Raw genomic sequence first — 479,301 nt, 5'->3', positions numbered from 1 at the left:
GAACTCGAGTAATACTTTAATGAGGTTTCCATATTTTTTTATCTTATTTTTTTAAGTTTATTTATTTTTTAAATGTTTACTTATATATTTTGAAGGAGAGAGCGTGCAAGCAGGGAAGGGGCACAGAGAGAGGGAGAGAGAGAGAATCCCAAGCAGGCTCTGTGCTGACAGCAAGGCTTGAACTCGGGAACCATGAGATCATGATCTGAGCAGAGATCAAGAGTCGGACGCTTAACTGACTGAGCCACCCAGGCGTCCCCTCCATATTCTTTTAACGTTGAGAGGTGGGTGCAGCTCCCCGTAGCAGATCAATAATGGTCAAGGTTGCTCCTGTGACCTGAGCTTTCTGCATGCTCGCTTGGCAAGTTCTGGGCAACCAGTCATTTTGGGCACCCAGCACAAGAAAGCAAGAAGACCAGGGAGTTCAAGGTTTCCCTACTTGAACAATTTCCATAGTTCTGGTTTCATTTTTGGAAGTAACTGTGGAGACACCAAACTCAGAACAACCAATGCAAATTAATAAATGAGAGTGAATCACTACATATATTCTTGAGGCTTTGTTTATAGAGCCCAGAAGTGCAGTCATTGGTGTAATCGTCACGTGAGCCTGATCTCCACCCCTACCTCATACCGCCCTCCCAGATTCTGCTCCAACCACACCGGCCTCCCTCTTCCTCCTGACTCATGAGCGTCACCCTCCCTTCCAGGGAAGGGACCAGGACCAGCCTCCTGGGCGAGCACGTGAGCTGTGCAGAAGGGCCCACTCAAGGACCCTGTCCTTGTTTTGATGCTCTTTCTCACCACCTTTAAATTCTTAATAGGTTTGAATAAGGGGTCTCACAATTTCACCTCGTGCTGGGACTCCTAATTATGTTGCTTATGTTGTTCCTTTGTCTGAAATACTCCCGCTTGCCCACCATCCACCTTCCCCCCAAAACCAACATACCAGCTACTCTCCTGCTCATCCTTCTGAGCTGCCATGAACTGTCAGAGCACTTCCAATTCTCAAGGAGAACTTCCCTGCCCCCCCTCTAAGTCAAATTCTGTCAATTTAAGCACTCACGGTGCTGGTTTCCTTGCCTTTGGAAACCTAGCTCCATTTGTAATTCATTAGAGTGACCACTGGCCTGCCTCCCCCATCAGACTGTAGGTAAGTTGAGGAAAGGAGGCTCCAGGCCTTGGTCTCACAACCACCCCTGTGCACCTAGCTCACGGGAAGCCCCCACCATCACTGCGTGAAATGAATAAAATGGGTGAATGAGAGGAGTTACAAATCCCACATGACGCAAGATAGCATTTGCCTGAGTCTACTTATGAGCAGCTTGTAGGATTCTGTGGGACACATCTGAAAACCACTGTCTCCGTCATTGACCATGCTAATGTGAACCATTGCACAATACCAGTTTCCACAACTTTTATTATTCAATAACATCCTGTTTTCTTAAAAAAAAACCCCAACTTTTCAAAAGTGCTATTCTTCTCTGAAGTTCTATGAATTCCTCTTGTGATATAACGTTGCTTTCGACTCGTGTGTGTGAAAATAAAGCCGCTAAACGGAGCAGGATTTACTGGAGACATTAAAGATGCCATAAATAAAGATTTTAATTATGTTCAAGACCTCTCTAGTGTGACTTATCATTGAAGTGCACATCTCTTATGCGCTTTCTAGCTATCGGTTGGCATTTGTTGGTCTTGGATGTAATTACCAAGTTCATGGGGTTATAAAATGCCAGTCCACTCATTCACAGGTGCAGAAACGAGACCAGGGTAGTTCAATGACTTACTCTCGGCCGTGAATTAAGCCAGAGGAGGGACAAGAGCCCGCTCCTCTTACTCCAGCTCTCCAAAACATGTCAGTTTCAAACTCCAAATATTTTAGGTGAGAGGTTTGTGAAGGTCAGGACAGTCACTGTTAAAAACAGGACAAGGACTCCCGTCCTAGAGGAGCCACCCACCCACGCTAGAGGAGCGGAAGAAGGAAGCATGACATCCTTTTCTCTCATCTCACAAAGTCCAGCTGCCCAGTGGAACAGCGGCTTCCCCCAAACTACGAAGTTGGCCTTCCGTTTGAAAAACCCACTGATGCCTCCTTCCTCCTTCCTCAGAGGCAGCACCCACACCGGGCTGCCCGCAGATCCCAGAGCCCAGCACTGAGCCCGGCTCCAGTCATTATTCCCTCCACAGCCTGAATTTCCAGAGCTCACGTGGGTGAGAACGCAACTGATCATCGAGGGAATTTGATCTGCATTTGCAGACCGATTTGGGTTCTAACAAGATTGCACTTTCAGAAGGAAAAAGGGCCCGGAGCCCGAGCAACTGAGCTGCTCTGTTTAGGTTTTGCACCCTTATCATGCCAGGGAGGTGGACGGCTGGTGGCAATGGAACGGCCGTTGAATCCTGCCTGGGTTTGTTTGGTGACATTTAGTTGTTATGATACGCTTGTAAAGCTAAAGCACTTTGGTTTTAACTAAAGAAATTAGTAACTTCATTGTTGTGACTCAGAAACTCTCTAGCCCCGAACTCATTTTTTCACATTGACGTGTTTTTGTTTTAATGTTTACTCTTGAGAAAGAGAGAGAGAGAGAGAGAGCATGAGCAGAGGAAGGGCAGAGAGAGAGAGGGAGACACAGAATCCAAAGCAGGCTCTAGGCTCTGAGAGGTCAGCACAGAGCCCGACACGGGGCTGGAACTCACGGACTGAGAACTCACGGACCACAAGATCAAGACCTGAGCTGAAGTCAGACACTTCACCGACTGAGCCACCCAGGCACCCCTCACATTGCCGTGTTTTAGAATTCATCTTTTAAAAACCGGAAGTTTCTTAGATACGACTCTGATGTTTCAGCAAAACACAAATGCAGTCCCCATGCCCTTTCCTTCCCTTTTCTCCTCCTTTCTTCCTTAGGAGCACAGACTTTGCTGTCCATGGATCTGGTACTTACAACCCGTGTAACCTCAGGTACGCTTCATAACGTTTTCAACCTCAGTTTCCTGAGCTGCAAATGAGGATATAATAGTAACTATGTCATGGGTTTGTTGTATGTGTTAAGTTCGATAAGGAGCTCAAAGGACTTTGCATGATGTTTTGTACATAATAAGCACTCAATAAATATCATTATAATTCTTCTTGCTTCTTTCTCAAGTCAAAATTAGATTGTCCTTATGTTCCAAAAGCTCAGAGCCCAACTAGGTGCTGGGTCAACCAATGTGAAACTACTGGAGGCACATGAAGGTATGAGAGCCGATGGGGAATGGGGTGAATATGGGTGACCGTCACAAGTGGAGGATGCAATGTGTGGGGACTAGTATGGACCCCAGAGTCGGCCTGGGTCTGGCACAAGACTACTTCTCTCATTTTCTGAGCTAGATGAAGTTAAAGGGTGAACCTCAAGGGTGGCCTCGAAATTAGCAAAAAGGCGGTGCCTTTCCAATCACAGCAAATGTACTAAGTCCTCACCTTGTACCAGGCATTGTTAGAGATAAGAGCCCCGCTCCCTCAGAACTGCCAGTAATGGGGGGCGGGGGGGGGGGGTGCGGGGAGGACAATACACCACGATACATATACAACATGTCAGGTGTGACAGTAAGCGCTCTGGTGGAAAATCAAGCAGGGGAAGGAGATACAGTGAAGGGAGAGAGGTTACCTCACATGAGACTTTCCATGGTGTGAAGCTAGCTGATGGTATGTGTGAAAGTGAATGTCTTTTTGTTTGGGTCACTTAGCTGATGTTTGCTTTAGTTTTTGTTCCATTTTGACTTAGTCACTTCTCTCTTCCACTGTCTGGGAGACGGTCCACGTATAATAATCGGAAATAGCGTGCGGACTGGAGATCTAGCAGGAATCCCACTGCTAAGATGTGAGCAGGCAGGGACAGCGGGTCACGGCAGGAAGAGGCTGGAGGTTAGTGAGACCGCACAGATGTTCGCTCTTGGTTCTGGGCTCGCCTGTTTGCAGGTGTGGCTGCTCCGGACTCCCAGAAGGAAGGCTGGGAAAGGAGACTGAGATGGGGCAGTAATGGTAACGTTGGCTAACCAGTTGGCTTCCCAAATGATCTCCCAGGCTCCAGCGTCCCTGTGTACTCTACTACTTTACCTTAGGACGTTGCTTTGACCCTCTGACCTGCTATGGACAGACTCGAGCGGGAATCGTCGGAAAATTTACAGACGGTGATTGGGCACAAAGAAGTGAGTGACAGAGGAGGAAGAGCTGGGGTGCAAAGGACTTTTTGCTAGCTCATGTGTCATCGTTCAAGTCCCAGGCTCTGAAGAGTTACTTTGAAAGCTAAAAGTCCCACCTAACACGTTAGTGCATGCACACGCACCTTGCATACCCCCCTGCACGCACACACTGTGCTCCGTGGGAGGCATTTCTAATGACAGCGCTCGCTAACACCAAGGCAGGATATTTGCTGCTAAATGCAAGCTGGTAAGTGCACATTGCAGGCCTTTGATCAGAAAGGCCACCTGCTGCTGAATGGAGAGCAGCGGGCCGGATGTAGACAGTCCTTGGCTTGAAATTCATTTCTGCCGCTTCCACCTGTGTGAATCAGAGCAGATGATCTAACCTCGACCCTCAGTTTTCTCATTTGTAGTGACACTGCCCTACGACTTGTCTAGGAGATTCGGCGAAACTGCCTTTAACCCTCTCTCCTAAAAGATTTTAATAGTTAATCAATAACCCTGCACTTAGGGGGGCTCCACTGTGGTGCTGATTTCTATTCGCAGTTCTCAGATCTAGAGCGGATTTCCTAACATGTCCCACAATGGTTACAGGGTTCTCATCATTCACATCGAGGGCCTGTATTTGCTCACGCGTATGGTGTCTCTGTCTTTCTTTTCTTCCGTCTTCCCTCTCTTGAGTCTCACTGCAGTTCCATTCAGCCACGGGATATACTCAGTCTCTTCCCTGAGGCATCCAGCATGGCTAGCTTCTCAGGATTTTTACACGCACCTCGGCCATTCTCCTGTTCCTTAAGATCATTAAACCTCTGGTTAAGTCCAGAAATGTCAAAATGCAAAATACTCTTTTAAGTAAAAAAAAAGGGTGTAGAAATTTACAATTTGTGTAAACCCAAGCTCTGCATTAGTTTCAAAATAGGTAACAAGTTTAATGTTATACTTACAGAAACAGAGAGATTCTAAGCTCAATTTTTAAAAGTATTAAATACACAGCTGTTCAGAAATATATGATTCACTTTTTTAATTTAAAAAACAATTTTTTTTAATGTTTATTTACTTTTGAGAGAGAGACAGAGACAGAGTAAGAGCCAGGGAGGGGTGGAGAGAGAGGGAGACACAGAATCTGAAGCAGGCTCCAAGCTCTGAGCTGTCAGAGCAGAGCCTGATGTGGGGCTTGAATCCATCATGACCTGAGCCCAAGTTGGACACTAACCGACTGAGGCACCCAGGCACCCCATTTTTAAAAAACTTTTTAAGTTTATTTATCTTTGGGAGAGAGACAGAGAAAGAGAGAGAGAGAGAGAGTGGGGAAGGGGCAGAAAGGGAGAGAGAGAATCCCAAGCAGACCCCTCACTGCTAGCATGGAGCCTGATGTAGGACTTGAACTCATGAACTGTGAGAGCATGACCTGAGCTGAAACTAAGAACCGGATGCTCAACAGACTGAGCCACCCAGGTGCCCCTGAGACACATATGATCCTTATACACGGTCACTATCTGGCTGGCACCTGTCCATGTCAATATTTGCAAAGTAAAAGTATGGTTTTCAGGTGGTGATTGTTTATTGACTGGAGTAATGCACACTGAAGCCTAGCCCCGGGCTTGGCATACACCTAGGGACCCAAGAAACAGTAGCTTATATGATGACTAGTTTGGTCTATCAGCTGCTTTTTTTTTTAATGTTTATTTATTAATTTATGAGACAGAGAGAGCACAAGCAGTGTAGAGGCAGAGAGGGAGGGAGACACAGAATCCAAGGCAGGTTCTAGGCTCTGAGCTGTCAGCACAGAGCCTGATGTGGGGCCCGAGCCCACAAACCATGAGATCATGACCTGAGCCATAGTCAGATGCTCAACCGACTGAGCCATCCAGGTACCCTATTAGCTTTTATTTCATCATAACATATTTATTGTGAGCCTACAGTGTACAAAGAGCTGTGGTAGATAAGATAAAAATCATGAACATGCATTTTGTGTTTCCCTAGAATTGAAAATATAAGGAAAATAAGGGGAAAACAGTCCATCCTGGTACCACCCAGAGGCCCCAAGGCAGTCCTGGCTGGCTATTCACTCTTACTAAACAAACATTGTGTATTTTTCCTGGAAACAAAACTCATGCTATTTCCATGAGAACCACGGCGAGAAATACCTGTGTTTTAGAGAACCTGTGGTTTCTGAAGAGAAGGGAAAAGCTGTGAAAAGCAGAACAATTCAGGGGAGTCTTTTAAACCACACTACGCCGACCTAAAACCCCAGCACGCTCACTTCCAAGGCTAGCCCACCTTACAATAATGCCCCGCCTGAAATGTCTCCTGCTGGAATGTAACTCTTAGAGGCTCACTTGGCATGTTCTTTAGAAAATATAATTGTTTTTTTGGGGGGAGGATTAAGGAACTATTGGCTCCTTGTTTAAAACCAGCCTAATAAATATTCAGTAGATTGAGTTGATTGAAATGAAAAGGAAGTGAATAATTTTGTAACACAGTTACTAACTCTGTTAGAAATTAGATACCTGTGTTCTGAGCAGGAGGGGGTCACTTAAAAAGGGGTTCCAAGTTTTCTCCTCAGTGGGCACAGTTATCAGGTCCAGCTACATAATTTGTGGGTCCCAGAACAAGATGACAATGGGCAAACCTTTGTTCAAAAATGATTAAGAATTTCAAAAGAATGAAATCAATATTACCTCACACCATACACAAACATTAACTTGAAATAGATTAAACACTTAAATGTAAGATCTGAAACTATAAAACTTTCAGAAAAAATGTGGGGGGAAATCTCCTTGACATTGGTCTTGGTAATGGTTTTTTTGGATCTGAAAGCAAAAGTACAGCAAAAAAGCAAAAATACTTCAGTGGGACTCTACCAAATTAAAAAAAAAAATCTGTACAACAAAAGAAATAATTAACAAAACAAAAAGGCATCCTATGGAATGGGAGAAAATATTTGCAAACTATGTATCTAAAGGGTTAATATCCAAACTATAAAAAGAACTCATATGCCTCAATAGCAAAAATCCAAATAATTGGATTCAAAGATGGGTAGAGGGTCGTGGGGTGCCTGGGTGGCTTAGTCGGTTGAGCATCCGACTTCGGCTCAGGTCATGATCTCACAGTTTGTGGGTTCGAGCCCCGCGTCAGGCTCTGTGCTGACAGCTCAGAGCCTGGAGCCTGCTTCAGATTCTGTGTCTCCCTCTCTCTCTGCCCTTCCCCCACTTGTGCTCTATCTCTCTCTGTCTCTCAAAAATAAATAAATGTAAAAAAAAAATTTTTTTTAAATGGGTAGAGGATCAAAACAGACATTTTCCCAAAGAAGACATACAAAGGGCCAACAGGCCCTTTTCATAAAAGGGATTCAACATTGCTAATCATCAGAGAAATTCAAATCAAAATCACAAGGAGATACCATTTCACACCCGTAAGAATGGCTATTATCAAAAAGACAAAACATAACAAGTGTTGGTGAGGGTTTAAAGAATAAGGAATCCTTGGGCACTATTCATAGAAATGTAAATGGTGCAACCAGTGTGGAAAACAGCTCCTCAAAAAATTAGAAATAGAACTGCCATATGATTCAGCAGTCCCAGTTTTGAGCATATATCCAAAGGAAATGAAATCACTACCTTGAAGAGATATCTGCACTCCCATGGTCATTGCAGATTTATTTGAAATAGCCAAGTCATAAAAACAACCTAAAATTCCTTTGGCAGATGAGTACATAAAGAAAATATGATATGATGGAATATTATTCAGCCATAAAAAAAGAAGGAAATCCTGATGTTTGTGGCATAGATGAATTGGAGGACATTATATTAAGTGAAACATGCCAGATGCAAAAAGACAAATATTACATGATCTCACTTACACAGGGAATCTTAAAAAAAAAAAAAAATCAAGTTTATTGTACCCGCAAATAAAATGATGGTTTCCAGGGGCTGGAGGGTAAGGGAAATGGGGAGATATTGGTCAAAAGGTAAAAGTTTTCAGTTACAAGATGAATAAATTCTGGGAATCTAATGTACAGCATGGTGACTGTAGTTAATAATACCATGTTATACACTTGAAATTTGCTAAGAGAGTAGATTTTAAGTGTTCTCACTACACACACAAAAATAACTATGTGAGGTGATAGATGTGTTAATGAACTTGATAGTGGTAATCATTTCACAATGTGTACATATATTAAATCATCACATTATACACCCTAAATACCAATAATGTCCCAATTATACCTCCAAAAAGCTGGAACAAATGAAGAAAATTTAAGGCTGGAAAAAAAAAAAAAAGCAAAGATCCCAATAAAACACAGGGTGAACAGTGTTGGAGAATTCAGGACAGAGTTAAAAGATAAATGGGATGTGACTAAAAGAGGAATAGAGAGAATGTAGAGAGGAACTAATATCAGAAGAGAAAACACACAAACCTGTTCCAAATTGTTGAAAGACATCAACCCACAGATTCAATTATCAGTTAACTCAACCTCCCCTAAGCAAAGTAAGTACAGAGGAAACAAACAAGCTACACTATGATCTAAAGACCAAGGATAATGAGAAAGATTTTAGAGAATACAGACACCGAACACACAGGAAAAAGGCTGATTGCTGAGGTCTTCATATAAGTAAGATGAGAGAGACATCCGTGGAACACCACTTTTAAAGTGGCGAAGAAGGGGTGCCTGGCTGGCTCAGTCGGTTGAGCATCCGACTTGGGCTCAGGTCATGATCTCACAGTCTGCGGGTTTGAGCCCCGCGGCAGGCTCTGTGCTGACAGCTCAGAGCCTGGAGCCTGCTTCAGATTCTGTGTCTCCCTCTCTCTCTGCCCCTCCCCCGCTCATGCTTGCTCGCTCTGTCAAAAATAAATAAACATTAAAAAAAATTTTTTTAAGTGGCAAATCTCTTGTTAAAACAGAATTCTATGCCCAGCAGCAATAGTACCCCCAAATAAAGATTTCTTAAGAAAAGCTTAAGCTGAAACATTTTGTTGTTAGCAGCATTGAATTAGAAAAAAACACTAGAGTGAATTCTTTTTTTTTTTAAATGTTTATTTTTGAGAGAGAGAGAGAGACAGAGTGTGAGTGGGGGAGGGACGGAGAGAGGGGGAGACACAGAATCCAAAGCAGGCTCCAGGCTCTGAGCTGTCAGCACAGAGCCCGATGCGGGGTTGGAACTCATGAACTGCGAATTCATGACCTGAGCCAAAGTCGGATGCTTAGCTGACTGAGCCACCCAGGCGCCCCAAAACACTAGAGTGAATTCTTAAGTCCAAAGGAAGATAATCTCAGATTGAACTGAAAATGCTGAAAGGAATGAAGAATAACAAAGAGGATAATATATAGATAAATATAAAGGAATATTGTTTTATGAAGCCATAGTAGTAATGTCTCATGGAAATTAAAATATATGCAGAATTAAAATGAATGACAAGGGCAATACAAAAGTTAGTAAGGGTAGCAATAGAATTAAGTGTTTGAAGGTGTTAGGATTTGAGGGTATAGTTTAGTAGACTCTATTAAGTATTCATGATTTAGTCATTAGTATAAACACAAGGATGTGTGTATATTTATAACTAAAAAGTTTATAGAGGGATCAGTGGCATAATAAAAGACTTAATTCAGAGCAAGAGTAAATACTTAATTCAAGTAAAGAGATTAAAGGAACACTAACCAGTTAGGTCAAAGCTTAGGGAAAGAATAAGGTGGTTGAAAATCATCTCAAATTTATCAGCAATTACATGAAATGTAATGTACAAAATATTAATTTCTTTTAAAAATTTTTTTAATGTTTATTTATTTTTGAGAGAGAGAGTATGAGTGGGGGAGGTGCAGACAGAGAGGGAGACACAGAATCCGAAGCAGGCTCCAGACTGTCAGCACAGAGCCTGACGCAGGGCTCGAACCCACAGACTCATGGACCATAAGATTGTGACCTGAGCCAAAGTCAGCCCCCCAACTGACAGAGCCACCCAGGAACCCCTTAATTTCTTTTTAAAGGCTGTGTGATTCATTCTTTAGCATTTTTGACAAATATTTTGGACATTCCTTTATTGAAAAAAATAATAATTTCGAGACAGTAATAGAGCATTAAACCAAGTGTAGGGCCCTTTTAAGCATGGGACTCCTGTGCAACTTTACAAGCTGTACCCAATGATGCCTCCCCTGATAATTATTACATTTTTCCACAAGAGATGGTTGTTACCTATGATTGGTATAATCAGAAAATTTCAAAAGAAGGCGGAATTTGAGGTATATCTTGAGAAACAGGTGACTATTCAGTTTTTTAATGTGGAAAGAATGGTGTAAGCAAGGATACAACAATGAAACAGTTCGGTCTGTATTCTCCTGATGTCAGCTAGACCAACTTTCCGGGGGCAGAAGTTGTCCAGTTGGAAATCGAGCTAGAAAGACAGGTAGAGGGTAGATTATGACTTTGGGAAACCATAGAAGGTATCTTAAGGCACCTGGGGAACTCAATCAGTTAAGCATCTGACTTTGGCTCAGGTCACGATCTCATGGTTCGTGAATTCAAGTCCCGCTTCAGGTGAGCACAAGCCCTGCTTTGGGTGAGCTTGAGCCCCTCTTTGGGTGGCCCTGCCTCTCTCTCTGTCCCCTCCATCTCTCTGCCCCTCATGGAATTCTCTCTCTCTCCTTCCTCTCTCTGCCCCTCGCTCACTTGTGCCCTCTCTCTCCAAAAAAAAGTATCTTAAAGTAATGTCTCTGGTGTGTAGGAAGCATTGGAACAACTGGACCCGAGAGGGAAGGAGACAGATGAGAAAACCCTTCGGTAGTTGAAGATATTCATTCATATAGTAGTTGCGGCCACGCTATTCTGAAATGTTCTACTGTCTTACCTAGGAACTTGGGACTGAAAGAAGTGATACACCCATTAGATTCTTAAAGGTCAAGACAATGCTGATATGAGCAAAAATATCCAAAGAAACCTTAAAGAGATAAAATGGTTCCTTGGCATGCAAAAATCAACAATAATTAGATTAAAGGTATTAACGTATTTGAAGAAAGGAAATGGCTGTCCGTAGAGGGTGTTTGGCTTGATTTGGTAACAAAGGAGAGGAGAGCCCAAGGCCAATATGGCAGGCCATGGGAGCACCTGTCCTGGACTCTGGTGCCTTCCCCGTCCTGGCCTTGTGGGGAAGGCTACCTTGGCCTGATGCCAGTAAACATAGGCAAAGCAAGTTTCCTGGCTCTGATTCCAAGCTCATAAAACACCTTGTATAGCTGCTTGCCTGGAGGGAGAGAAGCTGCTGGAAAAAGATTCAAGTGTCCCACACCCTTGTCAGTCAGACTCATTAATAAGAGAGTATATTGGCATTCCAAAGTAGCTGTCACCCTCCCGAGCCTCGTTTGTGCGAGTCTGCCCCTCTGCTGTAGAGTCACGACTAAGGTGGTGACAAATCACTTCCTGACACTAAGAGGTAGGTGGCCACAAAGCACCCAGGCAGCTGCACTGTGACAACGTGCCACTTGTGGCCTCTCGTGTGACAGGCCAACCTTTCCCCAGGGAATGTGCTCCTCGCATTGCTACTTATCAAGTATCTTCTTGTTTCTCTAAATGTCTAAACAATGGCATGGAAAGAAAAGAATCACCATGAGACATGAGTTTGTTGTTATTTTAATTTCTATTATTATGGGAAATTTCAAACACTCAAAAGCAGATAGGCCGGTAAAATGAACTTCCATGTACCCCTTACCCAGACCCAGATATCACCAACCCACGGCTAACCCATCCCTACACCACCCACTGTTTACCTCCCCTATTATATCTTCTAAATCTCTGGACATCATATCACTTTATTGGTAGATATTTCAGGATACAAATGTAAGAGGCATTGTGAATGAAGAGCATGCAGGCCAATCATATATATGTGGTGCTGGGGAGGAAAAATTTTATTCTACCTTCAAGGTTCTTGTGGTTGGTCTAAGAATTTAATCGACATGAGACAGATTGATGCGAGAAAAATCACATTTAATTGTGTATATATGAGGGTTCCGTATGGATACAAGGTCCCCATGCAGTCAGGCAGTTGAGGCTTAAATGCCATCCAGAGGTAAAAAGAAGGCGGGAGGGGTCTGGGACTTCAAAAAGAAGGAAGGCAATTAATTCATAGGAAAATGAAAAAGAGTGAGTGTCTTTTGGGCCATACAGAAACAGTGGGACCTACAGAGGAATTTGAACAGACTGCTGATTTCCTCCCTGACTGCCATACCTAGTTCATGTTACTGTAGTACCTATGGTGATAACTCCCTTCCTGGAGCAGGTGGTTTATCTAAATTCTATTAGGCAGTTAGGGGTAGGTCAAAGATTTCTTCCAGGGCCTTCTGTTTCTTTTCCTTTTTTTTTTTTTTTTTAATTTTTTTTTTAACGCTTATTTATTTATTTTTGAAACAGAGAGAGACAGAGCATGAACGGGGGAGGGTCACAGAGAGAGGGAGACACAGAATCCGAAACAGGCTCCAGGCTCTGAGCCATCAGCACAGAGCCCGACGCGGGGCTTGAACTCACGAACCGCGAGATCGTGACCTGAGCCGAAGTCGGATGCTTAACCGACTGAGCCACCCAGGCGCCCCAGGGCCTTCTGTTTCTTAAAAATAATAGGTCTAAAATAATCCACATGCCAAAGAGATACATTTTGGGGTGGCAAATTTTGCTCCCTGAAGGTAGAACGGGAAAGATTAAGGTAACTACGGTTCTACTGCTGATTAATAGTAATTGTTAACATTTTCTCAGCAGACACTGGGTGCCAGATACTGGTCTTGGCATGATACATACTGGCTTTGCTAGAGAAGGATGAAGCCGTTAATAAAAACGAGGTGCTAGGGAGGAGCCCAGCGTCTGACTCCTTTTCTCTGCAGCTCGGTTTCTGCGCATTTGGGACTAACGCGACCTTTGGAAAGAAAAATTTTACGGCCGTGGTTCAGCGAACCTTAGGGAGAATCTCAGAAGTGGGGGTGGCAAGGGGGTGAGCGGGAGTGGTGGCAAACGTGTGCGATTTTAATGATTATCAGAGAGTATATGGACTAGAGTCTCAACCCCTTCTTCCAGCCCCTCCTACCCCAATGCCAGATATTTGCTTGGGCTGCTGTGGTCGGCGGCTTAGGCTTTAGCCTCGGCTTCTCCCTAGTAGCCCTTTCTGTCCTGTCTCAGGTCTCCTCCACCGGGAGGGGTCAAATTCTCAGCTCCAGATCCCCCCCAGTTGGCTGAGTTCAGCCTGACAGAGAGCTGATATCTGGATGGAAACACTCAGGAAATAACGTGGAAAGGGGAATTGGAGTCTAGACAGAAATGAGACCTGAAAATGAAGATTTTAAGATAACAGAGAAGAGAAAAGATGTGAGAGGCTGGAGGGATGTGCCGTGGAAGCATTGTAGCACAATGGAAGATGAAGCTCCGTGTGGTATGGCCACTGACCCAGGAATTCCTAGTGGGTCAGGAACGAGGTGGAGAGAAAAACACAGCTTTTCCAGATGTCTTGTGTGTGGGAACAAGACGTTTAATTAAAGATGCAGAATTTTGAATATCTAATGCCAGTGAAAACCAATTTTTTTAATTATAAAATTTTAATTGAAATAAAAGAATTGTATATTTGCAAGGGTCTCTTACAGCTCTACAGTCACTTAGACGGCAACAGAATCAACTTTTAATTTGAACATAAAATGTATTTAAGAGGGGTGCCTGGGTGGCGCAGTCGGTTAAGCATCCGACTTCAGCCAGGTCACGATCTCGCGGTCCGTGAGTTCGAGCCCCGCGTCAGGCTCTGGGCTGATGGCTCAGAGCCTGGAGCCTGTTTCCGATTCTGTGTCTCCCTCTCTCTCTGCCCCTCCCCCGTTCATGCTCTGTCTCTCTCTGTCCCAAGAGTGAATAAACGTTGAAAAAAAAATTTTTTTTAATAAAATAAAATAAATAAAATAAAAATGTATTTAAGATGCTAAACCTAGAAGTATAATTTAATAACATGGTGATTTAAATATTCAGATCGGGGCGCCTGCCTGGAGCATGGGATTCTTGATCTCAAGAGCATGAGTTCTAGCTCCATGGTGGGTATAGAAATTACTTAAAAAAAAATTCAGATCACTCGAACGTTATTTTAGGTGTTTTTTTTTGTCATTACCACCAGCTCCTTAAAATAATCACATGAAACTTGAGAAAAGCATCAACAAAAAAAGAGCTTTAATTTTTTTAAAAAAATTTGGCTTTTATATTTAACAAAATATCAGGGGCACAGGGGAAAAAATATCAATTCAGCATCCGGGGTGAGTAAAAGAGAAACAAACCACACAATCCTTTCTAGCTGTCATCTGCCCGGTCAGGTATTTGGTGACCTGATGCCACCAGCATTGCCATGGCTCCTGGTACCTTTCTTGGTCAACTCTGAAGGATTCTGCTGACTTCTGAAAACGATTTTTTACATAGATGGATATAAGCCTCTCTACCCTTCACATGTTATTGTATTTCTTGATAGCATTCTGAGGATTTCCAAATAGAGACTCACTTTTGCACCTGCTACAGAAAATGGAGTATGAGGAATCACAAAGTAGATGCCACACAAAGACCTGGCTTCTGTTGTGGGACCGAGAAGCTCCCACTGCATTAGGAGGGTGTGTTGATGGGCTCAGACCGCCCTGACAACGTGCCACAGTCTGGGAGGCTTACACAGTAAATGTTTATTGTCCTACGGTGCTGGAGGCTTAAGTCTGATATATGGGTGGATTGGTTCTTTCTAAGGGCTGGGAGGGAGAATCTGTTCTAGGCCTCCTCTCCCCTGGTATATTCGTTAGGTTTCTCCAGAGAAACAGGACCAATAAGGTGTGTGTGTGGACGGAGAGAGAGAGAGAAGGAGAGAAGGGAGGAGAAAGAAAGACAGAGAGAGAAGGTGAGAAAGAGAGAGAGAGATTTATGTTAAGGAATTGACTCATGGCATGTGGAGGCTTGGTGAGTCCAAAATCTGACAGAGTAGGCCAGCAGGGTGGAGGCCCCGGGAAGAGTGACAGTTCAAGTCCAAAGGCAGTCTGCTCCTACCTGTTTCATTCACATTTTCACGGAGAGTCCACCAGACTTCTACAGTGGCCAGCCTCTCGATAGTCTCCAATGACCCCCTGCTCTAGTGTTTATTCTCTTATATAATCCCCACCCTTTGAGTGTGGGTTGAATTGCTTTTTAATGAGTAGAATAGTGCCAAGGAGGTAGATGGTTATAATAACCAAGGTTGTTATAAAAAGACTGTGGTTTCCATCTTAGATGCCCTGGTGGGCGCTCTCTCTCTTAGCTGCCGTGTCATGAGGGCATCCAGGCAGCCGGTGGAGAATTCCATATGGCAAGGAGCTGAGGTCTGCCTGCAAAAATGTGAGTACACTTGGATTTTACAGAGATCTGCTAGGGTCTGCCCACATTTACACGAGCGAGCTTTGAAATGTCTACTGCCTTGGCTGATGGCCTGACAGCATCTCATGAGACACCCTCAGCCAGAGACACCCAGCTAAGCTGTACCCTAAATGAATGTTTGCTGTTTTTAGTTATTAAATAGTGGGCGAATTTGTAATGTAGCAATAGGTAATGAACACAAATTTGTACTAATAACTGGGAACAAGGCACATCTTGGTTAATACATCACCATCCATACTCTCCTCCCAAGTATGAAATCTGATTCCTACCTTAAAAAAAAAAAAAAAAATGGATGCCCTGGGGAGTCCCAATGTCAGTCGTCCAGACTGACCCCATATCTTTAGCGTTCACTTTGGGAGGTAGCTCTCCATCCTTCCTTGTCTTCTCCTGCTGTGTTTTCTTTTACCTCCATCATAGTCTGACCCTGAATTAGTAGCAGTTAGTCTCTAATTACTCCAATTACGCTTTTTTAAATTAAAATTTTTAATGTTTATTTTTGAGAGAGAGAGACAGAGTGTGAGTGGGGGAGGGGCGGAGAGAGAGGGAGAGAGGGAGAGAGAGAACCCCAAGAAGACTCCGCACTGTCAGTGCAGAGCTCTACTCGGGGCTTGAACTCACGAAACCGAGAGGTCATGACCTGAGCCGAAACTAAGAGTGGGACACTTAGCCAGCTGAGTCACCCAGGTGCCCCTAAAGGCATCTTTAACACTTTCAGAGAGGTGATTCTTTTATTCCATAAATAAGGAGAAAGGAAAGGTAAGAAGCAGTAAAGGGCCATTCCTTAAAATGGTATCAAGCTATAGTTAAAATTTTTTTTAATGTTTATTTATTTTTGAGAGAGACAGAGTGCAAACCGGACAGGGGAACAGAGAGAGGGAGACACAGAACCTGAAGCAGGCTCCGGGCTCCCAGCTGTCAGCACAGAGCCCGACGTGGGGCTCGAACTCACAGACCGTGAGATCATGAACTGAGCTGAAGTTGGATGCGTAACCAACTGAGACACCCAGGGGCCCTTGACAAAGCTCATTTAAAACTATAGCCTGGGGGCCTCTGGGTGGTTCAGTCAGTTAAGCATTCGATTTGGGCTCAGTCATGATCTCACTGTGTATGAGTCTGAGCCCCATGTGGGGCTCTGTGCTGACAGCTGGAGCCTGGAGGCTTCTTTGGGTTCTGTGTCTCCCTCTCTCTCTGCCCTTGCCCTACTTGCACTCTGTCGCGCTCTCTCTCTCAAAAACAAATAAACATTAAAAAATATTTCAGTTGAGCTCTGCCAGATTCACATCAATCACTATTCAGGGAGCACTTACGGAGTTCCTTCTGGGTGAGAGGCTGGGGAAATAAAAGACGAACAAGGCCACCGGTGTCTTCCGTTGAAGAATTCATAAATCAGTGGGGAAGTACCCATAAGCAAATGATCACAACACAGTAAGTAAAGGGTGAAGGAGCAGTATCATTTAGATCCTGTATGGTGACATTTCCTCTGCCTTATCCTCTGCAGGTCCCAGGCAACCCGCGTTTTGTTACTATATTTTTGCCGTTCATAAAATGACATAAATGAAACCATACTATAGTTAGAGTCCTTTGTGTCTGGCTTCTTTAGCTCAGCGTGATGTTTCTGCAATTCACTCATGGTAGCTGTCATTCTTCTTTATTGCCAAGTAGTATTCCTGTACCCGGACGCAGCATGATTTATCTGTTCTCGAGCTGATAAACACTTGGGCTGTTTCCAGTTTGAGGCTCTGATGAACAGTGTTGTGATGGACATTACTCCCTACTCTGTTTTCGGACATACCTTTTTATTTCTTTTGGATATATACCTAGAAGTGGAATTGAGGGATCATATGATCAGCGCATGTTTAACTTTACAAGAAACTGACATACTGCTTTTCTATAATGGCTGTATCATTTTCCCTCCCCAACATAGATGTATGACAGTTTCAGTCTCTCCATACCCTCACCGACCCAGCATTGTCCATCCTTTTTGTTTTCATCATGCTAGTGGGTAGGTAGTTGTATCTCATTATTCTAATTTGCACATTCCTGATACCTAGTGATGTTGTGTATCATGTTACTCTTCCATATGAAGTGTCTGTTCAAATATTTTGCCCATTTGCAAAATCGCTTGTTTGTCTTATCATCGAGTGGCAAGATTCTTAATCTGTTAATCTATTTTGGATACAAGTTCTTTTTTTAAAAGTTTATTTATTTATTTTGAGAGAGAGAGAGAGAGAGAAAGAGAGCACAAGTGGGGGAGGGGCGGAGAGAGAGGGAGAGGGAGAGGGAGATAATCCCAAGCAGGCTCTGTGACATTATCGCAGAGCCCAGTGTGGGGCTTGAACCCACCAACTGTGAGATCATGAGCTACTGAGCCACCCAGGAGCTCAGGGACAAGTTCTTTATCAGATATAGTTTTCTAAATATCTCCTCCCAGTCTGCACCTTGCTTTTTCATACTTTTTTTTTTTGCCTTTTCATTTTTAATGTTATCTTTCAGAGAATAAAATGTTTTAATTTCAAAGTCCAACTCTTTTTTCTTTTCTTTTCCTTTTTATAGTTTAGTTCTAGAATATTTTAAAAGATTCCTCCACATTTTCTGTATTAGACGATGATGTCTGTCTTTTATAAAGTTTTGTGTCCCGTCTAAGGAATCTTTGCCTACCACAAGAGCACAAAGATTCTCTCATTTGCTCTAGGACTTTAACTTTTATATTTAGTTCCATGCTGCATTTTGAGCTAACTTTTATATATGGCGTGAGGTATAGGTTGAAGTTCAACTTTCTTGTGTCTGGACAACCAGTTATTCAGGCATCATTGGCAGAAGGGGCTCTCTTCTCCTTTGCTGACTTGCCTTGGCAACTTTGCTGCAAGCCAATTGAGCAAAGAATTATGGGGTCAATTCCTGGGCTGTCTATTCTATTCCGCTGGTCTATATCTGTCTCATCTGCCAATAGCACATTATCTTGAATATTGTCCATGAATGTAAAGTTTTGAAATCAAGTTATATAAGCCCTATAATAGTCTTCTTTTTAAAAACTGTATTGTCTATTGTAGGTTCTTCATATTTTCAGATAGATTTGAGAATTGTAGTTGATTTCTACAAGAAACAAATTCTGGGATCGTGATGGTGATTGTGACTGTTTAAGTCTACAGACCAATCTGTTAAGGGAGAATTGCCATCTCAATCCTACATCTTCCAATACAAGAATGATGAATCTCTCCGTTTATTTAGGTTCCTTTTAATTTTTTCCAGAAATGTTTTATAATGTTCCACGTTTAGATCTTACACGTGGTGTTTATTCATTCCTAGGGTTTTTTTTTTTTAAGTTTATTTATTTATTTTGAGGGAGGAGGATGAGTAGAGGAGGGGCAGAGAGAGGGAGGGAGACAGAGAACCCCAAGCAGGCTCCTTGCCGTTATCGCAGAGCCCAATACGGGGCTCGACCGCACCAACAGTGAGATCAGGACCTGAGCGGACACCAAGAGTCAGAGGCCTAACTGAGCTACCCAGGCACCCCATTCCTAGGTTGTTTGATGCTGTTGCAAATGAAAGTGATTCAAAATTTTATCCTTCAATTATTCATTTGTCTATAAATACAAATGATTTTTGTTGGCTGGCCTTATATCTTACAACCTTGTGAAATTCACTTATTAGTTCTAGAATATTTTAAAAGATTCCTCCACATTTTCTGTATTAAGCAATGCTGTCTGTGAAAAAAGGGGCAGTTTTATTTATCCTTTGCTGATCTGTGTGTCTTTTGTTTCTTTTTCCTACATTATCATGCTGTGTAGGCCCTCCGGAACAATGATGACTAGAAACAATGAGTGCAGACATACATGACTTGTTCACTCTCCTAGATAGAAAGCTTTCGTTCCTTCACCATGAAGTATGATGCCAGCCACAGGTTTTTCACAGATGCCCTTTATCAAAACGAGGAAGTCCCTTCTATTTCTCATTTGTTGAAAATGGATTTTTAAAATTATAAATAGGTACCGAATTATATAAAAAAATTTTTGCATCTATTGATAGAATCATATTTTCGGTTTTTCAGTCTGTCCATGTGGTGAATTGCATTGATTTTTCAAATGTGAAACCAGATGTGTATTCCTGGAATTCAAATGGGGATAAACCCCACTTCATTAAGAATATACTACTCTTTTTAGACATTGCTGGATTCGATGTGATCACATTTTGCGAAGATTTCTTTGCATCTTTAATCATGACCAGTTTAGATCTTCCCTTGTAATGTCATTGACTGGCTTGGAGGGCAGGGTGGTGCTAACTTTATAGGCTGAATTATGAAGTGTTCCCTCTACCCTTACTTTCTGGAAGAATTTATGTAGGCTTGGTACTGTGTTTTCGTTACGGTTTTGATAGAATTTGTTGTAAAGTCACAGACCTAAGCCTGGGATTTTTATTGTGGGAAAATTAAGAATTACAAATTCAATTTCATTAGTTGATATAGATTTATTTATATTTTCTTTTTTTCCTCAAGTCAGTTTTGGTAATATGTATCTCTAAAGCAATTTTCTGACTTCATCTAAATTGCCAAATTAACTAGCATAAATCGTTAGTAATATTCCCCTATTATCATCTGAATGTCTGTAAAATCTTTAGTGATGTTCGCTAGTTCATGCCTGTTGTTGTTAGCGTGTGCATTCTCCATTGTTTTCTAGGCACTGGGTGTTGCTGGTTGCCGTGCAGGGCAGAAGCTGGACGCTGGAGAGGCAGCAAGCCCGTCAGGACCCTGGTCCCGGTGCAGACTGCTGGGGAAGCCGTGCACCCTGCAAGCGTGCGGGAACCGGAAAGAATAACTCTTCCTCTCTGCAGTGTTTCCCAAGTGCTACAAAGCTTAACATCAAGCCATCTGGCAAAGGAAAAAATAATTTTTAAATATTACTTAAATATTTAAAGGGCCCAGGGGCACCTGGGTGTCTCAGGTGGTTAAGTGTCTGACTCTTGATTTCGGCTCAGGTCATGATCTCACGGTTCGTGAGTTCAAGCCCTGCGTCAGGCTCTGTGCTGACAGCGTGGAGCCTGCTTGGAATTCTCTCTCTCTCCCCTCCTCTCTGCCCCTCCCCTGCTGCACTCTCTCTCTCAAAATAAATGAATAAACTTAAAAATATATATATTTAAAGGGCCCAGATCCATTTTCATAGAACTGGCGAAAAGTATAAATTCGGCAGAGTGGTTTGTTAGGTAACAAAAGCTAACATATGTTAGACCTTTTTGGTTTATCTTCCAAGTGTCTTAACCCCCTTTACACTTTTCCAACCCTTTCTCTATGTCGTAGTTCTGGGAAATTTCTTGAGGATACAAGACTTTTTTTTTTTTTTTTTTTCCCAGCTCTGTCCAACATCTGCAGCTAATCTTCCCACCGGATTTTAAATTTCAAAAATGCAATATTTTTTTTAATTTCTGGAGGAGCTATTTGATCTTATTTTTTAATGATGATTTCTACACATTTGAAACACGCTTGTTTTATCATGTCTTTCCAATTCTACTGTTATCTCAGGTTCTTGCTAATCTTCCTGTTTGATGTGTCTGTGGTGAGTTGTTTTCTCTTGTGGTTTATAATTTTTGTTTGTGAGCTCATTTCTTTAGGATTTTTTTCTCTAAGGAAGTCACTTGTATTTTCAATTTAAAAAATATCCCTGCAGTGTAGTCTATATTTTCTTTTTCTAAGCAACTAGTAATTTTGCCAGCCTAGGACAAGTTTAGCTTGGAAATTTCCACGTAACGGAGGTGTTGTAAATTTCAACTCCTGCATGGTGCAGGTTAGGCGCCTCAGTAATTCATGGGAGATGTTTTTCCAGGACCCTGGGCAGAGCTCACTTTACTGCTGCTTTCTTGGAAAAGTAGGGAGAGTTTTTCACCCCTCCTTAATGAAAGGACAGATCATCCAGGCTCTCAGTTTAAGGGTCTCAGTTCTAGCTCCTTGCTTCCTGTGGGCCCAACACCACATGTCCTGCCCTCTCTTGGGTGTTAAAATCCCATTCATAGTCTTTGGGGCCCACATCCAGACATAAACCTGCCCTCACTCCACAGCTGAGACTCAAGTTATAAGTTTACTACTCACTCTGACGCCTGGAGCTTTTGAGCTCATCTATGCCTTTCAAATAAATTTTGCCATCTTTTATCTAATATTTCATATGGTTGTGAAAATTTTTACGGCTGGGAGTAAGGTTTGCATTAGTTCAGTATGCCATGTTTCTGGAATCTGAGTTGTAGATCTTTCATCACTCTAGAATTTATAGCTGAAGGTTTTAAGCAGGAGAGGCACATGATCAAATTTACTTTACAATGAGAACTCCGGTAGATCTAAGAGTGAGTTTCAAAAGAAAGTGATTCACGACTGGAGGGTCAGTTAGAATAGTGAAGGGTCTCCCTTCCCCCACCTCACTCGAGAGTCCTTGTCCTTTAAGAAGGGAAGACTGTGAACTCACATGGTCAAAGGAGGCTTCAAAAAGGAGGTGACACCTCTTTTCATCTTTGAAAAATGGAGAAAAAATTTTTGGATGGTGAGAAGAATGTAGAGCCTTCTTTTAGGGTGGACAGGCGCAGGACGAGGCCAAGGAAAGAAAGTAGAAGGAATGCACGTGGCTTATAGTCAAGTACTTGGGAGTAGTTCAGCATGACCAGAGTGGTGGGTCATGCAGCGGGGGCAGTAGAAGGTAGTTGGAATGACCAGTGAAACCTGATTGGGAAGGCTGTTTAATCCCCTATAGTTATTCTCATTGCTGATGATCATTAATAGCGTGTTTGGAAACACAGTCCTGGGTTTTGCCAGTGCAGACGCCAAAAGGGATAATTATTTAGATGGACATATGAAAGGAATTGGATCCAAAAATGTAGCTGTCCCAATTTGCAGATCATCCACACGTTCTATTGCCATGAGAATCTAGGTTTAAATTTGAGAAAGAAAATACATGTTCGGCAATTGATTTAAATCATCCACTTTCAACTATATCTAAACAAAGTGTTGGTTTGCCTGCTACCTACCGCCATTTTCCACTTGATTTTAAGATTATTTAGTAGAGAGAAGGATACAGATGGGTGTGTGATTTGCTTTATATTTTTAAAAAACGAGATCGGGGGTGCCAGCGTAGCTCAGTCAGTTAGGCATCTGACTCTTGATTTTGGCTCAGGTCACGGTCTCATGGTTCATGAGTTTGAGCCCCGCAACAGGTTCTGTGAGACAGCACGGAACCTGCTTGTGATTCTCTCTCTCCCCCTCTCTCTGTCCCTCCCTTGCTCTCTCTCAAAATAAATAAACTCAAAAAAAGATGAGATTGGTGGGTGTTTTGAGAGAAACTTCAGGATGTTTTATGCTTTTCACTAAAAGTCGCATAGCCAAAATTATATCCATGGAATAAAGCCTCACAAATGTGCTTCTTTGCACGATTATCAAATATTTTGGGGAGTTTGAGTAACTGTTACATCTGTTAAAGATAAATGACTCAGTAGCCTCTGGCATATGCAGAAATCGGAATGGAAATAAGGAGACGGGAAAAAGCTTAGATGATGGATTTACCAGACTGAGCAGGAAAAGAAGCCAAGAGAAAGACATGCTTTTTGTTTTTTTCTTTTTAAAAGGATGAATAGTTACGGAGTAGCTCAATTCTAGGCCAGCTTTGTTTTGGCCTTTTATCTCTCTTTACAGACTGGTGAAAGAGATAAACACACTTTTATTCATTTTGGGGGGTATGGAGTTCCAATAAAATGCTCAAATAACAATTTTCGACGCACAGCCTTCCAGGAGGGTCGGTGCCTATTAGCAGACACTTAATCTTACCCCGATGCCAGGCCTGTGGCCAGGAAGAACTGATACATGTGCTAAACCATAATTCTCTTCATAATAGAAGAGAATGTGTAATTCTCTTACACATCTGGGTGTATTTGGTGCCTGCCATGGTGCCAGAGACAGGCCAGACACTCTTTGCTGAGTGGATGAATATGTGTATAAATGAACATATAAAAGGTTCCATCAGTACATATTTAGATAATAGGTTATATACAATAGGGGGTACAAATTGAAAATTTTACTTTGAACAAAATGGGGTGAATCTAAGCTTCATTTTACCTCCTCAGGTGGGAAAAGTAGATTCATTTGAAATTCTGTGCTTTCCAACTTGTTATTGGCTTCATGTGTTTCGTTCTCATTTGTGTGAGAAGGTCCCCTCCATCTGGCAAATTGGAGCAGATGGTACCTGGCTCCATACTCTGGGGACGGGACCCGTACTCCGGGGATGGGACCCACCGGGGGATGGGCCAGGCTAAGAACAGCAGGATGTGCACTGTGTTTTAGAAGGTCAACTCTGAAGGCCTGTGAGGATGGTTAGAGGTGGCAGCGAAGGGAATACGGGAGATTCAGATTCTGGTCCACATGAGCCATGACGAAGACCTGGGCCAGGCTGGTGGCCGCAGGGACAGAGAGGAGGGATATTTGAAATGATAGGATCGGGGACCGATTGAATGTGGGCACTGAGGCAGAGGAAGGATCCAAGACGAAGCCCGGGTTTCTGGCATGGGTGACCACCGGCTTGCGATCAGTTGCCCAACACAGAAGAGTCAGGAAGAGGAAACCATTGCGGGTGCGGGAGCTGCTGGGTTACAGGGTGAGGTCACAAAGCCTGGTAATGTGACTCATGGTCTTCAAATCTCACTAAAAACTTGCTGCTGGACCTGAAAGCCCTTAGTGAGCAGAAATTTTTTTTTTTTTTTTTGCGTTTAACTGTGCCAAACGTTTGTCATTTTTTGAGGCCATGCAGCCCTTAGCTTCCCTTCCTATGTCTGGGCACCCCTCATTAGGTAGCACTGGTGAGGCACAGAGCCCTGCTTCTCACTGTAGGAGTGAAGGTGGCCTTCTCCCTCCCCCCACATTCTGGCTGCCAGGATTCTGGCACGCTCCCTGGGTTCACCAATTGGTGGCTGTGATAGTTAACACACTAGGCCACACTACCCAAACTTGGTTAGGCCACACTACCCAAATATTTGGTCAAACACTAGTCTAGACATTGCCGTAAGGGCATTTTTATTTATTTATTTTTTGCTATAAAGGTATTTCTAGATGAGATTAACATTTAAGTCAGTAGGCTTTGAGTAAAGCAGATTATGCTCCATAATGTGGGTGGGCCTCGTTCAATCAGTTGAAGGCCTTAAGAGAAAAAAGATCGATATTCCCCTGGAAGCAGAGGGAATTCTGCAAGCTGCAATATTAGTTCTTCTCTGAGTGCTCAGCCTGTCTTCCTGTCCTACAGACGGATAATAACCAGCATTAGTTTCTGCTGCTTGCAGTAATGAGTGTTGCCTGATACAATAATACATGTTCGTTGTTGACACATCACAAATACCAGAAAAGGTAAAAAACAAACAGAAAAATTCACATATATCCTGATACAACTAATTTAAACATTTTCCTACTCTCCTTCCAGATTCTTCCATACATGTTTTACACAATTTCATTCATATGTATATGGTATTTTATCCTGCTTGTTCATTGAACATTCTATTATTATCAAAGCATTTTGATGTGTCTTTACTGCTAATCTTTCTGATACCCTTGGTTCTACTTCAGTCTTCTTGATGTGTGCTTTCTGTTTGTGAGGCTGCCTTCTTAATTTCTTTGTCTGTTTCTGTTTTCTTGCCATATTTTATTTGATTGGAAATAGACACCCCATTTAAGCCTGCTTGAGGTTACCTTTAAGTTTAAGAGCCACGTGGTTAAAATCAATTTCTCTGGTTATTAAAGTTGAGAACAACATTTGCCCTTATGTACAGCCCTCCTTCCCTCGTACCCTCTCCATGGCTTTCATGTGATATTCTAACATATGTCAAGTGTTTGCTCATGTAAATATTTTCTTAACAATTATTTTTTGCTTACTCAATTTTGAAACCATATCCTAAAAATTACGTAAATGTTCAGTTGGTTTTAATACTTATTGCATGGCCTTTCTATTCATTGAAATGTCACTTTCAGGGAGATGTACGATGGTGGATTTTTTGGGGGCCCTTGCCTATTTGAGACCATCTTTGTTACTTTCACACATGAATGGCAAGTTGGCTTGCTCAGAGAAGTGTTCTCACGCTATTAATAGAAATTTTTTTTTCAACGTTTTTATTTATTTTGGGGACAGAGAGAGACAGAGCATGAACGGTGGAGGGGCAGAGAGAGAGGGAGACACAGAATCGGAAACAGGCTCCAGGCTCCGAGCCATCAGCCCAGAGCCTGACGCGGGGCTCGAACTCACGGACCGCGAGATCGTGACCTGGCTGAAGTCGGACGCTCAACCGACTGCGCCACCCAGGCGCCCCTAGTAATAGAAATTTTTAATGGAGGTGAGTCAGACCTCCCTACGGCTTTACCAGCCATCTATTACTGTGCTGGTTTAGACGACAAGGAGGGATGATTCAAAGGGGTAATTTTCAATCCAACCTCATCTACTCTGAAGTTAGTGGAAATCCCCCTGCATTCTGGCCCATGGCACTCTTCCTTCTCTAATGTCCAGTGGTGTTACGAGTCCCTATATTTTGTTACATTCACAGGTATCCTACTGGAAGATTCAGAGAGGGTCTACCAAGTAAGTGCCAGGATCTACCATCACATTGCCTCCAAATGCCAGTGCTGTGTTAGCTCTTCAAGTCCTGAGCCTCATCTGCAGTGGCTATTTTAGATTTAGCCTTCTTTCACCTGTACTAGTCAAGCTTCTGTGGTTGCAGGTAACTGGAACTAACTTGACTCACGTAAACAGAAAAGGAACTATCATAGAAGAATACGGGAAAGGTTCATGGAACCCAAAAGCAGACATGGAACGGGGAATATGAACTCCCGTTCATATTTCTCCTTCTCTTTGTGGTGACTCATAAAGACTAACAGAGATCGTTGACATGTACTGAGTACTTTGACTGCCACCGGGACCCTTGGAGACAGACATCCTTGAGCATCTCCGCTATACATAAGAGGAAGTGGAGACACAGGAATTAAGTTCCGAGCACAGAATTTGCACCCCTGGCATTGATACCCTTGACCTGTACCATACTCAGGGGTAACCCCCTATGCACATAACTTAAAAACAAATGTAACGATCCAATTATAAAATTAAGGAGGAATAAAGGAAAGTAATTTATGAAAAAAGAATATGTAAATGCTGAGGCCTAGCTACACTGGAAGACACAGGAAATGGTTATTTGCATTTGCTTATGAGAAATGTCTGTATGCACAAGAAGTGAGAAGATCAGAGAGCTCTGTATAGAAAATGTATAGAAAATAGAAAATGAAAGAGTAAAGTTACAAGTAAGCAGTAGGGTACATGACAGGCCAAAATTATTTATGTAGGATGACAGAAAGAGGGGAAAAAACCTTCTTTAAAGTCATAATATATGTCAGAAATAAATGATAGACTTTTGAAAATGAGGAAGTATGATTTCCTCCCAGGTGAACTACAAATTCACCTGTAAGTGTACTGCTAAAGAATTTCCTGCCTTTTGACATGGGACGGTAGATTGCCAAAAACATATCCCCCATATTGATTTCCTTAAATTCATTCTGTAGGAAATGAAGCTGGGAGCCCATGGGCTTCGATGGGCCCCAGGGCAGAGAGGATGGGAAGAGAAACTGTAGAACAGGGACGAGAGGTCCTGGGGTAGATCCCTGGCTCAGGGTGAGAAGGAGGCTAGAGAATAATAAGCATGAAAAAATAATTCCGATATGCAATTTCCCAATGCAGGTCTCACCCTTGAGTGACAAAATTGATACACATATGAAAACAATCATAGGAAATTTTTTTTGTTTGTTTGTTTTCAACGTTTATTTATTTTTGGGACAGAGAGAGACAGAGCATGAACGGGGGAGGGGCAGAGAGAGAGAGGGAGACACAGAATCAGAAACAGGCTCCAGGCTCTGAGCCATCAGCCCAGAGCCTGACGCGGGGCTCGAACTCACGGACCACGAGATCGTGACCTGGTTGAAGTCGGACGCTTAACCGACTGCGCCACCCAGGTGCCCCATAGGAAATATTTTAAAAGAATCCTTTTAGTGTGGCGCCTGGTGGCTCAGTCGGTTGAGGGTCTGACTCTTGATTTCGGTCCAGGTCATGATCTCACAGTTCCTGAAATCAAGCCCTGCATTCAGTATCTGCACTGACAGTGTGGAGTCTGCTTGGGATTCTCTCTCTCCCTCTCTCTCTCTGCTCCTCCCCAGCACCCTGTCTCTCTCTCAAAAATAAACATTTTTTATAAAGAAAGAAAGAAAGAAAGAAAGAAAGAAAGAAATCCTTTTAGTGCAATTAAACTCAAGCTTTGTATTCATGGTTTTGCCAATTTAATAAGGTTTTGGTTGGAAGGCAGTTAAAAGGAGACTCCAGAAAGTTCTGTTGCATAGCAGCGTGGGAAGACTGAAAAGGCAGAGGAAGGTGTGTGCACTGGTCACTCAAATACCACAGGCAGGCGGCCCTGCCAGAGGTGACCTCATTTTTCCCCATAGTGAGCAACTTCTTGGTAGAGTTTCAAACACAACAAAGTAGTCTTCTCTCAACTTACATGGTCGTGGTATTCCTGGAAAATTCGGTGAACCTGAGAAGTGTGACAAGAAATAGTTTGCAGTTGGAAAGAAAGAGGAGCTCCAGGCTGAGACACTTATAAAAAGCTCTTTTTTCAGCTCACGAACGGCTGGAGGGGGGGGTTCTTTATTTCTTGGTACCCTCCGCACACTGCAGGGGGCCTGCCTTCTTGGTCCTCACCTCCTGAGTTCCGGCAGGGCACCCCTCCCCAGTCACAGGGACAACAGAAAAATGTCCGTACAGTTCAAATTTTTAAGAAAACTGTGTTTAATGTTTATTTTTGAAAGAGAAAGAGAGATAGAGAGAGAGAGAGAGAGAGAGAGAGAGACGGAGACAGAGAATCTGAAGCAGGATCCGGGCTCTGAGCAGTCAGCACAGAGCCTGATGTGGGCTGCGATCTCACGACCTGAACTGAAGTCAGACCCTTAACTGACTGAGCCACCCACGTGCCCCTGTCTACACACTTCTAATAGCCCTCAGGGTGATGCTGCCCAGAAGACGTCTGTGTTAGAGAAGTCCATTTAACTCCCTTCTCCAGGACACTGGCAAACACTATACACACAAATCCTTCCACATACGCATGTGCAGTTTGGATTTGGAGGACACACTAGTTCCAAATGTGTTTTCCTGAGCAACCATTCATTCTCTAATTTGTATTTACCATTTTCCTAGCTTTTTAAAAAATTGTAATAAAAACACATAAATTTACCACGTTTGAGCATACAGTTCAGCGGTGTTCAGTACACTCCCATTGCTGTGCAGCCATCACCGCCATCATCCCGAGCTTGTGTATATTTGATGTTTATTTAAATTTAGAGAAAGGTTGTAAAGAGAGTACAAAGAACTTTTCCTCGTGAGCCATTGAAGAATAGGTTGTTGGGGCTCCTGGGTGGCTCAGTCGTTTGAGCCCTGGACTCTTGATTTTGGCTCGAGTCATGATTTCACCGTTCACGAGTTCAAACCCCGCATCAGACTCTGCACCGACAACGTGGAACCTGCTTGGGATTCTGTGTCTTCCTCTCTCTCTGTCCCTCCCCTGTTCATGCTCTGTCTCTCTTTCAAAGTAAATAAACTTAAAAAAAAAACAAAAAACAAAAAAACAAGAATAGGTTGCTGCTACAATATTGTATCAATCTTGAATGCCTTAGTATGAAATTCTAATAATGGCGTTCTCTTAAACAACCCCAACATAGCCATCAATATCAAGAAACCAAAATTGATAATGTACCATCATCTGGTCTTCAGGCCCCACTTAAAGCTGGGCAGTGGTCTTCATGATGTCTCTTACAGAAAAGATCCAGTCTAGGATGGGGGACCACATTTAGCTGGGGCCTGGGAAGGGCAAGGCGGGCCTAGAACGTCATGTGCCAGAAGGTCTGAAGGCTACTTTCTCATCTTTCGTCTTTGTCAATCAGTTCCTCAGTTTGTCCTTGACTTTCACAATCTCCACACTTTAAAAGACCACAAGCCGGTTATTTTCTAGAATGTCTCTTAGTTTGGATCTGCCCAGCGTTTCTTCCAATTATTTCAGGTTATGGTTCTTGGAATTCCTGGTGAATTTTTCTTGCTGTGCCTGTTCAAGTGGTAGAAGGTTTCAGTTTGACTCATTACAGGTGGTGTTAACTTTGATCATTTGATTAGTGTTGTCTTCTGAGTTTCTCCACTGTCAGGTTGTTCTTTTTCTTTTGTGATCCATAAAACTTTTGTGAGGAGAGACTCTGAGACCATACAAGTACTCCATTCCTTATCAAATTTCATTCACTAGATAGTTTTAATATCTATTGATGTTTTCTGGTAGCACTAATAATCAATATACTCAAATAGTGATTTTCTGATTCCAGCATTCCTTGTACATTTATTAGTTGGCATTTCACTGTAAGGAAAGCTTTCTTTTCTCCCGCTAGTTGTTATGTCGTTTCATTGTGTCAGTATAGACTCATAGATTCCTACTTTGTGCAGGGCGTTATCATCTCTTGCCATAACCATTTGTTTTGATGCCAAATTGCTTATTTCCCCCTGGATTTGTCCAATGTGGGGCCCACTGAACTGGTTTCAGTGTCCTTTTAATATGTCCTTATCATGCACCAAGATCTTCCCAACTTTCTGGCATGTTCTAAGCCCATCTTGTACTTTCCCTGCCCTGATCCTAGAATCACCCATTTCTCCAAGAATCTCTAATTATCTTTTTAATAGAGAAGAATATTTAGAAACCTAGATCAAGACTCTAGGAGTGCACATGGTTAACAGCATATCACTGTTTTCAGATAGTGCTAGGGCTCTATCGTCCTATCTATCTATTATCTATCATCTATCTATCTATCTATCTATCATCCATCCACCTGTCTACCCATCCACAACACACACATCATGTATGTATCACTCACATTTATTTCTTTATCTCTGTACACTACAAACCAGGAGTTCATACCAATACTTCCACTTCCAAATCTGATACCACAAAGTTCATTCTAGTTTCTTCGTTTTTCTGTATTTGTAACTTCCTTCTCTGACAGTGAGGAAACCGGTCCCCATTTTTCTCAGTCTGTTTGCTTACTGCATCAGTGTCCTCTATAAGTAACCGGCCTGCTGCCACCGCATCTCCACATCTTGCCTGGGTTCTGACACACTGTCTCAGGCTCCCAGACATGGATGGTGGCCTTGCCCTGCTCCCCACTTAGTGGCTTGTAAACCAAATCATTCAGGAAGGAAGAATGGCAGGGAGGCAGGCAGACAGAAACATCCCAACAAGTCGGATCCCATTTTTGTGTTATTTTAAATTATTTAACTTTTTAATTAGAAATTATGTGTTTCACACTACAGAGTGCCTGCTGTGCCTGTACACTGTGTACTTTACACACATCACTCCATTTAATCCTTCTCTGGGTGCAAAGTATTATTCTCTTATTCATCTTATAAAGGAGGCACCTAACACAAGTTTCGGGGGCACCTGGGTGGCTCAGTCAGTTGAGCGTCCGACTTTGGCTCAGGTCATGATCTCATGGGTGGTGAGTTCGAGCCCGGTGTTGGGCTCTGTGCTAACAGCTCAGAGCCTGGAGCCTGCTTCCGATTCTGTGTCTCCCTCTCTCTCTGCCCCTCCCCTGCTCATGCTCTGTCTCTCTCTCTCTCTCTCTCTGAAAAATAAACATTAAAAAAAAAAGACCTAAGTTTCATGGGAGGTGACACTAAGATTGGAATACAGTGTGTCACACTCCAAAGATCATCCTCGATACTAATTTTTGTAAGTTTAAGTATTTCTGATATATAACACCTTCTAGATAGAAGCCATCTGTATGTCAGCAAGCAAATTTTTATCTCTGTTCTTTCAGTTTATATTTTACATTCTCGTGAGCAATAAAAAGGCAGAGCACACTATCTTCTCAGGATGACAGACCTTCATGGAATATGCAGCCGTTGAATTAAGGCTCTGGCTGTTATCAATGCCCACAACAGTGCCTGCATATAGTGGGTCCTCAAGCAATAGTTTTACACTTGGTGAATGAACGATCTATACATCTACAAAGCAAGTGATGATAATGAAGTGGAAACGGTGCTCACCAAAACAGTTACTTTTCCTTCACTGACACATGGAAGGCCATACTTCTCTGCCCCCTTGCAGTTACGTTGGATCTCATGATCAGTTCTTGTCAAAGAAATGTAGAGCTGCAGTGACCGGTGAGAAGACCCTGTGGTATGCCCTAGTCACTCTTGTCCTGCAGAGGCGAGTCCCAGGTAGCAGAGCTATAAGACGGGGAAGGCTCTGGCAGCCTGGCGCCCTACCCAGTGTATCTCCCTCTTCCCACCCACTGCTTTGTTGACCCACAGATTTTTTTGTGAGACATGAACCTTTGAAGTCACTGAGATTTTGAGGTTATCTTGTTTCTGCAGCATAACCTTGCCTATCCTGACTCACGTCTCTCCTCTCTAGTTTCAGACAGATGATTGATTGATTGATTGATTGATTGATTTTTAGTTTTTTTTAATGTCTATTTTTGAGAGAGAGACAGAGTGTGAGCAGGGAAGGGGCAGAGAGAGGGAGACACAGAATCCGAAGCAGGCTCCAGGCTCTGAGCTGTCAGCACGGAGCCCGACATGGGGCTCGAACTCACCACCCATGAGATCATGACCTGAGCTGAAGTCGGACGCTTAACCGACTGAGCCACCCAGGTGCCCCAGAGAGAGATGATTTAAACAGAACAAAGGTTATATTCCCTACTGAAAGTCCAGACACAACTGATCCGTTAGTGTGAGCAAGGGCCAGTTGTGATATTTATAATAGAAACAGCATTGTGAGAATATTCAAGTAAAAAGGAAGCATTGCAACGTGCAGGAACATTAATTTAAGGGGGAAAAAAAGCGCCCAAACTCCTGGAATCGAAGGAGTACTGACAGAGCTCCCCGCCTTGTAACCTCACGTAAATCATTCCTGACAATGATTTCAGGTTCTAACTTCCTTGATTCCTACAATGCCGGTTCTTCATCATACTTTCTCTTTAAAGAAAAGACTGATTTTGTTCATAGAGGGTTTTTTTTTTTTTTTTTAAGTTCTGACATCTTTTCACTTAAAGGAAGATGAGAAGTACAATTTGTTCACCATCTGGCTAGTTTAGTACTTCCCCATCAAAGATCTTGTTCCTGTTACACTTATACCAAAAGTCATTTCAACAATGAAGTGGTATTTAAGATTAAATTCACCCAACATGCTTTTCAACATTATTCTCATGAGAACTCATTATAACAATTTTATATATAAAGAGAATAATATGACAAATTCTCATAAAAAGGTCATTTTGATTTTATAAATTAACATTTTGTCTTAGATGCTTTATTTCTTCCCTTTGCTGAAGTGTTTTAAAGCTAGTCTCAGACTGAAAAGCAATGAAACCTTTTGTCCCCCCAACATTTCATCCTTAAATGTTTCACTGCACATATTAAAAAAATAAGGATATGGGGCGCCTGGGTGGCGCAGTCGGTTAAGCGTCCGACTTCAGCCAGGTCACGATCTCACGGTCCGTGAGTTCGAGCCCCGCGTCGGGCTCTGGGCTGATGGCTCAGAGCCTGGAGCCTGTTTCCGATTCTGTGTCTCCCTCTCTCTCTGCCCCTCCCCCGTTCATGCTCTGTCTCTCTCTGTCCCAAAAATAAATAAACGTTGAAAAAAAAATTAAAAAAAAAAATAAAAAAAAATAAAAAAATAAGGATATTTTCTTATATAACCATAGTACCATCATCACACCTAATAAAATTAACAATATATCTCCTCATACCATCTGAAACCCAGTCCATATGTAAATGATCTCAAAGATGTATTTATTTTATTTTATTTTAATTTAATTTAATTTAGTTTATTTTTAAATGTTTATTCATTTTTGAGAGAGAGAGAGAGAGAGCAGGTGACCAGGGGAGAGGCAGAGGGAAGGGAACAGAGGCCCTTAAGCAGGCTCTGTGCTCACGGCAGAGAGCCCAATGTGGGGCTCAAACCCATGAACAACTATATCATGATGACCTGAGCCAGAGTTGAATGCTTAGCCAACTGAGCCACCCACAGGCACCCCTTTATTTTATTTTTATATTTAGTTTGATTTGGGATCTAAACTATGTCACATATTACATTTCATTGTTCAGTTTCAAGTCTCTGTTAACCAATTTATTTTAAAATTCATCTTGATAAAGTCTTTTACTTTTTTCCCCATTTTTAAAAATTTCTACCTTTCAAATATTTTTCTTTTTTTCTTTCTTTTTTTTTATTGGTAGGGTAAGTTGAGTAAGACTCTCACCTTGTATCTGGGGTATTTAGTTTTTTTTTTTTTTAATGTTTATTTTTGAGAGAGAGAGAGAGGGAAGGCAGAGGAGAGGCAGAGAGAGAGGGAGACACAGAATCTGAAGCAGGTTCCAGGCTCTGAGTTGTCAGCACAGAGCCCATCACAGAGGTCGAACTCACAGACCGTGAGATCATGACTTGAGCTGAAGTTGGACGCTTAACCGACTGAGATGCCCCTTAGTACTTCTTAAAAGCATTTCCTAAATATAAAATATGTATTAGTCAAGAGCTTTTATTAAAGTAAATCATTGAATATATCTAGCTGGTAGGGGCTCAAGAGTAAGAAAAAATTCTTTCGATGATATGACTTAAATTTTGTGTTTTTCATGTTTGCAAAGTTCATCTAGGTCAGAAAAAGAAGCTCTTTTTGTTATAAATCTTTAAGTGTGATGGCCTTCTCTCAGAATTAAGACTTTTCTTACTCATTCCTTAAATAAGTTTCCTAGTCAAAAAGGAAAAAGGATAAAAACCAATGTTTGTTTTCAGCAGTCTCTAGAGATAATGGGATACAATAGTAGAAAAAAATACTATCTAAAGATTTAGGGAGTTAAAGTTTAGTTCTGTCTTGACAATAAACTAATGATTTGAGTAAGTCCTGTAAATTGTCTGAGCCTTGGGTTTTCATGAGAAAGTTTGGCCTAACTGATGGACAAGATATACCTGGAACATTCTAAAATTTTGTAATGGCATGTGCCCCAAAACAATGAAATCCTTTTTGCCTCCACAACAGATACACCAAAGTCTTAGGCTTCTGCATGAGGGTTGTTCTTCAAAGCAGGCCCTTTGGCACCGGAAGCTAATCTCCCTGATGTTGCCACCCCTCAAAATAATATTATAAATACTTTCAGAGTCATTTTACAAGCCACCCAAGAAAATAAGTACCACTACTTGATGGCCACATCTCCTATTTAATAAGCATGTTTTGCAGGTTTGCTGCGTAGATGAAGAACCGTGCTGGGTGCTGAGGTGGCCAAGGCAGATGTGGGCACAGAGATGAATAAAACAGAGTTCCTGTTTGCTAAAGAATGGGTGATCTGGTTGGAGTGGGGAGACAGGTGCAGGCACAACACAGCTGAAGGGAATGAATAAAACCTTTGAGGGATGGGGAGTATCTTGGGCATAGTATTAATATCTCCAAGGCCAAGATCCTTATATAACTTTATATTTTGAGGCTGATAAAGTGACTCCCATCTGATATTTATTAAAAGTGATTCCCGTGTCATCACTAGAACGGGTGGAGATTTGAACAATCATATCAGTTAAAGGGTCAAAGAATTCAGAGCATCCTTTGGGCAAGGCTGAAGCCAAAACAAACACACTACACGCTCAATAATTTAGATAACTAATAAATGCTCTTTTAAGAAGTAGGGACATTAAAGGGTTTATAACATGATGAAGGAATTTTGCTGTTTTTGTGTTTCCAGACAACCCCAGTTAAATATTCTAGGGTGCAAGGGGCGCCTGGGTGGCTCAGTCGGTTAAATGTCGGCCTCTTGATTTCAGTTCAGGTCATGATCCCAGGGTTGTGGGATTGAAGCCTGCTTGGGAATGTCTCTCTCCCTCTGCCCCTCTTCCCTGCTCGTGCTCTCTCTAAAAATAAAAAAATAAATAAAAATAAAAAATTCTAGGGTGCAGGTGTTTTCAATGGGGTTTGATTTCTGCTGGATTATTTTACCCCAACCTCACATTGATTCCTCCACAATCATACTATGATAGGACAAGATAGGCTAAAATAGGCAGAGAAGGAAAGGATTAGGACCTGAGGTCCCTGGGTGGGGGAGAAACACATATTTTAGAACAATGCTGGGAGTGTCTGACCACAGGAAACCCCCTCAGGCTTAAGGTTCCTCTTAAGAATGTAACAGACCCCACCTACTCCCCCTCCGGTTTCCCTCAGGAATTTGATGAAAGACCAAAGTATGGCCGCAGGCCACCCCTCGTGCTATGGACGCGAGCCAATCTGGAATGGCACTCAGCACCTAGAGCTCTCAAGCCAGTTAAGAGTAGAACCTGAGAAGGACCAAGAGGGGAGGGGAGGGGAGGGTTGACCAGAAGCTTATAAAACAAAGACCCTTGCCCAGAGTTCTCAGGCATTCACTTTTGAACATCCCCTCTCTGTAAAGAGAGTTTCCCTACCATTCTAACTTTCTAATCTTATACTCTAATAAACTTGTGCCTGCGGCTCATTCTGTGTCCACCTCTTCATTCTTCCAAGCAGCGTGCCAACAAATTTCGGGTATTGTGGTAAAAAGTCCTGCAACACTGGGGCGCCTGGGTGGCTCAGTCGGTTAAGTGTCCGGCTTTGGCTCAGGTCATGATCTCACAGTTCATGGGTTCAAGCCCCGCGTCGGGCTCTGTGCTGACAGCTCGGAGCCTGGAGCCTGCTTCAGATTCTGTGTCTCGCTCTCTGCCCCTACCCTACTCACACTCTGTCTCTCTCTCTCTCTCTCTCTCAAAATAAGATTAAAAAAAATTTTTTTTAAAGTCCTGCAACATATCTCTTACAATGACCAGAATTTAGTAGTTCACGACTTGTTGGTGTTACTCGGTGCTTCCAGCTAAGAAACTGGGCAGAGAAAGGCCATCATTGCCCCACGCAGCACAGGAGCTTGTCCGTACTGGATGCACCAAATGTTTCCTGGGGTGGGCTGATCAGGGATTGCTGTGGACTGACTTGTCCTTGCCACATTGCTGGTGTAACATTCGCTGTTTGTGGCAAGAAGAAGGTGTCACCTTGCCAAGTGCTGAAGACGCATTTGCTGAGGAAGATGAGCAGGGCTTTTCAAATACATTAATTAGCCTAATCGTGATTCTCCCTTATTTATTCAAGAAATAGTTACTGAGAACCTCCTGGGGATGAGACCTGGGTGCTGCGGTGTCTGGTGACATCAGGTGTTCCCAGTCAATACACACAGGAGACTGACTGCATAGTCCCAGAGGAGACTGGTTGCCATTCAAAAACAGAAAAAATTCATTCTTTGCTTCGCTATTAGGAAAGGTAATTTCCATTGTATGTATTGAGGCTGCAAAAATTGCTTCTGAATGGAACAGACAATCGTAATAGAAGATTATCATCAGTAATTTAGACTCCTTGGATTAATTTGACCTGCATATGCACTTTCAGAAGGTGAAGAATTATCGATGATGTCAAAGCGATTCAGCAGCAGAAGCTAGAACTGCAGGAGTCTGATAGATGCTCATTTAAGAATCCTCTTAACTCAGTCTGTTTATAAGCAAAACAAAATGAAACAGTAAAAACCATCCTGCTAAAAAACCCACAACACAGACTGAAAATGCATCAAAGTGACTCAGATGAAATTTGTTCTCCTTCTTTGGTTTCCCAAAACAGTCCAGCAGTGATTATCCAAAGGGTTGGGAGCTAGAACCAACAGGATTTAAATGAATCCAGCTGTTCCGCACTTTGAAGCTCCTCCCTCTGCAAGCTGCTGCTGCTGCTCCGGGGAGAAAGGTCCAGAAAGGCAGCTTCCTTCCCCCTCCCCCCCTTGCTGAGAACAGGGAGGGGGAGGTTATCTGGGGTAGAGGGCACCCCTGGCTGAGGGCGGGGAATGGTTGCAGAAACAAACCCCAATTTCATAGTCTAAGCAGAGCTGAGAAGCAGTGCTAGGCTGGGTGTGGGGGGGGGGGGGCGGGGCAGCAACACCTACCCCTGCAACGTACTGAGCTTGAGAAGAGAGGTCTGGGAGGAGGAACACACCAATGTCTTGCAGTCCTTTGTAAATGGTGACAGAGGAGAAGGGCCATTGGGTATGATTCCTGTGCCCCAACTTCCCTGCCAACCTCACAAGCTGACCACAAACAAACAAATTCCATGAAACCTCCTGGGTGGTCTCCCTCTTTTTTCCCTTCTTTGTGCTCTTCCTGGTTCAAATTCTCCCTTTGCCATCAGCCACCTTTTTTTTTTTTTTTTTAAGTTTATTTATTCTGGGAGGGAAGGGGCAGGGAGGGAGGAGAGAGGGAGAGATAGAACCTCAAGCAGGCTCCTCACCACACTGTCAGCGGGGATCCCAGTGCGGGGCTGGACCTCATGAACCGTGAGGTCATGACCTGAGCCAAAATCAAGAGTCTGATGCTTAACCGCCTGAAACACCCAGGTGCTCCTCTGACATTCAATTTTAATCCTCTACTGACTCTTTAGCTACACCTCTTTGTATTTAGTAGTCGCTTTAGTGGTTATAATATAGGCCTTTATTTTATCGCAATCTTAGGGGTAATACTGTACTGCTTCATATACCTCACAGGAACCTTAGCAGTAGAGCCACAGGCTGCGTGCACAGGCACATGCACTTTGTGTTATGTTATATTACATCTACCTCAAGCCAGCAAGGCTGATGTTTTCTGCCAACGGGGAGTGTGGGGATTCAGGAAATTTCTTCAAGGGGGAAAAAAAAGCAGCAAACTTCCAAATATCACCAGGCACACTTCCCCTCTTTCAAGGGTAAACTCCACTCCAGTTTCTACCTCTTTTACTCACTCTCCACTGCTTTCAAATATGAAGGAAAAAAAATTCCATTATCTCTAGGGCTTATTTTCATCAAACTACTTTGTCATTCTCAGAACGTAATCTCCATGGTCAACCTTTTTCAGAGAGCTTTGTAGGAAACTAAAGCCTTCCACTGAAATCAATTAGCAAGCACTCATTACTGGGTGAAGACCTACAAGCTTAAGCTGAGACAGGGCCTTCAGGCAATAAGCAAATACCCTAACAGAGATGAGATCACGTATAAGGTCATGTAGACATGAATCTGAAGCGGGTTACTGAGGCGTCTCTGGTGCCTGACATCAGAGCCCACTCTAGAACCTTGACGGTTTCTTGAACGGTAGCCTAGATATTGAGCCATGCGAAATGGCCACTTCTGACTTGTTTGACTTTAAAAAACATAAATGTCATAAGTTCAACCAAATGGTCTCACATAGAACGTGGGTTTCAATCCTTCTTGAACATTTTTTCATCTTTTTTTCTTATGTTTATGAAAGGGCGGGCCTACACCTGCGGGACTCCATCTTGTTCTGTGTCCTTCACCTAGACCACGCCTCCTCCCCTTGAGTAACCTCCCGATCACCCCTTCAAACTTCCTGACCAAAACACGCCCAGCCCAGCGACTGCGTAACAGGACTCCGACCCTTCCCCAGCCAATCAGCTGAGGCCACAGCCACTACCTCACCAACTGCCCCTAGACCCCTATAAAACCTTTGTGCTTTTGAAACTCGCTCTCTCCCTGGTATCTCACTGCTGCGTCGGTGCAGGTAGGGGATTGAGCTCGAGCTAGCTCGAATAAAGGCTCTTTTGCTTTTGCATCGGACTCGGCTCCCTGGTGGTCTTTGGGGATCACGAATTCTGGGCATAACATTTACTTATTTTTGAGAGGGAGAGAGGGAGGGAGACAGAATCTCTCAGCACAGAGCCCCACGCAGGGCTCACACCCACAAACTGCGAGATCATGACCTAAGCCAAGCCGGACCCTCTACAAACTTGAGCCACCCAGGTGCCCCAATCATTTTCTCATCTTTACAAGGTCCTGGAGCTAAAGAGACACTCTCTCCATTGTTTTATAGATAGACAGGAGGAACACCACCTATGAGAGTCACAACTCTGAAGGCAAAGCTAGGCAAGCAGTCCCATTTAAAGCATCCTGCCTGAACGAGGACAGTCACCTGGTGTGGCTGCAGCCCCATGTGTCAGACGTTAACATTAACACTGATAACTGATTGCTGTGCTTTCTCAAAGGCAGGGGTTGATGATTGTGATGTCTGAATGTCACCATCCTGAGATGGTGTTAGTAAAACAATGTGGATTTAGTGTTGCCAGATTTAGCAGAAACAAAAAACCAAATGAATAAAAGCAGGATGCCCACTTACATTAGAATTTCAAGTAAACAAAAACTTTTTAGTATAAGTGTGTTTTGCCTCCTTTACAATTAATGCATGAAACATATTTATACTAAAAATCATTTGCCATTGGTCTGAAATTCCAACTGACCTACAAATTTACCTGGCAACTCCATGGTCTCCATTCGTTGCTGCCAAAGAGGACAGCGTTCTGGCTCTGGAAGGCCACACTATTGGGGAAATGGGCCTCCAGTTTGATGTTCACGACCCCATCCCTGAGGGAAAGCAGGCATACCCCAGTGGGAGGCCAAGTTCACAAGCCACCTGGAGAGTGGACGCTCATGAAGAAGGTTTTCCTTTTGAGAGCTCCTATAAAAATAATAATTAGCTTTATCAGGAGCTTTGTATGTGAGTCTGCTCTATAATTATTCATTTGTTAATTGCCTCAACATCCTGTTGAGGTTGGTAAATATTTATTTCTACAACTCTAATTTTGCAATGAGGTAAACAGAAACAGGAAGAGACTGACTCACCGGGCAGCCCAGCAGACTGGGAGAGGACAGGCAGGAGATCCAAGGAGGGGCCTCAGGTCCTGTGCTGCCAGTCTTCAGGAAGGCTTGCCCCAGGGCCAGGCCTGGCAACAGAAAAGCCCAAATACAAATCTGATAAGAGGAATAAGGAAGATGCTCTGAACTGCCTGAAAACACATTCTGAACGGCTCCATTGCCGGTAAATGAAATAGACCAGAACAAAACTATGTAGAAAGGAAACTACTGAAGACAGATTATTTTCCCCAAAGGAGGGAATGGCTTAGCCACCCTTTGTTTCTCCCCAGTCAAAGGTGAATTGTCTTGAAAAGGAAGATAGTGTGGCACCTGGGTGCCTCAGTCTGTTAAGCCTCAGACATCGGCTCAGGTCATGATCTCACGGCTTGTGAGTTCAAGCCTCATGCTGGGCTCTGCGCTGACAGCTCAGAGCCTGGAGCCTGCTTCCAGTTCTCTCTCTCTCTCTCTCTCTCTCTCTCTCTCTCTCTCCTCTCTCTCTGCCCCTTCCCTACTAATGAGCTTTCTCTCTCAAAAATAAATTAAAAAAAAAAGAAAAGAAGAAGGTGAGCTTCAAACCCAGGCCTTGCCTGACTCAAGTGCATGTACCATTTGCTGCATAAATTCTTCCACCCACACACAGAAAAAATCCAGCACACCGAAAGCCAAGTAAATGGTCTTAAATTAGCTTTTTTGTCTGTTGTGTCTCTTTCATGAATTCTAACACAATCTCAGGGCCAGGGCCATGCACACCCACAAAAGGGTCTTGCCAAGGCTCCTAGCTCTGTAATAATACTTCCATCCCAGCACATAACCCAGCAGATCTGCCAATAACACTGAGGATTGAGCAGGTATCATGATCTTTCTTTCAGTGATAGGAAACTGATTTGCAGGGGCATCTGGGGGGGCCCAGTCGGTTAAGCGTCTGACTCTTGATTTCAGCTCAGGTCATGATCTCACAGTTGGTTGTGAGATTGGGCCCCGAGTCAGACTCTACTCTGAGCGTGGAGTCTGCTTTAGATTTTTTTTTTCTTTCTTTCTCTCTCCCTCTGACCCTCTCCCCAAAAAAGAAATTAGGAAAAAAAGGAAACTGATTTGCAGAAAGCATAGGGATTTGTTTGGGGTCACACAGGGCTAGAGATGGGACCAGAGAGCATCTCTGGACTCCATCATCCTTGTTGAAGGTTGGAGGAACTTGTCCCCGTCGTCAAAAAATACCCTGCAATCTGCAACTTGAGTAATACAGGTTTCGTCTTCACAAATATTTTCCATCCGTGGTCCCATAACCACACTTGCAGGACTTCCTGCTAATCACCTTCAGGGGCTCCCTTGTTCTGGAAGCTCCTGGCATGAAGCCCTCAACCAGCTGGCTCTGCCCCACGTGTTCAGGCTCATCCCCTGCCCTCTGCGCAGGAAGCTCTCATTCAGGCCAGGCAGGTGACGTTGTTCATCCACTGTGCACGGCCCCAGGACCCACCTCCACACCTCCATCTCCCTGGTTTCCTTATAGGAACCCCACAGTGCAGCAGACTGGGTTTGAAGCCCGATTGCTTTTGCACCCATTGGGCGCCTGGGTTCCAGTTCTCTCTTTACTACTGCCCAGCTGTGTGACTTTGGGAAAAACACTGCCTCTGGAGAATCCATTTTCTAATCGATGATAGATAATGGGGGACTAGAGATCATGTACATATGTATATATGTACATATTTTTTGTATTTTAGAGAGACAGCATGCATGACTAGGGGAAGGACTGAGGGGGGGGGGGGAGAGAGAGAGAGAATGAGAGAGAGAGGGAGAGAGAGAGAACCCTAACCAGACTCCATGCTTAGTGTGGATCCCACACTTAGCTTGATCCCACGGCCGGAATCATGACCTGAGCTGAAATCAAGAGTCAGATGCTCAACCGACTGAGCCCCCAGGAGCCGGAGACCATGTATGTAATTCATCCAGGACAGTGCCCAGTGCAGAGCAGGTGACCTGTGGGTGGTTTTTGTTACTGTCACATATCCTTATCCTCCTCTGCATTTAATTCCTAGCCATTCTTCAAGATTCTCTATATCCTCCACCAGCTCAAGGCAATTTCTCCCTTCTCTGAATTTAGAACAAATTTCACTCCTATGGCACCCAGTTCTTATGCTCTCGTGTTCTTTTCTAAATACAAGAAATATTCACTCAGGAATGCTGTGAGTTGAACGGTGTTCCCCAAAAAGGTATGTTCAAGTTTAACTCATCATACCTGTAAATGTGAACTTATTTGGAGACAGGGTCTCTGTGCATATAATCAACTTAAGGTGAGGTCATACTGAGATGTTAGGATGGACCCTAATCCAATGACTGGTGTCCTTATAAGAAGAGAGAAGTTTGGGTGCAAACGCATTGATACACAGAGAAGGAGGTTGTTGGTGACACCAGTGTCCTGGAGCTGCCATAACAAAGTCGCACACACTGGGTGGCTTTCAAACAACAGAAATTTATTCTCACACACTTCCAGAGGTCAGAAGTCCAAAATCAAGGTGTCGTTAGGGCTGTGCTCTCTCAGAGGGCTCTAGGGAAGGATCCCTCTTCGCCTTATCCCAGCTTCTGGCTTCTGCTGGCAATCCTTGGTGTTCTTGGTCTGAAATTGCATCCCTCCCTTCTGCCTCTGCCTCCAGTGTCACATGACTTCTCCCTGTGTGTCTATATGTTTGTGTCTAAATTTCCCTCTTCATATAAGGACACCAGTCATTGGACCCACTTGGGACCTACTCAAGTAGGACCTCATCTTAACTTGATTATGTCTATAAGGACCCTATGTCCAAATAAGGTCATAGGCACTGGGGTTAACATTTAAGTGTATCTTTTGGGGGGGACACAATTCTGCCCATTTTAGTCCTGCTATCTTCTCTGCACCAGGAATCCTTGTCTCTTCCCTCTCCTTTCCTTCACTTTCCACATCCTAGGCTGTTTACTGTATTTTTGAAAAGATTTTTTTTTTAGTTTATGTATTTTTTGAGAGAGAGGCAGAGAGAGGGAGAGAGGGAGAGGGAGAATCGTAAGCAGTCTTTGCACCATCAGTGCAGAGCCTGACACGGGGCTCAAACCCATGAACTGTGAGATCATGACCTGAGCTGAAATCAAGAATTGGACGTGTAAACACGTAAATAGGTGCCCCTATTGTATTAAAAAAATTTTTTTTAAGTTTTATTTATTTATGTGTGTGTGTGTGTGTGTGTGTGAGAGAGAGAGAGAGAGAGAGAGAGAGAGGAGGGGGGAGAGAGAGAGAGAGAGATTGACAGCATGAGCATGGGAGAGGCAGAGAGCAGGAGAGAGCATTCCAAGCAGGTTCCACACTGTCAGTGCAGAGCCCAATGCGAGGCTTGAACTCACAAACCATGAGATCATGACCCGAGCAGAAATCAAGAGTCGAACACTTAACTGACTGAGCCACCCAGGTGCCCTCACTGCTGTATTTCTTGAACACCTCTCATTTTTTGCCTGTCCTCCATCCCGTCGTCTTGATTCTGGCCCTAACAGAGCTGGATGACCACAGTGGCCTCCTCTCTCTTCCTCTCTGTCCTGTTGGTTTCTCTTTCTTCCAGCCAGCTGCCTCGGTGAGCCTGGTGAAATGTGAATTTAGTCATGGCATCTCTGCCTAGAATCCCAAATGGCTCCCAGTAGTCTTTGGGACTGAGACCCAACTCCTTAGCAGAGCACCCAAGGAGCCCGATTTCTTACGTGGAGTAACCTCCAGGCCTGTCCTCATCTGCAGTAAACTGTGGCCTCGGAAGCACCAGAGGCCTCCCCTCCACGGCCCCCACATCCTCAGGTTACTATGACTTCACAGGCACGGTTCCCTCTGCAGACAATCCTCCCGCCCTGCTCTGCTTGCTCCTTCCCCTCCTCTTGGACTCTTCTCCTACCCTCCCACCCCTGGGCTGAGTCAGTTGTCTTTCATTTGTGCCTCTAGAGACCACGATTGTAGTAGAAGAATTTGCCAAAGGAAATGAGGCCCTAGCAATGAGGTCAGCAAGGTGGGCACTGGCCAGATATGGCTGGGGCTATCTCCCAAATGGCCTTGCGAGGCGGAGTTCACTCGGTGCAGAGAGAATGCACTCATCTTTCAGGGACGGACTTATTAACCAGGGTCATGCACTGACCATTTGCAGCCAGAAAGCTACTTTATTGATTTAAGTAGGAACTGTAGTGCTGGATAAAGCACTCCAGCCAACCCGCTCTCCCTGTCCTGCCACCCGAAAGGTAAGCTGTCAGAAGATCCCATGAGCCCAGAGTCAGACAAGAATTTGTTTCAAGAGTTCCACGTTGAATGGCACCAGGCTCAACAGCCCTGGATGTCCTGCATCATACAGATGCACCTGCTGCTTGGCCATGACAGGTGAGTTTCGGGCAGGATCGGTCCTTATGGAAGGTGCCTGATTGGGTACTGCACCTTTGATCAGATCACAGCCTGTGTGGATGTAGGAAGTGTGTGTTTAGTAGAAACTTTATCAGAGATGGGGGGAAGGCGGGAGTGGAATGGAGGAGGGTTTATACCAGAGCTTTCCAAAGTGGCAGACTGAGAATAGGTTACAGATGTGATGTCTCCTGGGGACAGAAGAGCCCCTGGCTGGTCACCTCTAGCTGCTCCTTGTCTATGCCAGAGGTGGGATGAACTGTATCCCCTAAAAAGACAAGTTCAAGTCCTAACCTCCATACCTGTGACTGTGACCTTATTGGGAAATAACGGCCTTTGTGGAATAGGATGGGCTGCTATCCTTATAAGAGGGAAATCTGGGCACAGAGAGAGGAGTACATTGTGTGAAGACACACAGAAAGACCCGCACATACAGGGAGAAGGCGAGAAGGCCGTGTTGAGAAGGAAAGCTGACAAAAGCAGATTAAAAACAAAAAAACAAAAAAACAAAAACAGGCAGATGTCCAAGGCCGGATAGGCCCCTTGCATGCTTTTGGCTTCTATAATCTTCCTTACTTGCTTCTTGATCAGCCAACTGCCCATGTAGCACAATCGGTAAGTGTCCCTCTCCCCATTTCTTCCCTTGAGCCCCTGCAATCCTGCCCACCCGTGCAGCCGATTGAAAGTTTCCAAGTACCCGGAAGCTGACCAGGCATAAAAGTAGGCCAGCGCCAGGGCTCGGGGCTCAGCTTTTGGAGATGACTCCGCTGGCCAGCGCTGGTGCAGAATAAAATCTTTTCTGATTCTCTGAGCGCCTGTCACTCGTCTCTTCCTGTGTGCCGGGTATTTGCTGTAATGGTGTATCAGGGGAGGCAGAGACGGGAACGATGCATCCACAAGCTGAGGGACGCTAAGGACCGCCGGCAACACCTGAGACTAGGGGACGGGCCTGGAACAGAATCCCTCTAGGAGCCTCCAGAAGAAACCAATCCTGGGGCATGTTGATGGCAGACTTGCGGCCCCAAGGACTGTGAGAGAATTACATTCCTGTTGTTTGTGGGGCTTGCTCGCTGCAGCTCTAGGACACTAGTACAGATGCCCTAGAGGTACTTTACCTGCGGAGACAGGGAAACTCCTTTCTTAACACCCCCCCACCCCCTACATTCTCCTTTGCTTATGTCCCTTGAACCCTTCCGGTGACATCAACACACCAGCTCATGCTCCTCTCCCTCATCCTCCCCACCTCCGTCGCTTTCCTTCCTTCTTTTCTGAGGGGAAGACCCCAATCCCCTCACCTCTCTGTCATCTGCAGGGTGCTTTGGTCCAGTAACACTGGCCCCAGCCCTTGGAGTCACTTGAGTAACTTATCAAGGAAACTGATGAAGATTCACACAGGTAACTGTGCATTTAACTGTTCTTTAGCAGTCATTTAAAAAAATACAGCTTAGGGGCGCCTGGGTGGCGCAGTCGGTTAAGCGTCCGACTTCAGCCAGGTCACGATCTCACGGTCCGTGAGTTTGAGCCCCGCATCGGGCTCTGGGCTGATGGCTCGGAGCCTGGAGCCCGTTTCCGATTCTGTGTCTCCCTCTCTCTCTGCCCCTCCCCCGTTCATGCTCTGTCTCTCTCTGTCCCAAAAATAAATAAACGTTGAAAAAAAAAATTAAAAAAAAATAAAAAATAAAAAAATACAGCTTTAAAAAATGCAAATTATCGACTAATTACAACATGCAAATTACAAACAGAAAGTAGGGATTACCTCCATTTGCATGTGGGGACAAAGAGGTAGTTTAAGTAACTTGTCCAAGCTGGATCCAGGCTTTGAACCTGAAACTTCCTGACTTCAAAACCCTTCCTTTAGACTACATTACTAACTCGACTTCGAAAGACGTAGCCTTGTAAATATTTGGAAGGGCTTGCCAAATTCTCCCTATTCTTCCTATAATTTTAGTATTTTGTAGAAATTTGCTGTTGTAAGTGGATATATGATACCTAAAGAAATTCAGGATGGTGATCTGTATCTTAATTATTCTTAATAGTTTATTTTCTCACTTAGTAGTAAAAGTAATAATTATTATTTGGTCTGGAGCCTCCAAGCCTACATAACGCTTATGGTAAATTTATAGAGTTCCTTAAATAATCAGTTTATTGTGTTATACCTTGAGCTTTGGTAAAGGACTATCTCTTTTTTCTTCCCTGAAGTTCAAGCATAGAAATATTCACATATTTTCTTTTAAACCCTTACGATAATAATTTTTTCAAATGCAAATTTCATGTTGCCTGAGAGTCAGGCATCTTATGACATTCTTAGCTTAAATAAAAGAATAAATCACTCATGTTTTCAAAGTCTTTTCTGCCAAACAGAATATCCATTTAGCTTCAGCTTGAACAAATGAAGTTTTTTAGCTTGAATTACTAAACTAAATGAACCTGGGGATGAGGAAAATCCCTCTTTTACTCAAGCAGCAAACTTGAGGCTGATGTTATTAAAATGCCCTCAGTTTCCTGTCTCCAAAGCCAGTAAAAACAGTCTTCTGTCTTCCTGCTCTCAGGCACTTTAATCACAGACCATCATTGATATGCTCACAGACACAAACTGCACTGAACTGGGTCCAGTGAGCCTTCTTTACACGCATGTCCCGCCTGACAGGATAAATCAACAATCTCAAGGCCTTGGATGGAGTCCAAGTGCCATTAGCCAAGCGAAACATGTAGAAGACAATTAGCCCTGGGCAAGACCAGCTATGTAATTTGCAGGCCTGGTGCAAAATGAAAATGCAGGGCTCCTTGTTGGAAAATGATCAGCGACAGCAAAGCAGTAAACCAAGTACTTGGCCCTTCTGAGGACGAGCTTGGGTGACTGTACCAGCCACACACCCAGGGAGCGGGCCCTGCCCCTGGGGGCTGTCCTTGAAGCTTTCACACCTCTCCCTTTGCAACCTGCCATCTGGGCCCTGTCTCTCTCACTGCAGTATTAAATCAGTCACCAAGGCTGATTCTGACCCCTGGAGCCCTCGCAAACACACCTATTTTTCCCTCTCCTTCTGCAGATGCCTCTGACCCAGTCACTCTCTGCCACGCCCACGCTGCTCTCTGCAGCCGAGCTTGCTCACTGTAGAGGTCCTGTCGTGCCCCTGTGGATGAGCCTTGGGAGGCTTCCCATTGCTCTTGGTGGAAAGCCAAAATCAAGAACACAGACCTGCAGACCTTACCCTTTCTGTCCTATTTCCTCTGGCATCTTTGGCTCATGCCTCACTCTCATTGGCCCTGGGTATTTCAGGCATCCTGGCCTTCACTATGACCTTGTCCCGTGTAGCCCCTCCGTCAGGATGCTCCAGCCCCCAGACCTTCTCACGGGCTGCCCCTCTGGCCTTTCTCTCTGTCTTCACCCAGCTCCTCCTAGTACGCTGGCTCGTCTTGGCTTGAGCATGATGCCCTCGGGAAGCTCCCTGCCTCCCAGTCCAGAACAGGTCCCCTGGCTACCCCTCCCAGGCATTCTCTTTGCTCACTGATACAACTCATTACACTTGCCCGGGACATTTCCTGTCGTGAAGTTGGGGTCCCAGGGTGCTGTTCCATCACAGAAACGGCAGGGATTTGTCGATGGATGGGTTGATTGGTTCAAGGCTCTGACACAAATTCAGCATCCTAGAGAAAAAGAACTATTGTCACTTAGTAACAAGGGAGCTGTTTTTGCTGCTGCTGCTGCTGTATAAAAGGCTGTAGAACACAGAATGTTCCGGGCAGCCAGCGGCTCTGGGGGATGATGGTGTAGCCCATCTGAACGGGTACTGCTCACTGAAGATGTCCACTGGGTGCGTTGCTATTCAGCTTGCTTTAAAAGACACCATTCTGGGATTACGTGTGATTTTTAAAATTCCTTCTCTATTTTCCTAGTTTGTGACAATATGCATATATTGCTTTGATAACCGTGATGAACCACCCTCTCCGCAGCAAATTTACTTTAAAAAAAAAAAAAGGACTAGGCAAGAGGAATTTCCTACAGGGGTTCATTTTCTTTGCAAATGTGTTTCCTCTGGCTGGAAAGAGGAAACATCTTCCCTCCTCTGCTCTCCACTGCAGAAGAAGGGGTATGAACAGGATGTTAAGCATAGTGTCAACGGTGACAATTAATAGTCTTATAAAAATGTATATAAAAGTAAGGGTACAAATGTAGCCTTAATGCCCAGCCATGAATGCTGCTGATCACCAGGGACAGTATTTGCCTGCTCCTGTGGTCCTGAACTTGGGGAAAGTGAGGGAAAGTGCCTTCTACTCCAAGAGCAGTGGTTTCTAGCCTCACCGGCTTATCTGTCCTAAAACGCTTTTCTCCTTCTGTTGTATTTGTCTTCTTTTTTTTAAAAATTTTTTTTTTTCAACGTTTTTTATTTTATTTTTGGGACAGAGACAGACAGAGCATGAACGGGGGAGGGGCAGAGAGAGAGGGAGACACAGAATCGGAAACAGGCTCCAGGCTCCGAGCCATCAGCCCAGAGCCTGATGCGGGGCTCGAACTCACGGACCGCGAGATCGTGACCTGGCTGAAGTCGGACGCTTAACCGACTGCGCCACCCAGGCGCCCCTGTTGTATTTGTCTTCTGCTATTTAGGCAAGAAAGCAAAAGAAATCAAATTGAAGAAAAGTCTACGGGATAGACTAGGCGGGGATCAGAATGTGTAATAAGGCTAAAAGGCTAGGTGAACATGAAGCAGTTCATACCAGTGTGGGATGGGGTGATCCACTGTCCCTGTTTGCCTGAGACTGAGGAGTCACCTGGGTCCCAGGCTTAACACCGAGATGGTTCTGGACAAACCAGGGCGAGCGGATGCCTTGGGAGACAGCAGACATGGCTCCAAGCAGGGCCTCTCCTGGGCCTGGCCCCTGTGGGCCCCTGTGTGACGCCACACCCTTCAGCCTCTCACCCCCACAACTCCCCCTGCGGAGTTCAGAGTATCACCATTTTCCAGGACGGTTTTGAGAATTGACTCTGGCCTGAAACTGGGAACCCAGACCATAATTTTATCTTTAGTTTGTCACTCAGCTTCTCATTTGCTAGAATGAAACCCCTTTGACTTTGGTTTTAAAATGAACTGTGATTAAAGCGAAAACAGGATCCTGGTATGAACTTTAGATTTTGATGCATTTGAGCTGTCAACATTGTTCCCTTTAAGTTGCGCCCAATGCAAATTTCAGTTCCTAAAAAACCCAAATAGGGTAATAAATGTTAAGGGAAGGAGGTCTGATTTGCGTCTTCCTAAACTGATGACCTGGTAGGAACATTGCTGATTGAGGAGAAACACGTCGGGGTTCCTGCTAACACGGAGACACGCTCATGGCTGTCGGAATGATTATTCTATTTCTGCCGCAGAGGGGGAAAGACAGGAGAGTTAGAAAGGCGGGTTCCAGGCGAGGGCTGTCATCAAGGCGTTTGGTGTGGAGTGCCTCTTCAGGCACGCTAGCCCCAGTGAGTCCAGTGTCCCTGGGAGTAGATGACATCAGCATCCCGGTTTACAGAGAGAATCTCAGAGCGGGTAAGTGGCCTGAGGACGGGCAGCCAGGTCTGGTGGTCTCCCTCTCCTACCTGGCTGCCTCTCCTTTTCTTCAAAGACGGGAGACGTCTATTTCCTACGTGTCTTACAGCCTTCATGCTGGATCAACAAGCAGACCTGAGATGTCATTGACAGAGAGATGTCCCCCTGCCTCCAGCTGAGCGACAGAGATGAAGCAGAAGCTGCTTTTGATTTTTAAAAATTTTTTTATTTTTGTAAATTTATATCCAAAGAGTTAGCATCTGGTGCAAGGATGATTTCAGGAGTAGATGCCTTAGTGCCCCTTACGCATTGAGCCCATCCCCCCTCCCACAACCCCTCTAGGAACCCTCTGTTTGTTCTCCATATTTATGAGTCTCTTCTGTTTTGTCCCCCTCCCTGGTTTTATATTATTTTTGCTTCGCTTCCCTCTTGTTCATCTGTTTTGTCTCTTAAAGTCCTCAAATGAGGGAAATCATCTGATTGTTGTCTTTCTCTGACTGATTTCACTTAGCATAATACCCTCCAGGTCCATCCACATAGTTGCAAATGGCAAGATTTCATTCTTTTTGATTGCTGAGTAATACTCCATTGTATATATATCCCACATCTTCTTTAACCATTCATCCTTCAATGGACATTTGGGCTCTTCCCATACTTTGGCTATTGTTGATAGTGCTGCTATAAACATGGGGATGCCTGTGTCCCTTCAAAACAGTGCACTTGTATCCCTTGGATAAATGCCTAGTAGTGTAATTGCTGGGTCGTAGGGTAGTTCTATTTTTAGTTTTTTGAGGAAACTCCATCCTGTTTTCCAGAGTGGTGGCACCAGCTTGCATTCCCATGCTTTTGATTTTTAAAGAAAGAGTCTTGATACCCTTTAATTGTTCTTAATAGATCACAAAGAATGTTCACATTCGCCGGGAAGAGAAGGAAGGGCAGTCGCCTTAACAGCAACAGTAATAATAAGCGTGGCCGTTATGGGGCGCCCGGGTGGCTCAGTCGGTTGAACGTCCGACTGTAGCTCAGGTCATGATCTGACAGTTCATGGGTTCGGCCCCGCATCAGGCTCTGTGCTGACAGCTTGGAACCTGGAGCCTGCTTTGGGCCCCCGCTCCCTGCCCCTCCCCTTCTCGCACTCTGTCTCTCAAAAATGAATAAATGTTAAAAAAATATTTTTAAAAAAGGCACGCCTATTATGCAGGATGTGTCACTCACAGTGAGGACCCTCAGGCTCTGGGAGGTGACAGAACTGGGATTTTGTCCCTGGACTAACCCCAAGGGTCAAGCTTTTTGTGCTTTCTCACGTGACCATTTTTTAGTTTGTCTCATTTTACAGCTGAGGAAGCTGAGGAGCTTGCAGGCTAAAAGGCTTGCTAAGTGTTCATGTTTCAAATGCACAGAGCCAGAACTCACACCCCGCTGCCTGTAGCCTCTGCCCAAAGAACATAGAGCCAGTACCTGTGAGACGCGGCAAGGCGTTTCCTGTTACATCAGCCTGCAGCCCAAAGCGCCATGGAATGATGTGACTCAGACACAAGAATGTGTGCCAGTTAGAGATCTCTTGGTTGCGTGGGGCAGAAATTGCCAGGCTGAAACAACCAAGGGAAATAAAAGTTCTCAAAAAATAGGAATTTGAATAGAAATCTAGACAAGAGCCAAGGTACAGTCAAACCATGCTTGAATCAGTGAATGTGTATCTAACCAGCTATCTATTTCATTAAAATCTTCCAGAAAACATGTATGCACTATAAGCCTTGTCTTTGTTTCTGTGATCGGCTGGAATGAGCTTGCAGCTGGGCCTCGGGGAGGGACCAGACTTAAACGTGAGAAGAAATCTGGGCTTTCTCTCCGGTTTCTGCAAACCAGCTTCCCTGCTCCTCAGTGCATGGGGTAGAACGTGATCACTGGCCATAGTCACGGGTGCACATTTTGAGTCCAGCTATTGGGAAAGCTTTCTTTGTTCCATTTCATTTTCCAGAAGAAGGGCCAGTGAGCGCCCAGATCAGGGGAGTGTGCACCTCTGGTCCCCACCGCTGTGGACAGGAGGCAGGTGACATAGCACCAACAAGGCCAGCCCGGCCCCTGGGAACAAGGGGACGAGGGTCCCCAGAGAACCAGGAATCACATAGTGAGTTGCACATATGACCCAGTGTATGTCCAGGTGTCAGAATTCTCCTGCAGGAGAATAACATCTAAACAAAAGCCCAGGTACAGTTAAACACTGTTTGGATTAGTGAATGTATATTTAATCAGCTATTGATTTCATTAAAATCTTCCTTGGGGCGCCTGGGTGGTTCAGTCGGTTAAGCGTCCGACTTCGGCTCGGGTCATGATCTTTCGGTCCGTGAGTTCGAGCCCTGCATCGGGCTCTGAGGTGTCAGGCTCTGAGCCTGTTTCCGATTCTGTGTCTCCCTCTTTCTCTGACCCACCCCATTCATGCTCTGTCTCTCTCTGTCTCAAAAATAAATAAACGTTAAAAAAAATTAAAATAAAATAAAATAAAATCTTCCAGAAAACATGTATGTACTATAAACATTGCCCCTGTTCTTGTGATCAACTATTTTTAAAGTTTAAAAAAAAGTTTTGTAATGATAAGTAGTGGGGGAAACGTGCTAATATAACTCTCAACCTACCATGCTGATGGGCCCAGGACTTTTTATAAGTTTTTTGGTACAAAGCAGTCTGCTGTGATAGGTTTTCCTGGCTGATATCCTACTTGTTCCTGAAGCTCCCTGGTGAATAAATATTAGTCTTTTTGCAAGAGAGTCAGGATGGAAAATTAGCAGGTGTGAAATTTTTGGCTCTTGGTGTTGGATGCTGCTCAATCTACCCCAGGTCCTTTCTTTCCAGAAAGTTACTGAACTGTATTCAAATGATAAAACAAAACAAAACAAAACAAAACCAACACCTCCAGGTCCCTGCTGTTGTACCTGTGTGGCTTATTTTATTTCTGAAATGTGGTGTGACCGGGAATATCAACGCATACACACTGGCCCTTAAGGATTTCAGATCTAATTCTTCAAAGAGAAGAGTCGGGTTGGAGTGGAGGGATAGCTGTCTCTGAACGTGACAGTCATCGTTGAACCAAACGATTCCCTCCTGCTCCTAAAAGGCTTATTAATGTTTGGCCTTCCTCCTGGTGCCTTTTCAGAGAATCCATGCCACACGTTTGCACTCAAACTTTGTTACTATTTTAAGTTGGTTTGGATCATTTCCATGCAAACTCTCAAAGCATTGGAGATCTGTAATTATATTTTGCAAGATGTATCAGGCGCTGCCTACACATTTTACAGTTTAGTGTTGCAAAGCCAGAGTCGTAGCTTTTTGCCACATGGTTATTTAATTCCATACAGTACAGACAGGCCTGGTCATATTTGGCCTCCACAAGGAAGTGCCAGGGCCTTTCCACCCCCGCCACATTCCTGCTCGCTGTGGCTTTGCGCCACGAGGTGTGTTTCACATCTGCCATGTGACTGCCCCGCTGCTGTCAACAAGTGATTCATTGTCATCGCCAAGGGAAAAACAGACTGTGTAGGAAGGTGCCATATGGTGATACATGTGGGGTTTTTTCTGCCTTCTACTGGGTAACCCTGACCTTATTGTCATGCATTCGAGGTGGAAGTGTGACGCAATGAAACTGATTTACAAAAGCCACATACAGAAACCAGCGTATTTTTTTTTAGCCTCCGTGTGGTTAAGGTTTACTTCCTCTACGTATTTATAGCGGAGGCTTTTGGACATGGCTGGGGGAGAGCCAGCTTCTGATACGACATCCATTTGCTGGTTACTGCATCTGCAATTTATACTTTGCCCTCCGTTTTGCCAAGGAAAGGGCCTTCGTGGCCTCAATTAAATGTGAAGGTTGGGTTTCTCTGCATCTGCTGGCCGTTCCAATGTGGAAGCCAATAAGCATGAGCAGGATAATGAGTTGGAAATAGATCCAGAGAGGGCCCAGCGATGAGAAACACGGTGGCAGATTATTTTAGATCCAGAATATCAGAGTTAAAAGCCTCTTGATTCAGTACAGCAACTGGCTCAAAAATAGACCTAAAAATGCATATACAAAGCAAGCGTAATGATATATCATATGCATGTGGAGCTTTAAAAAGCAGCCTGGACATCTCAGTGAGTCAATTTTTAGAAAGGGACCAAGGTGAGGTTAATGAACCTTGACACCTGCTTTGCTTTCTTCCTCTGCTGTAAAAATCCCACCTGGTGAGGTTCTGGTGTATTTCATAGATATTCTATTTAAAGAACAAAAGCGGCTGGGCAGTTTGTGAAATGTGCTGGAAACATATAATGCGGCCGATTCTAGATTTGCCAGTAATTAATTGGGAGCACTTGGTCATGTGTCTTAACCCGCAACGTTTTCCAGGACAGAACTGACGGTACTTCCCCTCCATGTTTTGAGGAGTTGCCAATGGGGCAGATTGTCAGGGCTGTGGGAAGTGTAAGCTGTTCATGGGCATAGAGGGTTGGGCTACTGGAATCGGACAGGTGCATAGGGTGTGGAAGTGACTCATGGAAAGGGCGGGGTTCCCCCTAGGAGGGAAGCTCACCTGCTGTGTCTCCAGGAAGGAAGAACACGACTCTAGATTCATGGCTCCCTGGCTGCCCTGCTCCTGGGTCAACCATCTGAACCTCAGGATCATCTATCTCAATGGCTTGTTTCTTCAAATCTGATGTGTCTTGTTCTTCTCAACCTTACACTGTATATTAAGCACTAGTTAGAAAAGGGAGCAGACACTTCTCTGCAGTGATCCGTCTCTGCCTTTAGTTACCTAAATTCCATGGAGAAGACCTGAAGATCTATATGGAAAGGCTCCATTCATTCCAGGAGGGTCTGGCTGGAAGCAGAGGGCACTTCCCCAGCTCCCTTCCCTACCCTGCTATGGCAGAGGAGCCCCAGCATCAAAGAAGGCAGGTGGACCACCTGCCTGGGAGGGCTGACAGCCTATCACCCACCCATCATCATGATGCCAACATCAGCAACCTCTGGAAAAGACTTTCCATCCATTTCCAGGTAGTAGAGAAAAAAAGCTCATGTTTTACATCACAATATGTGTTCTCTGTTGATTGGGTCAAAAAGAGGCCAGAGAGCATCTTCATTTGTTTTATTTTCCATTTGATTTGAGAGATTTGGAGGGATTCACAGGATTTCTACCACAGTCCTTTACAGAAGAAACACCCGCTCTTCAAAAATGCAGCAAAGCCAATGAAGAGAGAAGAGGCTTCTGGTTAAAAATCGAATCTGCCAGTTGGCAAGTGATGTTGGAGACGCTCCTCCGAAATCTTCTTCTAGACCTAACTTCCTTCCCAACCAGACACAGCAACTCTGAACTTGTGACACATGCAGGCTCAGCCATGTGACTGCTGCTCTCTGGAACCTTCTTTCTCACTTTGCTTCCTGGAGTGAGCCCCGCTCCAGAAGAGCCCTGGCCTGGCTCCTTTTCCCACGGAGCTGTTTACCCCGTATCCAAGTTTCAAATTTTCACTTTGATGCCCTCAAACTTTGCTAAGCACACTGTATCTACAGTGGAAATTAAAGCTCCAGACCTAAAGCTACACGGAATCTGCTCAGATACGCCTGCTCTGGGCTCCACTTTCCCCTTCTTGAATCCTGGAAAGCACCATGCTTTATAATAAGCATCACCCCTTCCTATACCTGGTTTCACTGGACCTTTAACAATAACCTGGGTAGTAGCTGATCCGGTGTTATTAGTCCCATTTTACTAAATGGAGAAACTGAGGCCCAGAGCAGTTCAGTAGAGTGCTTCCAAGGTGATACAGCTGATATGCGCCAGAACTTGCTTTGAGGTCAGCCCTTCCACGTCTGCACGCTTATGTCTTTTTAAAGAGCCCTTTTCGGGGCGCCTGGGTGGCGCAGTCGGTTGAGCGTCCGACTTCAGCCAGGTCACGATCTCGCGGTCCGTGAGTTCGAGACCCAGTTCAGGCTCTGGGCTGATGGCGCGGAGCCTGGAGCCTGTTTCCGATTCTGTGTCTCCCTCTCTCTGTGCCCCTACCCCGTTCATGCTCTGTCTCTCTCTGTCGCAAAAATAAATAAAAACGTTAAAAAAAAATTTTTTTTAAAGAGCCCTTTTCATGTTTCAAACCTCCCTCTGCTCCGCAGGTTCGATGCTAGAATAATAGGAGACTGACTCAGAGCGGACTTCTGACTTCTTGTATTGCACGCACAAAATGAGGCTCTCTACCGATTTCGTTTCCAAAGCACACATTTCTCACAGCGCTCTCAGCTACCCCAAGCACAACTGATAGGCAGCACATCGTGGCCCCTTGGTACACGTTGTCATCCGAATGGAAAAACAAGACGTGGCTCCAACGCTCTAAAAATAAGGGATTCTATGAAGCTAACCCGCAAAGAGGAACTAAAGAGGAACCCGTCAGCTTTTCTAACAATCAAACGATTACGTAGAACGCTGTCAAAAGTACACATCTGTGTGGAGGGTGGCGGTGGCAGTGGCAGTGGCCTGCCCCGAAGGAGTATCTTATCGCTACCACCGCTTAGAATTGCCACATGCGGAGATAATAAAAAGCAGGCCAATTAGTTGGTTTCCTTCTTATGTTTTAATTCTCTGCGGACAACGCGCCTCACTTCTTCCTCTCTCCTCAGTACACACCAGGTATAACCAGTGATGCACATTAGACATCAGGTCAGAGTTTTTCAAGATTATTTTAGTGGTTTAAAAAATTTTTTTTTAATGTTTGTTTGTTTATTTATTTAAAATATATATATTTTTAATGTTTATTTATTTTTGAGACAGAGAGAGACAGAGCATGAACGGGGGAGGGGCAGAGAGAGAGGGAGACACAGAATCTGAAACAGGCTCCAGGCTCTGAGCGGTCAGCACAGAGCCTGACGCGGGGCTCGAACTCACAGACCGTGAGATCGTGACCTGGCTGAAGTCAGACGCTTAACCGATTGAGCCGCCCAGGCGCCACTAATGTTTATTTATTTTTGAGAGACAGAGAGACAGAGACAGAGACAGAGACAGAGACAGAGTGTGAGAGAGAGGGAGACACAGAATAGGAAGCAGGCTCCAGGCTCTGAGCTGTCAGCACAGAGCCCGATGTAGGGCTTGAACCCACAAACTGTGAGAACATGACCTGAGCCAAAGTTGGACACTTTAACTGACTGAGTCACCCAGGCGCCTCTGTTTTGTTTTGTTTTGTTTTGTTTTTTTAATAAATAAATTCACTTCCCACTGCTTCGTTGCCAGATCCTGCCTTCCCAGCCTGGTTCCCCTCCACCACCTGCAGGCTCCTGTCAGCCAGGCTTGAGGCAATGAGAACGAAAACCCCCCTCCCTGTCCGCTGCTGCTCTGGCCCCACACAAGCACAGGACGGTTAACCAGTCTGTCAGGTTGGCCTCTGCCCCAATCCTGGTTTTTTCCTGGCCCTGAAATCTAGCACTGAGTGTCCGACCAGGTGACTGGCACCCCCCTCCCCAACCCAATCCCTGCCACCTGCTTTCTCCTTGTCCCCAATCCTCTGTATCCTTGCCAGCTGACCCCTGCCTCAACCTGGATAGAACTCTCTAGAACAGTGCAGTAGCCAGTAGGCATTCCCCGAAGGTAAGAGTGGTCCTAGTCTAAGCCCTCTGCTGCCCACCCCTCTTCCCACACCAGCATCACCAGACTGAGATCAATGCCGCCCCCTGACGGGGAGACATGGAGGGGGCGTCCTCTGGCAGAAGAGGACAGCTTTCAGTGGTGTGCTGGTAAATGCCAACACCCAGCTCTCTGGAGGAACCCTGAATTGCAGGGTCTGCTGCATGGTGTACACATCCCCACACTGGCCCATCTCCAGTGACCGCCCCCCCCCCCCCCCCCGGTGATATCACTGAGCACGGAGCTGGGAAGAGATGAGCAGGGACACACAGATATAAAGTATTTGTACCAAACAAACACAGTCGATGTAAGTAACCTGGACGGCACAGAGAATAATAAAATGTCAATAACTAGGAAGTGAAGAGTTTTAGGTGTTTATTACTTCTGTTTTTAGCAAAATTTATTCAGTTTGTAAGTTTATATAATTTAATTTTTAAAAAATTTTTAAAAAATGTTTATTTATTTTTGAGAGACAGAGACAGACAGAGCACAAGTGGCAAAGGAGCAGAGAGAGAGGGAGACACAGAATCCGAAGAGGGCTCCAGCCTCTGAGCTGTCAGCACAGAGCCCGACACGGGGCTGGAACTCACGAACCGCGAGATCATGACCTGAGCCGAAGTCGGCGTTTAACCAACTGAGCCACCCAGGCACCCCTATAATTTAATTTTTTTAAGTTTATTTATTTATTTTGAGAGAGAGAGAAAACACAAGTGGGGGAGGGGCAGAGAGAGGGGGAGAGAGAGAGAGTCCCAAGCAGGCTCTGCACGGTCAGTGCAGAGACCACTGTGGGGCCTGAACCCACAAACTGTGAGACCATGACCTGAGCTGAGGTTAGACGCTTCACGGACTGATCCTCCCAGGCGCCCCTATAATTTAATTTTTAACAGCAGCCGTGTTTAACACCAGCTTGCAAAATCCCTGAAAATGTAACACTTGGTTTCCGTGAGCTCGCCCAAGCCAGCTCCCACACACCCTGCCTGGGGTGACCCTCAGACGCAGTCCTGTGACTTCTGTTCTCCATACATTCCAGCTCTTGTTCTACTTGGCCTCCAGGGGCTGGGGACAGCCTCTCCTTCCTGGAACTCTACGCCATCACTCTTTCTTGTCTCCCTTCTACACCTCTTTCCCAGGGCCCTTGTTCTTCTGCTGGAACTGTCCATGTTTCCCAATGTCTGACCATGACTTCTTTTGTCTGCCATTCTCCTTACTCTGAATGTGGATATGGATGCTTCCCCAGTCTAGACTTTTGGCCCAGATCTCTTTCTTGAATTCCAGTCTTATGTATGACAGCCTGCAGCCCATCTTCCTCTGACGATCTCATGAGCATCTCATACTCAACGTGCACTGTCAACCCAACCCCACTCTCCCATCGTTCTTTGTTAATATTCCTCACTCAGGCATTCATACTCTCATTCATCCCATTAGTATTTACTGAGTACCGACTATGTACTTGTCACCGTGTCTTGTGCCAAGTAATGCAGCCCTGCATAAGCCACAGTCCCAGAGCTCACCCAAAGGAAATGGTGTCACCATCCACTTGGTGACCTAAGCCAGAGCCCTGGAGTCATCCTCCCACATTCCACATTTACAATTATTTTGTTGGTAAGTCTGATCTCTTCTTCTACTTCCTAAATAAGGCTGGAATCCTTCCTCTTCTTCCACTCCTGCCATGACCGTCTTTTCTCAGGTCCTTGTACTTCCTCCTCTGGATGATGCAGGAAGCTCCCCCCTGGTCTTTGCATCCAAGGACTGTTGCGTTCCAATCCATTCTTCGTAATGCTGGCATAATGATACTTCTGAAACCACATCTATGACATTGCCATTCCCTGTATAACATTCCCCCAAACACCCTCCTAACTTTTAGAACACAATCTGTGCTCCTTGGCATGATATAAAAGGCCTTCAATGTCACCTGGATCCTGTCTACCTCTTGGTCTTCTTGTCCCCATTCCTCTTGGAACCTATGCTCCAGTCACAGAGACTCTTCTCAGGCCATTCCCTCTGCCTAAAATCCCTCCCCCCTCCCACCCCATTCCCTATTTGACTGCCTGCTCCCCTATTTATCCTCCAAAACTTGTTCTGATGCAAGTTTGCCAGTATGGCTGTTCCGTGGGCATTGAGAAACAAGGGAGGGACACCATGCACATCTGTGGTGGTCACTGTAGATTAGCATGGCAATTTCCAGGCATATGGTAGTCAAGTGTGGAGTGCCATTAAGGCTATCAACAGGGCTGCTCTTGTGAAACAACAGGGCTTCCTCCTGGAAGTGTTTGCTGGCCCTCCCAGGCTGCCTTTGGAGACTCTTCTCTGTCATGCCCATACTGGACTCATCATACTGTAATCATCTCATTACTAGTCCGTGAGCTTCTTTGGACAATGAGCTCTTAAAGGAGGGGATTGTGTCTTTTATCTCTGTATCCCTGACAACATGGAGCATGCAGGGCCCCTACTGAATAGTCAATAAGGGTTTGGGGAGCGAATGAATAGAATATAGTGTTGGCAAGGGCGCGGACCCTGAGTGAATCCCGGTGCTGCCTGTCCCCCCAGTGCAGCTTGGGCACCTCACTCCACAGCAGATCCTTCATGTGATGAGTGTGAGGTTTAAGCGAGAAAGGTGGCTGAGCAGCTCCCAGCAGTCAGTAATAAATGGTAACTATTACAATCATGGAATATTTTCAGGTGCTTAAGTTCCTTCTGTGTTGTTCATTACTATTTTCACCTTCTTGTTTTTTACTAGAAAAGTGGCATAATCCTGATGTTATAGACATTGTTAACTCTCAGCTCTTGGGGTTGGAGTGGGGTGGGAGGTGGGGGTGGGGGTGGGGGTGGGCATAGGGGAGTGGGTATAAAAGATGGATCGCAGCTTCAAGGTTTGGTGTGGCGGTGCGAGAGGTAAGGTGGCACACGTCCACAACGGCTAAACCCGGAGAGAAGGTCTGTCAAAACCCTCTGGACTGTCTGGCTGTGCAGCACTCCGGCAGGGCTTGGAGCCTGGCCTCATTTGCATATTGACTCCACTTCCGCCCCGGTGGGAGGTGCCGCTTCCTGCCGCCCGCCCTCTGCTGGCTGGCGTCCGACCTCCCCGATGTGTTTGACTATGTTGCCCTCTAGGGATCAGGCCCAATTTTCAATGCATTATCTACTTGCTAGCTGGAGTGTCTCCTACACTCGAGCTGTGTTAGAAACTACAGGGGTACAGAAGTGACTCCTACCCTCAAGGTATGGTGTCCACATTTAAAAAACTAGAGACCTTGACAATCCTGGAAAAGCCTAAACCAGGACTGAAAATCTGAAGAGCTCTGTGTTCAATGGTAGAGGAGGGTTTTTTTGCCCTGACGTGGATTGCCACGATCGAGGGAGAATCGTATTTACAGAGAGGCTTGCAATATACAGGGAACTGCGACATGCATTCACCATTTTTTAAAAATTATTTTATTATTTTTGAGAGAGAGAGACAGAGAGAGAAAGAGAGAGAGAGCACAAGCAGGGGAGGGGCAGAGAGAGAGGGAGACACAGAATCTGAAGCAGGCTCCAGGCTCCGAGCTGTCAGCACAGAGCCAGACATGGGGCTTGAACTCAAGAGCCATGAGATCATGACCTGAACTGAAGTTGGCCGCCTAACCAACTGAGCCACCCAGGCGTTCCTAGTTTCACCCTTTCAACTACAGCAGTGATGGTATTAATGAAATAGAAATAAACATTTTGTTGGGAGACTGACAGTTAATATCATCACACTGGCCACTAATCTGACAACTGTCTTAACAGTCAGCTGATATTGTGTTTCCTCTCAAAGGTCACACTTGAAACGAAGTGTAGTTTCAGAGGGAAAAAACCCATGAATATGACTCAGCAGCATTACTTTTCTGTAGTGCCTGAGCTTTCTTCTTTTGCCTGGCCAGTAACATCTGGGAAGATCAAAGCATGAGTGGACAGTTGTGATTGCTGGGGACACCTTTCCTGGGTCATTTACAATTTCTGCCTTGCAACTGTGATCCTACGAATTATGAGAGGGCACTTTTAGGAATAAAAGCATTTAGCTTCATTTCTTCATAGGAATGGAAAATCAAAATCATTCTGAAGTTGTTTTTTTTTCCAGATGCAAAGCAACTTTCAAGCAACTGCTTTTAAACCTCTCACATGCAAGCTTAAATCACAGTGACATTGTCACATTAGAATCTATTTGAGTGAGTTAAACCAAATAATGGCAAAGGGTCCTTTTCTTCCTTTAATCTTTCAGGAAAAAAAAAAGGCAAACTCCAAAATTATGCCAAGCAGTCTATCAGTAGTCTCTATGGCTCCACACGTTCAGAGTAACGTCCGCACACTCTGAGCTGGTGTTTTTCTATCCCAGATGTATTCTTTTCCCCTCCAAGAAGTGAGGAGTGACTAACGCTCAGGAATATGGTGCCAAGAGCAGCTACTAGGAGAGAGAGACAACTGAGAGAGAGAATTTCTCCCTGGAGATTGTGGAAATACACTTTTTCAGGAGAGAAAGTATCTTTCCCAGCTTCCCTTCACGTCAGTGTGGCCAGGGCTGGGTCACATGCCTATTTCATGTCTGTTGCACACCACCCACTGGCCAGGGAAATGGCTTACCACGAGATGTTTGGACACTTCTTTTGAGGGTAGAATGGATATTGGGATGTTAACCACTGCTTTGGATACTGTTTCTGGAAACTCTGATAGCTAGATCAGCTGTGCTTTGCTTTAAGGCAGAGCTCAAACCTTGACGCTTCCTTTTGAGGGTCTTTAGTGATTAAATGAAAGCAAAAAAAACCCAAAACACCAGATGTAATTATATTTATACTCCAAATTTGATGAGCAGGGCATACCTGTTACGTACATGTAGACAATTTATGTTCTCATGGAAAAAATCTTCAATTCCAGGAGCTCTCCCATCAACAAGCAGGAGAGGAAATGCTTGTTGGGTCTCTCTCCATGATGTGAGTCTCTCCATGACTCTCCAGGATAGTGGAGAAATCTTCTCAGGGCATCTGGGCAGCCCCTGGAATAATAATGAAGTTGCCTGAATAACCTCAACCCCCTAGCAAAATACTTTTAGGCAAAATTAAAGTCTTCTGATTTGCAATCAGAAGAACATTATAAGTAAAATGAATCTTCTGACCTTGCTTTCAGAGGGCGGCTGCTGAATGCAGGACAATTAGTTTGTGTTCGCCAGGATCTGTCTGCCCTGTGAGACCAGCAGGGTCCCCAACGTTTAGAAACATCAGGTATAGGGCAGAGTTTCCTTTCCCTGAGATTGTTGCCCTTTCCAGAAATACCTCAGCCTCTTGAAATAGTTTCCTGGAAGTTGTAACTGGAAAACAGTCAGGCCAGGGAAGGTGCTTAATGTTGGGCAAAAGTGAGGCTTGTGGGGAGTCCAGCTGGGAGACAGGGGAGAAATCTCCTCAGCTATGTCTCTGGGTCTTTTCAGTTCTGGTGGTCTTGGGTTCCAAACTTTCAAGGGATGAGCCTTTGAAACATGTCCCTGGCAGTATGTCTACCTTCCTGGATGGCTGCATATCCCCTTTTCTCCCTGTGCTCTTATCTGACTATAGCATTTGATGCTTTGAGGTTCTGATAGCTGCATAGTTAGGAGAGAGAGCTCTTATTCAGAAAATTTGCTGCAGAAATCCAAAGCATAGGACAGAGTTATGACATGTTAAGGTCCACGTTTACAATTTACACGCATGCCCATTTCACACAATGTTACGTATGTGCAGACCTGCTTTCAAGAAAGCATGTTTATGTAGGCATCTGATAACTGCAAACACTGTTGGTAGTCTACCCAACAGCCACTCTGACATCTTCCTTGCTAACAGAACCCAGATTTTGTCCAGGTGTCCATCTTCTCTGTGTTTCTAATTTCCAACCCTAGAAGCCAAATCTTGATGACTCTGGGACAGGTAGTCCCAATGATTGGTTTAGAGTGAATATATGACCAGTTCTGGCCAATGAGACATGTCAGGAAATCTGGAGGCTTCTGGGAAAGGTTTGTTTCTTAAAAAATAGAGAAGAAAGAGACAGCTCCTCGTCCTCCTTGGGACTTTGTGGTAGCTGTTTGTAATCTTGGGATGTGGCGGCCATCTTGTGAAGATGAAGGGAACCAGCCCAAGGGCAAAACTGACCTACTGAGTATGGTAGACTGGAGAGATGTAAATTGCCTGGATTCTTGAGGATTTGGGAGTTGCTGAATTAGTCAGCCTTGAAGCAGCTCTACCCCTGCACTTATCATCAGATTGAATTCCTTTGTTTAGACCATGTTGAGCTTATTTAATATAAAAGCATCTTAAACAATAATCCATACTCAACTATGGTCTCTATTCACAGGGTGCTGTATCCCCTTCCTCCTAGAGCAGTTCTTGTAACCTCCATCTGAGCAGGAGTCCTTCTAAGATTTGGGGAGGGTCTCCATGCCTGGGGCTCACTTAGAAGAACAGAAATACTCGTCAGCACAATTGCCACAGCTGATGGTAACTGCCCGCAGCCCTTAGGTATGGGCTCTGTGTGAGATCAGTGCCAAACCCTTTGCCTATACTGTCTTATTTAATTATGGAAATGATTCCATGAGGTGGAGATGATATTATTCCCATTTGATAGCCGAGAAAGCCAAGGCCCACAAAAGTGAAGTAATTTTCTCAAAGTCTTAAAGCAGGTGATGAAACTAAGGGTCAAAACAGACTCTGGCCACACCCCTACCCATCACCCTGACCTCTCAACCAATCATGGGAACAGCAGCCAAGCATGGGCAGAGACCTTGTCACCTAATGGTTTCTCAGGATCAATATGTGAGTTCCCTGGGAGATGCGAAATCTAGATTCTAAAGGTAATTGAGTATATAAAATTCACTGCTTGACATGAATTCTCCCATGAGTTTTATTTAACACCTCTGTACTTCAGATTCTCTATTTGTGAGGCTGTGTGTGACAAAGAGACTTTCCACGACCTACTTCCTCAGGATATGAGAAGATACACACGATAATGTACCTAGAAGCATTTTGCAATATTGAGAGGAAAAATACTACAGAAAGCCAGGACATTGTTAATGTGATTTTAATAACTTCTCTCAACTCTTAGGATGTTGATAGTGCAATGGAACATGATAATTTATTGAAAAGTGGATGTGTTGTTTTGTTGAAATAAAGTTGGGCTTAACAATGTAAAGAGCAAAACTCTTGTTTCATCCTGTATTTATAGGTTCCAGTTCTAGATCTAGGCTGTGTGGATCAAAAGCCCAGCTCTGCCTCTTACCAGCTGTGTGACTGAGGGCAAGTTAGTTAACCTCTCTGAGATTCAGTTTCCTAATAGAAAACAGAGATAATAATAGCACTCATCTGGAGAGTTCTAGGAAGAGTTCTAGGAAGATGGTAACATCCGTCAGTCAGTTGGCACAGTGCCTAGGACATAATAGGGACTCAATAAATCTTAGCTGTTATAACTAATGTTACTTGTTTCATTTCATTAACACTAAGAAGATTCCTATTTTCCGTTAAGTGTGCTCTCTATGGGATTAATAATTTGCATGCTTTGTTTCCAAGTTCAAGGTTACTAAACTTTATATTTAAGCCAACTGTTAGCAAGCAATCATGGAGCGTAACAGTTGATGAGGTGTCACTACCTACAAGTCAGCCTTGTCATTTGAAGATAAGCTGAAATGTGCAGCAGTATTGAAATTTGCTGTAAAAGAGTAGTTAAAACAATTATTGCTGGAATTCATGAAAGAAAAGCTTTTCATGATAGGTTTCTTCTCGTACTTAACTGCAAGCTGACTTGAATGAACAAGGAGCAAACAATCCAGCTGGTCCCACAGCCTGGGGCAGTGACCACTACATTCTGCCCTAAACTGGTGAACCATATTTTAAAGGATGTGGACTGCTCTTATAGGGCTTTATTTGGCCAGTTTTGGTTGACAAATGGACTCTGGGTTTTTTGTTTTTTTGTTTTTTTTTTTTTGTGAAAATGACTTGTGTGTGTGTGTGTGTGTGTGTGCACGCATGCATGTGCACATGCGTGCATGCACACACATTTGTCCAATTCTCCCTCACACTCTGTTGTTCTGTGCTGGGACATTACTTTCTTGTAGGTTGGTCTTTAGTCTGTCTGAAAATTATATTGCAGATAATACCTGGAGGTTGATGCAACATAGTTAAGGGGCTATAAGAGCCTGTTAAATATATAGACCATTTGTGGTGAGGAGGGACAGGCAGGGTGGTACACCCATAAAGGCACTGGGCCGGAAGTCAGAAGACGGGCGTTCTAGTCTCTGCTCTGCCTGCCACTCAACTACTCAGTGCCAGCCGGGAGTAATCATGATGATATAAAAATAATAACATTTACCATACTGCAGGGGTTAGATTAGTTGCTTTATATACAATCCATCATTTAATTTTCATGACCCCCTCCTCCAATTCACTCTTAAAAGAAAAAGATTTACTTATGATTAAAATAGGTAACTTCAGGCAGGATAAGGACCTCTGAAAATCCCATCTCCATCAAAAGCAAGAGTGATCAAAATCAACATATTCAGAACTCTGAAAACTAACCAAAGGCTTACAACAATACCAGAAGCGTTCACTCAAGAAAAATGTTTGGATCCCAGTAAGAACAGTGATCTTTGTGGAGTTTCAACTGGCCCGATTCCGGCCCTCCTCTCTAGCTCCCAGTAGCTCTGAGAATCAATAGGCTTGCGCTACCCATAAGGCAGTGTGTTATTCCTCCATGACACAGAATGGGGCACTGACGTGTGCGACAATAGGGATGAACCTTAAAACATTATGTCAAGTGCAAGAAGCCAGACACAGAAGACCATCTATTGTGTGATTCCGTTTGTGTGAAATATTTGGAACAGGCAACTCTACAGAGACAAGAAGCAGATGGCTGGACGCAGGGGCTGAGGGTGAGGAATAATCGGAATGACTGTCGGGTGTGGGGTTACTTTTTTGGGATGATGAAAATGCTCTGAAATTGACAGTGGTGATGGCTGCAGACCCTGTGAATGTACTAAAGATACTGAATTATATACATTTTTAAAGGGTGCATTTTATGATATGTAAATTATATCTTAATAAAGTTGCTATAAAATAAAATGAATAAAATAAAATAAAATAAAATAAAATAAAATAAAATAAAATAAGATAAAATAGGTAATTCATGTCTGTGGTTGGAAAGGAATCAAACAATCCAAAAGCATTTAGAATAAAAAGTATACCTCCTTCCATTCCTGTCCCTTAGCCCGTAGGTACCTCTCTCCCATGTGTTATTGTGAGTCCTTTCTGAGATTTTTTAATGCATTCCCAAGCATGTAAATACATGTATACTCACATTTGTACATAAATGGTAGCATACTATACATTCTCCTCATGCCCTTGCTTTTTCTTTTCTTTTTCTTAAATGTTTATTGATCTATTTTTGAGAGAGAGAGAGAGGAGGAGGGGCAGACAGAGGGAGACAGAGAATCCCAAGCAGGCTCTGTGCTGTCAGCCCAGAGCCCAGTCTGGGGCTCCATCCCACAACTGTGAGATCATGACCTGAGCTGTAATCAAGTGTCAGATGCTTAACTGACTGAGCCACCCAGGTGTCCCAGGCCCTTGTTTTTGCATTTAAACATCAATATAGTACATATGAATATACTTCATTTAAAGTACATATTCATTTAGTACATATGAATATACTTCATTTAAAAAAATTGCTACAAAGCATGTTTTTGTATGGATGTGCTGTAATTTGTATATTCTGTTCCCTAATGATGCATACATTTAGGTTGTCCCCAGTCTTATATTGTTAAACATATACAGGATCAACGGATTTATGTATTTCCGATTTTGATAGATATTGCCAGTGGCTATGCCACCACAATTGCTTTTTTCTCATTGGCCAGAAGTCATAAAGCAATCGTAAATCACAAAGCAATATTTAGCTGCAGTAGAAGCCTGGAAATACATTCTTTATTCTTAGTGGCAGTATGCCTTGTTGAAAATTTAATTGCAGTGGAATAAAGAAGACCAGATATAGAGGGTAAGAAACAGATCTTCCTTGAAACTAACTTCTGTGACTTTATAAAACACTCTCTGGGGACGCCTGGGTTGGTTAAGTGCCCAGCTTCGGCTCAGGTCATGATCTCGCAGCTCATGGGTACGAGCCCTGCATCGGGCTCTGCTCTGACAGCTCAGAGCTTAGAGTCTGCTTTGGATTCTGTCTCCCGCTCTCTCTGCCCCTCCCCCGCTTGTGCTCTCTCTCTCTCTCTCTCTCTCTCTCTCTCTCTTTCTCTCTTTCAAAAATAAATAAACGTTAAAAAAATAAAATAAAATAAACACTCTCCGTGTCCTCTTCCTACTGTCTACGTGATGTCTTGAGTCTCCCTTGAGGAGGGACCCTCTGCTTCTACCCTTTCCTTGCTGCTGGTGTTCCCAGGGCTGGATCTTGGCTTCTCACTGTACATAATCTCGTTGGGCAACCCGTGCATCCCACTGACTCAGCTGCCATTCGCATGCTGACGACTCCCTAATCTATGCCTCTGCCCCGTGCCTGGGTGGCACTGCTATAGTTCTCTACCATCTGGCATCTCCCTAACCATGACCAGAACCAACCCAGACCTACTACTTTTCAGTCTGCTTTTGAAATCAAGGTTTTGCTCTCTCTAAGTCTGAGCTGGGATTCACTGGATTTAGGTGAAATTCTTGATCCCCAAATCTCAGGTGAACCTGGATCCCTCTCAAGACTTTTCAAAGGTTGGTGGGTTGGTGCTTATCAAGGTCCTTGATGGAAGTGACATTTCTAAGGCAAACGTCTTCAAACTGGTGATGAAATTCTCATATGCAGGTTTGCCTGAATGAGGTTCCTTTTACTTACTATGGAATGGGTTACTTGGGGGTGATGGTGGGGGGTTGCTGGATCTGGAGAGAGTCGTGAAGGTGTTTTCCAGAGAGGGATGCTTACCGTGTGTCACCCTCAGTCAGATTTCTCTGTGGACCTCAGCCTGGGACCTTACATCTCATACCCCCATGATGCAGACAGGTGCCATGTGTAAATAAATTCTGAGATGACAAGCTAGATTGCTCGGTTTCCTCTGTGACACCATCCAGGAGAGGGTGGAGTCTATGACCCTGGAGGGAAGCCCCCTCGCTAAGAGCCTACTATCTACTGGACAGCTCCGAGGGGCGGTCTCTTGGGATCTGGGTAGGACTCTTATCCGAACTCATGCTGCCCCTTGCCTGGCTGCCTGGGGAACCTCGCTCAGCCATGAAAGCTGAGCTCCAGTGCGGTCTGAGGCCTCTCCTGACCCCTCAAGGAGAATCTGGCCAGCTCTTCCTTTAAGCTCTCACACTGATGCCGGCCATTCTTCTACCACCTGCATCCCATCCCCGTCCAAAGAAGGCATAATATGACTCTTGCGTTTTCTTCTTCCTTGTCTTTTATGTTGCTTTATTTTATTTGGGTGTCTTGGTTAGATAGTAACTTCTCCATTTCGAACAGACTTTGTGCATACCTTTCGTTGTGGATCCTGGGAGATCAATTCCTATCGTGAACAGTGTATAATGTACTTTGGCTGAAACCACCTGATCAGTGAGCTGTGAGTTCCCCTGTTCTTGTTTTTGCTGAATCTTAGCCTTCTCTCCAGGTTGAAGCCTGCCTTTTGCCCAGGCCTTGAGCTTCTGACCCGAACTCCCATGAACCTGGTATGATGTCGGAAATAATAGCTGTCTGAGGAGGTGAGTGTGCTCAGAAGCCATCTAGTACATTCTCTGTTGCCAGTAGAATGAGTATGGAACTAGCAATTAGAAGACTTAACGTTTGGTCCTGACTGTGCCTCTTAGCTGTGCGTAGAGAAATCACTTTACATGGCTGGTGGTTTATTTCACCTCTAAAGAGATATTACTTCACAGAGCTTTTGTCGGCACAGTGTTTAGTCCATTAGACTCTACCAGCACAGTGCTTAGGGCCTCTATGACGCTTCAAAGTCAAAATTATTAAGAATTTAACTGGGGCACCTGGGTGGCTAATCAGTTGAGCATACCACTTCCGCTCAGGTCGTGATCTCACCGTTCGTGGGTTTGAGCCCCTTGTCAGGCTCACTGCTGTCAGTGCAGAGCCCACTTCGGATCCTCTGTCACCCTCTCTCCCTGCCCCTTCCCCATTTGCACTCTCTTTTTCAAAAATAAATAAACATTTAAAAAATTAATAAGAATTTAACTAAATGCCTGGAAAATGTAACATAAGACCCACTCCTTTTGTTATTAAACTGTGTTATTTATTTTTTATTTATAATTTTTAAAAATGTTTATTTATTTTTGAGCAAGAGAGACAGACAGACAGACGGTGAGCAGGGGAGGGTGCAGAGAGAGAGAGAGAGAGAGGGAGATACAGAATCTGAGGCAGGCTCCAGGCTCTGAGCTGTCAGCACAGAGCTACACACAGGGCTTGAACTCATGGACCGTGAGACCATGACCTGAGCCGAAGTTGGACACTTCACCGACCGTGCCACCCAGATGCCCCTAAACTTAGTATTTTTGAGACTTTCATTCTGTTAGAAAATGATTTGTGGATTACATTTCTTTTTTTCACTTTGCAAAAATTCCTGAGTATCTATATGATCTCCAGGAAATGACTGCTGGCCCTAAATTAAATAACTTACTTAAGCAAAACAAAACATTTCAAAGTAACATGCTAATATTCTGTTTCAGATGGGATGTGGGTGCCATTTCAGTATGTTTGCTGTGATGTGGGGGTCAAGGAAGTCAGAGTCCTAGAGCTTGGGGAGATCTTAAAATGGCCCTGGCTGTGAGGATCAAGGGCTTTACACATGTACCTGGTGAATTACAGAAAAATGCATTAACTATTCCGAAAACTCTATAGAACAAATGTCATTGTCCCAAGAGGCCACCAGCCAGGAATCTCTGGGAAAACAGTGGTTCTGAATTCCACTGGATCATTCAAATTGCTGGGGAAGAGTATCAGGTGGGTGCCTGAGAATGGCTCTTTTAACCAGCCCTCCAAGTGATGCTGGCAACTGGGTAGATTTGGGAACCACTGGACTATAATCAGAGCTCCTTCCATCTCATTTCATTTCATTTTGCCCTTGGTTTTCCCTTTTGGAAAAGAACGGCTGATCATCCTCCTCTCCACATTTCTTCATGAACGTGGCTGCTGCCAGTCTTTCTTAGCCAGGCAGGATGAGCCCAAGGCCATTCACAGCACAATCAAACCTGGCTTTGTCTTCAGCCCTTTCCTTCTCAAACCTCTCCCCCTCTGTAAGAGCTTACATCCCAACACCCCCTCTCCACCTCCTGCCGAATCTTATCCTTTGCACTGTCCTTGAACTTCCTTCTCAACTGTCAGATGCTGGCTGGGACATTTTTCTCTTCCCTGCTCTTTTGTTCCAAGTCAGCTTCTGCAAAATGTTTTCTGTTCCAGTTGTGCAATAACGGGGCCATAGCAGGGATGTCCGGGTGAGAGTGTTATAATTGCAAGAGGCCAGAAGACCGGATATAGGAAATAAACAGTGTTACATCCTCCTGAGACCAGCTGCAGGGCCAAAGTGGTTGGGGTGGGAGAGGGAGCAGGGGAAGAGAGACGTTCACCTTTGCTCTTCTGGGCATATTACCTTTCCTGGGGCAGGAAGTCAGTTGAACAGACAGAACTCTAGAGCCAGAATCTTTGCTCATCCAGGCTGGAGGCTGGAAGGATGTTGTCTGCTGGAAACGTGACACTTGGTCATTTTAGTAAGTGTCTTATTTTGGCTGCAAAGGTAGAGGTGGTGCCTTCCTTCCTGGGGAGGGGGTTTTCCGCCCTCCTTGAAGTTGGCATGCTTGGTTAATTTGTGCAAGGAGAACGCCACCAGGATTATTCAGCATTTGCCGACAGGCTCACGCCCGACCTCAAACCCTGCAGATTTCACTATTTTTAGTGGAATGCAGCTAATTATAGACAGATAATTATAATTAAGATGAATTTTCTTGTTGTGTGAGATACTTGTCGCGCTCCGATGTCACCTCTTAACGGCACAGTAACACATCGCCAGCAGCGAGCTGCCGTGTTTCTCCAGGTGCGTCAGCGATTCATTGGCAACAGAATTACGCTGGGGATGGCTGTTGAGAATGCAGATTACTGGGCTCAGATGCACGCAATCAGAATTTCTAGGGTGAGAGGCCTGGGAATCTGTATGCTTAGCATAGACTCTCTAGTGATTCTGAAGAATTCTAACGTTGAAGAGTCATTGATTAGTCGAAACCTATTATGTACTAGGGACTCTTCTGATTAGCCAAATCCTTGGGGCACCTGGGTGGCTCAGTCAGTTGGGCATCTGGACTCTTGATTTTGGCTCAGGTCATGATCTCACGGTTTATGGGACCGAGCCCTGTGTTGGGCTCTGAGCTGACAGCACAGAACCTGCTTGGGATTGCCTCTCTTCTGTCTCTCATTGGCCCTCGCTGGCTCACACTCCCTCTCTTTCTCAAAATAAATAAATAAGCATTAAAAAGAAAAAGAAAAAAATCCTCACAACAATCTTATGAAGTAGATACTCTTATCTCCACTTTTACACTGAAGCTTAGAGAAGCTGATGATATTTCTAACATCACACAGATAGGAAATAGCAAAGCCCTGATTCAAACTCAGGTCCATCTAGTACAAACGCCTGTACCCTTTCCCAACTGGCCCATGGAAGTGGCCTGTGACATTTGTGGTAGCTGAGGTAGCACCGAATGGGTGCGGGAGAGCCCCTGACAGAGGCCCTAACTTTGTGGGGAGCCCATGGTACTTGTGAATTTTCTTCTTCAACGATTGTTGGATTTATTCTCCTTTTGACTGTGGGGGGCTCACAGCTCCTAGGAGTCCATACTCCCTACTGGACTGGGTGTTTGGCTGACACTGGACACCCATCTTTTTGGAAACTGATGATTAGAAGCAGTGTGGCAGGTGCTATTGGGAACCTACCCGATATCCATTTGCTCCCCTCCCTGTATTGGGTGACTGTGCTTCAGGAGGGACAGAGCCTTGCTGTCACCCCTCGCATGTGATCCTCAGTTAGCCAGATTATATGGGGAGTTCTCGTCCGCTTGCTGGGGCCTCAGCTATGGGCAACTGACCCCATTCAATGAAGATGTGAGAGACAGTCTGTTGGGAGGTTTCTGAGAGCAACTCCTTATGGGAAGCCGTCCAAGCTGTTCCATAGGAAGAAGCCAGGCTAACAGTGCACAACTCCAGGCATCGCCAGTGTGTTGGAATCCACAGGGACTGAGCCCCCTTGGAATTGCAGAGGGATACTGGTCACACAGAAAGCAGGGCGAAGGACCCCCTGCCGTCTGTCACCACAGACGCACATGGAAAAGATTTCACCTTCACCCACTGACACTTGAGCCACCGGTATTTCCAATCCCACGTTTACCTGTTAAAATCAGCTGAATAAAGATTTTAAAACACAGAACTGTCCAGGCACAAGAGGCTTTCTGGTTAAAGCGTGTGGCTCCCTGTTGAACAAAAGCCCAACTCTAGTGTCTCCTGAAGTTAGTTTATGCTGAAGCTCTCACAAGAGGATAAACATCCTCGGTTTGGAATCTTGGGGAGGATCAGGCGGGATCTTGGCTGCCCAGGACTCACTTTATCTTTGGCAGCTTTGACAGAGCAGTTCCAGGCCACAGAGGCCCTGAGGGAGAGGCCAGGCCCTGGCTGAGCCAGCCTCTGCTGGCAAAGCACTGGCTTCCGCCTCCAGGTTTCGAAGCTTCAGCTATCAGCTTTCTTCGTCTCCTTTTGGCCTTTAATTGTTAACTTCCTCAGGATGTTCCTCTTGAAAGGCCAGCTTCCTCCTCGTCAGGCACCCTCCGCCAGTTTGTCAGGACAAGAGAATTCGGATTCTCTGCCCGTCCTGGCTCCAAAGCAAGAAGCTTTCCCAACGCCGTTTACCATCAGCTTCCTGTCAGGCCTCAGCCAAAGCTCTGTAGTTTTCTTAGCCTGAACCCAGGTTTCAACATAATACAATATAGCAGCAAACAATTTTAAATGGTTTCTAAAAATACAAATTTCCTCCTTAATTAGTGCAATTACACATGCTCAGTGAAGAAGTCATCAAAGAGCACCATGCAAAAAATAAATCCCAAACCAAAGTAATCCTGATGCCCGGAGAGGACTCCTGCTGAGTATTTATTTTCTACCTCCTTCGTTTAATGTTATTATCACTATGATGATTGTTATTCCTTATGTCACGACTATGATCGTCATGACCATCATTGTTGTTATTCATCATTATTTCTATGAGTATCACTCTTATCATGGATAGTCACTGAGATTGCTGTTGTGCAACATTGAATAGAGTGTCTCTATTCACAAATGGTGTCTGATTAAACAAAGATGATTCAGAGAGTTCCCCTAAAGACACAGATACATATCACCAATCCCTGGCTGTCACTCTGACCTTCTCTTTGAAGTTTGAGACTTCAAAATATTCCAGTCCCTCCAGAGGCAGGGACCACCACACACTTGCAGAAGATACTTGGGGAGGGTGCCTGTCCCTTCCGGAGCCTATGGAAACATTTAGAAGCTTCCCCTCCTGATCCTCCCAGCCATGTGTGTAGCCCTGCAAGCTGCAGCCAGGGTGTCCCAGGATAAACCCGTCCAACACCAAGTTTTCTGAGTCAATTTGGGGCCTGGAAACTGTTCCTGAGGGCCTGAAGAGGTTGTGAATGGCGTCCTTGACCCTCCTGAGGCTCTATATTTTTTCTACATAGCCTTGGAGGCAAGAGACCACTATTTGCTACCGAGAATGCCAGAGGATGGTTTTACCCTCTATCACAGCCTCCAAATTTTTTTTCTAAGTCGATTTAGAAACCTGGGAGCAGCACTGTCCATGGACATGTGCACAGAGGGTCTCCTAAGACTGTCTGAACCTTGTGAGATAGAATCTCCAAGTCCCCTCAGGTGGCCACAGAGGGCTGGAACTCTCTACAAGGCATAGAGAGGGCCTGTGCCCACTTGACCAACCTCAGAAGTTTCTTAGTTCTCTGAGGAAACCCTGGAATGTCTGATGGCTGGAAAACACCGAGGATAATGCCCTCTAACGGCTCTGGCTGTCCCATGGAGACATGGGAACGAAGACATCCCCACCACGACAGGCCCAGGAAGACCAGATGGCAACAAGCTTTTATTTTTAAAAAGGTTTGTTTTAGAACAGAATAGCAGTTTCGTATGCCCTCTACAATGAATACTTTTCTTTTTTTGGTTAGCCAGCATGAGTGCCCCCTTTTCGGAAAACGCACCGAGAGTTCCTTTGGGTAACAAGGTCTGACCCACTCTCAGAACTAAAAGTTACAAATAGGGGGCGCCTGTGTGGCTCAGTTGGTTAAGCATCCAACTCTTGATTTCAGCTCAGGTCATGATCTCACAGTTCATGGGTTCAAGCCCCACATGGGGCTCTATGTGGACACTGTGGAGCCTGCTTGGGATTCTCCCTCTGTCTTTCTCTGCCCCTCTCCTTCTCTCTCTCTCTCTCTCTCTCTCTCTCTCTCTCTCGAAAATAAATGAATAAACATTAAAAAAAATAAAAATGAAAGTCCCAGGGATCACATGTGACTAGATTGCCATCCATAGGACCTAGATATCCCTTATGAAACCCAGTTGGGATACCAGTTGAAAGTAAATACATTTACACACAAAACATGGCAAGAACATCTCTATAAGCAGGGAATGACATTCTCTCTGGATTCCAGCAAGAGATCTAACAGAAGCTTGCACTTAGAAGAGAGATTAAGTACAATCCAAGGGATTTGGATTGAACAGGGCATCATTCCAAAGTTTCATTACTTGATCTGAGCAGGTGCCCTCCAGGAGGTCACACTTACTCTTTTCACAAGTAGTAGCTCATTCTGACAAACATCTTCTTAAAACATATTATAAATTTAATATGGAAACCCATCTAGTATTAAGTAATAACCAAGCTCTTTACATGGTTGAAGAGACATGTTCTTCACTATAATAAGCAGGTAGCCATTGGAGCCAAGAGCAACTCAGATCATGGTTTCCACCCCTTGCTTCTTAGGAAAAGAAACTTCCTTCCTTTCTTTTCTTTTAATGTTCATTTATTTATTTATTGAGAGAGAGAGAGAGAGAGAGAGAGAGAGAGAGAGAGAGGGAGCACAAGGAGGGGATGGACAGAGAGAGAGGGGGGGGGGAGAGAGAGAGAATCACAAGCAGGTTCTGCACTGTTAGCACAGAGCCTGATGTGGGACATGATCTCATGAACCTTGACATGATGAGCTGAGCTGAAATCAAGGGTCAGCCACTTAACAGACTGAGCCACCCAGGTACCGCAAACCTTCTTTCCTTTCTACAGTAACACCTCATTATTGGAGAAAAATTTTGAAAATACTGATAAGTAAAAGGAAAATGAAAATCAGCCACTAGCCCTCTATCCAGTGGTAACCACTATTGATAATTTGCCTTATATCCCTCCATTAAAAAACAAGTTTTACTGAGATATAATTCACATGAAGTGGACTCATTTAAGATGTACAGTTCAAATGCTTTCAGTATTTTCTCAGAGTTGTGTAGCCATCAATCAATTTTAGAATATTTCTATTACTCCAAAAAGAAACCCTGTACCCCTTAGCTTTCACCTCTCAAATTTCCACCTCCACTCCAGTCCTAGGCAACCATGAAGCTACCTTGTGTCTCTGTAGATTTGCCTATTCTGGATGTTTCATATAAATGGAATCATACATGATGTGCTCCTTTGTAACTGTCTTCTTTCACTTAGCTTCATGTGCCTGGGGTTTATCCATATTGTAGCATGGGGCTGGGGTAGACTGGCTATGCTTAGAAAGACCTTCTCATTCTGTATTAAAAGAATTGATTACATTTTATTTTAATTCTTTTGTGGTATATATTTTTTAATGTTTAAAGCTTTGCTTTGGATTTTACTTTGACAGAAGTTAAGAAGTGACTTGGGAATGTGACTTTGAATTTCCTTACTCTCTTTAATTCTTCACTGATGGGAATTCTATCTTTATCATATTCTAAATCCCAGTATATATATCAACACTCCGTACCATCTCTTTAAGAGTCTCCAGTTCAAAATTAGAAAGGCAAAGCAGGGAAGGATTTTGCATAGTGTCTTGTAGGCTGGGATTTGAACTTACGTCCTTCTTCAGCAGGATGCCCTTGACTTTGAAGCTAGATTGCTCAAGACTCAGTGAACATGGGAGCAACTGAAAATTTTAACCTCCATCAGGTTTGTGATAGAGCATTTTAAAGAAATCACCTTTGGAGGAGGTGTGAAGAGATAGGCAAGAGGATATAGTATCAACACCTTCATCTCCTTCACCAGGAAAAATACCCAGGGGCACAGTTGAACATTTGTTTCTAGAATTCCTGGTGAACAAGCAGAAAGATCTTTAAAACCTGCTTGATGCCTAGTGTCATCTGTGACTTCCTTAGAACATTAAGTGGCTCTGGGGGAGACAACTGGGGTCCCTTTCAGAAGAGACTGTACTGCTTGCTGTAAATAGCAATACAACATTCTAAGCGAATCTTGGCAAATCCGTGCCTCTGGGACTGGAGCAAGGAATTATCAGTACAATCTAACCTTGAGGGAAAAAAGGCAATATTGCTTCTGAGCTATGCCATGATGTCATATTTGCTGTGGAGAACAGATACTATCATGAATGTACTATATCCTGCAAATGCTTAAAAAACAATTTTTGCAAAGGCAAAGGTGGAACTTTATTTCAGATACAGGTTAAAGCAGCTAAAACATGTCATATTGACAGACTCTTGTCTCTGAACTCTTACCACTCATTGTTCATGCCACCAATTTAAGAATCAATTATGTTTAACCTCATGTCAGCTGGAGGTGACCCTGTACTTTAAGTTTTGAGCAAAACTAACTTGTCTCCTCTCCCATGTATACTTGGAGACCTAGTAGTCCTTTCAGACCCTGGGGAATTCACAGAGAGAGGACCATATGTACTACATTTCCCCTGGTTACCTCCAGCTTTGAAATCCTGATTCTACAAAATAGTTCTGTTCATGAAACATCTCTTCATCCCAACTTGTGTCTCACTGCCCTAACTGGCCATGACTTTGATAGCTTCATTTTCTAAAATGCCATCATCCAAGGCTGTGTATGTTGCTGACTTTTACTGACAGTTTGAGGCCATGGAGAGGTTTATATCATAGCATCTGAATTTAAATCCAAAGTTAAACCTGAATTAAATCTAAAACTGAATTAGCAGATCCTTGATCCTTGCTTTGGCATTTTGTCCCATTTTGTCAAGAGTTTTTGTCTCATTGTCCATATTTCTGCCTGCTTCTGTGCTGTCTTGTCTTGTCTTGTCTCTCTCTCCCCTGACCCTCTCCCCTTTCTTACTTTATTTCCCTCCACCATAATCAAATTTCTCTTAACCTCTTTATGTGGAGCACTTTGGCTCCCTTGCATTCATTACTTTTCTTCCAGACAAACTATTGAAGACTCACCTCCCAACTAGACTGACCTATCAAGGTATTAAAACAATTTTTTAAGTTTATTTATTTTATTTTTGAGAGAGAGAAAGAGCAAGCAGAGGAGGGGCAGAGACAGAGGGAGAGAGAGAATCCCAAGCAGGATCCACACCGTCAGCATGGAGCCCGATGTGGGGCTCAAACTCACAAATTGTGAGATCATGACCTGAGCCGAAACAGAGAGTCGGATGTTTAATCAAGTGAGCTACCCAGGCACCCCAAGGGATTTTTGACAACAAAGGCAATTCTTTTCATAAGTGGAACTTCATTCCACTGTTAGCTGGTAAATAACATTTTATTGGATACACGTACAATTCCTGGAGAAAGCAAGGTTATGATAGTTCTGAATTTTATTTAACTCCTGTGTTTAAAAAAAATATATAGTTTAGTTAAATAGTGAGGTAGGGTGAGGAATAGCTCCTGTTCCTATAAGCCAGACTAGAAAAACTCATGATATCCTGGGCATTGGGTGGGGTACTCAGCAGGGTCTTGCCTCAATATTGGGAACAATGAGCCCTAGATTAAACATGGCCATACTTCACTTAACAGATCTTAAAAACAAGACAGAACGAATCAAACTGTTCCGAAGTAACTTACCTTGCCAAGAACAAATTCAAGAATATCTATAGGAATATAAAAATATCCAGTATTCAACAAGGTAAAATTCATAATTTCTCACTATATATACTGTTGGAAATCACATAATAATACTTCTGATATACCCTCCTGGTCGAAATAGTCAAAAGCCTACTCAGATTCAAGGTATATAGACTCCATTTCTTTTTTTTTTTTTTAATTTTTTTTTCAACTTTTTTTTTTATTTATTTTTGGGACAGAGAGAGACAGAGCATGAACGGGGGAGGGGCAGACAGAGAGGGAGACACAGAATCGGAAACAGGCTCCAGGCTCCGAGCCATCAGCCCAGAGCCCGACGCAGGGCTCGAACTCACGGACCGCGAGATCGTGACCTGGCTGAAGTTGGACGCTTAACCTACTGCGCCACCCAGGCGCCCCTAGACCCCATTTCTAATGGGAAGAGTGTCAAAGAATTTCGAGGCCATACTCCAACAGTACCACATAACCCAAAAACCTGTGTATTAAAACAACAACTATTTGTTTAACGCATGATTCTGCTGGTCAGTTTGTGTTGTCTGAGATAGGCTTAGCTGATCTTGGTGGGATTCACTGACACATTTGTGCTCAGGCAGCAGGTTGACTGGGGGTTGGCTGGTTTATGATGACCTTGGTAGAATGGCTAAGATGCCTGGGGCTTCTCTCCATGTGGTTTCTGATCCTCTAGTAGACTATCCTGGGCTTTCTATATGGTGGCCTCATTGTTCCAAGGCAGCAAAAAAGCAAGCCCCAGTGACAGAGTACTTTTCAAGTCTCTTGCTTGCTTCTTATTGCTATTACCCTATTGGTCAAAGTAAGGCGCATGACCAAGCCCAGAGTTGGTGGGGGTGGGTAGTGCCCAAGCACGTAGGTATGGGGAGAAGAGTTTGTGACCACGTTTGCAAACCACGACAAGTAAGTTATAAGATTATGTCCTCATTTTATAGATAAGAAGATAGTAACAGGTGGGTTAAATCACTTGCCCAACATCACACGCGAGTAAATGAAGGAGAATGGATTTAACCCCAGCAATCTGGTTCCAGAGTCTGTGTTTAAAACGACTGTGCTGAAGTTTGGGGAGTGTCACCTCAGGCCACTTAGAAGGGAAGATATGGGATGACATGGGATGCTGAATACTGGGGAAATGTGTCCAAGACGCTTATCTCTTACTGAGTCGGTGTGTGTATGTGCTTGGGTCAATGTCTGTGTAGAATGAGCCTGTATTCAGTGTTGGGAAACCTTATCAACGGTGGGACCATCTATAGAGATGAAAATAGGAAAAGAAAGATACAAACTGGAAGCTTGGCTTTAGTATGGAAAAGCAACACCAACGGCAGTAATGTATGAGAACTGATGATTATTTCTGCTCATTACCGTGACCGCTTTTCTGGCAAACACAGACTGAGAGTGCACTGTCTGCAGGTGCCCTGTCTGTTGCTGTGGATATGAAAAGATGAGTCCAGTCTTCTTGAGGATTACAGTTCAGTAGGACTAGATGCATAGTAATGATTACACATCACAGTCCTGTGTCATTAGTGTCACGTTTTGATTATAACAAGCTCTGATTGAATGTGCTCCATCTTCTTTTGTCCCCGTGGCATGATTATCGAATCACTACTTTACAAACTCGAGGCAATACTGCTGAGAATTGATAGAACATAATGAGTGTAGCATCTCCAACCCACTGGGATGATTCAGCATAGTGGAAGGCCTCACCCCGGGGGGCCCTGGTCAGGAGGTAGGAGGCCTTGACCCTGTCCCCGAGAGTGGATGTCAAACAGGCACTTGTCCCCGATGTGGCTTGAACCTCCCCAGGGCTACAGATACCCTTGTTATTGGGTTGTACTGGGAATGAAATCTCCTTTTTCCTCTGAGTCCTCGGCTCAGATTTTGGAGGATATTCAGAGGTTTTGTATAAAATATTCATTCAAACGTGCCAGGCTCTCAGCACCCTCTGGGAAGCTGGTTTTCTTGGTGCCTGGAAGAAACCTCCAAGGGCTGAGGCTGAATGATAGATTTTGGCACAGGAGGCACAAATCCAGAGTCTGAAGAAATTAAATGACAGGAAACGGAGTTTGCTGCATAACAGACCTGAAGTTATTAGTTCTCAGTGAGAGTTTAGTTTTCTCGGGGATTATTTTTTTATAAATTTTTAAAAATGTTTTATTTATTTTTGAGAAAGAGAGAGACAGAGCATGAGCAGGGGACATGCAGAGAGAGAGGGAGACACAGAATCCAAAGCAGACTCCGGTCTCTGAGCTGTCAGCACAGAGCCTGATGCGGGGCTTGAACTCATGGAGTATGAGATCACAACCTGAGCTGAAGTCAGATGCTTAACCGACTGAGCCACCCAGGCGCCCCATGGGGATTTTTTTTTTAATGTGATTCTGAACTACTCTTTTAAGAGAATGTGGTTTCATAAGATTAAAGAATCTTTTAATAAAAATAATTGTTATCATTTATGCCCTGTCTACCTTTAAAAGAGTTTTGAGGTAGCTTAAAATATGAAAGCATGTACTAAGTAGGGCAGTGGAAATAGAGATCAGAGGAGCTCTGAAGCCAGGGGCTAAGGGTGAGATGGATAAATTTAGTGCTCATTCTAGAAGTTACTAATTCAGGACATAAAGGTGGTGTGCCAGATTGTACAGTTCACGTTGCCTGATTAGAGGCGAATTCTAGAGAGATGGATATTTTCCAGGAACTGAATTTTATGAGAGATATTTGGTGACTCTTCATGAGGGGCATTAGCTAGTACCTTGAACACTGTCTTTGCAGCAATGTGGTAAATGATAGATAGACTTAAAAAACATAGAAAGTGTTCCCTTGCAGGATGACCCGTCTCGTACCTTCTCTGAGCTTCTGTTCATTCACTCCCTGCCTACCTCCCAAGACAACTAAAGGGACAAAGAAAATCTTTGCCTAAAATTGCTGTGTAGGAGAGCAGAAAAAGGCTGCAAGAGTGGCTGGCAGCACGGGTGGGAGTTGAGAACAAGGAAAGAAAAGTGAATTTTCAACACAGGTAACCACAGGGGGTGTGATTACTGTTGCTACCGGAATACAGATTTAAGGTGGTGCGTGAACACAGACCCAGGCAAGACTTAAAAGGATTTTCCTCTCCTCTTTTGTCCAGAGCACACACACATACATATATATACACTATCCCTAGAGGAATTGTGTTAGGGAGCTCATTTTCTGGCTGAAATAAGAAAAGAATGATTTTGTACCTTCACTTATGCCAGCCAGAAAAGGGAGGTAATTATTGGAGAAATAGATTTGACCTTTAGATAACTGAACGGTTAAGAAAAAAAATTACCTGTTTGCAGCTTAGGGTTTAGGAAGAAAACACCACAATGCTTTACCTCTTGAGCTTTGAGCAGCTGCATCGGATTCAATGGTTATAAAGGGCCTCTGCCAGCCCCCTACTCCCGTCATAGGAGAGGCTCGGAAACAGTGTGCTCGAAGGCACTGGCTTCACAGGAGAGGGTCACAAGCCTCAGTAGCCGCAGTCCAAGGCATCATTAGGGAGAACTGGTCTGTCCTTCTGGGCTCCACTGAACGGCGCAAGGACAACTTTGAACTCTGAAGATGGACCCTCCAGGATTTCTGCTGTACCTTAATCTTTGCATTCCTAGGACTTGTTCATTCTATCAACCCATGTGTTTTGAGGATCTCTGTGTGGCCAGGCATTTTGCATGGGGCTCACACCACAAACAGCAAGAGCAGATACATCCCTGTTCGCTTGTACCCACAATGAAGAGCCAAAGAGGTGCTAGGTAGGGCAGGAATGGGGTTGACAGGTTCTACAACAAAGGCTCCGGGTTAGGGTGGAGGTTGGAGGGGTGATGGGCAGACTGCCGTAGGGGTGAGGCTCTGGAGCAGGTGGGTAAGTGAGAGGGAAGGGCCTTCCTTGTCGAGTGCATGCAAAGCTCCACCAGGGGAGGCTGGAGAGGAGGGAGGCCCTACAGAGGCCCTTAGGCTGCATCCCAAGAGAAATGGGAAGCCGCTGTAGTGTTGTAGGCAGGGGAGGACATGACCAGATCTGGGTTTTGAAAAGATCGCTTTGGCTACAGTTTGGAGATGGAATTAGAGCTGGACCTGAGTCAGGTTGCTTTATTCCTTTAAATGACTCTGATTTTGCTTTTTCTTCAAGCTTGGTGATTCATTTAGATAACGCTATGGTTTCTATCAGTTATGATTAGAGTGACCCCACATTCTGATTTGCTGGAGCAGTCCCAGTTTATACGTGCAGTCCTGGTAGGATTATGAGGAGGACCCGTTTCACTCGCAAAAGTGTCTGGGTTTGGACAATGAATTATGTGACTGGTCTTGTTAGAATGTTTTAAAATGCTGTTACAGAACACCAAACAGATTGGCTTGCCAGTAAGGAGAGGCCAGAAGTAGGGCGGCTTCAGGGTGGCTGGTTACCTGGCTCCATGGTGTCTTCATAATCTTGGGTTCTCTGCCCCACAGAGTGTCAGCATCATCCTCAGCCTGGGGTCTGTCCTGGTGACAGCACTGTCTCAGTTGTCTCAGAGCTTGTAGCCACACAATACACCATCCAGAAGGAGAGACGGTCTCTTCCAGCAAATCTCTGCTTGGGTCTCATTAGCCCAAACTGGGTCATGGGTCAAATGCTGGGATTGTCTGAATGCCATTTCCTGTGTCTGACCCCACCACTGTGAGGTGTGAGATACAGTTATCCCCATTCTCTGTCTTAGACTAATCAGGGCCCTCCCAATTTGGGAGTCCGCCCCTCCCTAAGTCCATGGGCTACATGAGGTAGGGGAGGCTACTCAAATGAAAATTTGAATTCCCTTAAGAAAGCAAAAGGGAGGACAGATTCTAGATGTAATCAGCAAAGCCATACGACATAGGTGAGAAATTCTGAGGAGCTTATTTGGAGGTTCTAGCATATACCCTGGACAGAACAGTCCTTCTCTTTCAGGAAAGGTTGTCTTCTTCAACAGAGTGCTCAGCTTCAGAGGCACACACACAGAACAGCAGTAGAGGAAGAAACACCTGCCTAACCAGCCAGATCAGTAGAATCAGCCCTGTGATCAGCATGGTGACACGTGCCGCAGCCAGATCACCGTTACATGTGTTGTAGCAGTTTGGAAGGGGAGACCTCTATCTATCTTTAAAGGAGAGCAAAATCCCTTATGACTTATATTTCATCAGCTAATCTTTGTGACCAGGCTTATTCAAGAATATTCAAGAACATCCAAGAACCGGGAGACGGAAGTATTGACTCTTTCACATGCATTTTGGAAGCTAAATTCATGACTCTGCTTTCACATTATCTTTAATGAGTTATTTTCTAAGCTGAGTTACCTCCGTTCAGGCTCAGGAGACATGGAGGCTGAGTCAGGAAGAGATGAACCTGAGTTAAGTTTGTCTCAGCATCTAAGTGTGTTTGCCTTTGTCTTTGACTCCGTGTCTTCTTTCTAAAATAAAATGTGATGGACCACTATTTTGTATATCCTGACTTTTGGCTCTCCTCCATTAATGTAACAGCTAAGTGCATAATTGTTATGAAAGAAGTAGACAATTTCACCCTGAGTTTGGAAAAGACTGGAGGCAATGTTTTTCTCTTGATTCTGGAGCCACTCTGGAGAATCTTGTTATATTATCATTCCCGCTGTGGCTACTTGAAATGAATGGCCAGAGGAGAGGTCAATGGTAGAGTCACTGGTCTCTTGCCAAGAGGTGACTGTTTCTGGTGGGTCAAGGGACACCTGGGAGGTAGCCATACTTGAGCCCTTTACCATTGCCCCAGAAGCAGGAGGCTGTGGGTTGAACCCTGGGGGCAGGGCCTGGGGGCGGGTCTGAGTGGGCCAAGCCAGAGGAGCTGTAGGTGAGGAGGCTCATGCAGGACCTCACAGAGAAAGCACCTGCTAGTCAGCTGTACCAACAGCCAAGGGAGAAGCAGAATGGCACCACTGGGCAAAGACTTTGGACTTCCCTTCCTCCTCCTCCTCTGCACAGCACTGTGGAGGAAGGAGCAAGGTGGAGAGGGTGGAGGGAGCCAACATTGCCCCTCCTCATGTCAAATTTCTGAAGTGAGGACCTCATCACTGCTGGGAGGAGGTGGGGAATGAAACAGAAGTGGATTAACACAGATTGGACAAGACTTGTGTTTTTTTAATAATCTTGTGTCATCAAAGAAATAAGGGCTCAGAATAAGATCACTAAAGGACTGGAAATGAATGAGAAAATAAAGCTATTTCATATTTGTGTAGCATTTAATACTAAGTTAAGTTTGTTCAATAAAGCAGTGAGCCACACAAGCCTAGTATGAGTTATGCTAAACTGATCTAGCTTTTAGTTTTTAATCCAGGCCTTCTAAACTCATAGATGTAGAGTTTCTTTATTTGGGCAAAGTATTTTGTATATTTCCATGCCATGTATTTTAGAATACACAGAGAAACCTAGGATTGCAGTTCAAAGAGGCCCGTGACAAACTCAAGAGGCGTCTCATACATATGCTATGGCATATGGCTCCATCCTTCAACAGGCCCTCTCAGCCTCAGCCACTTGGGTGTGAACTGTTGTTTCAACTAAACATGTGTGGAGCACCTACTGTGTGCAAGGCCCTGTGTTAGGGGCTGGAGACACAAGGCTGTTCATTACAAACCTGTGGCCTTCTGGATACTCCCCATCTAGAGAGCACTGGGCAGTAAATAGGACAATGCAAGGATGGAGTGACCACGGAGGACCGGCAGGGGGGTGGGAGAGGTGTGGAAGAGGATCAAGAGTAACCCTAGCTAACTCCTCCTTAATCTCCACCGCTCTCCTCTCATTGACACCAGAAAGTGTGCATTGGTGGATGGACCCCTGCTACAGCTCTGTTTGACTGTGCACCAGAGGCCCAGCTATTTACTCTTCAGTCAGCAAAATGCAGAGATGGGCCATGGGAGTGTTGAGCAGGATTCACAAAGATACTGGACACCGAATTTTCTTTGTGTTGGTATTTTTTCCTCCTTCCAAAAAGAGGCAATAATGGGAACATGGCATAAATCACTTACTAGCAAAAGGAGACAAATTTCTAAAATGGGCTGCAGCATGCAATCAATTTCACATTGAAAGCTGCTCCTTCTAAATGCTGAAAAGCTATAAATCAACAAGCCTAATGGATTTTGTCCTGTCTATTCAATATCTTCTAGGGCATTGAATTTAGAATGTAATGCATCAGGGGGGAAAAAACCCTCCAGCAAACACATAAGCTTGAACATTTTTGAAGTAATATCCTCCAAGTTAAAAGCTTTCCTTCTTTCTTGTTATAAGGCCTTGACAATTTGTCCACTTGTAGGCCATCAGAGACTCAGAGCTTACTTCTGAATGTGGTGGAGAGCATGTGGCTGCCTTTCTGTGAACCCAGTTCTGCTGCTCCAGTTGTGGGACCTCAGACAAACAACAGGGGCCTCTGCAGGGTTCTCATTCATCCAATGAACCTTGTGATTATAATGGAATATGTTACAAAGGACTTAAGGGAGTTCTTGACTGATAGTGGTTACTTGAAACATGACAGGCATCATGTTGGCTTTTTCCCTTCCCTTCCTTCCTTTCTATCCAAAAGCAGGACAGAAACCACAAAAGAATGTCGCTGCTTCATTAAATAGCCAAACACAGAATTCTAGGAGATATTTCAGGTGGTTGGTAGGGTCCACCCAGCTCTGGTTTCAGTAAAGCTTTGGGCAGGGATGGGTTGCCAGCATCCCCGTCTCCTCCTTCAGGAATGCCTGACTCTCCCTGGGTGGGGTGGAGATGTTTTCCAGGCTGAAATAACAGAGGCCCACCCTTGCTGCTCAGAGCCCAGGATTCTCCTTGCAGGGCCTGGCCCAGGCCAGTCGGGATTCCAGGGCCTGCCAGTTTGGTCATGAGACTTGTCCTAACTCACTGTTGGGGGAACTCAGGCCTGGAAAACAAAACTTTGTTGCAAGATTTCTTCATTCCTTGGTCACACACCATCAAGTTACTCATAAATTTAATGTAGTTTGAGTTTTTCTCATGGATGAGTCACATGGCAAGAATACAAAAGAACTGACCAAACTAAGCCAGGACCCCTATTTCTTAGATTTTGTTCCCCTCCCCCACCACTTTTTATAGATCATTTAGTCTATAATCTTTACAAACAGAGAATAATAAAAACAGATACAGATCAGGTTTGCTTCTTTGTTCCAATAGTCCCCTAGGGCTTAGAAAAAGCTTAGTTAAAAAAAAAATTCTTGACTCACATTGGGCATGAGAATAGCATAAGGAGGAGAGAACATTTGTTTGTTGCCACGGTTTCTTCAACCTGGGCAAAGGTTTGTTTCTGTGGAAGTCTCTATCCAGCTGGCATATGAGCACCTTTTTCTTTATCTTGGAATATATAGTGGATGCCTCTTGAAGGGTGGAAGGTTAGACTAGGCATATCAAGTTCATGGTATCGCCATCATTCCTGTGCTTTGCTCATGGCAGACATTGTGAATGGCATACAGTACTCTTTCTAGTGCAGCCTGAGCTGTTCTCAACCCAATACTCTGGATAGTCACCAACAACCTATCAGTGTAGACATAAGGGATGAATTTTAGTTGCCATCCTAAAGGTCAGACTATCGTGTGAGCCTGGATGTATGAGACACTGTCGACTACCCTGGGGTAGAGAATAACCTATTATCTCTTAAAACATCAACCATCAGCTGCTTCTCACGTAGTGGTTGACCTAGAAAACTGTTTTAGAGAGATGAATTGACAAAATTGTTTTCTCAAGTTGTACATTCCCAATGAATTAGGCCACTGTAAGTCCAAGGATAATACACAGGTCAATGAGGTACTGCAATTCTGGACAAAACAAAGTGCATTCAGGCAGGAAGCAGACATCTGTTGTCATTTGGGAAGATGATTGTCTAGGGTGCCCTTGAGGGGACACCTCTGTCCTCTGGCACCTTTTCCAGATTGAGGATGATTTGGTGGAGCCTCTGGCAGGCAGAATTTCTCTTTCAGGGCTGAACTTTCGTAAGCAAGCGAGGTGAGGGGAAGGGTGAATGGAGGACAGGAAGAGGTGGACGGGTCCAGGGCATGACCCTTTCCCTGCCCCTCCCAGTAGAGCAGATATTTTGTGTGCCACAGCAGCTGTGGGTGATGGGACTGGGTTCAATCCCAACAGCCTGCCAGACCACTCCCTGACCCTGACATTGCATTCCTTTCCACAGGTGTAAATTACCTGGATTGTACTTCTTCCTGGTACAGACTACCCCTGCACAAAGGGTCTCTTCCAATTACGACAACCTCCTGCTCAGCACAAGGTGGCTCTCCAGTGTTAAGGCAGTTTCTGTGATTGGGTAGCAGACACTGGCAGTCGCCTGCTCAACAGCCACATATGCTCCCTTCCTGCTCCTAACACAATCCAGGTCTCAGAGAAGGATTCCAGTGAACCGAACCAATCATGGAAACCCATGCTGCTAGTTGGTGATCGGTTCATCAATCTAGGCCAAGCCAAGTAGGGTGCACTATCTAGTTAGAGGCTCCTCTGGTAGGGCAATGTTTTGGGGTGAACCATTTTTGAGTAGATTTCTCACTATGCCTCATACTTGCTTTGTTTTTCTTTCCCTCTCCATCCATGAGCAGGAAGTGGCCACCAGACAACTTATTTCTGGTCGTCATGGTATGGGCAGCCCCTGCAGTAGCTGATAACCTAGTCTCAGCATCTCAGAGGTTCTTTTGGAGTCTTTAAAATCTGTAGGAGCTCAGGAAATAGCATGGAATCCAGAAGAAGTGGAAGGAATGTCTAAGAGAAACACTCTTTTCTACACCTCCTTCTTCCCCTAGTTATTCATGCATAACTGCTTGCTCTCCACTGGAGGAACCAGCAAAGGGAGATTCGGATGCTGGAAAGTCCCATCTTACCAAAGGAAACACACTAACTGCAAAGGAAAAATCTTGCCCAACCAATGTGTTTGCCTGGCTGGCCTATTCTGTGTCCATGACCAGGAATTTCAGGAAGGGGAATGCTTTGTTGGAGAGGAACCCATCATTATGTGCTAGGAGATGCCAGTTGAGAGAAGCCCACCATCCTGAGAGTGCTCAGGCCTTGTCCTCCTATCCAGCCTGAAACCCTAGAGCATCCCCAGGTACTGGGCTTTAGTTCTCTTCCCATCTGATAGCCTATTTCCCTAAGAACTGTAAAATCACAATGACAGAGATAATAATAGCTACTACTTATGAATAGCTACATATTATCCATAGTTCTGCATGGACCATCTCTACTCCTTAAGTGATACTGCAGAGGATATGGAATGGTGCCCACTTTACAGACAGAGAAAACTGAGGCCTATAGACACAGGGTAGTTCACCAAGGGGCACACATTTAGTAAGAGGTAGAGCTCAGAGTCCATCAGAGGCTGGTTAGTCCATAAGTGGCAGTACCACCTCCCACAGTGCAAGAGTCCACCCTTGCCTGCCAGCCCATCTCCTTCCTGCTCTTCACTGGAGTCTGACCAGGGATGTGAGAAGGTAGAGAAGCTGGACTTTGTCATTTGGCCAGCGCCCCAGCCAGTTCTAGGTCCCAGGAGGTGGGGGACAGTGTCTTGAGCCACACAAGGACGCCATAGCTGCAAGGACCAAGGGGCCCAGCACTGTTTCATAGCGATGAAGCAAAATCCCGGAGATGGAAACAGCCAGTTGCAAACCACTCAGGACAGTGAGAGGACAAGTTATGCAGCTCAGATGTTCTGCTGCTGCCCTGGTGACAGTACAGTCTCTTGAATCAGTCTGGCCAGATCAGGACCCCAGTTTAGACCAACTCCCAGGAGGTGCTACCTCTACCCAACACCTGATAGTCCTGGGGGACAAATGTCACTCTGATTTAATTAAATGTTGACAACGAAAGGCTCACAAAATGGGTAGATGTTGCATTTACAGCAATGCCTTGGTGACCCTAAGGAGAGGGGCCCAGAGAAGCTGTTAGGGTTTACTGAAGCACACAGCCAAGTGTGAGAAGACTTCCTTCTAGATCTTCAAATCGGGGGCCAGTAGTGCAACTGGCAATTTAGCATACGCCTGATGGTTTCTGACTTTTTATTATGGGTCAGGCACATGACACAAGCTGTCTCCTCTCCACTCTGGCACAACAACCCTGTGAGGGTTGGTAAGGGCTGGCGGTGACATTCTGAAGATGGAAAAATTGACACTCAGAAAGACTGAGCGACTTCCCTGAGGTCACTCAACTTATAGGCAACTGAACTGGCACTTGAATTCAGAGCTGCTGGAATCCAACACCCACTGTCTTTACGTTTGTCCAGCCTCCTCAATGGAGAAGTCTTTCCTGCTTGCAAGTTCATGTTTGTTTCTGGAAAGCCAGAATAATCTGAATGGTGATTAGAAAATCACCTTTCCATATTGATGAGCCTGGGCCCCAGGTGCCCAGACCTCTCAGGTGATTCTGATTCCACACAGAGGGGATGCATAGAGTCTGGATATCCCAGGTGGTGGCTCTTTAGTGAATCCACAAAAAAGTGCAGCAATTTTTGCTATGGACTTGACTGTGTTCCCAAATTCATATGTTGAAGCCCTAACCCCCAAAATGACTGTATTTGGAGATAAGGCCTTTAGAGAGTTCATTAAGGTTAAATGAGGTCATAAAGGTAGGGCCCTAAGAAATACCTGAGAGTTCTCTCTCTGTGTTTCTGTCTCTGACTCTCTCTCCCTCACTCTCTCTCTCTCCCCAATCTCTCTCTCTGCCCTCCCACTCACAGAGAAGAGGCCATGTGAGCATACAGCGAGAAGGTGGCCGTCTATAAGCCAGGAGGAGAGGTCTCACCAGAAACCAATGCTGATTAGCATTGGTTGATCTTAGACTTTCAGCCTCCAGAACTGTGAAAAATTAAATGTCTGTTCAGGTTCATCCAGCCTGTGGCATTTTGTCATGGCAGCCCAAGCAGATGAACACAGTTTTCTTTAGAGATCCTCAAAGCCCACATTCCAACATAATGCAGAGCTTAGAGCACAGGCTCTGAGGTTGGGGGGATCTAAAATTCACCCTGGCTTCCCAATTGGCAGGGACCTTGGGTTTTATTGTACTTCATTGAGCCTATTTTTTTTTTAAGTTTATTCATTTTTGAGAGCCAGAGAAAGCCAGAGCATGAGCAGGGGAGGGGCAGAGAGAGAGGGAGACATAGAATCTGAAGCAGACTCCAGGCTTTGAGCCGTCAGCAGAGCCTGATGCGGGGCTCGAACTCACAGACCATGAGATCATGACCTGAGCCAAAGTCAGACGCTTAACCGACTGAGTCACCCAGGCGCCCGAGCCTATTTCATAAGACAGATATGGTAATTAGCTGAAGTAATGCCTAGAAAATACCACAGTGGGTTGAACACATAAGAATATTATTGTCCTTATGAGGTTATCCTTACTCTGAAGGAGCTGGCACTGGTATTTTTCATCAGTTAGGGACACCTGGATCCTTCCAGTTGCTCTGGATCCTTCCAGCTGTAGTCCAGTGGTTCCTGAGCACATATTTCCTGACTCCAGGGCATCCTTAAGTCCACGGGGGTTCGTGGCTTATTTTCAGTATATCACAAAGTGTATGGGATGTCACCCACTTGCTCACAGTGATGCCACACAGGTTAACCAGCACATCATGTTCCTTTGCTTTTGGCTAGAGTTAAAAGTCACCATGGAAACACGGCTTATCTCTAGATGACCAGTAGCTAAGATCAATAGATATGCATGTTCCCGATTTATAAGAAAATGGGAGCATAAAATAATGATTATCTCATCGGACTCCACAGGCTCCATGGAGGGGAAATCGGGAAAAGGAATGCCCGTGGGTGAAAAGGTGAGGACCCCTGGCTGACACTGCTGCACAGGTGTGGTGTATTTCCCCCCCCCCCCCAGAATTTTACAGAAATATTGTACTTTTGGATTGAGAGCCTACTTGCTCTTTAATGATGACACATGACTTAAATATATACTATTCTTTGGCTACACTGTTCTGGCTCACTAAACCCAAGGCATATAAAGAACCTGTGGAAGCCTCGAACACATGCCCCACACCTGCCATTGTGCAGGTGGACTCAACGCCTGGTGAGGACACAGCTCCCCACACTTCCAGGTGCTAACTCCAGTCCACACAGGGGGCTTGGAATGTCTTCAATGACACCTGGCTGCATCGTCGTTTATGCGCAGGGGCGGGATGGAGTCCTCCAGTGGGGCATCTTGATTAACCCAATGTGGCACATTTAATGGCCTCAGGAAAGGCTCTGTCCTGGGTGCCTGTATCACTTCATATCACAGCTTCTGATGTAAACACAGCTCAGAACAGACAGACAGAGGGCTCTTGCCAACAGGCTCACACGACACAGGAAGTACGCAGCTTGGTATTAATCAGGCTTTCTGATGCTTTGATGTCTGATTCTTGCTGACCCTGAGGGATTGCCCCTCCCAGGGCTAGTCACTCCCAGAGAGAGTAAACAGCTTTCCCAGAAATGTGCCTTTTATATGCAAACTAACCAGTCTAGTGCCCAAGCCCCAACCACCTTCTCTATCTGGCTGTCATACTTGGGCCACTTTCCACCTGTCCTATCCCAGGTGCCAGACCTAGACCCAGACCCAGGTGCCAGTCACTAGGAAGAGCCTTTATATCCAGAGCCCACTGAAATTATTCAAACTTGTCAATGCCAAGCCTGCCTACCCTGCCTCACCCATTCCTTCTCTCAGAGACCACAATGAAGGGTCTCGTCTACATTTTCCTCCCCATCTTTGCACTCCTGAAAGACCCTGGTGCTTCCCTGTGTGGCCCTAGGGGGTGAGCTCTGCCTCCTGACTCCAGGGAACTGAACATGTGAACAGAGGCGAGAGAGTGTTTGCAGACGAGCCTCCACATACGTCATGGATCTTGGAATTTGCCCTGTGGACCATCTGGGGAGCCAGTGGAGGGTTGAAGAAGGGAGGGACATGGTCAGATTTGTATTCTAGGAAAGCCACTCAGGCTGTAGTTTGGAGACTGGATTGGAAAGAATCAGATTAAGATTGGAAGGGACCTTTAGGAGGTTGCCATCCATGGTTTAGGCAAGAGGTGATATTGTGGATTGAATTGTGCCCCCCGAAAAGTTATGTTAAGTCCTCACCTATGATACCTGTGAATGTGACCTTATTTGGAAGTGGGGTCTTTGCAGACATAATCAAAAGGATGAGGCCATTGGGATGGGCCCTAATCCTATCTGACTGGTGTCCTTATAAGAAGAGGAAAACACCATGTGAAGACACAGACACACAGGGAGAAGTCCACGAGATGACAGAGGCAGGGACTAGAGTGACACACTTGTGGACCAAGGAGCGCCAAACATTGCCACCATCCCCAGAAGCTGGGAAGGGCAAGGCAGGGCCCTGCCCAGCATCCCAGAGGGATCATGGCCCTGCCGACACCCTGATTTTGGGCTTCCAATCTCTAGAACAGAGAGAATAAATTTTTGTGGTGTTAGGCTGCTAAATTTGTGGCACTTAGCAGCCCTAAGAAATAGATACAAGTGGTGACTGTTGACTTCGGCAGTGGTGGTGGGGGGGATGGAAAAGGGAGGACAGATGGCAATTATTTTTGAAGTTGGAAGAACGAAGTGGCTGACAACCTGGGAGGATGAGGGAGGCACGCAGGACGATGCCCGGCTCCAGGTTTGGGCTGCGCAACTGCTCTGCGGGCTCCCATTCCTTGTTTGAGTCCAGAGTTAGTCTCTGCCAGACCCTTTTAGGTTGGCTGAGCTTTGGTGTTCCTGATTTTTTCTACTCACTGGTATTGTCCAGTGGCACCTTATGCAGGGGAAATGCGGGGACTGTCACTGCTTTGTCCTCTCTGCAGTCAGCCTGCCCTGATTTCCATGCGGTGAGCCATTCCGCCCTACTCCTGGTCCCTGTCGCTTGAAGGTGGGGCGCCTCTATGCCCGTGGCAGGGGTGGGTACACAGCTCCAGCCTAGCAGGTCACCAGAGTCCTCTCGCTCCTGTGACTGGTTCAGGACTGAGCGTGGCCTGCAAAGACCTCATGACGTGGTGTCCCAGGACTTGGTAGATGTGGAGGAGGGAGCCCTCCTATTCTCCTTCACGGGGCCGCTGACCTGGGAGGACCTAAACCTGCAGCCCTCAGTGACTGTTTTGTCACTCTGAGGGCTGATTCTGAGTGTGACATCAATCTGGAGGCAATAGAGCTGAGAGATGGAGAGAGAGAGGTTGAAAAATCAAGTCCTTAACGCATGAACTGAGCCCTCGGATCAAGCCGGTCTGATGCTGGGTTATCCCTGTGAAGCAATGAATCCTTGTTTCGCTTAAGCTACTTTGACTTGGGCCTCTGTCACTGACTAATGTACTTCCCTTGCTGTAACTGTGCCGATTAGCTGGACAGAGGAATTGTGAATTCCAGGGGAAATGGGGCTTTTGGCTCCTTTTCCATCCCTGGAGTTGTGTTCTGCAGAGCCTTGGAGAGGGAAGGTCAACCAGAGAAGTTCGCTAAAATCATCGTTCGCCTTTTGAAGGCCTAGTTTCTCCATGACAATTTTTCTGCTACTCCACACAGCCACTTTATCTTCTTTTAAAGTTACAGATACTGAATCGGCAGGTGAAGGCACACACAATGAGTGTCCTTAACATTCGCTGCATGGGGGTGAGTGCAGGGCCAGGAGACCAGTGCTTGGGCACCCTGGGTAGTAGTTTGTCACTGTGCAGCCTCTGAGAGGTGGGGTCTTCCATGGGACCTGGTGGGGAAGGCCCGTTGCCCTAGTAGGGCCTCTACTCACTAGGGAAGAGGAAAATCCAGTCGTTGGTAGAAATGGATGTATTGGGGTAACTACAAAGGTTCTTGACAAGCTATTGTCAGTAGGCCTGCATTGCCAAGGGGCAGGAAGGCCCCTATTTCCTCACAGTCTTCAGAGGTAATCACACACAAAGGGTGAGAAGCCTCAGGCCTTAGTTACTTCCGCTGGCAGCAGTAGAACGTTTTGTTTTGTTTTTTTCAAACATGTTTCCTCTTAAAATCCCTTGAAGTCCTCCTAAGTCAGGCAGTTGGATGTGTACAAGCCTAAATAGGCTTTTGCTCTGCAAAGGAAACCAACTCCGGAGAGTGAGGCTAAAACAGACCCAACCCAGGAAATCCTGAACTGATTTTCCTGACTGCAGGCTTATACTGCAACATTCCCAGCTCTCCAGAAATCTGGACGGACTTAAGCATCACATCCCAACATCCCTGTCTTTAGGTTGGAACCGGGCACTATTCAGGGGGAGCCTCATCCAAGGGAAAGAGAGCTTGCTCGTGCTGCCTAGGGCCAGACCCAGGACCGGGGCTATCTGATGGGACGTTGTAGCAGCTGTGAGTCTTCATGGGACACACATTTGGGGAATGTCCTCTGTTGATTTTGTGATTCATCCTACCCAGGCGCCCCTTGCCCTCTTCTATCTTTAGAGTTGGAGCCACCTGTGCTGACAAAGGAATTCTAGAAAGCTGGTTTCAGGTTATTGATTCTCCTCTCCTTTACTCCTACTTCAGTGGAGGGTCAACGAGTCATGAAATGGCCATGAACAGGTGGTAGAGGTCAGGAGGAGCAGGAAAGGGGTGGGGGGGACCCACATGTGCTGTCACTGCTTTTGAGCCCCTGACAGGTGGCCATCAAGTTAGCAGCCTCTCTCCCTGTCCCCCACAACTGCAGTGTCCACTCAGCATAACCATGACAGTCCGTACAAAGTTCACTTATTGGGAGGTGATGATGATGGTGAAGCTTCATCCTGCTTTAGAAATTGGGAGCCAACCATTTCTTTTTACTACCTATTTTCTGCTTTTTCCTTTTTTTAAAAAACAATTTTAAGGCACTCAAACTAGCAGCATTTGCACACCATTAAGCCCAAGTAATTATGAAGACCATCCTAAAAATCCATAAATGGGAAAAATGTAAGATCTTCCCCGCAAATGCAGGATAGTGTTATTTCTCAAACTTGCCTGAGTCATTAGGGAAATTATGCATTGATGGGCCTTCGGAATCCGGAGCCCAGGCCAGCAAGACAAATACAGCAAATGCAGCTTCTGAAGGACAGGCTCTGGGGAGCATGCCCCTGCTTGCTGCAGTGTTGAGTTTCCTCTAAATTAAGATTCTTCATCCATTCAAAAAAACACCGAGCCCCTACTATGTGCCAGGCATTACTGCAGGCCCTGGGAATACAATAGGTGCGCAGGACAGAGTCCCTGTTTGTTATGGGATTCATGTTCTATTTGTAGAAACAGAATATAAACAACTTCAATATTGTATATGATGCTGGGAAGCAAAAACTGCTATGAAAAAATCGAAAAGCAAGGGAAGGGGCTGGGAGTTGAGGGAAGGTGTGTGTGTCTTAGAGGCAGTGATTTGAGCTGAGAGAGTCATGTGATGCCTGGGGAAGGAAGTTCCCAGGGTGCTAGCTGAGGAGCCTGTGTATGAGGACAAACCTCTGTATGTGTGTGTAGGGAGGAGATGCACATGCATGTCTGAGGAAGAAAGGCTGGTATATGATCGAGGAGGAGAAGGCTCTGTGAGAAGGAGAGTCCGTGTGTGTGTGTGTGTGTGTGTGCATGCACACACGTGCGCCCATGTGTGCCCACGCAGTAGAGGCTACGGTAGGCCATAGTAGCTAGAATAAGGCCAGAGGTGGGAAGAAAGTCAGGGAGCTGATTTCATGCCTGTGTTGGCCCCTCATACCACTAAGCTAGAAACTCCACATGGCCAGGGACCAAGTACCTCTTTGTGACAGGAATAAATGTCATAGTCACAAACCAGGTTATAAACAAGCTAATTTTTGAGAACACCTTAATTTCCAGCTCTGTGCCTCCACAGCTAAAAACAAATTAGTCCAGGGAAATTCCGTTTAAGTCAGGGATCTTGTTGGTCATGTTAGAATTCCCACTTTCCCTCAAACTGGGGGCTTCTTTAGAATCTGTGCGATGTTTGTTGAAAGGGTGGGCCTACGCCGGCAGACTCCATCTTGTTCTGTGTCCTTCACCTTGACCAGGCCTCCTCCCCTTGAGTAACCTCCTGCTCACCCATTCAAACTTCCCTATCAAAACAAAACACGCCCGGTGACCTGCGACCTGCCTAACAGGACTCCTTTCCCCAGCCAATTGGCTGAGGCCACAGCCATTACCTCACCAACTGTCCCTAGGCCCCAATAAAACCTTTGTCCTTTTGAAACTCGCTCTCTCTCCCCGGTATCTCACCGCTGCGTTGGTGCAGGTACGGGATTGAGCTCGAGCTAGCTCGAATAAAGGCTCTTTTGCTTTTGCATCGGACTCGGCTCCCTAGTGGTCTTTGGGGATCACGAATTCTGGGCATAACATTTGTCAGTGTCCTTTGGGAACAAGCCACTGGTTCTTGATCACTGTCTCTGCTCAGTGGCCTCTGCGGAGACGGGACTCCTCTCAAGGCATCTTCGGCGTCTACATCAGCTGCAGAGGGGCCATGACTCGTGGCATCTGGCTGCGTCTGCTCGTGGCAACCCCATCTGACCACAGGCAGGGTCACTGCCACCCTAGGCTGCTGCTCATGTTGTAAACATTACAGATCTGTGTTTGCCCAGAGAAGTTTGTGACATATGGCAGCTGTCTTCTTACAAAAACCGGTCTATTATGAAATTTCCCCAACAGATGGAAGTAACGGGTTTTGAGGACCCTTACCCTAATTCGTGCCTAGGTGCTCCACCTGACTCCAGGCACAGGACACTCCCAGCTGCTCCTTCCTGCCCATCTGGGGCCTTGGGGTGAGGGGGATGGGCTCTCTCTGTCGCTCTGCTTTTAGTCACCTGCTGTGATTTCCACTGGCCACTTTTATACTGGTTCTCAGACTCCTTAGAGCTGACTTCCTTATGCTGTCTCCTTAGACTTGACCCAAGAAGTGAGGCCCCAGTCCTCTCTGCCCTCAGGTTCCCCCCAAAGCCATGGAGGGCAGCAAACTTCCCTCACTGAGACCCCACCAAAGAGGTATGGAGGGAGCCCTCCACTGCTCCAGTCTTCCCTCAGTCCACACAGAATTCTCAACTCTTCTCCCTGTGGTGGAAAAAAAAAAAGGCCAGTATATATCTTTCCAGATCTTTGTTTAAACTCAGCTCATTTGGTCTTTTCTCTTCAAGTCACTGTCTCTGGCATGGCCTCATAAAAGTCTGTGTAGATGCTCCAGGATGAGAACTGACTTCTTTCTTCTGAGCTGTGCCAGGACCCCTTGGATGGGCCATGGACTCAACGAGTGGAGGGTGGTTGGCTGCACGAAGAACTGAGAGGAAAACACCTTATTTCCATCCTATGTGTCATCTTTGATCTTGCTGTAAGTTCTTCTAGGAATGAATGGAGCACAGATATACCTAACTTGTAAGTGTAAGTCCTGCTCACTCAGAACTTGAGGACAGGCTGATTCATGATTAGACAACTCAGCAAAGCATCTGTCAACTATTAGACAACTATCAAAGCTCTGATAGAATTTAAAAAAAAGAAAAGAAAAGAAAAGAAAAGAAAAGAAAAGAAAAGAAAAGAAAAGAAAAGAAAAAATATCTGCTCCTTCCTTAGAAAAAGCACTGGTCTCCTATGTGGTTCGAAGTGGCTCAGCCTCCCTCCTGGCAGGTAAAGGATGCTGAGAAAAGAGTTTAGGGATTCTAGTCAGGGATCTCCCACCTGACGATGAACCGATAAGGAGGTGCTTGCCAGACCCTTCCTTTTGATAATATAGAATTTAAAAGTAGATCAGCTATAGTAGCTAGAGGTTCACACATGAATTCTCAAAAATTGGTCCTGGCAAAGTACCAAGTCACAGGGAAGCGGACACCTCCAGAGGTGACTGGGTTTGTACTACAAGGTCCCTAGTTTGTATGCTGCGTAAGACAGATGCAGAGGGGTGTCCTTGTGGAGAGGTGGGGGCACATGGCGAGCTCCAAACCAGTGTAAAAGGTGTATGTCAGGTGGTTATGAGCTTCCTGAAAGGGTCCTCAGATTCACATTTTCAGTTACCTTCTATCATGCTCTTGGATTATATTTTATCGCAGAAAGTTAATTTTTATCCAGATCTTGGGAAGATGACTGTGGAAGGCAAGGCACTCTAAGATTTCAGAAAGATAACAGAGCATCAGTTCATAGGGCTTCCTACGGCCTCAGCACAGCTGCTCTGAAGCTATTACTTAGGGACACGGAGAGCCCTATCTGATATTTCCATGAGAACAATGGGTTTAGATTAATCCTTGGTGGCCTCTGAATCCATCTGTTCTCACTATCCCAAGAAGTTGCGTTTCTAGTGCAGCTTCCAGACTGGCTTAACAAATTAAATTTCAATACTCAGGCTAGATTTCAATCAGACAACACAGGTGCCACCAACAGATGTTTGCTGACCAGATTTCTCAAAAAAGGAACAACCTTTGCATAGTGTCACCTCCTTTGTACCTGTCCAGAGTGTTGATTGTGTCAAGGAAACTTTTTTTTTTTTAATTTTTTTTTCAACGTTTATTTATTTTTGGGACAGAGAGAGACAGAGCATGAACGGGGAAGGGGCAGAGAGAGAGGGAGACACAGAATCGGAAACAAGCTCCAGGCTCTGAGCCATCAGCCCAGAGCCTGACGCGGGGCTCGAACTCACGGACCGCGAGATCGTGACCTGGCTGAAGTTGGACGCTTAACCGACTGCGCCACCTAGGCGCCCCAAGGAAACTTTTTAAAAAGGCTTTACAAAATGTTTCTTTTTTTTCACCATGATGGTCAATGTCAGCTAGACATGCCTCAAAGCACAATGCATGTTTTGATTTAGGATATTAACAAACAAAGAAATTCTCAAGTCCAAGTGAGTCGTCCATGTTTGGTAAAGGTGGATTCAGCTGTGGAATCATCTAGAATTTCTGCCAGAAAATCATCTCTGCTGAAATTCCTGAAGGCTCCAAAGTAAAAGAAAAGGTTGTTTTTAAGAGATACCATTGCAAAGGAGAATTTACCTATTTTGAATCTCTGGAAATAGAGAATTTGAGAATTTCTTTACGTTTTTTTGTCTGTTCCTCATAGAGATTTTAACGAAATCGGAGTTCCATGTGTCTCTTAAGATGGATTTGCTATTTGGAAGTGAGGTAGAAATAGCAGCAAGTGGGGAGTCCACTCTCAAGGGGTCCCAGGTCTCCAAGGGTTAGAGAACCAGGCTCAGAACTCAGAACTTAAGAGAAGTTTGGGGTGTTTAGATCCTAGGACTGTCATTAGTATTATTTTAGGAAAGTTATGGGCTATTTTGTGGATGGATCTAGGTTCTCAATACTGTTTAAGATGTTTGTTTCCGTGAGAAAATATACTCCAAATTCCAAGCCAACTGATGGAATATAATCTGTTAGTAAATAAAGTATACAAAATATATTACTATATGAAAAGTGGTAGGTAGGAACATATGTAATTATATACCTTCATATGTAATTATATGCCATATGCTCACTTCTCAGTTCTTCATTACAGTTAGCCTTGTTTGTGATATGAAAGGTAGCTACAGGCCCTTTATCATTTGGCATCTCGTCAAATCCATTAACACTTATTCAGAGCCCATGCACTGATGTTAGCATCAGCCTGTGGTATGCACGGTGCTGTGCCAGGTGCTGGCAGCAGTGAACTCAGGAGAGCTGGTCTGCCCTTCTAGCATTCAAATTCTTATAGATGAGAGTTAGAGGCTTAGATGATATCTTGGCCCTCATTTTCTGTGTGACCCTGGTAAGAGTCATTTAATGTTTCTTGCTCTGTCAAATGGAGAATACTGTTTGTCACTCATTTGATTGAATTGCCCATGTTTATTTCTAAGCAAAAATGTGATTCTAGCAAAGTGGCATATAAATATTTATTTTATGTTTTATTTCAATGCCTCTTTTACTAAAGATCTATTACCTGGAAATAAACAATCATTATAATATATGAGTATACCATGTATGCTTTCTATGATACGGAAAGTGATACACATTATTCAGTGCCTAACTCGGTCATGTTGCCAAAAATGCTTATTAATGGAACTGGCTAATAGATTTTTATTAAATGATTGTTTTTGAGAGAGAGTATGTGCACATGTGAGCCTGAGTAGGGAACGGGCAGAAGGAGAGAAAGAGAATCTTAAGCAGGCTCTACACCCAGCATGGAGCCTATCAGGGGGCTCAATCTCATGAACTGTGAGATCATGACCTGAGCTGAAATCAAGAGTCAGATGCTTAACCAACTGAGCCACCTGGGCGCCCTAAATGTAATTTTTTTAAAGCATGCAATCCCCAAATGATCTAAGTTGTCTTACTATTGATTACAAATTATATATTTAAAAATTTAACTTTTTTCTACTGGAATTATATGAGATGATTGACTTATGACCCAAATTTTATCCCAAATTAGCATACATGCTGTAAGAAATGTAGGAGACCCCTCAGGTGGCCTTGGGGAGGGAGCCCGGATGTTCTCCATGGATCAGAATAGGATTGCCAAGCTCAGATCTCCTGGCTCAGGGCCTTGCATCTCAACAACCTCATTTCCTTACAATGGACACAAAAGAGGGTAAAAGGGGAGATGGGGCTTGGCCTTTCCCTGAAGTGGTTAGGTCCCAGCAAGATTTTCCCTTAGGGAGTTTGGGTCTTTGTTTATTGAACTATTGTCACTGCATCCTCCTCACCTGAACCCTCTGGCCTTCCTGAGCATTTGACTGTCAAGTGCCTGAGTGAGTTGTCCTGCCTGGCCTGTCCCCATGTTTTGTGGGGAGAGAGGACATTCACATGAAAATAACAGGCTCTCTGGAAAGAGTCTCAAATGCTTGATGGAAATGTTATCGATGTGGCAGTGATAGTACAGTCTTGTGAATATACTCAAAGCCACTGAACTGTACATTTTAAAAGGGTGAGTTTATGGTATGTGAATTATACCTCAACCTAAGAACATACCTGACAGACAAATTTAAGGATTCAGAGGAAGGGAGTTCCTCAGGCTGTCAGGGATCTCATGGAGGTGTTGGTCCTTCAGCAAGGCCTTGAAAGCAAGGAGGGACTCAGAGGAGAGTCAGGAAGAGCAGACTGCAGATCGGGAGGGTGGGAAGTGCATGGGTCTTGCCAGAAGATGAGACCAGGAGGTCAGAGGGAAGCACAAGAAGAAAGGGACAGAAGGATGGAAATCCTAATTGGGGCCAGAATATAGAGGCTTTGGTGTTGGCTCAAGCAGCATAGGGCAAGAAAAAGCCTTTGACAGTCTCGTGTCTGGGATCTGATATGTACGTAGCATGGTTGGAGATGATCAATTTGCCTGGGTCACATGGGATGGATGGGCATAGGAAAAGATTTGAGAGGGACCTCTTGGCAGACATCATAATATCCTGGGGAAAATAATGAGATAGCAATCAAGTAGAAAAGAATGACAGATTTGATGGATATTATAAAGCGACAGTAGACAGGACTGGACACCTGACTAGATATGGAGGGTAATCAAGAGTCAAGGACCACTCCAGAATTTTCAGCCTAGGACCCTACTAGGGAAGCAGCAACTAAAATAAGGACTGGTTTTGGGGAAAAGACGTGGAATTCCATTTTAGGCATTCTGAGTTTGGGGTGATGATGGGACATCTAAGGGGACACTAAACTTACAGTAGCATGGCACCACCTCAAAGACCACTCATGTACAGGTAAGGAAACTAGGCTCAGAGGCTCCACCCACTGCCCAAGGGTTAGAGAGCTAGTTTTAGGCTGGCCAGAGCCAGAATCCTGTTTGAAGCTCTTTCTCCCCCCAGGCAGCTGGTTCTGATGTGGGCTGGCACTTGGAAGGGAGGTGATATGGGAGACAGAGAGGTTGGAGTCCACCACGGAGGTAAGAGGAGAAGGTGTGGGAGTGGAAAAGTCTCTGGAGGGGAGGACAGCAAGGAGAGAGAAGGGCAGAGGACCAAGTCTTGCCATGTGTCCTCACTTCAGGGTGTGAGAAGGAAGCAGAGTACAAAGAGGTGTCACCTGGAACAACAGCAATGTCACTGAGCCACAGGGTGGGAGTATGGTGGCAACGCACAGAGGGCTTGCGTGAGAAGGAGCCTTAGGGGCCCTCCAACCGCAGCTTGCCTTCTCGGCCAGCACAGCTCCTGATGCAGCTCCATGACACCAGGTACTTCCGAGATGTTGAATTGGATTTGGCCATTGGACCTTGGAGGGTCCATCTCATGAATGTGCCATGAGGGAACGCTGGGGATGAAGGACAAGGAAGAGGATTTTTTTTTTTTTTTGCTAGAAGAAAAGTTTGATGACTTAGAAAAAGCAACCAATGAAAAGAAAGAAATAGAAGATACAAAAGAGAAGGGGCTGGATTCTAGAGATCATGGAAGAGCCTGGGTCAAGTCTATTTAGCAAGTAGGAACTATCTTTAAAGGGAAAGAAAAGTGGATGAAGACAAAGCTTATCTGGTGGAGGGGATAATGGATGAACTCAAGCTGGAGGGTCTCTTTTTCAACAAGGAGGAGGTGAGGTTATCTATTGTGATTATCTAATAAATACTCATTTTGTCCTTTCTTACTAACAGAAGCCTAATATTATTTGGGGTAACAATGTGCCCAGCTAAAACACCATGTTCCCAGCCTCTTTTGTAGTTAGGGGTGGTCATGTGACTCAACATTGGCCATGGAGAAATCAGGCTGACATTTCTGGGAAAGCTCTTTGAAGGGAGCTGTCTTAAGTATCATGTATGCATTTGGCTCATCCTTTCTCTTTCTTTCCTTCCTGGAATATGGCTTTGATGGCTGGAGTTGCAGCTATCTTGTAACCATGAAGTGACCCTGAGGATGAAAGCCAGTGCTAAGAACGGCAGAACAGAAAGAGAGACAGAAGTCAGCGCATTGATGACATTATGGAGCCACTACAAGACCCTGGATTGCCTACCTCTGGACTTACTTTGCATGACAGAAAAAGACATTTCTTTGTCTAAGCCATTGTCATTTGGGGATTTGTTACCAGTAGCCAAACACAATTCTTATCTGGCAAGGCTGGAGGCTGGTGTGTATATGTGTTAGAAGGTGGAACACAGAACAAGTGCATTAGGAGATATGAAGTTCTACATTACTCTGAAGTCATTTGTGAATTGAAAAAAGTGGAGAATCACAATGTAGATACTAATCTAGACACGTGTGATCAGAAAACCCATTATTCTCCATATGAGTGCCTACATTGTGCAAACTCACTGAATGCAAATTGACCCGATTCTTCTCTATACCTTGTTGACCTTGACAATATCTATCTTATAAAGACTGAGGTTTACATTTGATGCCATTAGCAGTTTTTATTGAAGGAGGAAAATACTTTCTTAATTCATTTCAAGAACAATTCTGCAGACATTGATTAAAACATGAAAGGCACTTAAATAAGCATAATTATCTCAGAAAACATGCAATGTTATGTGTTATATTGTGTTACCATTGTTCAGATTTAGGGCTTTGGATCCACTAAGAGTTTTAATGTACCTTTTCTTCCCCCTTCACACCAAAATGTTTGGCTCTTGTGAAATACCAACACAGAATGCCCTGGGCAAATGGTAAGCAAGGCTTCAATCTCTTTCTTTCTTTCTTTTTTTAAACTACAGGCTAAAACCATCTCCATTCATGTAAAACCCAGAAAACATGTCTCCTTGGAGATGCCATATAGTCTCTTGGTTTAACTATCCATCTCAAAATATCTAGGGCAAATAGAGAGTTGTTCATTCATGTCTTCATCAGCAATACCAAGTATCTTTTAGAAAGTCAACAATCGGAAGAATAGTCTTCAGAATGCACAAATGCTCATCTGCTTTCCAATCCATTCTGTATGTAATTCCTGGTGTTTGTAAGATTTAAAAAATAATTCCAGTTAAGGCCATTTATCTAGTTTTGTGGCAGCTGCAAATTCAGTTGCTCCAGAAACCATCTAATCTTCAGCCTCCCAATGATTTTCAACGGCTGGATTAATGTGCTCATCTGAAAACCCATCTTGGCTGTATTGTCAGGACTGTACAATGGGCAACTAGACAGAAGATTTACTGAGTTACAAAAGACCGTTAGCATCTTTGACATTTATTTGAAAGAAAACGGCGCTTCTGCTTATTTAATATTTCAATGGTAACTTATTCATAGAAGACAGAAAGGAGGGGGACTCATTTCAAGGGAACATCTGAGAGGTGGTTTTTTTCCAGGTAACATGGAAAACAGAATATAATGCCACACACAGATCTCCAGGGCAGGTGGAGGAGACCACGGGAAGAAGAATTAATTTGAAAGGCTCTCTCATTTGGACAAGAATACACTAGATCCCACAGCTCAACAGGTGCTTAATAAAAAATGTAAACATTGATTTCATTGAGGCTCAGCTTCAGAACAGTTTAAGGCATTAATCAGAAAAGCATATTCGACATTTGTTCCCTTTATTCTCTTCTCTTACACGATCAAGAACCAAATGGGCCAAATAGTATTCACGTGCATGAATGAAAGGACAACCAACCTTGGAAACTTTCCTTAAACAATGAACGCAAACTCCTGATACCTTCTAGCTAGATCAGAACCACAAGCCAAGGTGGAAAAGCACTGGGTTTCTGCTGAAGAGGATGATTTGTGGGCTGAGTTCAGGAAGGGGCATCCAAGTTATGGCTCTCCTCCTTGGGAAGCACGGAGGCTCTGAGACCTGCAGAGGAGCCCAATAGGCTGTGCCCTCCAGAAGCCTCTGCACCTTCTGATGGTGGTCCCTGACTGGCTCAAGTTCCAGAAGTTCCCTGCAGATGCCTTTGCAAGCTCCAGTGCCAGGGACGCTTACTGCCAATTTTGGCAAATTCATTTTTCTTGCTGCTGAATCGGATGAGAAGGCCCAGGCCCAGGGCATAACAAGCTTCGGGGGCTTTCAAAAACCCATTCAGGTCCAGCAGGAGCCTGGCTCACAAAACAGGGTTTGCTTCTTGTTTCGAACCCCAGTCAGTAATCCTAGACACAACAGGGGAAGACCACGGTACACCGGTGGGGGGAGGGGGTGCTGAGCTCTGAAAGACTCTTTCTCTGTGCTACTCTGGACCAGAACAGGTATCTGGCATTTTAAAAGCTGGCACAGGGTGGGGCTATGGCATTCTTCTCACAGGCTCAAATAATTACAGATAAAAGCTGGAAGTAGCACGAGGGCCTGGCCGATTCTCCCCGGGCACAGACTGACATGTCACACTGCCCTTCCAGATACAGGCTATCGGCTCCATCCAACATCCTTCCTGAGGACCAGGACATTCAGGCTAAATTCAGCCTCCGAGAGCCTGGGAAGCCAGCAGGCCCCGGAGCACTCCCAGGAGAATGAGAGCAGATGAATTTTTAAACAACAAAAGGAGTGTGTATGTGTGTGTCTGTGTTTGATAATGGTCCAAGCTTTAATAGCACGGTAAAATATTTATCTTATTTTTATAGCCAGCATGCAATCAACCCATAACACACTGACAGAATTTAGAAAGATCAAAGTCTACACAGCCACAGCTAGATGGAACCACTCCACATTTAAATATATATATATATATATATATATATATATATATATATATATATATGTATATATATATACATGCATACACCCCAGGAGAAGGGGACTCCTGGGAACACAGTCATTCATTCCACACACTCTCCATTCTTTTCTAAGCCACAGAGGGAAGGGTTGTGAGTAACTCTCTGGTTTGGGGTTTTATTTAAGAAGTTAATTGTCTTAGCAAATTGTCCCATTCAAGTTAATCTCCCTCTTGGACCCTGCATAGCCTTGAATAGCCTTGATTTGTTTCACCGAAATTCCCAGTCCTCTTTTTGATTAAGTGATGTCCCTGGGACAGGGCTGAGGGTGGAGTGGAGAATTGGTAATAAATATTATGTAAATATTATTAAAGACAAAAGATCCTTACTTTTTGGATTTTTTCATAAGGAGGTGGAAAGAAGGAGTGGTCATGGGAAATCAGCACTTACTGAATTAGACGATATTAGAAATGGAAAGAACACATGGATGATGGGTATTAAGGAGGACACATATTGTTATGAGCACTGGGTGTTGTATGTAAGTGATGAGCCACTGAATTTTCCTGAAACCAATATTGCACTGTATGGCAACGAACTAGAATTTAAATAAAATGTGAAGAAAAAAAAGTCAATGTGAATTATGCATAAAAATTAAAATGACAAAAAGTTAAAAAGGAATGGAAAGACTCAAAAGTCCATTGTCTTCATCCTTCAGATGAAGAAACTGGGAATGGGCTGAGCCATACAGATACGGGAGTGAGAACTGACCCATCCTTGCCTTTCACCAGGGCCAACGCTCTCCCGGGGTCTCCGGGCAGCAGATGGAAGGAGGCAAAAAGCAGAGGGTTTGGGACGTTACAGAAGGCACATTGTGGGGCTGTTGCTTTTTGCTCACAGGCAGCACGTGTGCAAGGAGAATTCCTGTGTGTTGATGACCACGAGCGTGTGTGTGTGTGTGTGGCTGTGTAAGGAAGAGCTCTGTCCCCCTTATTGTAAGTTCTGAGTACAAGTAGTTAGGAGGTCCAGAAGATTAACAAAAGCTACACACAATTTACCTTCTTGTTCTCTATCCGTATATACAGTGCGAAAAACAAAGATGGTTCAAAGATAACACCATGAGAGAATTCTGTGGTTATTTTCAGCACAAATTATTTTTCCACCGACAAAGAATTGGCTTTATTCCAAATAAGACTTTAAGTTGTGCTTTTCTTTTTCTTTTCTCCTTTCCTTTTCTTTTCTATAAAATGGCAACTGTTTCTCAGGAGAAACAGCCTTTTTCCGTAAATGTAAATTGTTGGGGCATCTTATACCACTGATCAACGCATCTTGTGTTTCTTTATGGTTGTGAGGGGCAACAGCATGATTCTGAACTTGAGCAGATTGGGTTGTTGAATTTATCGTCTGGAGAGAAGCAAGGACAGAGCCTGCTGAGTCCCTGCAGCTGCCTCCAAAGTGACTTACTCCCCAGATGCTAAGCCAGTTCCCTTCTGGCTGATAAATGAAGTGAACGAAGGGGTAATTTTGTTAATTCCATACTGATTAGTTTCTGGCTAAGAATGGTGGTCTGCATGATCTGGGCCCAAACTTTAAGCTGGTTCTCCTCCTCAATTTTTGATATCTTCGTAGGACCTCAGGTGGCCCTTTCTGAACCCTGGGGATACATGAACACAACGCAGAAGATGGTCCCACTGTGGTCCTCATCCCTGCATACCCTCTCCCCTTTACCTGCCATAGATTAACCACTGTGTGGCGATCTGCGAATGTGGGGCAAATTCTGTGGGAAAGCTACCCTCTTACCTGATAAATCATCCCGTAAAATAAAACCCCAATTCAAATATTTTACTTTCGGCTGTTTTGAGACCATTCCTTGCTAGGGAATACTTTAGTAAAACCAAACTCTCCACAGGCCATCCAGACGGCTGTGTTGTCATGGAAGCTATTAAGGATAAGTGTACGCAGATCCAAAATAACAGAGGACGTCATTTTATTGGCTGTCCACAGGAAGTTTGGTCACACAAGGAGGTGGAGGCTGTGGCAGGTGTGGTACAACACAATACCTCATCTAACTACTAAACAGAAGGTTAGCTGATACTGGATAGGATAAAACCCCAGTGACCCTCTGCAGCCCGGGGCTCCGCCGACCCCTGGATAATGAAGCTGAAGAAGCCGGTGAGTGATGGCATCGTCCCACGAGTCTCCGTGTGTGTCGCACTGTCTTCCCGTAAAACAGCACTTGAAGATTCACCAAATTAGAAGAAAGAAAGCGAGCAAGCAGCACTTCCGTTTGAATACCAACACCACTGTGAGCAGACGTAGTGTGGCATGCAAATCCAGATCCGGTCATTTTTTCCCCTTTTAGGTTTTTTTTTTTTTTTTTTTAAATTAACAAATGGAATGGCATGTCTATTTCAGATATTAGTAGCATAACACTCAGGTGCAATTTCAGTCTGGCCACAAGGGTCCTCGACTTTCCGTGCATCCGTCACAAGAGCAGCAAGCAGGCAGCAGAACACTGTCCTTTCCTCCCGGACTCTGCAGCCCTGAGTCTCCTCTCTCCCAGGCCCACCCCCCTCAGACTCCAAATGCTGGCAAACATCTACTTCTCTTATTTTCATTGTTATCAAGGCAGTCAGGCTGGGGAAGAAAATTCAACTAAACCAAGCCGTGGGCATTTGGGCCCTGCCCTCGTCTGCCACGGAGCGGGGATCCATTCACTCTCCCGGTAGTCTCTGTGCCCCAGGACTGGAGTTGTCCTCACCACCACGGAGTTGGGTCATGGGAAAGCTCCTACTGTCTGCAGCCCCCGGGGCTGTGGTCACACGGAGCTGAGCTTCACCAGGCCGCGCACAGAGTCCTCATGCAGAGAGTCCTGGCTGGCCAGACCGAGGACGTGCATGGTGCGGCTGTGGGCCAGGGGGCTGCCCGCCAGCATCCTGGGCGGCGAGGGCGCTTCCTCTGGAGTCAGAAACTGGTGGCCCACGTGCTCCTCTTTCAGGGGCAGTATGTCTGTCAGCGCGGCCTCCGCGGTGAGGTTGGGCATGGAGGAGGGCGGCGTGGGCTGCCCCAGCGTCAGGCTGGCACAGGGAGTGCCCAGGCCCGGCTTCCCGGGCAGGTGCAGCTCGTCGCTGGTGAGGCTAGGCTCGCTCTGCAGCAGGGGCGTGGCCGCGGCCTGCAAAACGAATTTGGTGCTCTGAATGCACTGGTCTTGGTCACACTGGAGAGCAGGAGGCAGCCAGCAAAGAGAAGGCGGAGATGAGATGGGCACAGGGTGGGGAGGAAAGGGGGCACAGTGGGGGGGGGCAGGGAAGGACAGGATGCGAGAGAGAGAGAGAGAGACAGAGAGAGAGAATGAGAGACAGAGAGAGAGAATGAGAGAGAGAGACAAAGAAACCCGTTAGTGACACCTCAGGGCAGAGAGCCTGCACAGCAGCCTGGTTTCATCTGGAGGCGCCCAGCACATACACGGTAAGTGCAAATACCCAGCATCTAAATAAGCTGCTGAAAGTACTGGTCCCCCACAGCTGCCCAGGGAGTTACATGCAGCCAGAGGCCATCATGCTCCTGGTCCCCCTTTACAGACTCAACCTAATTAAAAAACAATCCCGCGGATGAAGTCACAAGGTTTACCACCTTAGCAATCTGAGGTGCCTGTTTTTCGTGTACTGAAAACCGCTTTTACCCTATTGTTTTAAAAACACAGGGCCTGTACACCTAGTTCAAAGCAGCGTGATTCACAATAGCCAACGCCCAAAGGGAGAAGCCGGGGTCCATCGACAGATGAGAGGATGAACAAAATGCGGTACGTACAGACGACGACCCCTACTGAGACATAACAAGGAAGGAAATCCTAACACACGCTCCAACATGGATGAACCCTGGGGATATCACGCCGGGTGAAGCCAGCCAGTCACAAATGGGCAAATATTGTATGTTTCCGCTTATAGTAGTACCTACAGTAGTTACCTCTGTAAAGACAGAAAGCAGAGAGAAGGGTGGTTGCCGGGTCAGGGAGGGGGAAGGGAGCTCGTGTTCACGGGGACAGAGTCTCAGTTTTGAGAGATGAGGGATCCCGTGGATGGACGGTAGTGACCTTTGCACAACAATGTGAGTATACTTATTGCCACTGAAGTGCACACTTGAAAGGGTTAAAATGATACATTGTAGGTTATGTACATTTTACTACAAAAAGTCTGAGCAGACTCTTCACAAAGCCCTAGAATTCCCCACTGCTAAATTTTCATCAGCTTCAAGGACCATTAATTGAGCTTCTGTGGTTTTTTTAATCTGTGAAAGAAAATGCCAACATTTTACAAGATATTTCCTTTTCTTCTAAGCATTCTTACATCGCATTACACCCTATGTCCTTTGCCTCTCCTCACTCACTGGGCGAAGGAAATGGTGTAAACACACTTTTAGCCGATCGAATGTGGATCTCTGATCCTCCGTAAACCCTCTCTTGAGCCATGGGGGCGGGTTTCAGATCAGCCAGACGACTTCCACAGCACACAGAGATCTTGAACTCAAACGTGGGCAGTGACCCCTTAAGAGATTTTCAGGAACTGCTCTTCCACGGGAAGGAGAAGAGTCGGTGTGAGCTAATCTGTCCCAAGTTTGGGTTCAAGCAGTGAGCCAGGCAGGCCACTGCTTTGCTTCAGAAGTTCCCCTCTTCACAAATGAAGATCCTGAGGCTTAAATGAACGAGTGGCTTGCTCAAGACCTTACAGATAAAAGTAAGGCATGGACCCAGGACCTGGGGCTGAGTTTGCCTGGCTGCAAACCTCTTTCTACTATTGCATGTGCCACATAGTAGGTGCTTAATAAACGTTCCTTGTCTGCTTATCTATCCCCTCCTCTCTTTTTCGGAACTCCGGAGTTGCTGTAGAATCTGTGCTAATGGGTTTGCAAAGGGGGTGCCTCACCCTGTTCCTGCCAAGGGGATACCCAGGACTACCATCACTCAACCACCTCTGTGCAGGGAAGAGCCCAAACCATGCACCATGTGGCCTTCAGGGAGGAGAGGGAGTTCACTGGAAGTTCTGACTCCTAAGGCTTTTCTTTATTTGCTCCAGAGTGTGTGTGTGTGTGTGTGTGTGTGTGTCCTTTTGGCCAAATGGGTTTCTTTCTACAATCACAAGTGGTACCCCTCCTCCCCCCCGCCAGAGGAGGAGAAGGAAGAGTTGCAGTCTCTCATGAATTCACAGGCTTTAGAGGGCAAAAGACCTCGATTCTGGGCAAGAGTAGAGCTCTTTAAGGAAGGAAAGCAAGTTCCGTGGGAGACCCTCACTTTTTTTCCTTCTAAATATAATTTACTATCAAGTTAGCTAACGTACGGTGTATACAGTGTGCTCTTGGTTTCAGGAGTCAATTCCCGTGATTCATCGCTTCCATACCACCCCCAGTCCTCATCCCAACAGGTGCCCTCCTCAATGCCCATCACCCATATCCCCCTCCCCCCGCCCCCCATCAACCCTGTTTGTTCTTTGTATTTAAGAGTCTCTTATGGTTTGCCTCCCTCCCTCTCTGTTTATACCTATTTTTTTCCCCTTCCCTCCCCTTGGTCTTTGGTTAAGTTTCTCAAATTCCACATACGAGTGGAAACATATGATACCTTTCTCTGACTTATTTCACTTAGCATAATACTCTCCACTTCCATCCACGTTGTTGCAAATGGTAGGATTTCATTCTTTCTCATTGCCAAGTAGTATTCCATCGCAAGGAGACCCTCACTTTTCTTTCAGCCTTCATCTCAGTCCAGGGAGCTCAGAAACACCCAGAGCCTGGAGCATGGGCTGGAAGGCTGGTCACAGTCACCTCCTGTACTCATCTTCCCAAGCACCACCACGCAGTTTTTGCCATAGTGGTTTTCCCACGGGGCCGCTCCTGCAGGGGGTTTCAGCTCGGTGTGGAGGGGCTTTCTGGTGGGAGGTGCTGAGGAGCACGCGGGTCAGTTCAAGGAAACTTGCAAGCAGAACAAGATTCTGGGTACTGGAATCTTGTTCTCCATCTTCCCTCTTGGAGCCCTCACTATTCCTCCTACCTTCTGTCTACACAATGCCCTCAGCTCTAAGGAAAGATAAAATTGCAAATCAGATTTGTTTGTCTCTGTTGACCTGCAGGAAGCCTTTTTTATTGAAAACTAATTGGCAAATTCTATTTTAGGGATCAGCGCAAGACAACTCTTGCAGGCTCACATAGAATTCTGTTTGAGGGCAGAGCTGGAGATTTTCAAGGTCAGGGGCGCAAGCATGAGGGGAGAGGTGCCCCCCTCCTTCTCCCTCCTCTCTCCAGGTCACTGTGCAGTTCTTCCTCCTTGATCACAACCCTCCAGCCATGCTCACGGCAGGTCCCACAGGGGGCGCCAGAACCTCTGGGGATAAAGTGGTCTGTCCGCTCCTTAGAGCTTGTGTTCACCCGGAGGGCTAGGTGGGGCTGGATGTGTCTTCCAAGGCTTCACACTATCATCATTGCTGACTCCAACAAGACCGCAGGTACCTGGGGTGGGTTTACTCTGAAACCATGAGGCTCAGGATCAGGGCCCCTGCCCTCCTGGTCCCTGGCATATTGGTTTTTCTCTCTTAAAGAGAAAGCGTCCTCCAAACTTGGGTTCACTCCTGTATACACCTATTGGCATTTTCCTGTGGCCCCGACCGACAACTTGTTAAAACAGTAACAAATCTGTCTGTGCTCAGCCTCCCAGCCGGGCTGTTGAAAATGCTGTCCAGTTTACCAGGGGTGAAGCCTAAGGACTTAAATACATGGAAATAAATTTAGCCTAAACCATTTAATTAAAAGAAATCTAAATATAAGTCATTCAGAAAATTTTTTTAAATGACTACTTTGAACTCTGACTTGTGTTATCAGACTTCAAGCACCTCTTGTATAGACTTCTTTAAATATTTTAAAAGAGGACTGTCTTTCTGAGTATAGTTACGGAGTTTCCTTTGTCATAGGAAAACACAGTTACATATTAACAATTAACCTACTCTTTGCCCCCCCCACCCATCGCTCCCCACCAGTTTAACCTATGGCCATGATATCAGTAATCGCAGTTACTGGACCATGAAACTAAGTGTCTAAATCCTGCTGCACCCAAAACTTTGAAGATAATTTGCCACATTCAAACCGATTTTCCTTTGGACAACCAATCCCATTTGGGGGTACCCAGGGACCAGACTTTGTTCTACCGGGTTTTGCCCAGATAAAGTTTCCTACTGGCTCTACAGGACTATGGATTTTATCAGATTCCAACCAGGGACAGTGCAGTGACTATAATTCTCATACCATTAATGTGGCATGTTTGGAACACCTCCTTCTTAGAAAAGACTCAACGATTAGGAGACATCCAATTTTTTCTTTTTTAAAGCTCGCAACTTTTCCTCATTTTGCACAAATCCCCAGGAGGATGGGTTAATAAACCTTCATGGTTGCAGTCCCATTTGAGAACTTGGCCAGTATTTTCAGGGTTACTATGGAGATGATCCATGAAAATGTTCTTACACCTCCTCCTTTTTACCTTTGCTTCTGATTCTTATTTGCCCACTTCTTGTTGATTTTTCCACTTAGTTTTCTTTCTCTCTGGCCTTCCCAATGCTCTTCTCTGCTTTCCCCTCCATCTCTTCCTTTCACGGGTTTCCCTCCCACTTCTTTTTTTCTCCTCCCGTCACCTTGACTTCTCCCTCTTCTGCCTTTCTTCTTTCCCCCCCCCCAACCTCTATTTTCTCTTCGCTTTATTCATGCTTCCACTACCCACCACCTCCTTGGCTTTTCATTTGCCGACTCCTCTCTTCCACCAGTAGGGGGAGACGTCACCGCCTGCTTTTTCCTCTGACAACTTGGTAGCAGGGCTCACACTCCAGTGCGAACACCAAGACGCCCTTCAGTGTATCATTTTCTCTAACCAGTTATATAATCTTAAGAAAAACCAATAAACACCTGGATGGGAGTGACAACCCATCTACTACAAACAGAAAATTGAGAAACTCACACGATCATTCCAAAACAACCCTATAAAGGTTCCTATTTATCAAATATCAGGTTGAATCATATGAAATTGCCATTTAAAAGTCAAAAATCATCCAAATGCTGAATTCCAATGGAATAGAAGCCTGATCGCTTGTAAGAGGGTCTATGAGAAGACCCTTCTGCTGGCAGCATAAAACGACTCCTGGCAGGAATGCGAGAGCGTGTGCTGTGGTTGCAGCAAGTCACTTGACGGCTGGCTGAGTTACTGCCCACATGAAGCTCTGCCATTTAACTTACAAAGAAGTTTATGGTTTCAGATGTTCAGATGTTGCACATTTTATCACTTAATGTTACAATCTGAAAACACCATAGAGATCATTTACTTTTTGTTTTTGCAGATTTTCAAGTAAAACTGCTCATGTTGGAATGCATTTTATTTCACTCTATCTGGCTCCTTGTTTGAAATATACCTAGCACACAGATTAAATGCTGTTAAAAGCAAATCTGGGAGTTTTCGAGATGGTCTTGTATACAAATCAAGAGCGAATGAAATTATTTATTTCTTCTGCTCCAATTCTGTCAAAGGTATTAGCACTGGGCATCATTTATTTCTGTTTGGCTGTGAAGCCGTGTTCTCGGGTCTTATGAGTGCTCGTTTACAGTTATAGAATCACTATAAACTTCTAAAATCCACCTAAAATGTAGGTTAGGAGGAGAGCTTTCTTTTTACTGTCATTTAACATTACTATTTAAGGGTGTGTAAGTTATTTTTCCTACTATATTAGATTTTTCAGATGATGCATGGAGAGTTCTGCAATATTTATTCACAAACTTATTTTCATAAATCACATAACTGGATTAAAGTGCATTCAAAAATTAGGTTAAGTAAATATAACAAATGATTTTCTAACAAACAAAATTTCTAACAACCATGAACTATGTTCTTAGCTTTGTGGGTAGCATGTGTTGCAAGGGATCTTTTAGTTACAAGTGCCAGATATGAGCATAAACTCTGACCCAATGCTATACAGAACTTCAGTCATTTGACAATCAATTGAAATATACATACTAAAAACTGACCATAACTGGATGTCCTATGTACACATGGAAAGAACTTCAATATTAGGTATTAATAAAAGCCAATGATGAGGAAAACAGGAACAATGAAAATGTGATCTTCGGCTGGCACTGGGGTTATCTGCAAGTAATTCCAGTATGGTTCCTCAGAATGTCACCAGAACTCAGACAACAGAGGCTATACTGAGGTTACACACACCCTTTTAATGCTTTCGATGGCCCTTTGTTACTTTTCTAACATTTCCTTCCTCAGGAATTTGTAGTAGAGGATCACTTAGGCACTAAACAACCATCCCCATCCCCAAATGGCGGGGGGGGGGTGCTAACTCCCCCATCCTAAGTATCTTTGGGATGGTGGCCTCTGAGTGTTGGACATTTCCCTCTTGGACTGGGCAGGATTTGCATCTGGCCCTGGTTCTGACCTGTGGGGCCATGTAGAACACATCTCATCTTCCCCCCATTGGAGTGTTCACATCCAGCCTCTCCTGGAGATGTTCTGATACACTTGGGGACACTGTCAGTAGTGGGTAGGAGCCTTGAGACCAGAAAGAGTTCTCTCAGCTGTACGCCAAGTGGGTGTCTCATAACAGAGGCAGCATGGAGACGTAGAGAGTGCGTGGGGCTTGAAGTCAGTTCACTTTTAGATTCATTTATGGGCAACTCACTCACATGTGTACTTGGGAATTATTATAAAGTGACAGAAACCCAACCTACAATCACTTCTAATGTGGTAAAATTTGCATGAAAGCTAAATTTAATTAACAATTAATGAAGGTGACACAGTCATGGGTCTCGTAGACATTAATTTACTAATTTTGATTTTGTAGTTTTCACGTTTTGGAGCTCATCGTTTTTTTCAGGCCTTAGAACTTTTCACAGTCCCTGGAAAAAGCACACAGGCACTTTGCTGACAGAGTCCAAAAGGCAGAATAGCCATGACTTCTGGTCTCCTGGCCCATGGATTAATTTGATCCTATCAAGGCTATCACTGCACCAAAGAGAACTGTCTCTCTAGTCCCTAGTTCCATATTCACGAAGGAGATGTGACAAAACCAGAGTGAGGAAAGAATGAGGTGTGGGAATGAAGACAGGAACAAAGTAGTATTTGTGCAGAAATTCCCCTGAGAAGGCCCTTTGAGGGGAACTTGCACACACACTCAACATTTAATGAGCACCTCCTGTGTGCCAGGCTGTGTCATCCCCTGGGGCTGGGAGGGTGGGACAGAAAGGGGTCTCAGTTCCAACCACCATCCAGGAAGGCGGTCACCACTCACCCCTTCTTACTTCATGGTTTAGGAACTGGAGGCTCTTGGGATTAAGGGACTTGCCCATGATGCTGCAGCCCCCAGTGTCAGGACCGGCAAACGCAAGCCCAGGGGCCGTGATGCCAACTGAGCTCTCTCCCTACCTTTCCCCGCTGCGCTGAGTACTTAAATCGGTCCATTTGCAAAGCTTTCTCTTCGACTGTCTTACGGCTTTATTCTATCATCCTCACTAGTATCCAACTAGACCAAGAGACTTGATTTGACTTGGTGAGGGCAGAGCTCACAGGGGTCAGGGGAGAGAAATTTAGGAAAAGATAATAAATGTTGCTTTTCACTTGATCTTAGCTAAAAGACTGAGAAGTGATAAATGTTGATTTAAAATAATAATCTTCCAGCATGAGAGATGAAATTGGGTTAATATCTCAGATGACAAACATGAACAACTCACAGTTTTTTAAAAAATGCCAGATCGACTGATACTTCTAGGATAACTAACAAAACTGACTCACATCTCTACTATTTCAAAGTGAATTTCTATAAACCATGTCATTCTTTCCTAAGTACAGGGAAGCAAACCTTCTTTAGGCTTTCCCAGCTACCTGCAGGGCACCACCCCACCACCCCCAGCTACCTATGGGCACACACATGCCACAATCAGCTTCCCCCTGACCTGCCCCTCTTCCTGTGTTTCCTTTTGGCGACTTATATGATCACCTTATCACTAAGCTGAAAGGCGGGGACCATCCCTGGCTTCTTGACTCCAGACCTCCACTGTGACCATCTCCAAATCCCAGACTTGCTGCCTCTTTTCTGAACCACTTCTGCTATCCTGCTATCCGCTAGGCTTACTGTGAGGGTCTCCTTCTGTTTTCCCTGTCTCCATACTAACACGCCTCCCTCTGTGCCCCAAAGAGCTTCCCGGGCTCCATTAACCCCATGTGAAAATCTAATGGTATTGCTCATTGAACTGAGCCTCTGCAGTGGCTCCTGCCACGTTATAGAACAAAATCCATGCTGGTTTTAAGGCACCCAAGGCTCTTCACATGCTTCCCCTCCTGCCTGCTTTGCAACCCACACCCTGTAACTCAGTCCTCTTGGTCCCGCAAATGCACACGAGTCCACCCCATGTATGCCCGGGCCTCTGTGCTCTGCATGGAGCATCTCTCCCACCTCTGGGTGGCTATTCATTGTAATCAATATTTTAATATTTGGCTCAGACGTCATCTCCTCCAGGAAGCTTTGCCTGAAACCCGAGCACTTGTTTTTGGACTTCTATGACTCCCCAACCTCTCGTTTGCTGGCACATTGTTGAAATCCTCCATGTACCTGAATGTGAATATTTTCTGAACAGATCATGTCTTAGTTGAGTCAAATTGACGTAAGGTTTTTCAAGAAAAAATTTTCTTGGTGTTAAAGCAAAATATGGCTCAAAAAACATTCCTTTTAACCCAAGCTTGTAGAGAGTTCAGGAGAATCTGAAGACTATGGGGATGTTTTTCAAAGCTAGCTGATGATTAAATCACCTCCAGGGGATTCTGACTTCATTGGGCTCAGGATATCAGCATTGTGATTCTAAAGTGCATCCACGGCTGAGGCCCACTGGATTGTGGTAAACTCAGCTGCCAGATGTAAGGGCCAGATCCGAAGACATTCAGCTGACACCAATTTGAGGGCTTTTGAAGTTGAATGAGTGGGAAGCAGCCAGGTCTTGAACCACTGGCTGCGTGACTTTGAGCAAGCCAGTCGTTATTCTAAAGCCTCCATTTCATGCTTTGTAAAACGGGAGTATTTTGCAGGTTGTTGTTGGCATTAAATGAGATGATCCTTGCAATAACAGTTTCAATATTGTCCACACTCTGCCAATTGCAAAAAGTGATAAACACAGTATAATTCTCTACCAAATAAACTTGGTTCCATTTTTAGAACTGCCTGAAATTTACCTTGTGATTCTGACGAATTCAACTTTAAGGGATTTAAAGCCAGTTTTCACATTTGTCTGATTGATTGGGGACTGGAACACCAGAACTTTTTTTTTTTGTTAATTGACCGTGAGCTCTAATTATATCCAATAAATGAAATAGATAAAAAGGAAGACGATGGATTGCTTGTGGACAAATTGCTCTTAGTGATTATGCATGTTTCCAAAAGAGCAAAAGGTGAGTTCCTGGGTGTCCACTGCTGTATCAGCCACTAGAAAACCTGAAGGGTTTCAGGTTCCTTCTTGCCAGGCACTGCTGGTTCTGATGTGTCGGCTCAGTGTGTAGTGAGGGTTGGGGTGTCTGTTATAGGCAGACTAAGCAAGTCAAAGGAAAGGAAGAAATGTTACTGTTTGCCTCAGAGAATTAGTTTATTGTCAATCTTGAAATATTTTAGCTCCAGATTTTGACAATTCCTGGAAACTGCTTGATACGTATATTTCTCTTGGTCCTAGCGTTACTCAAAGTAGGAGAAAGCAAAGCAAACCGCATGGGGCCTGCAGCCCCCGCTGAAGTCACTTTGCTAGAGTCTCCCAGCTCTCTCCTCTGGGGGAGTAACGCGCATTTCACAGCGCTTGAGAAACACAAAACACCCATTTCCCCCTTCAGGGCTCACCCCACATGTTCCTTCACTCTCACCATGGTCCTGGGATACTTCTTCCTTCTCCCTTCCCTTCTGCAAATTACTCTCATTTTCTATTTGCTTTTACTTTTTCAGACTTAATTCTTCCTCCTTTCACCTATTTCCATAATAAAACAATAATGATGTATGACCAAAGAGACAATGGCAACAAATTAGGCAACCTCATGAAATAAACTCCTAGAAAGACACATACTATTGAAACTGACTCAAGAAGAAATAGAAAATCTGAATGGACCTGTAATAGGTAGTGAGTGAATTAGTAATCAAAAAACTAGCCACAAAGAAAAGCTTGGGACCACATGGCTTTACATCTTTTAAAAAGAATCCCAGTTCTTCGGCAAAGAAGAAATACTTTTCAACTCAGTCTATGAAGCTATTATTAACCCTGATACGAACAACAAACAAAAATATCGAAAGAAAAGGAAACTGCAGACCAAAATCTTTTATGAACATAGATGTAAACATCCTCAACAAAACACTAGCAAACCAAATCCAGAAACATATAAAAGAGATTATACGCCAGGGCTAAGTGGGGTTTATCCTAGAAATTTGAGAAACAGGAGACAAATGAGAAGGGGAGGCTTGGTATGAAGTCCAGACTGCAGCACATCCCCCATTCCCGTGCCAAGTGCGGGGTCTCCAGTCTGCATCAGGGCGGGTGGGAGGCATAGGAGGAACCAAGGGTCACAGCATTTACCCTCTTCCAGGGGGAGCTGGCTCCCTCTCCTGTGTATGGGGACTGAGAAGTTGTTCTCTGCTCTTCTGACCTATCTGTCAAGCTGCAAAAATCAGAGACTCACAGAGAGCTTTGAGCTGGTTGGGGCTTCAGGGACAAATTAGTCCCAGCTCCCATTTTGCAGCTGGGGAAAACTGAGGGCCACAGAGGGAGGGGGACTTGCTAGTAGTCAGGGAGATAACTGGCGGGAGCCAGGACTGAAGCTCTCACTCCCCGCTTCCCATCCAAGCTCTTTCCTTCACCTGAATCATGTCCATTGCTGCCCAGTAGCTCAGAGTGGATGAAACTGACCTGGCTGATCTTGTCACCATGGATCTCAGGGAGATGATAATGATAGTAATAATAATAATAATAATAATAATAATAATAATAATACAGTAATACTTAAATATAATTCTTACTTTGTGCTAGGCAAGGTTTTAAGTGCTTTACATGCATTAGCTCACTTAATCCCCACAGAAATCCTACAAGGTAAGGATATCGATATGTTCCCATTTTATGGATGAAAACACTGAGGCAGAGAGAGGTTAGGCAACTTGTCAAGGTCACTCATCTAGAAAGTGTCAGAAGTCTGGCTCTTTGCACAGTTAATCCCCATCTGCTCTTCATTTAAAAAAATTTTTTTTAATGTTTATTTATTTTTGAGAGAGACAGAGATGGAATGCAAGTGGGTTAGGGGCAGAGAGAGAGGGAGACACAGAATCTGAAGCAGGTTCCAGGCTCTGAGCTGTCAGCACAGAGCCCGACGCGGGGCTCGAACTCACGAGCTGTGAGATCATGACCTGAGCCGAAGTCGGTCCCTCAACCAACTAAGCCATCCAGGCACCCCCTCATCTGCTCTTCAAAAGGAGGTAAGAAAGGCCTCTTGAAAGCCTGGTGCTTGACTGTGAAGTGCCTCCCATGTGAAAGAGACGTCTCTGCACACTTTTTACCACTGCTGGAACACCTTGGCCCAGGGACCAGTCTCCACGACTGTGCTATTGACCAAATCTGGAGTGGACATGCCAGGATTTTTAGATTTTGTCTCTGACAGGGACAGGGTGGGCCATGGGACTCAGTGATGTACAGCTTCTCTACTGTGGAGTCCATGGGAGGCAGGCGGAGACGCTGGTCCAGAAAGTGTAAGCAAAATGTCATGAATCTGAACTTAGGGGCACAGATGGCATTAGGGTTGTGGCAGCTGGAGTGTTACTGTACTGGAAGGCGCCCGGGGGACGATCTGTGCCTTGGTCATTCCTTTCTATCCCGTGGCACTTTCAGCGTGCTGTCCTACTAGCTCTTCAGGAAAGATCTGTGTGTGGCTGGACAAAGAAACGAATGGAATTCTGCCCCTCTGTGTGTGCCGGTGGCCGGGTGGTGCTGGGGGACATGGTGTCTTCTACCTCCACGCGGGTGAGCAAGGTAGAGGTGGTATGAAGTCGGGGTGCAGTCAGCCTTGGCAGGTCCCTGAGGGTCACAGGTCCTCAGTCAGTCCCTCCCCAGACTCAGGATGCCACGGCTCCTGTGGTGGGGACTGAGCAGGACTTGCTGTACGTCAGAGCTCTTCCCGAGTCCCTGATCTGACTGGCACTTAGGGCGTGTGGACGTCATATGCAGCTGCCCACACTTGTGGCTCATCTCCAGATAGAGGGGAGAACATAAGGGCAAGGAGCCCTAGGTTTTTAATATCCTCATGCTTCCTAAGAGTTCAAGCCAGAGGCTTTGGATTGAATGATAAGGGCTTAGCAACGGCAACTGCTTCACCGTTACAAGCTTCTTCTTCATCTTGGAAGTGTCCTCTATAAACAATCCATATGGCGTCAAGCCCAGTGCCTCAGGGTCACTGGTTACTTGGGAGGTGGCCTTCCCATAGGAATAGGCAGTGGCACCATAACCATTCCTGCCAGGCCAGTTCCCTCGGGGGTATGCCCTTAACTGGGGTTATGGTGTGGTCTACTTAGAACAGACTCCAGAGGGCACAAGAGCAGTTTGAGGAATCTGATTAACCGTACGGAATGAAAACACCTCCCTGTGTCCCTTGTTAAACCTGCCCTCTCTGGCTCTCATAGACGCACATAGTAGGTACTCAATAAATGTGTGGAATTAATAAATTACGCCCTCATCTCATCTTAACATAAAGTGGCTTAATAGTGTCAACATCCTGAAGGTAGCCTTGCTTACTTTTTAAATCTAGTGAAAGTGCACTGAAAGGTGGGATCAGTACCATGGGAGCCACAGGGTAAAACTAACGTAAGTTCGTTGGTTTTGATAAGGACCACTGCCGTCAGTGGTGCCCCCTAGTGCAGGTTCCTACTGCTTTCTTTCCGTATGCGTTTGTGTCCTGTCCCCGGACGCTGCCTCCTTGAGGGCAGATGGACTGCACTCCACAGACCTTGCATCCCTACCACAGTTGAGTCCTCAACACAGTAGGGACTCAGGAAGGGTTACTGAACCAATGAGAGGTCACATACACAATGTGAAAACACGTGCACACACCACAGAAGTGATCAGTGGATGCCGTGGCCAGAATTCGTTCCAGGACGTTTGTTGTGCGCCTGTAAGTGGCTGAGAAAGACTACTGAGCACGGACACAGCAGTCTTTAGTGCCTGTTCACTTGAAGGAGGAAGCGTTGGAAGTGAACGTGGGCATTAGAGTCATCAGACTGGTTTCTATCCACAAATTAGTGGCTGTGTACCCTTGGGCAGAGATGATCTGCTTCTCCTAGCTTAAAAAGAAAAGCAAGAGACAGGCATGCCCAGTTGCCATTGTTGGTTTGGATTAAACAAGATTCTGATCATCAAGTGTTTGAACACAGTCGGTGCTAAACAAATGTAATCTCCTGTCTGCCTCTCTCCTTTCTCTCTCCTCATTTTCGTCCTCTGAAAAATAAGGGGGTGACCCTTAAAGGTCACTTATGTGGGTGAGCGGGGACCGACCAAGATGTCCTGTGACCACTTTCAGAGTAGAGTGGCAAGGACTGTGACACACATGTACTTTCCTTTAAAGGAGGTGCTCTATTAGCGAAGGAAAGCACCACAGCACAAATTAGACACCACCACTACCAACAAGTTAGTCCCAGCACGCTTCCCCCTGGGGGAAGCTGGGGGCTGGAGCCTAGTTCCAGGGTCATAAACACAGCTACAGGGTTGCTGGCATTAAGCGTGTTCCCTTAGCCCTGAATGCTTACAGAGACAGTCTTGAGACTGTGGGCTTTCACCTTGCCCTTCTTTATAAGCAGAAACAAAGTGCCCAGGAGGCTGTCATTTTCCCAGTCCACTCCACAAGGCGGGTCTTTGACTTGTTTGTTATGGAAACTCTCTTATGGGTGATTCCCTTCCACAAAGAACAAACAGCTCCTGGGTGGCCACAGACTGGGTCCCTTTCAGAAACACGGAACTTCTTTAGGGAAATCTGTTCCAGATAAAGTGAAGCCATTGTCTTCCAGACGCCTAAGGAGTTTTAAGGGATGGATGGTCGGAGCCGGGCCTGGCTGAGCTTTCGGGTACCCACAGAGGGACTCTTGCCCCTGTCCCAAGTCTCCAACCTGCAGCCCGGAAACCAAGCATGCCGTTCCATACCTCACAGGACCCCTAGGAGACCTCTTGGAGAGGCACTAGCTCAGTTTTGGCTGTGAATCAAGAACACCTTGTCTGATTTAGTGTATTGAGATACGCATGACTGAGCTAAGGTCACCGCTGAAAGTGGGGAGAAGTGGCCACCCATTGTACACTTAAAGAGGGGGTGGGGAGGTGAGCACAGATTGAGGCAAAGGGACAAAAAGGGACCAGCCAGCCAGCCAGCCAGGCCAGTTTGGAGCACTTGTATCTCACCCCTTCCCCCCCACCCCCGGACGACATCCTGGTTCTGTGTAAGGGGGCTTTCCATCACACGGTGCCACAAGCTGTTTCTGGAAGACCTTTTGCATGCGGACTTCCCCTTACACAACCCAGAGCAAACCAACCACTCAGGGGCCATAATCCTTTGTTGGGTATTGCCTTAATTTAACGCTTCTGTTCCCTCGTCTGAGCCTTTCAGTAAATGGGTGTTCCGGGAAGGTTTCTAGGTGTGCTTGGTCTGTTACTGGGTTAGTGAACACAGAAGCAGAAGAGAAGCCTCTGCAGGGAGCTCTGGGCCCGGCTGCAGGTGGCCCCTACCATGTCGCTCTGTGACTGCGTGGCTCCGTAGGCGGCAATGCCATTGGAGGGTGCGGCTGGCTGCGGTGTGTCAGGCTGGATGTATCCTCTTCTGTCAATGAGGCTACAAGAGAAAAAGCAATACGGAGGAAGAGAGTGAATAAAAAGCCAAAGACTCATCAATACTATTTTAATTTCCATGCGGGGCTCCCTCTTTCTGTGTGGGGCGCCACTGCACGCACCTGGGAATACACCCTGACTCACCTTCAGGTACAGTCAGTACCAAATTCTGTCACCTCTGCCTTTGACAAATGTCTGTAGCGCCTGTTCCCTGCCACCAGCTACAGACTCCCACCCCCTCCCACCCTGTCCCCCCAACCCCGGCCATCATGGCCACTGGGGCCCCGTCTAACTGCCCCCCATCCTGATAATGTCTCTACGCCCGCTGGCGCTGCTCGAGGGAGGGGGGCGCGCTCCTTCACCTGTGAACACTCCAGGCCTCGGAGGACTTGTCCCCACTTTCCGCCCGGTCTCAACCCACGCCCTCTCACTGCAAGCGCAGCGCGCCTAGCTCTTCGGGACACCGTGCGCCTGCGCCTGCTCCTGCGCCAGCGCCAGCGCATGCGCGCGAACAGAAGGCCCCGCCCCGCCTCTCTGGGCTTTGCCACCTGTGCCTTTCGTTCGGGCTCTGGTTTCTCTTGCCCCAAGTCACTCTCCCTTCCACCCCGCTGTCCGTTCTTCACGGCCAGGTTCAAAAGCCCCCAGCCTTAGCTTTTGCCCCTTCTCCGGATTCTCTGGGACCTGCGTGTGACTCCTCTAGGGGCACATACCACTTGTCGCCTGGTGGCGTCGGGATTTTACACACTCCCCTCTGCCTGGCAGCTGACCTCGAGTCTAAGGGCAGAACTACAAAGGACAAGAGGAGGTGCAGCTAATAAGTGGGCGCTCCTGGTGCGGCCCCCACCATCTGGGGCTCGGGCCACACTCGTCGGAAATGCTGCTGGTGCATCCAATGTGCTCACGTACATTCCCCACTCCTGAGGGCGGAGGGCTGGTCCGTGAGGTCGCCCTGCTACTTGTCAGGCCCCCAGAAGATAGGAGTTATGGCAACCTCTACCTTCAGGTGTTCGGACCACACAATAACAAGGCATTAAAAAAATACTTGTGATAAGATCTTGGAATGGGACTGTCCGCTTCAGTTTCTGTTGGCTCCCCAGAGGTTTAGAAAAACCAATAGGCAACAAGAAGCTCCATCTTTCAAAAAGAGGTGCTGGAGCCCCGTGCAGCTCAGACCAGGTTTGTGACCCCCTGCCAGGGCATAGAAGGTCAAAGGGGTAAAAAGCAAAGAAGGGTGCCGCGGACAGGCCGACACCTGTACCCTCCTGAGGACACACACAAGAGAGGCGGGGCGAGGCTGAGGCCAGACGCAGATCCCTTGGGAGAGAACCAGCGTGGAGTCGGGTGGAACTGTCTTCCCAAAAGATCCCCTGAAACCCCAACCTGGGTAGGGATGAAGGGGTGGAAAGTGTTGCTTTTCTATGAACTCCGGAGTTTCCGTTCACTGAAACAATATGATTCTCAAGGAAATGAAAGTGCCCTGAGTCCTTTTTTTTTTTTTTTTAAGTGACAGGAGAAACTAAGGGACTTACAGGGGAATTCATTCAGGAGCAAAAAAAAAAAAAAAAAAAAAAAAAGAACTAGGTCATCAAAAGAGTCTGAAAGGGCAGCAGGGAGGACAAAACAAACCTCTTCTCAGCCTTCATCCTGTGGTTAGGCCTGTTTAATGGACCAGCCACATGCCCCCAGACTGTGACAGTCTGCCCCAAGTCTCATTTTAGTCCTCACAATGGCCCAGGAGCCCCTCCTAATCTGGATGTGCTCCCCTGGACTTACCTCTTGCTTTGCCCCCTGTAGTTCCCTCACTCCTACACACGAGTTCCTTTAGTTCCTTCTCCTACAGGCTCTCCCCTCACCTCAGGGCCTTTGCACATGCTGCTCCGCTTTCTGTTTTCCCTTAGTTCCCGTCCCCCAATTCCTACTCATCTGTTAGAATAGATGACAACTTAGGCCCCCTCCTCTGGGAAGCCCTCCTGGGTTTCCCATGGAAACTGCACCCCACCCTCTGTCACAACCCCTTTTGGACTATGTAGACTTGCCATTCTATTAAACCTGTCAACCACAGGTTGACCCTTAGCCCTGGCCTGCAGGGCCTGACCCTGACCACACCTTGGGAGTGGTCTTTCTGTCTTTCCAACTTTCCATTCCTTCTGCCAGACTTGTATGAGGACCCCCTACCCCCAAATGTGGCCATTCCTACCCTGCTGCCATGCACACCTCTGGGACCCATGCAGGGAACTGAATGTGGGTCTTTGCCCTCATGGCTCACAGCTCTCAGTAGGAAACATGAACACACCCTTGTTTTGCTTTCTTTCTCTTCCTTCCTTCCTTCCTTCCTTCCTTCCTTCCTTCCTTCCTTCCTTTTCTTTTTTAGAGAGAGAGAGAGGGAGACAGAACATGAGTGAGGGAAAGGGGCAGAGGAAGTGAGAGAGAGAATCCCAAGCAGGCTCTAGGCTCAGCGTGGAGCCTGACGCAGGGCTCGATTCCATAACTGTGAGATCATGACCTGAGCTGAAATCAAGAGTCAGACATTTAACTGACTGAGCCAGCCAGGAGCCCCACAAAAACACTCTTATGAGCACATCATTATGCCATTTAAGAACATTTTAGAGAAACTCGGGCACACGATGCTGGGCATGTCACTGGTTCTTAGTCCCTGATGGACAGGCTTGGCTGGGATGTCCAGGGAAGGCTCTGGCCCTCTAATGGGGACAAGGGTGAGTGAGGTAGGGCAGAGAGAGAAGGGGCAAAGAAGGTGACAGGAGGGAAGAACAAAGCCAGGCACTATCCCCCCATTGTATCTGCCCAGGCTGGGGGAGCCTGTGGGTGCAGTGGGAGAGGCCAGCAGCCCATCTTCCCTGTGCAAACCTGTGAGCAGTTCACGATGTTCTGAGGGGAGGTTGTCCTTGAGAAATGCCCCATCCAGAGGGACTTGGGTTTTGGAAAGAATACAGCCCCAACTCAGCCACAGTAGGAAATTTTATCCAGTTATGGAAGAAAGAAGTCTGGTGTGACAAGATTTGTTCTCTAAACAAAACAAAGCAGCACCAAATGGGGAACAAGAAAAGAGATTTGTTCAAAATGTGAGACTTTTAAATTCTTTTCATGGATTCAGATGTGTATTTTAGATTTAGGGAAGGAGGCCTATTCAGTTCCCCTGGCCTCTTATGCTCCTCCAAGGGCCCTAGCCCTGGCTGCTGGCCTACCCCACTCTCCACAAATAAATACACGCCAGTAGGAAACAAAGCTAAATTGTGAAAAACCAAGAATTTCCTGAGGGATTTTCTGGCCTAAAGAGCTCCAAGAGAGATGCCTGGGTGGGTCTGGAGTTGTCTTGGAGAGAGGCTAGCACCCTCCCAGGCATGCCTGACTCCCCAGCCCAAGGTGGCCCCCCATCCAGAGTCCTTGGCTGCCCCTTCGTGCAGCCCCTCCTCAGAGGAAGCCTCTGAGGGGCAGGCCAGGGGCTTCTGGGGGGCCCCCAGTTCAGCAGGAGTATGGCACACTAGGCTCACAACTTTCTTGTTTCTAGAGAACAACCAATTTCTTTAAAAAAAAAATTTTTTTTAACATTCATTTATTTTTGAAACAGAGAGAGACAGAGTGTGAATGGGGAAGGGGCAGAGAGAGGGAGACGCAGAATCTGAAGCAGGCTCCAGGCTCCGAGCCTGACATGGGGGCTCGAACTCACAAACCGTGAGATCATGACCTGAGTCGAAGTCTGATGTCCAACCGACTGAGCCACCCAGGTGCCCCAGAAAACAACCGATTTCTAATTACCCAGTAGTACCAGTAACATAACCCAGTACCAATACGTGGCCTCGGAATATATGCTTGGATTTTGTTTCTGGGGAGGGCAACACCCTTACTTTCCTAATGATATTTCACTGAGGCTGATAATAAAAATTAAGTTTGCATTCCATTAGCACATGTCGGCAATGACTGGCCATGGAGGTCCAAGTGCACAGTGGGGCTGCCTCGGAGACAGTCCCCATGGCTTTTTGTGGAATCTCTCCATTTATACATTTAGAAGCCACAAGGGAGGAAGTAATAAAGGTTTGGAAGCTCATTCTAGAGACTCGGAGTACTTGCTTAAGAAATATGGTGGATGATGGGTTACTCTGTTGGAAATGCTCTGCATGATGTAGCTCACCAATAAGCAGGACTCGACTGCATTTTGTACTCACGTAATCCTGCCTGGGGTGGGGTTGGGGGGGCGCTCGCAAGTGCCAATCCACACACACCCCGGTTCTGACACCAGATGCCTGGGTTTTGGGTCCTGATGAGGCAGAGTTTACTAGCTGTGTGAACTTGGCACCTTACTTCACCTCTCTGTGCCAGTTTCCTCATCCACAAAACAGGGGCATAATACTGCCTTAACTCACAGGCACAGAGGGAGGTGTTAAAAGCTGACACAGGGGTGCCTGGGTGGCCCAGTCGGTTAAGCATCTGACTCTGGATTTCAGCTCAGGTCATGATCTCGTGAGTTCGAGCCCCACACTGGGCTCTGTGCTAACAGTGCAGAGCCTGCTTGGGATTCTCTCCCCATCTCTCTGCCCCTCTCCGACTTGTGCACACACAGTTCCTTTCTCTCTGTGTCTCTCTGTCTCTTAAAAAAAAATAAACTTAAAAAATTATTAAAAAAAAAAACGTAAAACAATGAATAAAGCTGATACATATAAAGCACCTAGAGCAGACCTAACACTATTCAGTGTCGGCCGCTGCCATGGTCAGTGTGGTCATGTTGCCATTGCCATAATACGTGCTGCTTCAGCCCAGTCCGCTCTGTCCTGTTGAGCTATTTTAGCATGGACATCCTGTATGACTCAGCTCTTAGCACCTCCTTCTACAGGTTTTCTAACTGCTTCCCACAGTGTGTCCCGGTCCCCCTACTAAGCTGACCACAGCTCTCTGCTCGTCACAGATGCTCAAGATGACTCAGTACTTAATTGGAGTCACGTGCCTCAGTTTTCCTATTTGGATCCTTAGGAGATTTTCCCCAACCTTGACACAAATTCAGTGAAAGAACCCAAAAGAGGGCAGGAACAACACAAGAGACAGCCGTATCTCCACCTCACTAAGGCCGTGTCTCCCCGACACAGAGCAGACCACTGAGCAGCGGTCATATAGGGGTTGTGACCAAAGGTGACAGTGGGTTTTGTGGCCAGGTCTCCAGCTCGCGAGGCCTGTGCCGGAGGCCTGTGCTGTTGGCTTTCCCGAGCTCTGTTAGAGAACGCGATCCTTTCTGACTCTTACCTTGGAGAGATGGGCCCACACAGGGCAACACAGCAATTTGTAAAGATATTTCCGTAGCTGTAGGGATTGTAATTTTCTTTACCTCTTTTATTTGACCAAGATCCTTTAATCTGAAAGAAAAGGACAGCGAATGATACAACATCCTTCATATTGATGCCACAGTTTAGGCGAATGGGGTCACGAGAAACTCATCAAGAACAGAAACCATCTTTACTCATTTCTTCACAGGGAGAAAACCGAGAGACTTTTCTCAAGGAAAACTGGCATTTACCTCAAACTTGGAGATATCCCCAGACAGCAGGTCAGACTAGGGAGAAAGTAACATTCTTTGGGGACAATAATCTCTTGTTCCCACAACACGGTGCCCAAAGGTCAGCTCGCATAAGCCAGTGGAGATTTGTTTCCTACAGTTGGCGTGCTAACCAGTAATTAAACAAATGGCAGCCGAAAGAGTTAACACGGCTCCCATAACTACCCATTATAGTCTGAATTCAGCCTCACAATGTTACCAAAATAAGCCCACAGATTCTAATATTCATAGTTGCCAAATACAAATAACTCGATTACAATTCTCTTAACTCATGTATCTCCTCGGTGCCGATTTTCCCAAGGCTTTAAGGCAACCTGACTGATTCTGAGACATTTAATTGCTGTACTAACAGACACTTCTGTCAGAGACTAAATATTCGGAGCAAAGAGGACCAGGCTTATGAAGAACATTTCCAACATTATGTTTTCTGTTTTTATACCTCCTCTCCATCTGCATTCAGTAAAGGCAGATAATCCTGGACAGAAAGTTAAATTCTGGGTGGGGGCGGTCCCCTCCAAAAGTGTTAAATGTGAAAGGCAGATTCATCCACCCTGAGATATCAGCTGGACGTGGTCTCTCCTCCAGAGGAGGTATGACAGGTTGCTCACAAAACTACTGAAGAGGAAGGAATAGACAATAAGCCCCTCCCTCAGAGTTTGGAGATGGGGGTCTCTCAGCTGACCTTAGTATCTAACTGATGTGGTCAGAAGGTAAGAGAGGTTGGAGATTCCCCACTGGAAATCATGGAGACCCTAGGAAAATGCTCCCCCTGCACATTGTTTGCTCCCAGAGGCTCATACCTGGAATGGAATATGCGCAAGGCCTTGGCCCCTGAGCTCCTCCCACCTGTCCTCCCCCCTCCCCACCCCCCCCACCCCCCCGCCTCTGGACGCAGACACACACACCCACCCCCCAGACCGCTGGGAACTCACATCTTCATTTGTCGTCTGGTTGGAGCTGATCAGGTATGTGTGGAAACCCGAGAGGCCGACGATAGACCAGACGGAGAAGAAGCACACCACGGCCTCCAGCACAGTGGCCTGGGGTCAAGGAGAAGAACGGGGTGGGGGTGGGGGGGTGGAAGCGGGGTAAGTTCTCAGGGCGCCTGCGGAACCAGGATGATGTAAGATTCGGATGGGAAACCCCACAGACGCTCACTGAGGCCTCTGAATCTATCTAGCTTTGTCCCTAACCAGAGGGGGACCCTTCAGGTCCAGCACTGTGCCCCTCTCTCCTTCTGATTCACCCCAATCGTGCTCAGTCAACGACCAGTGGGCTCCCCGAACATTACCTGTTTACTGTTTCACGGTGGACAGTTCCTCTGACTGGGGACATTTCCTCCCCACCTGCCCTTGGCCTTTTCCTGTGGCTCACTGTGCAGCCAATGACTGTGACAGCAAAGCCGGAAGCACGCTGGCCGGAGTTGGCAGCGGCCCAGGCCTGCTAGGAAAGGACGCGACATTGAACATGAACGTCACTGCAGTCTCAGACTCTAATCTCAGCTTCTGAACGCTGGGCACTATCACATCAACAGGTTTGTCCCCCAACCTGATGTTGACGCTGAGTGAACCGTCACACAACAGTAGTTGACAATTGTGAGCAGGGCCAGCACCGGCAACTGTAGCCTGGGCAGGGCTCACCTTCACGGCTTTCTCTCTGCCTGGATGATCCTTTCACCCACTGGTGGCTGCCTGCCCCCACCTATGGGTGGGCTTCTGAACCAGCAGGGTCATTTCTCAGAGTGGTGTCAGGGTGAGGGGTATTTTTACTTAGGGGACTCTTTGCCAACACCTTAGCCCACCCCAACACCTAAGGCTATTTTCAGCTATTTGATGGGCAACTAGGAAACGTGGATGCTGAATCAGACATTGAGTGATGGCACATCCCGAGCCCCACAAAATGTGCTACAACCAGAGGATAAAAAGTGTGGTATTCTTCGACAGATGAGATAAATCAACCCAGAGTGTGGCAATTTCCAAGGACTAGAGAATTTTTCTGTTCCACAAATGTTTATAAAATTCTATTTACAAGATATAGATGTTTCTCTGGGGAAAAAATATTCCTCACAGGTCTGGGAGTTTAAATATACACCATCCATCCCCCATCAAGAAGTTACAGGCTGGAGAAAGTAAACACGCAGGCTTTCCTGATGCTCTCAAGGGTAGAAGCCAGAGATCACGCTGTAATACATCACCATTGATCTTTTTTTTTTTTCAGGATTGGATATAATTCATCTTTGGACCAGAGCAATGAATACAGTATTCAGTGCAGCGCCACAATCTGCCATGCCATTATTAACAAATACCACCGTCCGGGCATGTGGGGTGAAATACAAAACGGGAGAAATGAATGGGCTCTTGCCTGTTGACCGACTGACTTTCAACATCAGGACAGACCACTGGCCCTGCTCTTGGAGAAGCAGAAGAATGCTCTGCTCTTCTAAGGCTTAAGCTTCTAGAAACCGCAAGCCTTCAGAAAAGCACTACCCTGAACTTAAATGGACATCTGAGGAGGAGAAGAATGTACCTCTGCCAGCTAGCTAAGACGAAAACATTTGCCCAGCGCACCCAGAGTCAGACAGATGCCAACACACGCTGCCCACCGCGGGCCCTGCCCATTCCTCGTGGAGGCAGGGGTCGGTAAAAAGGGAGGAGTAGCTACATCTCTTGAGAAGAGGAGAACCAGGTGGTTATTATGGAAAAGCAGGTAAGTTCGGACGTGTAGGGAGGATCTGTGGAGCAAGAGAGAGATGCAGAGAAGCAGATCCCAACCTAGATCTGCCTTGGAACCCCAGAGTTATCAGGTGGGCCAATGGTTAAGAGGGGAGGCCTCAGGTGCACGTGGGGACACACGGATGGTCTCATTCTCAACGGCCTTCTCACAGGTGAGGCTCACAGGTGCCCCTCTTCTGAGCATCCCCCACCCCGGGGGCAGACTGGGGAGGCAAACCACGTGGGTGGAGTGGAGTCCCCGGGGGAAATGATGGAGGTAAGCAGCGGGAAGACCGAGTCAAGAAGAAGTGGGTTGCGGAAAGGCGGGTGACACTGGCAGTGAACCTCCACAGGCTGGAAGGAAAAGACAAGAGACAGAAAGATCAAAGAGGAAGGGACACGTGAAACGGAAGCAAGAAATGATCAGGGTAGGAAAGAGAATAAAGAATGAAAGCAAAAGATTTATTTGCTGAATAACGCGCGAAGAGCCAGACCTCCATCTCAGAAATGCTTCTGTGTCACCAAAAGTTTACAGTCCAGGTAGAATGATGGTGATGTCAAAATACACACAAATTCATATGCGTGAACCATATAAGACCTGGTATGTCCACGTGAGGGAGGATCACAGCATTTAAAGCGGCACAGCCCATTTTCTGGTGGCTCTTCCCTTTGCAATGCCACTTAAAATTATTACTCCCCAAAGGAGGCGTTGTTACCAGTGGACATGGGATTTTAAAGGCTTATAGGTCCAAGAATAAACTAGCATATATTAATATCTTATGTGCTTTAGAGACATTTTATAATTAGCAGATTGTTAGCTCACAGCTGTGTCAAAATGACACGAATTCAAGGCAAAATGCAAGACGCAGCCCTCTTTCCCTTGGCCCTCACAGTGGAGCCCCCCACAGCATGTCTTAAGGAACCGTCATCGTCATTCATAACAATGGCTGGTGTCTCTGGCTAGGCATCAGGTAGTACTCCAAAGGCTTCCTATGGATTAACTCACTTAATCCTCAGTGACCCAGGGTGAAGTGTGATTCCCACTTACCCAACAGGGAAACTGAGGCAGAAAGCAGGTAAGTACTTTGCTTGAGAAACAGCAGAGCTGGAAATGGAGCCCTGAAAGTGTGGCTGTGCCAGTACAAGAGAAAAGCCCTGGGCTGGTTCCTTTCCTATTCCTGCTGACATCCCCATGGCTCTAGGCTGACCACAACCCCTGCGGGGGAAGATGGGGATCCTCTTTTTGTCAGGGATTTTTGAACCTTTGGCAGCCTAAGTAGACCACTCCCCCTCCAAATTCCCTCTCAGGCTGGGGAACAAATATTTGAACAACACATCCCCTCACTGACTCCAGAGCCAGATGTTGAAAATATCTATGCCATAATAAGATTAATATAAATTTTTCATAAGTGTATCAAAAGCCATTTACTGATATTTTTAAAAGAGGAAATGAGGAAGAAATACACCAACTCAACTAAGAGCCAATTTAATAAGCAGTTGGGTGTTACTGTATCAGAGATGGTTCAAAATTATAGCAGTTACCACTGCCAGCCTCTTTCTCCCTCCAACCCCCAAGAAGACAGTGAGCCCTTTTTTTGGCCAGGGGTGTGGCATTAATTTAAGTTCTACCCCAAGATGTCGCACTTTGAGGTACTCACTAGATGACTGTGGAAATGAAAAGGCTTTGAAAAATGCTGATGGGCAAACAGCCCTCCACTGAGTTTCCGTGGGATCCCAGAAGTGCCTGCTGGGTGCCCTTCTGTGCAGCCAGCCCTGTACTTAGGACAGGAGAGGGGGGAGGGACTCACTTCCTGCCCTAAGGGATCTGTTTGCCCTTGGGAAGGTAAGTGAGGTGAGAAGGCCTTGCAGACACAAGGGAAGAACGTTGGACGGAATGGTGAGGGCATTTCAGTGTTTGGAAAATCATAAAAGGTGAGAGATCATGGAACCAAAGATTTCTAACCTTTCTGAGTTCCCACTCTTTTCTCAGAAAAAAAATATGCACGCACATTTTTTTTCTTCTGATTTCAGGAGTTTTAGAAACTCTCCTGACACCTTTCCATAGAATGCACATGGACCTCAAGTTAAAAAGTCCTAATTTATCTTAATCCCTTAATTTTACAAGGAGGAAGATGAGGCCCAGAGGGGTCAAGCTGGTAATTTACATGATAGACACTTTGACAATGGAAAGTCACGGAGACCCTTCGGTGTGGATCATGTGACCATCATCTTTCAGTCTCTCAAATCCTTTTCCCCATATTCTTTTATACCAGGAAATAAAGATGTGCAGTTCTCCCAAATTAATCTATGAAGTCACTGTAATTCCAATCAAAATTCCGGAATTTTAAAAAGGAATTAAAAACTGACTCTAAAATATCAGGAAGAGAAAACGTGCAAGAATGGGTAAGAAAACTTGAAAAAAAAAACAACTCGGGTTGGGGGATGGGAGGACACCTTTAGTAAACAAAACACAGAGTCTGAAACAGACCTGTGGGCACTAGGGCTACAGAAGGCATTTCAAATTTGGGTGAAAGAATACACTGGCGACTCTCAAAGTGTGGCCCGTGGGCCTTTGGGGTCCCCGAGATCCTTTCAGGGAAACCCCCAGGTCAGAACTATTTCCCAATCAATGCCAAGACATTGCTTCCCAGTCTAACTGCTTCTGTCATTCAGGGGCTTCATCTGAAGGCTTTGGGATGGGCCTCACTCCCATCATAATAGGGAAAGTGCTTGTGCATTCTGTGTTTTAGAAATTTCTCAGTTGTAGTTTCAAACATGACCTCTAGAAATATATATAATCTACCTAAACAAAAGTTCCTTGAGTCCTCAATAATGTTTAAGAGTGTTAAGGAATCCTGAGACCTAAAAGTTTGAGAACTGCCAGAAGTGAACAGTGAACAGCACTGGAACACTTCACTAAGCATTTGGGAAAAACAAAGTGAGAACTTTAGCTCACCACACACACACACACACACACACACACACACACACACACGTAGATTACAGATAAATTACTGTGCCAAACTGAAGAAATAAAATGTAAAGGTATTAGAGGGAAATAAAGGACATATGCCTATAATTTTGGGGTTCAGATATAAGACACAAAATCTAGGAGCCATGTAGTATCTGATTTGTAGATGGATTTTGTTAAAAGTTAAGCTTTTTTTTTTTGTAGTAAAAAAGTCAACTTAAAAGGTAAGTGACAGGTTGGGAGAAAAATATTCGCAAGAGATATTAAATGGTTATTATTAAGAATAAAGAACATGTTAATAGGAAAAGAACAAACAACCTGATTACAAAATGGACAGAGATTAGGAGCTGGCACATTGTGGTCATGAAAAAAAAAATGTCAACAAAAATGAAAATAAGCACAAGCTGATTATTATCCAGAAAATGGAAATTAAACCAATGAATTTCCCCCCCCAATCAAATTGGCCAAAGTTGGGGAGCCTGGGTGGCGCAGTCGGTTAAGCGTCCGACTTCAGCCAGGTCACGATCTCGCGGTCTGTGAGTTCGAGCCCCGCGTCGGGCTCTGGGCTGATGGCTCGGAGCCTGGAGCCTGTTTCCAATTCTGTGTCTCCCTCTCTCTCTGCCCCTCCCCCGTTCATGCTCTGTCTCTCTCTGTCCCAAAAATAAACGTTGAAAAAAAAAAAAAACAAACAAATTGGCCAAAGTCACAGCACCTGTAACATCCAATATGGATGAAGGTGTGGGGAAATGGGAGAATGAGTCAGTACAATCTCTTTAGGGGACAATGTGGCATGTCAGTCAACATTTAAAAGATGCTTAATTTTCCAGACACCTGGGTGGCTCAGTGTGCGCCTCAGTTGGTTAAGCATCAGATGACTTTGGCTCAGGTCATGATTTCATGGTTCATGAGTTCGAGCTCAGCATTAGGCTCTATGCTGACATGGCCGAGCCTGCTTCTCTCCCCCCTCTCTGCCCCTCCCCCACTCATTCCTCTCTCTCTCTCTCTCTCTCTCTCTTCTCTCTCTCTCTCTCTCTCTCTCAAAAATAAATAAATATTAAAAAATATGCCTGGGGCACGCCTGGGTGGCACAGTCGGTTAAGCGTCCGACTTCAGCCAGGTCACGATCTCCCGGTCCGTGAGTTCGAGCCCCGTGTCAGGCTCTGGGCTGATGGCTCGGAGCCTGGAGCCTGTTTCTGATTCTGTGTCTCCCTCTCTCTCTGCCCCTCCCCCGTTCATGCTCAGTCTCTGTCCCAAAAATAAATAAACGTTGAAAAAAAAAATTAAAAAAAAATATGCTTGGAGGGGCACCTGGGTGGCTCACTTGGTTAAGCGTCTGACTCTCGATTTTGGCTCAGGTCATGATCTTATAGTTCATGAGTTTGGAGCCCCCCCACGGGGCTCTGTGCTGATGTCACAGAGCCTGCTTGGAATTCTCTCTCTCCCTCTCCTTTTGCCCCTCCCCCATTCATGCTCGCTCGCTCAAAAAATAAACTTCAAAAAATTTTTTAAAATATGCTTAACTTGGGGCACCTGGGTGGCTCAGTCGGTTAAGCGTCCGACTTCAGCTCAGGTCACGATCTCACGGTCCGTGAGTTCGAGCCCCGCGTCGGGCTCTGGGCTGATGACCCAGAGCCTGGAGCCTGCTTCCGATTCTGTGTCTCCCTCTCTCTCTGCCCCTCCCCCATTCATGCTCTGTCTCTCTCTGTCTCAAAAATAAATAAACGTTAAAAAAAAAATTAAAAAAATATGCTTAACTTTCAGTGATTCCACATTTAGTTGTCAATTCTGGAGAAACACTAACACTCGTGCACAAAGACATACGTGCAAGATGGCCTGCCACCTCATTTTTATGCAATAAAACAATTAAGAAATCTAAGTATTCACCAACAGAAAAATATAGTATAGATTGTGTTCTGAAACTCTATAAAGCAGCTGGGAAAAAAATGAGATAGATCCATATGCTGACAAGGAAATACCTTCAGGAAACATCTAAAAATCAAACCGCTGAAGAATACAAGGAAAACGATCCTTCTTAGGTAGAAACAGTCCCTGCAACGGTGTACAGACACATACGTATTCAAACTCTTCGAATACCGTCTGGAAAGACCCATGAAAACTGACAAGGATTCCCACAGAACGACAGAGGAAGGGTGGAGAGCAGTGCTTCTTTTATGTTCCTATTTGAAATTTTTTTACGAGAGTTATGTTCTTCCAGTACCTGAGTGATTTAGAAAAACCCCAACAACCTCCTCCCCCACCTTGTGACCCCATGAGATGTAATCTGATGCTTATTCTTCACGCACTCACTCAGACAGACCGGTTAGGGGCAGTGGGAAAGAGTGTCAGTTCCCTGCCCGGAGAGAGGGGCTGGCGGTAAGGAGATCTGGGCTCCAGTTCTGGCAACACGGCTGAGTGTAAATTGGGGTCATCTGACCCTTCAGTGCAGGCTCAGCTGTAAGGGACCGATGGACACCTGTCCTACCTATTTCCTGGGGTCCCCCTGAGGACCCACAGACATCGGGACAGAAGGGCCCTGTAAGCTGAGTCTAGCAAAGGCCTGTGCCGCCGTCATTAATTTTCCAACGGGCAGTACGGTGTCTCTCCTTTCCGAGGGCATTGAGCCAAATCCGAGCCTTCTACCAAATTCCATTAAAACAGAACCGTGCCCATTAGGCCGTCGGTGCCTTTCAGACAGCGTGCCTCGAAACGAATGCAAATTGGGGATAAAAAGGCTTTTTGGCGAGAGCCTCCACACACGTAGAATCAATTACCATTTGATTTAGCAACCACTGAAAACTCTTCGTTTGGGAGCGCTGAACAATAAGTCATGATTAAAAATGACTGTAATCCTTTTAATTGGATGTTAATGCCGTTTCATCGTGATGACTGTTGATCGCAGGGCTTCTCCTCTCTGGCTCCTCCTCGAGGATGCTTCTGGCCCCGGTGGCCCTGTTCCTGCGGGGACCCCCGCGGAGACTTCCACCTGCAGATCCGCTGGTGAGCTGGAGGCGAGGCCACGTGGCTCTCCTGGCTCTGCGTGACCAGTGCCATGTCCTCTGAGGCTGTAATGTTGTCACCGCAGGCTCATGACTTGTTCCTCTTTCCGCCTTTCATGCGAGGAACTGCAGAGGACCGTGAGGTTACTCTAGCTTCACGTGGGGGTTCCCGGGGGGTCAACTCTTAGGTGCTGCACGTGTATTTCAAATAGGACGCATTTCTAACCGGTGCTAGCTCTCTCCCCTTTCCACTGTGCCTTCCCTCCCCTGGGTCCCCAGGGCTGAGCCCTCCGAACTGGCTCTGACTCTCCCTCCTCCCTCCCAGCAGCACTGATTTGATTGCTTACCTGCTCAGCTGTCCCCTTACCACCCATCTCAATTCCGGGGGCCTTTCCCCTGCACACATCGCCTCACCCGTTCCTTGTATTCCCTGCTGCAAATGAGTACTCTTAAGCACACAACCACCACGACAGAAAGGCTCCGGTGATGTCATTCACCTGCCAGAAATCTAAGCTGGTTCCCCAGCGTCCTGGGCAGGAAGGCTGACTGGTACACAATGCTGTCAGGGCCTTTCCCTTCCTGGGAGCAGTCACTCTTGCCCCTGACCCCCCAACCACGGCTTAGCTATCACGGCTCCCCTCCCGCCATGCCCGCCGTGTGTATGAGTCGTAAGTGCATCTGTGTGCTTGTACCATTAGGGCGGAGGGCCTGCTGACTGGGAGCACGGCCGAGCTGCCGGAGCCCTGCAAACCCTGCTGAAGGAATCAATGAACACAAGCCCAGGTCTGGCCCTACAGACGGGCTGCTCTTCCCTGACACATGCTGCGTATCACCAGGCCCTGCTCAGGCTGTTGGCCCTGCCTGGGATCTCTCCCCCCCATGTCTCCAGTTTTAGGATTTCTTCCCCAATCTTTCCAAGCCCTATGCAAACGCTACCTGCCAAAGCCTTTCCTGATTTCCCTGCAAGATGCCCTTCTGGACCCTCACCCTCACCTCAAGCTCTCCATGATGTTTTAGGCCACGTACGACTTAACTCTGCTTTTTAGAACTCAGAGTCATACACCAGGTCTCGGCACCGGCAGATGTTCATTGAGGAGATGAGTGAATCATTCTGTCCACCCTCGCTGCTCTGCCTGCCCCCTTTGATAGAATGTCCTTCAGAGGTCTGGGCCGGTGGCTCCTTCTTGACTTTGTAACCCGGGCAGAATTTGCACGGTGTGGGTATTGCGTCAAACGATCTTGGAAGAAACAGATGCCAAGCGGACCTCGTCCTTTGGAAACTGCCTGGCTGTGCGGAGAGAAGACCCAGTGCCTTTCTTCGTGGAGAAGACTCACCTTCCATCTCTCCCTGGGGAAGGGGGGGGGGGCGGCTCCTGAGAGTCCATAGCACCCAGCCACGCCACTGCCTCTGCTTCTCTGAGGCAGAGATAAGAGGGAGGAAGTGGCCTCAGGCCACTGGGGGATAAGGAGGGAACCGGAGGGAAGGCTGGCCAGGGCATCTGAGGCCCGGGCAGCATCCTTAGCCTCCCTGATGTGAGCAGGGCTGCACTGTGGGCTGGGAAGGGACCTGCTGAGTGCCACCAGTGAGCCTACTGGCTCTACCCATCCGTCCTCCTCTCCTCCCCCTCCTCGACCACCTCCCCCTCCTCCTCCACCTTCTCCTCCTCCCCCTCCTCTTGGCTTTGCCGCACTCAAACAAGATGCCATCCCATCCTTACTGACGGGTACCTCCCGCTTCTCATTGGGTGAGCTGCTTGATTCCTTTCTCCTGTGGTCCTGCTGGTGGCTCGATGAAGACCTTCTGGTATGTCAGGGTTTCTGTTGCTCCTGGCAGTGCTTCGATAGATAAGGTGCCTCCATTGGTTGTTAAATAGCCTTTTGTGTTTCTGATCTCTCTCATTTCATCAACGACATTGCTTTCAGTTGGATATTTCTCACAGTAAATCTGTGAGAAACCTTTGCCTGGACCCCGATTTCTCATCAAAATATTTCCATATCATGGTCAGGAGACCAGATTGGAGGCCACTGAAAAATTATAAATTTAAGTTATCCTCTTGCCCGAGAACAGTCAGCAGGTCACGTGCAGAGGCTACACTGGACTCCGGTCCTGTGCTCGGGCAGTTTGCCAGAAAACCTCCTCTTGTCTTAAGAGCTTGGTGCCATATAGACTCTTGCCCCATAGAGACTGTAGGTCTGGAGAGGACGAGCTGTGGGCCACGCTGCCATCGGCCATAGAGCAGTTGTCATGAGTGTGAAATGTCACGGATCAGTTTCATCCATCAGAAATCAACCACCTCCAAAGAGACTCCCAGGGCCTCAGCAGTGGAAGGAGGCTTGGAGGTCATAACATTATCTGATGCTAGAACCATGTAGGGAGGCGTGGTCCGTCCTCTTTTTGACCACCCCTAGGGCCTGTGATCTCATCGCTTCCCCTGGCCATGCTGTTTCTGAGCTGCCCCAGTGGTGAGCACATCTTTCTTAGTGAGCTGAAAGCTGTCCCTCAGAAGCACCTCCCTGGCCATCCCGATGCCCCTTCCAGAGCCACACAGGTGTCCACAGGAAAGGCAGGAGCCCAAAGTACCAAACAGGCATCCAGGGATGCCTTACTCCCTGGCATACAGGGATCCAGCCTTACTCATCATATATACATTATCACTAGTAACCAGAACTCAGTATTTTTTCAAAAACACATCACAACCTCATAGAACCTGAAGCATACTTTTTCTTCTGGAACACAGATTCCTGATACATCATCAGACCTCAACACTTCTTTATAGACCCACTCGATAGAAGGAGGGATTCTTCTGCAAAGCATGTACTTAAAACAGGAAAGACGCTGTCAGCACAGAGAGCCTGTAAGTAGTCATACCGATTGGGGGAGGAGTGTTCGGTGGCACATGAAACAATTTCTGTTCTGTGGAATTAAAAAAAAAACCCAGGACCTCACGTCTTAGTGTGGGTACGTCTGATGTTCCTGAAATTCTCCACTACTTCCAGAAAGAATAAAGATCGAAGTTGGGATTGCTGCTCAGACTGCCCCTATCCCTTCCCTGCCCATCTCTTCCCCACGGGCTTCTGTGCTGTCAGATTTCTCCGGAGTCCTGCTCTTGGTGCCTGATTTTCTCTGGGAGAGAAATGGGAGGGAGGGGGTTTATCAGATAATCTTTATATCAGCTGCAGTAGCTACCCTGGGATATTCTGGCTTCAGCTTTAGGTCACCTTTTAACAGGCAGGAGCCCAAAATGACAGTGGATCAAGAGGTGCCATAAAACCTGACCTCAGGGGCGCCTGGGTGGCTCAGTCGGTAAAGCATCCCACTTTGGCTCAGGTCATGATCTCGCGGTCCGTGGGTTCGAGCCCCGCGTCGGGCTCTGTGCTGACAGCTCGACCCTGCTAAATAAAGCTCTCTCCTCACCCAGACATCGTGGTTGCTTTTCCCCTAGTCCTGGGGGAGAAGGAGGGCCACCCACTTCCTTTTGCAGAGGAAGAATTACCAGGTAAATTTCCTTTATAATATTTCTCTAAGATTGAAGAGGAGTTGAGGATTTGGTTTTTCATATATCCGTCATCGCAAATGTCTTAGACGTAGATGATAGTAACAATCGTTTGGACAGAGCCACACGTGAGTTTGGATGGCTAAACCACTTCACTCACAAACTCACAGGACAATGGCGAGACAGACATAGACTCAGAGCTGAGCTGTACTGCTAGTGAGCTGCATGGACGGGTGTAAGAGAGAAACCTCTCAAATCACCTGTACTTGAGTGCCTGACTCCAGGGTACTTCCTCCCCAAAGGCCTGTGGGGCCAACAGAGCAGTGGCCTCCCTAGAGATGTCCTAATCTCTGGCAGCTCCGAATACATTACCGACATGGCACAAGGGAGTTGCAGACTGCAGGTCATGGACCCTGCGATGGGAAGATAATCCTGAATTCCCAGGGTGCAGCCACTCTTAAAAAACAGAGAGCTTTTCTGGCTGAGGTCAGAGAGATGGGCGGAAGAGAGGCGGGAGGGCTTCAAAGTGTGGGAGGGACCTGACCCACAATTGCTGGCTTAGAAGAGCAAGGAAGTCAAGAATCAGAGAATGGAGCAAGGAGACGGGACCTCAGTCCTATGCCCTGGGAACTCGGTCAACCACCCGTATGAGCCTGAAAGAGGATTCTCTCTGGAGCCTCCGGACGAGAGTCCAGGCTGATACCTTGATTTCAGCACTGCGGGACCCAGAGCAGAAATGAGCCAAGCCTGCTGGACTTCCGACCCACAAAACTGCGAAACAGTAAATTTGTGTTGCTCTAAGCCTCTAAAATACAGCCTGGTGCAAGCTGGAGCCTGTTACGAAAGGCTGTGGCCTGGAGGAGGCAGGATGCCCTGCAGGCGTGTCTGGCCACTGCAAGGGGCTTGACTGGCATTCAGAGCCAGCTGTCGCCCCCACTGGCTCTGACTGGGCCACGTGGCCGCCAAGCTCCTGAACGTGGAGAACACGCCTGGTAACACCCACCAAGGGAAAACCTCCGCACCTAGAGGTGACAACACCATTTGGAAAGGCAGCGGCTGAGATGCTTGGGAGTTTTCACGACCTGGGCCCTCCCGAAAACTCTTGACCTCTACCTGAGGATGATATTTTGGGGAAAACAAGCTAAAATCTTCTTTGAACCTAGTAGGGGCATTTCTCGCTTTCCTCTCCTTTCCATGCGAATAGTTTCTCCAGCAAAGTCAGCATGCTACCCTTTCTACCAGCAACGTTTGTCTGTTCCCCTTCCTGGGGAACACAGTGCTCTTGATTACACACACTATGGGCACAGCCAAATCATGAGAATGAGCAGACGTGTGTGCTCTAAAAGAAGGTTCTAGCAGAGCCCGCCCGTTGCACACATTGCCACAAAAAGAAGCTTCTATGAAATCGCTCCTGCCATGCGTGCAGATGACGCTTTGGTGTTGGGTGTTCTCCCTGATATCCCATATAATTGGTCTCGTCACCATAGTATGTCAAGTACGTAATGCTTGACTCTCACAGGTCAAAAACTTGAGACACAAAAGCGTTAAAAGAAATGACCTCAGACTTCATTTAAAAGAAATGACCTCATTCATCGTGAGGCAGCAGGAATCCAGGACCCACAACCTGGTCCTTCCTTGTGACTCTTTCTGGGGTTGGGAGATGATAAGATCCACGAGCTGGGAGGCCTGTAGTAGGTGTCACGAAGACCCAACAGCACAAACCACACACAAGAGGTGCATGCTGTCTGCTAGAGAGGGGACCGCTGTGCCCAAAGGTGGCACCCAGGAGAGCCACATGGGGCAGGAGGTAGCCTGCAGGCCCCAAGGAATGGGGCAGCTGAAATCCCCCAGATCTCAGGTGGGCTTTTGCCTCCCCTCCCCACCGAGAGGGGTCCCTGTCACTGATACCTCTCATTGTCTGAAATGCTCCACATGCATTCTGCACAGACATCCAGGGGTCAGAATGGTCACAGGTGCCAGGGACAGAGGAGGGGAGGTGGCTCAGGTTGCCACACTCTCGAGGCTTCAGAAAGCATTCCAGCTGGTAGCCCAGACCTTGGTTCCGGTCTAAGGTGCATGTATAAAACTTAACATGACCAGCGTGTTTTCATGATGTGACCAACTTCCTGAAAGACAGATAAGCCTCTTCTTCTGGGAAGAAAAGACAAGGCTTGACTGTAAGATATGCCAAAGCAACAGGCCTTGAAAACAGAAGGGCATGGAGGAGATGATGGTGGAGGGTGTCACCCTGGCAGGACTGGGGACAGGGATGAAGAGAGACATTTCTCATGAGACCGGTTCTAAGCAGCCACAAACATTGAAAATTCCATTCTCAGGACCACCTTTCCTTCTGGATAACTTCTAGCTAACTCTTGCTTCCCAGATCCTTAATAGAAGACATGACCCAAGACCCCTTTGTATATCTTCCATATGTCGCCTGTCCCCCTTTTAAGAGGTTAGTCGACTATAGGATCTGTACTTGCAACCAACGTTCTATGTTGCCTATGAACACAGAGGCACCAAAAAGGAGATACTTTATATTATGCAAATATCTATAAGACCACATTTGTTGTCAGTTCTATCTTAATAACACTACCACCAGCCACACACCAGTTCCCAGGGACGTGAGCCAGCTTATCTTACTAACTAAATGCTGTACATGATCCATACATCTTCATCAAGTTCTTCATTCATTGTTTAAGAATTCTCTACCACAAGATGAAGATTGCTTTTGGGAGTACTGAGAAGTTCAAGTCCAGTCTACTTGCTTATGTGAAGAAGAAAGGGAGCTGGGTCCCAGATGGAGCCAGGTCAATGGGTCCAGTGGGCCAACGCTACAACAATGAATGTGAAACTTAGGGGGATGGGTGAGGCGGGGAGCCCATTCGAGTGCATCACGGGTGAATATTTTTCTTTCAAGAAGTTCAAAATAAGTGTGGTACACGCCCATATATACTGTTTGGCAGGACGGGATTAATCTGAATGGCCCGAGATTGGCCACCTTTGGTCCATTCAAGACTGAGAAAAGGTGTTCTGTTCCCAGAAACAATAGAGGTCATCCAGACTGTCTGGAGGGGCGCCCAACGAGATTCCCAGATGGAATCCATATAGAGGGTCAGAGGATTCCCATCAGGTGACTGCGTACCAAGAAGGCAACCCACACACGGGCATCTATAAATACACTGCAGGGACCACCTCCTGATCAAAATGAGGTGGACTGCACCTTGTAGCCCTCTTTCTACCCAAACCAACCTGACTTAACACATATCAATGCAGGTTCCTGGGGTGGGCAAGAACTTACACTTGGCTTTCTAGCTAAAGAGCGCTTTGACTTAAACAGAGCTAAGTGAGTCGCTTTGAGGTTCCAGCATTCAGACACCACAACGCATGCGAGTGAATACGGGGAGTTTTTTGGAGGATTTACAGAATGCAAGAAAGTGCGAGTTCCGAGAAGAAAAGCCAGGGCGCAGACGATGAGGTAGTTGAGGAGGTCAGTCCAATACCGAACACGTTAGCATTGTGAAAAACACAACGACCAGAAAGGATATCTCGCAGGACTGTCCTTAAGAGCATTTAGGAATCCTGTTTGTTGTGAACCTGTGGGAAATGAAACCAAAATTTAGTATGCAAACATTCACCTCCAGAAAAACAGGCTTTATGCAGAAAGCTCCCTCATCTACATGAAAATAATAGGTGTCTAAAGATCAATTAAATAATTATATTTTGTTGTGCTACAGCACCAGCATACTGATCGGGGACTGAGATTCCACCACAGTTATTCAACCAGAAAATGGCAGATTCATAATTAGACCCGACATCTGCAGGATATTTTTTCAATAAAAGCAGATGGATGCCTGCGTCCTTTCCCATAAATTATAGTTCTGATTACTCCTTTGTTTTCCTCATTTTAATAGGAAAACAGAATACTGTATGCTATTTTTTCCTCTTCTTTTATGAAAGACTGTTTTTCCAAAGTTTGTTAACTTTTGACCTGGGGCATCCTATAAACCAGGCTGCGTACAAAAGACGTCTTTCTCTGCACCCAGAGTAAGCAAACTCATAACGTTGGAGTTTATTACTGACTCCTTTAGGCTTGAAGACATTTTAACATGAATTGTGTGTGCAAAAAAAAAAAAATTCTTTAGGGACTTGAGTAAAGATGTATCTGACAAGAAGCAGTTTTTATTGTACGTGTTGACATCATGGTTTTTAAACATAAATGCCCATGGGGGAGGAAGTCTTGGTGCTCCCATCATGGGGTGGTGATGCTGGGCCCCTGCTGTGCTGTGTGAAGCCATGTGTTTTGGGGACATCATCTGGCTCGGGGTAGAGATGAGAGGCACAGGGAGGACAGACACTGTGTTATCTCTGCTGCGGCTGCAGGGGGCAGTTAGAGGCAGGGTCCTGGACCCCTCTGTGTGGGAGGGAAGGCTGAGGGTGGGGTGGCTCCAAATTCATCCTTGAGGCCCCATTTCCTCCCTCTGTGCTGTGTTCCCCACAGTCCACTGCTGAGGCACAAAGATGTGCCAAAGAGCAGGAAAATGAAGAAGGAGAGCTTATGGCTTCTTCTTCCATCTCCGCTAGGCCAGTGGGGCAAAGCCAGCACGTGGGCTGGGGGAGATCCTAGAGAAAACACCATCTTGAGGCAAAAGGAAGACACTAAAAGAAATGACTTCTCTTTCCCTACTGACCCCAAACTGGCTTGCTTTTCCAAACCTTCCCTTCTCAAGAAGGAAGTCCAGCCATCAGGTTCCCCAGAATCTTTGCTACAACAGGATTCTCCCCCAACCTCCCTTCAGAGCCCCATTACCTGGCAGGGAGAACTCAGGTGACAGTGCTCTGCCTTTGCCAATGTTTTCATAATCTTAGAGGATCATGGGAGTAACGTAAAAATCTGCCCTTCCTTAGAGCATGGAATGCCAAGCCAAGTTGGGGGTGGGTGGGGTTGTTCAGGGGGATTTGTTGGGGGGTATAGAACAAGGGGAGAGGATAATCTTTATTTGCTTTCGTTCAACACACTCGGGTAATTTGCAAGCAGGTAAATTCTGAACGCTTTTTTTTTTGTGGAGAATGGGATTAACAATATTTAAAGCATAAACTACAGCAAACTCCATTTTCTCCCATCTAAGTACTAACCAGGCCAGACCCTGCTTAGCTTCCCAGATCAGCGCGTTCAGGGTGGTATGGTCGTAGACCAGCAAACTCTATTTGGCTGGATCTGGGGTGAGTAAACCTTTAGGGAAGATGAAAGTGAAATGTACCGCACCCAACTGTGGTGGGTGTACCCAAATGTACACCACCCGCCCGCCAGGTGGCCGGCTTCACAGTGTGTGTGTGAGTGTGTGTGTTCCCAGAGTTCACGTGTGCAGGTGAGCAAGCGAAAACTGGCCCTTGATACCCAGAATGTAAGGGCAAGGCCATAAATACACTTCAGTAATACACATATGAAAGCATTTTGAAGTTGCTAAAGGTGATATAAAAACGTCAAGTTTGAATACTATTTTTTTAGGTCATAAATGTGCTGCAACTATCAGCACTTATTTCTTCTCGAGTTGTGTAAACCACAGTTTCTTGTCTCTGATTCTTTTGCCTATTAATAAGCAGATAGGACCCTGGCTACATTTTTGCCATTTTCAACTCTGAAAATAGAGAGCAAAGGGCCACCATTAACACCCTTCTCAGGTAGGGTGGAAAAGGCCTCTAATAAACCTTAATTCTCTTCTTGGGATCCCACCCAAGTTATGGCTCTCAAGCATAGATTACAAACTTGCGTCACATTCAGATGAAGGGATTTCAGCCAAAAAGAACGGGACCTACGTTTTAAAATGCCATGAACACTTAGGAGATTCCACGTAAGGTCCAATCATGACCGACGTTTCCATGCAAAATTTTCTATGCCCTCCCTATCTTGGGCTGCACCAAACCCAACCCAACGAGCGGCAGGAAATATGCACTTCTAACTTCAGCCTGGGCACATGCCATCTGTGGTATCAGTGCTGCTGCCCGGGGAAGAAAGTGGGCTTGTGTTCAGACAGTGAGGGACACATTGCAGGAGGAAGCTTTGCACTTGCTAATGGATGGCTGTACTTCAGGAATGTGGACCAGAGGCAACGCTGGTCTCTCATGTTGCTAATGGGCACTGTAATGGAAGTTAAAGGCTTAAGTTTATAGTTCAAAGCCAATTAACTTCCTTCTCATCACTCCCTGTTGTTGGAAAGTGGATAACCAAGAGAGCAAAGAAATTCAAAGTCATGACCTTCAGAATGGGAAATAAGAAATGTCATTTGCTTAGGCAAATACACATTAAAATCATTAATATCCCAATCTCAGTTTTAATAATGTTGCTTCCTTCCTTTAATTATGTTGCCAGGGATTTACTAATGTTTAGCAGGTAATTGAAAATCTTTTCAATTGTATATTTTTAATGTGTGTGTGTGTGTGTGTGTGTGTGTGTGTGTGTGTGTGTGTGTTAGAAAACCCAGTCTTCAGCCTCAGACATTGTTTTCTAGGGACGGTGACTGTTCTCACTTAAGCCAGTATCATGTTAATGTTAAAAACAAACAAAACTATTTGATGGTTATCATTGCAGCCCATTATCCTTTGTGCAAAATGTGGGAATGATTCTTTCAGGGAATCTCTTAGCAGAAGAGAAAGTGAGGTCACTGAGATTGCAGCAGGGGCAAGTGTATCAAGGAAAAAGTCTTGTAAGTGAAAGACAGCCTGATCTGGGGCGTTCAGGCAGCTGTGGCCGGAAGGATCAGGAATGGGGAGTAGAAGGAACAAGGGAGAGAGGGCAGGGAGAAGGGCAGCCGGGGAGGCCAAGGAGGGTGACAGGGAGGGAGGGGTGACAGGGGAGGAGGAAGAGAGGGGAGGGCAGGGGAGGAGAAAGGGGAGAAACACAAAAGGGGGCAGGCTGGAAGTGAGGAGAGGTCCAGGAAGAGGGGAAAGAGAAGAAAGAGAAAGCCCGAAATGATCAAAATATTAAATCAAAATTAAATCCGAAAACCAAAGTCAGGCAAATGGTTACATACATAATCTGATTTCGCCAGCATACTTACGAAGAATGACGTGGGTGATAACGAATGCAAGTATAAAGACTGTCAGAAAAGACAGAGATAAAATAAACATATAAAAAAATCTGTAGTTTCTTTTCCCCACACAGTTGCCTACCCAGGGACAGTGGTGATCAAACCGTTCTGAAATGAGAGGCAGAAAAAAAAATACGGAAATCAGTTAATAAAATGTCTTTTTACTTGACGGAAACTCTCCCTGCTACCCAATACTCTGACGACGCACTTGGTCCTTGAATGGTGTGGGGGCACACGGCCAAAAACCCCATCTAACTCTGACCCCCCAGAAACTTAACTGTAATAGCCCACGATCGACTGGAAGCCTTAGCGATCACTTACACAGTCGATTAACACATATTTTATACGTTCTATGTACTATATGCTGTATTCGTACAATAAAGTGAGCTAGTGGAAAGAATATGTCATACAGAAAATCAGAAGGAAAAGAAAATACATTCACGGTGCTGTGCTGTGTTTACGGGGAAATACCCACGTATAAGCGGCCCCACGGAGTTCCAGCCTGTGTTGTTCAAAACCCTACCACACTGTGCATTTCCAAATCCACTGCTCAGAGAAATGCTTAACATGCAGACAGGTGAAGCACAGAATCATTCTTTCAACGGAACTTAGCTGGTTTGAAAGCACAAGGAACATGCACCCTTCTCACACAACAACTTGAAGAAACAGGCGCTCAAGTTCTCGTGACAATTAGAAAAGGGACGATTTCCCTGTTTTGTACCAACGGGCTTTTTAGGTTCCCAGAACAGTCTTCCCTCAGGATGGTTGTTAAGTGCTGGGCTGGGCAGGGCCTGGGCTCGGCCCCTCGCTCGCGCGCATGTGTGTGAGTGCACACGTGTGTGTCTGTGCGTGGGACCGAGTGAGCACCTCTCTCGTCACGTGTTTGCATGCGTGCTTGCGTGTGGGCACGCACGTGTGGTACTGAGTGACACGTCTCTCGTCAGCGGCTGTAGACGGAGGTCCCTGTCCAGGGGGCCTGTCCCAGGACAGAGGGATAGTCTCTTGTTCTCCCCTCCCATGACAACGGTCTCCCAAGGAAATGCCTCCACTCTTTCAATAGTTGCAGGAAAATTGGTATTTTTAAAACCGTGGTCTTCACGTGCAAGGTAAGACACCGCGTCTCTCAGCCCACAGTTCTTGGCTAAGTTACCTGTGAAACGGAGATGCTTTCATAGAGTCCTTGTGGGGTTAAGTAATGTCTGGGAAAGCCTTTCTACAAAGCACACAGTGTTTTGTGGTTTGTTAAGAGAAGTCACATACCTTGATACCTCTGGCCTTGAGCCATTTTAGGAGGAAAATGATGCTGCCCTAATTTATAGGGGAGCCAACGGAGGCCTAGAGAGAGGGAAGGCTGCTCGTGTGGGGCCACACAGCTCAGAATCAGGAGAGCTAGAACCCGAGGGCACCCCACAAGTGCCCAAGTGCTGGGACTGGGCACTTCCGCACCGTCACCCCCGGTTCCCTACGTACAGACCCGCGTCTTCTCACCTCGGGAATTTCACACAACGTCTGAAATGAGGTTGTGACTCGTCCTTCCCCCTGCAAGTAATGGCCAAGTGCTTCTCTTTTCTCTACTCCTTGGCTGGTTTTCCATCCAAAGGACTATCCAGAGTGCCCTCCTAACCCACCCTGATCTGACCGCCTGCTGCCAGGGGGGCCGAAAACACCAGGGGGGATGAGTTAGCTTTTTACACGGCGTCTTTCCCAAGCTTAACTTCTATTCAGTTTTCATATTTTAAATCCCTATGTGTGTTTTATTTATTTATTTGTTTATTTTAACGTGGATCCATTTTTTTTGAGGGGGAGGGGCAGACAGAGGGGGGAGACACAGAACGCAAAGCACAGAATCTGAGCTGTAGGCACAGAGCCCGATGCAGGGCTCAAACCCACAAACCCACACGGCCTGAGCCGAAGTCAGACTCTTAACGTTTTAAAAACACACACAGAGAGGCGCACATCAAGTGTGACCATGTAAGTAAACTGACCAAAGTCAGGCAAGGCGGTGTTGCCTTTCTTTCTGGTCACCTGTCACAAATCACTCATCTTCTATTTTATGTTTCCTACAAGCTTGCTTCTTGAGAAGGGTGCAAGGACACCTGGGGACAGTGGTGGCAGAGGAGCCCTAAGAGTCATGCTTGTCTGCAAGTAGTGCAAACGACAAACAGCCAGTCTGAGCAGGGGACCCGAAGAGAAATTTCAGGCCTCACTGGTCTGGTGACAGCCCGATGGCCTGTCACCAGAGGCTGGCACGTGAGGTAAGTAATGCCTGTTGCTGGACCACATCATGTGATGACATGTGTTGCCAAGCCACACAGCTGGAAAAGTGAACTCTTGTGTAAAAACAACCTCAGTTCTCCCAAGTCACTGGTCTATGCGGGCTGTACTGGAGACATCTACACAAAGAAGGGCAAAAAGAGAGAAAAAAATCTGAACCAGTGAGATTTTCCCAAGACTTTGTGCCATTTTGAGAAGCCTCTTCTTTATCCATGAGCACAGAAAATGGGAATGAGAATTGGAGGCCTGGGGCCACAGGACCACATGTTAGGTCAGAATCTCTGACCCCAGCTGCGAAAGCTGATCTCCAAATCCAAAATATGTGGATTCAGCCTCTTCACTCAAGCGAAAGTCGCCTAGCAGCGCAGAAGACACTAAGGCTTGGGAGGTGTCACCAACACTGTGGACACCCCCGTCGAAGTACAAGGGTCTTGGCCACCCACTGTCGACCATGGCTGTGGGGGCGGGCGGTTGTTTTGGTTTTAGCTTAGAAAGTTTACTAGCGGCTGAGGGAGGCAGACCCACTGGAGAAGTGAAGACGGTAGATGGTGTGCATGAGACCCTTGCTCATGGGGTCTGGGAGGCTTCTTGCAAAACCAGTCATGTCTCAGGAATGGTGTGAACGCCTGGTGGCCTGGCAGTCTTGAGCTGGAAGCAGTTTCCACTTGGAAACTTGTCCTACTCAAAACTTTCTAGGCTAACAAAAATCCCACTGAAATGTAGGCTCCCCGTGAAATTCTTTTATTGAACGTTTTCCACATCCTTCTTGGTGTGTGTTGAATACACGGCGGTAAATGAGCCTCCGAGACTCGGTGGGCATCTCTGTCCAATGGCCGCTTGCGCCGTGCCATGCCCTCCGCCATGCCCTCCTCCCATCCCCTTGCTCAGTTTCACTCTCTGCCTGACTTCTGGAGGTGGGCTGCACCCTGGGCTCAGCTTGGGCCTCTCCTCTCCTCTGTGGATTCTCTTTCTCCCAACGTTCAAATGCCAACCAAAATGGCCATGCACTGCCTTCGACAGGTCCTGTCAGCTCTACCCCCACGTTGATCCAAAATCATCTATTTTTTGTTCGTGTTTGCCAACACTACTCTAAGCCTTTGATGAATATTTGTCAAATGACTGAATAAGCCCTCATACCGCCAAAAGGACATCCAAGCCAGCAAGCGTGTTGCCCAATGTCACACAGTTCACGAGTACCAAGGCTGGGAAGAAGCCCTGCTCTATCTGCCTCCAGGATCCTGGCTCTGAAATGCACGCTGCCTTTCTTGAGTATTTTCCCTGCGCCCAGCACCACGTCAAGTGCTAGGGAGGAAAACACCACCACCCCCCCATGGCTTCAAGGCATTCCTTATCTTATCTGATGGGTTGCTTTGTTTTCAGCCTCCAGATACCCCTCAGACTCCGGGAATGAACTCCTAACAGAGAAAACCCAACTGAATGTCTAACTCAATCTGTTCTCTCACCGATGTTGGCAAGCGCACAGTCTCTCTTTACGGGTCAAGGATAAAAGCAGGACAAGAGGTGTCACCCCAGCCCGCGTGGCTCTGCTCTGAGCGCACTCGCCCTAGCTCAGAGTGGAAGGAGCTCAGCGGGGGTCTGGGGGTGTTCCGAGTGGGGAGGCTTCTGTTACTCAGTTTCCAGGGGAGAAGAGCACACGAGAGTTGGGGACAGGCTGAGATGGGACAAGAGGAAGTGGCCACAGCTGCGCACGACGTGCTCCCGGGGACCTGGATGAAGCAGTAATTGGCCGAGAGGGAGAACATCTGGAGGAGGAGAGGGGAACCCAACCGCTGGAAAGCTACTTGCAAGAATCTGCAACATCGGAGACATTTTGAACGACTATCATTAGAGGTCAGCTCGTGGATTTTCCACGTGGAAAAACTAAACGGGTGTCCTGTGTACTGGCGGTGGAGTGGGGGGTGCTGTGGGAGATTCTTTAAAAAAAAAAAACGCTTTGGACTTTCTGCCACATCCCTTGATTCTGAGGTCCGGACCCGGCCAGAAGGGAGTGGCCTCTACACTGCTACATTTCTGGAGAGTTCCTTTAAAAAGCACTAGGAGCTATTCCCTGGGCTATGCTATGCTGTTGTGGGTCTGTGCTCAGTCTTGCCGCACACAGGCACAGCTTCAGGGGTGGGAAATGGAACACAGGGGCAGGGCGGGGTGCTGATAAACCTGGAAGCTTCTGTAAAGTAACTGGAGATCCGAGTAGCCAGCGGGGGCGCCCTGCCCACGGCCCTGTTAGCACCACACCACCCTGTGTGGATCTGTTCTCCCCTCCTTCCCCTGGTGAGCCTTGCGGTAAGAGACAATTTCTGGCCACCCGAATTGCCTGGCAGACACTCAACAAACATGCACCAAGCCGAGGAAGAGACGCCTTTAATCGCTTTTGGTGGGTTTCTGGGTAGTCGCCGCTCCTGGTGGCCAGGAACAGACACTGAAAATGCTGGTCAAGGAGAAGATCGCTGGGGAGCCGACCGGAGGAAAAGGCAGGGTCTGTGAAATTTGAATGAGTTCAGAGAAGGCTGGGGGTTGGAAGCTGTCGACCAGAGGTTAAAAGCTCCCGCTGGATACTTCTTAGTGTCAATCAGCTCACGGCAAGAAGTGGCCTCTACACTAACAGTGGGAGGCAGAGGTGGTTTTATGAAAAGCTCCACAGGATGCCACAGGGGGGCCCAGATGCTATGTTTGGGATGCAAGCCGACTTCAAAAAGTCACCTGCCCTGAGATCTAAGTGGGGAAAGAAGGTTCCATTAAAATGGCCAGTGGGGGCACACTTTAGAAAAGTCTTATTTTGTTAACCCCAAAGTCAAAATAATAATGACAGTATTATGATTATGATTATCAATTTTAAACAGAGAGAGCAGGGGAGAGCGGTAGAGGAAGAGAGACAGAATCTCAAGCAGGCTCCACACTCAGCGAGGAGCCCAACGAGGGGCTCAATCTCACGACCCTGGAATCATGACCTGAGCCGAAATCAAGAGTTGGACGCTCAACTGATTGAGCCACCCAGGCACCCCAACAATAATATTATTAACGATGATTAAAGGTACCATTCACTGACTGCCTGCTACATGATTGTGTATTTTATTATTTCATCGTCTGTCATCTGTCCTGGACAACAGCCCCAGAGTAGCCCCAGGTGCTATGCCCACACCTTATAGACCAGGGAATCACCACGAAAAGTGAGGGACTACCCATCAGGGGCCACAGATTCTGAGCAGAGACTATGCCTCAGCCCCGACCAGAGGAAGATTTGGGGGAGAAATGGAGTATGAAAAAGACCCTTAAAAAAAGGAAAATAGAAGCATTAACATTGTACCAGGACAGAAAAGTCCGCTGAAATATTAAAGAAAAAATATTTGCTAAAGCTGTGTTTGAAGGTTGCCAGAGAAAGGAATACAATGCTTGAAACATTAAGAATTTAAAATCTCCTAGAAGTCAGGCTCTAATATAGGCCCTCAAGAACGGGATCCAGAGGTAGAGAAAAATCATACCCTCAGGCCAGGCAGCAGCGGACCCAAAAAGTCTGCATTTTCCAGACAGTGGTCCTGGGCTCTAGGTGGGCCACATCTCAGCTTGGTCAGGAGAAGGGAAATAACAATCCTAACTTCCTTCTCCAGCAGTGTCTCGAGAATCGTGTGAAAATATAGATGTAACTATGCAATTGAAATTAAAAACTTCTCATTTAGATGTTACTACATCTAAAGTAAGTGTTGTTAAAGGTACGGAATGGAAAATTATTTTTCCTTTAAACCTAGCGCTTTTTTTTTTTAACTTCCCCAATTGGACAAATCTTGCCCTATGAGGTATCTTTTGTTTCTTTTTTTTTTTTTTTTAACTGAGTTGAATCCTCAGCAGCTTTTTTTTTTAAGTTTATTTATTTTTGAGACAGAGAGAGACAGAGCATGAACGGGGGAGGGGCAGAGAGAGAGGGAGACACAGAATCGGAAGCAGGCTCCAGGCTCCGAGCCATCAGCCCAGAGCCCGACGCGGGGCTCGAACTCACGGACCGCGAGATCGTGACCTGAGCTGAAGTCGGACGCTTAACTGACTGAGCCACCCAGGCGCCCCTCTTTTGTTTCTTTTTTAAAATGAGGAATGCCGAGGTAGAGCGGCACGTATTGTCACCCGGCCTTTATGGCTCCCGTGTGATTCTTAGACACTAAATAATTCATGCTGTTCTAAACTTTTGGTAAGATCCGAGTTAAAATATGTGTGTCCAAGGCCTGGTTAGGTTTCTGGAAAGCAGCCTGGCACGCTCACTCCACCTCCTCCTCCTCTCACTTTTATCCACCCTCAGTGAGTCCTTGCAGGGAATTATGTCATTTATTTCTCAGACCACCTGGTAAGGTTGATGCTCTTATGCCCATTTACAGATGAGAAGGTGCAGGTGAGAAGTTGGCCTTGGAATCCAGGTGTTCATCTGAACCCTTACCCACCACCTGTTACTGTCTCCTGCTCTGCCGGCTGGGCTGGGTGGGCCTGAGGACCCGACCCCTCCCTCTTAGAGCAGCACATGTGGGCACCAGACACCCCCCCACCCCCCCCACCCCCCTGCCGATCACAGGAATGGGAATAAGAATGGAACGCTGCCACCCAGGACTGGCACTTGTGTCGGTGAGCCTGATGGCTCTCTCCTGGTTCAGGGCATCCTGAACCATGCAGAGGACACCTAGCTCATGTCTGGAGAGGCCTATCCTCAATCAGAAGGAAGTACCCCAACCTCTGCAAGGATGACCTCATTCGCAGCAAAGTGAAAATCAGAAGCAGCAGAAACTCCTTGTGAGACATACAGATTTGACACATTCATGGACACTGTGGCGCTTGGGGGTTATTTGGGGCAAAGGGATGTATCAGGGAAGGTTTCCTATCCCCTCCCAACTCCTCTTACCTCCTTTTCTGAAAATGAATTCTATCTGTGATATCATATTAACTACTTCTGCGGCCTTAAAGTATTAATATATCACTTCTGCACGGGGACTCAGTTTCCTCACATGTAAAAAGTGGAATTCGATAAGCCCCGAGACCCCTTTGAGCTGTAAAATAAAATGCAACACGACTCTGTGTTTTATTAGTACCCGCGTGGATTTTTCCGGTCTTGAGCCCTTGCCAACGTCCTATAAATTAAGAGTCTACAGGGTTTAGCTCCATTTGTTCAAAAATGAAAACTTTTCACGTAAAACCAACTAGGGAATGTAGAGTCGTTGTAATGTTTACAATGCAGCTTAACATAACCTTGGGCAGTGATGTGGAATCCAAAGCGTCCCTGCCAAGGTCTCACCTGCACCTCCCACCGCTGCTCTGGCTTCACCATTATCTGGCACAGCGCTGAGTTTTTGTGGGCATCAAGGGAGGGGGTTGACAACGGACAGCTAAGGTGCCTTCGGCTCCTCAGATGGCAGATTGTACCCATTTCCATTTCCTTAAGTTGTTATCAGTTTAACTTCGGTTTTTAACATTGGTTTCCAATGCTGGGGGAATTTTCTGCTTCTAGGAGGATGGGAGGGCACGCAGGGGAGAAGCCCGCCTTTGGGGGAGGCTGTGCCGGGAGGAGACCTGCTGGTTAGAGACACAGAGGACAATGAAACTTGGGAAGAGGGGGAAAAAGTTCCTCCCAGAGAAGCAAATAGAACTAGTTGCTAAATAAAGTGGGGGAGAAGGTGGGAGAAGACTTCGTTTTTGAAAGGAGACGTAAGGAAGTTAATAGAAATATGATGACTTTACAAAGTGAATCAGCCCAGAGGCGCCTGGGTGGCTCAGTTGGTTGTGTTCGACTCTTGATCTCTGCTTAGCTCACGATCTCACAGATGTGATGTTGAGTTCCACATCAGGGCTCTGTGCTGGGCACAGAGCCTGCTTGAGATTCTCTCTCTTTCTCTCTGATCCCCTCTCTCTCTCTCTCTCAAAAAAAAAAAAAAAAAAGTGAATCAGCCCATTATGAGGTAGAGGCAAAGAAATCCTACAATTCCCTAAGTTTTGGGTTCTGGAGGGGCATCCTAGGAAATGCCAGTCCCAATGCAGGAGAATCCATTTCCTTCCCTGCTCTGGGTGTCCCAGCATCTCTGCCCTCAGAAGACTCCGGAACGACAGCCCTGCTATTGAGCTCTTTCAGCCTCCTGGAAAGGGTTCTGGATCATTCTGACAAAATCAGTAACGTAAGTTCAAATTTGTGCAATCCTCAAGAACACAGTCTCAAGACATTAGTGGTCCCTGCTGTGTCCTGAAAACTCTGAAATGAACTGCAGGATAAGCCAGTGCCGGAATGCGCAGGGAGCCTCCTTTCCTGGCATGCCACCCCCCCAAGCCCAGCCAGGCCCCTCTCAGCCCCGGCCTCACTGTCTATGGGTCTGCAGGGCCGGAAACTCTGCGTGGGGGTTCCCCTGAATTCTCCACGGAATATCAAATGATCTTCTACAAGCCTGTACTATCAACTGACACCCCCCCTAAACATCTCCATTCTTCTCTAGAAATTCTAGGCCTTGAAATCAGTATCAACCCCATCTTACATCAGAATGGCTTAACCATTTGAGGGCTCTCTGGTGGTCAGTCCTTGTTCACGTTCTCAGTGGGAGATAGGCAGCAGGCAGGAATGAGTGAGGACCGTGAAAGTCGGAGCCACAGAATGGCCAGGGTCCCCTGGCTATTCCATGCTGGGCCTGGGTCAAGAGCCCCTTCTGATATCTAGTCACTGTTTTCCCCAAGTCTTCCACACTCTTGAGTCACATGTTCTTTCATGTTCCATTATAATCGTTTTTGAAGCCTTAGTCAATTTATCCCCAAAATGAAGGTTTCAGAACGGAGTTAGCTCATGAGTACGTTACACATGTAGAGCTGACAATTAATTCTAAGCCTCTTCAAAACTTTTTAATTTGACTCTGTATATACACAGTTGGAAACTGGTGTTCCCAATGGGCACGCTTTTCCAAAGTAAACACGCTTCTGTGATCTTGTACGAAAGACTCTGCATCACCTAAGGCACAGAGCTGTGTCAATGAGCAGGATGCAATGACTCAATGGGATGGATGATGATTCCCTTAAAAAGAAAACTCTGATATGTCCAAAGTAGTAATTAAAAAAAATTATCAGGAATGAAACCTCTTTGCAAAACTGCTGAGACATTTCATTTTTCTGAAGTTGAAACTGTAGACCCAACTTCATTACAAGGAGCGTTACAACAAAGACCAGCACAAGGAAGTGATAAAAAAATACAGACAGTGCTTTATACATTTGAAGGTGCTTTCACGTCTCATCTGATAATACAACTGTATTCATACCGTGTCTCACGGCTACGGCTCATACCTGTGTGTTACCAGGTGACATGGACAGATGGGTGTCACAAGGTGATGTGGACAGATGTGAGACAGGAAAGCGGGAGGGGCCGGTGTTCCTCCTCTGATCCTTCTTCAGTCTGTGCGACTGATATTCATATTCATGATATTCATAACTGTCCTCAGTTTCCCATTTCTAAAAGTGTGCCCTGGCCAGAAGACTCTCGGGTGCCCTCTCTGCCCAGCAACTCTCAGAGGCAGGGGCTCTGGTGGCTCAATCCAGTTCTTTTGGGACAATAGGATAGAAGCAAAGCCAGACTCAGGTGGGCAGAAAAGCTGTCTGAGGCTCAGAAGTCCTCTGTAAGGGTTTTCAAAATTCCCACTCTGCACAGATGTTCAGCCCCCTCAAGTATCTGCTTCTCCAGAGGCTTGTGTGACTGGCATTTCAGGACACGTGTCCGACATTCCGCAATCCCTTTGGCCCTCTGGTTCACGGTCTGATGGCCAGTTGCAGACATCCAGGTTTGGGAGGGTACAGTTGGGAGGAGGTAACAAGAGTCATTCCCGTTGAGCACGAGGCAGTATCTCAGGGTCACTCATCGCAAGCTCCACCCTGGGGCCTTTACTCTTCTCACTGATACATTCTCCTCGACCGAGCACTTGGCTGCCTTTCCACCTGCCTCCTAGGCATTCCTACCTGTCTCGTAGACACCTCACCTCCATCGGGTCCAAAGCTACATTCTTTACGCTCCCCTGTACTCTGCTCACTACCTGCCTCGTCTGTGCAAATGGCACCCCAAGCATCTAGTTGCCCATGGTAGAGAATGAGCTCGTTTCTGTCCTTTGTACACATCTCTCATATCCAGCTGGTCAATAGGATTGATAACTGTATTCCTGCTGTCTTTTCTTTTTTTAAGTTTGTTTGTTTATTTATTTATTTATTTATTTATTTATTTATTTATTTATTTATTTATTTTTGAGAGGGAGAGAGAGAGAGAGAGAGAGTGCACGTGTGCATGCAAGCAGGGGAGGGGCAGAGAGAGAAGAAGACAATAGGCTCCAGGCTGACAGCAGAGAGCCTGATGCGGGGCTTGAACCCACGAACCACGAGATCATGACCTGAGCTGAAGTCAGACACTTAACTGACTGAGCCACCCAGGCGCCCCACCTGCTGTCTTTCCTAAGCTTCTGCTCCCTGTCTCTGCAGGCCATTGCAGGGTACACGCCCTTATCAGCTCTTTTGTGAACCACTGTAAAATCTTCCCAGAGTGCCTGGTCAGTGTATCCCCCTCCAGATTGTTGCTAGAAGGATCGCCCAAAGCAAGTAAGATCACATGAGCCCTTTGCTTACATTCCCTGTGTGGCTCCTGCTGCTGGGGCCTCCCTTTCTTTGTTGGGTGTGGCCTCCATGTGACACAGAACTGATGCGTTTCCAAATTGAGCTCCTTGGGGGCTGGCGCTGGGGTGCCCCTCCCCCATCATTCACCTCCTCTTTCCTTTCAACTGGAGTAGATAGACCTCTATTTGTCTGATATATTGAGTTTCCCCATTATATTCCATCTTCTAAAATGGCCCACTGCTTACAACCACACACACACCCCCCCCACACACACAGATTTATAATCACTAATAAATGTTCCCTGTAATTATTCCAAGCAGTCCCAAGTTCCCAGCATGTGTGGCATTGCGCCGTTACAAAAGGATAGCGTGTTGAAAGCACGAGGGATTCCTAGGTGAGAGGACCTGCCAACCTAATCTTAAAGGCCTGTTTTGCAACGTCACCTAGGCAAGTTCGTGGGCCCCAGCGGCTGGGTATGCTGCAAAAGGTTCTGTCCAACTCAAATTCTAAAACCGTACGGCTAAATAAAAGTTTCAAGAATAGGAGTCAGTTGTTGTCTACTCTACAGAAAGTTAGGAGGTGCTGGCAGGCTTCAGCAGTAGAAACTATAAATAATTTATAAGAACTGGCCCTCTTATGGACCCAGGTTAGCCGCAGGATATACTGGTGGCCCTGAGACCACAACTACTACATAAACACCCCTCCCCCCACAAATCCGATCAGCAGACTTCTTAGATGCTAAATATAGTACGTTGTCTTCTAGCTGCTGTTGTTGTTCAGCACAAGCACCCTAGCACTTGCCTGAGTCACTCTGGTTTAGCCAGTGGATCCTTAATTACTTTTTTTAAACCAAGGCACTCAAAAGAACAGGCCAGAGGTTCTAGCTAATGGTCAGGATTGGCTGCATAATTTGTGGGGCCCCCTGCAAAATCAAAGTATAGGGCATCTTATAAAAAAATGCATAAGAATTTTAAGACAGAGACAGCAGAGCATAAAATCAACCTTGGGTCCTGCACACCGACGAAGCCAGACTTGTTAACTGCCATAGGTTTATGGTCTGGGAAAGCGATTTTCTGATCGAGGCAGATTCATGGCTAGAAATTCTGGTGGATTGTCTGAAAGGATTTACAAAGGGCGTCTAAGACCAAAGTACGGCGAGGATGCGGTGACTAACTGTCAGACTTACAGGGGGCTAACATCCCACTCCACGGGGAAAGCCTCTGGGCAGGTAGAAAAACCCTCCTGGCCGACACTTGCTGGAGCTACCCAGCTCAGGTCCAGTGGCTGGGCCGCCGGGGGAGGGTTCCTGCTGCTGCTGAAGAAGGTGTGAGAGGAGTGAGGTGCCTGGGTGGCTCAGTGGGTTCAACATCCGACCCTTGATTTTGGCTCAGGTCATGAGCTGACAGTTCCCGAGATCAAGCCCCGTGTCGGGTTCTGTGCCGACCGCGTAGAGCCTGCGTGGGATTCTCTCTCTGTGCCCATCCCTGCTTGCGCACATACTCCCTCTCTCAAAAATAAATACGCATTTAAAAAAGAAAAAGGTAAAATCCTTTAAAAAGGGTTAACGAGGTTAACGAGGGAAGCGGGGCGAGAGGGACGAAGCAAAGTCTAAGATTCCACCCTCTCGTCCACTGATTCCTGTGAATATCAGAAACTTGGGTTTTTGACCCCTATGGCAGTGGTTCCTAAGCTTTTTGATTCCCAAATGCTTTGAAAATCTGAAGAAAACTGTGCTACCCCCCACCTCCTGCTTCACACACACAGCAGTTTACATACAGCTTCCTGAAGCCTGTTCTCAGACCCCCCCCCCCGTGGGGGAGGGGCTCAGAACGGCTGACCTGTGGTTTACTTTGCTGAAAATGAAGGAACTAATTTCAAACAACTAATTTTCAGGTTGAGTTGTTCTAAGAAGGCGGGCAGGCAGGTTCCCACCTGCTGACTGGCCGGCTATATGTGCCGTATTACACGCCCTGAAACCCCAATCTGGCTGGAGGCTGGCTCTCCGCTCAGCCTGCACAACCGCACCGCCGCTGAGCGCTCACGCCGCTGAGCGTTCACGCCGAAAGGGAGCTGCTTTACTTACGGGGAAGGGCCCGTGTTTTATTCAGGGTTTTCCAAGCTAAGGGCTGTGAGTAAATAGAGGGTCCTGAAATTAGTTGGTTGTGACGAGCATTCATATTTTTTAAAAAAGACGAAGAAGAGAAAATATCAAGGCATCTCATGAAACGTATCTGGGCATTTGTATACATTGTATACATTTGTATACATTGGGCACCAGGGTATATGCATTTCTTACTGTGAGTTGCAGGGAAGAAAAACGTTCTAAGGCAATGACTGCTTTATTCAAATTTGTAGTGGGCACATGACAGGCTCTCAAACACTTTCCCAGTGAATAAATCTATGTACACGTCATATTTGCAAGAGGCCTGAATACATTCTCAGTCATGTCATTGACAGCCTCCTAGAGCTCCATCAGGGTTACCGATTCCCCATCACCCTTGTATTTAATTTTTCTTTCTTTCTTTCTTTCTTTCTTTCTTTCTTTCTTTCTTTCTTTCTTTCTTTTCTTTCTTTCTTTCTTCTTCTTTTTTTACCATTTCTCCTGGAGTCTGAACATTTTCATTTGTACTGCTGGAACTTTGAGGGTTTGAGGGTGGGGCTGTGAGTTTTATTTAGTTTAGATTGGGGAAAGGAAACTTTTTTGTTCCAGTTGAGAGCACTAACCTAGTCATAGAACCGAAAAAACAATATACTTTTTTTTTTTTTAAGAGAGAAGGGTAAAGTGGGGGAAGGAAGGTAGAGGAATACTCACTTGGTTTTTTTTCTCTTTCCCTCCCTCCCTTCCTTTGCTCCCTCCACCAGCACATATTAACTGAGCAGCTGCATGCCAGGCACGGTGCTGGTTGCTGAGAATACGGGACGAGAGATACAGACACAGCTCTCACTCCAAATAAGCCCTCAGTGTATCATGACAGCCTGGGCGGGTGAAGCCAGAGCTCAAACAGCCTGGGAGGGGGGGGTGTCCCTGAGAAACCACTCCAGGGGTCCTCCTGAAAGGTGGGCAGGAGTTAACAGAGGGGACTGTGGCTTGTTCCAGGAATGGAGAACAGGAGAGGGGGGCCGAGCCCGGAGCTGAAGAGGTGGGCAGGCACACATCTTGCAGACCAGGTTAAGGATTTTGGCCTCCTTCCTATTAACCACCAGCAGGAAAGCACCAATTTGTATATACATTTAATGTTTATTTATTTTTGAGAGAAAGAGACAGAGTGTGAGCAGGGGAGGGGCAGAGAGAGAGAGAGAGAGAGAGAGAGAGAGAGAGAATCCAAAGCAGGCTCCAGGCTCTGAGTTGTCAGCACAGCGCCGGATGTAGGGCTCAAACCCACGAACTGCGAGATCATGACCTGAGCCGAAGTCGGAGGCTTAACTGACAGAGCCACCCAGGCGCCCCATGGAAAGCACTTTCAAGGAGAAGAGTGATGTGATCACACTCTGTCTAGGTCATAGAGGGTGGATTGGATGGGGAGAGAGATGGATGGAGGAGGCCACCAGGAGACCCCTGCCTAGTCAAGGTGAGAGGGGATGGCAGCCTGTCGCTGGCCATGACAGTGCAAAGGCAGGGCAGTGGTAGGAGCTGGGACCTGCCGAGTGAGAAAATGTACAGAATCGCACCACGGGTCAACTAAGGACAGAGGAGGAAGGACTCAAAAGTGACTCTTAGGTGTTTGCCAGTCTAAGTGTGACCAACAAACAGTTTGGCTCTGAGCGAGGTGGGGGTCGTGGGGCAGCCTGATGGGGGAGGTCTCTGGGCTCCCCGAGTGAAGGTGTCAGAATAACAGGGGTATCTCCACAGCTCTGGGCAGGGGTCTGAGCTGGAGCCATAAACCGGAGGGAAAGACAGACTTCAGGAAGACAAAGGGAGCTGACTCAGAGATGGGCACACATTCCCCAGACACAAAGCCAGGAGCCACACGCGCACCAAGAGGGACAGCAAGGCAAAAAGATACATGTGTGGGGAGAGTGAGACCAAGAGAAACAGACTTTCATGAGATAATTGCTTGAGGCTCTCCTGGGTGTTAAAAAGGTGTTTTTTAAGAGGAGCTGCACTTTGACAATTACAGGCAGAAATGAGGCAAGCACTTCTTGTCCAGATAAATATAAAACCCGCCGCCAGAGACCACTCTTGTCGGGCTTAGGTCCAGTCTTAGGTCTCTGTGCAGTGCGCAAAGAATTCCACGGCGCCAGCCCAGGACAGGCTGAAAAGTGCCTCGGAGGCCCCAGAAATTCTGGCGTTGAGACATTCCTGTTGTCAGAGATGCACTTTTCCAAACTGTCTCATCAGACACACAATCTTTCTCTTTTGAAAATAATTAAAAAAAATTTTTTAATGTCTATTTATTTCACAGAGTGTGAGTGAGGGAAGAACAGAGAGAGAGGGAGACACAGAATCCAAAGCAGGTTCCAGGCTCTGAGCTGTCAGCACAGAGCCCGACGCGGGTGCTCGAACCCACGAACCGTGAGACTGTGACCTGAGCTGAAGTCGGACACTGAACCGACCGAGCCACCCAGGTGTCCTTTTTGAAAACAATTTTTAAATAAATGATGTGCAGAATAAAAAATACATGTTTTAAAAATGATTTTAGATGCATTATTTTAAGTTATCAGCGTCTTCTAGTACAGCATTTTTCTAAAGGGCACTTATAAACCATTCCCGGTCTCCACGAGAGTATCTGGCCCGAGTATCTAGAAAGCCGCACAGGGTGGGCCCTGCAGGGTTCTTCCTCCTGTCGTGGTTATATTTTCATTCCACGGTTATCAGTTGTTATTCTGATTATGAATTGGCTGCCTGAGTAGCTTGGGCTGGTTTTGCATGGGGGGAGAACCCTGGTCCCTGGGACAGGGGGGTCACGTAGTCATTTGCTTAAAATGAACATATTGGCACCTGGCTTTGCACATTCAATGTGACGTTTTGTCACGAAGGGATGGCTGTTCCCGACACAATAGAACCCAGACCTCATTCCTGCCAAGTACAGGATCTGAGATCAAGGCTGCTCTGAGAGGTCTATCGGGGGGAGTCCTTGTTTTTAGGGTGTGAGCCAGCCTCACCCGCCTTTTCTCATTTGGGGTGTGAGCCCTCCCAGCATCCCCAGCCTCACCTGGTGACTGATGAGAACATGAAATGGGTGACCTCACTAAGGCTTGGTGGGCCGGGCAGGTTATTTGCTTGTTCCCTCTCTAGACCCAGATTGTCTCAGGTGGACCCAGTTCAGCTGTCTGTGGACAACAGTACGTAAGGGGGCTGGGGACTCTCCTTGCGCGGGGATGATGCCACCAAAGGACCCCGCTGGGAATGCGAAGTATCCCAGGGATGAGAATGTGAGGACTCACCCTACAAAGTCATGGGCAAAAGTTCTTTTTCTTTTTTTAATGTTTGCTTATTATTTACTTTTAATTTTTTTAATGTTTATTTTTGAGAGAGAGAGAGAGAGGGAGCACAAGTGGGGGAGGGGCAGAGAAAGAGGGAGACACAGGATCTGAAGCAGGCTCTGCACTGACAGCAGAGAGCCTGATGTGGGGCTTGAACCCACCACCCATGAGATCATGACCCGGGCTGAAGTTGGATGCTTAACTGACTAAGCCACCCAGGAGCCCCACGGGTAAAAATTCTAAAAGGGTGTGTTAGGATATTATTTCCCAGTTCTCTCTCCAAGAAGCTGTTGATGACTTTTAGGCAGAAAGTCCAGGACAGAGCGGACCCTGGTCTGGCTGGGATCCACCTCTGAGGGTCCCTGACATCCTGAGACAAGACTCTCACTCCTCCTGTGCTCACTTACATGCTTGCCCACAGTCCGGCCTTTGCCCATGGATGGTCCCTTGTCACCTGTGGGCTCTCTAGAAGGACTGGCTTCCTCCTCGTATTCCATCCCATGGCTCCAGCATAGGGGAAAGACACGGCTTATGGCAGGACTGAAAATGGACTCCTCATTCGGGGCAAGCAATGACACTCACCACGACGCTCAGGGCTCTTTCTGGCATCACTCTGTAAACCGTACAGAGCTGGCAAGGGAGGGGCGCGAGCATGCTGGCAGCGGGGGGTGTTCCGGGTAAAGGAGGCACAGTTACTGTGGGGCCTACCCTTCGCTGTGGTCAGCATCCTTGGCAGCTCCCGGGGCGGCAGGTCTGTGTGCCAGCACTGCCTGCCCTCAGCCCTTGGAAGGCTTCTGACCCCAGCGCCCCTGGAGCCCGCTACGTCTCTGCCCTCACCGGCCCTACATTTGCCCTTCCCGCCCCCTCTTCTTTCCTTCTCTTCCCGTGACCTTCTAGCACTCCCCCGCCATCTTTTCTCGTTTTCCTCTCTGTGTCTGACTTCACAGACACCAACCAACCACTCACAGCCTGACACGTGCAGCTCTGGCTCTCTGCCTGCAGCCGCTTTCGTGGCTTCTGGGTCCACGTGTGTAAGCTGCTGTAGATCGAGTTCCGGACCGAGAGCCAGAGGCTTCCAGGCACTCAAAGTGAGTTATGTGCAGTACAGACTCAGCTCACTGTGCCACGATTCACTTAAAATACGCGGACTCTATTTTTCTTTAAAAGCATTAATGTTTAACGTGGGGGAAATAACCATACTCTCAAGAGACAAAGGGATCACTCATTCCCCTTTGCCCCAACTCCATGAGTTTAATGAAGCGTGGACTCCTGTTGGCTCTTCCTCTGAAATGTTTCTGGAATCCATCCACATTGTCTTTCCACCTCCATGGCCATTCCCTAGCCTGGGCCAAGGGAAGCTGTCCCCACCCTGGGACAACAGCCTCCCATCCATCTCCTCGGCTCTGTCTTGTCACGATCCATCCATCCATTCACCGTCTGTAAGGTGGACAGAGGGAACTTCCTGCGACACAGTTAATAAGGTCACTCTGTTGTCTACCGTCCTTGGGGTAGGATGGAGACTCCTCAGGGGGCTTGGAAGGTCCCTGCTTACCTCCTGCCTCTCATTCAGGCCCTGTATGCCTGGACTCTCCACGTCACCCTCTTCTCCTCTGGTCCCTCGGGTCGGCGTGACTTTCCCTGTCCTGGGCCTCTGCACAGGCTGCCCTACCTGCCCCCATGTCTTTCTACTTGCCCGCCTCCCTTGAGCAGACAATGGGTGCTCCTCCTGTAGTTCTCAGAAGGGACGTTCCTCCTCTGGGTCAGGAACCTCTCCTGTGTGTTCCCACAGGACCCTGCACTTTCCTATTTTCTGTCAACCTCCCTGGTCCATGGCTGCGTTCCTTGCCAGGCACGTGTAAGCTCCTTGCAGGCAGGACCATGTCAACCACCTTCACCATTACCCTGCTGCCTTTGCCTCCCGCCCCTGTGCCTACCTAGCACAGGCCTGACCACCAACAGTCAGCAGATATTCCTTCAAAGGCTGAATGAAGTGCTTACATGGCCACGTGTATAGTCCTGAAGGATCATTAGTCTAGAAGCTCGCTGCTTCTCTGAGCACAGTATTTTAATAATCCCAGGCACATGCACTGGCGACTTCCTATGCTACAGCAAAACCCCAGCGTGATCAGTGATGGAAAAAAGCTTTTTTTTTTTTTTTTGGTTCAATTAATTGGACTGAAAAACAAACCTATAAATCAGTTGCTAATAAGCAATGGTTTTTTAGGCACAAAATGGTTGGTAGAAAACTGGTTACTTTTATCCTATGGTAAATGGCATACCACTCTGTTATGATATTGTTGTGAATTTAACTCATAGGAGTCACACCTATAACCATCTGTAACACCATCGTATTTTTGCCCACTTTCAGGGGAAAGGTATGTGACACAAACCACTATACAACCCAAGCGGGACTTGGAAAATGATCTTTGCTTCAAATTTAAGACAATGCCATCTTATCCTTTGTGGGAAGGTCTTAATTTCTTTAACTACACCAAGGTTTTTTTGGGGTTTTTTTGTTTTTTGTTTTTGTTTTTGTTTTTGTTTTTTGCCAGTATTTCTCAGTGGTATAAAGAAATCAAGACAAGGACAATGGGAATGAAGGGATTTTCAACATCAAAAAAATTTTTTTTAATGTTTATTCATTTGTTTGAGAGAGACAGAGTGTTAATGGGAGAGGGGCAGAGAGACAGGGAGACACAGAATCTGAAGGAGGCTCCAGGCTCTGAGATGTCAGCACAGAGCCCGATGTGGGGCTGGAACTCACAAACCATGAGATCACGACCTGAGCCAAAGTCAGATGCTTAACGGACTGAGCCACCCGGGCACCACCACCCCCACAAGTGCTATTAACTTAATAAAATACACGAGGTGACAAAGAAACCAATACTAAGGATTACTTTCAAAATAATTTAAAAACTGTGACATAATAAAATGCATGCTTATTTATTAATATGACAAATAACAGAAGCTCCAGCTTATCAACTACCATAACTGTGAAGTAGTAACAAGTGTAAGTGTGAATCTGAGTATTTGCAATAATTGTGATGTCATCGGAAAATGTCTGTGCTTTCTATTGGCAACTAACATGGCTTAACTTGGTTTGTTGCCTGTATTCATAATTGAAGGAAATGTTAAATTTCATTTGAGGTTAGTGAGAATAAAGATGGAATTGTTTTTCCCATCCAAGTTCATGGACTCCTGAATTCCATCCACGGTGCCCAGATCAGGAATCCCTGCCCTAAGCAAACCCTAGAAGCAAGGCACTTGGTCCCTGGTCGGGCCCTGTCCTTAGAGGGAGTCAGGCCCACGGAGAAAGTAGCATTCTGCCTGTCTTCATGGCTCTGAGCCTGTCGGGGAGCTTGCTCCGTCCAGACTGTTGGGCCAGATCATTGAACTCTTTCTCACGTGTGGGGCTCCCTGCTTCTTCTCAAGTTGCTGCAAGCCATCAGCTTGCTGTTACCTTCTGATTCAAGTACGCAGCTCACCTCATTAAAGTCTCCCCGTGGATCTTAAAGGACCCAGGGAGCCCTGAGGAGGAGAAGGCCTGATCTAACAGAAAGCACAAAAGCCTGTGCTATGCTGAGATCTAGGACGCGCAGGTGGTGCAATTTCAGGAGGGTACTATAACCTTCAGAGGCATACATGAGATATTTTTTCAAGATCTGAAGGACTTACACATGTATCCTGTCTTGTTAACCTCTCAGTAATCCCGGGGCAATAACTGTCATGCTGAGTTTACTTATGACTTTGCGACGGGCCCAACTAGGTCATGCCAGACACTCGCCTTCTCTACCCATCCTGGAGCCTTCAGAAGCTTGTAGAGGCTGGCGAGCACGAGGGACTCATCTCCCTACCCTCCCTGCGTGCCCTGCATGCCACAGGCCTGCCCTGTGCCCAGGCACAGAGCCGCACGTGCTGTTGGATGAACGGCATGTTTCTACCAGGGAAGGGTGAAGGTTACTGTCTTCCCTTGCACGTGAAAGTCTTACCTCCACCTGCTATTTACCTTCAGGCTCAGTTGAGTTTCTCTCTGCTCTGTATCTGTGTGTTATGAGCTCTCCCACAGGGCTTGGGAGGATGCTTTCTAGTTCAGGCGACTACAGTCTTGCTGTTTGACCATTTCCGAGTCCCTCCCCTCTCTGAACCAAAGTTCCCTATCAAATGGGGGTGATACTTTCCATCCCGAATAATGCACAGGCCGGTTGTGAGCACCAGATGAGAGAACACATAGAACTACCTCCTCAAGTAAAAAGCCCCTATAAATATGTGATGGTATCATAAAAACCAAAGAGCTATTTTAGTATAAATTGTTTCTATGTGTTCATTCCCCTTCCTTAATAAAAATAAAATAGTCTCCTTTTCACAGGCACCTTATTTTTTTTTAACGTGATTAATTTTTAAAGAAGTGATTCTTCTTTCCCTTTTTCTAATCTAATCTTTCCATTTCAATTAGTGTTTTATTTAAAATACTTTTCGGGCACCTGGGTGGCTTGGTCAGTTAAGCGTCCAACTTCGGCTCAGGTCATGCTCTCACGGTCTGTGAGTTCGAGCCCCGCATTGGGCTCTGTGCTGACAGCTCAGAGCCTGGAGCCTGTTTCAGATTCTGTGTCTCCCTCTCTCCCTACCCCTCCCCTGTTCATGCTCTGTCTCTCTCTGTCTCAAAAATAAAATTAAAAAACGTAAAAAAATAAAATAAAATACTTTTCAACCTTTTGGGAATGAAACAAAACTTAACATATTCCAACAAACCAAATTATTCTCATAGTTTTAATTTTTTTTCTAAGGTACAAACTTGTACTAAGCTTTCAGAATGACAGCACACAGGTTATTGTTCACTATCCCAAGTTTTCAGCCTTTAACAGCCGAGTCCTTCCCAACTGCTACTCACAGTGGGTAGAATTTTGTGCAACACTGTTTCACACCCAACAGATAGTAGGGCAACAGATAGGTAGGAAGAAGAAATTTCATGGCTGGTAATGTGTATTTCATCCTTTGTCTCCTTAACTCTCAAATCTATTACTGGGGGCCAATTTCAATTCTTGGCAAGTGAGGAAAACAACAGACTGTTGCATACTATAAGACGCTCCATGCTATAAAAAGATGAATAGACATACAACCTTAGAAAGGAACTTAGAAAGGAACTTCAAGTTACTTCCTCAGTCTTCAAATCTCCCTGCAAGTGACATATGGCATAGTTTCAGCAAACATTCACCTATCTGCCTCTTGAGGCGGAGCATCCTTCCCTGCCCCATTGACAGATCATGGGCACGGTCATGGTCATCAGCCTTGTTTGGCCAACAGAGGCTTAGCACATACACTGTAAGCAGAAGCCTTAAGAGATACTGTGTGCTTTGGCGCCCATCCCATGGCCCGGTGACCCTCCATAAGGAGAACACGCCCCTGGTAGCTGCGGTCCCTTCAGCCTGGGTCCTCGGAATCAAATTTGAGGAGAAGATGCCTGGAGCGAAGCCTAGCCGTTTCTCAGAGCTGCTCCAGACGACTCAGAGGCACGTGAGAAAGAGAAGTGCTATTTGCTAAAAGCCATGGAGATTTTGGAGGCGGTTTGTCATACAGCGTCACTGGACAGTAGCTAACTAATACATCTCATCGATTCACTTTATACTATGTGAGATTGGTCTTCCTAAGGCCAAATTTTGCTCATCTCCACTTCCTGTTCCAGCATTATTGCTAGTGGCTGAGTCTGGTCCCTCCTTGGATGGCATTGGGGGCCCTAGAGCGGCTGCCAGCTAATTTTTCCAGACTTTCCTCTCATCTCACCCCTTTATGAGGATTCTTCTAAAATGACCATCCTAAGGTCAGATCAGATATCCTGGGTGCTACAAACTTGTCATATTTTCTTTTCGGTGTTAGTTAACTTCTCCTATGTAGGCAGAAAACTTCTCAAGCGCAGGAAGCCCGTCTTATACTTTGCACTCTCTTTCCATGTAACAGTCTGTTGCGAGAAGCCAGCTCTGATTGTAGGCAATGCAAATAAATACCTGATTATTATGAATACATACTCTGGGACTAGCTGTAAATGCCTACATTACAAAGCCTTCTACAGATATGGTCTGATCCCTCGTCTTGATTCTCAACATCCAGCCCCGGGCCCTGGCACGGCCATGAACTTTGTGGACCTCTACCCCTGTTGGCAAACTCTGTCAACATCCACCTCAGACACCCAGAGAGACGACGGCCCTAAGAGCAGTCAGAGGAGAAATGCAGCCCTATTGATGAATTTTCAACACATAATGCATGGCTTCCAACAGCCCTCAAAAGATGGTAGCTGTTTATTCATATTAAAATTTCAAGGTGGCAAATCACCCTAGCAGTAATCTTCTGGAAGCAGATGCCTGCTGTGGGAAACCTCACTGCTTGGCCTGCTCTCTGTGAGAGATGAGCAACTCCTAAGGCTTCCAGATGGCCTGACCTTTAGGCTCGAACCCAGTCTGTTCCCCTGGCTCTCAACCTTGACTGTGAATCAGAGACCCCTGGGAACTTTGCTACAATGCAGACACCTGGGCCCATGTAGTCCATGTTTACGTGTACTTACATGTCCTTATGCCTATAACAAATATGTTATGAAGTAAGTTCTTCTGAAAGACGACTTTGTAAAGTTTTATTTTGGTTACTGCCTCAAATGCACCTCTAGACTCTTAATTTTTTTATTTGAATTTTTTTAAACGTTTATTATTGAGAGACAGAGCATGAACATGGGAGGGCAGAGAGAGGAGGAGGAATCTGAAGCAGGCTCCAGGCTCTGAGCTGTTAGCACAGAGCCCGACGCGGGGCTTGAACTTACAAACTGCGAGATTGTGACCTGAGCAGAAGCTGGACGCTTAACTGACTGTGCCACCCAGGCGCACTCCCCCACCCCGCTTTTAAAAAAGAAACTCCTGGAAGCAGAACACCATGAAGAGGATCTCACTGCGGGGAGAGCATGTTGAGAAAGAGATTGCCCGAAATTCCTGGCTGGAACAAAAGGGCGGCTCCAAGCTACAGCATGAAGACTCCAGGGAGGATGGTGTGGAACCAGGAGAGTGCTGGGGACAGCCAGGGACCCAGGAGAAGGGGAGTAGGTGTGGCATACAGGAAACGAGAACTGGTAGGAAGAGACGAGCGAACAGCATAGAGACAACCAGGAACAGTTTTAATTTGACATACAGAGGAGGTGAAAAAGGCTTCCAGGAAAGAACGTCATCTTACTGTCAAGTGAGTCAGGAAGGTTACTTGGAATTCCGTCATCTGTCACTTAAGCTAATAACACTGAATCGTTGATAAAGAATGACTTAATTAAAACCCCCATCTCTTGCCGGAAGAGGACTTGAGCTGCTTATAAGCAAACCAGGAATAAGTGAGTGCCAAAAATAAATGCCCGAAGGTGTTGTTTACACTGCTCAGAGGTGGCTAAATTTGGCTCTGAACTTCTTAAATGAATACACCTTTTTATGAACACATGGCAGTCTTCTGCACAGCCGTGAACTGCATTGTGTCTCTCTCCACAATCCTGCAACATGTGAGTTACATCGCAATGATGGTAACATTCCCGGACTTTATCTTCATTTTGCAAGACTCATTAAACCCTCGGGCCACTACAATAGATGATCCATGAAGACAAAAACCTCCAAGTTTGTTTTTAGCTAAAAGATCTCATGACTGTATTTATTCATTTTGATTCAGAGGTGGGCACACAATGATCAGAGGCGTGCAGAAACTTTCCAGAGGTCAATGAATGGGAGAAGGTGAAAACATGACTGGTGGCTTAGATCCAAAAGCATTAATTAGATCGTTTGATATGTTTTAAAGTTTAGTTACAGGACTTATTGATTCAACCGAAAAAGAAAGGATAAAACTTCAGACATTGAGAAAAAACGGACTGTCTGACACAGGGGCTGGAAGCCCTGAGGAGCAGAAGAACCCAGCCCATGGGCCACTGCAGAAGTTCAAAGGCAGCCCCACCTGAGTCATAAATAGTTGCCAATAATCTCAGGAGATTGGTCTCTTTGACCACTTTCAAGCACTCCTGCAAGTTTCCGAGGCTCTGTCCCACTGTCAGCCTGCTGGGCCTCCTGCCCTTCTGCCCTCCTGCAATGCAGTAACCCCTGCTGATGCTGTATGACTTGGCATAGGGACCCATCACACTGTGAAGTCTGGGCTCTTCACGACCCCTCCCCATGGCACTTGCCAGACTCCACTGTGTTGGTCATCTCTGCCTTCCTCGCCAGACTATGAGAGCTTTCTGAACAAGAACTGTGCATTCTGATGATCACTGGAGATTTGGAAAATTCAGAAATGACAATGAAGAAATCATTCATACCTGCACACATGCACACATACAGGGGTCCTTGACTCACTTTCTGCAACTGGTCTGTGGATCAGTGACATCTAATAATAGTACGTGGCTCCTTGCATTGTTCTTTCCCCAAAATGTTATTGGTTATTACGGCTGGCTTATTCTCTTGATCGAACTAAATTATTTTATCTTGTTCCCTGCCTCAAATTGTTTAAAATTATTAAGAAGACTGTGGAGAGAATGTATCTTGATTGCTATTGTGATTCCTAACTGATATATGGTCACCTATTTTAATGTATTGATTGGGTAACTAATAACTCTACTGAATTTAAAAATCTAGTTTTAATGTTTGTTTTCTTGTCCTCTACAATGAAGGGATAATTCTACCTGCTCCTTTTTGATAGTTCATATTTATTTTTTTCATCTTACTGCATCAGTCAGAAAAAGCTAGGAAAACGTTCAATGCCAGGAGTGATAGTGAACGTCTCAATCTGTTTCTAATTTTAATGTAAAATAACTCCAGTGTTTTACCACAAAGGAAATGTGAGCTTTCTTCATCTTTGAAATCATGTTAAAGGATATTCTTATTAGTTTTCTATAACTGCCTAGCAATTTACCACAAATGTAGTGGCTTTAAACAAATTTACTGCCTGGGAAAATTTTTAATTAAAATATATTTGATATATAACATTGTATAAATTTAAGGCGTACAACATATTGACTTGATACATTTATATAATAGGACTGTCATAGCAATAGTCAGCATCTCAGCTGTCACCTATAATTATGCTTTCTTCTTTGTGGTTGGATTAAGATCTAGTTTCTTAGCAAGTTTATTATAACGCAATACTGTTGTCTATATTCACTATACTGTGCATTAGATCTCTAGGACTTAGTTACTACTAGTTGTCTATTTGTAACCTTAAACAACTCTCTTGGTCCCCCAGCCCCCTAAACTGTTTTTAAGAGTACGACTTCCCTAGATTCTACATATAAATGATATCCTACACAATTTATCTTTGTCTGACTTATTGCACTTGGCATAATGTCCTCAGGATACGTCCATGTTGATGCAAAAGGCAGGATTTCCTACTTTCTCATGGATAAATACTATTCCATTGTTTATGCCACATCTTTACCCATTCATCCAGGGACAGGCACTTAGATTGTTTCCATTTCTTGGCTATCGTGAATAATGCTGCAATGGACATGGGGTGCAGATTATCTCTTGCAAATGCAGTGGCCTTAAACAGCACAAATTTAGTGTATTGGAATTCTAGTGGGTCAGGAGCTTGACTCAGGGTCTCACCAGGCTAAGATCAAGGTAAAGGTGGGGGTGCAGGTGCCACTGGGCTTGGGTCTTCTTCCTTCCCAGCTTAGTGCAGTTGGCAGGATTCGTTCCTTCTCACCTTTTCCACTTGGCTCCCTCCATCTTCAAGCCAGCAATGAAGGATGAAGCCTTCTCCTACTTGGAATCTCTATTTTTTGCTCTTAAGGGTTCTTGTGACTACACGGGGCCCACTTGGATAATCCAGGATAATACCCGTTATTTGAAGTCAGTTAATGAGTAACCTTAATGGCATCTGCAAAATCTCTTTGTCATGTAAGGTGACATAACTATGGGAGTAATACCCATAATGCTGTGGAGATCACTGGGGCCCAAATTCTGCCTGCCAGTTCTCCCAATCTTGGTTCACCAAGCTTCAGAGTTAGAAACCGGTGTCAAATTTTATTAAATCTCTTTTTATTAGTTATTGTCATGATCATACACCTTTTGGCCCTTAACCTATTGAGATAGTAATAGACTTATTAACATTTAAAAAATTGCGTTCTTGGAATACGCCCCTTCTATGTCAGAGTGATCAATTCTTTTATTACACTGGTAGATTAAATTTGCTATGTTCTCATGTTGACTTTTATATACATTTATAAATGGGAATATTCTTTCTTTCACGTTTTGTCAGATTTTAGTGTTAGGTTTGTGCTGTCTTGGTGAAATGAACTGAAAGGCTGTCCACGCTGCTCTAAGATCTGAAACACTATTCAGAGCACAGGAAGTAAAATTGTTTGGTTCTAGCATCTTTTTTGGATGATTTTATTTTTATATCTAACCAACATTTTGATTTAATAATATAATGTGAATATTTTTCATTTCAAATATACATTTAAATTTTTTAAAATTTAAACCCAAGTTAGTTAACATATAGTGTAATAATGGTTTCAGGAGTTGAATTTAGTGATTCATCACTTACATGTAACATCCAGTGCTCATCCCAAGTGCCCTCCTTAATACCCGTCACCCATTTAACCCAACCTCCCACCTACCTCCCCTCTAGCAACCCTCAGTTTGTTCTCTGTATCTAAGAATCTCTTATGGTTTGCATGCCTCCCTCTGTGTTTTTATCTTATTTTTCTTTTGGATGACTCTTTAATAAGGTTCTGTTTTTCATTATTAGCAGTCTAAGTTTTCCACTCATTCGTTGACTAATTTCCCATAAAATCATGTTCCACTGAGATTTCAAATCAATCAGCATCAAGTTATTTAATATGCAAACTAATGCAATTATTTTCCAATAACTAAAAACTCACCTATATTTGTCTCATTTGAATCTCTTATTTCCACTTTGTTATCTTCCCAGAAGTTTATCTTTATGTTGTTTATTTTCCAAAGAATTAGAAGTGGTACCACATCGATTTTTCTGTTTTGTAGGCCATTCATTTTTTTCTTCCTGTTTTTCTTAAGTTTATTTTGCTATTTTTTCCCCTATCTTCTTGAGATGGATACTATGTTCATTTATTTGCTTCTAATTTCAGTTTTGTTTTTTGTACTAGACTTTTAAAAACATTTTGTTTCACTGGCCATCCACCATCTAAGTAAACTTCCTGTTTTGAGGAGGATCCCAAAATAGGTGGGGGGCAGGGCCCCCCCTCCCTTATTGAAGCTGAAAGTGGGTAGTTAGCCTCTCTTGCCTTGCTAGCTCCTTGGGTGTGGAAGCGAAAAAGGCCCAGGTGCTCCCATCCAGATCTTTGAACCCAGAGTCCTTGCACATAGAGAGAGTCACAGTTTTAAGCTGATAGCAGCAGCAGAGCTAGAACTCGAGGGCAGCGCAACAAACATTCTGCTCGCAGTGCCTGCACATCCTGTGACGTCCTGTTGCACTCAGCCTTCCCTGACTCTTCCTGGTTTCTGAGCCTGCCTCTCAGGCTTCTCCTTCATTCCTATGAGCCACCTGATAGCTTTCCAAGTAATTCCTTTTCTGCTTAGGGTAACTATTTTGTATGTTTAAAATTTATAATTCTAATTAAAATTTTTTTTAACGTTGATTTATTATTGAGAGAGAGACAGAGCATGAGCAGGGGAGGGGTAGAGAGAGGGGAGACAAAGAATCTGAAGTAGGCTCCAGGCTCTGAGCTGTCAGCACAGAGCCCGACTTGGGGCTCCAACTCCCTGTGAGATCATGACCTGAGCTGAAGTCAGTCGCCTAACCAAGTGAGCCACCCAGGCACCCCCTAGAATTCTAAGTAGCATAGAATTTAGGTTTGCATTCGAAGTTTAAAAGGCTCTTTAAAAAAAAAAATCACAATTGGTTAGGTTTGTGTATTTATATCTTTGCGATTGATTTTGAGTTTTACTGTTGTGTCATCAGATAATATGATCTGTGCAAACATCTGTTTTTAAAAAGCTAGGAATTTTTTGTGGCCTAGTATGATTAATTTTTGTAAATATTCCACACACAGAAAAAGCTAAGTATACATCGTAGAAACAAAGTTCAGCACATATTAATTACATATTAATATCCTTTATTTTTTTACTTATATTTTACTGACCTGAACCATTAAAACTAGAAGTATGCAAATGTTTCTCACTAGCATTATGTTTGTAGCAAATTATCCTCACCTTCTCTAACAACTTTTACTTTATATATTTTGATGCAATGTTATTTGGTGCATATATGTTGATGACTGAATTGTTTGTTGTGCTCTTTACCAGTGTAAAATTACTCTCTTGGGCTTATGCAATATAATAAATATAATGACTTTTATTATTATATATAAAATATAATGAATATAATACATACTACAATATAGTAAATATAATAAATTCTCCTTGGTCTGTTCTTAATGATCTTTGAAGACTTTTATTTTGATGCATCTAGCTACTAGCAGTGTCTGACACATAGGTGCTTATTAAATGTGACTGAAAATCAAAGATATTGGAAACTTGTAGGGGAGTGGGGACTACTGTAAAGCCCTTTTTGTTTGGTTTTTGGGAAGATACAAATGCCTTCTCTCTCCATTCCCCTCAAATGATACCCTTTCCTGTGGGAAATTAATAGCGTGCTCACCATACCCTAATAGTCAAAGAGAAATTCCAGAATGCTACTCCACACCAGAAGGTAGCTGCATTCCAGAGCTCAGATATTCTAAACCATTTAATATTGAGGCCAGCTGTGAAGCAGTGACTGAGCTCTGATGCACACAGTGTGTACACAACAGACAAAATATCAGCAGTTGAGCTCAGAAAACCACACTGCAGAGGAAGCAGAAGGATCGATGGGAGGGAGACACCGTGGGTTGAGGCGGGGAGTGTGTAGTACCCCCAGGAGAGAAAGAGCACAGCAAAAAAAGAGACAGGGAAATGAGAAAGGGAGTTTATAAGGATTTTTAAAGATGGTGGGAAAGCCCTACCAAAAGCAGGAGTCCCTGAAGTCCCTGTGGGGGGGCCTCTGCAGGTTCTTTGTGCCACCTACGCCAGCACCGACACACAAGGACCAAGCAAAATGGGACCAGGGCACCCCCCATATGAGGAGAGAAGCTGGCCCTCCTGAGAGCTCCCCAGGGGCCGACACATCCTGAGGGCTTCACGCACCGTCTTCTCTGTCCTCACAGCACGTCCAGATGTGTCACTGCAAATGCAGAGAGGGTCCTCCCTGCCCAGACAAGGCAGGAGGTTTGGGACCCAGGGAGCTGCTGCCTCCAGAGGCCACCTCTGGGCGTCAGGTTAAGCTGCCTTCTGCCTGGTCAAAGCTAGACACACTCACGTAGAGCAGGCTTACGGAGGCTTGCATGTGCCATCTAATCGTTTAGCAAACTCGACCCAGTCCACGGTGTGTGATTAAACTAATTTCAAATAAGTCCCTTTTAATTACAGGTTTAGGTTGTATTAAAAATACCCAATTCCAGTGAAAGCTGCTGGTAATTCTGACACTAGACCAGAGCCCATCAAAGGACAGACTTCCTGAAATGTGGGACTGACTTGGGGCTCTGGGATGTACACAGCGAGTTTGAGAGGACTTCCCGGGCATACAGTTGGCTTTCCAGCACCTGCAGTTACTCTCACTTTAATAATGACCTGAGGGAGCCTGAGGATCAGAGACAGCAGGAGTGGCCCCATGGCCCCAGATGTTGGTCGTTTAAAAATATTTTAGGGGCGCCTGGGGGCTCAGTCGGTTGGGTGTCCGACTTCGGCCCAGGTCATGATCTCACAGTTCGTGGGTTCGAGCCCCGCGTCGGGCTCTGTGCTGACAGCTCAGAGCCTGGAGCCTGCTTTGAATTCTGTGTCTCCCTCTCTCTCTGTCCCTTCCCTACTCATACTCTGTCTCTCAAAAATAAATAAACATTGAAAAAAAATTTTTTTAAATATTTTATAACTTCAAAGGTCCCTTGGCTGAACAAACACACCAAAATACTCAGTTCCGTACATGCAGAAGCAATGTAATGGCAACAGAGAAAGAGAACTAGTGAGAGACAGGGAAAGGTTTTGAGAGAGAAAGAGACAGAAACAGAGACAAAATGAGAGAGAGAAAGAATATATTCACTTCTAGGACTGCAGGTCAAATAAATCAAACCAGATTACAGGGAAACAAGGTGATTCCTATCCCTCCATGAACCTTGTTCTATGCAGTTATTTTGGGAGCACTATGGCAACATTTTCCTGGTTATCCACAATAACATTGATGGCAAGCCCTGAGCCCCCCACAGTGTGCACCAGGTCTATACTGGGTCCTTGCTGGGCACAGCTTCACTTAATCCTTAAAAGAAACCTACGAGGAAAAGTACTAGGGTCGTCCATTTTATAGACGTGGTAACAGTTGGGGGTTAGTCAGATAACCTACTCACGTACCAATATCATTCACTGACAGGACCCGGATCCAGGCCCGAGTCTGTGCGCGTTAACAGTCAAGTTGCCTACTAGGCCCCGCTGACCAATTTTATATTTGCGCCAGAGTTTGCTCTCCACAAAAGCTTTCCATCAGTCCTCAACTAAAAATACAGAGCCTTTATAAGTTTGCTCTCATTTCAAACACATTTAACAAAGAAAACTATTCTTCTGAACTGCCTGGGAAACTCCATTTTTTCCTCTCTCTTCTCCCAGCGTAAAGTGGCATTTATTTGTGTACCTAGGAAGAACCAACCCAAACCTGCTCATTACAAGGGAAGGGAAGCCACATGTGCTAACTCTGGCTTTCAGCGTATCATTGTATTTTTCTCCCCGGCTGCAAAAAGTAGAATTCTTTCAACAAAAACTTTCTATCTAAAAATAAAATCGTGGCAAACTCTGCAATTACACTTCTCAGTTGGAGACGTTTGCTTTCCACTCTATTTTCCCAAATGCAGAAGGAAGTCCAATTTACTGTCTGCTAATGGGTCACACCAAAGGCCCAAATGTAGCACAATGAACCGGAAAACTGAAGCTACGTAGGTGTGAATCACTGTGTGGTTTTTCCAGGAGGGCTGCGAGTAGCTTTATTTTAAGTCAAATATGCTACTTATCTCACCTGTCATTTGCACAGTGGGACCCTGATCAGGGTGTGCCAAACTCCAGCCCCAGGGCCACCAAATGATGCGGAGAGGCAGATGTTGGCCAGTTTCCCCCCTCTTGAGCCCACTCCCAAACCTTCCCCTTTCCTCTCTTTTCCCTTTGCTGTTCTGTGCCTCCCGATTATAGGACCCCACCACGCTTATTGTGGAGTGCTGGATTGCTACTGTTACTTGGATTTATCAGAAAGGTTTCATGGGGCGCCTGGGTGGCTCAGTCGGTTAAGTGTCTGACCCCTGATTTCGGCTCAGGTCATGATGTCACAGTTCATGAGTTTCAGCTCCTTGTCAGTGCAGGGCTCACTTTGGATTCTCTCTCCCCCTTTCTCTCTCCCCCGCCCTTGCTTGCAGCCTCTCTCTCTGTCTCTCTCCAAATATATAAATAAATAAATAAGATTTAAAAAAAAGCTGCAGAAGGGCTCCTAGGTATCAAAGACTGATAGCTCTTATTTTCTCAGCTGGTGGTTTCCATAAGACATTGTACTACCTTGAAGTTATACTCTGCGAGAAGTACACCATTAACTGGGGTTGATACATACTTTTGGTGATACATACTTTTGGTAAGGGGATTTTACATCTAATTCATCAGGTTCTTTAAGGGACATGTATGAACACCTATGGGTGTTGGAGGGAATGACTAAGACAATTCTATGACCTTTTAGAAAGTGTTTTACAAGAATCCAAAGAGAATTTTAAAGCACTAGGAGCTGGGAGGAAGTCTTATCACGATTAGGAGTCTAGCTTAGAGAGAGGAAACAGAAGATTGGGACCAAATGGTACAAATGAATAAATGAACAGTCAGATGTCTAGAAATGGGTAAACATTTTTATAAATGATAATGAGAAGGAGGTGCCCAGTAAACTCTATGGCTTTGCAGATAACAACCCCCTACCTAGAAATGCCTAGTGGAATAAGTCACTGGACCTCCAGGAGAAGGCAAGCAAAGTTAACAGAAGAGCTTATGTGAAAAGTGTATGCTATATACTATCCCATCATATCACATTCCATCATGCAATATCAAAATTATGACCCAAGAAAGGGTCCTGAGAATCCTTAGAGATTATTGCCTGCAGATATTCAAGCCATCGCAATGCTCTGGCTTAAAAGTGTCCTCAAGATGCGCACGGGATGGCTGACATCACCAGGAAGCAGATCAGAAAACTAACAACGGTTGTCATGTGTCTTTGTAGGAACACTCGTGTGCCCCTACATAGACGACCAGGTGTAGTTTTGGTCATCGCCCCCACAGAGGGCCACAGTAGATCAAGAAATTATCCAGAGAAAGCCAATCAAAAATAGCAAGGGGGCAGAAGTAATAACAGAATAGCAGCCATAATTATGGAACCTATACACTAGCTACTATTCTAAGTGTTTTCCTTATATTGATTCATTTAATCCCTCAACCATCTCATTTAGTACTTACTCTTATCAACCCATTGTACAGATGAGAAAACCGGGGATAGAGAGTTTAAGTAGACACGAAACTAACATTTGTACCCAGGCCATCCAGTGCCAGATTAACAGCTCTTAACTTGAGCTACTTGCAAAATGGGAAAAGACTGAACGAAATTCCATTCTGTTCTGTTGGGAGAGCAAAGGCTAAAAGCAATTCATCTAAGTTAATAAAACCAAGACAAGGCCTGGTGGGGAAACATGGACTTTCCACCAAAGTGCAGATTTTTAAAGTTAGGATAAACTGAATTTCAGACAAAAGGAAAACAGCTTTGCACAGCAGAAGTACCTTATAAGCTTGCATTTTCCTCAAGAATTGAGACTACAAATTCCAATAGACTCAGAAAGAGTATTGGCCATTGATGATGCCGAGGGGAAACAGGTTTGTTCTGAGCTAACAGAGGATTCCTGTGCCTAAAGCCCAGAATTACCCTTGGTCGTTTTCCATTAGAGGCAGGCTATGGGGCTGGAGAAATGAGGGTCTTTCCCCGTGGGCACAGCCTTTGTGTGATCACCCTTCCTGTGACTTGGGACTTCTACCACCTCCTTGCCAACTTCATCTCTAAGAAGCTCCAGCCCAGGACAGAAGACGGTGTGTGGGTGTGGCAAGCAGCTCTCCCTCGGAAGTGACAGGAAGTGATTGCCGACTAATCCCAAGGGGCTGGGACCCACGGCCGTTGTAAAATCTTGTACTGGGGTGGAGCTGGTGGAGCAGTAGAGCCACATCTCACCACTGATGACCTCTGTGCTACACATTCCCTCCGCCTGTTTCTCCAGTCCGTCCTGGAGAAAGCCAGTGGACAGACAGGGAAGGCCTTGGTGGTCTCCGGGAAGAGTGACGATCCTAACTTAGGCCTGGAAGTCTTCTGGCCTCTGCCTCTTTTTCTCTCCTGAGGCTTCAAATGCCTCCAGTTCCCCAGCTCATTGCCCCTCTGAGGACTCGGAAGAACATCACTAAGCACATCGGCCTCCACGTGCAGCCAGCCCTTTGGGCAATGGAGGGACTTGGGGGTAAAATCATTTCTAGTGCCTGCTGATCCGGCAGCTCCAGGGAACAAAGAACCCCCACTCTGGGGCGTGTGCACCTGCAGGAGACGGCCCAGGGAGCTGCACCGACAGCGGGGGTGCTGGAGCATGTAAGAAGAAAAAACAGAGACTTGGGAACACTGGGCTTGGTGAATGGGCTCCGTGGCGGGAGGCACTTGAAATATTAACCATTATTGAGTTGTTCAGTTTCGGAGGATTAAAGAGACACCCATGCTGACTCTCTTTAGCACAGTCTACACCAGGGAAATCAGCCTCCCCCGTCAGCTACAGACATTTTACCACTTGCCCGAGAGGTGGAACAGAGGCAATCTCTGCTTCTACTCACCTACGCAGTTATCGCAAAGGCTACAATGAGAGGCACGAGGGGGCCGGAAAATCTTGCAGGTGAAACAATATTTAAGTTTCACAGTCTGGCCATTGATGATGACTTCTTTGGTTCTGGGAGGCGGGCGGTACCCCCTGAACTGGTGCCGTTTGCGATATCTGTGGACAAAAGAAGAAAAAGAGTGCAAGCCCTTAATATAATCACTTATCGGCTGCAGGCTCCCACCCCTAGGAGGCCTGGAGTCTGCACTTCCAAGGGCAGCAGCCACACCTGGCCTTTCTGGGAGGCACCCGACGCCAGACACCCAAGAGGACCTGCCGTCCCACCGCCTTCCAGCTCCTTGCCAGGGCTGAGGCTGCCCAAAATAGTTCACACAGGCAGCGGCCACGTGATTGAGTTCTGGCCAATGAGGTTCGAGCACACAGGGCCAGGCCCAGCCAATGGGTCCCTCCCCGCGGAGACCCGCCCATTCTTTCCTCTCCCCGCAGGGCCGCTGGGGAGCCAAAAATTGGGGACCTTGAATGTGCAGAGGACGGCTGCCTCTCTGATCTCTTCACCCTCCATACTGCTACATGGACACCAAATTCCCAGTGTTAAATTTCTGAAGGTCTGGGTTTTGTTACAGCAGCTAGTGCTGCCCTAATTAACACAGTGGGGGATACTGACATCAAGATCCTTCTCTGATGGTACATTCCAAATCCAGCTTAAGAATCTCCCACCTTGCACATTGGCCTCCTCAAAAATACCAGGTATTGGATGAGGGGAATATATAATACATATGTATATATATGTGTGTGTGTGTGAGTGTATATATATATATATAAACACACTCTCACACACACATATATATTAAATATATATATATATATATTCAAAATAGATATATTTAAATGTATATTTAAAAAATAATCTCTATATTTTGTTTATTGTCTGACCAGCATCTTTCATTATCTTCTAGAACCAGTTTTTTAAACGTTGAGAAAAAATACAAATATATATTTTTTTAATTAAAAAAATTTTTTTAATGTTTATTTATTTTTGAGACAATGCAAGAGACAGAGTGCAAGCAGCGGAGGGGCAGAGGGAGACACAGAATCTGAGCTGTCAGCCCAGAGCCCGACTGGGGGCTCGAACTCACTGAGCTGTCTATCAGCCCAGAGCTCGAACGGGGTGAGAGCATGACCTGAGCCGAAGTCGGACGCTTAACGACGGAGCCATTCAGGCGCCCCTGTATTTTTTTTTTAAGTTTCATTTTATCTTACAAATCTGGTTCTTGTCTCTGAGTTCACATTAGAACCACCCAAGGAGCTTTCTAAATTCCCCTAATGGATGGACCCTGCCACAGACCCATTAAATCAGAATCGAGCCCCTGGGGTGATTGTAAAGTGCTGCAGGGTGGAGAACCCCTGCTCTACAGGAAGATGAAACATCCAGTTTTATTCTCCCCTAGGCCCCTCACAGCCCTGTGAGCCCTGTCAGGAAGAATTGGGGGCAGCTGCCTGTGCAGCCCAGCACAGGAGGCCATGGGGGGATGGAGAGTAGCAAGACTATCTAAGGGCTTTGCCAAGAGACTCTGTAGCAGATAAACAGCTAGAGCAGACCCTAGGGGCTGGAGGAAATCTTGGGAAACTTCATGGTGGTCTGGAAACAGAGCTGGTAACTTTAAAGGTGGCTGTATTTTACTTCACACACACAGAAAGGTCACACTGTTAGACTGCAATAGTTGCAACATGTGATAAATTTCCCAAATGGTATGAGTCCCAACACCCACGGCGGCCCCCACAAACAGCCTGGGCAGGAGTTACGGGAAGAGCTTCCAAAACTCCTGATATCTCAGTCCTGCCCTCAGGGAGGCTGATTTCATTGGTGGGGGTACGGTCTGGCATCGGGGTCGAAGAAACTCCTGAGGTATGGTGATATCTGCAGAAGTGCACTTTCTTCCTGCCTCCGTGCTCCGACAGAATCCACCACTCACGCGTCATGATTTCAGGGGTCCTTCACCCTTCACCCCAATCTTCTTTAACAGGAGAACGGAGGCCTGAAAATCTGCCCCTTGCCCTTTGGCCTAAGTTTGGTATTTGTAAAAATACCAACCCGAGTGGTAGAGAGGGAGCATTGTGAGTGGTTATCAGCCATTTTCTATTCATGGAAAATTAAAGTTCTACAACCAGGTTCTAGAAGGAAAGGACAGAGAGTTCAAGAACACCTGAGGCAGACAAGGCGGTGTAGAGGGCAGGGAAATGGGAAGACTTAGGAGCAGCCTTCCGCTTTACCTCTTTGCTGAGGACAACTCTTCTACTTAGAATAATAATTACACAGCCACGGAGCCATCCCAGGGACCCTGGGTGGCCTTGCCAAGCAGGATACCCTCTCTTGGCATGTGCCCCACTGTCCTGGCACCCCGGTGGCTGCCCTATCAAACCTCTCAATGGATTCTGTAATAAGGAGAAAACAAAGAGAGGACATGGCTATGTACTTCCCTAGCCATCAGGGTAAAAATAACTTGCTTTGAATACATCAAAGATAAGGTCAGCTCTCTAGAGACTGTGCCAACTGGGTGCCTAAATTAATTATGACTTGGTGCTTCACTAGCCTTATATCAGCCATGAAATCTACTGTATCCATTTAGCTCTTGAAAACATGGGTAGAAAAACTAGAAAGCCAGATACATGTGTAAAAATAATAACCCAGGGGCTCCTGAGTAGCTCAGTCATTTAAACGTCCAACTTTGGCTCAGGTCATGATCTTGCGGTTCATGAGTTCGAGCCCCGCCTCAGGCTCTGTGCTGACAGCTCAGAGCCTGGAGCCTGCTTCAGACTCTGTGTCTCCCTCTCTCTCTGCCTCTCTCTCTCTTTTAAGTTTAAAAATAAATATTTAACATTTAAAAAAAATTTTTTAAATGGAAATAATAATCCAATCAGCAGTATTTGTGTTAATTTAATCAGAAAAGTTGAAAGACTGAATTGTCACAGAAAGTGTCTTAAAATGCAGGGATGACCATCTTCTCTGCACTCAAATTACTAAAATAGCCTAGTCTGAGTAGCAGGGCCTTGGAAAAGGAGCCGCTAGCACCTGATCCTGTTGTTCCAAAGTACATTTTTGAAAGGTTAAAAATTTGATACAATGTGAAGTGAAGGTGAGAATTCAACAGACATGAAAAATTGAGGCTTAAGAATTAAGCCAAATCTGAAAACTCTTTGACTAAACATCTGGAGGACTTTTCATGTCAAAGACACTGAAGAATCGGAAGACCTGGATTCAGGACCCAACTGTGCCATTGAAGTGACTGAAGTGACTGAAGATCCACATAACTGAAAAAAAAAAAAGTCAACTGGTATTTAGAACCTATGGTTCACCCTTGAACGATGTTGGGGTTGGGGGGCTGACCCCTTACACAGTTGAAAATCCAAGTATAACTTTTGACGCCCCCAAAACATAACTACTATTAGCCTATTATTGACCAGCAGCCTTACCAATCACATCAAGTTGATTAAGACATATTTTGTATGTTATATTCGTTATATACAGTATTCTTACTGTATATAATATAGTACATTATACTCTCTATATACTGTATATAACACACAGTATTATATATACTGTATATATAATTATATACATTATATAATGCACAGTATATACAATACTGTATATAATATTTTCTTACTGTATATAATATACTGTGTATAATAAAGTAAGCTAGAGAAAAGAAAATGTTATTAAGAAAATCATAAAGAAGAAAGAATACATTTACAGGACTGTTCTGTATTATTGGAAAACCTGCATGTATAAGTGACCCCGTGCAGTGCGAACCTGTCTTATTTGAGGGTCAATTGTATTTAAGTAGAATACTGTGCCAGAGGCCATAGAGGACTCATAAACGAACAAACACAGACAAGGGGAGAAGTCAGCAAGGGGTCCTGCTGGGCTGTCTGCTGGGCAGTGAGTCTCCTGGCCGGTCTGGCCATCCCATTCCCTCAGAGCCGGCTTTCTAGATGAAGTCTAACAAAACCCTCCCACGGGCCTCCCATGGGCCACACATGGTCTTTCATGCACCTGGCCCTTCTCTTGACGTCCGGTCTTACACAGAGCCTGTGCTCAGAGCACAGTGGCCTCCTTGTGCCCCCCGAGCAGGCTGCTGTTTTGTACTTCCAGGCACAAAGCCTTCTCCCCTGGGGCTTCCCTTTCATGCTATCTGAGTAGATACCCTTCAGTCTTCAAGGACCAGTTCAAGCTTCTCTTGCAGAAACGCTTTGTAAGCTGAGCTGTTTCCTCCTTTGGACTTTCACCATATGATTCGTTTATATGTATATTATTTTCAATCACTAGACCATGTTGTGCTTTCAGGTACCAGTCCTGTGCTGGGAGCAGGGGGAGACATGTTCTCTGCTGGTGATGTTCACAGGCTGGAGGGAATACCTGGGACCTCGCTAGTGCAGCCACGGCAAGGATCTGCTTTGGTGTCTTCCCCCAGGGGCTGCTGCAGCTCAGGGACCATGCCTTCCCTCTTTCATGTTCCCACTGTCCAGCAGAGGTTCTGGCACACAGTAGGTCTTCAAGAGGTGCATGCTGAACGGGAAGGCCAGTAGTCCCGACAGGTGGGGACGAAGGATGCCTGGACGCACAGGACTGGCGTCCTCCACACCCGTGCGTCAGCCAGAGGCCCACTGTCCTTTGTCCTCTGAGCCAGTGACGCTTCCCTCCCCGGGAACGCCTCTCTCAAGATCTTCCTGAGGCTGTTACTCTTCTTAAACGTGTCCACGGCCACTGCTGGCCCAGTGACCCATCTCGCACCGCTAGTCTGCACATGCGCCCCCAGAGAGGGCCGGACAACACGGGCAGCTGAATACCTCAGGGCACCCCAAAGTGGCTGTTTCTTTCACATAATAAATTCAACAGCCACCCCAGCCAGCAGCTTCGGGCATGCCTGCATCCAGGGTAGATGTGAATGACTGGACCTTGAAACCCAGGGCTTTCAACACCCACCTGAGCACAACGAAAGTTTCTCCTCAACGTGCAGACTGACGCCAATGGCTGGTCATAAAATCCGTTCCTCGTCCCTGGAGATGACGTACACCCGTGGCCCACGTCACAGGGCACGGAAGGTGGTGTTCCTGTTCTAATCCTCAATTACTCTGTTTTTTTGGTTTTGGTCTTTGTCGTTGGCAACAATTGTGCCCTCCGCTTCGGAGAACTGCTCTTTGTGGTTTAAGTACAGACGCCGGAAAAGGATAATTGAAGTCTGCAATATCTAACGGTTAAAGAACACTAGAATTTGTGTGTGTGTGTGTGTGGGGGGGAACCTCTAACAGTACTGCAAGTTTATATGAGTCAGTATTTCTTAAGGACACTTTTATATACGAGCATTCTGAAAGCAAACTTAAGAGCTTGAAATGGTCTTTTTCTTTATAAAACTCTCCCTCCTTGCAAATTGTTGGTAGCTGTTGGGGTGGAGGCAGAAAGAGTAACAGAATCTCCATCTGGCATGAACCTCACAGTCAGCAAAGAACGAGGGATCTGGGGAGTGGGGGAGGGGCCGTGCAGTGTGAATGTAGGGACACACTACTGCCTGTTGACTAAGTTTTTCACTCAGAGAGAAGTCCTGGGCTTACCAGAGCCTTTAGTAAGTTGTTTGTTCACGCATGCCTCTTTCAAAGCCACTCTCTGAACGAGTCTTGCTCTTTTCTTGAAGGAATACTAAATATTCACTCATAGCCTGAGCGACCCACTTGTCTACCGTCTTATTGATTCCTGCTCCAAATTCAGGGAGAAAACTATTGAACCTTTAAAACCACTGACCTTTACCACATAAAGCAAGTGAACTCTGCTTTCTTAAAATGCAAAGGGAAATATCCGAACTTACGAAAGATGTACATTAAGGTACTTTTCCTTTTCCAAAAGGATTTGGAACAGTGGGATTCCCTTGGTGCATTGAAGTTTCATGATGATTCACCACTAACAGTGTCTTCGCGAGAGGGAGGAACCTCTGCTAACAAACGTTTGACTGGAATGAGGACACACTGCACGAGGATACAAGTCGTAGGGGAAGTGAGATTTGCTTTATACTCAGATCTTCACGACCCTGTCCGTTGCGTGGCTGGAGGACAGCCGTAAGTTCAAATGCATCGGAAATTTCATAAGGCTCATGTCATTGGTGCTTTGCAGCATTTGGGACACAGACTACCCAACCTTGAAATGGTTACCTCTCGGGACGGAAAATGGCTGAGAGCCAATCAACACAGGCTCTTGGCTAACAGTCTGTAAACTTCCAAGCCCATAGGAAAATATTAAGATGATGAAATCTGAGACAGCTCAACTATTAAACTGTTAGGGGTGAAAGGGAGAGCAAATTCTGATCTGTCCACAGACATTGGTTAGGTTTCCACTTGAGGGTAAAATGTGAATCTTTTCTCACCAATATATTGGATGGCAGTAGCTTTGCCTCCATAAATGCTTATATACAAATGTGCGTTTGAAGGCTCACGAAGGGGTGAGATTCCCCAGCCCTCTCCCACCAGCTGAACGCTTTGCTCTGTCAGTCTGTCTTATATGTTTGTCTTCGAGGGCTAAAACTGATGCCTGAGGTGAGGCTCGTGCATGTGGTTTCAATCCTGAGCCACACGGACGGGCAGAGAGGGGAGGGCCCTCTGCTTAGAGGGGCACACATCAAAGAGGACCAGAGGAAGGACAGGGGCCAGGAGCAGGAGAAGAAGAAAAGCAGACGTGGGGAAGCCACAGGCAGGTGTGGGCCCCACATGGGATGGAAGGAGACCTACTAGCAACGGAAGACATAGGCATTCGGGGCCCAGCTAGTCTTTCCCGGTCCCTTCACTCACTAATCCAACGTCTCTGAGTGTTGCAAGTACTCTGGTGGACAACACAGACCTGGCTCCTGCCTTCAGGGCGTTTACAGCCTAGTGGAGGAGACAGATATTAAGTAAGTAAACACACAACTAAATGCATCATTGTGCATCGTGTTCTTTCGAGTCAGAGAAGCAGGGAACTCCGCTTGGTGTGAGGATCCTTCCCAGAAGAAAGAGCATTTGAACCAGGATCTGAAAGAGGATGGAGCAGGGCTTCCTTAGGCAGCGCCTGTGCATGCGTGTGTAAGCGTGCATGCACGCTGGGAGTGAGGAGCGAGGCATTTCAGACAGAGGGAGTGACTTGTGTCCTGGCCCCAGGACAGGAAGCAGATGGTATATTCAAGAACTGCAGGCAGGTTAGCGTGACCAGAACACAGAGAATGGGAGACGGTCAGAGAGGAAGACGGCAGGGGCTAGATCACACGGAGCCCTGGAGTCATGTTGGGGATGTTGGCGTTCATCCTCAGTGTCCCAGAGATGGGCTGGGGACAGCGGGAAGCAAGACGGCCAGTTAGCAGGGATTTGGAATACGAGCCAGAGATGATGTTAGCCCAAAATAGGGTGGTGGCTGTGGCGATGGAGAGAAGTAGACACATTCTAGAAACGTGAAAATGGTAACATCAGTTATTAGCGGATGTGGTAAATGAGAGACAGGTGGGTGTCCAGGATGAGTCTCGGGCTCTGGATGGTGCAAGGGGGGCACTGTGGCAGCGTCCTGAAGCAGACGGCAGCACTTGCGAAGGTGCAGCGAGGGAGGGAGATTGCCTGCTGGTACTGAGTGTGAGGAAATATCTTGCAGGCCTGTGCACATACAGAGCAGGACCTGAGAGGAAGGGCCTAGGCTGGAGATAAATGTCCCCTGGCTTCTGAAGTCATCAGGAGGTGCGGGGCCAAGGGCTGAGCCCCAAGCCACTCCCACATTTAGAAAAGGATCACTGGAGAGGCAGAAGGAGGGCACAGTGTCACTGAGTCACGTAGTCTGCTTTAAACACATCCGGAAAACCCCAACACCGGAGTCCCTCTGGGGGACTGGTGCATCGGCACAGCAAAGAGGCTAGGAATAAAAAAGTGCAAAGAAAACCCAGGGTTTCCTCAATGAACTTGGTCCTCATACCTTCCAAGGATACTCCCATCCTGTGGGACAAGGAGCGTTCTGTGGTCCCCTAGCACGGAACATGCTGGTGTAGGAGGATTGCCTGGTGGGGCAATCAAGGTTTCCTCTGGACAAAGGGGACACGGCTGTGACTGTGCTCGGAGTGGATGCTGGGGTGGAGCAGGAAGGAACCGCACTCTCTCAGGGCTGGACAGAGAACACTGGAAACAAAGCTCAGCCAGGATGGGCGGCGGGCGAAGGGATGAAGCCACCATGCTCCAATGCCTGGACTGCGTGCAGAGAGATGGAAAGGCCCGGGGCTAGGCACAGTGTGTCCACTGGCTTGCCCTCAAATGGGTAGAATCATGGAAGGATGCAGAGTCCTGGAGAGGGCACCTTCCTGCAGGGATGGAGAGGGCAGTGGTGGGGGAACTACTACAGACTCCTGGGGATGGGGATCTGGAAGAGGACCTGGGGCATATCCCACATGAAGGGATTAGGCTGCCTGCCCTTGCTGGAGGCGTGGGGGGTTGCAGACGGGGTACTTTTTCCCACTGAGTCTCACCACCCCCCACCCACTGCGGTCCTGCCTTCATGAACAAAGCAGGGCGGAGAGGTCTGGTGTGGGGACCGTGGCTGCCTGGGAAATGCTCGGGAGGAGGAACGGAAAGGGACAGGCTCTGACGGGGTGATGCATGTGCATGGTTCCCACTCACAGGTCTTCCCTAAGCCCCTCACTGGCATCTTAAGTGGTGGGAACAATTAAAGGGCAGGGGTAGTGCCAGGCTAAGAAAGGGGGAAATGGTGCATTGCAGACAATAAACCCGTACTTCACAAAGTGGCTCAGCCTTGACCTTGCCTCTCCTGCATGTGCAGCTGGGTTTGGTCACAGGAGGTAATTTTATGTAGAGACCACAAAGGCTTTAGGCTTACTCTGGATTTGGTCATCAAAGGGCTCATAGGATGGACCTCCTTTAGGAGAAAACTTGGTGAAGGAGAAAGCATTTGTCAGATGAGAACCTGAACAGGTACTCCTAAGCCACATGAGAACCCTACCACTTAAGGCTTTTAACCAAGAACTGAGAAACACACAATGAAATATTTGTAGAGAATTGGGCAAGGCAACCTTTGTCTGCCTAACAGGAGAAAAAGGAAACCTCAGAGAAAGAGGTTCCTGTGCTACTCAGTGCTAGCTTCATTCATTCATTCATTCATTCATTCATTCATTCTTCTTTTCAGATATCTATTAGGCACCTACCACGTTCTGAGCAGTCTTCTAGGGGCCCTGGATACAGTGGTGAATAAGCTAAGCCCTCTGTCCTTTCGTGGCCTACCCTCTAGGAAGGGCAGATAAGCCTAGAGTATGGATCTTTAAGAGTACAAACAAATCACAGTTAATAACAGATCTTAAATGGGGCTGATGATCGAGGTCATCTAGGGCAGTGATTCTCAAACGGGGGTGATTTGGGGCCCCAGGAAAAATCTGGCTGAGTCCAAAATGTCTGGAGGTGGCAGGAGGGAATACGTTAAGCCCACAGATGCTGCTAAACATCCCATAATGCACAGGAGAGCCCCCACAGCAAAGACTTACCCAGCCCAAGATATCAGTAAGTGCCAAGGATGAGAAATCTTAGCCTGGGGCCTTGCTACTCAAAGTGTGTTCTGTGGACCAGCAGTACCAGCATCGCTGGGAAGCTCATTGGAAAGGAATAATCCCAGGTGGTTCAGATGCACGTGACAGTTGGAGAAGCATTGCCGAGATGCAAACCCTTGTTCGCAAGCAGGACAAAAGCCCAGCGGAGTCCCTGCTCGCAGGTTAGGTACTCTGACAACCATCACCTGTGAAGGTTCGCTTACTTGGGAGGCTTTTAAAATGCAGAGATTCCTTACTTCTGAAGATTCTTAGGCCCACAGGGTAGGGTCTAAGAATCAGTACTTCTAGAAAAGCTCCCTGTCTATATCTGATGGTGAGGCCTGGGATCCATAGCAAACATGACACAGATAAGAGCTAAACCCTCAGCATGAGTTTCTGTATCACTGGCTGGAGAATCTCAGCAGCTGGCCTGGGATGCTGGAGAGAGAGATGTGTGCCATTTATAAAGATGCTAATGTTACTCAAAGAGCTGATGTTATCTCTTTAGTAATGGAAAATGGAAAGTCGGTCTGATGACATGGCCAGGCCAAGTTTTCAAACCGCCCATTTTTCTTGTATTGATAACAGTGTAACTTTTTATTTTATTTAAAAAAAATTTTTTTTTTTCAACGTTTATTTATTTTTGGGACAGAGAGAGACAGAGCATGAACGGGGGAGGGGCAGAGAGAGAGGGAGACACAGAATCGGAAACAGGCTCCAGGCTCTAAGCCATCAGCCCAGAGCCTGACGCGGGGCTTGAACTCACGGACCGCGAGATCGTGACCTGGCTGAAGTCGGACGCTTAACCGACTGCGCCACCCAGGCGCCCCATCAGTGTAACTTTTTTAAAAAAAATTTTAATGTTTATTTATTTTTGAGAGAGAGAGAGAGAGAGAGAGAGAGAGAGACAGAGTACAAGTGGGAGAGGGGCAGAGAGAGAGGTGGGGGGAGACACAGAATCCGAAGCAGGCCCCAGGCACTGAGCTGTCAGCACAGAGCCTGACGCGGGGCTCGAACTCACAAACTGCGAGATCATGACCTGAGCCGAAGTCGGTCTCTCATCCGACTGAGCCACCCAGGCGTCCCAGCAGTGTAACTTTTTGTTTGAAGACAATCTTAAAAGAACCGGAATATCCCAAACAGGCAAGAATGAAGTGACTCTGGTTTACATGGATGGGCCCTGCTTGTTTCATGCTCTGGTTCCAGGGGACAGTTTGAAAAATATCGTGAAAGACAACAGCTACAGTCTGGAGTGGAAGCCAATTTTAGGTAAGTAAGGCCCTGTTAAAGGAGAGATCCTGTCCACATCCATATGCTCTCATAGAGTTAAGGAGACGGCTGTGAGTGTGAATTGTAACCGTGACCATGGAGTGGTAAACATCAGTCTTCACCCTGTTGCGAAAGTAAGTCCATGAGTATAAACCCAAATATTCCTAAAAATAGTTCTGAAGCACATGTTCCAGAAAATCGGAGCACAGGATGGCATTGGTGAGGAGTGTGATCTTTTCATCTGGTGGAGAAAACAGGCCTCGGTTTCTCCACATTTAACCTATGATAATTTGAGCACCCATAGTTCAGGGGCATTGTAATTCATTGAAGGACCTTGAACTGTCAGATGCTATGATGTTCATAGCTATCAAAACTTCTCTTTTGGGGGCCTGCCCAGATTCTCTGGGGCCGTATATCTATATCTATATCTGTATCACTAATTAATGCAATTAAAGACACAAGAAAAAGAAAGTGCTTAGTAGCTATGACCTTTTTAGTTTAACTGAGTTAATCCAAAACATTATAGCAAAATGAAAATTAATGACTATCTTATTTTTTGCATGCTTTTTTTTTCCTGCACAGATGCCAAAGCCTTGCCCTTAAATGTAAAAGGAATAAAGGTCACTTTGTCCTTGCCAGGTTTTAATTTCTCTCAGACTTTTGTCTAAGTTCTCTGAGCGCGTGCGCACACACGCACACACACACACACACACACGTGCACGCTGTGCTGCATAAATGAGTTATCAGTCCTTTCATTGAAGGCCAAAGGTAGAAATACTTGTGTGTGTTTCTACTCCGTGGGACAGAGCTTCTGCGTAACTACAAAACACTGTACGGTGATAGAGCTCAGTCTGGGTTGTCAGCGTTTGCAGTATTATGTGACAGGGAGGTGTGAACGAGGTAAAAAGGGGGGCACTGGACACCAAGCAAGGGCAGGGCTGCACTTCCTCATTATCCCTAGGAAAACCTGGTATGCTTTTATTGGGGTTTGAGTAGCACTAATATGAGGGCATTAGCAAGGAGCAGTTTAGATCTCATTCTGTACAGTAATACGATTTTATCTTTAGCACCAAGAAAAAGAGAATTAAGGATGCCACTGTAGCATGAGAGAACGCTACTTAGAAATGCACTATATACTTTAAGGGAAAACATGCCCACCTATGGTGGTACTATACTGTTTTCTCTTTTGCCTCTAATCAATACTGATTGGCAAAATTAATAAGAATCTCCAATAAGATCACTAGTATAAATCTATACATGGGTAGATATATCTATTATTTACATATAAATAATATTAGCAATAACCAGTTGGAAACTATAAAGGGATAAAATCCCATTTACTTCAGAAAAAGTAATCACAAAACTCTAGGAATAAACCTAACCCCCCCAAAAAATGGTTGATAGGTTTCAAATGCAGAACCCTATAAAACAACATAGAGACTTTAAGGAGGTTTTGAAAAAGCACAGAGGAGCATTCCACATCCTGGAATGCAAGATTCTGTATTTTAAATATGTCAGTTCTCAGATTACATCATGCATCTATTCCAGTGCCAATAAAAATTCCAATATGATTTGGGGAAATTTTGACAAACTGGAAAAAATGATTCTAAGCTTCATTTGGAAGAATAAACAGGTGAGAATATTTGCAAAAGTAAAAAAAAAAAAGATGAGGGGAAATAATTGTCCCAGGAAAAAAATGAAACATTGATACAGAATAGAACATTCTCAAATAGATGCAAATTCTAGAAGATTCAGTATTTGATGAATACAGCTTTTCAAACTAATGGAGAAAGCAAGAGTTATTCAATAAATGGAATTGGGATAAACAGGTAACCATCTAGAAGGAAAAAACCCAAAAGTTAGAGCCATCTCTCATGTCTTATATGAAAATACATAAATGTAAAACATAGAAGAACTAGAAAAATGTACATAAACTTAAGAGTCTGAGGGGTATGGAAGCCCTTTCTATACATATATGACAAGGCAGCATACATAAAGAAAAGATGGGTAATTCTGACTACACAAAAATTTGAAAACCTCTATGTCAAAAACTCCATAAAATGCAAATGATAAAATAGAAACATATGTTACCATAACAAAGAGTAATATCTTTAAAGAGCTCTTATAAATGATTAAGAAAAAGACAGGTATTCCAATAAGAAAATGGTATAAGAGATGAACAGGCAACTCACATACAAAGGGAGAAATAGGTCAGTAAATATATTGAAAAAGTTTGTGATTTGCTGCCCCTAATTTCAAGCAAAGTCAAAGGTTAATTTTGAATGATAATTATTTAGTCTTGGTGAGAGCACGGAGAAGAGCCATGTTCCTGTACTATTGGTGAGAATATAAATTAATGTAACCTTTTGAAGAACAAGCGGTCATATGTCTCAAAACATTAACAGCCCATATTTCCTTTGCCAACCAAGAGCATCTTTAGACATCTGACCTCGGGAAATATTCACGAATGTTGATTGTGACACTGTTTTTTAGTATTAAAAACTGAAATGTCAATAAAAGGGAATTGGTTAAATGGATTGTGCTATATGATCATATAATGGGACAACCATATGCCTATTAAAGATGGAGTGGAATGGTTCATAGTATAGAGCAGGGGGAAAAAATCTGTTTTCAAAATAGTAATGTACGATGTGAGCCCATATTTGTGTAAAAATACATTACACAGAGAAAAAGTACTGAAAAGTTACATCAAAATGTTAACCATGGATATCTCTGATTGGTAGGGTTAATTAATTAGTTTTAAAAAACTAAATTTAAAACTAAATTTTAAACTAAATTAATTAGTTTAAAAAATAAAGAATTAAATAAGTTCTTTATGCTTCTCAGGGTTTCTATAATCAATACGCAAGTAAAACCTTGGGTTTCCAGTAACTTGTTCTGCAAGACCAGCAAACATTTCTAATAAGTTTTGACTTAATAAACAAGCCATGTCTTGCAATGCAAATAGTACGTGATGCTGAGCATCACATGATCACAACTGAGCCAATGGCTCTTCTCTTTCTCTCTCTTTTGCTGCGGGATTGTGGGTGATTGTCTCCCATGCTCGGATGCTCGGTCTCAGGCCATGGTGTTTGGCTAAAATCAGTGATTTTTCAGAACATTGGAAGGTGCCCACAACTGGTGCTAGTGTATTTTTGGGTCACTTCCAAGCACCTATGGGCAGTCTTTGCTTTTCCATATAAGAGTAAGCTTAGAAATGCTTTGCTTCATTCTAGGTCAGGCTGCCTGCAGATATAGATAGACCTTTTTCTCTGCTGCCTTATTTCCAGTTATGTTAAATACAGTATATGACAAGAGTTTATTAACACTGTACTGTAGTCAACCTCTGTGCAAGCGTATCAATGGTTCCTGTGCAGAAAAAGATTCCATGAGCCAATAGATAGCAGTGATTCCATTAGTGACAGTAAAAGTTGTCCTACACAATAACCCTCCTCTCTCTTTTCTCCCTCACACCAGCCACAAAGGTTTTCAAAGGTAAGTGCAGGTTAATTTGTTCATTTTTCTTTATATTTTGTATTTTCTTTATTATGTTGTATTATATTACAGTATTGTAATCATTTTTATATGAATAGTTTTGGGTTGTGGAAAAAAATCATCTGAGTTTCCATTATTTCTTATGGGGAAATTCACTCTGATATACAAGTACTTTGGATTGTAAGCATTTTTCCAGAATGAATTATGCTTGCAAACCAGGTTTTACTGTATATTGCTTTGCAATGAACAAAATATGTTACTTTTAGAACATCTTGGAAGAGGCATAAAACATTTGCAAAAAGGGGTGAGATGGTCTGGGCTCCCTATAATTCATAAGCTTAGGTATCAATGGAAATATCTCTGCTGCTTCAAAAAATACTTTTAAATTAATAGATTTCAGCAATTATTTTATTTTATTTTATTTTCACCTAGTGACTGTTGAGCATTTACTATGCACGAGGAACTTTCTAGGCACTGAGGATAAAACAATGAACAAAATATACAAAGAGCTCTGTTCTCAGGCAACTTACATTTTGTACAGGAGGAACAGACAATAAAAGGTTTTGAGCAGAGGTGACATTCATCAATAATTTTAGAAAGATTTCCTCTCTACCTCCCCTCAAGACTGGCTGTATATTCGATGTTTTTTAGATTCTTTTGTCATTCCTGAAACGATAGGAGAAGGAGTTTGCTTGACTCCTCGGGTTCACTTGTAGCTCCTGGAATTGTAATCCTCCTCCCGGCTCTCCGGCCATACATGATGCTAGCTGCGGCCAAGTCACACAATGAGCTCACTTAACGCAGATTATCTCGGCGTAACATTTACGTCTAGGAACGGTGCCTTTCATGCTACTGGGCACTGCATCCTTTCGTCTGTTACCATGTTGTCCAGATTTTGCGCCATGAGAAGGCAAGGGGAATGGAGAATTTTCCTGGGAGTGAGGAGACCGAGTTATGTTGTCCACACTGGCATTGCCAAGTAATTTAACTTTGCTGGGCTCCCCAGATCTGCATAACAGGGGGCTGGAGAGATGAGCCATGAGGCTCCTGACTGTTTCTGGGTATAGGATTCTATATAGGCTCACGCCCCTCAGCTTTCTGACTCCCCTTGGCTTTGTGCTCTGCGTCATACGTGTGACTCAGTCTGAGTGACACGGAAAAACGTGCCTATGTGTTTTACGAACTCATTTCTTGTATTTTCGCTTTAGTCCCACAAGCAGATGGCAAATGGGTTGAAGGCCCACTGCAGGCAAGTACTTAATAAATACCTGTTAACCAATCCTCCTTTAAACCAATAACGTCAATACGACCCTTTTCTGCTTATAGCGATTCAATGAAATAATTCAAATACGCTTGCTTTCGACTCGTACCTCCTCGTACCACCGAGGACGTGTTTCTTCCTAACAAAAGCAGCATGGAAGACCACCCCAGTGCGTCTCTAGCATCTCAGCCCGAGGGGTCCACACTTGCCTTAATGGGCCCACAGCAGCCCTCGAAGTCCCAGCCCTGTGAGTTCTCTGGTGCCAGGTCTGAAAAAAGGCCAAGACTACGGCAAATCAGGCAAGAATGAGTTTCATCTAAACTTGCTTGTAAGGTGAGCAGAAGTGATTTTGTCTGCCCTTACTAATGCTCACTGGTACTTCAATAAAGCACTGTAAGTGCTGTGAATAAGAATGTGTAAGGAAGGGTGGAACAGAATCCAAGTAAATGATGTCACAGCAAGCACCTTGTGACCAACAGCAGCATGGTCCAGATTTTGACAAAAACAAAACGCGCTCACCACGCGACTTGTAATGAGAGTCAACAGAAGAAAACTGAGTTTCCGATTCTTGAGATTAGCAGGTAACGGTCACCAACGTCTATGTATTTTTGAAAACCATGTATGCACAATATAAAAGACAACGTGCCTACAATTCTCTCTCTAGCCACGTAGACATATTGATACTTCTGAATGTGATTATGTTTTTTACCCCCCTTCTGGCAAAGAAAGCGGCTTGCTCAGGTCCCAAGCTTGGTTGGCGTAAAAGTGGATTAGAAATCCGAGTCTTTCATGCCTTTTGCTTCTCGTTATCCAGGTAAAGTCCTCGACACACCCCCATCATGTGACAGTCAGTAGATGTCAACTAAGACCCCCCCAAAAGAACAGTTTTAACTGTAAAGAATATGTTTGATTTTTTAACAAAATTATCTTGTCAGCCGGGTAGGAGTTTCTCAATTCTTTTGTCAATTAACTTGGAAGAAACATGACTGAGATGGGCACGTGGGTGGCTCAGTCAGTAAAGCGCCCAACTTCAGCTCAGGTCACGATCTTGCAGTTTGTGGGTTCGAGCCCCGTGTCAGGTTCTGTGTTAACAGCTCAGAGCCTGGAGCCTGCTTCACATTCTGTGTCTCCCTCTCTCTCTGCCCCTCCCACGCTCATGTTCTGTCTCTGTCAATAATAAACAAGCATTTAAAAACATTAAAAAATAAAAAGAAATATGACTGAGAAATTCCTTGAGTTTCTAGCCCAGTTTCCTCTGTGCAAGGACCCTGATACTCTTAGATAGCTGATATTCCCTGACATCCTTTCTCTTATTGGCCGTGCAGACTAATGGGTTCCACCCAACAGAGCTGCTCAGAATGGCCCTGTTCGACCCACCAAAGTATCTCATGTTTCACGTTTGTTCAGGCTTCTAGAAGTCTCAGCACTGCAATACAGCCCACAACCTGGGCTAATCTACAAGTGTGGCCTTCAGAGGCCCTTAGCTGCTTGTTTTTGAAACATTCTCCCCACCTGTTGCCCACATCCTTCCCTGAGGGTCTGGATGACAGCAATGCGTGGCCTGAACCTCCGAGTCCTTATTAGCACTCAGACCTGGACAGTGTCCATCAGCCTGCTTCTGCTGGCCGGAGGCGGGTCAACCCCCACCCGTGTTTTTGTATGTGAAGGAAAGAAATGACCCAATTTGTTCTGGGCACATGTAGTGCTGATAAATGGAGATGCTCCACCTGGACATCTGTCTGGGGGATCTGTCTCTCTCATAAGCACCTTCCAGGAACCACGTACTGGAAGCAAGACAAGAAGGGCGAATGCTCTCCCTTCAGACAGAAGAGATTCTGCTGGGGGGTTGGGGGAGGGAACACCCCCTGCCCCCCCCCCCCCCCCCCCGCCATACACAGAGCAGAGCAGTGCAGAAACCAGCCACTTCTGGGTGACCTCATGCCACCCAGACCTGCCCCGGCTCCAACTCTAGCTTGGAGGCTGGGAGCTGGGGCAGGACTTTCCCAGGAAGCACTTCTGGCTGCTGCCATGTTGTTCCCTGGGGAGCATGGAGTTCCCCCATTCAGGTCCTAGGTCAGCTTCCTCCAGACTCTAGGCTTATAGCCGGGGCAAGGACTCTGCCCCATTCTCCTAGATCCTGGGGTCCAGCCCAGGGATGGCACCTGGGAGACACTCAACAGGTCCTTCTGGAGCAGGAACAGGCCCTGACACCACTGATCTGCCCTTCTGAGCGGTCCCAGCATTGGGCTGCTCTGCTTCACTCCTTTTTACCTCCTGGGAAGCGTCCTGCATTAACAAAGAGCTCCTGGGGGCTTTCTGGTCTTTGCCCTGAATGGCAGAGTGGGTGCATGGAGGGAGCTGGGAAGGGAGGAGGGGATAAAGGACAGGCTTCCCCCTGACAGCTTCCCAGCTGACTCCACCTCTATTCTCTGAGGAACTTGTCAAACCATCATGGTGCTGTCTATACCTGCAAATGCTCCATATGCATGTGGTGACATTTAAAGGCAGCAAGTCTCAAGTCTTTCTGTGTAAAAGGATCACCTTGGGGGAGGGTGTCAGAAGCACACTGCCAGGCCCTACTTCCTAGAGTCGCTATCTGTGGGTTTAGGTTGGGGCCTGAGGATCTGCATTTTAATGACAAGGGGTCTGCAGATGTCAGGGTGACAGACGGTGACTCAAGGACTCCTCCTCCCGCCCACTATGTCAGGGACACAGCTTCCGCAAACTCTCTCCGGGGACCCCCCCCCCCCCGCCCCACATCTCCCTAGAGACGCTGCATGGGGAGCCGTGGCCCCTGCCATCTCCCTACCAGAGCCACTGACAGGAAACCTGCACAGAGTGAACAAGGGCAGGACGCCTCCTCGAAGAGCTTCCGGTCTTTCTCGTTGGGAGCCCTGCTGGCCCTTCTCACGGTTCTCACGCTTACAGGGTCCCAGACCCTGCTTCCTTCCCTCACTGCCCAGACATGGGGGTTTCGTGATCAGTCGTGGAGTCACACGCTCTCATGTGGCACTCAGCCGCACGCTTCAGGCTCTAGGGTCCCAGTAGCAGGCCCACCACCTCACGACCCAGGGACCTCTTCAAACTGAAACTTCCCCCCTCCCCCACTCCCCTGCAAGCTTTCTGAGCTGAGGAAGCAACATTATTTTCTTTGCTACATGTGAACACCCGTTTCTCACCCCCACAGAACCCTCAGATGCTAAGAGAAAAAAAGACTCCAAGAACCTCTACACTGTACGTGTTTAACTTCTCCATTCAACTCAACAGCTCGAAGGCTACGTGTCAGAGCACCTGCTCTGTGCCAGCCGCGTGTGTAGGGTTTGTGTCCCTTGGATTATCAACCGAGGGCGGCCGCTTTGTTACCTGCATCCTCCATATTTATGCTACTGTAGGATCATGGGTCTTACATTTGGGACTTTCCGACTTGCATGCGTCCAGCGGGGAACTCAACTGCTGAGTCAGAATCTCCAGAAGTCTCTGACGTGTATAAATACATTTTTCTTTTATATATATACATATATATATAAATAATTTTATGTATATATATATAATTTTATGTATATATATATATATATATATATATATATATTTTTTTTTAAATATTTATTTCCAAAGGAGAGAGAGACAGAGCATGAGTGGGGTAGGGGCAGAGACAGAGACAGAGAGAGAATCTGAAGTAGGCTCCAGGCTCTGAGCTGTCAGCACAAAGCCCGATGCGGGGCTCGAACTCACAAACTGCGAGATCATGACCTGAGCCGAAGTCGGACGCTCGACCAACTGAGCCACCCGGGCACCCCTATGAATACATTTTATAATGGAAAAGTAATACACATATGGTATTAAAAAAAAAGTATCATGTAAAAATTTAAACCCCCCACGGGGATTCTCATCTGCACTGACGATGGAAACCCTGAGCTTAGGCTAACCCTGGCACCGCAATAAATCCTTCGGGACTGTGTGCCCTCCCTGCCCCCATCCATCCACGGCATCCACGCTTCTCCCATTCACGGGCATGTTGTTCTGAGTAAATGTCACAGGGTAGCTGCAAGAGCCACTGTCAGTAACAGCTCTAAAGCGGTGTCCCGGTGCACACGGTCCTCACACGGGGCCAGCTAACACATCCAACCGCTGAGGACCCGGGCTCCCCTAAAACGCCTTCCTGCCGTGGGGACCTGGGCTGGCCACTTTTCAGTGTTAGTTTCTTACCCGCTCCGATTCTGACCACGTCAATGAAGCTTGTTCAATTTCTTATGTCCTAGCCGATCTATTAGTAGACACGGCATCCAACGCAGTGTCACACGTCCTGCCTGTATACGTGGTTGGCTGCTTCCAGTTTCTGCAGGTGAATGCATCCGTACCTCATCACACTTGCATGTGTCAGACAAGGTCACTGGATCCCATTATCCAGGTGAGGAAATGAAGGCCCAGGGGATGGATTTGCCAAGTCTACGCAACTGGCAAGTAATATTGCTTGCTAAGATAAATGTTTGTTGTGAGGATATCTATTAGAGTGTATATAATGATATTTACTGCTCTTTTTAAAATTTTTTAATGTTTATTTATTTTTGAGAGAGAGAGAGAGAGAGAGAGATAGCATGAGCAGGGGAGGGGCTGAGAGAGAGAGGGAGACACAGAATCCGAAGCAGGCTCCAGACTCTGAGCCGTCAGCACAGAGCCCGACTCAGGCCTCGAACCCACAAACTGGGAGATCGTGACCTGAGCAGAAGTCAGATGTCCAACTGACTGAGCCACCCAGGCGCCCCTACTGCTTTTTTCTGATTATAAAGCGGATATGTGATCATCATAGGAAATGAGGAATATCAGAATATACAAAGAGAAAAGTTAAAACCACTTGTTAGTCTAACCACAAAGAGAAACCTCTATGTTTCTTTCAAGTCATTTTTCTAAACTGATGCATATATTAAGATTATAATTTACATACGTTTTTGCATTTTGCATATTCAATGCTGTATCAAGTTCATTTTCATAAGTCATTACATGTTTTTGAAATCAATGTTTTTAATGACTTCCTTCCTAACATTAATTATAGAAGTATACAATTGTTCATTCATCCATTTTGGTACTATCATATATTTAAATTGCTCCTAATATTTTACACTATTATAAGAAACTCTGCAATGAACATCTTCATATTTATTTTCAAGTAAGGTTTAAACTTTGCTCCTCGAAGCTGTATGAATGATTTCCTTTCATATTGGATTCCTTCCACCATTTCGTTATTTTGCTTCTTACATTAATTTCTAAAACTTGATACAAAGTGGAAAGACAGCTCTTAATGTTCCTTCTACAAATTCAAGGTCTTTGAAATTTTTCTCCCGGACTCTTTTCTGGGCAAAACATTAATAACCAGTCTACTACAAAATAATGTTCATGGCAACCTGGAGCTTGAGATGAAGAAAGACAGAAGAGTGAAATAAATTGAGTAGTACTTCACTGAGAAATTAGGAAGCGTCCATGAAACATGAGCACCATTTCCTTCCAAAAAGCTTCCTTCTGAGGTGGCAGAGGGATTTGTCAGATTCTACAGGTTTTGTAGAATCCTGCTTTGTCAGATTCCTTCCACCAGCACAGCCACGGAACGGCTCCCAAAGCAGCTCTGAATTCAACGGGCAGTCACATCTACAGAAAGAGGCAAGTGCTGATTCCGGAGTGGGGTTTTTCAGTGCACTTGCCGGGGAGCTGAGCTGTCTTGGAGAAAAGAGCATCAGAGGGGAAGGCAGCCAACTTCTGTCACATCAGCCGCCCTGCACTGACGGCTATCAGAACACCTGCTTTAAAAGGCTGCCAGGAAGCCAGGTGCCTGGGCTGGAACCCGCCTGTCACTGAGAGATGGCGTTGCCTCTGATGGCCAACTGCGTCCGGTGAATCACCTCTGCAATCTGCTTCTGTAATCACCATCAGACTCTCTGTGTCCATCATTGCCAAAACATGCAAATAGTTATTAAAATATTGAAGAAAGAAAACCAACAGCCATTTATCATCACAGAATAGTGGTTGTTAACTGCTTTTATCGCAGGAGAGCTCAATGGGAAGCCTGAAAAACCTCTCAATCTATCACACTGTGTGTTTTGAGCTGTAATAATTCTGAAGTATGATTGGAATCAGAAGTGTCCACTTACATTTCTCTTCAAAGTTGGAGGGGAAATCCAGCATCCAGGGAATGGGGGCTGGGCGGCCCTCCCCGAAGGTCACATTTCCAGATGTTTTCACTCTGGTATATGTTTGTCCAAGAAAGAAAAGGAGCCTCCAGCAAAGAAATGCCCCTTCCACATTATTTGAACTCTGCTGTATTGTTTTATATAAAAGTTCACTTGGTGATTTTTGCAAAATGCCATATCAATAATTTTTATTTTAGTAATGACTCCCCAGAATCACTCTGTGCACTGCCAAGCAGAAAAAATGGAGTCATAATCACCTGAAATGAGGACCTTAGACAGAAGAAATAAAACCAAAAACACAATTCTGAGTCTTTCATTGCTTCAGCCTGGATCCAATCTTTCTTTATTGATGGGCTGTTGCCTTTCTTATATTAGAAATTCCTCCTTCCCACAAACTTGGATTCCATTTCAGCACCAAAGGTATTAGTTTTGTTTTCCTCTGGAATTGGTTAACGGCTGGATGGGAGCGCTCTGGATGGGCTGCTCTTGTCACTAAGTGGCCCATCTGGGGCTCTCTGGATGATGGATGTCTCTTAAACAGTTTCCCTCCGGTAATGCAAACTACCTGAGGTACAGAATGAACCACAAACTTGCGTTCTTGCACACTATGCGTCAGTCTCATGGGAATGGGAGTGACACAGATGTCACCGAGCCCAGAGTAATTGCCAGGCTTTTTCTGCAATGGCGGCATTGCACTTGGGGAGTTTAGACCCCTGCTGTCCAATATGGTGGCCACCTCCACTTGCAGCTCTTAAGTGCTCGAAAGGTGGCTGGTCTGAATTGGGATTTTTTTTGCAAGTGTAAAATACAAAACAGATTTGAAAGATTTAGCACAAAAAGGAGAATATAAAATACCTCAAGAGTCTCTAAATATTGATTACATTTTCAAATGAGAGTACGTTGAAGAATTGGGTGACATCAAAATTATAAGAGTCAATTTCACCTGTTTCTTTTTACTGCTATAAAGTCACTACTTCTAGAAAATTTAAATTGATGTGCTTGCATTTGTAGCTCATTGTATATATGGTGCTGGTTTAGGCAGTCCAAAACATCCATTGGACATTGCCGGAAAATCTCCATACATTATTTATTAGGGTGGCGGTGGGAAGGTTCGGGCCCAGGACTCTGCCCGGATGTACACAGCATGAGGCCTCAACGCTGGTACGGATCTTCATTTCCTTTTCATTCTATTTGCTCTCAGAGCCATCTATCGTTCTTGCTTTCCTCAGTGGTATGGGAATGAAATCAGGAAGTCTGCAGAGATGGGCCCAGCTCACAAGACTGTATACCACAAACCCTTTAAGTGCCTTGATGCTGAAGTTATTTTTAGAGCTAAATTCTAAATAAGAACAACCAAAGCCCCATCCCCGGAAGAACATTTTGCTTTTTTCTCATTCTTCAACCTATCACCGTACTGGCCGCACATCTAACCGCGGACCTCTGTCAAATGTGCAATTGACTCTTCAGCCCCGACCACTCTATTTCTGTCCATTTACATCAAGACCCTTACGTATCGAATGATACATTGGAGACTAAAATCCTAACATAAGCCAAGTTTCTTTTGTTTCCTATCAGAACAGCCCCTGTGAGTTCTAACAGCCCTATGGTTCTCTCCCAGAACCCTAGTCCACCCCTCACCCCTTGCCTCTGTAACTGCCACAGCCTCCCCAAGTATATCTGGCTCCACCCTCCCCCTCTCCAACCCACCTACTTGCTCGCCACTGGAGAATTTCTGTGCACACTGCTACAGTGTGCACAAAGTGATACCAGGCCCCACACGTATAGCATCTCATTTGGCTTTGCCCCGCACCCGCAGTATTATGCTGTCCCTGTTCCAGACAAGGGGACCCCAAGGCCAGAGGGCTGAGTAGTCAGCCCAGATCACGGCCGTGAGTAGCACAGTCAGGGTCCAGGCCGCCTTTCTCTGTGGCTCTACCTCACATCTCTCTTGCCACAGTCCCTCCACACCTGATTCCTTGACACAGACCAGCCTCGTCTCCATCTTGAGCCTCCCACCCCTCAACTTTCCTTCTGGCAACCCCGCCTCTTGCTGGCTGCAGCCCACCTGGACCCACCCCCGTTCCCCTGAGGGCAGCCTTCTCCTCCCAACACCCTCCGCCAAACCCAGGCCTGCCTGAAGACCTCTTGCTCAAAAACCCTGCTCCATTATCAGCCTGGCACCCACTGTCCCCATTCTTGGGGCCAACGGAACTGACCTCTCTGCTTGGGCTCTTCATCTGTAGCTTTCCTTTGAAATCTGAGCATCTATTTGACCCTTCATGCAAATTCCTGATGTCTCTGTAAACTTGGGCAAATTTTTTTTATTCCTTTCAAACCTTGCTTGACCACCCGGAGAACTCCATCACCCGGCCCCGCCTCAACTAACCCATGCCCCAGCGCCGTGGGTAAGTGCAGGGGCTCAGCGATCAGGCAGGGGTTAAATCGTGGCTCTGCTATTTACTAGTTGAGAGATTCTGGGAAGTTACTGGCCTCTTCAAGACTCAGTTTCTCCAGTTGTAAAATGGGAATAAGAGTAGCACCTGAGAGGTACTATTGCAGAGAAGGGAATGAGTGTGTGGAACGCACAGAAACAGTGCCTGGGCTACTGTATGTGCTGAACATGTTTTAGCCATTCTCACTCTCCCCTGCTTCTGTTTTCTGGCCTGTTGAAACCTGTCCTGAGCAGGCGTTACCTGCTGCTGACCGAATTCATTAATTATCCCTCCTCCCTCCATGCACACCGCCCATGCCAGTTAAAGGAAGGTGGCTCGTGTCCCTCTATTTCTCTTTTCAGTCATCAGTTTCTGAAATAACACCCCCCCCCCCCCCGTTTCTCCTACCCTCTGCCCCTCCATTCACCATCTCCTCTGGCAATTCGTGTCCTCCTGTCTTTTGAAATCCAGCTCAGACTTGTTTTCCCCAGAAAAATCTCTCTTGATTTTCTCCTAGGCTCGTGGTTCCCTCCATCCTCACAAATTCAGGTTACATTACATCAGTGGCTCTCCACCCAGGTGATTTCTGCCACTCCCCCGGAGGACATTTGGCATTGTCAGGAGACAATTTTATTGGGGTAGAGGGGTAGTAAACATGGGGAGTAGCATCTAGTGGGTTAAGGAAAGGGATGCTGCTAAACATCCTGCAAACACAGCACAGCCCCCACCTCCACCCCACAAATAATTCTCTGGCCCAAACTGTCGATGGTACAGGCTTAAACCCTATATTACAGTTACCTACCCTTATTGATGTTCTGTTTAACAACAACAACAACAGCCTTCTTGGCCATCTGCGAGGCAAGGAGACAAGACAAGGAGAAACCCAACCTGGAAACACCTAGATCTTGGGCTGCTAGCTTACAGAACTGTGAAAAAATAAATTTCTGTTGTTTAAAAAAAAGTCTTCAGTAGTTTCACTTGTGCATGCCAGCCTCTGGCTAGATTTCTTCAGATTCATCCACAGCACTTAAAACAGTGCTGTGCTGAAAATAGATTGATTAATTGATAATGATTAATTTTCTAACTAAACAGCCAGCCAGGAATATTTTTCATTAAATGTCTGGGATATGTCATCACAAGATGAAAAATAGGCACATAAATGTTTGAAACATCCTGTGCTGGTTGAGAGAAAAATACAGAAGTCTGTAGTTACCAAGCAAAAGTCTGTCCAATGACAGGAGGGTCTGGGGGAGTCAGGCAAACACTCCCCACCCCCCACCGCCATCAACATCAGACACAGCACACAGGCAACCTGTTCATGCCTGGCTTCATATCTGTGTTCTTTTCTAGGAACTTGACCTTTCGGTTGGTATTCATGGGATTAATATCATGTAAGAACAGCAAAATCTGGTCATCCAAATTAAGAGAAACTATGTCTTTTATCTAGAATGCAAGTGACAGTGAGGAAGGCGTGTCAGTGATCTAAAACTGGTGTCCAGGGGCGCCTGGGTGACTCAATCGGTTAAGCATCCAACTCCGGCTCAGGTCATGATCTTGCAGTCCATGAGTTCGAGCCCTGCATCAGGCTTTGTGCTGACAGCTCAGAGCCTGGAGCCTGCTTTGGATTCTGTGTCGCCCTCTCTCTCTCTCTGCCCCTCCCCGACTCACACTCTGTCTCTCAAAAATGAATAAATGTTAAAAAAATTAAAAGAAAATAAAATTGGTGTCAAGTTGTCTAGGGCACAGGTGAACACAACACCTGGCATCTTGTCCCTCGTCTGTCACATGTCTTTCCTGCAAAGACGATAACTAAATAAATAGTAGGAAGAAAAGACGATCCCTCCCAATGGCGCCTCCAGTGGCAGCACCCATAACTGGATGGGGGTTTATAAGCCCCTGACCACTCCTGCCTGAATGAGGAAGTTGAGGAAACGTAGGTGACAGCCACAAGGCATCCATGTGTTACTCTTAATCAACTGCTCTGTGCAGAGTGCTGACCAGCATCGCAGTGGAGATCAGACAGCAGCCCCATCCTAAGTGCCCATGCTTCACCTGCTGGCGTGAAAAGCCTAGCATTCCAATCTATTACAGAGAACTACACACATTTTGGGTGGAACTTGTAATAATAATTACATTAAAGGTCTCTGGCTTGGCGAGAGTATGTGCTGTCCTTGTAGACAAGGCTCAGGCGACATTCTGAGTTCAGTAAGGTAGGCCTGAACCATGGTGAAGTTACATAGAAAAAGCAACTCATGAAGAATCAGAGGCCACCATTCAGAGTGGGCCTTTTCTCTGGGTGCTTTCAAAATTTGTATCAACCGCATGACACAGGAATGTTGCCAGATCCAGTCCAAAAGTTCTGGTCTCACTGATGCTTGGCATGGCCCAGCTCTCACCCTCCCAGATGGATCCATTATACCTAAGTGAGTGTGGAAGATTTACATCTTATAAAATACGTGCCCCCGCGTGCCCTCCAGCTAGAAGTTTTGGCTCTGGAGCCGCCCTGGACAAACGCACATGAGGAGGGCAGTCCTACATTGTGGAGATAGACAGAAACTCCAGCGGGTATCAGCAATCCTTTGATAGGAGGCAAAAGACACACTTCTCCCGTGAGGTATAGGAAGTAACATCTGCAATGTTCTTTTGGTGAGTATGTGATGCTCAGAGGCTTTAGTAACCCTGGGATACTCTTAGAGCCTCACCCCCACCCCAGCCCACATGTGAGCTTTGGAAATAGGTGGCAAGGGTTAAAAGAGAGCTACCCATGAGGACCCATGCAGAGGGGGCTAGCTGGGGCACAATCTGTGATGCTGGTCCCCAAAGTATCCACACAGAAGCTTCGCTTAGATGAGTGCACACCAGATCATTCAGTCCTGGGTGTTCTTCTCAAATCTCTCGTTTGGGTCACAACATCTATATCTTAGAAAATAGACTGCAAGAGGGGCGCCTGGGTGGCTCAGTCGGTTAAGCGCCTGACTTCAGCTCAGGTCATGATCTTGCAGTCCGTGAGTTCGAGCCCCGCGTCAGGCTCTGTGCTGACAGCTCAGAGCCTGGAGCCTGCTTCCGATTCTGTGTCTCCCTCTCTCTCTGCCCCTCCCCCGTTCATGCTGTGTCTCTCTCTGTCTCAAAAATAAGTAAGCGTTAAAATAAATAAATAAATAAATAAATAAATAAATAAATAAAAAGAAAATAGACTGCAAGAAAGAGATCTACTCATTCCCCGACTAATCTTTCTGAGACGCCTGAATCTTGTGGTTGTTCAACTTTCCAGAAATGCTCAGCTCTACCTTCAGGTGTGTGGGATACATAAAAGGTGAAGGATCTTAGGGGCTCCTGGGTGGCTCAGTCGGTTAAGCGTCCGACTTCGGCTCAGGTCATGATCTCATAGTTTGTGAGTTTGAGTCCCGTGTCGGCCTCTGTGCTGACAGCTCAGAGCCTGGAGCCTGCTTCACATTCTGTGTCTCCCTCTCTCTCTGCCCCTTCCCTGCTCATGCTGTGTCTCTCTCTGTCTCAAAAATAAATAAACATTAAAAAAAAAAATTTAAAAAAAAAAGATGAAGGATCTTAAAGGAGAAACTGTACCTCTGATCCAGTGGTTCTCAAAGTGTGGCCTCCAGACCAGCATCATCAGCAACTCCTGGGAGCTTGTCAAAAATGCAAATTTAGCGGGCTCCACCCCAGACCCCTGACTTGGAAACTCTGGAGGGGGCGGTGCCCAGACATCTGTTTGAACAGACCTTTCAGATGATCTCGGTGTATGTTCAGGTTTAAGAACCAGTGGCCTAATCAATAGCATGGAATGTGACCGTATTAAAAACATTAATATCGGGGTGCCTGGGTGGTGCAGTCGGTTAAGCGTCCGACTTCAGCCAGGTCACGATCTCGCGGTCTGTGAGTTCGAGCCGCACGTCGGGCTCTGGGCTGATGGCTCAGAGCCTGGAGCCTGTTTCCGATTCTGTGTCTCCCTCTCTCTCTGCCCCTCCCCCATTCATGCTCTGTCTCTCTCTGTCCCCAAAATAAATAAACGTTGAAAAAAAAAAAAGCCTATTGTTTAACTGTCAATTCTGCTACCAAGGAACATCTATTTAAAAAAAAAAACACATTAATATCATTAAAACCAAACATGATTCTGTTTGGGTATTCCAGAGGATCCCACTGTTTATAGCTTTACAATGACATCAGTAGAAACAGAAAGGAATCTGTTAAGAGTATAATTTGCATTATTACAGTGCTTGGTACTGAACAAGCACTCAAGGATATGTTGAATACATGAAAAATGAATGAATGTATGAAGTCTTTCCAAAAAGGATGGAGTTAAATGCCGTTCTCCCAAGCTTTTCTCTGAAGTGATCCAAAGCAAGATGAAACCATACCAATAATTCTGAGAGATTCTAATAACTACTTGGGTCCAATTCTTTGTCTTTAAACCTGTGCCATCCACTATGCCAGCCCCTAGATGCACGTGTCTCCTGAGCATTTGAGATGCAAGGAGGAGTCCGCACCGAATGTCCCGAAAGTGCAAAGTAAGATTCAACACTGGCAAGATTCAACACCAAAAATAAAAAGAATGTAAAATATCTCATGAGTCCTTCTTAATGTGGGAATACGTGTTAAACGATGATATTTTAGACACACTGGGCTAAATCATATACATTATTAAAATCAATTTTACCTGTTCCTTTTCATTTTTTTTTTAAATGTCACTACTAGAAAATTTACACTGACACACAGCGCTTGCATTATCTTTCTGGGGGTGTGCTGCTCAGTATTGCTTTAACTGTGTTACTTTTAGTTGTGTGAGAGCCACAGGGAGATTTTAGTCCATTTCTACTCTATTGCTTTCTCTTGAGTATAAGAAGCGGCCCAGCCATCACATACTCAAGGACCCTTGGACTTCAAGTTTCCATCCTTCACAGAAAATAAAGAGGGTTTTTTAAAGTGCACACTCCAAATTTTTGATGGTATGTCATATGACTCATCCAGTTGTACTTCTGTTTTCTCCTAGATGGTGTTTTAATCTACAATTTCCAAATAAATGGTCTTCATTTCTGCCCATCTGTGTCAGTTAAAATTTTCCTTCAGGGGCCTCGGAAGGTGAATTTGGATAAATAAGAACTATGAGGAGTTTTTTCCTTACCAAACGTGATGGCAGGAAAAGCGCTCACCGGAGGGCCCCACCATTCTCCCCAGTAGAGCCTTCGCTGGCTTCTTCACATGTACCTTCTACCCGCTGAGTGCTGGCTGCAACGAGTCCTAATGCCCATCTCCGACTCTGGACTACATGGCAGATATTAGTCTACTCATATTCTTAGGCAACGATTCTTAACCTCAGAACTCGTCTGCGAGAAACACAAAATAACAGTTGCTCTGTCTCCCATAACTTAGTCTTGAGTTTTCCAGGGCACAGAAGGGAAGGAAGACAGAGCACACCCATTCCCAAAACTGGATGCAAATCCCTACTCTATAGCATTAAATTCTAAAGGAGGAGGGAGAACGGTCACTTGGAGAGCCAGCAGTGAGTTGGTTTGATTATGACAAAGCTTTGGAGGGTGATTATTTGGGCGTAGTTTCATTGATATCACAGACCCCATGGATCTCACAGAGTATGCAAGCACACAAATGACACAGGGGTGTCGACGACAGGTAAGGGATAAGCAGAGACCCTAAGAGTACGTTATTTGGCAAGTGACTCTCTGTTAAGTTGGATCCCCAGTGTAGACTCCAGCCACAAAACACTCAAAACATGCAGATGTTTTATGAAGCAGAATGACGGATGGTGCCCTAGACTGTTTAAAAAAAAAAAAAAAAAGCTTTTCTCAAGAAATCTTCAGGGAGCCCCTATTGCTTCTTTGACCACAGCACATTCTCTAAATCCCTCCCGCTCCACGGGCCACTAATCCTTTCCCTGACCTGCACCTGCTCAGCCTCTCCTCCCTCTCCTCCCAACCCCGGCCCACCACGCCTCCTCGCCCTGGTCCACTTCCTCTCTCCTCCCCCAGTGCTTTGTCTCCTTTTATTCCTGAGAGGCCTTTCATGCTACTCTACACTTGTAATAAGAAAATGCCTCCCACTTCCAGGGACAAAGAGCCTGCCCACTCTTCTGATTAACCTCCTCCAGTGGCTTTTCCTGAAAAGCCATTCTCGCCTCCCTTCTTCCCCATGCCCTGCACGCTCACCGCCGTGGACCTACTGCTGTCCCAGAGCATGTTTGGCTGAACACGCCCTGCCCATTCTTGGATGAAGTGCCTTATCTTTGACTTCCCTCTAAAACCTATTGACTGACTAACTCATTCCCTCACTCAGAAGAGCTGTTGTTCCATCGTCTTGCCTTATCACCCCAAGCACAGCAGTTAGAAACAAGGCCAGTAATATTCCAGTGAGTCATTTAAGTATCTCGTATTTTGCAGCACCTACAGTTTACTTGTGGGATTTACTTGGGTGTGCAGGCAGCTTTGCATTCTAGCATTATTCACAGAATATGTCATTCTTTTTTTTTATATGTCTTTTAATTCTCTTGATAGTTCTTATTTATTTATTTAAATTCAAGTTAGCTCACATACAGTGTAGTATTGGTTTCAGGAGTAGAACCCAGTGATTCATCACTTACATAGAACACCCAGTGCTCAGCCCAACAAGTGCCCTCCTTAAAGCCCATCACCCATTTAGCTCTTCAAGCTGTATTACAAAGCTGTAATCATCAAGACAGTATGGTACTGTCACAAAAACAGACACGTAGATCAGTGGAACAGAATAGAGAACCGAAAAATGGACCCCAAAACGTATGGCCAACTAATCTTGGACAAAGCAGGAAAGAGCATCCAGTGAACAAAAGACAGTCTCTTTAGCAACTGGTGTTGGGAGAACTGGACAGCGACATGCAGAAGAATGAAATCGGACCACTTTCTTACACCATACACAAAAATAAATTCAAGTGGATCAAAGACCTAAATGTGAGACAGAAAACCATCAAAATCCTACAGGAGAAAACAGGCAGTAACCTCTTTGACCTAAGCCACAGCGACTCGTTATAAGACACGTCTCTGGAGGCAAGGGAAACAAAAGCAAAATGAATTACTGGGACCTCATCAAGATAAAAATCTTCTGCACAGTAAAGGAAACAATCAACAAAACTAAAAGGCAACTGATGGAATGAGAGAAGATATTTGCAAATGACATATCTGATAAAGGTTTAGTATCCAAAATCTATAAAGAACCTATCAGACTCAACACCCAAAAAACAAATAATCCAATAAAGAAAAGGGGAGAAGACGTGAACAGACGCTTTTCTAAAAAATACATCCAGATGGCTACCAGACACATGAAAAGATGCTCAACATCACTCATTATTGGGGAAATACAAGTCAGAATATGTCACTCTTTTTGTGTAAGTAGTTGAAGAGGCTAAAAAACCTTCTAAGGTATTCACGCTCCTGGATTTTCAAGGTTAGGCAAAGGAGGAGGAAGGATTTATTTCTAGACTCTGGGATGGTAACACTGGAATGGATCTTTGCACCCAGTGGGTCAATTTTATTTGCACTAAAACTGAGGCCCAGAGAAGTTAAAACACTTCTCAGGGTCACATAGCAAGTGGAAGAGCTGGGATGCAGGCTCAGCCAACCTAGCTCTAGAGCCTGAACTCATCACCATATACTTTACTAGTAATAAAAACGTACAGGGATCTTGGAATCTGTAAAGCACTAGCAAAAGAGAAGATATTTATATGGTTATCATTAATAACTAATAATAAGGAAAAAGATGCCGCTTATAGGCACTGCCAGGAGGTAATTACACTGACTGCTCCAGGTAAATGAACTGCTGGTTAGCTAACCCCCTGAAAGCCTGACGGTCCTGAGGACTTGAGAGGAGAGGAAGCATACATGGGTGGAGAAGGCAGACACAGGTTGGTTCCCCCTCCCCAGGTGGGAGCAGAGAGGCCTTAGGGCTGCGCTTCTCAGCCTTCACGGGTCTTGTTACAAATGCAGCTTCTCAGTCAGGACAAGGACTGGGGCCTGAAGTTCTGCATTTCCAACAAGCTCCCGGGAGATGTTGATGTTGCTCCTCCACGGACCCCTCTTTGTGTAGCAAGGACTTAGGGATTCGGTTTCAGAAGCAAAAAAGTCAAGGGATGGGTATTTGCACCTGTCTCTCTCAGAGCCTCAGCTGTCTGCAAACCAAGGGAGTTGTCCGGGATGATGTCCACAGTCACTGACGTCCCTTGGCGACTCAGAGCGTTGCTGGGGACCAGCTCACCTGGAGTCAGGGAGGCGGGCTCCCCAAGCTCTTTCATCGATGGAATCTGTGCATTTCAGTGCCCCTGGCTGGGGAGGGGTGGGCCTCTATTTTCCACGAACACGCGCCAGACCCTTGCTCTTTCCTTTGGCCATATTCTTGAGCCACGCGGTCCCAATCTCTCCATCCCTTCCATGCCACCAGCCTGTCCTTCCCTTCCTTGCAGCTTCTGGCTTCCTCTGCTCACTCACAGCTGACCTCTTCCTCACCCTGGTTAGTGGACCAACCTTCCCCCTTCTGCGGTTTTGTATATGAGAACTGATTATAATTACAGTATGTTTCTTCTCTCTTTCTCTCTCTCTCTCCTCCCTCCCTCTTTCCTCCCTCGCTTCCTTCCTTTCTTGCTTTTGTCAAAGCATGTCAACATTGCTCTTTTTGCTGATTTAACAGACTCTAAAGAATGTAACATTGGTGCCGTGAGAGAGAGCCATCTGAAATGAAGTGATCCCTTTGTTTTTAGGGTGGGTTCGTTAATTCTCCAGAAGAGATTCCAAATGTGTACATGGGTACACTTCTGTAAGTCCAGCCTTCAACTTAGTAAGACTTATTGTGTTAAAAGAGACACCCAGCGGATTCGGGATGGGGAGTACAGAGGTCACCAAAATACCGCTGTGGATTTAGGAATTCAGATTCAGAGGCTCAGCGCAGCGGGGACAAGAAAGCGCGATCTCGGCAAGTGCCCTCGTCTCAGTTTCTCTTCCTGTAAAAAGGAGGAAAATCCCACTCGCCACCCACAAGGCTCTCTGGAGGACTGCTCTGTAAAGGGCATCCACCAGGGGTGGGAGCTGCAGAGTACTCTTCTCTGTCCTTACAATTCTCCATCCCAACCATCACAGTAAAATGTCCTAACCTCGCAAACCCGTGAATACATTTACATCAGAAACTGGCCTCGGTTCCAACACATGGTGCATTCCCGCAAATTTGGATTTCTACAGGAAGAAGACATAATATAGACTTCAGTGAACATCCTGGATGAAAAACACCCCTCTTCCTAAATCCTCTGGAAAAACAAAATCTCTGGCTCCTTCCTTCCCTCAGAACTAGAGTTTTCAAAATCTTGTGGTATTTCCCCAAATACCACAATTTCGAATTGTGACATCTGGTTCCCAGCTCTCCCAGGCTGGATTACTTTTTAAAGAGACAATGAGGAATTCTGACATTCTGAGTTGCCACCCTGTGTTGGTATGGGAGAATCACTGCCTATCCTTCCTTGGCATTAGTACGCACTAGATGTTTCTAGCATTTTCCCTTAAACGAGGAATCTTCTTCCTCTTCTTTTTTTTTTTTTTTTTTAATTCCTGGGATGCCATTTTCTTCAAAGGCCTTGTCCCTTCCAGAAGGTATTTTAGACACGGCGGGACACCCTGCTCCCCTCTTCCCTTAACTCCTTCACGAGTATCACAGGGCATGTGGGCATCAGTGAGAGTCCCAAAGGACAGAAGTCCCAAAGGACAAAAGGCAGTCAGTTTCAAGAGGGACGTCAGATTGCCTGGACTTTCCTGGCAGTTCCACTCTCTCCACACAATTGGGCCCGGGATTTGAGAACCAGGCCCTGTAGCCACAATGTGCTGGACATGGCTCTCTATTTCTGAGTCATGGAGATGATGGGGGAGTCAGCCAACAGGATGGGAGAGTCGGATGATGCCCACAGCCTGGGGGGGTGAGAAAGCAACTTAGGGAAAATAGGAAGGGCTACTTGCTCCACTAAGACCAGAAACTCTCACTCAGAGCCTGGCTCCCCAGAGCAGCCAGACCACGGGCAGTGGTCTGGAGCACAGGGGGTGATGGCGGATGGGCCTGTGTTCCCAGCTCTGGCCAAATGACCTTTGACCAATCACTGTCCTTTCTGAGCACTGGCTTTCTTGTGACTAAAATAGGGACAATAGTGTCTGAACACCATGGAGTGGATGTTGTGAGTATAAAGGAAGTCCTACATAGACAGGGCTGAGTATGATACCCGGCACGAGAGAGGCACTCAGTGAAAAATAGCTATTACCATCATTCTATCTTTCAGCATGGACCGACCAACCAACTGCTTTACAGGAAAAGCACGCAGAATATTTTACTTCAATGGACACAGGTAAATGCTGATGGTGCATGGAAGAGGAAGTGCCAAAGCTAATGGAGTGGCATCATGGTTACTCTGTTAAAGAAGGCGGCAGGAAGCAAGAAGCAGGGCAGAGACAATGGCAAAGGCGGAAGGAATCCCACACAGGCAGGTGTAATTCAAGTCCGAACAGAGTTTCCGGGTCTGGCCAACTGTTCATGAAAGGCCAAAATGTCCACTGCAAATAACAATTACACAACGGATAAACTGGGATCATTTTGGAGGTGGGAGGGGAAATGCAAACAAAAATTGGGGGGAAGGGTGAGAAAATATCACCTTCTGAAAAGAAAATTGGCGAAAGCCAATCAAATTAACCACCAATGACCCTGCCCTTTCTCTTTTTGTATGTTCTACACTGTGGCATCCAGCATATAGCACACAGAGTGACTCAAAGTCTAAGGAAGGTTTAATCACAGATCGATCACAGACAACAAACTAATCGTGAGGCCAAAAATAAATGAAACAATCACATTTTAAAGCAATTTTATGGTGAATGTCATCAGTAAAAATAACCAACACAAAAAGAAGCCAGTATTGACTTAAAAAATTAAATCGCCAGGAAAATCTGTCTTACTGGAAATAACAGTTCCGTAAGAAAATTCATAATGACAACTTTCATGACAAAAAGCCTGATTAATGAAAACATTCTTAGTTTTAAATTTTATGCAGAAATGACTCTAATCATAATAATTTTAGTAAAATAAAAACAGCAATGGGAAAAATTGGAAATGGTGTAGCTTTACAACAGATAAAATTGATTAAGGTCTTAAAATGGCTTAGAGTATTCGTTCGCAAAGTCTTTTCTTCAACAAGAATCCATCAGTGTTGTTAAAATTCCAATTAAAATGCTTCCACTCTTAAACACAGAATTAAGATGTCTCTAGGGAAAAAAACTCTAGCAAGTCAAATTGGCGGATGAAAACATCCTGTTCCCATGGAAGTCTTCCCAGGAATTGCGCTATGTAGGATGGGGCGGAACCGCGGCTGGTTGGCCAGTGTTTCCTCGGGATCAGAAACAGCCGTGCTTCCTAAACATCTCTTCTAGAGGATGTCCAGTCCAATTTAGGAAATAAGGAAAGATGAAACTTTCGTCTTAGAAATGGTGATTGGTTCTGTGTACTTCAAGAAAAGAGGTTGATGAGAATCTGACCAAAAGAGTAGAGGGTAGAGGATGAAAGAGAAGAAGAAGAGGAAGGGGAGGGGAAGTAGGGGGAGGAGAAGGGGGAGAAAGAGAAATAGGGGAAGAAGGAGGGAGAGGAGGAGGGGGAGGAAGTTGAGGGGGAGGAGGAGGAAGAGGGGAGGAGGAGGGAGAATGAGAAAGAGGAGGAAGGAGAGAAGATGGGGGAGGAAAAGGAGAGGGAGAAGTGGAAGAAGAGGAGGGAGAGAAGGAGGGGGAGGAAGAGGAGAGGGAGGAGGGGGGAGAAAGAAGCAGATGAGGCAGAGGAGGAAGGAGTGGAGGAGGGGGAGGAGAAGAGGGAGAAAGAAGCTAAGGAGGGGAGAGGAAAGGGGGAGGAGGGGATGAGGAGAGGGAGGAGGGGGAGGAGAGGGAGGAGGGGGAGGAGAAGGTGGAGGGGGAGAAGAGGAGGAAGCAGGGGGAGGGAGAGGAGGAGAGGGCCAGGGAGGAGGGGAGGGAGGAGGGAGAGAGAGAGGAAAGGAGAGAGGGAGGGAAAGAGACAGAAGGAGACCGAGAAGGGAGACGCACTGTGACTAGCAGAGTGGTGTTCTGGCTGTCCAGTGAAAGTTGCACAGTGGAGGTAATAATTCTTCAGATTCTGCCGCTGCCACAGCATAGGTGAGTTTTTTAAAGACAACCCTACTTCCTTTGATAGAATTCCGCCCTCACCAAGCAACTATTTGATCTGTGATCAATTTATCATCTTTTTCTTTTACGGATCCTGCTGGAACTCTGTAGTGTCAGGGTTACCGTGACACAGGGAGAGAGTTTCCTAAATAACTAGGCTTGCTTTTGGGAGTCCAGCAAGCTGAGTTCACATTTCAACTCCTCCTGGACTCCCTCTCTTGGCATCCTCAGGACCAGTGGGGCTGGGAAGTGACCACACACATAATGAAAAGTAGAGAGGCAGACCCACCACTTTCCCCCATTTTGATCCCTGTAAAGGTCTATCCCTACTTGAAATGAAATGCTTTGATCCTGTGATTTATAATGCAGTATCTCATAATTTTTTTTCCTTTTTAAAGATTTTTTTATCTTATTTTTTTATTTAAGAGAGAGAGACAGAGAGAGAATGAGTGGGAGAGAGGAGCAGAAGGAAAGTGAGAGAGAATCCCAAGTAGGTTCCACACTAGTGTGGAACCTGATGCAGGGCTTGATCCCACGGCCCTGGGATCATGACCTGAGCTGAAATCAAGAGTCAGATACTCAACTGACAGAGCCACCCAGGTGCCCCTCTCATCATTTTTTTTCCTAACTCCAAATCAGTTGCTTAGTATCTTATCATCCCCAAGTGAACCGAAAAAGCTGAGTCTCCAGAGGGTCACATTTCCAAGCAGGACTCCAGGGACTTTAGGGACCCCAGTGAGACCTCCCTGCACCCCTGCTGCCATTCTTGGGTGTATTTTTAGCTGCAGTGTAACTCATCAGGAAAGGTGTTCCAGAAAAAAGAAGTGTAAGGCATTTCGGGAGACTTGTAACAGACTCTGAGACACTGAGTCTCCTCCTCCTCACCACCTACTCCCCTGCAGAAATCTGAAGGCAGGGAGCTGTGCCCGCCCTCTACCCACAGCTTCCAGCAATTACTCAGATGGCTGGTTTCCAGCGGCGATCCTGGGCTTCTGTAAGGAGACATCTACTACAGATAATTAGGATTAATAACTAATAATAAGAAGTTTCCAAATGTAATTTTCATTTTTCCTTCTTTCGTTAGATGGCACAAAATAAATGTGCTAAGATTTCATTGAAACAGAATCTTATTCTCCACAGCCAAGTAATATAGGGGAGGGAGGACTCCTTTTAAAGAATTAGACCAACTGTGCAATTTATTCCTACCACATTTCAGGTCGAGAATTCTTTTATAAGAATCTATGTATGTGGAAGGTGAGAAGAGAACTAGGTGGGAAAAGAGAAGAATTTTTCTACTTTTCTTAAAAGACAGACAGACAGAAAGAAAGAAAAAGAAAAAGAAAGAGAAAAAGAAAAAGAACCCAACCAAAAAACCCCAACCATTTACTAAGCTGATGCTGAAAAGAACCTTATAGGATACGCATCATTGTTGCCATTTGACAACTAGCCTAACGTCACACAACTAGAGGTGAGTGGGCCCTTCTTCCTCTTCTGCTCCCATTGTCCTCCTCTCCCCTTCCTCTCTTCCTCTTTTTCCCTGACAGCTTTATTGTGCTATAAACTTACAAACCTAACAGCTAGCCTTTGGAAATATACAATGTCATGACCTTAAATAAATGTGCTGGATTGTGCAACCAGCACCACAGCCCAAGTTGAGGCCATTTCCAGCAAGTTTTCTGAAGTCCAAGTGTGGTGACCATCACTCCTGCCCCCACCCCAGGCAATCACTCATCTACTTTCTGTCTCTAAAGATTGCCCTTTCCAGAGATTTCATACACATGGAACTACACAATATGTAGCCTTCTGATCGGACTTCTTCCGCTTAGAGCGTTTTTGTTATGTTTATTTATTTTGAGAGAGAGAGTGTGTGAGCAGGGGAGGGACAGAGACAGAGGCAGAGAGAGAATCCCAAGCACGCTCCTCACTGTCAGCGCAGAGCCTGATGTGGAGCTTGATCCCATGAACCATGAGATAATGACCTGAGCCATTATCAAGAGTCAGATGCTCTGGGAATGCAAGCTGGTGTAGCCACTCTGGGAAACAGTATAGAGGTTTATCAAAAAATTAAGAATAGAACTATCCTATGACCCAGCAATTGCACTACTAGGCATTTATCCAAGGGATACAGGTGTGCTGTTTCGAAGGGACACATGCACCCCCATGTTTATAGCAGCACTATCAACAATAGCTAAAGTGCGGAAAGAGCCCAAATGTCCATCGATGGATGAATGGATAAAGAAGATGTGGTGTGTGTATATATATAATGGAGTATTACAATAAAAAAGAATGGAATCTTGCCATTTGCAACTATGTGGATGGCACTGGAAGGTATTATGCTAAGTGAAATTAGTCAGAGAAAGACATATATATGAGTTCACTCCTATGAGGACTTTAAGAGACAAAACAGATGAACAAGAGGGAAGGGAAACAAAAATAATATAAAAACAGGCAGGGGGACAAAACATAAGAGACTCATAAATATGGAGAACAAACAGAGGGTTACGGGAGGGGTTGTGGGAGGGGGGATGGGCTAAATGGGTAAGGGGCCCTAAGGAATCTACTCCTGAAATCATTGTTGCACTATATGCTAACTAATTTGGATAGAAATTAAAATAATAATAATAAAATTAAATTAAAAAAAGAAAACATAGTGTATATATACACAATGGAATATCACTCAGCCATCAAAAAGAATGATATCTTGCCATTTGCAATGATGTGGATGGAGCTAGAATGCATTACACTGAGTGAAATAAATCAGAAAAAGAGAAGTACCATCAGATTTCACTCATAAGTAGAATTTAAGAAACAAAACAGATAACATATCGGAAGGGATGGGGGAAGAGAATAAAGGGAGACAAACCACAAGAGACTCTTAACCATAGAGAACAAACTGAGCATTGATGGAGGGAAGGAGGGTGGGGATGGGCTAGATAGATGATGGGTATCAGGAGAGCACTTGTTGTGATGAGCACTGGGTGTTCTATGTAAGTGATGAATCACTGAATTCTACTCCTGAAACTAATATTGCACTGTATGTTAACCAACTAAAATTTAAATTTTAGAAAAAGATGTGGTATGTATATACAATGGAATTTTATTTAGCCATAAAAAAGGAAAGGTTGCCATCTGCTACAACATCGATGAAACTTGAATGTATTATACTCAGTGAAATAAATCAAAGAGAGAAAGAGAGACAAATACTGTATAGTCTCATTTATATAAAGAACTTTTAAAAAAAACAGAGCTCATAGATACTGAGAACAGATTTAATGGATTGGTCATTGCCAGGTAAGGAGGGTGGGGGTGAGCATAATGGGTAAAAGGGGTCAAAATCTACAAACTTCCAGTTACAAAATAAATGTCATAAGGGTATAATGTGCATCACGGTGACAATAGTTACTAATATTGTATTGCATATTTGAAAGTTGCTAAGAGAGTAAATGTTAAAATTTCTCATTACAAAAATAATTTATTAGCTATTTATGGTTATGGATGTGAATCATATTTATTGTGGCGATCATTTTGCAATCTACACAATTATCGAATCATGTTGTACACCTGAAACTAATATAATGTTATGCTAATTGTATCTCAATTAAAAAGCAAGAAAATTATTTAAAAAAAATTTTTTTTCAATGTTTATTTATTTTTGGGACAGAGAGAGACAGAGCATGAACGGGGGAGGGGCAGAGAGAGAGGGAGACACAGAATCGGAAACAGGCTCCAGGCCATCAGCCCAGAGCCTGACGCGGGGCTCGAACTCACGGACCGCGAGATCGTGACCTGGCTGAAGTCGGACGCTTAACCGACTGCGCCACCCAGGCGCCCCAGAAAATTATTTTTTAAAAAAATATACTCTTTCCTGTAATGAGATTGTGGGTGATGGTTATTGTCCATACTGTAAATTTTGGAGTTCTGTTTTTTGGGTGTCTGAGCCTCTTTAAAAATTATTATTGGGGCACCTGGGTGGCTCAGTCGGTTAAGATTCCAACTCAGTTTTGGCTCCGGTCATGATCTCACGGTACGTGGGTCTGAGCCCCACATTGGGCTCTGCACTGATGGTGCAAAGCCTGCTTGGGATTCTCTCTCTTTGTCCTCTCCCCTCAGTCTCTTTCTCTCAAAAATAAATAAACAGTTTTAAAAATTAAAAAAAGTCAGATGCTCAATTGACTGAGCTACCCAGGCACCCCTTGCTGAGTGTGTTTTTAAGGTTTATCTGTGTTGTAACATGTGTCAACACTGGACTCCTTTTTATAGCTTAATAGTATTCCACTATGTGGATATACCACATGTTGTTCATCAGTTTGCTCACTGATGGACAATTTGTGTTGTTTCCAGTTTTGGGGTTTTAGGTACAAGGCACACCAGAGACATATGTTGTCACTCCTCTTGGATAAATACCTAGAAATAGAGTTGCCAGGTTGTAGGATAATCTATGCTTAACTTCTTGAAGAATTTTAAGGAAATGTTTTCCAAAGTGGCTGCACCATTTTACATCCCCACCAGCAATACGTGATGGTTCCAATTTCTCCATACCTTCACCATCATTTGTCACCCTCAAGTCTTTTGGATTAGAGTCATTCTAGTGGGTGTGAAGTGGTACCTCATTGTGGTTTTGATTCGCATTTCCCTTTTAACTAATGATATTGATCCTGTTTTCGTGTGTTCTTCGGCCATTCATATATCTTCTTTGGAAAAATGTTCAAATCCTTTACTCATTTTTATTTTATTTTTTTTTATTTATTTTTTTTTTCAACGTTTATTTATTTTTGGGACAGAGAGAGACAGAGCATGAACGGGGGAGGGTCAAAGAGAGAGGGAGACACAGAATTGGAAATTGGCTCCAGGCTCTGAGCCATCAGCCCAGAGCCTGACGCGGGGCTCGAACTCCCGGACCGGGAGATCGTGACCTGGCTGAAGTCAGACGCTTAACCGACTGCGCCACCCAGGCGCCCCCCTTTACTCATTTTTAATTGGGTTATCTTATTATTGAGTTGTAAGAGATCTTTATATTCTGGATACAAGTACAAGATATTTTTATCAGATATATGATTTGCAACTATTTTCTCCCAGTCTTTGGCTTGTTTTTCTGTTTTCTTAATAGTGTCTTTTTAAAAATTATTTATTTATTTATTTATTTATTTATTTATTTATTTATGAGAGAGAGAGAGAGAGAGAGAGAGAGAGAGAGAGACAGAGCATGAGCAAGGGAGGGGCAGAGAGAGAGGGAGACACAGAATCTGAAGCAGGCTCTGGGCTCTGAGCTGTCAGCATAGAGTGTAAGGCGGGGTTCAAACTTGTGAACCAGGAGATCATGACCTGAGCAGAAGTCGGACACTTAACCAACTGAGCCACCCAGGCTCTCCTAATGTGTATTTATTTATTTATTTTTTTAATGTGTATTTATTTTTAAATGTGTATTTATTTTTTTATGTGTATTTTTTTTATTTGTGTATTTTTTAAATGTGTATTTTTTTAATGTGTATTTTAAAATGTGTACTTTTTTTTAAAATGTGTATTTTTTATTTTGAGAGAAAGAGAGAGCTCAAGCAGCGGAGGGGCAGAGAGAGAGGAAGAGAGAATCCCAAGCAGGCTTCTCACTGTCAGCACAGAGCCCAACCACGGGGCTGGGTCCCACAAACCATGAGATGATGACCTGAGCCAACATCAAGAGCCCGGACACCCAACCAACTGAGCCACCCAGGTGCCCCTGAAAGGTGTCTTTGAAGCACAAAACTTTTTAATTTGATGAAATCCAATTTATTATCTTTTACTTTCGTTATAGATCATGCTTTTGGTGTCTATGTAAGAAGTCTTCGCCTATCCTAAGGTCATGGAAATTTTCTCTATGTTTCTTTCAGAAGTTTTAGAATTTTAGCTCTTAAATTTAGGTCTATGATCCATTTTGAATTAAACTGTGTGTAAGGTATGAGGTAAGGATTACTTGTTATGGGTTTCTTGAGCTTTTCTATTTCTTCTTGAGTCATTCTTTTGGTAACTGTGGCTTTCTAAGAATTTTTATATTCATCTAAGTTGTCTAATTTGTGGCATAAAGTAAAAATCCTTTTACTATCCGTAGGGTCAACGGTGAGGCCTCTGCTTTCATTCCTGATTTTGGTAATCTGTATCTTCTCTCTCTCTTTTTTTTTTTTGGAAGGGGTTGGGGATAGTATAGTTAAAGGTTTGCCAGTTTTGTTAGTCTTCTCAAGGAACTAACTTTTGGTCTCATTGATTTATGATTTACCCTGTTGTTTTCTGTATTCTATTTCTTTTATTTCCAATGTCATTTTTAATACTGCCTTATTATAGCTTGCTTTGAGTTTAGTTTGTCCTTTTTCTAGTTTCTCAAGGTGAAAGTTTCAGTTACTGATTTTTTCCATACTTCACTCCAAAGCAAATTGGCCCTTCAGGGAAGCTGCTGGTTTTCAGAGCTTGCCCTGTCCAGGTTGAACTTTATCACCTTTGGAATTTGGGTGGGGATTGAAGCAGCTCCAGGTGAGAACGTCATAGACACCCACTCTACTTAACCAAAGTCCAACAGTTTTTCATGAGTAACTGCTCCTCAATACAGCTGAATTCTAGAGCCATGAAATGATTGTGACTATTTTTTCCAATTTTTCTGTTGCTTCTTGGGGAAGGGATGCGCAGAGCAACTCATGTCTGCCATGCTCGCCTGTCTCTAAAGCCCCTCTGCTCTTCCTCACAGGAAACAAGATTCAGTTTCATCCTTTACCCCATCTAGTTCTCTCACAGATTCTCTGTCTCTGAGAGCATGAGGCAGCGCTGGTTTTAAGAATGTTCATGTTGAAAAATACTGCTCTTAGGATATATACGGCACTTCAGTGAATCACTCAACTTCTTCAATATTAACAAGCAAGAACGGAAACTCTCTTAGGGAATTCCGGTGGCACTCTTTATCATCCCCAGTTCCTAATCTTGTTGATTTTGCAGATGCTCCTTTCACTAACCAAGAGGTGGGATAGCAAATAGGATCACAGCAGGAAAATGCTTCAAGGCCAGTGTGAAGAGCTGGGCTCTTTGCACACTGCTTGAGTCGAGGATTTTCTAGCTGCATGCTAATGTGATGTAGGTACAGACCGTGCAGTTTCCATAGGCCCAGTTCTGTTTCGAAGGAAACTGGGCCTGTCTCTCCCCTGGGACATGATGCTCTGGAAAGAATAAGGGCTGAGACCCAGGAGACCTGGGTTCAAGGGTCTGGCTCTGCCACTTTCTCCCATTTAGCCTCTTTGAGGCTCTGTTTCCTTATTGGTAAGATGGATGTAATAACCCAATACTTGCTTGGATATGATCAAATTCAGCAATAGCCATGGGTAGCCTTTACAAATGATTCTCATGCTATAAGTGCAAGGCTTTAAATTACGAATTAATTCATAACCAATGTCTTGAAATCCCAAGATGCGGTGACTAAGAGACGGTCTGTCTCTCCACTGCTGATTCTTCCTTCTGCTTCCCTGCCTCAGGACACAAGAAGGCTGTGGCCCAGCAGACCCCCACCAAACACTCCCACCATTAAGTCATTCACTGCCCCCCTCCTGCACAACAGGGATGTAGGCAGATACTCAGAGGACACAGTCATGCTTTGGTACTTGGGGATGGCAGACCACAGCAGGTGCTGTCTCTCAAGACCCACGCTTGTGTTTCTTTACACTGCAAAGCAGGGGGGTCTTTCGGCTGAGTAAGCCTGGGAAGGGAAGCCCACGGCGTAGGAGGACCAGCGGGAGGGAACTGTCAGGTGGGTTTTCATGCTAAGCTTTATGTTCACACGGAGTGATCACAGCCCCTCTGACACTCTTGTCAGATTATCACTGCACCACCGCCAAGCCACATGGTCACAAATGCAAACTTTTAAGAGCAAGAGGCATCTCTCTTTTCTTAACCCAAAATACAACTTTAAAAGTTTGCTCCGTGAGGGATTAGGATTTGTTTCACTATGTTTTAAAATGTGTTGCTATAAACTTTTAATCCTAGGATACATATCTAAGGAAAACCAAAGCTCTTCAGCTCAATAACATATCACAAATATGTATCTTGTCCATGCCTTAATAAAGGAAGTTCTGGGTCCTAGGCTGGATAACCCAGACAGCGGGGTAAGATGTAACCTCTCCAGGTTTCTGTTACAGAAACTAGCATGAAGTGCATAAAGGGAGCAGAGGGCAGCCACCTAAAACTATGGGTCTTTCATAACAGAGGCTCCTTCTCAGAGGAGCTTGGGTTTCCAAGAAGCATCGGGAAACAGAACTTGGCGCCGACCCTCACTTGATGGCATCGCCAGCCCGCCTCCAGCGCGCCAGCCCCTGGGCCTTACCTCCAGCCACTTTACACCCCACCTCTACTCAGGTCATCCTGCTGCGGCGGGAACGAAGACTTCCGGGACTCCTCCCCGGCTAGGCGTCACCGTCCAGTGCCCCGCCTGCCCCTCCTGCACGGGCACCTGGGCCTGTCCTTCCACACTGTGGCCGAGCCAAGGTGGGAAGGGACCCGAGGCTAAGGGCAGACCTTCGTCTGCTTTTTTGCCTTTCCAGGTTACCTATTTGCCTTTCCAGGTCGGCGGCTTCATCCGGCGTGGCTCGCGGAAGGACTCCCGGGTCACTGAAGCTGGTGCGAAGCAGGGTCCCCATCACAAAGAAGAAGAGAATGCCACCAACCACGGGGATGGCGGGGGTGATTTTCACTGCTAGATACGGGCAGCTGCCAACAGGTTGGGAAGGCAGGAGGAGAGGGGAAAGAGAAAGGAAATATAATGTCAGTAATCAACAGTGAGCAGTCTATATTTTCCAAGAAGCTGAAAGCTTCTTTGGAGGAGCAAAATTGATTTCCATTAAAAATTCATCTATGTTAAGCATTTACATTTGGGGAGGTCTGCAATTCTCTCTTGTGGACAGCTTCACCCTCCCTGTCGAGCCACAAAACCCCAGGCCCTCTGCTGCCACAGTGCTACTCGGGAAAGACACTGGAAGAGGAGAGAAAATCATCCCACTTGCACGATCAATGCAGGATGAACAAGAGCTTGTACCCCGCGAGCTATCAATACAGCTAGTGAATCTGTGCCGTCTTCCCGGCCTTCCCGGAAACTGCACAAGAAAAGAAGACGCCGGCTTAGAACCATCTTCCCCAGACCCAGGCTTTCCTTCCTGAGTTGAACACCTTCCTGGCCCAAAAGCTGAGAAGCGCAAATGCACCCTTTAAAGGCAAGAAACCGTTTTTCAATATTTTGGAGCTAATCTGTCCAAAAGAGGTTAATGAGCTATGGAAATGAACTTGCAAGCTGGTTTCTGAAGAAGACTAAAGGCATTTAGGCAGGTGGACTATAATAAACCTCTGCTTTCCAGAAGGCATTTTTTTTTAAAATATGAAATTTATTGTCAAATTGGTTTCCATACAACACCCAGCGCTCATCCCAACAGGTGCCCTCCTCAATGCCCATCAGCCACCCTCCCCTCCCTCCCACCCATCAACCCTGTTTATTCTCAGTTTTTAAGAGTCTCCTATGGTTTGCCTCCTTCCCTCTCTAACTTTTTTCCCCCTTCCCCTCCCCCATGGGTTTCTGTTAAGTTTCTCAGGATCCACATAAGAGTGAAAACATATGGTATCTGTCTTTCTCTGTATGGCTTATTTCACTTAGCATCACACTCTCCAGTTCCATCCACGTTGCTACAAAAGGCCATATTTCATTTTTTCTCATTGCCACGTAGTATTCCATTGTGTATATAGACCACAATTTCTTTATCCATTCATCAGTTGATGGACATTCAGGCTTTTTCCATAATTTGGCTATTGTTGAAAGTGCTGCTATAAACATTGGGGTACAAGTGCCCCTATGTACCAGCACACCTGTATCCCTTGGGTAAATTCTTAGCAGTGCTATTGCTGGGTCATAGGGTAGATCTATTTTTAATTTTTTGAGGAACCTCCATACTGTTTTCCAGAGCGGCTGCACCAGTTTGCATTCCCACCAACAGTGCAGGAGGGCTCCCATTTCTCCACATCCTCTCTGGCAGCTATACTCTCCCGATTTGTTCATTTTAGCCACTCTGACCGGCATGAGGTGGTATCTCAGTGTGGTTTTGACGTGTCTTTCCCTGATGAGGAGTGACATTGAGCATCTTTTCATGTGCCTATTGGCCATCTGGATGTCTTCTTTAGAAAAGTGTCTATTCAGGTTTTCTGCCCATTTTTCACTGGATTATTTGTTTTTTGGGTGTGGAGTTTGGTGAGCTCTTTATAGATTTTGGATACTAGCCCTTTGTCCGATATGTCATTTACAAATATCTTTTCCCATTCCGTTGTTTGCCTTTTAGTTTTGTTGATTGTTTCCTTTTCAGTGCAGAAGGTTTTTTATCTTCATGAGATCCCAATAGTTCATTTTTGCTTTTAATTCCCTTGCCTTTGGGGATGTGTCAAGTAAGAGATTGCTGTGGCTGAGGTCAGAGAGGTCTTTTCCTGCTTTCTCCTCTAGGGTTTTGATGGTTTCCTGTCTCACATTCAGGTCCTTTATCCATTTTGAGTTTATTTTTGTGAATGGTGTAAGAAAGTGGTCTAGTTTCATCCTTCTGCATGTTGCTGTCCAGTTCTCCCAGCACCATTTTTTAAAGAGACTGTCTTTTTTCCATTGGATATTCTTTCCTGCTTTGTCAAAGATTAGTTGGCCATACTTTTGTGGGTCTAATTCTGGGGTTTCTATTCTATTGCATTGGTCTATGTGTCTGTTTTTGTGCCAATACCATGCTGTCTTGATGATTACAGCTTTGTAGTAGAGGCTAGAGTCTGGGATTGTGATGCCTCCTGCTTTGGTCTTCTTCTTCAAAATTACTTTGGCTATTCAGGGTCTTTTGTGGTTCCATACAAATTTTAGGATTGCTTGTTCTAGCTTCGAGAAGAATGCTGGTGCAATTTTGATTGGGATTGCATTGAATGTGTAGATTGCTTTGGGTAGTATTGACATTTTAACAATATTTATTCTTCCAATCTATGAGCATGGGATGTTTTTCCATTTCTTTGTATCTTCTTCAATTTCCTTCATAAGCTTTCTATAGTTTTCAGCATACAGATCTTTTACATCTTTGGTTAGGTTTATTCCTAGGTATTTTATGTTTCTTGGTGCAATTGTGAATGGGATCAGTTTCTTTATTTGTCTTTCTGTTGCTTCATTATTAGTGTATAAGAATGCAACTGATCTCTGTACACTGATTTTGTATCCTGAGACTTTGCTGAATTCATGTATCAGTTCTAGCAGACTTTTGGTGGAGTCTATCGGGTTTTCCATGTATAATATCATGTCATCTGCAAAAAGTGAAAGCTTGACTTTATCTTTGCCAATTTTGATGCTTTTGATTTCCTTTTGTTGTCTGATTCTGATGCTAGAACTTCCAACACTATGTTAAACAACAGCGGTGAGAGTGGACATCCCTGTCGTGTTCCTGATCTCAGGGAGAAAGCTCTCAGTTTTTCCCCATTGAGGATGATATTAGCTGTGGGCTTTTCATAAGTGGCTTCTATGATGTTTAAGTATGTTCCTTCTATCCCGACTTTCTTGAGGGTTTTTATTAAGAAAGGATGCTGAATTTTGTCAAATGCTTTTTCTGCATCAATTGACAGGATCATATGGTTCTTATCTTTTCTTTTATTAATGTGATGTATCACATTGATTGATTTGTGAATGTTGAACCAGCCCTGCAGCCCAGGGATGAATCCCACTTGATCATGGTGAATAATTCTTTCTATATGCTGTTGAATTCGATGTGTTAGTACCTTATTGAGAATTTTTGCGTCCATATTCATCAGGGATATTGGCCTGTAGTTCTCTTTTTTTGCTGGGTCTCTGTCTGGTTTAGGAATCAAAGTAATGATGGATTCATAGAATAAGTCTGGAAGTTTTCTTTCCCTTTCTATTTTTTGGAACAGCTTGAGAAGGATAGGTACTATCTCTGCTTTAAATGTCTGGTAGAATTCCCCTGGGAAGCCATCTGGTCCTGGACTCTTATTGTTGGGAGATTTTTGATAACTGATTCAATTTCTTCATTGGTTATGGGTCTGTTCAAGTTTCCTATTTCTTCCTGAAAATGGTATTATTACAACCAATCCCTCAGAAACACAAGCAATTATCAGGGAATACTATGAAAAAATTATATGCCAACAAACTGGACAACCTGGAAGAAATGGACAAATTCCTAAGCACCCACACACTTCCAAAACTCAAACAGGAAGAAATATAAAACTTGAACAGACTCATATCCAGAAGGCATTTGAGTTACCAATTGAAGAGCATGGCCCAGCTCAATTCTACAAAACCCCTTCACTGTCTTTCAGTCCTAGGAGCAGACATTCAGCAAGGACTGTGAGGAGTCAGGGAGACTCTAGTCTACACCAGCTGGGCTCTGGGGATCCAGGCACCAGAACAGCTTTAAGCACTGCACCCTGGCCCATTATTACTGTCCCTTGACTCCACAGAGGTGGCGAATGGCAGAGTGGTAACCAATGCCATGCCTGGAGCTGAGTGAGGATCGGATCTGCAATGACTGTGGTCAGTCTGTTGTCACCACGTTCAGTAACCTCATGGGCACCATCAAGGAACACAACAGGGAATCACAAGATTGTAGGATCTGGAATGGAAATCACCTTCTGGATGGGCCACCCAACAGGGGATACGCTTGCAGATATTCAAGCTGAAACAAACAGAGAGAGTAGAGATGAAAGCTTTGTTCCAGACAAGGAGGTGGACAGGGGGCTCAGTCCTGGGAATGTTAGGGACCAGCACCCCATTCCTGTGCCGTGCTTGCAGAGGAGGTAGTGAGATCTCTGATGGGATGGCAAGGGGATCCCAGCAAGAGTCCAGGCCTCAAGGACCACGGGACATGATCCCCTTTGCCAAGGCCAGCATCAGGCATGTTAGAACATCTGGTCTTGAAGAGGCATGGTTAATGAGACAGAGACCTGAAGACCAGGTCACGGTAAAGATGACTTTCCAACAACTCTAAGAAGGTGGATGAGTGACCCCCAAAACGACTGGGAGGCATGGCCTGCAGGCAGGCAGACTGGGGTCTCCAAGAGAAACACCTGATTTAGAGACACAACAATTTATGACATTTCTAACATCTCGTTCATCTTTCCCATACCAACTGCCCTGCAGAAACAGAATGAAACAACCATCACCGGTCTCTCGTGTCACATTTCACTCGCTGGATTGTCAGTTGTGACTTCTCTTCATGGGACTCACAGGAAACCATAGAAAATTGTTCACTGTCATTCCTGCATCTGTGTGACCCTGCCCAAACTTCCAGACACTTATAACCTTTTTGAACATCCTCAGAGATTCTTGTAGAACAGTATATTTGGCAAAGAGAGCCCTAAGATACAAAGAATGTGGATAAAAGGAACACAAGACTCTCTAACCTAAAGATAAGCACTTTGTGAAAGCACTCAGTTCAATTATGGAAAGGACTTTTTATTTTTTTTTTATTTTTTTTTCAACATTTGTTTATTTTTGGGACAGAGAGAGACAGAGCATGAACGGGGGAGGGGCAGAGAGAGAGGGAGACACAGAATCGGAAACAGGCTCCAGGCTCCGAGCCATCAGCCCAGAGCCCGACGCGGGGCTCGAACTCACGGACCACGAGATCGTGACCTGGCTGAAGTCGGCCGCTTAACCAACTGCGCCACCCAGGCGCCCCTGGAAAGGACTTTTTAAATTCAACCGATTTTGCTCTACATTAAAAAAAAATCATTGCTTTCCTCAAGTGTTTTCTGGCAAATATGAACATAATTAATACCCTTTAATGGGCTTCCGATTTTTCTTAAAAAATGTGAAAAGCTTCAAGTTAAATAACCAAACATTTAAGAGACTGAGGACACCATAATCTGGTAAATAGCCCTTAGTATCTACTCCTGGATTTGTAAAGGGAACATTTTCTTGCAATAGGAATTAGACAGTTAGAAGATTTTAAAAGATGGCCCCGCTAAGATCCAGTATAAAGTGACAATCAAAAGCACATTTACTACTGAATCAAACTTGGAATCCAAATGTTCATATGGGGCTGAATCCTAGCTCTATGACGTGGTGTGGTGCGGTGGGCTTTGGGAATAGGTGCTCCTCAGGGCGTGTCTATTACGTTATTTAGACTGTAAGTCCATGTTTGGACAGTGACATGGAACTTTTATGAAGAGCTGGTAATAAAAATCGATTGCTGCAAGTCTATTGATTAAATCTCTGACTGTGATATCATCCTGGAGTTAAGAGCAAGGAACTCAAGCTCTAGAGGGCCATTAAAAGGTATTTGTGGCATAAAGTATGACATTACCTTGGTTATACTTATTGTCATATAAAAAACAACCTTACCACTGTATGAAGCCTTGGAAATGTGCTGGTGTACCACAATCAGAAATAAACACAGTCCATATCAAAGGCATAAAACTGACCCTTGTATTAATGGATTTCAATTTATATATATTAGCCCTAAAATATTTTTTTTCCTTTCAAGTTTTTATTTAAATTCTAGTTAGTTAACATATATGATCATATTGGTTTCAGGAGTAGAATTTAGTGATTCATCACTTACATATGACACCCAGTGCTCATTATAACAAGTGCCCTCCGTAATGCCCATCACCCATCTAGCTGATCTCCCCTCCCACCTCACCTCCAGCAACCCTCAGTTTATTCTCTATAGTTAAGAGTCTCTTACAGTTTGCTTCCCTCTCTCTTTTTTCCCCTCCTTCCCCTATATTCATCTGTTTTGTTTCTTAAATTCCACATATGAGTGAAATCATATATTTGTCTTTCTCTGATTGACTTATTTCACTTAGCATAATACAGTCTAGCTCCATCCACATCATTGCAAATGGCAAGATTTCATTCTTTTTAATGGCTGAGTAATATTCCATATGTACATCCCACTTCTTCTTTGTCCATTCATCCCAACACTTGGGCTCTTTCTATAATTTGGCTATTGTTGATGATGCTGCCGTAAACATTGGGGTGCATGTGCCCCTCTGAATCTGTAGCCCTAAAGTATTTTTTAGTATAAAAGAATCTACTCTAGGTGGACTATGTGTGTGTGTGTGTATGTGTGTGTGCGCACGCATGCGTATTAATTTTTTTAATGTTTATTTATTTATTTTTGAGAGACAGAAAGAGAGAGTGAGCCAGGAAGGGGCAGAGTGAGAGGGAGAGAAAATCCCAAGCAGGCTTCAATGGTGCAGAGCCTGACGTGGGGCTCAAATCTACAAACTCTGAGATCATGACCTGAGCCGAAATCAAGAGTCAGATGCTTAACCAACTGAGCCACCCAGGCACCCTGTATATATTCTTTTTACAAAATGGTTAGGAAAATAATTAATTGTGTAGAATATGATTTTCCATAATTTAAATTCCAAATTCAACAGGAGGATGCCTATTTGAATAATGGCAGAGAATAAAACAGGTCAACATTCCCCCCTTCTTGTTATTAATGAGTTTGAATAAGAAACAGTTGGAAGAGTTGTTATGCAGCAGCACCCAGGGCACAGCAGGACAATATGATGGGGCCACTGGTCAGTAGGATGTGATCCATCATGAGTATTGCAGGCTGTGATTTATTTAGTTCCATTTGGCTTCTCCAAGGATGAAGGATACTTCAGTGCTGTCAGAAACCCCCTGTGGAGGTGGTTTAGCAGATCTTGGGTTACAGCATTATCTGTCTTTCCCTTTTAGGTTTGAAATGTTACTTGGTTGACCTCAAAGGATGCCTGCTTAAAGTCCCAGAGGTTGCCTCCATAGAGCAAGATGTAGCTAATGAGTAAGCCACGTCCTATATGGCTTCTTGTTGTCCCAAGTCCACTGCATGTGGGGCTGTTATCTTTAAGGGCCACCCACTTCTCCAGGCTGACAGCTCCGGAGTCTCCCATAGCCTCTACCTGCATTCCCCCATCTCCCACCAAGGATGTCCACTGCCCTAGGTTGCTAATATGTGACATTCGAAATGAGAGATCATTGTCTTTAACTTGAGTATTCTGTCCCCTGGCACATTCTCTTCCCAGAGATAGTACATTGTGGTTTGAATTATTTGCACTTGGGGTGCAGATTAATTATGACCTACCCAGGAAAGGAGGAATGGGGAGAGTCTAGTTGACAAGTGAATGGCTACCACCCACCAGGGCTTCTGACTGTGAGGGATCACATGTGAATCTGAAATACAACTTTTTTGGTCTTCCTTTGAAACCTGCTCCTGCCCCTGGGTAAAAACTCAGGCTGGTCCCCTGACTTTTCTGGTCATGAGATGAAGGTGACAAGAAGTCCTTTGGTCACTGTAAGTGGCAAGCGGTCTCATTTAAGTAATTAAAAATGTGGCAATCCCAGTTCATGGTGGAGACCTCTAACTTGGCCAAGTGCCCTTTCTAGACACTGGTGGCTAGAGAAGAAAGGACAAGGAGCAGGAAGGGAGATCGGGAAGTGCTGGTTTGAAAAGCAAGCCCTGTTGCAAGGTGGCTTTGCACTTGTGGGCCCCCCAGATGTTTAACCCAGCTCTCTCTTGAGTCTGTGAGTTTCTCAGAAGCTCCCGCAGGAACCTCAGTGCACTGCCCCATGCGCACCGCATCATCCCTCCCTCTTATTAATTAGAGAGAAGGCAGCCTTCGTCCTTCCCGAAGCACACCCTACAGCCTCACTTCGCCCCTCTCCATCCTCGCAGGCACCTCAAGGAGTAAGTCCCACGCACTGTCTTCCTCTGGTTCTCCAGCCTGGGGGACAGCTGGCACACCGTCTCAGCCCTCTGCCTGTCAGGCCCCCACTTCAACCTGCCCTAACCACCTGTCAGCTCTAGACCATGCATCTCTGCCCCAAAGCCTGCAGTGACTCCCCTTTTCCCTCTAAGTTAAGTTCATGTTCTTTCTCAGGCGTCCACGACCCCTTGGCCTTCCCACACAGGCATCTGCTCACCCAGCCCTTGTGGCTGGAATGCCCCGACACCCAATGTTCAAGTTCCTATAAAGACTTTGTGAAAATTTTTTCTTGGCTCAACGCCAAGCAGAAGTGATGGCTTCTTTCTCTGCGCCTCTGTAATATTTTGTTTGCTCCTCTCTGTGGTACTTGTGGTGTTGGTGGACATGCCCCATGCACCTGATTGGACTGGAGGTCCTGGAGGGCAAGACTTGGCCCTGCTCACGGCTGTGTCCTTCACAACCCCCAGCACAATGCTTCACATAGGGCAGGTGCCTGGAAAATACTTGCTAAGTGACTGAATGAATGATCCCCATTCAACCGAATTTTATAGTAACAGGGAAAAGGGGAAGAAAGTCAAATCAGGCACACTCTCAACATCAACAATGCATTTTGTGTTTAGAACTCATTTTTCTGTCTTCTAAGCCTGCTGGGCACAAGATTAAGGGAGTTGCAGGAAACTTCCTTCAAACGGGTGCTAAGGATATGCCCTGTCCAGGAGGCTTCTCTGGCCAAGAGAAGGAGTAGCTTCTCTCTAGTTCACTGAATTGAGTGTGCAATACGCACGCATCCTGTGAGCATTAACTAGAGCCCCTAACCCCTCCATGCCCTGAAGTCCTAGCAGAGAAAGCGCCTTATGTTGGTACGACTTTGTACAATACTGGGTGCTTGTGACAGTCCCCCATTCCAACCAGCCTCTGTGTGACAAAGAACAATGTCTAGTTTGTCTTTGAAATTTGGACAACGCTCTTTCTACAAAGCAGCAGAATTCACGGCCCTAAGCAAATGATGAGATCAGTGCTACCCAGGCACCTTCAAACCGCTGCTCAGAGAAAGCAGAAAACACCTGTTTTCTGGTAAAGATCCTGCCTAGGACAGTGATCGCTAGACCTCTGGAAGGAGACAAGACTAATGGGAAACCCCAGCCACATCCCAGCAAGAGGAAGATTCTTAGCCCGAGCTCAGACAACTTGAAAATGGCTCCTTCACATTTCTGAGCAACTGTGGCTGGGATCTCCAATTCTGAGCACCATCTGTGGGGAGGAAGACTCCTTCCCCCGAGGGCCTGGATTTGATACAAGATGATGATGCAGCTGTCAAAGATATAAACACCAAATGGAGTCCTCGTTCCATCTGAAGACTTGTGACCTACATACTACCCAGGGCCTGTGGAAAACAGGCTATGAGCATCTTACTCTTCATAAAGCTCAATGGGAAAGTGGCAGGAGAGAAAAAGAAATAATCTGAGAGCATGCATTTTCATAACATGAAAGAAATGAGCTAATTTAGCACCAGACAAAGGAAATGCTAACATGATAAAAAGCCATTACGGTGCCCCCCTCCCCACCGTGCAAGTCAGTGGGGGCTGGTAGGCTCTGGGTGTGATGACTGAATACCCAGCAGGGACTGTCGCCGCCTTCCGGGTAAAAATTAGAAAATGCAGCATTGCCAAAAAGATGAGGAGGAATATTTTCATTTCTACTAGCCATCTTCCCAAATCTTTGTGAAAATAACTGATTCTGTTTTGATGTTTATTTGTGAAGGGTGGGACTGCTGCCTGGATGCTGGGTTATCCGAGACTACGTACGTAATCCGTGTGTTTTGTCATTAATTATGATTTTTTTTTAACCATTAAACAGATACTGACATCCCAGAATCAACACTGTCATTAATTGAGCATTCATATTTAGAGACTGGTTCATAGGTTAGAATTTGACATAAAACTGATTCCTTGGACAAGACTCCTTGGTCTAAATTAATTTCTGAAACATTTCAGATAGGAAATCTGGATTTCATTATTGGGTAGCCAGGTCTCTCTGTTTTTCCACAATACATTCTTTGAGGGAAGATTAGCTTTACTTAAAATGAAAAACAAAACAAAACATTAACAAGATGTAGCAGAGACATTAAAACCAAGTGGCCTTTGGAACAAAGGCTTGTTCCCATTGTTTTCCCATCTCAAAACAATTTGTGTCATCTTTTAATTTTTTTGCCTGCAAATGGATACACATACAGAAAAAAGTCCTGTTAATTGCAGCTCATGACCCCTGACCACATGGCCTACATCTGATATTCGTGTTCTGTCCAGTACACATGTAAGTATAAACACCAGATTCACTATTCTTTACACACAGAAACCAGGCATGCACTTGAAGTTTATACAGGAGGGGGAGGCGGCTTCACTTCCGTGATGCTGTACTCTAACAAAAGACATTTCTGTTTCAGAAATCACAAAGTTAACCCGTTATTTTAAATTCCAGAATCTTGGTTGCAATGCCTTTCGGTAATAGATAGGGCAAATAATCATAAAATGAAATAATCTAAGCCAATGACTCACATGTCTGAAATAATAACAGAGTAGCCTTGTGAGGAGTAGAGGTTATAAGGGTTATAATAGAAATGATCTTTCTCCTTTTCATATGAGTCATTATAAAATAAATGTATTTTTCATTTATAGGGAGGGACATAAACACCATTAATTGTATGATTTGTCCCTTAATCACACACTTAGAAATAAATGTACCACTATAGGCCAAAGATAAGCACATCACCTAGAGACAAGTAGAGAAAAAGTGGATTCAGAAATAATGTCCACTCACAGCTCTAGAATGGGGAAAAACAATGATGATTTCATAAAGCTCCTAAGAGTACCATTTCCCTGTAAGACACCTCCAGTGTCTGAAAAGCCCCCTTCTTACTACTAATTGTTCATAATGATGAATCTACAAATATGATCCAGAAGGAAGGAATTTTTTTTAACTTGTAGTTTATTTATTTATCTTGAGAGTGAGAGGGAGAGCGAGCATGAGCAGGGGAGGGGCAGAGAGAGAGAGAGAGAGAGAGAGAGAGAATCCCAAGCAGGCTCTGCACTGTCAGCACAAAGCCCAGCGCGGGGCCTGAACTCACAAATCTCAAGATCATAACCTGAGCTGAGATCAAGAGTAGGCTGCTTAACTGACTGAGCCACCCAGGCACCCCTGGAAGGAAGGAACTTAAATAAATGAATCCAGGGAAAGAGGGGGAAATATATCAAAAGAAAACTAGGAGGAAAAGCCCAAACCCAGAGAGGAAGGCTGGGTGAGGGCAGAACTCCACAGAGACATTTGTAAACTGTTCAGAAGGCAGGCAAAGCTCATGGACTCAGGAGGGGACAGTTGCTCAGGAATCTGGTTTCTCCCCGCAGGCCTCCCAGCTGCATGTGGTCACTGCAGGCTCGCCCCCAAACAGCACGATCTTGCCTGAAGCCCGTGCAGCTGCTATGTAACAAAAATCAGTATCATTATCCTAAACCCGGGGCCTCCCAGACCACCCAGATAGGTCCAATGATACCACAGAACCTGGGACTCTAGAGTTGAGAATGCAGGTTTCAATTCACAGCGTGTAAACAGCCCAACATACCCATCCATTGTTGAGAAAGTGAGAGAGCTGGTTAGGGGGATCCTGGCATTTCAGAGATTTTGCCAAGTGATTTTTGAGTTTGATTTAAGATTCCGGGAAGCCAAAGGCTTCAGGCTAGTGTGTGAATCTCAGGGAGGAAAGCCAGTATTTCTCTGCCTCAAGACTGGCTCTTTAATGACCTCATGTGAGTACTTAGGCATGGTGACCATATATCCCAGATTTTCCCTTAGAGTCCTAACTCTGATGATTGTGTCATTGTCAGATGGAGTATGGCCGTTGAGCTATTTGGTCATGGTAGGGCTATCACATTGCTTTCAGTGCATCCTGGACCCATAAGAAATGGCAGGACCAGAGAGGTCCCTGCAGAAAGCCCCACACCCTGGGTCTTGCTGAGATTGGGGGTGGGGGCTTCAACAGAGTGGCGGGAGGAGAGACCGCATTTGCCCCAGTCCTAAACAGAATGCTAAGTGTGCTCTCTTGCAGAGTGTGCTCCCCGCCCCAACCCATCACACTGGGCAACGTCCTTCCCTTTCAGTGTCCAGAAGCTAGGGCTATGCAAAAGTGGTCTTGGGTGTCATGAAGAAGAGTGCCTCAGAAACGTTTGGCCTTTGTGTGAGTTTTGGAAAGTTTTACAGATGCAGAGCAGGTACCGTGGATACTGTGGATGTCTGATGTCACCGATCATCATTCCTTCCTTCATCCAATTGCTCTCACTTTTATTGAGCACGTACTACATGCCAACACACCAGGCCCAATGCCAGGGATACAAGAAGATCAAGACAAGATCCTTGTTCTCAAGGGGCTCACATTTTTGTTGTTGTTGTTGTTTATTCCTTTTTTGAGAGAGAGAGAGACACACAGAGCACGAGTGGGGGAGGGGCAGAGAGAGAGGGAGACACACAATCTGAAGCAGGCTCCAGGCTCTGAACTGTCAGCACAGAGCCCAATGAGGGGCTCGAACTCACAAGCCACGAGATCATGACCTGAGCTGAAGCCGGATGCCTAACCGACTGAGCCACCCAGGTGCCCCTCAAGGGGCTCACATTCTAATAGGAGAGACAGACCCCAAAGCAGTTAACTACAAACACAACTGTGTCACACATGAAGGGATGTCTGCTCCAACTATTTTGGCAACTCTGTACAGAAGTCTCAGCAGGACTAAAGCTCTATTCATAATTCTGTATTTTATCAAACCTAAGGTGCCAACATTTTAACATGACTCATTGAGGGAAAAATGTGCCAAATAAGACAGTACTCTCTAATCACTTGGAGCCTGTATTGTACATGGTATATTGTATATGGCTATTTTAGACTTATTTAGATAGCAGGGCTTTTTAATGTTTATTTATTTTTGAGAGAGAGAAACAGACAGAGTGCAAGCAGGGGAGGGGCAGAGAGAGAAGACAATAGGCTCCAGGCTCTGAGCTGTCAGCACAGAGCCCGATGTGGGGCTCAAACCCACGAACCGCAAGATCATGACCTGAGCCGAAGTCGGACACTTTACTGACTGAGCCACCCAGGCTCCCCTGGACAGCAGGTTTAAAATCATGTATCACTATTGTGATATTGTGATAATATTTTTTTTGAAGTGAATGAAATGAACTGGTGAAGGAATCCTAGCACGTCTTCACACTTTTCTGAATTGCTTTTTTTACTCAGAGGGGTCTGAGGTTTGTGGCTCAGTCTCGTCCCTGACGCCCTCCCACCAAAGCAACACTTTCCAGACATCCTCCCCTCCCCTGGCTTCCACGCCCATCCCCCATCGTCTATCCCATCAGCAAGAGCGTCGCCGTGAAAGCTGTCCGGTCCCGGTGCCCCTCTGGCAACTACAGCACCTGGCTCATTACCTTTGACCTCATCTTCTACCCGCCTCTTTCACACTCTGCTCCCTCCTCACATCCCTTTATGGGCCTCGCAGGCTGCCAGTCCTGCTTGCCTGGGCTTTTGCGGTGCCCCCCGCCTAGAAGCCATCCTGTGGGGAGCCACAGAGCTCCTCCACTCCTCCAAGTCTTTGCTCAAATATCACTTTCTCAGCAGAACCTTCTCTGACCACATCTGACCGCACTGGGTAAACGCCCAGCCCTCCTACCGCCAACACGCCCGCACTCCTGGCCCTTTCCCGGCTTTATCTTCCCTCCTATCACTTAACCCTGCTTGGCCCATGAACTGTCCATGCTCACCTTCTTCACTGTCTGACTCTCCCACCAGAGAAAAACTCAAAGTCAGGAGGAATTTTTCTGCTTGGTTCCCAGACGTAACCCACCGTGCCTACAACTGAGTTCAGCACATAGTAGGCCTTGAATAAATATTGGTCGAATGACCTGAATAGGCATCTAGAACACACGGGATACAAAGTAGACACGAGATGATCCCATTTTTGTTTCAAACGCATATGTATATTCACAAAGGAAAGTCTGTGCCCTAAAACGTTACCTCATTACCCATGGTGAAAGATATGAGGGTGATTTTGCAGAGCATATGTCCTTTTTGGTAGTTTCTAAATTTTCTTAATTAAACATGGCTTATTTTTGCAGCAGAAAATATATGATTAAAAATAAATGCATACATTCTCATTGAACCAAAAAAAGGGGGGGGGAGGGATTGCCAAATATTAAAATCTGTCTCTGCTTTCAAAAAACATCAAGTATCAATAAAGAAGATGCTTCACAATAATGCATATTCCAGGTTAGATCAAAACCACAAAGGGCTAAAGCCCTGGATTTCTGCAGGTGTCTGTAATTAGATCGGCAGGTGGCGAGGTGCAGAGTATCATACATTTAAAGATACAAAACTCGAGTTACCTCCCATCTCTGGTCTGCACATTTTCTCACAAGCATGTGACTGGAGAAAGTTCTCCTTTAGCCACCCTTGTGGGTTTCCATCTTAAACTGGACAGTTAGATATTAACACCCTGGTGCTCCTATGTCACAATTAAAAGCAAAGCCAACCCCAAGGAGACAGCTGAGAAGGACGCCCGAGGTGCAGGGCCACATGTGCCGTGACATGGGCATCCTCATATCCTGGCAAGCCCTCTGGAGATCTGGGGTCTCAGACTCATTGTATGGTCTCTTTTCCTTTCCTTGGGTTGGGGTTGGGTCCAAGGATGGCAGGATGGGGAAGGAGACCTTCAGGATGAAAAGCTGCACAAATTAAACTTCTCCAACCCTGGCCATGTTCATGGCGTTGAACCCGGGTGCTGGACAGCTCCGTGATGAGCCGAATGGACTATTCAATGCAGAGACATTTTCAACTAAATGCAAATTAGTTTAATCATGATATGTTCAGGAAAACCTTTTTGGGATGAAAATTCTCTGCCTTGTTTTACACTGCACACTGAGCATCAGTGAGCCTTCTTCTCTGTCCCAAGGCACTGGCGACATCAGGCTCTCTGCTGGGATGTGGCCCTGTGTGGGTGGGGTGCTGCTGGTACCACTGATTGTTGTTTACATGGTCTGTTCTCTCCTCCCTCCTGCTAGCTGTTGTTCCCAGTTTCCAAAGCTGAGAGCTTTGGCTTTCAGCGACCCCACCCCCAGGACCTCTGTCTGCTCTCCTAGGTTTGTCCAAGCAGCGAACATAGTTTTACACATAATGACTGAGGTCTCTCTTGCAGAGTGTGCTCCCCGCCCCAACCCATCACACTGGGCAACATCCTTCCCTTTCAGTGTCCAGAAGCTAGGGCTATGCAAAAGTGGTCTTGGGTGTCATGAAGAAGAGTGCCTCAGAAACGTTTGGCCTTTGTGTGAGTTTTGGAAAGTTTTACAGATGCAGAGCAGGTACCGTGGATACTGTGGATGTCTGATGTCACCGATCATCATTCCTTCCTTCATCCAATTGCTCTCACTTTTATTGAGCACATACTACATACCAACACACCAGGCCCAATGCCAGGGATACAAGAAGATCCAGACAAGATCCTTGTTCTCAAGGAGCTCACATTCTTTTTTTTTTTTATTGTTTATTCCTTTTTTGAGAGAGAGAGAGAGAGAGACAGAGACAGAGTATGAGTGGGGGAGGGGCAGAGAGAGAGGGAGACACACAATCTGAAGCAGGCTCCAGGCTCTGAACTGTCAGCACAGAGCCCAACGGGGGCTCGAACTCACAAGCCACGAGATCATGACCTGAGCTGAAGTCGGAGGCCTAACTGACTGAGCCACCCAGGTGCCCCTCAAGGGGCTCACATTCTAATAGGAGAGACAGACCCCCAGAGCAGTTAACTATAAACACAATAGCAAGTTTGGTGACACAGGTACAGAGTGTACTGAGGGAACGCTGAAGGGGACTAGCTTTGTTAGCCTGGATGGGATCAAAGAAGGCTTTCTGGAAAGGATATTGATGGCTAAGCAAAAGTTAGACCAGCAAAGAGGAATGGCATCTGCAAGAACACAGGGCCACAAAACCCTTCACTGTACTTACTGTGTCCAGGCCTTGCATGGTTGACTGCCAAGTGATAAGGTGGGGCATTCTCAGACCCTACCTAGACTGGACTCCACTGCAAGGGCAAGTCCAGCAGGAAGGGGTCTTTGCAGGTAGTTGAATCACTGCTGTATCCCCAGCACCCCAGACACTCCCTGCTGCAGGGCGGGCACTCTGTAAATATTTACTGAATTGCATTAAATAGAATCCTTGGAGCAACCTGAGAGATGTGGGTCCACACTGTGGGTGGTGAGCTGCAAAGACCATCATGCAGTTGAAAAGTTCAAGAAACCAGGCATGAACATGAGCAGACATTCATCTCAGTGTGTATTCCCTACTTCTGCTGACAGCTCTCTCCTACCCTGCTAAATAAAGCTCTCTCCTCACCCAGACATCGTGATTGCTTTTCCCCTAGTCCTGGGGGAGAAGGAGGGCCACCCACTTCCTTTTGCAGAGGAAGAATTACCAGGTAAATTTCCTTTATAATATTTCTCTAAGATTGAAGAGGAGTTGAGGATTCGTTTTTTCATATATCCATCATCGTAAATGTCTTAGACGTAGATGATAGTAACCAATCGTTTGGACAGAGCCACATGTGAGTTTGGATGGCTAAGCCACTTCACTCACAAACTCACAGGACAATGGCGTTTGCAATGGCAGAGACACCAATATTTGAAAAAACAGTGCATGATAACTTACACAAAGTGGAAATATGGTGTCTTTGAGTGGAGAAGAAGAAAGCTACACATGCATGTAAGGGGGGAAAAATTCTATTTCCCAAAAGGAAAGGAATAAAAACAAAATGAGGTGAGCAAATTAACAGGCACATGAACCCTCTGACACCCAGTTGGTGGCCATCGGGTAAGGACAGCTACAGAAGTGCATATTTGGTGGAAATAAAAACAAAATGAAATTAAAAATGAACAAAATGAAATTTACCATGAGTTTTTGGACACTGGGTTGTTGTTGGGGGCTGCTAATTAATTTTTCCCTTGTCTAAAGGGGCATCACTTACTGTTCATTAACAGATGATTCCTTTTGTCCCCCTAAACACTGACCATGCTATTGGCTATTCTGCTTTCATAGAGCTTTTGCACTAACAACAACAACAACAAAAATAGAAGAAGAAGAAGAAGAAGAAGAAGAAGAAGAAGAAGAAGAAGAAGAAGAAGAAGGCGGCAGCATTTTTCTTCCCTGATGGTGGGGAGGACTCCTACCATGTAATTATCCAGCCCATTAGACAGCAAGGTCAAATCAGACAGATACAGAGGGAAAGACCGCCCTTGGAAGGTACATAGAGGTGGTCACACAGTTTTTAAAGTAACAGGCAGTGGGGTGCCTAGGTGGCTCACTCGGTTGAGTGTCCAACTTTGGCTCAGGTCATAATCTTGTGGTTCATGAGTTCAAGCCCTGCATTGGGCTCTGTGCTGACAGCTCAGAGCCTGGAGCCTGCTTCTGATCCTGTGTCTCCCTCTCTCTCTGCCCCTCCCCTGCTCATGCTAGCTTGCTCATTCTCTCTCTCAAAAATAAAATAAACATTAAAAAAATTTTTTTTAAGTAACAGGCAACTATACAGGGAGACTGCAGGGAGAGGAAAGAAATTCCCAGTTGTTGATCAAAAATCTACACTTCAAGCAGTTTCACGTATTATAGTTCATGAACTCTCTACAAAAAAGTCTAGGACCTTGGCATTATTACCGAGACCATTTGACAGATGAGGAAACTGAGTAATACAAAGTTCACTAATTTGAAGACATCCAGCTATGATGGATCCAGAATGAGAATTCAAATCAGATGTGGCTGTCTTCAAAGCCCACGTGCTCACGGCACATTCTCTCAATTATATCACAATAAGTTCTGCATTTATTTTTTTTTTTAATCAAAGAATTATTGACCTACAATATTGTATTCATTTCAGGTATAAAACATAGAAATTTGATATTTATATATAGTACAAAATGATCTCCACAAAAAGTCTAGTTACCATGAGTCACCAAAGTTGTTGACATATTATCGACTATATTCCATATTCTGTACGTTACATGTCCATGTCTTATTTATTTTATAACTGGAAGACTGTACCTCTTAACCCCTTTCACCTATTTCTCCCATCCCCCCTCCAAGCCCCTGGCAACCATGAGTTCTGATCTGGGCCCTCTACATTTTCTCAGTAAATATAGTAACAGTTGATCGCTTCTCAGCCTTTTGGCTAAGATCAAGTGTAGTAACAGTTGTACCTGTTTTCACCTTTTTATAATGATCCAATTACCCTCATATATAATCAAGAATGCCTAGAAAACCTGAAACTTGATCTCGCCTGGAGGTGCCTTGCCCAGTTTGGGGAGAAGACACGCCCAGGAGTCATGAGAGACAGCACCTCTCAGTGATGGATCACCAGCAGATGGGCAGGAAAGGAAATGATTCATACATGTGCCAAAAGACAGCTAGGCACAGGATCCTGACTGCTGTGAGCGTGGGCTGGAGCCCCGACCTGTGGGGTGAAGCACTGGGGAGATAGCAGCTCCGTCCAAGGAAAGGCATGGGGCAGCTGTGACAGGCGGAGGGCCAGAGCCTCTGATGCGTGGGACATAGGGAAGGGATGCAGGCCACGTTTTGGTTTCTGTGCCTCCAGGGACACACAGATCCTTAACCGCTTAGGACACACTCTGAGTTTCAGTAAGGACTAACGAGGGAGACCGCCTTCGTGCTCCAAGGTCAAGAAGACTGCTCTCAGGTTCTGCTTCTCTATTCCATTTGAGAAATAACCAGCTCCATAGTTTCTACACAGAGCAGTGCTTGTATCCCCAGAATCCCTGTTAAACAAGCTTTGACACTGAACGGTGAAGACCACTCCTGTTATTTCCAAAGGTAGTTGTGTCAAACAAACATGACATTGGTTAGTCTTGCTTCTGGGGGTCCTGATGAGTACAATGCTAAAGCAAAACTCTCATTTATGAAAAAAGAGATGCTTCCTCAAATTCCCAGGCTATGCTCAAGGAATAACTCACTTCTCATGAGAAGAGGGTGGGGTGGAGAAAGTCCAAAGCCCCCACTTCAAGAGAAGCCACAGTAACTGAAAATACTACTCTGATTTACATTCCTGTCAAGCAGGAGAGACAAAGAACCTCACATGAGGACAGGTGGAAGGTGCCAGGTAACATCTAGAAGCCTGGCTATTTTTACTAGATACTACTGGGTACAGTGATATACTTTCTAGGAAAACTCTTTGAACTCATTGGAAAAAAACTGAAAAATACCATGCTGACCAATTAATGCCTTGGCCAGCCCACTCATCTACTTGCACTTTTCCATGTCTATTCTTCTGCGGCTAAACTTTTAGACTGTCTCTTTACTTGAGTTTTCTTTTAAGCCACACACTTCTGAGATAAAGATCTTTTCAGCTCATTTTTAAATAAACAAGTTCCTGAGCACTGCCCAGTGGCAAACATGACTATTAATTTCCTAAAGGAGGAGGTCAAAAGGCAAATAGTGTTCATTAGTTCTAGGGAAAATCATGCAAATAATCTTCTGGGATATGATGGAGTGACATCTGAGAAAAGCATATTTCACGAGAGCCCAACAACAGGGGTTTAGGCAAAGGAAGTCATGCCTGGCTATCCGGGTGGAATGTTTGGAAGATGTTACTGTCGTGAAAAGCACAATAAATCAAATGGCTGCCGCGCATTCCCTGAGTTTTGCCAAGCAGATGGCAAAGCTGGAGGATCAAGCAGGAAAGCTGGAGAACGATACAAGGGACAGGGGAAAAGATCAGACGGCGCCTCCCACAGGACTAAGTCGTCATTCATCTGGGGCTTGTGCCAGGCGTCATCCAGCTGGCTTAAACAGTCAGTAGAATGAGCAGAGTCCAAAAGAACCATCAAGCACTATGGAGGATCTTTTACATTTCCAGAGACAACTGCCTGAGAGAGCGGTCACGTGACTGCCAAGGAACACCACTTCATGTCTTCAGCACTTGTGAGACTCTGTGACGTCAAGCCACGGAGGGCCACCAAGCTGGCCCTTAAGGCTCTAGTTGTGCCTAAGTGCTTAGCGGCAAAAGTTCGTGGCTGTCATGCTCATTCTGGACGGTTCTTAAAGACTTTGTCCAGCTGTAGTTTCCATCACTTAGGATTCTGCCCCCCCACCCCTTCTTCCCTCAGTGGAATGTGTTTTCCCTGAGCAAGAGGACAGGATTTTGATGTTGGTTAAATATAGCAGCGAGCTTTGCAAAAATGCTTTGTCAAAGGGAAGAGTTATTAAATAGGACATGTGGGTCGGAACCTAGGAAAACGGGTAAACTGAACCAAGGGTATCAATCACTGCTGTTCTACAAATGAGCTGAGAAGTCAGCCTCTCCTTATGAGTAGATAAGAGGGGCGCCTGGGTGGCTCAGTTGGCTAAGTGTCTCATCTCTTGATTTTGGCTCAGGTCATGATTTCGCAGGTGGTGAGATTGAGCCCCAAGTCAGGCTCTGAGCTGACAGTGCAGAATCTGCTTGGGATTCTCTCTCTCCCTCTCTCTCTAACCCTCCCTCACTTGCATGAGGCTCTCTCTCTCTCTCTCTCTCTCAAAATAAACAAACTTAAAAAAAACAAAAACAAAAACAGTACACAAGAGGAGCCGCAAATCTGGGAGGGGGTCGGGGCTCTGAGGCAGCCAGCCCTGACGTGGTAACCTGCCTTCAGGTCACCCAGCTGGAGGGTTTGGGCTGAGGCTCCAGCAGGCTCCCAGCAATGAGAGAAGAGGCCAAGCCCTACTTTAGGGCGTGTCTCAATCTGGAGTTTATGGGTTTCCCAGTCTCTTGGGAGAAGATGCACAGATTCTTTAAGAGGTTTGTGCCCCCAAAGTATTACGAACTACTACTTTTAGGAAGAGAAATACATAGCCAGGTAGCTACCCAGAAGCACATTTCTGTGGCACCAAACGTGGTGTCCAAGCACCTCAGTGTTCCCCAGCCACCATTCCCTGCCTCATCCCTTCTCCCCACACCCCATGGACCTCTCCATGACCCGGCAGTTAAGCTAATGTCTGCCCAGGTTCGAGGCCCCCAAGCCCTTGCTCCAGCAGTTGTTCAATAATTCGGCTATCAGCTCTGCCTGTAGGTCTGAAGAGTGGAACCAGCCTTCCCCACAAACACCTTGTGCATATGCATTAGTCCAGTAGAAGATGGGTTCACCCATTCTGAAGTAGGGAGGAGGAACGGGGGCCACTTCAAGACTGGTGCCAATGTGGGAGCAAGTAGTGAATGTCCTTCCTCATTCATGAGGCTGAGGGTGGGCCAGACTCCTAAATGATAAAATACCTCCTCTGTGAAGAAGAAAAATAGCCCAGGGCAAATGCAAGAGTATGAAGAAGGTACTGGAAGAGACTGTGGAGGGTACCATCTTATCCCTAGCCTTGTCGGGAGTCTGAGAACTTCCCCCTGACAAGACCAAGTAGACTGGCAGGACAAGAACATGATTCACTTCCACACCAGAATCCGGGGAGTGGGTCCAGAGGGCCACCTAACAAGTTCCGTGGTGTGTGGGAAGGCCATACCCATTGGACTCAAACCAACTCGCTTCAAATCTTAAATGTGGCACTTACTCTATGAACTTGAAGAAGTTACTTATTCTTGCTGAGTTTTAGTTTCCTTGTATTTTGAGTTGGAAAAATGGTCAATTACAGGTAATGACAGCCCCATTGTAGAGTTGGTTTGAGAACTGATGAGTTAATATTTGGAAGACCTTTAGTGAAGCCTCTGGCTATACATTCAGTACTCCCTAAATATTATTCCTTTCCTCCTCCTCCAAGAGCTAGTCTTGCACTTGTGTGGATTTCTGGTACTTTCCCACCCTTCCCTGTTTTTCCTTGTTTCCAGTTGAGTCCAGTGGCTTCCCTGCAGTTTAAAGTAAAAGCCCATGAGAGTTGTGTGTTTGTTTCAGAGGCCAGTGAGTTGGGAAGAAGTTTGGCTTCAAAGCTCAGAGAGGAACTCGAGAAGAAAAGTGATTGGAAGCCACTGGAAGACAGGGTAAGGGAGCCATCCGTGAAAGAAAGAAGCGTGGTGGGGAAATGGGTAGCAGCTCAAAACCAGCAACCGGCCCTGTGGATTTAGCTGGCAGTCAATGCTATTCCCCCCACAGCCAGTAAACGGCATTGGGGCTAGAGGAGGCTATGTTCATGCCTTCTGATGCCCTGAATCATTTTAACTGAAACACCATGGAAAAAAGTCCTTTCACAGTATGGGAGGTAGCCATACTGGATGGCTCCAGTGATCCCTGCCTCCTGGTATTCAGACTCAGCTTGAGTGGAGGCTGGCCCTGGTGACTTCTAGAAAATGGCAAAAGTGATGGGTTATCACTTCCAAGATTAGGTTAAAAAAAAGATTGTAACCTCCTTCTTGCTCACTTTCTCTTACACTCTGGCTGGGAGGTCATGCTGAACTGTCTATGGACAGGCTTTTGTGGCAAGGCTCGCGAAGGTGGCCTCTGGCCAATGGGCATGTGCGTGAGCTTAGACACAGATCCTCCTCCAGTTAAGCCTTGAGATGACTGCAGCCCCACGGGACACCCTGAGCCAGAGGACACAGCTAAACTGTACTGGATTATGGACCCAGACACTACAAGATAATAAATGTTTGTTGCTCTAAACTACTAAATTCTGGGGGGTAATTGTTTAAGTAGCAACGGCTCACTACCACACATGGCTGCATCAGGCACACAATACATTCGGAAATTACATCTGCCAAATAAAAGGGAATATTCTTCTTCCTACAGTGAACAGAACAGAATCACTTAATGGAATAAATCCTGAACATCCTTTCCTCTTGTGATTTTTGTCTGACTAGCCGAGTGGTATACGGGGATCACTCTGGAGGCAGGGAAAACTTACAAATTAATTAGCTGGATTCTATCACTAACTAAAGCTTGAGTTAGCGCTTCATGATCTAACTGGCTGTGTTCAAGGGAATGTGAAAATCTTACAAAAGCACTGCCCCCCCGCCAAATCTGACTTCTCAACATGTAAAAAGAAGATGTAAGGAATAATTATGGAAAGGGAAGACATATGTTTATGTACGACCATATGCCACAGAAGAGACCTTAAAAATTCAGCCAAGGAGCTGGAAAACTGGTACCTAGTAAGAGGTTCCAAATAAACAGAAGTGAAGTTTGTGAAATAAGCACAAATAAACCATCGGTATTTCCTAAAGGTCCTCTTACATCAGGGTATTTACCCCCTGCATCTCTTTTTTTTTTTTTAATTTTTTTTTCAACGTTTATTTATTTTTGGGACAGAGAGAGACAGAGCATGAACGGGGGAGGGGCAGAGAGAGAGGGAGACACAGAATCGGAAACAGGCTCCAGGCTCCGCGCCATCAGCCCAGAGCGTGATGCGGGGCTCGAACTCACGGACCGCGAGATCGTGACCTGGCTGAAGTCGGGCGCTCAACCGACTGCGCCACCCAGGCGCCCCGGCCCCCTGCATCTCTTTAATCGTGTGCTATGTGCTACCAAACATCTCGTTTCCCTCCTTTTTCTTTCCTAAGGAAACATGTCCATGTTTTATATAAAATGGTAAGAGAGAAACATTTACCAGTGAGTCTTTGTTTTTTAATGAGTTAAAGAACATTCTCTCTAGAATCAGGCTATGCCAACTTGTATGCCGCTGTGGTTTGATATTTCTGTGAGAGGCATAAAAATAAAAGTCCAAAGTCTTTTTGGTGGGGTCTGCACAGCTGCTGACCAGACACGTGTGATCTCCCTCCTGTTAGAACCCTCACAATGACACCAAAAGAAGAAAGAATGGCAATGGCAATGAAGACTGAAGAGGAAACCACAGGCCAAAGTCCAAGGGCTTCCATTAATATACCGTGGATACAGATGAACTGAGAAAGGCATTTTTAGATCACGCATCATTGATTACATAAACCATAAAACAAAACAAAGCAGATGCCCGCTCCCCGCCCGCCCCCTACTCCCAGGGGCAGGGAAGGACCTTAACACAGAAGAAATTAAAACGGCATCAACCTCACTAGCAATCAAAGAAAGGCAACTTGAAAATGCCATTTGTAGAGTCATATTGACAAATGCCCCCAAGGGTGAGAGAGAGAGAGAGAGACTGGAGAGAGAGGGGGAACCGTCCTCCAGCCTGCTCTTGGGAGGACAGAGCCTCACCCCGGGGCAGGGGGCGGGGCAATCTGGACACCAGTGCCCAGAGCCTGATGGAGGAAGCCCTCTTCTTTTTTTTAACCTGTTCTGTACAGAGAGGAGGAAGCAGGTGGGTGGAGGAAAGGAAAGGAAATGGAAAGGAAGAAAAGAAAAACACAATTTACAGTGAGCAGACTTCTAAAAGTCATTTTAAAAATTACTTCGTAAATAATAAAAAAGCTCATTAAATCGTTTTGGTAACTTTTTTTTTAAGACCAGAAAAGAAATAATTTCCTTAGAATCCATACCATCATGAAGTAGACTCCTGGATTTCCTAGGCCAGTTATTTCCCTAAGATCAGAGAAAATGGGGGGTGGGGTGGGGGCCACCCATAAACCATAAACCAGACCACACTCCCCTCACACACTTAATGAAAGATCTGGTGTGAAAACCAGTGACACGTTGTCAAATCCATTCCTGTTTGTGAACACACGTTTACCAGTTTCTCGATAATGTTTGAAGTCAACGTGAGATTAGGGATCAAGTCTAAACTCTATCTGATGGTGGAATCTCTCATTTTTAGTTGTGAAAGCCATTTTTATCCGTTTGGCTTTTGACATAATATTTGCATTTATAAAGGCCGGAAGGAATGTACTGAATGGTTAGGCCCTGGCATCTGAAACAAAGGCTGTATTGACTTTTCACAACAATCCTGTGGTAGGTATTGCACTAGGTGCGGAAATAGAACCAATAAGCAACTTGTCAAAGGTCATCTAAGTAGTGAGTGGAAAGGGCAAACCTAGGACTACTTCATGCCAAGGTTGAGTATCTCTGTGCAGCCAGCTTTGTGGCTTTTCAAATGCAATTTGTTACATACTCTAGCAATTTACAGCTTAATTAGGTTAATTAAGACAACCATCTCAAAGGCTGCCCCTTTATTCTGGGGCTCCCGTTTCTGAAGCAAGCATTCCTCACTATGGATTGGGAACCCCGACGTGGTCAACCTTCAATGGAAGAGTCAAAGCTGCTCCAGCGCTCCGGGTAGGGGAGAGCTGTGGCGGAAGATTTCAGGGTCTGCACCTTCCCTCCCCTGCTGCTCTTGAATGCCGTCTTTCCAGGAAACAGAATAGCCTCTCCTTACTTCTAAGAAGTCTCTTGCTCTAAAGCTAAGGTACAGAGTGGGAAACACAGGAGTTCCTTACTCAAGGCTGATCTCCAGAATTTTCTGAGCTATACTACCTGACGGGCACTGAGCTAGACTACCGCAACTTCAGAGTTGGCTAAAATGCCTGACGCCAAACTATAAAACAAAACAAACAAGATCTGACTCACTATCTGAGCTCTTGACTCTACGTACCTGGGTCCCCACTTCATCTGTAAATGAAGTTGGACTGGCCGCCCTCCCCAGATGAGCCTTTCAGTTCGACATTCCATGGTTTGAATATATATCTGCAATGTACATTTTCTTTTTTTTAATGTTTATTTATTGTTGAGAGAGAGAGAGAGAGAGCGAGAGCGAGAGCGAGGAGAGTCAGAGAGAGGGAGGCAGGCTCCAGGCTCCGAGCCGTCAGCACAGAGCCTGACGTTGGACTCGAACCCACAACCCACGAGATCATGACCTGAGCCAAAGTCTGATGCTTACCGACTGAGCCACCCAGGTGCCCCATTTTGTTTTACTTTCTTCCACTGATTAATAGACATATTGGCAGAGTGCAAGTACATTTTATGTAGACTTGAATTTATGTGAAATTTGAAATAGTAAGGTTATAGAAGTATTAATAAAACTTGATTTTATGTGCAAACATCGAAATAAAAAAAATTATCAAGAACCAGATCATTTCATAGGGCACCTGGGTGGCTCAGTCAGTTAAGCGTCAGACTTTGGCTTAGGTCATGATGTCACAGTTTGTGCGTTCAAGCTCAGCTTTAGGCACTGTGTGGACAGCTCGGTGCCTGAAGTGTGCTTCGGATCCTGTGTCTCCCTCTCTCTCTGCCCCTCCCCTTCCCGTGCTCTGCCTCGGTCTCTCTCTCAAAAATAAATAAACATTAAAAAAAATTAAAGAACCAGATCATTTCAGAGTTGGCAGGAAATGAATGGTCAACAGTGTTACACTATTGTCCCAATTCTCTTAAGTACTAATATTCAGAGCTACTTTCCCAGGTAAATGGAAACACCAGCTTTCCTTTGTACCAGCTTCCTAACGGCCAACACTTTCATGTCTCAGAACACATGGAAGTGATTTTAGTGACTACTGTGTTGCCATTTAAATATCTACTGCTATTACAATTTAAAATCCTTTAAAAACATCCTATAGAAATGTCATTTACACAATCATTAAGGGGTTGATATTGGAAAAGATTACAAATTTTATAACTTTGGAAAGCAAGTTAGAGATTGTAAAACACTATTATTATGTGTATATTATTATGCTTGTCAAACATTTTGCTCAGAATAAGCAAAAAATATCCTTTAAGAGTTGTAGATTTATGTCTTTGAAGATCATATCCCCCCTTCTATACACTTATTTCCATGGAAAAAACTAGTCCCAAATTACGTGAGTTTAAATCATATGAGATCTTCTAGAACTCGTTTCTTGCATAAGCTAAGACTACCAGGTAGTCTCTAACTAGAGATGTTCCAGAAGAACTTCTATGCCATGACAGCTGGGGAAGAAAGCCCTAGAAGCATGGACAGCCAAAGTGCACACGGCAGGAACCCAGGGGGAATGACAGCTGAGCCTTCCTGTGGCTTCCTCCATCCAGTCAGGACGGGGAAGGGACTATTCCAAGGGCCGCTGCTCCAGGCCAGGACACAACTGGAATGGAAAGGGAAACCCATCTGGCCAGAGTTCTGCACAGATCACACACCTCAATTAGACTCAATTCTTTAGGTCTGGAAGTGACCTTGGAAGTCATCTCTCGTCCTGCAAATGCCCTGCCCTTCCCCTCAACTTGGCCCAAGTGCCACTCACCACAAGAAATGCTTTCTGAACGACACTCCCATTTCTTCAGTGCCTGCCTCTTTGCCACCAAAGCAACCCCGGGCAAGCGTTCCCTTTCCACTGAGCTCTAATTGCTGGTTTTGTCATTCCTCTTTCTCAACAGGACATTGTGTTCCTTGAGAACACAACTGGGCAGTGACCAGTTGGTCAGCTTTTTATTCCCAGGACCTAGCAAAGCGACAGGCTCCAGTGGGCACTCTGGAGCTTGTCTGATGACGCAAACCAGCTGAATCCTTTCCTTTTGCAGGGGAAGAGCCAAGGGGGAAGGACTTGCCCAGGGCCACTCAGGTCCTGAGAGTCAGAGCTGCGACTGGGACTCAAGTCTCCTGGCTCCAAGGCCTTTACCCGCTGGTCACCTGGGACATGGATGGTTCTGAACTTTCAGCGGGCAGTTTACATTGCTTCCAGAATCTGTGTAAAGGCAGTTATGCTTCTAGACCAACCCAAAGCCTATGCCTTTTAGAAAATTATCTCACTGAGGACCTCTCTTCCCCATGAGCTCACCTCTCTGGACGACTTGTAGATACAAGCTGCTCATCACACACTTACTGAGCATCTCAAGACAAGGACTCAAATAAGCAAAGTACCTTGTTTTTTCCATGCAATGGCCTACTTACCTTAGGGTTTATTAAAATCGGATAGCATTCCCTACAATTGCTTCGAAGCATCCATGCATGCATACACACCTACCTAAATAACTAAATATCAAACTTTGTCCCTTGGCTTCTAACTTGAATACATGATCATACTTTTAATACCAGGATTGGGAAAATGAAAATATATAAAATAGGACTGAAACTCAGTTGCTGCTTTGCTGAGTGTGGCTCCCCATACTTGAGGAAGGAAAACAAAAAACAGCTCCACGTTGGCCTAGGATTCTGGGATGGCTAATGCTCCCATTGTTACCAGGACATATTCATTGTGCGTCAGCCCGCAGAACGCCGTGCTCAGCCCAGGAGGCAATGCTGGGTGCTGGAGCCTCAACAGAGCAACAGGGCGGCTTCCACGTGGCTCCACCTGCTCACATTAGCTGCAGTATGGCTTGTAGTATTCCTCGAGTTCTACGTCCCCCACGTGGAGGGGAGGGCCCAGGCCACCTGGGTGGAAAGACAGTGCTGATCACAGAGCACAGGCCTGGAATTCTCTCTGGAAACAACCAGCAAGACCAGAACAGGGCTGGGGGGGGGGGGGCACAAAGGCAAGGCCTCTCTGGCTTACGTCCAAGGTTCCAGGAGATAAATGTTGAGGTAGATTCTAAAAATTAATGCCGAACCATATGAGAGGTCTGAGAACAGGCAGAAGTGTTGGGATTGACCCTGGGGTTGGAAGGGACAGCAGAAGACGCAGGGGACAGGTTTGCAGAGCTGTGGCAGCTGGTGGGCCAGGGCCAGCCAACATCACACACGTAAGCAGGCTCTCGGCAACTGAGGTGGCTCTAATTCCTTTTACGTCCTCTGTGAGTTGTAACTCATTCCTCGTTAGAGCTTTCCCAGCCTTTATCCACAGGCACCGAGCCCAGCAACAACTCGTTTCAGGGTGTCTGTCAAACACCCCCCCTCAACTCCCTGCTGCCCTGAGAAGCTGAAGGGCCACACACGTGGCCCTTTGATGTCCATAAGTGACTGCCATTAGGAACCACTTGCTTGAGTCTTGAGTCCCAAATGTAGCCAGTGGCGAACATCAACGTGGCTTGAGGAAAATCTAGTGGGTGCCAATCCTTTAACACTGAAGTACGACTAGACTCAGGGCTGCCAGAGATTAAAAAAAAAAAAAAAGAAAGAAAAGAAAAGAAAAGTAATGGCAGGTGGGTGGTCTTTGTCCCGGCAGGCCTTCCACGCAGGGCAGGAAGCCTCAACTCCAGGAAAATAAACAGAGCTGCAGGCAGCCTGCTGCGAGCAAAGAAACCAACAGTGTTACTGCCCCTTCGGTCCTCCTGCCAGGCTGTGTCCACAGCCGTGAGTGCTTGTGAATGCGCACAAACACATGTGCATGCACACACACACACGCACCCATACACATGTGCACTCATGCGTGTTCACACACACGCACAGAAGTGCATACACAACACACATGTGCTTGCACACATACATGTACACACACGCACACACCTTTTTAAGTTGTCCACAGGCAATCTTATGATGACTTTCCCAACTGACCCTTTCTTAGTTACCAGCTCAAGCTGTGGCCAACATGGGGGCTTTGATAAAGAACACAGGCATTGTCTACAGGAACACTTTAAAAAGTGTTTAAGTGACGACGTTATGTTCTTGAAAAATAAAAAAGGAAAAGCAAATTCCGGCCCTGCTTCTGAAATGTACTAAGTGCCAAGCCATAAGCGGCCACATGGACAAAGGACTCAGTATGAGGTAGGACAGATGCCTTCCATTCGGCCCTTCTTCAGGTCTGAACCCGGATGTCTCAGCTCAGGATCAGAAACCACAAGTTTGGGTGTATCTAAGAGAAGTTTTCAGATGCACCATGTGGCTGGCTGCTCAGGAGATACTTGATGGTGGATGGTTCTTTGGGGCACAGCCCTCCCCTAACACACTGCATAGAAAGCAGCCAATCCCACTGGGAAAGCCAGCTCCCCACTTTTGGGGACAGTTCCCGGTCACAATTCCCGAGGAAGGGTTCGGTAAAGTAATGCTCAAGGCAACAAAGGTCTCTACAGGCTTGAAGTTCACTTCAGTGCTACTGTCAGATGCCCAGGATGCCTGCATCCTGGACGCCAACAATCCCGTGGTCCTGCCCTTGGAGCTCTCAGTACTCACTCTCACTACATTGCTAGAACTTTCCGAAAGGAAAAACAAAGAAACCGTGCCTCTGCCCTCTCCCCACACACAGCCATGTTGTGGAGTGTGTGTACTGTAGATGGGCTGGGTACAGTGGGCACAGGTTTCTTCTGGAAAGTGACAGATGCAGCTGGAGTGATTACACATTTATTAACTTAATGCATCTCATGGGTTTTCGTGACAAATGCACCCCCACAAAGGACGACGGAGGGTCCCCAGTTACTAGCCCTTCAGTTCTCTTGTTCGATTGCGTCTCAGACTTGACCTTCTTTCTCCTTAATTTGTCCCTCCTTGCACAATTTCATGTTGTACTGCGACCCAGGTTCCAGACCCTCATCACAACATTCATTCGACTAATAAATATGGATTACTTAGGATATGGGTTTACAATCTGGCGGGAAAAGATTGGCCAGCTCCACCAATGGCATCATGGTATGGCAGAAGGGCACACAGGGTCCTATAACCCGTCCGGGGAGTGACAACAGCATACTCCCAGAACTCTGAGAGAAAACTATCTTAAGAGAGCAAACCTGGAGAGATTAGCCAATTCACCCTAACGACATATACAAGATGTTCATGGCAACACTATTGATAATAGCACCAAACTGAAGACACTCGAATGTCCTTCATGAGTAGAATGTATTAATAAATGATATGTTGTTATAATGGGATATTATACAGCAATGATATCAACATACTATTTACTGCACACAACAGACATCGCTTATAAACATCATGTTGAGTAAAAGTGCAGTGAGTTTCATTTATAGAAAGCTCAAAAACAGGCAAAGTTAAAACCATGATGTTAGAAGACAGCAGTTCCTCTAGACGGGGTAGTGGCTTAAAAGGGCTTGTGGGGTGTAGGCTGTGCTCTATTTCTTGCTCTGAGTGAGGGCTCCGTGACTCCAATAACTTTGTGAAAATGTATCAACTTTGGGAAAATTTATACGCTTTTCTGTATGTACAGTATATATCCATAAAACATTTTCATGTATATATATATACGTATATATATATACACACACACCTATATATATATATATATATATATATATATATATATATATATATACATACGTATATATAGGTGTGTGTGTGTGTGTGCATGTGTGTGCATGCAGTTGGTGCTAGTAAGCAGCTCTGGAAGTAACACAAGAGATGTTTGAAAACGCACAACTAAAGAAACTTTGGATGCTCCCAGTTCCTTGTGCATGATCTGGCATAAGGTCAAAGAAGAAGGCCTGAATATAATCATAATCATTTAAGCCACAATGCAATCAGTTACCCTGTGCTCTCCTCAAAAGAGAATGAAAAAGATTTGGTGAGACAGAAGTTTGTAGTGTGTATCTTGACCATCCCTCAGAGAGGTGCTCAGTCAGGAAGGCAGGAATACACTCAATTGTGGGTGATTCATCAGGCCTCGCCATTCTCAAATGACATGCTATTTGAGGCCATTTCTCCCTTCATTCTCTTGTTCCCCACTCATAACAACCTTCCAACCACAAATCCAATTTCTCTAGACCAGGACATGCTAGAGAGGCAAAAAGAATATTCTGATCACTATAAAATGGCTGCATTAAATCAATTACATCCTTTTGATACTACATATACCTGCAAGGCCCCTGCTACAGACACTTCTGCAAACACCAGGACAACATTGAGTCCCAGCACCTGCCAAGTCAAGAACCAGAACTTGAACTGTGGAATTATTCCCGAAGTGCAGCTCCCCAGAACCACAGCCCCAGACTCTCTCATGTTCTTGGAATGGGCTACTCAGGTGTGTTTTCAGTGCCTGTATCATAGGTGGCCATTTCCCACCCACATGCAGGAAGAGAGGCTGGTTGGCCTCCGTGATGTCAAGACCAGCAAGACTTTCCAGTGGTCAAGAGGCTTCGGGGCTCAGTCAGAGTCGGGGGTCTCTCCCTTGTCTCAGGGGTTCCTTCGAGTTGGTGTGACAGTTGTCATAACTCGCTCCTCTCTGTCCCACTGCCCACTAATAAACACCGAAAATAAAGTACAGTTGTGCCCCCTTATCTGTGAGGAGACCACCTTCCAAGACCCCCCAGGGGATGCCTGAAACTGTGGACAGTCCTGAACCCTGCATATACTATGTTCTCTCCTATACACACCTATGATAAAGTTTAATTTAGAAATTAGGCACTGTAAGAGGCTAGCAGTAATAAAATAGAACAATTATAACAATATACGGTGATAGAGGTTATGTGAATGTGGTCAAAACATCCTATTGTCCCGCTTGCTCCTCATGAAGAGGATGGGAAATGACAACATGCCCGCATGATAAGGTGACTGAGGAAGGCATTGTGATGCAGTGTTAGGCTATGTTGACCTGCTGACGAGAGGTCAGAAGGAGGATCATCCCCTTCTGGACCCTGGTTGACCACGAGTTAACTGAAACCGCAGATAAGGGAGGGACCACTGTATACATTGGGGATCCCGGGGACCCTTTCCAATCTGACTTCTTGGTGAGATCTGAATACTAAACAACAATCTCATTGGAGGATATATTTTGCTATCCTCATTGGAGGATATTTTGTCCCCTACAGAACTGTCTTCCATCCCTGCTCCTTCATCGGGAGCCCTGAGTCTGGAGGCCACAGGGGAACATCCGGGATGTGCTCTGGGCACAGCCCACTGAGCACAAGTTAGAATGACAACAGGTGTGGAAAGAGGAAAACTCCTGTCATACCAGCCTTCTGGATGTGGAAATGGAAATCCCTCCAGGACATGGCAGGAGGGGTGCCTCCTGATCCCACGTTGCACCCCGAGAACACAGGTGGGGGGGACAGCAGCAGGCAGTGCTTGGCCGTGAGCTTGCTGGTTTGTTCGTTCCAAAAGGAATTGGTGAGCCCAAAATTTATACCCATTTGCCTTCAACACGTCTTTTTCTTTTAATCTCTGAAGCTACGTTTTCACACTTGTTAATGAAAACCGTACTCGTTTTGTTTCTACAACAGAACCAATTCCAGGGAAGTCAACTCATTCAGGCTGACCTGTGGGAGTGACTGGCCACTGTCTGAGGCAAAGGGTGAGAACTGGGGTGCCAGGAAGAGCATGGTGGTCCAAAGACCAAAGACAGAAGTGAGACTCTGGGCATGTCACGCTTCCTTCCTTGTTCAACCATAAAATGAGGGGCTGGGAATCAACATTGCTAAGTTCCCTTCAGGATCCACGATGGCTGGGTAAGGAGCCTCATCTTCAGATCAGAAAGGGCCTGGATTCTGATTGTTAATTCTATTACTAGCTCTATGACTCAGGTAAGTTACCCCACCTCTCCGAACCTCTGTTTTTAATTTGTAAAACAGAAGTAATAATCATCACATAATAACAACAATCATAAATAATGATAATGTGGTATATAATATACAAATACAACAACAACAACAGTAATGTAAATGAAGCAAATGTATATGCGGCATTCAGTCAGGTGCCCCTTACAGTGTAAATAATAATCAGCAAAAGGTAAAAAGAGGCACGAGTCTGTGAGCAGTTAGGTAAGGGTGGGAAATGTTCAGAAACAACTGAATTACCATCAGATCCGACCCTGACTCTTGAAATGACCAGCGCTGGCTTTACTCGCAGATATGGGAGGCTACCCTCACATTCACAGCTGGGAAACATCTTGACTATAGGCACATCAATGACAACTCCCGAGGTTTTAGTACACATTTACGGAAGCTGATGACAGTAAGAGAGGCGAATGGTGCTGAATAGTCAATTTTGTTTACATCTTACGGAGAACAGTGAGCTATTAAGACCAATCTGTGCTTAAGAGCAAGATGTAACCAACCAGCTGGGGCCATCTCTCCTGGCGTCCTCACCTAAAGAACGTCCTTAAGAATAACTGCACCAACTCTATCTAGAAGTGGATGCTTTACTTAACGAAGTATTGCAGAAACAATTTTAGGACACTGATAGGACAGATACACACGTGTCTTGTTCTGGGTTCTGCAATACAGGATCGTGTTTCTTTTCTGGGTTCTTTTGAACTTCCTGTCATCAATAATGAAGTAATTAATTGCCGACAAAAGCAGCAACACAGGCTTTTCCTGAGATTACAGGAAAAATATTTGCCTGGGCTACGCAAAGTATCTAATTCCTCACTAAGGGTGAGAAAAACACTTTAATAATGTTTAGTGTAGCCAAATCCTAAATTCTGATGAGTGCAGAAATTAAAAAAATACACATACTGAAAAACAGATATGTTTTGATCTGTTCCAAAATGCACACCCACTTCATAAATAAGCAATTTATTTTGTATTGCTCTCTTTCCCACAAGAAGTCTATGGTGCGTACACGCTTGGGCGTGTCAGGAAGAGCAGGTTGTGGTCTACATAGTACAGACATACTGCACCATCCTTGAAAGACGGACCACAAAAATCCTCAGGGAGGAAATGACCAGATGCCTGCAGGCAGCCCACCTGAGACAGCTGGCGGCCAGGGGCATGGACCCTGCATCAGTATGACTGCATTAAAACCCTGCTCCCTGCTTACTTGCTATGTGGCTTCAAATTACTTAACCTCCCTCTGTTTGAGTCTCCTCAACTCTGAGGTGAGGGTAATAACTGGACCTACTGCAGGAGGGAGCTGTGTATTAGTGCATGTGGATTATTTAACACACAGGATGCGCTTGAGAGAGTGCCTGTCACTCTTACTCCAGGTAGGTTATTATTACCTTTTGAAATGCTCCAGCTCATCACTTCCCAATCTAGAGCTTGTTGTCTATACATCGGTTTCTAATAAATCAAGACTAAAAGGCACAACCCACACCTTCGCTACCAGCGATCGTGATCCAGTCAACGTCACAAGCATTGGTAAATATCGCTTGCTTATGCCACTGTCCTAGGTGCTACACTAAACACACACACACACACACACACACACACACACACACACACGAGTCCTCTAGAAATTCACAGCACGTAAAGAAATTATAACACTCGGATCAGGTCATGATCTCGTGGTTCGTGGGTTTGAGCCCCGCACTGGGCTCTGTGCTGACAGTCAGAACCTGGAGCCTGCTTCAGATTCTGTGTCTTCTCTCTCTCTGCCCCTCCCACACTCACGCTCTCTGTCTCCCTCTGTCTCTAAAATAAATAAACATTTTAAAAAATTTAAAAAAAAAGAAATAACACTCAGAACATGCATGAAGCCAATACGGAAATGAAATATGCTGAGCACTACCAATGTCCACAAGTGGACATATTTTACATAAAAATTCTTTCCTTAGGTATCTCACCTCCTCTACTGCACTCTGCACAGACACTCCACCCTGTGCACAGTGGTTAGCTGTATTTCACAGATGATGACACCAAGAAGCAAATATACTAAGACAAGTATCTGGCACAGGGTGATTCTTCTTCTTGCTTCACACCTTGAAATCCTTTCTGACTCCAGCGATGCCTGGAACCACCATCCGGGTGGAAACATGAGTTAAGTAATCCGGGCCTTTTGCCCCCACAGTGTGGCTCTGGAACTCACACAAAAAATATCTGAACTTTAGAAACATTTAGGGGCACCTGGGTGGCTCGTTGGTTAAACATCCAGCTCTTGATTTCAGGTCGGGTCATGATCTCATGGTTCGGGAGTTTGAGTCCCGCGTCAGGCAGCACGGAGTCTGCTTGGGGTTCTCTCTCGCGCTACCCCTCCCCCACTTGTGCTCTTGTTCTCACTCTCTCAAAATAAAGAAATAAACTTAAAAAAGAAAAAGCAGATTTAGACAACTCTGCATTAAGAGGTAAGAGACCTTGGTGCTGGGGTGGGGACGGGTTGGTGAAGGTGGAACCAGGGATAATGGCTTCCCATGGTTCTATTTCTAAACCACAAAGGTAAATTTTGATGGAAAAAAATTATGTTATTTGTATCACTTTTTTTTTAATACTAAAAAGAAAGTTTTAAAGGAAATGGGAAAACATGGGCAGCAAGCAGCAGCCTAGGTTCACCTGACAGCGGAAGCCAGTGAAGTGCCAGGGTCTGGTGGTCAAGTCTGGCCCCCAGATGGGCGGGGCTTCCTGCTGAAGCACAAGAGTCATACCATGGATGAGACACATGCGCGCGAGCCCGTCGCAGTCTGCGCAGGCCCAGCATCCCCGGAAGCCCTTCCGCCTCGCTCATCCGGGCTTCCTGCGAGGCCCATGTGAACATCTGCATTTTCTTCTCCTCTTGGAGACTGCAAAGAGGGCCAGTGGCAGAACCCTGGGAACAGCAAACTTTGGAAGGCAGGTGCAGAATGAAAAATCAGAAACGGAACTACAAAAGAATAGTCAGAAAGTAGGCAGAGACTCCATGAAAGCAGAAAGCCAAGGGGAGAAAGTTCCGGAAGAGGGCAGTGTCCATACTGTCCAGTGCTGAGGAATTAGATCATATGTGGCCGAGTGGTATCCTAGGTGGGTGAAGAGAGCTCAAGAGAAAACTAATGCAACAGATAACGTGCCTGTGTGTGTATTCATGCCTGTACCTGAGGGGTTTTGGACACTGAGGAAAGGGGACCTTTTAAGAGTAGGAAGACCAGGACGAACCACACCCTTACTGTCCCAAGTGCCAAGTATCAATGGTCTCATTCACTCTGCGTCTAAGGATCCAGATGTTTAGGAAGCTTTGGGCAAGCACAGTGTTATCTACTACCCAACATCCAGAGAGATGGTTCTCCTTTATCTGTAGACAAGAGCTCACACCAACATTTCACCCAGACCCATATAAAACTTATCTATGGATAAGTTTCGAATAAGGGAGCCTATGAAGGCTCTCTAAAGTTGACAGGTGCTTTCACACACCACCTAAGTTCTATATCCAGTATGCTCTGGAAACACTCCAGAAAGTTCTAGCTTGTCATTGCTAAGTTTACTATCAATTGCATGGTTTGGGGAGAGGTGCCTGGAACATAATTAATGCAACTGAGAAAAGATGTACAGAATTACAGAGGTCTGTGTTATCTGAAGCACAAAGAACAGTGTGAGAAAGATGGCAGGCGCGTTAGCCTCTGCTGACTCCAAGAGAGGTGGGGAGGACATGCGGTTCTTTACAAAGACACGCCCAGAGCCACAGAACACTGGATCTGAAAGAGGCATCAGAAATCATTTAGTTCAACCCTTTTCCTTTTACTAAAGGGGAAACAGAGAGGTTGACAAAGTCACAATTGTTCAATGTAGTCACTGGGGGGTTAGAGGGTGACTTGAATACTCGGCTCAGTCTGTCTTTACATTTTGAGTGAGACACGGGAAGTTTCTAATGGGAGGATTAAAAGGTTGTGCTGAATCAAACGAATGACACCAGAAGTCCCACCTCCACCAGAAATGGAACGTGCTATTTAACCATTAAGAGATTCTATTACAGGCTCGGTTAGCAAAAGCCCCTAACCACAGGAGCTACAAGCGTCCTCCCACCAAGCATCAAGGCCCAGGGGGGAATTAACCCAGAAGCAGAAACCACCAAACAGGTGTACTGTCTACACTAAAGCTCATCTGTCTTATTTCTGAGTGAAACAAGTCCTCAGCTTGAGCTTCAATCTCATTTGCTCAACGTTTCACCACCTGGCTGCACTCTGAGTTCCCTCTAGCCAGGGGATTCTCTTGCTTGTGTGTTCCTCTTCCAAATCATTCATTAAAAGTATGCTATGAGGCAAATGTTGACTGATCACTACAGAAATGAAAAAGCTTACACCTCTACACACACGTGAAGGCTCATTCAATTCCTACTTCTTTATCTATTTATTACCTCTGATGGCTGTCTCCATATACGTGAGTAAATATTTTCCCCAGCCAGAAAGAGTTGATCAGAGACTTTTTCAAGGTCTAAATAGATTGTAGCCACTGGTTCCCCCAACCACATGATGATTTGCTCCCTGATGGGATATTAATTAATTCAACAGAAATGGCTTCCTCTTACAAGAATCCCTTTACTTTGTCACCCAACGGCAATGAGTCACACTTACTAAGAGCTCAGTGAGCCTATACTTTAAAAATTATTATGTGGCCTTTGATATGGATGACAGATGGATAGATAGGAGGTCATGAAGCCCCAAAGAAAACAGACACCCCATATCCTGCCCCACTAAAGACTAGATCTCATTACACCCTACTAAAGATTAAATTTTTTTTCAACGTTTATTTATTTATTTATTTTTTGGGACAGAGAGAGACAGAGCATGAACGGGGGAGGGGCAGAGAGAGAGGGAGACACAGAATCGGAAACAGGCTCCAGGCTCTGAGCCATCAGCCCAGAGCCTGACGCGGGGCTCAAACTCACGGACCGCGAGATCGTGACCTGGCTGAAGTCGGTCGCTTAACCGACTGCGCCACCTCGTTTAACCGACTGCGCCACCCAGGCGCCCCCACCCTACTAAAGATTTGAGCTCATCACCAATTATCACTGGAGTCAAGTTGGTGCTTTTCCTGGATCCCGCCTTCTAAACTACCCCTACCTAGATAACCACCCTTGCTTTTAAACATAGTTTTGCCACATGTGGATGTATCCTAACAATATATTGTGTACATATACTTGCTGCTGAGTTTTATAAACATGGTATTTTACTGTATATAGTAGTCTTTGGGAACTCACTCTTTTAAATTGAATATTAAAATGTTTAAGATGCATCCATGTGATTCCACGTGGCTATATTTTCTTCATTTCCACTGCTGTATGTCAGTCCATTGTGTGAATACACCATGGTGCATTTGTTTGTTCTCCTGTTTGGGGACACTTAGATTGTGTCCAGTTTTTTGCTATTATGAACATTATTGTCTAGAACATTCTCAAACATGTCTCTTGAAGAAATTATAAAATATATGTTTTTGTTAAGTCGAAGGGTATATGCATGCTTTAAAAGTTAATACGAATTTTTCCAAAGTGGTAATACCAAATTACACTGCCACTAGCAGGACCTGTGAGGTCGTGTTTCCACACGCACATCACCGCTGACATTTTGTATTGTCAGACTTCGTAATCCTTGCCAATTTAGTGGGAGTGGAATAGTATGTCACTGTGATTCTAATTTACATTTCCCTGATTACTAATGAGGCTGAGCATGTTTTCATGTTTTCAGATTGTCTACCACCTGGCTTCTAATAATTTTAGGCAATTCATTTTGTAGCAATGCGTATCAACTATTCATCAGCCCCAAATCCTGCTTAAGAGGATGGATAATAAGACACACATGTCCTAAAAAACACTGGTGGCTCTGAGTCTTGTGTAATGGATACTACCCTTGACTCTGCAATCATTAAACTCTGTCCATACTAAGCAACAGCTTTTGGCTTGGAGACTTGAGCTCAGCTTAAAAGGTAGGCACACAGGGGCACCTGGGCGGCTCAGTGGGTTAAGCGTCTGACTCTTGGTTTCAGCTATGATCTCATGGTTTTGTAAGTTCGAGCCCCACAATGGGATTCTCTCTCTCCCTCTCTCTCTGCCCCTCCCTCACTTGCACTGTGTCTTTCTCAAAATAAATAAATAAACTTAAAAAATATATTAAAAAAGAAAAGGTAGGCATGTATGATCTAAGGGAATCCTCTCCTGCCAGTAAGTGGTTCAGGAATGGAAGTGTGAACCACATCTGTCTAAAGAGATGCAATGAGAGGACCACTGGAGGCTTCTGGGAAAATCCTTCCTTATTCTTACAAGCAACAACAGAAAGCCAGGATACGTCTGACCCTAGATGATCCTAACGAGGAAGTGGTGGGTCCACATGCAGCAGCCATCCTAAGCCTACAAGGAGAACAATCATGGAATGAAGTTGTCATTGTGGAAGGCAAAGTAGACAGATGGAAACAACCCGGGTCCTTGATCACACCACTCACCTACCTGCCAGATGAACCAACACTGATTCCCTCTGTCTCAGGCTGCCAATTTATGTCAACCAATCAGTTTCCTTATTGTTTAAACCAATTTGCACTTGGCTTTCTGTTACTTCAACCAAAAGCATCCTGATCGAGGTTATATAGTTGGTTACGTGGCTTGAAAACAAAGTAAAGCAACAAAAAACTATACGCCATGAATAGCATTCCTGACACTCGTAAAGGGGCTGCCCAACAGCAAGAAGCAAAGCCTGTAAATGAACCTTCCATGGTGGAGGATGGGTGAGTGGTGAGGGGTAAGGAATCAGGCAGTAGGGACAGTATGCAGAAATGTGGGGTTGGGAGCACAAGCTTTATTGCCAAGACAGGTTTTGGCACCCATGAATAGGACCATTCAGAATGGTTGCTATTAGTTGAATTCCCCTCAAGGTATCTCCTCAACGAGCTGACTCATGCCCCCAAAGTCTGATGGCTCTCTTACCCACCCTCTCAGTGCTGATGTGAAGCAGTCAGCTCATAGTCGTGGTGTTCCTCCTTCTATAGAGTCTTCTTTTTACTGTTTCATAGAATTACCTTCTTGGTCTTCCCTTCTAGCATGTGCATACCCTGCAGGAAAGCATTGCACTGTCTTCTACTTTGTAGCCTCCCTGCCACCAGTGTGAACATTGGTCCTGCTGGCAACTCCTGTGGGCCCTGAGACAGCCATCTCTGATCTCAATTTCTTTCTTTGTTATAAGAGCAACATTGCAAGACCGTTGAGTGGATTACAACACACACCACTTGGTTAATGAACGGCTGCCATTACCGTTTAATGCTGTTGAGTAAGTGCATGAATGCCCAATGTTCAGGGTGGGCTAGGTGTGGTCAAAAGGTGAATTTCAGGGGCACCTGGGTGGTCAGTTGGTTAAGCATCCAACTCTTGGCTTTGGCTCAAGTCATGATCTTGTGGTTTTGTAAGTTTGAGCCCCCCCCCATTGTGCTCTGCACTGACAGTGTGGAGCCTGCTTGGGATTCTCTCTCTCCCTCTCTCTCTGCCCCTCCCCCACTCATGCTGTCTTTGTCTCTCTCAAACTAAATAAACATTAAAAAAAGAAAAAAAGACGAATTTTAGCCTCAGAATCTCTTCCAGCCCAGGACATAGAGTTCTATATCCTAAAGAATCTCCTCTTTGGGAGAAGTAAAACATTATTATATCCTTGTCAACAAAGGAGAATCTGAGTAAATTGTGTCAACTGAAGAATGACGATCTTATCAAATCATAAAACCAACCACTGATACCTTGTTATAGGCAAAGCTACCAGCTCCATGAACCAGTGAAATATTAAATCTTCATATGAGGAAATCAGTATTGTCTTTGTATTCCAAAATTAAAACAATATTGACTTTAGAAATGTAGAAACACTCTGAACATGAAAGCACTTTTTAATAACTTCATGTGTTCATAGATACAAAACAAGAGTTTAAACAGTTTTAATATCAAAGTTTAAATTTCAGTGCAATGAAATACACCTAATCCCAGGCTATAAATGTAATCTTAAAGAACAAGAAAATATTCAGTGATACAGCTAATTTAGAGTAGAACAGATTCCTGGATAATTATTCATTCAGGAAAAGATCAAGAAATGGTTGACACCCCCAAATCACATTGTTTTGATTTTGCACAATTTTTTTACAATAATATCGTAGTTGCAATAACACAGTTGTCTCAGAAAAAAATTAGAAGCCATGTAAAGTATGTTAAACTATTTTTTGCAGGGGAAAAAATCTGATAAACAGCCTTCAATAAAGGAAGAAATAATAACAGAACAAAAGGAAAGCAAACAGAAAATTCAAAATGAGTCTACCCAGCACTGAGTATTAGTTCTACAAGAAAATTAGTAAAAATTTCAAATACCAACACTGAAGAGAGGAAAATCTGAACTTTTATTATTAGCCTCTTTATTAACCATACCAATTCTGCCTAGGATTCCTCTCCTGCAAAAGAAACTGTACATTAAGCCCGATCCTTCCAATATGCTAAATAATGGAGCTCGTAATGAGCCCATGATAATGGGTCTCTTTTTCCTGGAAATTGCCGTTTGGTTTATTTTTCTAAGGAACATCTGCCGTGGTTTTGAAAGGTTGCTAAGGAAAGGTTTTTAAAAAGGTGATACAAAGCAAGCAACATCTTTATTCTGTTCTTCACCCAAAATGCATCACATTTAAAATTTAAGCTTTTATTTTAAACCATGAAAGCCATTTAAGGTTTTGCTCATTCTTCCCCTTTGTGAAGGGGCCATGGACTCAGCTGCCACGGGTCATATTCTTTCTGGGGCAATGGGGCTGGGGTTGGGGTTAGCAACTGTGACCCGTGGGCATCTCTAACTGGAAAATTAGAACAGGGCTGTTCCCCTGATACCCACACCCAAATTCACCCATTAGCAAATCACGTCAACTGTCAAGATAGTCTACCTCCCAGCTGCTTCCTATGTCTCCATTAATGGCCCCAATGAGATCCACACTTACTCTGTCATCTGTATCTTCTGCATGACTTCTGCTTTTCTCCCTTTCCTCCCACGTTCCTACATTCCTCTCTCAATACCCCTGCAAGAGTGATTATGTAAAAGTGAATTCCTATTCTCAGAACACAATCTAATATCCTCACTACGGTCTATGAGGCCCTGTCTGATCTAGTGCCTGGCCATCTCTCTGGCCTCATCTGCTACCACTTTCCCCTTGTTCAATGCGTTCCAGTCACACCAAACTTCTTGCCATCCCTCAAATATACCGATTTCACCTCACTTCAGGGCCTTTGCACTAGATGTTCCCTCTCCCTTGAATGCCCTTTACCAGATACTCAGACATCTCAATTCCACACTCTGTTCCTATTTTTGTTCTTCAAAGCAGAAAGAGGTATCACCTCTTCAAAGATGCCTTTCCTGAATATACCACCTAAAACAGCCTAAACTCAATACCTAGGACAAACTTAACCAAAGAAGTGAAAGACCTATACTCTGAAAACTATAAAACACTGATCAAAGAAACTGAAGATGACACAAACAAATGGAAAGATATTTCATGCTCATGGACTGGAAGAATTAACATTGTCAAAATGTCCATATTACCGAAAGCAATCTACAGATTCAATGAAATGCCTATGAAAATACTAACAAACTAGAAAAAATACTAAAATTTGTATAGAAATGTAGAAGACCCCAAATAGCCAAAGTAATCCTGAGAAAGTACAAAACTAGAGGCACCACAATCCCAGATTTCAAGATCTACTACAAAGCCGTAGTAATCAAAACAGTATGGTACTGGCACAAAAACAGACACACAGGTAAACAGAACAGAATAGAGAGCCCAGAAATAAACCCATATTTACACGGCCAATTAATCTATGACAAAGGAGGCAAGAATTCAAAATGGGGAAAAGATAGTCTTTTCAATAAAAAAGTCTGGCAAAACCGGACAGCTACATGCAAAAGAATGAAACTGGACGACTAATACCATACACGAAAATGAACTCAAAATGGATTAAAGACCTAAACATAAGGCATGAAACCATAAAAATCCTAGAAGAGAGCACAGGCAGTAATTTCTCTGATATTGGCCGTAGCAACATTTTTCTAGATAGGTCTCAAGGGGAACAAAAGCAAAAATAAACTATTGAGACTACATCAAAAGCAAAAGGCTTTTGCACAGCCAGGAAAACAAAAAGACAACCTACTGAGTGAGAGACAATATTTGCAAATGGCATAACCAATAAGGGGTTAATACCCAAAATATGTAAAGAACTTATACAGCTCAACACCAAAAAGACAAACAATCTGCATAAGCAAACAAAAAGCAGGGTCAGGACCATAAGAACACAGGACAAACTGATGGTTGCCAGAATGGAGGGGAGAGGAGGTTGAGCAAAATGGGTGGAGGGGAGAGGGGACACAGGCCTCCAGTTATGGAATGAGTAAGTCACAGGAATGAAAGCAGAGCATAAGGAATACAATGATACGGTAATAGCGATGCAATGGGACAGATGGTAGCTATACTTGTGGTGAACATAGCATAATGTAGAAACTTGTCAAATCACTAAGTTGTACACCTGAAACTAATGTAACACGGTGTGTTAATTATAGTCAAAATAAAATAAAATAAAATAAAATAAAATAAAATAAAACTAGCAGAATCACCCCAAATCTAGTGCCTTCACAATTTTCCCTCAACAGAACTATCATGTGATATTACATTACACAATAATTGTGGATTTGTTTAAAGTCTGTTACTCCTATTATAATGTAGGTTCATTGAAGGTGGGGACTTGTTCATTGCTAGAACAATGCCCAGTCCTCACGAAATACTTATTGAATGAATAAGTGAATGAATTTATTGGTCTCCTAAAAGCTGCAGACCTAAGAGGTACAAAATCCAAACAAATCTCTACTTCTTAAATATTACACCATAATTATAAGCAGGTAGACATTTGTATGCTTAGGATTATTCTTGAATAATAATAATAATTATTATTATTATTATTTTAATAATAATTATTTTAATAATATTTTATTATTATTTTAATAATAATAATTTTGAATAGCAAAACCAGTACATCTTACAACATGGCACACAACCTTCCTGTCGCTCTCATCCCATGAGTCTACCTCAAAGACGTCCTTGGGAAATGTCAGTAGCTTACTCCTCCTAGTGAGGTAGGTCTGGACTGATGGATTAAGACCAAATGCTGCTCTATGGCAAAGGACACCATAGCAGTGCCCACACACCAAAAATGTCCTCTGCTCCCCTGTGGAAGCTTAGCTCTAAGAGTTTTATGAGCTGCAGAAGACGAGTGGGATTAAAACCAGGCAGACTTGTCAGCATTCTCTGTTTTGTTTTTTTTTTCCAAGTTCAGAACTGAATACATCATCTAACCCCAAACAAAAACAGTGTCAAACACAGTTCCATGTTACCAAAGCCATTAGGAACCCATATGAATAGAATGAGTGTTAAGCATATGGGGTCAAAATCTGCTCTGCTCTCCCTGCAAAACGGCCATGAAAGGCAATGTAAAGTAAATACAGATAGAATGATGGGTAGCTTTCATCTATCACTAAAGTCCCAAGATGCTGGATACACTCCCACCTTCATTTGAATCTGCTATTTTTTATTTTAACTTTTATACATGCAAAAGACATAAACCAAATGGGACAAGAAGGAGAATGAATAAAATGTGAACATCTGTTTCAGTAAGATTCTTTTCCTCCCTGCTCAATGGGATGGACACTGTTAAAAGATTCCAGAGACAATGTGCCTTAAAGGCCTTCCAAAAATAAAAATAACAGTACCTGCACAACGATGATATCTATATTGATATTTTCCTGCACCAAATCCCTTAAGTCACCATGATTTGGACTTGAACCGAAAAACTGGCTGGAAGAGGCACAATAAGTCCCCATCCCAGCTAGTGTGATCAATCTGCGTTCCAAGGCACACTCTCCCACCCCTGCTCACGCCCCTTCTTCCTGGACACGTTCTTCAGCCACCAGAGCCTTCTCCCAACATTCTACCCACTATGGGGGCTGCGTTCAGCCTTCCACTCTGCAAGTCTACATCGGTCTTTTATGTCTCTGAACTCCTCATTGCTAATAACACGACATTCGTTGTGCATTTTACAATTTTGAAAATATTTTCACAACACTAGTTCAGAAGACAAATATTATTAATATTATTATTACAGGACATGGATGAAGAAAAGGGGAGTATTCTGAATTAAAGGATCCACAGGAGGGCCTGCTGCCTCCTGCTATCCCTTACTGTTTCACCTAACAATGCTGGGATATTGACTTCACCTCTTTGAGTAGGTTGAAGACTACGAGAAGGAGAAAGAGGGTCTCACAGTGCTGGCCCTATGGTAATTACTTTAAAATGCTTGCTGACTGGGCTGGTACAAAGAGCCATGGAGAATGGGATTCTGGTTCTGACTCACTATCTTCAGTTGTCTGATTGGTGGCGAGTCACTGAGATTCTGCTTCCTCAACTGCTGAAATGGTGGGGTTGGGGTGAAAGCTGGCACTAACTCTGATCCTAGAATCCTGTACCGTATGCTCACAGGCGTTGCTTCTTCTTAGCTGACTCCTTCTGGCACTATCTTCACAAATCTCAAGTTGTCAAATCCCCAAATTCAAGTACTCTTGGAAATGTGATAGAGGTTCTGGGCTGCCATGTTTGGTTGCTGTCCACTGCAACCAAATCCTCATGGGATTCACATTGTGGTACACACATTACACATGTAACGCTGCCCACACTCGGCATGAGGTAGTGTCATTAGACCCACTATCACTTCATTTAGACCCCAGCCCTTGGGGAGTACTCATAGGATAGTACAAACTTAGCCCAAATCCGTGAATGCCAAAATTCTGCCATCTATTCAAACCTATACTTTTCAAACTCTCTATAACTACTGAACTTCCAGAGACCCCCTAAACACTCCACCTTTTCCAGGGCACCTGGGTGGCTCTGTCAGTTAAGCATCTGTTGATTTCAGCTCAGGTCATGTAATTTTCCAATCACTGAAGTTAATCATGTTGGCGATGGAACCCACAATTGTTCCTAAAATGGAAACTCCTTCCTACTTGTCTCATTACTGTCCCCGTAATCTCTCTCCAAAGCAAGGAATAAGTCTCAAAACCAGAGAGCTGTGAAGTCCAAAATCTTGAAGTCATTTTGTATTTCACCTCAGTCTCCTTCCTTGCCCTACTCCAGGTGGGCTCTTGGCTTCCGCCCATTCCCCCTCCACCTGGCCCTCTACCCGCCAAGGCCCTGGGTGCCTGGTCTCCCTTAGGCATAGGCTTCCAGCAACCTTCTCCCTTTTCCCTAATCCATCCTACTCAGAGCAGACAGAGCAAATTCGAGATCTCTGCTTTGCTACCCCACCTTCCCTCAACACCCACAAAATGTTTTGTCAGTGTGTTCCCAAGAAGGGCAGATAAGAAGAAAAGATAAAAAGGAGGTGATGGAGGAAGGAAATAATGAGTCTGGTTTCTGTGACCAGTGTAAAAGGAACCCCTCTAAAGGCTTATTATGCAAGTTGGCGTGTGCAGTCATTTCCTGGGCTCCCACAACAAAGTACCACAAACCAGGTGACACAAAAAACAGAAATGTGTGGTCTGACAGTTCTAGAGACCAGAAGTCTGAAATTAAGGTGCCAGCAAGGCCAAGCTCTCTCTGAAGGTTCTGGGGGAGAATCCCTTCTTGTCTCTTTTAGCTTCTGGTGTTTGCCAGCAATGCTTGGGTTTGCTTGGCTTGTACATGTGTCACTACAGTCAGATGGCATCTTCTCCCTGTGTCTTATAGTCCCTTTGGGATGCTATAACAAAAAGTAGCTTACAAACAACAGAAATTTATTTCTCAAAGTTCTGGAGGCTGCAAAGTCCAAGATCAAGGTGCCAGCATGGGCACATTCTAGTGAGGACCCACTTCCTGGTTCACGGCTGGCACCTTCTTGCTGTGTCCTCACGTGGTGGGAGGGACTCGGGAGCTCTCTGGAGCCTCTTTTATAAGGGTACTAATCCCGTCCGTTAACGGTACACCTTTATGTCCCTCAGACCTCCCAAAGGCCCCACCTCCTATTGCCACCACATTGGACATTGGGATTTCAACACAGGAATTTGTATCTTGAATGGCCTCACGTGGTCTACCCTCTGTGTGTTTGTATCTGTGTCAAATGTCCCCTTTTTATGACACCAATCACACTGGATTAGGGCCCGTGCTAATATCCTCATCTTAACTTGATTATCTCTGTAAAAGCCCTATTTCCAAATAAGATCATGTTCTGACAGTTAGAGCTTCAATATATCTTTGTGGAGCAGGGGACACAATTCAACCTTAAGAGCGTGGGAAGGGGTGACTTACTTTCCAATGTGGCAGTGGACCAGCCCTCCTTGATGGAACTCTTAGACCCACATACTATATGAGCCACACAAGGCCTACCCTCACAGGGCCCCACACATAGTCCTAGGTGAGCCAATGTGGCACTGAGCCTGACTCGAACTTTCTTCCTTCCGGAGGACACTGAGGAGATACAGCTGGAGTCCTGGAAGTCCCAGAAGGCCTGTGATTCTTGGCACTAACACAGAACATAGCAGGAGGAGGAATTGGCTTTATCAGGAGAATAGGCATTCCCAGCCACGAAAGGTGTGCCACTGGGAACAATGTACATAAAGATATGGGCCTTACGCACAAGAGGACCACAAATGCTTTCTCCTGTGTCCTTATCTTTGCCCTGGTTGGACTGTTTGCTCCTGCCTTCTTAGTGAAGCTGTCCTACCTTGTCCCTGACTGTACCACTTCTAGGTCAGCAAGGCACCCTGCTGATCTATGTGGTTTCTTCCCCTCACAGACACTCTCTGCTGTGAGTAGGAATGTTTAAAACATCCTCCACCCACACACTGCCTGACTGGTAGGGAATCGTCAAAATGGCATTTCGTTCTTTTATGCTTTACTGAAAGAGAAGGAAAAAAGAGGCAAGAAGAAAGCCCCAAACTTGTTTGGTCTTCTCAACGTGTGGTCTTTACTAGCATAAGAATATTATAGGTGTTGATAATAAGAATGTTCGTTATTTAATTTGCTGAGTTCATGCAAGCTTCTTGAAAAAAAAGCTGATAGATGTAATTTGTTCTTAAAATACCTCATATTAAAACAGTCAATAAACGTCTATTGCATATCCACCCACCATACTTAAACGAAGCCATTTAAACGCTGCTTTGTGGATTCACAACAGAAAATGTGTAACAATAACGCGAACTTAGAGCTCACTCTAAGCAACACATTTTTAAAGGCTCTCTAATCCTTCCTTTAAAACAACTGAAACATTAGCATATACTAAGGCCATTATAGAGTTCCACGTCCAGCAGCTATGCCCAAAATGGTGACCCACTACAAAACGTCTACAAAAATGATTGCTGAGAATTTGATATATTTTAGAAAATATATTCAAGATCTATTTTGATATGTAGAATAAGAAAACATACAATTTTGGCGTTTAGTAGTTTTATTTTCGAAAACATGGGTCATCATGAATAGCAAGAATTCAGGCTTTTCTTTTGTCACTTTTTATGTTGAAAGCTCTTTTGCTTTTCCCTAGTGAAAACACCACGTTAAAGTTATAGAGTGCTATTTTTCAGAAAAGCTTACCTAGTCTAACAACCTATAAGCCCATCTACCACCTAGCATGCTACAGAACATATGTCTTTCTGCCCTCAAAGTTCAGGTGTTGAAACCCGACCTCCAGTGTGATGGCACTTGGGGGTGGTGTCTTTGGGAGGGGATTAGGTCCTGAGGACAGAGCCTCAGGAATGAGAGTAGTGCCCTCACAAAAGACCACAGAGCTTCCTTTCCTGCCACGTCTGCTATGTGAGGAGACAGTGGGCAGTGGTCTACGAACAAGGAGGTGGCTGGCCAGACACTGATCCTGTTCTTTGACCTCAGCAACCCATTACAGCTGGTTCAGCTGACTCCTGCACCCTGGCGTCACTATGGACGCCCCTCCCTCTCCCTTGGATCTGGTCCTGGCAGCAGAAAACTCATGGCCTGGACAAAGTTCAGGACTGGAACCATATTTCTCTCACTAATGCCCACATTGGTTGTTATTGCCCTGCTCAAAAACCTCTAACTGCTCCCCACCTGCCTGTAAGGCACAGATTCCTTGGCTTTTCTTATGCCCCACTTGCTTTCCAGTACTGCCCACATAATTAAGGCATAATCATTAATATGGACCTCTCAACATTTTCCCAAATTGCTTTGCATAGTCTTCTTCTATACCTTTATCGCCGACGTTCATTTCTGCTTCCACCTCCTGATAAAATCTGGTGTCACCTCAGAGCACACATCCACTCTGCCTCCTTCCCACACATGACTGCATGGACATCATAAACTGTTGGGTTAAGTGAATGAAACAGGAAGTGCAGAAGGCTTTGTATTCCATTCCAATCCAATTTTGGACGACTTTTAAAAAAAAATCTCATAGTTACATAGGACAACAAAATTAGAGCTTATTGAAATGCTCCAAAATGCGAAGTCTGCAGTCTTCAGTGCTTGGCACTGGATGTACAAAGGCAAAGGATGTACAAATGAAGGCTTTCGGGGGGGGGGGGGGTTGCAAAAACTCTTGGGCTCCTTAGGGTATGTTTTTCTCAATCTATGTTAAAAGAATGAAAAACAAACCCAAAGAGGCACTCTCAGAGGCCTTAGCCCCATTTAATAGTGTGATGCAGCTATAACTAAGAGCTGAGACCCCAGTTCCAAGCTGTGTCATTTCTAGGGAAACATGAGATAGAAAAATACAGTCTGTTTATGGTCAAGAAGACAAGAAGAAACTTTCAAGTTGTCAATGAGCATTTGATCACTTGCCTATTGGTTTGGCTGTCCCTGGTATTGTTTAAATGTAGAATATGTATTCAGGATATGAAATGGATTTGAGATTATGCATTCAGGAAATGAAATGGATTTAAGACCTTACAGCCTACAAAATGCAATTTAACATTTTCTCTCTTTGGATTTATTAGATTTTTACAGAGTTATTTCCTTTAAAACTGCCTTAATGAAACAAAGTGAACTGGAAGATTTTACGAGAATGGGTGTCCTCAAAAGGGCCACAATCTACAAGAAAAGGAAGTCATGTTCCTCTTTATAAAAATCTGCCTACAGTCCTTCGTCTCTCGCATGGATCTGGAAGGCACTGCAGGAGCCCTGGAGTCTGGTCCACAAGCTTCCTGGCTGTCCTCTCTAAACCCCAGGTCACCATCCTAACAATGCAAAGAATAACAAATGCCCTGCCCACCCACCCCCGCCCCCCCCAGGTTGAGAGATTGAGATGAGAGAGTGCATCTCTATCATTGTTGTCATTGCCAGCAGGATATCTAGACTGAAGGCTTGCAGAACCCCCTCAGAGGGTGCAGGAGAGGCCATGGTATGGGGGGGGCGGTGGACAGCATCCAAGGATAGGCGCCCGGCCCCCACCTTGCATCAATGGCTCAAAGGCAGGGCCCCAGCATTCCACAGCCAAATGGCCTGACAGTGACCTCCCTCTGGCCTTGACCATTCAAAAATTTAGGGACTTTACAGTACCTTAGAGACGATAGTCCAACCCACTTGTTGTGAAGCTGAAGCAACTAAGGAAATGCCCAAGACCAACCAAGAGTCAATGGCTAAGCCAGGACCCTGCAGGGCTCCTCTGGGGGACCACACTTCCTTACAAACAAGGACATGCAAAACCACATTTAAAAAAACCCTCAATTCCATTCTTTGGGGGCCTTAAAGCTTTGACATCTAAGCGGGTTGCCACAGCTGGTTGACTAAGAGAAGCCACTGAAGTGACAGAGAGATGCAGTGACCATGGACGAGGACAGCTTGCAAAAGCCACCAGCTTGAGGGCAGGGGCATGTCACTTGTGAGTGCTGGTCTACTGCACAGCTGCGATGGTGGTGGCTGCCTCCTGGGAGAGGTTCTCCACCCCGAACACCCAAGACCCACAGGACAATGTCACTGAGCTGGAGGCGAAGTTCCCCGACAGAACGCCATGAACCTCCAGGGCCATGGCCACACAGAATTCCTCCTGATGGCGTCCTCTGACTCTGAGTCATGTTCACGGCGGAAGCTCTCCTGGGCCATCTCTCAGCTGCGGATGCAAGGGGTCAGAGGGCTTGCATACTGTTGCCTGTCTTCCCCGGTAAACATGCCTGATTGGCACGCTTTTGGCTTCAGGGAGTTTTGAAACTATCAGTTGCCAGCAGAAGATGCTGTGGCTATGGCCTGCAGAGCAAAGCTGCTGGCCACCACGGAGCCCCTCACCCCCCTGGGGTCACAGGCCCGATTCCATTCTCTCTTGACCCTGAGCAGGTCCCAGAAGACGACTCAGACTGTCCTCTCGGTTTGGCAGTGGTTGAGGGGTTTCTGTCTGCTCACTGGTCCTCACCATGGGGCTGCAGTGCCCGCCTCCCACTACTTCCCAGCACGAGATCTGTGCTACGGGACTGTGTAAGTCACCCCCCCCCCCCGCCCCCACCCTGGTCGGTGAGCTTCTTTCCTGCTTGTCAGGGTTCTGTGGAACCCTCCACTAACAATAAATGTTCAAGCCCCCACCTCCCCGCCCCCATGGCACCACTGGTCCTGCCCTCGGAGGAGGAGGACAAACAGGGAGAGGCCCGTGCACCAAGGGTCCAGGGAGGCTAATTCCTCTCTCTCTCATGGAGCGAAGGGAATAGAAGGAGCCACAAATGTGCCTGAAACCCAAACACAGCTGGAAGGTCTAATTTAGGCTACAACCCTGATGGGGCACAGAACATATGTGGCAGATTTCCTAAAAGCAGAGAGCAATCACACACCACAAGGTGACACATGAAAACAAACACTGCCATCAGAACATCTTCAGAGTTCCAGAAAATAACGTGGGAGGTGGGGAGGTCAGAAGGGAGGAGGGAGGGGAGGTACAGAGGAAGAGAGAGGAGGGGGAGAGGAGGGAACAGGGGCCAAAGAGGAGAATGTTTGTGCAATGCGAAGGTCCCACTGTTCATGCTGTCCCTGGCCGTGAGGGGGTCGCAGGGGTCAGGGGAGCTCCTCGGGTGAAGAGTAGGGTCAAAAAAGACTTACCAGCTACGTGACTTGGGCGACATTCTTCACCTCTCTTGGCTTCATTTATTCATTCATGCATGCACGTGTTGCATTCCTACTGTGTGCCTAACACTGTGCTGGGCACTAGAGATAAAGCCAGGCCATGAAGGAGGAGGGGAAGGGGGAGGAGAAAGCAGGTGAGGAAGAGGAGGAAGAGAAAGGAGAAGGGGAGGGGAGGAAGAAGAGGAAGAGTTCCGAGCAGGGAGGTGACAGATGGAGCTTGAAGTGGAAAGGACCTGCCTGGCCCCAGAGTGGATGTGGGGACACCTGTGCTTGGAAGGAGGTGCTGGTGGTTTAGATGTAGGTGGTGGGCGAGGACATCAGGGAGGGGTGAAGCGGGATGGGGTAAGGGAGGTGGCACCCAGTCTGGCGCTCAGTCGCCGCTGGGGACTGATGTCACGTTTAAGGGGAAGGTGGTCCTGGCAGGGAGGAGCGACCCGGCTTCCCTGAGCCAGCCCCTGTGGTGAGACCAGAAGGCTCTTCACTTGCTCCAGCGGGTGAGCTCCGTGCGCTCCCGAAAGTGGCAAATCAGCACGAGAGATAATTCGATAATCAAAATAATTAATCCTCCAGATTACAATTGAAATGCTGGCCACTTAGCGACTCTATGATTACAATCACTCTCAGCCTATCCCCGGTCCCTTTTAGCTGCCAGCTTATGGAGCCAGAGCTGTTACTGGGGTGACAGCCGAGGCCACGTGTCAGCAACGCGCCTTGTTACCAGGCTTGAGACAGAGGACGGGGCCCAGGCCCGGGGATTCGCAACCAAAACGGTTGCTTTGAGCCTTATGATTTCTCAGTTTAACGAATTAAATTTTAACGCAGAAATTCACATTCAGCTCATTCATAGAAGCTGATTTGAAAAAAGAAACCTATATGATCTCATCATCATGTATTCATCACGTCCTAGTCTCTCCATTTACAAAGCCTCTCAATTCATCTTCTTTCTTTCCATTTCCAGGGACACTAACCTAGTCCGACCAGCCACTCCATAAATATTTATCGAATACCTACTATATGCAAATCAGCGGGCCAGGTGCTGTGGGGGAGCAGAGAATAAATGTTTCCTGTCCTGGACTCTAAGAATACAGAAAAAGCTGCAAACGTGGGCTCTAGCCTCACCACAAGATAAAAGCTCGCCAAGAAGAGGTGACGGGACCTTCTGTGTGCCTCTCCTTTCATTCACAAAGCCGTGAACAGTGCAGGATGCGGTGCCCATGGGGATAGCATCGGGCGGGGCAATACAAAATGCTCCCAGCGTGGAAGGCGGCACCCTTACCATGTATGACCGTGACCATGGCCAGCAATGGCTCTGACCCTCCGCACACACCATCACGGGATGCCCTGCCCCTCTTCCATGCCCTGCCTCCTCTTACCCACCCTCTCACCACTTTCTCCAGCCCCAACCACTCAGTCTACTGACCTCACAAATACCTGATTTCTGCCTCACCTATCCGTCTCTTTCAGACCGAGCAAGGTAGATTCAGACAAAGTGCTAAAGGACTTTAGGGGGAGCCGACCATTGTTGTGGGATGATAAAGCAGGGAAGGTTCCAGGAAAATTCAGGCAGGAGAAGGGAGGCAGGGTGCTGCAGGCACACCACCAGCATAAACACGATTTCAAGCAGCGGGCTCCATTCAGTGCCTGGCACAGAAGGGCCTGGCTGGCCACAGCAGGGTTTGCTCAAATGGCATTTGCAGAGGACTGTCCTGTGCAGGTACTTTGCTGGGGGTTGAGGGACAGAGGTAGGCACCAGGCAAAGACATTTGGAAAGGTGGATGGAGCCAAAGGGGGTCACACTGTCTATATTGCTCAGGAACTTGGAATTTAAATGCCAGACAAGCAATGGGACTGTTTGGGCATTTGTACTATTATAAACAACACTTCAGTGAGAAGCCTTGTATCTCTTTGCTAACTTGTTGAATCACCATATTTTCTAAAGATGAATTCCTAGAAGAGGACATTAAGGTGAAGGAGATGCTGGGATTTTTTGTCTGTTTTAGAACTTTTAAAAAATTTTCCACTGAACTGCTCACCAAAACAGGTGCACCAATTTATATACAGATAAGCAGGCCCACTTCCCATACTCTCAGCAATGGTTATGATTAGATGGTTACCTGCTAATCCAACAGGTGAAAAACGAGTCCTCTTTTTCCATTTTTTTTGAATGTTAATGAGGTAAACCAGTGTCTGCTGTTTATCATTTGTATTTCTCTTTTGGTGAATCATTCATATGTATTCTTAAACTTGTCTTTCTACTGAGTCACTATTTTATCTTTTTTTTTTTAATTTTTTTTTCAACGTTTATTTATTTTTGGGACAGAGAGAGACAGAGCATGAACGGGGGAAGGGGCAGAGAGAGAGGGAGACACAGAATCGGAAACAGGCTCCAGCCTCCGAGCCATCAGCCCAGAGCCCGACGCGGGGCTCAAACTCCCAGACCTCGAGATCGTGACCTGGCTGAAGTCGGACGCTTAACCGACTGTGCCACCCAGGCGCCCCTTATCTTTTACTCTGTATTAATCTTTTGTCTAACAAGTACCTTGCAAATACTTCTCCATCTGTGTGGTCTTTAATTTAAAGACAGTTTGTTTTGACCCAAGTCTTACATTTTTTAATTTTTTTAATGTTTATGTTTGAGAGACAAAGCACGAGCAGGGAAGGGGCAGAGAGAGAAAGGGAGACACAGAATCCAAAATAGGCTCCAGGCTCTCAGCTGGCAGCACAGAGCCCAATGCGGAGCTTGAACCCATGAACCATCAGGTCATGACCTGAGCCACAGTTAGACACTCAACCGACTGAGCCACCCAGGTGTCCCTACCTAAATTTTAAATTTACGTAGTGGAACCTACCAAACTCCCCTGGCTTTTGTGTGATGCCTGTGAGTGCCCACTTCACTTGATTTTACATGGTCACTGACATTTTTTTCCACTGCTTTTACATTCTCACTTATTGAAATGAAAATATTATTAATCTAGGTTTGATGTAAAGTTTCTCATAAACCCATATGAGTTTATGATACATTAAATTCTTACATATTCTTAGGTCTTATTCTGTGTCCTAAACTTCTCTATCCCGGGATCAGAACCACACACAGTCTTAATTATTATTCAATTAATAATTTAATTATTTCTAAACAAGAATGCCCCATCCTTTGACCCCCTCATTACTTACTTTTCTGAGTTTTTCCAAATATACACATACTTCTTTTTTTCCCTTCAGATGAACTCAAGAATTATTTCAAAAATTTCTCCCCTCAAAATCATGCTATCATTCAGGCAGCATGTGTTAAATGTATAATCCACTTTTGGGGGAGGACAGACATCTTTACTGTATTGAATTTTCTCTCTAGATATTTAATATAATTCTCCATTTATTCAAATATGCTTTTGTACCTCTCAGTCTTCAACTTTTTTTTCCCACTATGGGTACCGCACATTTCTTTAAAATTTATTCCTACGTGCAAACTACTTAGGCATTGGGTTAAAATTCTTAATGACTTTTATTATATTTTAAGTTGGTCACTGAACTGAGGAAGCACTTTTTAAAAATCTGTCACACGCCATCTGAGATACCTCTTACGTTATTTCTGATACTTTTGGTTCTCCTGAGTTTTCATTCTCTTCCTGGAAGAAAGTGGACAATCACATGTTGGCAACTAATCATTTTGCCTCTTTCTTTCCACGACATCATAGCTTTTGTTTCCTTATCTAAGTGAATTGGCTATCACTTCCAGAAGAATTTTAAGTGGCAATGCTCCAGGGAGCACCTGTGTCGTCCTCTTAAGTTTATTGAGAACATCTGGACATTCGGAAGGAGGAGGGCTGCGTTTGAAACCTTTCGAATCCACCTGTGTGATCCCCCAGCCTGTATTTCTACCACTCGATCTCTGTGCATGTCACTGGTCACAGAGTCGTTACTTTACTGTCCTGCCTAAGAAACCAGAAGCTTTCGAATTCCTCACTGAGTCAACTCCAAACTCAAACCTCAAACCAGCTGTTGGGGAGTTCCCAACAGAGCTGCCCCTTCCTCGTGCAGGGGCGTCTGTGTTCATCAACCCCACACATTCCTCCGTGGCTCATCTTGTCTTAAGGGGTGACATCACAGAGGAGTAAGGCTGCAATCTTTTGTTGTAGAGATCATCCGTTGCATGGCCCTGAATAATTTACTTCTCTAAGACTTGCTTTTCTTGTATGTAAAATAGGGACACTTACCTTGCAGTATTAAGATTTAAATAAGATAATTTGGGGGGGGGGGCCCTGGGAGAGGCTCAGTTGGTTAAGCATCTGACTCTTGATTTCGGCTCGGGTCATGATCTCACGGCTCCTGAGATTGAGCCCTACGTTGGGCTCTGTGCTGACAGCTCGGAGCCTGCTTGGGATTCTCTCTCTCCCTCTGCCCTCCCCCACTCACGCTTTTTTTTTTCTCTCTCTCTCTCAAAATAAATAAACATTAAAAAAATTTTTTTAAGAACAGAATTTTTATAAAGCTCCCACCAAAGTACTTGGTATTTCTAGGCATTTAATAACTGCTAGTTATTACTATTATTTTTATCATTCCTACCCTCCCTTCTGCTTGTTCCTCGCCTCTGTGACTTCATTCGTGTACTTTTGCTCCCCTCCACACAGCCTCATCCAAGTGTCTTATCTCTCTTGCATTCCATACAAGGCAACAGCCAACACTTCCTTCAGGGTCCAACTCATGACTCACCTTCTCCAGGAGACTCTTCTTGACTTAATGAATGTGTCCCAAACTGTCCTCTGTGTGTGTTCTCTCAACATTTTATAGATAACTCATGTTACATTATGCACTTGATTATATGTTGCCTTTAGAATTTTCTAGATAATTACAAGTAGTAATTGCTCGTTGGTCTCGTGTAGATACACTTGGCCTTCCTAATCGGATTAAAAGCTTGTTAAGGCCAAGGACTCTATCTGCTGTTGCTTTATTACCCACAGACCCCAGTCCCCTGAATAGTGAAACGTGCCCAGAGATAGAATACATCCTCACTTAAAAGTAAGTGGATAAAATTACCCAGGTGATTTTCCTAATTCAAACTCAAGTATTTAAAACACAATTAGAAAACTGAATAAGTAATGATTACAGAAACGCTGAGAGTAATTTTTGAGACCCTCCTAAATCTTCATCTCCTGCTCGCGCCACCCCCCACCCCCGACACACACTCAATGGCCGAAAAAGATATTTCCTCTCTCCCCGCTCACTTCCCCATCTCAGTGCGCAGCACATCCACCTGCTGTTTTTCTCCACCCACAAATCCAAGGGCATCCTTGATGCCTCTGTTTCTTTCACTCCCACTGACATCCCATCCCACCGACATCTGTAGAGAAAGAGACCCACCTCCCAGATCCGTCCACTCCGTTCACGTCCCCTGCCAGCACTCAGCTCAGGTGGGCATCATCTCCCGCCCTCAGAGCCCCCGCCACACTCGCTCCTACCTCTGGCCACCCCAGCCACACCCTGCCCGGCCCCTTCTCCCCCTGCGGGCCTCAGGCCTTTCCCATCGAGTATCTGAGGTGGGTCCCCCACCCCTCACCCACAGGTGTTTCTCCATCTCAACACCTGGTGAGCTCCCTTCCCCACAATCTGGCGTGGTGGTGGCTTGCCTGCACACACCCTTACATGTCTCACCAGACTGTAAGCTCCAGGCCCAGTTTCAGGCAGATCCATTTTTTTTCCTTTTTTAATCACTGAAGTATAGTTGACATACAATGTTCTATTAGATTCAAGTGCACAACACAGTGATTCGACAGTTCTATACACGCGACGCTCACAATATGAGCAGTCACCACCTGCACCACACAATGTTATCACGGTATCACCGACCACGTTCTCTGTGTGTACTTTCCATCCCTGTGACGGAGTTATTTAGACATTTTTTAAATGTTTATTTATGAGAGAGAAAGAGAGGGAGCCAGCGCAAGTGGGGGCAGGGCAGAGGGAGGGACAATGGATCAGAAGCGGGCTCTGGGCTGATAGCAGTGATCCCGACGTGGGGCTTGAACTCATGATCTGTGAGGTTGAGCCAAAGTTGGACGCTCAACCGATGCAGTCACTCAGGTGCCCGACTTACTTATTTTATAAGACTGACCCACTTTGTTTACAGGCATAGTTCCCGGCACGCAAAATGCTCCATGAATGTTTGTTGAATGAAGGCGGAAACGGCACCAGGGCATCCAAGCTCTGTGAGCTTCCAGTCTGGGAAGTTTAAGCAAGTAATCTGGCCTCTTTGAGCCAGAGACTCAGTACGTGCCGAATCAGAAACATCTGCTCTGTCAGCCTCACAATGACGTGTAGGGACTGAAGGAAAGCTGTCTGTGACAATGCTTGGAAATACGTGCTGCCTTAACACAGCAAAGTATTCCTGTGTGCCTGGCGGAGTCTGGCTTAGTCAGGCAGTGCTTTGGGCTCTAGTCTTACCAAATTCAGTCCCCTCCATAAGGATACCCACTATCCCCCATGTCAAAATCCAGATGGAACTGACACTGGGATGCCTTAACAGGATTTACCCGGAGAACACTTTTAAAATTTAAAAAGCCTGGGGCACCTGGGTGGCTCAGTCGGTTAAACGTCCAACTCTTGATTTCAGCTTCGGTCATGATCTCATGGTTCATGGGACTGAGCCCCATGTCAGGCTCTGTGCCAAAGTGAGGAGCCTGATTCAGGTTCTCTCTCTTCCTCTCTCTCTCTCTCTCTCTCTCTCTCTCTCTCTCTCTCTCTCTCTCTCCCCCTCCCCCACTCACTCTCAAAAATACACATTTAATAAAAATAAAAATAAAATAAAATGCAAAACACCTAAGAAATGAGGATAGTGTTACAACATTTTTTAACCATTTAATGAGAGCAATTAAAAAGGGGAAAAAAGTGTTTAAAAAAACTCTCCCTTTTTTTTTCTGGCAAATTTTAAAAACCAGTGCTTCTTATCAAGGGATTTTCTTTGGTGCCGCTTTATGCTATGACAACTTTTATGAAGAGAGAGCATTCACACATGAGCTTGTTATTATGTGTCAGGTTAACGTTACAATTTAAGTCTCCAGCAACATTTTCTTTTTCTAAAAATTTCAACTTTAAATATTCCTCCTTGAGAAGAGCAAGAATAAAATGAAAAAGAGCAATCTGAAATTCCCTCTGAGTTTGCAGAAATAGTTGGTAATCGGATGAGGCAGCCTGCCTTTGTAAACATCTCTACCATTCGAGACAGACTCCTGCACAAGCCAAGTCTGTTCTCTTGTACAAATCACCACCGAGCTACTACGGGAAACAGAACATAGCATCAGGTTATCTTGTAAACCAGTAAGAAACAAGCAGCACCTCTCCTCACGCTCACAAAACACACATCCGCAATTCATGTAAATTAAATATGTGGCATGATTGCGGATGCACCAGCCACGCAGAGGTACGTCCCCCCGGATGCATCAGCCACGCAGAGGCACCTCCACCCACACGCACCAGCCACGCAGATGCACCAGCCACACGGGCGCACCTCCACCAGGATGCTCAGAATGCAAACTCCCAGGCAGAGAGCCCAGCAGATAAGCCTGTCCAAGCACACGTGTACGCTATTTTTTTAAATATTTTTATTTATTTTTGAGAGCGAGAGAGACAGAGCATGAGTGGGGGAGGAGCAGAGAGAGAAAGGGAGACACAGAATCTGAGGCAGGCTCCAGGCTCTGAGCTGTCAGCACAGAGCCTGACGGTGGGGGCGGGGGGGGTCTTGAGCTCCCCAGCTTTGAGATCATGACCTGAGCCGAAGTCGGACACTTAACTGACTGAGCCACCCAGGCGCCCCACGTGTATGCTATTTTTAAAGCACAACCCACTTAATGAAGGAACCCTCCAGACAGTTTACCAGGTGCAGTGAGCCTTGTAGACAGCCGTGGTACCCACCTAAAGACAGGTAAGTACCACGCCACAGTGAATACATGTAATGGCATGTATTGCCCCCTGAAATGACATGTATTGGCCCCTGCCCCGACAGAAGGAAAACCAGAGGAAATGTGTCTGTCTGCAAAGCCAGGCTACAGATGGTAAGGAAAGAAGCCCTGTGACTACCTGGGATTTGAAAGTAAAGCTCCAATATAGTCCTAAAAAGGGTATGCTATTCTGACACCTTGAGTTTCAGAGAAAACTTTCTGGCTTTGTCTACAGGATGACAGCACCTATTAAATAAATACGGCAAGTTCCATATCCTCTCCTGGAATCAAACGAAGTCAGGGTTGTATTTTGGGTTTTTTGTTTGTCTGTCTGTTTGGACCACAGGGGAAGTGGCTTTCAGCAAATGTCCTGAAATTCTTGAGTTCAAATCAAGGAGGAGCCTGGCCCCAAGGGCTCTGCGGTAGGAGGTTCCCAGATCTGAAGTGCAATCCCACTAAAGTGGAGATCAGGGAACATTTTCTCCCAAAGCAAACCCTCTTCCACACTATTCTCCCCAGAAATGATGATGCAAGTGCCAGGCACGGTCTGGCCGGCAAGACAGAATTGGGGGCCGAGGGCCCCCAGAAGTGGGAGCGGGGTGCACAGGGGGGACTAGCTGCCTTCCCCCTGGGAAGGGATGATGTGGATTCTAAGATCCCACATGGATGGCAACCGGGGAGAATCTACTCCTGAGAGGAGTCCTCGTCCACCAGGAAGGAGAGGGGATGGTTCTTCGGCAGGCCGGGGCCCAGGGCATCTTGTAACTGGCTGAGACCCAGGGCACCTCAATGGAAATGGCTCCCGCGAGGTGCTACAGCCCAGGCACATCCCAAATCTGCTCCAAATGCCCGTGAGAGCCTCTGAGAGCTGGCATGTGGTGGGGAAGGGAGTTCCTGTGAACCAGCCTGGGTGGGAGAGGGCCAGGGAAAGAGAAAAAGCCTTGGCTGGGAGTCGCGAGGCTGCTCGCCTAGGTTCCGCCATCTTCCTGCGGATTCAGCCTGGCTCGCAGACCTCCTCTAATAGCACTTAACATAATAAACAACTATAATCAAATTGATAAAAGTTCTGACTCCCACACATGTGCCAGGCACTATGCTCCTGGAAAGCAGGGGGTGGAAAGGTTAAATGCTCTGACTGGGGTGTGTCCCCAGCTCCGTCCACTTACCAACTGTGTGGCCTTAGGTGAGTCCATGTCTGTCTGTGCACGGCGGATGCTCATCGTTGCTGCTTCACAGGGTCGTTGTAAGGATTAAAAGGTGTGAGCTCAGCAAAGGCATGTAGTGAAGGTTCAATAACTACAAGTTGATAGCACTATTTTTTTACTTTGGGTTTTCCTTAATCCTCACAGGTTTGCAAAGACACTTAGGTCCAGTGTCACAAGAAAGGCTAATAACGGACGCAAGACAGAAGACCAGGTCCGTGGGACTCCAAATGCCACCCATGCGGTGCACCCACGCTGGCTGGAACTGAGTCCAACCAGCACAATGGACAAGTTGACCTAGATCAGCTGCCATTTTCTAAAAAAAAATTTTTTTAATGTTTATTCATTTTTGAGAGACAGAGAGAGACAGAGCTTGAGTGGGGGAGGGGCAGAGAGCGAGGGAGACACAGAATCTGAAGCAGGCTCCAGGCTCCAAGCTGTCAGCACAGAGCCCAACGTGGGGCTCGAACCCACAAACTGCGAGATCATGACCTGAGCCTAAGTCGGGCGCTCAACCGACTGAGCCCCCCAGGTGCCCCTCAGCTGCCATTTTCCTGACAGCCTCTCTACCTAATTTGTTGTGCTCCTGCCTGAAATCCTTCTGAGCTCAACCCCATCACCTCTAGGATGAAACCCACTCTCTCCAGCAAGGCAGCGGGGCCAGGGAGCAAAGGGGTGTTTTGGTGTCCCCAGTCAGAGAGAGCAATAGAGAAGTTTGCGTGGGGGAAAGAGCTTCAGGTTTGGTCTCACAATGACTCAAGTCCAAATTTTGCTTTTTACTTACTACTTACATGCCCTTCTGGAAGTTACTCAACCTCAATGCCTTCACTTGCAAAATGACGCTAACACCAGTATAACTCAGCCGAGGAGTACAGTAAATAACAGCCACTGTTCTAGCGACCTCCCAGCCCCGTCTGCTGCCATTGTCCCATGGTCACCTCACTCTGACTCGCAGGACAACTCCCCAGCACGCCATGCTTCCTGTTTTCTCCCATTTATATATCCTGTCCCTTGAGCCTCACCCATCCTTTCCATCCCTGCGCTACCCTCCATGGGGTTAAATCATATTTCTCTTTCAAGATTCCCCTACAGCATGACCTTCTGTGTGATGGGTTTCCCTCCAGCTCCCCGTGAGTCCCAGAGCATCCATCGCATACTGTATCCAAAGACTGTATGACCCTATTCCAGAGGGAGTTTTGTTCCTATCTCCTCCGCCAGACTGTGTTCCTTGGAAGCGCAGTGGGCACCTTCCATCTCTGGGCACCAGTTCCCAGCACTTCGTAGGAATGCTCTATGTGCTGGTTGAAGCACGAATGGAAATTTATATAAGTGACTCAAGCTCTCACTTGGAGAGTTGCTCACAGGAGCAACAATCAAAATTACAGGATTTCAGAGTTGCAAGGAATATGGACACTCCTCTTGTCCATTGCCTTCATCTGATGTGAAGACAGGTCACCACAGTTTGCTGGCTACCCAAGATAATACATGTGGGAGTTCTCAGCCCTGCAAGTTCAACCAGGACATGGAATACTCAAGTAACAGTTGAGTATCATCATGTGGCCGTGGGCTATAAGCTCAATGACATCATTGGATATGATGATGTAATGACTCTGACACACGAGAGCTTTGTTTCCTTTCAGTATCACCAAGAACATAGTAGATTTAGTCACACGGAGACTCAGGGCCATTCACGTAACTGACAATCAAGTAATAGATACCACTGACTAAAATACAAATATAGTCACCTCATTGCCTAAGTGCCCAAATGGGGAAAATAATCAGAAATAGGGGAGAGAAGATACAAATAAATGGAAAAACAGTCCATGCTCATGGATTGGAAGAATAAATATTGTTAAAATGTCAATACTACCCAAAGCAATCTACACATTCAATGCAATCCCAATCAAAATTGCACCAGTATTGTTCTCGAAGCTAGAACAAGCAATTCTAAAATTTGTATGGAACCACAAAAGACTCCGAATAGCCAAAGTAATATTGAAGAAGAAAACCAAAGTGGGAGGCATCACAATCCCAGACTCTAGCCTCTGCTACAAGGCTGTAATCATCAAGACAGCATGGTACTGGCACAAAAACAGACACAAAGACCAATGCAATAGAATAGAGACTCCAGAATTGGACCCACGAATGTATGGCCAACTAATCTTTGACAAAGCAGGAAAGAATATCCAATGGAAAAAAAGACAGTCTCTTTAACAAATGGTGCTGGGAGAACTGGACAGCAACATGCAGAAGGATGAAACTAGACCACTTTCTTACACCATTCACAAAAATAAACTCAAAATGGATGAAGGACCTGAATGTGAGATAGGAAACCATCCAAACCCTAGAGGAGAAAGCAGGAAAACACCTCTCTGACCTCAACCGCAGCAATTTCTTTTGACACATCTCCAAAGGCATGGGAATCAAAAGCAAAAATGAACTATTGGGACCTTATGAAGATAAAAACCTTCTGCACTGCAAAGGAAACAACCAACAAAACTAAAAGTCGACCGACAGAATGGGAAAAGATATTTGTAAATGACATACCAGATAAAGGGCTAGTATCTAAAACCTACAAAGAACTCACCAAACTCCACACCCGAAAAACAAATAATCCAGTGAAGAATGGGCAGAAAACATGAATAGACACTTTTCTAAAGAAGACATCCAGATGGCCAACAGGCACATGAAAAGATGCTCAACGTCACTCCTCATCAGGGAAATACAAATCAAAACCACACTGAGATACCACCTCATGCTGGTCAGAGTGGCTAAAATGAACAAATCGGGAGACTATAGATGCTGGAGAGGATGTGGAGAAACGGGAGCCCTCCTGCACTGTTGGTGGGAATGCAAACTGGTACAGCTGATCTGGAAAACAGTGTGGAGGTTCCTCAAAAAATCAAAAATAGATCTACCTATGACCAAGCAACAGCACTGCTAGGAATTGACCCAAGGGATCCAGGAGTGCTGATGCCTAGGGGCACTTGTACCCCAATGTTTAGAGCAGCACTTTCAACAATAGCCAAATTATGGAAAGAGCCTAAATGTCCATCAACTGATGCATGGATAAAGATGTGGTTTATACATACAATGGAATACTACGTGGCAATGAGAAAGAATGAAATCTGGCCATTTGTAGCAATGTGGATGGAACTGGAGAGTATTATGCTAAGTGAAATAAGTCAGAGAAAGACAGATACTATATGTTTTCACTCATATGTGGATCCTGAGAAACTTAACAGAAGAACATGGGGGAGGGGAATGGGGGAAAAAGTTATAGAGAGGGAAGTAGGCAAACCATAAGAGACTCTTAGATACTGAGAACAAACTGAGGGTTGATGGGGGGTGGGAGAGAGGGGAAAGCAGGTGATGGGCATTGAGAAGGGCATCTGTTGGGATGAGCACTGGGTGTTGTATGGAAACCAATTTGACAGTAAATTATATATGTGTGTGTGTGTGTGTATGCATACATATACGTGTATATACATGTTTATACATATATACACACACATATATATATGAGAGGGGCAGCTCAGTTGGTTGAGCATCCAACTTCAGCTCAGGTCATGATCTCACAGCTTGTGAGTTCAAGCCCCGCGTCAGGCTCTGTGCTGACAGCTCGGAGCCTGGAGCCTGCTTTGGATTCTGTGTCTCCTTCTCTCTCTGTCCCTAACCCACTCGCATTCTGTTTCTGTCTCTCTCAAAAATAAATAAACATTAAAACTTTTTTTTAAAAAAAGAAAGAAATAGGGGAGAGATACAGGTGTGGATTTTAAATTGTAATTTTAAAAAAGGTTTAGCTTTGGGGCGCCTGGGTGGCGCAGTCGGTTAAGCGTCCGACTTCAGCCAGGTCACGATCTCGCGGTCCGTGAGTTCGAGCCCCGCGTCGGGCTCTGGGCTGATGGCTCAGAGCCTGGAGCCTGTTTCCGATTCTGTGTCTCCCTCTCTCTCTGCCCCTCCCCCGTTCATGCTCTGTCTCTCTCTGTCCCAAAAATAAATAAACGTTGAAAAAAAAAAAAATTTAAAAAAAAAGGTTTAGCTTTTTAATATTCAGTCACTGGAGCTCTGCACATCACAGCCAGAGACACAAAATCAATGTGGGAAAAGCATGCTTTGCAGTTCAGGACAGGTCAGGGAGAGCCAGAAAAGCAGAAAGAAAACAAAAACAAAAAAACCAATCACACAAACAAATGAGAAAAATATAAAGAAATAACATCTTGGCCAAGGCTCAGAAAGGAAAATTTTAACTAAAAGGAAAAGATACCAGCAGGACAAGGAAAACTATATTCCAAACTTTCTTGCTCCCATCCTTCCTCACGGAAACCCTTGTACAAACAAAACTGCCTCCCGGGGGTGGGTCTGGGGAGTTTTACAGGAAGTGAAGCCCCTACAGAAAGTGGATCACGAAGGAGGTCACGCTGCAATACTCCGGGCACCGCGGGTCTGCACCGCTCCAAACCTCCAGACTCTGTGGAATAAGTTCATAATCGGTCAGGCGTTAGGGCTTCAAGTTCATTGCTAGGTCTGAGAGTCTATGATTCCAATGTCTGTATTACTTTAAAGTGAACCACATCCTCCCGTTCTATCGGCTTCACTATCCCTAACCATCGTGTCGTGGGAAATTTTCAAAGGGAGGGTTTCTGGTCACAGCTTTGTTCAATTGTGTTTGTACCCGTGCCCCCCCCCCCCAAAGTCCTCGGATGCCTTCATATTTGTCCCTCCACAGGAAGACCGCAGCAGATTACAAACAGAAATAAATAAGAGAACACGGAATCATGCATCTTAAAATCTTCCAAAGTCAAGAAGCCTGGCCTCCTAGTGAGGCAGGGGTGTCACACACACACAACATGCAGGTGGAACCGGCTGCACGAGGCTTTAGCCACAGTCTCACCCCCTCACCCACTCTTCCTACAGGTCACTCCGGCAGGAACAACAATAATCGCCTTACAGCGGAAGGAATTCTAGGAATTAGCCAGTAACGATCATGAAATGGTTTAAAGGGTTGTACGACATCTCAGTCAAGGTCCAGCGTCACTATGATTACAGTGAGCTTCATTCCCTTTGACATTTTCCCACTGCAGTTTTGTATAAAAGAAAGCGAGGTGTCACTTCAGAAGGAAAAAAAGAGTTTAAAGATCACATTTCATCTGATTTTAAGGGCCGTTCTCCTGTGAAGATAACGCGCTACAAATAAAGCACTCCCCACCCCCGAGGCTCCCAGTCAGAAGCCACCATGTATTAGAACAGGTGTTTTGTTAGGCAAAAGCCCCTGCAAAGAACAAGGTTCATTCACACTGACGTGCTTACAGAATGTCCGCAGGTGGAAAACCAGGATTTCTAAAACTGAGTTGATTAAAGGAGGGCTGAGACAGCAGGGTTTGCCTTGTGTCTCTGCAACAACACACTGTATCTCAGGACAGTTTGGTGAGCTCTGCCAGCACATCCCATCGGAAATGCTGCCCGGACAGCACAGGATGATTGCACACGCAATCAGTGCGCTTATGGCAGCCGGCTGCGGCCGTTCACTAGCTCCGTCTCGTCTTGCCTGGCTGCGCTTTGAGGATAATTAGATGTCATCAAATCCAGCCTTGAGAATAGAGCAAACTGTTCACACTGAGAGCAACAATTCAGGCCAATTAAGCTGGGGTGCTGAAGAGCTGTGAAGAGCGTGTTGATTAGTGTGAAAGTAAGGTAGATTATTTTAAGGGGGAAATGGCAAATGGAATACAGACATTAGAATGTTTTCCATCGGTTAGGTGTCCTCGCTCTAGTTCAGGTATTCGAACCAGACATTTCCACATGGCTACTATCAGAGGCCAAGTTTATATGTTGCCATAATTTCCCAGAAAAGCTCGACTCCCAGAACCTGAATCAGATCACAAAATCACCTTTTGGGGGAGCGTTCTACACGGGAAGTAGTATCAATGGGAATGTCATGTGGTGGGAACTGGCCAGGTTACGAAAAGAAGTTTGCCTTCATTCATTGTGATTAATTCTCCCAGCTCAAATCTTCTCTGCCCGTGCATACACTGATGCCTGATCCGGGGACGCTGGTGGACAGTGGAAAGGCCGTACTCATTAAATGCAGTTTCCGTGATATCTCTTTACAGTGCCCCTCCTGGCCAGCACCCTCTGCATAAAGAAAGCTTTGCCAGGGTCTGTGATACAAACAAGAGCATTACAGAAAATAGGGCATCGATCCCCTTTCGGAGGAAAGTGCATCCCACTTCATGGCCAATTCATTTATACATGTACTCACTTAATATTTAGTGAGCCCCTACCATAGGCTAGACACAATTCTAAGGACTGGCAATGAAGCAATGAATAAGTCCTTGCCCTCATAGGGTTCCAATAAGTGAATGAGTGGACTAGTTCAATTATAATGATGGAAATTACTGGGAATAACCAACGTGTGCAGGGTGAAATTAAAAAGGCCGGAGAACGCCACGAGATGGTCAGTCCTGACTTATATAAGCTACCCAAACCTCATGCCGGACTTACGAACGTGATCCTTTTCGCCACTGCTATCTCCAAACGATGAGATTCATTAAAAGCAACTGAATCGCACAATCAAAATAATACTGTGCGGGAAGGCACATCAATGTGACAGAGCATCAAGGACTTGCCGAAATGTATAGTACCATAAGGAACTGTGGCACCAAGTTCAAGGGCAGAGAACCACAGCAGGACAGGAACACATGCCCTCAGTCAGCATCAGAAGAGGAGATGGTCCTATTGGAACTCAAGGTCAGGAAACCAAATGAGTCTCAAAGTCCCACCGCCTGTCCTGGAGAGACTATCACCACCTGTGCTGGTGGCCGCTGCCATTACCCAAAAAGCCACCATCAGCCTTCAAAACGCATTTCATTTCGTACAAAAAGAGCAGAGAGGGTCCACCCACAACCTATCAAGAACCACAAATGGCTCCAGTGGGGAGAGGGAACACTCTAGAGGTTCTCCAGCCCAGTGGCTTTAAACTAGGGGCAGCACTCCGGACATGTCTCCACGATGCGTCATCCGGCTTGTGGGCACTGCCTTGCCCTCAGAGCAGAGGTTCACAGGGAGGGCCTCCCAGCAGGATGGTACCAGAAGGGCCCCAGAGAGAAACCCCAACAGAGGGTAGAGCCGCCTGCTGGGCTGTGCTCAAGGGACAGTCAGGGGCCATATCTCATTCATTCATCTTTGTATCCCCCACCCAATCGGGACCATTACTGTGGCTGAAAAAAAATGAACAGCTTAACAAACAGGAGAGAGGCAACAGGAATGAAAGCTGTTTCTTCCTGGACAAGGTGGCTCAGGGTTGTAACTGCAAACTCGGTTCCCAGCATCTGAGACACGCCTCAGAAACAATGGGCCCATCCAGCCAACAGATGCGATGACGGAACTAGGCCGACCTCCGACCTCCGACCTCCGACCTCCGACCAGGTACAAGGAACTGCCAGAGGCCACAGAGCTGTGGGAAGAAGCAGGGCAGCTGAGCTCTCCCAAAGCCCAGCTGCCTGTGGGGGGAAAGAGCTGGACACTGAGGCCTCGGCTGAGACCCGGGCCCCCTCACTCAGCCAGAGCAAGGAGCCCGGCCGCTAGGTGCCAGCTGAGAGGGCAGGCACGTGGGCAGAAGGTACGCTGGTCGGGGATGGCGGAGGGGGCCTGCAACACCCCAAAGTGCCCCAAGAGAAAAGCCACCGAGGCTGACACCCTCTGAGGACACACCTGACTCCTGAGTCATCCTGACCCCTGGTATGACTCCTTTTCCCCCACCTGACTGTGGCTACCACTCAGAGCCAGTTCATGCCATGCCCTTGGACTTTGGGTTCTGCCTGCCTATCCCCAGGGTCTCTGTAGGCTCTGGTGCTTTTATCTCAGATTATAAGCCAGCGGCAACTCCCTCAGGATCCCTCGGACTGGGCACCTGCCACCAGGTATGCCCCAGTCCTGGCCCCACTCTTGAATCAAGGATATCTCTTTTCAGGACTGCAATATGCCCCTCTAGGTGCATATGATCGAATAAGACAGACAGACAGACAGACACAGAGGAAACATATAGATGACAGATGGATTGATAATAACAATTCCAGGCACTGGGGACTCTCAACATTTTAGGAATGGTGCAAAAAAAATAGGTAAAAAAAAAAGGGGGCACCTGGATGGCTCAGTTGGTTAAGCATCGGACTTGGCTCAGGTCACAGTGTGTGAGTTCGAGCCCTGCGTCAGGCTCTGTGCTGACAGCTCAGAGCCTGGAGCCTGCTTCAGATCCTGTGTCTCCCTCTCTCTCTGCCCCTCCCCCACTTGCACCCTTTTTCCCCCCTCTCTCTCAAAAATAAATAAACATTAAAAACAATAGGTAATAAAGGAGTATCAAGACTGGGTCAAGTTCACTCACTCCCAATTGGAGTGAGCAGTGAGGACCTCCTGGAAGAAGTGACATTTGTGTTAGGTATAATTACTAGAGGCAAATTTCTGCAGGTGGAGGTAACAGGATTGGGGCAGGAACGGGCAAAGAAAAGGAATAGAGGAAATGATTCTATGTGTAGGAGCAACGTGAGCGAAGGTGGGAAGACGCGAGTGTTCACAGTGGAGTGACAGGCACAGCCCATGGGGTCTGCGGGCGGGAGTGCAGCAGAGAAGGTCAGGAGGCAGGTAGGGCCCTGTGCTGACCAGCACTTAACCGTGTGAGTGGTCACCCCACGCGTGGAAACGATTCGCTTGTTTCCACTTGTCCTCTCTCTAGCTGACCGTCCATTTTCCAGGCAGACTTTCCAAAAAAGGGAGGAAAAAAAAATTAAGATAAAAACACTACCTCGAGACACAAGCTGCTCGTCTACAGAAAGTATTGCCTCACATTTCCAAAAACACGATAAAAATATCAACTCTCTCTCCCTGGTTGACGTGGGAAGAGTTAGCGGGAGTAGGGAAACGTGTGTCCACACACAATTTCCGGGAGGAGAGGAGTGTGGAGGGGACAGGGGTGAGCTGTAGGCTGAGACAGAAAATAACGCTTTGGGTTGGACACTGCCTTCACCAGCCTGTGCAACTTACGTAGATAACTTCACAATTCTCTCTCTCTCCTAACAACGTAACTGAGAAAAATAAACGATGCAAAACAAAGTTTTTTAAAACTCCTAGAAAATGTTTATTTTCGAGATTGAGAACAAATAGGTAATATTCACACCTTTTTTCTTGTAATTTGAAAACTGTCTATTTTATCTCATGAAAGTGATGGGGAAGCCTGTTCAAACATGAAACTTCTTTATCTGAGCACCTCCCGAAGAATCAGGAGCACTGAGTGGTGTTTACACTCGGAGGGGAGCTGATGTGCCCGATGACCATACAACTATCCTCAGAGAGGGCTTTCCTGAAAACCATCGTCCTGGGGTGCCTGGGTGGCTCAGTTGGTTAAGGGCCCGATTCTGGATTTCTGCTCAGGTCATGATCTCACGGTTCAGGAGATCAAGCCCCGCGTAGGGCTCTGTACTGACAGTGCAGAGCCTGCTTGGGATTCTCTCTCTCCCTCTCTCTCCACCCCTTCCCTGCTCGTGCACACATGCGCTCTCTCTCAAAAATGAAAATAAACCTTAAAAAAAATCTTGCCTAAAAGGTCCTTCCAGAGCAGCGAGCCCAAGAGTGGCGAACCCCGGTTCACACACCTCTCAGGCCTCATGGTAGTGAGGCCACAAGGAGGTTCACCCTCTGAGAGAAATCTAAAATCAATCCTCAACCCACCCCAAAAGTCTGTCTACTGGCCAGCAGCACCGTGTGCGGGCAATTCGACAAAGTGTCAGTGATAAAATTTCCCCTTCCTCGAGACCTCTCTCAACGCCCAACCTTGGTAGGCCACGGAACTTAAGAGCCCATCACTTTTATTTTATTTTATTTTTTAATTTAATTTTATTTTATTTTTCAATGTTTATTTATTTTTGGGACAGAGAGAGACAGAGCATGAACGGGGGAGGGGCAGAGAGAGAGGGAGACACAGAATCGGAAACAGGCTCCAGGCTCCGAGCCATCAGCCCAGAGCCCGACGCGGGGCTCGAACTCACGGACCGCAAGATCGTGACCTGGCTGAAGTCGGATGCTTAACCGACTGCGCCACCCAGGCGCCCCGAGAGCCCATCACTTTTAAAAGAGTTCATTTGCTCTTTCCAGCAGACGGTGTCAGAGACAGAGAAGGCAGCGTCAGAATGAACCCCACTTTTCTGAAGCACAAGCTAAGAAATGCTTCCTCTGGATGCCCAAGCGGAGCATCCGAGAGCTGGGAGCCCCAGGCTCAGTCCCTGGCTCTTCCCATGACATCTTGCCACCTCTCTGCTGACAAGTGGAACAGGGTGCTTTTTGGACTCTGGGGGTGTCGGCCCCAGGGGGTCAGGGCAGGGCACAGAAACCTTCCCCTTGCCACATCTTGCCGCTTCTGGTGCCCAGGAGCCAGACTACTCCCGCCTGGTGGGCCCCCCGCAGCTGTTGGCAAACCAAAGTCCCTTGCTCCACTCAAAAGACAGGCGGCTTCTCCTTTCCTCTCCTCTCATGAGCACAGTCTAACTTGATAAGGGCCTGTCTGCTCTGACTCATGGAGGTGCAGAGCCCCGTTTATCAGATTCATGTCAAAATCAAGGAATGTCTCCATTGCCACACCACCGCTGCCTTCCAGCTCTCCTCTGGCCGGGGAGGGGAACCCCGAGGTGCCCAGTGAGGCCTGCCCGGTGCCACCTCCTGAACACAGATGGGGGACTGAGGGAATTCTCTCTTTGGCGTATCTGCCCTCATAATGAGGGGCTCAGGTTCAAAGGTAAACATCTCCTTGCCACTTCTGTTTATGCCTTCAAAAACGAAAACCAATCTCCTATGAGCACCAGACGCCTTAAGTGAAAGCAGTGGCTAAAAATCAATGTAAAGTCTGAGAGATCCTTCCGTGAAAGAGCCTGAGGGATACTTAGAAAGGGCAAGGGTGTGTGTGTGTGTGTGTGTGTGTGTGTGTGTGTGTATGTCTTGATGTACATAAATATATATATAGTATAAAGTAAATATATATTTGATTTTACATGTTAAAACTGATCTTAAATGAAATGGTACTGAAAGAATCTTCTACCTAAATTCTTCCTACAGGCATTTACTAAATTATTAAGCATAATGGACATTTGCTGAGCATTTACTGAGTTCTAAGGGTTCAGGATACAAAGATAAATTTTCTAGTGGTTCCAATATTCTGAGAGTTACTGACAGCAGACGTTAGTAAATTGGAATGTCACTACAATGGCACTGATAATGTCCTTCGTGGAGCCGCTCTAGAAACAGTTAAGGGACCCTTCTGGCCATCTTGCGTGTGTGCAGGGCGAGGAAACACCAGTCTGATCAATGTGTATATATCACTGACTTCACGGCAAGTCACTTTCAGCAAAATGATTCAGAAGCAAGGAGAATGGAATGTGAAAACAGAAGACTCAAACCTGAATCTTCAATTACCTTCTTCTTAAAAAACAAAACAAAAACAAAACAAAACCATCAGGGGCACATGGGTGGCTCAGTCCACTAAGCATCCGACTTTAGCTCAGGTCATGATCTCACCGTTCATGAGTTCAAGCCCCGCTTCGGGCTCTCTGCTGTCAGCACGGGGCCCGCGTCCCCATCTTCCGTCCCCCTCTCGCTCTGCCCCTCACCTGCGTGTTCTCTCTCAAAATAAATAAATAAACTTTAAAAAAATGTTAAACATTGCAATTTTTAAAAAATAATACAAAAGTTTTAAAAAACCCATAAAATCAGTGTGGTGGTTAAAGCTGGGGAGAGAGAGGACTGTTGTTTTTGAGATGCCGTAAGAGGGGCACAGAAGTGTGAGTTATGTTCTGGCGCTTAAATTGCCTGGTGGATTTATGAGTGTTCACTGTATTACTCTGCTTTATAACTTAGTAGACGCTATCAAATGATATGTGATAACACAACACTCTATAACTGTCCAACTTTTCTTAATCATGATTGCTTCCAAGTAGAGGTTACTGACAACTTGCTACATTGCAAATGCCTGGGCACACTCGAACCCGAAGTTCTCCAACACTGTGCTCCTAAACTGGGGCCTTCTCGTTAATCCAGGATGTGGCACTGAACTGTTTAATTACCTAGTAGCTCTGTGTTAAAGTCAAATTGATTTAAATAGACATATTAACTGAATGGCGAAGGGCGTTTAATTAAAGCCTACCGGGATAAAAATCCCAGCACCAAAACACAACAGAAAATTGCTAATCGTTTTGTATGTGTCTAAAGAAAGGTAACCTCATTCATACAATGATATAATAAAACCCCTAACGCATTAATGAAAACAGTGGAAAAAGCCTTCCTTACTTTTTAGTTCCTGCAACATAAATAAATGACAAAAATCCTAGAGACAAAAGACAGTGTTACGACTTCCTACGTGTAAATAAACATTACAGCTATGTAAGCCAGAGCTCTGCTGTGGTTCCACACAGGCCTGAAACAGAGAAAAATTTCAAATAATGATTTGGATTATCTTTATTGTCATCTATCTTTGCCAACATAGGCTTCATAAGGACCATTTAGCCCAATCAATTTTTCTTATGATCAGGACAAATTTAAAGCAAAAAGATACATATGTATTGAAAAAAAAAGAGAAGAAACTTTTCCAATATAGGCCAAGGAAAACAGGACACTAATGGGTTTGGGGGGCACTTCTGCATTTATGGATTCAGGGGAATATATTCAAAAATCAAGAGTGAATCCAATGCTTAAAATGAGCCACAGAGTTTCAAAAGCACCAATTATCTTGTTATCTTTACTTTTCAAAGCACAGTGCCTCCAAAATATTAATCTTATTTAGGAAAGCAGCACTCAGTGGGACGTGGTCCAGCACAGCACCCCCCCTCCCCCGTCAACACTGTCAGCTATAAACGTGGCACCGTTTCATCTGCACTTGGTTCCATAAGTGCTGGAAAACTTGCAAAGTTCCTAAGAGCCACACCATCCTCTCTATACACCTATAAGAGCCAAGTGAGCGCGTCTCCCGTTAGAGCCTTCATCACTTTCCCAGAAGAGGTTTGTGAAACGCGTTCCTGCCCGAACACTTGTTTACAACTGTCTTTCACAGAAAAGTACCGGGAATGACAAAAGGAGAAAATCACCTCTAGATTGATTTTTTTTAAATTTTTTTTCAACGTTTTTTATTTATTTTTGGGACAGAGAGAGACAGAGCATGAACGGGGGAGGGGCAGAGAGAGAGGGAGACACAGAATCGGAAACAGGTTCCAGGCTCCGAGCCGTCAGCCCAGAGCCTGACGCGGGGCTCGAACTCCCGGACCGCGAGATCATGACCTGGCTGAAGTCAGACGCTTAACCGACTGCGCCACCCAGGCGCCCCTGATTTTTTTTTTTTAATTCACATAGTAAATGTGGATTCAGGCATTAAAGCTGTGTTTTCCATTCCCAGGAGTAAGACTCCACACCATTTGTTTGATGGGGCAGGCAGTATAGTCTGAGGTCAAGACAGGAATCACAGCTCATGGTCCTGGAAACACATGCACTGATTTTCTTTTTAAGTTTGTTTATTTATTTTTGAGAGAGAGCGCGCGCGCACGAGAGCGAGCACAAGCAGGGGAGGGGCAGAGAGAGAGGGAGACACAGAATCCGAAGCAGGCTCCAGGCTCCGAGCTGTCAGCACAGAGCCCGACGCGGGGCTCACACCCACCAACTGCCAGATCACGACCTGAGCCAAAGCCTGACACTGAACCGACCGAGCCACGCAGACGTCCCAACATGCACTGATTTAATAACACTTACCTCTCTGTGTAAGGCCCAACTCGGCCCCCTACCCATGCTCCATGTGCCCAGTTGAAGGTAAGTTGACTTCAGGGCCTGTATTAACTTCCCCACGCCTCCTCCTCGGCTGACGGGGGCACTCACGTCTGTCCTGCCTCCTCAGGCCCAACCACCCCTCCATCCTGGCTGCAGACAGGAGCTGTCCTGACCAGAGGCTCCCTTTGCTCGTGGCAGAGTGCTCTTCCCTCTGCCCAGGTGGAGAGCATCCCCACCTGTAGGAATCCCACAGGTGTTCTCTAATCAGAAAAGAAAAACAGTCCAGGGGCACCTGCGTGGCCCAGCCTTGGCTCAGGGTATGATCCCAGGAGCCAGGAGCCGGGAGTGTGGAGCCTGCTGAGATTCTATCTTTCTCTCTGCCCTTCTCTCCCACTCGTGCTTGTCTCTCTCTCTCTCTCTCTCTCTCTCTCTCTCTCTCTCTCTCTCTCTCTCTCTCAAAAATAAAGAAAGAAAAAAAAAAGTAAAAAGAAAAGAAAAAAAATAGCACTCTCCTAAGTGCTTTATCTACAGCATTTCATTTGGTCCTTATGCTGAGCCATGAAGGAGACACCACCATAAGGCCCATTTTACAGGTGAGGGGAACAGACACAGAGGCTCCCTGAATACCTTTCACATGAGCTCTCCTACATCTGGCCACAAAACGTCAGCAGCACTGGCTCGGAGAGGGCGTTCTCAAAGCTCAAACAATCAAACTTCTGTTTTGTTCCTTCTTTTCCGGCTTCTAAGACCATCTTCTCTCCCCGGGTGCTTAATAACCACTGTGCTCAGCAAAACAGGCTCAGTTTTCTACACAAAAGCAGCCATTTTCCCAGCTATTTCAAGCCCACAAAGTCTTAATTTTAGATAGCTCCCTCCTGTGATAATCTCTTCCTTCTCTTATAAAATGGCATTAACCAACACAAACCACTTCGGAACCCATGTTGGAAGCCTCTGTGGAGGCCAGTTGTGCAATATAAACCCATTTCCTCAGGGAACCCCAGGGGAGAAGCAGGTGTCTCAGAGAGTGGGGGCTTCCCAGGCAGGAGAGGCTTAGAGGCTAGGAGTCCATTGACAAGGAATCTCCAGGAAAAATGTGAGAATTAGAGACCAGCAGACTGCATGTAAAGCCAAATTCCTCACAAACCTTGTTAGTGTGTTCATCTTGTGAACACATCTTGGAGGCCTCCCTGCCAGGCACAGAGCACCGCCCTCACACGCCTACGCGGAAACCCCAGGAGGGTGGATGAGCAGATTCCTGGCCCCCACTCTGGACCCTCAGAATCGAAGTCCTGGGGGTGGGGATACATGAACCTGAGCTTTCAACAAGGTCCTGGAGATTCCAAAGACCAGGTGCTGGAACGGACTCCAGAATTATAGAAATAGAAAGGACACCCTTCTGACACACAGGCCTTCACATGTCCGGGGGAGACTGACACGGCCACGCGCCAATAACGACCGAAGGTCAGTGATTAGCTACTAAACCAGCGCTCCGGGCATGGTCTGAAGAGTTTTCTATTCCCAAAGAATTCCACAGGTTGCACACTTTATCAGCTCTACTCACATTTGGAAGGCATCATAATACGTGTCTACATACACTTTACTAAGATGTTCTATTATTTTTGCTCTCGGGGCACCTGGGTGGCTCAGTGGGTTAAGCATCCAACTTCAGCGCAGGTCATGAACTCGCGGTTCATGGGTTCAAGCCCCACGTCGGGCTCTGTGCTGACAGCACAGAGCCTGGAGCCTGTTTCGGATTCTGTGTCTCCCTCTCTCTCTGCCCCTCCCCCACTCATGCTCGCTCTCTCTCTCTCAAAAATAAAATAAAAACTTAAAATGTTTTTGCTCTCTAAAAACATTTTCTTTTACCTTGGGCCCAATATCTTCCACTGGGCTTGTGAACCAGAGATCATCTATGTAGTATTTTCATCTCTGTCCACTACAATATGAATGTATCTGACTTTTTTTTTTTTTTAATTTTGAGAGAGAGAGAACCAGCGGGGGAAGGGCAGAGAGAGAGGGCAGAGGATTCGAAGCAGGCTCTGTGCTGACAACAGACAGCCCGATGCGGGGTTTGAACTCGCAAACCATGAGATCATGACCTGAGCCAATGTTGGATGCTTCACGGACTGAACCACCCAGGCGCCCCTGAATGTACTTACCTTTAAAATTAGTTAATAGTTTCTCAGTGTATCAACAAATGCATTTAGGATGTTTTTCTGAAGTTTTTCTATCTGTAAAATAGTGGTTTTTTAAACTACATAAGTAACACTGGAAAATATTCATAATTCTAAAACTCTACTGTCATTTCATTCAGTTCATTAATTCTATAATTCTAATACTGTCTAATACTGTCATTTCCGATATTTTAATTTCCAATCCTTTTTCATCTGTGCTTATTTGAACATACTTGTGGTCAAAGAATACCTACAGCATTGTAACACACTTTCAACCACTATACTATCCTGAGCATTTTACGTGTTGTTATATAATTTTCCTCGTTCTTCCTATGTTATACAGATTTCTTTGTTTTTGGTGGTTGCGTTACATTTCATGAAGTCTGTATTTCATTATTTACCTAATCATTCTCCTATGGTTGGACATTTAATTTTGGTTCCCACCAGTTCTTTAAATATGTAAATAATATCACTTTACACTGTATTTATTCCCCGACCTTCAAATAGAATCCCAGACACTGGCTTATTTAGGTAAAACAGAATCAAAAGACAGAGGCATATCAGATATTTTTTCTGGCTGTTGGGAAACCACAACTTTTCATAAGTAGCACCTCACGAGTTATCATTTATGGAACACCTACTATGTGCCGGGCACATGTAATCCTCTTAACACACATGACAGTAACATTAGTCCCCACTGTACAGGGACGACATACCCAAGGTCACACCGTAGCGAGTGGGGACCCGGGGCTCTCTGCCAAGGCCCCTCCCTGTTGTAATTCATGGCCAGAGAGAGGGCGGGGCGGGGATGGGGGGCAGGGAGGAGTGCACCAAGATGTCTGGTGGATATCGGCGACTTTTGCCCGTCATTTCCAGCTGCCCCCGTTTTCAGGCACCTGTACTTCTGGTCCCCCATGGTAGGGTTGTGAGTGGCAGTAGTGCGTCACCCCCAGGCCAGAACATCTAACTGATGGTGTGAGACCCGCCACAATGGCTGTCAAGACGTGAGCTGACTGGTGCTCCATCAGCCTGGGTCCCAGAGTGAGGCCGAGCTGAGGGCAGAACTCCCAGTGGACACCAGTGGTCATAAAGTTTGAGCAAGAAATACACTCTTGATGTAAGTCGCTAAGATGTTGAAACGGATTGCTACCTTAGCATAACCTAGCTCATCCTTCCCGAGACAAAAACGCAGCCTGAAATCCCGCCTGAGAGGGAGTGTCATCTGGGGACAGGGCTACGGATGGTGACACAGTGGGCCTTTACGGACACAGGCTCCAGCTCCCCACAAGGGAGGGCAGTGCTCCAGGGGCCGTGCTGGGGGGAGGACGAAGGAAGGCACAGAGCCGGGAGTGGCAGCTGGAGGGAGGACAGGCTCAGCCTGCTGCAGAGGACAGAGTTGGCACCTGGGCCACAGAGGGCCTGACCCTGTTGCCAGAGTCACCTACCAAACAAGTTTGCCTTTGGGCCACCCTGCCCCACAAAGATGTGATCTGTCATTCAGAGTAAGCCGTCTTCCCTCCCCAAAATACCACCTCCTGGAAAGACTGGCTCAGGGGAATGGAGAGCTGGGGTTTAGAGCCTCTGCCCGGGGCCCAGACGCGCTTCCCCCGGGTGACTTAGTTCAGAGAGGCTGCTGCGGGTGGTGCTTTGCTTCGGGCCCCTCCCACGGAGCATGCCTCCTGGGGACAGTCACAGAGTCGCCTTCTCTCTGTCTCCCACTCCGCCAGCACCGGCCTGCTTTCCCTGGCCCGCCCTCTGCCATCTGGAGCTCAGGAACTGCCACGTTATATTTTTCCTTCTTACGGTAGTGATTTTCCAAACTTTTTGGTGTGTTGATAACCTGATCTCGTTTTTCTGATGTAAAGTTTCTCCCTCTCATCCCTGAAGTGCTACACAGCACAGTTCTTTAGTGGATTGACAATCTTCTGGGCATTATTCGTAACAGCCAAAAAATACAAACACCCCAAATGTCCATCAGCTGATGAAAAAATACAATGTGGTCTATCCAGACAATGGAATATTATTCATCCATAAAAAGGAAGAAATACCAGGGGCGCCTGGGTGGCTCAGTGGGTTAAGTGTGCAACTCTTGATTTCGGCTCAGGTCATGATCTCATGGTTTGTGAGTATGAGCCCCATGTTGTGCTCCGTGCAGGCAGTATGAAGCCTACTTGGGATTCTCCCTTTCTCTCTCTCTCACTCTGCTCCTCCCCCCTTTAAAATACATAAATAAACTTGGAAGGAAGAAAGGAAGGAAGGAAGGAAGGAAGGAAGGAAGGAAGGAGGGAGGGAGGGAGGGAGGGAGGGAAGGAAGGAGGGAGGGAGGGAGGGAAGGAGGGAGGGAGGGAGGGAGGGAAGGAAGGAAGGAAGGAAGGAAGGAAGGAAGGAAGGAAGGAAGGAAGGAAGAAAGAAAGAAAGAAAGAAAGAAAGAAAGAAAGAAAGAAAGAAAGAAATTCTGATACATGCTACAACATGGATGAACCTTTAAAATGCTATAATCAGGGCGCCTGGATGGCTCAGTTGGTTAACTTGATTTTGGCTCAACTCCTGACTTTGGCTCAGGTCAGGATCCCAGCATCGTGGGACTGAGCCCTGCATCGGGCTGTGCACCGAGTGTGGAGCCTGCTTGGGATTCTCTTTCTCTCCCTCTGCCCCTCTCTCCTGCTTGCGTTCTCTCTCTCTCAAATTAAATAAAATTTTAACAATTTTTAAAAATTAAAAAATAAAATGCTATGCTCAATGAGAGAAGCCAGACACAAATTATATTATTCTATTTATACAAAATGTCCAGAATAGGTAAATCTATAGGGACAGAAAGCAGATTAGTGGTTTCCTAGGACTGGAGTAGGTGGGACATGGGGAGTGACTGCTGACCCATGGGGGTTCCTTTTGGGGGTGATGAAAATGTCCTAGAATTAGATAGTGGTAATGACTGCACAGCTCTGAATAGACTAAAAGCCACTGGACTGTGTGCTTTATTTATCTTTAAATTTTTTTAACATTTAATCAATTTTTTGAGAGGCAGAGAGAGAGCAGGAGTGGGGGAGGGGCAGAGAGAGAGACACAATCTGAAGCAGGCTCCAGGCTCTGAGCTGTCAGCACAGAGCCTGACGCAGGGCTCGAACTCACAGACCACAAGATCACGACCTGAGCTGAAGTTGGGCGCTTAACCAACCAAGCCACCTAGGCGCCCCTGGACTGTGTGCTTTAAACAGGTAATTCTCTTGGTATGTGAATTCTATCTCAATGAGGCAATTATTAAAAAAACAAACAAACAAACCTTCAGGTACAGGAATTTCTGAAGCACCCTGAGGGTGTTTCCAACCCAGAGATAACAAGTGTTGTGGAATATGCCTTCTGGGGTTTGCCGACTCAGCAAAGGTAGAGGCTGGTGAGAGTGGCAGCCGGGGCGGAAGGCGTCCGGCCCCTAGAGGGCCAGCCGATCCACAGAGGACGGCCACATGGCTCCCCACTATTGCCCCTCCTGCCCAGTGTTGCCTGGGTTTCCCATTTTTTCAGGAGAAGCTACGACAGTTGAGTTTTAGTTAAAATTTCCCTATTTCAATTTCTGCAACTAATTCATATTTTGACAAGGCACAGATGTGACTTCTGTCGTTTACCACCGAGTCCACAACTACGGCCTGAAAGCCTACAGCAGGCCAGGCACAGTCCCAGCCCAGGGACACAGCTCTCTTTTCTTTCTACGTGGACGGTGCTGTTACGGAGCAGACGGCACCACGCAGAGGACACCGAGCAGTCCCAAGAGCGTGGTAAACTGAGGCCCTGAGGTGCCATGGGAACCCGCCCTGCTGGCAGACACATTCACACAGGTGGGTGAAGCTGGTGGCACAGAAGCCCGCGAAGGACCATCCCCCCACCCCCCCACCCCAACGCACACACACTCAGCTCTTTCCGAGAGAGGCCTGAGTGTGCTCAGAGGTGGCCACGGGTCAGGTCTGGGCAGGAAAACCCCGAATGCCCAAGCTCAGACTTCGGTGGAAAGACTGTGGTACAGAGGCCAACCTGTCCTCAGGGAGAGGATATCTTAGTTCATCACATTTTAACAAGAACCTCACGGCACCTCATGAAGGGCCAACCCTGGGGATTTTCTGTTTTTCTTGCTAAATACAATGGCGCAAACTGTCTGGATGTCATGGTTCGAAGCAGTTCCTCCTGGAAAGGGCTCTCACTAGCCTGTTACCTAATTTCACCATGTTCATGGTTCATGGGGAAAAATGTTTTGTTATAAGGGGCGGTTCTTGTTTTCATGGGCTTGGGTATTTGTACTGTGGTCATTGTGGCGTGACGCCCCCTAGAAGTTCTGTTCTCAAGGAGAAAATTCTCAGGAAGACTTGCACGAATAACAGCGAGTCAGGACCTCAGAACTGATATGCTCGTATTAGTTTCAAAGCTGGCACCTAAATATACTCGACTTGGCTTATGACAAGAAATCAAAAATTACCATCATCTAAAATTGAACGGCACAGTGGGAGAACTGACCGTATTGGTACTTTTCTAGAACAAACGTAAGTCTCTCTTTATTAATTGGTCTAACTCAATAAGCAATCTTTAAAACAGAAAAAAAAAAAAAGGCTACTTTCTAACACATCAGGTTGCAGATTAAGGATGGCTATAGATTCTTTGCTGCTCCTGCCATTGAGAGAGAAAATCTAAGAACCCTTGAACCTGGGCTGGTCTTAGCGACTAGCTTGACCAAGAAAATATGACAGAAGGCTGTTCTGGGGTTTCCAACACTAGCTCAAAGAGGTCTGACACGGGGCGCCTGGGTGGCGCAGTCGGTTAAGCGTCCGACTTCAGCCAGGTCACGATCTCGCGGTCCGGGAGTTCGAGCCCCGCGTCGGGCTCTGGGCTGATGGCTCAGAGCCTGGAGCCTGTTTCCGATTCTGTGTCTCCCTCTCTCTCTGCCCCTCCCCCGTTCATGATCTGTCTCTCTCTGTCCCAAAAATAAATTAAAAAAAAAAAAAAAAAGAGGTCTGACAGCTTCAGCCTTGTTTTCCTGGAACGCTGCCCACGCAGTCTCCACCACCCAGGACCACCATGCCACGAGGACACCGAAGTTAGCCACGTGGAAAGACGAGACGCTCGGCCAGCCTCCTGGATTCCAGTCACCCTCACACAGGAGTCGCACACAAGTATGAAGAAGCCAAAGCTTCCCGTCCAGTCACTGTCATGCTACCAGAATACTCTAACCGAAAACTTCCCAACTGAACCAAGTCAACCCAAAGAACCATGGGATGGTACCAAAAAATTTGTTTTGGGCCACTAAGCTTTGGGGCAGTTTCTTAAATGAGAACAGATTACTGGAATAGGCAGGTAAAGAGAATGTGATTAGTTTTCATAATCATTTACATTAACTTCATAATTACTTAATTTACAATAAAAGGAAAAAAATAGTGAATTTGGACAAATGATAGTTTCACATATTCACCCCTAAATCTACTTCATATATTATTGACGTAATTTGTAGAGTAGAAGTAACCATTAAATCAGTGTTTACTGAACAGCCACTACGGATAAAACTAGGAAGTGAAATATCTAATCAGAAGTACAATTTAATAATTCCTGGTCTGAATGAACTATCTGCAGTCAGAGGAGCAGAAAAGGGTACAGAAATGAATTACTTCAAAGTCCTACAGTGAAAGGAATTATTCAGCATATATATAATTAAGAACAATGTTACAAAAGTACATGCATTAAAATATACATACACACAGAATGTTCCAGGTCCCAATCTTCTCAAGAGCAGGAACGATTCTAATCAATTTTTAGGACTTACGAACTTCCAGGTTAAGGAAGGATTTTCAACATATATCTATGGCTATAACAATGGAATAGTTAAGCATGGACTGAATTTCTATCACTGCTTTTTTCAAAAAAATCATTGCTTACTGTGATTTTTAAAGTTGTATCATTAGTGTTATTTTAAAATCTGATCAATAAAAGCTGTGGGCTTGGGGTGGGACAAAGTTCAGTAACATCGGCTTGCTTTGAAAATTACGGGGTGCCTGGGTGGTGCAGTCGATTAGATGTCCGACTCTTGGTTTTGGCTCAGGTCATGATCTCACTGTGGGTTTGAGCCCCGCATTGGGCTCTGTGCTGACAGCTCAGAGTCTGGAGCCTGCTTCCGATTCTGTGTCTCCCCCTCTCTCTCTGCCCTTCCTCCACTTGCTCTCTTTCAAAAATAAATAAACATTAAAAAAATTATTTTATATCAAAGAGCATATCAGTCAATGGCCATCTTCACCTGAAAGGACCTTCTCGAGTAGGGGTGCTGTATGGACCCACTGGATTATTTTCTTTTGAAATGAGTCTCCCTCTAGGCTCAATATGTTTCTTCTGGTAAGGTGTTGGGGGGGATGTGGGAGGTGTTTAATAAAACATCACTCTCGGGGTGTCTACATGGCTCAGGCTGTTAAGTGTCTGACCTTGGCTCAGGTCATGACCTTGAGATTTGTGTGTTCGCCCCCCCGTATCGGGCTCTGTGCTGACAGCAGACAGCCTGCTTCAGACCCTCTGTCTCCCTCTCTCTCTGCCCCTCCCCTGCTCACATGCTCTCTCTCTCAAAAATAAACATAAAAAAAAGTCACTCTCAACACACAGATGTGGGAGAGTAAGGCTATGGGTTCGAGAAACAGTTTTCAGTAGGTCAACATCCCTACTTCTGCCACGTTCCCAACGCTGAAGAGACAACAGAAGCAGCAGGCCGTGATGTTTTCTGTTTTCTTACTTTCTCAGGTGTCTACTTCCCAAACTAAGCACTTCCCACCGAAGAACCCAGTTTCCCAGCCATCTGACCTGTCTTGTGCATGTCTGCGTATCTAATGACTAGTATCATAAATGTTCCCTCCTATAACGCACATTTGCCCACCGCAGTTCAGCTGACACAGAATCTGGGCACCGCCACCCAGAATCAGTCGTCTTTATGGGCTTTCAGGAAATGTCATTAGTCATGACACGAAACCATTTTCCTCTTAGTAATTGTGTGAGGGTCACGGTTAAACAACTAAAATGGTACGAAGTGAATCTGTTCTGTACCACACACATCTAGCCCTCCACCGTGGGTGACTCCAGCTCGAATGCGCACGAATAGGAGGGAGGAGGAACCCCCCCACCCCCACCCCGCTGCAACCCCGAAAGCAGGGCAGAGCTGGTGGGCACCGTGCCAGGCGCTCAACACTTGGCGTCTCACCTTCTTTTCCCACTTTGTGAGGGGCAGATCTAGAGAGCAGACATCCGGGGGTGATTCATAAGCACAATCATTTCTGTTGCTGAGATTTATGATGTACAGCAACACAAGGATATGCTTGATCCTCGAGAGGCGTTCTCGAAGAGATCTTCAGAAGCCAGAGAATGTGACACTTTTTTCTCTAACCAAAAAGAGCCCGACATTTATAGAAAGTCCTGGGAATCTGCACCTTGTCAGTAAAACCTCTGAGAACAAGACGATGCCCTGCTTTTTTCCCTACTGCGGTAGAACAGAGCGCAACAACCACAAAGAGAAAGGAAACTAAAGTCTTTTTTGTAAGTCAGGATGTGACTTACGGCTTTGAGGTAATTTTGCTGTTGAAGTTCTCAAAGGATCCACTACTGTGCATGTAACCTCAGAGATCATCTTACAGATACATACAGTAAACACCACCAGAAAACAGGTTAGGAAAAGCACAGACAGGACCAACGGTTCATCCCCCACCTCTGAAATTCCAGAACTAAGGAGACCGCTTTAGGCTGAAGGAGGGAAGTTTAGAGAAATGGAGGAAGGAGCTAACTTCACACGGTAGCAGAAAAACCGTGACTCTCCTCGCAGAGGAAAATCAAGACAGAAACTCTATGTAAGCTCAGAGAAGGTTTCGAGTCATGGCTCTGTAGTGACTTGTATCTTTTTTTTTTTGAGTTTGCTCTAATTTTTTAAGTGCGGTAGGAACACTTCACGTGAAATCTACCTGCTTAACTTTTTTTTTTTAATTTTTTTTTTCAACGTTTATTTATTTTTGGGACAGAGAGAGACAGAGCATGAATGGGGGAGGGGCAGAGAGAGAGGGAGACACAGAATCGGAAACAGGCTCCAGGCTCTGAGCCATTAGCCCAGAGCCTGACGTGGGGCTCGAACTCCCGGACTGCGAGATCGTGACCTGGCTGAAGTCGGACGCTTAACCGACTGCGCCACCCAGGCGCCCCCCTGCTTAACTTTTTACAGGTACGATACTGTGAAGTACAATGTTGTGCAACAGCCCTCTAGAACTCATTCATCCTGCAAAACTGAAATTTTATACATTGAACAGCAACTCCCCATTCCCTTCTCCCCCCCAGCCCCTGGTGACCACCATTCTGCTCTCTGCTTCTGGAAGTTCAACTATTTTTAGATTCTTCACGTAAGCAGCATCAGGTGGGATCTATCCTTTGGTGGCCCGCTTGTTTCACTTAGCATAATGCCCCCCAATTTCATCCGTGTTGCCGCATATGGCAGGGTCTCCTCCTTTTTTATGGCTGAGTAATATTCCGTTGTGTCTACCACATTTTCTTTTTTATTCATTTATCCATCGGTGGACACTCAGGTTGTTTCCACATCTTAGCTTTTGTGAGCAGTGCTGCGGTGAACATGGGAGTTGTATCAAGGGAAATGAGGCCACCCAATACCCACCTACAAAGCCTCCTTCGGTGCCAAGCCCTGTGCTGGACCAGGATATGACACAACAGAGCTTCTAATATTTTTTCAAAAGCATGAAAATTACCCTAAATTAGTGGCAGATTCTTCATGTATGAGGACCTCAAGGCTCAGACTGCTCTACCTCTGACAGGGGCTGGGTGCTCCAATGGGTGGCTTCCAAGAGTGGTTAACTGCTAATTCTGGAAGCTGTGACAATGGCAATACACACAATGGCTGGATGGAAAGTGCTAGAACTGTCCTGCCCGGCGTCCTCTTTACAGGGTGGAAGAGAGGGTCACTGAGTGCCTGGCAGAGTATCTGCCTGTCCCACCCACCACTGTCCCTTTCTGTTCCTCTGCCTCCGTTCCTCTTATCCATCTTCAGCAGCAGGGAGGTGTCTATCTGTGGCCAGTATCCCCCTGCCCTTCGCTTAGACCTTGGACAGGCACTGCCATTGGTACTCGCATGCCCAGCCACAAAAGATTCGCTCACATTTTTTCTTTCATATCCAGAAGGAAGATGTGTCTGTAAGGGTGGGGATGGGGGCTTCTAACTTGAAGACCCTAACCCAAAATACTGCTGCTGTGATAGAAATACATAGGAACTAGGAGGCACGACTAGGAAGCATGATTTTTGTATCAATCCAAATGTCTTCCCCTTTAGGAATTACATGGGCAACAGGGCTTGGACTGGTAATGACCTGCTCATACAAGTTTGGGAAATCAAAGTTCCAAAATCTACAGTGATCTGCCTGATCCCTGTGTCTTGCTACACAGCTGTATCCTGATGTCCCTTTGAAAGCTATTTTTATTAACAGTTATTATTCAATAAGGAGGAACAGAACATCAAACGTATTCACAGAGGCACAGGAGACTCTGTCCACAGGTGGACTGCCTTTCAAAGGCATCTCTCCCCATAGGGACTCCTTTTCCCCTTGAACCATTCGAGGTTAGGAGCCTGGAACTCCTGTCACAGTTTAATGAGGTTCAATGAGATAACATTTATGGTGGTGGCCACCTGGGAATTTCCCAGGCTCCTGGAATGTGTGTGTTATTTCAGACTCCAAAAACGAAAGCACACAGCCATGATATCAGATTCTCCACTACAAAATGCATGTGCATTTTCACCAGCTCTGACTTTGCTTCTTCCTAAGCCGGTCACTGTGGCTAGCAGTCAGGAAAAGGAGCCTTCTTGAACACATGCACATTGTATTCATTGTCCAAACAGGAAAAAATAGATACAGGAATTATTTGCTTACCTCCTGCTGTTACCAACCTCTGCTAAGGAGAAACATAACTGACCAGAAGACCGTGGTCAGAAGGCACTCAGCAAGCACTCCACGCCTCCGTGTGCACATTTCCCACTCCCCTGTGCAACCCTCCCTCACTCATTTCCCCGAATACATCTCCACGCCCAGGCAATGGGATGTCTACACACAGGCCCAGGTGAGTCATGTTATTTTCTGCCTCCATATAACTCAAGTGTACAAGTAAGAACCGGCACTCTTGATTCCAATGGATCCAGAACTCTTTGATTCTAGACTTCTAGGAAACTTTTCTATAGAAGGATTCCTGCATGGAGTGGGAAACTGGCATCAGTGACATCTAAGTAATCCCTTTCCAATTTGGAGAGTTGATTATTTTATTCCTCAGCAGGAAGTTTCTTCAAAACGCCTCATCATAGGAATTCGAGAGTTGCCATGTGGGTATCAACAGGGATCTCTGGGGAAGTAGACACAGGAAGACATCCCAGTTTCATGGGAACTCATCAACTCGGAGGAAGGAAGTGGGGGCTTCAGCCATTCACTGGGCCCCTTCCCCAACCACCCCTGTGCCCTGTTAAAGAACACAAGCCACCCCCCACCAGGTTCTTCAGGCTTACTCATCAGGAGACTCCAATCCTCAGGGTCTCTCCAGCTGCCTCTGTTCAGCTCCCCCAGAAACCCCAACCCTTCCCACGGCAGCGTTCATTAGCGAGAGGCACCTAGACACAGGAAAACTTGATCCCACTTCACTGTCACAGAAATGGAAGGTGTCTTGTTCTTCTGCAACGCATACAGCTTCTCCAACAAAGTTTCCAAACTTCCAGCCCCCACCGCAGAAGCAAGGAACTCACCCCCCTCCTAACATCTGGGGAAATCATAAAGGCTAACAGGGAAGGGGACACAGGGAGAAGCCAAGGAGAGACTGACTGACTCTGTTTGTAAGGCTTGGTGCCACCATCCAACAGTGATCTGGAGTGCCATCGTTTAAAAACAGCAGGAGCTGTAGGACACATTTTATACTTTCTAACGAATGTCCACAATCTGTTTTCCAGAGAGTTCTTTCATGGATTCCTTCCAGAAAGTTCCTTCATGGACGTTCTTCAAAATATACCTTTTTCCTACATATCTCTAGGTTTATATATGGATCAACACTACTCTGATAAAGAGTTCAGAATAGTGGTCCCTGTCCTTTTCAAAGATAGAAACTATTTTTTAATGTTAAAAAATTATGTGCATCCCCCTATGGTAGTGGTTATATTTTATATCTTTTGATTATTGAGATAATACTAATTATAGAAGGTTATCATTAATTCAGTTATGCTTTTTTTTTTAATGTTTTTATTTATTTTGAGAAAGATTGAGAAAGCGTGAGTGGAGGAGGGGCAGAGAGAGAGAGAGGGAGAGAAAGAATCCCAAACAGGCTCCACACTGTCAGGGCAGAGCCCAACACAAGGCTCCACCTCACCAACCTTGAGATCATGACCTGAGCTGAAATCAAGAGTCGGATCCTTAATCGACTGAGCCACCCAGGTGGCTCAAATTCGTTTATGCTTTTAAGTTGAATTTGTTTGATTAGTCACAACAGGATCTACATGCACTTGAAAAAATGTAATATATACATTTATACAACCATATACATAAGGTATACCACTTATTATTTACAGGCAATACTTGATTCTTGACTCCTTGCTGTAACCCTGCCACCCTCAGCCTCCCTATAGACTGGGAACCTCTGTGGTCTACATACTTTTGTGAATTCTGAAAAACATAATTTTACTAGGTGATCCCAAAGGAATTTTGAATTGACATTGGCAAGAGGGAAGAAAAGTAAAATCGTCTACTATTAATTTTTTTTCCTTTCATAACACCCTTATATTCCTATTATCGTATCAAGCAATGTAGCAGATATCAACAGAATAGATTTTGTACCATTTTATGTCGTCCAACCATCAACAAACATTAAATAAGAGAAGATACTAACGAATCACAACACTCTCTGCTCCTAGGGACTATTAGAGTCTAATTAAAACCCACAAGATCGATGCTATGCCAAATGAAAAAAATCACCATGGGAACTATGAAGAGAAAAAAAGACTTTTGTTCGCAATCACATAAAATTACCCAGAATAATACTCCCTCCCCACCCCCAACAAAAACACTACTCTAGGCTTAAACACAACTAAACGTCAATAACCTGACTTTCATATATACTGACTGCACGAAGAGAAAGAAACAGCCCTAAGTGCATGAAGTGGGGGGTGGGCAAACACACAGCTGTTTATGCATTCTCTCTGCAAAGCCAGTGTAAGCACAGGTACTCACCACTGTTTTTATGAGTTGGTTTCTTTGGTCTTTGTTTTAATTTTGGAACAAAGACAATCCCAGGCCCACACCTATAAGCTTAGCATGCCAGTTGAGGCTTCTTCCCTGGGGGGACCCTCTCTCAATGTTGCATCTGGTTGGGAGGGAGCAGGAGGGGCCATGCTGTGTGGCCACTGGATGGGACACCTCTCAGGACAAGAACACAGAGTGTATGCGGAATCTGCAGGTCAGATCTCAAAGAGATCTCACACGGCAATTCACTTCCAGGCATAACCTCTGACATGAGTATCACCTATTAGCAATTGGCAGAAAACTCACAATTGTATCATTTCAGGTTTCTGAAGAAAGCAAAGAATATAGCATCTAAAGACTTGTAATGATTCCAGAGAATACTGTGGTATCTTTACTTAATTTCCATGTATTCTTACTCAAGGCAAAGGCAAGAGGGAGAACAGTGTGGGCGTTATTGTCCATTTTAAAACATGATAGAATTCTTGCCCGTTTTAAAATATGATAGAATTCCCCTCTAGAATTCTTTGAGCAAACTGCCAACTTCATACTCCAGTTACAGAAATTACCATTCCCAAATGACCTCAAGCAACCCAATCCACAAAACAGATTTTTATGATACCAAAGAATATTCCTGAGCTCCAGGAATGGCTCTGGACTCTGTTTGTTGTGGGCAAACAAATGAAACCCTGGGGCCCAACACCGAGTCGTGATGAACACCTCGCTGCTGAGTCCCGACCTGTGGCGACTCAGGCACCAAAGAAGTGTCTGTGACAGCTCAGTCTTTTTACCAGCATGTACAACAGACGAGTAACGGTAACCTTGTTTCACAGTAATTTATTTAAAAAATATTTTTTTGAAGTTTAATTACTTTGAGAGATGGAGCAAGCAGGGGAGGGGCCGAGAGAGAGAGAGAGAGAGAGAGAGAGAGAGAGAGAATCCCAAGCAGGCTCCACACTGTCAGCTCAGAGCTCGATGTGAGGCTTGAACTCACTAACCATGAGATCATGACCTGAGCCCAAACCAAGAGTTGGACACTTAGCTGAAAGCGACACCCAGGCACCTCTTGTTTCACAGTAATTTAAAGCACAGGTGGACAGAAGCAAAATGGTCGCAAAATGGTCAGGTGAACTGTCCGAAAAATTGTACAACTCATCTGAAACCTCTTCCTTCCTTGGCAAATTTCCCTGCTTAAAAAGAAAGTGATAAAAGAGTAGCCTGACGTTGGTCAATGCCTTCGTCTACACACCTACACACACCTGTACTCTGGAGAAGCACGAATTGCCAAGGGGAGGGATGACAGCACTTTGCCTTTAATTCTTGACAGTTTTATTTATTTACTTTTTTTAAAAATTTTTTTAACGTTTTTATTTTTGAGACAGAGAGAGACAGAGCATGAACAGGGGAGGGGCAGAGAGAGGGGGAGACACAGAATGGAAGCAGGCTCCAGGCTCTGAGCCATCAGCCCAGAGCCCGACGCGGGGCTGGAACTCACGGACCTCGAGATCGTGACCTGAGCTGAAGTCGGACGCTCAACCAACTGAGCCACCCAGGCGCCCCAGAATTCTTGACAGTTTTAAAAGTGCTCTCGATCACATCATGGCATGCCTGGAAGAGCTGGGCGCTCCACTGGGCAGCTGTGGTCCTTCCCACTTTGCAAAGTCCAAGTTTCCACGGCGTGGGGGACCGACGCACGGGGCCCCGACTCAGGAGGGCCCAGACTGGTGGCCCCGGGCCGCTACCCCACTGGCACTCTTGCAACTGCGGGACAAGCAAAGAAAGGATCACCTGGGCTACTAACTGCAAAATTGGCACCTGCCTTAAAGCAAACCAACTGAAAACATCAAAAGATTTTTAGGCCCTTGAGACTGATTATAAAATTGAAAGGCTCATAGGCCAGACGTGCTTTTAGAAGGATCTTTGCTGAGCCCTGACCCGGCCCCGCCATTGGGAATTGGGGGCCAGGAGCCTGCACAGCGTCCCTGGGGAGCAAGAGAAACCAGCAGCCGGGCTCCCCCGCAGGCAGGGGGGCATGTGTTTGCACAACAGCGGCACTCTGCAAACATCGAGGAAGTCTAACAAAACCAGAAACCACGCCGGTGCCAAAAAAGCAAAACTCCCATTTCCTCTGTTCCCCCCTCGTGCCGTCCCGGCAGCTAATTCTCCTCCGTCCCCCCACAAGTCAGATTAAGAGGGCGTGGCGGCACATGGCAGCTATCAAAGGATGTCACTTGACTCTGAGATAAGTGCCAGGGGAGCGAGGCTCTCTGACTCCCCGTCTAAAACTAACTGCTTTATCTGAGGGGTTTGCACTGTGTTCCACTGTCATTTTCTTCCTAACAAGAGCCGCTTGTCTCCCCAGCTGACTGTAAGAAAGATTCCATTCTATTCCTCACGAAGAAAATGACAACAGTCCCTGCGTGGCCCAAGTCCTGCAGAAAGGGCTGGACCACGGGTCAGGAAGCTGGGAGCTCTTTCCAGCCCCGCAGCTCGGCCCTGCCGACCTCACCACAACTCCGGGAGCCAGAGGACAAAACCAAACAAAACAGGAGCCAGCATCACCCGGGCCGGTCTCCCCAAAGCCTGGTGGGGATCTCACATATGATTTACCTGCTGCATTTGGGAGGAGGGAGGAACGAAGGAGCACCGCTCTGCGGGAACCTTCCTCTCCAGCGCGGCCTTGGCCCCTGGAGGGCAGCAGGCTTTCCTCCTTGGCTTTCGTCTTGTTTTGTTCCAGAGCTCTTCTCCCCAGGGACCCGGCCAACCATCACTCAGCTGGCTCTAGGCATCGGTGGCACACTTCCAGTGCCCCGGTAGACGGTGCACTTTCAGGAAGATCCAGACTACCTGTATCAAGAGGCCCCTGCAAACCCTGCCGTCCTCCTGCATCCTGCCATGCACACTGGGAAATGCTTCGAGAACTTGGGAAGGAAATGATACTGCAGTAAATGGCTAGCTCAATTGACTTCTAATGGCTCACTGCTGCCTTTCAAAGCGGTCCGGCAGCACCCCACAAGAAACATTAGGCCACAGACGTGCAGCTGGAAAACGGCATGGCCAGAGCGCTTCACTTGCAATAAATAAGACCGTTAAAATGGGTGCCACCTGAACTGAGGCCTGTTCTCAGCCTGAGGTACCCAACAGCATCGTGCCGAGGGGCTGTCAAAGGCACTCACGCAGGGATGCTTCTGGTCCCACTGAAATCAATCTCGGGCTTACACTGTGGCCTAGGGGGTATTTAGACATGATGTCAGTGACAAATACAGCACTAACCAAAGAGAGCACTGGGTTGGCCTGCAGGTGCAATCAAGTACTCCTTCGTGAATACGGAGAAAGCCATCAACACTTTCGGAGGCTTTTTAATGTGCAGGGGAAAAAAATGGGAGCATTTATCTCTATTTGCTTTTAATTTTGTGAGTTCATTTTTAAAGATGCATTAGAAGCATTTTTAAAGTCAGTAATGTTGTATTGCGCTTTTCCTCTTTCTTTTATGGATAAACACGTTTCACAGCCAGGATCTTCTGGAATTAAAGAGTGTGATCCATTACCATAAAGTATTTAGAGAGATGACAGAGTTACTCTTTGATATCAGAAGAAAAGTGCACTCACAAGTAGCAAAGATTGAGGACATGGCTGGAAAAATAGGTACACAACGCTTAAAGAATGTCTGCTGCGTTATCTTTTAACCTTATTTCTTTGTCCTTTCACCTTTTGGGTGGCTGAGATGCAGAGATGATGGCTGGAGCTAAAGTAGCCATCTTGGACTACGAGGTAACCTTGGAAATGTCGACCAGCTACAGCTAGCACCAAAAAGTCTGTGGTCTTGAGGACGGTGCCACACCAGTGCTATAATAAACATGTTTTATTTAAGCAAAGGACATTTTTCCCATTGCTCACGAAGAAGCCTCAACCTAAGATATACACTCCGTACCTAAAGCCCTTGAAATAAGCATAAGGTCTGGAACAACAGCTGCCAACTAATAAGCAGGGCTATTTTCAGAGTCAGACTTTGTCAAAAGGAATGCATTTCCCACCAGAAATAAGTAGATGTGTGGAGTCATCCTCGGTCTAAAACAAAAGAAAACACAAAAAAAGCAATGGCCTTAGAATGAATGAAATCTAATACAAGTTTAGGTGGACCAGCCAGTTACCCAGTGGTCTTTGAGGGAAAGATGCTATACCTCGAGCACCTCATTAAATACCTACTGAAGGAATAAAGCTGAAGTTAAGAAAGTTCAATAAACACCTATGAATAAATGAATTTAAAGTCCAGGATAGCTGGCCAATCTAAACCCAAGACCCAATTATTAGAGGATCCTTTTTAGTACAGAACAAAATAACAAAATATGAAACTCTCAGTTGTGTCAAGTTGTGTAAAAATGTGCCTAAGTGTGGGCACCTGAGTGGCTCAGTCGGTTGAGCCTCCGGCTTCGGCTCAGGTCATAATCTCACAGTTTATGGGTTCAAGCCCTGCGTTGGGCTCTGTGCTGACAGCTCAGAGCCTGGAGCCTGCTTCAGATTCTGTGTCTCCCCTCTCTCTCTGCTCCTCCCGCATTCATGCTCTGTCTGTCTCTCTCTCTCTCTCCTTCAAAAATAAATAAAAACATTAAAAAAAAAATGTGCCTAAGAATGAAGTCCCTTTGATGGTTCCAGTTCCAGTTTCACTGTAGAGTGATATGGAAGAACAGAAAAAGCAACAGTTCATGGGAATTTAAAGCTTTAGTCTGTGGGATCTGAGAACAGTGAGTTTAAGATAGTCAGGGTTTCAATGTATTGATACCCTGTCATTCAGATTTCATAAAGTTTCAAAATAAAAGGTCAACACACAGAATGTCTCTTGAATCTAAAGAACAGAGGCGAAAAGTAGAGATCCCTCTGGAATTCCTGTCTGAAGAAAATGCCCCTAAGAACCTGGAGGAATCAAGATCCGTAACACCCACTGTCATCCCAGATAAACCCAGCTCAGAAGAGAAGTTTTGTAGGACAGGAGATTTCTATCATGTAAAAACAAACAAACAAGGGGCGCCTGGGTGGCGCAGTCGGTTAAGCGTCCGACTTCAGCCAGGTCACGATCTCGCGGTCCGGGAGTTCAAGCCCCGCGTCGGGCTCTGGGCTGATGGCTCAGAGCCTGGAGCCTGTTTCCGATTCTGTGTCTCCCTCCCTCTCTGCCCCTCCCCCGTTCATGCTCTGTCTCTCTCTGTCCCAAAAATAAATAAACGTTGAAAAAAAAAAATAAAGAAACAACAAACAAGCAAACAAACAAAAAAACTAAATATAACAGGTAGTGGGGGAGGGATGGGAAAACAAGAATACTGTATTGATTTCCCTCCTCCAGAGGATCAACCACAGTTTCTTTATTAAATAGAACACTTCTGGGGCGCCTGGGTGGCTTAGTCAGTTAAGTGCCCAACTTCGGCTCAGCTCATGATCTCATGGTTCACGTCGGGCTCTGTACTGACAGCTCGGAACCTGGAGCCTGCTTCGGATTCTGTGTCTCCCTCTCTCTGCCCCTCCCCTGCTCATACTCTGTCTCTGTCTCTGTGTCTCTCTCAAAAAAAATAATAAGTTAAAAGAACACTTCCCATGTCTTAGTGACCTTTATGAGATTTGCCAAACATCTTTTTTTTCTTAATTTAGGCTATAAAATCTAAGCCCAGATTTCCTTGACAATACAGAAAATTTAGGTATCATAAGGTCTATCAAAGGCAAAGGCTGAAATTATAGATTTGAGCAGAACATGGGGCCTACCATATTTTAAAATTAGAATAAGGCTCTAAATATTTTTTAAAAATCCATATCTGTGGGGTACCCAGGTGGCTCAGTCAGTTAAGCAGCTGACTGGCTCAGGTAGAGCGATTAGTGAGTTCGAGCCTCACGACGGGCACTGTGCTGACAGCTCAGCCTGGAGCCCGCTTAAGATTGTGTGTCTCCCTCTCTCTCTGCCCCTCCCCGACTCACACTCTCTCTCTAATATAAATATAACAGTTTTTTAAAAAATTAAAGGGGCACCTGGGTGGCTGAATCAGTTAAGCATCTGACCTCAGCTCAGGTCATGAACTCGGGGTTCGTGAGTTTGAGCCCTGCATCGGGCTCTGTGCTGACAGCTCAGAGCCTGGAGCCTGCTTCAGATTCTGTGTCTCCCTCTCTCTCTGCCCCTTCCCTGCTCATGGTCTTTCTCTCTCTCTCTAAAAAATAAGTAAAAAAGTTTAAAACTAAAATAAAAAAGAAAAATCCATAATTGTGTTAGACAATTATGCATACACAACACACACACACACACACACTGCTCCCCACCCCCCACCCCCCCCACCAAAACAATCCTACCTGAGTGATTTACTGTGTGGAGAGAGAGGGGTATAAACAAAGGTGATACATTTCAGGCTGTGATGGGTAAGCCAGTGTCTCCCAAAGGGTGACTCAGAAAGCAGGTGTTTTAAGTGGTTCATGAACAAACTGAAGTCCTTTCAAGGGAGTCCATTTGTAGAAAAATACTAAGTACATTTGGAAGTTAGTAGCCCAGGTGGTAGGCGTTTTGGAAATGCCAGTAAAACATAAGTCAGAGACTGGAAATTTGTCTAGTCCAAGGTCAGGTTTGGGCAGAGGGAGGGGCTGGCAGGGCACCATGACCTCAGCCTCAGAACTTACTGACTGATGTCAGTGCTGCACTGAGTCAGGCCATCCCACCTTTCTGGAGCACTCCCCAGAGCTCGCAGGACCCAAGACCGTCGGCCTCCACAGTCCTGGGGACCCCATCCACCCCTTGAAACCCTGGTAGGCACTTTCTGTTCTCTTGCTGGCTTTTTTGTTTCCCCTCAAAAGTATATGCCATCTTCAATAATTATTGTTCAAGAAACAAGGCTTCCGGAAAATAATCCAAGTACAAGGTTTATGTTTTAATTTCTATGAAACGCTTTTACCCTAAAAAAATGGAGTTTGTTTTATCTAAACCAAATGTTTTCTTAAATTATTTTTTATTATGAAATTTATTGTCAAATTGGTTTCTATACAACACCCAGGGCTCATCCCAATAGATGCCCTCCTCAATATTCATCATCCACTTTCCCCTCCCCCCCACCCCCCCATCAACCCTCAGTTTGTTCTCCGTTTTTAAGAGCTCTTATGGTTTGGCTCCCTCCCTCTCTAACCTCTTTTTTTTTTTCCTTCCCTTTCCCCATGGTCTTCTGTTAAGTTTCTCAGGATCCACGTAAGAGTGAAAACATATGGTATCTTTCTCTGCATGACTTATTTCACTTAGCATAATACTCTCCAGTTCCATCCATGTTGCTACAAAAGGTCATATCTCATTCTTTCTCATTGCCACGTAGCATTCCATTGTGTATATAAAGCACAATTTCTTTATCCATTCATCAGTTGATGGACATTTAGGCTCTTTCCATACTTTGGCTATTGTTGAAAGTGCTGCTATAAACATTGGGGTACAAGTGCCCTATGCATCAGCACTCCTGTATCCCTTGGGTAAATTCCTAGCAGTGCTATTGCTGGGTCATAGGATAGATCTATTTTTAATTTTTTGAGGAACCTCCACACTGTTTTCCAGAGTGGCTGCACCAGTTTGCATTCCCACCAACAGTGCAGGAGGGCTCCCATTTCTCCACATCCTCTCTGGCATCTATAGTCTCCTAATTTGTTCATTTTAGCCACTCTGACCGGCGTGAGGTGGTATCTCAGTGTGGTTTTGATGTGTCTTTCCCTGATGAGGGGTGATGTTGAGCATCTTTTCATGTGCCTGTTGGCCATCTGGATGTCTTCTTTAGAGAAATGTCTATTCATGTTTTCTGCCCATTTCTTCACTGGATTGCTTGTTTTTTGGGTGTGGAGTTTGGTGAGCTCTTTATAGATTTTGGATACTAGCCCTTTGTCCGATATGTCATTTACAAATATCTTTTCCCATTCCGTTGGTTACCTTTTAGTTTTGTTGATTGTCTCCTTTGCAGTGCAGAAGCTTATTATCTTAATGAGATCCCGATAGTTCATTTTTGCTTCTAAATTCCCTTGCCTTTGGGGATGTGTCAATAAGAAATTTCTGTGGCTGAGGTCAGAGAGGTCTTTTCCTGCTTTCTCCTCTAGGGTTTTGATGGTTTCCTGTCTCACATTCAGGTCCTTCATCCATTTTGAGTTTATTTTTGTGAATGGTGTAAGAAAGTGGTCTAGTTTCATCCTTCTGCATGTTGCTGTCCAGTTCTCCCAGCACCATTTGTTAAAGAGACTGTCTTTTTTCCATTGGATGTTCTTTCCTGCTTTGGCAAAGATGAGTTGGCCATACTTTTGTGGGTCTAGTTCTGGGGTTTCTATTGTATTGCATTGGTCTATGTGTCTGTTTTTGTGCCAACACCATGCTGTCTTGATGATGACAGCTTTGTAGTAGAGGCTAAAGTCTGGGCCGTGATGCCTCCCACTTTTACTGTAGTCCAGCAGCAGAAGAACCTATTACTTCATCATCCCATGTATTCACTTATTAGCAAATGCTTATTGAATGAATACATATTTATTAAATAAATGTGTGTTGAATAGAGGGCCTACTATGTGCCAGGCACTGGGCCATGAACTGAGGACACACTGTCCTTGTAGAGCTCATAGTCCAAGTGACAGTACGACTCCACTCTGATTGCTAATGAGCAGGTATACACTTCACCTTTCTCTGTCCCATACAATGGGTGACATGGAAAATGCACAAGGTCATTCTTCTTCCGCTTGCCACTTCTCCAAATACCTCAAAACTTGTTATTATTTCTGATATCGATTTGTGCTAAATTTATCAAAGGAAGATGCAGCAAGGATTAGCATTTGTAAGCTCTGATGGAGGTCAAGGTCACAGCAAAGGTTAATTGGTTTCTTTGGAAATCATAAGCATGGTGGAGGCACTCCACACTCCCATCTCAACCTTCCCACCCCTACAGGGCTCACATCTCACCCATCAGGAAGGACACAACCAGCCTCTGCAAATGTGCACAAACACAAGACCAGAGTTTTGACATCAAAACCTCTCCCACGGTGAACGATAATTATTACTTAAAAACACTAACGTGTTTCTGCTTGTAGAGATCCATAATATTTTAAGAAGTTAAAATCAGGGTAAAATGCTGAACATGGACGCACCTGGAGAAAATCTGACTTGGGAATCAACGCGTTAATATTTATGGGAAGCACAAGCTGCCTTCTACTTTATTGCCATTTGCACACCTGTGTCAGCTGACTTGGGTCCAGTTTACAGATTCGAGGAGGGGTGTTAAAATCCAATTGTCACTCAGAGCCTGGAGTCTGTTTCAGATTCTGTGCCTCCCTCTCTCTCTCTGACCCTCCCCCGTTCATGCTCTGTCTCTCTCTGTCTCAAAAATAAATAAACATTAAAAAAAAATTTTTAAAAAGAATAATTTAAAATCCAATTGTCAAAAGGCGTAAGTAGATTGGCAGTGAAGATACGACTTTTTCAGAAATGGGTTTGACTTTTTGTTTATCTCTTAAAGTAATAAAATTGATCCAGTCAAGGGCTGGTTAGTTCCACGCTCTTCCATTTGCAAAGAAAATATTCTACACAAAAGTGAGAGAAGAAAATAAGTATTCAGGAATTCCTCAGTTCATAAAACAATTTGGTGATGTCACTTTCTCTTGTTCTTAATTCCGTGTATTTCATGGATTTGGAACTATTCCCCTTCAAATGCATTTCTTTGCTAATGTTTATAAATATTTACCAAAGTTGTTACCATGTGCCTTAAAGGCACCATCAGATAAGGCTCACGATCTATTATGGAAAAATCTGCAAGTTAGTTTGGCTTGAGAAATACCATAAATGGGTGATTTCCTTAATCCTACGTCGCCAGTCCCCAGCAAGGGCCTCTGATCAGACAGAAAGCAGAGGTAAAGGCTGTGCTAAGAATCATCATCCTCATGAATTCTCATGCTATACCAGATATCGCTAAGTGTTTTCCATGTAAGATCATATTTGGCCCAAACAATGTTATGAGGGATATCCAATTATTACCCCCACTTCAGAGATTAAGAAAACGAGGGCCCAGAGAGTAAATCTGCTCAAGATCACGTAGTTAGAAAGTGGAAAAGCTGAAATTCAAACCACCCATGTCTGACATCAAAGCCCATCACTGTACAGGCGGGAAATTTCGAAGCAGTGGTTTGCCTGAGGTTCCTAAGTCTCTGAGTGAATTTTCCCGTCGATAATAAGTCAGAGGGAATTATGGCATCATCTGATTCCACTTGGAGAGTAAACCCTAATTCACGTGCTCTGAGGACTAAAAGAGTAAAAGCAGAAACAACTAAAATGGGCCCAAAGTGAGCAAAAGAAGGTAGACACAAAAGACTACAAATGGCAGGATTCCGTTTATATGAAAGACAAGAAAAGGCCCAACTATCTGGACGGCAGATCTGTGGCCGCAAGGAGAAGGCACCAACATCAAAAGGGACACAGAAGATCTTAGGAAATTCCTTATTATGACTGTGGAGCTGTTTTCATGACTGAACACATTTGTGTAACTTATCCAGCTGTACGCTTAAAACAGGTGAATTTTATGTTATGTAAATTAAACCTCAAAAAATCTGATTATTTTAAGGTGGACTTTAAAGGAAATTGAATAGGGGCACCTGGATGGTTCCATCGATTAGGTGTCTGACTTCGGCTCAGGTCATGATCTCGCGGTTTGTGGTTTCAAGCCCCACATCGGGCTCTGCACTGACAGTGCGGAGCCTGCTTGGGGTTCTGTCTCTCTCCCTCTCTCTCTGCTCCTGCCCCATTTGTGCTCCCTCTCTCAACATAAATAAGTACACTTTGAAAAAAATCATCTTTCAAATCAAAGCCACACTGAGATACCACCTCATGTCGGCCAGAGTGGCTAAAATCAAAAACTCAGGAAACAACAGATGCTGGCGAGTATATGAAGAAACGGGAACCCTCCTGCATTGTTGGTGGGAATGCAAACTGGTGCAGCCACTCTGGAAAACAGTATGGAGGTTCCTCAAAAAATTAAAAATAGATCTACCCTATGACCCAGCAATAGCACTGCTAGGAATTTACCCAAGGGATACAGGAGTGCTGATGCATAGGGGCACTTGTACCCCCAATGTTTATCGCAGCACTTTCAACAATAGCCAAAGTATGGAAAGAGCCTAAATGTCCATCAACTGACGCATGGATAAAGAAGATGTGGTTTATATACACAATGGAATACTACACGGCAATGTGAAAAAAATGAAATCACGCCGTTTGTAGCAACATGGATGGAACCGGAGGTATTATGCTAAGCGAAATAAGTCAGTCAGGGAAGGACAGGTATCATATTTTCACTCATATGTGGATCTTGAGAAACTGAACAGAAGACCATGGGGAGGGGGAGGGGAAAAATAGTTACAAACAGAGAGGGAGGGAGGGAGGTAAACCACAAGAGACTATTAAATACAGAGAACTAAAAATGGATGGGGGGGGTGAGGGGAGGGGAAAATGGGTGATGGGCATTGAGGAAGGCACTTGTTGGGATGAGCACTGGGTGTTGTATGTAAGCCAATGTGACAATAAATTATATTCAAATAAACAAACAAACAAACAAACAAACAGGAAGAAAAAGAATCCCATACCTAACGGCGCAGCTGGCAAGGGTGCTTAATCTCCCCAAGGGGACTCTCACGTTAATGATCAATTTTCCTCACTGCTGGGATTTAAAAGAAAAAAATTGCTTCCACTTATATAATGCTGTTGAAGTTATTCTATGCACATCATTTTACATATTTATATTAAAATATGTATTTAAAAACGTAAAAAAAAGAAAAAATCATCTTAAAAAAATAAATAAAGGAAATTGAATAATACTCATATAATATACAATGTATACTCTCTATGCCTTTTTAACCTAACTTTCCAAACAAACTGTGTTTGGTGGGAAACTTGTATTTGAAAAAACTAAAATCTCTCTTGCTTCCCATTTCTCTACAAACCTAATCTCACCCCACAGGAAATTTACCTTGCTCTGACAAATGTTTGTGATGATCTATGATAAGATCCTGGGTGCCTAGGGGTTATGTGGGGGGTGGGGGGGTGCCTGGGGGGCACCAGGTGTGTATAGAGGCCTGCACTGAAGGTCAGTGACTTCCACTCTTGTTTTGGCTCTACTGAATCACAACTGTGTGGCCCTGGGGAAAACACTAAACTTCTCTAAGCCTAATTTTCTCTTTCCTAAAATTGGACTAAGAGCGTCTGCCTTGAAGAATTTATGAGAATTAAAATGGCTACAATTTCATTTTCATTATTTTAAAATGCCAAAAAGTGGGGAGCCTGCGTGGCTCAGTCAGTGAAGTGGCCAACTCTTGATTTTGACTCAAGTCATGACCTCACGGTTCATGGGTTCAAACCCCGCATTGGGTGCTCTGCATTCACAGCATGGAGCCTCCTTCGGATCCTCTGTCCCCCTCTGCCTATCTCTCAAAAATCAATAAATGTTAAAAAAAAATTTTTTTTAATGCCAAAAAGGTCTCATTTTTAAAAATAGGGAAAATACTATTTTCAAGAAACAATCATCTACGCTACAACAGCACTTCTGGTTAAGAGCCACAAAATCTGAAGTTTTATTAAAGTTTCTTATTTGTCCTCTCTTTGTTCCAAGCAGAATGTTTGGGTAGGGACCTCATGCATTTTTCACTGTGCCTGGCCACATACTCTGCACACTTAATAACGATTTCTGGGTAATTAGCAACAGAAGGGAAGAATCACTAAATGCCAGTGGAGGTGAATGCAATAGCATTTGTTGACATAAACTGAACATTGAGCAAAATTATTTTTTGTGAATATTTATGAGGTTGTATATTCAACTTTAGTCATTTAATAGCTATAGCGGCTTTTGTCCACTCTCACACACATTAGAGGCAGGAAAAATATTCATTTCGTACAGGGATAAACTTCATGGTAGAGCAAAGTTTCACTCAGCAATTATTCCAAATACCTCCCATCCTTTACTCAAAATCAGGCTTACACATCACAGTTACAAATAAATAAAATAAAAGTATATTTTGGGGCACCTGGATAGCTCAGTCGGTTAAGCGTCCGACTTCAGCTCAGGTCATGATCTTGTGGTCTGTGAGTTCGAGCCCCACGTTGGGCTCTGTGCTGACAGCTCGGAACCTGGAGCCTGCTTCGGATTCTGTGTCTCCCTCTCTCTCTACTCCTCCCCTGCTTATGCTCTGTGCCTCTCTCTCTCAAAAGTAAACATTTAAAAAAAATTTTTTTAAATATGAGTATTTTTTAAATACTGCTGACAAACACTTACAGTTTCACTGGGAAGAAAAGCCCCAATGTTTGTGGCATGTAGGGTAAGGCTATAAGAGGGCCACTCACCCTATACCTAAATATGTAAACAGCATAAATCAAGGGAAAAACTTAAATGACTTGGGTATATCCCCCTTCCTTGTTTTTTTAAGAGTTTATTTTGGGGAGGGTAGATGGGTGGCTCCGTCGGTTAAGCATCCAACTTCAGCTCAGGTCATGATCTTGTGGTTCATGAGTTTGAGCCCCACGTCGAGCTCTGTGCTGACAGCTCAGAGCCTGGAGCCTGCTTCAGATTGTGTCTCCTTCTCTCTCTCTGCCCCTGCCCTGCTCATGCTCTGTCTCTGTCTCTCTGTCTCAAAAATAAATAAGCATTAAAAAAATTTTTTTTAAGATTTTATTTCTAAGCAATCTCTACACCCAACATGGAGCTCGAAATCACAACCCTGAGATCAAGAGTGGCCTGCTCTACCCACTGAGCCAGCCGGGTGCCCCATCCCCCTTCCTTGACAAATGTACTCCATAAAGACCCAAAAGCCAAGTTCTGTTTAGGATTCTTAGACTTCCTAGCATTTTGCACCCTCAGACCTGGCCTTCCTCGCCTTCCTTTGCATCCTGCCTCAGTTCCCTATCCCTTGCATGGGAACAGCCTAGCCTGTAGCCTGAGACCTGTTCACGACACCCCCACCACCTTCCCCAACAAGCATCGCAGCCCGCCTCTCAGTCCTGGGATGCACAGCCCCACAAACACAGGGAAGAGCCTGCGCAGCCTCTCTAAGTGGGCTTCAGGTCATTCGGACAAGGAATTCTGGGTCCCAGGCACCCAGAGTAAGCTCTACAAGAAGGAGGCGGTGTGTCCATTTGGCCCCATGGGGAGACAAAGCAACAGAAATGGCCTGTAAGGGCCTCAACAAGGCCCCATAGAGCCCAGAACAGAGGACTCTCTTGCCCACACTGGAGACTAAACGGACAATTAAAACCTTCAGATAAGGTAAGGTAATACATTCAGGTATTACCTGAAGGTATTACATTCAGACAACATATATTTATACATGCGCGTATCTACGTGTATGTGTATACGTATAAATACACACACATATATATGTATACGTACATACACAAATATATCAGCGTATAATTCTTATGTAGCAAGTTACTAATTATGCGACACAGACAATATGTCAAGGAGTTAGAAAAGGAAGTGATATAGACCAACTGAAGGGTCAGGGAAAACTTTTAGGAAGGGGTGGGAACCGAGCTGGGTTTTTGGAATGGTGGATTTGGCTGAATGGAGAAGGCTTGAAGGGGGCTGAGGGTAATAATGTGTGCACGAGGTAATAAGAGATGACTTTCAGGAGATGCTATCTAGATGAGAGAATATCTAGATGCAGGGAAGGACCGAGCTAGACGCCAAGTGTCCCCAGCATAATAAATGTCACCAAATACAAATCCGATTGCAGGAAGTAAAAGGGAAGTATGGGCACTTCAAATTGTTTGGGAAAAGGTTATAAACAGAGAAGTATGAGCAAATTAAAATAACATGGAACTGCTACAACCTGCAATTGCCCCAATGCACTCCACACCACTGAGTGACCCACTCCTCTGGGGTGACACTGTGTGCAGAGACGGAGCTTGTGAAAGGCTGCTGGCCCCAGAGATGGCTTTGTGCTGGGGCAAGTGGGGTGCAAAGAACATTAACTTTGACATCTTGGTTTTACAACTATTCAACTCTTGGCATTTGGAAGCATTTAGTTTTACACCCTAACGCCCCACCTCCACACCACCCTTCTCTCTCTCAGGCTTTTTCCAAAATAAAACCATCTTGCCTCAGTTGTTTTGTTTTGTTTTTGCATCTAAATATAGTTAAAAAACAACAACAACAGTATTGAATGGAATGAAAAAAGTGGAAGTCTTGTCACTTTCAGACAAGACTTTAACAGACTTCCCAAATAATTTCTATAGAACATTAGCCTTAAAAGAACTTCTCCCTGGTCCTACACTTCGGTGGCCCACCTATCATCCCAAGATGGTGGAGGAGGTTTGTGACTCACCATGAGGAGACGCTGGGCCAACGTGAGGCACTGCGCCCCCGGCATTCTAGCACCGGCCTCTCTAACCCAAGCCTGAAAGCATCCTCCGTTGTTTTAAAAATAGACACTGTTTTGGCCAGACAACCACATGAAATAGAGATTTAACAGGAAGAAGACAGGGGCAGGGCAAATGAACCAAGGTTCCATCTATTTCTAGCCCAGCTTGGTTTTGTTTATTTTTAATAAACTAGGATGGCCCTGGTCTAATCAAAAATGCTGCAAGAAGCTGGCAGAAGACAGAGGCAAAATTAACTCCTAGAATCCTGTCCCTTTGGGTAATACTGATTTATCTCTAGTAATTTGGAGCTATTATTTTCAATGGTTTTACATATATACAAACTATGTGTATAAACTGTGGGGGGCAGGAGGGAGGGCAATGCTAAAACCTCTCACTAGGAGTCACTGGGAATGTCCCTTTGACCCTTGCCCCCAGCCCCCTCCCCTGTGAGCAGGCTCAGAGTTGCTGCCCCCAACTCTGGCTTCTACAGGGACTTTCCCCACTGTGGTCCTTGTTTCCTCCATGTTGAACCCAACTTCTGGCCACGTGTTCACTTCAGATGTTGCCTTGGTCATTGATCCTCCTGCCTAACCCTTTTCTGACCACAGCCTCTCCTCCACCTGCTTTGGTCTCATCCTTGATCAGTTGACCAGATCCTGAAGAGCCCTCTTCCCAGCTCTCAATGGGAAAGTGATGGCCTGAGAAGGACTTTTTACCAAAGGCCGCCTACAAGATGCCGTCTGCAACTGAGGCGGAAAAATCCTTGCTGAGTTTCCTACATTTAGAAAGGAAACAGGGGCGCCTGGGTGGCGCAGTCGGTTAAGCGTCCGACTTCAGCCAGGTCACGATCTCGCGGTCCGTGAGTTCGAGCCCCGCGTCGGGCTCTGGGCTAATGGCTCGGAGCCTGGAGCCTGTTTCCAATTCTGTGTCTCCCTCTCTCTCTGCCCCTCCCCCATTCATGCTCTGTCTCTCTCTGTCCCAAAAATAAATAAACGTTGAAAAAAAAAAATTTTAAGAAAGGAAACAAAATATGTCGTCCTACTGGAGGCTTATCTCAGGGCTTCTTCCATTCCCAGAACCCCTTGGCCAACAGTTGTTTCCAGGTATACACAGGCAAATATCGAATGCCATTACAAAAGGCACAACTTGAAACATTACACCCTGGGATTCTGCAGTTAGGTGTGGTTTGCTCACCAATGGTAGGTTTCACTGTGGATGTGTGGACTGCCCATAATAATATTTGGAAGTGTGGAATTTGGAGCTAGACAGACTAAAATTAAAACTTTCACTCTGCCACTTATTAACCATTTGACTTTGGACAAGTGCCTTGACCTCCTGGTCCTCATTTTCTTTACTCCTGAAATATAAAGCTCATGAGATCATTGAGGGGGATAAATGAAATATCATGTAAAGACTTCGCACAAAGCTTCACACAAAGAAGACCTTTTATTTATAAATGTTGGCTGACCGTGAACAATAATTAAATAATAATATTCATTCATTCATCCAGTACTTACAATACGTCAGGCACCGTTCTAAAAACTTTCCCTATATTAATACATTGAATCTCAAATATAACCCCAAAAGGCAGATATCTCCAGTTTATAGAGGAGGAAAACAGAGGCCCAGAGAGGTCAGGGCACTACCCAAAGTCACACAGCTAGTAAGAGGCAGAACTGGGATTCCGATGCTAGCAGTCTGACCAGAGTGTTATCAGTAGGGGCCATAAATGAACTCTGAGGACTGGAGCAGAATGGAGGTGGTGGGGTTAGGGACAGGATCCCCTGGGTGCTGCCACCATGCTCCCCCTTTGCTCTGGCAGGGGCCCCTACCCTGAGTAACCTGTGGACAAACTTACCTAAGTTGGCTTCGACCAAGTGACAGACGAAATGACTACCTCACTTTTGCCCAATGATGTTCTTTGATCAAGTTCTGGACAAATCTTAGAATTGCTGCTTTAAATAAAGGGGGAGGGCACCTGGGTAGCTCAGTTGGTTAAGCATCTGACTTTGGCTCAGGTTACGGTCTCACAGTTCATGAGTTCAAGCCCCGTGTCGGGCTCTGTGCTGACAGCTCAGAGCCCGGAGCCTGCTTCAGATTCTGTGTCTCCCTCTCTCTCTGCCCCTCCCCCAGCTCACACTCTGCCTCTCTCTCTCTTTCAAAAGTAAATAAAAATTAAGTTTAAAAAAAAGGAGGCCCCTTGGTCCTCTATAAAAAAAAAAAAAAGAAAAGAAAAGAAAAGAAAAACCCACCAGGAGCGTTGCCCATGGCAGAGGATACCTCCAGGAGCGCTCCTGCTGTGTGAAAGGTAGAAAGAGTGGAGGAGGTGATTCTTCAGGAGGCATCTGACCAGGGCTTCGGGTTGGGTGACCAGCTGCCCCTGCAGGACGGCACAGGCATATTGTTCCGTGCCCACCAGGGATGCTTTCTGCTTCAGGAAAAGAGAGTCCTGGGCAAAACGCCGGGGAAATGATGTATGGCAAACATTTTATTTTTCTCTTTGGTTAATGGAAATAATATTCACTCTGCCACCAACAAACAGGCACACGCAGAGAACGAGGCTTGGAAGCCAGTGAGGAGTTCTGCAAGCCAGGGGAAAGGAGGCTCCTGTCTGCCGTTACTGACCCACTTCTCTTCTAGCAACTCATTCTTTAATAGCAGTCATAGCTCCAGGCTCAGTGGTGAACATCACACGCGCAAGTTTCCAGAGAACTTTCCGAATATTATGTACTAACAGAGCACAGCTTCTGCTATTGTGAGCCTGGATAATAAGGATCATTATATCGATCTGACAGTTAATAAAGCTGAAGCACCATGAGGATAAAAGATGTGTATCATGAGGAAGCAACAGGTGTTGGGGAGGATGCGGAGAAGGGGGAACACTCGCACAGTGTTGGTGGGAATGCAAACTGGTGCAGCCACTGTGGAGAACAGTATGGAGGTTCCCCAGAAAGTTAAAAATAGAAGTATCTAGTAATCACACGACTGGTATTTACCCCCAAAATACAAAAACACTAATTCAAAGGGATACATGCACCCCTATATTTACTGCAGCATTATTTACAATAGCCAAGATATGGAAGAACCCCAAGTGTCCACTGATTGATGAATGGATAAAGAAGATGTGGTATATAAACACAGTGGAGTATTATTCAGCCACAAAAAAAGAATGAATTCTTGGGGCGCCTGGGTGGCTCAGTCGGTTGAGCGTCCGACTTCGGCTCAGGTCACGATCTCACGGTCTGTGAGTTCGAGCCCCGTGTCAGGCTCTGGGCTGATGGCTCAGAGCCTGGAGCCTGCTTCCGATTCTGTGTCTCCCTCTCTCTCTGACCCTCCCCCGTTCATGCTCTGTCTCTGTCTCAAAAATAAATAAACGTTAAAAAAAATTAAAAAAAAAAAAAAGAATGAATTCTTGCCATTTCCAACAACATGGATAGAAAGTATAATCCTAAGAGAAATAAGCCAGAGAAAGACAAATACCATATGATCTCATTCAATATATGTGGAATTTAAGAAACAAAACAAAGGAAAAAAGGAGAGAGAGAGACAAACCAAGAAATAGACTCTTAACCATAGAAAATACATTGATGGTTACTAGAGGGTGGTGGAGGGGGGAGGGAATGGGGGAGATAGGGAATGGGGATTAAAGAGTACATTTACCATGATGGGGAAAAAAAATAAAATGATAAAAAAATAAATTTTAAAAAGTTCAATACCAAAAAATAAAATAAAAAATTTGTATCATGAGTTAGCTGTAATGCTAATGTTAAACTTTAAAATACCCCGTACAGGGGGCCTGGGTGGCTCAGCTGGTTGAGCGTCCAACTCTTGATTTCAGCTCAGGCCGTGATCCCAGGTCTTGGAATCATGCCCTGCATCAGGCTCCATGCTAAGCATGGGGCCTGCTTAAGATTCTCTCTCTCTCTCCCTCTCTGTCTCTCTCAGAAAAAAAACAAAAAACAGTACTTGGACCTGTACTAACTCTTTTTATAAACTTTGTCTTCTTACATTATTTAACTTGAGAGCAAAGACATTTATACTGACACAGAATACTTTTCCTATGGTATCCTGAGTAATAAAATCGTGATCTAAGAAACAAACAGGTTCAAATGTAACATATATTGGAAGATTCTCAATAAAGTTTGCTGCACAATTTCTTTTTATTTTTCTTTCTTTTCTTTCTTTCTTTCTTTCTTTCTTTCTTTCTTTCTTTCTTTCTTTCTTTTTTGCTGCACAGTGAATTTCTAATGTAATTCTTGTTGCGTAGAAAGTTTTCCAGCAACAAAGAATATGTCTTATGAACATGCATGAAAGGTCTGTGGAAGGGCAGACACACAGGAAACTAGTAACGGCCTCATGAGCAGAACTGAAGGAAGTTGGGAGACAGGGTTGGATGGGAGACTTTTGCTGAAAGCTCTTTTGTTCCTTTTGAATTTTGAACATTGTAAATCCAGTGCCTATTGAACAAATGATGTTATTAACACTTTTTTTAAAAAAAATAAGAAGCTGGCTCCAAATATCTGTAAAAACTTTATCTGAGGTTAAATGGAAGCATGCCTCGTGGCTTTATTCCCCCCAAAAAGATCCGCACACCAGAGCTGCGACTTCCAGAATGCATTCACTTCTCGCCCTCCTTATTTAGTCCTGTGGCCACCAGGGACCTGATGAACTCCAGCACCACGACCATGACAGAGACCCTACATCACAGCCAGGGGCTCTGCTCCACAGCCACCCACCTCCCTCCAGGCAAGCACCCAATGAGATTCCTGTCAACCCACTGCTGGCCTCTTAACCCCTTTACCCAGGCTCTGGCCTCTCTCTTAGTTCAGGGCCATGTGATGCCTCAGCCTGGGGTGAGCGCACACTTGTCCAAAAAAACAGGCGCCAGTACTCTGAAAGTCACGGTCACACTTCTCAAGTCAAGACAATTCTCAGAGCTTCTTACACAAGAAGGTGAAAAAACTCTGCTGTTTCCTATGGTTCCTAGAAAGCTCCCAGAGAGGGCTCAGATAGGGAAAGTGAAAGCAAGGGACTGCAAACTTAGTTGCACACAGCATATCTGCAAACCAAGATCAAATACCTAACCCGTCCGTGCAGACCTCCTCCTTACAGGGGCCAAGACAGAGTGCAGACTTCCAGCTTCTCAAATGGGTAGACTCACACCTCCCACCGTGCCCATCCCCCCAAAGACCACACCCTTGTCCTTTGTCGTGTGACCTGCAATGTGTCCTGGTGGCCCAAATAAACCTCTGCCCCACTGTCCAGACTGGCCATAGAACTCGTTTTGGCCAAGGAATGTGAACAAATGTGACACCTGCCACATGAGAGAAGCTTCTGATTCAACACGTGGTGGTTCAGGGCGGCATCCCCCTCTCCTTTCCACCACGAGAACAGCATGCCCAGATAACTGTTGCTTTGAGGACGAGAAAACCCATGCAGGGCCCCACAGCCTACAGAGCAGGCCTGTGTTATACGAGAAAGCCATTCGCTGTTGAAAGCCATTCAACTTTTGCAACTGTGTGTTACAGTAGCAAAGTTGACTAATACCCTACCCTTAAGTCATGAGAACCGAATGAGTAATGGCATTTGATCTTCAATTGCCTTGCACATGCACAAATGGGGTCCTACTGGGGCTGGAAGGGCTTGGGTGACCAACACTGACACTCAACATGCTTGAGCTATTTTCAATCACACAGAAAACTGGATGGTGGGGGCGCCTGGATGGCTCAGTCGGTAGAGCATCTGACTTTGGCTCAGGTCATGATCTCACGGTTCGTGGGTTCGAGCCACGCATCGGGCTCTGTGCTGACAGCTCGGGGCCTGGAGCCTGCTTCCCATTCTGCGCCTCCCTCTCTCTCTGCCCCTTCCCCATTTTCAATCTGTTTCTCTCTGTCTCAAAAATAAATAAACATTTAAAAAAATTTAAAAAAAAAAGAGAGAACTGGATGGTCATCAGGACTTATGATTTATGATAACTTGCACATTTGGATCTAAAATATTCTCTAAACGGGTGCACTGCTGGGTTTTCTGCACCAATCTATGCTAAATCAAACTGATTAGCTAAGTTCCTTCCCAATTTAGTCTGGAAATTATGGTATTCATCCAATATCAAACCTTGTCCCTGTAAAAATTCATAAAGTATTTATAAAGTAAAAATCCATAAGTATTTACTTATGCCAGGCTGCTTTGTTACTATAAACTATGTAAATTTCACTATAATCAAAGGTTATTTTCATTTTTATGTAAAGTAATGGGTACTATTACTACATGGGGATGGCAGGCTGAGGAGGCAGAGGGAGAAGATATAAATCCAGAGTACCTTCTTACCTCACTAGGGGTCTTTCCTCTACTTTCTAGAGAGCCAGTTGAGTGTAGTAAGTGTGAACACAGGCTCTGAAATCAGACCACCAGCTCTAAACATATGATTCTACCACTCAGTGGCTATTTTACCTTGAGAAAACACTCTCCAAGCCTCAGTTTCTGCATCCGTAAGAGTATCTATCTAGCCGGTTCATCCTGAGGAATAAATGAAAAATGCACATAAAGCTTCAGACACAGACCCTGGCGTTGAGCAAGAATTCCGTATATTTGATTGAGTCTTACTAGCTCTGTACCCTGGGCCATCAGGTAGAACCATTTCCTCTTATTTTTGATTTAATAATTTTACTTCTCCCAGGGCTCTCCATTAATAAACTACTGTAGTTGATATATTGCAGGACTTTCTTTCCTAATTAAATCCTACATATGAAGGGGCGCCTGGGTGGCTCAGTCGGTTGAGCGTCCGACTTCAGCTCAGGTCACGATCTCGCGGTCCGGGAGTTCGAGCCCCGCGTCGGGCTCTGGGCTGATGGCTCAGAGCCCGGAGCCTGTTTCCGATTCTGTGTCTCCCTCTCTCTCTGCCCCTCCCCCGTTCATGCTCTGTCTCTGTCTCAAAAATAAACAAATGTTAAAAAAAAAATTTTTAAAAAATCCTACATATGAGGAAGAAGTAAATGGAGCCCATACATGTTTTCAATATGAGTTTCCATGAAACACAGGATCTTTTCCGTATGGAAACGACACACACAACAAGGATGGAGACTTTTTTCTTCTTTTATCTTCTACTTTTTTAGACAAGAGGCTGTGTCTAGATTTGCACATGTGCTTGTCAGAGAGAAATTAACATAGGAAATGTTCCTTCCTTACTCCCACACGACACATCGCCAATCTAACACAGACACAGTGAGCGAGGAGGAGGCTACAGCCTCAGAGAACAAATAAGCAAATTACCAGAACTTTGGAAATAAGAACAAGTATTTGGTGTCTGCTTGGAAACAGCTTGCAACTTAAAGAGCTCTCTTCTCCACGATCGGAAACCTGCCGGCACGGGACACAGGATTTGCAAAGTCTAGAAAGATCAAAGCCACAGGTGATTCTTCCAGACAAATGCTACGTCCACTTTCCGTCTCTGCCTTGACCTCTACCTCCTAAAAGGTGTCCTAGGCCCCACTTTTCAACTTCCACTAGTGACTTCCCTGCAGACACAAAACTATTACAGATACAAAACAGGGGCAGAGATAGCAATCTGGGGAACTGTTAGGTTCACTCTGGGTTAGCACTGAAATGGTTGGAGACTCCATAGCCAGACAAGACCTCAACAAGCTGCACACCTACTTCTCTCCCTGCAAACAGTCCAACTTACCCAACAGGAGATCCTCTATCCTGTTTGCAGGTAGACGGCACCAAATATTTTGAAGACAGACCATGTGTGCCCTGCCTTCGGGGAACTGACACTGATTGTGAACAACATTACTGATCAGGTATTTGTGCAAAAAATATTTATTGAGCCCCTCCTATATCTAGGCCCCATTCTTGACACTGAAGATTCAGTAGAAAATAAAACATATTTTAAAATTCTGCCCTCAAGAAGCAAACACTGTAATGGAAAGAAAGAGGTTATAAGCAAGACTAAAAAGTAAAACGTATGTTAGATGGTATTCGGAAGAAAGGACTGAAGATAAAGTAGGGAAGGGGGATATGAAGTATGTGGGGACTTCTGCTTTAGACAGAGCAGCTCTAGGAGTTGGGCATCACCAGAAGGTGGCATTTGACCGAACACCTGAAAGAAGAGAGGAAATAAGCCAGCCACGTGTACATCTGGGGGGAAAGGGTTCCCCGCAAAGGGAACGGCAGGTGCCTGGACCATGGGGGAGAGTGGCCAGGTACTGGAGGACCCCCTAGGAAGCCAGGATGGCTGGAGTAAATGAGCAAGGGGAGGGGGATGGGAGCTTAGGCTGACTGGGGCAGGTCAGACAGGTAAGCTCATCAAGACTCCCCAGCCATCGATGGTATGACCCGACTTCTGTTTGAAGAGACCCCCCATTGCTGTGTGGAGAACAGGGTTGGGGAGCGGAGAGACCCATCAGGAGGTAATGATGACGTAGGCCTGGGGGTGAGGCAGTGGTGAAGGTGGTGAATAATGTCCAATCACAGTCAGGTGCACATTCTCTAACATAGGGCAAAGCAGAGTGAGCACATTAGGGGAATCGCCAAGGGCCATCACCCTCTGAAGCTGGAAACGGAGCGTGCTCTAGAGTTTAATCACTGGAGAGGCCATACGGGGACACGGGGAGAGCCCCGCGTTGCACTTGAGAAGCCCTTTCCTCATTTCAGGGGCAGTGACAGTAATCATGCTCAGACCTGGGCAGCCACGAATGCCACGGAGGCTACGAGAGATGACTCCTTATCACAGCCCACGTTCACAGACAGAGCAGGCTGAGAAACAGCCCTGAGAAACAGGGAGGCTCTTTCTGAGTACAAACTGCAAGACGACTGTAGCTCAAGAGGCAGCAGTGCCAACACTAAGATGTCCTCTAAAGAATAGCTTTTTTTTTTCTTTTAAAGCAAAGCTCGTGCCGTTAACTGAAAAAGTCCTCGCAGCCCTAGAGTAAGAGGAGGCCCACGGGTCGCCCGGCTGTGAGGGCCAGAACAGCGGCCTCCACCGCTTTCACGGCTCTTGTGCAGACAAATCCACATCACCTTGGACACTGAATAGCAAAAGTGAACACAGTATTCTGATAAAGGTCTGACAAATGTCCAGACAGAAGATAACTCCCCGATCTGGCCATGTCATGCTGCTGTTAATACGCTCGAGCCTGCCTGTAGCAAAGAGACACCTTAGTACTTCACGCAGCAGCTAGAAACAGGTCCGGACCTTCCTGGGTGTATCTGTCTAGGCCTGTGGCACTCTTCCCATGCAGGACGTGTATCTGCAGTCTGCATTGAGCCGCTGCTGCTCTGAGGGCAGTTTCTAGTACATGGTTTTCAAGGCTCCTGTGAGCTCTGTTCCGATCTTTCAAGGCATTAACAAAGCCACCAAATTTGGTGTTATAGGTAACTGTTACAGAGATGCTCATCTTTAATTCAGGCAGGTTACCAAACTGTATTAAACAACGCCAGCCATTCAGTGCACAAATGCTGGGACGTGTAAAGGGATTCTGTTCCCCTGCATGAACCACACTACGGAGGCACCAGCAGTCTCTGATATGGAGGGTTCTATCACCAGTCGTGATCAGAAGAGCGCACCACCCTGAGCTCTCACTAGGGAAGGCACACAGCGCCGTGGTTGAGGCACGGGCTCCGCAGCAGACCGCCGGCCTGGATAAGTGGCTTTTACTCTCTTTGTGACTCAGATTCCCAATCTGAAAAATGGGGACAGCCTACCTCGTAGGGGTGTTTTGAGGATGAAATCAATTTGTGCACATGAAATATTTAGTAGTGTGCATCCATACTCAATAAATTTGTACACATCCTTGGGAAATTTCTTAGCATTTGTGGGCCAAGGACATGGCTAAGCTCTTTGCATGCTTTTATTTTCACTTAAAAAAAGAAAAGAGAGACTCACGGGAAGTTGCAAAAATAGTACAGAGAGTTTCTGTGGACACTTCACCCTGTTTCCCCCAATGGTAACATCTTTTAAAGCTTCTGTCTTTTTTTAATCGTCACATTTTATGAGGCAAATGTCTATATCAGCCCCTTGTACAGCTCAGAAGACTAAGGCTTAGAGAAGTTAGATGACTCGCCCTGGGCCGCACAGCTAGTAATCAGTGCAATTCCAGAAGCTACGCTCTTAGTTACCTGCCACATCACACCGCCTGTGGAGAGGGACGAGAAGAATGGAGGGAAGACGGTACAGACTGCCTGCTTAGACAGCTCTTCCTTTGTGCAAACGTCAGGTGCAAGAAACTATTGCTCGAGAAACAAACAAAAAACCCTCATAATTTGGCAAATGCAGTGCTTGGGGAGTAAACCCTCAGTGATGGGTCTCTCAGGGCCCCTCAATCCACTTGGCACTAAGCTCTGCAGAGGCTCTCTGGGAGAAGCTCCTGAACCCTGAAGTCCAATAAGGTGAACACACTCCCAGCAATAGGGGCTCTTAGGTAGGTAGGTGGTCCAGATTTCCCGATAAACGTGATAAGGTTGCAGAATAATTATAATTACAGCAAACATTTATACACCACACACTGTGAGCCAGGTCCTTTACATGTATTACCTAATCCCTCAGCATCCCTCTTAGGTAGGGCCTATTATTATCTCCATTTTAAATATGGGGAAACCGAGGCACAGAGAGGTTAAATAGTTCACCCTGAGGTCACACAACTGGCAAGTGGCAGAGCTGGGATCTCAACCCAGGCAACCTGGCTGCAGAGCTCGTGTTCCCAGCCACCCCTCGTTTTGCCTCTCTGGAGACTAAAAAGACCTAATGAAGCCTGAGTGCACTCCTGCTTCTCTGCTCTCACGTGGCCCTGTTTGGTCCCGTAGAGGTTAGCCATCATTACTGCTCGTGCGTGCATACCCTGTCTTCTAAAGGGGCTCCTTGGAAGCACTAGGAGAGGATCCTTGCTTTCAGTTTTCCTGTTGTGTCCACAAGGCTTAGTCCAGTGATGGCATTTTCTGAGTGGTGAAACTCTGAGGGACGTCCCCAGGACATGCCTGCTTAGGTCAGCACCCTCAGCTCCTCCTATAGCCCCAGTGGTCATGTCTTGGGATCCTGGGCACTTGTATAAATGGCCTATTGCTCTAATTTGGGGCCATAAATCAATACCCAGCAGGACTTCTTTTCTTTTGAGGAAGAGAGACCTTAAAATTGGTCCTCTTGTGGTGCCTGGGTGGCTCAGTCAGTTAAATGTCTGACTTCAGCTCAGGTCACGATCTCGCAGTTTGTGAGTTCAGGCCCCGTGTCGGGCTCTGTGCTGACAGCTCGGAGCCTGGAGCCTGCTGCAGATTCTGTGTCTCCCTCTCCCTCTGCCCCTCCCCTGCTCATGCTATTTCTCTCTCTCTCTCAAAAATAAATAAAAACATTAAAAAAATTTTTTTAAATCAGTCTTCTTGCAATTAGAAACCTTCCCATATCTTCTACAAGCTCTCAAAAATATTTTCAAGCGCTCTTCAATTGTACTTGTCAGTTTCTTGAGGGCCCTAAGACATTTTGAGAATGAAGAAAGGAAATATTTCATTAGGAAATAAGAGTTGCAGGGGCATCTGGGTGGCTCAGTCGGTTGAGCTTCTGACTCTTGATTTCGGCTCAGGTCATGATCTCACGGTCATGAGTTTGAGCCTGACGTCGGGCTCTGTGCTTCCAGCATGGAGCCTGCTTGGGATTCTCTCTTTCTCCCTCTCTCGCTGCCCTCCCCAACTCCCCCTCTCTCTCAAAATAAATAAATACACTTAAAGAAAAGAATGAAGTAAGAGATGTAAATGGCTACACAAGATGGGGGGAAATGACAGTGCCTTTGAACGGGGAACCGTACCAACCCTAAGTGACAGTGTTAAAGAAATGTCACTCGAGGCCCCTCGCATTCACTGCCACAAAGACTCTTTGTTTGGCAATATGATTCTTTAGGCAGTGAAGCGGCTAACTCAGCATGAATGCTCAATTCTAGATGAATTCAGCCCTTGGAACTTACCACAGTCTGGACAATACCCTGAATTTATTACTTATAAGATATATTTGTCCAAAGCTTTCCCTACTATCCCCCATAGCCAAGTACATCCATAAATTCCATAGCTTTGGCTCACACTGCTTTTGGAAATAGTATTCTAACTTCCTGACACCAACACTAATATTTTGGCTGCTTCTAATATGACATCCAGACTTTTGAATTTCAAAAACAATGCCTGGGATAAGGGAGGAACATCCTGTGGTATAAGAGAAGGAAAAATATCATTGTTGTTTTTTCCCTGAGTCTTTTCACAAAGGCACAAGCATCTTTTACTAACAATGTTAGGTGTAAAGGTTAATATAGATGTTACTAGGGTGATCCTCACGTTTGCAAATTCCCACAAGATTTTAGCCTCATGCCGTGCAGTAGATACCTGTGAAAATACGTCAACTTCAGCTAATGAAACATACAGAGATCTGTCTACCCCTGACGCCTTTCAAGAGTCTCACTGTTTCCATACTTCCCGATGCAACTCAAAGTCCAGATTTTAATCGTACAATCTCTAAAATTTTCTTAATATGGCTACCTTGGAGATTTCCTTAGTCCTCTAGCAAAATAAAATCACCCCATTTAAAAGACAATTCTACTTCTAAAATCTATGAGAACTTTCCCTAAAGCATTCTTTTTTTAAAAAAAATTTTTAATCTTTATTTTTTTTATTTTTGAGAGAGGGAGAGACAGAGTACAAGCAGGGAAGGAACAGAAAGAGAAGGAACAATTCTGCTTCCAGAACTGGAAGCAGGCTCCAGCCTCTGAGCTGTCAGCACAGAGCCCAACATGGGGCTTGAACCCACAAACCGTGAGATCATGACCTGAGTTGAAGTCAGACACTTAACCGACTGAGCCACCCAGGTGCCCGTCCCTAAAGCATTCTTAAATGCTTGTGGTATTCTTGCCCAGGAAAGGCCAAATTTGTGACACCTTAGGAACCAGTTCAAGAACTACACTTTTCTGGGCAAATACTTTCTTACAATATTTTCTTTGTCATTACTTTTTGAAGATTTAGAAACTTTTCACAATGAGATTAATTAAAACTACATGAGATCCTTAATGTCATGAGATTCACTTAAAAGTGAATTTTCACCACTTAAAAGTGGTTAAAAAGGTAAATTTTGGTGGTATATTTTACCTCAATTAAAAAAGTACATGACAGTTCATGGGGCACCTGGGTGGCTCAGTTGGTTGAGCCTCCGACTTCAGCTCAAGTCATGATCTCACAGTCTGAGTTTGAGCCCCATGTCGGGCTCTGTGCTGACAGCTCAGAGCCTGGAACTTGCTTGCTTCAGATTCTGTGTCTCCCTCTCTCTCTGACCCTCCCCTGTTCATGTTCTGTCTCTCTCTGTCTCAAAAATAAACATTGAAAAAAATTGTTTAAAAAAAATAAAAAAAGTTACATGACAAGTCTCAAAAATAAACATTGAAAAAAATTGTTTAAAAAAAATAAAAAAAGTTACATTAAAAAAATAAAAAAAGTTCAGTGCACATAACTTTTAACTAGCTTAATCTCTATTTAGAAAATCAAATAAATTATAAAATAAAGAGAAAAGAGACCCGCATGGATTTTTTATTTTGCTCTACCGTCCCATAGAAACATGAACGTCTGTAAATTTAATCAACTCGTGCTTTCCCTTCTTCTGCAAAAGTCCGACCTACATGACCCCATAATTTTATATGGGAAAGAGTGAATCATAGCATCCACAGGACTCTTTTTCCCAGTTTTAAACACACAAATGTATTACCTTGCGGCGGTCAACAGTATAGTTATCGAGAAGAGCCAGTAGCCTTCTTCAATAATACACATTTGAATCTATACCACCTTGACACAGAAGGTCATTTTGTTCATAACAGGAAAATTCTGAGGCTGAGACTTTAAGGGAAGGATTCTTAACCGGAGGGCTTCAGGGGATTCAAAACCACTGAACTGACCCAAGAGCTGTATGCAGGCACACACAGCCATTTTTCTGGGAAGAGGGCTGACTAGCTTCCTTTTAAAATGATTAAGAACCTCAATCTCACTGCAAAGACAGCCCCCTCAGGATTGGGCGAGAACAGAACGAGCCCACCCGGGGTGCTCACAAGCAGAGCACAGGGCACACCGTTCATTTGCACGACACCACTATAAAGAGAATCTAGGTTTTCTCTGGAGGGGACATGGCCTCCTTAAGGAAGGACACATCCATTAACCTAATTTGTTGTTCCAGCATTGCCGGTCGGTGCCGTCTGAAAATGAAGAGGTGTAAAGCTTCATGTGACCGGAAAACCACGACCCTCTGGCAAAGGGCACTTAGTGGGATTCCTGATGTGGCGCCCCAAGCTCACCCACCCTCTTTTCGGCCACAGCGATTCTGGGAAAGGCTGGGTTACACTGGGAAGACCTGCAGTTACAAGGCAGGGCCGTCAGGCAGAGATGGCTGTTGTCACCATGTCACACGCATGGCCATGGCCCCCTGCTCTTGCCCAGCAGCGGCCAGGTCTCATTATCAAGCTCAGCAGAGGAAGGGCATCCTCGGCCTCCTCTGCATCCCCACCCCCAGCCACGCCAGCCCCTCCCTGGGAGCTCAGGCCTGTCCTCAGGCCCCTCTCGGCCCTCCGTCCAGACGGCTCTGTGTCGTGACTTCCCTGTGGGCTCGCCTGCCCGACCTCCCTCCAGAGTTCTGGAGTGAGGTCTCCTAACTCACTGGGACTTCTGCATCTGGAGATTCCACGGGCACCATGGAATCAACACAGCCCAGACTTTACTCATCATCTTTCCAAAGCAAACCTGCCTGGTTCCCCTCTTCCCATGAACTAGGGACTCAGATGCCAAGCTCCATCCTCCCCTTGGTGAGTCGTGGAGCCCCGCAGACTCGGCCTGGATGAGGTGCCTGGCACCTGGGCCCACACTACGTTCTCCCCACGGGTCCCCAGCTCAAGGCCTCACACCTGCTCACCCGGGTGCTCCAGATCCCAGGCACTCACCCTCACATCTCCTGCGGGGGTCTCGCCTCCACCCCAAATGGTCCTGTAGCCGCCAGACTAATTCGTGTAAAAGCTTGGCCCGATCTCACGCCACCCCACAAGAAAGCCACACTGTCCCGAGGGTTCGTGAATCAAGAAAAACAACGACAGCTAAGGGGCGTCAAGCACTTACGTTACTGTGGGTCAACACAGCGCTAAACACTTGACAGGTCTTACGTTATTTAATGTAAGAGTAAACTGAATTCCAAACTGCGAAGGTTGTGCCTTCATTATCTCCACTTTACAAATAAGGAAGAGCTGGAGGCGCAGAGACATTCGGTAAGTTAGCCCAGGCCCCAGAGCTAGCACCGGGTCTCTACAGAGCCTCTGCCTGGCATCCCGAGGCCTCCCGTGGTGCCGTGTCAATGTGCCTGTCCGGCTCCCATTGGCCATGACTCCTTGCTCTCGCCCTGCCCAAGACCCTGGCCCGATTCTCTGCACCCATGCTCTTCTTGCTGCCTTGGGTGCCTCCATATCAACATCCAACCCAACCACCCATTAAAACGGTACCCGCCTAGCCCACACCGGCTGTGTGACCAGCTCTCTGCCACTCTGCCAGAACATTGGGGCACAGTGCAGAAAGGAAAAAGGAAAAGAGAGGAAAGGGAAGGTCCCTGCCATACTCAGCTTACAATCCAATGCCAGACACAGACACTGGTCAAGAAAGCACATGGGGCGCCTGGGTGGCTCAGTCGGCTAAGCATCCGACTCTTGCTTTCGGCTCAGGGCATGATCTCATGGTTCATGAGTTCAAGCCCCACATCAGGATCTGTGCTGGCAGCATGGAGCCTGCTTGGGACTCTCTCTCTCTCGCCCTCTCCCTCTCCCTCTCTATCTGCCCCACCCCCTCTCACATTGTCCCTGTCTCTCTGAAAATAAATAAATAAACTCAAAAAGTTTAAAAAAAAAAAGAAAGCACAGATTTGTCTACACCTCAGCCCTTCTTTGACATTCATCCCAGTATCATCTACTCCATGAAAACTTTCTGGAACACCCTTCCCTCCCCTCTCGCACTCACACCTCCACAGATGCTAGCATTTTCCCCGTGGGGCCCCCTTACTCTTGCCTTCTTCCCGATGCATGTGATTACCTGATCTCCCTGGATTCGGAGGCAGGCTCCCCAGGGGTGGGGCATAGGCAGGCAAACCCTGGGCCCACCTCCTACCACCTGGTGACTTCACAGAGCCTCAGTTTCCCCACCTGTAAAGTTCTTGAGGTCAATATGAGGATTATGTGGGATAAACATTTGCAATGCCCGAGGACCAGATATGGCAATTCCTTCCTGTGTGAACATGAATTTCTACCAGTGAGGTGCTCTGTGCTCAGTGACAGCTGCATGGCTTGCATTACGTCTCTGTGCAAAGGTCAGAACAAAGAAGCTCTGGGGAAAACCCAGGAAGCTCATTCTCTAAAGGCTTTGCTGGCAGTCCAGGAGTGGAAGCCCTGAGCAGGTCCCCTCTCCCGAGACTATGGCCAACCCAGACAGGGCTATTACGAAACATGTCACACAAGGATTCTCTCCATTGTGGAGCAGAACCAGTTTCATTAGGCAAATAGCTTGCTCCTTGGGCTCTACCAAAGAGGGAGGAGAGCAGAGCTGCCTTCCTCCTCTAACCTGGCTCTTCCTTATAATGTAAAGCTTGGTGACTGCTCATCTTCACGCGGCCCAATCCACATTGACAAAAACTTGATAAACCAGATAAAATTGGATGAGAGATCCATTTTGAAAGCACCCAGAGGATAGTAAAAGAAAGTGTTATTGCAGCTATTACTGTGGCCTAAATGATTCATAGAATTGTGTCCTCAGTGACCCAAATGCAATGTTTGAGGGCACCTAGGGGCATTACAAGAGGAACTAGTGGGAGGTCGCTACCACGTTGAAATCATTTGATCACATGAAGTCCTCACGGGGATTCACGGAGCGGAAGAATGGAGCACGTCCAGGCCACCCCAGCCATGGTTTGGGTTGATATGATACACCGCCAGCCCCATGTAAACAGGCTTCAGCTCCCAAGGGGGTTCTCACCAGCTGGGGGTGGCCCCAGAGGAAGGATTGGCCACACCCAGCACTCCCTGGCTTCAGTCTGTTCAGAACAGGGGAAGAGCCCTTGACCCTGAACTCAAAATGTAAGAGAACTATCATATATAATTACATAATTTATGAGTTTCTTTTACTTTCAGATTATCAGCAATTAATCACATAGTAGATCCAATCCTGTTTTTCTTTCCTATTTTCCTTTTGTTGTTGGAGGCTATGAAATCTCAGAGCTGGATTTTTCTACAAGTCTTTGGCTCATCTCTTGGCAAGGTCAAAAACCACATCCCGTGGCACTGACCCTAGCATCACCTGGGCTTACAGCTATTTTTGATGGGTATCCTTGGCTCAGTCACACACTGATACAATTACCAGGAACAGAGTGCATGTGTGCAGAAGAGTGGATCTGGTTTTTCCCGGCCACTGCTATTTCCTTTGCCCCAAAGTCCAGGGCTCCCTCAGGAAAGATGTAAGCCAGCCAACCAGAAGACATCAAAGCACCTCCATTTCCACAGCACATGTCATGTCACAGTTTGTTAACATCTCTATCGGAGAAGGACACTCGTCAAGGTCACAGAGGGCCACCAGCTGTGCTCTGAATCACGAGCAGGGACCTCTGTGCACGTGTTTGCACACGCCAGCCACTGTGTCCAGCTGCCGTTATCAAGCCTGTCCTTCCAAGTGGCACAGTCACGCAATCAGAGAATCTTTAGAACTGGAGCTCACCTGGTCTATGCCCCCCACCCTCCCACCCACCTCCCAACCTAAACAAAACAGACCCACGGAGCTTCAGCAGTTTGCCTGGGCGTCTGCAGTTAGACAGCTGTTCCCAAACATCTCAGCCGGGCCAGCCTCTCAGAGCCCAAGGTTTCTGGTTTTGCCTGAGTCACTACTTTTTTAACCTTTTCTTCCTCTATTCTGAGAACATCTATGAGTTTCTGCCTCTAGGAAAATGAAAAGCATTATCCAAGAGGGGCTGTAATTATTAAAAAAAAAAAACTAACCTCCTTTCAAGTATCAGGAAAGATACACAATGGTATTTGGTATTTAGCTTGCAACCATGTGTCCACATAAAATGACCAGTGACAGAGGACCAACTTAATTCACTTATAAATTCTTATTACCCAAATAAGTCTCAAGAAATGGAGTGAACTTGCCAGCAGTGTGCTTGCTAGCTTTCATGCCCAAATGCAAACCTGCCATCTGCCAAGGCACATGACGAGGTTTTCAAAGAAAAGTGACCACAGGGGCGCCTGGGTGGCGCAGTCGGTTAAGCATCCGACTTCAGCCAGGTCACGATCTCGCGGTCCGTGAGTTCGAGCCCCGCGTCGGGTTCTGGGCTGATGGCTCGGAGCCTGGAGCCTGTTTCTGAGTCTGTGTCTCCCTCTCTCTCTGACTCTCCCCCGTTCATGCTCTGTCTCTCTCTGTCCCAAAAATAAATAAACATTAAAAAAAAAAAAAAAAAAAAAAAAAAAAAAAAAAGTGACCACAGACCATTTAAAATCTTCATTCGGAACAGGCACACCGCATCTTGGGAGGGAAGATGCTGCAGCCCCATGACAGCAACAGCTGGGCTGCCCTCCAAACTGGATTGTAACACAGAGGGAAACTTTTTGTCTTGACTTCCCACTCGATCAGCGGGGACAGTGCTCCTTTTGGAACAACCATCTGGACCCAAAAACATATAAATGGCTCATGTAAGCACATGCTTACATGTCAAGAATATATGGCAACTCCAAAAAGCACAGAAAAGCTGCTTTTCCCACCACATTTCTCTATAGCACTTGAGTAGTTACCGTGGGTTGAAAACACTTGGCTCATGTCAGTGGCTTAAGTGGCATGAAAGCCATTTTTCCGTTCATAAAATCACGTGGAAAGAGCTCTAATTAGATTTCTAGTACAAAACAGGTGTGCTTCTACACAGTCTTAACACCGTTTATTCTATCTCACAGGAAGTCAAATTTTAAATTAAATTGTAATGGGAATTATCCAGGAAACCACCTCCTATTGGAAGGCTCCCAGACAAATAAAATAAATGGCTCAGAAGTAGCAATGCAGGCAGATCTCAGCTGACTTAGGAACTCTTCCATAAGCTTTACATCTGCTATGCAACTACTAACGTCCTTAGGAAAAAAGCATTGGGCAAATACATTTGCTAGCCGGGAAGCTCCCTGAAGTAAGGACTCCACCCTATTCTCTTTGGTCCCACACAGTCTCTTACTCAAATGGTATTTTATTAGTAAAGAAATGAATAATGTGGGGCGCCTGGGTTGCTCAGTCAGTTAAGCACCGGACTTCAGGTCAGAGCATGATCTCATAGTTTGTGGGTTCGAGCCCCACATCAGGCTCTGTGCTGACAGCCCAGAGCCTGGGGCCTGCTGTGTCTCCCTCTCTCTCTGCTGCTCCCCTACTCACACTCTGTCTCTCTCCCTCTCTCAAATATAAATAAACATTAAAAGAAATGTTTAAGGAAATGAATAATGTAATTATTTATTAAACACAATTGTCAAGCATCTACTTTGTCAAGTACTGGAGATACCAAGATGAGTAAGACAAGGTTCTCTTGTTTGCCTCATGTATTTCCACTTATGTAAAGAATTAAATGTATGTAGCAGAACAGGTCTCACAGTGCGTCTTATACAAATTTCACCAAAAATAATAATAATAAAAAAATAAAGAAGGTGCAAGTGAACTCTGCTCTTTCCCATGGCTTTTTATGAGGTGAATTCATGGGCTCCTCATCTACTTCAGTGAATTGTTATTGGGTGAGCATTTCCAAGTGTCCAAGGGGGAGAAACATTAAAGCAACAGTTCTTTAAAAAGCCAAAGAGAATATGTCAAGTAACTGGTTTATTATGAACAGCAGTTCAGACTACATTTCCTAAGGAGTTGAAGGAACGCTGGATATATTTAATAGTTAAGAGATTTCAACATAACTCACGCTAGTAACAATGCAGAAACCTGCTCCCTAATCCCATCAGATGTACTAAGGTCATTGATGCCTAGTCATGAAAACAGAATTCTCGTCCACACAGCAGCCCCTTGGCTCTCTCCTGTCACTGACACATTCCCTAGCATTGGACTGTGGATTCTGGTACTACTGTCCTTGTCATGCAGGTGGGAAACCTGGGTACACAGTTGACTCACCAAAGAGTCTCGTCCAGTGCTAGGGGCCTGGAACTGATCTCCCCTCTGTGTGCTTCCTGAGAAGAGGATGTCAGGGCTAGAATCCAGGCTGAGCCACTTAGACCAGCTGAGTCATCTACTAGATGAATTACTTGCCTCCTGAGCCTTACTTACTTCCTCTCTAAATAGGAATAGTAATGGCACCTACCTCGGACAGCCATTCTGAAGATTAAGCCCAAACAACACTGCACAGAGCCTGATGCAGGCACTCAGTCACTACTACCCTTGCTCACACTCCCATCACCCTGGGTTCCATATATCATCTGATAGATGGGAGTGGGTGAGCCAGCTGAAGACAGCTGCTATTTACTGACAACTTCATCAAGTAGATCAGCGACGTGACAACAGCTCTGCAAAAGTACCACACAAGAGCGTATTGCAACCTGGCTGTCCAATTAACCCTGCCAAACCAGCTGTCAGCTCCGTCCTTCTCCGGGGACACCTACCCAGCTCTGTATGAATGGAACTATTTAGCACATCCAGAAGATAGTCACAGCATACACGCCCTGCCCAACTGTACTGTGTACAAATATCAAAGCTTTGGCACAGGATACCAATGATTGGCAATCCTAGAATAAACCATATGTGGTAGACAGGATGATGGCCACCACAGGATGTCCATGTCCTAATTATCCTGGAACCTATGAATCTGTTAGGTTACAAGGCAAAGGAGAATGAAGGTTGCAGACAGAATTAAGGTTGCTAATCAGCTGACTTGAGGATAGGGAGATTAGGGGCGCCGGGGTGGTTCAGTCGGTCAAGCATCCGACTCTTGATTTTGGCTCATGGTTCATGAGTTCGAGCCCCGCAGTGGGGCTCTGTGCTGACAGCGTGGGGTCTGCTTGGAATTCTCTCTCTCTCTGCCCCTCCTCCACTTGTATGTGCATGCTCTATCTCGCTTGCTCTCTCTCAAAAATAAATTTAAAAAAAACATAGGGAGATTATCCTGGATTATCCAGTGGGCTCAGTGTAAACTCAAGGATCCTTAAAAGTGGAAGAGAAAATCAGAAGAGAGAACCAGAGAGAAGGCCGCACGAGGAGGATTCAGTCCGATGTTGGCTCTGAAAATACAAGAAGGGGCCACAAGCCAAGGACAGTCTCTAAACACTGAAAAAGTCAAGGAAACATTTTCCCTTAGGAGTTCCAGGAGGAATGTAGCCTGCCAATATCTTCATTTTAGCCCAGCAAGACACGTTTTGGACTTCTGATCTCTAGAACTGTAAGATAATAATTTGAGCTGTTTTAAACCACTCAGCTTGTGGTAATTTGGTGCAGCAGCAATGGGAGATGAATGCACCATGTCGCCCAATCAAGATCTCTTGGGCAGAGATGACATAAACCTTTAGGGAGAGCATTTTCACAGACATTCTCCCTTACCCGTGATGATTCTCGACTCCTCTGATCTTTGGGTTTTGGTTTGAAGCTGGCTACCTCTATCTATCTTAGGGCTGTCTTCACTGACTCACTTTCCAGATCATTCAGGAAGTTGTTTTGAAAAGGGAGGAGATATGGTTGTTGGGATCCTGGGATGATGTTGAGGAATGAAGTATAATGTCCAGATCTGCCTTATTCCAGCCTTTCAAAGTCAGGCTTTCCTTCCTTCCTCCCTTCTTTCCTTCCTCCCTTCCTTCCTTCCTTCCTTCCTTCCTTCCTCTCCTTCCCTCCTTCCTTCCTTCCATCCATCCTTCCTTTCATCCTCCCGTCCTCTTTTCCTTCCCTCCCTCCCTCCTTCTTTCCTTCTTCCCTCCCTCTCTCCTTCCTTCCTTCCTTTCCCTTACTCCCTTTCTTCCCTCCCTCCCTCCTTCCCTCCTACCTTTTCTTCCTATCTCACCCCCTCCTTCCCTCCTTTCTTTCTTCCCTCCTTTCCTCCCTCCTTCCCTCCTTATTTCCTTCCTTCCTTCCCATCAGCCTGCCTGCCTTTCACAAATAGCTATCAAGCACCTAATATATATGCTACATACCGCTAGGGGCAAGGGAATACAAGAATGAATAAATAGTCCTCACTCCTTACCCAAAGAGTTCGTTAGAAACTTACCATCCATCTAGGGCAATGGTTTTCAAACTTTTTGCACCATTACCCATAGCAATAAATGCATTTTACATCACAGTCTAAAATGCACACACATATATCCAACTGAAACAAAATTTTACAAAATAGTACTTCACCTTACCAAAGGAGATACACTCTATATTCTATTCTATTCTATTTTAAATTCTGACTATCAACCTATTAAATTGCTTTCATGACCCCATAGTAGATTACACCTCTCAGTCCAGAAAATGGTGAACTGGAAGTCTTGCTATCTGTGCCTGGATGCTCATTATACAGATCCAAGAGGAAGCGTCCTCAGAAACTTCCTCAAGGCATTAGTCAACCCCAGACCGTTCCTTCCCCCTGCCCACCACCATCCACACAGGCTGAGATGACTCAGCCTCACATTTAGATTCAAGTCATTTTGATAATAACAGTCACCCACCTCTCCCCAACCCTCTCCCAAGCGCACACACACACAATCTCATCACCCCTGGAAGGGAAGGAATGAGAGGTGCTGAATGTGGAAAACTGTGACTCACTGTTCCTGCCAACCAGGTACATGGCTATAAATGTCACTCAAGTGAGATCATCGCAGGGGCTCAGAACCATGAAGGAAAGCACCCGGGAAGCAAGAGCTGGGAGCTGAGGTCTCTGACTGTTCAGACGGAACCAAGTACGAGGAGACCTGATGTGAGGAGAAGTACCAGAAACACTTGAACAGAACACCCACGCGACTAAGAATGTGCTATGACTAACTCCAGTGATCAGACAACATACACGGAAGGCTGCTAGTGAGCACGCAGGAGATCTGGTCTCAGCCGCCAGCAAGCCTGCACTGAAGGACCAGCCGGGCAGGGCCGGGCCTCCTCCCACACTCCTGCACGGTGCCATGGCCAACAGCTGCAGAGGGCACGCTGTAAGGAGCTGCCAGGGAGGTCACGGCACCCTTTTACATGGGAGTGCCTGATTTGCAGAGACTTTTTTGTAAAAATGGGAAATTTCACCCTCAATTACTTGTCAATTCCACCTAATGACACATATTAAAGCTTATCTTTCTACAGGCTAATTTTAGACTGATACCAGTTCACAGATCACTAGTTTAGAAAAACACTACCCTGCTGGGCAAATCCAGTCCACTCCCGGAAGCAGATTCCTATGACAGAAGAGCTGGCAAGACCAGAGGCCTTTCTTTATGCCATCGCTGAGAACACATGAAGCCTAGAGCCCCACCACGTATTGTCCTTAGAGGCCACAGTCATGAAGAGAATCCCGATTAAGAGATGTTACCACGTTCTAGAAGGGGGGATCAATTTCATATATTTCTGATTCTTACTCCTGCAAGATGAACCCTGGTACAAGGCAACTCTCACTGTGATACCTCAACACGCATCCTCCCCATGCCTGTGGACTCCTGCTCTCATTTCCCTCTGCCAGCCCGGACCCTATAGTTCATCACTGGTTTCTCTCTTGCCACTGTCTTCGGCTTTCCAGCCTTCCGGTCCTGCAATTTCCCTGCTAAATCTTCCACCCTGAACGAATCAAGCCAATCATCCCCACCTACATGCCGACCCCATGCTCCTCGGCCCTGCTGAGGAAAACCACAGAGCAGGGAGCAGATTCCCCCAAATGTGAACGGTCTCCAGTCCCAGAGGCTCAGGAACCCTGCCTCAGACTTATAGAAAGGTCCCCTTCCTATTTGACCGAGTCACACTTCTAAACCCTCAACTCTCAACCCTCCCACCTCTTCTCACTTGACCTCTGACAACACCGAGAAGTTCAAGGCCATTAGGCGAGAATGCCCTCAGCTGCCTTTCCACCCCTCCTTTCTCCCTCTTCCCTATCTCAGGGCAGGCCGTGGTCCCCTGTGTGAGGCTAATGCCACACACATTCTGCTCTGTGTGCCCTCCTTTCCTGCCTGCAACCCCTCTCTTCAGCGACTCCTTTTCTCACTAATTTTTTTCTCTTTCTCTCTAGACTGACGGTTCCCATATCTTCTCCTCCAGATATCGTCTTAATTTCTCCTGCCCTTGAATGAACAGGAAGTCTACAGCGGATGCCACCACTTCCCGCCCCACGACGCCCGGCTTTTACTCATCAACCTATTCCAATGATGTCCCCATTTCCACAAAAATGCTCCTGTTCAAGGTACCACAACCCCCAGCTGCCAACCAGCTTCCATCCTCTTCCATCCTCTTCCATCCAGCTTCCATTTCCATCCTCTTCCGGTTCACTGCCTCTGTGAGACTTGGCTGTAGTCTCCACTCCCTGCTTCTTGAAACTCCTTCCTCACCTGGTTTCCAGGTCCCCATCCTCTTTGTCTTCTATAAATGATTGCTAAATGAATGTCCCAAACCAAATTCGTCACTTTTTCCCTCAAACCTACTCCCCTTTCTGGAATCCCCATCTCACCGAATGGCCCATCAAATCACCCCGGAAGAGCCCTCAGGGCACCCCCAATGTCCCTTTCCCATCCCTCACCCCCTACCTCCACTCAGTGGTCAAGCCATATAGCTTTTCCCTCCATGTGTCTCTGTGTCCTTTCCCTACTTCCCAACCCCGGGACCGTCACCCAATGCCCAGCTCTCATCATCTGAACATGAGCCAGCGTGATGGCCTCCTTTGCACCTTCTGTCCCTGGTCTGGCTACCTGGGACTCACTGCTATGGCACCTCACAATGTGATTTTACCTGGTTCGTTACGGAGAAGCAGGGCACTAGGTAGGGATCCATTCTGGTCAAGGGATCAACTACTGAGATGAGCTCAGACAGACGGTAGGGGCTGTCCAGGAGTGGGGTGGAAGGCAGAGCAACGAGCAGACAGAAGGTGGAGATGTCCAGGGTGCTCAGTGTGGAAGGGGCATGGCATGCTCTAGCAGCCAGTGTCGATGGAGCCAGGAAGCAAGAGGGAGCCTCACCTGAGGCTGGTGAGGACCAGGGGCCAGACCGCCCAGGGCCTTGGGACACAGGTGAGAACGGTTTCCTCTTCAGAGCAATGAGAAGCAGGGAGTGACATGATCAGGTCTTAAGAGATCCCTCTATAAAAATGCTAACTAATGAAGCAGCGATGCATACTTCCCGAACATGATAAAACAGATCTAACTCAGCCTAAAACTTAGCACTTATAATAAGAACTCTAGAAGCATTTTGCTGCTCAGGGACAAGACTACATGCCTACTGTCGTGGTTCTTTGAGGAGCTGGCCAACACACATGAGTGAGAGAAAGAAGTTAGAGATTTAAAAATCAGAAGAAAAAAAAAAAGAGGCACAATTGTCACCATTTACAGATGATATTCTCATATAGCCAAAAACCCCAAAAGAATCCACGAAGAAACTATTCAAACCATAAGAGGATTCACTAGGATGGTGGGAGCAAATTCCCATGTAGAAATCAAAGAACTTGCTTGTATACAGACAATAACCACTTAGAAGAAGCAGTAGAAGAAAAGGTCTCCATTTATAAAAGGCACAACAGAGTGAAATTCTTAAGAATAAATGTAACAAGAATTGGAAGAGAGCCATAGGAAGAGAATTTAACCTAAGAGGATGCCGAGGAAGTGCCCGAAAAGTCTATGGTCAGGAAGATTCAACAACGTAAGGATGTCAATTCTTCCTAAATTAATCTATAAACGGAATGCAATCCCAATTAAAATAATGGGATTTTTTTTTTTAATTCAGAACAATCTTATTTTAGAGTTTCTATGAAAAGAAAGAGTTTCTATGAAAAGATCCCTCTGGCTGTAGTATTGCTAAGCAGTAGAGTGTAAGTGGATGGGAGGATGGGCCAGACAGAACAGTGGTCCCCAGTGAGAGCTAAGAGAGCTGGACCTGGGGCCTGGGGTTGGAATGCAGAGAAGGGCATGTATTTGAGAGATATTTACTTGGTAAAATTCATAAGACATGGCGATTGGCTGGACGTGGGAGGTGGGAGAGAGAGAGAGAGAGAGATCTCCAATGATGGCTCGTGGTTTCAGGTTTGTATATTTAATAATTAATCAAACCTCCTGCAAATGTATCTCCTCTTTCCTCAAATCACTGCTCACGCAGCATTTCTAGGCCATGGGCCTAGCAACAGATTTAGCAAGGCCCTCCAGAAAGCCTTGTTAACTAGCCTGTTTGTTCATAGCAAAGCGAAATACCAATTTCGCTTTCTGACTCTGTTAATTAGGTATCTGGCATAGATCTTTGGTGGACAGAACAGTTTCAGCTTCAGAAAGCCTGCTGACCCTTCCTTGTTCTTTCCCTCTCTGTGCTTTTCTTCCCCCTTGTGATTTAACACTGTGCTAGAAAAAAATAGGGCAATGATTATGTTTGAGTTTGACCTGAGCAGACTCAATGTTTACTTAGCTGAGGCTGGACAACATCCCCACAATATCCTGACTTTCCTATTTAACAAACAAATCCTTAATGTTCAACAAGACCCCTCACCTCCGTGGCCTGACGTTTTTTCAGGGGCTGTTTCCCTCTGAGGTTTGCTTTATCTCCTGTTCAGAACGCCTTCCAGCATATTTTCAAACAGAACAAAGTGAGTTTAAATATGTCACACAGTGGTCGCCTCTCAAACCTCGACAGAAATGTTTTCAGTGAAGGTGTTGTTTGATATGAAAAAGAAGTGTATTGTTTTCAGTACAAGGCATGTGTGTGTTAAAACTTAGGTGAAATAAGCCAGTGCTTTGGGTGAAACCAGTTTAACCCAGCTCACCTCCAATATCTGCCAGGTTGGATTTTCTGCAGTGTCTACACAGAGCACTAATGAGGTGCCTGGACTGGTGCTCTGAAACTTTCCCTGCACCAGATTGCCTGGGGGGCTTATTCAGTGCCGATTCTGAGTCTGCAGGTCAAAGGTTGGGGCCCATGAACTCCTAGGTGATGCCATCTATGAACCCACAGATGGCACTACGTATAACAAGAGGTTTTTTAGATGAGCTCAGGAACTTACAAACTACATTTCTCAAGAGTTAACCTGCACATTGGGATGCATTCTCCTGATTTACAAAACAGAGACTTTGCCACCATCGTATTTCAAAGACCCTAGACTTCGAATATCTGGAGGTCAGGGTACCCCATCCCAATCTAATCCAGATGTTAGATTTGCTATAAAAAAAAATCATCCCTAGAAAATCCTGTAATATTTCGTGAAGCCTCACCAATTTGAATTAAAGAAAAGGGAAACCTTAATTATGAGATTTAAAAAATACAATCAGGTTTATTACTTTCGATTTCAAAGGGTAAACAAACTTCGGGAGTTTGAAAACTAGTTTGCTCTTTGAGGGGCGCCTGGGTGGCTCAGTTGGTTAAGTGTTGGACTCTTGATTTTGGGTCAGGTCATGATCTCAAAGTGTGTGAGATCGAGCCCCTGCTTGGGATTCTCTTTCTCCCTCTTTCTTTGCCCCTCCTTCCCTCCCCCCCCCCATACAATAAATAAACATTTACAAACAAAAACAAAAAAACCCCATGATTTTCAATGAGCTTCCTTTAACTCGTTTTTGAGGTAGAAAAACTAAGGCCCAAAGCCACATGAAAAGTCAGCTAGAATTCAAGGTCAATGCCATATTCAGGACTTTATTAAAGTAAGGAATGTCGACTGCAATAAATTCTACCCACTCAAGTACCAGCTGCCTTGAGGGAAGGTATGTGTGTCTCCTGACAAACACATAATCTCACAGTCTAGTTGTCTGGCCTTGGAAAACATTTTCCTTATCAACTGAAAAGTAGAATGCATACAAAAGAGTGCATTAACTGCTTTTTTTCTAAAAAGAGGGGAAGTAAAGTGCACCCATTTATGCTGTTTTTCCTGTAACTACACAGATCAGGGCTCCAGCAAACAAAAGGCCATCAGAGTAGTCATATTGTGAAAAGAGCTACTCTGTTTTGCAAGGAAATGTGCAAAATACAGAATAAAAAGGTACAAAATAAAAACACAAAAAAAGCACAGGTCTATGCAGCTGCTTTGCACATACTATCTTTCCCTGCTCCTGGTTATTATGAATAGGGCTTACCCTGCCTGTCCTGATAATGGGGGGGGGGGTCCTTAAAAACATGAGACAGCTTTAAAAATCATGAAATGAAAATGGAATTTATAGTATACCCAAATATTAATGACCCATGAGAAATTTTCAGCTAGCTTGGGTTTTATTAGGACTAGTAACCTTGCACTGACTACTTCCTGCCATACACTCAGTGCTAACTGCCTCCCTGGGTGACGCTGCACCAGATGATGAATGAGTTTAGTTCCACAAGGGCAAACTGGTCCCCTTTAATTCACTTAAACCGGGGATGGATGCGGTGGAGGCACAGAATCCAGGAATCAAGATGGACCTTTTAAAAGTCTAGAATATTCACTGGACAGGCATGGGAAACATCTGGCATAGAAATAACTGTTTGTTTGTTTGCTTCTCGGGTAATGCTTGGACCGATATCATTTATCTTCACAACATGGAGCTTCCTACATTTCACCCTTATCCCACCTTCCTATGCTATTGTTATCCTTTTAATTAAGAAAACTGGATGAACTGTATCTGGAGAGGGAGCCTCCACGTGCCGGGGGAAAACGCTCTTCCTATGAGGCTGCAGTGTGACCGCTGGAAAGGGCTCTGTCCTGAACCCGATGCATGGGTTCAAGTGACTCCCAGTTCTCATCAATTTCCTTACCTGCACAATGGAAATCAATTACTGGCTCCCAAGAGTTGCCTTTATGAGGCCCTGAAGCCTAGAAGAGGTTCAACGAACGCTGAATGAGTGAATTCGCAGATGAGATAATTATGTTAAACATATAACCCAAATGCTACTTATTATTATTCTTTTCATACTTTTCCATCAAGGCTCTCAAAGCACACAGTACTCCAATAATTCACAATTCACTGAGCAGGCCGTTGCTTGTATCTTGATGTAACTTTTAGACTCAAGTGTGTGGTATAAAGTCTTAATTTCCACCCCGGGCCCTGCAGTAAAAGCAGCAATAACAACAGTAGGAAAACTATAACGGTGGGTGTTTGACACGAAGCATTTGTCACAACCCACATCCTGTGCACCACGAACGGTGAGCCCTAACATACACTGCGGACTTGACTTAAAAATAATGCATCAAGATACACCGGTCGGTTGATCAGTTGTAACAACTGTACCACGCTATCATCAAGGCCAACGATAGGAGGGGCAATCCCAGGAGGAAGGAGCCAGAAAAATCAAAGCTCCTTATCTTTGCCTACCTGGGGAGCCCACAGCCGCTAAGCAAGAGAAATACTTGAATGTCCTGCCCTGTTCCAAGCCTGCAGCTCCACAAAATGGCCTCCATATCCACGAGGACACTTTAAATTTAGCACGAGGACTACACTATGTGTGGCATTCTAGCATTTTATAGTCAATTACTCAAATTCCTCAATAGCACGCTGTAGCAATCTAATCACTAGCGGTCTCCCCAGCACTTCCAGCTTGGACCATACGTGTGGGGGCTCCTCTGACTGACAAGGAAACACACCTGTTGAATTATTTGGACACAGATCTCTTTGAAGAAGTTTGGCAGTCCACTCACTCCCTAAAATGTTTCTGGTATACTGAACTGTTCTGTGCTGGGAGGTAGGGCAGCGGGGAGGAGAGCAGGGGCCGGTTCTGTTGTTCACCGCGGAGTAAGAAGGCACACTCAAAGTCACGAAGCACTCTAATCATTCCAAAGCGCCTTTCTTCCCTCAAAATGCAAACAAATCTTGTCCACCCGTAGCTGCAGTCCTACGTTTTTTAAACCTACCCTTTTCCCGACTGCCTTGGTCATCCTTTCTAGACAAAGGGCACACACACCTGTGTCACGCTTCATAAACATGGTCCAAAAAGCAAAGTACAACATACTCAGCCTACACTTCCTGAACAACTGCTCGACGCCCCTTCTTTCCCGTTTATGCCCACAGAAGTATAAACTGGTGCTACATCTCCATTACGCAATTTGGAAATAAATTGGAAATTTTACTTCATTTATTTTATTATTTAAAAAAAAAAAAGGCAGACTGCCATGTGCAGTGCCTCATTTGGATGCATCTGGAGTCTTGGAAGCTTGACTACCCTTTGTTCTCCCACAAATCAAGTTTGAGAGCTTGTTTGGAGGTTCTAGCAGGAGAGTGTGGCTATCCTATACCCTTGACCCAAGAAGGGCCCTCCTCTATCAGGGAAGGTTGTCCTCTTCAACAGAGTGCCCAGCTTTGGGACGGAGTGGAGTGGTGAGGGAGGAAGGGACACCTGCCTAGCCAGCAGGATCAGCCAAATCAACCTGGCCATCAGTGGGGTGACAGATGTCACAGCCAGATTGCCCTCACATCTGAAACTGCAAATTTTAAAGTCTAGCTTTAAAATTGCTAACCCAGTAACCCCATTTATGGGACTTTGTCCTTTTAGTAGGTATGTAAGTTGACCTCTCAATATACATTCCACCACTGGCCCATGAGTGGTTTCAGAAGGGGTAATGGGACAGGCTAGGGCATCTTCTGGGAAGGCCATGCAGAAAGCGATGCTCTCACTTTTCCCCTGGATGTTGTCAGGTCCAACATGTCCCCTAGAATCAGTGCAGCCAACCCAGGACCATGTGGAGAGGAGTGCAAGGGAGGAAACAGGCTGTGGCCTTGAGACCTCCCTGAGCTCCTGAACCAACACATCCTGAAGACTGCCTGACCTTGGGCTTCTCCTGTAGAGACAATATCTTCATCATATAAGCCAATGCAAGTTATCATTATCTGTAACTTGCAGCTGAAGTCATCTTACACGACCTTACAGATAAAGTCACACATTTGTGCCAACATGCATGTACAAGAATGTTTACTGTCACCCAGGTAAAAATAGCTAAAATCTGGAAACCTAAAAGTCCATCCTGGCTAAGGAAAGTACAACCCATTCATACTATGCAACACTATGCAGCCCCTAAAAGAGAGGGGCTCTGTATGTGGTGATACGTTAAGGTAGCCAAGGTATATGATTAGTTGACAAAAACAAGGTACAGAATGGTGTACATGGCATGATATCATTTGTATAAAATATATACATACATATGCATGAGTATATATATGTGTGTGTGTGTGTGCGCGCGCGCGCACACACACACACAACTTACGTATAGGTTTCTGTTGGAAGGACACTATAAAATTAGTAATGGTTGGGGGCACCTGGGTGGCTCAGTCGGTAAGTGTCCGACTCTTGATTTCAACTCAGATCATGATCTCCCAGTTTGTGGGATCGAGCCTTTCATGGGGCTCTGCACCGACAGCTTGGAGACTGCTTAGGATTCTCTGTCTCCCTCTCTCTCTGCCCCTCCACTGCTCGCTCGCCATTCTCAAAAGTAAATAACTAAACTTAAAAAAAAAGAACCTGGTAATGGTTACAAGTGGGGGCTGAGCAGCAAACAGGAGGTAAGCTAGTTTTCACTTAATAGCCTCTGTGCTGTTTGAATTTTTAGCACAGCATGAACTACTCTTGTAATTTCTTAAATCAAGATGAAAAATACTTTCAAAAAGATGAAAAAAACTCAATCAGACAAATCATACAATTTCAAATGGAATATTTACATATAAAAAAACTGCTGCCTGGAAATTCATCCCAATCAGATTTTATGTATGGCTTAAAGGTTAGCCATAGAAAAATGTTAGCTTTTTAGACCTCTTGCCCCATTATAACCTTATAATCTTTCTAGCTACTGGCTGTCCGTATGAATCAGGGAACTATTAACTCATTTTCATATAGCCAAAACAAAATAAACTTAAAAGATACAGCCCAAATGCATACATATGTACTGCAAAGCCAAATATAACTCTTTCCAGTGATCCACACCTCTGCGAGCCTCCACGAAACCAGTTACCTATTACTTTAAGAATATCTTCAAGAAAATCCAGGTTTTGTCTTTCCAGACTTACTTTTGGAGCCCAGTTATATGAGGCACTTATAACTACATTCACACAGCACAGATACCAATTTTGAATGATGCTCCAGTATAGTTATTAAGAAGAACCAGGAGTTCAACCCCCTACCAAAAAGGTAGTCCTCTCCCAATGTGGAATAACACTCCAGAAACACTGTGCTTTTGAGAGGCTGCGGTCCCCACTTTGTAGGGGACTTTCTTGACCGAGGCTTTCTCATCAGCCTCATGGGTCAGGAGAATTTCTCTCCTCTCCTTTGACCCCATACCCAGTCTCCAGAGTCTGATTCCATGCCTTCCCTGGGGCGTCGCCTCCTGCCCACGGCCAGTCCCGCTGAGCACATCCTTATTTCAGCCCTCTCCAATACTGACTGCATCGTTCATTCGTCTGCATCTGCCTCCCCCTTCCCTACGTCCACACTGGTCCACTGGGGGCCAGCACTTGCTTTGTTTCCTGCAGTGTCCCTGGAACCTGGCACAGTGTGTGGCATTTTGGAGAGAGATAAATCTGTAATGGGATTCTGATACTGCCCGTCACAAGCCCGAGTGACCTTGGGTGAGCTCCCGTGTCACTCTGAGCCAGGGTGTCCTCATTTACCAAATGGAGGTGATCCTACATTGCTTACAGCTGGTCCCAGGGGAGGTGGTAGTAAAAGTCATAATTATGATAATAGATGCTCAATGAATAAATCAGTCTGAATAGTCCTGTCACCTGGTACAGCTGGGCTCAGCCATCTCACTTCAGCCAGTGGTACCATCATAGAAATATACTTCACTCTGAAGAGTCTTCTCCAGACCAGACATGGAGACATGGAGACCTCCAGACAAATGGTCCTGGCCACGTGATAAGCAGATGACCTACGGCCCACCCATGCTGCAGGTCCTACCTTCTGCATAACACACTATCTCTCCCACGTGGATCGTCCGCAGATTTCCAGTCTCCGTCCTCTGGAACCGCATGAGTTCTGCAGGCTCCAGGGATGTGCAGAGGGAGGAAAGGCAAACGCAGAGAGACCCAAGTTCTCTGGGCAGCGCATCCCACGCTGCATGTAGCTCGGCAGGTTTTGCTTTTCCTTTCACTGGTTTTATAGTCAAAATCCTAGCAGACCAGAACTGCTTCCCTAGCAATCGTCAGAGAGCTGTGCATGGGCCTTGAAGAAGCTCATTCGAAAGCTCCTTCCCCCAAACCCTTTCCCTCTCCTATCACACCATCTCTTGTTCCCAGTGAAATTATTTAGCTTATAGGACCTTCGAAAATAGCAGGGGTAATCCTTAAAACTCTTCTTGGGTCCTTCTGGATCAATGATTTCCATAACAGAAATGGCAGGCAGTGCTGTCCTGATATACAAGAGTGACCTACTTTAGGGCTTTATATAGGTTCACTGACCTGACTCCTCACAGTACCTTTGACTGATCCAAGAAAAATAAACGGTTCTGAAAAACTGAAAATGTGTGCCTAAATATATACAAAGGAAAAAACCCTCCCAAGGAAACAGGACTGTTTTTAACGTTAAAGAGGGGAAGAGGATTTGGGAAGAGTGAAAAGCAATAACAAAACGTACTTCCTTTAAACCACAGTGTCATCCGCTCCAGCGGGGCCTGCAGTCCCAGCCCCTGCACCCACAGCTGGGTGGCTCACAGATGCAGGCTCCCTGGGGACCGGAACTGCCTCCCAGCCTGGGGCGGCATCTCAAAGGCTGAGCAAGAGAGTATGTTGTCTTGGTAATTTTTCAGGATAGAGAACTAGACCTCCCTTGGAGTTCTTCCTGCTACCACCTTTTTCTTTTTAATCAAAATAGAAAATATTTTGAACCGAAAAGTGAAAATGTGACATCTTAAAGCATATGCACACAGAGTGATGTTAGCAAAATGGCAATATAGGGGAGACCCCGGCGCCTGTCCTGGCACAAAGACGGACAACTGCACAGCTATCCATGAACAAAAACAATCCTGGGCGAGCTCTAGAGTACTCTTAAGAAATTTCAGCAACACAGGAGAACAAAAACAAACAAACAAACAAAACCACAAAACAAAACAAAACAAAAAAAAAAACAACACACAAAAAAGCCCTGAGAATAACTCCATAGGAAGAGAAGGAAACGCAGCTACCTTTGTCTGCCCCACCCCGTCCCTGGGCTGACATTGCTCTGAGCCACAGGGAAATCCCCCATTAGGGTTCCCCCACCAGGGAAGGGTGTCACCCACTTTTAACTTATCCTAAAGCACAGCTGATCTTTAAAAATGGACATCACATTTCTGAGTTCTTTTCTAATAAGCTTTTCTCTCATGGAGTGTATCCCTAAAAAATAAATAAATAAATAAATGCCCTAATATCACCCAATTACCATTATTTACTCACTATACATGTTGGATGGTTCTGTTCATTCTTTATATAATGCTACCCTACCCTTCCTGCCTCTATCAATTCATCTGAGCATGGTGATATTTTTTAACGCTTTCCTATCCCTTGCAAAGCTTTCTGATAAGCTGGCAATGAATTGCTACAACATCATTTACAAATATTACTTAAAGCTATCTAGAGCCTAGCGCAGACCAGAACGTAGAAGGACTTTAAAATATATAAAAGTAGTAATTCATTGAAGGGTGTATTACTGAAGATCTGGACGAGTCCAAAGTATTACTGGCATCATTTGGACAGTAAGGGAGGACAGCCCGGCACCCCACCTTCTCTGCCAACATCCTGCTATTATCCTATGTAATTTGGCCTTTAGGTCCTTGAATTCCCATAAGATTTTAGTGCCATAACTAGAGAACCAAACAAAAGTATGAGAGAGATGGGAAACCAATCGAATGTTATCAAAACATCTAGAAAACATGTGGTGCTGATAGGAAGAATGAGAATAAATCAGGACTCTGTCTGGCAGTTAGGAGATTTGTGAACATGCTGCAAACTTGAACCAGAGGATGCAGAACTGAGTCTTCCCAAATAGGATGTTAACAATGGAAGGAAGTAAATAGGGAACTCTGGAAAAAATTAATTTTAGGGGTAGTTGGAATATGGTAATAAAGACTTGTTTAAAACAAAAACAAACCAACAAGCAACATGGAAAGAAGTCGGGAAAGAATTTCTTAAGGGCGTCACCTGAACTCGGGAAGAAAACACCACCACCAACTGAATGGTCCAGACGCTGAGTATTCCCTGACATCACAGAGTCTGTAAACGGCTCCATGCGTCCCTCGGTGGCTTGGGTAGAATTGTCCTCACACATACAGTCCGTGGGCCTCTCAGCCTCGACAGAAATCTCAGGCTGCAAACACAGCCCAGTGGAGCCCCTCAGCATCTCACTGGCCGACATCGTCCTCCAGGAAGCCTCAAACTACTGCCTTAGCGCTTCCCAGGGGATTCCCCACCTCATTTGGTTTTCATTTCAAAGGTGGGAGGGGAAGAATTGGCTCCAGGAGAACCAGCTCCAGCAACCAAAGATGCCAGCCAGCCTAATTTTAGAGATTCTCAGATCGTCAGGGCTGGAGGAGAGCTTGGAGGTCCACTCAGCAATTTTTACAGAAGAAGAAAGAAGAGGAGGGAAGGCGAGCTGGCCACAGGCAGCAGTTAAGACAGTTAACAGCAGCAGAGCTGGGATTAGAGCCCAGTGCTCTCTCCATGAACCTATGATGCTTTCATACAACCGTGCCTAAACTCGCTTTGGATTTTACTCTTGGAGAGACAGGCCAAACGCCGTGTTCCGTGCACAGGGCCTGCCGTCTGACTTCTCAAATAATCTTTGTGTCTTCTCCCTTTCTTGTGAAAGGAACAAGAAGCACAGCACAAAGTCCTGTCATAGTGATAAGCCCAGGTCTTCAGTTCTTGAAAATCAATGGGCTGATCAAGGTAGTTGGCAGTTTCTATGCCACGTGGTAACTTTTCTTCATGCAATCAAACGAGCCCAGGGGAACCGGAGTACAGCCTCAGTTTCCACCAAGAAGACCCATGCCAACGGCAGCTGATGGTCCCGGCCGCCATGATGTGCAGAACGTGCAGAGAATTCACTCCCAGTAGAAGATTTCTAGCAGGTGTGAGGGAAATTCAGCTTCTGCCCCAGGTTCATTTAAAGTTCAACAGGGACCCCCTCCTGCAGGCTCTGCTTGTGGGGAAACCGGGCTGGTGGGTAGAAGGGTAACTGGGTGAAAATGGATGTTTGTTCTCAGTGTTTCTGCCCTCTGCTCTGTTCAATCATCTGAAATGGTTGAACACATTCCTTTTTTTCTCCTTTTTTTAATGTCCTCCTTCCTTGCTAAACGGTGTTAGCATTTAGTGTTTAAGCTCATCTAATGCATCATCATCAGTGTTAATGCTTCAGGAAATACTGTTTATTTATGGAAGTCCTGAAAAAGCCCGGGATGTTTTCCTCATATGCAGTGGGGTCTGTGGTACTAAATATGAAACATTGATCTCATTATACAGGCCAATATCCAGAGAGGTCAAATGAGAACATTGTTAATTTAAAAGCAAACCTTTGACCACCGTCAGCTACATTCTGGACTTCCATATTTAGAACCTGCCTTCCCCCATAGGCCACATGGAAAAGCGTCCCCCATCCCAAGGCCAGGTCCTCCGCCTGGGCTGTGGGTCTCATCCCTCCTGCCTTCTTAGGAACCCTACATTGTCAAATAAACCAACTTTCTCATAGAGTCAACCAGATCCTTATAGATTTACTCAGGTGTCTACTATTTTAAAGAAAAAGGCCTCCTAGCCTCATACTCACCTTCTAGCTGCTGACCTGTCACTATTCCTTCCTTCATGGCCTAACTTTTAAAGAGTGGGTTGCTGCCTGCCTGCCACCCATTCCTCAACTCACTCCAATCTGGTGTCCCTACCACAACATCCCCTGTCAAGGCCACCAATGACCTCCGTGTCACCGAATCCAGCAGTCCTTTTTAGTGATGGCATTCAATTCTGTCGACCATCGCCCTCGAAACACTCTTCCCTTGTCTGTGCCCCGACAGCAGACCCTCTGGATCTGCCTCCTCCCTCTCTGCCACTTCTCAGTATCTGTGACAGCCTTCTCTGCCCAGCCCCTCCATGTCCCCCGAGGCCTCTCCTTCATCATAAACTCTCACCTTAGATGCAATGCCTACCTGTAATATACAGATAACTCACAAGGTCAAAGAGAGGCATCTTGAACTTAACAAGACCAAGCAAGTCCTCATTCGCTCTCTTTCTTCCTCCCTCCCCCCACGCACCCATTCAATGCTACAAACCAAGAACCTTGGAGTCATCCATGACCCCTCCCTGTCCTTCATCCCCACCCAGATACCCAGCCTAAGCACAGTCAGCTGTATCCTAAGGTGAGACACCATCCACCTCTCACCATCTCTGCTGCCATACCTGCTCCATGCACAACTGGGTTTTCCTCAACAGGCTCCTAATTCTACCCCCCCCCCCCCAGCAGTGCCCCCCTCTAATCAGCTCTCCACCCTTAAACCACAGTCACCATCTGTCTGCCGCCTACCTAAAAGGCATGCTCGACCATCTTTTTTTTTTTTTTTTTTTAACGTTTATTTACTTTTGGGAGAGCACAAGGCGGGTAGGGGCAGAGAGAGGGGAACAGAGGATCCAAAGTGGGCTCTGGGCTGACAGGCTGACAGCAGTGGGCCGTATGTGGGGCTCGAACCCATGAACCGTGAGATCATAACCTGAGCCGAGGCAGATGCTAAACTGACTGAGCCACCCAGGTGCCTGTCGACTACCTACTTTCAGTGCCACCAGGAGAGCCCTCCCTTCCTCCCCAACTTTGCTTACTTAAACCCTTCTCACTCTTTGGATCTCGGGCCCTGGGGAAGCCTGCCCTGGCCTGTCCCCTGCAGGCAGATGAGATAGCCTCACTACACTCTCCTAACACGGTACATTTGGCTTTTATTAGAGTTCTTCATGGCTCTAATTTTACATTTTCTCATGTGACTTTCTGGTTAATATCTTCACCCATCCCCACTCCTATGCACTTCCTACACCTCCCCATACAGGGAGAATAACAGACCGAGGAAAGCCTACCCTGCAGCCTTGGAAATCCATCTCAATGTGTGTGTGTGTGTGTTGGAGGCCATGGCTCTTAGAGGGCCACCTAGTCAATGACTGAATGCAACAAAAATGCTAAGACAGACCTGTTCCTCTGGCTTTGTCTCAGGGACTCTGGCTTTGTCCCCTGACTTTGACTCAGGGACTCCCAAACAGCTTTGCCAAACCTCCCTGGACCACACGGGGTGCTTCCACACAAACTTCTCTCCCTCTCGTCTTCACCAGGGCTCGGGCCTGCATGGTCCAAAGGCCCTCCCCAAGTTCCCAGCTTCCTCTGCATTTTCTTCCCCATCAGGGCATTTCCCCTAACAAAACACTTGCACATCTGATCCCATCGCATTTGCTTCTCCAAAGACCCAAGCTAACAAAACCCTCAACCTATAAGCCCCATCAGTGCAGCGACTTTGTCTGTTTTGGTTCCCAGTTAATTTCTAACACCTAACGAAGCAATACTGAATGCACATTCGTGGGATAAATGAAGGAATCAATTAATACATCGATTTTGAAGGAATCTAGAATACAAACATCCAAAATCTCGTATTGGTTTTACCCCTCCCTGCCGCGCCCCCCCCCCCCCCCGCGTTTACTTCGTGCCACCTGCATCTACATAAAATACTGAGAAAATTCTCCAGGAAGTCACTGAGTTAGGGCCCGTTCCCAAGTAATTGGCAGTGAAACCCAACCCGTTGGTCGCACTGCAACACGAGTGACGCGTTAACTTCTATGAAGGGTAAATAAGTACAGAAAGAAATGCATTGGATAACCTTTGTGGTGCCATTTCGCACCGCCAGCGCCTGCTTGCCTTTCTGGAGAGGAAGGAACACAGTGGCATTTAATGGACAGAAAAACCTATAACCCTTAGCAAGACTGAGACGCTGCCACTGGTGGAGCCCTGAGTACAGGCACACAGTTTCTGGAGAAAGCCGGGAATAATTTGTGGGTAGAAGAGTTTTGAGGTTCCATGGAGACATGCTTTAGACAGAAAAAGACATTTCAGAAAATGCAGTGTAGAAAGCTTTTCAGCACCCACACATCCTTCCCACTAAGTATCTGAATGTGAGAAATTTTTGGCTGCCTTCTGACTTAAAAAGATGCTCTAAAAGGGAGATACCTAAAAAAGAAAAAGAAAACCATCCTGAGAGAACACTGTCTGTTGCTTCAGGTAATTTTAAAAGTACGAAGTAAGAAATTCCCCTTCCTGGGGCAAATTGTCTAAGGCAGTGACATCACACCAGCGAGTAGCGGTAAAACAGAATCAGAGAAACTGTGGGCACCCATCAGCCGCCAGATGAAACGAGGAGGTGAGGAGAGGTGTGCTCATCGGCTTTCTCGATACATACAAATCTTTAGTGGCATCTCATGAGCAAAACTTCGGTATTTCAGAGAATTGTACTCCGCATGTTTGACGTCCTAAAGATAAAGCCTTGACCTGACAGGCAGAGAGACCAGGAGAATCACCTCCTCCACGAGGGTCCCGCGTACCTACTGCTTCTACAAATATTTAATGAGTCTCCAGTATACACACGAGGCTCCGTTCTCAGCATTTGCAAGGGCTTATCTCTCTCCCTCATTCACTGTCACCTTGCCTTCAAGGCTGTAATCCCTCGAGTCCGCTTCTACCTGTCATTCAGGAGTATGAACTAACCACCTTTCACTGTGGTGACAATCCCAAATAGTTTAACCTTACTGGCTCTCTCAAACACGCATGTTTGAAAGCTGTTCTATCTGTAGCCCTTCTTCTTCCCTATCGATCTTATTTTTCAAGTCTTGATACATACAGGTGCTCTCCTTGAAAGTGATTCCCAGAACTTCATGTCTGAGACCTGACACGCGGCCGTGCTCTGACTCGGAGCTGTGGATGTCCTTGGACTCTCTCTCCCCTCCCCCGATGAGCTGTGGTGATCTTCTTCATTCTCCAATTTACCAAAGTCATTGTAGCCGTATCAGCATTTCCACCTGAATCTCCAGGCCGAGGGAATTCCCATTCCAAAGGGTGTTTTATCTCATATCGCTGATAAACACTCAACAGACTCCAGACCCAAGGCCAATCTTCCCGCGCACCCCTCCCCCAACCCCAGCGCTGCCCGAGCCTCTGACAGGCGCCAGTCGCATACACATCCAAGGACTGTGCAGTGTGACCCAGCAGTTGCACATCACAGGCATCCAGAGAGTTCTTTCTAACTTTGTATTTTGAAGTAGTTACGGACTCAAAAAAAAAAAAAAAAAAAAAAAAAGGTTGTAACAACAGTGCAGAGAGTGTTCACCCTTTTCACTTCTCTCTTCTTTCCTTTTACTTTCCAACCTTAATCTTCTCTGCACAGATCCGATTTTCTGCGTAAGAAAGTAGCCATCGCTCAACTTGCGCCGGTAGTGACACCATACAAACCTAAAAGTCATTTGGCACAGCGCAATGAACTAAACCGCAGGCCTCAGCAACGCCGTACCCATGTGTGCATGCTTTCCTATATCGGATGTATCTTGTGTATAATTTTATGACATTTTATCACATATATGAGTAACCACGATACAGAACTGCCCCAGCAGCACAGTCACGCCCTCCCTCCAGGTCCCTAACCCCTGGCAACCAGTGTCTGGTCTCCATCTCTACAATGCCGTCATTTTAAGAATCTTCCGTATTAGGGGCGCCTGGGTGGCTCAGTCAATTAAGCATCTGACTTTGGCTCGGTCGTGATCTCACGGTTCATAAGTTCGAACCCCGCATCAGACTCTGCACTGACAGTATGGAGCCTACTTGGGATTCTTTCTCTCCCACCTCTCATAATAAATAAATAAACTTTAAAAAAAAAAGAATCTTACATATTAAATGGCATCATCCAGTATATAATCTTTGGAGATTGGCTTTTTTCACTCTTTGCCAGCTTTCAACAAACAGCATCTCCTGAACTGTATCACCCTCCCACCACCCAACCCAAGCCCGGGACTCTGATTCACTACATCTAATGTGGGTCCCCAAAGATGACATTTTAAAAAGCTTCCCAGAGAATCCTTATCAACTGTAGTGGACAGGCCACTGGCCTGGGCCCTTTCTTCCAGCCGATGGATGACAAGGAGTTAAAGATGGAATCGACTACCCTGCTCAAAGCAGGTGACAGTCGAGCCATTACATCTTTCATCTGCATATCCGACAGGGCTTCCAACTTCCTTATCAAGTTGCATTAACTCTTACTTCCTAGCCTGTTCTTTCTAAGGTGCCTGATAATCGAGTGTGTGATGAGTTGTTTGTTTGTTTTTCAACACTAGTTCTGCCTTGAAGATCTGCGAGCTTTTGTGCATAAATTCTTATTTTTTTCAAGCCGAACACACTACAAACAATGCAGTGAATTTCGGCAGACAAGCGCCCCCTCTGCCCACGCAGCACCGAAGTGACGTGCCACTTTCTGCCCTTATTTGCTTTCCCGTCTTCAGGCAAAGGTGGCGATGAAATAATGCGATACATCTCCTGGCTGCAGTCTGGCTGACCTTTGGGACACAGCATGACCCCAGACGGACATGAGAAACACGAGACGTGCCAGTGGGCGCGGGCAGGCGCCCGGGCACAAGCACAAGCCGCTGTGGAGCGCTGCCTGGGAAGCACCGGCCTGCCAGAGCCACTCCTGACAGGTGCTTGAACACCTTCCATAGCAGCTGCCGGGCAGGGGACACCATCACGCCCGTAGAGGAGGCGGAAAACCACAGGAAACCACGCGGGCAGGGGCGGGCTGTGTTTGGCTCCCCACCGTACCTACCACTTGACCAACTGGTGCCCGATGAATACCTATCAAGGGAGCACTCGGGCCCCACGTCGAACACCTCCCCAGGAGAGAACAGGTCCCCCGGAGAACACCACCTGCCCCGCTCCTAAGGAAAGGAGCCGGAGGGAGCAGAGCTCACTGTGTGAGCCACGATGGGGGGACAACCGGCTGCTTCCTTGCCTCTGGAAGGCAGGTCCAATCAGAGCTTCCGGAACCAAATACCTGATGAAGGGTCACGTCAATGCCACAGAGCTCCCAACCCCCGAGCCCCACCCAGCCCAGCCTCAGAAAGTGGCACCCGCACCCTCCTCCGTGTGGCTTCAACACACCGACTTGGCTGGGTGCACAGAGGCAGAGAGTGTTAGCTGTTCCTCAAAACCGCTCGCCTCTTGTTACGTAATAACAAGGTCTAACGGGTCATGCAGAAGTGCGGGGCAAAGACTCATTTCCCAATTGCCTTTGCAGCTAGGTAGGACCATGACCTGCAAACAGGATGCAAGTGGATGCCACGCAGCAGCTCTTAACGAGGCAGCCAGGGGCTCCTTTCTGCCCCTTTCTTTCTCCTCTCTGTTCCATCCTCGTGCCTGGAACTCCGATGCAGCAGCCCGCGCTCTGGCTGTCGCCTTGATCACAAGAGCAAGAGGAAGGGAAGGGTGAGCAGGGAGAAGCCCGGCTCTCTGAGGACCTTGTGGGACAAAGCCACCACGCCAGCCTGCACCGACGACCTCTGACATTTTCTGTGGGAGAAAAACAAACTCTCCTCTTGGTTAAGCCAGTGTTATTTGGGGGGTTGCTATCATCCACAACAAACCCAATCCCAGCTGAAACTGATGTCTAAAACAGACATACACCCCCACGTATCACATCCGGCCAACAACATGACTTCATAAAGATCTGTCGTCATTACTACATCTGACTCCTTCTTGGGCCTATTTCTCCACTTGACCTTTATCATTTCTCAAACAAAGAGTTTCACATTTCCTAGCAACATGACAGCACTTGCAGGAGAATAGAGGACTCGCATAGAAACAACCTGCTTTCTGATTATTTGATCCCTGAGAAGCAAACGATGAGTTTACTTAGCCAGGTGGCCCACCCAACCCAAGTTTATTTGGCACTCACACATCACCCTAATCAACCCTGAAATAAATATGGACATGGGGACAGGCAAACAAGTGCCTGTCCCCATCAAGCTGTAATTAAATGAACACTTAGACACCTGCTTTTGCCTTTCTCGAAGGTGAAGGCATACCAATTTCATCACAATCACGTGGCCAAAACATCAACAGTAATTTTCAACAAAGTCCACCTTTTTTTGGCTTTCACTTTAGGGCTGAGACATCTGTCTCCTCAGATGAAAAATGACGTGGTCTGGGCAGTGTAAAACAATTATTTGAGAAATTGAATTTCACAATGGGAAAAACACCAAGGGTTAATTTTCCTTATAGGATATTGCTGGGAAGTTTTCTTTCATCCAGTCAATTTTGGCTTAATGAAGGCCAGAAAAACCTAGGAAGAATATAAAATGGCTGGCCCTTTAACCAAACGACGCCTATAAGGTGGAGGGTTCCCTCGCCAGAGACCATCTGTAGGCTGTTGCCTGTACACACAGCCAGTACAGGGCAGGAGAAGGCAAGGCACCCCCCAGCCGGGAGGCGCGGGGAGGTGGGGCTTCAGGGCAGCCCAGACATGTGGAGCTAGTGGGCTGGGCTGGGGGTGGGGGGAAGGCGCTGAGGGCCACAAGGGTTGAGAACAGCTCTGCAGCCCCGTGGCCTGAGTTCACATCCTTGTTCTGCCACTTACTAGATGGGTGGCTGTGGTCTAGGTGCCCACCCTGAGCCACAAGAGCTGCCTACATTGTAGGGCCACTTGTTACAAGGACTAATGATAGATACCAAAATTCCTGGCCCATAATGGGTGCGCATTACACTTATGGAAATACTATTATATACCCAAGGCATTGCTAATCCAAGGTTGAGAATGGCACGGCTACAATGAAAAGCCAATACATACATTAATGCTTGATCCCCAAATAGCTGACAAGAAGGACTCTATCTCCTTTCTCCCTGCCTCCTTTTTTGAATGGCAGACAGGCACAGGCTCTTCTGCACTTCAGGCAGTTAGCTTGGTGGGGACTCAGCATTGCCAGAGATATGAAGAGACCAAAGGACTAGAGAAATATGAAGCAGGGCTACATGTTCAGTTGCACGGTTTGTGCACTGAACCAGGGCATTACAATTAAGGGGCACTATTTACCTTGTAGACAACATGGAATTATGTCTTTATTTTGATAATTTTCCAACAGAGAGAAGTATCTTTGTTTCAATAAAAATATTTATATAATGACAATTATCTGACAGCTGGAGATAAACTATCTTGAAGAAGGAATGACTTTCTCAAATCTACACAAAGGTGCCATATAAGCTAGTGATAGAGCAATCAGGACTCTGCTGGGGGACCCCTGGCTTGCAGAGATATTCCTTCTGAGTCTGGAAATGTGCCCTCTCCTAACTCAGCAGACCAAATTCCATCTAATTCTTGGAGCAAAATTATTCTGAAATCAGATTCAACCAAAGGCGTATTAATTCAGTGTCCTACACTGTCACCTTCGTAAACTCAACATGATAACTATGATCCCACTTACAGCAATCACTGGGTCAGGAAGGACCAAACTGACACACAGGTCCCTTTGATTTTGGAACCTTTTCAACCTTCTTTCTCCTTCCCGTGCCACTCTCAGCGCCCTTCCCTCCTGGATCGCAGTCTCTGCACCCCCCCCCCCCCCACACACACACCTCATGCCATCCCTAAACACAGCTTCCTGTTTAAAGCTTCAGGCCTGGTGAGAAAGTGATAAGCTAAATGCACATTCTGGAGCTGGTGTGATACACAATGTATTACCTCTCCCACTGGGAATTAATATTTAAAGGACCGTGACCTCAAAAGGACAAGGCTTAACTCAACAGAAGACACCAGGGTGGTATTATCCCAATTAGAAGGGGGAACAAAGAGGAAAAGATGGGGTGGTGGGGGTGGGGCTGGGGGACAGTTACCCAGAATTCTCAACTGATGCCCCATCTGAGACTTCATCTTCATGGAGCAGTGCACGTCCCTCTCTATCACACCGAATTACTACAGAATCGTGGCAAAATGTCTTTGACTATACAGTGCTTTATTTATAAGGCTGATCACCAAATCTAAGCCGTGAACTATATAGCCTCACTTGTAAAGTGAAAGTAATGCTAGACTGTTATCAAAAAACAGTCGTTTATATTTGAGTAAATCATTGGTCAAAATTCAGTCCCTTAGGCAAATATGTGTGTTTGGTTATTAACAACACAACCTACGTTCATCATCATCATCATCACCATCCAGACTTTTCGTTTGCTGACCAAATTTCCATACTCCAAAAGAAAAAAGAACATGAAAAAAAACCCTTTTTTTTAGGCTACTTGGGGAAGGTTTTGCACCGGATCTCAGTGATGCAAAAATGTTCCCAGATGGGTGTCTCTCCTGGTTTCATGCTTCTGGATTCAGACCCGAACATAATATATTCCTGAGCCGCTTAGAGTCTATTTTTAATGAGCCAGGAAAATAAATAAATCAAATGGGAGATTCGGCTTCCTCGCTCTTCACACACCAAGGCTGGCCACCACTTCTGAAGGCACGCGTCTGCACCGACTACTCGGAGAGAATCGATTCCTCACCCACTGCTTCTAATTGGCTTGTATGTATCTTACTTTCTGAAATGTCAGCAGCGCATAAGGAATTCATTCATTAACTCTTAACTCCTTATGAGAATATCTATCAGGGGCTAAAGAGCATTTGAGGAAGACGTGAGATACGAAGATGCAAACTAGAAAGTTACCTGATGGTATTTGCACGATTTTTCTATAAATCGAAAACACACTAAAATAAAAAGTGTATCTGAAAGCGAGCTACTGCCCCCCCCCAGAGCGGACTCCACCGCTCACCGCTGGGGACGTGCCTGTGACGGGCACTTCCTTCACTTTCCGCCTACCTGTCTGCCTCACCTGGCCTTAGACTGAGCGTTTATTTTAGAATAAAATCATGGTGGGGGCGCCTGGGTGGCGCAGTCGGTTAAGCGTCCGACTTCAGCCAGGTCATGATCTCGCGGTCTGTGAGTTCGAGCCCCGCGTCGGGCTCTGGGCTGATGGCTCAGAGCCTGGAGCCTGTTTCCGACTCTGTGTCTCCCTCTCTCTCTGCCCCTCCCCCGTTCATGCTCTGTCTCTCTCTGTCCCAAAAATAAATAAACGTTGAAAAAAAAAAAAAATTTAAAATCATGGTGGCGGTCAGAAACACTAGAAAATAAAAATAAAAGCAAGCTATCTAACCAAAGCAAAGGATCCAGAGAGTGTCTGTGAGCCAGGCACAGGGCTCAATGTTCCAGGTACCTTCCCTCCTTGGAACGCTGCCAGGAAACTGCCAGAAGCTACTGTTGTCCCATTTTTAGAGGAGAAAACGGAGGACCAGACAGCTGCACTTTTGAGGAAAACGGGGAGAGCCTCTCCATAAAGCAAAACCACTAAGGCTGTCAGCACTGGAACACTTCTTAACAAAGCAACGGGTACTGAATAATGGCCCTGCTAATTAGCAGGACAGCACATAAACTTATTTTTAGGAAACGCCCATTTGCCACTTCCAGGAGATACTTTTATGGACAAGACCCCTAAAGATCTATAACTGAACCTGTTTTCTCATGTGTAATGGGACTTATAGCAGTAACTGCTCCCGAGGCCTGTGAGGCTTAAGTAAGATGACGCACAACAGCCCTTAGCAGGCGGCCGGCCCTTACGGGCAGGCCACACTGGGGGATGTCCTCACGCTGCACGCTGCCCTGTGCTGTTTGGGCAGGGCACCTGTCCGGGCACGTGTTGGTGGTGGTCTGATGGGAGCCCAGGACGGGGATGATCTGCATGCCTGTAATGGGCATGCTGCCCTGCTTGGCCGCCTTTCATTCTCTGGTGGTTGACAGTGTGTATGTTATGGTGTCACATTAGCTAATGAGATCATGCTTGCTAAACTAAGCTAAGCTAATGAGCTCTGCTTAGCTAATCAGCTCCAAAGAAATGAGCTTTCTTTTTTGGTGAACAGGCAGCCCCCAAAGTTAATTCCTACACCGGCCGTTTGAAATCGGGAATGCATTTCCCCACCGAAAAGTGACAAACGAAGGGAGAGTTCTCAGGCCGGCCTCCTGTCCTTTTTATTCCTTAAGGAAGGGGATAGTAGTGCAGGTATTGTGGGTTCTGGGAGCTGTGGGTCCATGGCACGGGGAAGAAAGAAATTCACTCTCCCAGGTGCAGGGGTTGGGTGAAGGTCAAAAGTGGAAGAAAAAAAATTAGCGTCAGTGACTATTTCCTTGTAACCCAACTAAATGACCACAAGTTTCACCAAGTGTATTCCTCTGGTTCCTCACCTAGAAGCTTAAGTACTTTCATTACAGCTTGTGACAAATCAAAATGGCATGTGCTGCGAGGGACAAACGAAAGAAATTATGTTAAAACCCCTTTCCCATTCACAAGTGCTCCTTGGGAATTCTATTTGTGTCTCCCTGTATATACTAAGACCTAAGGCCAAATCTACGAACTCTGGCGAAAACTGGCATGACTTCTTTTTTAAAAATTTTTTATGTTTATTTATTTCTGAGACAGAGAGAGACAGAGCATGCGTGGGGGGAGGGACAGAGAGAGGGGGAGACACGGAATCAGAGGCAGGCTCCAGGCTCCGAGCTGTCAGCACAGAGCCGGACGCGGGGTTCGAACTCACAAACCGTGAGATCATGACCTGAGCCGAAGTCGGTCGCTCAACCGACTGAGCCACCCAGGTGCCCCGGCATGACTTTTTATTGTACGATGCAGCAAGACCATCCAGAAAGTAATAGTATTATATGCACCGCCAGCCAGAGAGTATTAACACCTTCAAATGACAGAGGAAATAGCAATCTACTCATTACTTTCTTCCAGGAAGAAATAAAAGCTTAAAACAAGAAATGATCAGAAGAATTTCACATTGAAGACAAGTTGTGTTGACAGCTATGAGGATGAGAACATCACATTCCCTTTTGCTACCTGTGCTACCCTCCTTAGAAAAGACATAGGGGCACCTGGGTGGCTCAGTCGGTTAAGCATCTGACTTTGGCTCAGGTCATGATCTCATGAGTTGTGAGTTCGAGTTCCACATGAGGCTCATTGCTGTCATCACAGAGTCCATCTCAGATCCTCTGTCCCATTCTACTTTCTGCCCCTCCTATCCCTCAAAAATAAATAAAACATTTTTTTTTAATTTCAAAAGAGAAAAGCTAAACTTTTCTAAAATTATCAATTATACAGTTTGTCATAAAATCAAGGGCTAGACTTACCTATCTTGATTCTACTCAAGACTCCCAAAAGGGGCACCTGGGTGGCTCAGGTGGTTAAGCATCTGACTCTAGATTTCGGCTCAGGTCATGACATCACAGTTCATGAGTTTGAGCCCTGCATCAGGCTCTCTACTGTCAGAGCCTGCTTTAGATCCTCTGTCTCCCCATCTCTACCCCTCCCCTGCTTTCACTCTCTCTCTGTCTCTCTCAAAATAAGTAAGCTTAAAAAAAAAAAAAAAAAAAAAAAAAGGAAAAAGGAAGATGCACCGGGTAAGCCCCAGACAGGCCATCAAAAGCTGCCCATTCTCAGGGCACCTGGGTGGCTCAGTCAGTTGAGCGTCTGACTTCGGCTCAGGTCATGATCTCGCAATCTGTTAGTTCGAGCCCTGCATCGGGCTCTGTGCTGACAGCTCAGAGCCTGGAGCCTGCTTCAAATTCTGTGTCTCCCCCTCTCTCTGCCCCTCCCCGACTCATACTCTGTCTCTGTCTCTCAAAAATGAATAAATGTTTAAAAAAAAAAAAAGCGGTACATTCTCACCATCCATTTGCCGGTGTGCCTCTGTGTGACCGAAAGTCACCGAGCTTCCTGAGCCTGTTTCTTCACCTGTAAAATGGCGGAAATTTTACCCATTCTACCACTAGATGATCAAATGTAAGAGAAAAGGAATCCTGTGTAGAGCTAGCAACGTTCTAGAATACTGTCCTAGATTGACAAGAGTCAACACTAATCATGGAAAAAAAATCATTATTTTAAAAACCACCTATGTTTACATGTTTTCACGCTTCTAAAAAAAGTTCTTAGAAGTCCATTATTCGAAACACCAGTGTTTCTATATGTCTTTGACCTCTATGTCTACACCTTGGGTTCCTGATCATGGTTATTTCATTGCCCCTTGTAGAAAGGCTTTAGCATGTGACGGAGAGCTAATGGAGCTAATGCGAACCCTGCATGTATGGGAACCTATCAGTAGATGTGCCTGGCTGGAAAAGCAGGTTTGGGTTGGCCCCTCCACTCAAGGGTATCATTTTAATGCAGTTCCAGAATCACTGATTCAGTACCCACTGTGTGCCACATACGGGTCCCAAATGCACAGGAGCCAAAGCACAGCAGGACAGGCCAGGGCTCAGTGAGCCCCAGCCGGCGGATGAGAAAGGCATGCACAGCAAACGAAGGCACACGGTGAGCGCCAGAGACACGGGACAATGAGTGTCATTAGCACATAGCTGTGTCCACAACTGGGGTGTCGAGAAGGCTGCACGACACACGTATGCTTGAGTAAGACGAGGAAAGATGGGTTGTTGCACATCTCGTAGGTGTGCGTCTGGAAGTGAGGGAAGGAGTTCAGGCAGAAGACACACAGGGGTGAAGACGGGGGGTGTGGGGTCCTGGCACCCGAGGGCAGCAGTGGTGTCTTGGCTGTCATGGGATGGCACAGTGTTCCTCCGTTTGTAGGGTGGGGGGGGGGGGTGTCACTAAATCAATGCAGTGGGCCAGAAGGATTTCTTAAGTGAAATATTCTAGGATGAAACAATACAGTGACTAGAATAGAGCTCACTGCACATGAAGTGTCGCTTTGTGAATCTATTTTAGTGAGTGCGTGTGCAAGTGTGTGTGTGGATGTGCGTGTATGCCTGTGTCGCGGGTCTCCATGAGGAACTGCTGGGTGTAAGTCATGCTCTAGTTTTAAAAAGTCACTGTTCAGAGTGTGGGCTATGTAGGGGCTATGCAGTCATTGTCCCCAGTGCCGCCCTCCAGGAAGCACAGTGGTGACAGCATGAGTGGAGACAACAGCGGCATTGGCATTCTCTTGCTGGGGTAGGTAGGACACAGACAAGGGCTCCAGTGTGGCTGGCACTCTGGCTCTATCCCTACAACTCTCTAGGGTGAGACCTTGGCGAATTATCCCCAGGGCAGACCACACAATGGTTTAGGACATCAGTACAGCAAGGGCGTGAAAACGGAGGAAAGTATAGCTTCAGCGAGCTTATTCATAATTTTGCAATTGGAAGAAGGTGAGTTTTGTGTTTTACAACTTATTTTTGTATACAAGTTACATGTGGTGGTGGAGAAGGGGTTTGGCCATGGAGACTTCTTCATGTTCATGGCTTTTGAAAGGGTTTAATCCAGACCTGGTGGTAATGACACAACTGACTCTGAGCAAACCTCCCCTTGGGACAGATGTCATCATTCCTGTCCCTTTGCAAAGCAGTCTGACCAGTGTTTGCTGGGGGCCCAACCCAGGCCTGCATCAACAGTAGGGACGGTGTATGTGTGGCATCAGGATCAGGGCCATCCTGGCCAGCCTGGTCCCTGGGAGGGGTCCACAGAGAATGGGGAAGATCAGGCATAGCCTCAAAAAAAGCTGTGATGTGCAAAGAAATGTGCATGGGGGAGAGTCAATGTCTGGGTTAGCTCCAGCCCGGCAGAAAAGCCCAGCTCCCGTACTAGAAAGAGCACGGAAGGCAGAGTTTCTGGCTCCAGACCTTTCTTCACAACACCGTGAACCTTCCGGGGGCTCTGTTTTCTTCATATGAATGACAATAAGAAAAACTGCTTTTGTGCCTTTGAAACAAGAATCTTAAAAGGGGTGGGGTGCCTGGGTGGCTCAGTCGTTGAGTGTCCGACTTCAGCTCAGGTCATTATCTTACAGTTTGTGGGTTTGAGCCCCGGGTTGGGCTCTGTGCTGTCAGCATGGAGCCTGGAGCCTGGAGCCTGCTTCGGATTCTGTGTCTCCCTCTCTCTTAGTCCCTCCCCCACTTGTGCTCTCTCTCTCTCAAAAAAATAAATAAACATTAAAAAAAAAAAAAAAGAGGGGCACCTGGGTGGTGCAGTCGGTTAAGCGTCCGACTTCGGCCAGGTCACGATCTCGCGGTACGTGAGTTCGAGCCCCGCGTCGGGCTCTGGGCTGATGGCTCAGAGCCTGGAGCCTGTTTCCGATTCTGTGTCTCCCTCTCTCTCTGCCCCTCCCCCATTCATGCTGTCTCTGTCTGTCCCAAAAATAAATAAAAAACGTTGAAAAAAAAATTAAAAAAAAAAAAAGAATGAGATCTAAGCCTGTCTGAAGAAAAGGCATATACATACAATTACTCATGATGAATGTTGCAAGTGCCTTTATTTCTTATCTCATGGCACGGTGCTTATTCAGAGACTCGGAAAATGCCAACCGTGGCCCTGACAGGAGACCACAGCCCCTCCATGGGATATACAAAGAATCCCCAATACATGACACCTTGTGTTTGACGTGCAGGAGATGCTCAATTGGTACTTCTTGAGTAAAGGGAACAGAAATACTAGCAAAAGCAAAAGAGGGGTAAATATTTCATGGAGAAAGATATGGGAAGAGTGTTGAGAAAAAAATAGATGGGCTGAAGGATGCGATGGAACCCTCGTTCACAAGGATGATGTCTCCTATCGGTCTAAGCGTGGGAATCAGGAGAGCATGGTCTGATCAAATGGTCTGGAAACAAACATTTTAGTTGCCCTCCAAAATACAGCATACGTTCGTAGATGTCTTCGTTAGTATTTTTTTTAATTTTCTTTTTTTTTAATGTCTATTTATTTTTGAGAGACAGAGGGAGCCATAGAATCGGAAGCAGGCTCCAGCCTCTGAGTCATCAGCACAGAGTCCAACATGGGGCTCGAACCCACGGACCACAAGACCGTGACCTGGGCCACAGTCGGATGCTTAACCAACTGAGTCACCAGACGCCCCAATGTCTTAAGTATTTTGATCAATGTATTAGACAAGACACTTCAAGTAAAATCACTTTTCTGGGGGCACCTCGGTGTTTCAGTCAGTTAAGTGACTCTTCCTTTTGGCTCAGGTCATGATCTCACCGGGGCTAAGACTGAGCCCCGTGTCTGGTTCTGCATTGACAGTGCAGAGCCTGCTTGAAATTCTCTCTCTCTCTGTGTCTCTGTCTCTCTCTCTCTCCCTCTCTCTCTCTCTCAAAATAAGTAAATAAACATAAAAAACAATAATTTTCTTTGGAGGCTGAATGAACCTGACTGTGGATATTCTGGAAACAAGTAAACTGTCTGCCACACCTGCCCTGCACGTGTATTGTGCACACAGTCAGAGCTCTCCTCTCTCCCCACCCCCCACCCCTGTCCCTGTGCTGGTCAGTGTAGCCACCGAGAGCAGCCTTACTGGTAGAGAATCATTATGACTAATGAAAAAAAATGTAAAATAAATAAGAATGACAATATTCGTTCCAAAATACAAGGAGAAATAGCTCAGTCTGATACAACCAACTGCGTTCCTATAAGACATCTCCACAGTTTTCCTGATTCAGAAGAAAGAATACTTCTTTAAGCTTTTTTCTAGAGCATCGCTAATTACTGCCATATTCTGTCCTTGGTGAAGACAGAGGCAGAAAACAATGGCAATTATAAAGTCTTTTCCGGGAGACAAAGGTCCATCTCATACTCAGAAGGGAATTTCATTAACGGTCAGGTTCAGCCTGATTCCCAGCCTTGCCTTCCCCTTCTCCCCACAAATGCAGGCTGGCTCAGCAGGTCCTAAGATGCAGATCCAGAGGGGACAGAGCACCAACATCACCGTCAGGGACTCTCCCCTGCCAGGAGGCTGCTGTGCTACCTTCACACGGTGTCCAGTCCCAGGAGCACATCCCTGCCCCAAACTCCTCAGGTTCCCCACACTTGAGGCTCTATTTTGTGACCCTCCAGGACTAGAGACTTGCCTGACACTTTTAGGTCCCTGGGGCTGCCCTGATCCCATCTGTGGCCTGCCAGATGGGATCCCTCTCTCCCTCTGCTGTTGGATTGTCCCCCTCCCCACCCCCCGCCCAATCCGGGTCATCCCACCAGGTAGCTGACCCACCTGCAACATTCAACTGTCACTAACTGTAGTGGATGCTGCCATCTGCCATAGAGATTACCCCTCCCACCCCACCCTACTGTTTATTCTTTTTAGGACAGAAGCATTTGTTCTCCCAGCTACTGGACTGCTGGCATCTGTCAGCTTCCAGCCAAGTCCCTGTCAGGAAACCACCTGTAGCTGGAGAAAGACGTCCAGCCCAAGGTCTTGCCCCTTCCAGGGAACCCATGTCCAACTTGTAATCTACAGAACTGTCATATAATTAATGTGTGTGATTTTAAACCACTAACTACGCAGTAATCTGTTATGGCAGCAACAGAAAACTTATGCAGAGGAAAGAGAGAATGAGGAGAAAGGAAACCAATTCCATTTATTTCTACACTTTAACTCTCCCTGTTGTGCGTGATCAGGGCTTGCAATCAGGAAAGCTTGAGATCTTTTTTGAAAACACCAACCAGGGTCAAGTCTGGGTGATGGGACCAAACCCATCCAACATCCTAAAATCAAAAAGTTCGTACCCTCTTTAGAGTGGAGAGGAATATTAATCTCATGTTCTAGAGAACAGATCCATCATTTCTTATATCGTTATAACCATCCATAGCCAAGAGGCAAGAGAGTTCTGTAATGAATGAATGGGACACTTTGTTGCCATTTCAACTTTTAAATAAAAAATAGAACTTTAATAATTGTCTAGCTCAGTAAAGGAATATAACTTAAAAAAATAATACCTCTTACCTTTATTTTTTTATTTGAGCCAAAGAGACAATCCTGTATACAATGTTATTCAATGTTAATCCTGACTAAATAGTAATTTAATGACAAAGAATAGAGTTCTCTAACTTTCAGTATCTATTTATCTTTAAAAGACAAGACCATACCTTTTGAAATATCTGCACAAAATATGCATATAGCTAAAGAAATAGAAACAGAAACACAAAGTCAGTATGTCTCCTAAATAGAGTATAAACACCATTTAAATGTGTGTGTTGGGACCATTCCAGAATTTAATTTGCATGGGCTGCTATCTTAAAGATGAAGCAGGAAAATTTATACCAAGCTAGTAAGTGTGAGATCTGAGTAAAGAATTTTTCTCTCTGGTCAGAAAGACAAATAAACTATATATAGCTACAGAATTTAACTTGACTTTGGCTTATATGTTCAAAAATGTACTTATCTGTCATCAAGAATGTGTGTATGGGAAATTGACGGCATTAAAAGGCCTCAAAATAGTACCATTCAAGATGATAAACTGCATTGATTATATAACTTTGAGGCCCACTCGAAAGATCGGGTCACTGGGAGTCACTGGTTGTCTAGCTGCCCATCTCTGGGGCAGCATGGCTCTGCAGACATAAGGCGACCACAGGCTGTTACTGGAAAGGACTCAGTGGGTCAAAAGCATGGAGGGTAGGTAAGCCAGGTCCCCAGTCTCAATAACCCAGGGAAGAATGAGCAGCCTAGTACACAACAATTTGGAGAGGAGTCCCTACCAGGGTCACGTTTCCAAATGAACCCTCTCCAAAGTCAACAGATGGATGGCTCTACACAGAGATCTCCAAGAATACAGAGATTGTCATCTGTCACTCTTAATAAATTGTAAGAAAAACAGATCTTAAAAACCAGACTTCAACAGTTTTGTGTACATTTACTTTTTCACAAAATGGGTGTGAGAGTCTATCACTATAAACATAACAAACACAACACAGAAGAAAATTTGAGAAAGGAGGCCGGGGCTGTGGTCCAGGCATGGGCTGATGAGGACCTACATCACTGAGCTCAAACCACTTTTCCAACAACAAAAAAAACCACTTCTACCGAGGGTTAGACCCGGAATTTGGCACAATTGTGAATGCATTACTGAGTAGCAACTCCTTTCTCTCCTATTCGAGGACACGTCCGAATGGAAGTGGCGAGAAAAGCTAACCCTGATGCTACCATAAATTTTTAAAACTTCTCAAGCTACAGGGGTGCCTGGGTGGCTTAGTCGGTTAAGCGTCCAACTTTGGCCCCGGTCATAATCTTCTGGTTCATGGGTTCGAACTCTGCTTGGGATTCTCTCTCTCTCAAAATAAATAAATAAACTTAAAAAAAAAAAAAAAGACCTCTCAAGTTATAGCACTATAACTTTAGTGTTGTGAGTCCCGCAGTAATTGCCGCATACTCCAAAATAGTCTCAACACTTCATTTGAGATTTTCTGGTAGTTAAGCTTTCCAGTCTAATAAACCTCTCCAAAAGGTAATGGCTTAAAACAATAACACTTCTGTCCACAAATCTGCAATGTGGAGAGAACATGGCAGGAATAATTCATGCCTACTCCATGCGGCTTCCGCTGGGGTGGCTCAAAGACTCGGGGAAGTAGGGGAGTGGAATCATGTGAAGGCTCACTCGCTCACATGTCTGCACCAGGAAGACTCGAACAGCTGGGGGCTGGAAGAGCTGGGAGATCCATGGGCACCTCCCTGTGTGGTCCGGACTCTCTACACGGCCTCTGTACTGTATGGAATCTCTGTACGATGGAGCTAGACTTCTCACATGGTAGCTTGCAGCTCTGAAGGTACATGTCCTGAGACAGATGGAACTCAGGCACCAGATGAAAGCTCCATCACATTTGTGACCTCGCCTCAGAAATCACACGGCTAAACTTCCGCCATGTTCTATTCTTTAGAACCTCAGTTCTAAAAAGACTAAGGTAGACCCACATATTCAAAAGGAGAGGAACTGGGGCGCCTGGGTGGCTCATCAGCTAAGCATCTGACTTAGGCTCAGGTCATGATCTCACGGTTTGTGACTTCAAGCACCGCGTCGGGCTCTGTGCTGACAGCTCGGAGCCTGGAGCCTGCTTCAGATTCTGTGTCTCCCTCTCTCTCTGCCCCTCTCCTGCTCATGCGCGTGCTCTCTCTCTCTCTCTCTCTCTCAACAATAAATAAACATTGAAAAAAAAGGAGAAGAATTATAGTCCATCCTTTTTTTTACAGAAAGAGGATTAAAGATTTTATGAATATGTTTGAAAACCGCCACATCACGTATGGAAACAGAGAGGAAGAATACAGCCCAAGAGACATGCAAGGAAAGGATCAGAAGAGGGTGATGGCTGAAGTCCAAGAGAAAGGGGGAAACAGGAGCACACCTGAGGCACAGTGCTGGGGACTAGGGAGGTGTTGTCTTCACTGAGAGGTGTGGATCCAGGAACAACACATGCAGCGCTCAATGCCTGGCCTTCTGGGCATCAGAGGACAACTGAGTGAGAGATCTCCACAGGCAAGAGTAATTCAAGACTAGAAGGCAAGCACCCTAGGCAAGGGAGAAAGAGAAGAAGAGATGGAAGTCACAATGGAAGAAGCAAGAGTGATCACCACGATAATTCAAATTTGCTCAAGAAAGTAAGAAAGGCGGGAGGGGAATGAGCAAAGTGAATCCAGGGCAGGAAAGACACAATAGATACAATACAGGAGGGGAAAAAAAGATCAGCAGAAGACAAACATCCTAGAAGCCAAAGGAAGAAAAGTTTCAAGTAAAGAGAAAGTAGTCACAATCTCCTACACCATTAAGAGAAAAGGAAAAAACAAAAGCCAAAAAGAAGGATACCAGATTTTTTCAAGGAAGTAGTCAGGAACACACACTTTGGGGACCCATTTTATTTTTACTATCTGTACAAGAGTGGCAATAATTTCTCACCTCAGCAAGTAAAACTAATGCCTCTAATAGACTTCCATGTTTTGTGTTAAAATAAGCTGTTTCTGTATTCATGAGAGGCACCTGACAAGATACCAGCCTTAGGGAGCTTAAATCCTTTCCCAAGTGAGTTAGGCAGAATTCCTCCACGGAAGGACTACCTCAAGGCAAACCACATCCAGCCCCAGAGGCCATTGGCTACACGCTTCTCTATCGGCCACCTTGCCCAGGCTGGTCGCACTCTGATGGCTCCCAACAGCGAGGCCAGGTTCCCCTGGACTTTGAGGTCAGCAGTTTTAAAACCCAGTTTGAAGATGTATGGAAATTACTATATTCCTATTTTTAAAAATGGTATGTTCTGTCCAAATGTGCTTAAAGCGTTCTAAAATAAAAAAGGTCTCATTACAGTTGAAAGAAGCTCTACCTCAAAAATCCCTAGAGGGAGACAGAGAAGCCTGTTCCGACGGCATTCTAGTTTCCAGCTGTGAAGGGCCAAGGAGGTAGAGGCAAAAATAGACCTCAATTAAGGGTAGCACAGCATCTACAGACTGGAGGAACGCAGTCCCGGGAAAAGAACACACGCACGCATATGCACGCACGAACACACACACACAGCTGTCACCTTTCTCTTCATTCTGGGACTGCTCATGGCAGAGGAAGAGATTTTCTTGCTCATGTAGAGAGCTAGGCAGACGGAAGAGTCTACATGAGCTGAGAGCTGCCTGGTTCAATCATAAATCCCTTCTATCAGGACTTTCAACCAGAGCCAGCTACATGACAAGAGGTCAGTAACAGAACCTTAATTACAAGTGTTCTGAGGGTTTATATTTAAGCTGGACGTGAGATCGGCCAAGAGACTCCATACTCAAAGTATTAGAAGTGGGGGATAAAAAGTTAAGATTTCTTTTTAAATCAATGAAAAACTAGCATCAAATTAAACTGGCAGATGAAGATTTGTGATAAAGTATCTCACTTATCACAAGGATACAGATTTCTATAAACCTTGCTCTTAATTGTACATAACTTCAATGATCAGTTGATAGTTATGATTTATCCTTTGATAACTATTTTACCATCATATAAAAGCATCATAGATTGAATCTCATGCTAAATTCTGCCACCAGGCCTAAGCACTTGGGCCCAGATGTCACTGGCATTGCCAGGACACATTTAAGAAGAAACCAAAACCTATGAAGAGGCAGCACTGCATACTGTATCCTTTAAAATGATAGTAAATGCCAAGAATCAGCAAGAAGTCCAAAAAAGAAAGACCAGAAATAGTATGAGGAATAAATTGAGTGTATTTACACAAACCAAATATTATAGCAACAAAAACTAATTACATATATATGCAACCACATGCATAAATCTAAGAAACACAATATTAACAAAAAAAAATCACAAGTTGAAAGTTGTAAAAGCAATCACTCCCACTCTGACAATGAGAGTGGGGCCACATTAGCTACAAAAGCAGTTTTTTAAAATATATCAGGGAGCTGAGGGTGCACAGAAGCTTAAATGTGTTGAGCCCTTCCCAAGAGAAGAAAGGCCAACAGCTGCTTCCACTCCTAGCAAAGTGGCAGGAAAAACAGGAATCCACCATAGCCAGGAGTAAGGAGAAAGCAGGTAAATTTTTAAGCAAGTTTAATGGCCAGTGGATGGCTGTATGGATATGAATTCCAGGGAGCCTGAACCACAGAGTAAGTCTGCACCACCAGCCAACTCCTTCCCATACATCTTCACCAAACACACAACAAGAGTACACCAAAGGCTGGGGGCAGGACAGGAGAGTTCAGAGGCAACTGCCCTGGGGGCTACAGGACCTTCCCAAGAGTAGCAGGGGTCAGAGCATAAAAACTGAAAAAATCTCCCTTATGCACTTCAGGCCCTCACCATAGGCACTGCAGCAGCCCTCCAAAAGCTGAGGCTGGATAGCTGGACTGAGAGAGATGTGCTGTGGTGACGAAGGCTGGGACAGTACTAAAAGCAAACTCGCCAGTACTCCAAAATGCTGGCATACTGGCTAAAAAACAGAAATCTTCCACAGTTGGGTAAGCTGCTGCTGGGTTGTAAAGCATAAAGAAAACTAAGAGTTTAGTCAGGGGTCAGATCTCAATTCCTGCTAAAGGGAAAGTCTCTGTCCTCAAAATATTTGAACTCAGTGACAAAATGGATCTAATGAAAGCTTCAATAAAGATCACACGCATTTCAATAACACGTTAGATTGACTCAGCCTACACACTAGTACCCTGATAAAAAGGCATGCCCTTTTATATTACTGCATCCTCTATGATTCTTTTACACACAATATCTGGCATGCATCAAAAATTATGAGGCCCACAAAGAAGGGAGAAAATATAACCCACAGCCAAGAGAAGAAACAGCCAAAAGAAGCAGACACAGAGATGATACAGCTGTTGGAATCATTAGGCACAATAACTACCAAAAAATATGTTAAAGGATCCAGTGGAAAACATGGACACGAATAGGTGGAGAGTTTCAGGAAAAGAATGGAAATTAGTTTTTAAGGTATATAAAAACTATTTTTTTAATGTAGAAATGCTAAAAATAAAAAAATAAGACATTAAAGATGGTTTAACATTAACAAGACACAGCAGAGGAAAGGATTCAAACTGAAAAACAAAAATTAAAAAAGAAAAGAGTATAAAAAAACATGGGATAAGAGACAAGAGAAATACTTGAAGAAACAATGGATGGAAAAAAAATCTCTAAAACTGATGAAAGATATCAACCCACAGATCCAAGAAGTCTTAGCAAAGCCTGACCCTAAACAGAAAGAAAACTACACTTGGGCATGTCATAGTTCAGCTGCTGAAAAAAAAGAAAAAACAAAATACAAAATCAGATGGGAAAAAACTCAGCCATTACATACCACAGGGGAATATGCTAAAAATAAAGGCTAACTTCACATCAGAAACAAAAGAGGCCAGAAGACAATGGGCCAATGTCTTCAAAGTTCTGATTTAAAAAACTGTCAAACTTGGGGTGCCTGGTTGGCTCAGTTGGTTGGGTGTCTAATTTCGGCTCAGGTCATGATCTCACAGTTCGAGCCCTGCATCAGGCTCTGTGCTGACAGCTCAGAGCTTGGAGCCTGCTTTGGATTCTGTGTTTCCCTCTCTCTCTGCCCCTCCCCCACTCACATTCTGTGACTCTCCCTCTCAAAGCTAAATAAACACTAAAAAAAAAAAATTTTTTTAACTGTCAAACTAGAATTCTATATCCAGTGAAAATATCTTCTCTCCCTTAAAAATGAAGGCAAAAGAAACATTTTCAGAAAAAGCAAAACCTAAGAACTTGTCACCAGCAGACCTACATCAAGAAATACTAAAAGAGGGGCGCCTGGGTGGCGCAGTCGGTTAAGCGTCCGACTTCAGCCAGGTCACGATCTTGCGGTCCGTGAGTTCGAGCCCTGCGTCGGGCTCTGGGCTGATGGCTCGGAGCCTGGAGCCTGTTTCCGATTCTGTGTCTCCCTCTCTCTCTGCCCCTCCCCCGTTCATGCTCTGTCTCTCTCTGTCCCAAAAATAAATAAACGTTGAAAAAAAAAATTATAAGAAATACTAAAAGAAATACTTTAGGCCAAAGAGAAATAATAAAGATGGAAAAAATAAACAGTACTAGAAATGGTAAATATGTAAAGATAAATATAAAACTCCACTTAAAATTATCTCCATTTTATATATGTATAAATGTATATGTTATTTTAGATTTTATAAGTGTATATATGTTTTACTTTAAAGTATCTTTGTTTCACGTATGTATGTATGTATGTATGTTTATGTTTCTTTTACATACTATTGACAGCTTTAAAGTAGTAACATTACTGGCTTTATAGCACACACAGATATATACCATATGACAATAAGATTTATAAAGTGTAAGAGAAGTAAGTAGAATTATAATGTATTAGGCTTCTTACATTAGTTGTGAAGTACAGTATTACTACTTGGAGGTAGACTCTAATAGGGTAAAGATGCATAGCTGAGCTCTTAAACTACTAAAAAAATACAAAGAAATACAACCTAAATTTGTTACAGGAAATAAAATGGAATACTAAAAATATGCAGTTTACTTATATGAAGGCTAGAAGGGAGAAAAAAGAAACAAGACATATTATATAGGCACAAACAAATACCAAGATCATAAAGTTAAACACGACAATATTGGGACAAATAGCAAAATTTGAATATGGACTGTTGCAGCCACATTAAATTGACTGAAATTGATACCATTATAGTTGACTCTTAAACAAAATGGGGGTTAGGGGTGCCAACCCCACTTCACCCCATACAGTTGAAAATGGGTGTATAACTTTCAACTCCCTCAAAACTTAACTACTAATTGCCTACTATTGCCTGACAGGTAACCAGTCAACTAACACATATTTTGTATGTTATATGCATTATATACTGTATTCTTACAATAAAGTAAGCTAGAGAAAAGAAAATGTTATTAAGAAAACCATAAGGAAGAGCAAATATATTTACAGGACTATACTGTGAAAAAAATTCATATATAAGTAGACCGCACAGCTCAAACCTGTGTTGTTTAAGGGTCAATTGTACCGTGTTAAGTTAAGAAAAGGTCTTTTGCTCAAGAATTAAATGCTGAGAGGGGCGCCTGGGTGGCTCAGTCAGTTAAGCATCCGACTTCAGCTCAGGTCACGATCTCACAGTCCGTGAGTTCGAGCCCCGCGTCGGACTCTGTGCTGATAGCTCAGAGCCTGGAGCCTGCTTTGGCTCCTGTGTCTCCTTCTCTCTCTGCCCCTCCTCTGCTCATGCTCTGTCTCTTTCTGTCTCAAAAATAAATAAATAAAGACATTTTAAAAAAAGAATTAAATGCTGAGAGATGCCTGAATGATTCAATGAGTTGAACGGCTGACTCTTGATTTCAGCTCAGGTCATGATCCCAGGGTCATGGTACTGAGCCCCATGTCTGGCTCTACACTGAGTGTAGAGATTCTCTCCCTCTCTGTCTCTGTCTCCCCCTCTCTCCCTCTCTGACGCACATACACACAAAAGAATTAAATACTGAACAATTTGGGTATCAAAGGGTATGATGTCTGCAACTTACTGTTTAATTGTCCGGGGAGAAGGAGGGGAAAGGGCAGAGATGGAAGGGTTTTTTTACATGTACAAAAGATCTCTTTACTTTTTTATAGACATAGGAATTTTTTATTTCTATTTTTTATATAGAAAAATGAGCCAAACTAAATAATCTATTATTTGCGAATGTATACATTTAAAAACCTTGAGGAAAAAGAGGCAAGGCATTAATAATGACTAAGCTCAAGTGGTGATGACCTCAGGGAGGCGAGCAGGGAGATGGAACAGAGCTAAAACCCAAAGGGTATGAACAGATTCAAAAGCCCTGGTATCGATGTGGTTCTTGAGTTGAGTGGTGGTATTTTATTTAAACACTTGCACATATGTTACATATGATCTTCTGCATGGATATAATATTATCTAAAGGAGAGAACTGAGCAGATAGAAGATCATCCAGTTTGTAAAAAACCAGTTTGATTTGGGACCAACATTTATATTTAGTAAAGCACTAAACAAAAGCATTAAGATGGACCCCAACACTTACCTGAACTAACTTTTTATCAGACCCAAATTCCCAGATGTAACTAAATAGAAATACCTATTGGCCACCACTGCCTTCCCTTTCCCACCAACCTCAGCTACAAAAAAAATGAATGCACTTCCTTGAAACACTTAATTTAAATTCTTTTGCTGAGACATAGTGACTCTGCCGTGAATAAATTATGTGCAACATTGCACTGCAAGAGAAAAATCTCCAGGTTATGTAGATATGGCCCATTAAGTAATTGACCATCATTACCTTATTACGGGAACCTACAGGCGTCCTTTCTGCATAACTGGGTATCACTTCCCACTAGCTGAGAGTCAACAGTCTCCTTAAGAGTTTTATTAAATTCAAGTATCAAAAGTCAAGAACATTTACAATAAAATGTAAAATTATTCTAGGTACTAGTGGTAATTGGGTAACAGTGATATATATATATGTGTGTGTGTGTGTGTATATATGTATGTGTATATATACATATGTGTGTGTGTGTGTGTGTGCTTTATTTGCTCAAAGCATTTACTTAAAAAATAAAGAAAAACTACAGAGAGGTCTTAGTTGGCCAAGGGAACATCTCAACTCTGTCACTAGTTTTCTAAATAGCTAAGAAACCTTTTATTTCCTCTGCTTCAATTAATGTATTTGAAAAGGGCTGAGACCCAATTCTAAATTCAGAAGAATTACATCTAATAATCAAAGTTTCTAAGGCAACTGTGCTCTGTAAGGCATGAGAAATTTTAGTGTTTACAACTTTACAAGATGAAAAACTGAAGCGTGGGGGAGTTATTTTTCAGAGTGTTTCAGTATTACCATTATTCCATCAACAACAAATATTTACTGAGAGCCTCCTATGTACCAGGTACTATTTTAGGTACCGGAGATAAAACGCAACAATGAACAAGCTAACGCATTCCCTATCCTCATGGAATTTACATGCGTTGACCTTGCACACCAATGAATGGATCAGTGCCCTCACGCCAAGAGGTCATTAATAAGGTTTTGATGCCACCTGAAATTCCTGTGGATCCCAAACTCTCGTGGATCTTGTGGGCTATAAAGTATCCTTGACAACACCTACTTGGTTAATAGGGAATGGTCAGGGTAGCACCTGATGGTCATCTCCTACTGTCTACTCTTAAGCCCATGGTGTTCTACGAGGCATGGCATGGCCAGCATCCGGCCAGAAGATAGGACACGTTCTGTCTGTTTTCTGAGATGGAGGAAAACTTGATGCAGTTCTCAATAGGGCAGTTGAGAAAATAGAGGGTCCTTATATGTTGTAATGGCAGTATCTTCTACTAAATAATGAAGGATTTCCAATCCATAAGGGAGAAATGAAAGGAGATAGCACTTTTGTTTATGGGGGACAGTCCTATGTTCCATCTTCAAAGCAAACATCACCCCAGTTCTATCGTTCCTCAATTATTTCAGAGGGGATTAGCCAGAGAAAGAAGGAGGAGGAGGGCAAAGAAACAAAGGAAGGAGGGGAGGAGAAAAGGAAGGAAAGAGGGAAATCAGAAGGGAGAAGACGACTGGCAGCTCTCAAAAAACAACTCATCAGTGGACTTCCAGTGATGACAAATTTAAGACTGCTTCCACATTCCCAAGTGTTTCAGCCCCAGAGACATCTCCAGACTGTCTGTGACCACAGCACAGAACTGGGAGACTGTCAAGTCCAAGAGCTGAGCAGGCCTCCCCTCACCTCATCTGGCTGCCTGGTTCATCTGCTTCTTTCTGTCCCTGTGATCAGTGACTAGCAGATGTCAATCGTTCAGGACCAAAGACATTTTCAAAACTTCAACTGGAAACAAAAGCAGCCTGTATGGATGTGTGTGCCAGAGAAGAAGAGACAAAGAAATGGATAAGGTTCACTGATCTTTGCAAATTGCAATTCTGGGGATGGGGGTATGAGAATGAGGATGTTGCTGTGAGTCTTCGACGAACCAGCCCCTCAATAACCGCAAGGAGCAGTGACAAGTCTGGACAGCGCTGCAACCAGCCTCCCCCCTCCCCTCTTGAATACAACTACAAAATGCTGTCACTCTCTAACAGTGCCTACGCTGAACACAGGATGCTCCAAAATGCAGAGCCTGACCCTACTTGAAAATGAGTAGAGTTGCATCAGGTGGCTTCTAGTAGCTTTCTTTACTGTCTTCACGGTTCTAAGATGGTAGCTCTAAAAACGGAAATGAAATCCAGTCCCTGCTTCTCGGAGGCTTCCTCTGTGCTCCTGCTCTGGTCTGGACCAGGGCAGTCCCCAGACATCTCTGCAAGACTCCCACTCTGAAGAGGCAAGAGTGAAGCCACTCCCCTGAGTCATACAAAGGTCTTGATTTATTGCAAACTACACGGGTCTGCATTTTTTTCAGCCCAATATGCTATCACTAGGATCCTTGCTTATTAACCCATCTACTCCCTCCTTCAAAGGCTCTCAGAAAAGGGAGTCCTTGGGAAGCTACTTCTAAGGTCTGCTCTGATAACAGGTACCATTCACTGAGTACTTACTATGTATGAGACACTGTATTAAGTATACTTTTTTACTTAATCTTCACAACACTTTAAGGTAGAGAGTATTAATCCCATTTAACAGATTGGGAAACTGATGCTTAGAAAAGCCCAATTATTTTCTCAGGGTCATACTCCTGGTTAGAATCTTGGAATCTGTCTTCCGAAGTCCAAGTCTTCAAGCACTATTCTATACTCGGAGAAAGAGCAGAACAGTGGGTCAGAAAAGGTTTGCAGTCAGAAACTCTTGCCTCCAGTTAGTGTATGACCCAGGGTGGTTATTTCACCTCTCAATGCCTCCGTCACTTCCCCTTCAATGTGGGAATAATCATTTCTACCCTGCCTTTTTCCCAGTGTCAGAGGCAGTATCGACACCTGTTGCTATGTTCCCATAAGTCCCTTTCTCTCAGAAGAACTTCCTTGTCATCTGTTCAAGGTTGGGAATGAGAAGCAGGGTAGGGAACAGTTGCAGGAAAAAGAGGTCTGAAGCTAGGTCACGTGTCTTCAAATTTGTCCTTACCCTTTGTAACTGTATGGGGAGACATGGACTCTAATGTTTGAACACGAATTCTACTCATATTAAAGTTATCTAGACATGAAATTAAGCCAAATAGGCAAACACGTAGTATATAGTCAATAAATAGCTAAAGGAAGGGCAGAAGGAAGGCAGGCAGTGGGCAGACGAGACTGGCATTCTCTTTTGATCTCTTTTAGGCTGTTGGCATTTCATACCCTGTGCATGGAACTAATTGCTTCTCCGAGTTCATCAAATTAATTTGGCCAAAGTTATTTAATTTCACTTTGTCATTAGCAATGATAAAGAACTTAAAAGCAACACAGTGACAAATATTCTTAGCCAAACCATAATATTCTATGGTTTGAACAGCCCTATGATTTTCCCAACTGAGGCATCATCCTAGGATTGGCCTATTTTCTTGAAATTTCAAATTGCCTAATTGAAGTAACACTCATGAAGACCAAAACACACAGAGCTTATCTAAAAATGAAGCTACCACTAGGAGCTAATAAAATCCCAGCACACATGTTTATTCCTATAGCCTCTGGTTAACACAATGCTGACAGCAGAGAAACATCCCTGACAACCTACTAGTGAGGACTTTGGGGAGCTCTTGGAAGAAACACACGCAGGGCTCAAGAAGCGATGGTTTGCTTAAAAGCAATGTTTGAACGAAGAAAATAAAAGACAGCAAGTATAACTAGAGGGGATCTCTAACCATTCAGTGTGGCTTTGGGTGTAGACAGAAAATGAAACATTCATCATCCTGCATGAAACACACCTGTGGCTGAGTTCACAAAATTAACCCATTTTCCCCACCCTTAAAACTGCTAAAAAAAAAAAAAAAATGCCAATAGTTCAAAACTTTCACCTTAGGAACATCGTGAATACTCCAGAAGACCACCTGAAATGACAGCCACCATTAGAAGGATGGCATTTGTGTTCAACCACATGGCATCATCATTTCAGTGCCTGAATCTATTATGACTCAGACCCAGGTCTGTCAGGACCAGCGGCTCTCTGGAAAGGGACAAGGGGAACAACAGAGGAGAAACAGAGCATTTCTCCCGCCATTCCCAAAGCCTTTCACACCTTCCCCTTCCCACCCCAAGTCCCCCAACAGGCTCCACCCTCCTTGAGAAACTGCCCAAAAGTTAAACTTCTAGGAGAGAAATGGAGGGGCTGTGTGTGAGGACTGGGGGACGTGAGTGGCTTACCTGGGAGATCTCTGTCCTCACCTGTTCTAACTCAATCCTGCTATAACTGTTCACCACGGCACAATGTTGAGGCACAAAACGTTCCCCCTCAGAGTCAGAGGGCTTTACATGAAAAGCATCACACTGTCAAGAGATCATTCATTTCTGATTGACATAGCATTTGGAACACCAAACACTGGGCACAAAACCAGAGCCTATGAATACTCATCAGAGACAAAAAGCAAATAAACACAAAGGTTTAATTAACCCTATGCAACAGAAAAAGATGGAGACTGAATGGGTACCATGTCCCGTAATAAGCAGGATACTGGAAGCACAAAGAACTCCCAATAACTGTATTGCTTTTTTTTTAATTGGGGATGGGGGTGTAGCTATAACTTTTATTGAGCAAAGGATACCATTAAGAATTACATAAGAAGCTGCATTGCAAATGTTGGACCCAGTAAGGGCAATTGAAATTGATTCTGGAATGTGGTTAAACTACTTTATCTAATCTATTAATAAATAAGAAAATCTTTCATTAGTTGGCAGGAGGACAGTTGCCACTGGCCAACTTGATTTTCCTGAAAACGGGGAAGACTTGCATGCACTTTTTTTTCAGATAAAAGCCCTAAAGTCCCAAAGTACTGTTTCTGGAATCAGAAGTTACCATGCAGTGTCATACTTCTCCTGAACAGGCTGGAAGTCTCCTTTCACCTGTTCCCCAACGTCAGGAAGGGAGAATAAAGGGTTCGCTTGCAACATGTTCTTAATGGAAAAACTTTTTTTGAAGCAAAGAGTTTGGAAACCTCATGGTAAATCAGAAATTGTTGATCCAGGGTGACCATCTAAGGAGAATGAAAAAATGAAATTACCCTTCCAGGCCTTCGCTCTGAAACCTGAAAAAAGCCAAGATTCTGAATAGTGAAGACACCTGGAAGATTTAGTAAATGAGCTGAACAAGATGCCCTATAGCTCGCGAGCAGGAAAGGAAGTCAATTCTATTTATCGCTGCCTGAGAAATCAGCCTCATCCTCCCCTCCCACAGAAAGCTACAGCTGGGCTGGCTCGCCGGTCTCCAAACTCAGTAGAGACAGAACCAAGAATCAGTCACCTGCGAGGTGCCACCCGACCCGCGCCAGCGGCAAGGCCGGCACACCTTCCAAGTGTCCCCTCTCCCCTCTCCACTCCCAGAGCCCGCCCCAGGGCTGCACTGTCTCCGGGGATCAAAGGGCCACAGACCTTTCAGAAAAAAGAGGGAGAAGCGGGTTTGCATTATATAACAACGTACAGCAAATAAGGCTTCTGGAAAACGAAAGTAGCGAGGGGAGGGGCAGGGGTCGGGGAGAGGCGAGGGGGAGCCGGGCGTCGCGGAGCTTTCGCCGCCACTTACTCGAAGGCGAAGAAGAGTCCGCTAGTGACCAGGATGAGGATGAGAGTCAGGTAGAAGACGCCCGTCTGCCGGGCCATCATGATCCTGCCGTTGCAGAAGAACTTGTTTCTTCCCGGGAAAACCTCCCATTTCCTCCGCGCCGCGATTTTCTTCTTCTTGTGGGGCGACTCCATGGGGGAGGAGCTGTGGGTGCTGATCTGACTGTACTCGCAGTCTTTCATGGGCCCGCCGCCGCCGGGAGGCATCCACGAGGGCAGCCGGCTGGGGGCGCACGCCCCCAGAAGCCCCCCGGCCGCGCGGGCGCCGCCGAGCCACGACCGCCGCCGGCCGCCCGGCCGCCCCCCGAGCCGCGGCGCCGCGGCCGCTACGCCGGCTCCCGGCTCGGCGACAACTTTGCCGAGGACACCCAGGTTAACCCTTGCGGGAGCCCAGCTGTCATAGCCGGGTCCCCCTCCGGGAGGGACGGTGCTGGCCCGCAGCCCGCGGCGGCGGTCCTCAGTCGCTTCCAGCCCGCGTGCCGGGGCTCCGGGGCCCCGCGGGGCGCGGGGGGCCGCCCGGCCGGCCCCCGGCTCGCCGCGCGCCCGCCCCCTCGCACAGCCGCTCGCTCGGCCCCGCCGCCGCCGCCGCCGCCGCCGCCGGCCCGCCGGCCGCGCCTCGGCTCCGGCCCGCCGACCCCCGAGCGCTGCGCCCCGAGGGGACTCGAGGCGGCGGCCCCGGCTTCCTCGGGAGCCACTTCGGCGCCTCGGCCAGGTTTATTCTAATCCTTCCTCCCGGCGGCGGATCCTCCCCAGGAGAGAGCGGTGGAAACTGGGAGGCAGCTCGCGGCCCCGGCAACCCCTCCCAGGGGTGGGGAAACCGAGCACGTTATTCTGTCAGGAGCGGGCTCGGCGACAGCCCGGGCGCTGCTCGCGCTGCGACCCCGCGCCGGCGCGCCTGGCAGCCGAGCCCAGACCGCGGCCCCCGCGCGGGGCTGCCGGGGCCGCCCGGGCCGAGGGTCGCGGCGGCGGCTCGTGGGCTGCACGGCCGGCGGCTCCCTCACTCCCTCCAGCCCCATAGGGGCCGGGCCGGGCTCAGGGAAGGCCGCCGGGGGTGGCGGAGCGCGTCTCAGGGCCGCGGGGCGAGCGCCACAGACACTTGTTTGCAAGGCTCAGCCCCGGCGCGCGCGCGGCGCTCGCAGCGGGTCCGCCTCCTCCCGGGCGGGTGGGCGGCGGCCCTCGCCTCGCCTCGCCTCGCCTCGCCAGCCGGGCTCCTCCTCCGGCTCCTCCTTCTCGCCCGCGAAGCCCCGCACGGGCTCCGCGGACCCCCAGCCCCAGTCCCCTCGGACGGGCCCCGGGCGACCCCGGGGAAGACGCTGGGCTCCCTCCGGCGTCGCTCGCGGACGGCGCGGGGGTCTGCGCCCGCGGCCGTGCACTCGCCCGCAGACTCTGGCTCCTCCGGGTTTATTCCCGGCCGCAGCTGCCGCCTCCACAAACATATATTCACACGGCTACACGCAAATCCATTCTCGCGACTCCAGGGGACCTGAGGAACCCCTGCGGAGAGGTGACCCTCCCCGGCCTCCCCCGGCGGGGCGCGCGGTGGACTTGTCGGGTGCAGCTCCGCTGCTGCCCGGGAGTTAGCGGGGGTGCCCTGCGACTGAATGGGGAGGGACGGTACGAGGAAGGCCTGACTCCGGGATGGGGGCTGCGGGCGGGAGGTCTCGGGGCCCGGCCGGCTTCCAGGTTTCCCGCGGGGAGAGCGGAGCGGTCTGGGTCCCCACCCGCCCCGGCCCCTGCCTTCCTCCCGAGGACAAGCCCGTGGCGGTCAGGCTCTGCGGGGGTGGCTGCCTCCCCAACCCTTTCTCACTTCTCCGACACGGGCGCTCGCGATTTACTCGCTTTATTTCTCCCCTTTCCCCTGCGAGCTCCCGCGGCCGCAGAGGGACCCGCCGTTCTTCGGCCCGCGACTCCCCTGCCCGCTGCGCCCCACAGCCCCAGTCGCCCGGCCCGTGAGCTCGAGCCCTCCCTGGCTTTGCCGCGGGGTCGCAGCCCTCGCGTGCCGGGCACAACCAGTGGGCAGCGGAAAGCGCAGGCAGCCGGGCGGGGACGCTCGGTTTTCCGAGCCCCACTTTCCTTTCGCCGCCCACTGGGATGTGTAGTTCTTCCTCTCGCCGACTGGCTCCGAGAGGAATTACGACTTGGGGACCAAAAAACTACAAATCCCTGCATCCCCCGCGACGAGAGCGGGAGAGGCGCGGTGCTGGGCGTTCTGGTGCTCGGAGACTGGAGATGGGAACTAACAAAGAGAATGGTGGGGCGCCTCTGTGCCTTCTCTGTGCTGGACACTTTACACGTTACACATGTTCTTTATCTAATCTTCTCTGGAACCCTGCGAGGCACTATTGTATCCAGCTTAGAGAACACTGTACTACTTGCCAGAGATCTCAAAGCTCCCTGGTGGTGGCGATGAGATTGTACCCTGAGCCCTGAGAATTTCCCCTTGCAAAGCGCTGCTTCCTTGAGCAGTGTCAAAGGTAGACGATATCGGTTTATCCAAGAGAGGAAAAGAACTGGAGCCAGTTGGAAAGAGCTTCCCGTAGTAAAGGAAAAGTGGTAGGGATGGCAGTTATAAGGCACTGTAAGGAGTTACGAATAAAAAATGGAATTTATAAGGGTCCATTCCAGAACAGGAATTGGGGGAATGGGTCGGATCTTAAACATATAATCGGAATTGGGCTTGAATGATTTTAGATTTTGTATGACAGACTCGCATAAAGTACTTTGTGACTGCGCTGTTAAAAAAAAGAGGGGGGGGGAGGCAAGGCTTAGACATTTCAAGTGAAAGCTCTCATATACTTACCTGTTCTTCAGCTCATTGGGTCAAGGGGATGCTATTCTCACTCAATTTCTAGCAACCACCTTTTCTCCCTCTGCCCAATTAATATACTAGATCCATTGACTTCCTGGCTTTAAAAAAGACTCCCCTTTTGGTTCTCAAGGAAGCCCTAATTTTTCTGGCATAATGGCAATGCTTTTAAGTCCTTCTCTGTTAGAGATGCATACTAAAGTATTTGCATGTGAATGGGAAAAGATATTTGCAAATGACATATCAGATAAAGGGTTAGTATCCAAAATCTATAAAGAACTTACCAAACTCAACACCCGAAAAACAAATAATCCAGTGAAGAAGTGGGCAGAAGACATGAATAGACACTTTTCCAAAGAAGACATCCAGATGGCCAACAGACACATGAAAAGATGCTCAACGTCACGCCTCATCAGAGAAAGACAAATCAAAACCACGCTGAGATACCCCCTCCCACAGGTCAGAGTGGCTAAAATGAACAAATCAGGAGACTATAGATGCTGGAGAGGACGTGGAGAAACGCGAACCCTCCTGCACTGTTGGTCCGAATGCAAACTGGTGCAGCCACTCCGGAAAAGTGTGGAGGTTCCTCAAAAAATTAAAAATAGAACTACCCTATGACCCAGCAATAATACTGCTAGGAATTTATCCATAATTCCTATTCAGATACAGGAGTGCTGATTCGTAGGGGCACATGTACCCCAATGTTTATAGCAGCACTTTCAACAACAGCCAAATTATGGAAAGAGCCTAATTGTCCATCAACTGATAAATGGATAAAGGTGTGGTTTATATATACAATGGAATACTACTTGGCAATGAGAAAGAATGAAGTCCTGCCATTTGCAGCAACGTGGATGGAACTGGAGGGTATTATGCTAAGTGAAATAAGTCAGTCATAGAAAGTTGGGTATCATATGTTTCCACTCATATGTGGAACTTGAGAAACTTAGAAGACCATGGGGGAAGGGAAGGGGGAAAAATAGTTACAGAGAAGGAAGGAGGCAAACCATAAGAGACTCTTAAATACAGAGAACAAACTGAGGGTTGATGCTGGGGGAAAGGGGCGGGGGAGAGGGGAGAATGGGTGATGGGCATTGAGGAGGGCACTTGTTGGGAGGAGTACTGGGTGTTATATGTAAGCGATGAATCATGGGAATCTACCCCCAAAACCAAGAGCACACTGTACACACTGTATGTTAGCCAATTTGACAATAAATTCTGTTTTAATAAATAATTTTTAAAATAATAAAATAAAATAAAATAATAAAATACTCCAGCCCACCCATCCCCAAACCATGATAGGATAGATGAAACAAGACTGGCAAACTATTGAAAATTGCTTACTTTGGGTGATCTATCTGAATTAGTTATGTATTGCAGCACATTACCACAAATTTAGCAGCTTAAAATAACACCCATTTATTATCTCACACTTTCTATGGGTCAGGTGTCCAGGTACTTAGGGTCCTCTGCTTAGGGTCTTACACCTACCATCCAGGTGTTGGTGAGGCTGTGTTTTATCTGGAGGCTCAACTGGAAAAGTTTCAGCTTCCTTGCTCACTCAGGTCACTGCAGAATTCATTTCCTTACAGCTGTAGCTGGCTATTTGCTAGCTGTCAACTGGAGATGGCCCACATCTCCTAGAGGGCACCTGGAGTTCACTGTCACATGTCCTTTCCCAGCATGGCCACTTCCTTCATCAAGGCAGCAAGGAGAGTCCCCTCAAGGAGTGAGTTTGTTAGCAAGATGGAATCTTGTATAACATAAGTAATCACAAAGGGGTGACATCTAGCTGCCATATTATTTTGCTTAGAAAGCAAGCCACAGGTTTTGTACACACTCAGGGGAGAGGATTATACAAGGTATGGGCACTTGGATGAGGGGGCCACCCTACGGTCCACCACAGGGTACAAGAGAGTCCATTTTCCATTATGTTCATCTTATCTACATCTACTTATGTTTACGTTTGAAATTTTCCATAACAAAAAGAAATAAATTATTTGTTTTTAAATTATATCTAGGGGCACCTGGGTGGCTCAGTCGGTTAGGCGTCTGACTTTGTCTCCGGTCATGATCTCACGGTTAGTGGGTTCGAGCCCTGTGTTGGGCTCTGTACTGGCAGCTTGGAGCCTGGATGTGGTTCAGATCTGTGTCTCCCTCTCTCTCTGCCCCTCCCCCGCTCATACTCTGTCTCTCTCAAAAATAAACACATTTTAAAAATTTAATAAAAAGGTAAATTATATCTAAATTTCCCATTACGAGTAAGTTTCTAGATAAGCTGGTATGATTGTTTGCACTTGTCTTCCTAGGAATTCCTTGTTTCTTCCCACTGCATGTTTACTTAGACCTACTGCAATTGATTCACTTAGGATACATACCTAAAGAAGTTCACTAGAACCTGGAGTGACAGCCACAGATTTTAGCTCACCATCTAAATACTCTAAGTTACGGTAGAGTTTACTCATTCATTCGTTCATTCATGTCACAATTGCTTACTTAGGGCCCTAGTTTGTCCCAGATCTGTATTAAGTACTATTTTCATGGTAGGGCTATAAAAGGAACCAAAAGAGACGTTTATATGGGAGAACTAGAGGGAGAGGTGGAGAGAACAAGCAATAAATGCAAATAAAATGCTAACAATTAAAGCCAATACTAAATGATAAGACAATGTCAGGGTGCAATTACAGGGTGAAAAAGGCAGCGCTGTGGGACAGAGAGAACTGGGGGAGGAGACCTTTGAACAGAGAACCAAGTGATGAGAAACAGCAAGTACAAAGGCCTCAAGCCTGGAAAATTCTTAGGGGTACAAAGAAAAACCAGTCTGGCTGGAATAGAGTGAGGGAAAGGTGAGTGTTAAGAGAGAAGGCTGGGAGGATACAGGGTCTAAGGTGACTGGAATTGACTCCACATGCACTGGGAAGGCACTTAATCTGTGACTACCATTATATGAAGTCCTGATGGGTCAGAAGAGTAACCTAGAGTACTTGGCCTTTAAGGAATAATGCATAGATTCCAAAGTGCAGTGCTAGAAGGATCTCAGTGCATCTAGAGTTATAGACCTAAACATTTGTTTTGTATATGAGAAAACTGAGGCCAAGGAAAGGAACGACCAGCTAAAAATTCCTTGAGAATGCCTTACAGTAACAAATAATCCAGAAACAAACCCTGAATTGAAAGAGTGCATTCTCTCCTTTAAAGCCTTAGAAAACAGATAACAAATAACTGTTATTGCCTTTTATGTACAAGGACACTGTGATAAACAAGTTGAACGTGGCAGAGAAACTACAATCTAGTTGGGGAAACAAGATGGAGACACACAGAAAGTAAATAATGAAAGAAAATGGTGCAATAAAAAGAACTATCTTTTCTGGAGTATCATCTGGTATTAAGCAATATCCTGGTTTGTTATTTAGCTCATTAGATCCAGAAGACAAACCGATGAAGTAAGCATTTTTCTCAGTATTTCACAGAAGAGTAAACAAGCTCAGAGACGTTGGGTGATGTGCCTAGGGTTTCACAGCTGGTGAGTAGCTGAACCAGGATTCTTCCACCAGGCATGTATGTATGATTCCCATTCTACTCCAGCAGGCTATACAATAGAGTGTACTTTGTCTGACTAGCTGCCAACTGAGTAGACTTTGCTCAACGTGGAGCGGGGCTGTGGCAATTTAGATAGGCAGAGCCAAGGGGGCCAGGATCCCAGGGCAGTGGGAGTGGTGGGGAAACACGTGACATTTCTTGTGGGACTAGAATGAACAAGGATTCAAGTGCAAGTCGTTTACTTGGGAGGGGATTCCAGAGAACACCCGGCACAATGAAGTGAAATAGAGGGAAAGAAGACTCTAGAACATGCATTATGACTCACAGTCACCCACCAAGGGGTGAGGAAGCTGGCCTTTCTCCACCAACCCATCCATTTGAGAACTCATTCTGGGAGCCTTAACTCTATCCACTTAATCTGACCACCCTCCTAAAGCTGCCATAGCCAGCACCGCCATGAGCACCACACTGGGCCTCCCCTGATTGTTGGGGGTATCTTTGTTCCGGGCGGGTCTTTCCCTGTTTTTACCTGACTTGGTGGGCCTGCTGACAACAGGGTTATGTTATTAACAAAATTAGAGCTTTGTTCCTTTCATCTGAGCAGCTCAAAGCATTCCACAAAGCCACCTCGGTAATTCTCAGAATACTGCAGGCAGCCAAGAGGAAGTACGGTCTTATCTATGGTGAAAAGGGAAGACAGTCAGATCCAGGACATGATATAATTTATATACCTTCTGTAGTCAGGATGAAAGTGCACCCAGTGTGGTCAAAGTGCATAGAGGGCAAAGGGACACAGTCCTCTAAGGAGAACTTTGAAGCCACCAGAAAGGGGTTTCATCGGGGAGCTCTATGATGGCACAAAGTAATTGCCGAATTCCCTTATCAAACAGAATTCTCCAGAACATCAGACACCCTAATTTTTTCCAACCCGGAGAGTTAGCTCACATTTCTATATGTGCTCTGCACATCTGGGAACATCGTGGGTCAAGACGAGTAAGACATTTAATGTGATAAACTCAGGGCCATAGGGAAAAAGTGTATGAAGTAGAAATAACTTAGCCCCAAATCGGCCCCAAGTGACTTTTTCTTGACTTTTAACACTAAAACATTAATTTTTAGTATTTTTGTAAAAATAATACATGTGCATTAAAAATTTATGTTAGAGAAAAAGAAAAATTATAATGCACATAAATATGAAAAATGTAAAAGTTGTTCAAATTCCTACCACCTTAAGAAACATTTTGTTGATCATCTTTACATAATTCATTTTAAATTTTTTTTCAAAGTTTTTTATTTATTTTTGGGACAGAGAGAGACAGAGCATGAACAGGGGAGGGGCAGAGAGAGAGGGAGACACAGAATCGGAAACAGGCTCCAGGCTCCGAGCCATCAGCCCAGAGCCTGACGCGGGGCTCGAACTCCCGGACCGCGAGATCGTGACCTGGCTGAAGTCGGATGCTTAACCGACTGCGCCACCCAGGCGCCCCTACATAATTCATTTTATATACATACACGTATGTCATTTAACAAAAATGGAATCCTATCATGCATATTATTTGCACGCTGTGTGCTTTTTTTTTAATGGGGGTATTTTTCGGGGCACCTGGGTGGCTCAGTTGGTTAAGCATCCAACTTTGGCCCAGGTCATGAACTCCTGGTTTGTGGATTTGAGCCCCATGCCAGGCTCTGTGCTGACAGCTCAGAGCCTGGAGCCTGCTTCAGATTCTGTGTCTGCCTCTCTCTTTGTTTCTCTCTCTCTCTCTCTCTCTCTCTCTCTCTCTCTCTCTCAAATGTAAAGATTACCAAAACAAAACAAAACAAAACAAAAAACAAAAAACCAGCAAAAAACAAATAAATGGGGGCACTCTTTCCCAAGTAACCAATGTTAACAATATATATACTTCTCCAAGGCTCATCATTATAGGCAAACACAGATATAGTCCACATTCCACTTTCATCAACTGTCCTAATAATGTCCTTTATAGTTAATTGGTCCTCGTTCAGGCTCATGCATGGCACTTCATCACTATGTCTCTGGAATCTTCCTCCATATGGAACAGTCACATCACTTCTGTCTTTTGTTTCCTGATCTTGACATTTGCAAAGAGTATAGGCCATTTAGTCTGTACAATGTCATTCAATTTGGGTTTGCCTGGCATATCTTCACGGTAAAACCCAGGTTAGAGCTCTCACCAGCTCTCAGCCTCGTGTACTTGAGCAATATAGCTGAAACTATGAGACACCTGTCTCAGTCAGGCCTCCTGCTTCCTTGGGGTGCACAGTCTTACACAACTTTCAAGAAGCATGTGCATACTGCTCCCAGCAACAGGTGCTGGATAAAGCTGGAACGTGCCTCAAGCCCAAGCCAAAACTGACACCTAAAATACAGACACTTGTTAACCAAGAAGCAGAAAAGTATGTACTGAAGCAAAAATTATGAACAGTCCTGAAGGCTCCAAGACTACTTTGTTGGTTACTCATAAAACATGCAACAGAACAGTAACATGATGGCAAAAGAAAATGCTTCCTATGGGCGATGAGAAATAGGTCCACCACTCCCGAAATGAAACCTCGCAGGAAGACATGAGAGTAAAGCTCTGAATTCTGCAAGTGCTTCCAACGGCGAGAGCCCAGCCTTGGTGTGCAGAACACCAACATCTGCTCCTCAAAGGACAGGAGCAAAACAAACACTTCTCTCAACTGAAAATGCCGCTTAGTCAGAAAGAATTCCAAAAGAATGCAGGGTGGATTTCAGAAGTTTCTTGTCTCCCCTGTAAAAATGGATTTTGAGAAATGTCTAAGGCTATTTCTGAATTAAAGCTAGCCAGTAGAACGGCTTGCTAGACTTCTATTTATTCTCTGAACACATGGAAACCAAATCCAAAAAACAAAAAACTTTTCTTGGCATCCTTGGCATTTCCAGGAAATAAACACCTCCTTGGAATGAAGAGCTGAAACTTACCTACCTCAGAGGTTGGTTGTGAGGGAAAAAGAAATATACGAAAGTGCCTTGTAAGTAAGAAATTTATATGCAAGTATCAGTTGTATTCTGATTATTTTCCCTTTTCTCAGACGTTTTCACTATTTATATTGTTTTCTTTCAAAAGGCAATTGAGACCTTTATGAAAGTGTCTACTATTCATTTGCATTTCTCTGGTCAATAGCCTAACTGCTAATTTGGGGGTGGGGGTGGGGGGGGGGAGGGGGAAATGTATGTTTTGGTTCTCCCCAAAACATCCACATAACAATACATTAGTAAAATCTGAAGTTAATTATTGTTTTGGGTATAAAAATATCAGGGATATTCTTAATTATAGGTGATTCAATGAGATAAAGAGTGCCAATATATTTCCAGAAAATTTCATTTTTTATAACTTTCTATCGTTCCTATAATAATATTTCACCTTAAGAGAGACTTTAATTTGTTCTGGTACAGACTTATTTCTTGGCTTAAAATCATTTCAAAACATAACATAGTAAATTATGCTTTAGCTCTCTGACATCTTTTCTGGAACAATGTAGATATAAGTTGTTGTTTTTTAAAATAAGCAGCATTATTTCAACCTTTCTATTTAGCCTGTTTAGATATGTTGAAAAAATTAGGTTATGCATTTTGGTAAGAGTGAGTATCAGTGAATTGATCTTGTGCCCTTTGCAACATCAGGTCAAATGTTGTTGGTTTGTCCTGATATTGGTGAAGTTCATTTTGATTTCCTAATTTCACTCCCCTTCCTTCTTTCCTTCCTTCCTTCCTACCTTCCTTCCTTCCTTCCTTCCTTCCTTCCTTCTCTGTCTCTCCCCTTCTCCCTCTCTTCCTCTCCCTCCCATCTCCTGCCCCTTTCCCTTCTCTCCCTTTTTCTCCCTTTCCCCATTCCTGCCCCCTTTCTTGGTATTTTATGGTGAGGAAGGACTTTCCCTTCTTCCCCATTTATGTATCTGTTCACTAGTTTATTTATGTCAGAATGGCCTCATAGATGTTTATATTATTCAATAGGTCATAATCTGTTATTATCAATAGTTATTTTAATATTCAAATTGTTCCAGATTTGGCCCATTCAGTCCAAGTCCTGAGTAATTCGTTGTGACCTGACGATTCCTTGGTTCCCTACGAACCGAGTCAATCAGCTGTTCCAGGCTCATCCTGTCCTTTCTGTCTCAGTCCTGAACTTCTCAGGAAGTGAGAGACTGCATTCTCAGTCCTATCATTTCTCCAAGAGGTCCTAGTTCATTTCAGCAGAAAAAATATATATGCTTATACACCTCTGTCTATTGCCATCTCTATAAAAACAGAGATGTGCATAAACATGTACATTATTTTTCTCAATGTTAAAAACCACGTTTTTAAACTGACACGTGCAATTCTAATTTAGAACTATGGGGTATGTGGCCTGCTTCTCTACTTTCCTTATTTGAAACCCCAAATCGTTATCCTCAATATATTTATTCATTTCCTCAAGCCTACAATACAAAGATGATTTCAGAGTTTGTAGATGACCAGAAAACTACAATTGAGTAATCATTTAGAGTTGTTTCTTTTCTATTTTAGGCAAAAATAAACAAACAAAAACTAAAGGTTGGACATCCAAGCATTGTTCTTAACCTTAGGAGAAAGCATCAAATATTTCATTGAGGGGTTTTCCTTCTATTTGTGCTTTGATGAGTTTATGTATACATAGATGTTGAATTTTATAAGATGTTCTTAATTATGTTGCTCATAATAGTCTTCTAACACCCAGGTAATGTCTATAAGATCATTTGTTGTAAATATTGGCAATTTTCTCAGAGTTGCTAGGGGATTATCAATTTTATTAATTTTTTTCAGAAAACCAACTCTGTGCCTTGTTAATCTAAGCTAGCATTTGTTTCCTGTTTCACTGTGTCTGTTCTTATCTTTGTAATTATCTTCCATACATTTACCGTAAGTTTGATTTGCTTATTTTTTCCTAGATTCTTAAGTCAGAGTCTTTTTCTTTTCTAATATAAGTATTTAAAACTATAAATTCCCCTCTAAGAGTCAAACCATAAGAGGCTCTTAAATACAGAGAACAAACTGAGGGTTGCTGAAGCGGGGAAGTTTGGGTGTGGGTTAAATGGGTGATGGGCATTTAGGAGGGCACTTTTTGGGATGAGCACCGGTGTCATATGTAAGAGATGCATCACTGGGTTCTACTCCTGAAGCCAAGACTACACTGTATGTTAACTAACTTGAAAATAAATTTAAAAAAATATATAAATTCCCCTCTAAAAACCACCTTAACTGCATCCCACAAATTTTAACATGTATTTTCATTATCAGAGTTCTAAGTATTTTCTAATTTTCCTTGTGATTTTTTTTAGTTTATCCATGTTTTATTTTTTTAATAAATTTTTTTAATGTTTATTTATTTTAGAGACAGAGAGAGACAGAGAGCGAGTGGGGGAGGGGCAGACAGACAGGGAGACACAGAATCCGAAGCAGGCTCCAGGCTCTGATCTGTCAGCACAGAGCCTGATGCCGGGCTCGAACTCACGAACCGCAAGATCATGACCAGAGCTGAAGTCAGACTTAGCCGACTGAGCCACCGAGGCACCCCTATCCATGTTTTATTTACAAGTGGGTTGCTTATGGGTGCCTGGGTAACTCAGTCAGTTGAGCATTTGACTCTTAATCACAGGGTTATGAGTTCAAGCCCCATATTAGGCTCTGCACTGGGCATGGAACCTACTTAAAAAGAAAAATAGAAGTCTGTTGTTTAATTTCTACATATCTTATTGTTATTGATTCCTAATTTAATTTTGTGGTTGGAGAACATAGTCTGTAGGATTTCAGTTCTCTTAAATTTATTAAAATTTGTTTTATTTTCAAGCATGTGGTCGGTCAGTTTGTCATGGTTCCACGTACACTGGGAAAAATGTGTTTCTGAAGGTTTTGGGTGCAGTGTTCTTTAAATGTCAATTAGGTCAAGGTAGTTGATAATTTTGTCAGGTCTTTTATATCCTTACCAATTTTTACTCTAGTTGTTCTATCATTTCCTGAGAGAGAGGTGTTAAAATCTCCAACTATGATTATGGATTTGTGTATTTTCCTTTCAGTTTTCAGTTTCTGCTTTATGTTTTTGAACCCTGTTATTAGGAGTATATGCATGTATAATTGTTTAATTGTTATGTATCCCCAAAGAATTGGCCATTTTATTGATAAAAATGCAATTCTTTTCTCTAGTTATATTCCTTGTTGAAGTCAACATTGCCTAGGATTAGTTCAACCAGTCCACCTTTCTTATGTGTACTGTTTGTATGGTAAATCTTTTCCCATTATTTTATTTTCAACCCCTCTGATACTTTATGAAAGCATAACTCCTTTAAACAGCATGTAGTTAGGTTTTGCTTTGTTATCTAGTCTGGCAATCTCTGTCTTTAATGGGAGTGTTTAGCACATTTACATTTAATGTAATTATTTATATAATTATATTTAGGTCTACCATTTTATTTGTTTTCTATTTGCCTGAGCGGATCTTTTGGTTCTTTGCTACTCTTTTCTTGCCTTCTTTTGGTTTTATATAAAAAAAAATTCTCCATTTTAGTTTCTTTATGGGCTTTTTAGCTATACTTCTTTGTCTTATTTATTAGTGGTTTCTTTAGGGATAAAAATATGTATGCTTGTCACAGTCTTTAGAGTTAATATAGTGTACGTTTTAAAATCTTGAAATAGTATAGTGCTATTTACCTCTGTTTTGTACACTTGATGACATTTATTATAACTATCTGCATTACAAACCACAAAATATATGGTGACCTAGGAGCACCTGGGTGGCTCAGTTGGTTAAGCATCTGACTTCGGCTCAGGTCATGATCTCATTCATGGCTTTTGAGTTTAAGCCCTGCATTGGGCTCTGTGCTGACAGCTCAGAGCCTGGAGACTGCTTCATATTCTGTCTGTCTGTGTGTGTGTCTCTCTCTGCCCCTCCCTGCTTACATTCTGTCTCTCAAAAATAAATAAAACATTAAAAAAGTTTTTTTAATATATGTGGTGACCTAATTTTTACTTTAAATAACCATATTTCACTTTAAGCCATTAAAAAAAAGTCTTTTTTATTTAGTCACATACTTAATATTGCTGATTCTCTTTATTCATTTCCACAGAAACAAATTTCCACCTGATGTCAATTTCTTTCAGCCTCAAGAAATGCTAAAGAAAACTTTTCTTTATCTGAAATTATCTTGGTTTATTTTCACTTTCTAAGGATATTTTGATTGGATTCAGAATTCTGGGTTGATGGGTGCTTTATCCTCAGACCTTTAAAGATATTATTCCACTGGCTTCTGGTATTCATTTTTTGTTTGTTTTTAAAGTTTATTTATTTATTTTGAGGGACAGAGAAAGAGTGCAAGCAGGGGAAGGACAGAAAGAGAGAGGGAGAGTGAGAACCCCAAGCAGACCTCATGCTGTCAGTGCAGAGCCTGACACAGGGCTCGAACCCACAAGCTGTGAGATCGTGACCTGAGCCGAAATCAAGAGTCAGACACTTAACCAACTGAGCCACTCAGGTGCCCCTGGTATTCATTATTTTTGATGAGAAACAAGCTTGCATTTGCACTATTGTTGCCCAATTTGTCACCTATCATAAAAAGTGCTACTCTCAACACTGTTTTTCAGTTTGACTGTGATGTACCCTGGTGTTTTCTTTTTAATTTATCTTGCTTAAGTTTCATAGCTTCTTAGATCTGTGAGTTTATGTTCCTCAAGCAATTTGGGAAGTTTTTGGTCATTATTTTTTCAAACATTTGCATATGGCCCCATTCTCTTTCTTTCCTCCCATTCTGAGTGAGACTCTAATTCCACATATGTTAAACTGCTCAATATCGTCCGACAAATTAATAAGATTTGGTGTATTTACTTTTTTAAAGTCTGGGGCACCTGGGTGGCTCAGTCGGTTAAGTGTCCAACTTCAGCTCAGGTCATGATCTTGAGGTTTGTGAGTTCCAGCCCTGTGATGGGCTCTATGCTGACAGCTCAGAGCCTGGAGCCTGTTTTGGATCTGTGTCTCCCTCTCTCTCTGCCCCTCCCCCGCTCATGCTCTGTCTCCCTCTCTCTCAAAAATAAATAAACATTAAAAAAATAAAATAAAATAAAGTCTTTCTTCTGTGCGCTCTTCAGATCAGATAACTTCTATTGATCTGACTGCAAGTTCACTGACCCTTTCTGCTATCTCCAATTAGTAATTATACCTAGCCAATGAATTTCTTGTTTCAGATATTTTACTTTTCAGTTCTTGAATTTCCATTTATTTCCTTTTTCAAGTTTTTCTTTCTTGCTGAGCTTTGTCTATCTGTTGATTTATCATGATTATATTTTCCTTTAAGTTCTTGAACATATTTATAAGTACTCTTTTAAAGCCCTTGTTTGCTAATTCCAACATCTGAGTTATCTCATGGTTGATCTCATTTGTTATTTTTCTTGTTCATGGGTCACATTTGCTTGCTTCTTCAAATGTCTAGTAATTTTTTATTGTTGCCGCACATTATAATGCTATATTGTTGAGTGGATTTTTTAATCTCACTTTAGATTTTTTTTTTCTTTTGGACAGTTAACTTACTGACACAGCAACTTGAGCCTTTCAAGGTTTGTGTTTAAGCTTTGTAATGTGGATCTAGAGTAGTCTTTACTCTAGGGCTAGAATAACCCAATCCATAGAATGTTGACTTTTTGGCATGTTGAGTGGTCAGGATGTTCAGTGGCGTCTTTCCACTCTGGATTGTTGGAATTCCTGTATCTCTCAGCACAGTAAAACCTCCAGGCCTAGTGGAGTCTTGCCCATACACTCACAGTTCAGTACATAGTCAAAGAGGTAAGAGGATCCCTAAGCAGAATTTTGGAGCCCCTTTTATGCATAACTCCCTTTATTCTGATACTCTGCGCTCACAAACACCAGCTGCATTAGCAGCTCTGAACTCTGTTCTTAGCCTCTAATGATCAGTGGGCTAAAGGAGTGTGGGCTCCTTCTCACTGCACTATGGCCCAGAGAAAACCCTCAGGCAAAGAGCTGAGATGATTGTGGTGCTCACCTAATTATCTGCCTATTGTCCAACATCCAAAGACAAAACTCGTATATTTTTATCAGTTTTGATAGCCAGACAGGCCCCTTGTCCTTACATATTTTGATCAGTTTATGGAGAGAGGTTAGTTAGGTAGCAGTTACTCTATCATGGCTTGTGGAGGAAGTCTCATGATAGATGTTTGTAAGTGTTCTGTGGATATATGCTCAATTGTGTCCTACTGAGGAAACTAATGCAGTACAGTGTTGTCTTTTCTCCCGTGGATTGGTGGGTTTCCTCAGACCATACCCTTTCCAGGAGGACCTTCCTGGAGCTCATCCAGATTCTCCAGCTCTGGGCTTCAAACTCACCCAGAGAAGAGCCTTTCGCTGGCTCCCTGTCTGGACACCAGCAGGGTTGGACTGACTCTCAGCAGCTTACTATCTCCAGTTTAAGAGTAGAAGTTAGTAGTTAAATTGAAATTGAGAGGGAACAATGTGGACTTATTCAAATTGCCAGCTTTCTATCAAACTCAGCTTGATTACAATTCCTTTATGGATTAATAAGAGAGGAAAGTTTGTGAAGCACCTTTTATTACAGAAAATGAATTTATATTTTTTATTTAGTGCCCATTCAAGTAAATCCCTAGAAGCTACCTTTTCTTAAGTAAATCTATGATTAAATGTTTGAATCTTTTAATACCTCTATTTAAAGATGAAACTTGAGCACCCTGGGGTTTCAGTTAGTGTCCTCCAGTCTAGCAAACATTCAGTAGTAAATGTTGATGATGATGAAAAACCCCAGTTGGAACTATACCAAATTAATGCTGGTAAGGAGGTAAAACAATAGAACTCGCATATATTGCCCCAATCTGTCTTTAGTACTATTTGGAAAAAGACGCATACAAGAGCATTCACGGAAACACTGTGTTTTTTTCATAGTCAAAAGAATTAAAACTGAAACAACCTACATGGCCAATTGGAGACTAGATTTAAAAAAAAAACAAACAGTGGACTACTCATACAATAGAATATTATACAGAGTGAAATGGAATAATTAGAAGCATCAGGACAAACATATACATTTTTAAAAATTTTTTTTACATTTATTTAGTTTTGAGAAACAGAGTGAGACAAAGTGTGAGCAGGGGGAGGGGCAGAGAGAGAAGGAGACACAGAATCTGAAGCAGGCTCCAGGCTCTGAGCAAGATGTCAGCACAGAGCCTGATGCAGGGCTTGAACCCACGAACTGTGAGATCATGACCTGAGCTGAAGTCGGACGCTCAACCAACTGAGCCACCCAGGCGCCCCCATATACATTTTTTAAAAATTTTTTGAAGTTTATCTCATTTATTTATTTTGAGAGAGAGCGCGCAGGGCAGGGGCAGAGAGAGGGGGAGAGAGAGATCCCAAGCAGGCTCCGTGCTGTCAGTGCAGAGCCCAATGCGGGGCTTGAACTCACAAACTGTGAGATCATGACCTGAGCCAAAATCAAGAGTCGGACAAGTAACCAACTGAGTCACCCAGGCTCCCCACATATAAATTTTTTTAACGATACTGAATGAAAAATAAAGTTGCTGAAGCTTATATATATGGTATCTTTTATGTGAATTATAACAGGACATATTGTTTATGGTTATATACATAGATACTAAAATTCCAAAAAGAATCCAAAGGAATGATAACTACAAAATTCAGTGTTTTTTGGTTTGTTTGTTTAGCAAGGGAAAGAGTGAAGAAAGAAGAAAAAGAGAATCAAGAGTTTAAGCTGTCTAGTTGATACAGGGGAGATCATTATATTCTTATTATATTATCATCTAAGCTTTTCCGTATTTATGCAACATTTTGTAATATTTTTTGGAATAACCAGATTGCCTTTTCACTCCCATACCCCAATTTGTTTAGAAATTCATAAAAGAATTTCCGAACAACATACATTCTCGGATACAAATCTATCTTCTGAAAACCACCAAATATAAAGGATTTCCTTTTTGACATTTTCTGTTCTATAGTTGGTAAGTCTCTTCCTGGCCTTGTCCTCTTTATGAGAGAAGTCAGCATCCACATGCTGAGAGAGAACAGCATTTTATTCACAGGGTTGATAATTGAAGTTTAGGCAAAACATGGGAGCTGTCAAGCACAGGTTAAAAGAAATACCTGAAAAAGAAGAAAGGCATGTTTAATTTACTGGAACAATGTAATTAAAGTAGAGTGCTAAGATACACATCAATATTGTTGGGCCCCCATGATGGCTCTGTCCATATGTAAAATAATTACCACAAGAAAAACTTAAGATGGTACTTGATCTCAACGAGCGCTTATCTGATAAATATTTACTATCCTCCTGGCAAAAGGGAAAGTGAGTAAGAAGAATTCCATTTTCTTAGCTTTGGCGTCTTAACAGTGAAACCAATCTAACTATCTAGATCAACACAGAAGTTCAGCGAGCTCAAGTCAAAGTGTTAAACAAAATTTCTGGTAGGCTGGGGAAAAAACTGTGGAAGGGGAGAACTGAGAAGAAAAAAAGGAGGCCAAAAGAGTCTAAATCATATGAAAAATGTAAGGTTTGAACCTTAAAAAGATTGGGTAGCCAAGAATTTCAGGATTGCCAATGAGCCATAACTCATCCATCATCTTCAGAGTCCCAGGCCATGTGGTATAGACTATGGGGAAGCAGACATGAATGAGAACTAGTCTCTGATGTTAAGTATAGTAACCCTAAGATAACTAAGGACACTCTCAGAGGGCAGATAATCGCCACCACAATGGCGCATGCAATAAAAAATCAGGCCACAGATAAAAGAATAACTACTTGTGGAAAGTTTAGTTTCACGGGCAAGCCAACATTTGGTCTGGACCTTTACTGAAACTCTACTAATTTTTAACCAAAGGAATAAAAAGAAAATTCCAAAACCAAAGACAAAAAATAAACAAAAAAATAAAAACACAACACAACAAAACAAAACAAAACCAAAGACGAAAGACAACTACCATAACATCGTTTAAATATTTGAAAAAATGGTGCGAATGAAGAATTATTTTTTAAAATATATGTGTTGTGGGTGGAAGTGTGTCCCCTTCTCCCACAATTCATTTGTTGAAGTCCTAATCTAATCCCCAGCACCTCAGAGTGTGACTGTACCTAGAGGTAGGGCTTTCAAATGGCCCTAATCCATTTTCAAAGACATACAAAGAGGAAGATCACATGAGAACACAGAGAGAAGATGGCCATCTACAAGCCAAGGACAGAGACCTCAGAAGAAACCAACCCTGCTGACACCTTGATCTCAAACTTTTTGCCTCCAGACCTGGGAGAAAAGTAATTTCTATTTTTTAAGCCACCCAGTCTGTGATACTTTATTATGGCAGAACTAGCAAACTAATACAATATAGTACACTTTAAATGATGGTCAAAATTCCATGTTGACCTATAATATTCAGACTGTATTCAGACTCTAGTTAAAGAAAGCAGACACATGGGGGCACCTGAGTGGTTCAGTGGGTTAATCATCTGACTCTTGGTTTCAGCTCAGGTCATGATCTTATGATTCATGAGATTGTGCCCCCCATCAGGCTCTATGCTGACAGTGCAGAGCCTGCTTGGGATTTTTTCTCTCTCTCTCTCTGCCCTCTTTGTGCTCTCTCTCTCTTTCAAAAATAAATAAATAGGGGCACCTGGGTGGCTCAGTTGGTTAAGCATCTGACTTCAGCTCAGGTCATGATCTCACAGTTCATGGGTCCAAGCTCTGCATCGGGCTCTGTGCTGACAGCTCAGAGCTTGGAGCCTGCTTTGGATTCTGTGTCTCCCTCTCTCTCTGTCCTTCCCCCACTCACGCTCTGTCTCTCAAAAATAAATAAATGTTAAAAAAAAGTTTTTAAATGACAAATAAATAAACATTTTTAAAAAGAAAGCAGATACATGTATAAAATGATCTCATTTTTATAAAACCATGCAACTAAATACATAAATATAGATAGAAAGATGACAAATGTGATCTCTGATGTTTCATGTGATTTTTAAAAAACTCTTCTCCATTAGGCTCTTCTGCATTTTAACAAGTATGTGAGTGATGAATTCAAGTGGGAATAAATATATAGAGCAAGAAAAGAATGTAGCTCAGGGTAGACCCTTGGGGAATGCTGATATTTAAGGGACAGAGGGTGGAAGCAAGCAAAGGCAAAGAAAGATTGGTCAGAGAGGAGAAAAACCCAGCATATTCCAAAGACAACCATGGAGGGCAAGGTTTTAGAAGGAACAGGGTGCTAATGAGGGTTAAAGGCTGCAAAGAGCTGTGTGGAGCCTGGCAAGAGAAGGTTGCATTTGGAAGCCAGGAGGTGATGCTGTCCTCAGAGAGCAGTTTGACGGAATGTTGAGGCCAGTTTGTAAGGGTTTGTGGAAAGAATTGGCAGTGAGGAAGGAAGGCAGCAAGGCCAGGAATAGTGAGAATTACAGACCTTCAGGTATAGAAGCAGACTGTCATTATCATACCAGGAATAGCCTGAATACAAACCCAGAGATGTTGAGATGCCAGTTACCCTAGAAACCCAGAGAAGAGTACCTTAGCAACATGTACGAAGCTGCTGTATTCTGCACGGTGCCGAAAGATGTTTCTGGACCCACTCTAGTGTAATCTGTCAATTAGCCTGCAGTCTTCGCTTAATGGGAAAGATGCTTCTATAAACCAAAGGCCTTGACAATGAAATCACTTAGTAGCCTCCAGAACAACAAAGGTGCTGGCAGCAACCAGCATAATTTGTTATGAGAAAGGTTCTATAATCTGACAAGAAAGCATTTCTAAACTGAGTTGACTATGAGGAACATACTTTCTTGTCTAGTTTCTGTACGTCTTAGCCAGGTTCCCTTGGGATAAGGGCACAATAAAAACTAAGCAAAGACAGGGGAGAATGAGGGAGAGAGCATGTGTTTAGACAGTGTGCTAGGCACTGATCTTTCTTCCTTCATGTTAGCCAGGTAGCCTGGGATGACATATCGTCAATGTTATGAAATTATACATATACATTTATCAATATATGTATTTGAAAGTCATGTTGCAAGCAGCATACTACCTACTTTACTTGAAATATTTAACTCAATTTTTACACAAGCCCAATTAGGTAGCTACTATTATTATTCCCCCTTTTTATTTTATTTTTTTTTCAACGTTTATTTATTTTTGGGACAGAGAGAGACAGAGCATGAACGGGGGAGGGGCAGAGAGAGAGGGAGACACAGAATCGGAAACAGGCTCCAGGCTCTGAGCCATCAGCCCAGAGCCCGACGCGGGGCTCGAACTCACAGACCTCGAGATCGTGACCTGGCTGAAGTCGGACGCTTAACCGACTGCGCCACCCAGGCGCCCCATCCCCCTTTTTAAAAAATATCTTTTTTTAAGTTTATTTATTTATTTTGAGAGCGAGAGAACAAGTGGAGGAAGGGCAGAGAGAGAGAGAGAGAGAATCCCAAGCAGGCTCTGCACTGTCAGTGCAGAACCTAATGCTGGGCTCGAACCCACAAACCGTGAGATCATGACCTGAGCCGAAACCAAGAGTCAGATGCTTAATCGACGGAGCCACCCAGGTGCCCCCTGGGTGAATAAAATTCACCTTTTTTATAGATGAGGAAACTGAGGCTTAGAAGAGTTGTGTTATTTGCTTGATTTAAGCAAACTTCTTGATTTAAGGTCATTTCTTGGCCACTACACAGGGCATGAAGTGGCTTATACGTCATGCCCTTCACTGAGGACCCTGCACCCCGGTAATGCAATTAGGCACATATGGAGGTAACCACACCTGAAAGCGGAATATAGATGCTGCAGGAAAGGAGCTGGGTGTTCAACTCCTGGCTGGGCAACCAGATGATCTCTGAAAAGAAAGATAGCCTTAAACTTTGGGTTTGAAGGGTAGGAAGAATGTTTTAACAAATGGAGATTCCTCTTACCACAAAATCAAAACAACATCTGAGGTTTTTTTCTACCTCTCTTTCTTTGGGTTACTCCTTCCCAGCTCTTCTCAAGCTGTCTCTAACTAGCAAGGCTTCACTAGCATCACCATTTGTTTATTCCCATCGTCTTTCCTTCCTTCAGGACACCAGCCTTCCACAGCAGTGGCGGACAGAGCTGGGCATGCTCAAATGTGCAGATGCCAAAGCAGGTGTTCACTGCTATCCGGCTGTGGCAAGGAGAACTTGGTTGTGATGACCTTGGTAAAGGACAATAGCCCCTTTCCTTTGGGTAGGTATCTCTAGGGGCAGGCATTGTCCGAGGCAACCCAAATTCACGCCGGAGGCCTTTCTGAGTACGACTCTATTCTATATTATCTGAATTCACCTTTAATTGTTATCTGTTAAGTAAAATTCTAAAATCCTTTGTGTCCCTAAAGTTGGAGGATAGAGGAACTGAGTGGTCAAGTTCACATCTTGAGCCAGGGCAGAGCATTAATGGGAAAGTCTGTTTGATGTTCTCCCAGAAGTCTCTAGCACCCACATCGGACGCTGCTGCCTCAGAATCTGTCTCTAACCGGCTGACCTGCTCCACCAGAAAGCAGAAAGGAATGGTTCAAATAAATCTGTTTTTAAAATACTCGTAGCACTTTTCACATTGCTCACAATCAGACATGTCCAATCCCCTAGTCAAGAGAGAGAGCATGTTTTTAGAGAGGGTTTCTTAAGCACAGAGTAATTTCTGGGTACCCATAGAAAACGAGCCAAAGATATCGAGGAAAAGTTGGAAAGAGTCATTTGCTCTTAGCAAAAGCAAATTATTCCTTATGGGAAGAAAAGTTTATGACAGTTGGTAACTCAGGCTGCTGAAAGATACCTCAACAACTTAAGAAAAAAATGCTCTCGTTAGACCAAAAAAAAAAGGGGGGGGGGGAGGACATTTTATTGCAGTGCCTATGTTTCTATATTTTGGACCCAAAGAAAAGGCTGAAGATGTTTCAAATCCTCAATACCTCTTTCAAGCACATGCAGGATATGAGAAACTCATTCTCCATCTCCCCAGAAGAAGAGTTTAGTTTTAAGAACAGGTTAGATGTAATTGGGGGAGAACTTTTGTCTAGACTTATGACTATACAATAAGATACTTAAGTGACTGTGGCTTTAACCATTCCTAAGAGTAGGATAGATCACCGTCCACTGACAGTCCTTACTTTCAACCCCTCCAGAACGCAATGGACACTGGAGGTACGACCCACTGTGTGGTTCCAGGTAATATAATCTAAAGAACGTAGCAAGGACTCTGTAAAACCAAAGTATCTGAATCTTCAAACATTTCCTCTGTTAGATTATTTTAAAATATGGATACTAAAGTGTCAGTTTTTTCCCCCAGTTTAAAAATAATGCTATTTTTATTATTGTTTCCTATGGAAACCATTTCCCTAGGCACGGCAACGGCCATGTCTTCACAGGGAATTATTTATTTAAGCTGTTTTTTCTTGCTGAGCTTTGGATGACAGAAACCCATATTTTATCCCAGTGGATTCTTCAAGATTAATCTCAGCATACTCTTGGAGAACCATCTAATGCTGCCATAGCCACACTGCCAACTGCTAAGCAGCCATGGAGAACTATTCTGTTCCCCAGAGATCACTTTGAAGAACTTCAGGTCCTCGGGGACTAATGGAAAGTTGCAGCAGCTGTGACCAGAACTATCCAAATCTGTCTGAAGTCAAATGTCAAATAAAGCAGTGATACTCAGAAAGTACATAAGAATCACGAGAAGACCTCCATACTTGCACAGGAAAAAAAGAACTTTCCCTTCACATAACACATATGTCTGACAACATGTTATTCTTCTTTAACCATTAAAGAATTGTAGGGGTGCCTGGGTGGCTCAGTCGGCTGAGCGTCTGACTTGGGCTCAGGTCATGATCTCGCGGTGTGAGTTCGAGCCCCACGTCGGGCTCTGTGATGACAGCTCAGAGCCTGGAGCCTGCTTCGGATTCTGTGTCTCCCTCTCTCTCTGCCCCTCCCCTGCTCACGCTCTGTCTCTCCTTCTCTCTCAAAAATAAATAAACATTAAAAAAATTTTAAACATTAAAGAACTGTAAACTTCTATTTGCATCTATGAATACGTAGCTTGTATCAGACTAACTCTCACAGAAGAACCGTCATAAAACACCACCTCTAAATTAAACAGCTATTAAAACAATGAAGAGTAACCAAAGCAACCAGGACTTAAGGGATCAAGATCCTGAAAATACACTGCGGTGAGCCAGATAGTTACCACTCTTATTCCCCAGGGAGTTTGCTGAAGTATACAGGCCAGGGAGAAACACACACACACACACACACACACACACACACACGCAGGCACGCATGCATACATAGGTATGTACGTACATATTTACATAAATGATCGAGTGCTATAGGAGTCTCACTGGGCTAAGGAATGAAAAGTAGAATTCAGGGCTATCGAGCTGAAAGGATGTGAGGATCCAGCATCTTAGAGAAGTGAGCCCCACATTCCCTGTGCAATTTTGCCTCAAGGCATTGACCTATCCCTGAACTAATTAGAAACAGTCCAAGAGGAAGAAACCAAGCAACCATATGGCAGACAATTTCTCAGATGGGAATGGTCATCAGAGAGCTTAGTGATCTATGATGCTTGGAAGACAAAACTTGGAGTGCAAGGCTCTCCAAAAAAGAGTAGTCCTGGCATTCCAAACATTCAGTTGGGACTCTGAAGGACCATACCCTAGGAATAGATGTGATAATTCAGGGACAGAAGAACTCTTTCAAAGACTGAAACTCAACTCCAATCAGCTCAATTCCTGATTGGGTCACAATGAACGATCTGCTTGCCAAAATCAAATTAAATCCTCCCTATAGGAAGGTACACATTATCTAGAATCTTTATAATTTTCTATACACAATTCCCATCATTCAATCCAAGTTATCGGGCATACCAGAAAATACGACCAATGACTAAGATTTAGAGGGGAAAAAAAGCCATGACAATAGAGAAACACATGGAATCCAGATATTGAGGTTCTCAGACTCTGACTTTAAAATGACTGGGATTGAAATGGTCATAGAAATAGTTATATATATGGAGGATTTCACCGAGAACTTCAGTCTTTTTTTTTTTAAGCACTAAATGGCAATTCAAGAACTGAAATGTACAGTAACTGAATTGAGAACCAAAAATTGGATGTAATAATAGATTATAAGCAGAAGAGAGAGTTAGCAAACTGGAAGATAGGTCAAATCGAAGCACAGAGAAATGAAGCATGAAAATAGAGAAAAGAGATACATGATACATACTGGAACAGTCTAATGCACGTGTAATTAAAGTTCCCAGAGAAGAGAAAGAATGAGGCAGAAACTATCTCCCCAAACTGACCGGAGACATCAAGTCACAGAGTCAAGAATTTCTATGACCTGGAAGCAAGATAAATACAAAAGCAAACCACACCAAGGCATGTCATAGTAAGATTGCTGAAAACCAGAGCTAATGGGGGAAAATCTTATAGTAAATAGAAGGAGGCAACAATAAGACACCTTGGAGGCAAACACTGTGTTTCTGTGTGCTAGCCAGAAAAACCTGAAAATGAAAGTTTAAAAAAAATGCCATTTACAATTATAGCAAAAATTGTCAAATAAATAAGAATAAAACAAATAGAACGTGCATGAGCTCTCTTTGCTGAACACTACAAAACATTCCTGAGAGAATTTTAAATAGACTGTAATAAGTGAAAGTTTCTTAAACACTAAGTTCGTGGATTAGAAGACCCAATATTTTAATGGTAAATTATACTCAATCCAATGAATAGACTCGGTGCAATCTCCATTTTAAAAATGCCTGTAGGGGGGCGCCTGGGTGGCTCAGTCGGTTAAGCGGCTCAGTCGGTTCGGCTCAGGTCACGATCTCACGATCCGTGAGTTCGAGCCCCACGTCGGGCTCTGTGCTGACAGCTCAGAGCCTGGAGCCCATTTCAGATTCTGTGTCTCCCTCTCTCTGACCCTCCCCCATTCATGCTCTGTCTCTCTCTATCTCAAAAATAAATAAACGTTAAAAAAAATTTATAAAAAATAAAAAAATAAAAAATAAATAAAAATGCCTGTAGGTGGCTGACAAATTGGTAATTGACAAATTATTTTTAAAAGTTACCTGGAAATGCAAGGGACAAAAAAACAAAAAAAAAGGAAAAACAAACTTGATGAAGAAAAGAAAGTTGGAAGACTTACACTACCAGATCTCAAGATTGATTGGAAAGTTAAATAAATGTGGTATGGGTGAAAGGAAATAAAATAGGTCACTGCAATGTAACAGAGTTAAGAAGAATGGGTGGTCTTCTCAATAAGTGGTGGTGTATCAAGATGGGACAAAATTAACCTCAATCCCCTACCTACACCACAAAATCAATTCCAGGTGGATCATAGACCTAAATGGGAATGGTAAAATGATATCGCTTCTGTACAATAACCTAGGGCAATATCTTCATCACCTGGGGTAGGCAAAGAGTTCTTAAACAGGACACAAAAAGGCATTAGATATAAAAAGAAGGTGGACAACTGAACTTTATTAAAATTTATAATTTCGGTTTATCAAAAGTCACCATTAAAATAATAAAAAATAAATGAAAAGGCAAGTGAGAAGGTATAAGAATATATAAACAACGAATATGTATGTATATGTGTGTGTGTGCATCCTACAAAAGTTGAGATGGCAGATAATCTAATTTGAAATAGACAAAGGCTTGAATAGGCTTTTCCAAAAAAAAAGTGCATCCAAATGAACAATCAGCACAAGAAAGGTATTTGGTATCAGTAATCACCAAGAAAATAAAAATTAAAAAGAAAAGAAAAGAAAAGAAAATTCCACCACTCACCCAGCAGAATGGTTGAAATGAAAAGGACTAACAATCCCAAGTACTGGTGAGGACATGAACCGATCTCCCATCACTGACCATAGGAGTGTAAACCAGGGCAATACTTCGGCAAATTTAAAAACAGCCACAAATTATACCCATCTGTGTATGTGATTGCAATTGACGCATACAATTTACAACTGACTTTTCAGTTTCTCCCTCTAAAAGGTCTATTTCTCCGTTTCTGGAATCTGGGATTGGTCATGTGACATGCCTTGGCCAATGGGACATTAGCAAATGTGACACCAGTAAAGGCTTGAAAAGAGCTAGTATGTTGGAGTTTGCTCTCTTTTGCTACTCCTGGCAAACTGCCACCATCACCGTGTGAATGAACCCAGACCAGCTTGCTGGATTATGCGTGCCCCATCACTAAGTTAGCCCCATTGCTCCTACCGACAACCGACCAATGGCCAAGCAAGTAAACGAGGCCACAGCCGCCAACTGACTGCTAATGCAGGACTGAATCCAGCTGTCATGCACAGAGCAGAAAAGAACCATTCCACATGAGTCCAGTCCACTACATTGATCCAGGGAACAAAGGGTATTGTTTTAGGCTACTACATTTTCAGGTGTAAATGTAGCAAAAGCCAACTGAAAAAAAACCACTTTGGAAAATAATTTTGCAGAATCTATTAGACACATACACTATTTCCCAATTCCACTCCTAGGTATATACCCAACAGAAATGCATCAAAAGACATGTACAAGAAGAAAGTTCATTGTAGCACTATTCGTAATAGCTTCAAACTATAAATAACATAAATATCCATCAAGAACAGAATACATAAATAAATTGTGGAATAGGCATGTGATGGAATACTATACAGCAGTGAAAATGAACAAACTATTGGTAAATGCTCAGCACAAACGAATTTCATAAATACCATATTAAGTTTTAAAAAACAGACACAACACAAAAGAATGTATAAGAGTTCATTTCTAGAAAGTTCAAAAACTGGGAAAAATCTACAGTGACAGTAATCAGAATAATGGTTACATTTGGAAGGGTTTTTGGCTGAAGGAACCACGAAGGGGGTTTCTGGGTGCCAGCAGTGTTTTATATTTTGATCTACTCATTTGTGTCTACTCTGTAGAAATTCATTGAACTGAGTTCGTAAGATGTGTGCCCTTTACTGTGTATTATGCTTCTATTTTAAAAGCGTAAAAAAAATAAGAAATGTTCCTCAGTTATATTGTTTACAATGTCTTTTTCAGGGAGACCATCTACCCTGCATACACACTTTTAGTTCTAGATTTTTACTGGGTTTCATTCCCTGATCCTTCCACAGACACCTGTACTTATGTGATCCATTAGCATGGTGAATGCAGTCTAAATCTGAACAACCCACCTACCCCACATATCTGGGTTTGTGGCACTTCTCATTGCCTTGTCTCCCTCATCTTCCACATCGTATCATCAAGTCTTATTGAGCCTTCCTTTGAATTTTCCTTCAACTTGGTCCCTCTCTCCTTTCCATTATGTCAGTCAGAGGTCAGAGGCAGGAGACAGAAACCACTGACGTTTTCTTGAGCAGAAAGACATTTGATACAGGGAAACCAGGGCTTACAGAATTATTGGGAGGCTGAAGAAGCCTTCTACAGGCTGACCTCCAGGAATGACTCCCAGAGCAAGATCACTCAGGTGGATCGCCAGTGGACATCTACCTCTGCCACTGTCAGGCAGGTGGAGTGCAAGAGGCTGCAACTGGAAGAGTTGAGCTCAAAAACACCCATCCCAGCTGCATTCCAGATATCCAGGAGCCACCCATCCACCCCACAAAGGTACTCAAAACTCATAACACTAGTAAATGGACCCTTGGGAATAAACCCAGTCTATCCACGAGTTTGCTTACCAACAGTGGTAACTCAGGTGGGAAATATGGCTTCCCTCGTTCCTAGCACTTCAGCGGAGTACACCAATTTGGCAAAATACAATCCACATTCATAAAACTGGTTGCATGGGAGTCTGGGAATGTATCTTTGGCTTTTTAGCCTCGGCAATACGGGAAGGCCATTTGAAGGAGACAGAAATAGATACCGAGGGTCAATCCACCACGTCTTTGCACGTACAAGTCCGTAATCTCCCACACATGGACTATCCCTTTAGTCATACAGCAGGCATCTGCTCAGTCTCTGCTGAGCACCCGGGCTTGGACTAGGACCTGGGACAACAAACAAAGATGTAGTTCCTGACTTCGAGGAGCTCTTGGTATAGAAAGGAAAAGAAACCTAACAACCAGCGATCCCGAGACAGTGCAGGGAAGGGATGCGTGAAGGCTGGGCAGCTGTACTTTGGGAATAGGGAAAAGAGGCTTCTTTCTTAACCTGGGAGAATAAGGGAGCTTTCCCAGAAGAAGCCCAAACATATTTCTGAGTCTTTGATAATATCATTTCCTCTGTCTGAAATAGGTCTTCCATTCTGAATAAAAATCTTGTGAAAGAACTCACTCATGAGTCTCAGGAACTAAAGGCTGATTTAAAGTCAGACAAACTTTGGGGGTCAGCTCAGTGGGTGGTCTCTTGGGCTCTGTCAAGTGTGGTCTGGTTTTATCCCATGCGGGCCCCTGACTCTGAGGCCTTCTTTTTTTAAGGAAGAATGTGTGTGGCTTTCTGGCAGTGCACCTGCCCGAGTGGCAGAGCCAGATCTCCTTTTGATCCTTTAAGTAGGGTGAGTTCTGGTCCCTTCTAAAGAGGCAGAAGCACTTCTCGGTGATCATCCCCACCACTGTGTGGGCAGCCCCTTCCCCGATCTCACAAAGCCACAGAGACCCCCGAGCCTCTTGTGCAAAGGCTTTAGGGGACTGGAAAGGAGAAAGTCATGCCAGATGTTCAAACTGAGTTTTCCTTGGGCCTCTAAGCTCAGATGACAACTCTTAGTCAACTTATACATCTAGTAAAACAAGAATAATTTCACTTTTTCTTTCATTAGTGACCGATTATATCAAGTTGAACAGACTAAATTCCCTTAAACAATCACTGCCATCTACACCTTGGTTAATTAAATCCCCTCAAATATGCTAGACTGCAGTTACACATTTAACGGATTCAATTTTCTTTTGAACTGCTTCAAATGTCTACCCTAAGCAGCAAAGCCTTTCCAAGTACTTATACAACTGTAATCAATCTAATAAATTAAACCTATAAATGCTGTGACTCTCCCGTTCACTTAAACATTCACTGTTCATAAATTTAATCAAATTTTTTTGCTTTATATAAATCATAAGTCTAAAATCAATTGCTTAATTACACATTTTAAATTGGAATCCCCTGTCTGCGTTCCAATATACCTAATTCTCTTATTACAATGAGATCCAAGTACATCCAGATTTTCTCAATGATTTCAAATGCATTCCTAAACTACACAAAAGTATGAATATTATGGTTTGATTTATTTCAACATCTAATTCTAAACAATCCTAGGGCTAGAAATATAGTTCACCTGTTGAAGGAACAATTTCATCACCCCAAAACAACTTGAGCTGTTTTCTCAAGGTGTTGGAATCATCACTGGCCAGGCAGCTAAGTCCTCGAGAAGGCTGCATTTGTGCCGGGCAGTCCTACCTGCATCAACTATGGACCTGTAAGCCTTTCTTGTAGTCAGACAACAAGGGACTCCCAAGTCCTTATCTTGCCCAGGGTGTTAATCTTAAAGCCCTTGCCACCTGGCTTCAGGGGATGGCATAATTTTCCAAAACTTCTTTCAACATTACTGCCTGATGGGGCACAATGGAAACTTGCATCCCCATTAAGATTTCAGTTAGCTTTCTCTAATCCCCTGCAGCCCGTTTGAATTTTAATTCTTTTCATCTTCCCCAGTGACCAGGCCACAACTCTTAGAGACATTTCACCAGTATATAACTGGTTCTGCACACCTGTCTATGCCACCTGGTTCTGTGACCGTGCTGGTGATGCCAACCCTGCTGTGTGTCCCTTCGTGGTGCCTTGGCAGAGCCTTCTCCAGTCCACCTTTCTCTCTGTTCAAATACACCTGTAAACCCCTAATCTAAAACCAGGGAGGCCTCCTGTGGATGAAAGTCACCACAAAGTGACCGGGTTAGAGAATGTAAGTTACAAACACTGATTCTCTCAGGTGCCAGCCATGTATTCACTTCACAAACATCATTGAGCACTTACTGTGTACCAAGGAGTCCAGATACAGTGAGGAACGAGACCCGCCAGGTTCCTCCCGTCATCCCCGTGAGAGAAACCAGCAAATATGTAAGCACACTGCCAGATGCCCAGCCATCTCCAAGGGCCACACAGCATCCCTGTGGCTGAGGACCCCACCAGCTGCCCTCTGTACCCTGGGCATTTGCATGGTGGGGCCGCTTTGTGGCAGCACCTGCTGCAGGGTCCAACAGTCCGCTCTCAGAGCTAGAAGGCTTCTGTCCTGCTCTTATAAGGGCACTAATCCCATCCTGGGGGCCCCACCCTCGTGACATCATTGAAACCTAATTACCTCCCAAAGGCTTCACCTCCAAACACCCTCATTGTGGGGGTTAGGGTTTCAACATATAACTTTTGAGGGAACACATTCAGTCCATAACAATATATTTCTCTGAGACTCCACTGAGCTTGAGTTGGGTTTTTTTGTTTGTTTGGTGTGTGTGTGTGTGTGTGTGTGTGTGTGTGTGTTTTAATCTTTTCAAAATGATACATTCCTGAAACCATACTTAGACGAACCTTGAGGAACCATAGCTAAGCGTTGCCAAAACTGTCCTTCATGTGTTATCTCTTTTCAAAAAACACAACGTTCCTTCAGGGAATGAGCTGGTCGTTCTCTACTCTTGCATTCAGATACATTCCTCACCCTTCCTGCCTTCTTCGTGCTTACACGGAGAACTTACACGGAGCCCCTTTCAGCTGCCTTCTGTTGGATGTGGCCAACGGGTGGCATCAGAGGACGTTGGAGGGCAGGGCAGGAAGCAGGGCACTTTTCCCTGTTCTTTTAGTGCTTTTGGTGCCTGGGTCTGGGAGTGGCCACATGCTTCTATGACCACACCTCCCTTCTGCCTGCCTCCAAATCTCACCCATTTCCCCCCATGCCCAGGGTTTATAACAGCCTCCTACTGTCACAGTCTCTGGGAACCTCGACCTCTCTTAGTGGTCCCGTAACCCTCTTCACAGAGTCCCTTCATTAAAGAATCTTCTGTTGAGCTACCTAAGAGGTTTCTTATCTCCTGCTGGGACCCTGGTTGATAGATGTAATTATAACACATTTCAATATTTTTCCATGCAGCCTGCTTCCCTCTCAGTCATGCTCTTAGTTTAATAAAATATTTGCCATCATTAAAAAAGAAATTCTACAGAATTTCCAACTGGCACATGTAGCTTTTGCAAGGTCATGATGATAATTGCCTTGGGGAAATAGCCATTTTTAGTAGTACTTGGAAGTGAAGTGGAGAAATACAGTAAAAGGAAGACAATCCTTGCTTGTACAATACATGGCTGGTGTATTAAGAAATATGAAAAATGAGAAGTTAGAAGTCAGCACGGGAGTTCAGAGTCAAGCTGTCAGAAGATCCTGCTGTCATTGCTTCTGCCTTCTCAGCGCTCTCTCCCTTGAAGACAAAGCACTAATTGTCTTTCAAGAGGAATCCAACACTTACCCGTAGGCCAATATTTAGGGGCTACCATGAGGTATGCCCTCACCTTTCCCCCACCCCAAATCTTGAAAATCAGGGAAATAAGATTAGTCTCACAGAGTTCAACTTTATTATTTTTTTTAATGTTTATTTTTTGAGAGAGAGACACAGAGACAGAGACGGAGTGCAAGCAGGGGGAGAGGCAGAAAGAGAGAGAGGGAGACACAGACTCCGAAGCAGGCTCCAGGCTCTGAGCTGTCAGCACAGAGCCCGACACGGGGCTCAAACCCACAAACGGTGAGATCACGACCTGAACCGAGGGAGCCACCCAGGTGCCCCACAGAGAGTTCAACTTTAAATTCCATGTCTTGGATCAGAACAGAGAAACGTAGAGTCACCTTACAAGTTGAAGGACCCTGAGAACCATAAGGCTTGTTTTTAGCTGGACTGAATATATTAAACTACCTACAGCAAAAATACATCGGTCAGAAGAGGCCAGGAAACAGAGAATCATAGAAACAGGACCAACTATGCTCAGTGAATTAGCAGAGAAACAAGCTCAAATAACTCAGAATGTTCTAATATCCTTCTAGTGAGACAAACACCTCAGCTTTTCTCAGCCGGATACCATTAAATGGTCAATTCTTCTAATCTCCCCTGTTTCAACTCCGTGCTTATCAAGAGATATTTTTATGGTCATAATTTTCCTATTTCTTATTTCAATATGCTTATTACAAAAATAACCAGAAAAGGTGGACCAAGCCCAGGGATGACGTTAATACTTTGATTTATTTTCTCCCGTGCCATTTTTCACACACATAAATACACATACGTATTAACAAAATAGAAATGTTTTACTGAGGTGTTTTTCAACTTCACTTAAAAATAAATAATGAACATCTTTGTATGTTGACAAATATACCTCCACAGCAGGTTAATGGATGCATACTTTTTTAGGTGTGCAATCCTATAATTTATTTAACCCGAGCTCTATTATTGCACATTTCCGCCATTTCCATCATTTTTTTTTTTAAGTTTATTTACTTCTTTTGTAAGAGAGAGAGTGAGCATGATCAGGGGAGGGGAAGAGAGTAGGGGTGGAGAGAGAGAGAATCCCAAGCAGTCTCCACACTGTCAACACAGAGCCAGACACGGGGCTCAACCTCACAAACCATGAGAACATGACCTGAGCTGAAGTCCAGAGTCAGATGCTTAACGGAATGAGCCACCCAGGAGCCCCTCCATCATTTTTAAATTATCAACAGCACTACAAGAGACAGACTGGCAGCAAATATCTTCACCTCATTAACCATTTCTCTGCACTTCTGTCTTCCCAAAGGACATGGGCATTCCAAGACTTTTGATATATTTTGCCAAATTGCTTTCCAGAAAATATCATAATTGTTCCAGTGTTTGCCAATTTTTATACGTGATAAATCATTGTCGTTATTTTAATTTATATTTTTCTGATAGTAGTGAAGCTGGAAAATTTTTCATCAATTTATTAGGCATTTGATTCTTTTTGTATCTTCCTATTCATATCCATGGCCCATTTTTTTGACTCAGTAAATATTTTCTTTTCTTTTTTTCTTTTTTTTTTGTATTAAATATAATTTATTGTCAAATTGGTTTCCATACAACACCCAGTGCTCATCCCAACAGGTGCCCTCCTCAATACCCATCACCCACCCTTCCCTCCCTCCCACCCCCCATCAATCCTCAGTTTATTCTCAGTTTTTAAGAGTCTCTTATGGTCTGCCTCCTTCCCTCTCTGTAACTTTTTTCCCCTTCCCTCCCCCATGGTCTTCTGTTAACTTTCTCAGGATCCACATGTGAGTGAAAACATATGATATCTGTCTTACTCTGCCTGACTTATTTCACTTAGCATAACACTCTCCAGTTCCATCCACGTTGCTACAAATGGCCAGATTTCATTCTTTCTCATTGTTGAGTAGTATTCCATTGTATATATAAACCACATCTTCATTCATGTGTCAGTTGATGGACATTTAGGCTCCTTCCATGATTTGGCTATTGTTGAAAGTGCTGCTATAAACATTGGGGTACAAGTGCCCCTCTGCATCAGCACTCCTGTATCCCTTGGGTAAATTCCTAGCAGTGCTATTGCTGGGTCATAGGGTAATCTATTTTTAATTTTTTGAGGAACCTCCACACTGTCTTCCAGAGTGGCTGCACCAGTTTGCATTCCCACCAACAGTGCAGGAGGGCTCCCGTTTCTCCACATCCTCTCCAGCATCTATAATCCCCTGATTTGTTCATTTTAGCCACTCTGACCATGGCCCATTTTTTTAATTGACATACCTATCTCTATAGAAGTCTTTATATTAATAGGCATATTAACTTTTGTGATATATATGCAAATATTTTCCCCCAGTTTTTCATTTGCCCTTTTTTTTTTTAAATTTTTTTTCAACGTTTATTTATTTTTGGGACAGAGAGAGACAGAGCATGAACGGGGGAGGGGCAGAGAGAGAGGGAGACACAGAATCGGAAACAGGCTCCAGGCTCTGAGCCATCAGCCCAGAGCCTGACGCGGGGCTCGAACTCACGGACCGCGAGATCGTGACCTGGCTGAAGTCGGACGCTTAACCGACTGTGCCACCCAGGCGCCCCTTCATTTGCCTTTTATTGAAATGCAGTGTTTTGCCTTAAGCTCAGACTCAGTTAGGAACGAATTTGACTTTGGAATTAATTTGGCGACAACTCCTGTCCTCTCTTGGCCACCTCCTGCTTGTCGTCTGACAGTCACAAATAGACTGCTGCAGCGGTAGCCATCAGATCTGTGTTCTAGGCAGAAGGGGGAAGAGTGGGGGAAAAGTCGACATCAGCTGACTCCTGTTTATGCCATTGGCCAGAACTGGTCACATAGCCACTCCCAGTAGCAAGTGAGGGGCAGGCAAAGGTGAAGTCAAGATGGGGTTGTGTGAGCAAATTTACACTCTCTGCCTTACAGTGGTTTTCAGATTTATATAGTCAAGTTGGTCTACACAGACCGTCCCAACTTACCATGGTTCAACTCAAAGATTTTTCAACTTTATGATGGTCTGAAAGTGGTAGGTGTTCAGTAGAAAATGTATTTTGAATTTTTAAGCTGGGTCTTTTCCCGGGCTAGTAATTTGCAGGTGAACTTTCTCATGATGCTGGGCAGCGGCCTCAGCTCCCAGTCAGCATGAGACGTGGGACATAGTGACAACCATTCCACACCCATTCTGGTTTTTCCTTTCAGTACAGGGTTCAAGAAGTTATATGAGACACTTAACACATTATTATGAAACAGGCTTTGTGTGTGATGATTTGCCCAATGGTAAGCTTATGTAAGTGTTCTGAGCACGTTTAAGGTAGGTCAGGCTAGGCTGTGACGTTTGGTAGGTTAGGTATATTCAATGCATTTTTGGGGCGCCTGGGTGGCTCAGTCGGTTGAGCATCAGATTCTTGATTTCGGCTCAGATCACGATCTCATGGTTTGTGGGATCGAGCTCCGCATTGGGCTCTGCACTGACAGTACAGAGCCTGCTTGAGATTCTTTCTTTCTCTCTCTCTCTCTCTGCCCCTCTCTCTGTCTCTCTCTCTGTCTCTCTGTCTCTGTCTCTCTCTCTCTCAAAATAAATAAATAAGCTTAAAAAATGCATTTCAACTTAAGATATTTTCGACTTACAATGAGTTTACCAGGACATAACCCCACTGTAAATTGAGGGAGAGCTGTATTTATATCTTTGGTTCATGCTTAGGAAGTTGTTCCTCAACTCAAGGATGTATTCCAGTAGATAGTTATCTATATTTTCTTATATCACTTTTATGTTTTCATTATAATGCGAGACAGAAATCAAAGATATTTATTTCCAAATAATCGGTTAATTGCCCCCAGATCATTTTTTGGACTCTCTCCACTACTTTGAAATATGTTGTTTATTTACGAAACTATTAGATATACTTAAGTCCATTTGGAACTTACCATTTGGTTTCGTTGGTGTAGTCATCTATTCCTGGCTAGGGCTACTACTTCAAGTAACGTCACATCATGCATGTAAAAATGACAGGGCAATCCCCACTCCCCCACAAGGCTTTTACAAGAATTTCTCGACTTGTTTTGAATATTTAGCATTCAGATGAATTTTAAATCATTCTGTCAAGTTTTCTTAATAATTCTATCTTGATTTCAACAGGAATTGCATTAAATGTGTAAGTTGAGAAGAATTAACAACTGTCCACTTAAGTTTTGGGCACTAATCATCAAGCCTACTTTCATGTGTCAGTATAGTTTTATTGATTATCACATCGTGGGGTCTTTTTTCTCTATTTTGTATTCTAATCAGTCATAGCTGATATATGGGAAAGGTAATGATTTTTTTTAAGATTGATTTTACAGCTAACCCACTGATGGAGCCCTTAATTTATTCCAGAAGCTTTACCTTACTTGTTATTTGTCTACTTAATCCACCAGACCCTGAAAGAGGGCTGTCACACACAGCTTTCTGATTGCTACCTGGCTTCCTGTTACGGTTCTTACAATATTTTTCATTACACACTATTAAATTGGCATTTGGATCCTGATTAATGTGATTCTTCCCAGAAAGATAACTCTGCTTTGGCTCTGCTGACAAAACCAAGTTTCAGAGACAGCAGAACTGAGTTAACAGAGCTGCGTCATAAGCCTTCTTGGAATTTCTAACTTGTCACTAGGGTAGGAATTTCTCCTACATCATCTCCGTTAGATATTAATCCAACTGAGGCTCAGAAAGTCCCAGTGATAGGGGCGCCTGGGTGGCGCAGTCGGTTAAGCGTCCGACTTCAGCCAGGTCATGATCTCGCGGTCCGGGAGTTCGAGCCCCGAGTCAGGCTCTGGGCTGATGGCTCAGAGCCTGGAGCCTGTTTCCGGTTCTGTGTCTCCCTCTCTCTCTGCCCCTCCCCCGTTCATGCTCTGTCTCTCTCTGTCCCAAAAATAAATAAAACGTTGAAAAAAAAAATTAAAAAAAAAAAAAGAAAGTCCTAGTGATAGAAAACAATATAATTCAAGTTCCTAATTCCATTTGAGGGGACACTTCAAATTTTTCAAAGGTTTTCATTTGAAACACAATCTACCTAGTCTATCTTTTCCCTATGCTTCCTAAGAAACTCGACCTCTTTCTTTAGCACATACCCTCAGCTCTTTTTTTCTTAGACAACATGGTTAACATTTCCCACCTCCCGGTCACTGTCCCCTATCTACACCTGCCCTGCTTTCTGAGGATATTGAGCGGGCAGACCTCACACAGGCCAACTAAATGGTCCGTGTCTTTGTTCACAGGATGTCTTTTAGGCCAACCCTCTCCCGTCCTGCACTTGGTTGTTTTCTGCAAATTTGATGTGTCCTTGTTGAAGCTCATCTTAGTTGTTTTTTTTTACCTTTGTTGTCTGCCTAAGCCATGTGAAGACATTTTTGTCATTCATCTCACTCATCAAATAATTAAGTTTCCTATCTTGTGCCATCTGTAAAGTGTAATAGGCGTGCCTTCTAGGGTCTAGGTTCAAGTTGCCTACAAACATGTTGACGTGGCCAAGGCTGAGTAGAGAGATTTGGCAGCATGACCTCAGGAGTTTCCTTCCAGGTGAGACATAAATCGATGATCTTTGGACGTAGGTGCCCAACCTGTTTCAAAAACAACCAGCCTTATTAATAAAGTTATGAAATGAAGGATTTGGTCAAAAGTCTTTGGAAATAAGAGGACAGTAGTGCCCAGAGTTCTGGTTGACCCCCCAGCGCTGTGGTCAGTTACGGGCACAGTGCCACAGTGGAGCAGGGCAGACGGGGAGAAGCCAGGACCTGGACCAAGGTATGGCTCTGGGAGTGACCCACATAACGGGCTGGGGTGAGGGGGCATTAGAACCCACCGCAAGGAAAAAAGGGAAGCATAGACATTTGCTCAGCTCATGACAACTGTGTGGGCCTTGGCTTCCAGAGGGTGTGTGAGTGGGAAAGCATGTGGCACATGTGTACAAGTATTCAATTGTCTACTTGTGTGACATAATTTCACGCGAAACTGGGTGCATTTTTCCAGTTCTAGCAAAGGGGCCTCAGGGGTAGTGACAAAACCATGAAAGATCCGTCCAGTGACTGTATGGTAGCCAGAGGAAGGGGGGCTGAGTAGGACACCTTGAAGGGTGTCAGCTTCGGGACAGGCAGGGAGAGAATAGTAAGCTTTCGGGAGAGAGGGAGTAGCCAAAACATGTGCTGAAGATTGGGTGCACCTGCCAGTAAGTAAGGCTCCTACTGGGCAGAGTGTTGGTGTACAGGTGACTGTCTTTGGGTCTGATGGTGACCCTGGTCCAGTGTGCTTTGGCCAGGGCACCTGGATCACGTGACATGAAACACAGAAACCTCTGCCGGTGGGATTGCCTATAGCCATTCTCCGAAAAGTCTGAGGATGTTCCTCCCATACCTACTGCTCCCAGAACTACAGCACGCTGAGCTCCTTTAAGAGGAATTACGTGTAAGATAGGATGTGCCTAAGTCAACTGGTTGCTCTACAATCAGGAGTCAAGATGGACCTCCTGCTGGATCAGTAATTAAGAGAATTTGAGCGAAATCCTTCCTGGACATGAGATGATCTGCTCCGTGACCTCGAAAGGTCACTCCCATTTCCCTAAAGTCATGCAACTCCGAGAAAAGCAACCAAATAAGGATAAATATATAGCAGGGCTTGAAATAGTAAATCTAATTCTACTGTAAGTCAGTCTATTTTGGTTTCTCAACTATACCAATTCAGAATGTGCTTTGGGGACTGCATTTTTCTTCCTAATTGACTGGAATGAACTAGATTATTCATGACCATTTTGGCTTCCCCCCTCCCCAACAAATAGCTCTCTTTCTTCTCTCTTATAATGCGACGAATAGCTCTAAATTTGATGTGGGAAAGTGAGACGTTATTTTTGGCCTGAGTAGAATGAAAGTTTCGACCCCTGAGTGAAATCTGGTCTTCACTCTTCTGACCACCCAGTAGGTTCAGATTAACTGGAGAGTGGAGACATTAAATTTTAGATCTGATCCTGAGCTGCAAGAAGAAGGAGAGGTATTGCTTTCTTCCCTCTACGCAGAATAACCTCATTTCTCCAAACGGAGTGACAATCAGAGTTTGGGGGGGGGGGGGTGGAGGGGTGGGGCAGAGTAGAAACAATCCTAGTGACTGACTAGGTCAGTGTTTCTCAAACTATAGTCTAAGGTACACGAGATATTCCTAAACGGAGGGTTCTTTGGCCAAATACCTTAGAGAATCACTGCTTACTGTGTCCTCTTGAAGACTGAGAAGCCTCGAAGCAAAGAAACCTGTTATATTTTGTTTGCCAGACTTATTCAATCACAAAACCTTTTTCCCTTCTAGGTAACACCTGACAGCTTCTGGAAGTGGCATGCTGTGAAAGATACTTTGAAGAGTGCTGATCTATGCAACCCTCCCTTCATATCGTGGGGGAGGCAAACGAAGCCCGTATTAAGACATGTGGAGACAATGGTGACCTTTACTGGCAGGGTTGGGAATTAGCTCCTGGCTTCCAGAGAGCTAGTCTAGTCTCTCTCTATCACCTTGAAAATGGCATTGGTAATGGTGGTAGCTTTGATGTATCCCCTAGCACATTTTCATTGTCTGGAATTTGAGGTTGTATTTATTCATAGTGTGCTCAGCAATGAATCCATCAAATGCTTTGAATGTTTTAAAAAGGGCATTGGGCCCTGTACCGTTGATCTAAATAAGAGATTATCTTTTAAATGGCATGTAATTTACTACGTGGTGAAATATTTTATCATTCTATATAACCACATTCTAAGAGGTTATTACTTCTACACACAAGAATAAATCAAAGGGGGCAAATCTCAATAAAATACATTACCAAAATGGAAGTATTTCCCCAGTGAGAAGTCACCATAGATGCTTCTTTTGTAGTACAGAGAGAACAATAGTTGGTGAGCCAAAATTACAAAAAAAAAAAAAATTGTCCAAAGGCAGCAGATGTAATTTTTAATGGAAATTCAAGTAGTTTAAGTGCCCAAGAACTCTTCAGAAGCAACACTTTTCTGACTCATTCTCTGAATTCCAAAGGCACTTTGCATCTATGAGCATTTGAGCGCTACAAAGTTGTTCCTGAGACACTAGCCCTAGATACTCTGGAATGTTTCTCACATTTTTGTTTCTGTCTTAATACAAGGTACGTTCCCATCAGTTGGAACATTTTAAATTGGTTCCTAACCTCTGGATACCACGTTTCTAAATCCAGTACTGGCCCAGGTGGTACCATCTTGTGAACCAGAAAAGGTGGCCCTTTCCAGAGGCAGTTGGGATCCATGCAGGGCACATGGCTTGCTGAGCAGAGCGCAGGTGGGGTTTCAGACCCTGTCCCCTGGGCTGGAGGCTCTCGTGCGGATGAACAAGTCACACCACTAAAGGAAAGGGCCTTGTCTTCTTCCTTCCCTCCCCTCCAGCCCTCCACCCCTGTGAGCTGATTTCCACCTGCAGACCCAGCCTTCATCCTGACCTGAATCAGGCTCTATTTACGGACTTTGTACCTCGAAACCCTCCTTGCAGACTCAGCACCAGAATCCCACTGACTCTGTCCTCCTAACTGAGCTCCTAACTGTGGTCTCTTTATCATGCCCTTGCTATCTTGATTGGGTTGTGCCTTGCATTTACCCGATACTATCTTTGTGTCTTCAGTTCCGCCAAGGGTCAGGACGCTGTTATTCATGGACACATTTCTTGGTGCTGCTAGCCTTCCTGCTAAGTTCTGAACTCCCTTCTCCGCCCTGGATTCTGGAACACCATGTTAATTACTTAGAAATCCTACATCAACTCACAAGTAGACCACCACAACTGCAGACCTGTCTTACCATGACCCCTTAGGCATGCGCTTTGTCCCCCAAGACAAGCCTACTTGCCTCTGAATCATTTGTGGGGCTTCAGTTGCTGAGCCTACTTCTGGGAAATAGTCCCTTCCCTCTAAATCCCAAGACCTGGATGGTCCAGGCTCAGCACAGATGCAGGCCGATCTCTTAGGCTCTCTATATCCACATGTACAGTAGCAGCTGCTATTCAGAGGGGTGAGTGACCTGAATGAGCCTCATAGGCAGACTTCATAGGCAGGAAATAGAAAAGTGGCTCCATATTTTACTTGTTAAGGCAGAAAGTAGAAGAAATACAGTCAGAGAGAACATCAGCCCCAAACATGGCAATGGAAAGATGCTTTGGTAAAATTCTCACTGACTTAGAAAATTGAGGGTCATGGAACTCTAAGCTCCAATGAGCCAAGGGCTAAGTCCCTTTACTTCAACACAGTAAATCCAGCACCTGAGACCATAATAGGCACTTAGTTATAACTTGTTGAAAAACTAACATCAATGTAAACACCGTATTTGGTCAAAAAAGGTTTCGCCAGCTTGTGTAGTAACTCCTTCATTATACACGTGGTAGAACCTGTTTTTAGCCCCTTTGTGGTTTATAATCAGAATAGGACAGAATAAGTCATAAAAATAAATACAATAAACACAATAAGCATTAATGACATAAGGGTTGATATTACATATCTTCCTAGTAAATGTGAATGAAACATATGTGCCTGTGTATGAAATACTGGCAAAATGAGATGCATAGATGGAAATATATTTCACTTTTGGCAGTGGTAAAGGGTTTTTCTCTGACTGGGACATACATGGGACTAAAAATAAGAACGCCTTTTATTTCCAGAATCCTTGACAATTTACAAAATGCTTGAACACATGGGATCCTATTTGATCCTCACAAGACAGAGGAATGTCGTTAGAGGAAATTGTATGCATCACTCTTTTATAAGAAAATATCGGTGGCTCGTGAAATAGAACAGCTTTCAAGAAGATTTCTGGCCTGCCATTAACAGGAACAATCCAACCGATAGCATGAAGGGAGATAGGAAAGATACTCTCCCCAAGAAGGAAAAATTGAAAGGAAGGTACCTTTAATGGCAACTTGCATTTACTGTGATGAAGACAGACTTCTATTATTCAACCGGGGGCCGTTATAGAACACTATTCTAAGAGATAAGTAATGAGATGCCGGAAGTGAATAATGAGATGTGAGCTTTGAAAGTCAAGTTGCAGCTCACTGAAGAGGAATTATTACTATACTTAGCACTTACATTGCACTACATTGATTGTAGTGCACTTCAAGGTGGTTATAACTCTGGGAGTCCAGAGCAGATATTGGGAAGAATTCAAGAGGCTCTGATCACGGCAAAACTGGGGATGCAAATCTGCAAATCTCAGCCAGCCTAGCGTCTCTCCGTGGGACATATGTTTCTCACTCTTACTTCCTCGCTTTCCGAGAGTGTTGTCATTGGATATCCTGCTGGAGACTTCGGTGAGTTACTCTGGAAACCTACATAATATTTCTATTTACACAGGAAAAAAAATCCATTTCTTTAAATGATGTGATACATTTTAAAATTATGTTTATTGTTTTTCTTCCTTTTTTTTCCTTTTCATAAAAGTAATACAAAGCTCTTGCTATATTTTTTTTCAATTATAGAAATACGTAAAACTGTTGCTTTGGTTGGCATTTTGCTTCTTAGGGCAGAAAGTAGATGAAATGCAATTGGAAAGTTTCACCTCCCCCCTTCCCTCAAGGTAACCTCTGTTAATAATTCCATGTAGTGTCTTTTCTTCTATGTACACACTTAATTAGGCAGTAACCTTTAAAGATCTCTGCACTCTATTTTTGACAACTATCTTATATCAAGTAGCAGTGAGAAGAATGACCAATATGTGACCTTTATCAGATTTAAAAAAGAATGCAGCCTCCTACTTTAAACAGGGAGACATTGAAGCTGCAAAGACATGTTTTAAAAATAGGTGGGAAAAAAGCCCGTCAGTGTTTGGAACTAGAGAGAGCTAGGGTACCCACATTCTGGAAACTGTAATGCTAACAGGTTTCCTCGCTGTCGAAACTTGAAATAGAATCTACAGGGGCCCAAATGTTTGAAATAAGTATGTGGTCAGATGCATAGATGGTATGGACTTTCAGCTGACTAAAACAAAAACCAAAATAGCAACAGAATCTGTCTCAGATGAGCTCACTTTCCCAGCAGCCTCTTTGCTTGTAAGACATTTCTATTACATTTTCCTAAAAGGGAGTCATGGTTCCATTGAAACAACAGTTCTGCCCACGTTGCATGGAGCACCAAACTTCTGCAAATTTCTCATCTCTCGTGTCCATGCTTGGAATATGTCCCGTCTTGCTCTTCAGAACTAACATCCCAATCTTGCGGAGACACTGTGTTCCAAATATTTACAAGTCACCTGTTTGGAGCTTGCATCGTGCTTTCTTGTAGAAATCAATAGAGATGGGATTTGAGGGTCCTGAGAGCAGGCCAGGAATTAGACTGCATGTGACCTGACTGTGTGAACTGTAGACATATGAGATCTTGGTTAACACTGTCCTTATTCTTTTATTTTTGTTTTAGTTAATAGGTTTTATTCTTTTAGAGCAGCTTTAGATTTGCAGAAATATTGTGTAGAGTGTAGAGTGTAGAGTTCCCACATACCGCCCTTCCCCCCGCATCCAGTTTCACCTATTATTATTATTTTTTTAATACGGCTCATGGTCATTGAGGAGGGCACTTGTTGGGATGAGCACTGGGTGTTGTATGTAAGTGATGAATCATGGGAATCTCCCCCCAAAACTAAAAGCACACTGTATACACGGTAGGTTAACATTGTCTTTGAGATGTGTTTAATTGGGGTGCCTGGGTGGCTCAGTCGGTTAAGCGTCTGACTTCGGCTCAGGTCATGATCTCACAGCTCATGAGTTCAAGCCCCGTCGGGCTCTGTGCTGACAGCTCAGAGCCTGGAGCCTGCCTTGGATTCTGTGTCTCCTTCTCTCTCTTTCTGCCCCTCCCCTGCTCACTCTCCATCTCTCAAAAATAAATAAAAAAATTAAAATGCATTTTATTTAAGCATCCTAATTTGGGATACCTGGAATGTGATTCTAATCTCAAGGCCAAGGACTCCCTATCCTTGCTTCATGCAGGTTTCCCAGGCCTTGGAATCACTATCTTCCAGAATCTGGAATGGAGCAAATGGCAGGAGCCTAGGAACAGTGGGGAGTGGGATTGTAAGCTCCTCACACAACAAGCCCACCTTGTCCAAGGAGCTCTCGGTCTCTCCAAGGTGTGTATCTGACGAGGATCCTCAAAGTGCCAATTGTTCATCTAAGGCAAGGAGTACCTGTTGGTTTGCTTTGATTGCCTTGTCGCCCTCTGTGTCCTGGGAAACTGAGCTTACACGTAGGAAGGAGGAAGCTGTCCTTTACCTTTGGGAGTTAGAATGAAGGTGGGTGTTCACCTCCTGGAATGAAAGCAGACGGGGGTCCAGCAGAGTTTGTATTTATTGCCTCAAAATGGAGACGAGCTCTAGAGTACAGGATGCTGGTCATCCCTACATTTAAAAGTCTCTTTTCTGCTCCTTACAGTAAATAGCAATTTAACCCTTAAAATACAAAAAAAAAAAAAAAATTCTGTGGTTTTGCTGGGGGGAGGGGAAAGACAGCAAAGACAGGGGGAGTGAGGGAGCCTGCACGGTTTCTCTCTGAACAGTTTTGGGAGAAGAGAACTCCAGGTGTTAAAGTAGATGGTGTAGCTTTAAGAGGTATAAACTGGGAGAGTAAAGCAGGGAGAAGAGCTTCTGTAAGTGGAACCAGCCGCATCAGCCTCACCTGGAAACTTCTTAGACATAAAAGTTCTCAGGCCCACCCAGACCACTGAGTCAAAACTCTGGGAGAGAAGCCCTTCCAGGGGATTGCACTTATCAAGCTCGAGCTTGAGGACCACTGGGCACAGGATAAGGATTTGAGTAGAACTTCTTCTATTTATTCCTTTTTCTTTTTCTTTTTGACCCCCTTCACCCATTTCTCCTACCGTCCACCCCCTGCCTCTGACAACCACCAGTCTGTGCTTTGTATCTATGAGCTAATTTTTTTTTGTTTCTTCTTTTAGATTCCACATATAGGAGAGATCATACGGTATCTGTCTTTCTTTGTCTGACATCTTTCACTTCACATAATGCCCTTGAGGTCCATCCACGTCACAAATGGTAAGGTTTCATTCATTTTATGGCTGAATAATATTATTATACATGCATACCACAATTTCTTTATCCATTCATCGACTGGTCTGCATTTAGATTGTTTCCACATCTTGGCTCTTGTAAATAATGCTCCAACAGACATCAGGGTGTAGCTTTTCAAGACAGTATTTTCATTTTCTTCAGATAAATAGCCAGAGTGGAATTGCTGGAGCATATGGTAGCTCTATTTTTAATTTTTTGAGGAGCATCTGTACTGTTTTCCATAGTGGCTGCACCAATTTACATTCCCACCAACAGTGTGCAAGGGTTCTCTTTTCTCCACATCCTCACCGACATTTGTTATCTCTTGTCTTTTTGATAATAGCCATTCTAACAAGTGCAAGGTGATATCTCACTGTGGTTTTGATTTGTATTTTCCTGATGATTAATGACGTAGAGCATCTTTTCACATGTCTGTTAGCTATCTATACGTCTTCTTTGGGAAAATGTCTATTCAGATCCTCTGCCCATGTATAGTTTTTATGGCTTTTGGGGTGGTTTTGTGTGAATGTGTTTGTATGATTTCCTTATATATATTGGATGTTAGCCCCTTATTGGGTATATGATTTGCAAATGTTTATTCCCATTCAGTAGATTGCCTTTTCATTTTGTTTCCTTTGCTGTGCAGAGGCTTCCGGCCTGTTGTAGCCCTTATTTCCTTTTGCTTTTGTTGCTTTTAGAAGCAGATCTTCTTTTATATCCTGGCTCTGCTTCTTAGCAGCTGTGGGAGTCGAGCAAGTTAGTTAGTTTCTCTGAGTTTATAAAGAAAATTAAATGAGATAACATATTTGAAGCACTTAGCACCATGCCAGACATACAGAAAGCACTAAAAAAACCAAAAAACCAAAAAACAAAAAACATGTTAGCTGCTATGATCACCATTTTGTACAAGAGAAAGGAGAAAGAATGGGTCCTAAAGAACTTCAATGAGTTAGTACAGCATTTACCAGTTTAAAGGGCCCTTTCAGACTCTGGCATTTTGCTTCCAAGGCACACACAGTTTAGATAAATTTTGTGTGGTTTCAGCCAGAAACAGAATAGTCCTCAACCTGACTGATCATCTGAACTCCCTGTGGAGCTTTTACACTGCCCTGCCTGGACCTTCAGAGCAATCATCTTCAGTGGTGGGCCCTGGGCATCTATAACTTGAAATTTTCCATAGGCGATGCTGCAAAACAGTTACTGGAAATTAAAAGGTATCATAACTAAAGCTAACACGTACTGAGTATCTGTGCGCGACACTGTGCTAACTTCTTTATGTTGCTTCCTTTACTTCTCACAGCAACCCGTGAGGCAGCTACTATCAGTTTCTTGGTTTTACATATGAGGAAACTGAGGCAGAGAGCCTCAATAACTCAGCCAAGTTCACATGGCAGAGAAGGGATTGAGGACCTGAGCCCAGGGTTGAGCTACTAATTGCAATTAACTAACGCATTCATTTATTCATTCACCCAAAATTTATTATGTGTGACCAGATAATAGGTTGAGAGCTAGAGAATATAAAAATGAATAAAAATCTCCATCCTCATCCTCAAGAAGTTCATGGCTTTTGTGTGTGTGTTCACATTGAACAAAGGACAGATTGTCTCATTTTGAAAGATGATGTCATGTGTCTGTGTTTGAGAGGCTTAAAAGATTGTTTATGACTTCCAGCCTCTTCCTCTCAGGGACCATTTACAGAATCCACCCCCGTGGGCACACCAGCCTCCCAGACTGTCAAGACTAGGCGCGTCTGGGGGTCGCCTGCACCAGCGTTTCCCCCGCAAGAAGGACTCTAGTGCAGCCTTGCAGTCCGTGTTAGCAACCCCTCAGGGTTGTCCTCAGCTGTTCTCGCTCAGTTGTATCACTCGCTGCAGTTCAGCCCGATAGCCATCCACTCCTCTTGGTAGGTCCATCAATCAAACTACCAGGGAAGGAGATCTATCGCAGCCGACCTGTGAGACGGCCTCTCTTCCAGAGATAAAACCTGTCGCTTACACCTGAAGTGAAGACTGTTACGAAATTTCCCAGAAAAGTACAGAGAAAAGACGGGAGACCTGCTTTCTAGAATCGTGAAACATTAGGGCCGGGTAAATCCCTGGACATAATGTAAGGCTGATCAGGAAACTGAGCTCCAGGGTCTCAAACCTGGCTGGGACTGGGCTCCTGGCTCAATGCGCGACCGCTCACTGCCTCCTAGAGTCAGGGCCGAGCACTGTTTGAAAGAGACCGTATTCAAGTGCAGCGATCATCACTTTGGAGCAGGCAAATGATCCAACCTGGAGCCGGCCTGGGAGGACGCCGCCCTCGGGGCTGGGGTGGGGTCACCACGGGCAGCCACCTTGTTGTCCTCGCCCGTCGGCGGGGGAAGAGAGAGGGTTTGGGGTGAGCCGCCATTCCCCGGACCAGTATTCAGAACGCACAGGGAGAGGAGGTAGCGGAACCTTTGTCCTCCGCCTCACTCTCGCTTCCACCCGGACTCAGTTGGCGTCGGACGCAATTGCGGAGGCCTAGAAACATGGAGGCGGCGGGTGCTGGGGCTGGGCAGCCGTCCTCTCGTCTGGAGGCTCCGGAATCTACAGACGATCGGCTTTTCCTGATTAAAGGTGTGGTGTGGTGTGGTGAGGTGCTGGTGCCCGGGCGAGATCACCCTGGGCCTGCGCCGAAGCCTCCATTTCCACACACACCCGGCCCTGGGAGACCTTCCCTTGGGCTGCCGCTGAGTTTAGCCGGTGGGGACGGAGACCAGGGGTCGTGCCCATTGGAATCTCCCCTGGGCTTGGGGCTGGTCCCTCGAGATGTCGTGTGTGCTGCATTTCCCCCATCACTCTGCAGTTTCTCTCGTGCCGTCCCCTTTCGAACTCCCACTATCTCGTCCCACCCCCTCACCCCCCGGAGAAAAACTTCATGGCACCTTCCGGGTGAAGAGGGTAAGGGACCCTGCGACGATTCTCACCACTTGGAAACGGATACCTCAGGATGACCGCAAGCACCAGAGGTTTCACATTGCTATTGTTTATGTTTGGCAAGAGCTGCCTAGATAGCGTTTCTCAAATTTCAGAAGGGACTTAAAATGTAATTTATTTTTTATAGTTTTTAAAATTATTATAATTATTTTAAAGAGAGAGTGCACCAGCGGGGGACAGTGGCAGAAGGAGAGAGAGAATCTTAAGCAGGCTCCAGGCTTAATTCAGAGCCTATTGTGGGTCCTAATCCCAGGACCTTGGGATCATGACCTGAGCCAAAATCAGGTCCCAGGCTAAACCCACTGAGTCACCCAGGCACCTCTAAAATGTAATTTAAAGGAGTGCCTGGGTGGCTCAGTGGGTTAAGCCACCAACTTTTGGTTTCAGCTTAGGTCATGATCCCAGGGTAGTGAGATCCAGCCCCTCCTTGGGTACACTGAGCACAGAGCCTGTTCATAATCTCTCTCTTAAAAAAAAAAAAAAAAAAAAAAAAAGTCTGAAACTTATTTGTGTATGTCCTCTTAACTTAAGGTGTTTTTTTTTCTTTTCCTCCCTTTAATCCCTCTCACCCTCCATGCCCTACCCCCAAAACTCTTGGCAGGTGGAGTTTTCCTTGGTACTGTTGCTGCAGCAGGAATGGTAGCCGGATTTGTTACAACATTATCATTGGCTAAAAAGAAAAGCCCTGAATGGTTCAATAAGGTTTGTGACAAGGAAATCCATTAATAGCAGTGTTACTGCTTACAGATAGCTGGTAGCCAGTGTGCACAGGGGAAGTGAAAAAAATGTTGGTGGCCTTTCATATTGTTTTAAGAAGTAAACCTGTGTCCACCTATAGATTCAAGAAGTGTACAAATTAATCGTCTTTATTTTCATTAAAGTTTTTTTCATGTTTATTTTTGAGAGAGCAAGAGCAAGCAGGGGAGGGGCAGAGAGAGAGGGAGACACAGAATCTGAAGCCAACTCCAGGCTCCGAGCTGTCAGCACAGAGCCTGGTGTGGGGCTCAGACTCACAAATCAGGAGATCATGACCTGAACCGAAGTCCAAGGCTTAACCAACTGAGCCACCCAGGCACCCCTATTTCCATTTAAAAAGATGTATTTAATTATGTGCTTTCTTAAATTTTAGCAGAACAAGACTAAATCTGGGTAATTCCCTATGAGTTGTTAGAGGCTCCAGTATTTTATGTGCCACTAAAAAAAAAAAAAAAGTAATGCCATTATTAACTCTTGACATAATACTGATTGCCAGAGGCATTTCGTTTTATTTTTTAAAATAAACTTTACACCCAACGTGGGGCTTGAACTCATGACCCTAAGATCAAGACTCACATGTTCTACTGACTGAGCCAGCCAGGCACCAGAGGCATTTCTGTTTCAAAATGTTAAATTGTTGAAGTAAAGTGCGTCTTGTCATCAATGAAAAACATAGGTCAGCTTCTTGAACCCAGAGACCACACATGCGTGTGCACTGCGGCAGCCCTGCTCCCCAGAAAAGGGCCTGACACACAGGTGCTCAATAAGTTTTGGTTGAATGACCATAACCTACTTATGGCAGAAAATTCTTACTCCATGAGCAAGATTGAGTGATCACTCATGTGGACTTATCTACCTCATTTCCCCAGTTGGTGAGGATTTTTCTTTACGTTGAGTTGTTACTTGTTGGCGTGTGTTGTCCTGTCTCTGCCCTCTCCATCCCATATGGTGTATTTATCCATTACTTTATTGCTTCAACAAGTGTTAACTTGGGGATCTTTTATGTGTCAGGCATTGTGCTTGCTAGGAGCCGGAGATACAGAGATGAGCAAAATATCTGCCCTTCAGGAAGCTAGCATCTGGTGCAGGAGACAGATATTAAACAAGTATTTACACAGTTAACTGTATAATTACAACTTGAAGAGCAGTGTTACGTGAAAATCATAAACCAGTCGAGTTCTCTTTCCACCTCAAGCTGCGGTCCATAGAAACTCTTTGGGAGATCTGTAACAGCAAAACTGTTTTCATAATAACACTCAGACATTTGTACTAATGGTATGGAAGCAGTCGGGGGTAAAGCTGCTGGTGCCTTGGTGTAATCAAGGCAGTGACTCCAAACTACTAGCAGTCACTGTGTCTTTCATTACCATGCACCTGTAGTTAAAAAAAAAAAAAAAGCCATAATTGCATAAGACTGCCCTTGTTAAAGCAGTAAAATTATTAATTTTATTAAATCTTAACCCTTGAATGTACCTCTGTAATATTCCATGTGAAGGAACAGGCGGTAGGCGTAAAGCACTTCTGCTTTATACCAAAGAAAGATGTGTTTCTCCAGGAAAAGCAATTGTGTGATTAAGTTGCATGCTGAACTAGCTGCTTTTTTTCCCCATGTAATGTCATTTTCGTTTGAAAGAGCAACTGACACACTATAGTTACTCAGAAGTGGGTATTTGGCAGACATTTCCTTCAAAATGAACAAAACGAGCCTGTGTCTCTTCAGGCAAGCATTGTTGGTGTTTGTTGCCAGTGGTAAACTTCGAGCTTGCAAGTGAAAAGTAGATTTTAGGAAACTTGTATCTGCCATTCTGATCTTGATAGGTGCTCAATACTTAAAGGCTTTTCTGGTGAGATTGGTGGTAATATTAATGATGTTTTTTTAATGATTAATGAAATTTTAAATATTTAATAAGAGGTGTCAACATTGGGGAGATCTGCATAACTTGGTTAATCAATATTTTCTGAACGATCATAATGCATGGATGAAAGGCCCATTTGAAGTACAGAATAGACTAATGGATTTTAATGTAGCAAAGTAGAAAAATTCATCAGCGTGACTTCAGATTCCAAAATGCAACTATCTGTGAAGTTTGGGTGTAGCATCAGAAAAGAAAGGCTATTAAAATACTCATCCCTGGGGCACCTGGGTGGCTCAGTCGGTTAAGGCTCAGAGTCTTGATCTCAGCTTAGGTCATGATCTCACAGTTCCTGAGATCAAGCCCTGTGTCAGGCTCTGAGCTGACAGCCTGCAGCCTGCTTGGGATATTCTCTCTCTCTCTCTCTCTCTCTCTCTCTCTCTCTCTCTCCCCCCCTCCCCTGCTCAAAACAAACAAACATTAAAAAAAAATACTTGTCCCTTTTCTAACCACATACCTCTGTAAGGCTGGATTTTATTCAGATACTTGAAAAACATATTGCAACAGATTGAATACAGAAGCATTTATGAAAATTCATCTGTCTTTTATTAAGCCAGATTTCTAAAAGCTTAAGAAAAATGTAAAACATTGCCTCCTTGCACTAAATTCTTTTGTAAGATAGTTGTTTATATTAAATAGGTTTACATTAATCTATATTGGCTTTATTTTTAAATGAAGTAATATATAAAACTTAAGAATTTCTTAGTTTTAATTTCTAATATATTAAATATTAATAGATACAATCCACATAATCAGAAATCTTTGGGATCCAAGCATAAATGGATCCTGAAACCAGAAAGTTTGAGAACCACTGGCCCTTGATGTTAAATATGTTGTGTACAGCTCCACCTCCCCTCTGGGGAAGCATTTGAATTAGAGTATTACCATTGATCCAGACTCTGAGAGGTAAAGGTTTGTAAAGGAGCTCAGAGTTTCTGAAGCAGTTAATACATTTACACTGAGCAAGCACACATTTAAGGATACCACTCAGGCAGTGTACTTCAGAGTCCCTGCGTGGCAGTTTTCTCTGGCATTGATAGTGATAATGATACCTAACATTTGATGCTTGCCATGTGCTAGCTGCTACTGTAAGGGTTGGGTTCACTTAACCCCCATCTCAACCCTGTGAGGTACTGTTACTGTATTGTCCCCATTAAACTGTGGCACACATGGATTAAACAGCTTGCTCACCATGGCGATGTCTCCATCTTTGACTATTTTGGGAGAAGAAATTATTTGTAGCCACTTTTTATTTAAATAATCTTCTGCCCGGAATCTAGCTATTATTTATAATACAGATTCAGATTGCAACTCAGAACTTGAAAATGATCAGCTTTTAGTTGGGGACTGCCTACACTGCTTTTATTTCAGGAGGATGATCATCATTTCTTTAAAGTCTTAATTTCATTGTCTTAGCTGAGTCCCATGCTAGAAAACTTGGAGTTGAAAGGCAATAGTAAGTGATGAGTGAGCATTTTTCTTTGTCCTTTGTTGAATCAACAGAGAAAGGTATAAGCTAAGGTGGCTTAAAAAAAAAAAATACATATGTAATACATATATAATTTCCGTCCTTCCCAGGGAAATAAGGAACTTTTAAGTTTTCTAAAATAAAATTTAGGCACCTAAATTGACCTTGGTTTAATAATATTTGGTTAATGGTGCTGCTTCTGGATGAAAATTCAGGCCAATTAGAAGTTAGTGAATTTATATGAGCTGTGTAGTATCCAGAAAAACGCTCTGAAACTATAGCGTCAGGAGAAAAGGGATAAGAGAGTTGTTTTATCATAGAAAATGGCTAAAGAAAAATCTCTTGAAAAATCTGGTTGGGTCTCATATCTACAAAAAAGTGGTAAGTCAGCAAATATTGAGTATCTACTGGGTCAAGGCATGGAGATCCAGATAAACCAAGCGTTTCCATGTGCTACCAGTAACATTCACAGTCACAACACCTGTGCTAAAATCCTTTATTCAACAGGTTGAGCAATATAAAGAAAATTATTTAAAAAAAGAAAGTCTGGAGTAAATGGAAATACATTCTAGAAGAAGACAACGTAAATTTTCTATCTCATCGCATTAGCCAATCAGTTTGATGACATTCTAATGGACTTGGAGGAATCTTGACAGAATGTTATAGGGTTTTTCTGGAATAATTATAGTAAAAATAGCAAAGAAGTTTTGGGGGGAAAAACCCAGCAATCAGTGCCTTCAGTGATGGGGTGGTTATTCCCTTTTGAAGGTGTGTTGCATTCTTACTCATCTCTAGTCACATTTGTATGCTGATAGTCTGAAAGTTGTTCTATTATTATGATTATAGATTTTTACCTTAATATTATACCTTGAAACCCAAGAAGAGAGTCGTTTATTTTCTCATTTCTCATTAATAGCTGCCATAATCTGAATTTCTACCGTGTGCCCGTATTTTGCATATATATTTAAAAGTCTTTGCAATGATTTAGATTTAGCTCACCTCTTTCAGGAACCCCTCCTTAAAACTTCCTCTAACTGCAGCAATAGACTAGGTGCCCTCCTCAGGGACCATGTATAGTTCTACTGTTGCACATTACATTTAGATCATAATTTTATGAGTCTGTGTCCTCCCCCCCATTGATTGAAATCTTTAATCAGAAAGAAGTTACTCTATTTACTTTTTTCTCTTCAGTATCTAGCAAAGCTCCTGGTAATTCCTTGCACATTCAAATATCTGTCAGAGAAGTTGTGACCTAAGTCCTGCAGTTATTAAGTAGCAAAGCTGGTATTTGAACTTGGGTTGGTCCGGCTTCCCAATATTATGATAGAATTCAGAGAGTCAAGAATTTCAAACACTCCCCAAATAATTACTCTTTCTGAACTGGTGATTTTTTCCTTTCTGTCTTCATCGCAGGGAAGTATGGCCACGGCTGCCTTACCGGAGAGCGGGTCTATCCTTGCCTTGCGAGCCTTGGGTTGGGGCTCACTTTATGCGTGGTGTGGGGTTGGTGTGATCAGCTTCGCAGTCTGGAAAGCTTTAGGAGTACACAGTGTAAGTAACTACAATCCTATAATTGATATCTGGAATGTTTATTCTACTTTCTGTGGTCTAAATCTGCCTGATTTTCAAGAACTGTGTGTAACCTATACCCCAAGCTAAAAAGCTATATATTAGGAATGATTGGCTTTTTTTTTTTTTTTTTTTTTTTATTTTTAAAAAAATTTTTTTTTTTTTCAACGTTTATTTATTTTTGGGACAGAGAGAGACAGAGCATGAACGGGGGAGGGGCAGAGAGAGAGGGAGACACAGAATCGGAAACAGTGGCTTTTTTTTTTTTAACTACTGGTAGGAAGTTCTGTGGACCAGGCTCTTTGTGACAGGTGAGAATCAATGGTGGTTTGGAATGGGTGGCAGCAGTGGAGTTGACGAAAAGAAGTTCTAGGTATATTTTGAAAGTAGAGTCAGCAAGGATTTGTTATACATCGGATGTGAGCGGTGAGGGAAAAAAAATGACTTCAAGGATCTCCAAGGCTTTTGGCCTGAGCAGCTGGAAGATGGACGGGGACCAGTGTGAGAGGAGCAGGTGCTCGGGGATAATGTCAGGAGCTCAGTCCGCGGCCTGTGAGTTTGACGTGCCTATTAGATGGCTAAGTGGAGAGTCAAGCAAGCAGTTAGATGTAGAAGTTTCGAACACAGAGGAGAGGTACGAGGTGAAGGTGTAAACTTGAGACTCTTCGATATTTAAAGGTAGTATTTAAAGGCAGGAGACCAGGTGAGTTCACCAAGGCAGTGAACGCAGGGAGAAAAGAGGTCGGAGGAAGGAGCTCTGGGCACTCCCAAGGTGTAGACGCTAGGGAATATGGAGGAAATTAGCAAAGGAGACCTCTCTACCAAAGAGCAAAAGCAGGGAGAACCGGGAGAATGGTGACTTGGACACGGGTGAAGAAGGTGTACACTGGGGATAAGTCATGTGAGATGAGACTGTTAGTTTGCCACGTGAGCAGTGTGGCAGTCCTTGGTGGGTAAAACTTCAGTGGGGTGGTACAGAAAAGAATGGAGGAGAGAGATCGGAGGCAGTACATATAAGCACATCTTGAGTTCTGCCATAAAGAGAAAGAAAGAAATGGGGTCATAGCTAGAAGGGGCCTGAGATCAAGAGAGGGTTTTTTTAAGTTGGGAGAATTAACAGCATGTGTGCGTGCTGATGGGAGTGATTCAGTAGAGGGGGAAATTGCAAGGGAGGGGGAATGATAGGTATTATTATTATTAAAAACATTACTATATTTTTCACATTTGGTTTAATCATAACTAAACATCAGCATTATTGTACTTTTCACTCAGAGTATTCTGACGAATAGATGTTGCTTTTCTCCTAGTCTGACACTTATTTTTAAAGTCACTTTGCTGGCTAGTAACTGTTTATGACAATAAAGTCAGGTTTACTTGGAAAAGTGAGAAGAGCCGTGACTGAAGATTTTTTTTCTAAGATTTAATTTAAATTCAAGTTAGTTAACATATAGTGTACTATTGGTTTCAGGAGTGGAATTTAGCGATTCATCACTTATATGTAACACCCAGTGCTCATCAGAACAAGTGCCCTCCTTAATGCCCATCACCCATTTAGCCCCCACCAACCTCCCCACGATTGAAGATTTTTGATGTTTTTTTGTTGTGTCCTCAATTTTGCTTTTGACCAATGTAAAATCTCTTCTTCCATTGCAGATGTTGTGCCAGACATTTTAGACCTAGCAGATTACTTAATCTTCACAATAATTATGAAGCAGGTATTAATATCCCCCATTTTATAAATGAGGAAATTGGGACTCAGGTTAAGTCATTTTTCCAAGATCACACAGCTTATAAGGTATTAATATCCCCCATTTTATAAATGAGGAAATTGGGACTCAGAGAGGTTAAGTCATTTTTCCAAGATCACACAGCTTATAATTGACAGAGTCAAGATTTGGATCCAAGTCTGATAGTCTTTAAAACCTAGATTTTTTCCCCCCAATGTTACCTCCCTTAGCTAAGATAGGAAATCAAGGAGTAGGTGGAAGGGGCCGGGATGAGGGGAAGGAGGTGGTTAATTTGGTTTTGATTATGATGTGATCCACACCCACACATTCTTAGTAACTTGACAGGTTTTACTGGGTATCTTCACTGTGGGTCTCATCTCCCAACATTGTAATTAACATCAGTCTGGTATAGGACCGGCCATTTTCTCATAAAAAGGAAGACCTCCTTTTAGCCTTCATCTGCAGTAGAAAAGTCTTTAGGATATAATGGTAAAGCAGTATTCATATGTATATATAATATGAGAGCAATTATTGAAAACAAGTGGAAAAAACTGAGAGAAAATACGTCTGGCAGAAATTTGAAGTTTTTGGGGTGCCTGGGTGGCTTGGTCCGTTAAGCCTCTGACTTTGGCTCAGGTCATGACCTCGCTATTCATGAGTTGGAGCTTCGCATCAGGGTCTGCCAAGACAGTGCAGAGCCTGCTTCACATCCCCTGTCCCCATCTCTCTCTGCCTCTCAACTTGCACTCCCTCAAAAATAAATATACATTAAAAACATTTTTTTAAAAAGAAATAATGTGGGTGAAATATAGGTGTGGGGGTGAATTTTTATTTTACTTTTCTGTGTTTCTTAAATGTGTATTTTCACAATAGAACCCTTTTGAAACAATAGTGCTAGATTTTATTTTTATTAATTTATGCTAAAAATGAAGCACAGCTGCCTAGGAGTTCACAAAACCCCTTCAACTATGTATGAAATCTACTTGGGGGCATGAAATACTTAATTAAGCTTTTAGTTTCTATAAAAATGATGGTCTGTTAGCACTTTATATTGACTTCATGGAAATGATTGGTGATGTTTCCAGAACTTAGTAATGTAGGTCATAAACTGAGTAATAAAGTTTTAAGATATTTGAAAATATGAATAGTCTTTAAATTAGAAGAGTCATAATAAATCAATCCAAATTTCCATAGACCAACAAAACTAAGTTATTTAAGTTAAGTTAAATGCTCAAGAACTTGGGTTTTATGGGCTTTATGGTGCTATTCTAGCTTCTAGAATGTGAGCTTCTTTGTTTTATGGCACCAATAGGAGGATTATTGCCTAGATAAAATAGTTGAGCAAGAAAAATTATTTTCTGATTGGCACTACTGAATACAATGATACTTGGAATCTTTTTATATATTCATGTCTTTAACTAAAAAGTGGGAATATAAATCTACTCTTTCCCTACCTGTAGTTCATTAGGAATATCAGTTTGATCTCCACATCTGAGAAGTCTCCCAGAAAAATGATTCACTGACAGCTTTTCAAGAGCACACCTTTTAATAGCAGTAGTGTTTGTTAATTTGTTCATTCAAAAGACATTTGTGGGCCTACCCTGATCCAGGCACTGTGCCAAGACAGGACTCCCCAGTAGACCGTTATTATGGAAGACTTAGTTTTTAAGACTCTCTAAGCAAATTCTTATTATATGACCCACTCTGAAGCTTGTGGAAAGCAATATGGTATATTTCAGTTCTGCATCTAGAGAGTTTTGATGATAATTGTGAGGTTGCCCTGAGTCCAGTGTGGAACTTTTATCACTATTTACTGCCTCACATTTGGAAATGTCATCTTTCTCTGACTAAAAACAGTCTCAGAAAATGCTGAACAGAAATGGCCCGAGTGTGTGTACTCAATAAATAGTTGATATGACCATTCTAGATAAATTCAGGTAAATCAAAATCAATTCCAGTGTCAAATAATTGTTGGTAGCTACCCTGGACTGTATTAAATTGCCAATATAAACCCAGTTTAAAAAAAAAAAAAAAAAAGGGTGCCATCTAATGGCTGAAGGAGAGCGGTTTACATTCCCTGTTTTAATTCACAGCTACATCTGCTGGCCTAAAAGAGAACACGTTGAAATGCTCAAAGCTAAGGTCTTCAGTTTCTTAGAAGTATTTTGGATTTACTCTTTGTGTATTCATAATTATTATGGAATTTCATTTCACATAGAACATGTACAAAACATCGGATATGAATTTGTATTTTGCACGATGGTGTATCATTTAATTAGAGATTCAAATAAAGGAGAGCTAGTGGAGCCTATCTTGTTGTCAGCGTACTGAAGCAGGGTAAGTGTGCCCAGGATGTGAGAGGGGACCCTCCCTGCCTTCGTGGAGGAATCAGTTCACCTTCCGCCTGGGATCAGCTCACCAGTTCCAGCCTGCCGAGCAGTGTTGTGGGCCAGCAAGCAAGGCCCGATTGCTCAGTATGAATTCATCAATTACTTTAAATTACAGTATTTTATCATCTGATTATGACTGAGGCAGCATTAATTTTATCACAGTAACTTAATTGTGAAAAGAATGAGCATTTACCATGGGTTTGTGGTCCCCTGATGCAGCTACGCAAACGATCCTGGGAGACTGCCGTGTTCAGGCCAAGTTCACACCGTGGAGGTCTGATTAGATTGTTTTTATTAGGGGCAGATATTTTAGGTTTAGAGAATAGTTGAAATAAAAGTTTGTCAGTGAGTAAATAAGGATTTCTAGGGATACCAAATAGTAATTCTCCAGTTATCAAAAGAAAAAACCATGCCATTTACAATTATTTACATGTTAACTTAAGCACAAAGACTTAACTTTTCTACCTTTTCTTTTTAAGTATTGATACTTGAAAGGATTTCTGAAAAGGTTGAGCATACTTACGGTTAGACATTTTGCCTTTTTTTTTTCTCTCCCCTTAGAAGGAAAAGGAAGGAAGGAAAAATGTTGGATGCATAAATAATTCCTAATTGATATGACCGGGAGCGTTAGGCCTTTTTTTTATGCCTATGGACTCGTGTTCAACATTTGTTGGAGGTGAAGTTGTCTTAGAGTGCCGATCAGAATCACCGTTGCTAACATTTACTGTGCCTTGTATTTACTATATTCATGATACCTGGTGTAGTTAGAATTTAGGGATAATTTACACTTGTTGCCCTCAGAGGAGCTAAAACCTCAACAGTAATAAAGCCATGAATGAAAACATTTTTAGTTATTGTGAAATACTTTAGATTGTCCAGAAATTTAAATTTAAAAATTTACTTGTAAATAAAGGGAACTTTTAGTTTTGTTTGTTTTTTTTACCATGGGATACTGTTTTTATTTACATATATTGCTTATTTTTTTAAGTTTATTTATTTATTTTGAAAGAGAGAGAGAGAGAGAGAGAGAAAGAGTATGTGAGCTCAAGTGGGGGAGGGGCAGAGAACAATGGAAAGAAAGAGAATCCCAAGCAGACTCTGCATCTTCATCAGCGCAGAGCCTGACGCAGGGCTCGAACTCACGAACTGCAAGATCATGACCTGAGCTGAAGTCAGACGCTTAACCGACTGGGCCACCTAAGCACCCCTTACATATATTACTTATTTAAAATTTTTTTTAATATTTATTTTTCAGAGACAGAAACAGAATGCAAGCGGGGGAGGGGCAGAGAGAGAGGGAGACACAGAATCAGAAGCAGGCTTCAGGCTCTGAACTGTCAGCACAGAGCCTGATGCAGGGCTTGGACTCATGAACCGTGAGATCATGACCTGACCCGAAGTCACTTAATCGACTGAGCCACCCAGGCGTCCCTATATTGCTTAAAGAAAAACATGTTTAGGACCTATCTTAAAACAAAGACGGCTTTGTTTTTTTGTAAAATTATGTACTCATTGTAAAAAAAAAAATTGTAGAAAAGTACAAAAGACGAAACAAAACTCACCAGAAATCTCACTGAGTTGTAATCACTTACCAAAATAAAAACATCCCTTCAGACTTTCTATAAACATATTCATATAATTATATATAAATGTTGTTTTACTGTACTATTCTGGAACCTTTTTCACTGAATAGCCACAAGAACATCTTTGCACAGTAGAGTCTATAAATCTCCATCATTTTTAATGGCTACATGGTGCTCCATTATATTATAATTACTTAATCAGTCTCCTGCCAATAGCATTTAGATTGTAATTTTTCACTATTTAAACATCATAGTGAACCTCTGCAGGCATGCATCTTTTTGTACTTTTCTTGGTCAGGAAATTTGTCCTAAACACAGATGATGTTATTGTTAAATCCAAGTGCATTTTTAAAATGTCTTTGATATCTATTGCTAAGTGCTCAGTTTATACATTTAGAAGATATTGACAATGCATACAGGTTTCCTAGCACCCTTGCCATTAGTGGCTTCTATTACTTTGAAATGTTTGCCAATCTGATAGACGGGAAATAATCTCTTTCTTTCTTTACTGCATCTCTTTGAAGTCCCTGTCGCTATAAAGGCTTTTATGCAAATAACCTGTGATTGGAGTTTTAACATATCTCTCCAGCACCAGTGTTGCTTCCTCATCTGCTGATAATAGGTTGGTTCTTTCTCAAGAGCCAGGCTTCCTTTTCCTTGAAAATAAAAAGTAAAATATGTAAATAAAACACATGTTAAATATTTCTCTAAAATTTGGCATTCAACTTTGCTATTCTAAGAAAGATTCTTTAAGGGAAGTAATATCTCTTTCCTCTAGGACAATATTGGATTCATTCTAATAAAATGTATTTTCTCCAGCTCTTTTTTGTAGCTGCTGCTAAGTATACTTTTTATGTTAATATTTAGGCTCATTTCTTAATGTCCTTGTGACCAGCTTTAAGGGCTTTTGCTAATTACAGTCAAATCTCTTTCTTTTGACTTTTTGCTAATTTCAACATCTGGTATATCTTATATTAAATATTTTTATGCCTGCACCGTTTTTAAGTTACTCATTTCAAATGAAGCAACATTGTGAATGCTAGCACTGCATATGTCAATAAAACTATGGAAAAGCTTAGAAGTTTTTAACTTCTAAGATATCTAAGAAGAAAATAGACTGTGCTTTGTACTTCTCATTGGTTTGGTCAAAGATTAAAAACAAATCCGTCTCTTGGCAAATTGTTTAATGGTAGCCACTTCTGAGGAATCTGCAGGGAAAATCTGAAAGGTGACTGAAATATGTCCCTTCTGCGTCCTTGCCTAATCTAATTTCAGAGCTACCAGCTTCTGTCCCCAGGAAGCGGACTTCACTTCCTTATTCTGATTACCATAATGTCAGCTGACCCAGCCTCACGTCAACTTCCTGATAGTACTTACTAGAACACCCAGAACACAGAGCCATCATGATCTTGCACAGATAGTTCCGTCTGTCAAGCTCAGGGCCTTCAAATGGCATAAGCATTGAGGAATATATTCCTGGAATCATTTTCAAATTAATTGGAAGTGGCACTGTGCATCACTTAAATCTAGGTCTGAGGTGACAAGAACATCTCTGTAACCCTTATTTCCCATTCATTGCAGCTCTAATGGGCTTGGCATCCGGTGGTAAGAGGCACTCAGTGTAATGTGGAGGAGCAATTTGGTGACAGAGAGACCGAATCACAGGGACTTGCTCAGTTTAAAATGGGAGATAACAGCTAGTGTCTTTTTTTGGTTTTGGGTTTTTTTTTTTTTTTTTGCCTAAGCCAAGGGGGTGGAAAAAAAAAAATCAGCTTTTTTTTGGCATATTGCCAATATACCTCTTCTAAAAACCCACGTTTTCCTTTTATAAGTAAAACAGGGCCCCAAGCATTTTATAATATAGGAATGTGCAACCATTACTAGAAAAGATCAGGTCTGCCATGAAAGCCTTCTTGTTCCAAAGCCTGACACAAATCAGGCTTAATCACCTCAGGAATGTTCCCAGCCTTACTCCACCAGAGGAAAAGTATCCTTGATTTCACTTGGGTTTTCCTTTTCTTTGTCCTTATTTCTTCTACTGAGCACAGAAAATTGGACTCACGTGAGCAGGTCTCTCTAAATAAGGCATTGTGGAGTGAAGACCTGATAGCATGTGTCTGCCTTTGTTGCGAAAGGTACCTATTCTTGGTCACTTAGAAATCTCTAAGACTCCGTGAAAAAATTTATATGTGTATGTTGGTATATTCATATATATATTATTAGTCATTTACCGGTATATCAGACAATGAAGTGGTCTCTCCAGTAGAATTTTTCTGACTGAAATATTTCTAACAATTTTAAGAAGAAATCTTTTTTTAAATGTGCTGTGTATCTTTCCACAATGTAACTTGTGCTGAACATAATTTCACTATTTTTTGATGACTCGGATACATCAGTTTGCCTCTTGTGCGAACGAATGCTGGGCTTCTATAGTTCTTTATTCGTTTTGTAATTTTTCTCAATCCTAGTTTGGCCCTTACTTTTTGTTTCCCACTATCCCATCTACTTCTGAAATGCTGCTGCCTTATTTTACACATTAGATGCTAGTTCCTTGCTTTGCCCTTGAATTTTCTCCTTTGCAGGCTCCATCCACTCTGGTGGCTTCATCCACGTGCAGAAGGTTGCCAGGTCTGCATCTTGAGTCGACCCCTGAGCTCCTTGCTCCTGGACCCACTCGACTGGATGCCCTGCAGGCATCACACGTGTCCCCACCTGCATGGTCATTCACCACCCCTCACCCCATCCTCACCCCATCCCCTCCTCCTGCATCACTCGGGGGAATGGCACCATCATCCACAGAGCTGCCCAGAGAGAAAAGCTAGATTCTGTTCACGACCACACTCTTTGTCACCCCTGTATCTAAACAGTCACCAAGCCTTGCTTCTCCCACACCCCCACAGCCACTGTAGTCGGGGTGTCTCCCTGCCTCAAGATGGTCACGACTCATCTCCATTCACCCCGCCTCCCGCCTGGCCTCTCAACAGTCCTTTCTCCACACTTTGCAAGAAGGCCATGGCCTTCATCTTCCCCAAACTTCTCCCTGCATCTGTACCACTCACTCTGCCTTGTTCATGTCACCACGGACAAGGTGGCCATGCTGCTACCAAGGGCTGACCCCTACCATCTGCCAGAGGATCTTGCTTCCGGAATTATCCTCAGCCTTAGCTGTCGGTTTCCCCTCTGCTGCAGCGTGTACAGACATGTTCCCGTTTCTCCCGCCTCTATAAATTCTCTCTGACATTCCTCATCTTTCTCCAGCTACCAGCCCATTCGTCTGCTTCCCTTCATACAAAAGATCGTTTGCAGGGCGCCTGGGTGGCTCAGTCAGTTGAGCGACCTGCTCTTGATTTCAGCTCAGGTCCTGATCTCAGGGTCGTGGGATGGAGCCCGGCATTTGGCTCTGCACTGAGTGTGGAGCCTACTTAAGGTTCTGTGTCTCCCTCTGCCCCTCTCCCCTGCTCAGGTGCATGCTTTGTCTCTAAAATGAAAGGAAGAAGGAAAGAAAGACGGAAGGGAAGGAAAGAGGAAAGAAAGAAGGAAGAGAAGGGAAGGAAAAGATTTCTGAAAGTTGCCATGGTCACCGTCTGTGCTTCCTCCCCTTTCTCTCCTGTCCTGAGGGAAACTGCTGGGTAGGGTCACCAGTGCCCTCCTTGTTGCCACACCCAGGTCTTTATCATTCTGTTAGTTGACTCTCAGCGACATTGACACAACCGAGCATTCTGTCCTCCGCAAAACACTCTTTGCTTCCGAGACCCCTTCGACCTCCCTGGCCAGATGTCTTTGCACGTCTCCTGTTCTGGCTCCTCCGTGGCAGACCCGGAAACGTGGGAGCATCCAGTGGCTTCCCACTTGGGCCCATCTGTTCTCTTTCCGTCCTCGGTCCCTCGCTCCGCTCACCTCGTCCTCGGCATCTTCAAACAACCATGCAATCTGTTGCCAGATTTGCGTCACAGCTGCGTGTTGTGCGTCGTCGGTCGTGGGTCCGAGAGGCACGTCCGCGACCGTGGCCCAACCACTCGGGGTTCCCGCGCCTCCGACGCCCCCTCGGTCTGTCTTTCCCACTTCGGCCACTCCCTCTCCACCCCCCCCCCCCACCCCCTCCCCCGGCTGTTCCAGCCAAACCCCGGCAGAGACTCATCGTGGGTTCTCTCATTTCCCTTTATCCCCTTCGTCTCATCCGTGGGCCAGTTCTGCTTGTTAGCGGTGCTGCGAGACACAGCCTGGCTCCTCTCGTGGCCCCCACCTCCACTGGCCTTTTGCCCAGCGCCCTGGAAGTTTCCCGGCCTCTCCTTCCCTTCCCCCGAACGTCTCCTCCGCGCAGCGGCTGGCAGCTCGGGATACTCGGAAGGTCTGAGTCGGGTCGCGTCACTCCTCTGAAAAACCCTGCAGCGGCTGCCGCTGCAGAGGTCGCCGTCGCGCCCTGCCCCCGGCTCCCGGCTCCTCCGGCACCGCCACGGCCACCGCCCCCACGCGCTGCGCCACACCAGCCTCTCCCCTCGGGCCCCTTCCTCCGGCCGGGCCAGGACCCTCCCTCCCCAGGCCTGCGCTCCGCCGCCGCTCTGGCGTGACATTTAGAGTTTCAGCCCAAATTTCTTTCACCTCCTCAGAGAAGCTTCCCCAGACCATCTGGTCCGAAATACAGTAGCCTCTTTCCTCCCACCACTCAGTTCGTCTCTGACAGCATCCTGTTTTCTTCTCTTCACAGCACGATTGCGAAAGGAAGTTCTCTTGACCATTTTCTGGTCTCAGCTGTCCTCACAAAAAGAATGTCAATTTTGGGAATAGAGACCTCATTTGATTCGTTCACTGTTGTATTCTCAGCACCTGTAACAGTGCCTAGCACAGAGGGTGCCCCCTCGGGCACACGGTTTCTGCCATGTCAGTGGCTCGCTGTTCCCTTGAGAATAAAATCCACGTTCCCTGAGATGGTTTGGCCCCTCCGTGATCTGGCCCCTACTTCTTTAACCCGTTGGTTCCTAATGGGGGCAGTTTTGTCTTCCCCTCCCTGCCGAAGAACGATATTTGACAGTATCTGGAGACATTTTTGGTTGTCCTAACTGGGGGAGCTACTGGCAGCTAGTGGATGGAGGCCGAGGATGCGGTTCCCCACCCAGCGCTGCACCGGCAGGCCCCGCAGAGCGATCTGGTGCCCGTGTCACTGGTGCTGCGGTTGAGAGTGGCCCTTTCTCTCTGTTACGCCCAGAGCTCGAGCCGGGCTGAGAGGCCTTGTTCTTCCTGGCCTCCGAGCCCTGTCCCTGCTGATCTCCCCGCTGAGCACCCCTCGCTCTTCCTACTGTTCCTGATGCTGGCTCTGGTCTTTGCCTGATTGGAGTCTTGAGGCAAACTGATCTTTAAACTTCACAACAGGGAGTTCATCCATTTGGGCAGTTTTGAAATTATAAAGGTAACTTCTACCATTAGGTAAATTTAAGTTTGTACCTAAATTGAAGATAACTTCCATATACAAACATTCTTTATATCGGGTTTTTTTTTGTTTGTTTGTTTGTTTGTTTTTATGAATAGAACTCTTATCCAGGACTGTGGTATTACTTATATGAATCCAATCACAGAGAATACTTGGAGTGAATTAATAAAACCACACCTATTCAGTTAGAGCCTATAGCCATAAAATTAAATTTTGTCAGTTTTTAGCTACAACTTGCGATGTTTAAACACATACCAGTGAATTTCAATTGCCTTGTTTTCATGTTTTGTCCTACATTAAAATATTTCCTTTTTTTCCTTTTGAATTATTAATACATGTAGCTCTTTTAAGTGCATCAAAGATTGTGTGTAGATGATATCTTTATCTTTATTTTTATTTTTTTAATGTTTTATTTTTGAGAGAGAACAGGAGCAGGGGAAGGGCGGGGGGTGGGTGGGAAGAGAATCCCAAGCAAGCTCCGTGCTGTCAACACAGAGCCTGAGGCAAGGGTCAAACCCATGAACCATGAGATCATGACCTGAGCCAAAGTCAGATGCTTAACCAACTGAGCCACCCAGGCACCCCCATTTTCATGTATGTATGTATGTATGTATGTATGTATGTATGAGGGTGCATGAGCAGGGGAGGGGACAGAAAGAGAGAGAGAGAGAATATCTCAAGCAGGCTCCACCCTCAGTGTAGAGCCCAACATGAGGCTTGATCCCACAACCCTGGAATCATGACCTGAGCTGAAATCAAAAGTTGGCCTCTCAACCAACTGAAGCACCCAGATACCCTAGATGATGTCTTTAAAGAACAGAAGTGAGATTTGGGTTCTTTATTAGATGAATTTGCCAATCCCTGTTATGATATTTGAATACCATAAATGGAAGTTGATCCCAATGTTGTTTTGCAGTGACAGTCTACCTTTGTTCTATCAGGAGACAAAGCTGTGTGGCCCTGCTTTTGTCCCTCCCCAACATTCCCCGTATTGCTGACAAAGGAAACTACATAAGGTGCTGGTATTTCTAAACACCCCCACACAAGGATTACAGAGTTGTATAGATTTTAGTACATGAGCAATAGAATCATAGCCCACTAATTTGTTTTAAAACTACAATTTGCATTTTATGATTTTTAAATCACAAAGAAGACTTTTAAAATAATTGTGTTTATATAATGCTCTACTTGCTTGCTGGTGAGTTTACAGCTTATAATATTAATTAACACTTCTTTCATTGCAACTTCTTTTTTTCTTTTTTTCTTTTTTTTTTTTTTTCAAATCAAGGGTTTTATGCAGTGGTTACTTTTTAAAAGCTTTCCAAAGAACAAAATATTTGTTTAAAGAATGAAAATATTCTTTCTGCCATTGCATATTTATTTTACTGTGTTTCTAGCACTGTAGAATTTCTTTCTTTTATTATTACTATTTATTTTTTATTTTTTTGTGTGTTCTAACTTGGTAAAGGGAGGTATTGGCTTTGGCTTTGGAAACAGTTAAGAAATCTTTTAGCCTATCCATAGCTTTGTCTAAAATTTATACATCAGCCTTGCTAAGAAACCCCAAACAGGCATCTACACATTTTACCTTTCATTTAGAACTCTGGTACTAGGTGGATTCTCCAGCCATACCTTTCTGTTTCTCTCACCTTTAGCCTTACTTCACTCGGCTCTATATTCATTCTTTTTTTTCTTTTCAAGATTTTTATTTTTTTAAAGTAATCTCTATGTCCAGCGTAGGTTTGAACTCACAACCTTAGATCAAGAGTCGTACGCTCTATTGACTGAGCCAGCCAGGCACTCCTCTACTCCTTTTCTACCATGAATATTTACTGAATTTGCTTACCAAGCTGTGTTCTTGAGGATAGTGATATGCTATAAATAAAAGGTGATCCCTTTGGAGTGACAGATTCATATGTAATTACACTTAATTGTGTGTGAGAAATCCTATGATGGAGAAAGGTGCAAAAGACACTGGTGGCATAGGATTTTTACAAGTCAGTTCTGCTGGGGGGGGGGGGGGGGGCGTGGATTGTACAAGACTGAGAGGATGGAATATTTGGACCAGACTCCTAGATAGAAAAAGGGCCAGAGAGCTGGGGATGAGAGTCCAGACAGGTGGAATAGAATGGCTTAGTTGGAACAATTTGTGGTCCAGAGACTTGTTGGTCATCTTTTATTTCCTGCTTCCTCCTTCCTCGGTGATGTAATCAAGCATCCTCCTCCCATCAGCAATAATATTATACTGCCTTTTGAATAGATCATTTGAGTTAGGTTTTCCATTCGAAAGGAATAAGGAACCACCTCAGACAGGTCATTAGGGAGTTGTCTGGCTGTATCTGACTTCGCACATCTTTGAGTAGACCTAAATCTGCTGTGGAGGTCATGTACATGTCTTTGTCTTTCTCAGTTCTTCCCTTCTTAGCTCAAGACTTACTGTAAATAAAAAGCTGCTTTGTTTGAGGTATTTTTACTTTGGAGAGTGTTATTTTCTCAAAATTGATTTAGTTGTGGCTAAGGGGAAAAGCTGAAGAGGCAGCTGTCAGAGATTTTATTTCTGAAGAGGTTCAAACTCTAGAAAGAAAATTACTATAGAAAGAAGTCATCTTGCTAAGAGTTGTTATGTGCTTGAATTTCATCCTCAAGAACCCTTATCTTGGAAAATGACTTGACTGGTCAAAGGAATCATTATAGGAAGAAGGTGGGACTAGGCATCAGGTTTAAATATTTCTATTCTGCCTGGGATAGAAGAAACTGCAGCTATCAAAAGTTGGTCTTTTAAAAGGATCCCTCTGTGATGTTAGCCACCATTAAATAAAGATGATTGTTTTTAAAATTGCAGTTGTTAATTTGGCAAATGGTTACCATAAAACTGACTACCAGTGTAGAGAGAACTCATGTTTGTGATGCTGTCACCACTTTGTGTATCATGGAGCTTGTGACCCTGTGCCATCTAAACAGTACATCTGGTCCCTGCTAGAGTGCTGAGTCCCACCGAAACAGGGTTGCAGGAACCCCACTAATTGCCACACTTGCCCACCCCTCACCAACTGCTTTGCTCATTGTTCCTCTCTTCCTGGACTGCACTGCGGTGACAAAAGAATATAGATTTCTAAGTCCTGAATATAAAATATTCATTTTGTGGAGATTTGGTGTTCTGAAACCGAAATCTTTTTTCTGACTGGGAGGCGGCTGTGTGTGCCAAGAGCCCTATTAGGGAAGAGCATATTGCTTTTTTTTTTTTTTTTTAACATTTATTTTTGAGAGACAGAGAGAGACAGAGCATGGGTGGGGGAGGGGCCGAGAAAGAGGGAGACACAGAATCTGAAACAGGCTCCAGGCTCTGACCTGAGCCGAAGTCGAACGCTTAACCGACTGAGCGCCCCAAGAGCATATTGCTCTTAAAAGGAGAGGAGAACTTTGAAGAATTATTACATGGTCAGAGTTGTTTTATAAGTAGGGAGAACGTGCCACTATTTTTATTTGACTTTCGTAGCTTACTGGGTTTATTAGGGTATATATTTATATTTCATCAGATGTAAAGTTGCTATCTCCTTAGAAACTTCAAAGCAAGTTCAGAAGACTGACCAGAGAAATGCAGTGGAAAGCAAGAGATACTGATATTTATTTTACTGCTTTAATCAATAATCTGATCTGTGCGTTGGTCAAAATTTGCCAGTTTAAAGACCTTTAACATAGATCTTCATTTGAATAGAAGGCTACATCCCCACCTTTCTACCTGAGAAATTTTTAATCAGGACTGTGAATCACACGGTTTCCTTTGGCATGAGAAAGTAGTAACAGCATCTCCCTTTGAGTTTCTACTGTTGGACTAGCTCACAGTCGGCCCCTTCCCCTTATTTGCCAGCGCTGTGACTCCCCCCCCCCCCCCCCCCCCCCCCCCCCAGTTGTGGATCATGGTCGTGACTGGTACAAAGGCAGTGGAACCTCTCCAAATAGAAAATTCTCCAATTGGATACAACTTAAAACAGGAGGCCCGCTTCTCCTGTAGACGCAGAAAAATGGTGAAGGCGGCCGTTTGGAGACAGAGCACACGTACCTTATTCTTTCTGGCAGGGATACAGTTCAGAAAATCTAACCCTATTTTTATCTGTACCTACTGGAATTATTTCTACTTGGCATCTGTAGCAAAAATAGAAAATCCGTAATCCCGGGGATCTGGGTTGGCCCATTATACAAGTTAGAAATGGAAGAGAATTCATGTGTGTAAAACAATCTACGGAATTAATTTGCCAGAGAACCCCTTTTACCACCCCAGCCTGAGCAGACATGCAAAGTACCACTCTGGAGGCCCTTGAGAGGCCACGCGAGCCTGCCCACTAGCACAGCTGCGGTAGTGGGCTGCGGGGCCCTCCGACGCCGCGGCCACGCACAGCCGAAGTAGTTGGGGGGGACGCGGTGCCATCCAACTGCCACGGCCGCGCGCAGTCGCAGTAGTGGACCGGGGTGGGGGTGGCGGGGTGGGCTTCCAACCGCCAAGGCCTCGAGCCGCCGCAGTAGCAGGTGCAGGAGGTGTCTAACGGTCACCTGCTGCTCTGTGCCCTCAGGTCACAGACCTTGTCTGCAGTTTTCTTCCTTTCTCTCCCTCCACCTCGTGAGTGAGTAGCCATGAACTGGTCTGTGGGAGTCCTGCGGGCCGGCCTGAGAGTGGAGGCTGCGAGAGTGAATTTCCTGTGCCCGAGGGGGGCGCTGTGTCCCCGCCAGCCGGCAGGCATCTCCCTTCCGGTCGCCTGGCCCGTCACCCTCGTGTCCAGGATGGCGACCATCAAGTGTGAGCTTATCAAGAATTTCACCTCCGAGGAGGCCGTTCATCACAACAAAGTCTCCATTATAGGAACCGGATCGGTTGGCATGGCCTGTGCTATCAGCATCCTGTTAAAGGGCTTGACCGATGAACTTGCCCTTGTGGATGTTGATGAAGACAAACTGAAGGGTGAGACCATGGATCTGCAACATGGCAGTCCGTTCGTGAAAATGCCGACTATTGCCTCCAGCAAAGATTACCTTGTCACTGCAAACTCCAACCTTGTGGTCATCACCGCAGGTGCACGCCAGGAAAAAGGAGAAACGCGGCTTAATTTAGTCCAGCGCAACGTGGCCATCTTTAAGTTAATGATTTCCAATATTATCCAGTATAGCCCTCGCTGCAAACTGATTGTTGTTTCCAATCCAGTAGATATATTAACTTACGTGGCCTGGAAATTGAGTGGATTTCCCCAAAACCGTGTTATTGGTAGTGGTTGTAATCTGGACACTGCCCGTTTCCGTTTCTTGATTGGGCAAAAGCTTGGTATTCACTCTGAAAGCTGTCATGGGTGGGTCCTTGGAGAGCATGGAGATTCCAGTGTCCCTGTGTGGAGTGGAGTGAACATCGCTGGTGTCCCTCTGAAGGATTTGAGTTCAGATATAGGAACTGATAAAGATCCCGAAAAGTGGAAAAATGTCCACAAAGATGTAATTGCCAGTGCCTATGAGATTATTAAAATGAAAGGTTATACTAATTGGGCCATTGGCTTATCTGTAGCTGATTTAACGGAAAGCATTTTGAGGAATCTTAGAAGAGTGCATCCAGTTTCCACCATAATTAAGGGTCTATATGGGATAAACAAAGAAGTATTCCTCAGTGTTCCATGTGTCTTGGGAGAGAGTGGTATTGCAGACCTTGTAAAGGTGACGCTGACCCCTGAAGAACAGGCCCGTCTGAAGAAGAGTGCAGAAACACTGTGGGAAATTCAGAAGGAGCTTGAGCTTTAAAGTTGTTTGAAACTATCTTTCAGAAGTTAATGAAGAGATAGTAGGTGTGGGGTTGTATATGTCAAATTTTTTAATAAACTTGAAATTGCTAGAAGTTGGAAATAGGAAAGGAAGTATAGTGACTCATCTGTTTATTCCCCAGCTTTTTTATTTAGCATACAGATGTCAGGATGATTTTTTTCCCCCACACAATTCCTAAGTGACTGCATCAAAGGTGTTTTTGTACCACTGATGTGCCAGTCCTTGCCATAGACAGAGAGAGAGTTGCTATTTGGTCCAAAAGGATAAAGGATATAGGTTTGTTTATTGTGTTACAGAAATAATTTTCATTAAGTACATGTTAATTTTTTCATTCTGGCTGGCTTACACCTACTGTGTTCATTTATATACTGTTTTTAAGAAGTTGTGACTTTCTCTACAATGTAAAAATAAATATACAGACAGAAGTACTGTAAAGGAGCCATCAGCTGCCTTCGTATCCCTGTGACAACCTTTCAGGTGGGCCTTAAAAAAAGGCATTATAAAATGAGAGCTGCAAGTGTGTTGGGAGAAGGGGGTGCACATGTACACACATGCTCGTGTATGGACGGCAGTGAAGCAGAAACATTAGTTTAAAATAGGAAAATAGTGGTCTGGGTGGTAGCAGTTATAAAGCGTTTAATGCAATATAAAGTATGAAGTGTAAAAAGATAGAAAAGAGCTTTTAGAAAGAGACCTGACAGAGGTGGCAAGCGTTACTGTCATTTATTTGTCAGAGAGACATCCCTAAATTTTGTCGCCGCTAAAAATAAAGCCTCTGAAATTATTTTAGAACTGCCTCTGAGAACCTGACCTGTTTGCACATTAAACCGGGAAGCGTGTTACAAGTTGTTCTTGTTAGGCCAGGTCTCAGCAGAGTGGCCCTGAGATGCTCTGAGGGCATCCCTCTCGCTTGGTTTACTTCACATTAACAAAGCTTTTGCTTTTGTATTGTGCCCTGTTGTTAATCACTGTCATAAAAATTGGCTGTTTTAATGAGTGCTTCAGGGATTGTATTTCTCAGAAAGTTACACATTCACTTTTTATTCCTAAATCGATTAACTTTACTATAGATTCTAGACTTTCTGCATGTGATACAGTGAGGGTTTAAGAGAAAGTGAAGATGCTTGTCTGACCTCTACCTAAATGATGTACTAATAACGTAGAAAATGAGAACGATTTTCAAATTCGTGTCAGCCTTCTTGATGCAACTGAGTATTAAATAAATAATATGGTATGTTCAAACATATTTCAGGATCCATATGGACATAAGCCAAGCTAATTAAAATGGAAAGGTACCAGCATCTCCTCTCTAAATAAAACCGGTCCTGCTTAGTTGAATTTTACCAGGTAGACAGGACAGCAATCCACCCCCAAAAATGACCCTTTACCATACTGATCAGAGCTCCCATATTATTTTATTGGAAACATCTAGAAATGTTCTGACTACCCAGGAAGCGGTGTCATGTAATGGGACTAATTGATGTGCTGAGCTCTGAAAGTGGGAAGAATGTTGGTTTGGTTCCAGACGATTCTAAGAGCTTTTTTTTTTTTTTTTAATTTTTTTTTTTCAACGTTTATTTATTATTGGGACAGAGAGAGACAGAGCATGAACGGGGGAGGGGCAGAGAGAGAGGGAGACACAGAATCGGAAACAGGCTCCAGGCTCTGAGCCATCAGCCCAGAGCCCGACGCGGGGCTCGAACTCCCGGACCGCGAGATCGTGACCTGGCTGAAGTCGGACGCCCAACCGACTGCGCCACCCAGGCGCCCCTCTAAGAGCTTTTTAAGCTTAACTGCACAGAGTTCTTCTTCCCCTTTGTCCAGCCCTTGAGTTTTTATTCAGCCATGTTTCAGCCAAGATTAATGTAATTTTGAAGGGGATCAGAGCACGCCTTAGGTCTATTTTGTAATTCTCTTTACTATGTCAAGTCAGAGTAGGCTGGGTTTGCTACAGTGAAAAACAGTCTCCAAGTGTGTGGCTCAAGGTTTATTTCTCTCATTAAATCCACTGTGGGTTTACTTGAATCTCTAGGGGAGCCGTCCTCCACAGGTGGCTTTGTACCTCAGATTGCTTTGATCTTAAGGCACCGCCATAGTAACCCAGGTTTCCATGATTTCTATGGAAAGGTAAGAATGGCCTGGAAACACCTGCAATTAAATGCTTCAACCTGGAAGTGATGCACATTTCTTTTGTCAGAACTAGTCATGTGGGTACCTAACTTAAAGAGGGTGGAGAAGTATAACCCCCCCCCCCCATATCTGGAAGTACATGACTACTGGCTATCAGTGAACATTAATAATAATCTGCCATACCATTCTAAATAAAATGGTAGCCATTGTAAGAGGTACATGTGCTTTTAGAGTCATTCTTAGTTAAAGCTGGCATGCGATTAGAGGTTATAGAGGTACCAAGTCTTTCCAGGTCACAGAATCAGAGTGGCTATGGTGAAAGAGCCCTGGACATCATTCAGTCAGTTGTACTTAGAAAGCATGTCACCATGGATGGGTTAACCTCTCTGACTGCTGGTTTCTCATATGTAAAGTGGCGGTGCTCATTTCTGCCACAAAGAATTGTAAAGACTAAATAGTAGCCTGATGCTTGGTAGAGTGCCTGACACATAGGTAATCTCAAACGGCAGCCATTATTATTCCTGTTCAAGTAACAGTTATTGTCTTATTCTGTGTTATGAAGAAGCTGAATTTCCAGGTTCTTCAAAATGACTGTCGGTCCTGTAACGCTTTCATTGTTCTACCTCCAGTACCGGAGTCCTGCAAGAGGCAGCTGAAGCCAAATGAGCTAGTCAGTGGCAAAGACATTATACAACTTGGAGCTTTTAATTCCAACAACTGCTTATTTTTTTAAGAATAGATACTATTCTTAAGGGTAAGGGTTTTCTCTAATTGGGTACATCTCTTGGGCTTTTAAGGAGTTTTTCAGCACACGACGCCTTAGACCAAAAACCTTCATGTTGTTTTTTCCCTGCCAAAACATGCATGGTAAATGTGCAGCCGTATCCCATGTTTCTCTCCTGGCTTACTGGCTATATGGCCCTTCAAACAACTATTGCAGTGTGAGTGAGAGTAACATTATTAGAGACATAATCTTGAAGCCATTCTAACATCTAAAAAGTCAATCATACCCAGTCTTCAGAATGTCCATGTTAGTAACAAATTACTTGTAATACCTTTCCCAATTGTCACGACACCGTATTCAAGGCTTGCTGCCTTAGAAAGTAATACTTTCTGATGGTATTACAACCCATCCCTGTTGGACACAATCAGTGGGACTTAGGGATGAGGTTCTTGCGCAGTGGGCTCATTGCCTTGGGGGGTGCCATTCCTGTCTTAGTCTTTGTGGAGAGCAGCGCCTGGAGTTGTGTAGTACGCAGTGGCCCTGATTAGAGGCGTAGCCCTGGGACCCATAGCCAGGGAAAAATTCTCCCCAGTCAGAGGAAAGAGGGAAAAGGAAGACAGCAGGTAAGAGCTCAGAGCTTGGAAAATGCTTCAGAGTAAAACTGAGTTACTGGATCTCTAGTTCCCAACATTGTCCCGTCCTCACTGAACTTGTGGGGTACAGGGTAGGGGATGGTTTGTGCCGATAGCTGTCATTGTTATTGTGGAATTCAGTTCATTGGTTTATAATCAAATTTGCTTGAATTTACTCAACCCCTAAATCTTTTTTCAAGCACAGTTTTAAGCAGGACAATGTTCTGTTGACCCGTGATAGCGTATCACTGATAACACCAACACCTCTGAACCGCATATCAGAAATTAATACAGGGGGGAAAAAATCCTGAAGGTTTTCGTGTCCTATCCATATACATAAATAGTACAAGCTTAAAAATTTGTGGAACCCCATTGTTTAGAGTAACATGAGGCCCTCTTTATAACTTCAGTGTAGACTCTGGGTTTCCTCTTCTACAGCTGTAAAATTAAAGAGGCCCGAATGGTGTTCTTTATCCCATCTGCCTCCTTTCTTTTACCCCTCTTCAAAGTCTGTCTATCCTTCTTTGGCTCTTTTTCAGATACGATTTCTTCTAGTGGGTCAGTAACTCATTTATGACTCTGGGGACAGGTGAATGATACAATACTTGGGAAATAAGGAAAGAAAAGAAAAAAATCAGTCCAAGAAGACAAAATGGCAACATGACACCCCCCCCCCCCCCCCGCTGAATAGCAGCCACCCTTTGCTCCTACCCAGACCACATCTGCGTTTCCTACCTTCTTCTCAGCAACTGACCATGTTCCACATCACTGAGAAGGCAGAATGGCATATGATCCTCTTCATGTCCTCGCTCTCTGACACTCCATTTGAAAACTCTTGTCATTGGATTTAGTTGTAACAGATGTTCAGCCATAAAGGTGAAGGGAAAGAAGAGGCAGCACAAGCAGACCTTGGCCAGAGACGTCTTGAAACTGAGAAAGTCTATGCAAAAGATGCCTCAGTGGGGCTATATATTGGTATTTTGGACAAAGCAACAATTATTTTTGTGGCCATTCTAGATACTTAGAATCTGCCCCCCTCCTCCAGTGCAGATAGAAGTTCCCTGTGATTATGGCAACCAAAATGATGACACTATTTGAGAACTGCTATTTGGAGCTACATTTCCAATCCCTCCCCAGTACTGTGTCTAGGTGACAACGTGTTATGAAGGATTCGTCACAGTACAAACCAAAGAGTTGCATGGAAGACGGGGCTAGGGAGAGATACCCATGCCATGGATGTGTGTGTAATGAGGACTGGTGTCTGGGACCCAAACGTTAAAAGATGGTTGGCATGGACCTCCTATAAACTACATATAACGGAGAACCATATGTATCCCCCAATGTCAAAATAGTTGAACCAAAATGATACAGAACTATAAAGTAATGCTTTTAGCCAACCTACCATATTATTTATGTCCGTATGAACTTTGTTCTTGGAATCCAGCACATACTTTGGTGATGCCATAATGACAATGGCCAATATATATTGAGTGCTGCCATGTGTTAGGTGCTGTGCTTTACGTGTATTATCTCACTTAATCCTCACAACCCTATAAGCAGGCAGTTATCTCCCTTCTACACATGTGGAAACTACGGCTTAGAGACAGGAGTTTTCCCCAGTAGAGACAGATCTATCTGGCGGCAGAGGCTGTGCTGCGGTGACTGGAGTGAATGCCTAGGAATTTACAAGTCCTGAGCAAGATGCACTTGCTGAGTTTAGAAACAAAGTAAGGAATCAGCTTCAAAATAAAGTGAAATAAATAAGCAGCGATATAAGAAAAATATATTAGCCAACTCCCAACATAACCACTCCAAGAAATGTCTTGGTGTTGTCGATGAGTCTGAGGTGCTTCGCACAGCTGATTGAAGAGATCTGTATCTTTGAGAAATACAGTCAGGATACGGCCGAGAATACTGTAATGCTGCACAGTAGTGCTGAAGTATCTTCATGACAGGACCAGACAGGTTAAAACCGTGAATCAAAAGTACGTAGCCAGCACTATCTAATGCAAAGATGATCCGTCCTCCCTTAGGACGGTGTGCTCCGCAGGGGGAGCCAGGTGCCCCAGGTTGACGCTCCTATTAAAGATCTTCCAGCCCCTGCTGTGACCCTCGGGTTCCAAGTCAACCTCTGTTGGTAAAACCTCTACACAGAGCTTTCAATGCCATTTGGCATATGAGAACATTCTAATTTATCTGCCGTCCACTGATGCATTCTTTATTAACCCTTACTAAGTTTCTTCTCTCTACTTCTTCCCTCTAGCTCCAAAATGCTTCTACGAATGGCCTCGGTGTGTTTAAGACAAACACAACTTCCATTCTCAGCTGCATCTTTATATATGAAAAAGCCAACAAAACATAGCATTCTTCTGGTAGGAAATAGATATCATGGAGGGTTGACAGTCTAGATTACGTTGCCTTCCAGATTCAGAGTGGTGTTTTATGTTATTTAAGGCTCAATAGATTACCACTGGGAAGAAGAACGGAGGTGTATCTCATTTCCTCTCAAGGTAGCTGGAGCACAGTCTTTACTGTTTATGGTACCCACAAGCGATGAAGTATCATCCCAGCAGCAACAGAGTCTGTCTCTAATTGCTTTGGCTCTTTTAATTTTGATAACTGATTTTTTTTCCTCCTTTTAGATGAAAGACTTTCGAAGCAAAATGCAATCAATATTTCCAGCAATCCCCAAGAACTCCGAATCGACTCTTGAGTGGGAGGAAGCATTGAAATCCAAATGAGATAAGCATGGTGAGGGAAGTCTAAAACGATTATTTTGGAAAGGGTGGCTTCAGAGATGCCACAGAAGCAAAGGGGCCTCGATTGATTTATCATCAGGAACATGTGCATTGTTGACTGAATTCATGGGATAGAAGGCGCTCAGTGTCCACAGAGGAGGCCGCCAGTCTGTGCGCTTTACTTTAAAATTCACATGGGCATGCGTGTGCCTAAGGTTTTCCCAAAATTGGGAAGACCATTTAAAAATAATCATATGGATAACCTCTCTGTGGAGAAGATCCCAGGAGAAGTACGTCTGTTTATAACAGCTGAAGCCAAGTTTTGTACCTGAAAAAAATGTATAATAACATATGATGGAAAATCTTTATAGACAGACTCCTAACCACACTAGTACCTCAATGTGTCTAATTAAATGAGTTTCAACAGCGTTTCTTGTCTGTATGTGATTGTCGGGGCTTGGAAAGCTCACTCCTATTAGGCCGACTCCAGAGCAACAGGTTAACAGGTAAACCCTGTTTGTCAGGTAGCAGGTGTGGCTCTGTTGTCCTGAATTTGCTGTCCTGGCTTTGCACGTGCTAATTAGTCGCTGATGAGCTCGTCTCAAGGCTCTGGAAATTCTTGTGCATAGATAAGAAGCCAGTAACAGATCATGAGAACTTGAAAAAGTAGTCATGCTAAAATAATACGATACCATGGATATAAAATGTACTTTTTTGAGAAGTTGGTTCTGTGTCCCTCAACATTGACTGTTGTTTTACCTCAATTGTCAATGTAAAAAGAGTCCAATTATCACCTACCTTAACAAATTATTTGAACCAGAAAGTTACCTGAGTATT

At 45.0% G+C, this 479,301-nt stretch overlaps 3 protein-coding genes, 2 long non-coding RNA genes and 1 pseudogene across 6 annotated transcripts; 5 read left to right on the top strand and 1 right to left on the bottom strand.

Annotated features, from left to right (window-relative positions):
* Positions 1–108,413: 108,413 nt before the first annotated feature.
* ZDHHC14 (zinc finger DHHC-type palmitoyltransferase 14) lies at positions 108,414–402,234 on the bottom strand. The gene is given in 10 exon segments (XM_043593110.1): positions 108,414–109,660; positions 124,240–124,342; positions 129,589–129,698; positions 130,831–130,933; positions 145,619–145,667; positions 149,129–149,266; positions 183,403–183,537; positions 183,540–183,560; positions 228,376–228,536; positions 401,676–402,234. Coding segments are annotated over 10 exon segments (1,464 nt in total). The 5' UTR covers positions 401,921–402,234; the 3' UTR covers positions 108,414–109,261.
* Positions 219,625–221,458, top strand: LOC122490401. Its single transcript, XR_006299154.1, has 2 exons — positions 219,625–219,815; positions 220,727–221,458. It is a non-coding gene; the product is annotated as an uncharacterized LOC122490401 (long non-coding RNA).
* Positions 225,538–228,475, top strand: LOC122490400. Its single transcript, XR_006299153.1, has 2 exons — positions 225,538–228,314; positions 228,392–228,475. It is a non-coding gene; the product is annotated as an uncharacterized LOC122490400 (long non-coding RNA).
* Positions 246,759–246,843, top strand: LOC122490731 (annotated as a pseudogene).
* A 46,710-nt stretch (positions 402,235–448,944) lies between the features above and the next one.
* On the top strand, positions 448,945–478,893 carry TMEM242 (transmembrane protein 242). 2 transcript variants are annotated; one of them, XM_043593109.1, is made up of 4 exons: positions 448,945–449,253; positions 450,215–450,315; positions 455,164–455,301; positions 459,998–460,280. In XM_043593109.1, the coding sequence occupies exons 1-4, from the start codon at positions 449,166–449,168 to the stop codon at positions 460,043–460,045; spliced, it is 375 nt and encodes a 124-aa protein (XP_043449044.1). In that variant the 5' UTR covers positions 448,945–449,165; the 3' UTR covers positions 460,046–460,280. The 2 variants fall into 2 exon arrangements, with proteins under 2 accessions (XP_043449044.1, XP_043449043.1); XM_043593108.1 differs by lacking the exon at positions 459,998–460,280 and adding an exon at positions 478,369–478,893 and having other exon boundaries at positions 448,973–449,253.
* LDHAL6B (lactate dehydrogenase A like 6B) lies at positions 467,166–473,237 on the top strand. Its single transcript, XM_043593107.1, has one exon. It carries the CDS (start codon positions 471,074–471,076, stop codon positions 472,217–472,219), a length of 1,146 nt encoding a protein of 381 aa, XP_043449042.1. The 5' UTR covers positions 467,166–471,073; the 3' UTR covers positions 472,220–473,237.
* Positions 478,894–479,301: the final 408 nt, after the last annotated feature.

Source organism: Prionailurus bengalensis, chromosome B2 (genome assembly GCF_016509475.1).
Source record: "Prionailurus bengalensis isolate Pbe53 chromosome B2, Fcat_Pben_1.1_paternal_pri, whole genome shotgun sequence".
NCBI classification, from domain to species: Eukaryota; Metazoa; Chordata; class Mammalia; order Carnivora; family Felidae; genus Prionailurus; species Prionailurus bengalensis.
Note: the sequence above shows the minus strand (reverse complement) of the source record. Positions and strands in the feature narration are given on the sequence as shown.

Coding starts and splice junctions, on each gene's coding strand:
- LDHAL6B (XM_043593107.1), top strand. CDS start 471,074: ATGAACTGGTCTGTGGGAGTCCTGCGGGCCGGCCTGAGAGTGGAGGCT.
- TMEM242 (XM_043593108.1), top strand. CDS start 449,166: ATGGAGGCGGCGGGTGCTGGGGCTGGGCAGCCGTCCTCTCGTCTGGAG. Junction 449,254..450,214: donor TCGGCTTTTCCTGATTAAAG/GTGTGGTGTGGT, acceptor AACTCTTGGCAG/GTGGAGTTTTCCTTGGTACT. Junction 455,302..478,368: donor AAGCTTTAGGAGTACACAGT/GTAAGTAACTAC, acceptor TCCTCCTTTTAG/ATGAAAGACTTTCGAAGCAA.